Here is a 525,447-nt window from a genome sequence, read left to right as displayed (position 1 = left end):
GTTTGATATTTTGAGGATTAATGCCAAGATCAGTGTTTTAAGTCATTCATTTACCCTGTCAGTGAAATATTGGTTTTAGCAGGGTGCATTGCTGTTCGCTTTGTAGTCAGTGTGGTAGTTTGAGAGTTTGTCTGCACTCCCGTGCATCACTTTATTCATGTTCTTTCCTATTCTGATTGATGTCCGAGTCTGTTTCATTACAAAAAGTGTACTTTACCTTCGTGAAGTTGGCACCTTGTGCGATAAAATAATCACAAAGACTATAAAAAAATGTGCATTATATAGGCTACACACATCAAGACTGTGAATAGCTGCTACTGTATGGTGTTGCAGTAACGAAAAGCATATTTACCATAAATGCACCTGTGTAACCTAATGTAAGGGGCTTCCTTAAAAGGGGATGTCTGTACTTTTGCGGTTCAGCACCTGCTGCGGCAGGGTTTCAAAATGTGCTTCAGCTGATTTACCATTTTCAATGAAACCGTATCATTCAGTTTGCACATCATTTGCCATCAATTGCTGGAATGAAGCTTTCTAAATGCGTGCGGTTTTTGAAATGCTTTGAAAGAACCTTAATCATACAGCTCAGAAAACATTTGGCTGATTTATAGCGCGCACAATGAGATGAGAAAACGAAAATTAGTCTACGTTTGTTGTCGTCTTTGAGGAAATTTCTATGGAAGCCATATGGCATGCATGCACCTGCTCAGAACAGAGCCAAGCATGCAAATGAAGAGAGCCCTCGGGATTCTGAATAAGAAAATTTAGATATACAGTTGTGTGCTGCGTGCAAGTAGGTAAAAATCAATGATGGATTCATAATAAAATTGCAATTTCAAACTATTGAACCAAATGTGGAAACAGCAACAAATAATTTAAAAGCTATAGCATCTGTGTGTTTGTATAGCTTAGTGGAACATATACTGATAAAATGTACCGTAAGTTGCTTTGCTCAGTCAAATGTGTACATGTAAATGTCTGGCCAGACAAATCAGGGTTTTCTCTGAACAGTGAAGCTATCTGGCGGCTCATGACTGCTCATCCAAGGGACGCAGATTCAAAATATGTGTTTTCACGTGTGTTGCTTGTGTTTTCAAAATGTGTGTTTGTTGCGTCATGTGAACCATGCCCATCACGTGTTTTGTCAAAATAAGTGCCTGCTGCACATGCGTCAAAACCGTTTATGATAAAAGAGACACTCACGTTCACAAAATACACGCAAGACACTCCCTTAACAGTAAACTTTGATAACGCATAAGATTAAGTGAGTATCAACGCGAGCGTCTCTTTTATCATAAACCCTTTAGATGCGTCTGCAGCAGGCACTTATTTTGACAAGAAATGTGATGCACATAAGATCACTCGAGGCGCAGAACACATATTATGAAATTACGAACCACACACATGATGGGCTACACATGTTGTGACCAACTTCGCATCGAGCACCCACGAAAAAAAGTCACCGGCCGCCGCTGCCTTTTAGGTCAGAGGTGCCCAAACTAGGGCACGCAATGACCCTTAATTTGGCCCGTCATGCCACGTGGAAAAGGGATAAACGTCATTGATGCAGATGTTCATATTTCTAATTAAACATTTTCTAAAATGTAACATTTTTTGTTTTATTTGCACATTACAAATTTTTTTATTTAAATTAAATGCAAGGAATTAAAGTGAATAAAAGGAAATTTAAAAAAATGATTGGTAAAATGATTTCTTGTTTACAACAGTTACCTTTGAAAATGAAACTGCATTAGTTATGAATAAACAGTAGTAATGTTTGCTTATTTATTTTTTAAATAATAGAAAAATAAAAGATATAACACAGCAACATTTCCTTTCGGTTTGATTTTTGGCCCTTGGTAGGAAAAAGTTTGGGTACTCCTGCTTAAGGTATAAAGATGTACTTTTTGAAAGGGTGCCACCCCAGCAGCTTTTGTACTTTTATTACTGAGAGTGTACAACATAAAACTATTCTGCAGATCTTCAAGCAGCCACAGACATAAGTTTTAGTAAACAAAAAGAAAAGAATACACGGTATAAACATAATCATATACAAAATTGAAACATAAAATGCTCCTATAAAAGGCTTATGATATCTTTGAACCTTACCATGCCAAATTTAGAAATGTGCTGACAATTTTGCTTTCACATGTTTTATAAACCTGGTAAAATTTTTTAACTAATGCTCATGAAGACAGTGATGATCAAGAAGCGATGACCCTTTAACATTTTGAAGTTACTCTAGGAGTATGTGGATACATGTACAATATGAACAAAAGTATTGGGACACCCCCTTTCAGTAAACAACTTTTTCAGATCTCTGTAAGCATAAATCTTGAATTAATGCTAAAAATCTTTGCTGCCTTGATTTTTTTTGTTGAATTAACTCAGATTTCAAAGTCAACTTACTATTATTTATCTTTATCTACAACTCATATGTATACTGTAAAAAAATTCTGTAGAAATTACAATGTTATTGCAGCTGGGTTGCCGGTAATTTACCATAGATTTAAATTTATGTTATTTACTGGCAAGAGTTTGTTCAAAGTTAAATACATTTTTTATATTAACAAGTCTTTATCTTTACAGAATAAAACTATACAATAACAGCCTCATGCAAAGCATTCTGGGAACCAGAAATCATCATCAACCTTTTTCTGTTTTTTTGCTTCAGATTTTGTTTCCCAGAATGTTTAGCTTGATGCTGTTTTTTGTTTTAGTCTGTAAAGACAAAGACTTGTAAATGTTTAATTTTCATTTAACTTTGAACAAAATGTTGCCAGTAAATAACATAAATTTAAATACGCTAAGTTACCGGCAACCCAGCTGCAATAACACTGTAATTTCTACAGATTTTTTTTACAGTGTAATTATAACAACTCATCTCTAGTCAAGGTAAATAATAGTTAGTTGAAATTACTTGTAAATCAGAGTTGATTCAACAAAAAATTAAGGCAGCAAAGATTTTTTTACAATTTAGGATAAACTGTAAAAAAATCTTTGCTGCCTTATTTTTTTGTTTAATACACATTTTTAGGTGTTAGGTGTTACCAGTTGAATCAACTCAGATTTACAAGTCATTTTAACTTATTTATCTTGACTAGATATGAGTTGTTATAACTTATAAAATCAAGTTAACTTATTTTAACTATATTTTATAAGTTGTAGCAACTCATCTCTTGTCAAGATAAATAATAGTTCAAAAGTTAAATGACTTGTAAATCTGAGCTGTTTAAAAAATGTAAGGCAGCAAAGAAGTTTTACAGTGATATGATATAACATTAATATTTGTTTTGATTGGAATTACTGGAATAGAAAAAAAATTTTATTAAAAGGGGACGTCTCAATGCTCTTGTCTATAGACCGTTTCATCTGGCTTACGTGCGTCTGAACTTTACTTCCGGTTTCTGTTTGTTTAATGGACTAGTTGCTGAAACTGAACTCTTAAACAAATACCTCGTCGAAAATAACAAATGTTTTGGGTTCCAATGTAATCTACATGTTGTTTATTTTGCTTGCTATATAAATAAACTACTTTAAAGGGACTTTGTTGTTATTTATTCTTCGCAGAGTTTACCGGAAGTTACGCGAGGACCACGAAAGCCGCTTGGTTATGTTGTTACTGCTGAAACGGTCTATAGAGTGTATACACACAGTGTGACTGAATGACCATTTGCTAATGATCTGTTATGCATTTTATAATGTTGTACATTTTTTATTAAACTTCCTCATCTTTCATCTTTAAATCCAAACTATAAATAATTCAGTTTGTTTTCTTTGAAAAATATAAAACTGTAGCTCATGGGGTCTCTAGGTTTGAAATGGTGGAATACCCCTGACATACATACTGTATAAAGAGCATTGAAAAATGCTGAATAAGGAAGACTCTCTCAATAAACATTTACTAAGAAACCATCCTGCAAAGTCAGCAGAAATCCCGACACCCTGTGTGTAATTCAAAATTGACTTAACAGCCCTCCACATGAAGGATATATTCAGACAGACTTCATTTATTTTGAAACTCATATACAGACACTTTCCTTCTAGTTTCTTTGACAGTATAATGTGCTATACGGTCCATGCTTTTTATGGTCCCGTTTATCATTTGAAATGATTTGTCTATCAAATAAGACATCCACATACACAAACTCATCCTTTGTTTCACAGACAACACTTTCCTGTATAACCATCACTTGGACATTTGGGTATTGATGATCTTTATTATCAAATGTGACAAAGTATAAAACATTCACAGTCTATGCATGATTGCATTTATGTGTTTTGCAAGGCAAATATGCATTTTCTTTCCAAATGACCGAACTGTATATCAGCATGTGCATGACTTTCCCTCGGATGGGGAGCAAGAGAAAACTCTTTCGTCTATTCTTAGTTGTATTCACCCCTATACTATATTGCTAATTCGTGTGCTGTTAGCAGTTATTGTACTGTTGTCTAGCAACAGGTGAAAGTCTTTGTCAGCTGTGCATCAAATGGACTTTCATGTGTAAAGGAGGAAACAATTATAGAGCAAATAATATATTCAAACATAAAGCAGGTATTACTTTACTGAATGACCCCATGCAGCGCTAACCGACTCACTGGCAAGTGCGTTCCTTTCACTATTACCGTTTCTCCTAGACAGCAGTGAGATTTGATGGGGTCTTTATATTTACATGAATGCATGCAGGAGCAGATGCTTTTATCCAAAGGAACTATACATTTTTTCAGTGTTTGATTCTGTGACCTTTGTGTTGCTACTGAGAAATAGATAAATATGTGCAAATCTATAATGTAAACCAGGCAATACTCCTGCGAATGCATGATCACATGCGTGAAGTGTGTTTCATGCGAGTGTGTCATGAGTAGATAACCATTTTATTGAATTTCCGCATGAATGTGGCATGCCCAAATTTAAAAGCCCCTCATAACCATACAGTGGAGTAAATGTAAAATTTTAATGTCATTGTACAGGAAACCCCTCCAAATTTTATAAAACACTGTTGAAAGTGCGGTTGTATGTGTTGTCAGGCCTCTAATAAACACAAAAATAAATAGGCGCTTTTTTTTTCAAAAGTCTGTATTTAAAAGTGTTTAACTCTGGCCCTGAGTGCTCCAAGAACCTACAGACAATTTTGTTTGATTCAGCTAAATTCAGCTTGTAGAAGAAAAAGAAAAGAAAGTTCTCTCCATCATAATCTATGCAAAAGTTATTCTATTCCAACTGAAGGGAGGAATAATACCAGTTTTGCATTCAATTTCCGCCTAAAAACATTTGAAGTGTCCCCATACCCACATACAGTGGAATAAATGCAATTTCTTTATATCATTTTACAGAAAACCCTTTAAAGTTACATAAAAAATGCTGCTGTTTGAGACAAATATTAATATTTATGTTGTTTTTCATATGATAAACCACCTAAAAAAAAATTGTGTGTTCTAAATGCTGTCGTTGAAAATATATATCTCAGGCTCTCTGTACTCTAGCACAGTGGTTCCCAAACTTTTTCGGGGTGCGGCCCCCCTTGTGTACAGTGCATTTTTTCACGGCCCCCCGAAAGAAGATTTATGACAAAAACAGTTTTAAAATGTAATATTTTAATTAAACAAAACATGTAAAATTATACCTAGTAGTGCTGTTAGTTAGTTGGTTTATTATTTTTTAGGTTTAATTACACAGAATTCATGATAAATGAATGTATTTTATAAAATGTCATAAAACTGGGCCCCCCCCGGCACCATCTCGTGGCCCCCAGTTTGAAAACCACTGCTCTAGCAGACTGAAGACAGGTCTGGTTGTTACCAGCAAATAGCAGTAATCACAAAAAAAAGAATGGTCACCAAAAAAAAGTTATTCTTATTTACCTGAAGGGAGTAAAAATACATTTTTCATATAAAAGTACTTTGTTTTGCACATACAATAAATAGCAAGGGATTATGCATGCACACAACCAAAGAAAACACTGTATGGGCTAATTTTGTAGAGGAGAACTTAAGATAAAAGATGGTTTAGCATTTGTGGCTATCTGTGCTACGTTTACAAAAGACCATTTTTTACCTCATTATTCATTCGACTGTTGGATATGTGATGATGATAATAGAACAAAAATAACGATGTAGCATTATTCCTGGAAATGAGAGCTTACATTTGATATAAGAATTGCCCAAGTTTGTCATATATGAAAAATATGAAATATATGAATAATAAATAATATGCAAATTTTGAGGGGGGTGATAGTTAAAATCAAATATAAATAACTTTCTTACAGTAAAATATATGTCAAAGTGATGAATATCTGCAAAAAGTAGAGATTCTGAGCTTTGAAACAGTATCACATACAATCACCTAAAGAATTATTAGGAACACCTTTTCAATTTCTCATTAATGCAATTATCTAACCAACCAATCACATGGCAGTTGCTTCAATGCATTAATGGTTGTTGGTGCCAGATGGGCCAATCTAAGTATTTTACAATCTGCTCAGTTACTGGGATTTCACATACAGCCATTTCTAGGGTTACAAAGAATGGTGTGAAAAGGGAAAAACATCCAGTATGCGGCAGTCCTGTGGGCGAAAATGCCTTGTTGATGATAGAGGTCACACTCTAAAAAACGATTCGTTGGCTGAACAACCATAACTTATGAAAGTAATTGGATTAAACACAAAAAACTTAGTATTTATAACTTTTCAACCTCTACTTACCATATTTAGTATGTGTAACACAAAATTTTAAGTTACCAGGTGAACTTAAATGTATCCAAAAATAAAATGAAAAAACATAAGTAATGCTAACTACTATAACAATTGCATCAAAATTAAGTAAATCTAGCATAACATTTTAAGTAACTATAGAGCCACGTGATTTCCCATGATGCCTTTCCAGCCAAAAATTATGACATCTGTCGTAGCCATTTTGTGAAGCACAAGCCCTGTAAAAAATCCAACTTCAAAATGTTCTTTTAACAAAAAACAAAGTTTTTCTTGTTGAAGGGCATCAGTTCATTAATTTGTGTTCACTGAATGAAATAAGCATAATCATCCTGCTAACAAATATCATTTGTTGACTGGAGTTTTAAGTTTTTGTCCAATTTGTTTACCCAACTTGCCAAATTGAGTAATCTGAACAAGCAATTTAAAAAAAAACAATGGTCTGAATAGTTCCCAGCATGCATTGCGACATGTTCACTTCTTTGGTTAATATTTACTAAAAAAGATGACTGTTTTAATGTTTGCTGGGTTTATTTATGTTGATATGTTGTTAATGTTAGTTATATGTTGTATTTAGAGTTATTTTGAAAAAATTATGTTTGTTCATTGTTACCATGATTGAGAAGTGTGTGCTCAGTGTAGAGGGCAACACAGTGGGTTAACGCGCATCATAGTTACCTCACAGCAAAAAGGTCTCTGATTCAAGCAAGAGCTAAGTCAGACAAAGACTTTGTTCACGAGACCTTTCTGTGTACACTAAATTATGTATACCTTTCTGTGTATACTAAATTGCTCCAACTTCACTCTAAAATATGTGTCGGATTTACTTAAAAAGTGTGATGCAAAAATGGTGCATATATATTTTAAGTAGTCCCAACTTGGAATAGTTTTACTTGGAATAAATAAGAAAATATGTGTTATATGAACTTAAATATTTGAGTTCATCATCATTCTTTACTTAAAAATTTAAGTAAATAAAACACAGGTTTTCTTGTAAATTTTAAGTAAAACTATCAAAGTTGGGAATACTTAAAAAGTGTGATGCAAAAATGGTGCATATATATTTTAAGTAAATCCAACACATAATTTTTTAGAGTGCAGAGGAGAATGAGCCAATTGATTCAAGCTGATAGAAGAGCAACTTTGACTGAAATAACCACTCGTTACAACCGAGGTATGCAGCAAAGCATTTGTGAAGCCACAACATGCATAACCCTGAGGCGGATGGGTTACAACAGCAGAAGACCTCACCGGGTACCACTCATCTCCACTACAAATAGGAAAAAGAGGCTACAATTTGCACAAGCTCACCAAAATTGGACAGTTGAAGACTGGAAAAATGTTGCCTGGTCTGATGAGTCTCGATTTCTGACATTCAGATGGTAGAGTCAGAATTTGGCGTAAACAGAATGAGAACATGGATCCATCATGCCTTGTTACCACTGTGCAGGCTGTTGGTGGTGGTGTAATGGTGTGGGGGATGTTTTCTTGGCACACTTTAGGCCCCTTAGTGCCAATTGGGCACCTACCTGAGCATTGTTTCTGACCATGTCCATCCCTTTATGACCACCATGTATCCATTAAACTACACCGTATGTATGTATGATAAGAGCAGAATTGTTTTTCTCATTTTATAAAGTGTCTACAGGCACACGGATTGACAGACAGATGACATAACAGTTGATAACCTGACATGCTGTGGCTTTCTCCTGGGGCAAGCGTGATGTGTTTACTTCTCTTATCAGGTGTGTCTTACTCTCTTTATGAGCCTGTCGCCTAGCTTTATTTAAAGAGCTGCCTTTTCTCTCTGTTGCCCATGGCTTGTGATTTTTCATTGTGATAGCACAAAATTAACTTCTGCATGATGAGCAGCGCTGTGTAACGTGGGTAAATGCGAAACGCGTTCATTCAGAGGGACGGGCAGACGTGCACAGCAATGAAAACAAACATAGAAAGCTTGTGCTTGCTGGAAATCTGAGCTGCGGTGAAATATGAATTGAGGTATTGAATGAGCACAGGTGCGAACCGATATGTCGTGCTTTAAGACGGTACAAAATGATCAAAAGTTGCAGTTCATTTAAGTTCATTTGCATTCCTTTGAAGTCTGAGATGGCCTTTATAGATGAGTAACTGCAAACATATTTCTGCCTTGTTCGGTATCAGCCCAATTGTTAAACTATAAAAAGGGGCTTACAAATAATTTAGGTTTCATTATTGGGCTTGTTTATGCTGCACAATGACATATTAACATTATAGCGCTATAGGCTATTACTGGGAACGGCATTGCATGCATTTATCATTAAAAAACTATTAGACCCCATGATCTATTTTGTTTAAAAAATGATTGAAGAATTACTAACACAAACTCAGTGAATTATCACAATATTGAGACGCTCAGCCACGTTTATTACAGAAGCAGGGCAGGAATACTAAAGAGGAGAATTTATCCCGGCAGGGTCACATTTTATCAGGATTCAAATTAAATATAATATCATCTTATTTACCAGCATGAGTAAATATCCCAAGGTGAAACTCCAAGGTGTTCAGACCTGGATCTATTAAAAAAGTTATAAATTGGTGTGAACAAGCTAGAAACACAAACAAACATTACTGATTATTTTTCATGATTGCCTATTTCAGATATAGGACATCAGTTACACTTTACAACAAGGTTAACATTATTAAATGCATTAGCTAATGTGAACTAACAATGAGCAATATAGCATACTAATCTTATTTAAAGGGCACATATTATGCAAAAATCAACTTACAAGGATTTTGGACATAATTGTATGTTGGCAGTGTGTTGAAACAACAATCGTATACTGAAAAAAAACTCTTCTTCTTTATTCCCTGTTAAATCAAAGCAGTCTCAATAAACATGCTGTTTTGATGCTCTTGTTAATGTGATGTCACACTGATAAAGCCCCACCCACAACCACTGATTGACGGTTAATTTTACCCAAAAGCTTTTCTAAATGTGTTTGTAAGCATGCTGTAGCAACAATGCTGCTAAAGATCTTTTCTCAGACTGTATTAACAGGAATTAAATCTATTTTTACCGAAATCGCTCTGTTGGTAAGGGAGCAAGGGCAGTAGCTCATTTGCATTTAAAGGTACAGCGCTTTTTTGCTCACATCCAAATAAGAGCATTTTGGACATGTTATAACAAATGATCTGTATTTTGAGCTGAAACTTCACAGACACATTATAGGCACACCTGAGACTTATATTACATCTTGTAAAAATGCATATATATGTGCCCTTTAATATCAGTACAATCATTCATTCCCTCGGTTTGGGAACTTTATTTTATTTTTGTTCTAACCGGTTCAGGAACGTCAATTTTAGGGCTGAACCGAAAACCGGAAACGTTAACGTTCTTTCTGTTCAAAGCGAACCAATTGGGGGAAAATTTTGGTTCAAAGCCCTGTCTCTGGGCCATGAGCTTATATGTGCATTTCCCATAACAGACAGCCAAATGGCAAATCATAACACGTGTGCTCATTTTTCTGAAAGAGAGCGTCATGTCATGAGTCACAACCCATCAGAATCTGACGCTGCGTGTGGGACATTTGTCAGGACCTTAAATACGAGGACCAGACAAAAAAACAACCTGCTATTTTCATTTAGCACTTTCTGGCTTTGCTCTAAAACATGTTACTCTTCATGTTTTAGACATGGATGATAAATGTTTCATGAATATTTTTTAATATAGAAATGTTTATACTTATTATAGACAACTAAAAACAGCAACTAATGAAACTATAAAGTATTGTTTGTTGTTATTGCATTTTAAATATTAGATTACGATATGTAATAGACTATAACAATAACTTACAGTTATACACATTTAAGAAAATAGGATTATGTTTATTTAACAAAGAGGCTGCGCTCAAAGAAACAATACACAAGCTTACAGTATACAAACTGTTTACAGTAATGCAACGCAACTATAAATGCTAAATCAAAGTAAAATATACTCTGAAAAAAGGGTCGCTGCAATGCCAGTAGCATATGACCCATTTTAGCCTTAGTCGGATTGAAATGTATATTGAAAATGTAAAAAACCACCCCCCTGGTGTCGCTTCGAGCCCCCCCTGGGGGTCCCGCCCCACTATTTGAGAAGCACTGCTGTAAGCCAATGTTGACATTTGAAATCACCTAAACAAACACGCCCCTAACCCAATAGAATCTGGACCTTCTTTTGATAGACCCGCCCCACACATATGCAACGATGTCAGTTGGTAGACACGCCCCTAACTGCTGATTGGCTAAAAGTGTGGGTACTCAGCCCGACTCCCTTTTCCAAAGTGTTTTTCAAAAATCATGCACCCCGCCTTTAAGAGCTTTATGAAAAGTGTGGATGTAAATAATCTTAGCTAAGCGCACACACAGATCACATGTACATCTTACCATGTTTTATTTGTTGTTGTTTTCATAGTCTGCCATCTGAATGGTTTTTGATCTGTGTGACCAGCACAGACTAATCCTCTTAATAGATTTCTGATGTGCATGTAGGAAGCGATTTAGTATTCAGTATGGTATGTATTTGCACTGTAGTTTATATAATACTACAAAATTAAATTGCATCTTAATGTTTACATCCAGCATTTCCGTTTTTATATCGTGATGTCTAAAAATTTGCATAGAAATGAGTGGATGGCAATCCAATGCGTGACAGTTGAGGTGAGAAACTGCTTTCACACGTCTGCTAGTGAAAGGAGGAGATGCCTGCGCATATGTGGCGGTAAAGATAACAAACTGTCTGCGCCTTCACCTCACATAAAGCTCAATCAGACATTGGAGCCCTGCGCTGTCTGTCTGCTCAACAGCCCATGAGATATAACACAAGCAGTACAGTAGAGAAATGTCCCAAAGCAAGAGAGATACATTCATTTAGCAGACACTTTTATCCAAAGCAGTTCACACGTTATCAATATGTGCATTTTCTCGAAAAAAAAAAAACATGCACAACCCATCATGTACAATACATATTTATTGTGAGTAAATATTACCAATTGAACTGCTGTTGGCAGGTTTGATAGAATATTTACTTTGCAACTTGGCAATGATTTCACTACGCCCGAATTAAGTTTAGATAGATGACTAGCTCAGAGTAATATTGACTTGATTTGAATGTCTGTGTGGGAATATTGTCAGTTGCTTTTAGCAAAGAAAGCAAAGAAAAACTCCCACAGATAAACACAACAGCTCTCCGTAATAATTTCAGCGGCTCTCCGGAAAGGTGCTTAAAGAGTGCCGCAGGGATGATGTGTTTTTGTAGGCAGTTTGCGGGACACTGGTTTCCTCACCAAAAAGCCCATAAATCTTTCCCATACTTTTGGATTATTGCCAAAATAAGCTTTGTATTTAACAAGATAATCTTAACAGATGAATAAAACTTTTATTAACTGAAGTTTAAATGCGTTTAATAGAAATAAAAAGCTAACCTACAAGCAAACTATACCATGCTCTCTCAACATCAACGGCATCTCCACCAAGCTTCAGACAGCTCTTTTAAAGTCGCCATTAAAATAATATGAAAAACTGTCATTTGTATTGGAGTATTGTGATATTTTGTACAAATGACTTAAAAATTCATGTGTCCTCATAATCTTTAATCAAAAATGCAAATCTCCTCTCCTCTTCAAAATGATCTCTCTTTACTTCAGGTCATATGGTATGGCAGGTGGGCGGGCTCCGGAAGAAGATCGCTGCGATTATCAAACAGCAACATGACCCAACTTCAAATGAGCCAATCAGATCTCGATGCACAAATTCATTATTTCATTTCAGAAGCCGGTTTCACTCGGATATACGTCACCATGGGAAAAATTAGGCAATCGCTACTTGCGTTTCATGGCGACTTTAAACTTTATTAAACACATTTAAAAAACTCTGTGAGTGAATCTTTGTTGGGAATTGTGCCCATGTTTCATTGTTTTTGAGATCTTCCTGTGTGATGACGGTATAGGCCCACAATCCAAAAATGGCTGGGTTATTTTTATGTTGGGTAAATATTGGACAGAAGACACCGCTGGGTTAAAATTGTCCAAATGCTGGGTTGTTTTAACCCATGCAACTGCAGGGTTATTATAACTATATATATATATATATATGCTAAATACATTTTGTAGAAAGTAAAGCTTAATCAATTATATTTTAAATTATATTTTTAAGTTTTACCCTTTAAATACTAACATGTATATTATAAAACGTATTTGAGGGGCAACAAATATATTTCAAATTTTACAACAAATACGCCAAAAATATGTATTTTTCCCCACCAAATTATAAAAGTTTGTAAAGCATGTATGAAATATACAATTTTAAAAAGTATATTTTTGCAGTTGAGTAGTTTAAATTTAATTTTAACCTTTTCAAACCTGTTATGTTAACAGGTAGGTACAAAGTTTTTCTTTCAAATTCCAATGCGACGTGAATATAAATACTTTTAAAATATTTCAATATTTCAAAACATATAAAAATAGCTAAAAAAATAGATTTTATAAAATAAAAATAAATAAATAAAAAAATAGAAAATACATTTTGTAAATATATTGAAAAATATATTTAAGAAAATATATATTTTTTGCCATTTTTTAATATATATATTTAAAATTATATTTGAAAAAATATTTTTGCCGTATGGCCAGCATGGGGTAATTTTTAAACCAGCACATGTTCTGTCCAACAAAAATAAACAATAACAAAGCCATTTGTGCATGTAGCAACTTGTCAGCAACCGCCCTTTTAAAGACACTTTAAAGCTATAAAAAGTCACGAATGGAGGTATTACTGGTGTGTTTTATGTCACAGAATAAAACATAAAAAATCTCAAGCTTATGTTAACCCAAAATCTTATGTAAGGAGTTTAATCAAAATCCAGTAAAAAAAAAAAAACATTAACTTTGGGATGATGGAACCAGAAGTGCTAAAATGCTAACTCACTTCCAGGTTTTGCCTTTAAAAATACATAGTTCAATTCAAATTTATTTATGTAGCGCTTTTCACAATTGGTAATTGTTTCAAAGCAGCTTTGCATTAATAGAAGCAGGGGAAAACACACAAAAAATCGACAGACAATATAGCAAAATACAGCGGCTATGAATAAACTTTACAAGCAAGCATATTAATAATGTATAAAAAGGGTGCTAAGCTAAGCCAATGTCGCCTGACTCCCCGGGGTTGAAAAAAACTCCTAGAAGGGAAAAAACATTGGGAGATATATCTAACGACTGTATGTATATATATATATATATATATATATATATATATATATATATATATATATATATATTTATATATATATATGATCAGGCATCGGCTGGGCATCACGTTGAAGGACGGCCAGTAGATGAGTGGTGTTTTGAAATCCACGGCAGCCTCCACATCATCCCTGCGGCACGCTATTTATAATAGATTTATCACAAATTCCATTTATTGAACTCATACACTGATTTAAAAATGTATTCAGTGCCATCACTTTTACTATGACTTATTGAGTTTGGGAACTTGAGTGCATAACTCATCCCGGGACAATCATAACTCAGATCATGTGGCTTGTTTGGGTAAATGAAAAACACCAAAAAACATCTCATAGATTTACATTGGAGCCATAAACCAAGAATGTAATACAGCAGTGGTACTTAAAACACTTTACAGATCACCCAAACCTGGGCAACAGTGTGTAAATATAAAGCATTGAATGCAGAGGGAAAAAAATGTAAAGAAATGTATGAGAAATAAAAACTCCCTAGCTGTCACTAGGGTGATAGCCTTTCAAAAAGTACACATTTCCTCTTTTGAGTTGTTATTATAACCTCATAGGTTCATATTGGAACCAAAAAGTGCCTATTTGTACCTCAAAAGCAAATACATATCTTTACCCAAATGGTATATATTAGGACAATTTTAAAGGGTACTGCCACAGTGACAGCTTTTTTGCATTTCCAACATCCCTGTGCTGTTGTGTCATCTTAACAACTTAAAGTGCTATAAGCTTAATACCGGTGGGGATAAAGCTGGAGTTAAATCACCTTTCTTGTCCTCTAAAAAAACACCTCTCACTTCACATTTCACGGTTAAGCGATATAATCTTTTTTTTACTCCAAATGTGCTGAGTTTCCTTTCAAGCTCAGCTGTTTCATCGCTGTCACAAAACAAACATGCCGCAGAAGGTCGCTGTCAAAAACGTCAAACTGTATTACATTCTTTCAAGGTCAAACTAAGTTTTGATACTTACTTTAAGTTTCCGTCCCTCCAGTTGATTTGGATCTGTAACATCAATGGTCATCTCCTACCAGATTACGACTGCAGAGTTGATAACATTTTCTATTAGCCGTATCCCACCATCTCAAGTGTGGAAAGGTGTGTGTCCATCTCCAGGAGCCTGAATGAAAGCTTTGATTCCTAAAGAGGAGAGATTAGCAGAGATTTTTTTGTCATTTGAGCCTGTCAAAGATACTCAGGAGAATGATTTTTCATATTTGGAGAAACTACGGAGAATAGTGTGGGCTCACAATTAAATAAACCCTTTTCTGAGAGATTTACACACTGATCTCATGGAAAGTCATGTTATAGTCACACAAAATGTGATTAATTTATTTGTGTCCAGGGCTTGTCAACTTTTTTTCGTGCCTTGAGCATGAATGTCTTTTTCATGACACTCGCACGATTTCTATAAACAGTTTTTTGTGTCCGTTGCACAACTGTTTTTTTCATGTCATTTTATGTTTTGTTTTCTCATAGTTTTTTTCCTATTTCCTTACCATTGTAGCTTGGGGTTTGGGTTAGAATCACGTTCTGTTACATTTTTAGACATCCTAACCCAAACCCCAACTCTAACCCCAACCCCAAGCGACCATGATTTTAAAAATAGGGAAGAAACGACAAAACAATGCATAAATTGAAACAAAAAAGAAAGTTGTGCCATGGACACAGAAAAACTATAGAAATTTGTGCGGGTGACACAAAAACAGAAAAAAGCTGAATTTCATGCCATGGACACCAATAAATTAATCACATTTTAACACGACTTTACGTGAGATCATCTTGGAGATTTAACATATGTGACCCTGCACAATATTAGTCACACAGGTATATTTCTAGCAGTAGCCAACAATACATTATATGGGTAAAAATTATGGATTTTAAATGCCAAAAATCATTAGGATATTAAGTAAAGATCATGTTCATTGAAGATATTTTGTACCGGTACATTTCATAAGCTAAATATAAAAAAATGTATTTATCATAAGTAATATGTATTGCTAAGGACTTTTGGACAACTTTAAAGGTGATTTTCTCAATATTTTGATTTCTCAATACTCAGATTCCAGATTTTCAAATAGTTGTTGTATTTCGGCCAAATATTGTCCTATCCTAACAAACCATACATTACATCAATGAGAAACTTATTTAACTTTCAGATGATGTATAAATCTCAATTTCGTGGTCCAGGGTCACATATATGAAGTAGTTTACTTAAAAGTAAAGAATAGGCTGTTCATTTATATTTGCATTAAGTGGACACTTTTATCCAAATTGACTTACAAAAGTAAAGAAAACAATTGATTTATCTTAGAAGTAATAATTTTAGTGTAATAGCAAAAGTAACAACAATACCTATTTAATCTTTGACATGACCTTACTCTGTCAATATAAAAGATGTCAAGGTTATATTTTCACGAAATGTTCTTTATATTATGTAGGATGATTTTATGTAGATAACATCATCACAAAAAGGTTGTGGGTTTGATTTATCACAACACTCATGACACATGGCAGCACTATTTATTGCCAAATGCATAAATGTAAATGCACATTTCATATTTAAAAAAATCTTTTGGATATTTTGGAAAATCTGTGTTTTTTTATTCACTCTTATTGGTGTCTGGGAGACACAATTGAGATATTATCTCTTTCCCCGCCACTGACGAGTTATTTCGTCAATTAAGAGAAAACATTTGCACAAAAAACGTGTTCCTGATGAATTGTTATGTTAATCTGTAATACCGCGATTATCCACGCGCATTTACCCAATTTATAAAAAACTGAAACAAAATTTTTTTTTTTGTAATTTTAAACTCTGTGTATGTTTTGATAATCATTCTGAATCTGATCTCTAACAAAATCCCTTTACAAAAATGCAATTATTTCAGCTTTTTGCTAAAAAAATATTTTTGAAGAAAAAATAGCCATATTTTAAGAGTTTATAAGCAGAGAACAAAATATAGATAGGATGAAACGTTTTTTTTTTCCATTTTGTTTATTGTTTGTTTGAAAGCAGAGAGTCTGTTCTTTAATTTGATATATTTGTATGATTATATATTTCTAGAAATTTTTTTTCCTGGAAGGCATTTTGTGAAAAAATCTCAAAAACTTTTCACAAAAGGCTGGCGGGGAATGAGTTAAAGATCTCGTTCTCTTTCTCTGTTAGTATTAGTAGAGCTGTCCACACGTGATTGGATAGTCAGAAGCAGATCTTACTACCATGTGTGAATGGGCCGTAAGCATCCTGTCTGATATAAATGTCAGAGATAGCTCCATCCCTGCAGAAGGAGTCGATGTGACAGCAGGTTGGATCTCAGAAGCCATCTTGACTGATAAACCAAAATGAAGCTAATTGAATTGAGCCGTAAATCAGCAGCTCGGTTCAGCCAGGCTGAAAAAGAAGCAAAGTTTGGCTCATGAAGATGCGAGCTCATAACAGATCTGGGTCCAGAAGAAGAGGCGCTGGGTTACGGTAGGCGCTCTGCAAAGGAGTCGTTCTATTTATCATGTCCAGCGAATCTCCCTTGTTACCATCATTATTTCTAGACATGGAGGTGTCCCAAATACACCAGAGCAGATGGTCAGGTCCATTGGCATCCAGCCCCGGTGATCTCAAGCCACTGGCTGTTTATGTCCAGCTAACTCAATCTTCATTTTTACTCCAGTGGTGCATTCAGTCTCTATTGTGTGCAGCATCTGCTTTACTTCATATCTTTTACACTTGATTTATTTCTTTGCTTGGTGGGACCTCACGGTGAGGTTGCTTTTGCTCCTGACCCCCAATTTAAAAAAATTTAACTTTAAAATGGGTAATAAAGTAACAAGCAAAAGAAATAAAATAACTTAAAACTGATTATTTTGATGAGTAGATTTATTATGTTGTATATGCTGAGTAAGAGTAGTCATTAACATGTTGCTAACAAAAAAATTGTGTTATACCGCTGGTGTAAACGCAGCATAAGGATTCGTTTATTGATGGATGGATGGATGGATGGATGGGCTTTTGTATCTTAAAAAATGGGGCACTATCTAATGTTATTATTATGAAGCTGAAAAGAGACAGGATATTTTTTATAATGTTATGTTTGGGTGAAATAAAAAAGTCATATACACCTAGGATGGCTTCAGGGTGAGCAATATGGGCTATTTTTTATTTTGGGGTGAACTATTTTGTGTTTGAAGGTTTCCAGCATGCATATCATGTTACTGTATGTGGTTAATATTATTAACCCTCAAACGCTCCTACTGGCCCTTGGGGTCTATATAAACCCAAAATTGAAACCATAATTGAAAAAAATATACATTTTCAATAATACAAATAATATATATTTTTTGGTTTACCTCTCATTTATACAATAAAGTTGTTTTTTGAGAAATTTGAAATACTTTTGTACCTGTTTACCACTAAATTATTCAACTACATCATTAGCTTGCCTGAAAAATAAAAAAAATAATGAAAATTCACATAAATTATGACCTAAATTTTATTTAAATTGTTTTTAGATATTGATATAGGTGTTAAATTCAGCCATCTGTTTTTAGAAAGAAAAAAAACATAAAATAATTACTGTTTAGGAATTAAATAATTTCAACCAGCAGATTCCCATAAAGACCCATTCATTTTACTGGATAAGGACAACTGCTCACATCACTACTTTAGTGATCCATTTAGTGAATTTATGTTTATAAAAACATTAGAAAATGACATTAAAAAATATTATTTCAAATAGTAATTTTTTGTAGTTTTTTATTTATTTTGAAATGTCTGTTTATACAAAATGCCACAGAAATTTGACTGAGTGTAAGTGTGTTTGTCTGTATGCGTGTGTGTTTGTGAGTGTACATGTGCTTGCATTAGGTTGCACCCCTTTATATCTTATTTTCTGCATTTGTGACTGACTTTATTTGCCAAATTCCATACAAATGCTCTCTGTGGCAGTCATACCTGTGTGTGTCCTTGTGTAAGCATGTGTTTTCTGCATTGCATTTGTGCACAAGTACCAGGCCTTCATTTCTGTGTCAAAATTTTCAGATTTAGGCTGGATAAATTGATATTTATTTTTGACTTTTTTTGCATTTCCCGTTCATTTTCAATTGTGGTCATATTAACCCTGTTATGTTATATTTTACGTCTCTTTTCAGTGTAAAGTGTTTATTATAATTTTTTTTATAGTTTTTAATGTTTTTAAAAGTATTTGGGTCTTCTTTATATTCCCAGCAGAGTGAACTCAGCTATTCATTTGTATTAGGTTGCATAATTATTTTTTAGAGTGGTTCAATTATTTTATTATTTTTGTAGATATATTGAAATACATGGGACATTGATGCAGTAAATTAAGTTAGGTGAACTACTTACAATAGTTGAATAAACTTAAAAATGTCTCATACTCAAACTTTTTACCCTTTACATGAACACCCACTTTCTTGGTTCTCCAACTGAATCTCCATTGGTAATGTCAATGGCAGCTTTGATGGCGTCATCACTGTAAACCGCTAACAGGTCAACTTGTCCCTAAAGCCAGAACACAACAGCCCAGTTTAGAAACCTCAACATGTTTCTGTGAACGTCAAGCCGTTACGAAACGCCGTTTGAAAAGCCAGTTCCTTTAGAACTGGTTCAATGCATCCGAGGAGAAGTCTTATAAAAGGACACAATAAGTGGAAATAATTTTCTTGTTGAGACGGCTGTGGGTGGCTGCAAAGGGAGACGTGCGAAAAGTGAATCATTCTGAGGATGTGACCTTCTGTCAACGCATTCCTGATCGTTCTCTTTAAGGACGCACACCTGCAAAACAATGCATAAAAAGAAACTCCAAGCGATGACACAAAAATATATCATTCTCAGAAATACGTAACATGATTTGTATGAATGAAAAGTCACGCAGCAGTCTGCCAGAGAAAACAACGCAATGTTTGTCGTTCATCTTCTTGCTCAAATTAAAGTCGTATAGAAGATATTTTAAAGCAAGCTGACAGCTAAAAATGCAGCAAAATGAAAACAGAAAAGTTTCATAATGATTTGAATAATTTTTGCGTTGCTACACAAGGGGGAACATGACTGATGTCAAAAGTGAGATTCAAAGTTACCAAAGCAATTAAAATGTCAAAAATAATCAAATATAAACTCTAAATGAAAAATGTCTGAAAGGTTGATTGTCTTCAATGCAAGTACACTTATAAAAGAGTTTGTCCCTTTTTGACTCAGCCAAAAAATAACCCAGCATTTTTTTGAGTTTGTGGTTGGGTCAAACATTGATATTTTCTATGTTAATTATAGCCAATGGTTGGGTTTGTCCATACTTTATTTTACCCAACCATGCACTCTAAAAAAAGCTGAGTTATTTTTGACCCAGTGTTGGGTCAGAAAGAGACAAACCCTTTCATAAGTGTCCATACATTGAAGACAATTAACCTATCAGACTTGATTTGTGTTAAATTATTTCTTATCTCTAAACAAATTACATTAACCCTCATAAGCCCAGATTTTCCTGTATACGTTATAGTTCCGTGGGGGTAAAATGACCTCAGAAATTAAACGTGATTACAAAAAATACATACATTTTTAATGATACAAATAATATCGTTTTTTTGTTTACATTCCATCTATACATTAATGCTGTGTTTTTGGGAGTATTTTGTACCTGTTTACCACTAAATTCCTCAACTACACCATTAGCTTGCCTGTAAAATATATATTGTTTATGAAAAATGCACATAAATTATGATCTAAATTTGATTTAAATTGTTTTTAGATATTGATCTAGATGTTATGTGTTAAATTCGGCCATTTGGTGTTTAGAAAAAAACATAAAGTTAAGGAAATAAATAATTTCGACCAGTGGATGCCCATAGAGACCCATTCATTTCACTGGATGTGGCCAACTGCTCACATCACTACTTTAGTGATACATTTTGTGGATTTATGTTAATATAAACATTAGAAAGGACATTAAAAATAAACATTATTTCAAATAGATTTATTTTACAAAATGCCACAGAAATTTACCTGGTAATTATCACGTTGTGGGGATCAATTGTCCCCACAAAAATAGAAATACCAGTAAATTTGTGACCTTGTGGAGACATTTTGAGGTCCTCATGAGGAAACAAGCTTATAAATCAAACAGAATGATGTTTATTGACAAATAAAAAGAAAAAAAACTTTTTTTTGCATTTCCCATTAATTTTCAATTGGGGTCATTTTTACCCACAAGGGACTATTTAAGTAAAAAAAATGTACACCTTTTTAAAATGACCTAATCAAGCCCAGTTTTTTATATGAATCTTGACAGATAATCTGAAAAAAAATATTCCACTGCATCTTATTCCACTGAAATGAAGGAAACCATGTTTTTTAACTAAAGAAAGTGGCTTGGGGGTAAGATTGACCCCAAGGGTCTTGTTGGCAATAAACAGCAACAAAAAATATTAAATACAGTAATGACGTACAACAACATTTATCTCATACACTCTCAGAAAAAAAGGTACAAAAGTTGTAACTGGGGTGGTACCTTTTAAAAAGTTCCTAATACACCATGTCCCATATTGGTAGAGAACGGTATATTTGAGGAACCAGTATGTACCTCTATGGTACCAATGTCTTCCTTTCGATGTACCAATATGCACCTTTTAGAAAAGTGTACTACTTGAAAAGGTACTGCCCCAGTGACAACGTTTTTACCTTCTTGTAGCTTTTTTGTGTACCGTCAGTGGTACTGCTACAGTGTTAACATGAAAAAGGAAATATACACAGGTATATGGACTGGCGTCTATGTTTTTATAACATATCATACTTAATATACTGTAAGATTATAAATACACAGTATTATACATTTATATACAGTCTCTATAGTCTAAATGACTTGATGAACCCCTGTAGGGCAACAGTCAAGCTCATTAATGTCTTTTAAGATATACAAAAATGTGATTGACATTGTTTACATAAAGCGGTCACTACTGGTGTCATAATTTTAACACAGCCTCTGCAAACATTTACTATCAGATGATATATGTCAGGTTATCACAGACGAGACATCAGTCTTTTCAAAGTTAGCGCCTAGAGCTCTAACAGCAGACTGCTAGAAATAGCCATCATGTGACATGTGACTCACGCATACTGTAAGACGTTTCTACATTATATAAGGCCGGTCTGACCATGAAATGTGCACCCAGAGCTTTGTTAACACTCTGAGAAAATGCTTTAAAATGACGTTTTGGAACAAGCAAAAGAGCCATTGGATGAGATGCGGAAGAAATAGTCCTACTCACAATCAAGGCCGCGTTATCCTAATGGGCAACATGGGCTGCAGCCCAGGGCCCCGAACACTAGGGGGCCTCCGAGACAATTCTATTTTGAGTTTTTAAAAACATTTTGATTGACGTAATTATGCGTAAGTGCTTCCTAGAGCAGAGGCCCCCAACCACTGGGTCGCAAGAATGTTCTGAAAAAAATTGTATAATAGCTACGTAATAGCTTATGGGATATTTTGTCCTTTAAGAGCCGACTTCAAATAACATCGATCATTTCCACTCTTGAACAAGGCCGCGGTCTCTCTCTCTCTCTCTCAGCGCATCGGCAATCACATTGCTGTCTTTGTTTGAGTATACAGTACTTCTAAAATACAGAGGTATTATTTATGAATCATTTGCAAATGTACCTCGCAAATCATGTATACGTGAAGACGTTCAACCACAATAGCGATTTATGTACAAAAACCGGACAAATCCCTTTAAATATATCATGTGATCGATGTCTTGAGGTGTGGTAACCATAGTATAAGCGGAATAATTGACTCCGGGCCGTTGAATTATTGAAAATGATGCGGCTTCACTGCCACATCACCACCTCGGGTGTGCATTATTTTTCTAATAATACAACAGCCTGTCGTCTATTATTCCTTACTTAAAGGTCACGTTCTTCCTGATCCCATTTTTTAAACCCTAGTTAGTGTGTAATGTTGCTATAATAGCATAAATAATACCTGCAAAATGATAAAGCTTAAAGTTCACTGCCAGGCGATATATTTTCTTTAACAGAATTCCCCTTTTAAAGCTTACAGCGAATGGCCAGTTTGGACTACAGCCCTCTACTTCCTGTTTTAATGACATCACTAGAACAGTTTTTTGACTAAACTCCACCCACAGGAATACGTCAGTCCCCAGCTAAGCTCAAACGGCTCTGCTAAGCTAAACTGCTGTCGAATCACAACACAATAAACAAACTACACAATCAGAACTTGTTACGTATTTCTGAAGGAGGGACTTCATAGAACAAGGAAGACATCATCCTGTTTTTAGGACCGTGAAAACAGCGGTATACAGATAAGTAAATTGGGTGAAAATACACGTAAAACATGAACATGTTATATTGCAGACTGTAAACACAATCATAGCTTCAAAAACACAGAAAGAACGGGACCTTTAGTCTTTGCCCAGCCCTAATTCTAATAAACAGACTGAGAAATGATTATACTGTATTGCAAAAACAACAAATCTAATGGGGCGTGGTGACCTAAGACTTGCACAGTGTAAAGCATCTGCCAAATGCATAAATGTAAAAGCAAGGTCACGTTTTTAATTGCAAGGAACCTTGAGCACTGTTTATGACATCTACAATGCAAGCATTTACCCTGAACATGATGCCATCAAATTAAACAACACTTATTAAATAATAAAAATGCATTTGAAGAAAGTGTCGTAAATGTCTGTCCACCTTTTTTGTCACTGGAGTGGTACCTAAGGTTAAACATAATACAATGTTGTAGCTTTTTGGGTAAATTACTGTACCTTAAGCTTTTTGGTTTTGGCTCAATCATTCAAAAAATATTTAAGTTTGATTAATTATATTTTTACACAAGCAACACACACATCTCTGCTACAAATGAACATTTGAAGTTTGTTTCTAGTACTTACTATTCTTGGACAATTACACCAAATGTGACAGAAGTGCAAACGTTACAACTTACCCCATTGGTGGGGTTAATTGTAACAGGCAGGGGGTTAGTTGTAACACTTCCTAAAAATATATCCTATAAATACTATTTTGTCTATATACTTGAAGTGGATATTGTTTATATATCTGTCTATAATAGACAGGCATCCACACTGTATTTATTCATCCAGCCCTTTTCTAACAATAGTTCAATTATAAATGGATACAAATGTCTAAATATGTGGGAAAAAGCAGCACAATTATGACAACACGTTTTTTATATGTGACCCAGTCTGTAATAATCATACAGTTTCAAAATCAAATTCTGAGATAATGAGCATCAAAGTCTGATTTTAGCCATTCATTTCATTATGATTCAATCTTTGACGTGACCTTATTCAATCAATATTAAAGATAGGAACAAAAATAAATTTGACACATGATTTTTGATAAGACAGGCACATTTATTTTATTGTCATCCAGTAATCATTCATGTGTAGGCAAGAATTACGCTAACGTTAGCTGTTTTTATATCGTAAGTGCTGAGGGGTTAGTTGTAACACAGCGTTACAATTAACCCTGCTGGGTCAAAATATTTTCAAGCCACCAAAAAAGTTGCTAAGAGCTGCAGACATATTTCAAAACGATGCTATGTTTTAGACAATTTTTTGCTAATTTTTCCGTGGCATTCTCACGGATCTCTGCATATTTCCGTGACCCTGCCACGGACTTTCCTTTCCGTGGCATTCTCACGGATTGGTTACTCAACTGCTTTTTCCTATTTTCAAACCATTGTCTTTTCTGAAATTAAACCCGAAATATTAAACCTTGATGACGTATGCGGTCGACTGATGCGACTTCCGGAGAATGAACCCGAAAACACGTTCGGGACGTGTCCGGCGGAACTGGCACGAATGGCCACCCTAGTTGGGGTTAGAGTTGGGTTTGGGCAGGGATGCCATTTTATGTAAATCTAACCCTAAACCGAAGCGACAATGGTAGGAAAATAGGACAAAACTGTTGAGAAAACCAATCCGTGAGAATGCCACGGAAAATAAAGTCCGTGGCAGGGCCACGAAAATATGCGGAGATCGGTGAGAATGCCACGGAAAAACTATGCCACGGAAATTCGTGAGATCAGGTTGTTAATATGACATAGCATTGGATTTGGTATATTACACACCCAACTTAGAAACCAAAAAAAAAAAACATATGATGAAAAATTTACATACATGCCACCAAAACACTCGTTCATCAATAACTCTCTGGAAAAAAACATTATACATTTCCATAAATTTGTGGGAGATCGTCTTTTGGCAGCGTGAAAAAATACCGGAAAAATAAAACGCTCAACCTTGTGCAACAATGTAAACAGCCTGTGTTACAACTAACCCCGCCTTTTATACTCCTTAAATTTTAACAAAATTGTTCTTTGAGGTACACAATATAATATTGTACTCCAAAAGGTACAACATTTCACAAGGTACAAACATGAACCTTTCGGGGTACCACCCCAGGGACAGAAAAGGTACCGTCTTGTACCTTTTTTCTGACAGTGTATATACTTTGGCAACTAGATAGGTGCATAAATTGATTTACAAGAAATCCCCTTGTGTGTTTACCCAAAAATCTTTCTTTCTGCGCTATTGATGGATAGCACACAGCACTAGTGGTTACAGGGGTCAGTTACAGCAGCAAATAAATTTTAAGGGCGCTTAAATGGAATGCGGCGACAGGCCGTAAAACACCCATCTGCTATCCACATCCATCAATTTTATACCCCGGCACTGGTGCTTTTAAGCATTTTGAATTGATCCTGTGTTTTCACGCACCGCTGTCAACTACATTATTATTTTTATTATCTAGGTAAGTGACAAACATAGCAGGTGACTTGTTAAATGAAAAATCACTTCAGCCAGAGACAAATGGCCCGTCTTGACGGGAGAAATCGAAAATGTTTTCCCAACTAAAGGTGAATTTGCTGAAGGTGAGTAAGTTTGTTAGGAAATCGAGGTATGTTATTGCTTTATTAGTGTCAAGTAATGGAGATCTGCCAGTGCTGGCACATCTAAATTGAGAATAAACTACAATCCCAACTCTGTTCTTCATCTAACCGATCAAGGTTTATTTTTTCACTTCGAGCAGATCTTTGGCTCAGGCTTGTGACAGTCTGATAGGTTCATTAGATTTTAATTTCACCCATGCAGCAATGACGGGCCTGTGGGCGAACTGCTCATTGATTTTAATAGCCGTAAGTGATCCGCAGACACGTCTCGGGTTAATGATACAACATCATGCTTGTATGCGGGATGCTTGTACTACCTGCCTGTTGCCCTCTTCTGTAATTTTAACGTGTGGTTCTTACAGGCCTTCTGCTCTGATGGGGCTCATCCTGTGAAAGTGAAATGAACCGAGCTCTCATCCAGCAACAGTTTATGGTTTCATTACAAAGCTGTCCTTTGGTTTAATGCTACTGTATCTGGGATTCATTTGCTGGTGGTTAATGACGCAACATTACTAGTTTGCTTAAAGTAAGAAGTATTTAAACTCTTTGTATGGTTGCAAAACCGAAAACACGCACAACCTTGAGGCGGATGGGCTACAACAGCAGAAGACCCCACCGGGTACCACTAATCTCCTCTACAAATAGGAAAAAGAGGATACAATTTGCATGAGCTCACCAAAATTGGACAGTTGAAGACTGGAAAAATGTTGCCTGGTCTGATGAGTCTCGATTTCTGTTGAGACATTCGGATGGTAGAGTCAGAATTTGGCGTAAACAGAATGAGAACATGGATCCATCATGCCTTGTTACCACTGTGCATGCTGGTGGTGGTGGTGTAATGGTGTGGGGGATGTTTTCTTGGCACACTTTAGGCCCCTTAGTGGCAATTGGGCATCGTTTAAATGCCACAGCCTACCTGAGCATTGTTTCTGACCACATCCATCCCTTTATGACCACCATGTATCCAACATCTGAAGGGTGGTTAAAAGTTTCTTGATGCCATCATGAATAATTTCTTTCATACCATTTTATAATCCCAAATACGTTTTTCACTACAAAGAAAAGTAGATGTTAAGGTTTATAATGGGATCATTTAGCCAAAAATGGTTCTTGGCAATATGAAGCACCTTTATTTTCAAGAGTGTATGCAGGTTTGTAATAAGGGCATGTAAACATGCAGGTTATTTAATAAGATATGGATGGGTGTAAATGTACTAAACATAATAAAAAACAAATTACAGTGTATAGCTAAGCGAAAAGCTCGAGGAACATAAAAACATTCCTGTATAAAGTTAAGCGTCCAACAGCTGTAATGTTCCCACAAGCTTCTGCATTGAATCATTTAAAGCTCTCGGGTTGTTATAAATGTCAGGGCTGATTCATGGTACAGCTGTGGTGCTGTTTATTATTTACTGTAGTTTCAAAGCAGTGAGAATGGAAAAGCATTTACAGGTACTTAGCATTATTTTAGCTTTACTATTAGCTGAAACAGATGCTGGATTAAGATACGCAGATAGGAAGAGGGTTTGTAATGGGTGATCAATGCCTATTTGCACAAAGTTTTGCTCTAAGAGCCGAGACATATTAGTAATTAGTGCTAAATAATGTACATTTTTAAGGGCGACTCATTAAAGGAAAACACCACAGTTTTTCAATATTTTACTATGTTCTTACCTCAACTTAGATTAATTAATACATATCTATCTTTTTTTTATGTGTACACTTAATCTTTGTACAGCGCGTCGTGAATATGTTAGCATTTAGCCTAGCCCCATTCATTCCTTAGGATCCAAACAGGGATGAATTTAGAAGCCACAAAACACCCCCATGCTCTCCCCATCTAAAGACTGCCACATGAGTAGCCACACAAGCAAGCATGGTGGCACCAAACAAAACAATATGAGAACTATATTGTATAGTGGAAGAGAATTTAGTTTGCAGCACTTCAACCTCGGGCGCAGTAATATTGATATAAGTTTGAGCAAGAGGGGGAGTAGTCAGGAGTTATGATGTTACTGCGCGCCGAGGTCGAAAGGCTGCAAACCAAGTGATCCTCCGCCATACAACATAGCTCTCATCCTGATCTGCTTAAAAGATTGCCACGTTTATTTTGTGCCACCATACTTACTGGTGTAACTACTCATGTAACAGTCTTTAAATAGGGAAAACATGGAAGTGTTTGGTGGCTTCCAAATTCATCCCTGTTTGGATAACACAGTCTCACCCCATGGCGTCAATATTTGACGACACTTGACCATGTGTCAATATGTTGACGCGGAGGGTATACCTTTCGTGTCATTTTTTGACGAACTGGGGACTTCAATACTATTACGTCCGTTGCATTCTCTTCTCCTATTTTCTTACCATTTTCGCGTCGGTTTAGGGTTAGATTACGCAAAATTAAACAGTGTACGCGAAATTAAACAGTGTACGCGAAATTAAACAGTTGTCACCTGGCGTTGGGGTTAGAGTTAGGTTTGGGTAGGGATGTCATTATGTAAATCTAACCCTAAACCGACGCGAAAATGGTAAGAAAATAGGAGAAGAGAATGCAACGGACGTAATAGTATTGAAGTCCCCAGTTCGTCAAAAAATGACGCGAAAGGTATACCCTCCGCGTCACATATTGACGAATGGTCAAGTGTCGTCAAATATTGACGACATGGGGTGAGACTGGGTTGGTTTAAATCCTAAGGAATGAATGGGGCTAGGCTAAATGCTAACACATTCATGACGCGCTGTACAAAGATTAAGTGCACGCATTAAAAAAAAGATAGGGATGTATTAATTCATCTAATTTGAGGTAAGAACATAGTAAAATATTAAAAAACAGTGGTGTTTTCCTTAAAATAAAAGCATGGAGGTATTTGATAATGTATTTGATAAGGTATTTGATAATGTTGAATTATGGTTTTGATAAGGAATGCCATATTGTTTCTCTGAAAATAGTTTGAAGAAATATGGTAAGTATCCAGATGTTTTCAATTCAAGCTTTATAAAATACCACTCATAGATCAGAATTGCTCATATAATAGCATTTTGAATGGCTAACTATTTACTTACATACTAAAAAAATAATTCAACCAAATGTGACCCTGCCTGTTAAAACCAAGGCCAAGTAATTTGTACTATTTTCTAGATAACATCATCCTACATTATGTAAAGATCATTCTGTGAAAATATATTTTTAATACTGACTAAGATCATGTCAAAGATTAAAATAAATGTAAAATCAAACATTAATGCTCTTTATCTCAAAATGAGATGATAAAACTTTATCCTGGATATCACACACAGCCTCATAAGCATAACTTATAAAATGGCAAAGTGATTTTCACCATCTTACAGTATTTGTTCTGGCGACGACCTTTAAAGTGGCAAAAGCAAACGAGGGGATCTTGAAATGAGGCAAAGGCCGAATTCCATATAGACAGTCTATGATCCATCTAATTAGAGGCAGAATCAAGTCATTCGAGCATCACTAAAGGTCAAAGCTCTCGTGTGTAAAGAATAGGGCCGATGAATGAACCCTTGACCCGCATTGACCAAATCATTTCAGATGTGGCCTGAGAGACATGACCTTTATCTCAGGTACATGCACTGAGATATTTAGGATAGAAAGATGACTTCTGATGCAAGGTCACAACAAGCTCATTACTTCAATACTGCAGTCAACCTCATTAAATTTGTGTGGAGGTTGGAAGGATTGAATTAATGAATTTTCCCAAGATGGTGGCAATTGAACATTCAATGCTTTCGTAGTTTAGAATAAAACTGGAGAGAGGAATCGGAGTATAGAGAGTCTCGTGAAGCTGGAGTGATCGAAGAAATTTATATCAAGTTACTGTTAACTTTTAAATCCAGACCTGCTTGCTCTGGAAGGTGAGTCTTATTACACATGCAGGAAGTACTTTTGCTAGTTTCCACCCTGCGCAATTATCATTTTCACGTTTAGTGCCACGTTGTTTAAATAGCAAATGCATTTGCACCCCCTTTTGTGCCCATGGGCATTCTGATCTAAAAACGAGGTGTGTTCAGCCGCAATGTTGGCGCGTTGCTATTTTGAGGCAACTAAAATAGACTACGCCATTGACCAACAAAAACCTGGTCTAAAGTCTAAAGTCAATGGCGCAATATGATTTTTGTTATTTAAAGAGTGCATTAGTAATATGCGCCTATAAACGGGACGACAACGCGGGTTTGCTTATCACACACATGAATGCACAGCAGCACAAAAACGCTTTTAAATATGAAAGATTAAAGGATTGAATGTAAAAGATTATTATTGAGTCTCTTGGACATAAATGAGGACTAATTATGAGATGTTAGAGGCGCAAAGAGCTGCTTGACCTGCAGCCTGGTAAGTAAATAAATGCTTTGCTTTAAACAAATGCATCTGTTTTTAAATGTTTTTCTTTTAAATGCTACCTCACGGATTTATTGTACATGATGACTCTGTACCTGTGGATGTGGTGAGATGAGAAACATTTTTAAGTATGCTTAAAAAAACTCGTGACGCTGTCCAAGTGCTGAAACGTGCGGAGAGCCGTTTGTAAATTCTTTATCTCCTGTTTGTTATGAAATAAAGTATTTTTAGAGTACAAACCTTTTCTTACATACTTAAATTATTTTTTGATGATATTGGATAGCCATACATTTAAAGCAATAAAAAGCCTGGTTTTTTACTTCCATGACTAAAAAAAAAAAACGAGTTTTAAAGGTTTTAATAAAATATATAACAATTTCAATACAAGTGAAAAACAACACAATTATTTAACAATAATCTTAAACTGGGGATCTTCTTCCTCCAGTTTTTCAGTTTACAAAGTCCGTCATCTAAATAGGGATTAGACATAGCGCCAGCCCAAATGGCTTTTAAAGGGGATGAGAGCTGAGACTCTCATTGGTTTATTGCACGTTACGCCCAAAATACTCCCATTAATCATTAAAAAAATAGGACCAACCCTTTTTCGACCATGCGCTTGGTGCACAAACCATTTTTCCCGTCGTTAAATTGGCAAAAGTGGATTCGGACACGCCCATTTAGACGTTGCGCTGTGCGCTTCAGACAATATGTTTAGATCATTAAAATAGGGCCCATAGTCTGTAAGTTAAGCAAATCTTTCAAACATAGTAAGGAGCGACACATTTCCTGCTGACGTCAGAGGTATTCAGTCCAATTTCAATGTACAGATTAGCTGGCCAATCAGGGACACAGTGCTTTTAAATCAAAACCAAAAACCATGTGAACACATTGTATTACACCAAATACACAAAATAACGTTGTTTTTAGAAACCCTAAATAGGTGCAGTTTAACTATTACTAATCCAAAACTAAAACAGAGGGAAAATCCTATTCATCATGTGAGTCTTAAATTGCATAACACGAATAATGAACAAAAAGTCATATTCAGTACAGTGTGCACAGCAGGTAAATATTCTGTATATACATGGATTTCAATACCCACAATGCAACAGGATTATCTTGACCATGCACTTTGACAATAAGGAAGCAACATCAACAGCAATAATGTTTAATGTGACTTAATGTTTGATCTTATGCTCAATTTCACAGATCATTTTTTTACTATAAACTGATAACATATTTATTTTCTATTTAGGCATTTTTAGACACAATTCTTGAATTAAACTTGCTGAGACTGTGTGACAACAATGCATACTATACTTATTTTAAATATCTCTTGTTAAAAAAGTATAACAAACATGCAATATACGGTTCACATTGCATCAGAGTTGTCTCTATGAGTTTTTTGTCAAAAAAAAAATAAATAACTTTAATTACTATAACTTTTCTATATTTAATATATCTGCCAACAACTATACTATACTCCACAATTGGGGCATGTTGTCACAAAATGTCATCATACAGTACGATCATCAGCTTGTATAATTTCCCAAGTAATAACAGTGAAAATCTTCAAGATAGCTTTGTTGCTGCAAAGACTTTAAGTTTTGTGCCTATAGAGAATTAAACTTTTCCAAAGCCCTGGGAAATATTCACCGGAGTAAAAAGTGTAACAACCAAACCCTGGTCTCTCAGAAGCAGTTGTTATATAGAGAGAGACAAAATAAAGAGTGTTGACGTTATCGAAGAGGAGTTTGATAATTATATTATATTTTAATAAGAAACCTTTTACCGCAACATTCTGTCAATGTCTTTAATTGACTTCATTTAATTGATGGGATTTCTCATTTCTCCCTTTAAGGACTTTAACTACAGACATCACTGTCAAATACCACAGCTAAACCCAAAGCATATCTTCTCTTCTGCAGTCTGGTGCGTTAAACAGTTATCTCATTCTTGTGAAATATTTTGATGCTGTTGTTTGTTTTTGTTTTGTTTTTTGCTTGTCATGATCATTACTGCAACAACAAAAACGGCTTATCAGAACAAGCAGAGACAAATGTTTCTGCAAAAACATTTTTTTTCTTTTTCAGTTGTACTTTTCTCTAATACTGTGACAAAAATGGCTCTGTTTGAATGCATTTATTTATTTTACTTAAAAATGTTAATAATAATAATACAAATATTTGGAGTAAATTATGACCAGCGTCTAATCCACAACATATGTTGCTGTCCATCTATGTTGTTTTTAATAAACTTAAAATCTGTTTTTTTTTATGCAATGATTGAGAATAGTCGGTCTACATCTACCCAAAATTTACATCAGAGGCCTTGTCTGCTGTTTTAATCCAATCATAGATTAGTGTCATATTGTGAGGGTCATTGGCCAGATATCTGACTCTGAGCCAATGAGCACTGAGGCCTGAAATGATCCTGAGAGTTAAAATGCTGTCACAATCGATTTCATCATCGGTTAGCAAGCACACACAACAGAATATTCACACATCACCCGGTTGAAGACAGGCCATCTTCATCATTAACATAAAACTGCACAAGCTTTTATTATTGAGACATGAGTTTACGAAGCGTGTGCATGGAGGCCGATGGCGAAAGCTGTTAAAGCCTCTGAACATGTTTGAACTCTCAGTTCTGCCAAATGCTTCTGCACTGTCAACAGTGTTGCCATGTCCACTTATTTTATGCAACTTTGCACAGCGAAATCACCAGTGTTAAAAGTACACTGCTGGTGTTATATGAGTACCACCCAGACCTAATGACAAATACGCAGTGATCACAGACATCGGAGTCATCCGTACAGAGTAGTAAAGCACAATGCACGTACAGAAAACAACATGATCTCACAAAGTCCTGTGGTAGTCATGGAATATTTTGCTCATTTATCCGTGTCATTGTCACGGATCTCCGCATTTTTCCGTGTTGGTTACTCAATTGTTTTTCCTATTTTTAAACCATTGTCGCTTGTGTTTGTGGTTAGATTTGGGGTGTGGGGTAGGACTATTTTTTAAACATTTGTCGCCTGATGTTAGGGTGATGCTGCGTTCACACCAGCCGCGGTAGAGGCATCAACCGCGAGTGATTTCAATGTTAAGGCAATGTAAAGACAGGTTGACGCGAATGAGGCGTTTAGCGCGGCGCAATAGAATTGATTCCGCCTCATTTGCGCGCCTTGTTCGCGCGAATTAAGCGTTGCCGCGGCAAACACGCGACTTGAAAATTTTCACTTTTGGCAGAAAAACGTGCCGCGTTAACCAATCAGGAGCTTGCTCTAGTAGTGTCGTGATTACAGGAAGCGAGCGGAGTCGCAGAAGACCCTCCCATGACGTGAATTTCCGCGTGAATGTCTCGATGACTAGAATTTCACGCGCAGCTTTCATGCCAAACGAAGCGAGTAAACTCAAAATGTTCAAGCGGCAAACTAGATGTGGTAAACGTGAATTTGACGCCTCAACGCGGCTGGTGTGAACTCACGGTTAGAGTTGGGTTTGGGTTAGGATGTCATTATATGTAACAGAAAGTCAGAATATGACAGAACAATTGTTTAACCAATACGTGAAATTGACACGGAAAAGAAAGCTTGTGGTAGGGACAAGGAAAATTGCGGAGATCCGTGACAATGACATGGATAAATTAGTAAAATATTCTGGGCCTATAACACGGAAATTCGTGAGATCAAGTTGACAGAAAATTACCCTGCAAATGCTGCAAAATGCAATTTTTGGTTTCAAACTGAGATGGCGATAGAGAATGAAAAGTTACAGATTGAAACTTTGATTTATGTTTATGCAAATAGCACAAGAAATTGGGGTCGCTTATTTTGAACTAGTTTTGTCTCACCCCGTTGTTAGCAAAATTTGGCAACACTGATTTTCAAACCTCTTCAGATCGCAATGCAAAAAGCTGCAGGGCATTTCTTTTTGAGCCTGCAGGAGCAGGGTTTAACTCAGATAATGATCTCAGACCTCAATGAGAACAATGTGATGCAACCCCTGAAACATATCCTCTATTCTGAAGAAGTTGTGCTTCTGAAATTTTCTCGAGTTTGTGTCTCGCACATGCAAGATGTTTTTAACTCAAAGAGCTTTAAGATAGATAATGGAATATGAAATGTTTTACCAAGAAATTGTTTGAGTAGCTAGGATTTACAGGCCGCTGACATATGCAGAGAGCAAAAATTACCCAACAATATAATAATCCCACATAAAGGTTCCCTATGAGTGTAATCCATGAATAAAGGAGACCTGTTCTAAAATGACTGTGGTTAAAGTCCATTTAGGCAAGTTCCGTCAGTATGCGGCCATGTTTGCAATGCCTCCGCAGAGTGATTTAATTTTTTTGGCCATTTTGTCTTTATTTTAATGTTGGGTTCACGTCAACATTTTGAATGCATTCGCACTTCTAGAGCGAAATTGAAGTGCGGTCGAGGCAAATACCCTTCTTGTGGGAGGGGCAAGGAGTGACTCCAGGTGGGCCTGCCACCACAGCAGGAAGCAGGCTCCTGATTGGTTAAAGGTGCAGTGTGTTAATTTTAGCGGCATCTAGTGGTGAGGTTGCGAATTGCAACCAATGGCTTAATCCACTGCTCAGCCCTCATTTTTGAAACACATAGAAAAGCTACGGTAGCCGTCACCGGATAAACATGTTAAAAAAATTGTCTGTTAGGGGCTTCTGTAGAAAAATGGTGGCACAAAATGGCGACTTCCATGTAAGGGGACCCTAGTGTATGTAGATTAAAAAGTCTCGTTCTAAGGTAATAAACACATAACGATTCATTATGAAAGGTCTTTATACACCCCTGATAATATAGTTTTGTATATTATTTTGCATTTCTGTCAAGAGATCCTTCTAAAAATTACACACCGCACCTTTAACGCGGTGCGAATTGACGCCAAAGTTCAAATCTCGGGCGTCAAACGTGAATTCGCTCGTTAATTCACATAATTCACGCGAACTGCGTCGCACTAAATGCGTCTTTACATTGACTTAGGAGATGGGATCGGCAAGTGACCACGAGTTGGAAAATCGTTCTCGGGTCACCACGTCGGAGCGCTGCCCACTACACCATCAGCTCTGACAGTTATTTCATTTACACAAGACTAAAGTCCTATATACTTGAATGGGGAAAGAGATATTTCTAAAATCATGTGCTAAAATCACAATTAAACCTGACATCCACTACACCAGGGGTGTCCAATCCTGCTCCTGGAGGGCCGGTGTCTATGCAGAGTTTAGTTTTAACCCTAATCAAACACACCTGATCCAGCTAATCAAGACGTGTGTTCGGCTTCATGCAGCGCAGACCGATTGACGGCTGGCTTTAAGCAGTGCATGCCGATTTGAAATTTTGTCCGACTTGAGCTGGCGCCGATGGCATGTGACTGTGACATATGGCATATACAAGTACCACAAGAGAGATTGAGAACAGCTGGCTAGCTCAGTCAGCTCAGCGCATTTTCTCCTGATGATTCTGGTGATGATACAACTCTTCGTGATCGGTTCAGTAACTGATGACAATGATGATGTGTGTTTAATCCAAACTTCAGTTCCACTAAAAGATGTTATAAATTCATGTTTTTTGTAACAGGTGAAACTCCTTAATATGACCTTAATATGTTATATTGTGCCATTTCATTCCAACTCATTCCCGCCAGCGTTTTTGTTTTTTGAAAAGTTGCCCGCCAGCATTTTTTGTAATTTTCACAAAAGTTTCACAAAATACCTTTCAGGAAAATTTTCTTCTAAAATATATAAACATACAAATATATCAAATGAAAGAACAAACCCTCTGCTTTCGAACAAACAATAAACAACAAACAAAACAGAAAAAAAAGGTTTCAACATATCTATATTTTTTTTCTCTGCTTATAAACTCTTAAAGGGGTCATGGCGTGAAAATCAGACTTTTTCCATGTTTAAGTGCTTTAATTGGGTCCCCAGTGCTTCTATGAACCTAGAAAATGTAATAAAGTTCAACCCAGTAACTTAATTTGAGTAAGCCATTTTCTGCAAGCATGTGAAAAATCCGCTCCCCTTCTCCCTCTCATAATGAGAGGGATAGTGTTACTCCGCAGAGTCCAAGTACTCCCAAAAGTGCTATTCCGCCATATATAGTTCCTCTTTTAAATCCACTTAGAAAAGCGCTACCTTTTATTTTGTGCCACCATACTTGCTCGTATAACTACTCGTCTTAAATAGGAAAGACGTTGATGTGTTTGGTCACTTCCAACTTTATCTCTGTTTGGTACCATTGAATGAATGGGGCCAAGCCAAACGCCATCAAAGTGTCGCCACGCGCCACAGCGCCCACGTGCACGCACCAAGACGACAGAGGCATGCATCAACTCTCCCTAGTTAAGGTAATAACATAGTTTAATATGGAAAATGGATAGACTATTCCTTTAATCTGCACTATCCAACCACAGCACTGCCATTTAGTGCAGAAAGAAAGAGGGAGAAAAGAAGGACTTGACAGCACAATTGAGTTTCAATTACAACAAACCACCATCATTGTGATCAGTGTTTGAATTTCATCCGCTCATTTGTATTTTAAACGACACACCCAAAAACAGCACACTTTTGCTCAGGCCTACAAATTTGCGATTTTATCATTCTATAATAATTAATCAATATGGTATTTTGAGCTTCACATACACACTCTGGGGGGACACCAAAGATTTATTAAAAATATCTCATAATATGACCCCTTTAAATATGGGTATTTTTTCATATATATATTTTTTTTCATAAATTGGGTAAGTCTAGTGGATAATCGCGGTATTACAGATTAACATAAAACAGATTTTTAGGCAAATGTTTTCCCTTAATTGATGAGATAACTCGTCTATGGCAGGGAAAGAGTTAAAAAATTTGGGCATATAAACAGCAACTAAAATATTCAATATAAAGGGTTTCTGGTTGCAAAAGATTAGTTTTTTTTGACAAATTCACATCTAATATACTCATTCACAATTACAAAAAAAGAAAACGCACTTCAGTCACTTCAGCATGCAGCAGGTGTCCGACTTGACGGCTACGTCTTCAAATTCTCCTTCGGCTGCTAGATGCAAACTCTCGTCGATCGGTCTGTGAAGCGCTGCATGAAGTCGAACACACCTAAGGTCTTACTAGGCAAACTAAAAATATTTAGGCAGGTGTGCTGAGAAACTCTGCAGGACACCGGCCCTCCTGGATCGAGTTTGGACACCCTTGAACTATACCATAACATTTGTTTTTCAAGCATTGCACCAAAAACACTTTTATTCAAGGTCATTTTAGCTCTTGTGCATCAACGCCTCCCCAAAGAATCATCTTAACCGCAAGGCGGGACTTCCGTCACCAAAGTGGCCATATAGAGTGTTGCATTGTCCCCTATTCATAGTAAAAGGAGTGCTACATCTTGTTATATCCAATATCTTTGCTATGGTTTTCTCTATGTGCTTATTATACCTTTATGTATTTTTTATATCTTTACTGTACAAATATCTTGCACACACTAGTAAATCTTTTTGAAAATGACACAGATGTTTTAGTTGCACCTGACACATGCTGCACCATCTGCGACTGTGTTTAAAGTATTAACTCATCACATGGTTCACATGTTGCTCTTTAACATAAACTAAAAGTTTATGCTTACAGCTACACGCGCACTGAAAAAAATAAGTCATTGAATTTAATCAATTTTTTTAAGGTAAGTGGTTGCAATCAATTTATTTAAGCTACATTTAAACAAAAAAGATTAGTAAAGTAAAATAAAATATAAAACTTTTTTTTAAATGTAGCTTGAATAAATTGATTGCAACCACTTACCTTAAAAAAATTGATTAAATTCAATGAATCATTTTTTTTCAGTGCATGAGCATTAAATACTGAGCTAATTTAAACAGAATAATGTCATTATTTTTGTGATTATGCTTCTAATTAGAGTAACTATATAATATGCACTATTCATTCTTTCTCATTCAAAACATCTGTAATAGAACTGTAAAGGAATCAGAAGCGTCTTTCTATTCCCTGTCCGTCTGTTACATTCAGTTTTTATTGTTAGTTGACGTCTCTGCTCTGTATTCGCAAAACGGTTGGTGAGTGAATGTCATTTCTCAACTGAATTATGACTGACAGACAAAGATAAGTGGCAAGCATCTTATCTTCGCTTCGTCGAGGGAGAGCCGGCGTCACGCTGGATTGTGCAAATGAGCCTCTGTTACATTCTTAATCATTTTTGTTTAATTCGAGTCGGGTTCGACCAGTCAAGCTGTAACAGATAATGGCAAATTGCAGACATTGTTAATAGACTTACAGAGTTTTGATTCCAGGGAATTTATCCATTATGTTGAGCACGGTCTTTCGCCGTAGCCTCTGATGAAAATCACGAAGCTGATGGTGAGAAAGGTTAAAAAACAAAAGATTGTTCTGTAATGAATCTGGCTGTTAATGACACAATCAAACCATCCTAAATACCTTAATAAAATTAAAATTAAACATTGGTAATCATTGTGACATCTAAATGAGCAGTGTATTTATATAAAATCAAATGAGCGTGTAGGCAAAAGAGATGATTATTTAAAAAAAATAAATAAAGCACAAGAACCTCAGAGAAGAAAACCCACTCCTTCCAAAAGGCCACACGACTCCGGACCGGATCTGCACCGGAGCTACAGAACAGGTGTGGATCCTGCTCGCAGTCATCTGCTGTTTGGGTTGTGATTGGTCTTTCGATCAAAGCATATTTTGGAAATGTCCCACCCATGCCATCACAGTTTACCAGGAGGTGCGCCCTTTAGCTTAAACATGTAAACAGTGGTGTCGGTTTATACATACATGCACATCTATGTATTACACAAAATAGCTTTTTTCAGTGGATGTTGAAAAACGTGGTGATTGCAACAGATTAAAATGCACCAATAGTTGTATCTTCATAGAGCTGGTGTAGCTAGCTGAATCTTTATCGACTGAACTCGAAATGGCTGGTCTAAAATGGAACATTAGGACGATTATTAACGACCTACTTAATGCCCGCAAGACACAACCAGAGATGGCGTTCCTGGACCACCGGGGGTGGGCATAGCACGTCCGGCGGCCTGTGGGGTGAACCCAGTCGCTCGTAGCGCCAGGTCAGAGCCACACAGGATTCTTTAGTTGCCGGACCGTGACCTCACCTGTGCAGATCCTTCAGTGCCTTAGCCTGGCGGACCTGCATCACGCCATGGCGCGCACGGCAGAGGCCGCCTCTCACAAGCCCGTGGGTCTGTGAGGGGAGGGAGGCTGGTCTCTTGGAGCAGCATAACCCTTAGCGGCCCCGCCGTCAGGAGAGGTGAGAGGTGATGGCTGAACGATCGGTTCAGGGAGGAAAACGAGTTTTCCACGACCGTGTCAACCAACATGCACCCCGGGAAGAAAGGCACAGAAGGTTGGGGCTGTTCTTGCAGTCCTGAAGTGCCAATCATCTAGGCGGGATGGTGCGGTGGGGGAGGAGCTCTCCGCTCCACACAGACCGTCTCCGCGCTCCCGAGCGTACATGGCCGCCACTCGGGGTCGAGCACGGGAGCCCCTACCCAACCCGAAGGCGGGAGTGGGTCCGAGTCGGCGACCGAATAGACGACCCCCTCTCCGATGCTGTGACAGACATAGAATCCTCGTGAGGACTGAAAGAGGACGAGAGCGCGTAGAACACGCGCCACCCGTCTCTTACGGCACCTCTGGCTGTGGATGGGGGTGCTGAGAGTCACTGGACGAACCAGCTAACCGATTCAGCACCGTTTATACGGAGATAAGATTTCCGGAGTTTTGCCACCGCACCTTTAACGGGCTCCGCAACGGAAAAACGGGGGTGACGTTCCCGGAGGTACGAAACCCGTCTCCGCCATCCAAGAGGTTCATGCTCTCTTAGGAGTATGAATCCTCCACGATCGCAGCCTCAGCATGCACTCTTGCGCACGAGAGAAAAACGATCGTGGCCACCCGGGGACCCATACATTTGCCGCATCCAGAAACACGGACGGAAAGACATCTTTAAAAAGACGCTCCCGTCTCAGTGCAAGTGAAATGCTGTCTTTAAAAAGACGCAGAACACCGCAATACTCTTTTAGAGGAAATACTCTTTTAATGTGCTGATGCTGATGAAGCACACAGGGGAACGGCTACGCACACACTCAACTAAGAGTGAGAAAAAAGTCAAAAAATTAAAAAGAGAGGTGGAACACCCGCGAGCCTCCGCTGAAATGCCTTTGCCCAACCAAATTGAACACGCAGAGTTCTCCAAAGAGCAGAGAGTAGCTTCTCGTGAGCAGTCAGTCTGCCAGCTTTCGAAGCTAAAAAGCTCATTTGATAACTGCACCTGCCGCTCATTAAATACCTGTGCGGCGGGGCGGCGCCGGCAGATGCAATTATCTGCATGCCAAGTTCATTGGCGTTTTAAAGGTTTCTCGAAGCAGATAGGTCACCCGCGAAGCGGTTCCCAATTCGTCGGTCACGACGTGACGTCGTAGTGACCGACTGAAAGGGAACTATATTTCAGAGTATTAACACTTAATGACATTTTAATGACAAATTATATTTGTACCACTGCAGTTGAGGTCAATAAAAATATTTATGGTGCTGTTATAAAACTATTTGACAGAGTATTAACACTTAATGACATTTTAATGACAAATTATATTTGTACCACTGTAGCTGAGGTCAAGAAAAATATTCATGACGTTGTTATAAAACTATATGACAGAGTATTAACACTTAATGACATTTTAATGACAAATTATATTTGTACCACTGTAGTTGAGGTCAAGAAAAATATTCATGACGTTGTTATAAAACTATATGACAGAGTATTAACACTTAATGGCATTTTAATGACAAATTATATTTGTACCACTGTAGTTGAGGTCAAGAAAAATATTCATGACGTTGTTATAAAACTATATGACAGAGTATTAACACTTAATGACATTTTAATGACAAATTATATTTGTTCCACTGTAGTTGAGGTCAAGAAAAATATTCATGACGTTGTTATAAAACTATATGACAGAGTATTAACACTTAATGGCATTTTAATGACAAATTATATTTGTACCACTGTAGTTGAGGTCAAGAAAAATATTCATGACGTTGTTATAAAACTATATGACAGAGTATTAACACTTAATGACATTTTAATGACAAATTATATTTGTACCACTGTAGTTGAGGTCAAGAAAAATATTCATGATGTTGTTATAAAACAATTTGACAGAGTATTAACCCTTCTTGACATTTTAATGACAAATTATATTTGTATCACTGTAGTTGAGGTCAATAAAAATATTTATGGTGCTGTTATAAAACTATTTGACAGAGTATTAACACTTAATGACATTTTAATGACAAATTATATTTGTACCACTGTAGCTGAGGTCAAGAAAAATATTCATGACACTGTTATAAAACTATTTGACAGAATATTAACACTTAATAATATTTTATTGACAAATTCAAATTGTATCACTGGTAAAAAGTGGTAGATTATGTTGTGTTGGTATTGTCAAGATGTCATGACAAGTTTTATTACACGGCTCTCTGGAATGCTTGATTCTGATTGGTCAGTTGAGACATTTGCAGGTTCGTTCTTTTCAAATAATAACCGCTCCAAAATAATAACGCATAGCCGGCACTACTTGCACGAGTAAAATCGCTCCGCGCCAATAAAGATCAATAAAGATTACTGTCTGTTTGGCGCCATCTTGTGACAAACACTCGACAACCACGACAAGACACAGACAGCTTACTGAGACTGAACTTGACAAAATAGAGCATGACAGCTACGAAGCCAACACACAAAAAAAATACAGAATGGGGATTAAAACTTCTCAAAGACTGGCTAAAAGAGAAAAAATGGAGACAGACAAGTATGAAGCAGAGGATCTTTATAAGGTATTACGATCATTTTATGCATCTGTGCAAAGTTTCGCGGAAGGATACACATTTTTATTTAAAACAAATATGCCAATAAAATGTTTCAAATTCATATTCATGTCCAGTTTTTTTTCTTATGTGGCAAGTAGCCGTGTAATAAGCGGGATAATGTAGAGGCAGCCGGTAGTTATTGGTAAATAAGCCCCTTCAGTGTGATACAAGACCCTCCGCTTCGCGTCGGGTCCTGATCACACTGTCGGGGCTTATTTCCCAATAACTACCGGCTGCCTCTACATTATCCCTTACATAATGTATAGGTTAATGTCAAGTTGTCATAACAAAGAGACATTTCAAACAATGTCATCTTTGCATTGAAAATGACATAATTGAACAAATGACATTTAATGACAGTTGTCATAAACGTGCATAAAATCTCCTTCATGTTCATGACTCGTGTCATGTCATGATTATGATGATGTCATGTCAGGCTTATGAACACCCCTTCAAGTAAAGTGTGAGCTGCATAATCATTAAAGGTTCTTTAGAGAAGCAAAATGGGTTCTATGATTGCATTGCTTTTACAATAGAGTGATTTTCATTTAATTAAATTAGAGGATTGAAGCATACGGCTGTAATTTCTGTTAATGTCAGGAGAATTATATCTGTTCCCAGGGGCATTTTACATGCATGTTTTTATAAGATGGTTGCATGTAGTTATGCATAGTTTTCCCAATTTTGCAGAGCCAAAAATCAATCTCATCCAATCCCAGGCATGATATATGATCCAAGCGGCAGGGAAGAATTTAAATAAGCCAGTGAATTTAAATTCAAATAGAAAAAAATGGGTGAAAAACAAAAGGGTTGGCGGGGTATATAAGTCAAATAATAAGGCAGTTTATTTCCTCCTGGAACTGTGCGCTGGGCCGGGCGAGAAATGAAACTATTGTTTCCTTTGTCAGCACCATCATTTTGCAGGCTGCGAATTAAAGCCTGTTTTTAATCCTCCCTCGATTTTTGCTCTGCAGTTAAAAAAGAATAAACGGAGGAAAGATTCTCTGAATATAAACATATTCCTAATTATCCGTCTTCAAAGTGCACATGCAAATACTCCTTCATGTCTCAGTTATAACACTAAGCAGCACAATTTTCCATTGGAAATTGACATTTTAATGTATGCATTAGTATGATTTTTATCAGTCGAACCCATGACCGAATGCATCTACGGGAACACTACTGTATATAGAAGTTATCAAAAGAGATACAGAAGCATGCTTTCATCATATTCACTCAATTATAAAGAATAATGCCAAGTCAGTATACAGTGAAAGTGTTGCGTCAATACTTCTGCAAATGTCACACATGTGCCAGTCGAGGTCAGCATGCTTGTTTGTATGAGGCTGAATAAGGTGTTGTGAAAATGGCACTTTTAATGTAACAAAAACGAAAAACGTGCCAAATGCATTTTCATTTCCGTCAGACATATTCACCTCCAAACTCATCCTAAGCTCTGCTGCTTTGTGAAGGTGAAGTCATTTCAGAATGAGATGAGGTGAAGGAAGTATTTAATGGTAAAGCATTTACTTCCGAGGAAAGACACAATGTTTGAAAAATCTTCAATTCTCTGTCTAAGAAAAAGAATTAGAAAGGCACAGTCAAAGTTGAATCTCAAAGCGCTTCCTGATGTACTGCCATATCCCAAGGCTCCAAGAAAAACAGAACCAACCCAGTTAATAACATTTGAAGCAAAAAATAAGTCTTTAAATAAGTATAGCAGGTTCTGTAACCTTCTGTTGGACATCAAGTGGCATTAGAGGATAAGTTCATTCCTTTAAATATATGTAAGGAATAATTGACGACGGGCAAGGCCGCCTTAATGCACGGGCTTACCTGGGCTGAAGCCCAAGGGCCTCCCAAGTTCAAGGGCCTCCCAAGTTTGCGTTCATGGTGAGCTGAAAAGGTCATATTGTTTTGTAACTTGTCAGGTTTTCTGTCAGTCACTCTAATTGCACGTTTCATGGCTGCTGATTGGTCTGTTGTAACTTAACGTGAAATAAAATGTTAGACGTAACATATTTTTTATTACGCGTAATGTAATTAAGTGCGCGTTGTCAACTTGACATTCCTGAACGTTAGACTGAGTGTGACAGAGAAACGGGAAATAATCCACCAACAAATGAAAGAGTAATTTCTGAAATTTCATAATAAGCACTAGTGAGGTGCAGGTCTCTCTCTCTTTCGTGCGCACGCTAGCTCGTTCGCTCTCTCTGTGCTCGTGCAGCTGTCTGAGTCTCTGGCATGCAGAAGTCTCTCCAAACGTGCGCAAGAAACTGTGCCGCTAAATTAAGAAAGGAGTTCCCGCACATAATGCTGTTAGTTGTTATAAAGTTTAAGTTTACTCGCGTTTATATCAGTGTCGCGTGCGCAGCTTGAGCGATGTAGTTTGACGCGACGTTAGCTCACAGTACACACATCTGTTAGAAAGAGAGAAAGAGACAAAGACCATCTCAATGATCATCCCCTGATAGCACCATTATAATCTCATTATCTAAAGATGTTATACAGGTATGTTCCCTGTCTGTCTTGTGCATATTCATACTTGGTCGTTTTACATGCTTATGTATGCATAAATACTAAATACAATGCATACTATATCTTCAATAGCCTACAAATGAAATAACTGATTAAAAAACAAGATTTTGTCTATAAAGACTTATCTTTTGTTATCATTAATGCATTTAACAAGATTCTGTCTATAAAGACTTATCTTTTGTTATCATTAATGCATTTTCCACTTTGGCGTGCATGTGATACGCAAGTCCTTCCCATTCACTTAAACGGCACATCTTGTTTTGTCGTTGTCTTCATTGGCCTCTCAAATTTTTTCTGTTTTTTAAACCATTTTCGCTTGGGTTTAGGGTTAGATTTGAGATTTGCTTAAGGAGGTTATTTAATATACAGGTTTCTCCATGTTTTTGTCTATATTTAAGCCATGGTCGCTTGGAGTTGGGGTTAGAGATGGGGTTTGGGTTAGGATGTCATTTTTATAAAACAAAAAGTTGTTCTAACCCTAAACCCAAGCGAAAATGGTAAAAAATAGCAAAAAAATTGAGAAACCAATAAATAAAACGACAAAAAAGATGCACCGTTTAAGTGAATGGGAAGGACTTGCGTATCATATGCACGCCAAAGTGCAATTTGGCGTGTGTATTGCACGAGTTTTGCACTTCGTGCTGTTTGTACGCATCTTCAGGAGACTGGGCTCGTCCAATCAGATGTATAAAGTAAAAAAACTTAAAACGTAACCCCAGGTCGTATAAGCTTTGGCAGCTAGACGGCACTAATGCCTTATACGTCCCTTGACGTCGTATCATGGTGCTTGCACAAATGACCTATTAGGTCGTAATTTTTGGAGGACAGGCTCCAATTAGTACTGATCCAAATTACAAGTTAAAATCACAAACAATTAGGTTTTTGTCACACTTTTAGTGTTTTTACCAACTAAGACCACTAGGTGTCAACGGTTTGCTGCATCCTCACAAATCATGCATTTATAAATTACTGTCACTACGTCAATATTAATTAAAACAATTTTGAATTATAAAAAAATTTTTTAGAGCTCTCCAGTTGTCAAGATTTGTTTTGAAGATTTATAATAGGATATAGTGTTATGAATATATAATAATTCATGTGCATTCCTACGGGGTGAGTGACATAATTTTTTTATCATAAAATGGCCTTGAAATATGAAAACTACATTCTTTGAGCTTTCCAACAATATATAGTTTGTCAAGATTATTTTAGGTTTATAGGATATCTAACAAATGTATGGCTAACGTGTGAAATTTTAGAAAATGACTCATACTATAACATTATTTTTGCAAAATGATGATAAACTATGAAAACCTTAATCTGAAAGCTTTCCAAAGATCTATATGTAACGTCCTGATAAATATCAGTGGAGAATAGTGTTATTCAATGTGTTCCTATTACAAAACCTGTTTTATTGTTATTCCTTTTCTTTTGAATGTTCAAATAAGATGTATGAATACTGACTATTGAATTGCATTAAGTTTTATAATTTAATTAATTTTCTCTATATCTGTTTAATGATTCACAGATATAAATTAATTAAAATTAACAATAAGGGACAGTTTAACAATGCATCGGTTCAAGATGTGGATTTTGTTTAAATAAAGTTGAAAAACGGATCTGACGTCAGAGCGGGCGGAAAAAAGGAGAGCTCTCGAAAAATGGCGCTGCAACGAAGAGAAAACGTTTGTTTGTTGTTTTCCTTTGCGTTGTTTTGCGAACTCGATAAGCAAACTGCGTTCAACTTGTAAGCCAGTACGGTTTTCAGTGTGGGACTGTGGACTGAGAACAGTCGGTGTGTGTTTAAACTGTGGAGTGAGTTGAACCACGAGAGTTTGCGGGGTTTCTTATCGTGCAAGGGGACCGTGACACGCCAGCCTGCTTGTCAGAGGAAAAGATACCGTTCGGGAGAGAAACGCAGAAGTGTCGCCAGATGCTTATCAACGCTGCAGAGGGTTCGGCGTTGGGGGGGGGTTGGACGACGCAGTTTGGATTGCCTGCGGATGCGGTGGGAATTTGTTTCATATCTTCAAAAGGGAGAACCGATTTCCAGAGCTCCTACGATAAGCGCGCCAACGAACCAATATGCAAGCTTGCTTATAGAACGGTAAAAGTGCACTAATAGGTTTCTACAAACATTGTTTGCCCGGGGTCTTTTGTTGTTGTTTGCTTTCTCTTTCTTATTTTCCATACTAAATGTTTTATATCAGGTGTTCTATAATACAAGGTTAAAGTGAAACTAAATTACTGTGTGTACGTGGTTTATTTCTACATGCACATTGCATATGTTTATTACTGTTTATACTAAGTTTAAAGGTATTGGTGGTACTATTATACTGTGATTAACTGTGTATTTCTCTGCGCCCTCATTCGAGTGAATAAGTTACCGTAAGTGAGAATCATAACATTACCCTAGACTGTTTAATGTACAATGAGATGTCTCTTTCACCACATGTAGACTGAAACTAATTCTATTGGGCTAATATTTAATTACATCTTGTATCAGATACTCATTTAATACGAGCGGGTGGTGACAAGGGTTACATTTTTGGGGGCTCGTCCTTGGATTGCTGTATGTGTGTAAATATTCTCCAGTGTTAAGTGTAGACTTACTGTTGTACATTTTTTTTTGTTATTGCTTATTGCAGACATTGAGGTGTTTTCTATTGTTCTCCTTTTCGCCTTGTTGTGAATATACAAAATGGATACTAATGAGATTGAGGCTTGGTGCAAAAAGAAGCAAATAGCTTATAATAATGCAGTAGTGTTAAGCAATGTTGACCCAAATGTCACAGATGATGTTTTGCTGCAAGCTGTGAATTTAGTCAAAGTTTTTGGAAATGCTAAGATAATAGATCGCTGTCTAGATGCGACCTTAAAAACCCAGTGTGTACTTTTTAGGTCGTCCACTGACCTTTCCAAACTAACCATTCCTGAATGTGTAAGGTCCCCGGAAGGGGTTAGCTCTTGGCCTGCTCATGTGCTCAACGTTGCTGCAGAGGGTGAAGAATTCGAAGCCAAGCTGTTGTCATTCCTAAGGCATGAGGGAAAGACTCTCGCTGATGTCAAAGGCTTAGTTAACCCCTCGCCTCTGGATATGAACACTGCCCTGATAAATGCCATTAGTTCCTTAGTGGATAAATGTACTGCTGCACCTGCTGACATTCAGAGCTACAGAAAGCTGCGCATGTTCTCTGGCGAGAAACCCACTCCCAGCGGAGAAGAAGAGTATGATGCCTGGGCGGAGCAAACAATGCATTTATTGGAAGAGTGGCAATGCAGTGACAATGTGAAGAAACAAAGAATTGTGGAAAGCTTAAAAGGCCCAGCTGCTGACATAGTGAGGTTTCTTAAAGCACAGAACCCTACTGCTACTGCATTTGACTACATGCATGCGCTGGAAACCGCTTTTGGCACCACTGAAAGTTCAGCTGACCTTCTCATGAGATTTCGACACACCTTTCAATATGAAGGCGAGAAGCTGTCCACTTATTTGCTAAGGTTGGACAAACTGCTGCACTGTGTATTCAGGAAAGGAGGGGTGCAGCTGGTTGAGATGAATAAACTTCGCATCGAGCAGGTTGTGAGAGGTGCCTTGCCGCATGACATGGTTGCTCTTCGTATACGCATGACACATAAGTTGCGTGATCCACCTACTTTCAATGATTTATTAAAAGAGGTTAGGGAGGAAGAAGATATGCTCCAAAGTCGTAATGATGTCAAAAGCACGGTGATGTCTAAGACTGTTCATCCCGTTTTCAAGCCTGCTCCTGAGACCAGCAACAATTCTGAGGTGGAACAGCTGAAAAAGGACATCAGCGTAATGAAAGCTGAGATGATCAACCTTAGAGCAGCAACTGTACCTCCACAGCTGGATGCTCAAAGTCCACAGTCTGAATTCTATGGCAAAGCTAGATACAGAAGGAACGACACCCCACAGACAGCTGCCAATTTGGAAGATAGACCTGTACTCTTCTGCTATAGATGTGGGGAAGATGGACATTTTAAAAGAGAGTGTGAGGGTGAAGAAAATCTAAAGAAAGTCAACAAGCGCCTCATCAAATTGACAAAGAAGTCGGGAAACTACCGCGGGAACCAGTAAAGGAACGGCCTGGCATCCCGGTAGTGAAAACACGTTCCACCGAGTGCATCAAACCAGACGAAAAAGTAGAAAACTCTATACCTGAAGGCTTAGTGGGCCCAAGCTCTGCTGTCCCAGTACAGATTGAAGGCATCTACACTAATGCTGTACTCGATACTGGTTCTCAAGTGACTTTGCTGTACAGATCCTTCTACGACCGATATTTGAAGCACCTGCCATTGACATCTATTGATGCCTTGCAGATTTGGGGCCTCAGTTCTGCTGATTACCCTTATGATGGCTATTTGTCGCTCAAGCTCGAGTTTTTGGAAGCTGACATAGGAGTCACTGAGACCATTGATGCACTTGTGTTGGTCTGTCCCGACCCTGTTGTGAGATGCGGCACCTCCTTACTTGTTGGCACCAACACACCGACTGTGATGAGACTACTTAGCAGCTGTAAAGAGAAGGGTGGAGAGAGTTTTGTCAGTACCATGCACATTCATCCTGCTTTCAAAAAGGCTTTTGAACACTTGTCTGAACACCCAATTGAGGATAATGATCTCAAAAGAGGCACCGTGTGGTTCCTTCAGCCTAAACCCATTACTTTACAACCTGGGGTGGTAGCAAGAGTGACTGGTGTACCGAAGTGTCCGCAAATGCCAAGTGCAAAAGCTATCCTGGTGGACTCTCCCAGTGAGGCAGCAGAGGAGTTGAGGTTTCCAGAAGGACTTTTAGTTAGGCCAGAACTGCAAACACCTAGCAATGTGATGTCCAAACGAGTTACCGTGTTGATCAGGAATGTGTCGGCACATGAAATCAGGTTAACCAGAGGGATGCCGATTGCCCATCTGTTTCCAGTCGATGTAATGTCTTCGCCTGCTGGGGGGAGGGGGCCTAACAGTGAGCCTGCAGAAAGAGTGACTCCATCTTCTTTCAACTTTGGAGATTCACCAGTCCCTAAGAGCTGGAAGGAAAGACTAGTGGGTAAACTGATGGAACGTAGCGAGGTTTTCTCGACACATGAGTTTGATGTAGGTTGCTGTAAAAGTACACACCACACTATCAAAACCACAGAGGACAAACCTTTCAGAGAGCGATCTCGTCGACTTGCGCCTGCTGATGTAGATGCATTGAGACAGCATTTGACACAGCTCAAAGAAGCCGGGATCATCACAGAGTCAAGAAGCCCATATGCCTCACCGATCGTGTTAGTGAGAAAGAGGAATGGGAAAATACGAATGTGTGTGGATTACAGGACTTTAAATCGGCGCACTGTTCCCGATCAGTATACAGTACCGAGGGTCGAAGACGCACTCGCCTGTTTAAATGGAAGCAAGTGGTTCAGTGTGCTAGATCTTCGAAGTGGGTATTATCAGGTGCCCATGAGTGAGAACGACAAGGAGAAAACTGCTTTCATCTGCCCGATCGGGTTCTTCCAATTCGAACGGATGCCACAGGGGGTGTCAGGGGCTCCAGCAACTTTCCAGCGGCTCATGGAGCAAACTGTCGGAGACATGAACTTGCTGGAAGTTTTAGTATACCTTGATGACCTGATTGTTTTTGGAGCAACACTTGAAGAGCATGAAGCAAGATTGCTAAGGGTGCTCGATCGTTTAAAGGATGAAGGTCTCAAGCTGTCACTAGATAAATGCCAGTTTTGCCAACCATCAGTAACTTATGTTGGACACATCATATCTCAAGCTGGAGTATCCACAGACCCAAAGAAGACAGAGGCTGTAACTACGTGGCCCAGACCAACTACAGTGACTGCCCTACGATCCTTCCTCGGTTTCTGCGGCTACTACAGGCGTTTCGTCAGGAACTATTCTAGGGTGGCCTATCCATTGAATCAACTCTTGTCGGGTTACCCACCAGCTGGAAAAAAGTCAAAGGTGAAGCGGGACCACACCTACATAAACCCATCAGAGCCATTTGGACAGAGATGGGATGGCCAGTGTGAAGCAGCTTTTGAAGAGCTGAAGCAGAGACTTACTCAAGCTCCTGTACTGGCATTTGCCAACTCACAGCTCCCATATGTGCTTCATGTCGATGCCAGCCAAGAAGGTCTAGGAGGTGTGCTTTACCAGGAACATGGAGACGGGTAGAGACCAGTCGCGTTCAATAGCCCGAACCTTACTAACTCTGAACGACAATAACCAGCACATAAATTGGAATTTTTGGCTCTGAAATGGGCGGTCCTTGAAAAGCATCATTACTACTTGTACGGAGTAAGGTTCGAAGTGAGAACAGACAACAACCCATTAACTTATGTGTTAACCTCTGCCAAGTTAGATGCCACAGGTCATCGCTGGCTTGCTGCTTTGTCCACTTACGACTTCAGTCTCAAGTATCGTTCAGGGGTTCAGAACATTGATGCAGATGCTCTTTCCCGTCGACCACACCCCCCACTCATCCAAGAACAGGAGTGGAAGGCTATTCCTGCTGAAGGTGTAAGAGCCATGTGTCAGATGTCCGCAGTGGCCAAAGAAAAAAAAACAAACTCCTGATAGAGCAGTTGATCAATTAGGAGCTTCTATGCATGCAGTTCCACAAGCTTATTTCAATCTGTCTATGTTAAGAGATAAAGAGATGCCTGTTTTGAGCCTTTCAGAGTTGTCTAATGCTCAGCAAGAAGATCCGGGCATCAGAGAAATCTGGTTAGCACTTAAACATGGACACATATCCAGAGTTGACAGGACAAAGCACCCAAACTGTTCCTTGCTTTTGAGAGAGTGGGATCGGTTAAAGATACAGCATGGTGTTATGTACCGAATCACGATTCCCCCTGGCAAAGTCCGCCGTTTTCAGTTGGTCTTACCTGAAAGGTACCAGAAGATGGTGATAAAATCACTGCACGACGACGCAGGACATTTGGGCCTTGACAAGACCTATGGCTTAGTTAAAGATCGTTTCTACTGGCCACGAATGAAGTCTGATGTTGAAGAGTACTGCAAGTTGTGTGCAAGGTGCATTCAGAGGAAAACTTTGCCCAAGAAAGTCGCCCCACTGACTCATTTGACAAGTAATGGACCAATGGACCTCGTGTGTATGGACTTTTTGTCCATTGAACCTGACTCAAGCAATACCGAAAATGTCTTAGTCATTACCGATCACTATACACGCTACGCCCAGGCTTTTCCAACAAGAGATCAGAAGGCCTCCACTGTGGCGAAGGTGCTTCTGGAGAAATACTTCGTCCACTATGGATTGCCGAGGAGAATGCACAGTGATCAGGGTAGAGACTTTGAGAGCCGCCTTGTCAAAGAGGTACTGGGTGCACTTGGGGTCAAGAAGTCCAGAACAACGCCCTATCATCCTCAGGGTGATCCCCAACCCGAGAGGTTTAATAGAACATTGTTGAACATGCTTGGCACACTGGACGTAAAGAGAAAGAAAAAGTGGAGTCAGCACATTGGACACCTTGTCCATGCGTATAATTGTACGTCCAACGAAGCCACTGGGTTTTCACCTTACTACCTCATGTTTGGCCGAGAGGCCAGACTACCTGTGGATTTGTGTTTTGGCACATCTGCCGATGGAAGCCATCCTAAGACTTACTTGAAGTATGTGACAGATATGAGAAGAGAGTTACAAGCTGCATACGAACTAGCCGAATCTCTTGCTGCAAGGCAGAATGAAGGAAACAAACGGCGGTATGACCAGAAGATACGCTTCTCACAGTTGTCACCTGGAGACAGAGTCTTGATACGAAACTTGGGCATGAAAGGAAAACACAAATTAGCAGATCGTTGGGCGTCTCAGCCTTATGTTGTGGACAGTCAGATACCAAATTTGCCAGTGTTCCGATTGAGACCACAAGATGGGAACGGGCCTCACAAAACCCTCCACCGGAATCACATTCTGCCTCTTGGAAGAGGTGTATGCCTGGAACAGGGGCCTGATATTAACACTACATCAAATCCAGAAGTCTTGCGGAACAGACGACGAAGACTTCGGAATGTTCATGAACATACTACAGGAAGGAGTAATGGAGTGCCAGAAGAGGTCAAAGACAAAAGAGAGGAAAAACTAGGAGATTATGATGAGAGAAGGGACTATTCAGACTCTGAAGATGAGGAAAATGGAATGTTATATGATCTATCTGTCAGAACTCACTGTGCTGGATTGGACAACGATATCTCTGAACCCTTTGGCCTGGATTTGGATGTTATAAGAGATGACATGAATGGACAGCCAGAAGTGATTGAGTCTGAAGTAATGCATGATGTCATGGAGGAAACAGGAACAGAGCTAAGAGGAAATAAGTCAAGGTTTATTGGGACGACTAAAGAAACTGATGAAATCGGTGAGAGTCGAGACAAGTCACCAACAGATGCGACACTTGAGGTCGAGAATAACCAATTACAGGATGTAAATAGTGAAGCAAACACCAGCCGACCTCAGAGAGTCAGAAGAGCTCCATCCAGACTAACCTATGATATCCCAGGGCACCCAAGTATCATATCATCTCCAATAGTGAGATATATCTCTTGCTTTTACAAGTGGAATAGTTCCACTTGAGCACATGGGCTACCAAGAGCTATACCTACTTCTTTCTTATACTTAGCTTTAAAAGCACCAAGCCATGAGGGCATGTCTTATATTGGTGGAGGGAGAGTGTAACGTCCTGATAAATATCAGTGGAGAATAGTGTTATTCAATGTGTTCCTATTACAAAACCTGTTTTATTGTTATTCCTTTTCTTTTGAATGTTCAAATAAGATGTATGAATACTGACTATTGAATTGCATTAAGTTTTATAATTTAATTAATTTTCTCTATATCTGTTTAATGATTCACAGATATAAATTAATTAAAATTAACAATAAGGGACAGTTTAACAATGCATCGGTTCAAGATGTGGATTTTGTTTAAATAAAGTTGAAAAACGGATCTGACGTCAGAGCGGGCGGAAAAAAGGAGAGCTCTCGAAAAAATGGCGCTGCAACGAAGAGAAAACGTTTGTTTGTTGTTTTCCTTTGCGTTGTTTTGCGAACTCGATAAGCAAACTGCGTTCAACTTGTAAGCCAGTACGGTTTTCAGTGTGGGACTGTGGACTGAGAACAGTCGGTGTGTGTTTAAACTGTGGAGTGAGTTGAACCACGAGAGTTTGCGGGGTTTCTTATCGTGCAAGGGGACCGTGACACGCCAGCCTGCTTGTCAGAGGAAAAGATACCGTTCGGGAGAGAAACGCAGAAGTGTCGCCAGATGCTTATCAACGCTGCAGAGGGTTCAACGTTGAAAGAGAGTTAAACGACGCAGTTTGGATTGCCTACGGATGCGGTAGGAATTTGTTTCATATCTTCAAAAGGGAGAACCGATTCCCAGAGCTCCTACGATAAGCGCGCCAACGAACCAATATGCAAGCTTGCTTATAGAACGGTAAAAGTGCACTAATAGGTTTCTACAAACATTGTTTACCCGGGGTCTTTTATTATTGTTTACTTTCTCTTTCTTATTTTCCATACTAAATGTTTTATATCAGGTGTTCTATAATACAAGGTTAAAGTGAAACTAAATTACTGTGTGTACGTGGTTTATTTCTACATGCACATTGCATATGTTTATTACTGTTTATACTAAGTTTAAAGGTATTGGTGGTACTATTATACTGTGATTAACTGTGTATTTCTCTGCGCCCTCATTCGAGTGAATAACTTACCGTAAGTGAGAATCATAACATTACCCTAGACTGTTTAATGTACAATGAGATGTCTCTTTCACCACATGTAGACTGAAACTAATTCTATTGGGCTAATATTTAATTACATCTTGTATCAGATACTCATTTAATACGAGCGGGTGGTGACAAGGGTTACATATAGTTTGTCAAGATTAGTGCTGGTTAAGACAATAAATTATTGTTTTAAATATGTAATGGCAAAGTCCCACCTGTGGGACAGTGACAATTTAAAAACATCTTGCATTGACTGTTAACATACATCAGTGCCATTGTTTTGTCTCAAGATGCACACCAGTACTGTTTTTTGTAAGGTTTGTTTGTAAAAATTACTTAATTTTGTATCAAATATTTTTTTTTTGATTAATCTCTAAACCCTGTCTTGGAAACCCAAAATTTGACTGTGCATTGAACATTGGGTTAGAAGAGCAAAAGGTCATGGGTTCGAATCTTGGAAAACCCGTACTTGTACTGATAAAAAAAAAACTGACTACAAGGGTCTGCCAATTTGAATAAATGTAAATCAAGGCTTTGCAAAAAAACATAATAGGACCCCTTTAAAAGAAAAGTAATTTGCCAATGGAGTAAAAAGAACAAATTTTAAGATATTTCCCAACAAGTCTTAAGATCTGATGAAATTTAATTTTAAAGACATTTTGTATCCAAAAACAGGACATGTATACTGAAGATAATATATATATATATTTTTTTTGCAGTGCAGGGCTGCTGACCTCTAAAAAAAACATAAAGCTTCAAAAAAGCACCACAGTCATGCAGCTACAGTATAAGTCTAAGCCTTATAATATCAACGCTCACGTTACATGATGAAAGAACTTTATATACTTTCTAATAAGTGACCGACATAAAGTTTAGGGTTTTTGTAGTTACATTAAAATCCTCAGCACATTCTTCTGCTCTGAAATAATGCCACAGAAATCACATTTCAATACAACCATGAAATTTCTGTAAAAGAATATTTGGGCTCGTACGTTCCCTTTGGCCAAGAAATGAGTTGGATTGCTTTGCACGGTCCTCTTACGGAGACGTTCGAAGCCGTAGCCATTTAAGTGTGACGGAAATAAAAGGATGCTCTGCTCAGACCGGCGTCTCATTAGGACTCATTCGGATTTCCAATAAAGGCTTCTAAATGTTTCAGTATCGGCTGATTCTGGGACATAATCACTGACTTTAATTAAAAGCCGTGAATGTGCATCGACGTGTAGGCACGCTCGGCCTGCTGGAAAGCCATTTAAAAATCCTAATGGAATTCATCATTTCCTTCATTTGCAAGCGGCTTCGAAGCGGGATAAGCAGCTTTGCTTGAACACTCCATCACTTGGTGTGATTGTTTGACAACAGGCTTCTTCTGCTATATATGACTCAGCGACGCTTAATAATTGTTAACAGTATGACCGCTATAAAATGTGCACTGTCATACATATCTACCTGTGGAGACTGAAAATAGGTACTAATCAAACATTGCATTTATTTTAAATGCTCCTGGCACTACTAATCTCACACTGAATAAAATATATGACTTGATATATTCAGATATTATAATGATAATTGAGTTATGCACGCTTCAGTGAATTGAGATGGATGCCAGATTTCTTTAATGTACGCCAGATTAATCATTTTCGACGTGACGGTGAACGATAGTCCAAATGCATTAGTTCTGCACCTACAATCTTTACATTTAATTATGACTTTTCTTACTGTGTGAAGAGCGCCCTTTATTCAATGTCTACTAACCTTATTTGCATGTCATGTTCTGTTATGTTACTTGGCAGTAATTCATCATTACTCAGTTACAGTAAACATTCAGGCTGTGTTGAGAAATATGAGCAATTTAGATGATTGCTAACTTGGCTAGCGATCAAACCCTCACATGTGAGGAATACAATGAGGAACAATGTTTATTTACCATCAATGACAAATCATTTAATACTGTAAAACGAGAGAGAGCAAGAGAGAGAGAGAGCGAGAGATGGTTGGGTCAAGGAATAATCCCAATCCAAGTAGGTTGTAATTTAACCTATTCTGGGTTAACCAATAATTGGGTCGCTGGGGTGGTACCCTAAGGTTCCATTTTGTACCTTTACATATATCAAAAAATACAATGTTATACCATTTGGGGTACATTACTGTATCTTAATGATCTATTGTGTGCCTTTTAAGGTAGAGTCAGAGCCAGCGCTACCTATAGGCATAGGCAAATGCCTAAGGCCTTAGGCTTAGAGGTAGGTCTTCAAAACCACAAATCACCACTGACAATAATAGACAAAGTAATAAGGTGACTTCAACCATACCCGACAGACCGCGAAAGCGATTGATAAGCACACTCCTATGTAGGATTTTTCGAATCGCTCTTGTGGTACTTCGCATGTATGTCATTCGCATGTAGGTTCTTGTGGCACTGCATATGATGAACAACATTCAAAATATTTCGTGTCTGACTAACTTTAAAGGAATATTCCATTTTCTTAAAAGAAAAATTCAGATAATTTACTCACCACCATGTCATCCAAAATGTTGATGTCTTTCTTTGTTCAGTCGAGAAGAAATTATGTTTTTTGAGGAAAACATTGCAGGATTTTTCTCATTTTAATGGACTTTAATAGACACCAACAATTAACACTTAACTCAACACTTAACAGTTTTTTTTAACGGAGTTTCAAAGGTTTATACATGATCCCAAATGAGGCATTAGGGTCTTATCTAGCTAAACGATTGTCATTTTTGACAAGAAAAATAAAAAATATGCTCTTTTAAACCACAACTTTCGTCTAGGTCCGGTCCAGCGCGACCTAACGTAAATGCGTAGTGATGTAGGTCCTCTTTCTCAAGACTTGTAAACACTGGGGCGGAGTTTCGCGTTCGTCCTCTGTGACCTCTTGACTTCATGACGTATTGCGTGGGGTCACGCTGGCGCATCACGACCGGATCTAGACGAGAAGTTGTGCTTTAAAAGTGGATATTTTTTATTTTTCTTGTCAAAAATGACAATCGTTTCGCTAGATAAGACACTTATGCCTCGTTTGGGATCGTTTATAGATCTTTGAAACTCCGTTGAAAAAAACTGTTAAGTGTTGAGTTAAGTATTAAATGTTGGGCTCTATTAAAGTCCATTAAAATTAGAAAAATCCTGCAATGTTTTCCTGAAAAAACATAATTTCTTGTCGACTGAACAAAGAAAGACATCAACATTTTGGATGACATGGTGTTGAGTAAATTATCTGGATTTTTCTTTTAAGAAAATGGACTAATCCTTTAAGTGACGCTGAAAGCGGCTATCACATCTTTTCTTTCCTGCTTAGCGAAATCGGGATGCATAGCAGTACAACACAATGATGTCAAAAATTATTATCAAGAAAAAAATCTTAGTATTTTTGTATTGTTTTCAGTAAAATTATCTAAATTTTTTTTAATTAAGATGCTTTTTCTTGATGAGCAAAACAACCCAAGAAAATAGTTTTTAGGCCAAAAATATCAAATTTAAGTGATTTTGTGCATAAAACAAGCAAAAAAATCTGCCAATGGGGTAAGCAAAAAAATCTTGAATATTTTTCTTAAACACTAAATCAAGAAAAATTTGCTTACCCCACACACAAAATCACTTAAAGGTGCAGTGTGTAAATTTTAGTGGCATCTAGTGGCAAGGTTGCGAATTGCAACCAAAGGCTTAGTCCACTGCTCCCCTCTTGCTTTTGAAACACATAGAGAAGCTACGGAAGCCTCCACCGGACAAACATGTCATCGCCAGAGACAACTTAGTAAAAAAGGTTTGTCCGTTAAGAGCTTCTGTAAAAACATGGTGGAACAAAATGGCGACTTCCATGTAAGGGGACCCTCGGTGTATGTAGATAAAACGTCTCATTCTAAGGTAATAAACACATAACGGTTCATTATAAAAGGTCTTTATACACCCCTGATAATATAGTTCTGTATATTATTTTGCATTTCTGTCAAGAGATTCTTCTAAAAATTACACCTTTAAATTTGATATTTTTGGTCTAAAAACTAGACTTATTTTCTTGAGTCATTTTGCTCATCAAGAAAAAGCATCTTAATATAAGAATTTTTAGATATTTTTACTAAAAAAACAAGACAAAAATACTAAGAATTTTTTTTCTTGAAAATAATTTTTTTGTAGTGTAGTATTTTTGTCTTGTTTTAATAAAAATATTAAGTAATTCAATTAATAAAAAAGTAAACTTATTTTAAGATTTTTTTTGCTCGCTTAAAGCACTAATTCACTTAAATTTTATATTTTTGGTCTAAAAACTAGATTTATTTTCTTGGGTCATTTTGCTCATCAAGAAGAAGCATCTTTATATAAGAATTCTTTGATATTTTACTAAAAAAACAAGACAAAAATACTAAGAATTTTTTTCTTGAAAATCACTTTTTTTGCAGTGTAGTATTTTTGTCTTGTTTTAATAAAAATGTTTTAAAAATTCTTAAATTAAGATGTATTTTCTTGATGAGCAAATCGACCTATGAAAATAGTTTTTAGACCAAAAAATAAATACAATTTAAGCAAATTTGTGATTAAAACAAGCAAAAAAAAAAAAAAAAAATCTGCCAATGGAATAAGAAAATATTCTTGAATTAAGTAATTCAATTCATAAAAAAGTAAACTTATTTTAAGAATTTTTTTCTTGCCTAAAGCACTAATTTACTTAAATTGTATATTTTTTGTCTAAAAACTAAGCTTTATTTTCTTAAGTAATTTTGCTCATCAAGAAAATACATCTTAATTTAAGAATTTTTAGATATTTTTACAAAAATACTACACTGCAAAAAATGACTTTCTTACTTTTATTTTTGTATTGTTTTCAGTAGAAATATAAAAAAATTCTTAAATTATGATGCTTTTTCTTGATGAGCAAAATAGCAAAATAAGTCTAGTTTTTAGACAAAAATATACAATTTAAGTAAATTTAAACTTAAAACAAGCAAAAATATCTGCCAATCTACAAATTTAATTTAATTTAAGCAAAATTGTCTCACTCCATTGGCAGGTATTTTTGCTTGTTTTAAGCACAAATTCACTTATATTGTATAGTTTTTGCCTAAACACTAGACTTAATTTCTTAGGTCATTTTGAGAAAAAGCATAATTTAAGATTTCTTTAGACATTTCTACTGAAAACAATACAAACATACTAAGTACGAAAATCTTGCAGTGTAGTTTTTTTGTAAAATATCTAAAGATTCTTAAATCAAGATGTATTTGTTTTTTTAATATTGCAACAGCAAATTTTCTGCCATAAAATGTTAAACCTGTGTGGTTTTGTGTAATGTCTAATTAAATTATAATAAACTGGCTTTTAATCCACTACGTCATGAATTACAGAAACTGAATCCAGATAGCAGGTGAAACACTAAGACTTTTATTCAAACAATACAAGGGAAAATAAAACCCACAATGGGGCAAAACTACACACAACAGCAAACTAAACTCAAAAAAGATAAAGCAAATAGTGATGGGTCGTTCGCGAACGAGCCGGCTCTAAGAGCTGATTCTTTGTAGCGAACGAGCAGAGCCGAATCTTCAGAAGCAGGCAGGGGTGGGACCATAAGAGCCGACTGTTCTAAGGGAGCCGAGCCAGAAGAGCCGAATCTATGAAAAGAGCCGGACTGCCATCACTAAAATGTAGAGCCGGAGCTTGAGCCGAAAGAGCCGAATCTAAGGAAAGAGCCGGACTGCCCATCACTAGAAGCAAACCTTAACAATGAACTTGACTAATACTTTACTACAGATGCAAGACTTTACACTTCACACATAACATTACTAAACGAACCAGCACAGGATAGCAAACACAAGGGTATTAAATAGGGGAGCAAATCAAGAGGGGAACAGGTGACATGAATCAAACAATAATGGCTGTGTCCCAATTCAAAGGCTGCGACCTTCTAAGGACGTATTTTAAGACCGATTGCGTCACAGCAGCGCGACTTAAGGCTGGTAAGGACGTCCCAATTCAAAGGATGCTTAGAATGAAGCCTCAAAATGCGTCCTCATTTCTCCGCGATGTTAAGGATAGAACGAATGGATCCTTATCAGCCGAGGATATCCCAAGATTCATTGCGCGCCTGCAACGGCTGCATATAACGGCTGGATATTCTAAAATAAACAATTAAAACCTTCATTAAATAAAAGAGTATTTACCAGAAAAAAAAAATTATTGTCACTGTTTAAGTATTATAAGTTATGTTTTGTGTTAATATTATTATTTTTATGTTGCGTATATTTCTAAGGTTGATTAATTTAATACTGTTGAATAGTTTAATCTACATCAACGTGTCATATTTTCTAAACTAAATTAATATTTTTCTGATTTCATATTTATTTTAATAAGTCAGAAACGTTTCCGCTATGTCCTGCTGATAGGCGCGTGCAGCAGGTGACGCCAATTATGGGTCGTCCGAAGGTTAGACCGTCTCATTTCAGTTCTCTTAGCGAACTTCTGAGGCTGCCACCTTGAAAGACCGAGTGCTCATCTTTAAGGTCCCATGCTTATAAGGTCGCAGCCCTTGAATTGGGACACAGCTTATGGGATGATAAATAAGGAAACAAGGGGGCGGAGTCAGGAGACGAGACAGAAAGCACATGGCTAGAATAAACAGAGCCAGTGCTTTCACACAAAACATGGGCCTGTCATGATCCTGCCTCAAGACATTTAATAATAAAACAAGGACAAGAGGGCAGAATCATGACACACTAATTAACTGGATAAGAAAAGATAAGTAATTGAAAAAAAAAACATGTTTCATGTTATTCAAAAAATGTTGGGGGGGGGGCCTCCAACATAAACTTTGCCTGGGGCCTCCAAATATCTAGAACCGGGCCGGGGTACGGTTAAATGTTTGTACCCCTAAATTTAAATAGTACACATTTTTTTTTAAAGGTACACCATAGGTCCTAAGGGTTTAATATATAATATGTAATATTAATATGTAATATGACAAACATGAACCTTTGATGGTACCACCCAGTGACACAAAACGTACCATTTTGTACCTTTTTTTTTTTTTTGCTGACAGTGTATGTTGAAAACAACCCAGCATTTTTTTAAGTGTAGCAACACAAACTTCATTCACTGACTGTCTGGTGTGCATCACCCAAAACAGAAATATTCAACAAACTTCACTTCTCTGTCAGCGTTGGTCGCAGACTGACTCTATATAATGATTTATGTGTTTCGCCTTGCTGGTCTATTATGTGGTATCAGCTATTTCAGATAAACCCACAAAAAATATTCCCAATGAAGGCTGGGAGGTCTGTGTTCATTTTAGTCCTGCCAATCAAAACACTGCAGATAAATACTAGCCTACTATTTAAACGGATACATTATAGCTGCCTACCAGCTCTCCAGAAGTGTCACTCAAATGGACTGATAGCCACGATTAATATATGGATGTCTGTCTTTGATAACATTGATGGTCTTGTTTGTCAGCCTTGGGGACAATCTTTGTCATTCACATTTTAATCTTTACAAAAAGAGGTTGAACGTGGAGTGTTTTTGTTCGGTAACAAAAGGCGACAGACGGATTAAATAAACGCTTCCTCTGTTTTCTATGATCCCTGGACATCTTTGACCAATGTGAGACAGAGAATGTCTATAATGATACACTCGTATACATTTGGTACTTTTTGTACCTGTCAAGGACAATTAAAAGTGCTTTAAGATTTCGTAATGCAAAAAATTAACCCTTGCCACTTGCATTTAAACGTTGAACACTTGTCAAGTCTAAAGGCCCAATAACAACAAATATAACACAATAAGGGAACTACAACAATAACAATATTAACGTCCACACCAAGAGACGATAACATTGTGTTTATTCTCAACTTGCGGGTTGCAGTTTTTTATAATAAAGTCATTTTGAATATTTGGTTTAAAAAAAAACTCAACCAAAAAAGTCAAAAATACAAGACAAAAATCATTTATATTAAAATGATGTTTATATGCACTGCACAAAATTATTTCCAAGAAAACAAATCTTAGTATTTTTGTCTTGCTTTCAGTAAAAATATCTAAAAAAATCTTGAACATTTTTCTTAAACACTTAATTCAAGAAAAATTCAAGAAAAATTTGCTTACCCCATTGGCAGATTTGTTTGCTTGTTTTATGCACAAAATCACTTAAATTTAATATTTTTGGTCTAAAACTAGACTTATTTTCTTGGGTCATTTTGCTCATCTAGAAAAAGCATCTTAATTTAGGAATTTTTAGACATTTTTACAGAAAACAAGACAAAAATACTAAGAAAAGTTTTACTTGAAAATCATTTTTGCAGTGTGAAATTTAGTATTTTATAAATAACAAATAATTAAAATAAAACATTAAAATTTATATTTTTAAAGAATAGGCGTCCACAATAGTAACAACAGCTGTTTTACTGTTTACCAGCAGAGGGCGCTATTACCTGATGACCAGTAAATGTTAAATGCATGTGCATGTCATGGCTATTTATCATGACTGCTCAAAATGATAAAAAAACACTATTAAATGCTGGAAAGTGTGTTAGCATGAGCTATATTTTAGCATCTATATTTATCTGAGAAACAAACAGGCCAAAGCTGCTAACCAACCAAACCACGACCATGATCAGCATCTTACCAAGCTGCATTGTGTGTATATTTTTCATACCTGTGCATGGTAGTATTTTGTGTTATGTGGTATATAAAATTTCTCTTTGCATTCTGATTTGGATTTGTTTGCATATTCAGTCATAGCTGAGTTTCCAGAAAACAAACAACTAGTGGTGGCCAGTGACTTCTTTTCCGAGGGCGCTAGATGCGAAGTTCATCACAACATGTATGTTGCCCGTCATGTGTGTGGTTCGTAATTTCAAAATCTGTGTTCTGCGTGTCGAGTGATCCTATGTGCATTACGTGTCTTGTCAAAATAAATGCCTGCTGCAGACGCGTCTAAAGGGTTAATGATAAAAGAGACGCTCCATTTGCCAGATACTCGCATAATCTCATGTGTAATCAGAGTTTAATGTTAAGGGAGTGTCTTGCGTGTATTTTGTGAACGTGAGAGTCTCTTTTATCGTAAACGATTTTGATGCGTGTGCAGCAGTCACTTATTTTGACAAAACACGTGATGCACATGGTTCACATGACGCAACAAACACATATTTTGAAAACGCAAGCAACTCACATTACACTCCGAACACATATTTTGAATTTGCGCCCCTCAGATGAGCAGTCATCAGCCGACACTGCAAAAAACACTACAAAGACTTTCAGTGACAACGGAGTTAAAAGTATATGCACAAGCTGTGCTCCCATCACCAGTGTCAAACACAGCATCTAACAGACGTCAATGCTGTTTTAAATTGCTCTAACAGAGAATTGCTTGTTTTACCTGGCTATTACTTGAAATTTACTCTTGAATTTCAGTTTGGAGGTCGCAACGTTTCTCTCTATAGGTGTTCTTGTCACTGGACGTGTCAGTGTTATTGATTGAGCTTTTAAAAATCTGTTAAAAATGAGGCACATTTCTGGTAAAAGAGGGATATCATTCTGTTTTGACAAGAAATCAATTGTATTGCCACTTAAAGTGAACGCTCTTCAGGGGAAATTGTTTCAACATAAACTGCAGCCATGCATAAAACATAAAATATTACAAATGAGATGGACAAATATCAATGCATCAAAACAAACTGATGCAACACAAACCAGATTTAATCCACCATCTCCCATATGAGCCCAACAGATAAACATTTCGAATCCAACCTCTATGCCATAGCTCCAAAAGAAACTGTCCTCCAAAAATAACGACCTCATAGTTTGTGCAAGCACCTTATTACGACGTAAAGTGACGTGTTAAGGGATTCGTGTCCTCTTGCGGCAACTAGTTATACAACCTGATGTTACGTTTTTAAGGTTTTTGCCTTTTTGCCTTTGACATCAGATTAGACACATTTAATTTTATGAATTTGTAAATGTAGAAACAGTTTCATAAACATTTATGGTTTTAAAGATATTTTGGAGCATCTAACCTCACTCTTACCCTAAACCAGTGTTGGGTAAGTTACTCAAAAAAGTAATTAATTACTAGTTACTAATTACATCTTCAATCATGTAATTAGATTACTTTACAAATTACTCTCTCCAAAAAGTATTTAATTACTTATTACTTTCTAAATCCTATTTAGTACATGATACAAGAATAGGCTTGAAATGGCTCAAAGAAATAATATATAAAAGTACATTAACTATTCTGGTCCAACTTTAGGGTCCAATTATCTCTATTAACTAACTATTAACTACTTTTGCCTCAATATACTCCAACTACTGCTTATTAATACTTAACAAGTTGTTAATGTTAAGTATTGGTAGAAATGGGGAGGGTTAAGGGTGTAGAATTAGGTTTTGCAGAATAAGGCATTAATATGTGCTATTAAGGGGCTATCCACCCCGAGACGCATATCACTGTATACGTATAAATTTGTTATCGTATTGCCGTTTCGTGTGAGTGAAACTGCTATTTTTTGAAACCGGGTCCTAAAGTGGATAAATCTGAAATCGACACACTTGCGGTTTCGTGTGTACAGCCAATCCGTATATTTTGTGAAGCGAAAACGTCATCACATCACGTGTCGGAAGCGTCACACGTAACAGCAACAACAATAACGGCAGACTATGTGATTGTGTTCGTGCTACAGAAGCTACTAAAGCCTACTAGCTTTATTACCGCAAAATCTATTGCTTCTATGCAATTGTGGTGAGCAACAAGCAATAATGGACAACACCATACGTTGGTTATGCGCATGCTCAAAGTCGTCTTCTCAGTGTATAGTGTATATCTGTGGCAGAATTACAGCGCCCCATACTGGTCCGGCATATATACTACACCGCTTTCAGTCGGTTTCAGTGGTTTCGTGTTTACGGATTTTTTTTTAGAGCAAGGGAAACAATGATCGGATAGGGAATGCACTGGCTTCGTGTGGACATAGCCTAAGTATTAATAAACAGCCAGCATCTCATTAATATTAATGCTAATAATCAACTAGTTAATACCCTGCTGAAAAAAACAGCATACCAGCAAGACCAGCAAATGTTGTGTTTTGGTGCTGGTTTGCTAGTGAACACTAGCTAAACCAGCACAAAACCAGCACCAGCACCAAACCAGCGCCAAACCAGCACTAGCACCAGCATCCCAAGCTGGTCACACAGCATCCCATGCTGGTCATACCAGCAAGACCAGCATATGTTGTGTTTTGGTGCTGGTATGCTGGTGACCACGAGCTAAACCAGCATAGACCAGCATAATTCCCATGCTGGTTTGATGCTGTTTTTTTCAGCAGGGTAGTGAGAATTGTAAACTTAAACCATGTTAAATCCACTATTGTATTAAAGTATACATACAGTTGTGTTCAAAAGTATTCAACCCCAACTGAAATTGATTGTTTTGGCCGGTTTGACATTGATTTTGATCATTCAGTCATCCTGCTTACAATTACATCAAAGAGGCATGTGTAGGTCAGACAAATATAACATAACATTTATAATGAAATAACCACAAATGTCTTTTCTGTGCTCACATCATTATCAGTTTTATTCAACCCCCAAGTGACATTCAATCTTAGTACTTAGTACAACATCCTTTTACAGTTAAAACAGCTTTTAAACGTGAAGCATAGCTTGACACAAGTGTCTTGCAGCGATCTACGGGTATCTTCGCCCATTCATCATGGGCAAAAGCCTCCAGTTCAGTCACATTCTTAGGCTTGCGCACTGCAACTGCTTTCTTTAAGTCCCACCAGAGGTTCTCAATCGGATTTAAGTCTGGTGACTGCGATGGCCACTTCAAAATGTTCCAGCCTTTTTTTTGCAACCATGCTCTAGTGGATTTGGAGGTATGCTTGGGATCCTTGTCCTGTTGAAAGGTCCAACGTCTCCCAAGCCTCAGGTTTGTGACGGACTGCAACACATTGTCATCCAATATCTCCTGGTACTGAAGAGAATTCATGGTACCTTGCACACGCTGAAGTTTCCCTGTACCTGCAGAAGCAAAACAGCCCCAAAGCATGATTGACCCCCCACCATGCTTCACAGTAGGCAAGGTGTTCTTTTCTTCATAGGCCTTGTTTTTCCTCCTCCAAACATAGCGTTGATCCATGGGCCCAAACAGTTCTAATTTTCCACAGAACACTATCCCAAAACTTCTGTGGTTTGTCCACATGACTTTTGGCATACTGCAGTCGACTCTTCTTATTCTTTGGAGACAGCAAGGGGGTGCGCCTGGGAGTTCTGGCATGGAGGCCTTCAGTACGCAGGGTGCGACGTATTGTCTGAGCAGAAACTTCAGTACCCACATCTGACAAATCTTTTCTCAGTTCCTCAGCAGTCACACGGGGACTTTTTTCCACTCTACGCTTCAGATAGCGCACAGCAGTCGCAGTTAGCATCTTTTTTCTGCCACAACCAGAAGCGTTTCAACAGTGCCCTTTGCCTTGAATTTGCGAATGATGCTTCCTATGGTGTCTCTTGGTATGTTTAACATCTTTGCAATCTTCTTATAGCCATTGCCCTTCCTGTGAAGATTAATCACCTCTTCTCTTGTCTTCCTGGACCATTCTTTTGACTTCACCATGTTTGTAACCACACCAGTAAATGTTTAGAAGGAGTTGAGTATCACAGTCATTTTAAAGCTGCCTAATTGGTGCTTATTAGGCTTTATTGCTGTTCCCTGACATCCATAGGTGTTTTCAATACCTGATTGAAAACACTTCAATGAACCTCTGTTCTTCAGAGTGGTAGTTCTTTAAGGGGTTGAATAATTGTGTCAATGAAGAATTCACAAAAGAAACATTTACTACTATATTACAAAACCAATTGATGTCATTTTAGTTGCATATGGTTCTTTAAGAAGTCATTGTAGGATTTCATTCTGAATACAATTACAAATGTACACTAAATTCCCTAAAACCCTTAACAGCATTGGGGGTTGAATAATTTTGAACACAACTGTAATTGTTTTACAGTCCATACACAGTATTTAGTTACATCAGAAGTAACTGTAATTAGATTACAAGAAAAATCCCTTACTTTACTTTTTCAAGGAAAAAAGTAATTAAAATACAGTAACTAATTACTTCGTAACTTGTTACACCCAACACTGCCCTAAACCCAACCACTTCTCAACCATATAAAACACAACACGTAAGTAAAAGTACAATCAGGTATTTATTGCAAAAGTATTACAAACCATTCACACTGCAAACCTTGCGACTGAAGCCATATGATTAATTTATATGAAGAACTCTGTGATCAAAACGCACAGTCAGATCTCATCAAACATAAACCAGCATGACGTAGTCGGTCACGAGAGCCAATAGCGGGTCACATTCTTAGCTAACGTAATGATGCAATCAGTCACAAGCATCATGAGAGACAATTCCTTTTCACAATCATAGATGACGTATCATCGCTTCTTCTGTCAGCAGTTTTTGAATCAGTGTACACCAGAGCTGATATCTACAGCGGATTGTCATCACTTTTGCATCTTTTCTTCAAATAAATTGATCGTTTGACCTCGGTACACTTGGAATATTTTAAGTACATTTTTAAAAAGTTGTGACTGTTTTGCATGCTTTGTATATATTATATAATAAATAATAACACGGTCTCACACCCATGGCGTCAATATTTGACGACACTTGACCATTCGTCAATATGTTGACGCGGAGGGTATACCTTTCGCGTCATTTTTTGACGAACTGGGGACTTCAATACTATTAGGTACGCGAAATTAAACAGTTGTCGCCTGGCATTGGGGTTAGGGAAAGGTTTGGGTAGGGTTGTCATTATGTAAATCTAACCCTAAACCGACGCGAAAATGGTAGAAAATGGTAAGAAAATAGGAAAGAGAATGCAACGGACTTAATAGTATTGAAGTCCCCAGTTCGTCAAAAAATGACGCGAAAGGTATACCCTCCGCGTCAACATATTGACGCATGGTCAAGTGTCGTCAAATATTGACGCCATGGGGTGAGACTGGGTTGTAAATAAATGGGTACGTTATTTGTCCTAAATGCCTGTGTAATGTGTAATAAAATACAATTAATCCTGGTGGTTTTCATTGAAAATCTTATCACAGTACATGTCATCATAGCAAAATTATACCCTATAATATATTTTATTATTTTATATTATATTTTTATAATATCTTATAATATATTGATTATCTTAATATATTAGGTTTCACCTGCTGCCGGTAGAGGCGCTAATTTAGTAAATGCATCTATTGGTCATATTGGGAATGGACAAACGACCAAAGAAATTATGGGTTGGAGAATAGGTTGTTTTTATTAAATAAAAAGCTAAAATCACAAAATCAAATCTTTTCTATTAATCATCCTTAAAATTGTGTTTCATCCTGACAAATTTTCCTTACTGTCTAAAGTCCTTTTGTGCTCCAAAAAGATTTTTTGTTTTGGTTATTTGTAATTCAGCAGTTATGAGGTAAGATCCTGCAGCTACTGTATGCACCTGAATAAAAGTCAGACAGTTGCATTAAACTAAAGACTAAATCCCTTTCACTTCTGCATGTAAATCCCATTTCCATCCCAAGTCTGTCGGGTATGCATTCGTATTGAACTTGATGATGAACTTTAAATTCTGTTGAGTTTTATATCTCAACTCAGACAGAGCTGTTCAACATAAATTTAAGCACTCTTGTAATTATTTTGGTTTAAAATCAGGTCTGCTGTGATCCCTGATAACCCCACTCGCAGAAATAAAGGTACAAAAGTTATCACTGGGACAGTAAAAGGTCCTTATATGTACCATTTTGGTAAAGATGTGTACCTTTAAGGTACCAGTATGCACCTTTAAGGTGTACTTTTTAAAAAGGTACCACTATACAGTGACAACTTTTGTAACTTTTTGTACCTTTTTTTTCTGGGACTGCAGGCGGTCTTAGTTTGCATCGACAGCAGGGATCAATCTGCTATTGATTAAACAAAGATAGACTTTGCGCTTTTAAAATGATATTAGTTTCATCTGGTGTAGTACACGAATGCTTAAAGAATCCCAAATCATTTTAATTGAGACTTCTTATGTTGCCTAAATAAAGGTTAAGTGCATATTTATTTAAATTAAAATACCTAATCCTGGGGACCTAGGAATTCATGGACTTAATGAAGAGATAACTCAAATCTTATTGAAGAAAAGTATGCTATTACAGTACTTTAAATCATGTTTGATTTTCAACTGGCAGACCTTAAAATGGGCCGAAAATCCAATATACTTTTATCAAAAGCATTGCATTAGACAGCGCAAAAGGTCATGGATTCAAACCCAGGAAACAAACATACTGATAAAAATGTATACACTGTAAAAATTGAAAGATGCTCTATAATAAACTTAAGTTTTATAAATGTAAGGTGAAAAAAAAAATTACTTCAATTGGTAACACCTAAAATATCAAAACTTTTTCAACTTACATTTTTTACTTAAAGTCAAATTTTAGGCGTTACTAATTAAAGTAATTTTTCAAATTGATTAAACTTTTACTTTTTACAGTGTACCTTGTAATGCACTTTCAACATCATTGCATCATAGCAACAATTGTGCACATGCTACAGAAAATGTTAAAAAGTTATTTGTGCTACTAGTGGTCTCGAAACGGAATTTATATCGGTGAAGTAACCATATCACAGTTACGCTATCCAATCAGTTGTGTGCTTTATACATGTTTAAACTGCAATTCATCAACTGGCTGCTAGAGGGGGTCAATCCATAGACCCTCCCCTAAATGTTAAAATGTCCAACTTTACAGCAGAAAAATTACTTTTACAGCCCGGTACAAAAAGTGGTTTTGCCCTTCATGACAACTGTGATGGGGTGATTTTTTTTTTTTTTTACTTATCCGTTTGAAATATATTATGCCTTAAAGTGCTGCACAACTAAGGGCGTGGTCACTTGAGTGACAGGCGTATTGCTGCTGCTGTAGCTAATGCAAGCTAGGTGGGCGTGGTTTCAGCGACCAGGGACCTCAGCTTCACCCACTTCTGCCTCTTTGCCAATTGTTGATTATCTGGGAGTGACACACGGTAATGTGCTGCCAAGATGGCCCACTTTAGGCTTAAAAAATGCTCTTCAGAAACCTACGGGTGACGTCACGGACATTACGTCCAAGGTCTATGGAATGAACTCAAGTTTTTTTTGTTGAAGACTGAAAGTCATTCATCTTCAGACAGCAGTCATAAAAATGAGTGTTTCTCTCACTTCAGTCCAGCACTTCTCAAGTGATCTTTCATGTATGGAACGGCCTTGGGTGACAAACCAGAGAGATTAATTAGTTCAAATGAATCACTGGGCACATGAGAGGCTCATCATGAGACACGATGGGGATGAGCTACAAAAGATATTCAGCTTAAGCTTTTGAATATCAGCACCCAAGCAGACACAGGAAGCAGTCAGGCATTAACACATGTATACAGTCTTTGCATTGTTTGTAACACTTTTACCAAAAACACTCAAATATTGCTGCTGGGGTGAAATACCACTGGTGGATTATCAGTGACCATTTAGAAACCATCACAAAAGTCCTAACAGATTTTTTGTTTAGGCTGTATTTCACTATTGTCCTTCTGTATAAAAGAGCAAAAGATCTTCAAAATGCATTGAAATGTATTATCTTTAGTTATTAAACTATATTCTCATATGGCAATATATATATATATATATATATATTTCAAAATATAGAAAATAGCCAAAAATATACTTGCTGAATTTTTGGGTTATTTTTGTATATTTAAAAAAATATTTTAAAAGTAAATACATTTGAAAGCATTAAAACATATATTTACTGTAGCCCTCAATATACTGTATTTCAATCCAAGGCAATATGTTCACATTGCATTGAAAAAAAAACGTTGTTTTTGTTACGCACCTGTAAACATAACAGTTTTAAAAAGGTTCAAATTAAAAATAGTTTCAACTTTAAAAATATACTTTGTAAAATTACCTTGTATTTAGTATATATTTAAAATGTTCTTTGTAATTAATTCATTTTTGTACCGAGCGCCTAAGGGGACATGAAGCAAAAATTAAATAAAGATTAGTTTCATGTGCTTAGCGAAACCTTCATGTGCAGAATTTTAAAAAAAGTTTAGTTACGCGTGCTCACGTAAAACTTTCGCGTGTGCATGTGAAATTATCGCGCGCACATGAAACTATCGCGTGCGCACGTGAAAGTGAAACCTTCAGATGCGCACTCGAAAGTTTCACGTGAGCACGCAATAGTTTCACGTATGCACGTAAAACTAATTTTTATTTAATTTTTGCTCCAGGTCCCCTTAGGGGCTCCGTATTTTTGCCATATGAGATGTAAAATTAAAAAAATATATTTGCTTGCCCTTGAAATACATTTTGAAATATGAAGGTTAAAACTAAATATATTTCCAAATTCAAAAATATATTTAATTGAGCATTACTTTCTACAAAATGTATTTAGCATATATTTAAAATTATTATTTTTGGCCAGAGGAATCTATTTTTATTTATTTATTTGCCATATAGGTTGTTTTGATTTAGCTTAAAGGCGGAGTCCACGATGTTTGAAAAACGCGTTGGAAAAGGAGACGGGCCGACTACCAAAACACACTTATAGCCAATCAAATCAAATCAAATGCCGGGTTGCGTATGTGTGGGGCGGGTCTATCAACAGAAGGTCCAGATTCTATTGGGGTAGGGGCGTGTTTGTTTGGGTGATTTCAAATATCAACATTGGCTTTCAAACATCGTGGACTCCGCCTTTAAAATGTAAGTGATGTTGGCAATACAACAGAGCAAGCAAATCTAGCTAACAGCAGACGTGAAAGCTAATGTTTTCAACATGAAGTGTGGTCTCTGTGATTGACAGCTGTCAAAGTGAGACAGCTGTAGTCATACTGAAAATCAAACTGCCTGTCATCTGTATTGTCACAGTAAGGGGAAAAATCTACAGATACAAAGTATAATGTCTAAAGGCAAATGTACCATTTTATTTGATGTTTTTCTTTATAACATTCTTCCATCTATGGGTAACTTCTATCTTTTTTCTTTAGAAATATAGTTGTACTTAAGAAAGATAGTTGCATTAAAATATTTATATTAAAAGTCCATGTGTTTTAGCAGCATCTAGTGGTAAGATGAAGTGAAGCTACGGTGGCTGCAACAGGACAAACATGTCATTAGCCTCTTTCACACAGTAATTCTGGTAAATTACCATGAATTTACCAGAATGAATTTACCAGTAAATACAAAAATGTGCTGTTCACACATGCAGTGACGTTCCGTCTTTTTACCAGTAAGACATCATTCACACATCAGAATCAAAATACCGGTAAACTCGGAGAGAAAGCGGAAGTTACCTGTGGCGCGCGTCCGGCGAGCTCCGTCCGTGTCGTATTTGTAAACGGCGGGTTATGACTTAATATCCACGGTCCGTATTTTGTTGTTTTCACATCTGTGGCAAACGGTCGCGAAGTTGCTCGTGACCAAACAACATTGCGTTAGGCGGCGTCAAACGGAACCTGCGCGTTTGCACATTAGGCTTCACAGATGGTGTGCTAAGAACGTCTGCAATTTGGCAATTAGATGGTAAGCCGTTTTAAACAACTTTGGTGAAGAAATGTGGATGTTAACTTCAGGTGTGCTTGACTTTTAAGCAACATGTGTGTGGAAACGTCCGTAAATAGTCTGGGGGAAACCGCGTCACCTGTATAAAAAACTTTCTGATTGGCCCGATCTGTCAGCGCGGTCTGACGTCATCTAAATGCCGGTAATGCTATATTTTTTTTGTTCACACACAGCGCTTACCGGTAAATTACCGTTAATCTTACAACCTGTCTTACTGGTAAATTGGGAGCACTGATTTACCGGAAAGGTTCTGTTCACACATGACATGTTAACTGCAATTTACCAGTAAATTACCAGTAAAGACTGTATGTGTGAAAGGGACTATTGTCAGAGACAACGTAGTGACAAAACGCGCTCTATTGAACAAGAGGTAATAAATAAATGATAATGTATGTGAAAAGTACATTTAAAGGCATTTAATCGAGTCGAGCATTGCGGAAGCAGCGCAAAGGTTGTGGGTTTGATTCCCAGGGTACACATGTAGTGTAAATGTAAATTACATAAGCTGTAAATAAAATTAATATAAACTATATAAATTAACTAAATGCATATGCATAAATATTAATTGTATTTGCCCTGGTGGCCTCTATTGTTTGCAAAGCAGAAGTATATGCTGCATGCCAATACTAAACTTGCCATGCTCACGTTGGTACCAATTTATATCTATATTTAAATAAACCAAATACAGTATTTGTGCTGAATAGGCTTTTCCCATTAATTGATTCATCTAATGATGTGTTCATCTCAGTAGAAGGATTTATATGACCTGTGATGAGGGTGACAAACCTCATACAGTAAAAAACACTGGTAATTAGTTCATTAGTTCACAAACACTACATCGTAAAACTATTTCTAATCTCGACCGCTTTGTTATGTGCTCACTGAATTTCATAGATACAGAAGTCATAATGAGATTTTAGCAATGCATATCAATTTGATCTCAAAGCACGAATGAGGTTTCTCATCATCACTGTCACTACATGACTATAAAACACATGGCTTAATGGTTTCCAATAGCAACCGTCTGAGGACTGTGTAGATTTGCTGGCACATAGATTCTCACACTTGACATCTACAGGCCTGGAGAAGAGATTGTTCATTCAGACTACAAGCGTGAAGCACAACAGCTCGAAAACGTGCCTAGAAATTAAATTAAACAAAGAGTGGATTTGAAAAAAAAAACTATCACTGAGCTGAAAAGTGAGATTACAATGATGAATCTTAACTTAATGCTTTGCACTTTTGTAAACGTTTATAGGAGTGAGAATACATTTTCCTGTCTTATTTATTTCATAATTGTAGTAATATTTTTGTCAGCACCAATTGGTGGGCTGCCAGTAACATTTCGGACAACCCGAGTTCAAGTCGTGATACATTCATGGCTCATGTTCCCCTTTCTCTCATCCCATATCAATTGCTATACACACTGTACTATTAAAATAAAGGAGTATATATATATATATATATATATATATATTAGGGCTGTCAATAGATTAAAATATTTAATCGCAGTTAATCGCATGATTTCATGAGTTAACTCGCGATTAATCGCAAATTAATCGCACATTTTTATCTGTTCTAAATTTACCTAAATGTAACACTTTTTAAGATTTTAATGCTCTAATCAGCATGGATTTGGATAATATATATGCTATATGCAAATGTATGTCTACAACAGCCTGTTTACATTTTCAACAGAACCATCAGTCATAGTTTTATAAATGTTTTTGCCTTTAAAAGACCTTGTTCTTTCTCCATTTCTGTTTGCTGCTGCATCATTTGTGACCTGTGCTGGCAAATTGAGTTGGGATGAGCAAATTTTCAAAAATGTGTCATTTATATTTTAACATTCTCTATTAAAAAACTTCAAAACAATTGGACCAATTGTTGGAATCTGACAAAGCATGACAGAACTATACCTGTTAATGCAGAGCAAAAACAATATCAATATACATATATGTTTTTCTTTTCTTGTTTAATTTTGACATTGAGACAGACCACTTTAAGACTGTAGGATAATGCAAGGGTTTAATATAAATGACACAGCAGATACTTTTCCTTAACAGTTAACCAAACATTCACTTCAGATATAACAGATTATAGGTCATACCTGCGTGAATTCTTGTCAAAACAGATATTTTTAAACCTGTAATTTTGTGTTAGATGTCTATTTATATCAAGCCCAGTCTCCTGAAGATGCGTATAAATAGCACGAAGTGTCACGCACTCGCGCGTTTGTGTGCATGCGCTTCAGAAGTCTGCGTCAGACATCGCTTTTGAGCCTTGTCACTCTTAATAACTCTTTTAACATCAATCAGATCCCGAACTTGATCTCTCTTAATAATTATTTTAACATCAAGAAAGTCCTGCGGTCTATTTTCTATAATTTCTGAATGCTTTTTAAAACGAAACTAAAAAGTGAAAGAAGACGCATCTTTGCTTTATATGGATTTGGGACGGTACACCTCACAGAAAACGTGCAGATAAAGAAAAACTGCACGTGCAGAAAACATGCATTTTAGATGTTTAATTACCATTTAGAGCATTGGATTCGCTAGACGAGAGCTTAATGTTCTTATTTTAATGAAAAGCTCCGCCTCATCTAGACAGCGCCAGTCACTTGCTGCGTCTCAATTCATCCAGCTGTGAGTCAAACAGAAATTGCGTGTTGCCTTAATCGCGCGTTAATAAAATTAGTGCCGTCAAAATGAATTTGCGTTAACGCGTTTATTTTGACAGCCCTAATATATATATATATATATATATATATATATATATATATATATATATATATATATATATATATATATATATATATATATATATATATATATATATATATATATATATATATATATATATATACACACACTCACCTAAAGGATTATTAGGAACACCTGTTAAATTTCTCATTAATGCAATTATCTAATCAACCAATCACATGGCAGTTGCTTCAATGCATTTAGGGGTGTGGTCCTGGTCAAGGCAATCTCCTGAACCCCAAACTAAATGTCAGAATGGGAAAGAAAGGTGATTTAAGCAATTTTGAGCGTGGCATGCTTGTTGGTGCCAGACGGGCCAGTCTGAGTATTTCACAGTCTGCTCAGTTACTGGGATTTTCATGCACAACCATTTATAGGGTTTACAAAGAATGGTGTGAAAAGGGAAAAACATCCAGTATGCGGCAGTCCTGTGGGCGAAAATGCCTTGTTGATGCTAGAGGTCAGAGGAGAATGGGCCGACTGATTCAAGCTGATAGAAGAGCAACTTTGACTGAAATAACCACTCGTTACTACCGAGGTATGCAGCAAAGCATTTGTGAAGCCACAACACGCACAACCTTGAGGCGGATTGGCTACAACAGCAGAAGACCCCGTACCACTCATCTCCAATACAAATAGGAAAAAGAGGCTACAATTTGCCTGGTCTGATGAGTCTCGATTTCTTTTGAGACATTCTGATGGTAGAGTCAGAATTTGGCGTAAACAGAATGAGAACATGGATCCATCATGCCTTGTTACCACTGTGCAGGCTGGTGGTGTAATGGTGTGGGGAATGTTTTGGCACACTTTAGGCCCCTTAGTGCCAATTGGGCATCGTTTAAATGCCACGGCCTACCTGAGCATTGTTTCTGACCATGTCCATCCCTTTATGACCACCATCCTCTGATAGCTACTTCCAGCAGGATAATGCACCATGTCACAAAGCTCAAATCATTTCAAATTGGTTTCTTGAACATGACAATGAGTTCACTGTACTAAAATGGCCCCCACAGTCACCAGATCTCAACCCAATAGAGCATCTTTGGGATGTGGTGGAATGGGAGCTTCGTGCCCTGGATGTGCATCCCACAAACCTCCATCAACTGCAAGATGCTATCCTATCAATATGGGACAACATTTCTTAAGAATACCTTGATGAATCAATGCCACTTAGAATTAAGGCAGTTCTGAAGGCGAAAGGGGGTCAAACACAGTATTTGGATGGTGTTCCTAATAATCCTTTAGGTGAGTGTATATGTGTATAAATGGCAGGAAAAGAGTTAAAGTGCTTGTAAACCGGATGTCCCGTATTTTTACATACTGTGGAATATCAATGATGAAAACAGTGGGTGTGGCTTATATTTCCACTGTGAATTGATTGGATCTAAAAAAGGTAGGCGTTTCATCTTTTAGAAATGGAACTCGCAGCAGACTGACAGTAGGAGGGGGTGGAGTTAACGGATGCTTAGCCAAGCCAACAAACTAACATATTTAGAGAAAGATCGTTACAAGAAGTACATTTTCAGGTACATAAATAAAAATAATAATACTAATGACACAAATAGATTATTGTTTTTAAAATGAATGCTGCAATATTCCATAAAAAAAGAATTGACACTTTTAATTTTATTGGGACTTGAAAGACAGCTTTCAGATCAACATATTAAATTTACTGTAATTATGTAATTATGAATGTAGCCTAATTGTAAAGTTGGAAATGTTTAACTTTCCCAAAGCTTTGCCCTACATTTAGCACGAGGAACGAAACTCCTGCGGGTTTTGTAAGTGAGACTCGTGTCAGTGCACTTAGGTGGCAGCCTGTGGTGTCGAAATGAAGTGACTTACACTGTTAATGAGGATGAGGGATCAGGGACGAGAACCTGACAGCCCTTTGGCACAGTTGAATCTGTTGTAATCATCTCTCCATCTCTCTCTCTCTTCACAATCGCACATGACAATTATATCACGCCTGCGAACCAAATTCACTCGTCACGCGTTACATGCTTGAGGCCTGGGAAGAAAGAAAGATGGAAATCACATTTTCAGGCATGACTTCAGACTATAGCCACAAATAAAAACAAGGGTACAAAATAAAAACACTATATCAGAGGGAACGAGGAGCTCATGGGATTGTTTCAGGGGCAGCAATTGTTTTCCAGCTGGTGTCTGTGTTAGTACAATAATCCACCTTATAGTCGAGTTGTGATTTAGTAAAAGAGAGTCCCGAGGGGCCAAACAAAACTCACTAAACCTGGCCTTTTATTATCCCCAACTGCGTGGAACAAGCAAACGGCTTTGCAGGTGGTTACATTTAGTACCTCCAAAATCACGGACATCACAAAACCTGACCAGATTAGTCAAGATAACAATAACACAGACATTTCTCTTCACATTGATTTTAAAACCCTGTACTATTACTATTACTAATGTCAACAATTTGTATCTACTTTGTGTTATAAAAAATAGCTAGAGACTATATTTAATTTTTTGACTATTATTTCTGACTGTGTATGGAAAATAATTAAAAAAAAACTTAAACAGAGACCATGCATTGGTATTTAAGCCATTGACATCTAGGGCCAAATTTACATGCACACTGGAAAAAAATATTTATTTAATTTACTGTACTCAATTTTTTAAGGTAAGTGGTTGAAATCAATTTATTTAAGCTACATTTAAACAAAAGTTTTTTATTGTATTTTACTTTACTAATCTTTTTTGTGTTTAAATGTAGCTTAAATAAATTTATTGCAACCACTTACCTTAAAAAAATTGAGTAAATTGAATGAATCAATTTTTCAAGAAAAAAAAACTTACTATATTTGTCTTGTTTTCAGTAAAAATATAAAAAATTCTTAAATTAAGATGGTTTTTTTTGATGAGCAAAACAACCCAAGAAAATAAGTCTAGTTTTTAGACCAAAAATATAAATTTTAAGTGATTTTATGCATTAAACAAGCAAAAAAATCTGCCATTTGGGTAAGTAAAAAATCTAGAAAATTTTCCTTAAATACTAAATTCAAGAAAAATTCAAGAAAAATTTGCTTACCACATTGGCAGATTTTTTTGCTTGTTTTATGCACAAAATCACTTAAATTTGATATTTTTGGTCCAAAAACGGGTCATTTTGCTCATCAAGAAAATACATCTTAATTTAAGAATGTTTAGATATTTTTACTAAAAACAAGACAAAAATACTAAGAACATTTTTTTCGTAAAAATAATTTTTGCACTGCAAAAATTACTTTCTTAGTATTTTGTCTTGTTTTTAGTAGAAATATCTTAAGATGCTTTTAAATACAATTCTTATTTCTTGATAAAAAAGTCTAGTTTTTAGACATACAATATACAATTTATTGAATTTGTGCTTAAAACAAGTAAAAATATCTACCAATAGGGTGAGAAAAAAAATCTTCAAATAAGTTAACTTTTTTCTTAAACACTTATTTCAAGAAAAATTTTCTCACTCCATTTACAAAATTTTTTGCTTGTTTTAGGCACATATTCCCTTAATTGTACATTTTTTTTTGTCTAAAAACTAGACTTATTTTCTTGGGTCATTTTGCTCATAAAAAAAGCATTACTGTAAACAAGACAAAAATACTAAGAATTTTTTTTCTTGAAAATCCTTTTTTGCAGTGTAGAACCAAACATGCCGACATAGAACCTTTAAGCCCGGGATAAACTGCACGATTTTTGGCTGTCCCAGACGAAAGATTGCCATCGTGAAAAATTTCTGTGATCGTGGCTCTTCATCGGTGGTCCTATGTCGTACACTGAGAGAGGTTCAAAGACTGACGTTTTTCGGTCTTGCGTCCAAAGATAGCTTACGATAGTTTTCTGACAATGTCAGAAATTCAGCATGATCAACGCAGAGCGCGTTTGCTGCTACGACCTGCGTACTGGTATTTGTTTACCACTAACGCATGCTGGTGACGTTGCGGTAACGCAGGTGTCGAAGCCTCCGTGTCATCATCTTACCGTCTAAATGCTTTTAGTACCAAAGTTTACACGATCCATGTCGCACAATGTGATAAGATCTTATAGGAGTGCAAAGATTCTGCAGTGTATTCCGGCCTTTAAGAAACCTTTAATTTTTAAAGTGTATCCTGCCTGTGGCCCAAGATGTTGGGATAGGCTCCAGTCCTTAAAAATGTATTTAATTACTGTTATAAGGAACGTCCTATTCCCAGTTGATGGACAAAGAAATAAAAAATGCAGATGTCTCTTCTCGGTCTCCGTTTCCCCTCACAGCAAGTGAGAGCAAACAAATCTTAAAGATAAGCAAGTATGCAAATCAGTGCAGCTTGATGTATCCAGCCGGCTCACCATTTGTGTTCTCCACGTGAAAATTAAGGTCCATTGGGTGTGTAATTAATATCACACATGAATGTAATTCTGCAGGCTCATATATCACAGTGAACCAGAGTAGTGTGTCCAATGCTTTTCAAAGCCTTGCATTTTAAAAATGATCTTTAATTAAAAATAATCTTCTTTTTTTTCTAAATAAGACATTATTGTGTTTAATCATTGATGCTCTCCATCAAACCCAGCTGACATTTCAAAAACAGCATGAATGCATTACGGATCCTTTGCAGATAAATTAGAAAATACTGCATTGAACTTTAACTATATTAATCTCTGTGCACTCAAAATCCTATCAGAGGACGTCATTTAAAATCACTCTCAAATGAAACAGGCTCTTCATTAATCATAGACTAATAATTCAACACTGTTGTGTGACACGCTCGCATGGCCTCAAAGGATCCATGACATTCAACCACCCATGTTATATCTACTTCAAAAACAGAAAATAACAAGCAAGATTTAGACAGATATGCTGCCTATTGCAAAGGCGTCTGTTGTCTGAGACAGATCACGATGCACAATTGTCAATGTGGAGAAATAAAAGGGGTATGGAGGTTACCCCAGAGGAAAACAACATCACCTCTTCAAAAACACCAAATTTGAGCAAAAAAGCTGAGATAATCTCATTTTTGTAAAGGACTTTTGTTAGAGATCAACTTCAGATTGATGATCAAAACATACAAGGAGCTTTTACTGTTTTTGGATCAGTGGATGTTTCAGTGTTTTATAAGTTGTGTAAAAGCGCCACCTAGTGGATAATAGTGGAAATATGGATTGCTGTAAAAACTCGTCATTGGCAGGGAGGCGTTTTCTATTAATGGACGAGATAACTCATCAATGCCGGAAAAAGAGTTAAAGAGATCTCATCTGTGATTTTTCTTTCTAATAGGACTCTATGTTTGTTTGGGCTGGATTAAATTCAGATGAGTGTATTTATTTTCTAAAAACTTAAACCACTGATTTAATACTCTAGACTAGGCGCTGGTTTCACAGACATGGCTTAGCTAAAGCCAGGACTAGGTCTTAGTTATCATAAGGGGGTGGTTTCCCGGACAGTGATTAGCTTAAGCCAGGACTAGGGGGAATGAGAAATGAGTACAGACCTATTACAGATCAGTGGGTGGGACTTACGAAAATACACAACTATACACGAAAAGAAACGATCAGCCGCCATCTTTATGCTGAGCTAAGCTAACAGACGATGTGGAGCAAGCCAGACTTCATGTTACAATAATAGCGGAAGGTAATCGATATGATATGGAAGAGGGTGATTTCGCAAGCGTGATGCTCTAATCCGCTGTTCTAAAGGTGACCCTTTGTTACCATAGATACCTTCACATTGGGCCCCCAATTTGTTAAATCCTCAACTGTGGATAACATAATTATGCCGCAATAGTCAGCCTGTCTGGAACCAAGCTGATTTAAACCACATCACGGTGTGACACTTGCATTACATGTGAACGGCCCCTACGCTAATATGATTTTGTTTTTCTCTCCCTGTCTTGTCTTTGACATCGAGGACAATGAGACAAACAGACCCAGTTTCGGTAAATGTGAAAGTCGGCACACCTCTGATCTACTGGCCGTCCTTCAATGTGATGCCCAGCTGGTGCCTGACCAACGATCACCGGCAGAACCTACTTAATCTCCGCTTAATCGTCGCTTAATCTCCTTATCCGTTGACATGTGTATATATATATATATATATATATATATATATATATATATATATATATATATCCCAAGGGTTTTTTCCTCCTAGGACTTTTTTTATTTCCCCGGCTAAAAAGCCCGGGGTTTTTTTCTCCTAGGGGGTTTTTCACCCCGGGAAGGCAGCCTTCTTGGGCTTAACTTAGCACCCTCTTCTATACATTACATTAGTAATACGCTCCCTTATAATGTTGATTCATAGCTGCAGCAAATTTAACTGCTTATGCTATCGTCCATTATGTTGTGCTATCTGTCGTTTTTCTGTGCTTTTCACTGCTTCTATTAATGTAAAGCTTCTTTGAAACAATTAACTATTGCGAAAAGCGCTATATAAAGAAAATTTAATTGAATTGTTCGTGGCACCTTTATGAGCCACAATACAAAAATAAATAAGAAACTGAGTGAAGCCTGCTCCTACGACACAATTCGTTTGTGTGGTGAACCAACCACCCAAGCTTTGTTTCGTGTATGGACAGCGGCGTCCTGGATACATATTTTAGAATCCTAAACTGGAAGCGACAGAAAAGGCCAGCAAAGAAAAACAGAAGTCTGACTGAAGTGAGTGTTTCTATTTTCTTTCTTATACTAATGTGGCATGTATGTACACAAAAGCATACAGCTGAGTGTTGTTCTGGATTAATGGGAGTGGCTTGCAGAGCTGTGCATTGTGGTGCATTGTGGGAGTTGTAGTTTTCCATACAAATGCACCCTAAAGTAACGTTCTGTCTTTTCTCTGACAAATAGGCAACAAATTCTAAATAAATGTTATGTTTTGACTACAAATATGACCCACTTTCATTAAAGATGAATGTTTCTACTGGTGAAATGTCCCTTTAAGCATCTTAAATAAACATGCCTTCTTTTTCGTCTCTGAAATAAATTGCATTTTGTGGGCCAAAACATGCTTTTAAAATCATGAAAAGTTACACACGTGTCAGAAGTGGAAAAAATGTACATGTGATATAGGTTTCAGAATTGGGCATGTAAACTAGCCCGACAGCGGCACCTACAAAAATTCAAGGAAGCAGCCCCCACCCCTCCGCTAGTTAAACATACAGTCTAATACTACGTTTTGACAGTATGATCTATGACAACATAAGTACTGTACCAGGAACTAATAACTCCCCATGAATAATACATGTTATATACAGATGATATATTATAAGCATGTTGCAGTCAATGAGCACAGCAGTTTTTGATTTTTCACCACGGCACAATCCAACGTGATCTTATGAGAATACGTGTGTATTTTTACGTAAAGTGTGGTTGTACCATACATACATTTACATAACCATACTTTTTTTAACGTTTTAATAAACACTGAAACATATAATATCGGTGTGTTAACAGGACTAATACTGTAATTATTTACGTATTAAAAGCTTTACATACTTACAAATTTGTACGTATGCCCTTTAGCCCTTTATCCAGCGATCTCGATCCCAGTTCTCATTAGCAAACGTAAACGTCAAATCTCGCGTTTGTTATAAATTAAAATATTGCGCCTCAAGAAGCTTACGACAAATGACTTTATGGCAGGGATGTCAAACACATGTAGGCTTTTGCATGCTACATCACAAATTTGCGACATTGCTGTTTTTCAGTTGATGTACTATTGAAATATATTGAATGTTTTCGGGGATTAATAACTTTAATACTTCTCTTTACTTCATATACTCCAGAGAGGACCATGGATGCAAATACATTACGTATTTTTGTATAAAAAGGGTTTGGGTTTAGGGTTAGAGTGGTAACATTATCAATAAAAAGGTTAAAGGGAAATTATACAGCAATCTTTATGGTACCTACTGAAAAATCCAGCTAAGACCAGCATAAGCTGGTGTAGCAATCTGGTCTAGCTATGTTTTGGTCACTTTTTAAGCTGGTCTAGCCGGACTTAGCTGGTCAGACCGGAAGACCAGCTGACCCACCAGCTTTGCCAGGCTGGGCGGACCAGCTTAAAACAGCTAATGCCACTTTAAACCAGCTAAAACCAGCTACCAACTTATGCTGGCCTTAGCTGGATTTTTCAGTAGGGGTATGAAAGATTTATGAAATATTTTACGTTTTGTAGCTGTAAAAAAGATCTCTGGGTCTGGCGCTACCACTTTTAGCATAGCTTAGCGTAATCCATTGAATCTGATTAGACCATTAGCATTGTGGCTAAAAATAAGCAAAGAGTTTAGATATTTTTCCTATTTAAAACTTGACTCTTATAGTTACATAGTGTACTAAGACCGACGGAAAATTAAAAGTTGCGATTTTCTAGGCAGATAGGGCTAGGAACTATACTCTCATTCTATAGTCAAGGGCTTTGCTGCCGTAACATTGCTGCAGGAGGTGCAATGATATTACTCAGTGCCCAAAAATAGTCCCCTGCCATTGAAAGTTACTAAGGGGACTATTTTCGGCTGCTGCGTAATATCATTGCACCTCCTGCAGCCATGTTACAGCAGCAAAGTCCTTGATTATTACGCCAGAATGAGAGTATAGTTCCTAGCAAAACCGCTCTAGAAAATCACAACTTTTAATTTTCCGTCTGTCTCAGTACACGATGCTACTACAGAAGAGTCAAGTTTCAAATAGGAAAAATATTGCAACTCTTTGGTTATTTTTAGCGTGATGCTAATGGTATAATCAGATTCAATGGATTGTGCTAAACTATGCTAAAAGTGATACTGCCAGACCCGGAGATCAGCTAAATGGATTTCAAAACAGTAAAAATCAAATGCTTAACTCTGGAAAATGAGCATATTTTCAAAAAAAGTGGAGTGTCCTTTTAATACATTGAGACCAGGCTGCAAAATCAGCTGCAGTTCTTTGGTTTATCTTGGGACTTTGGAGCATTGTCAGAAACCTGTTTACTCACAAACACAAGTTGAGTAACACTTGTATAAAGACACTTGCGAAATGACAACAGCCTCTACATCACGGCTCCCCCGGCGGTCGTGTACTAATGATAACAGAAAGATGGAAAGTCTCAGATGAAAATGGTGTTGTAAATGGAACCGGTGGAGTGTGATTCTTCATCTTTCCTTGAAAAGGGAATTCCCAGCGGACAGCTCTACAGATGAAAACTCATAATCACCTGCATATGAGGGCGATATAGCTCAGGTCTGACAGATCTTTTAGTTGAATCAGGCAGGTTTTCAGTCCATTGACAGCCTGATCTACGCTTCGCACGCTAACGTCTTTAGGAAAGCATCTCTGTCTGGTAAATGTCAGCCATTCAAATTTCATTTAAGCGCCATGGCGGAGAACAGGTCTTGGTAAATGTTAACATTTAACAGGAATTTATCAGCAAGCCCCCAAAAGTCACGAAGTGAATTGATCAAGGACACTGGAATTTATTCAACAGCAATTCTTTTAAATGGCAAAGCTAGAAATATTCGACAACCTGAATTAAACGGGCTTTCGGCGTACGCAACGATAACCAGAATAGAAACAAAGGCCATCGGGAATCCTCGTACAAGTGTATCTTTTTATTTATGCGTCTCACGTAGGGGTTTTATACCACGTCTGAAGATAGCCCAGAGCCTACATCAGCCAGGGGAGAAATATGTGGGACCTAAAAGCATGGCTGGGTTATGAAAGCACTGCACAGAAATATTAAAATTCAATAATTAAATACATGTACGAATTCGAGCAATCCCGGTGTAACAGTGATTACTGCGAGCAATTCAAGCATGGCTGAAAATCACCGGTCCCTCAGAACCATCACTGGCTTATTCATTTATAATGCAAATAGCTTTATTCAACTGAATGAACACATAAACAAACAAAGAATTCCCAGAGATTTATCAGGACGGGGATACAAAATAAATCCGGTAACTTTCTGAGATTGGAATTGCACGGCATGAAGAAGCTATTATTGGGATCATTGCACAAAGAAGATGAAGAAATCCTGAGGGCTTTACAGTATATTGTATTCACTTTACACTACGTATAATGGTTTCACTTAACTTGTTATAATCATTGATTGTAATAAGGATCATTTTTTGAATTGAGATCTATATAATATCTGGAAGCTGAATAAACAATGATGTATGGTTTGTTAGGACAGGACAATATTTGGCTGAGATACTGTACAACTATTTGACAATCTGGAATCCGAGGGTGCAAAAAAATTAAGTTATTTGAAAAAATTGCTTTTAAAGTTGTCCAAATGAAATCCTTAGCAACATATTAGTAATGATAAATAGATTTTTTTAATATATTTACGGTAGGAAATTTACTAAATATATTTATGGAACATGATACTTAAAGGGGACATTTCACAAAACTTTTATAAAATGTTAAATAAATATTTGGTGTCTCCAGAGTACATATGTGAAGTTTAAGCTCAAAATACCATATAGATAATTTATTATATCATGTTAACATTGCCACTTTGTGCACGGGTAAGCCGTTTTGGGTGTGCCCTTTTTAATGCAAATGAGCTGATCTCTGCACTAAATGGCAGTGTCGTGGTTGGATAGTGCAGATTAAGGGGCGGTATCATCCCCTTCTGACATCACAAGGGAAGACAAATTTCAATGAGCTATTTTTCCACATGCTTGCAGAGAATGGTTTACCAAAACTAAGTTACTGGTTGTTCTTTTTCACATTTTCTAAGTTGATAAAAGCACTGGGGACCCGAATAAAGCACCTAAACATGGAAAAAGTCATATTTTCATGATATTAATATCCTAATGGGTGATTCTCACAAAATCCAGATTTAGAAGGTGTCCAGCATCAGATTTTTTTAAAAAGCCATTGAAGCCCAATTTTTTTGCACATACAAGATTAAATTCCGAACTTACTATACCCAGCAAACATTTGAACGTCTGATTACCATTAAAAATACGTTCCTCCATCACGTCCCGTCATGGTTCAAAAATAGTTCCAAAATGAAAATCCAACCGACGTCTTTGACGTCATCTGACCTTGAATCACACGTCTTTTCTGCACGATCCGTGCACATCTAAATTGTCCTCTTCTGGACGTTAATACATAAAACCTGTACATAAAATTTGAATACACGCAACCTCTGACAAATATAGACATATACAAATGTATATAAATGCATTTTAGGACATGTTCTGCATTTGTGCCGTCCAGCCGCGACTAATTTTGGACGGGGAGACGACGTTGATTTCGGACCAATAGTACAACATTTGTGCCGTCTTGCGGCGACCCCTTTTGGCCGGGGAGACGACGTTGCCGTCCGGCCTATGTTTGCTGGGTAACCATTATTTTTAGAGGATTAAAAAATATTTCCTATAGAATTATTTACATTTTTTTAGATTATCATTGTCAAAAATTATCATTACCACAACATGATATTACATTAAATATATGCATTTCCAAACTCATGTTTCGGTAATGAGAACTAAAAAGTTGTCGAGGTACTGTGACAAACAAAAAATAAGAACTGCTTAACTGGTAGCCATCTTGAGTGTCACAGTCAATTCTATCCCTTCCAACAATTTTTTTGAAACTGTTAGTTCCTTGAGGGCTTAAACAATGATTGAAAAATATTTGCGGAGGATGAGAAAATTGGTCTTGGACACATTTATATTCCTTATTATTGTCTCAACATTTACCAATGATCACCAAATACCACATGTTTCTTTACTGTAAATGTTTATAGTATAACATGCACTGAAGCTTTTTATTTTTTAGATTTTTTTAATTATTAATATTTCCATGTCAAAGAACCCAAATCCAGTCATGGACACGTTGCGGTAATGAAATTTTTTCAATGAAATGTGAAAAAATAACAAATTGGTTTGTATGATGTCACCCTTTAAAAAATAACTCCTTTGCACATAAGGAGTCTATGTTAATACCTCAGATGTACATATTAGTACTTCCTAAATGGTACATATTAGGACCTTTTTAAAGGATACACTTGGGGCGATTTTTTTCTGCCAGTGTCTTTTATAATTTAGAGGACTTGGGTAAATTGAAACTGTAGCTTATTGTTTTAAGAGTACTGGGCCACAATCATTATTAATTTTGCTGGGCCGATTATAACTCTGTCAATTATTATACTTTCATGTCATATATCATGTTGTTTAACTAATCGTTTTCTCTCGGAGGGCCACACACCGAACACATTACGACTCACCCAGACACTCACAGCTGGTGAACTATCAGCAATTTCAGACCTGGATGAGTTCGTGATTGGAATGTGTGCTGTCAGCTCGGCATGAAAGACATTTTTTGAACAGCCCACGGAGGGACGGGTGAAATGTATGCCTCCCTCTGCAGCTGGCATTTCATCTGAACTCACAGGCAAATAATTAATGATGTCACTCATTGGGGATTGCACCACACAGAGCATGATGGGATACACAGATAGTTAGTTCACTCGTGTGCAGGGTCCAGATTTAGCCAGTAAATAATAAGAGTTTGGGGTAATGTAAGTGAATTGCGCATTTACAACAGAAAGAAAACAACTGCCACTATATATACACTATAAAATGCTGGGTTATATTCAACACAGCATTTGGTTAAAATGGTTTGGGTTGTAATTTAACCTATGTTGGGTTGTTTAATCCATTGTTGGGACAAATACTGTATTGTAATGGTTTTGTTCTGTGTTTTCTGTATTCTGTGTATTTTTGTATTTTGGACTTTTATTTTGACATCCTGTTCTGTTCTGGCTTTTATTTTGAAATACATCCTGCCATGTTTCACTTCACACTTCCTGTCTGTTTGTATAAAGCCACTTCCTGTACTCCAGTTCAATGCTGATTATTACATCGCCATCCTGTCTGTATTCTGCCTGTATTTCTGAATCTGTTATCTGTATATCTGTTTTTGTATCTGTTCCTGTTTTTGACCTGTGCCTGTTATTTTGGATTTTGCCTGTACTGCCGCCTGCCCTGACATATTGCCTGTATTTGGATTCTGATTTTGGATTTACCCTTTGGATTTGTTTGCTGGCCCTTTATGGGATTTTACAATTAAACACCTTTTGCATATGGATTCTCATCTCACTCGCTTTATTGAAAGCACCCGTTACAGAATAATCAGCCTTAACCCGGAATCCAGCGAAGGTTTGTAATCTCCCACCAGCACCATGAAACCTGTTTTTGCACTGCTCGCACTCCGTCAGAACCACCGGCCCATTGAGGAATATGTAAGTGACTTTTTGGAATTGAGTAACCAAGTACATTTTGATGAAGACACTTTAAAACCCGTTTTCTACAATGCTCTTGATGAATGGCCGCGCTTGTGTATGCCCCATGATATGTCTGCCTGGTCCCTGGAGAGTTATATTGACTTTGCCCTGCTATTGTGTGGCTCACCATTCACTGTGGGTGTTGCGGATACACCTCCAGAGAATGTACACAAACCACCAAGCCATGTCATGCCTGTTCTACCCACACCTGTACAAACCATGCTTGCTCCTAAAATGGCCGCCACCCTGCCTGTTCCCAAAATGGCCGCCATCCTGCCTGTCTCTGCACCTGCACCTGTCTCCAAGAAAACCACCACAATCCTGCCTGTCCCTAAAATGGCTGCCATCCCGCCTGTTCCCAAAATGGCCGCCATCCTGCCTGTATCCACACCTGTTTTCGAGAGAGCTACCATCATTCCTGCACCTGTATTTCAGAGAGCTATCATCACCACCACACCTGCACTCATGAGGGCTATTAGTCACCCAGCACCTGATGTCAAGATGGCCACCATGCCTGAACCAACGACCACAGAGGTATGTTTCATTGACTCAATACTTTCTGAATTTGCCATAGCCCTGTGGTTCGTTTGGTCTGCCTTCTGCTCTGTTGTTCCCGAGGTTCCTCAAGACCCTGAACCTGAACCACGCGACTCATCTGAGCTGCCCGACTCATCTGAGCTGCCCGACTCATCTGAGCTGCCCGACTCATCTGAGCTGCCCGACTCATCTGAGCTGCCCGACTCATCTGAGCTGCCCGACTCATCTGAGCTGCCCGACTCATCTGAGCTGCCCGACTCATCTGAGCTGCCCGACTCATCTGAGCTGCCCGACTCATCTGAGCTGCCCGACTCATCTGAGCTGCCCGACTCATCTGAGCTGCCCGACTCATCTGAGCTGCCCGACTCATCTGAGCTGCCCGACTCATCTGAGCTGCCCGACTCATCTGAGCTGCCCGACTCATCTGAGCTGCCCGACTCATCTGAGCTGCCCGACTCATCTGAGCTGCCCGTCCCGCCTGATTCGCCTGACCCGTCTGAATCATCTAATTCATCTGACTTGCCTGATTCATCTGACTCGCTCGCTTCATCTGATTCGTCTGTCCTGCCTGATTCACCTGTCCCATCTGATTCGTCTGACTCACCTGATTCACATGATTCGTCTGGCTCACCTGGCTCACCTGTATTATCTGACTCACCTGGCTCATCTGATTCATCTGATTTGTCTGGTCCACCACCTGGGACTTCGCCACCCTGGGCTTTGGAAGCTTTTCCAAGTTTTTTTTGGGGGGGGGTAGTACCCGGACACAGGAAGGAGGCAGAGGACGCCGTGGCGGAGACCGAAGTGGACTCTGATCCTTCCTCTCCTTGTGTTCCAGGGCTATTCCTACCCAATGATCTAGCTTCATGTCTGCCCCATGACCCAGGTCCAAGCCTGCCCCATGACCCAGGTCCAAGCCTGCCCCATGACCCAGGTCCAAGCCTGCCCCATGACCCAGGTCCAAGCCTGCCCCATGACCCAGGTCCAAGCCTGCCCCATGACCCAGGTCCTAGCCTGCCCCATGACCCAGGTCCTAGCCTGCCCCATGACCCAGGTCCTAGCCTGCCCCATGACCCAGGCCCGCATCTGCCCCATGTTCCTGGACCATCCTGGCCATATGACCCAGGACCTCTCCTGAACTGCCCTGCCTTCGCCAAGAGGTCCTGGCCCGCCCGCCCACCCTCTATTGGACTTTATTATGTGTATGTTGGGCTCCGGGAGTCGCCCTTTAGAGGGGGGGTTCTGTAATGGTTTTGTTCTGTGTTTTCTGTATTCTGTGTATTTTTGTATTTTGGACTTTTATTTTGACATCCTGTTCTGTTCTGGCTTTTATTTTGAAATACATCCTGCCATGTTTCACTTCACACTTCCTGTCTGTTTGTATAAAGCCACTTCCTGTACTCCAGTTCAATGCTGATTATTACATCGCCATCCTGTCTGTATTCTGCCTGTATTTCTGAATCTGTTATCTGTATATCTGTTTTTGTATCTGTTCCTGTTTTTGACCTGTGCCTGTTATTTTGGATTTTGCCTGTACTGCCGCCTGCCCTGACACATTGCCTGTATTTGGATTCTGATTTTGGATTTACCCTTTGGATTTGTTTGCTGGCCCTTTATGGGATTTTACAATTAAACACCTTTTGCATATGGATTCTCATCTCACTCGCTTTCTTTAAAGCACCCGTTACATGTATATACATTTTCCAGACTAAAAGTCGTGTTATAGTCACGCAAAATTTGATCAATTTATTTGTGTCCATGGCACGAAATTCAGCTTTTTTTGTGCCTTGAACTCGTATGCACTGCAAAAAATTATTTTCAAGAAAAAAAATTCTTAGTATTTTTGTCTTGTTTTCAGTAAAAATATCTAAAAATTCTTAAATTAAGATGCTTTTTCTCAAGCAAAACGACCCAAGAAAATAAGTCTAGTTTTTAGATTAAAAATATTAAATTTAAGTGATTTTGTGCACAAGCAAAAAAATCTGCCAATAGGGTAAGCTAATTTTTCTTGAATTTAGTGTTTAAGAAAAATGTTCAAGATTTTTTTGCTTACCCCATTGGCAGATACATATATATTTTTGCTTGTTTTATGCACAAAATCACTTATATTTGATAATTTTGGTCTAAAAAGTAGACTTATTTTCTTGGGTTGTTTTGCTCATCAAGAAAAAGCATCTTAATTTAAGATTTTTTAGATATTTTTACTGAAAACAAGACAAAAATACTAAGAACATGTTTTCTTGAAAATCTTTTTTCAGTGTGTCTTTTTCGTGACACTCACACAAATTTCTTATAGTTTTCGTGTGCATTGCACAACTTTCTTTTTCGTGTCATTGTATGTATTGTTTTCTCATAGTTTTTTCCCCTATTTTCTTATCATTGTCGCTTGGGGTTGGGGTTAGAATCACTTTCTGTTACATTTTTAGACATCCTAACCCCAACTCCAGGTTAGAATAGTTTTAAAAGCAGAATAAAAACATGTAAAAAACCAATACATAAAAGTACATCTTAACCCAAACTGCAAATCTTACCCCAAATCCATGCACAATGATTTAAAGATAGGGGGAAAAGGGAGAGAACAGTACACAAAATGAAACAGAAAGGTCATGCCACGGACATGAAAAACTTGAGGTTTGCGCAAGTGTCACGAAAAAGACATTCGTGCTCAAGGCATGAAAAAAGCTGAATTTTGTGCCATGGTCAAATTTTGTATGACTATAAAATGACTTTCCTTGAGATCATGTTGACATTTTATGGGTTAATTTAATGCAATGGCTGGGTTCGACCCTATTTGACCTGGCATGCTGGGTTGTAAAAAAACAGCATTTTTTAGATAGTTTAGGGGCATGTGATGGTTTCTTCATGCCATTGTCAATTCCCTAATCCGAAAACGTGACCCCTAGCTCCCATAAAAATGGATTTGAATACGCTCACCACGACTAAATGCACCAGTGGAAACCTATGCACATTATATATAATGAATTATGTGATGCAATAACTTGTGCTGTTTGTCACATATTAACAAAAAAAGCAAAAAGTTCAAATTTCAGCTGCTGACGTTGTGTCGTTTCTATCAAGAGCATTGTTAGTGTCACCACTGCTAGGAAGAGATATGGCAATAGCTGCCTGCTCTGGGTACGTATGTGCATGTGTGCGCATTATTTCCCTGATGGGTCATATTACTGTTGTTAAAAACAAGAAGCTATAGTACACACATAAAAATGAGCTACCTTTACACCATGTGAGACCCTCATGCAGTTACATTCACGCCGGGGTTTTATATCACAGAAACTCCCATTCCCAGAAGAGCACGTCCCTGTTTAATGAGGCCGGATAATACACTGAAATAAGAAATTCCCAAAGAGAGCTGGCACTCTTGTGCACAGATATCATCACTTCTAGGAAACAGTAAAGGGAGTTTTATTATGGTTTGTATTACTGGTGAGATAAATCGATTATTGATGTCATCCTCGGCTGTTCAACACATCTTTTTAGATCCCTCGTTTATCAAATCTTGACCACGGTCTGCTTATCGCCTGCAGGCTGAATATTAAAAATGTTATGTCAGAGATAAACTGGAAAAACTTGGAATGCACAAAGCACAGGCTGTACCAAAAAAACACAGTGGATCACAACATCTCTAACTGTGGGGTAAATGAAATTAAGTATTTTGTTAAATAGAGTAGTTTTAATGGTCACAACATCCTTTAAAAATACCAAACACAGCCCAGTCTCACAAAATTTCGTTATATAGTCACGTAACTTTTTGATTCTTTTTCGTGATGTTTTTTCGTGACCGTAAAAGAATTCCTGTTTTCGTGTGATTATCACGTATTGGTTACTCAACTGTTATGTCATATTTTCTTTCCATTGTCACTTCGGCTTAGATTTACATAAAATGACATCCTTACCCAAACCCAACTCTAACCCTAATGCCAGGCGACATATAAAAAAATAAATGAGAAAAAATAGTATAAACCAATACATAAAGTGACATTCTAATGCAAGCACCAAATCTAACCCTAATCCGAAGTGACAATGGTTTCAAAATAGGAAAAAGCAGTTTAGTAACCAATACGTGATAATCACACGAAAACAGGAATTCGTTATACGGTCACGAAAAAAACGTGGAAATTCGTGAAAATACAACAAAAAAAAGAATACAAAAATTACGTGACTATATCACGAAACCTCGTGAGACTGGGTAGCCAAGCACATATATTTGCATCGCTCTTTCCACTAATCATCAAAATCAGAATTAGTAACACCTCCTAACAACCTCATAAAAAAAAAACGGGTGCACAGCGTCAAAGGCGCTGGCGGTGTGCATGCAGCTAGTGATACGTGTAGTTTTAACCAGTGTTTGAATTATGTCAAAGCTTATGGGGGGTCCCCTAGCCAGACCCCCCCCCCCATTATAGGGTCACTGTAATTTGACAAAGTAAGAGGTGATCCTGGATTAACAATCATCTGATCCTAGTTTTAATCAAAGAAACCCCAAATTACCCTTAACTCAAACCCTAAACGTTTTTTACCCCTCACTGCAAGGCCAGAAATTTTAAACAAAATAGGGGTAAAATATGGTGGACCTCAATGCCTACTCTCAAATTACATAATTTTACTATATAGTATTGGTTAAATGGATTACATTGCTTTTTTAAATCATAGATCAAATCATTTTCTGATCAGCAAAACTGGGGCTGGGAAAATAAAATAAGAACAATTTAAGAAATGATAAGCAAAAAAATAGAAAAGAACAAAGTTACGAATAAAGTAAGATCTAACAGTAGTATTTAGGTACATAAATAGAATCAAATAAACATTAACACTGTCTTCTTTATTATAAAAACTAAATATAATTAATATTTGTAAAGATACAGAAGTGATTTTCCTTTGAAAGCATTTAAAAACAGCAAAGATTAATTGCAGTGAACTCTCATCCAATCAGAATTCAGTCTTACAATATTCACACTTTGATTTGTTAATTCAGGTGTGATGAAAGGATTTATGATGAAGTTATTTATTTTAAAGCACTAAGTTTTAAAATAAAACTTAGTGCTTAGGGTTAGGGTTAGTGGCTTTTATTTCGATTTATCATTTAAATATTATATTATTGATTATTTTGTATTGCATAATAAAGTTTATATTAAATATTATTATTAATAATCATATTAATTATTATATTTATACTATTTAATACTTTTAATTAAAGGAAAACAACACAGTTTTTCAATATATTACTATGTTCTTACCTCAACTTAGACAAATTAATACAAAACTTTTTTTCAATGCATGCACTTAATGGATCCTAAGGAATGAATGGGGCTAGGCTAAATGCCTACGGCTAAGTGGACGCATTGAAAAAAAAATAGGTATGTTTTAATTGGTCTAAGTTGATGTAAGAACATAGTAAAATATTGAAAAACGGTGGTGTTTTCCTTTAAACCTTCTGAATGATTTTGATTGTGTGAAAGTAAACAACATTTGAATGCTCTTTCACACATTCTTCACAATTCCTCTACACTTTAAGTTTGACCACTAGATTTAAAGTACACAGCAGACTACAAGTATGCAATCAGCCATTATTGATTCCTTTCTTATATGCCTACAGGAATCAATATTATTGGATGATGTCCAAGATTGAGTGTTATTGATGGATTACATGTACATGTACAAATCCACCTTGCATCAAAAGTTCGATTTTCAACAAAGATAAATTGTTCGTGCATAAAGCTGTGTTTGAGCTTATAGACTACATCATCTCATATAAATGCATGCAGGTTTTGGCAACATGTGCAAAAATCTACCTATATAAACGTTGAGTAAAGCCATTACGGATTAATATTTCATTTGTGAACATATGCTTCAAATGAGAAAACTGATTAGGTTTGCCGCTTGGGATGTTTGTCAAAGTAATCCATCTTATTTCTGCTCACAAAGTTGATCTGCTTTGCTGTTACTGAATCAGTACCTGAGCTCTCATGAGACCTTGTGGAGGAAAAATGTCCTTGGAAACATAAAGAAAAGCAGCTCAAACTCTTACAGCAGTCTTTTATCAACTAGATAGAATTAAAAGGATGATTCTGTCTGGATTATTTTTTGTCGAAAATCAAGAAATGTCCTATTTTTCTATGCAGTGTTACAGTGCTAATCTTTGTATTTTATAAATACAGACCATTTATATTGTAGTGCTTCAGTGGATTTAGAAAAACAATTCACCTCTTTAAATGAGCTATGCTAACTTTTACCGAGTTTTACTGAGTATTCATCTTTGTTAACCTAGAGGTAAACACTAGCATTAAAAATTCAACAGCGCAGCCATCATTAGATTAGTTTGACAGAATAAGGATTTTGACCGCTTAGGCTGGCCACACACCCACTGCGATTGAAAGGGGGCGTGACCATATTAATGTTTTACCGTAGCCGATTTTTGTCCATAAAACCTCCCGATCGCGTTCGAGACTCCCCGATCCCAAACTTTTGATCGGGCTGCGTCCGACATGACAGCTGCAAAAAGATGTTGCGTGCTTTTATAGCTAAAACAAGACAGTCACAAACATGACATGAACAACAGTGCTATTATAATATGTCATGCAAGAACTACAACAAACATTTGCTTTTCTCAAGTCACGTTTGATCTCGCTTTTTCTGTGAGATCTTGCGTCACTTTGAAATCGTTATTACAGTCATCAGTTGTGTGGTCTTGCGGTTTGGTCAAATCATCCAGTGTGTTTGCATTCTGAGGATTATGTTGTTAAAAATCGTTCAGCACTGTCCCCATGTCTGTGGTCTCCCATGGATTTAAAAAGCACCCATTGTCCGATTCAGGTTTTAAATTTCCTTTGGTGTGTAACTGTGTATTAGTACATGTTAACGATATGCAAAAGGTACAAACCCCAAAGTAAACAATGACACGAGCTATAAAATAAAATAAAATTAAATTAAATAAAAAATAAGCACTTTTAAACCACAACTTCTCGTCTAGGTCCGGTCGTGTGACGTGCCAGCGTGGCACCCACGCAATACGTCATCACGTCAAGAGGTCACAGAGGACGAAAGGATCGGACCTAGATGGTTAGAACTTTATTATCCTCTTGGGGAAATTTTGTTGCTTTGTGTTTCACATGCACCCACATAGCACAACAATACACATAATACTACATAAAAGAAAAACATAAAAAAATACACGCAATCATCCCTGAGACCCGCTCAGTTTGCACCTACACCGTGATCTTTATTCAATAATTTAACTGCCTGGGGCAGGAAGGAGTTTTTCCCCGTTTTTAAAAATTGCTGGCATCCTAAATCTTAATCTAAAATTAATAAACAGAGGATGCCTACTATTCTCTGTGATTTTTATCGCTTTTTTAAGGCATCTATTTTGGTAAATTTGTTCCAGGCCTTTCAAGGGGATACCAATTATTTTACTCGCTGTACTTAAAATTTTCCTAATTGAACTCTTTTGTTTAATTGTGGCATTTCCAAACCAACAGGTAATACAAAATGTAAAAACACTTTCAATAAAAGAATTATAAAAAAACTGAGGATTGGGACACTTACATTAAATTACCTCATCTTCCTAAGGAAGTAGAGTCTTTGCTGTCCTTTTTTAGTCACAGTCTCAGTCCATTTATCCCACCTCAGTTTATGATCAAGAACAACCCCTAGATATTTATACTCATTAACACTCTGGATTGACTCCCCCTTGATATTAGTTACACTCACTGAAGACTCCTTCCTAAAATCGATGCACATCTCCTTTGTTTTTAAAATGTTTAACTTAAGATTTGACATGTCACACCAAGAAACAAATTCATCTAAAACAGGTCCATGACTGTCCTCATCCCCTTTTGACTGTCCTCATCTCCCTAGATGAGAAGTTGTGGTTTAAAAGTGTATATTTGTTATTTTTCTTGTCAAAAATGACAATTGTTTTGCTAGATAAGACCCATATGCCTTGTTTGGGATCGATTATAGTCCTTTGAAACTCCGTTGAAAAAACCTGTTAAGTGTTAAGGCTCTATTAAAGTTCATTAAAATGAGAAAAATCCTGCAATGTTTTCCTCAAAAAACATAATTTCTTCTCGACTGAACAAAGGGAGACATCAACATTTTGGATGACATTGTGGTGAGTGAATTATCTGGATTTTTCTTTTAAGAAAATGGACTATTCCTTTAACTCCTGTTTGCATTGCATTGTGAGCGAATCTTTCAAACATTGTAAGGAGCTTCACATTTCCGACTCACATCAGAGGTATTCAGGCCAATCACAATGTACAGATTAGCTGGCCAATCAGGCACACAGAGCTTTTCAAATTTATTCTTGTTGCACTTACATTTGCTATAAATTATAAAATAAAGTTGAATTAGCTTAAGTAATTTCAACTTTATTTTTTATCATTTATAGAAGGTAACTCTTCACTAGTCAAGAAAGTTTAAATGAATTGTAATTTCACTGTAGAATAATCTTGTAATCGACCCACATAGTTGTATAAAGTGTGTTTATGCACAACATAAAGAAGAAATTGTGCACAGTACTATATAAGCTTCATTCTTGTAATGTACACTTGGCATTAAAGATTAATCCACCTCCGGCAAACACATTGGAAAAGTTTCTTATCTGAGCAAACTAAGCTCATTTTTTACTTCCCAGTGCTACAAAACTTCCAGAAAAAACTGCCTCCGGTTGTCGAGAACAGATAACATCTCAGTGCGCAAACGAAAATAATTGTTTATACTTCTGTGGTGATATATGTTTAATTTAAAATAAACTAAGAACCTGAAGGTGTACCGTACAGTATACATCTTTGTTAGATATGTCCGCGCAAATGCGGCAGAATGTGGCAGGATTACAGATTACAGTCCACACTTGGGTAAATTAATGGTCACATGTCAGTTTTGCTGCAGGCCGGACGTTCCTCTTTCCGTTTTATTGGTATACCGGTGTCAGGCAGATTAATGGAGACGTCCACCGAACCCCCACAATCCTGGGCAGAAGAGAGCTGCCAACAAAAAATTTAAGACTTGAGTCTGGCATATAATTGATCAAAAACTTTATCGCTCTCAAGCGATGTCTTCACCTAACTTTTCCCACATACAGACTGACATTTGCTCATTAGCAGTGACTAACACCCTGTCTGCACAGAGATCATGACAACTGGAACACTCCCATTAAATTCAACAAAGATTTCTACTGTAAAAGACAAAGATTTGAAGTCACAAAGTGACCAGAAGTCATTGATTTTCGATGAGAGTCGGCGTTAGAATGCGTGGCTTAATGCAAATGAATATGGATTTTTGCTGTAATATTTTTAAAAATCCAATAGCGTTTGAAGAAACCTTACACAAGACTTCTGGTTTTATAAGGATGTAAATTGTGAGATGTACTGGGTTACACGATGTGAAAAAATAAGACCTTATCCATCTGTCAAGTTTTAATGGCAGTCCTTTTGGCAGTCTTGGGCGATACAGTGTGAGGATTTGGAGGTCCCTGGTGGTCCAAGGCCCTTGGCACCTACCACACAGGCCTGTCCCATTATCTGAACCAATTGCTTTTTACATTTGGCAGATGCTTTTGTTCAAAGTGACTTACATGCTATACATTTTATGTGTGCTCCCTAGGAATCAAACCCACAACGTTTTGGGCTGCTAATGCAATGCCCAAAAATTTGAGCTACAAGAATACCATTATCCAAATCCAAGTTTTAGATCCAGTTCACTAGTGCAAGAATTAGTTTAACTATAGTATCTGTAGTAAGGCAATCATCTTCTCACTTTGCAAAAACGCACAAAAACGTTCACAAAATACACGCAAGACACTCCCTTAACAGTAAACTCTGATTACGCATGAGATTATGCGAGTATCTGGCAAACGCGAGCGTCTCTTTTATCATAAACGCTTTAGACGCATCTGCAGCAGGAACTTTTTGGACAAGACACGTGACGTACACAGAATCTCTCAACCCATATTTTGAAAAAAGGAACCACACACATGACGGGCTACATACATGTTGTAACGAACTTCGCATCGAGCACCCTTGAAAAAAGAAGTCACCGGCCGCCACTGCTTGTTACGTGACTTGAGTTATGCGTTAAAGGAATAGTCTACTCATTTTCAATATTAAAATATGTTATTACCTTAACTAAGAATTGTTGATACATCCCTCTATCATCTGTGTGCGTGCACGTAAGCGCTGGAGCGCGCTGCGACGCTTCGATAGCATTTAGCTTAGCCCCATTCATTCAATGGTACCATTTAGAGATAAAGTTAGAAGTGACCAAACACATCAACGTTTTTCCTATTTAAGACGAGTAGTTATACGAGCAAGTTTGGTGGTACAAAATAAAATGTAGCGCTTTTCTAAGCGGATTTAAAAGAGGAACTACATTTTATGGCGTAATAGCACTTTTGGGAGTACTTCGACTCGCCTGAAAAGTCCGCTCCCCTTCTCCCTCACATAATGGGAGAGGAAGGGTGTTACTGCGCCGAGTCGAAGTACTCCCAAAAGTGCTATTACGCCATAAAATGTAGCTCCTCTTTTAAATCCGCTTAGAAAAATGCTACGTTTTATTTTGTATCACCAAACTTGCTCGTATAACTACTCGTCTTAAATAGGAAAAACGTTGATGTGTTTGGTCACTTCTAACTTTATCTCTAAATGGTACCATTGAATGATTGGGGCTAAGCTAAATGCTATCGAAGCGTCGCAGCGCGCTCCAGCGCTTACGTGCACGCACACAGATGATAGAGGGATGTATCAACAATTCTTAGTTAAGGTAATAACATATTGTAATATTGAAAATGAGTAGACTATTCCTTTAATAGCAAGAAAGGCCCTGGCAGATCATGGTTGGAAAAAAGCCGGACTTTCTTGCACACACAGAAATCGTTAAGAGGAATCAAAAAGTTAATTTTATAGTACGGATCCCGCTCCAGAATCGCAATCGAATTTCGATTCCCAACCCTATTGGTAATAAAATATAACGTCTGTGAGGTAAACACAACACAGCTTGAAAAGAAAGCCCAGCATAATAAAGACCTGAGGTTATACCTCTGTACAAACTGATGAAAATTTAATACTCTTAGTGTCACAGAAACACATCCATCACAACAAGTATAGGTTTCACCTCAACAGGATGGCCTGACAGGCAAATACATGATGTGCCTAGTAAGGATATTTCAAAGACTTCCATTGTTTTCATGCCACATTCAGTCTGAATTTGCCAGAAATCGTTCATATTTTGCGAGTTGGCTTATTTGTATCAATTCATATGAAGTTAATCGTGCAAAATCGTACGATTTTCATGAAAAAACAACAACGAAACCGAACCCCTCACCCTGCACCTAACCCCAACGTCACAGGGGTCAAGGCAAATCGTACCAAAACTTACGAATTTGGACGTATGAATTAATACGAATTAGCCAACTTGTAAAATATGTACAAATTCTCATTACCCTACTGGAAAATCCAGCTAAGACCAGCATAAGCTGGTAGCTGGTTTTAGCTGGTATAAGGTGGGAGTAGCTGGTTTAAGCTGGTCCTCCCAGCCTGGCAAAGCTGGTGAGTCAGCTGGTCTTCCAGCCTGACCAGCTAAGACCAGCTTAAAAGGTGACTGGTCTTTATGCTGGTCTTAGCTGGATTTTTCAGTAGGGTAGATAGCTTTGCCATATTCCTAACCCTCACACAAACCTGTTGAAATGAATAGATTCAAAGAGAAGCATGATTTGGCTGATTTATGAAAATCTTTACAAGTAAGGACCACCTGAATGGCCCTCAGGTTGATTTTTGACATTTTGAAAACAAGACCTGTCTTTTATAAGGCATTAAACTGATTTTTAGTGCAAAATACTGCAATTATTCCAAAATGCTGCCGCTAGGCTCTTGACGAGGACTCGCAAGTGGGATCATATCTCTCCTATTTTATTTTCTCTGGCTGGTTGCCTGTACAGTACAAGATTGATTATAAACTCCTGATATTTGTATATAAGTCCCTTAATGGTTTAGCTCCCTCCTACCTGTCAGAGCTTTTACTGGTTCACAAGCCTCCTAGAAATTTAAGGTCTTCCGACCAGTCTGATTAATTGTTCAGAGGACGAGGTACAATAGGGTGATCGGGCTTTCACAGTGGCAGCACCGATGAGATGGAATAGTTCAGTGGTTCTCAAACTGGGGGCACAAGATGGTGCCAGGGGGCCCCCAGTTTTATGACATTTTATAAAATACATTAAAAATTTATTTTTTTTAAATTCTGTGTAATTAAACCTATAGCTACTAACCAACAGTACAACATTGTATCATTTACAAATATAATTTTAAGCTTTAGAATGTTTTATGTCATACGGCGGCCACGAGGGGGGGGCACCCCACACAAGGGGGCCGCACACCAAAACAGTTTAAGAACCATTGGAAAAGTTTACCATCTCACATTAGAATATGCCAATAATTTGTACACTAGATGTAGAATAGAGGTAGAATAGATGTCAAATAGAGACGCCATCTTGAAACGGGAACCTCGCAACAGCGTCATTGTAGGCAATGGTGTAACGGAAATAAAATCAGCATAAATCGTCATGAATGTGATTTTCTTGGTGTTCTTTTGGTTCGTTTCAACAGTCAGACATGTATTTAGCATTGAGTCCAGAAAAATTTTTAGTTTTTGATATTTTGAAAATCTACTTTTTCTAACTATAATGCATAGCGCTAGTAGGCCTAACATCCATACGCAGCACAAAAGTCTGGCATCGTCCACGAATTCGAAGTACAGGCGGAGATAGCAGCTTTAGCTACTTCCTATGACAAGACCCCTGTTCCAAGATGGCGGCGGTTTTGACGCATGCTTAGAACCCCAAGGCGACATCTAGTGTATATATCTATGAGAATATGCCCTAGACCAGTTCTACTCATTGCGCGACTCTGCAAGCTTTAATTTGTGGCTCGCATGGCAGTAAATAATACATGGGGGTGATATGAGCATGCAGGTATGCGCTTTTTCTGTCTTTTCTGCTCCGCTAACTTTGTTAGAAAACCATATCAAGACGCACGTCGCTAAGCATGTTCAATCGTATGTAGCGCATGCACAGAGCAATTGTCATATGATATCAAAGTACCGTGAGCGTTCTCATGTTGCTTGGCAACCGCTGTAAACGAGAAGACGACAAGCGTGATTGACGAACTGCAAGCAGAGAGATGATTTCTGAATGCCTCCGCAAAAGCTGACGGCGGCGGATAGCCCGTTGTCGTCTAAACGACTTAAGTATGTTGGCGCCAGACAGACCCAAACGCATTTCTGTATTATTTCTTTGAAAACAAAACCAAAGGTTTAAAAAAATAAGAACAAAAGTCAAGAAAGCATTCTATGCATTTTGTTGTCAAGGTAAGTGCACTCAGACAAACACACACGTTTGTTTTGGTGGGACATTCCATATAATACGTAATTAACAGCGGTTCACTTCCGCGATTTGGTACGATTGCGCTCACATCAGCAGCGAACCGATCTGGAGTTCACATGAACCGGACCCCAGACCACCCTTTTTAAGTGGACTCGAGTACGTTTCGCAGGTGCGCACCGAAGTTCGGAAGACAGCGTTCACATAATCCAATTGTACCAAACTCTGATCGCACCCGGGTGCGCACCAAAAGTGCTAATGTGAAAACGCCCTCAGTTACAAATTTGACTGGTAAATGATAAAGAAGAATACGCCCTCGTATTTAATGGATTGCAACAGATTGAGCAGATATGCTATTTATGACTGGATGTAACTTTTGATACTTTGCAGTAAAGGCGGCTCTCCTATTGACTCTGAACTATAAGTGTGGCTCTTATGAAAAAATTGTGAAGACCACTGCCTATAGACTAAACATTTTTAAAAGTCAGCTACAGGCACATCTTTTCTGTCTAGCTTTTGAGACTGCAGTCTGCTGAGTCATTGGCTTTTCTTGTATGTTTTTTTTTAAGATATGTCTCATTCTAAGGTAATAAAAACAATACAGTTCATTATGAAAGGTCTTTATACATCACTGAGTTCTGTATTATATTGCATTTCTGTCAAGAGATCCTTCTAAAAGTTACACATTGCACCTTTAAATTAAGTATTAAAAGCTTGAAGTAGAGCTGTGGTCTGTGTTTAAAATAAATTATTGTCATTTTGTTTTTAAATGCAGACATGCCTACTTTATATAAATAAACTCATTATAGATTGTTTGCATAATTTAGTGCTATTTGCCTAGTGCCATTAACATCATGGCATTACTGCCCACAAAAATGTGTTAAGATGTTAAACACAGATTTTCTAGATGTGTGATATCCATTTCTGAACTGGGCGCTAAAACAGCCCAGCGGAGGTGAATATACTGGTTGTAATGTTTTAGTGAATTCCCCCCACAGAGATCTTTAGGGGATGAAAAATAATTTGAAAACAGAAAGCTGAAAAATGAATAAGTTGAAAAAGGAACAATCATTCAACCAATTTTACCATAACCCTGCCACGCTTCATATCTCAAAGCAAAGTAAATGCTACTCTGATTTATTAAATTAAAGATTTATTGAACCGTATTTAAATATATAAATCTGCGACTTTTAGTTCAGCAAGCCACTTCTGCAGAAACGCACTCTGCGGTGTAATTGGTTTTCAGATACGAGTCAGGCTATATATCGCACAGAACATTGAAGAATATGACTGAAATATCATCATTCTTTCTATCCATCTGGTCTTTAAACTGAGATCACGAAACCTTAAGATTTAAAGGAAAACATCACTGTTTTTCAATATTTTACTATGTTCTTACCTCAACTTAGATGAATTAATACATACCTATATTTTTTCAATGCGTGCACTTAATCTTTATACAGTGTGTAGTGATTGTGTTAGCATTTAGCCTAGCCCCATTCATTCCTATGGCTCCAAACACGGATTAATTTAGTTCTCAAAAATATAGTTCTAACTTTTTATCCGCCTAAAAAAATCACCACGTTTTATTTTGTGTCACCATATTTACTTGTGTATATATAGTCTTTAAATAGGCAAAACATGGAATAAATGGGCCTAGGCTAAATGCTAACACATCTACAACACACATTAAATAAAGATCGAGATTTATTAATTTGTTTAAGTTGAGGTAAGAACATAGTAAAATATTTAAAAAACGGTAGTGTAAAAGTTGTCAAACTGTAAAAGTTTCTGTTCTGGTAAAGAAAACGTATATGTGAGAATATATAATTTAATAAGATAGGCTGAAATTACAATCTGTTCCTCTGGGTTTCTTAGTAATTAATGGTCAGCGATGGGCAGTATTTCAAATACATGTATTTAAAATACGTATTTGAAATACAAAATAGTATTTTGTATTTTGTATTTTAAAGCCTTTGAAAAAAATTCAATTTTCAATTCAATTCAATTTTATTTATATAGCGCTTTTCACAATACTAAATTGTTTCAAAGCAGCTTTACATTAATAGAAGCAGTAAAAGCACAGAAAAACGACAGATAGCATAACATAATACACAATAGCATAAGCAGTCAAATTTGCTGCGGCTATGACGCGACATTATGAGCGAGCATATTACTAATGTAACGTCGAGAAGAAGAAGCTAAGTTAAGCCCAAGCAGGCTACCTCCCCGGGGTAAAAAAACCCCCTTGGATAAAAAAAAAAAAAACCCCGGGTTGTTTAGCCGAGGAAATAAAAATAAAAGTCCTAGGAGGGAAAAACCCTTGGGAGATATACATTTATATAAACACATATTAACGGATAAGGAGCTTAAGCGGAGATTAAGCAGAGATTAAGCAGAGATTAAGCGGATATTAAGCGGGTCCTGCCGGTGGTTGTTGGTCAGGCATCAGCTGGGCATCACATTGAAGGACGACCAGTAGATCAGAGGTGTGAAATGTGAAATGTAATTTGTATTTAAATACATTTAAGATGAGTATTTTTGTATTTTTAAAATACTCAAAATACTTTGAGACAGTCAACCAGTCAGGGTGCTGTTTTCATGCATCAACTAGTTCAGACCAGACAACAGAGTTCAGGTAAGCAAATATATCTGTGCAGCTTTTAGTGGGCAATAATTGAAATGTTGGAGTGGAAAAAAAGCAAGACAATTGAATTATTGGGTGTGATGTGACTTGTGATATTATAACTGTCACGAAAGGAAATTCAAATTCACACTTGCACGTTGGCAGGGAGTTGCACGTTGCAGTTGCACTTGCACGTTGCACGTTGCACGACTGAGACAGAGTGTTGAACGCTGACAAATAGGCCTACACTTTTGAAAACCACCATTTTTTTTATATTTCACTATGTTCTTACCTCAACTTAGACAAATTAACCTCTTCAACCCTAAGACCCTGTCCCGGGTCCAAAATTTCTCATTTTGACTTAATATAAAATATTCTTTTAATTGTTAATGGTCTGTCATGGACCCCAGTAACACATATGAGATACTGTTTGAAAGCTTAGAGTCTCTACTTTCTGCAGATATGCATCACTTTGAGAAATCTTTTACTGTAAGAAAGTTATTTACACTTAATTTACACTATCACCCCCCCCATAATTTTGTATATGATTTAATATTCACATATTTCATATTTTTAAAATATGACAAACATGGGCAAGTCTTATATCAAATGAAAGCTCTCATTCTCAGGAATAAGGCTACAGCGTTATTTTTGTTCTATTATTAACACATATCCAACAATAGTTGAATGAATAATAAGGTAAAAAATGGTCTTTTGTAAATGTATGTGAAACTTGAGCATGAACTGCCTCAGATAGCACATATAGCCACAAATGATACACCATCTTTTATATTAGGTCCTACTCTAAAAAATGAGTCCATTCACAACATTTTCTTTGGTTGTGTGCATGAATAATCCCTTGATATTTATTATATGTGCAAAACAAAAAATTAATATTTATATGAAAAATGTATTTTCGCACACTTCAGTAAAATGAGAATAACTTTTGAATGCGACATGCTAAAGAGATCATTCTTTTTTTGCGTGTTTACTGTCTGCTGCTGGTAACAACCAGAACTGTCTGCAGTCTGCTAGAGCACCCAGAACCAGAGTTATACACTATCAAAGGCAGTATTTACAACATAAAAAAAGAAAATTTGGTGTTTCATTGTATGAAAAACAACATAAATAACAATATTTTTCACAAACAGCAGCTTTTTATGTAACTTCAAAGGGTTTTCTGCAAAATGATATAAAGCAATTGCATTTATTCCACTGTATGTGGTTATGGGAGCACTTCAAATGTTTTTAGGTGGAAATTAAATACAAAAAGGGTATTATTCCTCCCTTCAGTTGGAGTAAAATAACTTTTGTATAGATTATGATAGAGAAAAAATTCCTTTTTCCTCTGTAAGCTGGCAATTGCTGGAATCAAAACTGTCTGCAGGGAGCTGAGGCACTCAGGGCCAGAGTTATACACTTTCAAATAAAAACTTTAGAAAAAAAAACATCAAAAAGCACCTATTTATTTTTTTGTTTATTAGAGGACTGACATCACATACAACCATGTTTAGCACTTTCAACAGTGTTTTATGTAATTTCAAAGGGTTTCCTGTAAAATGATACCAAACATTTGTATGTAAACCTCTGCATGTGGGTATGGGAAGCTTTTGAAATTGGGTAGGCCAAGTCCAGGCGAAAATCCCCAAAATAGCTTCAGGGTGGAAGAAGTTAATACATAACTATCTATTTTCAATGCATGGAGGAGGAGCGCTTGGTTTGCAGCATTTCGACCTCAGCGTGGAGTAACATCTTTACAGGAGTGATGATGTTGCTGCGCCAGAGGTTGGAGTGCTGCAAACTAAGTGCTCTTCCGCCATTCAATATAGTTCTAATTTTTATTCACTTAAAAATCACATTTTATTTTGTGCCACAATACTTACTCGTGTAACTACTCATGTAACAGTCTTTGAATAGGGAAAACATGGAAGTGTTTGGTGGCTTCTAAATTCTTCCCTGTTTAGATCCTAAGGAATAAATGGGACTAGGCTAAATGCTAACACATTCATGACACGCTGTGCAAAGATAAAGTGCACATATTGAGAAAAGATAGGCATGTATTCATTCATCTAAGTTGAGGTAAGAACATAGTAAAATATTGGAAAAACTGTGGTGTTTTCCTTTAAAAGCCCTTCACGCAGCAAGTGGTGGAATCAGCACACAGTTGCTGATTTCTTTTTAGCTTTGTGCAGTTGAAGGCTTGTTTACACTTTTGCAATTGGCATGGCTCTACTCTACGGCGTGAACCTGTGGGCTCCTCAGTAAACCTACAAGACTCTTATGCTTGACGTGCTCTTGGTTGTATAATTCTGTAAATGAAAGACAGCGACTCGTGAGTAATTGTTCTCAAAACCATCAAAAAGCAGCGATGAGAAGTAGTTTGCCGAATAATTTGTAAATACGTGGATTTCTTCCCTTATAAATTGTTAAGGTTGTGGGGTCGACGACACATGAAAAAGTTTTTATGATGTTTTTATAAAACATCATTTTACTTGAATGGGTGTTCATAAGGCTGACATGACACATTCATAATCATGACATGACGCGTGTCATGAATATGAAGGAGATTTTATGGATTTTATGGTTTATGACAACATTTAGTGTCATTTGTTCAGTTTTGTCATTTTTATTGCAAAGATGACATTGTTTGAGATGTCTTTGTTATAACAACTTGACATTAACCCATACATCATAACTTGTCATGACAACTTCACATTAACCAAGACAACATAACTGACCACCTTTTACCAGTGATACAAATTGAATTTGTCATTAAAATGTCTTTAAGTGTTAATACTGGTAAATGGACTGCATTTATATAGTGCTTTTAACAGACCTATGGCCATTCAAAGCGCTTTACATATTGCCTCACATTCACCCATTCACGCACACATTCATACACCTACGGCGGTGTCAGCCATGCAAGGCGCCATCCAGCTCGTCGGGAGCAGCTGGGGTTAGGTGTCTTGCTCAAGGACACCTCGACACTTGGTCCGGTGGAGCCGGGGATTGAACCACCAACCTTCCGGTTTGTAGACAACATACATGAACCACTGAGCCACTGCCGCCCTAACTAACTGAGCTTTTTGACTCAAATAATCACAAATAATCACAATATTCAAACTAAGAAGTATAATACTCTGTTAAATAGTTTTATAACAGCATAATGAATATTCTTCAGTTCATAATGTTTATTTGACCGAGTATTAATAATTTTTGACATAGTATTAACACTTAAAGGCGGAGTCCATGATGTTTGAAAGCCAATGTTGATATTTGAAATCACCTAAACAAACACGCCCCTACCCCAATAGAATCTGGACCTTCTGTTGATAGACCCGCCCCACACATACGCAACCCGGCATTTGATTTGATTGGCTATAAGTGTGTTTTGGTAGTCGGCCCGTCTCCTTCTCCAAACCGTTTTTCAAACATCGTGGACTCCGCCTTTAATGACATTTAAATCACAGTTTAATGTAATGTTAAACCACAAAGCTAGGTAGTTTCTTAAGTTTGATAGTTATTGTTTATGATTTATAACAAGTTGTGTTGTATTGGTTTATGTATCAAGTTGTCATAACAAAGATATCTCAAACAATGTCATCTTTGCATTAAAAATTACATAATTGAGTAAATGACACTTAATGGCAGTTGTCATAAATGTGCATAAAATCTTCTTCATAATAAGTAAAGTGTTACCAAGTTTTTTTTCTAGGTTTTTATTTCCTACAGGGCAGGGGAAAGCAAGAGGTACGTAAAATAAAATAAAAAATTTCTAAACAGCTGCACAGATCTAAATGCTTTTTGGCATTCAGAAATAGACCCAGATAGATTTCAGCATAATAGGGATACTTGCACTGAATCACCAATTTCACATGTATTTTGTGTATTTTTAAAATACAAAATACTGTATTTGTATTTAAATACATTTTTCCACACAGTATTTTGTATTTGTATTTAAATACATTTTTCGACACAGTATTTTGTATTTGTATTTGAAATACATTTCCATGTATTTATGCCCATCTCTGTTAATGGTATTGTGCAAATGCAAATGTATGTATTTCAGTGTTTTATTTCAATTAGCTGAATAAAAAAGATCTTATTTAGGTTCTCTTATGCAACCTGACATTAACACGTATCTCAATTTCTGCACGCAATTGTTTTACAGGGTAAACTGGAGGAGTACTTGTCATTTGGTAAGAAAGGCGCTAGACGAGACACTTCATTAGAGTAAGGGGGCGTGTACACCAAGGCGTTTTTTCTTCCAGGTGGCATTTGTTTTCAATTGTTTAAAATGGAAGTGCCACGCTTAAAAAAAGCCTGCAGCTAGCAGATTTTGATGTCTACTGTACGCTAAGTGCCCAGAGTTGAGAAATATTCAGCTTTGGGTAAAATGCTCAGCTTGTCAATGTTATTTTTCACTCAGCTGTCCAATCACAGTGGCAAGTGAACGGGACAAATACCACAACAACCAATTGGCGCATTGTACAACAAACTGGTAAATGAAACAGATGTATGGTTTCATACATCTGGACTTACTAAAAGCATTGAGGAACCCCCTATAAAGCACAAAAATATAAATTCCCTAATTTCATACCCACTGGTCCACTGGTTTTTATTAAAATTTTAAAACTGCATAAATTTAATATTTTTGTCGCTGCCAAAAAGCAATACTGTCCATTATTTGTCCCAATATCGTAATAAACGAAAAGATAATCCAAAACATTTCTGTCTGAAATAAATATTAAAGGAACACGCTCAGATTTTGGGAATTTAGCTTATTCACCGTTAGATAAGTCCATACATACCTTTCTCATCTCCGTGCATGCTGTAACTCTGTCTGACGCAGCCCCCGCTAGCTTAGCTTAGCACAAACTCTGGAAGTGAATGGCTCCAGCTAGCAAACTGCTCTCAATAAGGGACAAAATAATGCGAACATTCTCCTATTTATGTGTTGTGATTTGTATAATCACACCGTGTACAAATAACAAGGTCATATGAGACACAGCCATCTTTTAACAGTATACATACTGGGAACTATATTCTCAGAAAGCAAAGCACTGCTACTTGGGCGCAGTGATTTGCACAACTCTGACCGAACTCTCTGCTCCTCACCAGGGGCTTCTTGGGTGCTGCGAGCAAATCACTCCGCCCAGTAGCAGTGCTTCGCCATCCGAGAATATAGTTCCCAGTATATATGCTGTTAAAAGATGGCTGTGTCTCATATGACTTTGTTATTTGTACACGGTGTGAGTATACAAATCACAACACATAAATAAGAAATGTTCGCGTTATTTTGTCAATGGGAGCAGTATGCTAGCTGGAGCCATTCACTTTCAGTCTTTGTGCTAAGCTAAGCTAGCGGGGGCTGCTTCACACAGAGTTACAGCACGCACGGAGATGAGAAATGTATGTATGGACTTATCTAACTCTGGGGGATACGGTGAATAAGCAAAATTCCCCAAATCTGGGCGTGTTCCTTTAAAGGCGGGGTGCATGATTTTTGAAAAACACTTTGGAAAAGGGAATCGGACCGAGTACCAAAACACACTTGTAGCCAATCAGCCGTAAGGGGCGTGTCTACTAACCAACATCGTTGCCTGGGTTCTGTATGTGTGGGGTGGGTCTATCAAAAGAAGGTCCAAGATTCTATTGGGTAGGGGCGTGTTTGTTTAGGTGATTTCAAATGTCAACATTGGCTTTAAGAGATCATGCACCCCGCCTTTAAGCTCTCAAGTGCACCACATGCTGTTATTTGGAGGAATTGGCGGACGAGTCTCTCTGCATGTGGATTATTTTCACGTCGTTGATAGTAAGAATCATTAGTTACTATCTATAGTAATCCTTAAGCTTAGGGGCTTTTAAAAAAATCTTCCCAAACTATTATTTCACACTAATTTGAGAGGTAAAATTGTTAGGGTTTGAGTTAAAAGGGACATTCCACTTTTTTTGAAAATATGCTAATTTACCAGTTTCCCTAGAGTTAAATATTTGACTGTTTTGGAATCCATTCAGCTGATCTCTGGGTGTGGCGCTAGCACTTTTAGCATAGCTTTGCATAATACATTGAATCTGATTAGACCATTAGCATCACACTCAAAAATAACCAAAGAGTTTAGATATTTTTCATATTTTAAACTTGACTCTTCTGTAGTTACATCGTGTACTAAGACAGACGGAAAATTAAAAGTTGCGATTTTCTAGGCTGATATGGCTAGGAACTATACTCTCTTTGTGGCGTAATACTCAAGGACTTTGCTGCTGTAAAATGGCTGCAGCAGGCGCAACCATATTACACAGTGCTAAGTGGACCATTTTCGGGCGCTGCGTAATATCATTACGCCTGTTGCAGCCAGATTCAATGGATTATGGTAAGCTACACTAAAAGTGGTACCGCCAGACCCAGATATCGACCAAATGTTTAAATCCACGGGAGCTGGAAAATGAGCCTATTTTCAAAAAAGTGGAGTGTCTCTTTAAGTAAAGAATTTGTTCCATGAAGATATTTTGTAACTTTTCTACCATAAATATATAAAAAATGAGTCACATGTATTAATAAGGACTTCATTTGGACAACTTTAAAGGTGATTTTTTTCAATATTTAGATTTTTTGGACCATAAGATTTCAGATTTTTAAATAGTTGTATATCAGCCAAAATATATTCCCACAAACCATAGATCAATGAAAAGCTTATTTAATCAGATGATGCATTTCAATTTCACAAAATTTACTCTTTTGGTTGGTTTTGTGGTCCAGGGTTACACAAACAGCATTGTCAAACTAGCCCAAAACAAATGGTTAATATCGGGTTTAACTGTGAAATCTCTTGAGCTTTCATGTAGGAATTCAGCAGGCTTCATTCAGCTCTAGTTAAACTCAGGCTGTGTGTCGTGCATTAATGTGTATTTGGTTTTTTCGGCTAATGAAAGCTCATTGACACACAGATCACAGACTGTGCAGTCACCGGGTCACATCACTAATTAACACCGGCATAATCCATGTCTCGCTCTGACCTTTGCAGGCCTTCCCAAGCTTCTGCTGCTGGCACCGAAATTCATGTCAATTATTTCAAATCTCTGTGTATTTTCACCAACAATCACAGTTGAGCAGAATGACTGATTGTGATGTTCTTTATGAAATGGGATTTAGAAGACAAAAGTAAAGCATGTTCTGAATACAATCCAGCCTTAGTCCATGTAATATTTCTTAAATGGCACCCTAAACCATCCAAGTCCGCACTTTCGTGACATAACACTGCTTTCATTGTCCTTTGCCGATCCTGTACCCCTCTCTGCACCCTGTACTTTCATGTCCTTTTCTGTCATACTTTCAAATAAAAAAACTTTAAAAAATCAATAGTTTTTATGTTTAATTTCATGTGGACTTTTGAAATGCATGAATCTCATAGCATTAGATTACAAAACATTAAAGCTAGTGTCATCTGCGCACAAATGGACTAGGGTCTTTCTCAAAACAATTCTTATACTACTGATATTTTAAAGGGGACATTTCACAAGACTTTTTTAAGATGTCAAATAAACTATTTGTGTCCCCAGATAAGTATGTGAAGTTCTAGCTCAAAATACTACATAGATAATTTATTATAGTATGTTAAAGTTGCCACTTTGTAGGTGTGAGCAAAAATGTGTTGTTTTTGGGTGTGTCCTTTAAAATGCAAATAAGCTAATCTCAGCACTAAATGGCAGTGCCGTGATTGGATAGTGCAGATCAAGGGGCGGAATTATCCCCTTCTGACATCACAAAGGCAGCCAAATTTCAATGACCTATTTTTTCATATGCTTGCAGAGAATGGTTTACCAAAACTAAGTTACTGGGTTGATCTTTTTCACATTTTCTAGGTTGATACAAGCACTGGGGACCTAATTATAGCACTTAAACATGAAAAAAGACAGATTTTCATGATATGTCCTCTTTAAGACAACCTCTTTCAGTTCCACCCACATACTTCTATTCAACTTTTGAAAAAAGCTTAGTTTTTATTTAAAACAAAAATAGTGGCACTTGCTTTGATAGTCTGTGTAATGCAATGACATTCATACATGTTAAGTGTATTTTAAGAGCATTTCAGAGCCACCGTGTACGCACACAAGCAATGCATATTAAATGTGCTTTGAATGGCAGATGAGAATGTAGCATTTACGCTATTCACTGTTGAAATGACGCAAAGGAAAACGTAAAAACCAAAAAATAACAGATTCAGAGTCAGATGTCAGGACTGGTTTTCTCCGTGTAGCTGTTTTGTAGGTGACAACAGCCCTTTAGAGAGCTTCGTAAAAGGGGCTCATGTTTAATGCAATAGCGCTTCTGAAGCGGCAGTCTCGGATTGTAATGAGCAATCTCACACAGCCCCATCTGCACCTTTACAGGTCACGATGGCAAAATATTCCTCAATGAAGTCATTAAAATTCTAGCTTTAAATGCCTTTAACGGCCCTGGCTGTTAAGATTAGTGGCACTTAACCGATGGGTCACAATTTAAAAATCGGTCTGCTCTGGATATGGACAGCAGGAAAAAAAACATTGCTTAAAAGATTACTCCACTTTCACTCAAAAAATCCTAATCATTTACTCACCCCCATGTCATCCAAGATGATTATGTCTTTCTTTGTTCATTCGAAAAGTTTTTTGAGGAAAACATTCCAGGACTTTTCTCCATATAGTGGAGTTTTGTGGACCTCAACAGTAGAGGGTCTTATCTACTGAAACGATCATCATTTTTACCAACAAAATAAAAAAAGGACTTTTTAACCACAACTTCTCGTCTTACACCAGCCCTGTAACGCGCCAGCGCAACCCCACGTACCACGCAATCACGTCAAAAGGCCACGCGTTACACATGCGAAACACACACTTGCGGATAATTTTACACAATAAACTGACACAAAACATTAATTAGTATCATTCAACATACAACAATGCCGGAATGGTCCACTTTCTCCACACTTGTAAACATTGGAGCTGTAGTTTCGCATACGCCATACGTGACCTTTCGACGTAATTACATAATATGTAAGGTCACGCTGGCACGTCACAAGGCTAGTGCAAGAAAAGAAGTTGTGTTTAAAAAGTAATTTTGGGGGGGGGAATGACCCTTATGCCTCGGTTGGGATCACTTAGAGCCCTTTAAAGCTGCATTGAAACTGCAAACAATTGAGGTACACTAAAGTCCATGTGGAGAAAAATCCTGGAATGTTTTCCTCAAAAACATTTTGACTGAACAAAGAAAGACATAAACATCTTGCATGACATGGGGGTGAGTAAATTATCAGAATTTTTTTATAAAAGTGGAATATTCCTTTAATGCAACTAACCATATAGGATGAATTTCCCCAAAGTGTAATACTGCCTAATGTGGGACACCTGAGGTCTACCATTTGTAGATCCCCAAAAAACATCACAAAAATAAAAAAATCACATGACCTCTCAAATGTCAAGTCATGCATAAGGTGGAGCAATCATCAAATAAGAAGCACATTTCACAGAAGTCTGAAATTCAAAAAGTGTCCCGCATTAGTAACCTGGGTGCCAGCCGAACCTAGCCCCGCCCACAACATTTTAGGACGGGAAGTTCGTTCTGGAGTCGCTCCGTTGTGGCACTACTATGCTCGAACAAAAACTGTTCAGACCAATAAAATTGTCAGGGCGGGCTTATACGATGATTGACAGATGATCAACAGTAACGTAATCAACCACGTCACCAAAGAGCGCTTGTGCTTGTTAGGGATGGGACGGTTAGAAAATTTCATATCATGATTATAGTGACCAAAGTTATCACGGTTATCAATATTATCATGGTTTTCTTAAAATGAGATGGAAATGTTCAAAAATTGCACGCTTCGCGTTTGGTGTAAACCCATAGTAATGCTAGCCAATATTTGTTTTAGGCCCATAAATCAGGCAAACAAGTCAACATATGTCACACAAAGTCTGTGAAAACCAAGCTAAACTCATTGCTGTTTCATACATAATATCATCCTACATAATGCAAAGAACATTCTGTGAAAATATAACCTTGATATCTTTTATATTAACTGAGTAAGAACATAATACTTTTTTTTATTTAATAATGATAAGGTGTTGGGCCTCATGTCCAATTTTACCATGCTAAGTCTTGAATCAAACCAGTTGAAGACCAGTTGCTCTACAGTACCCGAGGCGATCCGCAGTTATCTTCCCCTAGAGACTCTTCGGTGTGTATCTCATAACATCCAGCTGCTAAGGAAATAAAAAGAAGCCGTCACTTCAGTCATTTTATCCTACAGGTTTCTCCTATTGGGCTGCTTTTGCGTCAGTTATTGTAGCACAAGGCTCCAGGCCCGTTTTAAACCAAGAAAATTGCTCTTTGAGTCATAGGTCTAATCACAGAAAATAGTCTAATGATTATATCCCAAGGATTTCATAACGCAAGATGATTTAGCACCATGCCACCGACAACGGGAAATGAACAAACAGCGCCGGTCGCAAATAACCAAAGAGGCCATTTGTAAGAATTACAGTAGAAGCACCGGTAAACAATGTTTATAACGCCGGCTTGGATTTATTCATCCCAGATCCCCTTCTGTGAAAATGACCCAGTCTAGCATCTAAATTCCAATGAGAGAGTATAGGTATGCGTGTGAGAGTGTCGTATAGTCGAATTCTGTTGTTCGTCCTTCTCCGGCATGACTCAGGACTTTGTGCGGTGACGTCTGTCATTAATGTTTCAGGCCGAGCGCTCCTGCGAGACTCTTGCCTGTCGGCTGATGGGGTGGTATTGATGAATGAAGAGCATTAAGCAGAAGCTTGTTTGATCAGCTCAGCGGAGGAAGCCACAGAAGCCGCTGGCATACCAATTTCCACCCATCATTTATCTTTCTTTCCATGCCGCCTGAAAGCACTCGAACAACGACCGTGTTTATTTTTAACTAATATTTGTATAAATACTCTTAAATTACATTTTGAAATGCTTGCGTGACTGGGAATTAAGGAGCATGAGGAAGCAGTTTTGCATTGTTCATAAATTCTTGGGAAAACTAAAGAAAATTTTTTTTACTAATGCACTCATTAATTCGAAATGGATGAATTAGTTGTGCTTGTTGTTTCGGCAAATATAAATACTGTTCATATTACACGTCATTTGTCCCACATGTTTCTGCTACAGACATGAATGATAGTCTGGCGGAAAATATAAATCCAACCACTTTACATTGAAGGAGAGACCTGAGCCATACCCAGGGCCAAGAATATAATCAAGACGTGAGCCAGTAAGTAACAACCTTAGCAACCACATAGCAAAATCTTGCCTGAATAGCCATCTGCTACATCCAACTGAACTTCTGCCAGGAAAGATGACAAGCATCACAGCCCCATTAAATGGTTTTATCAGTGTGCATTTATATTCAGTACACAGATGTCAATACATTGTGTAACATTACTGCCAATAATAGGCACTTTGCAGTTAAAAGGATGCAGGAAACACAATGAACAAATCTCTCAGCTGTCAACCGAATGTGAGGGTACTTTGCTCTCACACAACACCCACAAATCCATTTGGTTTGCTTGTTGTACTGCGGTATTTATTTTCAGTTAAGTATGAAACCAAAAATGTAAAATATACATTCATGTCGAATGGCAAAGAAACATTGCATACAATAAATACAATTTGTAAATATGCATGTGGGCAATTAAAGGAAGTTTTAAAGTCAAGTCAAAAACTGTGTCCCAATTCGAAGGCTGCAACCTTCTAAGGACGTATTCTAAGACCAATTTCGTCACAGCAGCGCTAGTAAGGCCATCCCAATTCGAAGGACACTTAAAATGAAGCCTCAAAATGCGAATGGATCCTTCACAGCCGAGGTTATCCCAAGATTCATTGTGCGCCTGTAAAGGCCGAATATAACGGCTGGATATTTTAAAATAAACAATTAAAACCTTTATTAAATAAAAGTGTGTATTTAGCAGATAAAAGTAACATTATTCTGTTTATGTTACGCATATTTCTTAGGTTGATTAATTCGATATACTGTTGGTTAGTTTAATCTACATCAACGTGTCATATTTTCTAAAATAAATTAATATTTTTCTGGTTTCATATTTATTTAAATAAGTCAGAAACATTTCAGCTGTGTCCCACTGACAGGAGCAGTAGGCGGTAGTAAATCGTCATCACCTGCTTTCAAATTGAGCGGCATTTACTACACAGAGCCGAATTTCACAGAGAAGCTCGGCAAAATCACATACATTATCGGAGGTGATTTGTCCATGATTATGCCTACACTGTAAAAAATACTTTGCTGCCTTAAATTTTTTTGTTGAATCAACTCGGATTTACAAGTCATTTCAACTTATTAATATTTATCTTGACAAGAGATGAGTTGTTTTAACTACAGGTGAGTTGTTATAACTTATAAAATTTAGTTGACTTTTCTCAACTATATTTTATAAGTTGTGACAACTCATCTCTGTTGACATGACTTGTAAATCTAAGTTGATTTAACAAAAAAATGAAGGCAGCAAAGTATTTTTTACAGTGTAGCTTCTCTGTAAAATATGGCTTTGTTTGTGTAGTAAATGCAGCTCCATTTGAAAGCAGGAGATGGCGATTTACTACTAATCACGAAACTGGCTTTACTGATGAGATACGCCTGAGAATCGCAGGTGATTTATTACCCACCCCTAGCAGCAGGTGACGCAACTTATGGGTCCTCCGAAGGCTAGACTTCTCATTTCAGTTCTCTTTGTGGACTTTGGAGGTTGCGACCTTTAAAGACTGAGTGCTCGCCTTCTGAGGTTGTGTCCTTAGAAGGTCGCAGCCTTCGAATTGGGACACAGCCAAAGTGTGAGCCTGGACCAGAAAACCAGTCTTAAGGGGGTCACACACAGGACGCGCAGCTCAGCGCGCCACTGTACTAAAAAACTTGAACGCATTGCTTTCTATGAGTATACGCACACCGACGCCGACAGGTGGCGCCTGTCCGTGCCGCCCAGGTACGACTCAGGAAGTTGCTCAAATCCCTGTCGCGCCACACAGCGCCACTCACTTAGTTTAACATTAAAGCTGCGGTCGGCAACTTTTTTGAACATTTTTTTTATCATATTCACTGAAACCAACACTATGCTTCCACAGAACAACATAAATTAGACTAGAGCCTGTTATTTATTTTGCAAAATTTCACCGCTCCCGGTTGACTTGGTCCAATCAGCGCAGGCCGGTTCATTTGGTCCAATCAGCGCAGGGCTGTCTTACAATATCACATGCATCCGCCTGAAGTTCACAAGCGTGTTGGATTGAACGCACGTTTATCAACCATTGATTGTATTTCGGAGTTTTATGTAAGTAATCTTAGTATTCTTGCTAAGTATGTGTTCAAAATAAAACTGGTGCACACGCGCTGACGAGGACGAGCTCGGAGGAGGTTACTCCGTGGTAATGGGGGAGGGACATGAAATTGTAAATATTTGGAAACTGCTCAATCCTCCAGAGTTGCCGGCGGCAGCTTTAAATAACATCATATTTGTCCCAAATCATTAACGATTAACATTGGCTGCTAACGTATATTTTGCATTTTAAAGAAGACGTTATCTGACGAAGCTCGTGCTATTTAATGTGCACTTCCAGTTTGCGATACCTTTGAGTTGTCCTAGATGCGACGCGGCGCTGAGCTGCACGGCTGGTGCACCCCCCTACACTGAAAAAAATTGTTCATTCAATTTACTAATTTTTTTTAAGGTAAGTGGTTGCAATCAATTTATTAGGGCCCGAGCACACCGGGGTGTGAGGACCCTATTGTTCTTCAAGGAGTTATTATTATTAGGGCCCGAGCACACAAGTGTGAGGACCCTATTGTTTTTGCTCCGTTTATTATTATTAGGGCCCGAGCACACCAGGGTGTGAGGACCCTATTGTTTTTGCTCCGTTTATTATTATTATTATTTTTCTTCTTCTTCTTCTTCTTCTTCTTCTTCTTCTTCTCCGAAATGGATCGCATTTTTGAGGGCCTAAACATACCCGAAAACTCATGAAAATTTGCACACGCGTTAGAAGTGGCGAAAATTTACATGTAGTATAGGCGTCAGAAGTGGGCGTGTAAAAATGGCTCGATAGCGCCACCTGCAAAATTTCAAGAGAACAGCCCCCCCACTACGAAAAACGTACAGATACGAAATTTGGTAGGATCATCTATCACTCCAAGACCTACAAAAAAGTCTCTTGGAGCGAACCTCTAAACCCCACAGGAAGTCGGCCATTTTGAATTTTCTCTGTCATTTTTGGACATTTCCAAGCGTCGTACTTTAACGAACTCCTCCTAGAGATTTACTCTGATCATCATCAGATTTGGTCAGTATCATCTAAAGGCCTTTGCGATGCTAAATTGCGGAGCTTTTGACTTTTCGTTGGAGGGCGTGTCCTTGGCGGCCTGGGAAAGTTTGATGTTTCGCCATGAAACAGGAAGCTGATGTAATTCAGGCATACGTTGTCCGATCTGCCCCTGACTTCACACGTTTGATAAGGGTCCAGGCCTGAACACATCAACATGGCATAATTCAGTAACACTCATAGCGCCACCTAGAGGCAGCAGGAAATACCATGTTTTATGCTGTGTCTTACTGCTCTTAGAGATTTAAACATATCAACATCATATTTCACCAGTGTAATCTCAAGACCTTGTGTGATGATAAAGAGCAACGGCCTTGACTTTTCATTAAAGGGCGTGTCCGTGGCAGCCTCGCAAAGTATCGCTAAATGAATCGCATTTTTGACAGGCTAAACAAGCTCAAAAAGTAATAAAACGTTGCACACACGTCAGAAGTGGCAAAAATTTACACGTGGCATAGGCGCCAGAAGTGGGCGTGTAGAAATGGCTCAATAGCGCCACCTGCAAAATTTCAAGAGAACAGCACCCCCACTACGAAAAACCTACAGATACGAAATTTGGTAGGGTCATCTATCACCCCAAGACCTACCAAAAAGTCTCTTGGAGCGAAGCTCTAAACCCCACAGGAAGTCGTCCATTTTGAATTTTTGCTGTAATTTACGTGCAAATTTTGTCATTTCCAGGCTTCGTACTTTAACGAACTCCTCCTAGAGATTTTAATAGATCGTCATCATATTTGGTCAATCTCATCTAAAGGCCTTTGCGATGTTAAATTGTGGAGCTTTTGACTTTTCGTTGGAGGGTGTGTCCGTGGCGACCTGCCAAATATCAGCGTTTTCGCCATGAAACAGGACGTTTTTATAACTAAGGCATACAATGTCCAATCTGCCCCACGCTTCACACGTTTGATAAGGGTCTTGGCCTGAACACATTTCAATGCCAATATTCAGCTTCAGTCCTAGCGCCACCTAAAGGTAGCAGGAAATGCCTTGTTTTACACTGTGATTTACTGTTCTCAGAGATTTAATCAAATCATTATCATATCAGGTGAGACTGATCTTAAGCCCTTTGCAATGAAAAATTACGAAGATCTTGACTTTTCGTTGAAGGGCGTGTCCGTGACGGCCTGGCAAAGAGTGATGTTTCGCCATGAAACAGGAATCTGTTGCAATTCAGGCATACATTATCCGATCTGCCCTATACTTCACACTTTTGATAAGGGTCCCGGCCTGAACACATTAATATAACAACAATCAGTTACAGTCACAGCGCCACCTGCTGCACACAGGCGGTGTGGCACATCAGTTTCCCTTTGAATATCCACCTATATTTGCCCACTATAATTAAGATCCCCCTGGTTAACTGCTTTACTAATAGCATAGGGTAGCGGTGCACATGCGTGCGAGGGCCCTTCCATCGCTGCTTGCAGCTTTAATTAGGGCCCGAGCACACAAGTGTGAGGACCCTATTGTTTTTGCTCCGTTTATTATTATTATTATTATTTATTCTTCTTCTTCTCCAAAGTGAATTGCATTTTTGAGGAGCGAAACATGCTCAAAAACTCATGAAATTTTGCACACATGTCAGGAGTGGCGAAAATTTACATGTGGCATAGGCGCCAGAAGTGGGCGTGTAGAAATGGCTCGATAGCGCCACCTGCAAAATTTCAAGAGAACAGCCCCCCCACTACGAAAAACGTACAGATACGAAATTTGGTAGGATCATCTATCACCCCAAGACCTACAAAAAAGTCTCTTGGAGCGAAGCTCTAAACCCGACAGAAAGTCGGCCATTTTGAATTTTTGCCTTGATTTTTGTGCAAATTTGGTCATTTCCAGCCTTCATACTTTAACGAACTCCTCCTACAGATTTAATCCGATCATCGTCATATTTGGTCAATCTCATCTAAAGGCCTTTGCGATGTTAAATTGCGGAGATCTTGACTTTTCGTCAGAGGGTGTGTCCGTGGCGTACTGACAAATTTCGGCATTTTCGCCCTGAAACAGGAAGTGGCTCTAACTCAGGCATACAATGTCCAATCTGCCCCACGCTTCACATGTTTGATAAGGGTCTTGACCTGAACACATTTCAATGCCAATATTCAACTTCACTCATAGCGCCACCTAGAGGTAGGAGGAAATACTATGTTTTATGCTCTGATTTACTGCTCTTAGAGATTGAATCAAATCATCATCATATTTGGTCTGACTGATGTTAAGCCCTTTGCCGTAATAAATTGCGAAGATCTTGACTTTTCGTTGAAGGGCGTGTCCGTGGCGGCCTGGCAAAGTGTGATGTTTCGCCATGAAACAGGAAGTTGTTATAACTCAGGCATACAATGTGCGATCTGCCCCTGACTTCACACGTTTGATAAGGGTCCAGGCCTGAACACATCAACATGGCATAATTCAGTAACACTCATAGCGCCACCTAGAGGCAGCAGGAAATACCATGTTTTACGCTGTGATTTACTGCTCTTAGATATTTAACCATATCAACATCATATTTCACCAGTGTAATCTCAAGACCTTGTGTGATGATAAAAAACAACGACCTTGACTTTTCATTAAAGGGCGTGTCCATGGCGGCCTCGCCAAGTATCGCTAAATGAATCGCATTTTTGACAGGCTAAACAAGCCCAAAAAGTCATAAAACGTTGCACACACGTCAGAAGTGGCGAAAATTTACATGTGGCATAGGCGCCAGAAGTGGGCGTGTAGAAATGGCTCGATAGCGCCACCTGCAAAATTTCAAAAGAACAGCCCCCCCACTACGAAAAACATACAGATATGAAATTTGGTAGGATCATCTATCACCCCAAGACTTACAAAAACGTCTCTTGAAGCTAAGCTCTAAACCCCACAGGAAGTCGGCCATTTTGAATTTTTGCTGTGATTTCTGTGCAAATTTGGTCATTTCCAGGCTTCATACTTTAATGAACTCCTCCTACAGATTTAATCCAATCATCGTAATATTTGGTCAATGTCATCTAAAGGTCTTTGCGATGTTAAATTGCGGAGATCTTGACTTTTTGTTAGAGGGTGTGTCCGTGGCAGCCTGACAAATTTCGGCATTTTCGCCATGAAACAGGAAGTGGCTCTAACTCAGGCATACAATGTCCAATCTGCCCCATGCTTCACAAGTTTGATAAGGGTCTTGGCCTGAACACATTTCAATGCCAATATTCAGCTTTAATCATAGCGCCACCTAGAGGTTGCAGGAAATTACATGTTTTACGCTGTGATTTACTGCTCTTAGATATTTAATCAAATCATCATCATTTTTGGTAATACTGATCTTAAGGACTTTAATATGATATATTCAGAAGATCTTGACTTTTCGTTGAAGGGCGTGTCCGTGGCGGCCTGGCAAAGTGTGATGTTTCGCCATGAAACAGAAAGCTGTTGTAATTCAGACATACATTGTTCGATCTGCTCGAGACTTCACACGTGTGTTAAGGGTCCCGGCCTGAACACGTCAATATAATAATAATCATGTACAGTCATAGCGCCACCTGCTGCACATTTTCCTTTGAATATCTACCTATATTTACCCACTTTAATTCATATCCCCCTGCTTCACTGCTTTACTAATGCCATAGGGTAGCGGTGCACATGCGTGCGAGGGCCCTTCCATCGCTGCTTGCAGCTTTAATTATTATTTATTCTTCTTCTTCTCCAAAGTGAATCGCATTTTTGAGGGGCGAAACATGCTCGAAAACTCATGAAATTTTGCACACATGTCAGGAGTGGCGAAAATTTACATGTGGCATAGGCGCCAGAAGTGGGCGTGTAGAAATGGCTCGATAGCGCCACCTGCAAAATTTCAAGAGAACAGCCCCCCCACTACGAAAAACGTACAGATACGAAATTTGGTAGGATCATCTATCACCCCAAGACCTACAAAAAAGTCTCTTGGAGCGAAGCTCTAAACCCAACAGGAAGTCCGCCATTTTTAAATTTTGCCTTGATTTTTGTGCAAATTTGGTCATTTCCAGCCTTCATACTTTAACGAACTCCTCCTACAGATTTAATCCGATCATCGTCATATTTGGTCAATCTCATCTAAAGGCCTTTGCGATGTTAAATTGCGGAGATCTTGACTTTTCGTCAGAGGGTGTGTCCGTGGCGGCCTGACAAATTTCGGCATTTTCGCCATGAAACAGGAAGTGGCTCTAACTCAGGTATACAATGTCCAATCTGCCCCACGCTTCATACGTTTGATAAGGGTCTTGGCCTGAACACATTTCAATGCCAATATTCAACTTCACTCATAGCACCACCTAGAGGTAGGAGGAAATACCATGTTTTATGCTCTGATTTACTGCTCTTAGAGATTTAATCAAATCATCATCATATTTGGTCTGACTGATGTTAAGCCCTTTTCCTTGATAAATTGCGAAGATCTTGACTTTTCGTTGAAGGGCGTGTCCGTGGCGGCCTGGCAAAGTGTGATGTTTCGCCATGAAACAGTAAGTTGTTATAACTCAGGCATACAATGTCCGATCTGCCCCTGACTTCACACGTTTGATAAGGGTCCAGGCCTGAACACATCAACATGGCATAATTCAGTAACACTCATAGCGCCACCTAGAGGCAGCAGGAAATACCATGTTTTACGCTGTGATTTACTGCTCTTAGATATTTAACCATATCAACATCATATTTCACCAGTGTAATCTCAAGACCTTGTGTGATGATAAAAAGCAACGACCTTGACTTTTCATTAAAGGGCGTGTCCGTGGCGGCCTCGCAAAGTATCGGTAAATGAATCGCATTTTTGACAGGCTAAACAAGCTCAAAAAGTCATAAAACGTTGCACACATGTCAGAAGTGGCGAAAATTTACATGTGGCATAGGCGCCAGAAGTGGGCGTGTAGAAATGGCTCGATAGCGCCACCTGCAAAATTTCAAGCGAACAGCCCCCCGCTACAAAAAATGTACAGATACGAAATTTGGTAGGATCATCTATCACCCCAAGACCTACAAAAAAGTCTCTTGGAGCGAAGCTCTAAACCCCACAGGAAGTCGGCCATTTTGAATTTTTGCCTTGATTTTTGTGCAAATTTGGTCATTTCCAGGCTTCATACTGCAACAAACTCCTCCTACAGATTTAATCCGATCATCGTCATATTTGGTCGGTCTTATCTAAAGGCCTTTGCGATGCTAAATTGCAGAGATCTTGACTTTTCGTTGGTCTTAGATTGATGTAAAGCCCTCTGCAGTGATAAATTGTGAATATCTTGACTTTTCGTTGAAGGGCGTGTCCGTGGCGGCCTGGCAAAGTGTGATGTTTCGCCATGAAACAGGAAGCTGTTGTAATTCAGACATACATTGTTCGATTTGCCCCAGACTTCACATGTTTGATAAGGTTCTTGGCCTGAACACATTTCAATGCCAATATTCAGCTTCAGTCATAGCAGCACCTGCTGCACACAGGCGGTGTGGCACATCAGTTTCCCTTTGAATATCCACCTGTATTTACCCACTTTAATTCATATTCCCCTGGTTCACTGCTTTACTAATGCCATAGGGTAGCGGTGCACATGCGTGCGAGGGCCCTTCCATCGCTGCTTGCAGCTTTAATTTTTTTTCTTTTTCTCCGACTTCAGCGGGACTTTAGAGGGCCTAAACATACTCGAAAACTCATGAAATTTTGCACAGATGTCAAGAGTGATGAAAATTTACATGTGGTGTATGCTTTAGAATTAGGCGTGAGAAAATGCCTCTATAGCGCCACCTACAAATTTTCAACGAAGCAGCCCTCGGACTGTGTTTTACGTACAATTACGTATTTCGGTACGCGTCTGTAGCATGACAAGACCTACAAAAAAGTCTATTGGAGCGAAGCCGTAAACCAAACAGGAAGTCAGCTATTCTTAGTTATTTTTGTGATTTGGGCGCATTTTTTGTCATTTCCAGGCGTCATACTTTAACTAACTCCTCCTACAGTTTTCGTCGGATCATCTTCATATTTGGTGAGTGTCATCTTAAGGCCTTTTTGATGCTAAATTGCGAAGGATTTGACTCTACGTAAAAATTTGTGTCGGTTCTGGCCCGACAAAGTTTGATGTTTTCCAATGAAACAGGAAGTTGCTGGAACTCATGCATACAGTGTCCGATCTGTCCCAAATTTCACATTATTGCTAAGAGTCCTGATCTGAACACATCTACATAACAATTTTCATTTATAGCTATAGCGCCACCAGCTGGCAACCTGAAGGAACATGTTTTAGCGCCACTTTCAAATATTGAATGAAGCAGCCCTTGGACTGTGTTTAACTTACATGTACGAATTTCGGTACGCTCATGTATTATTACAAGCCCTACAAAAAAAGTCTCTTGGAGCAACGCCCTAAACCAAACAGGAAGTCAGCTATTTTGAATTATTTCTCAGATTTTGGCTCAGTTTTTCTCATTTCCAGCAGTCATACTTTAACTAACTCCTCCTACAGTTTTCGTCGGATCATCATCATATTTGGCGAGTCTCATCTTAAGGCCTTTGTGATGCTATATTGCGAAGGATTTGATTCTATATTAAAATTTGTGTCTATTTCGGCCAGCCAAAGTTTGATGTTTCGCTATGAAACAGGTTGCTGGAACTCAGGCATACAGTGTCCGATCTGTCCCAAACTTCACATGATTGCTAAGAGTCATGACCTGAACACATCTACATGTCAATAGTCACTTATGGTTATAGCGCCACCAGCTGGCAACAGGAAGTGACATGTTTACAATGATTATCCAATGTCTGATCTGTCCCAAACTTCACATGATTAATAAGAGTCCTGGACTGAACACATCTACATGTCAATAGTCACTTATGGTTATAGCGCCACCAGCTGGCAACAGGAAGTGACATGTTTACACTGATTCTCCACTGTCTGATCTGTCCCAACCTTCACATGATTAATAAGAGTCCTGTAGTGAACACATCTACATGTCATTAGTCACTTATGGTTATAGCGCCACCAGCTGGCAACAGGAAGTGACATGTTTACACTGATTATGCAATGTCCGATCTTTCCCTAACTTCACATGATTAATAAGAGTCCTGGACTGAACACATCTACATGTCAATAGTCACTTATGGTTATAGCCCCACCAGCTGACAACAGGAAGTGACATGTTTACACTGATTATGCAATGTCTGATCTTTCCCTTACTTCACATTATTAATAAGAGTCCTGGACTGAACACATCTACATGTCAATAGTCACTTATGGTTATAGCGCCACCAGCTGACAACAGGAAGTGACATGTTTACACTGATTATCCAATGTCAGATCTGTCCCAAACTTCACATGATTTATAAGAGTCCTGTAGTGAACACATCTACATGTCATTAGTCACTTATGGTTATAGCGCCACCAGCTGGCAACAGGAAGTGACATGTTTACACTGATTATGCAATGTCCGATCTTTCCCTAACTTCACATGATTAATAAGAGTCCTGGACTGAACACATCTACATGTCAATAGTCACTTATGGTTATAGCCCCACCAGCTGACAACAGGAAGTGACATGTTTACACTGATTATGCAATGTCCGATCTTTCCCTAACTTCACATGATTAATAAGAGTCCTGGACTGAACACATCTACATGTCATTAGTCACTTATGGTTATAGCGCCACCAGCTGACAACAGGAAGTGACATGTTTACACTGATTATGCAATGTCTGATCTGTCCCAAACTTCACATGATTAATAAGAGTCCTGGACTGAACACATCTACATGTCAATAGTCACTTATGGTTATAGCGCCACCAGCTGACAACAGGAAGTGACATGTTTACACTGATTATGCAATGTCCGATCTTTCCCTAACTTCACATGATTAATAAGAGTCCTGGACTGAACACATCTACATGTCAATAGTCACCAGTGTTGGGCAAGTTACTAAAAAATTAGTAATTAGTTACAGTTACTAATTACTTCTTTTAAAAGTAACTGAATTACTCTACCGGTTACTGTATATCAAAAGTAATTAGTTACTTAGAAAAGTAACTTTTAAGTTACTTTTATGTCTGCTTTTTAAATGTAAATATGAACAGTACTGAACAGTCAAACAGTAAAATGATATGGATGGGCTATTTTACACGTAAGACTCTAATATATCACATACTGTAGGAGCCTATTTTGCTTTAGATTCAACCTTTGAATATTTTTGTTAGAAATTATCTTAATATGTAAACTTAGTTTATTTATGTATATCATTTAGACCATTTAGACAAATATTCTGCATGTTTACAAAAATATGAAATGTGTTAAAATTGTGTATTGTCTCTTTAAAAATTTGGAGACAATTGTGTCAACATGTCAAATTTTCTAAAATAAATTATAATTTTTCTGATTTCATATTTATTTTAATAAGTTAGAAACGTCTCCGCTGTGTCCTGCTGACAGGCGCGATTGCGCATGCAGCAGATGAGGCAAATTATGGGTCCTCCGAAGGTTAGACCGTCTCATTTCAGTTCTCTTCGCAAACTTCTGAGCGCCTTGAATGGGCAAGTGCTCACCTTTTATTGCATGCTTAGTAGGGTGCAGCACTTGAATTGGAACACAGGGACTGCGCTCTTTGGTCATATATTGTTTGTTTTCTGTTGGATTTAAATGATACACAGGATTAAAGGAAGATACTTAATCAGAAAACGGAGTAGGCTACGTGGATTGTTTTGTCGGACGGACACAGAGCGAGTGGATTGTTTTGTCAGACAGACACAGAGCGAGTGGATTGTTTGTTCGGATACGGAGAGACTGAAACTAAAACTAAAAGCGAGCTCACACATACTATGGAGTTTTAACATGGGTGTACAGCGCAGTGTGAATATTTTAGTGGAAACAACAATCGCGGATCGTTCTCTTCCATGAAGCCGATGTAAACATCTAAGAATATATGAACATTTCTTAGATTTATTACCTTTGTGGACTACAAATGCAAGTTGATGTCATACTGCGATTGCTTGGTGAAGATAATTTACAAACATGAGAACGGATGGATTATGACTTTTTTTAAAGAAAGGTATGTTGTCCCGTTTAGATTTTTCATGTTCATTCTATATGCACTGTCAGCTATGATGAAGTGTAATTAATCATTGCGCCGCCAACTACGGTCCCAACGAACTCATTTAAATTTCAGTAATTGTAATTGCGTTACTTGATTTAAAAAAATACTTCGTTACATGCTCGTTACTGCTAAAAGTAGTGGAGTTACAGTTACTTTGTAACGCGTTACTCCCATCACTGATAGTCACTTATGATGCCAATAGTCAGTTATGGTCATAGCGCCACCAGCTGGTAACAGGAAGTAACATGTTTACAATGATAATGCAATGTCGGATTTGTCCCAAACTTCACATGATTGATAAGAGTCCTGACACATCTACGTGCCAATATTTACATGTAGTCACTCATACTCACACACACTCGCTCACTCTCTCTCTCTCTCTCTCTCTCTCTCTCTCTCTCTCTCTCTCATGCTATCTTACACGATGCTACCTCGCTGTCATTTGTAATTAGCAACAGGAAATGTGGCACATTATACTACACTTTTAAATGTTTCACCTATGTTTACATGCTTAAATGCCTATTTACTATTGTTCCCTTTAATTCTTATGCCACGGCGTGGCGGTGTCAGGTGTGCGAGGGCCCTTCCATCACTGCTTGCAGTTTTAATTTAAGCTATATTTAAACAAAAGTTTTTCATTTAATTTATTTTTGTTTAAATGTAGCTTAAATAAATTGATTGCAACCACTTACCTTAAAAAAATTTATAAATTGAATGAATCATTTTTTCAGTGTATAAGGTTTTTTAAATTGAGATTTATACATTGTCTGAAAGCTGAATAAATAGGCCTTCCTTTGGCTGTTAGGATATATACTATTTGAACTATTTGAAAATCTGGAATCTAAGTGTGTAAAAGAAAAAATCTAAATATAAAAAACACCAAAATGGCAACTTGCATTCACTTAAAAAAATTGATTTATGGCCCTGAAAAAAATGATTGATTCAATTTTCTTTTTAAGGTAAGTGGTTGCAATCAATTTATTTTAGCTACATTTTTTCTAATCTTTTTTGTTCTAATGTAGCTTAAATAAATTGATTGCAACCACATACCTTAAAAAAATGAATAAATTAAATTAATTTTTTTTTTCAGTGTATACAGGAAATTTACAAAATATCTTCTTTAACACGATCTTTACTTAATATCCTAATGACTTTTGGCATAAAAATAATCATATTTGGATAATTTTGAACCATACAATGTATTTTTGGCTTTCGCTACAAATATACCTGTACTACTTAAGACTACTTTTGTGGTACAGGGTCACAATTTATTTATATAGCGTTTTTATACAGTGTTGCATTGTTTTAAAGCAGCTTTATGTGAAGACAAAGAGAAGAAATCAAAGAAAACAGAAAAATTATTAAATATATAGTATACAGAATGTATAGAACGCTGACGCGAGTTATCAACTCCAACGTAAATCTCTTTTCTTGGACTACAACAAACACACGGATTGTAGGCAACTGTTTACTTTTTGGGATTGGTGATGTAGACAAGACCGACATTGTCATAATTCCTCCCACTTTGTCTCACAGCCTGTAAGTTAACTCCTGTTAGCATTGCATTGTGACCGAATCTTTCAAACATGGTGAGGAGCGTCACATTTCCGGCTGACAGAGGTATTCAGGCCAATCACAACGTACAGATTAGCTGGCCAATCAGGGACACAGAGCTTTTCAAATCCGTGCGTTTCAGGAAGACCGTTAAATCTGGAGCTACAAAAATGTACGGTATGTGAAAAATAATGGGTTTTTTTAACCATAAACCATGCGACCACATTATATTATACCAAATACACAAAAATCTTTGTTTTTTAGCAATGAAATAGGTGCTCTTTAAAGGAATAGTCTACTCATTTTCAACATCAAAATATGCTATCACCCCAACCAAGAACCGTTGACACATCCCTCTATCATCTGTGTGCGTGCACGTAAGCGCTGGAGCGCGCTGCGACGCTTCGATAGCATTTAGCTTAGCCCCATTCATTCAATGGTACCATTTAGAGATAAAGTTACAAGTGACCAAACACATCAACGTTTTTCCTATTTAAGACGAGTAGTTATACGAGCAAGTTTGGCGGCACAAAACAAAACGCAGCGCTCTTCCAAGCGGATTCAAAAGAGGAACCACATTCCACGGCGCAATAGCACCTTTGGGAGTACTTCGACTCGGCGCAGTAACACCCTCCCTCTCCCATTATGAGAGGGAGAAGGGGAGCGAACTTTTCAGGCGAGTCGAAGTATAGTTCCTCTTTTAAATCCGCTTAGAAAAGCTGAAAACTGTTCTCCAAAGAGCATAAAGAGTCAAAAGGCATCAGCTGGTACTTTCAGCAGAGCAAAACCACCTTAACACCCAGACTTCTCTTTAGTTTTGATGTTGTACACGTCTATACTGTGATAAATTTGCTCAGATGCTATCTGGAATTCATTTTCCTGCGGCCTGAGAAGACAGATGGAGTATAATGCTGAATGGCTGATTTATCTGTACAAGTTCATCTCCACCACGCTCTTCTATAGTCTGTTCATCAACCTCCCTCTATGCACTAGGATGGCATTGTACATTAAAGGAAAACACCATCTTTTTTATATTTTACTATGCTCTTACCTCAACTTAGACGAATGAATACATACCTATCTTTTTTCAATGTGTACACTTAAATGTCAAATAATATTGTGCAGTAATATTGACGGAAGTTTAAGCGAGAGGGGGAGTAGTCTGTGCTGCAAACTAAGTGCTCTTCCGCCACCTTTTATTTTGTGCCACCATACTTATTCGTGTAACTACTCATGTAACAGTCTTTAAATAGGGAAAACATGGAAGTGCTTGGTGGCTTCTCAATTCATCCCTGTTTGGATCCTAAGGAATGAATGGGGCTAGGCTAAATGCTAACACATTCACGACGCGCCGTACAAAGATTAAGTGCACGATTTAAAAAAATATAGATATGTATCAATTTGTCTAAGTTGAGGTAAGAACATAGTAAATATTGAAAAACTGTGGTGTTTTCCTTTAAATGTTGCATTTAGGTAATGCAAACGTCTGCTTGTATGACAACACAAGTACGTTAGCAGGACGATGGCATGTTGTTTCAAAGCGGCAATCTGATTCAGATGCGCGACGCTTTTGCTGAGTAACCACATAAAATACAAATACATCTGCTATAAGCTATTGGCTACTTCCAAGGAAACAGAAAATGGATGTGCCTACTTTTGTTTTCAGTCCTCGCTTTGTAAAGAAAGAAACTCTTGTGTTCAAAGTCGACTCCTAAACCTTCCCTATTCCAAGAGGGACTAAAATCGACCGCTTCCATCTCATTCGCTTGCAGGAGAAACCGACCATCAGCCTATCGTCAGTGCTACTGGGCTTTGGGTAAGCAGACAAGGAGAGCTTCAGTCTCGCATTCTAATCACAAGCTAATCCGTCTGGATTCCAATGAATACAGAAAGAAAATAGATTCAACCCCAAACCTCTTGAGATTGTCGAGTTTAATGGAGACGGATAACGCTTGTGGTATTTTCCTACAAGACCCTTGAATTGATTGCGTGTCCATCAATGTACAGTAAGTGAATCTCCATTGACTGACACATGAACATCAATGCAAAAGGAGAACCGCTTGACCTGCCCAACCTGAAATCCATTCATTTCAAGACGTGAAATTTGGCAGTCATAACGTGGATTAATTAAATTCAAGGAATAACAAATGTTATTTACCAGGGAAAATCAGGCTAATGCAACTCCTCGAGCCGAATGCAGAGACAGACGGGCCTTAAATATAATTGAATCAGTTAACCATCCATAATTAGCCTTTTTTAATTATCCTGCCATTTTGGTCTATTAGATACATCATCAAAATCCCCATCACAAGAGGCTATCGAGCGAACACAGCACAACAATTCGGCTTTCCAGAATCCTGTTGGCCAACAATCAGTTATTATATCATTAGCCTGATTAATGTGAACAGCTTGGTATGATTACACAAAGATGACATCAACTAATGATGCTCAGCTGACTTTATATCTGCATCAACATACATAAATCAAAAGCGTATGTAAGTACTTTTGTTAAACTTTTTTAAAGAAAATGAGTGAAAACTAAACTTTTCACAACCTAAAATTAGAACTGGTCCTGCCTCCCACAGGGTAAACAGTATGCAATATTTTTTTTGCATTTGTTGTAAGGGAGACAGACACCTCTCTAATGATCTAATTCATTATTCACAATGTGACTTACAGATGGAAAAGTAAAGAGACTGCATCTATGTGGTACTGTAATAATGGCCTGTCAATGTGATGCTGGCTCTACAGCTTTCTTAAAGGCTGCAGATGTTATTGTGCTGTAAACTTTTGGACAAAAGTCCACCAATGCGCATAAAGGCTGCGATGGCCTGCGAGTGTCGGTGAGTTGAACGCGTAAGATTGTTTGTGCATATTTGATTGTCGCTTAATACAGCAATTAGGCATTAAAAAAATTAATTTAAATTTTTAGAGCAGGAACTTGAGACTGTAAAGCCCGGAGTATAGACCTTTTGCGTGTTTGCAAACAGAGATGACGTTTTTTGTGGGCGGAGCCCAATTGGTGGCAGAAAGTGAATGCTTCTCAATAGCTGTGTGAAGTGTTTTAACATTAAATTGTGATTTTTATGGATCCGGTGTTGTGTAGAAGTCTGTTTCCCCTATATTTCTCTTAAGTGTAATGTTTCTTATAACGTTTTCACCAAGTTACATTTATTTTTTTAATAAATTAAAAGTTCAAATGGCTTGGCTACTAATTGTGTGCATGTATGTAATGTATATGTATTGTTCTTTATTGGTAAATCAATTATTTTTACAGTATGAATCGCTGAAGTACTTATAAGAGCAATACTATCATGTATTCTGTATAATATCATTTATTAAATATTTTATAATTTCCTGGTTTCAATTTCTTCCTTGTATTTTTAGCCGTGTTTGATCTAAAACTATAATGTTTACATACAAATTAATTTGTATTGGCCTGTTTATATATTATTAACACTTTACATTGTGTGTGCTATGTAAGTTATATATATTTATTAGTAAACATAATTTAGAACAAACATGAAGAAGACCTAGGCTAAGATAGAAGGTAAAAAGAAGTAATAAAAAACGAAAAAAAGACTAAAACTTTAATAAATGGTAATATTATTGATATTATGAACTAATTCAAATCTTTAATCTTTCTAAATAAATTATAAACGTAACGTGATGAAAACGCTATAAGAAACACATAGAGGGATCAGACTTCGACAGAACACCGGATATCTTCACTAATTATTTTCTATTTAAATTATTAAAAGATTTTCAGATGATTTCATCACTCCAGTCTGTCCGGTTGAGGGCTTTTATTGCAACCATAAACACCTACGTTTATCTTCAAATGGTGTCTTCGACGACGGTATACTATAAAAATGAAGGTCATCTATTTTGGTATTCCTATTCTGACACTCAACAGCACAACAAGACATTTTGTAGTGAGTTATATTGTTCGTTTCACTCGTGTCTCATTCATTTCCACTGTTTTTCTGCCACCACATGTGCGCGTGATGTAACTGTGACGTCGACTCGCAAAAGGTCTATTGTCTGTTTTTTATGTGTACCTTGCAAAGTATAGTTTATTTGACTCACGTTTACACAGATGTTCAACTACGGGCGTCAGAATCATTATATGTGGATGGGACAAGACCTACCAACTGTTTAAGACCAATGATATTGGATCCACTCACTTTTTTCTACATTAGCACCTTTCTCCGTTTACTTGTCAGAGCGCCATCAGTCAAATCCATTCCAGTGGAATGCCCTAATAAATGAAACTCTGTTTCGCGTTTTAGCCTCAACTTTGAGTGCCACATTGCTGCTTCTTTAACCCCCCCCCCCATTAACGAGTTAACTCGTCAATGAAGAGAAAACGGTACCCTGCCAATTACAAGTTTTTCCGGCAATCCATATTTCCGCTATTATCAACCAGGTGGCGCTCTTACCCAACTTATAAAACCTGAAAGTATTCCCTTAGGGCAAACTCTGTGTATGTTTTGACAATTGCTCTGAATCTGATCTCTATCAAAAGGACTTCACAAGACAGAGCCGATGGTCTAGTGGGCAGCGCTCCGACATGTGGTGCTTTCGCACTTTTGGCGACCCGAGTTCGATTCCCGGCTCGTAGCCATTTGCCGATCCCATACCCCTCTCTCCTTCCTGTACTTTCACATCGTCTCCTGTCGTCTCACACTATCAAATAAAAATAAAATAAAGTCCTTCACAAAAATGGAATTATCTCAGCATTTTGCTCAAAATTTGGTATTTTTTAAAAACCTAAGCATATTTAAGAGGTAACAAAAAGAAAACAAATAAAGATGAAACTTTTTTTAAAGCAGAGGTCTGTTCTTTCATTTGATATATTGTATGTTTATATATTTAAAGAAGAAAAATTTTCTGCAAGGCATTAAACTTTTGTGAAAATCATGAAAAATGCTGGCGCTGACTGGCAACTTTTTGAAAATCTGAAGAAAAAAAAAACTGAAAATGGTTGATGAGGATTTCTGGTTCCCACCAGAATGCTTTGCATGAGGCTGTTATTTTTTTTTAATCTGTAAAAACAAAGACCTGTAAATGTTCATTTAACCTTGAACAAACCGCTGCCAGCAAACAACACAAACCCAAATCCTCAGCAAGTTACTGGCAAACAGCTGCATAACTACAGTACAGCTATATTTTTACAGTGCAGACAGGGTCACAAATATACTAAGATCAATAATACATATATAAAAAAATAACCAAGATAAATATCACATTTAAAGGAATAGTCCATTTTGACAAGAAAAATAAAAAATATGCACTTTTAAACCACAACTTTTCGTCTAGATCCGGTCGTGATGCGCCAGCGTGACCCCACGCAATACGTCATGAGGTCACAGAGGACGAACGCGAAACTCCGCCCCAGTGTTTACAAGTGTCTTGAAAGAGGACCGTTCCAACGTTGTTGTATGTCGAATTATACTAATTAATGTCTTTGTGTCAGTTTATTGTTTACAATGGTCCGCAAATGTGCGTTATGTAACACGTGACCTCCCTACGTCACTACGCATTTACGTTAGGTCGCGCTGGACCGGACCTTGACGAAACGTTGTGGTTTAAAAGACCATATTTGTTATTTTTCTTGTCAAAAATGACAATCGTTTTGCTAGATAAGACCCTTATGCCTTCTTTGGGATTGTTTATAGTCCTTTGAAACTCTGTTGAAAAAAGTGTTGAGTTAAGTGTTAAGTCTTGGTGTCCATTAAAATCCATTTAAAAAAGAAAAATCCTGGAATGTTTTCTTCAAAAAACATAATTCCTTCTCGACTGAACAAAGAAAGACATCAACATTTTGGATGACATGGTGGTGAGTAAATTATCTGGATTTTTCTTTTAAGAAAATTGAATGTTCCTTTAATCTTCGACACAGCTACAATTTACTACATCCACTTACAGGTATTTGTTCTGCTGTACATCCCAATAAATGTCAATTTCGAATGTTCTTTATATTTATAATCCCCAGGAGAAAAGACTTAAGCATAAGAATTCAAAATCTATATATATTTATATGAAAATGAACAAAACACAAGCCTCTTAACACGTCGACCATGTAGCACTTCATGTTTTCATTTCCACTCCGCACCATATGCAATGATGCATCGGTCGTTTCCCCGCTTCACTCAAGTCTCTGTAGATCTTCAGCGGTCTATTTCCTGCTAGCTGTTCTTTGCTAAGATGCTCCTCATGTCCGAGAGCACCATGGACCTGTAATTGTGTTCCAGTCCTTCCATGTACTCCAGGTAATTACTCATCCTGAAGCCATGGATCGGTTCTTCCTGCAAGCATACAAAAAATTCATGAGCGAAGCATGAGAAACTCAGTCTAAAAGAAAAAACTACATTTTATAAAATAACATCTTTAGATCAGATTGCGCTTAATCTGGAAGAAAGTTGGGTGATTATCCTGCATACAAAGTGGTTGAAAAGGCTCAAAGCACTGCTTTGAGAAACCATGCAAGATTTTACAGCTTATAAAAATGAACAATTGTGCCAAATTTCACTGATCAGCGAGATGTTCTTCATTAACTCTATCTTGTCAATTAAAATAAAGCATTTTGATGAAAAAACTTGTTCCTTATGAGTTTTTATTGCTATCTGTAATACTGCTATGCTCCACTAGATGGCTTACACAATTTATAAATAATTAAAGTAAAAAAAATATTTATTAATTTTACACACTGTGTATGTTTTGATAATCCTTCTGAATCTGATCTCTAACAAAATTCATTCACAAAAAATGCAATTATTTAAGCTTTTTGCTAACAATTTTGTATTTTTGAAGAATAATACCCATATTTAAGATTTTATAAGCATAGAAAAAATATAGATAGGATGATGTTTTGTTTGTGTGTTTATTGTTAGTTTGAAAGCAGATGGTATGTTCTTTCATTTGATATATTTGTATGTTTACATATTTTTTGAAGAAAATTTTCCTGGAAGGCATTTTGTGAAACTTTTGTGAAAATCACAAAAAAGCTGTCATGCAACTTTTCAAAAAAGGCTGGCGGGGAATGAGTTACGCAAACAAGGGGGCACATATATACCATAGGCCTATTTGGACAGCATTAGCTTTACAGGGGTAGATTGAGTAATGCAACTTTACCAGAGGATGTTTGTAACATTAATGGCCAATTCGCACAGGATTAGAAATATCAGTAAAATTATCAGCAGTGGGAGGCGTAACTCGATTAGCCACCGTTGTCACTTGCACATTACTTTGCTTCCTGATATCATGTAACATAACATATGACCTATATGTAACACACACAGACACATACATTATATATATATATATATATATATATATATATATATATATATATATATTTATTTATTTATTTATTTATTTATTTATTTATGTATTTATTTATTTATTTATTTATTTAATTTTTACGCAACTGAATGCTTCTTTAAGTTCCCAACCGTTAACCGAAGGTAAGAATTTATGACCGATTAATATTATCAGTCAAATGAAAAAAAAATGTTAATGCATGATGCGTGTCGACACGTGCCTACATACATTTCGCCCCTTTTCTATCCTTAATTTGGACCTAAATGGAACAAAAACAACTAAGAAGCTCTGGTAATAATTGCTTTACACCACGTCTCCATGTAAAACTAATCCATCCAAATAGGGCTTGTGTGAAATGGGATTACACCTTTTTCCCTAAATAAACAATGCTGGCATGTAATTGAGGATAAGTTATGTTTAGATACAGCAAAACAAACTTCACTCTATTTATGACGAGTCAGCGGATGAATCTACAGTTCAGAAGTTATGCCTCAAGTTACAAAAGGACACTTCGGTTCACGATGAATATGGAAATTGGGTAAGAGACAATAAAGGTTTATGAGTAGGTTGTGTAAAATAAAATATGTCGCAGTGTAAGCAGTTTTGGGGTGTAATTGCAGACCATGGTAGTCAATTTTGCAATGACAAACAAAAGATAAATGCAATGCTTTAAAAAACGACAAAAAAGCAGATGTCATGCGTTTAAAAACAGAAGGTCTTGCAATGTGATCCGTCTTCAGCAGCCAATAAAATAACAGGCCGATGATTACTCTCCATCACAGCAATATTTAAAGTATATGGTCCTTGAAAAACCCTACATGAGAAAGCAGTTATTGCTAGTGATTGCCTGCCATAACTGAGGTCTCATCGAGGTCTTTGTACTTAAAGAAATAATTCACTCGAAAATGGAAATTTAAATTCCATGGATTTTTTTGTCCGCACAGCTGTGGTAACAAAACTACAATATCATCAAACTTTAGCGCTATTAGGAAAACCATTTAGAGCCACGGTGGAAAAAAGTCCAGATGTATTTCCTAAAGCTGAACAAATATATGACTTCCGAGCAATTGAAATAAAAAATATAAAAACAAGAACGACCGCCGGTGTGTTTAAAACGAAACAATAAAATGACATATTAATTAGAAGCACCCATTATCTGCAGACGTTAAACTCTTTTACTGCTGACTGTTGCTGATAACATTTCTAGAAAGAAAAACCTCACCGGTTCTGTACAATGCATCAGACTTTTCAAAGTGTTGCAAGTATTCAATAATTACAGACAATTTCTTTTGAAATCCTGCTTACAAAGGATAAATTCAGTTGAATTTCATTTCTTCTATGTTGAGTTGCATTCACCGTTAGAATAACATGAAGATTTTCATTCCCATCTTTAATTTAGATGAAACCCAGATAAGTGGAAATGTACAAATCCTTGCAAAGAATTGTCTGAAATAGTTTGTTCTTCCGGACATCAATTCGCATACAAGTTTTAGTCTAAAATGCACGACAGAGTCTCTGTTTAGAGCAAAACTTTAACTCTACTTGGTAGAGAAGGCTTTTAATTTGTGAGGCATCCTTTGCATGCTATGTTTTATGTAATTGTATACTATTTTATTATTGTATTGTTTTAGTGATTTTACACTATTTTTAATAGATGTGTAAAGCACATCTTAAAGGCAGGGTAGGCAGGAATTGTGTAAAAAACTTTTTTCCAAATTTGTTTAAACTGTCTTTATATACCAATAAATAAGTAAAATGTAAGTACTCTGAAAAAAAAGAGTATAAAAATTGAGTGTATGTAGACCTCTCACGACTCTTTTAAACACAGCTAATTATTTCCATTCGAGACGAAACAAATGATTGGCTTGGGTGACTGTCACTCTCTCTCACAACTATGGCTACCACCCCTGTTGCTACAGGATCTGCCCAAACATGCACACACCCGATTAATTTGAGAGTGCACGAGGCACGAAATCTAGGAAGAGCAAAAGTACAGAAGAGAAAGACAGTTCAGAACTCACAGTAAGTTACCTGCATGCAGTCAGCGAAGGCAAACAAGGCAAAAAAAAAAAGGAATAAACAAAGAAATCAAACGAGAGTAAATATCGCAAGTCTCATCAACCCCATTCACACAGACCTTTGGTCCCAGAAAATACCCGTAAAACTGCCAGACAAGCGTCTGTGTGAACACAAACTCGTCCCGTTAATCTTCTGGGATCGTTGCCAGAAAGAGGACCTAGTCAGATATACGGAAAACCCTCTGTGTGAACAAGAAGCCGAAACAATGCCGTAATGGGCGTGTCGTAGTGTCATCATCACAACAAAAGTTATGGTTCAGCTCCTTAAAACGAGAGATAACATGCATATAAACATTCACCACGAGAAATGTTGCAAACTAGATTGAAGCAGTTATCAGGAAATGATAAATGAGACGCATAAACAATGACGCACGTGCCGTAGTGAGGACGCGCGTGTCATGGCAACATGAAGTTGGTTCAACTCTTTAAAATGAGGGATTTACAACATTCACGACGAGAAATGTCAGCAAACTGGACTGAAGCAGATATCAGGTAAGTTAGCTCGTTACTTACTGCGTTGAAACGGAGATCATTCAGCAGCATAAAAGAATATCGCGTCACGCGCTCATTTGAGCTTATAATAAACGAAAATACCCGCGCGTCATCCCAATAAGATATATTGTTCGGTTCCTCAAAATGCGGGTTTTAAATGCATATAAACAATCACGATGAGAAATGTCTGAAAACTGTATTAAAGCAGATATCAGGGAGCTCATCAAATATCCACTCTGAACCGGAGATCATTCACCAGCATAGAACTGCGCTCCTTTATAGTCTTATCATAAACAAAAATGCACACGAGTGGTTTCTGGAGAGAGAAATAATAAATAATTAGCAAACTTCAGACGTTGCGTAGAAGAGAGGGCGGGACTTTCAACAGGTCACGTGTCTTTCCGGGACCATCAGATGCCGGGTAATCATGGCAGTGTGAATGAACAAAAAATCTAAAGGTTCCAGAAAAATCCAGGATGCCTTTCCCGTGTATTTTCCGGAATGTCTGTGTGAAAAGGGCTATAATGAAATGATGAGATTGATTTCACAAACTGATTTCAATCATTGACATGTCCTTGCTAAATGTTTAAGAAATCAAGGTTATATTTTCACAGAATGTTCTTTATATTATGAGGTGGTTTTCCTGACAGGGATTATCTTAAACCAGGACTAGGCCTTAGTTTAATTAGGAAATATAACAAACATGCCTTACTTAAAACATAACTTTTAAGGCAAAATAAAGGGCACTGGTGTTTTTAAAGATATTTTCGTGCATGTGTTTTAGTTTGGATAGTCTAATCCCTGTCCGTGAAACGGCCTTATATTATGTACAGGGTGATTTTATGTAGACAACAATAAATTACATAAAATGACTGGGACACATATGGTTAAGGCACCTTGATGAAAACCTGCAGGTCTTGTGTCTGTGTGTGCTGTAGGATTTCCTGCTGCAGATGCCGGAGAGCAGCGACACACATGTACACCTGGTAATCCGGTCCCATGATGATGCATGTGGCTACATAGTGACAGATCTCAGACCAGTCCAAGTAGTTCCAGAAACACTGGCCAAGCCACTGAATACAGATCTGTTTAAGAGGTAGAGGAGGAAGAGAGAGAGAGAAAGATTAGAAATTGAAAAAATGCAATATTTGCACCATACATTTTTAAATGAGTCAATATTAAACACAATAGGCAGGAGATCAGACACAGTCTGATTCAGTCAGTTGCAATGTCTAGTTAGAAATATATTTTAAACATATAATAAAAACAAACAAACAAAAACTCATCATAACAAGATCAAATTTACGAGTACTACATATGGGTGATTCTCACGAAACCATTGAAACACCACGGCACTAATGATTTTAGCTTTAAAATGTGTAATATAGTAACATTAAAAAGCATCAGAATTAACACAATACTGTGTTCTACCTTGCACAATGTGTAATTTCAACATAAGAATTTATAATTGGAAATTTTATCTCATTTTCTGCAGAAATTCTCATTACCGCAATGTGTCCGGCTGTGTTTGAACATGCGTTATGTTGTAATTTAATCAAATTAACACAAAAATATTATGAAAAAAATAAATGGATGTTTTGCTAGACTACCTTAGATGACAGAACAAATATTTACTGAATATTCATGTATAATAATAATGAAGAAAAATTAGGAAAATGATGTGTCCATGCCTGATGTTCTCATCCTCCGCAACACTTTTTGAGAACAGTTTAAGCACACATACAGAATTTTAATAAAGTTTGATTTTGAGTGACCAAGCACATGGACCAGTTACTTCAAGATGGCTACCAGGTAAGATAATTTTTTTTTTTACAGTTAATTTGAAATATTGTCTTGTCAGAATGCTTACATGACATTTTGATTATCATTACCGCAACGGATGCTTCTTAAATGTTAATTTAATTAATAGAAGCATAATACTTTGATTTTAAATGCATGCGCAGAATCTCCAAATTATGTTCTTTCAGGTTTGTCATGTCATTTTGAAAATATGTCAGTGTTGATGTTTTCTGACTGTTGCGGTAATGAGATTTTTTAGGACTAATTTTTAAAATTATGTTACAAAAAGTGTTAAATGATAAGTAAAAGTTTTTAAATTAATGTTCCCATTTACTCCAGACTTTGTTTTTCAATGTCTGGTGGGAAAAAAGTATTGTTTACATTTTCATGCTTGACATTTTAAAAACCAAGTTTTCGTGAGAATCACCCATATAACTCTGTTAAACTGGATTTATTTACTTGGAAACTGGTGTAATACTGTTTCATTTAGCATGTTAGGTATTTTTAACTGTACAAAAATACTCAAGATGATTTCTAAATTATATAAATGACTCATTAGTATAAATCAATGTGAAATATTGTGAAATTATTGTTGTCTGTAGGCTTCACAGATCTCAATTCAGGTGATACAATGCTCTTCAGACGATGTTCAATTATTCTGCAGTATCATAGATTTCAATCCAGTCCTGTACATTCACAACACTTCAGCAGGCAATTTATACAGCATCAGTCTCTCTCCCTCTCTTTTCTCCCCCTCTCTCACATACTCTCTCGCTCTTCCTCTCTGCCTCTATCTCTCTCTCGTCTAGAATTCAAAACACTCTCTCGGGTGCACAGATATGGACGCCCTCTCTGATAGAGGTGACACTCAATTTCAAACAAGTAAATCTTCTTTCCATCAATTTTTGTACATACAAAACTAGTTTCTACATTGAAATAACAACACCAACATTTTAAATCAGATGTTTGTCTTGCATGTTAAAACATCTGCGCGGTATCCTGAATAGGGATTAGGCTAGTCCTAGACTAAAATAAATGTAGCGGTCCAAACTGAAAACATATTTTAAAATACATCAGTGTCCTTTGTTTTGCCTGAAAATGCACAGAAGTAATGTTTTTAGTAAGGCATGCTTGTTAAAACTAAATATATTTCCTGATTAAACAAAGGCCTAGTCCTGGTTTAAGCTAATCCCTGTACGGGAAAAGTTTTTCTATATCAAGAAAGTGACAAGATGAATACCATATTCTCTGTTACAAACTTTCACATAGTATCTTTAGGTTATAAAAACATAAAAAATTGAAATACATAATTAGATTTTCAGATATTTATTATAAAAACTGATTATTTTTTCCACAAAATGCAATAAATCCATGACAAGTTTTTTTCAAAATGCTATAAATTGAATCAATATATAAATGTGCATTCATCCTTGCCATGTTATATTAATTCAGTTGACTAGTGGTATACACTGATAAAAAAACATTAAATGGCATTAATCAAAAAACTTAGTTTTTTTATAAGATCCCTGGGGTCAATGCATGACAGAAGCTTGATGCTGTCAGGATAACAAAGTTTTTCCAATATCAAACAGCATTTTTCTGTCTCCCGAGTGCCTCTAGCGTAAATTATTAGATTTTGATGGCTCAAGTTTCTTCCCCACAGAAAACCACCACAGGTTTATCAATGCCATAAAATGTATTATATTGTTTTTGTTTGTTTGTTGATCACGAAGTACAAGATGAGGAAAACTAGGATTCAGTGTGTATTCAATGTGCCGCCATTGTTGTTTACAATGCGTGGAATGATGTGCTGTGATTGGTTGAACTGATTTATTGCATTCTGCAGAAAAGGAGGAGTGGCATTTTTTAATGGTTTTGGGAAAAAGGAAGAAAAGATGACAGAATAACACGGCGGATATTGTATTGTGCATAAATTTAAAGGTGACATAGAATGATTGAACGGAGTATTTATTCTTGTTCTGTGATGTGACATGTAGACAATTTTTTTTTGTTTGGGTCTGTAATGCCTTAGAAGCTTCCTAAAAACCTCTCTCAGATAACTCTATTAGGGTGGGGGATTTTAAACAAGTGGTTTTGCACCTATTTGGCTCCCCCTACTGGCTTAACTTGCAATCTCATTACTGATTGGCTGACTTTGCTGCCACTCAAAAACTGTAGCCAATTATTTTAAAGTGGAAGGGCAGTTAGATGCCTGTGATGTCATAAGCATCAGTTTTTCAGATTGGGCTGTTTTCTGGCTGACATTTCTAAAAGAGGAATTTCTATGAGACTGAGATGTTTAGCATGTTTAGCACTTTTTGTATGTTTGTGAATGTGGGTAGAGTACCATTATTCAACAAAGACAAGGTAAAAATGGTTTTTCATTCTCTGTCCCCTTTAAGAATTTACTTTTAAATACTGACCTGATACAATACTGATTTTGGCGGTAACTATTATATTATTTATTATATTATATTATTTATATTATATATATATATATATACACACAATCGCAATTTACATGAATAAGATGTTAATAATTAATGTTTACCAGATCCTTTCTGGCTAAAGAATGGCATGTGTTGAGGCTGAATAGTTACAGCACTGTTTGGGGGTGATTTTTGAAACTTGTTATTTTTGTATTTTGGTTTGGTGCTGCAGAAATTCTAGCATTATAAATTCATCTCTCTTTAGGGTATGCAGATTTAACAAGATGCTGAATATCACAACACACATTCTCTAATTTAAAGCCTCAAAGTACCAGAAGAAGACAATTACAACAATCTGTTTCTGCTGTGAAGTTTAACGGTTTATAAACCACAAAGTGATTTACTTCTTTTGAGGCTGAGGAACTCTAAAATCTTCTTTCTGACTTACACTGCATATATACAAACAACACATTTACTATTCCTATATTGAAACACTCCTTAAAGGAATAACAATTCTGTGCTTACTCACCCTAAGGGAGTGTGCACACCAAAAAATGTTATGCAGTTGAAACACCCGGTGGACGCCAACTCCCAGCTTTATTTCAGCCAGCTTTTTTCAGCTGAGGGCTTTGGTTGCTTTTATACTTCTGCTTCGTTTATCAGTCGGTGTACGAAGCGCGGGTTGGTTGTTGTGATATTTGTCACTGTGATCGGATGGCCGTGTGAGAGCTGACATTGACGAGCTGAGCTTTTCGCCCAAAGTTGAATATTTTTTAACTCTCAGCGCTCAGCGCAGAGAAACTTGAGAGAGCCGGCTTTCAGCGGATAAAACGCAGTGCTTCTATTGGAAACAATTGAAAACATACGCCGGCCGCTGGCGTAAAAACTTTGGTGTGCATGCTACCTAAAGTTGTTCCAAACCTGTATAACATTCTTTGTTCTGCTGAACACAAAGGAATGATTTTAAAGTTATATTTTTTGGCCATTTTTGCCTTTATTAACAGTGAATGAGAAGAGGACAGGAAAGTACAGGAAGGAGACACGGGTATGGAATCGGCAAATTACCATGAGCTGGGAATAGAACTCGGGTCGCCGAAAGTGTGAAAGCACCACATGTCGGAGCGCTACCCACTACACCATCGGCTCCGACGACAAAGGAATATATTTTAACGAATGTTTGTAACCAAGCAGATCTGGGGCACCATTGCCCTACATAATAGTAATACAATAATACTATGGAAGTGAATGGTGCCCGAGATCGGTTTGGTTCTTAACATATTTCACATTTTTAATTGTGTTCAGCAGAACAAAGAAATGTATACACTGAAAAAAATGATTCATTGAATTTAATAAAAATGTTTAAGGGAAGTGGTTGCAATCAATTTATTTAAGCTACATTTAAACAAACATTTTATATTTTATTTTACTTTGCTAATCTTATTTGTTTAAATGTAGCTTAAATAAATTGATTGCAACCACTTACCTTAAAAAAATTATTAAATTCAATGAATCATTTTTTTTCAGTGTACAGGTTTGGAAAAACCCCAGATTGAGTAAATTATGACTGAATTTTTTGGAGAACTGCCCCTTTAAAAAAAAATTCTTGTGTGCGTGCATGTTCCTTTTAATAATTTAAAAAACCCTTAACCAAAACAACACATAAAAACTACTGATACCAAAAACATCTTCTATTCTAATAACAGCAGTGCATTTAAAGGCACTATTCAGATAATTCAGAGAAATGTATTTTTAGTTATATCAGTGTAACTAAAAGAGGTGTAGAACATTTGAAAGTTTTCAAGAAAAAGTTGTCCTAGACTGCTGGAAAAGGTCCTATCTGACTAAATTTGACAAACAGAGGCAGAAACAATATAATATAAATCCTAAAGAGATTGTTCTATGGAGTAATCTATGCATTTGTCTATGAAGACATTTATTTTTGTTACTTATTATTTTACAAGAACAACTGAGAGCATGCACAGCTTTTGTTTATATTGCTGTGTGTAACTAGAACGCTAGATGCAAGTAACATTAGCAACAGCAGCTAAACTTTTACACACAGCATAAACAATGATGCATGTATGTTCATTCACTTTTCTCTTGCTGTTTGAGGGGAGAAAAGATTTACAGGCTTCAAGGTTTCTGGTCTTTATGTTATTTGACTAAACAAAAAACTATTCATACTTTGAATAAGCCTACTTATATCAGTTTTAATTAAAAATCCTAACACTGGCTCATACTGACTTTATTATCTTCCATAATTGCTGTTTTTAATATTATTATTATTATTATTATTTAAATCATTAAAAAAGATTCAATTCAACAGAATTCGAATATAATTATATTTTAAATATGACTAAAAAATCCACAATAGTCGGTAAACTTAATAACATCTTACAGTCACAATACAATATATGATATCATTATCACAAAATTGCATACTGTGTAGACACACACACAACTCTGTCTATATAGATGTTCCTGTCTCACTTTATTTGCAAGGAAAATAAAAAAATATTAGACTTAAAATGGTCTTTTCTATGCTGTTTTGCTTTATTGTGTGACAGCATGGAATGTTTTTATGAGCACCTGCACCTTTAAAGGTGTCTGCACGGCCCTGTTATGTTACATACTGTTGTACTGTAAGTAGCTGTTAAAAATCTTAACATGCTTCTGACATCAATTTCCCTTTGACAAACAAAAAGCAAATAACCTCCAATAGCTTTAACCCAACATGCTTGTACACCTGACATATTTGAATAAAGGTAGGCTTCAAAAACGACTATTTTTCCTTTATGAAGAATGCTATAAGGGTTATTTATGATGACTGGTAGATTGACCTTCTGCAGATCTTAAAACCGCAAACCTTTTTCACACCAGATGAAACTGTCATATTTGTAAATTACAGGTTTGTCCCCAGGCTGCTTTGGAGTAAGGGCTCCAAGGCATCCTAAACATTCAATACTTTTGTACATTACAGGTTTGTCCCTGTTTGACCCAACCCTGGGTTGAAAATAACCCATCATTTTTTTTTAGTCAATGCCAATCACATGGCCTGATTATTTAACAACACCGGCAACTGGTGATTAATTTAAAATATAAAACAACATTTTGCAACAAACCACTTTAAATACAGCACCTGAGAGGGAGTAAAGCCAGACATCCTAAAGGCAGAGAAGACCAGAGGAACCTCAGCATTTAGTAACATCTCAACGTAGTGAGCAGTGCAGGAGTAGATGGGATGAATACCTGACTGAGCGATCTCTATAGGAAGGTGCACCTACAACAAACACACACACACACACACACACACACACACACACACACACACACACACACACACACACACACACACACACACACACACACACACACACACACAAAAAACATATGTATAACTAAACTAACATATAATTAACAATTTTAAGGGATAGTGTGCTTAAAAATCAAGAATTCGTTCTCATGTCATTTCAAACCCATCTACAGTACTACCACGGAAATGCACAGTGATGCACCGATGTATCGGATGCCGATATGTCGATTTTTAATACATTTGAAGCCATCGGCATATCGGGAATAGCATTTAAAAAAAACACTTCACAAAACAAAATAAAATCTGTACAAATTAAGTTTGTCAGACGTGCGATGGGAAAATAAATAAAAAATCACGTACTTAAAGGCGGAGTGCACAATTTCTGAAAAACGCTTTGGAAAAGGGAGTCGGGCCGACTAAGGGGCGTGTCTTCTAATCGACATCGTTGCCTGGGTTGCGTATGTGTGGGGCGGGTCTATCAAAAGAAGGTCCAGGGGCAGGGGCATGATTGTTTAAGTGATTCCGAATATCAACACTGGCTTTCAAACATTGTGCAATCCACCTTTAATCATGTGAGCTATGCGATCAGAGTAAGAATTTTTCGGAAAATATCTGCGGTCTGGGCCATTTCCAAAATCTCGGAAAAGAACAAAAATCGTCAAAATTTTATCTTACTTTGTGCCTCTCTTATTATGTTGATCAGTTGAATGCTAAATAGATCCAATCCATGTTTAGTAAAAAAAAATTTAATGCAGAAATAAACTAGCTAATAGGCCAACTGTATAGTATTGTATAAAAGTGTTTAATATCGGTGTCTGCATCGGCCTATAAACGGTTTCAGCAGTAACAACATAAACTTTCTTGGTCAACAGGTAACTTCCGGTAAACTCTGCTAAGAATAAATAACAACAAAGTCCTTTTAAAGTAGTTTATTTATATAACGTACAAAATAAACAACTTGTAGATTACCTAGGAAACCAAAACATCTGTTATTTTCGACGAGGTATTTGTTCAGTTTAGAGACTAGTCAGACCATTTAAAAAACTGAAACCGGAAGAAAAGTTTGGACCAAATGCGTAATCGCGTCACCGCACGTGCGTCCGATGAAACCTAGTTGTCTGTGTTGAGCGTTTTTTTTTATGCACAAAGAAATTCACAACTTTCATCGTATAAAAAGCAATAACTTGGACATCACGCAAAATATGTTATTTTGTGTTTTAGAAAGAAAGTAAGCCATGTTTGCTTAGAGCAACATGACAGTAAACTTATTTTTGGGAATGCTGAATATCCTGAGTCCTGCATGGTCCTGTTTGACAAACCAGCACCTGTAGTTATTAAAGCGGAATTGAACCCTAGAAATTTTAGCCTGTTATCACGAGTAATTTATTTCCATTTTGCATTTTACTTGACAAAAATAAAGAAATTTGCACAATTTCGATAAATTAGATTGTTAGTGTGTTGAAGCTAATTTTTTGTAACGGTCTTAGATGGACTCCTTTAACCAGAATGCACTGCGCGAAACTAAGTCATTAGCTCCACCAACTAACCACTGATCGATGCAGCCCTCAGGCTTGTTCGCTCACGGTACTTTGACGTTATCCGACTGTCGATTCTTGCGGCGCCACATGAAGTCAAGTCAAGCCTAATACCTTCTTTTACCACTCAACCTGCTCTCAAGTCAACTCGAGTCAACTTGATGTTAGCCAGCAGACGAACCCAACCAAAGAGTAACTCCGCTTTTACCGTCTCTGAAGGAGCAATTACCAAAACCCTCGATAAAAGATGACTAGAACCTGTGCTGTATGTAGGGATGGGTATTGTTTGGGTTTTTTTCGATACCGGTGCCAAATCGATACTTTTAAAACGGTTCCGGTGCCTAAACGGTGCCTAAAGCGGTACTTTTTAAAAAAGAGTCACAGAAAGATGGTAGATGAAAGTACAGCATAAAACACAATGAAAATTCTTCTCTGTTTGTCATTTGTTTATTAATGATTTGCCTAAAGCACCATCATCTTTTAAGACCTGCATTCTTGATTTCTTTTTTATGAAATTTTTGATTTGTGAATTAAATAAAATCTTCTCAACACTCCACTTTGAGCTCAGAAAAATGTTCTAAGATTGGTTGTTAATAATCTGTTCAATGATTGGTTAAGGCCTGCGCAGCTGCTAGAGAACTCTAGAGAAAGTTGCGCAATTGTGTGTCTCATAGTGTGGCTAATTAAACACACTTGGCAAATAGAGCAATAAAATACAGCGTCTTTTTCTCTTTATTTGGATTGACTGCTCATGCGAAATCCTCTTCGTGAAGTACCCTTCAATGGCGCAAAACGGCATTTGGAATTCACCCAAAATATTTTCTTTTCGGCTTGTAAAATCATTCACGTTTTGACGCTTTCTGCTTGTCTCCGATGAACTTGACACTCGTGACTGCCGCGGGCCATCTCAGGCCAATATCAGCTTATATGCGTGTAATACTAATAAAAAAAAACATACTAATAAAAACATAAGTGAGGTAATACGTTTTAGCAAATTCTCTGAAGGAATGTTACCATATAAAATATTTAATAGAAGAACAATGTCGCACACCTGTTAGTTCCGGTTAGGTGCGTTGGATGAAGAGACAATGAAGTCCACCAAACATTTATAAAAAAGGGAATATCCCGCACACTATTAAGTTGCAAAATTATGCTTTATGCAAGTTAATAATGTGCGGGATATTCCCTTTTTTTATAAACCATATAAAATATAAAATAAGCTGCCGTCAGATCAATTGCGGCATTCACGCGCTCCTCTGAGGATCTCATTTTCCAAATTGTTCTTCTAAGTCAGAATATAAAAATAACCTGGACATATATTCATACAAAATTTGTTCGATTTGTTTTATTAGGGATGTGCAGATGAGGATTTTTTCACATTTTAAACTTATTAAACACAGCGCATATTTTAAATGAAAATATATTTGGCAAAGAAGTTTAAAAGTTGGCTATTTAATCTTTAACATTAGATTATTTAATATTTCCATTTATTAATCAAATTAATTTTTAAAATGTTTGTTCATTATTACTCTTAACGAAAAACTCAACTCCAATAAAATAGTAGCTCCAATGACAAACTTGCTTATATTGCTTGTTTATTAATAAAACGAATTCGAGGGATGGTATCTGCGTTAAAACACAAATAAATGAAAGATTTAATTGACATAATTTTCATTACTACGAATGCTTATTTGTTCTTTTTTTTATTAAAACAGAACAACAATAAAAATGTAAAATGACTCGCTTATATTAAACCAAACGTTTAACAAAAACGAATAGACGGAAAACATTTCATCCGCCCTATAACATAAATACTTCTAAGATCCTTAGATTTTTCAAAACAAATGATTGATAAAAAAATGGAAACCAATATAAAACTACAATAATGTAAACTAGATATTAAAGTTTGAAAACAAACTTTATGTTGGCTTGAAAAAGCGTAGCCTGAACGTTTAAAACGGTTTGACAGAAGTTTAGTTTAGTAGGCTATCTGGCTGTTAGAATGTTTAAGTATGAAGGTAGCATGATTAGCATGAAGCTAGCATGATGCTAACATGATTAGCATGATGCTAACATGATAAGCATGAATCTAGCATGATGGTATCATGATAAGCATGAAGCTAGCATGATGCTAACATGATTAGCATGATGCTAACATGATTAGCATGATGCTAACATGATTAGCATGAAGCAAGCATGATGCTAGCATGATTAGCATGAAGCTAGCATGATGTTAGCATGATGTTAGCATGACTAGCATGAAGCTAACATGATGCAACATGATGTTAGCATGAAGCGAGCATGATGTTAGCATGATTAGCATGAAGCTAGCATGATGTTAGCATGATTAGCATGAAGCTAGCATGATGCTAGCATAATTAGCATGAAGCTAGCATGACGTTAGCATGATTAACATGATGCTAGCATGATTAGCATGAAGCTAGCATGATGCTAGCATGATTAGCATGAAGCTAGCATGATGCTAGCATAATTAGCATGAAGCTAGCATGACGTTAGCATGATTAACATGATGCTAGCATGATTAGCATGAAGCTAGCATGATGCTAGCATGATTAGCATGAAGCTAGCATGATGCTAGCATGATTAGCATGAAGCTAGCATGATGCTAGCATGATTAGCATGAAGCTAGCATGATTAGCATGAAGTTAAAATGATGTTAGCATGATTAGCATAATGCTAGCATGATTAGCATGAAGCTAGCATGATGCTAACATGATTAGCATGAAGCTAGCATGATGCTAGCATGAAGCTAGCATGAAGTTAGCATGATGCTAGCATGATTAGCATGAAGCTAGCATGATGCTAGCATGATTAGCATGAAGCTAGCATGAAGTTAGCATGATGCTAGCATGATTAGCATGAAGCTAGCATGTTGTTAGCATGATTAGCATGATTAGCATGAAGCTAGCATGTTGCTAGCATGATTAGCATGAAGCTAGCATAATGTTAACATGATTAGCATTAAGCTAACATGATGTTAGCATCATTAGCATTAAGCTAACATGATGTTAGCATGACCAGCATGAAGCTAGCATGATGCTAACATGAAATTAACATGATTCTAACATGATTAGCATGAAGCTAGCATGATTCTAGCATGATTAGCATGAAGCTAGCATGATTCTAGCATGATTAGCATGAGGCTAGCATGATTAGCATGAAGTAAACATGAGGTTAGCATGATTAGCATGAAGCTAACATGATTTAACGTGAAGCTAGCATGATTAGCATGATGTTAACATGATTAGCATGACGCTAGCACTATTTAGCGTGCAGCTAACACGATTTAACATGAAGTTAGCATGATTTAGCATGAAGTTAGCATGATTTAGCATGAAGTTAGCATGATTTATTATGAAATTAGCATAAAGCTAGCATGAAACTAGCATGAAGCTAGTATGACTTAGCATGGAGCTAGCATGAAGCTAACATGACCCAAAGACCCAACCCCCATGTCTCTATGATGTTCGGATCCAGAGATATAAGGCTTTGTTTATTATGTTGCTAGGGTGCTCATATTTGGTTGCTAGGGGCGTGGCTTAATAGCTCAATAAGAATCCTTAGAGACTGATTGGATGCCTGAGTAAAATGAGCCCACCCCCATGTCTCTGTGACACTGTGCTGCAAAGATATCCATCTGGGCATTTTATAATGGCAGTCTATGGGAGATGTTGCTAGGGTGCCCAAAAATGGTTGCTAGGGGCGTGGCTTAATTGCTATGGGATGATCCAGAGAGACTGATTGGATGCCTGAGTAAAATGAGCCCACCCCCATGTCTCTATGACACTGTAAAGCGAAGATATTCCATCTGGAACGTTTTTATTCCCTTATATGGGCGTGTTTCCTGCCCCGTTATAAGTCAATGGGGAATTTTGGGGGCCTCCTACACCCCAGGGGTGAAACTTACACCCCAATGTGAGGTATGTTCTCACAGTGCCTGTCAGCCTCCTTAAATATGGTAAGCCACAAGTTTCTACAAATTTCTCACTCGGAGCAATGACCTGTCAAAGTTTGTCGCAATGTTAAGTAAATGGGACTTTTCGGAAGTTTTATGTCCCGTTTTAGGAATTCTGTAAGTCGGATCCCGTCAAAAAGATATAGCACACTTCTTTAGACCAGTCAGAATGTCCGTGGAAAATTTCGTGGATGTAGCTTGAAAGCTGTCGGACGAGTTAGCCGCAGAAATTTTAGTCTCAGAAGAAGAAGAAGAAGAAGAAGAAGAAGAAGAAGAAGAATAATAATAATAAGTTTAAATACAATATCAGTATGTTGGCTTTGACAAGCCAACATAAATATGAACAAACTCACATAAGCCAAGAAATCAAACTTGAATCCTCTGTATTATCAAATCTTTCCGACTTTCCCATTCACGTGAATTTTGTAAGTGAGGAAATTATTTACACCAGATATGAGTGCAGTATAATTTAACTAGCGATTGTGCTGTGCTTGTGTGATTATGCTTTTTGCGCTACAGAGAGCAAAATACTTCAGTCAACCGTTCATGCATTAAGAGGCACCGAAATGAGGCACCGAAATCTGTGTTCTGATTCGGTCCGGTAGGTACCGCCCATATAGGCTTCGGTGCCATAATGGCACCGCGTTTCGGTACCCAACCCTAGCTGTATGTGGATGTAAGGACAACAAATTCAGGCCACTGGGAGATTTTCGTCAGAAGGACTTCGAGTACTGTTTTTCAGCAGACTCAGGTAATGTAAAATGGTCAAAATAAACATAATTTGGCTAAGTTAATGCTTGTTTTATGTAACTACGGTAAACATACTATGTATAAAGTAAATATCATGTTAGCTCATACTGTGAAGCTGTCAATCAAAGAACATTATGTACTGTCAATCATCTCGCCTCAAGACCCGCCCCCCTTTAGAACGTTCAGAATATGTAGTCGTGCATTTTTCTTCCGATAATTTGACGACATGTCACTAAAGAGTTTCCACATTTGATGGCAGCACAATCAACTACATATATGTGATGAAATATAGTATTGGATCATAATGTTGTTTTAGGGTGGAGTTCGCTGAGGTTCAACCATCCTGCATGCAAGACTCTGTCCTGGATATCCCACAAAGCAACCGACAGCAATCTGTGTTTCGATTGAAGGCAGCATCAGAGACAACCTATGCTAATGACACATCCAACATGTTACTGGTTGCCTAATGTGTGAGATTGTGTGTCTTTTCTTTTAATTGACAGCATTGTCTTTCTCTGAAGGCCTCAGCTGACTGATTTACATCCATTGCCACACTGACAGCACAGAAATATGAAACTGTAATCAGACAAACTCCTGTGTGTGGCGCATTATCATTTTCCCCACATATTTCCACAGCTGAAACTCTATTAACTGAGCTCTGTTTACCATCCGCTGTTCAGAGATTACTCCATCCAAATTTTTGAGGGACCACTGTAATGACTACGCCAGAGTAATATCATATTCAACATTTCCTCCTAGTATTAAGGCTGTTCTTATGCACATAGAGATTAAAATGATATTGGCTCAGTTTTGTTTGTGGCATGGAGATACGGAAGGTACACTACCATATAAATCCATAACATCATTAAACAGGGGAGGATAAGGCCATGGGATATAAATTTATATTTACTTTGCAGCAGAGTGGTAAAAAATGTCAACTGCTCGAGACTTTGCTATACATTTACACTGCAGTAAATATAGGAGGATACAGTATGTCCCAAATAAGTTGATGAAGATGATGGTTTTAGGCAGTGAGTGTAGTTAACCCAAATGAGCTGTTTGCATCTCGCCACATAGTACAGTAATTTATAACAGTAAGGTGTATGCAAATGTTAACAGTTTCAGGGTTCCCACACCTTAGTTAACTTCAAATTCAAGGACCTTTCAAGGACTTTCCAGGTCCAATACCCTCAAATTCAAGGACTAAATGTGGGGACACATTTCAAGTGAAAGCAAGGTTACATCGTGTTACCTTTTAAGTTACATTGTTACAGTTCTCTTTCAAGGGAACTTGCGCTGCGTCACTACGCCTCTGTATATCAAATTCAACCAATAGTGAGGCTTAACGACAAAGACAGGGTGACGCGGGAGCCAGAAAGTATATCGCCATCTGAAATATTGCCAAAGACGGCGTTGTAGGGACGCAGAAATATGGCAAGGTAGACGCAGCGTCTCGTTCCCTTCTCAGGGAACAACAGTTACATACGTAACCCGAGACGTTTTATGTGTCAAACACAACTATGCAAAAAAGCATTTTGGTATGAATCAACATTCGCATACAGAAGATATAAGCATTTAAAGAGAACAGTTATCATGGGTGCCTAAAAAGTCTAGAATTTGTATGATATTATCCTACACTACCTTTTTTTTCAGAAAACTTCTTGCATAAAATAGATTCAAGCACTTTCAATGACCTGTATCTATGTATGTATATTTTCAAAAACTTCCCAGGGCCTTGAACCCCCCCTCCCAGATTCACAAACTTTTAAGGATTTCAAGGAATTGTGGGAACCCTGCAGTTTACAAAATTCCAGGCTTAGCTCGAGACATTTTAATGTATGCTGTGTGCAATTTGTTGCTCCAGTTTTGACAAGCGCTTCCCTGGCTGCATGTAATGAATGTTGACAAGAAAGAAAAAGAGATTTTACAGCGAGTGGGAAAGATAGGAGGGCTTAGAAATGTAAAACAAAGGCCGTACTAATGGATCAGGCAGCAACTCACAGAGCTGTGCAGTCTCGGGGGCCACAGGAAAGCAGACGGCAGCAGACGGGAGAAACGCAGGAGCAGACTCAGAGAGCGTCCCACGTCACCGTGCATGAGCAGAAAGACAGTGGAGGCAAACCAATCGTGACCTGGATAACCACCCTGAAAATAGGCTGCCACATGGGTCAAGGAATCTTCAATACATACGGCTGATTCTAATGCAAGTAGAGCAGGATGACTGATCAATGATGTAATGCCGATAGTGACCACAAAATGTATTTGGACAGTGATCTAGATTTTAAAACGTATTGATGTCATTATTTTCATGATCTATTAATCATACTTTTATTTTTCGAGGGCAAGGACAAGGCTTTAGTTATATTAGTCGTTTTTACCAACATACAGTTGGGCTTGAAAGTTTGGACACCCTTGGTAAATATGAGCAAAGATAGCTATAAAAAATATCTATAATGTTTCTTCTTTTAAAGGATTAGTCCATTTTCTTAAAAAAAATCCAGATAATTTACTCACCACCATGTCATCCAAAATGTTGATGTCTTTCTCAGTCGATAAAAAAATTATGTTTTTGAGGAAAACATTCCAGGATTTTTCTCATTTTGATGGACTTTGATGGACCCCACCACTTCGCACTTGACTAAACACTTGACAGTTTTTTTCAAAAGAGTATCAAAGGACTATAAATGATCCCAAACGAGGCATAAGGGTCTCATCTAGCGAAACGATTGTCATTTTTGACAAGAAAAATTAAAAATATGCACTTTTAAACCACAACTTCTCGTCTATCTCCGGTCCTGTGATGCACCATCGCGACCTCACGTAATTGCGCAGTGACATAGAAAGATCACATGTTATATATATGAAACGCACATTTGCGGACCATTTTAAACAATAAACTGACACAAAGACATTAATTAGTATCATTCCACATACAACAATGTCGGAATGGTCCTCTTTCTTCACACTTTTAAACACTGGGGCGTAGTTTCGATACATAATCTGTGACCTTTTGACATGATGACTTATTACGTGGGGTCGCGTTGGCGCGTCACAGGACCGGAGGAAGACGAGAAGTTGTGGTTTAAAAATGCATATATTTTTATTTTTTTTGTCAATATGCATCGTTTGGGAACGTTTAGAGTCCTTTGAAACTCTGTTTAGTGTTGAGTTAAGTGTTGGGGTCCATTAAAGTCCATTAAAATGAAAATATCCTAAAATGTTTCTCAAAAAACATAATTTCTTATCGACTGAACAAAGAAAGACATCAACACTTTGGATGACATGGTGGTGAGTAAATTATCTGGATTTTTTTAAGAAAATGTACTAATCCTTTAAGAAGCGTCTGTGCAAGATGAAGGCAGCTCAATTTTGTTTCGGATTAGGATAAGCCCTGTTCGGGAAACCGCCCCATTGAGTTTTACAAATATAATTTTTAATTTTGATATTTTTAAATAGAAAAGCTTGTCTAATTTTTAAACAGTTAAACGTCTTAAAATGTCAAAATATAAATAAACAAAACGCACAGTGTATTAAAAAGAAGTGCCTGACTTTATGGGTCAGTTTTCCAGACAGGGTTTAGGTTAAGCCAGGACTAGTCCTTTATTATATTAGGACATTATGTAGTTTTTACAAACATAGTTTTTACTGGTGTGCATCTTGAGACTAAACAATGAAACTTATATATTGTAAGATATGTCAGTGCAAACTGCTTTCAGTTGCAACAGCTCAAACAAGCATTTTAGTCTTGGCCTAGACTTAAGCCTTGTCCATGGAAACCACCCCTTTAAACGTGCAGCTTCCACAATATAAAGCACACAAGCATTCGCTCTCCAAAACAACGGTGGTGTGGGAGCATGTGACATCACAGACAAACTTTTCATTAGTTGACAACTATTTTCATAATCGATTATTATCAATTAGCTGTTGCAGCCCAAATGATTCAAAATAATATATCAAATATAGAATTTCTGCCCATTAAAGATGATTATTCAAAGTAGCCCAAAGTGTGAAAACACAAACTTGCTATAATCAAAACTATCTATTCATTTTGGGACTGACACAAGAAGAAACAAACACTTGTCAATCAGCCAAACTGGCACAGTTATGCATTGCCCATAATCAGCTGGGTCAAAATATCATCACATCTATTACAAATAATGTTTTTAAAAAGTGTACTTTAAACTGTAGAGAAAAAATCTAATTCGATTTTTAACCATAAACAAATTTGAAGTAGCAATAAATATAATGAAAATCTCATTGCTGAAGGGTAACTTAGTGTTAAAATTCAGTTAAATATCAGAATGCATGTACTACGATAGCATTAAACTATCAGAGATAGATACATAGCAGGAGTAGGATACAGAGGTCAGAGGTCACGTTGATTCGCTGTTGAGAGAGAAACTCTTGACAGTGCTTGAGTAGGAGACACAGATCCTGCTCTGAATCATCACGCAATAGCTTCAGGAACTTGCCGTACCTACACAAACACACATAAACATACACACCCGTCTTTTGTACGGCTATTTATTTTAATATCCTATTCAATAAGACCTTGCTTAACAAAAGTGAACAGACACTGTTGAAATGTCTTACGTAACAACAACTCGTGAACATTTACATAATTAGAACTTTCTCAGAGCATTATTTCCAGACTAATAAGAACAAATATGTCTATTGAATTAAAGTCTGTTTTATCACACATTTACAGTCTCTCACTGAGAAGCACAACACCAAATGAGGGTTACAGAGACTTGCAATTACCCAAATGTGCTGTGCACTATAATGCATCGCCTGATTACAGTCATTGCCTAGATTGCCTAAAGACAAAATATCTAAATGGGTTCATATTGAGTTTAACTAGCACGCTGACATAGCACACAATGCAATTGCCTTTTAGTGAAGCTCTGTAAGCTTGCTAAATATATATCCTGTTCTTAATCAAGATTAGTTTTTTTAGTTAAACACATCTAAAAATAAACAAAGAGCTCAGATGCAAAAGCCACTTCTGTATAAAATGAGAATGCTCTCAGCACATATTATTAATTGAATACTTTAGCTTCAAATCCATTTAATCCCAGTCTCAGGCCATTCAGAAATACAGTTTGCTGGCACAATTTGTTAAACGCCACAACGCTTTTTCAAGTCCTTTAAGTGCACAAGAGAGATTTATTTACCAGGTTAAAAGAGGTTTTGCGAATTATTGTCCAGATTTTTCAAGAAAGGACAGTGTGGACTGGAGACTTTTTTAGAAGTGGATATTTTTGCATGTAAGGGATTGTAGTGAAAGACAGTCGAATATTTTACATCACGGTTATGGTGACCATGATAAAGATCACCACGTTTATCAATATTATCATAGAGACAGGGCGCAGCGCGTCATAACCTGAAAACCACGCCCACCGGGGGGGAAACAATCCATCCGTCTCCATTGACTTTGTATTGCGAGAGGCCGCCTCCTTGTCATTTCTGGCTTATAACAAAAAACAGAATAATGCATAAAAGCTGCGTACAGACGTACAGCTAATAAGCCAAAAAACCTAGAAATAAGTTTTTTATAAGCGTTTAAAGACACAAAAGTGGAAACGGGCAACTTTTCATATTACTACTATTAATAGAACTGCGTCCACAAGGGGAAAACGTAGTCGGCGATCCAATTTTTTTCTTCTTAAAGGCTGAGTTTTACAGCTCGACAGCTTATAAAAACTTATTTCTGGGTTTTTGGCTTGTTGGCTGTACGTTTTGTCGCACGGCAGCTTTTGGGCATTGTTCTGTTTTTGTTATAAGCCAGAAATGACAAGGAGGCGAGCTCTTGCAATACAAAGTCGGTTGGAGATGGTTGCATTGTTTTCCCCTATGGTAGGCGTGGTTTTTAAATGAGCATAACTGCACTCTGTCTCTATGATTTTGTGAACAATTTCAATAAATGTAAAAAAAAAGTACTGACACCCTTAAACCGTAATTATAAAAGTGACGCGGTAATAGTAACCGTTGGACATTTTTATCGTGGTTAATCGTTAAAGCGGTAATCGTTACATTTCTTTTAAATATCAATGAAATGCCTAAAGTGACATTTGTGAAAATACGGCATTTGAATTACTGACTAATAACCTTTTAATTGACATTAAAGTGAAATTACTGAACATAAACATAAGAGTCTGACAAAAATATGTTAAAGGAAAACACTACTGTTTTTCAATATTTTACTATGTTCTTACCTCAACTTAGACAAATTAATGCATACCTATCTTTATTCAATGCGTGCACTTAATCTTTGTACAGCGCTTCATGAATGTGTTAGCATTTATCCTAGCCCCATTCATTCATTAGGATCCAAGTAGGGATGAATTTAGAAGTTACCAAACAAAACGTGGCGATTTTTAAGCGGATAAAAAATGAGAAATATATTGTATAGTGGAATAGCATTTAGTTTGCAGCACTTCGACCTTGGCACGCATTAACATCATCATTTCTGAGTAAACCCCCTCTCGCTCAAACTTCCGTCAATATTACTGCGCTCGAGCTCGAAGTGCTGCAAACTAAGTGCTCTTCCGCCATACAATATAGTTCTCATATTTTATCCGCTTAAAAAAATCACCACGTTTTCTTTTGTGCCACCATACTTACTCGTATAACTACTCATGTAACAGTCTTTAAATAGGAAAAAACATGGAAGTGTTCGGTGGCTTCTAAATTCATCCCTGTTTGGATCCTAAGAAATGAATGGGGCTAGGCTAAATGCTAACACATTCACGACGCAATGCACAAAGATTTAGTGCTTGCATTGAAAAAATATAAGTATGTATTAATTTGTCTAAGTTGAGGTAAGAACATAGTAAAATATTAAAAAAACTGTGGTGTTTTCCTTTCATTTACAAGAAAACATGTCTGCACTGTCGCAGACGGTTTTGCATCTAAGCTATTCAAAATAGCATTAGATTTTAAGACTTATCTTTTAAGATTTATCTTATCCCACTGTTGTTTTCTTATTTGAACCATAAATCTAACTTGAGGTTTGTAAAGCTGTTTTCCAAAATAAGCAAAAATAGATAAATAATCAAATAAAGACCCTTAAAGGCGGAGTGCACAATGTTTGAAAGCCAATGTTGATATTTGAAATCACCTAAACAAACACGCCCCTACCCCAATAGAATCTGGAGCTTCTTTTAAAAGACCCGCCCCACACATACGCAACCTGGCAAGGATGTCGGTTAGTAGACACGTTCCTTACTGCTGATTGGCTACAAGTGTGTTTTGGTAGTCGGCCCGTCTCCTTTTCCAAAGCGTTTTTCAAGCATTGTGCACTCCGCCTTTAAAGCAATATTTATTTACAAAGTTGCTTCTCAAATAAGCTAACTTCTAAGATATTCAGATTTGTTGGCAGTTTCCTCTACTTGTGTATATTTACAGTAAATGGGGTGAAAATTCTCTCAGTGCAAAACAACAACAAAAACATATTAAATACAGGACAGCTTGCCTCTAAGATAAGGAAGGTTTGTGCAGGCCAACATGTTTGAGATTTATTTAAAATTACCAATAAAAGTAATGAGCTCTTCAATTTTTAATTCCCTTTTATAAAAAAATCTGAGAAATACTAATATCTTATGCAGTGCTGCTTCTCATCTCAAGTACATTTATCTTCATTTTTAGATTCTTTACTTTAAAAATGAAGGCTAATTAAAAACTCATTAGTAATTCCTTCTGCAGAAGTCTTTACAGTATACTGTAAAGCTGCATCTTGTTTAAGGGATACAAAACTAAATACAGATTAAGAAATATTTTAAACTGTATACTGCGTGAGGGTTTTTACCAACGTTTTAAATGGTGTTCAGCTAAAGATTTGAATGTCTGGTGATTACCTGAGTGAGATCCCCACACCTAACTGCTCCACGGATGACAAGCTCTTGCTCTTAACACTGTGGTCCACTACTAAAACCCAAACCCCCACACAAAAAAAGAGAGAAATTATTTTACATGTACATCTCATCAACAAAGTTAAATTTAAAAAATGTACAACAGAGTAGTTAGGAAGCATTGCAATATGTGTTGTTCAATAATACATTTTCAACTGAGGATTGGCTAACCCACAAATCATCATCAGCTGTGCAATCTAAATTTATCATGATTCACAATGCCCTTAATTGAGTAAATGCCCCTGGTGAGAGTGAAATGAGCCGGTTTATATAATTATGTGGCCGTTCCTCCATCCTCATTAATAACAAAACAACGTCAGGCTTGTAATGATGACATAATGTTGATGGATGTGCGCCTCATGCAGGGACAGGTCCTGATTGGCTGACGAACTAACCAGTAAGAGAGCCAGCATCAAAAGTCATGGTTCCTAGCATCAGTCAGCGGTTATGACATGAAAGGCTAAGTGAGATGAAGCATGTATGCTGTGATGGCTCGATTCGGACGCTCAGGTAAATGAGAGGGGAGGGTATAGATAAAGCACCAGGGGATGTATGTTACATTTACATTATATTAAATGAGATGGAATTTAACATTTTGTCTATCCTACACTGTCAGAAAAAAATATGTGTTAATATTAGTACCTTAAAGGTACATATTAATATCTCAAATGTCCATATTTGTACCAAATGTCTACATATCTGTACCTTATTAGGACATTTTAAAAGCCTAGGGTGCTGCCCCAGTGACAGCTGGGTAGTGATATATTTTTGCAAGTTTTATGTGTATCGGCATTGGCCGATACGTGGCTGCTATGTTCGCCGTTTTTTTCTGGCATTATTTACAGACAGAGTGCTGGAAGCCGCAAGCGATTGCAGGTCATGTGACTAAAAACAACCAACCTTTCTATGACAACATCGAAAGCTCGGCCTAACAGCTGATCATAGCTGGACAAAGCAGGTTTTTATTTCTCATCTCTACATATATTTGTAGTAGTAAAGTGCTAGAAATCAATATCCTTTGCTGATAGTTCCTCGTCATTGTGGAGAGTGCAGTTCATGGTTCCAGAGCACCCTCACCTGTTTTTATTTTTTTGTTAAATATAGTTTTTTTAAGGTCAATAAATGTTACTTTTTTAAATTGAGACTTGTAACATTTGGCATCATTGTGTCATTTTTATGATGTAAATTGAGTGAGCAAAAGCAGTATCGGCTCCAAATATCGGCTCAAGAAAATCGTCAGCTTGTATCGGTCATCGGCTAAGGCTGATGGAACAAAAATTTGTATCGCCATAAAAAAATCCAAATTGGTCGATCCCTACAGCTGGGGTATATACAGCAGTGAAATAAGTTTTTGACACAACAGCATTTTATCAGTAAGGGGAAAGATATCAGAATATTTAAGTATACAAGTTGAGTCATAATAAATAAAGTGAAATGACACAGGGAATAAGCATTGAACACGTACTTTAATGTATCAAATACTTATTTTCCCACCTATATTTGGTCCATTGCTTAAAGCAACTGTGCCAAAATGTATCCAAAAGATCATATTTTTCCCATGGTCCACCACACAGCTATACAGTAAATCAATAAAGTCCTATAGGCCTTGTACACACTGTAAACTTTCGGGAGTTACAACAGCATTTAAATGCGGGCAGTGAATCCTTTAAATTTAATGATTGATAAAGAGATAACCATAGCAACGTTCTGCCGTCTCGCGTGCTTATCAGTCCTCGTCTTTTTGTACTTACATACCGTTTTAGCGCTTAACCACTTAAGGCTTTTGGCTGATGAAGCAATCAAGTTTTTGGTGTTATTAAAGTGTGAAAGTGCCGGTCCCAATATTTTGATCTTTTAGGTAAAGCATTAGGATTTATTTTGGTTTATTATTGGATTTTTCTTGTTCGCTGTTTTTTTTCATGCAAGATCTGGCAACACTAGTCATCAAATGCTTGTGCCTCTGTCATTGTCCTGCACTGCGCATACAGAAGACTTTTTCCCCTTCTAGGCATTTATTTTTTCTGAAGAGAGACCTGTCATGTCTATGATGCACGTTTAAACACTTTATTAACTACTAGTTGTTCAGTTCGGTTATGTACACACTGTGCAGAGTTTCTGTAAATTCGGTTGTAACTACCTGCATTTTGCGGGAGTTAAATCGGTTGTAGAATGCGTCTGTCAGTCCCGTAAATTACTGAACTGTGTGTGTACAGAACAGGATTGAGGATTAAAAGGTGAAGTGACAACCAAATTAATATGCAATGTGTACAGGACCATAGATTTTTGTGTTTTGTTTGGCAATGTGTGTATTATTTTCCACCAAATTTTCAACCTATTGTATTGTATTGTATTGAAGTTGTGTGCGAATCGAATGGCATTAACACACACTATTAAATTTTCTAACACACTAATAGTACAAACACACAATTGAGATGTGTGTTTACAGACCTTTAAATAAAAGTTTACCATTCAAACTCAAAGGTTCCTTATATAGAGCAGTTTTATAAAAATATTACAGTAAATGTTTCAGTAAAGTGTTTAATTAATACCATTGAGCCAAATATAAAGAAAAATAATGATTATAAAAGGCTGATAATAAGTCTTAAAACAATAATGGTTTAAGAGAGCTGATCATTTTTCTTCTGAATTATTCATATTAAAAAAGTCTCAACCCTGTATATATTTCTCGCAGCTGGGATTAAGGAAAAAAGAGCACAACCAATATTGTTTCTCAGAATCATTATTTTTAATGAATGAAAACCCATAGAGCCTCAATTATTTGCTGAAATAAGTCCATTTGTGGGAACAGAAGACAGATGAATGTCTTTTACAATGAGTGCGTTTACATGCACAGTCTTACACCGATTATGCTTAATAAACTGATAATGTGTGAGGTCATGTAAACGCATAAAACAGTTTTCTTTTATCGTGGAAAGCCCATCGACAATGTAAGCAAAAACGATCAGCACAGTTAGTTTTTTTGCTCATTACCCTGATTTCGTGTTGCATGTAAACACCATAACAGGCTTTCTTGCAGTTTTGTTCATGTGCGCAGAAGTAAGCGCATTAAAGCATAAACTTGACTCAAGCAGTTGGCAGAGAAACTGCGAACATAAAAGCTGGCGTTACATTTACAGGTTCTCCAGACATGATAAGAGATACAACACAATAGCTTAAGACAGATTTCCCTTGATAAACTCACAAACCTACATCAAAACTAGGTAAGGTAAAAGAAAAGAAAACCAGGACTACATAAAATACAAGTTCACTTGCAACAAGAATCAACATAATTTGTGCCAACCACAATGTGTTGTGAATTATGGCCTGTCGAGAGCAATCAGAACCATAATGTTATATTCATGTGCACTCTTGTGTTGCTCTTAAAACTTTTCTTTTGGCCCTCAGACATGAATGAAATCTCTTCTAGATATAGAAAACATCTTGCATCAAGTGCTTTTGACTGACCTTTATATTCTGCAGGTGGAAAGAAGCAGTCAGTGGACGAAGATGAGAGATGCAAGACGACCCTCTCCAGAAGATCAGCGAGCACTGTGAGATCAACATGAAGAAAAGATCTTACCCAACAAAATAAAAAATGAGAAACCTACAAAAACCCTCCTTTAAAAGAGCCTCAATCACACAAAGCTTGGATGCCAGATATATAACAGAACATCTTGAGCTACTGAGTTTTAAATTTACCATGAGAAGAATGCTTAAAATCTAATTTCCTAAGTGCTGTACAGGACTTAGTTTAGACGATTCATCCTGTTTATCTACTTAGTCCAATATTCAGCCACTATGAAAAGTAAACCAGGAGTGTTCATAACTCAGCAGACAGAATGAGAAAAGACCCAATCTTGAATAAGTTTCTGTTACACGAAAAACAATTTAATTAAAGTAGCCTAACGTGTGTTTTACATGCGATAACACAATAACAAATGTAACATAGCACAGATTAAGACACTGGCATCTTCAAACCATGTCTATAAAAATATTATTTATTAAAGCATACTTTTAATCCAATAACACAGAACATGTTTAACCATTATGTGTTGTTGGGGCCATTTTTTTTTTGTCTTAATTTGGCAACAACGTTATCTGTGTTTCAGCAAATCGAATGATTTTTGGTGACAAATCTTATATTTACACAAATGTTAAGAAAATGCTTTTAAATTTACTACCCTTTCGTGTTGTTAGTGGACAAAAAAATGCCAATAAATTAAACTGCTGTAAAAACGTATCAGATAAATATTTTTAACCTTTTTTTTTTTTTGCATAAATCTGAAAATAAACCTCAATACTGATCAAAACTACCAAATGTTTACAAAAATTCCATGATTTTAACTCTTTAATTGCCAAGTGGCGTCACTGATTTGGGGAAAAAACACAAAATGAATTTTCAATATAAAAAGTGATTGTAGACTAGATTTTTTTTCTTGGGAATGTCAAAACATTGACTATGATGCATTTTTAGTTTGTGTGAAGCATCACATTTAATTTTGTTCTCCCTCATTTATGGTTCGTGGCTGTTTTTGCCCCATTGACTTCCACTGTAACAACATTTTTTGATTGCAGAAACATGACACCCTATTATCATGCATTCTTGATTGTTGGTGTTTTTCCTTTTGTAAAGAGATAAAAATTTGTTATTTTTACTGTTTATCACCATGTGGCACCATTAACTCTTTAGTAGGCCTCAATGTATAAGTCAGAAATTTAGCTCTGTTTTTTGCACAGGCCTACTAAAGGGTCAATGGTACCACATGGTGATCAACAGCAAAAACCACAAACTCTACCTCTTCGCAAAAGGACAAAAACACCAACAATGAACAACGCACGATAATAAGGTGTCATGGCCCTGCAACAAACAAATGTTGTTACAATGGAAGTCAATTTTTGTCCACTAACAACACAAAAGGGTAGTGAATTTGAACAATGCACAATGATTATTATGTTGGCTTGAGAAAGCCAACATACTGTTGTTGCACTTAAACTTATTATGTTGGCTTGACAAAGCCAACATACTGTTCTTCGATCTAAGCTTATTATTATTATTATTATTCTTCTTCTGTTCATACTTTTTACCAATTGTAACTCCTCCTAGAGCTTTCAAGCTACACCCACAAAACTTAACAAAACTTTTAAGACTGGTCCGTAGATAGGTGCTATGCCTTTTCTAACTGATGGGACCTACCGAATTCCTAAACGGGGCGCTCAAACACCCCAAATTTTCCATTGACTTAACATTGCGACAAACTTTGACGGGTCATAGCTGCAAGCGAGAAATTTGTACAAACTTGTGGGTTACCACATTTGCAAAGGCTGGCAGGCTCTGTAAGAACATACATCACATTGGGGTGTAAGTTTCACCCCTGGGGTGTAGGAGGCCCCCAAAATTCCCCATTGACTTATAACGGGGCAGGAAACACGCCCATATAAGGGAATAAAAACGTTCCAGATGGAATATCTTCGCTTTACAGTGTCATAGAGACATGGGGGTGGGCTCATTTTACTCAGGCATCCAATCAGTCTCTCTGGATCATCCCATAGCAATTAAGCCACGCCCCTAGCAACCATTTTTGGGCACCCTAGCAACATCTCCCATAGACTTCCATTATAAAATGCCCAGATGGATATCTTTGCAGCACAGTGTCACAGAGACATGGGGGTGGGCTCATTTTACTCAGGCATCCAATCAGCCTCTAAGGATTCTTATTGAGCTATTAAGCCACGCCCCTAGCAACCAAATATGAGCACCCTAGCAACATAATAAACAAAGCCTTATATCTTTGGATCTGAACATCATAGAGACATGGGGGTTGGGTCTTTTGGTCATGTTAGCTTTATGCTAGCTTCAAGCTAAGTCATACTAGCTTCATGCTAGTTTCATGCTAGCTTTATGCTAATTTCATAATAAATCTTGCTAACTTCATGCTTATTCATGTTAGCATCATGCTAGCTTCATGCTAATTCATGTTAACATCATGCTAGCTTCAAGCTAATTCATGTTAACATTATGCTAGCTTAATGCTAATTCATGTTAGCATCATGCTAGCTTCATGCTAATTAATGTTAGCATCATGCTAGCTTCATGCTAATTCATGTTAGCATCATGCTAGCTTCATGCTAATTCATGTTAGCTTCATGCTAGCTTCATGCTAATTCATGTTAGCATCATGCTATCTTAATGCTAATTCATGTTAGCATCATGCTAACTTCATGCTAATTCATGTTAGCATCATGCTAGCTTCATGCTAATTCATGTTAGCATCATGCTAGCTTCATGCTAATTCATGATAGCATCATGCTAGCTTCATGCTAATTCATGTTAGCATCATGCTAGCTTCATGCTAACTTCTTGCTAATTCATGTTAGCATCATGCTAGCTTCATGCTAATTCATGCTAGCATCATGCTAGCTTCATGCTAATTCATGTTAACATCATGTTAACTTCATGCTAATTCATGTTAGCATCATGCTAGCTTCATGCTAATTCATGTTAGCATCATGCTAGCTTCATGTTAACATCATGCTAGCTTCATGTTAATTCATGTTAGCATCATGCTAGCTTCATGCTAATTCATGTTAGCATCATGCTAGCTTCATGCTAATTCATGTTAGCATCATGCTAGCTTCATGTTAATTCATGTTAGCATCATGCTAGCTTCATGCTAATTCATGTTTGCATCATGCTAGCTTCATGCTAATTCATGTTAGCATCATGCTAACTTCATGCTAATTCATGTTAGCATCATGTTAGCTTCATGCTAATCATGCTAACTTGATGCTAGCTTCATGCTAATCATGTTAGCTTCATGCTAGCTTCATGCTAATTCATGTTAGCATCATGTTAGCTTCATGCTATTTCATGTTAGCATCATGCTAGCTTCATGCTATTTCATGTTAGCATCATGCTAGCTTCATGCTAATCATGCTAACTTGATGCTAGCTTCATGCTAATCATGTTAGCTTCATGCTAGCTTCAGGCTAATCATGCTAGCTTCATGCTAAATCAGGCTAGCTTCATACTTAAACATACTAACAGCCAGATAGCCTACTAAACTAAACTTCTGTCAAACAGTTTTTAACGTTCAGGCCAGGCTTTGTCAAGCCAACATAAAGTTTGTCAACAAACTTTTCTATCTAGTTATTATGTTGGCTTGTCAAAGCCAACATACTGATATTGTATTTAAACTTATTATGTTGGCTTTGAAAAAGCCAATATATTGATATTGCTATTAAACTTATTATGTTGGCTTTGAAAAAGCCAATATATTGTTATTGCTATTAAACTTATTATTAGTGGTGCTTGCATTTATGCAAAGCATCACTATTACTATTGCTCAGGGATATTATTATTTTTATATCTTTATTCTTATGTCGCATAAATTTCGGCGCGTAACTCGTCCCACACGGTTTGTCGTAGACCCATAAAAGAGGGCCCAAATTGACCGGTTTATTGAGGAATGGTGTGCTATATCTTTTTTAAGGGATCGGGTGCAGGATTTTCGAAAGGGGGGCGAAAAACCACCCGAAAAATCCCATTGACTTAACATTGCGCCCAACTTTGACCAGTCATAGCTCCACTCGAGGATTTTGTAGAAACATGTGGGTTACAACATTTGAAGAGGGTGCTAGGCTCAGTATGAACATACACCACAATGGGGTGTAAGTTGTACCCCTGGGGTGTAAGAGGCACCCGAAATTTCCCATTGACTTATAATGGGGCAGGAAACATGCCCATATAAGGGAATAAAAAAGTTCCAGATGAGATATCTTTGCTTTACAATGTCGTAGAGACAAGGGGGTGGGCTCATCTTACTCAGAGATCCAATCATTCTATCAGGGTAGTCCCAGAGCTATTAAGCCACGCCCCTAGCAACCATTTTGGGCACCCTAGCAACATCTCCCATAGACTGCCATTATAAAATGCCCAGATGGATATTTTTGCAGCACAGTGTCATAGAGACATGGGGGTGGGCTCATTTTACTCAGGCATCCAATCAGTCTCTCAGGATCCTTACATAGGTATTAAGCCACGCCCCTAGCAACCACTTTTGAGCACCCTAGCAACATAAAATTCAAACAGTTATATCTCCGCATCAGAACATCTTAGAGACACGGGGGTTGGACCGTTTGACTTTTGACTCAGAGTGTAATCACTATGGGATGAATATTTTTTCCCTAGAAACAAAATAGAGTACCCTAGCAACAGAGTAAACAAAGCCTTATATCTCCGCATCAGAACATAGTAGAGACACGGGAGTTGGACCGTTTGACTCGTGACTCAGTGTAATCATTATGGGATGCCAATTTTTTCCCTAGCAACCAAATACAGTACCCTAGCAACAGAGTAAACAAAGCCTTATATCTCCGGATCAGAACATCGTAGAGACACGGGGGTTGGACCGTTTGACTCGTGACTCGGCGGGTAATCACTATGGGATGCCAATTTTTTCCCTAGCAACCAAATACAGTACCCTAGCAACAGAGTAAACAAAGCCTTATATCTCAGCATCAGAACATCGTAGAGACACGGGGGTTGGACCGTTTGACTTGTGACTCAGAGTGTAATCACTATGGGATGCCATTTTTTCCCCTAGCAACCAAATACAGTACCCTAGCAACAGAGTAAACAAAGCCTTATATCTCAGCATCAGAACATCGTAGAGACACGGGGGTTGGACCGTTTGACTCGTGACTCGGAGTGTAATCATTATGGGATGCCAATTTTTTCCCTAGCAACCAAATACAGTACCCTAGCAACAGAGTAAACAAAGCCTTATATCTCCGCATCAGAACATCGTAGAGACACGGGGGTTGGATCGTTTGACTTGTGACTCGGAGTGTAATCATTATGGGATGCCAATTTTTTCCCTAGCAACCAAATACAGTACCCTAGCAACAGAGTAAACAAAGCCTCATATCTCCGCATCAGAACATCGTAGAGACACGGGGGTTGGACCGTTGGCTCATGACTCAGAGTGTAATCATTATGGGATGCCAATTTTTTCCCTAGCAACCAAATACAGTACCCTAGCAACAGAGTAAACAAAGCCTTATATCTCCGCATCAGAACATCGTAGAGAAACGGGGGTTGGACCGTTTGACTCGTGACTCGGAGTGTAATCATTATGGGATGCCAATTTTTTCCCTAGCAACCAAATACAGTACCCTAGCAACAGAGAAAACAAAGCCTTATATCTCCGCATCAGAACATCGTAGAGACACGGGGGTTGGACCGTTTGACTCGTGACTCGGCGGGTAATCACTATGGGATGCCAATTTTTCCCTAGCAACCAAATACAGTACCCTAGCAACAGAGTAAACAAAGCCTTATATCTCCGCATCAGAACATCGTAGAGACACGGGGGTTGGATCGTTTGACTTGTGACTCGGAGTGTAATCATTATGGGATGCCAATTTTTTCCCTAGCAACCAAATACAGTACCCTAGCAACAGAGTAAACAAAGCCTCATATCTCCGCATCAGAACATCGTAGAGACACGGGGGTTGGACCGTTGGCTCATGACTCAGAGTGTAATCATTATGGGATGCCAATTTTTTCCCTAGCAACCAAATACAGTACCCTAGCAACAGAGTAAACAAAGCCTTATATCTCCGCATCAGAACATCGTAGAGAAACGGGGGTTGGACCGTTTGACTCCTGACTCGGAGTGTAATCATTATGGGATGCCAATTTTTTCCCTAGCAACCAAATACAGTACCCTAGCAACAGAGAAAACAAAGCCTTATATCTCCGCATCAGAACATCGTAGAGACACGGGGGTTGGACCGTTTGACTCGTGACTCGGCGGGTAATCACTATGGGATGCCAATTTTTTCCCTAGCAACCAAATACAGTACCCTAGCAACAGAGTAAACAAAGCCTTATATCTCAGCATCAGAACATCGTAGAGACACGGGGGTTGGACCGTTTGACTCTTGACTCAGAGTGTAATCACTATGGGATGCCATTTTTTCCCCTAGCAACCAAATACAGTACCCTAGCAACAGAGTAAACAAAGCCTTATATCTCAGCATCAGAACATCGTAGAGACACGGGGGTTGGACCGTTTGACTCTTGACTCGGCGTGTAATCACTATGGGATGCCATTTTTTCCCCTAGCAACCAAATACAGTACCCTAGCAACAGAGTAAGAAAAGCCTTATATCTCCGCATCAGAACATCGTAGAGACACGGGGGTTGGACCGTTTGACTCGTGACTCGGAGTGTAATCTTAATGGGATGCCAATTTTTTCCTTAGCAACCAAATACAGTACCCTAGCAGCAGAGTAAACAAAGCCTTATATCTCCGCATCAGAACATCGTAGAGAAACGGGGGTTGGACCGTTTGACTCGTGACTCGGCGTGTAATCATTATGGGATGCCAATTTTTTCCCTAGCAACCAAATACAGTACCCTAGCAACAGAGTAAACAAAGCCTTATATCTCCGCATCAGAACATCGTAGAGACACGGGGGTTGGACGGTTTGACTCATGACTCAGAGTGTAATCATTATGGGATGCCAATTTTTTCCCTAGCAACCAAATACAGTACCCTAGCAACAGAGTAAACAAAGCCTTATATCTCCGCATCAGAACATCGTAGAGACACGGGGGTTGGACGGTTTGACTCATGACTCAGAGTGTAATCATTATGGGATGCCAATTTTTTCCCTAGCAACCAAATACACTACCCTAGCAACAGAGTAAACAAAGCCTTATATCTCCGCATCAGAACATCGTAGAGACACGGGCTTTGGATCGTTTTACTCGTGACTGGAAGTATAATCATATACTGTCCCCAGAAATTTGCCACGGCAAGCACCACTTCACATTTTCTTCAGGAAATGTACCAATCTAGTTATTATTCTTTTTCTCCCCCCAAAATTTCGGCAACTAACTCGTCCTAGGGCTTTCAAGCTACATGCACCAAATTTTCCACAGACCTTCAGACTGGTCTGACTTAGTGTGCTATATCTTTTCTAACTGATGGGACCTTCCGAATTCCTAAACGGGGGTCTCGAACACCCCAAAATTTCCATTGACTTAACATTGAGACAAACTTTGACGGGTCATAGCTGTGAGTGAGAAACTTGTAGAAACTTGTGGCTTACCACATTTAAGGTGGCTGACAGGCTCTGTAAGAACATACATCACAATGGGGTGTAAGCTGTACCCCTGGGGTGTAAGAGGCCCCCAAAATTTCCCATTGACTTATAATGGGGCAGGAAGCATGCCCATATAAGGGAATAAACGCGTCCCAGATGGAATATCTTTACTTTAGAGTGTCGTAGAGACATGGGGGTGGGCTCATTTTACTCAGTCATCCAATCAGTCTCTTAGGATCGCCCCAAAGCTATTTAGCCACGCCCCTAGCAACAATTTTGGGTACCCTATCAACATCTCCCATAGACTACCATTATAAAAAGCCCATATGGATATCTTTACACCAGAGTGTCATAGAGACATAGGGGTGGGCTCATTTTACTCAGGCATCCAATCAGTCTTAATAGGATTCTTATTGAGGCATTAAGCCACGCCCCTAGCAACCAAATTTGAGAACCCTAGCAACATAATAAACAAAGCCTTATATCTCTTGGTCTGAACTTCATAGAGACATGGGGGTTGGGTCTTTGGGTCATGCTAGCTTCATGCTAGCTCCATGCTAAGTCATACTAGCTTCATGCTAGTTTCATGCTAGCTTTATGCTAATTTCATAATAAATCTTGCTAACTTCATGCTAAATCATGCTAAATTCATGTTAAATCTTGTTAGCTGCACGCTAAATAGTGCTAGCGTCATGCTAATCATGTTAGCATCATGCTAATCATGCTAGCTTCACGTTAAATCATGCTAGCTTCATGCTAATCATGCTAACCTCATGCTTACTTCATGCTTATCATGCTAGCCTCATGCTACCTTCATGCTAATCATGCTAACATCATGCTAGCTTCATGCTAATCATGCTAGAATAATGCTAGCTTCATGCTAATAATGCTAGAATCATGCTAACTTCATGCTAATCATGCTAGAATCATGTTAGTTTCATGCTAGCTTCATGCTAATCATGCTAACATCATGCTAGCTTCATGCTAATCATGCTAGCAACATGCTAGCTTTATGCTAATCATGCTAGCTTTATGCTAATCATGTTAGCATCATGCTAATCATGCTAGCAACATGCTAGCTTCATGCTAATCATGCTACCATCATGCTAACTTCATGCTAGCTCCATGCTAATCATGCTAACATCATGTTAACTTCATGCTAATCACGTTAGCATCATGTTAGCTTCATGCTTATCATGTTAGCATCATGCTAGCATCATGCTAATCATGCTAGCATCATGCAAACATCATGCTAGCTTCATGCTAATCATGCTAGCATCATGCTAGCTTCATGCTAATCATGCTAGCATCATGCTAGCTTCATGCCAATCATGCTAGCATCATGTTAGCTTCATGCTAATCATGCTAGCATCATGCTAGCTTCATGCTTATCATGCTAGCATCATGCTAATCATGCTAGCTTCATGGTAATCATGATAGCTTCATGTTAGCTTCATGCTAATCATGCTAGCATCATGCTAGCTTCGTGTTAATCATGCTAACATCATGCTAACTTCATGCTAGCTTCATGCTTATCATGTTAGCATCATGCTAGCTTCATGCTAATCATGCTAGCATCATGTTAGCTTCATGCTTATCATGCTACCTTCATGCTAATCATGCTAGCATCATGTTAGCTTCATGCTAATCATGCTAGCATCATGCTAGCTTCATGCTAATCATGCTACCAACATGCTAGCTTTATGCTAGCATTATGCTAGCTTCATGCTAATCATGCTAACATCATGCTAACATCATGCTAGCTTCATGCTAATCATGTTAACATCATGCTAGCTTCATGCTAATCATGCTAACAACATGCTAGCTTTATGCTAATCATGTTAGCATCATGCTAATTATGCTAGCAACATGCTAGCTTCATGCTAATCATGCTACCATCATGCTAACTTCATGCTAGCTCCATGCTAATCATGCTAACATCATGTTAACTTCATGCTAATCACGTTAGCATCATGTTAGCTTCATGCTTATCATGCTAGCATCATGCTAGCATCATGCTAATCATGCTAGCATCATGCTAACATCATGCTAGCTTCATGCTAATCATGCTAGCATCATGCTAGCTTCATGCTAATCATGCTAGCATCATGCTAGCTTCATGCTAATCATGCTAGCATCATGCTAGCTTCATGCTTATCATGCTAGCATCATGCTTATCATGCTAGCTTCATTTTAATCATGATAGCTTCATGCTAGCTTCATGCTAATCATGCAAGCATCATGCTAGCTTCATGCTAATCATGCTAACATCATGCTAGCTTCATGCTTATCATGTCAGCATCATGCTAGCTTCATGCTAATCATGTTAGAATCATGCTAGCTTCATGCTAATCATGCTAGCATCATGCTAGCTTCATGCTAATCATGCTAGCATCATGCTAATCATCCTAGCTTCATGTTTATCATGTTGGCATTATGATAAATCATGCTAAATCATGCTACCTTCATACCTAAACATACCAACAGCCAGATAGCCTACTAAACTAAACTTCTGTCAAACCGTTTTAAACGTTCAGGCTACGCTTTTTCAAGCCAACATAAAGTTTGTCTTCAAACTTTAATATCTAGTTATTATTATTCTTTTTCTTCTGACCTAAAAATTTCTAACTCTAACTCCTCCTAGAGCTTTCAAGCTACAGCCACCAAACTTTGCACAGACCTTCAGTCTGATCTGAGGAGGTGTGCTATATCTTTTCTAAGGGATCAGACTTACGGTTCTCCTAAACCGTCCGATCAAACATCCCAAAAAAGTCCCATAGACTTACATTCATAGAATGTTTAGGCTGAGTGTTTATTTTCAAATCCTAACTGTCAACTCTCATTCATACAAATACATTACATCATCTCTCAATCTCTCTCAGTCTATCTCTGTCTCACAAAACTCACTCAATAGGACAGACAAACACAACTTAACACACACACACACACACACACACACACAACCACACAGACACACAATCACACACAACTACACACAGACACACAACTACACACAGACACACAATTACACACACAAACACAAAATGATATATAACATACTGTCACAAAAACACAGACATGCGCACACAAACAACCACACACAGACACACAACCACACACAAATACACATAGACACACAACTACACACAGACACACAATTACAAACACAAACTTATATATAACATACTGTCACAAAAACACAGACATGCACACACACACACACACACACACACACACACACACACACACACAACACAACACAAATAAACACACACACACACAATATTACATTCTGCCCTAAATGCCCCAACTGCCCTAAATGCCCAACTACCCAATTCTGCCCCAAATGCCCCAACTACCCTAAATGCCCCATCTGCCCTAAATGCCCCAACTACCCAATTCTGCCCCAAATGCCCCAACTACCCTAAATGCCACATCTGCCCCGTCTGCCCCAAACACCCAATTCTGCCCCAAGTGCCCTGTATGCCCCAACGACCCAATTCTGCCCCAAATTCCCCATTCTGCCCCAACTGCCCTAAATGCCCCAACTGCCGTAAATGCCCCATCTGCCCTAAATGCCCCATCTGCCCTAAATGCTTCATCTGCCCCATTCTGCCCCAACTGCCCTAAATGCCCCAACTGCCCTAAATGCCCCAACTGCCCTAAATGCCTCAAATGCCCCAACTGCCTCATCTGCCCCAACTGCCCTAAATGCCCCAACTGCTCTAAATGCCCCAACTGCCCTAAATGCCCCAACTGCCCTAAATGCCTCAAATGCCCTAACTGCCTCATCTGCCCCATTCTGCCCCAACTGCCCTAAATGCCCCATCTGCCCTAAATGCCCCATCTGCCCCAAGTGCCCCGTCTGGCACAATTATCCAATTCTGCCCCAAATACCCTAAATGCCCCATCTGCCACAAATGCCCCATCTGCCCCAACTGCCCAATTCTGCCCCAACTAAACCCATCTGCCCCAACTAACTTAACTGCCCCAACTGCAGCTCCATCTATTACTCTCAGACTAGGCTTTCTCAAGCCAACATAAAGTTTGTTCACAAACTTTAACCTCATCTAGTTATTATTATTCCCTCTTCTTTTCTTCTGAGACTAAAATTTCTAACTCTAACTCCTCCTAGAGCTTTTAAGCTACAGCCACCAAACTTTGCACAGACCTTCAGTCTGATCTGAGGAGGTGTGCTATATCTTTTCTAAGCGATCGGACTTACGGTTCTCCTAAACCGTCCGATCAAACATCCCAAAAAAGTCCCATAGACTTACATTCATAGAATGTTTAGGCTGAGTGTTTATTTTCAAATTCTAACTGTCAACTCTCATTCATACAAATACATTACATCATCTCTCAACCTCTCTCAGTCTATCTCTGTCTCACAAAACTCACTCAATAGCACAGACAAACACAACTACACACACACACAGAACCACACACAACTACACACAGACACACAACTACACAGACACACAATTACACACACACAGACACACAACTACACACACAAATACAATATTACACTTACAAACACATTATTACACACACAAACATACTCACACAAACACACAAATAAATTACCCAAATGCCCTAACTGCCCCATCTGCCCCAAATGCCCCATCTGCCCAATTCTGCCCCAAATGTCCCATCTGCCCAATTCTGCCCCAAATGTCCCATCTGCCCCGTCTGACACAACTGCCCAATTATGCCCCAACTGCCCTAAATGCCCCAACTACCCTAAATGCCCCAACTGCCCTAAATGCCCAAACTGCCCTAAATGCCCCAACTACCCCAAATGCCCCAACTACTCCAAATGCCTCATCTGCCCCCTTCTGCCCAACTGCCCTAAATGCCCCAACTGCCCTAAATGCCCCAACTACCCAATTCTGCCCCAAATGCCCCAACTGCCCCAAATGCCTCATCTGCCCCAACTGCACTAAATGCCTCAACTGCCCTAAATGCCCCAACTGTCCTAAATGCCCCAACTGCCCTAAATGCCCCAACTACCCAAATGCCGCAACTACCCCAAATGCCTCATCTGCCCCCTTCTGCCCTAAATGCCCCAACTGCCCTAAATGCCCCAACTGCCCTAAATGCCCCATCTGCCCTAAATGCCCCAACTGCCCTAAATGCCCCAACTACCCAATTCTGCCCCAAATGCCCCAACTACCCCAAATGCCTCATCTGCCCCCAACTGCCCTAAATGCCCCAACTGCCCTAAATGCCCCAACTACCCAATTCTGCCCCAAATGCCCCAACTACCCCAAATGCCCCAACTGCCCCAAATGCCTCATCTGCCCCAACTGCCCTAAATGCCCCATCTGCCCTAAATGCCCCAACTACCCAATTCTGCCCAAACTACCCTAAATGCCCCATTCTGCCCCGTCTGCCCAATTCTGCCCCAACTAACCCATCTGCCCCAACTAACTTAACTGCCCCAACTGCAGCTCCATCTATTACTCTCAGACTAGGCTTTCTCAAGCCAACATAAAGTTTGTTCACAAACTTTAACCTCATCTAGTTTTTTTTTATTGACCGTTTAAAATGTTAAAATCCATAAAAAGGCATCTTATGAACAAAACATGTATAATAAATAACTAAATGTCTTTAAATCACAGCATGTATTCATTTTGCATTTACACTGCCATTCTTTAAACTTAACAATGCATTCATAAAAATTATTTCAAATCAATATTTAATGTTCCTTACCTTACTTATGAGACAACTATACGTTTAATAAGCAGACAATGTATAGTAAGCAGGTTGTTATCGCAAAATAAGATGTAAAGGCCAATTTATACTTTTGCGTTAGGTGCGCGTTATAGGTACGCCGTAACATACGCATAGACGCGAACCCTGTCGCCGTAGCCTTCGCAGTACCTGACGTGCACATACTCAAAAATGTAACTACACTTCAAAACGACGCGGACCGCAAGATCTGTGATTGGTCGGCGTGAATGCATTGTGTTTCCTCCTACGCATTTCGGCGGTGTAACTGCAGAGCAACACAAACGCAGAAGTATAAATGCTCATGACTGCGTTGCCTACGTGCGTAGCGTCTGGCGTACCCTACGGCGTAACCCCGACGCAAAAGTATAAATTGGCTTTGAGACTGATCACACTGCCGGGGCTTATTTCTGCAATAACAACCTGCTGCTTATACATTATCCCTAAATAAATAAATAAATTAATCAAAGTATGTTCATCCATATTTATTTTATTTTTCACTCTTTTTTAAGATACAACCAGAAAATACAGGAAATATGTACAAAAACAAAACAATTTTCAGAACTAAATGTCTTCTTCAGGCATCTGTCAGTATTTAGTGTAACCTCTCTTGGCACTAAACACATCTTGAGCTTTTTTGAGGAGACTGAAGTCCTGAAGTCATTCGGTTAGAATTAGAAATTAGGATTTAATTTAATTTAGGTTTAAGAGATCATGCAGTTTCCTGCTATTGCTCAAGTGGAGGGGGACTTTACCCTAAATACTTGACACTTCATCTTATACTTTTATACAGTTTTTAATACTACATACACATTTCCTGTATTTTCTGGTTGTATTTTAATAAATAGACTGAGAAATAATTATATATGATCACTATGCAATTGCAAAAACAACAAATCTAATGGAAGCATGGTGGCCTAAGATTTTTGCACAGTACTGTATAAATATTCCCAAACAAATAATATATGGGATATATCATATAGAAGGGTTCAGTGTCTGCCTTTTTTGACTTTGAAGAAGAAAAAACTTAGCCACTCATTCCCTGAAGACTTAGAAGTGTCATCAATAAAATTCACAGAGTCCTCTTTTCCCAAAGCCCAATGAGTATGCTATAGTGGGATCAGGGGTCCTGTTTAATGTTTGATTTTTTTCTCACAATATCTCTTTAAATAAAGTCAAATTTTAGGATGAGATTGAAACAGTTGGCTGTGAAGTTCAGATAGAGTTGAATGTAGGTCATACCATATCCAGCGAGAGCGTGTGATCTCGATGCCATGATCTTGCAGAACTGTCTTCTACAATCCTCTATCCAGTCCCCGTCCGTCTCTTTAGAGGAGGCCAGAAGAGCACTGATCTCAGGCTCTGAATGAAAAAGCACAAGATGTCAATTACTGAGTACACATCGCTGAGTACTGAGTACAATGCCTCTGTCAATTTAAAGGCCAACAACAGTTATAGATAATTATGAGCCAACATTTTAAAGCAAACCCGATAAACATCTAAAGAAAGGCTAAAAGAGACATACACCATTGAAATACTGAATAAGCCTGCAAACATGTGCCTCTTATTTCTAAAAGAAAAATGTTTGCAAGCTGTTAAGAACCCGCATTCCTGATTTACTTAGCCGGAGACAGCTGTCACTTTGTAATAAAGATGTATTGCTGTGACAAGAGGAGTAATGAGTCTTTCGTGACGGAATTTTTTTTTTACCTGACTGATGAATAAAATATTTTAGACCCATAGAAAACCCTTTAAATTGGGAATTTAATTGCAAAATAAGAAATTATGAAAAGTTGTTTCAACCTTAAATAAATTTTCAGGAGGAGTAAAAACACTTTGGCACACTGCATTTCAATGCAAAAAATTCAAAATTGAATACTGCATAATTAAATGTAACATTTAAAATTTATTTTACGCTAGTTAAATATAGATTTAAGTACTGGATTGAAGGGTGTTTTTCTCAAGCGATACTGCTTTCCTGCGTGACATGACATGGAAATAAACAATTTTATTAGCAGGCCCAGTTTACTCTAAAAGTGAGTAATATTTCTTTGGGTTCTTACCCTGTTTAGTACGGACAGTTTTGGGCACGTCGAGGATGTAATTCTTGGGTAAAGGGTAGGAGGACACCATCGGCCATGGATAAGGATCATTCCCCTGTGAGACGGATGGGTCATTATGCATTCAATACAGATAAAACACAATTACATTCCTTGCTGCAATAGTTAATATCCATTAAAAACTTTAATTTGATGCTAAGAGTCTGACTTCACAAGACGACTGAGAAGCAAAAGAATAACAAACTGGGGTCTTAATTTGTTTTCCAGCAATGTGAATTAAATAAAAAAGGAACAGAAAAGAAAATCAGAAATAATGCTTTATTTTTGTTATAAATAAAGTAATGAGTCATAATTCAAAGCTTCGTCTCCTTCTGCCATTAATGTCATATTTAGTCATTAAAGGTGGGGTAAGCGATTTCTGGTAACCGTGTTGATATTTAAAATCACCAAAACAAACTTTTGATACACCCGCCACACACGTAGGCAACCAAGGCAACAATGTCATAAATGAGAAAAACAATGTGCATTAGTACTACGGTAATCCAAGTCGAATGTGTTTCGATAGTACCGCGTGTTTTAATGTGTGAATGGTTTTACTCCGTTACTCCGACATTAAACACCCGGCACAAGAGGAAGAGGTCAGAATTTTGGCTCAGACAAATGCTTGCAGGAGACATACTGTAGATAGCATGTACATCGCAGGGGCATTTCTACTACTGATTGGCTTTAAGTGTGGCCCGACGCACTTTTCCAAAGCGTTTTTTAAATATCGTATATTCCACTTTTGACAATCAACTTGTTACATTATGCACCAATAGCCTTTAATTGACTTGACATTACAAGTGATGCTTCATCCATAAAGCTGTACTTTCAAGCACAATAGCCATTTTTCACAACACTATGAAAAATAATTTTTTTATACTTTGTATCATATGCATCATATAAGATATACCAGAATGCATTATTAGTGGCTTGAACCTAATCAAAGCTGCAGAATTTTTTTTTTGACTAGATAAGGTTCATAACTGAATGCTGATACTTGATACCCTGTTTGTCTTTTCCTTAAAGAATCATTCTAATACGTGAATATTTTTAAAAGATACAGTAAGATATCACAAATCTGTCTGTGGTGAACAAGACTTGTAAGCAAGAGTTGCTTTGTTTATGTTTTGTATCACTGCAGTCAGCTTTTCCGGTTTCCTGGTGATGAACCTAATGAACACAAACTACTGCGCAGAATGAATGTGCTACTTGGCTGCCGTCCGTTCAGTGTGCCTGGGCAACTTTGGACCCAGACGCAGCCAGCATGTGGGGCAATGTGAGCTGACCTCACAGTCTGCGCTATTTTGCTGGCATCGGTTTGGTGTGTCCCTACAGTACCTTTATACTGCATCTGTATGATCAGTGTGGAAGCAGATACGTAAGATAAGATGCCCTCACCTTTTGCAGGGCTCGGGGAGGAAGTCTCCTCTCAGAGGGGCCACCGACTGCACCGATTCGAACCAGGATGTGGTTTCTTTCCACAGACAGCCCATCAATGATAAACTCCCTGGGAATAATTAAGGCAGTATAAATAAGCAATCAATAACCATAGTATGTATAAATACTGTACACACAAATGTATCAACTTCTGGTACAGTATTAAAGAAATTAAACTAGCTTTTTATATGGGGGTCAAATTATCATAACACCATATTATGCTGCTGTTTATTCATGCTTATATTATATTAGTAACGCTTAGTTAACTCAAAGGCATTTTTTCTTATATTTGGTACTTAATTTTACTTAAAGCAATATTCAATATTCTTAAAAGAAAAATCCAGATAATTTACTCACCACCATGTCATCCAAAATGTTGATGTCTTTCTTTGTTCAGTCCAGAAGAAATTATGTTTTTTGAGGAAAACATTGCAGGATTTTTCTTATTTTAATGGACTATAATAGACACCAACAATTAACACTTAACTCAACACTTAACAGCTTTTCTCAACAGAGCTTCAAAGGACCACAAACGATCCCAAACGAGGCACAAGGGTCCCATCCAGCACAACGACTGTCATTTTTGACAAGAAAAACAACAAACATACACTTTTAAACCACAACTACTGTATAGATCTGTTCGTGATGCGCCAGGTGACCCCACGCAATACGTCATGATGTCAAGAGGTCACAGAAGACGAACGCGAAACTCCACCCCAGTGTTTACAAGTGTCTAGAAAGAGGACCGTTCCTACGTTGTTGTATGTCAACTGATACTAATTAATGTCTTTGTGTCAGTTTATTGTTTACAATGGTCCGCAAATGTGCGTTTTATATATGTAACACGTGACCTCCCTATGTCACTACGTATTTACGTTAAGTCACGCTGGACCGTATCTAGACGACAAGTTGTGGTTTAAAAGTGCATATTTTTTATTTTTCTTGTCAAAAATGACAATCGTTTTGCTAGATAAGACCCTTATGCCTCGTTTGGGATCGTTTATAGTCCTTTGAAACACCGTTGAAAAAAACTGTTACGTGTTGAGTTAAGTGTTAATTGTTGGTGTCTATTAAAGTCCATTAAAATGTGAAAAATCCTGCAATGTTTTCCTCAAAAAACATAATTTCTTCTCGACTGAACAAAGAAAGACATCAACATTTTGGATGACATGGTGGTGAGTAAATTATCTGGATTTTTCTTTTAAGAAAATGGAATATTCCTTTAAATCTAAACTGTGCATAATAAAATGCAAAAATTTTTACAATCAGTTTTAGAAAGTAACTATTATGCTGTCCATTTATGTGTGTTGTGTTGAACTACAGTGAAGTCAGAGATGACCACCCACCCTTCACCAGAGGGCGGCTCTGTCACGTTATCCCTTTGACCCTGTAGCAGTAACTCAGAGACATTGAACTGAGACTCCAAAAGAAGAAAAGTATCCAGGTTACAGCACAGTACGCTGAGGAGCCTGGAGAGAGAACAAGTGTTTAATCACAAACAAGCATCTCACACGCAAAACTTTTAGCAATAAATCAGCATGAAATTAAAGTTTGATTTATATAATAATGCTTTTTCACAACTCAAGGTCGCATTACGCATTAGTAATGATTTTAAAAACATGCAGTTGAAACAAAATTCTGAAAAAAAGCTTTAAGCCAAAATTCTGTCAGATGAACAGTAAAAACAATTTGTGTGAGTATAGTCTATTCTGTATTTCTTTATTCTGATTACATTTATAATAATGGTTGACAGTCATCACTCTGTTAAGTGTTATGTTTACACCTTAGATTGTAAAATGAATCGTGTTTACTTTTCTTCTTCTGCATCTCATCACTATTAAGGCCTGTTCACAAAAAGAACTAGCCTGGGTGCCAGCCGATCTTAGCCCCGCCCACAAAATTTTGAGGACAGGAAGATCGGTCTGGGGTTTCTCCGTTGAGGAGCTACTATGCTAGTCCCAAAGCTGGTCGACCAATCAAATTGTCAGGGCGGGCTTTATATGACGATGGACAGATGATCAACAGTAACGTAATCAACCACGTCACCAAAGAGCGCGTGCGTTGAATCTATTTACAACGAAATGGCTGTCGCTGGAGAATTCAAATGTGTGGATTCTGACATTGAGTCTGTTCTAAAAGATATCGACTAAGCATTTATTTTAAAAGAGAAACAGAGAAACGTGAGCATGGCATTTGTTGATCAGATTGTCCTTCCTACGGGATTCGGCAAAAGTTGGTCGCACTTATGGAGGACAAAGTTAAAGAAGCAACTGAAATGGGTATGATGAGATGGATATAATTAGCGGTCGTTGCCAGCTTCTTTTCGGAACCCCGGAATCATGGCTGCTGAATAAGTGGAGGACATGCTAGGCTCCGATATTTTTCAAGCCAACGTAATGGGTATCATCGTGGATGAAGTTTACCTAACGTACAAATGGTAAGAGATAGTCTTACTGTATGACTTAGTAAATACTTAATGTTGAGATATAAATGAAATGTTCTAAACATAGTAGGTGTTGATGTACGTTCGCTAGTATAATCACAATGTTAGTGTCATTGCAGCGAAATAACTAGCAGTTCGGTCAGGCTGCAAAAGACATCATTTCAACATACGTCACACGCTCCGTTGCTCTGATTGGTCATAGGTCTATCCAAATGAGTGCAGAGGCATTTTTTGGTTGGGACACGCCTCATAATCATAGCCCAATGGAGTGGTATCAGACTCAAATTCTGACTAGAATTGAGTATGACAACGTCAGGCGAAAAAAGAACAATAACTATAAACATAGCTATAAAGTTTTTAAAAAATTCAACATAAGAGCGGACTCCACAGTAATTTTTCAGCTGATGAATAATTAAGCACCGACATCCAATCCTTTCAAATTTAAAGTGCTTGCATATTTAACAAGTGAAACGGCAGCATGATTCCAAAATAAGCTAAAGTAGATAAAAGTTTGAGATATCAAGCAAGTGCCAGTAACACTAATGGAGAACATTAACGCTTAACTCGTCTGTGGAAATGCAGTGACACACCATGAAAACCAGCACGGAAGATGTCACATGTAATTAATCATGAAATCCTGCACTAGACCAATGGGATGAAGATAATCTGTATGATTAGTGAGTGCAGAACGGTGACATTGCCGCGTATATATATATCAGTTCTAGAGAAGCCACAATGTCTGGGCTGCTGGAATTGTTAGGTGACGCTAATTCTTCTGTCTAATGGATTCTAATGATGTGATTCAAAGCAGCAGAGCAGATCACAGAGGATTTTCAATGTAGACATTACATCACACTGTACTGTGACTGAATCAGTGCGGCATCAGCGGTTTATTTGCAGATAAACACTAAGAGCATAACAAAGAACACTGTGCCAATGTCACTGTGGGACGATAAAAAAATGCTGCGACTTGACAATCCCTTTCAAAATAAAGTAAAATATTTCAAAATAGAGAACTGAAACAGAAAGAATTTTGCCAGTGTGATATTTGTTATAAACTTGGGTAATAATAATAAGTCTTTGATGTGTGACAAGCAGTTAGGTCCGGGACGTTTTTTTATTAAACTGAAGAACGTATATTTTAAAATAAATAGTAAATAATTACTGAAAGTTTGAAATAAAAATAAATGCAGGCTTTTATTTTGCCAAGGAAGATCAAACAGGCGGGTAAGAAGCCAACTTTTTGAATCTTTAGACTGCATGGTCTCAAATCTGACACAAGGTGGCGATTTAACAATGCCATTACAAATAGTTAAACTTAAGCACCTAACTGTAACCCAAAGTTGGGGGTTCCCATTTCATTACTCATTTAAAGTCGCCATAAAACGGAAGCATCGATTGCCTAATTTTCCCCATGGTGACGTATATCCGAGTGAAACTGGCTTCTGAAATTAAATAAGGCAGGGCTGGATTTGAATTTGTCCAGACGTTTGAAGTTGGGTCATGTTGGTAATTGCTAAGACGTCATCCTGTGTCTAGGGTGGTGTAACCTAGTCCATTAGGTTAGTAATCGAAAGGTTATGGATTCATTTGGTCCTACAAATAAACTAATTTAAAGGTGCAATGTGTACATTTTAGAAGAATCTATTGACAGAAGTGCAATATATTATACATAACTATGTTTTCGACTGTGATTTTCATTACCTTAGAATAAGCCATATTTATTTACAGTGAGGCTCAAAAGTTTGGGCACCCTTGGTAAATGTGTGCCCAAACTTTCGAGCCCCACTGTACACAATTTTTTTTACTTTATTTGAAGAGTTTGGTTCCAAAACGCGATAAGCGCCATTTAAAAAAAAAAATAGTTACTGTACAGCCAAAATCAATATTATTTCAGGTCAGTATTTAAAAGTAAATTTTAAGCAAAATACAATATCCGCCGTGTTATTCTGTCATCTTTTCTCCCTTTTTTCCCAAAACGCAATAAACGCATCCTCCTTTTCTGCAGAATGCAATAAATCCGCTCAACAAATCACCGCGCACCATTTCACGCATTGTAAACAAACAATGCGCGCGCATTGAATACACGGAATCTTAGTTTTCCTCATTTGGTACTTCGTGATCAACAAACAAACAAAAACAAAATAATACTTTAATGGCATGGATAAACCTGTGGTGGTTTTCTGTGACGGAAAAGAAACTTAAGCCATCAACATATAATAATTTACGTGAGAGGCACTCGGGAGATGGAAAAGGCTGGTTGCTTGTTCTCCCGACAGCATCAAGCTTATGTCATGTTAACACATCTTATGAAAAACTTTCCATTATTTTACGCAAAGCCAACGAAAATCGGAAAGACCTAAATTTTTTTACAGCTGATCGATGTCAAAAATTTTAAGCGACAACGTCCCAAGTATAATGCAGCAATGACAGTGTACTTAATATGACAAAGTAAGTGTTTTGGTTAATGCCATTAATGTAAAAATTTTTTCATCAGTGTATACCAGTAGTCAACTAAATGAATATAACATGGCAAAGATGAATGCACATTTATATATTGATTCAATAGATTTATATTTTGAAAAAAAAAAAACTTGGATTCATTGCATTTTGTGGAAAAAAAAATTTGTTTTTATAATAAATCTTTGAAAATCAAATTATGGATTTGAATTTTTTATGTTTTTATAACCTATAGATGCTATGTGGAAGTTTGTAACAGAAAATAGTGGTTTTCCTTTTGTCACTTTCTTGGTATAGAAAACACATTTTTACCGAAATTAATTAAAAATGGATTTATTGCATTTTGGAAGCAAACTCTTCATTTTATCTTCCAAGGCAGGGATGGGCAACTTCGGTCCTGAAGGGCCGGTCTCCTGGAGAGTTTAGCGCCAACCATAATTAAACACATCTGAAGCAGCCAATTAAGGTCTTACTAGGCATACAAGTTAAAGCTAAACTCTACAGGACACCGGCCCTCCAGGACCGAAGTTGTCCATCCCTATTCTAAGGTGACACAAAAATCTGTATGTCTACAAGGATATAGCTAAAGATCTCACTACTGTGCTTTACAGTGCACACCATACATCTTGACTTTCCTTATAAAACAAAGAAAAAAAACTAAACATGACAGCAATAAACAAACAGCACTCATTTTTACCTTTACAATCACTCGCCAAGAGCAACCCTGGCAACTTTCCCTGCACTCAAAAACCATCTACAGATTTATATTCAGGCTTGTCATCAACACTAGCCTGACAAAGCACTAACATATTCACAAACACACACATACAAAAAAAAGAGAACCAAACAGGAAGACACTGTGTTAGTTTCAATCTCTGTCAATATTGAGCTTTCAATCCTAGATCACAGCTGTCTGGCAAAGCTGTCTGAGTCACACAAGGAAAACATTAAGCAAAATGAGCATTTGTGAAATGAAATGATGGAAAGGCAAGAACCAAGGCACATATCTATAGCTTTTCATCGCAAAAGCGCTAACCTATTACAGTAAAAATAATGCGGTCTGTTCTGACAAGGTGGAAAAAATACAAGCTGCAAATAATAAAAAATATCCATAGTTGTGCATAGTTAGGATTGTGAAATAGATAGGACAGAACTAGCACTGAGACCACATTAACTCATTCGCCGCCAGCCATTAAAAAAAAAAAGTTGCCTGCCAGCATTTTTGTGATTTTCACAAAAGTTTCACAAAATGCCGTCAAGGAAAATTTTCTTCTAAAAATATATAAACATACAAATATATCAAATGAAAGAACAGACCCTCTGCTTTCAAACAAACAATAAACAAACAAACAAAATTAGAAAAAAAACATCCTATCTATATTTTCTCTGATTAAAAACTCTTAAAGGTGCAGTGTGTACATTTTAGCGGCATCTAGTGGTGAGGTTGCGAATTGCAACCAACGGCTTATGCTGCATTTACACCAACCGCGGAAGAGGCGTGAAGCGCGAGTGATTTCAATGTTAAGTCAATGTGAAGACGCGTTGATGCGTGTCAGGAGGTCCCGCGGCGTGGAAGAGGCGTTTGGCGCGGAGCGGAAGACGCGTTTCCGCCTCTTTCGGGCGTGAAGCGAATTGATCGTTGTGCGCGGTACGCGTGAATAGTGCTTTTTTGTGCATTTTGCGCTTCACGCGAATTTGCGGCTGGCGCCCGAGTTGAAAAATTTGAAAATTGGCGGAATTTCACGCCGCGTTAACCAATCAGGAGCCTGCTTGCTGCTGTGGTGGCAGCCCCGCCCGGAGTCACTCATTCAACCAAAGCGTTGATATTGTCTGTAAGCAGTCACCCGGAGCTGTATGACACAAGTTCTTATTTCTATAGAGGAGACAGGAATAAAAACAAAAGGACCTCGCTTGGAAGAGTGTCAGTGAGGACTTGGGCAACCTGGTACCTTGTAATACACACTTCACTTTTGAATCACGTGACGTTTATCGACCTGCGTCGTTTATTTTCCCCCTAATAAGGTTACCAAATACAAACTGGTAACTCTCTCGATAGATGCACATCAGTCATCTTGCAAACAGACAACCGCATAGCACTTGCCCCTCCCACAAGAAGTGGAGTTTGCCTCTGACGTGCATCAAATGCTTGCTTTTTCCCCGCGTCTACTCCGCTCTATACGAGCGAATGCATCCAAATTGTTCAAGCGGCAAACCACGCACGGTAGACGTGATTTTGACACCTGAAATGCGATTGATGTAAACTCAGCATTAGTCCACTGCTCACCCCTCGCTTTTGAAACACATAGAGAAGCTACGATAGCCACCACCGGACAAACATGTCATCGTCGGAGACAACTTAGTACAAAAACATTGTCCGTTAAGGGCTTCTGTAGAAAAATGGCTGCACAAAATGGCGGCTTCCATGCAGGGGGATCCTTGCTGTATGTAGATAAAAAGGTCTCGTTCTAAGGTTATAAAAACATAACGATTCATTATGAAAGGTCTTTATACACCCCTGATAATATAGTTTTGTATATTATTTTGCATTTCTGTCAAGAGATACTTCTAAAAATTACACACTGCATCTTTAAATATGGGTCTTTAGCAAAACTGAAATATTTGCATTTTTTTAAAGGAATTTTGTTAGAGATCAGATTCAGAACGATTATCAAAACATATATAGAGTTTAAAATTAGTAAATAGCGTTTTGGCTTCAGTTCTTTTTTATAAATTGGGTAATCTAGTGGATAATTGCGGTATTGCAGATTAACATGAAAATTCTTAAGAGATGCATTTTTTATGCAAATGTTTTCTCTTAATTGACGAGATAAGAGTTAAATAAAACTTACAAATGGGTAATTATATAATTGCATGTGCATTTGGTGTCTAAAGTTGTTGTATCTGCTTTTTGCTAATAGTTATTTTTTGTATATTTTATTAGGACTGTCAGTGTTAATGCATGCAATTTATTAAATAAATAAAAAATCGCTGCATTAAATATTTTAACTATATGTGACACATGATAATACTGACACAATCAGTTTTAATATAAATGCCTCCAGAAGGGTAAACAATTGCGGCAGCACTATGTATATGTAAATGTGATCTCAGTCTAATGGTAAGTGATATAAAATGCTAAACCAAAACTTTTCTCCTAGGTCATAAAAAAGACCTTGAGTAATTATTTGGTATATATAACACAAAAGCTTCTTTAACAAGTACACCAGTCAATTTTACTTCCTGTGAGAGTCTGAACTCTTTCGTATCCTGGTATCATCCTGTCTGGCATTAATTCAAGATAATCATAGAACAGAGACCACAAAGACCTAAATCAATCTGCCATTGATCCGCGGAGAAGAATGAATGGACAGAGGAAAAAATGCTAATCAGATAATAAACCTCTTTAAGAACCTTGTGGCACATTTCTGCACTTCCATTTACTGGTAGAGAGAGGACTGAACTATTGATCCTACCTCAAACCAAACGTGTGGGACTGCTCGTAGTTGAAAAGGGAGTGAATCTTTGCATCAGAATTAACAATGATGAGACGATCCATGAGATCCTGGCAGTAAGAGTGAATCATTATCAAAAACCACGAGTGCAAAATAAATGCAACAAAGATCACAGCTAGTTCAGGCATTTTTGCTTTACATTGCTAGTGAAAGTCTGCCCTCAAATGATCATGATTTGAACTGCAAATTAATACAATCTGAGATTGACTTTGTATATTCTACAGCAGGGGGTTTCAACAGGGGTACAGCTAAAAACTGACTGATATGCAAAAATCACAACTTTTTTAAAATGATGGGCACATCAAGTCAAGTTATATAGTAATGAACTTACTAAAACAGAGGAGGCTATCTCTCTCAGATTGTACTCGGTTTTGTTAGGAAGTGTTCGAAGTCCCAGCAGTTCCCACACAGCATGAGGTGAAGAAAGCAGGTTCACTAGAGACAGGAAAGACTTCACACAGACATAGACACCGTTGACTTACATTTATTTGGGTTGAATTGCTTAAGAAATAGGGGAGAGCGGGGCACAACCTAACACTTTTTGGTTTTGGCTCAATCATTTAAAAAAATATTTGAGTTCGATTAATTATATTTTTACACAAGCAACACACACAATTCTGCTACAAATGAACATTTGAAGTTTGTTTCTGGTACTTACCATTCTTGGACAATTACACAAAACGTGAAAGAAATGCAAACGTTACAACTTACCACATAGGTGGGGTTAACACGCAGGGGGTTAGTTGAAACACTTGCTAAAAATTAGATTTGCAGGCAAATATTTAAATATTTTTGTCTATATACTTGAAGTGGATATTGTTTATATTTCTGTCTATAATAGACAGGTATCCACACTGTATTTATTCATCCAACCCTTTTCTAACAATAGTTCAATTATAAATGGATACAAATGTCTAAATATGTAAGAAAAAGCAGCACAATTATAACAATTTTTTTTATATGTGACCCAGTCTGTAATAACAATACTACAGTTTCAAAAATCAAATTCTGAGATAATGAGCATCAAAATCAGATTTTAACCATTCATTTCATTATGATTTCAATCTTTGACGTGACCTTATTCAATCAATATTAAAGATATGAACAAAAATAAATTTGACACATGATTTTTGATTTTTTTCAAATTTACTTTGTTGGCAGCCAGCAATCATTTGTGTGTAGCTTATTTAAAACAACAGCAAGAATTACTCTAACGTTAGTGTTGAGGGGTTAGTTGTAACACAGCATTACAATTAACCCCACTGGGTCAAAATATTTCCAAGCCAACCGAAAAAGTTGCTAAGAACTGCAGGCATTTTTCAAAATTATGTTATGTTTTAGTCAACAAGACACTGATTAATATGACATAGCATTGGATTTGGTATTTTACACACCCAACTTAGAAACCGAGAAAAACATATGATGAAAATAATTACTTGCATGCCACCAAAACACTCGTTCATCAATAACTCTCTGGAAAAACATTATACATTTCCAATAATTTGCAGGAGATCGTCTTTTGGCACCATGACAAAAATACAGGAAAAACTAAATGATCAACCTTGTGCAACAATGTAAACAGTCCGTGTTACAACTAACCCCACGTTAGTTTTTGCCCCGCGCACCCCTACTTACAGTTGTGTTCAAAATTATTCAACCCCCCAATGCTGTTAAGGGTTTTAGGGAATTTAGTGTACATTTGTAATTGTATTCAGAATGAAATCCTACAATGACTTCTTAAAGAACCATATGCAACTAAAATGACATCAATTGGTTTTGTAATATAGTAGTAAATGTTTCTTTTGTGAATTCTTCATTGACACAATTATTCAACCCCTTAAAGAACTACCACTCTGAAGAACAGAGGTTCATTGAAGTGTTTTCAATCAGGTATTGAAAACACCTGTGGATGTCAGGGAACAGCAATAAAGCCTAATAAGCACCAATTAGGCAGCTTTAAAATGACTGTGATACTCAACTCCTTCTAAACATTTACTGGTGTGGTTACAAACATGGTGAAGTCAAAAGAATGGTCCAGGAAGACAAGAGAAGAGGTGATTAATCTTCACAGGAAGGGCAATGGCTATAAAAAGATTGCAAAGATGTTAAACATACCAAGAGACACCATAGGAAGCATCATTCGCAAATTCAAGGCAAAGGGCACTGTTGAAACGCTTCCTGGTCGTGGCAGAAAAAAGATGCTAACTGCGACTGCTGTGCGCTATCTGAAGCGTAGAGTGGAAAAAAGTCCCCGTGTGACTGCTGAGGAACTGAGAAAAGATTTGTCAGATGTGGGTACTGAAGTTTCTGCTCAGACAATACGGCGCACCCTGCGTACTGAAGGCCTCCATGCCAGAACTCCCAGGCGCACCCCCTTGCTGTCTCCAAAGAATAAGAAGAGTCGACTGCAGTATGCCAAAAGTCATGTGGACAAACCACAGAAGTTTTGGGATAGTGTTCTGTGGACTGATGAAACAAAATTAGAACTGTTTGGGCCCATGGATCAACGCTATGTTTGGAGGAGGAAAAACAAGGCCTATGAAGAAAAGAACACCTTGCCTACTGTGATGCATGGTGGGGGGTCAATCATGCTTTGGGGCTGTTTTGCTTCTGCAGGTACAGGGAAACTTCAGCGTGTGCAAGGTACCATGAATTCTCTTCAGTACCAGGAGATATTGGATGACAATGTGTTGCTGTCCGTCACAAACCTGAGGCTTGGGAGACGTTGGACCTTTTAACAGGACAATGATCCCAAGCATACCTCCAAATCCACTAGAGCATGGTTGCAGAAAAAAAGGCTGGAACATTTTGAAGTGGCCATCGCAGTCACCAGACTTAAATCCGATTGAGAACCTCTGGTGGGACTTAAAGAAAGCAGTTGCAGTGCGCAAGCCTAAGAATGTGACTGAACTGGAGGCTTTTGCCCATGATGAATGGGCGAAGATACCCGTAGATCGCTGCAAGACACTTGTGTCAAGCTATGCTTCACGTTTAAAAGCTGTTTTAACCATAGATATGTATAAAGGCTAGATGGCTTACCGGCGCTGAGAGCCAATGGGACCCGACGACGTCACACGGCGGCCATCCCAGGACAGGACCGCTCGTCCAGTTATAACAATAAAGTCTATTGTGCATGTAGTGCTGAAATAACTATATTTTGCTCAATTTTCAACCGATTTCCAAACGGCTTGGTGTGTCACAAACGTCAGGGATGCGGCTATTTAACTGCATACTTGTGAAAAAGTATACATCGAAACATCGGCATCAGCACAAATCATAGCCACGTTAATAAGGTTTTTAATACACCAAACCGTTTGTAAATCCGTCAAGAATTCAGCAAGTTACGAGCATTTTAGTTGGCGTATGTCACTCACCTTCCGTCCACAGCAGCAGGGAGCAGCACTATGGCAGCACTGACCTAAGATGGCCGCCAAGTGACGACACAGCTTACTCCGCCTTGAGCCATCTAGCCTTTATACATATCTATGGTTTTAACTGTAAAAGGATGTTGTACTAAGTACTAAGATTGAATGTCACTTGGGGGTTGAATAAAACTGATAATGATGTGAGCACAGAAAAGACTTTTGTGGTTATTTCATTATAAATGTTATGTTATATTTGTCTGACCTACACATGCCTCTTTGATGTAATTGTAAGCAGGATGACTGAATGATCAAAATCAATGTCAAACCGGACAAAACAATCAGTTTCAGTTGGGGTTGAATAATTTTGAACACAACTGTATATATGAATAGCTGTTGTTTAAAAAGGTAATTTGTGTCATTTGTTTGATGTTAATATACTCTCTTATACAAGCTTAATATGCACAGACATCTATTAATAACTTAATAAGATCATTTATACTTAATACTGTAAGTTAAAATGACTATAAAACCATATGCAAGAGAAGATGTAATGCTCTGGGTAAAGACAGCTAAATAAACCCTATTTACGTTTTAAATATTGCATTTAAAAAACTATGCATGTGTTTCTGGGGGGTTTTGTGCATGATTCACCAATTTCCTTCATTTAAAAGCAAAAGTTCTTCATAAAAGTTTATCAAAAATCAGCTTCATGTTTCATCAAAATGTATTATATAGTGACGTCTCTTTCAATGGCATCACTTATGCTCTCCAGCTTTCAGATCATTTTAAAAATGCCTTTTATCTGATCTCTGATTATCTGTAGTGTTAGTAAAATAATTTTTCATTCAATTACAAAAGCCAGATATCTGTTAGTGTAGCATTAGAGACACACAGTAGAAATGTGCCTTATCTAAATCCATCTCAATAAAGCATAGCTCTGGATAAGTGCAAATAACAATGCTTTATACACAATGATTTTCTGTAATATTATTTTACAATGAATGATTGGAGGTCAAAACCTTAAGGCAGCTCCTGTCAATGGGGTCCATTGGGGTTGATTTAGGATGGACCACCCTTACATCCTCTCGTCCACATTCAAGGGCTGACCACAGCTCTACCACAATTGTCTGGACAAAGCCTGCAAAGTGGTAAAATGTAACTAGTTTATGTGCCTATTTCTTGGTAAAATGTTTTCTTTTACATTAAGAAGCACTGTCTATTGTCTCAGTGAGCAACTTCCTGTCTGAGCACTAAATCAACTGCAACAGGAAATGTAATAATGGTAAAAACACTAACCATCTAAAATATACTTTCAGTACATTTTTAACATGACTTTGTATTTTAAGCTGTCCGGAGAAAGGGAAAGCAATGTGTAAGATGTTGTTACTACTGTGATTTATATATCAGTCATCAAATAAGACTTTAGCTACCTGAGCTTTGCAAGGCCACAATGCCTGGGGCTGTAGCAGCAACCTGGGTAACCATCACACCATAACCAAACTTCTCACACCTGCTGACCTGAAATAAGACAGAATGAAAGAAATAAACATTTATGAAACTGCTTCCTGCAGAAGGCAATAACCTAAAGATATGTGTATATGTAAAGTCATTCACCTGAAAATATATATATTTTTTTTAAATATTATTTTTGATCCATGACAACTGAGCAATAAAAAATACATTTCACATAAACTAGATTTTAGAGGATTTCATTTTTCCACTATTTTGGACAACCCATAGTAAACAGTTGCAAAATCACTAAAGATGCAACTAGAAACATCAGATCTTAAATGGAAAAATTAAGAAACTGAACCACACATTAAGGGATGCTGTGATGCATGTGGCTGCCACATTTGGGTTACATTTAGGTCCAAGTGAAGAGTTTGGTTCCAAAACGCGATAAACGCCATTTCAAAAAAAAATTGTTACCACCAAAATCAGAATTGTATCAGGTCAGTTATCAAAAGTAAATTCTTAATTTTACGCAAAATCCGATATCCACCGTGTTATTCTGTCATCTTTTCTCCCTTTTTATCCAAAACGCGATAAACGCCAGTCCTCCTTCTCTGCGGAATGCAATAAATCCACTCAACAAATCACACCGCACCATTCCATGCATTGTAAACAACAATGGCGGTGTGTTGAATACACACTGAATCCTGGTTTTCCAAAACATTTTACAGCTGATCGCTGTCAAAAGTTCGGGGACGACGTCCAAAGGAAAACAGCAGCAATGACAGTGTTCTTAATATGACATTAAGTAAATGTTTTGATTAATGCCATTAATGTTTATTTTTTTAATCAGTGTATACCACTAGTCAACTAAATGAATATAACATGGCAAAGATAAATGCACATTTATATATTGATTCAATGGATATATAGAATTTTGGGGGGGAAATTATCAGTTTTTATCAGAAATCTTTAAAAATCAAATTATGGATTAGAACTTTTAGTAACCTAAAGATGCCATGTGAAAGTTTGTAACAGAAAATAGTGTTTTTATCTTGTCACTTTCTTGATATAGAAAACACTTTTTTTACCGAAATTAGTCGAAATGGATTCATTGCGTTTTGGAACAAAACTCTTTACAAGGGACCCAAGTTTAAATGTAATTCAGGGTTGTGTTCTGTGCACTTTGAGGATTTGCTGAAAAATCGACGTGGTGTTTAACTGATTCTGCCAACAAACCGGTATTTCTAAATGACCTGAAACCTGGATTACGCGAATTTAAAGGGGTCATATTATGAGATTTTTTTAAAGATGTAAAATAAGTCTTTGGTGTCCCCAGAGTGTGTATGTGAAGTTTTAGCACAACTTACCCCACAGATAATTTATTATAGCATGTTAAAATTGCCACTTTGCAGGCCTGAGCAAAAGTGTGCCGTTTTTGGGTGTGTCATTTAAAATGCAAATGAGCGAATGAAATGCAAACACTGATCACAATGATGGTGGTTTGTTGTAATTGAAACTCAATTGTGCTGTCAATTATTTTCTCTCTCTTCCTCTCTGCACTAAATGGCAGTGCCGTGGTTGGATAGTGCAGATTAAGGGGCGGTATTATTGTAATACGTCTTGCCACCTACCTCACAAAACAATCGAAAATCTGAACGACCTCATTTTTCTCATGCATGAAGAAAATGGCTTATCCAAACAAAGTTACTGGGTTGATATTTTTCATGTTTTCTAGGTTGATAGAAGCACTGGGGGCCCAATTATAGCACTTAAACATGGAAAAGTCTGATTTTCACGCTATGACCCCTTTAAAGAAAATGTATTTGATAAACATATAATATGTGCCAATTGCATTTGGTTAATATAATTATCTAATTTTTGATGGAAGTGGTGTTTAGTGGCTATTGCATCTGAGCTCCTCATTTTATAAATTTTTTAAGGGGGCAAATCAGCATTTAACTTATTCCTCACAAATCCCCCTAAATAGAAAACAACATTTGACAGTGATATCTGATCATGTTACCTGCAGTTTTTTTGTGAATCTTGAGAACATATAGGTGACGCACTCATTGATGGCACCGGTCTGTTGGAGAAGCAGCAGTCCTTTTGGCGTGGCAGCAAAATTTAGCAGGTTGTCCAACAGCATCTCCTCCCAGGCCACACTACAAAAAAAAAAAATCACAAAACACAGCTGAGTTTTCTCATCTCATTAATTCTCTTTACACACCAGAAATTTAGCACAAAAACAGGCAGAGATTGTGCAGGAACATAATAAGACAGAGAGAGACGGATAGATGCTCACACATTCTGCGGTTCCTGGACAGCCAGATCGGGCGGGGCTCCAGGAACAGGGGTGGGAACTCTCTCCGACAGTGAGCTTGTCTGTGGGGAAGAGACTTCGTTGTCAGGCTGGATAACTTCATGGCATTCAAACCCTTCGGCTAAATAATGAGACAACATATTGAATGCAACGCTGATTTCTGATACTGCTTCAATCTCGGCACAGGAAACCCCCCAAGGGTTTCATTACTGACAGCACACAGCTTTACTACTATTTCTGTATTCTGCAAAGCCTCTTCAGATAGGCCAGAGACTGGACTTTCAGCTTTTCTTTCAACATTAATATTGTTTTGCTCAGGGAAACAAGACACTCAAAGCACAACAGACTTTAAAGCTGCTGTCCAGAATCAACTAAAAATGCATAAGGAAACAGCTTGAAAAAACTTGCATGATGAGTAATATATTATGAAACTTTCTTGACACAGACATACTATAGTTTTATTGTGGTGTTATGTGTAGATCGGGGTTATTATATGTCCATATTGGGCTGTTACAGATCAAATTCCTGACTCATATTTAATCAGACAACTGATATGATGAGGATATGCTTTACAGTCGTGTTTAATAACATAAGGCTGTCTGCTTGTCACATTCCTGTTAGTCACTATAATCACTCATACTGAAATAATCATAATACATGGTAAACCAAAACGGTGTATCGTGTAGTTTAATGGTTTGCCAATAAAGTATATTAACAATAAAAAATGGCCATTTCTAAGGAACAAACTATTACAACATCAAGTGACAGTAACATTTCACAGAAGTTATTTTATCTATGCAATAAAGGATTACTTATTAAATTACAAAACACTGCACCAATGACAACAACTATGGGAAACTATGAGGAAAGGGTAAAAAATGAAGAAATACTGAATTTTATGTTATTTAGTAGAATGATTAGAGAACCCAAGAACCATTGGCCAAATTTGACCCGTGGGTTCTCCAGGGTTAATGGGTTTGCATTTACTTTTAAAGGGACACATGCTAATTTTCCATCTCCTCTAGAGTTAATAATTCGATTTTTATCTTTTTGGAATCCACTCAGCTGATCTCCGGGTCTGACGCTACCACTTTTAGCATAGCTTAGCATAATCCATTGAATCTGATTAGACCATTAGCATTGCACTAAAAAATAATCAAAACGTTTCGATATTTTTCCTGTTTAAAACTAGACTCTTCTGTAGTTAAATTGTGTACTAAGACAAACGGAAAATTAAAAGTTGTGATTTTCTAGGCAGATATGGCTAGGAACTATACTCTCATTCCAGCGTAATAATCAAGGACTTTGCTGCTGTAACATGGCTGCAGGAGGCACAATAATATTACGAAGCAGCTGAAAATAGTCCCCTTAGTATCTTTCAATGGCAGGGGACTATTTTCGGGCAGTGCGTAATATCACTACGCCTGCTGCAGCCATGTAGTGCAATGCTAATGGTCTAATCAAATTCAATGGATTATGCTAAGCTATGCTAAAAGTGCTAGCGCCAGACCCGGAGATCAGCTGAATGGATTCCAAAACAGTAGAAATCAAATGTTTAACTCTAGGGGAGCTGGAAACTGTATATATTTTGAAAAAAAATTAAATTTAAATCTTTTCAAATGAAAGTTTAGCATTTGTAAGTGTTTCAAAGACTTTTAAACCACAACTTTTCGTTTAGGTCCGGTCCAGCGCGACCTAACGTAAATGCGTAGTGACGTAGGGAGGTCACGTGTTACATATATAAAACGCACATTTGTGGATCATTGTAAACATTAAACTGACATAAAGACATTAATTAGTACCATTCCACATACAACAACATCGGAACGGTCCTCTTTCAACACACTTGTAAACACTGGGGCGGAGTTTTGCATTCAACCTCTGTGACCTCTTGACGTCATGACGTATTGCGTGAGGTCACGCTGACGCTTTCAGGACCAGAGGAATATGAGAAGTTGTAGTTTAAAAGTGCATATTTGTCACTTTTCTTGTCAAAAATGACAATCGTTTCGCCAGATAAGTTTGGGATCACTTAGAGTCATTTGATACTCCGTTAAAAAAAACTGTTACGTGTTGAGTTAAGTGTTGGTGTCCATCAAAGTCCATAAAAATGAGAAAAATCCCGCAATGTTCCCCCCAAAAAACATAATTTCTTCTGGACTGAACAAAGAAAGACATCAACATTTTGGATGACATGGTGGTGAGTAAATTATATGGATTTTTCTTTTAAGAAAATTGACTATTCCTTTAATGTGCAACTTTGTTCTTTTTTATAAATGTTTGTAATTTCTTGATTTGTTATTAGAATTTTACCATAATTTTTTTTTGCTGATCCGAAAAATGATCCGATCCGTGCCTTAAAAACCGTAATGTGATCCGAACCGTGAGTTTTGTGATCCGTTGCACCCCTAGGGGGGAACATGTGGTTTCAAAATGTACATACATTTAATTAACATGTGTGTTCCCTAGGATTGAACCCAAAACATTTGCACTATTTATGCAATGTTCTTCTAGCTGGGCTTCTGGAACTGACTACAAACTTTATTGTTGTTTATTGTTTAAGGTCATTATAAGGTAAACCGTCCCAATGCAGTTCTGGTCCTATATCAGCACTTTTGAAACTACTACTTGGACTGGAAATAATGTTGTATAAACTTAATTATAGGGGTGCTAAATGTGTTAAAAAAACAACCAAACAATAAGATATATCTTGATTTTTGGTTGTTTTAGCTTATTTTAACCCCTGTTCTGACCTATTTTGAAAAAATGGTATTTATAAGGTGCAATTGTGTCGTGAGAGCAGGCTTCACTCAATTTCTTACATATATTATAAGAGTGCTTGACCAGACGTATAAGTAATTTCAAAGAAGAAGAAAAGGGCAGCACTTTGCATATAAAACGTATTATATGCAAAGTGCGGCCCTTTTCTTCACTCTAAAAACAAACGGTGCTATATAGCACCAAAAGTGGTTCTCTGCTCGCAACCATAGAAGAACCGCTTCCAGCGCCACACAGCACCGGTGAAGCACCTGTGTAGAACCATGTAGTGCTATGTAGAACCAAATGTGGTGCTATAGTGGTGCTATGTGGCACCTGTGTGGTTCTGCACAGGTGCTTCGCCGGTGCTTCACCGGTGCTTCACCGGTGCTATATGGCACTAAAAACGGTTCTTCTATGGTTACGATTCAAATCAATAGTTTTGGTGCTATATAGCACCGTTTGTTTTTTTAGAGTGTTCTTTGAATTTATAAGGTGCAAAAATAAAAAAAGTCACCTTTCTCCAGGCTTTGGCGATGCACTCGTGCAAACCATAGGGCCGGAGAACTTGCAGTCCTTCGCAGGTGTTGTACATCTGTCGACAGACGAAGATAAAGGCCCCGCTCACAGCCGGAGAAATCTCCAGCTCAGAGAGAACAAGCAGCTCCTTAGCCAACAGCTTCTGGGTAAACTGTACAATCACATGTGCTGCAGAAATACTGTGGGAAAAAAAGCACACTTTAGGAATAAATTATTTAAATGACATGAAACGTTAAAGTCCCAAGGGGAGTAAATGTTATTTTAAAAATAACACCTTTGTTTTTAACTACTGGAGTCATGTGAGTAATTTGTAGGGTTGTAGGTTTGAATGCCATAAGAGGTGATAATAGAGTTACAGCTGCTGTATCCTTGAGCAACAAATTTAAAGAAGGTTTAAAAATGTTAAAAGATAATTTGTAATATCCTATTTAACCCTGCGTCCACATGTCTTTCCGAAACTGGCATACTGACCTTAAACTCATATAACTGGTTGACCAATGTTGACATGGGGCAAGCTGACAGGTCAGGTAAACCACGCTAACCTTAAACCTACTACATTGTCCTTGCACTTTAAACCAGGATAGTAGAAAGGAATTTGTCTAAATATATATATTTATACCAGGGGCCTGTGGAATGCTTTATTCTGATTGGTTTAGAAATGTTCCTCGGGTGTTGATTCTTTTTCTGTAAAACACAATGTTTGTAAAAGAGCAATGTTTGTGTTGACCGTGGTATAAGCGGAATAATTGACTCTGGTCCTTTGAATTTTTTTAAAATAATGCAACCTTGGCTGTGCGTTATTTTTGAAAAATTCAATGGCCCGTCGTCAATAATTCCTTACATATTTAGCTTTAGGGATGGAGTATATATATATATATATATATATATATATATATATATATATATATATATATATATGTGTGTGTATATACAGTACTCTTTCAACATAACTAAACATGTAAACTTTTCTATTCTATTCTATTTGAGAACATTAAAACTGAAGACACTGAAGACAAGTTTCTTTTATTCTATGCATGCTGATGATATACAGCACAAGTGCAGACTAACTCGAGATGACGCTAGCCAGAAAAAAAGATAATAAATGTAACCTGAGAGTAAGATTAGATTTACTTACCTTTCACCCTCGGCTGAGACGAGATTTCTGTCATAAAGCAGGAGTGATAAACCTCTTTCAGTGGAAGCGATTCGTGCCAGGATGTCCGCTGTGTGAGTCAGGCCACTTTTTAAAGAATTTAATTTGGGCTGTGACAAAAGACAAATCGAAAACACTTCGGGTGAACTGCATAATGCATATAAAGTAACAAAGGATGGTGGCAGATTTCTGATTAGATGTCATATATAAGGTTATATTGAGTTTTATTTCTGAATTTTTTTCTGTTGTGCGAATAATCAATTTCACAATTCTGTGATGATACTGTGGCACCAGTTCATATACAGAATGTGCAGAAGTTGCTTTAAGATGTAACAGTCATCCTAAAGGACAGTAAAGACTTTAATTTATTATTAGATCACGGTTAAAAAATAATATTTATTATCTAGTCGTCAAGGGGTCAATATAATAAATTCTAGGGTCAGTGACAAAAACGGTTAGGCAAGATGAGAAATTCAAAAATCTTTTTAAAAAGCATGCATCAGGTTTATTTCAATGCACAGTGTATTTATGCAAATTTTATGCAATAAAAATTACATTTGCACCATTTTTATGAAAGTGAAGACTGAATGGACCTAAAAATGTCAAATGGTGTAACCGCCAATTGCACCAAAAAATTTGAAATGTTAAATATTTATCCACCTTTGATGGCATGTAAGCGTAATCATAAAAAAATAAAAAATAAATTTAAAATATACTTTTATTCGTTATTTCTAAATGTAAATTTTTATGCGTTTTTGTAATATTTGTCCTGACATATGCTGAAGACATTTAGTTTTCTAAATAATCTTTGACAAATGATGTAAAAATGTATGTAAAAAAAATCATATTAAACTAAACTAGATGATTATATTTTACATTTTTTATGAATATATTTATATTTTCATTAAAAAAAATACTAGTTACACCAATTGACACAGTCCGGTTACACCACATTGACATTTTTGCAATTACCCCCCAAATATTCTTTAAAAATGAAATAAAATCAGACATTTTAGATGTGGTCCTCAAAAAAGAGAATGTATGCAAGTAATCTGCAAATTTATTTTGAAATTTTAACCCTTTTACATTTAATTGAACCATAGGGACACAAAATAATGAACGTCACGTCATTGAACGTCTAGTTAGCTGAACAATGCTGCCTTCACAGACAGAATAAAGAAAGATAGGAAGGCAGCATAGATGCAGATGGAAACAGTAAATTAATTATATTTATGCCCATTTACTCATTATTATGCTCAACTTTAACTGAGAAGTAAGCATTGTAGTGACTATATTGAATTAAATTGCTGTATTTGCTCACTTAAATGTACTTATATTTATAGGTAGATCATTAGACATTACAGTTTGGTATCTTCAAACACAAAATGCATCCTGTGAAGCCACTGATTGGGCAGTGAGGCCAATGTGGAATTTACAGCAAAAAATAAAATTCAAAAATAGTGCAGAACATGACACCTATAATGAAGCACCAATTATAATTCATAATCATTTAGGGATTATGGGAGTGGTCACGTAGCGCTCACCAGCTTTCCTTTAAGCAGAGTGATAATAGGGGACAGCAGCGTCTCTATAACAGGGATTTGATAGACAGACTCCACGGCACACTCCGTGCGGTCACACAGGGTCCTCAACACCTCCAGTACAAGATTTGTGGGGGAGAGGGAATCTACGAAACACAAAAAAAAACAAAAAAACATTCACAACTCTGTGATTTCCTGCCAAGTTTCAAAAAAGCAGGGCGGTTATCATTGTCCTTTAGGTTTACTACAGTACCAAACTCTGTTAATAAATAATTTATACAATACAGCACTTAGGTTAAATGAGGACAAAAAAGGCAACTATGACTAATTTGATGTATAATAGTTTCTCAGTATATGAGAAAGTGCTACGTTCAAACCAACAGACAGCGCCACACAACTATAACTCAATATTGGCACATATTTGTAAGTTTCTTCAGTGTGACTTCCAAAAAAGTGAGTTTGTTTGGTTGATAAACCAAAGGAACCCATAAATGGACCTTGTTCTGGTCCTGATAAAAACACTAGTGTCATTATGAGACATAACATGTGACACTGCCATATCGACAGTTCACTTAATCATAAGTAGACATAGACTTTCAGGTGCATTATTAAGGCCAGGCGTGCATGAGACATTATATTGATTATGACGTAATGAAAGTATGACACACCTGTATGTGCTGTCTCACCACTGGCTGGTTTTGGGTGTTGGTACATGATGTTAATCAGAATCACCACTAGATCGGTCAAAGTTACCGGATCTGAAACAGACAACAGAAAACATGTAGTCAGATGTGACTCAGATCTGTTATTCTTAACTAAAGGTGGGTGTTTAAAAAGTTGGTTTTCATCCTTCTTCCTTACCTCTACGATTCTTCACTTTAATGGGGAAAAGTTTCCTTCCGTTAGTGTACATCACAAGCCTCCCAAGCACACACAGCGAGTGAACGAAATAAATAAAATCCAGCTCTTTAGAAAGATAGAGGGTTCTCTGAGGAGATCCTAAGGGATACAAGAATTTAACCTCAGAACGTGGCCTCCTGTTTCTAGATTAACACTTCCTCATTTCTATTTTTTATTACTTGTATGTAGCAAAAAATAAAAAAATTTAAATCACCGAAATAAACTTCCAATATTGTATCACTAATTAAAACATCTAGAATGCATAAGAGTAATAAGAATATGGTGCGAATTGGGTTGAACAGTTTTGAAATATGACAATAAGAAAATTCTTAAATAGGAGTAAAACACTTGGCAGAAGTGAAATGTGACCTGTACAAGTTTCACGAATACACAACCAAAAATAATTGGTCAAGAAATGGCCCCTTGCTGTCACTAGGGGAATACCCTTTTAAAAATTACACCTTTGCACCTAAAGAGTTCATATTAGTACCTCAGATCAGTGGTTCCCAAACTTTTTCATCGTGCAGCCCCCCTTGTGTACGTAGCATTCCTTCACGGCCCCCCAAAGAAAATTTGTGACAAAAAACTGTTCTAAAACTAAAAAAACATTAAATTAAACAAAAAAGTAGTGCTTTTGGCTAGTAGCCTTATTTTCTTTAGGTTTAATTACACAGAATTCATGATAAATTAATGTATTTCATAAAATGTCATTAAACTGGGGCCCCCCTGGAACCATCTCGCGGCCCCCCAGTTTGAAAACCACTGCCTCAGATGTACACATTGGTACCAAAGAGTTCATATTAGTACTTCAAGGGTACATAGCGGTACCGAATGTATACCTGTCTGTACCTATATGGTACATATTAGGAACTTTTTGAAGGATACTGCTCCAGTGACAGCTTGGGACCAATTTTTCACCATTGTTTCTGACAGTGTACATTAGCCTCATTTGAATCCAGTACAATCTGACGTTTGTGGCAATACTACATGATAAAATGTAAGTAACAGTTCTGTGTAACAAACACAATTTCCTCTAAATTGGTCATAAACAAGTTGTTTTACAACTGTATAGGTGGTTCAGGCATGGCAGTTCTGCCTTGACTACATCCTAACAGAAGATAAACATGCAAATGTTTTGGTGTTTTTCTCCAGCTGGGTCTTCTGGCTAATACACAGAAACTGGCTTCTGGGAATGTTCTTCACTGTAAAACCATAAACTCGAATTATCTCTGCATAGCCGGTGATAATCTAGCTAGTTGACCATGAGAGAAAAGTCTGTAACAACACACAGGAGAAAACATATGCCAAGTCAGATAAAGTTTGATATTTGTGCATTGTGGGCAAAAGTTCAGCCGTACCAATCTGCTGATGTTCCAGACCATGGATGATTTCAAAGGTTTCGTTTCTGACAGAATCACAGGAATCATGGTAATAAATGCATTGCTGAAGAGCAATTACAATCTAGGAAAATAAATAAATAAAATCCATAATTAGCCCTAAATACATACACTTATAAGAATCGTTTTAGAAAACTCTTACGTTTAGCCATTTCATTTAAAAATGTTATTTAAATTACCCAATGATTATTTATCATGTGTAGAATATCATACTAAGATACAATACTGCTTATTCAACATTTCTGCAGTATACAGTCTGAAAATGTTCTGTATGCAATACCAATTATGCATAAATAATTTTGCTAAATGTGCAGCATGATACAAAGCACGATTTGCAGACCCCATTCTTTTACAATGTAATGCACTCAACTTGACTCTCAATTTACTACAGCCATGAAATTACACATCTCTATTTTGTCTCTCTTTTTTTCGTAGCCTGCCAAAACTGACTTTTGGACTCCAAATTTAATAAAAAAAAGCAAATAACTATACTGATTTCTAAGAAGATGATAACTGCAGGCCAAAAACATTCAACATAGTGATTCCATGTGACAAAAAGCTACATACATTTGAAACATTTACTTCTGCATATTGTACACTATTTGATTTACGATATTTTAATATTTTATTTGCATTATTCAGTCAAAAATGTCCCCTAGCTGTCATTTTGACAGTACCCTATCAAAAGTTACACCTTTGCACCCAGAGTTTATATTTAGTACTTCAGAGCTACATATTGCTATCAAAAAGTGTATTTATACACTCACCTAAAGGATTATTAGGAACAACATACTAATACTGTGTTTGACCCCCTTTCGCCTTCTGAACTGCCTTAATTCTATGTGGCATTGATTCAACAAGGTGCTGAAAGCATTCTTTAGAAATGTTGGCACATATTGATAGGATAGCATCTTGCAGTTGATGGAAATTTGTGGGCTGCACATTCAGGGCACGAAGCTCCCATTCCACCACATCCCAAAGATGCTCTATTAGGTTAAGATCTGGCGACTGTGGGGGCCATTTTAGTACAGCGAACTCATTGTCATGTTCAAGAAACCAATTTGAAATGATTTGAGCTTTGTGACATGGTGCATTATCCTGCTGGAAGTAGGCTTTAGAGAATGGGTACATGGTGGTCATAAAGGGATGAACATGGTCAGAAACAATGCTCAGGTAGGCCGTGGCATTTAAATGATGCCCAATTGACACTAAGGGGCCTAAAGTGTGCCAAGAAAACATCCCCCACACCATTACACCACCACCAGCAGACTGCACAGTGGTAACAAGGCATGATGGATCCATGTTCTTTTTATTTTATTATCTTTTTATCCATGATATTTTTAAAGCATAACTATCCCAGTGACAGATTGGAACAAATTTTGACAGTGTACATAAAACATAAATAATGTAATGTGATTGACTTGAAACTACTGGTTAGGGGTTATAAGACCAAATTTTGTAAAGATCAAATTGACTAAATAAATACTAATTCCACATGATGCAACTCACCAATGACTTGTACTTCTTCTCAAGAAGTCTTAAGACAACAGTTCTGCTGTAGTAGCCATGCTAGGAGACAACAGATAGATATCAACATATACATAAAAGTAATAGGCAGGAGCTTTAATTCAAAGCGCCTCAATGTACATATTTAGCAACATGTGGGTTGCCTGGCCTTTGCCTTAGCGCTGCTAATGCAATGCTCTATTAATTGAGCTACAGGAACACAGAAATATATACACTTCTTCTACTTTTTATATATTTTTAAACCTGGCTCACCATCCATTTTTTAAACCAGTTAGCTTTAATATCCAGAAGAGAAATTAAATGTATGGATTCGAGAGATTTCTCTGTGCCGAGTTCAGAATGTAAAGAGAGAAGAGAGAGGGTGCTCTCAATGATTTCCTCCATGTATCTACAGCACATAAAAAAAATAACGTTTATTCAAGATAATCATAGACAGACAGAAAAATGTCCTTGTTAAGCAGAATAAATATACAGTAGACAGGGGCTATCTGAGAACTGCAGACTTATCAGTATTATCAGCTTGACTAATAAATAGTTACATGATGAATGGTTATTTAAAAATTGGGGATGGACAAAGTTAGAAATGTCTAATGGTTGCTGCCACTGAGTGTATCATACTTTGGATATGAAATTTTGGATTTGAAATGCCACAGCTTACTTTTCAGGGTGTCGTATCCAAAATGTTGTCACTTCCTTTTGAAAGTCATTCATTAATCGCATCTGAAAAGATCAAGGAAAATATATATTTCAGGTACAATTCATCTTTAGCCACACAAAATCATTTCCAGCTCTACATAACTGATGAGCAAGGAGAAAAGATCAGATGTATACTTGTTTTAAGAGACGGGCAATATCTGGTCTGTTTGCATCGATTCCTGTAGAGCCACTAGGAAAACTCAACTTGTGGTACAGGAAATGAGCCTCCAAGCTTTTTGCTGTAAGGGAATGACATCACTTGATGAGAAAAACTGAGACAGCACAATTAACAAAGCGTACCACTAAATTAATCTTATTACCTATGCTGGTGTAGATATCCTTAGTCACATTTAATGGAGAAGATGAAAAGGTTTTTGCAAAGAAGCAAAGAACTTTATCCTGTGAAAGCAAAGTAATACAATGTTCACAATAAATGCAACAAAGACCCACAACGCCTGTGGTATTAGGGAATGATACATGAATAAATCATAGGCACAAAACTCCTTCATTACAACTGCTTTATTCTCTGAAAGTAAGCTATTACTCCCCCAAGTCTGATTATGCAAACAGTATGCAAAAGCAGTATGACAAACAAATAGGTTTTCCAATTTTACAGTATTCATGAAACAGTAGACAAACAATAACTATGATCTGCTAGTGAGCAGACTAATTTAATATCAATGCTTATTGAGCACTAAGCTCTTACGCTGATGTCAGGGTCGGGGTCAGTAAGCGCGGCTGACAGGTTTCTGCGCAGAACGGTCCAGCTTTCGCAGCTCAAAACATCAGATGGTGGTGCATGGCAAAGGGACTGCAGGGCTTCCCAGCGCACCTGCAGTTTAACACAAAGATTAGGCACAATTTTAAAATTACATTTCTGTAATTATAAAAAACACAGACTGCAGTGTTTTAAGATGTGTGTGAGGAAAGTTTCACCTCTCGTGGTCGGCTGGGATCGAGCTTCTCAGCAATGACTTGCAGCTGTTCGTGCTTGATAAATGCATAGCTCTGCATTTTGAAATAAACGTCATCAGTTAGTGCTTCAGTCAATGGGCTTTAGCCAAATTAGGATAAAACATCTGGGTATGTAGACTACAGTAGCCTCCAATACATCTTTGAACTGAAACCATTTCCGAGTTGGACAATTAGGTGTTTGGCTACAAACCTGATTAAATGAAGAGTCACTGTCAGAGCAATTGTCAGTGTAATGGCTACTTGACTGCTCATGTTGGCTCTTTCTGTGCATTTCTTCTTTCTTTAGTTGATCTTCCTCAAATTTATTAATCAGTGATTCCACCACCACCATCATAGTCTGTTTCAGCGTTTGCATCATCTGTTTATACCTACAAATTAAAGATAAAAAACTTGTTCGACTTTATGCTGCATCGCTAAAACTGACAGGCAGATGAGGTCAAAGCACCAAGATATTAGACTTCTCTGTATGATTTCTTAAATCGTTCTCGTGGTACCTTGACGTCATCCACCTGTCGTTTTTTGAGGAGCCGCATGAAGTTGAACACAGCTAATGTAATATTCATTCAAGTCATGTGACACGTTATAGCTTGACCCATTTAATCAGGTCATGTAACACATCATAAACAAAAAATAATCAACAGTTTAAAGGCAGGGTATCTCATTTGATCCAGAAACATTTTAGTTATGCTGGTTAAAAGTCTCCTCACATCCTGATAGCAATCACTATGTTAAGTTGTTTAAATGTATTTGTAGAAATTTATGTCATCTGTGAAAGGCGTAAGACCAAAACATTTTTAACCAATCGTAAATCTCGGTCCGAACGGACGTTGCCTTTTTTGTCCCTCATCCATAAGCGTAATTCGAATGCCACCGCGCAGCCTGTTCACACAGACACCATACGTCATTGGCGCGTTCACGTGCGCTCACCTCCCGTCTGTAAACAGAGGGAGAATGGCAAACTTTCCTGCTGAATTGACAACAGGAGCCACAAAATCTTTTAAAGACATCTTTTAAAACAACAACAGCAAAAACTGCCTGGATCAGCAAAGAGCAAAAACCCAAATTAACATCGGTAATTTTACTGCTTTACCACGAGATGCAAACAACTGCATGAGGTCAAAAGGGTCATGTTTCTTTCGGTAAGGTAGGTACGCGATATGATTGTATTGAGATGGATTCAGATATTCAACTTTGATGAAACATTGTGTTGCTTATGAAATTTGTGTTCGTTTACGGATTAGCGTAACGATATAGTTACTACGTCTACACAACTGAAAATGTGCTTTAACTAATTCTGATGTAAACCAGTTGTATATGTTGCTTATTTTGGTAATGTTATTCGCTTTGTACTGCAAAGTTTTCTCACTGGTGAATGAGACATGAGATGTGGACATCTGATCTGTGCGTGTTCATGTGTTTTGAAAGAGGTGTGACTTTGGATGGCGATTTGAATGGAGGGTGGGATCGTGATTTCATTGCTAGTCGGCTACCGTTAGCTTTTTTCAAAATTAGATACCCTGCCTTTAAAGCAATAGTTCACCCAAAAATTTAAATTCTTTCATCATTTGCCCATCCTCATGTTGATGTAAACCTGTATGAGTTTTGTTATTCTGTTGAACACAAAAGAAGATATTTAGATGAAGGATGCTCAGCACACAGATGATGGTACCTATTGACTTCCATAGTATTTGTTAAAGGGTGCCGTCAACTGGGTGGTTATCATCGATTAGCAAAATATTTTTTTTGTGTGTTCAACAGAACAAAGAAACTCATACAAACTTAAAACAACATGAGAGTGAGTAAATGATGAGAGATTTATCATTTTTGGATAAATTAACAGAACAGACTTTAAATATCTATTGAGAAAATGAACATGAAAGGAATTTTCTAAATAAAAAAAGGTAGGTCACATGGTAGGTTTCAAAATATTTCTTACTACATTCATTTTTAAGAATCACACGGTAAGTAACCACAAAAAACATACTGTGTTGACTCCCTCGTCCTCTTTGTAACAGCATGAACTAGGGTGTCCTGCCCTGACCCAACGGCATGACCATCACCCCTGGTAAAACTCTCGGTCTCCTCTTCAATAACCGCTCCCAAGCTGCTCTCCACATACTCCCGAAGATATTTCACAAACTCATAACTGAGTAACGGGATGACACAGCATGAAAATATATGTAAATGTAAGCATGAATCAATGTAAATAGGTCAAACAATCAGCCATAAAACGTTATAGTAGAGACAAGTCTCTCACTTGTGAAAGTTTTTGTCAGTTTCCTCGAGGTGAAGCAAGATTTCTTCTGCACATTCCACCGATGGTGCTCCTGAGATTCTGTCTTTCACAGTTTTCAGGAGCTCTCTCAGCAGGCATTGAAGCTCGGCCTCATCTTCGGTGGAAAACTGAGACATCGCTCCTCAGGGGGTGCGATCGGCTCTTCTCTACAGGAGATCTACGGTTTAGTGCCTTAAGTGAGGTGTGCTCGTTCTATAGGAACAGTGGAGGAAACTAAAATTGTAATAGAACATTTACAAATATTTCAAAATTGAATTGCATTACAGACAATTACAACCTACATAAAACAAAATATGGATATAGACATGCTAAGTTTATACTCCTGTAGCTCTATTTGGATATAAGTAATGCATTACATACATTGTATGCACAAAAGTAATAATGCATCTGAGAAATAAATCAAAAGGTAGATCTATTTTTGATTTAAGATTGCATATATAGTATGTACTTACATTTAAAATCCATACATAACATTACAGATGTTAAAAATTTAGAAAGAAACCAGCCCCTAATGTTAAATACCAAACATATCCAGTTTATTGCCTATTTTAACATTACCTGCCATACTTTTACATCCCGCTAAAGATATTCAAATGATTAGTTCCGCTGATTCCAAAACATTACAAATAATAAATATAATCGGAAGATTCATAAAGCACAGAGCTGCTATGTAAACTAGCTTAGCATCCGTTTCTATGGAAACAAGCTCAGCTGAGGAGAAGCGTCCGCCAAACTCAGCCTTTTAAAATCCATATTCTGTACAAATAAGCTCCAACTATGCACGAATACAAATATATCTTGTGTCGCAGACACTAAATAAATTTAAATATAAAGACTGGACCGGAGAAAGAAAATGAAATGTGATATTTTTATCAGTTGTACGCTGCTGACTGAAGTCGCTCAGGCTGGTCACGTGACGTGAGTCGTTCATGTGACGCGAGCTAATCACGTGATTGTACTTTACGCAACCCTGCGCAGGCAGATCAGAATATGACTTCAAAAAACCGCGAGAGGGATTCAAAAGCTGTGCTCTCGCTGAACTGTGATGTCATACAAGGAACAATCTGCGCAGCTAAGATGAAGCACAATCTTTTCCGGGTTGTGTTTAACACACATGACGTGAGAGAAGAGACAAAATTGTACTTATATTCAGCTTGCTTATGTTAAGAAACATAGCTAGGGTAAAGCTTGTAAACTAAAGTGTTTACTTTCTATTAATTTAGAGTAAAGAGTTGCACAGATTTCGTGTTACGATGGCGGCTGTCGACAGCTTCCATCTTTTGTATAGAGAAATAGCCAGATCGTGTAATTGTTACATGGAAACATTGGCACTGGTGGGCGCGTGTTACACAGCTAGTAAGGCAGTGATATTACTAAGGGACTGTTATAGCCTGATAAGGCTTCATTTTATTCCTCGTCTTGTTTACCGTAGGGATCTCAGTCAGCAATATGGAGAATGGGCTGTCATTTGTGGTATGTTCAAAATGAATCATTCCGTTTTATCACTTGTTGAACGTTATGGTGCTTCATACTGATATGTTTGTAGACATTTAATTTAATTCCTACAAAAATAATGTAACCCCCTTCTTTGCATAGGTGCTTCAGAGGCAATAGCTAAAGCATATGCAGAAGAACTGGCTAGGCATGGCATCTGTGTGATTTTGATTAGCAGTGATGTCAGAAATTTGTCTGACACTGCCAGGTCCATCACAGACACTTATGGGGTTGAGACCATTTCGATAAAGGCTGATTTTAGTCGGGGACCTTCTGCCTGCAAACCTTTAAGTGATGCCATGTGTGGTAAAAATATTGGATTCATCGTTAACAGTCTGGATGGGTCTGTGGATCTCTCCAGAGACTTTCTGGACCTGTCTGAAGCTGAAATGTGGGACACACTTAATAAAAATATAGTGGCTGCTACTCTTGTCACCCGTCTGGCTCTGCCCAGCATGGTAGAGAGGGGAAAAGGAGCAGTGGTTAATATTTCCACTGGAGGCTGCTTGCGTCCCATTCCTGGAAAGGGCATCCTTTCTGCATCCACGGTCAGATTTCACATTATACTGTCACACATATGAACACACATCAGTTTTATATGTGACTTTCTCATTACATTTCTATTTTGGAACAGGCGTTTCTCGATAACTTCAGCAGGGCTCTGCACTATGAATATGGGCATCGGGGAATTTTTGTGCAGAGTTTACTGCCATTCAGTGTTGCATCTCAAAGACCTGAGGACCACGCTGCTACTGGCTGGCTCATTCCAAGTCCGCAAGTGTATGCAAGACATGCCCTTTTAACCCTGGGCATCTCTCACAGAACCACAGGATATTGGCCTCACACCATCCAGGTAAAATTCAAAGAGTCATTAGAAAGGATTTGCTCTTTTTTCATAAGGGACACTCCACTTTTTAGAAAATATGCTCATTTTCCAGCTCCCCTAGAGTTAAACATTTGATTTTTCTCGTTTTGAAATCCATTCAGCTGATCTCTGGGTCTGGTGGTACCACTTTTAGCATAGCTTAGCACAATCCATTGAATCTGATTAGACCATTAGCATCGTGCTCAAAAATAACCAAAGAGTTTCAATATTTTTCCTATTTGAAACTTGGACTTGTGGTTGCATCGTGTGCTAGGACAGACAGAGGATTGAAGGTTGCGATTTTCTGGGCAGATAGGGCTAGGAACTATACTCTCATTCTGGCGTAATATTCAAGGACTTTGCTGCCGTAACATGGCTGCAGGAGGTGCAATGATCTTGCGCATTGCCCGAAAGTAGTCCCCTGCTATTAAAAGTTACCAAGGGGACTGTTTTCGGCTGCTGCGTGGTATCATTGCGCCTCCTGCAGCCATGGTATGGCTGCAAAGTCCTAAAATGATCCAAAATCTGCCTAGAAAATCGCAACTATTAATTTTCTGTCGGTCTTAGTACACGATGTAACTACAGAAGAGTCAAGTTTTAAATAGGAAAAATATCAAAACTCTTTGTTAATTTTTAGCACGATGCTATTGGTCTAATCAGATTCAATGGCAGGCTTTCCCGCAGCATATTTCAGTTAAGGCGGCCAGCCTAAGCTTGGAAACCTTACTGCCTTAACTAGGTCGTCAAAAAAATAAAATCGCTGCACAAAAGGCCGTCAAGTGCATCTCGGAGAATAGCGCGGACGCGCTTCACACCGCGAGCGTGCACGCGCGCTACACGGCCGAGATGAGATAAAGACATGGTCTGTCATGTCTGGGGGATAGCCAGTTGATAAAATGCGTATCCGTGAGAACTGTAAGTGGACTTATGTTTTAAGGTTATTCAAGCCTGTTATTGTATTAGTCTATAGTTCTTCTAATTTTAAAGTAAGTTAGCTGGTGATTTTGTTGTTTTAGCAACCTGCTAAGGTTTCACGTGCCTGTTGATTCGATATAATTGTTGAGCGCTCTTGCTCACGTTATTTATGTGCATTATTTACATGCTACAGTTACACTCCTTTAAGATAATGTTATTAATAGTGGGAAATAATCAGTCTTTACAATTTTTGCGCTATCTATCATCGTTCGCCAGACGTTCTACAACATCTGGTTTAGTTTGTGTTTATTAACCCTTTAGTTCCACTTCATCACGCAGCTATTCCCATTAGAGGTAAAAAACATTTAATTCATTAATAATCTAGTATGTTTTTTTTTTTGTCATATTTTCTTCAAAATTAAGTTTTTTTGAGTGTTTTAAAAATAAATATTTTATTTATTTATTTTATTAAATATTTTAATTTTCATCATGACACATACTCCCTGCCCCTTTGATTGCCACGCCCTTGGCCCCGCCCAACCCTACCACCTTAACTAACACATTTTCTGCGGGAAACCCTGAATGGATTGTGCTATGCTAGGGGTGGTGCCGCCAGACCCAGGGTTCGGCTGAATGGATTCCGGGGTGGTGGGAATCAGGTGTTTAACTCTGAAGGAGCTGGAAGGTGAGCATATTCTTAAAAAAAGTGGAGTGTCCCTTTAAGACTTGGATATGTGAATGTGATTCTGTATTTATGTTTTTTTCTAGTTTCGACTGGTGCAGTGCTTGCCAGAGTGGATATGGTTGCTGGGAACACGTGTCTTAACAAGAGGCTCCTAAAAATGCCACTACCTGTTGATGTAACAGACCTCCTGGTTCTTAAAATGTATAATTTGATATTTCGAGTTCACTTGACCAAACTTTTATTAGCCCATTATAATACACGGTGATTGAAGTATGTTGAAATTGAAAATGTCTGAGTTTAACACCTCAGATTTGTTTGCACAATACGTTTTGAATGTGGTGTGAGTGATAATGACTGGATCGTGATTTGACAGTTGTGTTGTTTTTGCTCTTTTGGTCCTCTTTGGCAAAGACCATATATTTAAAAGAAATCTCTTTTGTAAATATGCACTACAGTAGTATTTATTTCAGCAGGGTTTACTGAGGCTATACTCAGCAGTGATTTTTTTTTCTCCATTGTAGCATTGTGTTGCCAGATGTAGTTTGGTTATAGCATCGTATATTTTACCACTGTATCAATAAAAATGGCATCTGTGGCAATGAAGAGCCTCAAAGTTTACTACAGTATAAAATTCAAGAGAAACTTTTATTTTTAAAGGTGTGTTATGTAATAAAATGGCATTGCTTTTAAATGTTTTGTTTCTTTTTTATCACTTCAGTCCATAAATGTAGTTGTTTATATTTTTTCTCATTTGTAGACGGTTTAATACAGTGGATCTCAAACTTTTCACCCTTCCCCCTGTGTAGGGTGCATTTCTTTGGGCCCCCTACAAAAAAATGAAATTTATGACATAAAACAATTTCAAACTTAGAATTTTAATTAAAAACATAATATTAAATTATATAATGTAGTGAAGAATTTATGATAAATTAATGCATTTTATAAAATGTCATAAAACTGGGGTCCCTGGCACCATCTCATGGCCCCCAGTATAAGAACCACTGGTTTTAAGAAAACCTCCATTCTAACGGTCAGTATTATCCCTAAATGATAGGTTAGTGTGTCTAATCTTGCCTACAATACATTATTAATTCATAGTATCATGTATAAAACAACAATGCACTTTTATAGCCTTGGATTTGCAGGGTAAAGCATGAGTATGGTATCATATCAGCAATAAATTCGGTTAAAGTGTGGGCAGGACAATCTGTCTGGCCAACTTAAAAAGATTGGAAAACATAAACATACATTTTAACATAAAAAATCACATTTGAACAACATGCACGCTGTCTATTCTCAGTTCTTCTAGCTCAGATTGTAAGCCATTGCACTAGCAACAGCAAGGTTTTCGATTGAAGGGAAATGTCCTATACTGTATGTGCCTGTACTGATACAATGTAGTTTCAATTCACTGTAATTCACAATGCCAAATGCGCAAATGTAAATGTATTCTGGCCCAAAACTTCAGTCCTTAGCTGTCAAGGCTAAAAGGTGGTAGGCGTCTCTACGCACTGATAATGTGGCGTTCTCATCTTTGTTTTGGTTCAAAGCTGACACCTCGATATGAAGAGGAAGGTTTAGGGAAAACTTGTTATTCGCATCTGTTCAGTCCCTGCTGAGTGTGTAAATCTTGCTGTCCGTCTGCCTACATTTGGTAAGTGAAAAGTTTTAATAGTTTGCTTCATATGCTTTCGTATATGCGCTGATGATATCTACTGTAAGAAGCAGGTGGTCGATGTCACAGATTTGCTTCTTTAACAAGAGGGCTCAAAACAAAGCAGTAGGGAACATTTTTATTCATTTAACATTAAAAACAACTCACTAGATTTTCAATGTAGTCTTATACTTTGAAACCTGACTATGTAAATCTTTGAAAGCGTATTATAACTCAAAGGTTTTTAAAGTGTAGGTCAGGACCCACTTGTAGGTCACACAGTGGCATTGGGTGGGACATGCAAAGTCACTTGGCTGTAGCGGTGAATGACACCAAAAACTAATGACAAGCAATGATGTTATAATTATATGCCATAAGATATTTTGATGTCGTTAAACTTACATTTCATTAAAGTGCACCTATTATGGCCTTTTATACAAGATGTAATATAAGTCTCAGGTGTGCCCAGAATGTGTCTGTAAAGTTTCAGCTCAAAATACCGCACAGATCATTTATTATAGCATGTCGAAAATGCCCCTTTTTGTATGGGATCAAAAATGCGCTGTTTTAATGTTTGTATTTTAAAATGCAAATGAGCTACAACTCCTCACTTCCTTACTGTGGGTTCACACCAGCCGCGTTTGAAGCGTCAAATTCGGGTCTACCACACCTAGTTTGCCGCTTGAACATTTTGAGTTTACTCATTCGTGTGTGAAATTCTAGTTATCGAGACATTCACGCGTAAATTCACGTCATGGGAGGGGCTTCGGCTACTCCGCTCGCTTCCTGTAATCACGTCACTACTAGAGCAAGCTCCTGATTGGTTCCGCCAAAGTTAAAAATTTTCAACTCGCGCGTTTCCCATGGCAACGCTCAATTCGCGGCATTCGCGCAAACTAAAAGCGCGAATGAGGCGGAATCACGTCTAATGCGCCATGCTAAACGCCTCATTCGCACCACGAGACCTCCAGACGCGTGTCAACGCATCTTCACATTGACTTAATATTAAAATCACTCGCGCTTGACGCCTCTACCGCGGCTGGTGTGAACGCAGCATTACAAACAGACAGTGAGCACTTTCAGTTACAATAGATCTGATTAATACAGTCTGAGACAACAGTATCTAGTAGACAGAGTACAACTCGCCGAGGGTGGAAACTATGGTTATGCAGGACTGTAAGTGGGTGGGGATTTATCAATGTGACCTCACATTGATAAGAAAATCAAAACGCATGTCTAACGAGACTGCTTTGGTTTAATGGGGATTAAAAAACAAGGTGTGGGTGGATTTTTTCCATTGTATGGTGGTTGTGTTTACAGACTGCCAACACACAATATCTCCAAACACCTTGTAAAAGTGGATTTTGCATAATAGGTGCCCTTTAATAAAATTACAAGGGAAAAAACGACTAAATTTTAAAAATACGTTGGTGGGTCCCGGGATGGATTCAACCTTTTTAGAAAAATGCGTCACAAAATGAAAAGTTTGGGAACCCCTGTTCACATTAGACATTCGAAAAAATATAAAATAATTATATTATGTTTTTAATGTAACTATATGACATTTATTTTTAAAGTCTAATCTGTTTGAGCTTGGGACGAAAAGTATGACATTGTCATTATCAATGTTTTGGGTTCTCAGAGAGCCAGAGCCTTGGTTCCCATCAATGTTATTGAAAAAGACACTGACTTGACAATAAGCACCACATTTTATCTGTCGCAGTAACAAAACTGTTGATAGTCACGATCGTCATATACAAACAAAAGTTAAATAAAAAATTTTCTTTGTACATAAACGCCTTTTAATAACTCTGTCCTCTTTTTTCAGAAATTCAGCTTGAAGACCTGAAAATGGGTGAATGGGATTTCCTTGGGAGACTGCTGGACAGAGTCCAGACGCACTCCACCGTAGTGGGGAAAATCTGGCTGACCGTCCTGTTTGTGTTTAGAATTCTGGTCCTCTGCACAGCCGCCGAGAGAGTTTGGGGCGACGAGCAGTCGGACTTCATCTGCAACACCGAACAGCCGGGTTGCGAGAATGTGTGTTACGACAAGGCCTTCCCCATTTCCCACATCCGCTTCTGGGTCCTTCAAATCATCTCCGTGTCCACGCCCACTCTGGCCTACCTGGGCCACGTTGTCCACGTCATACACGTAGAGAAAAAAGTGAGAGAGATGATGAAAAAGGAGCTTCGAAATGAGCAAATCAACCAGTTCCTGAAGAAAGGCTACAAGCTTCCCAACTACAGCAGCGACGAGGGGAAAGTCAACATTCGGGGTCGTCTCCTGAGGAGCTACATTCTCAGCGTTTTTTGTAAGATACTTCTCGAGGTGGGATTCATCTTTGGGCAGTACTATATTTACGGCTTCACTCTTGAGGCCCAATACGTTTGTCACCGTTTCCCATGTCCTCACAAGGTGGACTGCTTCTTGTCAAGGCCCACGGAGAAAAGCATCTTCATTTGGTTCATGCTGGTGGTGGCTTGCGTCTCCTTACTCTTGAACGTTATTGAGATCTTTTATCTCTTTGTGAAAAAGATCAACGTGTGTCTGAGACGGAAACGAGACTATACCGTCACTCCCGTTACCCCGGTGGTGAACAAGAAGGACTTCTCGAAAAAAGATCAGGTCATCCAGAATTGGATGAACCGTGAGATTGAACTTCAGAGGGCGGAACACGGGAATGAGGCAACCAAGAGCCTGAGGTCAGAGGACCATAGCGTTGACATGCAAGAGGTTCATATCTGATCGGCAGGTCTCGGTACACATGGCCTTTCACACGGTCAACTTGAGTAAACAACCGCTAAAACAAGTGACTCGTGCTTGGTCGAGATCTCCCCCAATTCCAACAACCTGCATGCTTACTATTTCTATTAAAGTTTTAAATTGTGCTCTGTCTGTTTACCAAATCAAGTGTAATACTTAAAATGTTACTTTTGTTTGAAATCACAGTGTTTAGTTATGTTGAATAAACATTAAACTATAAAGTGTGTTGTGTCTGCTTTCATTGCCAGTTATACATTCATTATGTTATTTCAAATTGAAAATATGTTTGTTGGCCTAAACCCAAAAAAGTACAATTATGCATTTTTTTAAAATGATATGGCAACATTGTTTGTGTGTGTCAGAGAACTAAAGTCGTATGCATTATTGTACACTGCAAAAATGATTTTCAAGAAAAAAAAATTTGTAGTAGTCTTGTTTTCAGTAAAACTATCTAAAAATTCTTAAATTAAGATGATTTTTCTTGATAAGTCTAGCTTTTAGACCAAAAATATAAAATTTAAGTGATTTTGTGCATAAAACAAGCAAAAAAAAATAATAATCTCCCAATGGGGTAAGCTAATATTCTTGAATTTCATTTTTTGCTTACCCCACACTGCAAAAAATGATTTTCAAGAAAAAAGGTTCTTAGTATTTTTGTCTTGTTTTCAGTAAAAATGTCTAAAAATTCCTAAATTAAGATGCTTTTTCTTGATGAGCAAAATGACCCAAGAAAATAAGTCTAGTTTTTAGACCAAAAATATCAAATGTAAGTGATTTTGTCCATGAAACCAGCAAAAAAAATCTGGCAATGGGGTAAGCAAATTTTTCTTGAATTTTTCTTGAATTTAGTGTTTAAGAAAAATTTTCAAGATTATTTTGCTTACCCCATTGGCAGATTATTATTATTATTATTATTTTTGCTTGTTTTATGCACAAAATCACTTAAATTTGATATTTTTGGTCTAAAAACTAGACTTATTTTCTTGGGTCGTTTTGCGATCAAGAAAAAAACAAAAATACTATAAGAAATTCTTTCTTAAAATAATTTTTTGCAGTGTAAGGATCGATTAATCATTAATGGACACTCCTCTGTACATATAGTCTTTTTCGACTGCTTACTCTCAGGCAACGTGACAGCCGGACACTTTCAGCAATTACACAATCTCAGCAAAGCCAAAAAATCAAGGTCCAACTTTTGTCGAGTATCACTTGGTATCCGAACAAGTTTCCATAAGGAAGAAGTGTACTTCAGTAAAAGTAAGTCTGAAATAAATATTGGATTGATTTTGTATTTAGTTTCTCATTTTTTTAATGTTTACTGTACAAGTTTATACGGTAAAGCTTAATAATGCTGTGGAAGTGTTTAGGAATTCATTTAAATCAAATACGACTTCAAACAGACAATGTGCCTAACTAGTTGAAATAACAAAGTAAATTAAGACAGGACAATGTAAAATTGAAAAAAAAAGTTTTTACTATAAAGCGTATTTGTTTACACCAAAATTATAATTTTTTCATCAGAAGTGTGTCAGGTTTTTTCCAGCAGTTCAGTAATCATCTGTACATTTTGTACTTTAATTCATTATTCATTTATGTACCATATGTTCATTATAATAAACAATTACAAATGCTGTATATTACTAATTAATAACGAATTAATAATAAGACTAACAATGACCTACAGTTCTCTCTATAATCTTTATTCTGAAATATTTTAAAGGCCTTGTAATAAATTATTAAGTGTTTAAATTGTTAGGGGTGTAGCGTCAGTGTGTTATTAATGAAACTGGCAGTTAACAACTGATCGATTAAGTCAGACCTAAATCGGACTTTGTCTTTTAGTTTAACCAACTTTTTTATGTCTCCTGGCTGTTTTGTAGAAACATCTGAGCGTCTGAGATCATGGGAGACTGGGGATTTCTCTCAGCTTTACTAGACAAGGTCCAGTCCCACTCCACCGTCATCGGGAAGATATGGATGAGCGTCCTCTTCATCTTCAGGATCCTGGTGTTGGGAGCCGCAGCCGAGAGCGTTTGGGGCGATGAGCAATCTAGTTTGGTCTGCAACACATTGCAGCCCGGTTGCGAGAACGTGTGCTACGATTGGCAGTTTCCCATTTCGCACATTCGATTTTGGGTCATGCAGATCATCTTCGTGTCTACGCCGACCTTGGTGTACCTGGGACATGCGGTGCAAGTCATTCACCAAGAGAATAAGCTCAGAGAGAAAATTAAAAGCATGGGTGAGGGGCACATGCTGAAGGAACCCAAATACACAGATGACAAAGGACACGTCAAGATCAAAGGAAATCTGCTTGGCAGCTACTTGACCCAGCTGTTTTTTAAAATCATCCTGGAGCTTGCTTTCATTATTGGACAGTATTATTTATATGGTTTCATCATGGTCGCCAAGTTCACCTGTTCCCAGTCCCCTTGTCCTTACACCGTCGAATGCTTCATGTCCCGTCCGACAGAGAAGACCATCTTTATTATCTTTATGCTTGCGGTTGCTTGCGTATCTCTCGTACTGAATGTCATGGAGGTTTTCTACCTGCTGTGTACTAGGGTGGGATGCCGGTCAAACAAGAAAAGGTCACATAACATTACTTCGGCTAAAAACCCCGCCAGCTTGTCGTCTTCCTGGCATGCAAAGTTGGGCACTGAGGATGCTTTGAAGCAGAACAAGTTGAACATGGAATTCGAGAGCGGTCAGAGTCTCGGAGGAAGTTTGGACGGCGCGAAGGGTGAAAAACAGCTGCTGGCGGACCATTAGATATTGAATTTTGTATTCAAACTTTGAAATTTTTACAAATTCTTACAGGTCTAAAATATTTAATTTTTTTAATTGTACAATACGTATTTTTCTTGAAATTTGATCGTTTCGATGTACTATAGTAATAAATACAAAGCGTTTTATGAAGTATTATGTGTAAATAAAGTATGTAGCTTCGTAACTTAAGCACTGGTGAATGTTTTGTTTATTTTGATATTGTCATCATTTTTGCCATGTTTTCATGTACTGCCTAAGAATCACTTTTTAATGATGTGTATTCAACGTGTAAACTGCAAAGTGCATAATGTATGACAATTTCCTTGCTTGAAATAAAAGTTTTGTTTATTCAAGAGGTATCTTCTCGAAAAATTACTTTTTGCTTACTCTAAAAAATAACACTTGGTTTCAACCCATGACTGATGGGTAAAATTTGACTAACCTAACCATTGGGTTTAAATAAACCAATGTTGGGGATGTGTCAATTATGGACATTTATGCACTGTAAAAAATACTTTGCTACCTTAACATTTTTTTGTTGAATCAACTCGAATTTACAAGTCATTTCAACTCACTATTATTTATCTTGACTAGAGATGAGTTGTTATAACTACAGGTAAGTACATTTAAGTTGACTTTTCTCAACTATATTTTATAAGTTGTGACAACTAATTTCTGTTGACATGACATGTAAATCTGAGTTGATTCAACAAAAAAATTTAAGGCAGCAATTTTTTTTACAGTGTGCACTGTAAAAAAGTTGCTTTAACTTAAAAAGTAAGTTACCTGGTTGCCTTAAAATTTTAAGTTAGATTAACTTTTTTGAGTGAACTAATAGTTTTAAATTGAATTAACTACAAATGTTTAAGTTGAACCAACTTTTGTACAGTGCATAAATATCCATAATTGACACAACCCAGCATAATTTAGACACAATGGTTGGGTTAGTTCATATTCAAGTTGAACCAACAAAATATTGTGTGTTAATTTAACCAAACTACTGTGAAAGTAGAAGGTAATAAAAAAGTAAAAGTTGAATCAGCTTAAAAATGACTTTAGTTGGTAACCTAAAACATCAAAAAAATTATGTTTTTACAACTTAAATGTTTAAAGTCGCCATGAAAATAAAATGGAAAACTGTCATTTGTTTTGGAATATTGTGCTATTTTTTTTTTACAAATTACTTATCTGTGAGCTTCATTATTTAAAAAAAAAATGAATGTGCCCGTATAATATTTAATGAAAAACGTAAATCTCCACCCCTCATTAAAACGATCTCTCTTTACTTCCAGCCATATGGTATGGCAGGTGGGCGGGGTCCGGGAGAAGATTGCAACGATTAGCAATTAGCAACACGACACAACTTCAAATAATCCAATCAGATCTCGATGGACAAATTCAAATCCAGCCCTGCCTTATTTCATTTCAGAAGCCGGTTTCACTTGAATATACATCACCATGTGAAAAATAAGGCAATCACTTCCGTTTCATGGCGACTTGAAAAAGCTGAAAAAACTTAAATTTTTAGGTGTTACTAACTAATCTAATTTTAAAATTTGATCCAACTTTTCACTTTTTACAATTTATTGGGTTCATCCCAGTATCCTGTTCAAAAAATAATAAAATGAGTCTTTATTTTGCACAAAGCACTACACAATGTCAGTCTCCATTAGTTTAACAGCACACCTTTACTTAGCAAATAAAGTCACAATATCCTTATATTGATTTTACCACCTATCCCAAATAAGGAGTGCTGCGAATGAATCATTTGTAGTGTTTTGTAGTTATAAAACATTAATAAATGTATAGTTAGTTTGCCATTAATATCTTAGCACAACCAGTGAAACCTGACGTTTACATGAAGTACCCAAGGTACGATATCAGCTACATTCAATGCATGTATGGTAGGTTTTTATTGACTCCAAATAAACAACACAAAATAACTACTTTTCACATCTGCTGAAAACACGACAGCACTAAAACTTTAAGATTCATTGTGCATGCAAGGGAATTTATTCGGTCTTATTGAAACTTTTGAACATAACTAAATTAACTCCTCAACGTTCCTAATTTTCAGACATTCCTGTAGAGTTGTGAATACAGTAAACAGCCAATCAACACATTGTGTCAAGCTGCACTTTGAAATACATTTATGTTTTTATACGCATGGTTACGTGAGAAGCGGACAGGCAGCACATGTCTTACATGTATCCTAACACAATTAATAATTAACTTCAGCCCCAATTCCACCGAAAAAGTCCACTACTGATCATTTGTAGACGTCAGGAGGAACGTGACGCCCCACCATCGAAAAAAAAGGAAAGATTGCGAAATTGCAGTGAACTAAAGTTCAATCTTTACACCTGTCACATTTAATCGTATTGCAACGCAGTCAATCAGCACCGCATTGAGACCCTACAGGTAAAAATAAAACCTTTTTAACTTCTTTTGTGTAACTCTTGTTATTGATTTTAAAACTGTAACATGTAATGTTATTATTACTGAGTCTTTTTTTGCTGTATCTGAGGGTGATAATAAATCCAAGAGCTCAACAGATTGTAATTTAACATCGGTACATTGCTCTGTTCTGCAAATAAGATTTTTTGGTTGATGAATGTTAACCATTCACTGTTTTAAAGTAAGTGTTTGAACACATAAGACAGTCATTGACTTTGTTACATGTCTGTTTACTATAGCTTGAGGGCTGAATGTTAAAACAGCTGCTTATTTGTTAATAGATGTACTGCATATTTCTCATCAAAAGCCATAATGTAAATATTTCATTGGCTTGAAAGAATATGAATATGAATATGAATGTATACAGCAGTCAATCATTTGATCTCATTCTGTGCAATGTATTACAGCTCAAAATTTATTAGGATATTGTTTTGACGCTCAAATCGATTTCTTCCTCTTATCTCTTCTTTTGGATTTGGGCAATTTCGTGCAAATGTCAGCCTTATCATGAAATGTAGAGCTTTTAACCTTACTGAAATCTCAGATGTAAATATTTGGTGGTTTAAATACCAATGCAAAGGCTTTGTTAAAGTATTCAAAACATTTTTTATCATTATTTATATAGCATATTTCAGAATTTTCACATCCATAACGGAGAAATATCACATCCATAATGTTTCTTCCTTATACGCATACAAACAATTTTATTAAAATAAATATAAGTGTTCATTAAAGAGCTGTCCCTTCTTTATTTGTTGATTGTTATTATTATTACTTCTGATAGTGCCTTTTAATTGACCGAATTACTACAAATGTTTTCCCCTAAAAATGTATAAATATTCAATTTAAAAATATTAGTTGACTCATAAAAAGTAGTGTCAAATTTGTTTTGTCAACTGTATTTTTTAAGTTGAATTATGCATCCAGGTAACTTATTTTATTTTAAGTTGAACAAACTTTTTTGTTACATTATACTTAATAGCTAAATAGCACTAAAAGTGGTTCACTGGCTTGTTATCATGTTAAGTACCATATAGCACCTATGTAGTACCTGTGTAGAACCATATTGTGCTATATAGAACCATATCTGGTGCTATTGGTGCCATACCTGTATCACCCCCATATGGTTCTTCATAGGTGCTTTATAGGTGCTATAAGCACTAAAAATGGTTCCCATATGATAATGAGCTTTTAATAATGCTAATAACAATTTTATAATGCTGGAATTGCTAATTTTGCCGTATATTTTAAAGGAATAGTCTACTCATTTTCAATATTAAAATATGTTATTACCTTAACTAAGAATTGTTGATACATCCCTCTATCATCTGTGTGCGTGCACGTAAGCGCTGGAGCGCGCTGCGACGCTTCGATAGCATTTAGCTTAGCCCCGTTCATTCAATGGTACCATTTAGAGATAAAGTTAGAAGTGACCAAACACATCAACGTTTTTCCTATTTAAGACGAGTAGTTATACGAGCAAGTTTGGTGGTACAAAATAAAACGTAGCGCTTTTCTAAGCGGATTTAAAAGAGGAACTATATTTTATGGCGTAATAGCACTTTTGGGAGTACTTCGACTCGCCTGAAAAGTCTGCTCCCCTTCTCCCTCTCATAATGGGAGAGGGAGGGTGTTACTGCACCGAGTCGAAGTGCTATTACGCCATAAAATGTAGCTCCTCTTTTAAATCCGAATGAATGAATGGGGCTAAGCTAAATGCTATCGAAGCATTGCAGCGCGCTCCAGCGCTTACGTGCACGCACACAGATGATAGAGGGATGTATCAACAATTCTTAGTTAAGGTAATAACATATTTTAATATTGAAAATGAGTAGACTATTCCTTTAACAATCCATCTTTATAGTATAATAGTATACAGTTTTGTAAAACCATGATTGTGACTAATTATTATCTTTTGTAAGTAATAATTTTGTTTTTGTGTGAGTAATTCATTTAAACACTTTAACATCTAATCACTCAAAACTGTGTCTTTCTCTTCCAGTTTGTTATTTTCATCAGGGAAGCTACAAAAAGCAAAACATGGGGGAATGGGGCTTTCTCTCCAAGCTCTTGGACAAAGTGCAGTCTCACTCCACAGTCATTGGGAAGGTGTGGCTCACGGTTCTCTTCGTATTCAGGATTATGGTTCTCGGGGCCGGGGCGGAGAAGGTGTGGAGCGACGAACAATCGAAAATGATCTGCAACACTAAACAGCCTGGTTGTAAGAACGTCTGCTACGACCACAGCTTTCCGATCTCACACATTCGTTTCTGGGTTATCCAGATCATCTTCGTGTCCACACCAACGCTTCTGTACTTCGGCCACGTATTGCACGTGCTTCACCAGGAGAAAAAAATCACGGAATTTATTGAAAACGAGACTGGGAAAAAAGGCCTCAAACACAAATACATAGACGATCGAGGCAAACTCATAATCAAGGGACAACTGTTAGGTAGCTACCTGACCAGTTTGTTTGTTAAGATTTTGCTGGAGGCTGCGTTCATCGTAGGCCAATACTATCTTTACGGTTTCATAATGTATCCCAAGATCGAATGTTCAGAATCACCGTGCCCTCATACGGTAGAGTGTTTTATGTCACGACCAACAGAGAAGACCATCTTTATCATCTTCATGTTGGCGATGTCGTGTCTCTCTCTGCTTCTGAATGTGGTGGAGATGTTGTACCTGATTTGCTGCAGGTCAAAGAAACGTCGCGCCAGGCATATAAATTCATCCACTAAAGGGTTAAATGGATCAAAAATTTAAATTAGAGGAACTGTAAGCTCTAGTAAAATTTAAAGCGCAAGAAGAAAACATGTTTATAGCTAAATGACACTTGTGTCAGGATGTCGCCGTGATTTCACCAAGTAAGATATCTTGCAATCTGATTGGTTAATGAAAATGTTGATCCAGGATCACATCCCACTTGGTGAAATCACATTCACTGCCTGGGTTGACTATTGTCAGCTTATCAATTTTTGAATCTGGATTTTATACAGTAAATTATTGTAATTTTGTGATAAATTTGTTTTGCACATTTTGTTGTTTACCTGTGAATGATTCTTTGTTTTTTTAGACAATGTCTTATCAGAGTATTATCAGAATGAATGATAAGAAATATCTGCGTGGTGCAACAGGGCATTTCAGTTAATTATATATGGATTTAGTGTATTAAACTTCAAGTAAGATAATAACTTATATGAGTTTATGTCACTAATCTTATCATATGACAGTTATTTTTTGATGCCCATTGTTTGTGAAAAACAGCACAAAGTTCACAGTCAACCTATTATTTGTATGTTGAAAGAAGATATTGTCCTTAAATGACATATTTTCCACATCCTTTTTTTGGTTAAAATAAACCCTGTGTCTCTCATGAAACCATACAGTACGGGCAGTGTTATTATTTACAGTTATGAGCCTCTATATTGTTAAGATAATTCATAACTTCTATATTGAAACTAATCTGTTAAAACTTTATTTGTAAATATTGTTTTTGTAGGCAATAGATAAAGCACAAAAATAAAAACATTTTTTTATGAAACTCCCATGTAACTGACAATGCTTTATGTTAAACATGTTTAAAAATGTTAAAACTTATATTTAAAAAAATCTTTAAAATGGTTAAGCACATATCTGCTTTAGATATGATTATTATCTGTGGCGCGATAGACAGAAAAGAATCAGTGGTCCTCATGCGCCAGCTGTTGGCGAAAAAGAGGTATTAAACATTTTCCTGATTTATCTTTTTTACACTTTTGCTTCATTGCCAAAATGTAAAAATATCTATTATACCACGGCATTTTTTTTGTTCTAATTTATATTTATGCATATATGACATGTTCTTAATAATTATATTCCTATTTGCCACCGTGCATCATAAAGGCCAATTCACACTGATCCAACAATTGTTTTAAATTAACTTACAAAATGCCAACAATGGGTTGAAACAACCCAATGTTTTGGTTTGAAACACCCGTCATAGGTTAAAGGATTATTCCACTTTCTTAAAAAAAATCTAGATAATTTGTCATCCAAAATGTTGATGTCTTCCTTTGTTCAGTCGAGAAGAAATTACTTCTTTTTTTTTTGAGAAAAACATTCCAGGATTTTTATCATTTTATAGACTTTATTGGACCCCAACACTTTACAGTTTAAAATTGCAATTTCAACGCAGTTACAAAGGTCTCTTTAACAATCCCAAATGAGGCATAAAGGTCTTATCTAGCAAAGCGCTTGTCTTTTTTGGCAAGAAAAATAAAAAATATACACTTTTAAACCACAAATTCTTATCTTGCAGCCATGTGCCACGTCAGCGCAACCTCACATAATGCATCATGATGTTGAAAGGTAACAGGTTACATATGTGAAAAGCACATTTGTGGACCATTTTAAACAATAAACTGACACAAAGACATTAATTAATATTATTCCACATACAACAATGTCTGAACGGTTCTCTTTCTCCACACTTGTAAACCTTGTGGGGGTAGTTTTGCATACGTCATGCTTGACCTTTTGAAGTCATGACGCATTACGTGAGGTCGCGCTGGCGCGTCACACAGATAGTGCAAGACGAGAAGTTGTGGTTTAAAAGTACATTATTTTTAATTTTTCTTGCTGACAATGACAATCGTTTGGGATCGTTTAAAGCTCTTTGAAGCTGCGTTGAAACAGCAATTTCGAACTGCATTTAAAATGTAAGGTGTTGGCCCAGCGCATTACATTTTAAATGCAGTTTAATATTGCTGTTGGGGTCCAATAAAGTCTATTAAAATGAGGAAAATCCTGGAATGTTCTATACTGAACAAAGAACGACATCAAAATTTTAGAAGACATGGGAGTGAGTAAATTATTGGGATTTTTTTAAAGAAAGTGTAGTAATCCTTTAATTTAAAGGTGTAATGTGTATTTTTAGCGGCATCTAATGGCGAGATGGTAGGTGCCACAGGACAAACATGTCGTCGTCTGAGACAACGTAGTGACGAAACACACTCTATAGAGCAGTTTGTCCATTAAGAGTTACTGTAAAAACATGGCGGTGACTTCCATGTAAAAGCATCCACGGTGTATGTAGATAAAAATGGCTCATTCTAAGGTAATAAAAACGATACAGTTCATTATGCAAGGTTTTTATATGCGGCTTTCAAATTGGTTGTGGTATGCTCTCAAGTGATTTGTGCTCTAATGGCCAGACCAAAGTAGGCGGGGTTTTCAATAAATTACTACAGTGTTTATTTGCGTTAAATAGTCGATGAGGAATACAGAGAATGATCTTGCCCATCTCCATTTCACGTAACTTTAAGCTGCCTGACATGCCAACTTGAATTGTTATGGGTTTCCATGACACGGCTTTCCTTCCGATGTCTCTGTAGGAGCATGAACTTGTATTATAAAGCTCCGGGAATTCCGATTAGAAGCTTTTCGTCCATTTTGCTTGTTTGGATGCACCATTTATATTGGCCGCGCGGGTAATCATCACAGAGCGCAGTGCAAAAGTTAAACTATTTTGAACTTTGACCATGTATGAGCGCAAGCTGGGCCAGCGCTTTGCTCGACGCAACAAAAAAAGGCCCTCGTGCGGCGCAAGCCATTGAAATGAATGTTTCATAATGCAGCCCACACCACGTCCTAAAGCCGCAATAGACCGTTTCATCAGACGCACATGCGGTGATGCGATACGCGTCTCTTCCGAACTTTACTTCCGGTTTCTGTTTGTTTAATGGTCTGACTAGTTGCCAAACTGAACTCTTAAACAAATACCTCATCAAAAATAACAAATGTTTTGGTTTTGTATATATTCTACGTGTTGTTTATTTTGCTTGTTATAAAATAAACTAGGTTTAAAGTACTTTGTTGTTATTTATTCTTAGCGGAGTTTACCCGAAGTTACGTTGACAACGAAAGGCGCTTGTTTATGTTGTTACTGCTGAAACCATCTATACAGCACCGATAATATAGTTTTGTATATTATATTTTATACAACAGTTCTTTCTGGTTCTCGAATCTGATTGGCTAAGACCTATGCGATATTGTGCTGATATCGGCACTGTAACCGCTTCACCTTTCGTATCATTCCGCCACCTAGTGAATGGAGGTCCTAAGCAGGCTCATCTCTGAATGGAAAAACACAGACGCCCTGTTTTGAATCACTCTCCGTTTGTCTCATTAGTTTACTAGCTCATAAATCAGTCTGTGAATCCCCAATCGGAAGTTATTATTCCTTCAAAGATCAGCGCTCTTGGATGTTACGTTACAGTTAATGGGAGAAATGTCTTGTCACATCGTGTGGACAATTAACACTTGGAAAGAGGAATATAGACACTTGTTTTTTTTCTGGAGCTATATTTCTTATCAGAACGCGAAACTCGTGCCTCTGGCCTAATCACAGCCGTGATGATAAAGAGCTATATCACACTCCTACTCGAGCGATATTGCTTAAATATTGCACTGTAAAAAATACTTTGCTGCTTTAAAATTTCTTTTTGAATCAACTTAGAATCAACTTGAATCATGTCAAGAGAGATGAGTTGTCACAACTTATAAAATGTAGTTGAGAAAAGTCAACTTAACTTTATAAGTTATAACAACTCACCTGTAGTAATAACAGCTCATCTCTAGTCAAGATAGATAATAGTAGGTTGAAATGACTTGTAAATCCTAGTTGATTCAACAAAATTGTTTTTTTAAAGTATTTTTTACAGTGTGCATTTCTGTCAAAAGATCCTTCTAAAAGTTACACAATGCACCTTTAAACCCTAAAGTTAGTGTGTTCAAATTTTACCCAACTATGGGTTGAAACAACAATTTTTAAAAATGTATATCTTTCTAGACTTTTACACAGAGATTGTGTCCCGGGATCTGTCCCGGGGTGGTTTGATTTGGTTCATTCACACTTCCAGTAATTTTCTGGAATCCCATAATGGAATAACAGGCATGCACGAGGATGTATAAATATTTAAACATATACCCAAAATCTACATTTAGTGTGCTTTACATGAAACAAGCAATTTAGAAAATAACAATTGCTACAGTATATGAGATATAACTGAGATTGTGTTTATTTGTCATATCTTTGAATTCTTCAAATCATTACAAAGTGCTTATTTACTATAAACTAAAAGTGCATTACAAAGCATCTAATGATCTAATGTGCTATATGATCAAATTTCCTAAAATAAAAGCCAAACTGTGCATCTCTTTCAACAATACGCCTCAGTAGATGTATAAACCTGAGGTGGATTTCTTCTGTACTTGCCACTGTAACCCACCAGATAAAATATCTCTCCTACATTTAAAAATATAGATATGCACGACATAACCAGCATGAAGATAATAAAGATGGTCTTTTCTGTTGGTCGGGATGTAAAACAATGCAGACCAGTTTTAGGGCATTGTAGGTTTTTACATTCAAACTGTTTGGGCATCTGAAGTCCGATCAAAAAATACTGGCCCACAATGAAACCTGCTTCAAACAAAATGGTCACAAAAAGGCTCAGCATATAACAACAAAGCAGACTTCCTTTGTAATAAACCTTCCCGTTATCTGCCGTGTATTTTGGCAGTTTGTCTTTGTCTTTCACATCCGGCATGTTTTGCAAATTCTGCCGTAGTTTGTTTTCTTTGTGGATGATGTGCAAAACGTAGCCGAGGTAAATCATACTTGGCGTGGCCACAAAGATGATTTGGAGAACCCAGAATCGCATGTGGGAAATCGGGAAGGCATGATCGAAGCATGAGTTTAAGCAACCGGGTGTCTTGATGTTGCAGACCATACTGGACTGCTCATCTCCCCAGACTTTATCCAGTCCGGCACCGAGAACCATTATTCTGAAGATCAGCAGAACCGTCAGCCACACTTTCCCGACATATGTTGAGTGAGACTGCACTTTATCTAAAAGTTTTGAGAGGAATCCCCAATCTCCCATGCTGACCCGAAGACAAGAAGCCTTGTGAGAAAAACGACAACATGAGAGATTTATTAACATGAACGTCTGTAACATTGAGTAAAAGATGCTTTAAATGTGCCATTTCTTTTAAATAAATGCTGCTTGGTTTGGCATGCATTTGAATCATGTATCACAAATCAACAAACTATAAACTTATTATTAAAAACCAAATAAGGGAGCCTAAAGATTAACCTACCTTATGTTTATGATGTTATGTCCTAAAAACCTGTAACTTTTTCACACTGTATGCAGATGCAGACATCAGAGTTCACACCTTGCCAGGATTGATTCTTTAATGACGTTTGATGTTTTATCTTATACTGTAAGTGTACTTTCGATAAGTGTCCACCCACAAAAAAATTATCATCCTTGACCTCTGGTCAACGAACAAGCATGCATACACGTACGCAGAATCACTGACACACAGTCAGCTTTCCATCACGGCGAAACTTTACATTGCTTTCCTTTGCCGCAAGATGTTGCAATATGTGAAAAATCATGCAGCCACCCACATGATCATGAGGAATGTGATGAAATAGTCGTATCCAGAGACTACGAAATCATGAAAACACATAAACACGATGTTAATATGAAAGGTCTAGCAGTTTGCATTTCATAACGGTTTTGTAAACACGATTTTGTTTGTGAAAATATGCAATTCATCATTAGCAAAAGCTTAGACCAAAGGCCCCTGATCATTACAATATGCCATCATGGTTTTGCTTTGTGATATTTTATATAACTTTAGTGTTTTAAAATAGAGCCAGATATAACATTTCCATTTTTATTCATTTTAGTGTCTGACCGGGATACAAAACCAACAGATTGCTTTGGATAAAGGCATCTGCTGAATAAATTAATTCAATTGTTGTCTTTGAAAACGAGTCTTCAGTGGGGGTCCGTGGCCCTGTGGTGGTATTACTGGAGGTCCTTTAAATATTTATAAAAAAAAGGCATTATTAACTATGAAAATTAAAACTTGATTAAAATTAAGGCCAGTGTGTTCAAATGTTGGTGTATACCAAAATTATTATTGCAATATTTTTGTAGCGTGACTTTTATAACAAAGTATGTAAATCAACTGAGGGTCCCCACTCCTCCTCTTTATCAATTAATCCTAATATTTTCACCTTAAAAGCACTTTAAATCACCTTTGTGAAAAAGTTTTTTCTTCATAAAATCATTTGAACATTATATGAAAATATAACTCTGATATCTGTAATATTGACTGTGTCAGGTCATGCTTATAATCTCATATTAGGATTATGGGACCTTAGCCTGAATTTTACAGACAGGGTCACAAATGTATAAATATAATGTAACTGTGGGTTTACACCAAACGCAAATCGTGCAATCACATCGCGTTGCTCGCTCTAGATTACTCGCGGGATTTAACTTCGTGTCACGCAAATTTTTCGCTCAAGTTGAATATTTTCAACTTGGGCGAAGACGCGTTTGAGGCGGATAGCGGCAAACGCGCCGCTCATATCGCGTCATTCGCATCGCCCCACGCGAGGACCCATCTGATCGCGTCTTTGCATTGACTTTGTATTTAATCTACTTGCGCAAATCGTTGAACTCCCGTCTGGTGTGAACCCACAGTAAGCAACATGGTCTCAAGGAAAGTCGTGTTATAGTCACGCAAAATTTGATCAATTTATTCGTGTCCATGGCACAAAATTCTGCTTTTTTACGTGCCTTGAGCACAAATGTCTTTTTCGTGTCACTTGCACAAACTTCTATAAATAGTTTCTTGTGTCCGTGGTACAATTTTCTTTTTTGTGTAATTTTTTGTATTGTTTTCTCTTTATTTTCTCCTTATTTTTAAATCATTGTCGCTTAGGGTTGGGGTAAGATTTGGGGTTTGGATGTACTTTTATGTATTGGTTTCTACATTCTTTTCTTCCGCTTTTAAAACTATTCTCGGGGTTTGGATGTCTAAAAATGTAACAGAACGTAATTCTTACCCCAACCCCAAGCGACAATGGTTAGAAAATAGGAAAAAACAATGAGAAAACAAAACATAAAATGACACGAAAAAGAAAGTCGTGCAACACACACGAAAAACTATTTATAGAAATTCGTGCAAGTGTCACAAAAAAGACATTTGCGCTCAAGGCATGAAAAAAAGCTGAATTTCGTGCTATGGACACAAATAAATTAATCAAATTTTGCGTCACTATAACACGACTTTCCGTGAGGTCAGTCTGAAACATGCACGTTTGAACTCACAGTATATTTATATGACAGATATGTGCTATATGCTTATACCAGAGGTTTTGTGAAGTGGTTTTGGCCAGCAGATTGTGGTTTTCTCACAGTTTCAATTATGAATTATGCACACAGCACAGATTTCAGATTTTGAATTGTGGTCAGGGGACCCTAGGGTTACCAGATGAGATGGATGAAATTCGGGACGGGGGCAGACGTACAATAATAGTTTAATTTATTTATTTTATTTAATAATAAAAGATAATGAATTCAAACTTAACCACTCATATTAATATAAGTAGATATGCATATAAATAAATTGAAATAATACGTATAGAAGTATTTTATACTTCATACAATAATAGTTAGATCATCCAACAATAGTTTACTTTATTTTAGTTACTGAAGTTACTGAATTGATCATATTTTTATTATTATATGTACATATGCATATCAATGTTATAATATAGAAGTTTTCTGCCTGCAGTCACTGCCTGCACCTTCAACCGTCCTCGCGGCTGCTGCAACTTTCGCTCTCTAAATCTACTTTATTAAAACAAAAAGGGGACAAAAAGGTCCTATTGTCTTTGTGCATATAGATGAATTAGATAAATTAATAGAAACAATACAACTTTAAATTCACACTTGAGCTAGCCTAAGATTTTGATTAAGATTTTGCCTCAGTATAATTTTCAGGACAAGAAGAGCGGTATTCGGGACAACATCTTAGATTTCGGGACTGTCCCGAATTTTCACCCTAGGGGACCCCCAGTGGACCTCCAGGAGGTTCTAGGGCAGGGGTTCTCAACCTTTTTCAATTCAAGGACCCCCTATTGTCCACTTGCAAATTTGAAGGCTCATAATTTGTTCCCAATAAAATATAATAGAGCTCGGCATTTCAAGATAATCATAACAAAAAAAACCACTATGAAATATCTTGCTTTAGCTTATTTAAATGTTTGTTTTCTGAATAATTTTTAGGTCATATCGAGACCCCTTTGGAATTTTATTGGTGCCCCCCTAATTGGCTCCGGCGCCATGGTTGAGAAACATTGTTCTAGGGGGTCCGCAGACATTTTCAGAGATAAAAGGCAAATAAAATAATTTGCTTGCATCTTTCTAGTGTGTTTAGTTCCTTATTACAGTTCCCTTTATCTCACTTACTGGGGTTTGGAAGGCAAAATCACTTGTAGCTATGAAGCAAGATATATTTTTGAGATTGCTGAAGTACAAATTTCTTCTTCAGGTTTATATGAAGCGACTCTGAGTGTAGCCTATTATTTATTATACATAAATGGATATATTTTAGGTAGGGGGTCCCTCACAAAAGGTTCATCATATTTGGGGGTCATTGGTATCATAAAGTTTGATGACCCTGCCCTATGGTCCTTATGAGTAAAGTAGGAATTTTAAAGTCCAGAAACATTAAACTGAAAATGGTTAAAATGACTCTTCACTTTGCTTTGTGGACAACACAAGTTTTCCATCAACATTACTTTTTAATACAGTGGCCTAAAAAAATAAAATTTTGGCACTTTTGGACACTTACCATAAGTCACACATAAAACTGTATAAATGTCTTGTAATGTCTGCATTACACAATAAACAAAGGAACTATTAAGGAACACAAAGTTTGTTTCTGTTTTGTATTTTTGAGATCAGATCTACGGTTTCTTAGAAACTAGCCCACCTCATCCTCTTCCTGAATTTGAGTGTTATGAAAAAATTATTATCTCACAATTTAACTTCTGCATAAAACAATTAGCTCTTATTTTGGTCATGACCTAAGCTAGGTACCCAAATAGTTTTTTTCCATAATGTCCATGTGAGCATCACAAGGTTTGATCTCAAAGAACAAAAAGACTGATACAAAATTATAGTTTGAATACACTGTAAGTCACTTTGGAGAAAAGTGTCTACCAAATCCATACATGTACATGTATTATTCAACAAACAGCATTGAAAATATAAGTTGTCGGAGCCACTGGCCTAGTAGTTATCGGTAAGATAAGTATACATAGACACGACACTATATACGGATTACTTGCACATCCGGGAACTTGACTGTAAATTTCGTCACTGCCCCTTTTTGGGGGAAAACAAACTAGACTTCTCATAGACTTCCATACAAAATAGCGGAACAAAGCAACGTTCGTACACAGCCGGCAGGCGCAAACAACCCAAGAAATCACCCAGACCAAACATGTTGCGCAATTATCTGTCCACCCTAACACATTTAATTTGGTCAACACAAAAACATGTCCCTTTCATTCTCACAGCGTCAAATTTGTGTAACAACTTTATCCAGTGATTGCTGGAAATTTCACTAAGGCTAGTTGTATGGCTAGACAGAAAAGTGCACTCATTACTCTAAATATAAAGACATAATATATAAATACGAAGTAACTTTCAAATATTAAGTAAAATCATTCACTGGCTGAGTAAATGTACAGGTAAGACACCTCTGGCCAATGGGGAGCATTGTTGCACAAATTTGACGCTGTGAGAATGAGGGGGACATGTTTTTATATTGACCAAATTAAATGTGTTAATGTATCTATATCACGCTCTATGGCAGACAGGGTGGACAGATAGTTACTCAAAATGTTTAATCTGAATGATTAAGTTATTTACACCTGCCGGGTGTGTACGAACGTTACATTGTTCTGCTATTTCGTATGGAAGTCAATGGGAAGTCTAGTTTGTTTTCCCCCAAAAGCGCCGGTTGTGCGTGTGCAAGTCGTCCACCATATTGGAACGGTCCACAGCGGTGTTGCCAAGTCTGCTGTGATCACTTTAAAACTGGTGACACAGATTACTTTTCCTGTGAGTTGAATGTTGAAGGGTGTTGTTTATCGGATTTCAATATTACAGTAAGATTATTTTATTTATGAAAATAAAGTGTTTGTATTTGGGCTATGGTCATTGGGCTAGATTCTGGCAAATCTGGCATCCCTGCCACGATGGTCAGTGAACACTTGAGAGCAAGCTGACTGTGTACGCAACCTCCTTATGTTTGATCAAATGTTGTAGACCCAAACATTATAATTGTTTAACTAACTAGATACACCATGATGAAAGTGTTGGCCAACATGACGTTAAAAGTTACCTAAAATATTAAGTTAATACACAAAAACAATGGGATATAAATCTCTGCAAGGTTTACAAACTAGAAGCATCACAACGTCACGGTATCCTGGAAAACTGTGGGTGATGTCTGCAACGGGACTGTTTTAAAATGGGGGACACGTCTACGTATGTGGAGCGGTCGAAGTATTTATCTATGTATACATATCTATGGTCATTGGTTCAAAACCCAAAATGCAGTTTTCCAAAGAATTTGTCAGAATGTGAACATGTCTTCACTTTAAACACCGATTGTAAGACTTGCATAAGCAGACATACACTCACCTAAAGGATTATTAGGAACACCTGTTCAATTTCTCATTAATGCAATGGTGTAATGGTGTGGGGATGTCTTCTTGGCACACTTTAGGCCCCTTAGTTCCAATTGGGCATCATTTAAATGCCACGGCCTACCTGAGCATTGTTTCTGACCATATCCATCCCTTTATGACCACCATGTACAAAGCCTCAAATGGCTACTTCTAGCAGGATAATGCACCATGTCACAAAGCTCAAATCATTTCAAATTGGTTTCTTGAACATGACATTGAGTTCACTGTACTAAAATGGCCCCTACAGTCACCAGATCTCAACCTAATAGAGCATCTTTGGGATGTGGTGGAACGGGAGCTTCGTGCCCTTTATGTGCATCTCACAAATCTCCATCAACTGCAAGATGATATCCTATCAATATGGAACAACATTTCTAAAGAATGGTTTTTAACACCTTGTTGAATCAATGCCACGTAGAATTAAGACAGTTCTGAAGGCGAAACAGGGTCAAACACAGTATTAGTATGGTGTTCCTAATAATCCTTTAGGTGAGTGTATAATAAATGACTCAGAAAGTCAAAACAAGTTAAAGGTTCATTGTAAGGATCATTGTCCCCCCACACAATTAAACAAGAATTTAAATCCATGAGAAATAAAGATTAAAGAAAGCCTCCTTCAATACTCCTGTACCTTAACCAGCAAAGTGTTACACAACCATTTACTTGAATTGAGACAAAGAAGTGGGCCCACATATTTCATCAAGTCATGTTCAATCAAAGTATTTAGCTTCATTTAGTTTATAAAACTGCATTTGGTTATGCATTTGGCAAAAGTGCAGTGTATTCAAGTTTATGTTTTTATACCCTGTCACTAAAACCAAACCCATGACTTTTGCGCTGCTAAACTGCAACACTGCAAAAGAATGATTTTCAAGAAAAAAAAAATTCTTCGTATTTTTGTCTTGTTTTTAGTAAAAATATCTACAAATTCTTGAATTAAGATGCTTGTTCTTGATAAGCAAAACGCCCCAAGAAAATAAGTCTAGTTTTTAGACCAAAAAAATCAAATTTAAGTGATTTTGTGCATAAAACAAGCAAAAAAAATCTGCCAATGGGATAAGCACATTTTTCTTGAATTTTTCTGGAATTTAGTGTTTAAGAAAATTGTTCAAGAAATCTTTTCTTATTCCATTGGCAGATTTGATTTTAATTTGTGCTTATTTTAAGCACAAATTCACTTAAATTTGGTCTAAAACTAGACTTATTTTCTTGGGTCGTTTTGCTCATCGAGAAAAAGAATCTTAATTTAAGAATTTTATATATTTTTACTGAAAACAAGACAAAAATACTAAAACTTTGAAAATCTTTTTTTTTGCAGTGCAGGAACACATCTGTCACTTCTGGTTTCAAATCACCAATCTTATGATTTCCAACCCTACATTTTCCCACCACACCATATAAATACACTTCCACCAGTAAAGCAATCAAAACTGATGATTCAGCAAAATTTCGGTTATGTGTGAAAGTCAAGCGACTGGACTCGACGTGACTCAATCTCACAAGAAGAAAAAATGAAGAAGTGAAAAATCCTGGTTTGAACTGGTCTGACGTTGTCAGGGAGCTGGGTGGAGCGTTCGGTGTCCCTTCAGATATAATTAATCACATTTCAGTCATACGAGATGACCGATTGAGTCCGGTCTATGTGTCTGTAACCACATTTACAGATGTTTTATGTTTTAAAGATACAAGTTCTTACCGAAGCTTACGATTATACAAGCGAAATACGGAAATCGTTTATTTATGTATAGTTTTGCATGAAGAAATTACCATTTCAAACCATCTGCAGGTAAGAATACTTTGGGATTTGTTTGAAAAATGACTTAAAAATAATATACAATTTAAATATAATATGGGGATAGTTGTCACCTTAAGTATTTTTTATGTCATGCTGGGCAATTGGTCATATTTTAACTGGGGTAAATTGTCATAAATTTTAAACTTCTACCAATTATTGATTTAAATATTTGTTGCCAATATTAAAGCAATAAGCCCCGCAAAGCAGTGGGTTACCAGTGCATTTTATAACAGCTAAGGGGCGTTGTTAGGCACGACGCTGTTATAAAACCCCCTTAGCTGTTATAAAATGCACTGTAACCCCACTGCTTTGCGGGGATTATTGCGTTTATAAAACGGTTACTTCATATGCATAACGTTAGCGGGATTTTATAAAATAAAACACAAATAATTTGTAATTATATTAGTACAAATATTACTCTTCCGCCAAACAAAGTAGTTCCTCAGAACCAAGTGTGACTGAAACAGAGCGCAGTTCCCAACCAACACAGACGCAGCAAATACACAATGAAAATATGATTTAAGACTGTGGTGTTTATTTTATAAATCAATATTCATCTAAAATATAGATTAACATTTATATCGTGCAATTGTTGAAGTGATGATCAAATATGCTTGGAAGCATGTTGAACTCTGTCCCCGTCAGTGTTTTTTTTTTTTTTTTAAGTTGCCACCCAGTTTTAGTTTAATGCCTTGCAGAAAAATTATCTTCTTTAAATAAACATAAAATATCAAATGAAAGAACAGACCATCCGCTTTTAAACAAAAAAAGTTTCATCCTAGTTTAATTTGTTCTCTTATCACAAATTTTTTATTAAAAGCGGAGATAATTCCATTTTTGTGAAGAACTTGTATGAGAGATCAGATTCAAAGCCATCAAAACTTACACGCTGTGTTTTCAGTGTTAAGTGAATGTGTCAGTGTTTAAGTTGGGTAAGATCGCCATCTAGTGGATAATAGCGGACGTATGAACTTGAGTCAGAAACTCCTCAGACAACGTTTTCTTTTTATCGACTAGATGACTTAACAATATTTATTGACATTTATCTGGATAACGCCATTAATTGTGCAATTGTAGAAAAATTAAAAATATGATTGAAGACTGTGGTGTTTATTTTCATAAATCAGTACACAGCAACTGTGGCGCAGTGATACTTATGTAATGCGGTCTGAACCGTGGGGTTACCAGGGTATTTTATCACGGCTTAGAATGCGTTTCAACCAATCAGAATGAAGAACCAAAACTGCCCGTTTTATAATAATAGTTTGAATTATTTGTATAGTTCCTCTTGAACTGTTATGTTTATATTTATAATAGGGGAAAACTTATGCCATGCAGTGTGACAACATGATCCAAATGATCAATGTGTGTTTAAGAAACAAATCTTCACCAATAAAGTTGACAATATTCAAACACTTTTTGTTAAAAAGACTTTTAAGTACAGTACACAGTACAGTATGTGTTAATACTGAAATACATATAAACATTTTAAATCATTAAAATGAGAATTAAGATATTTTATTGTATCTTTACTACTACACAGCAAAAAATTATTTTTAAGAAAAAAAATCGTAGTATTTTTGTCTTGTTTTCAGTAAAAATATCTAAAAATTCTTAAGATGCCTTTTCTTGATTAGCAAAACGACCCAAGAAAATAACTCTAGTTTTTAGACCAAAAATATCAAATTTAAGTGATTTTGTGCATAAAACAAACAAGAAAATCTGCCAAAGGGGTAAGCAAATTTTTCTTGAATTTAGTGTTTGAGAAAAATGTTGAAGATTTTTTGCTTGCCCCATTGGCGGATTTTTTATTTTTTTTTTGCTTGTTTTATGCAAAAAATCACTTAAATTTGATATTTTTGGTCTAAAAACTAGACTTATTTTCTTGGGTCGTTTTGTTCATCAAGAAAAAGCATCTTAATTCAAGAATTTTCAGATATCCTTACTGAAAGCAAGACAGAAATACCAAGATTTTTTTTCTTGAAAATAATTTTTTTTGCAGTGTAGATTCTGTTGTAATGTTTCAGAAACTTTGAAGTGCCAAAAAAGCTCCTTTAAAACAATATTGTAGTCGAGTCTAGCTCGAGTCTAAGTCACGACCAAGTCCGGAGATGGAATGTCAAGTCCGTGTCAAGACCGAATCCAGATAAAGCTAAATGTGAACTCGGACCGCTGGTCAAGGTCTTGACATGGACTCAACTACAACACCGCTTTAAAGGGACACATCACTCAAAATCAATAGATAACCAAACAATTTTTCTTGGTTTTGCTTTATATAGTTAATCATGGTTGTTGTTTTATTTTCTATAGGTTGGCAACAGAACTCCCAAGACGTTTAAAATTCTCTCTGCATTGTAATAATTGGTGAGTATAAGTGTAGATACATTTGAAAAAGGACTGTGTATTGGAAATGTTTTGGGGAAGTGAGCCCATCAAACTGCTTTAAAGACTTTCCAGTATGTGTCTGTCTTTAAATAAGAGTTGACTCAAGCATTTTAGTTGCATAACTGCTGTCATTTGAGATTTTATCAGGACCAAATTCTTTACAAATATTTCTGCTTGAATTGTATTGCGTGTTTTATGGGTGACAAGATAAAACTTTTTTTGACGTAGCTCAAATGCTTTTTTAACATCAGTTATAAATTTATTTGGGGCGATTTTTCAAGCCCATATCTCATAATTCACTTGTAAAATCTGATGTCAACTTCGGGGTCCAATTGCTCCATCAGATGCATTAAAGGGATAGTTCACCCAAAAATAAAAATTCTGTCATCATTTTCTCATCCTCATGTTCTAAATCTGTACAATTTTCTTTTTTCCGATGAACACAAAAGAGGATGGTAAGCACACAGTTGGTGGTACCCATTGAATTCCATCTTATTTCATTTCCTACTATGAAAGTCAATGGTTACAATTAGCTGTGTGCTACCATCATTTATCAAAATATCCTCTTTTGTGTTCATCAGAAAAAAGAAATTCATACAGATTTAAAACAACATGAGGATGAGAAAAAGGTGACAGAATTTTCATTTTTGTGTAAACTATCCCTTTAAAAACAAAATATACTAATAAACAGTCACATAGTGCAGTGTAAAACTACTGAAAAATCGCAGTCCTAACCTTTATCTCCATACTGAAACCCCAGCTGGACAGAAAATAATAGATTTTTTTATAAATTGTTAAAGTGCTGTCTATGAAGTTCTGATTTTGGAAAGAGTAGTTTATAAAAAATACAGCTTAAATGTGTTATATGAATAAATGGTAGCGGATAAGAAGAGTTTATTATGATATAGCAGCACGGTATGATGTTATACCATAATAATATGATGACATTTACGCATTTAGCAAACACTTTTATCAAAAGCATTTTATCAGTATGTGTTCCCTAGAAATCAAACGATATTTGCACAGCTAATGCAATGCTTTACCATTGCCCTAGACGTTTCTTGCATATGCATGCAAATTTCAGACATCCTCATGTTCCTTCTTAAAGTATACTTTAAGAACGAACATAATGTTCAGTAGTCAAAAAAAATGTTCCTTCTTAAAAGATACTTCCTCACTTCACATACTTTATCACAAAAATGCCCTTTCTAGAAAATAGTTTCTCAGGCACTAATAAGTGTTATGTGTTATATTTTGTTAAATGTAATTTTTAAATTTAATGCATTTGAATCAAGTTCCCTGTTTTAAATATGTACATTTTATGGTAATAATCAGTGTTGGGGGGAAGTTACTTTTAAAAGTAATGCATTACAATATTAAGTTACTCCCCAAAAGCTAATTGCGTTACTTAGTTACTTTTCATGGAAAGTAATGCTTACGTTACTTTTAAGTTACTTTTGTGTTACTTTTTCTTAGTTGGCTGAGGCTTTAACTTGTTCAGGTCTTGCAGGTGTTTTTTATGATTGCAAAAATGTCAAGCTCTGGCCTGCCATCTCCGTTTCTGAATCAAACTGTTCTCGGTCAGGTGCACAGAGTGCGTAACTCTACGCTAATATGTTCAGTTTAATTCAGTACATTATTTTATATTTAAATTGAATTAATTAAACTATAAAGTAACTTGCATTACTTTTTTAAAAAAGTAACTCAAATATTATTGTGTACAGTTATAAAGTAATGCGTTACTTTACTCGTTACTTCAGAAAAGTAATATTATTACTAGAGCTGGGCAAAGATTAATCGCAATTAATCGCATACAAAATAAAAGTGATTTTTGGCATAATATATGACGTGTGCTGTGTGTAATTATTATGTATATATATTAGGGATGCACCGATAGGATTTGTTTGGGCCGATACCGATGCCGATTTAAACAGACAACTTCCGGCCGATACCGATGCCGATACCGATATTAAACACTTGTATACAATACTATACAGTTGGTCTATTAGCTAGTTTATTTCTGCATCAAATTATTTTTACTGAACATGGATTGGATCTAATTAACATTCAACTGACCAACATAATAAGAGAGGCACAAATTAAGCTAAAACAAATATAATAAGACAGCATGACATCCTTCAAAGGTGGTTTTTGCTATTCAGCATTTATTTAATAAACAACATTAACTTATTTTTTACATATAATGGATTTCTTTATGCAGTTAATTAATAAACAATCGGTATCGGCCTTTCTCGTGCTATTGCCGATGGTTTCAAATTCATCATAAATCGGCCGATAAATATCGGCGGCTGATACATCGGTGCATCACTAATATATATAAATACACACACATACATGTATGTATTTAAAAAACATTTACATGTGTGTGTATATATAATATATAAATTAAAAATATATTTTTATAAATAAAAATATATAAATAAAAAATCCGAAATATATGTATGTGTGTGCGTGGTTAAATATACATAATTATTAAACAGTACACACACATATATTACGTAAAAAAATCACTTTTATGTTGCATGCGATTAATCGCGATTAATCTTTGCCCAGCACTGATTATTTCAGAATGCGCGTTACTTGTAATGCGTTACCCCCAACACTGGTAATAATGTTATTATCAGGACTGTGCGACACAGTTTACATAATCTGTAATAATATGGCATGTACTGTAATGTAAGTTGAAGTCAAGACCACATAAACCAAGACCACATAAACCAAGACCAGACTTTGTCGAAACCCAGACTTTGAGGGATTGCAACCCTACATCTCACAGCATTTCATGGTATTAGTCACATAGATTGATTTATTCATGTTCATGGGAAATTATTTCTTTTTCATGTCATTTTATGTCATTTTTTCAATTTTTTTAACCCCTTAGCATTCCTGTGAAAAAACGCCTGAAAAGGACACTAATTGTACCTGCTGTGTTTATTGTATCTTAAAACAGTTTACATCATTCGAATCACAAGAATCTCAGTTTTCCAAAGATATGTAACATGTTTAGCTTTTAGTTTTTGGATTGTTGTATGTCATGAAGTTTCCTGTTAAAGAGTTTTAACTATTGTTGCTTGGGGATGGGGTAAGGTTTGGGGCTTAGATTAGGATGTCTGAAAGGTAACAGTAAACATAACCTATACAAATTCATGCTGAGTGACACGATAAAGGAAGTCGTGCTTGAGACCGGCCTTAAGACCAAGACCGGTCTCGAGTACAAAATTAATTGCACAGCTTCTCTTAACTTGATAAATAAGTTATGATTTAACATGCGTATTTATCTTCCAGGGAAGCTTTGAGCATCTGAGATCATATCATCATGGGAGACTGGGGATTTCTCTCCGCTTTACTAGACAAGGTCCAGTCCCACTCCACTGTCATCGGAAAGATATGGATGAGCGTCCTCTTCATCTTCAGGATCCTGGTTTTAGGAGCCGGAGCAGAAAACGTGTGGGGGGACGAGCGATCAAACTTAATATGTAACACCTTGACACCTGGATGTGAGAACGTGTGCTACGACTGGAAATTCCCCATCTCACATATTCGCTTCTGGGTCATGCAAATCATATTCATCTCGACTCCAACGCTGCTGTATCTGGGTCACGTGGTGCACATCATTCACCAGGAGAATAAACTTAGAGAAGAGCTCAGACTAAACCCCATGGCAAAGCTGCCAAAATATTCAGATGAAAACGGCAAAGTTGTGATCAAGGGAACCATGCTGGGCAGTTACTTGACTCAACTGTTTGTTAAAATCATATTAGAGGTCGCCTTCATCGTCGGACAATATTATCTGTTCGGATTTATCATGGAACCTAAGTTCACCTGCAATATGCTCCCCTGTTCGACGGCGACTGAGTGCTTCATGTCTAGGCCCACCGAGAAAACCATTTTCATTATTTTCATGCTGGTAGTGGCTTGTATATCTCTGGCTTTAAATGTGCTAGAAGTGTTTTATTTGTGTTGTAAGAGGATAACTCGGAGAAGCTACAAATACAGGGAGGTCTACGTTCACAATCCTCGATATCCATTATCATTTCCGGCCGAACTCCAGCCTGTTAATGATATGAAGCAGAATGAGCTCAACATGGCTCTTCAGAACAGATTGAGTCCAAGGAAAATCAGCCTGGATGGAGCCAAAATTGAGCTTTAAATATCCGATAATGTAAATAGAAAGATAAACACACACTTAAAAATAAAGGTGCTTATAAAGGGTTCTTCACAGTGATGCCATATAGAGTAACCATTTTTGGTTCTCCAAAGAACCTTTTTGTCAAAACCATTTCTACCTTTTTATTATCTGTAAAACCTAGTCTTACACTCTCTCAGAAAAAAGTTGTTACTGGGACGGTATCTTTATTATGATAAAGTTCCTAATATTTACAATTTTGGTAAAAATATGTACCGTCGAGGTACCATTATGCACATTTTGTGCACAAAAGTGTACTTTTTGAAAATGTACCACCCCAATAACAACTTTTGTACATTCTTGTACCTTTATTTCTGTGCGTGTACTAGAACCCCTGTAAAGGATGTTGAAGGTTCTTTATGGAACCATACAGCCTCACAGGGAACCATTTAGGAACCTTTATTTTTAAGTACAGAAGCAGACCTTGCAAATTTTATACAACTTGTATAAACATAGACAAATTTTCTACACAATCAAGTTAACACTTGGTATATATCAGTCAACTGTAACTTTTGTATTTGTACACTAGATGGCGCTGTAATCTTCTTGATTTGCACACTAACTCTCTTTTCCTGTCACTACAATGCCAGTGATTTTTGTCTCAGTCTCAATCACGACGTTACAGAATGATATTAAATAAAAAAATATTATTAAACTATGCATTCTGAAATTATTCTTAAAAATTGTAATGAATAATAATATTTTGTAAAATAAAAATGAATTTAAAAATAAAGATCAATCAAAGTTTAATTTGAACTGTGAAGTCATAAACAAGTTTATCCATCCACATTCATCAGATATTAAATAAAAAAATATTATTAAACTATGCATTCTGAAATTATTCGTAAAAATTGTAATGAATAATAATATTTTGTAAAATAAAAATGAATTTAAAAATAAAGATCAATCAAAGTTTAATTTGAACTGTGAAGTCATAAACAAGTTTATCCATCCACATTCATCAGATATTTAAAAAAAAAATCTTGCAAAGATTAAATGGAAGTTCTAAACTCAGGTGATATTAACTTTTATTAACAAATGCTATGATTTAAAGCTTAGCAGATCATCAGATAATGAATAAAAATAGTTAATCATTTTTACAATAAGGTTGTATTTGTTAACATTAGTAAATACACGAGCCAACATGAACTTACAATGAACTGTAGCCAACTTCTGCGGAATTTAGTAGCCTTAATATATATGTTATATTCAGGATTTACTAATACATTATTACATTGAAAAGTTGCAACTGATAAAATTAGTTTATGCATTATAAACATGAATAAGTGTATTGGCATTAACTAACATTAACAAAGGATAGTAAATGCTGAAAAACTATATTGATCATTGTTAGTTCATGCTAGCTAAGGCATTTACTAAATACCTTATTGTATAGCGTTACCTATATGCATTACTAATAATTATATAATACTTGCTGGTAATGACTTAATGACAGCTATTTAATTTTTACAGGCTATTGTAGTATGTTTTTAAGTCTTACAAACATTTAAAAAAAATCAGAACGTTTTTAAAAAAGAAAATGTGCTGCTAGAAGGAGCTCCTAGACGAGACTGAGATGAGAAGGACCCAAAAACTTCGTGTGACGCATATGGTCACGTGACTTCGCCAAACTTTGTGCGTCGGCTCTTCACTTTCTTCCCTCTTATAAGCAGAGAATGTTTGACAAGTGTGCTTCAGTTTCTTCATAGTCTCTCTTTGCTTTGGATTTGGGGACTGGTCTTCAGAAGCGACGGTGTGAGCGATCCTTCTTTGGGTGTCTCCAGGTGAGCTTTACACAAAGTCAAGAAACTTTTAAAACTTTTGATTTTATTTTCTTTTGTAGCGGCACTTGTGGAAAGTTTATTAAAGAGTTATGTAAAGTAAGAGAAATACTTTATAACGAGTTTTAAAACTTTGAAGTGACTTTGCGCAAATGCTATTTTAACTTAAGCCGCATTTCTGTGCATTTAAAAATGAATGCTATGATGTTTAAATGTAGCCTATGTTAAATTATACAGTTGCATAAAGTGGTTAGTGTTACTGTATTGTGATTTATGATAATTTCGCTCAGTGTTTTATTGCACGTGAAATATAGAGGTCAGAAAATATGATTTGAGAGGCATTTTAATGATCAAAACAAAACATAAAATAAAAAAAAAAATAAATGAAAAATCCTAATTTGTGTCCGGAAATAAGGAAACGATTTTATTAGGAATCCAAACATGAATGAAATTGAACTACGTTTACCATTTCTTTTCTTTAAAAAAATGAGTTAAAAATATATTTGAGACGTTTTGCTTACTCAAACTTGCTGAGGTAAAACGAGATGCATTTATCTGCGCTGTCAATAGAAGGCGCTGTTCTAGCTCATAATATAATTACATTAACTTATAATGTAGCCTACTTCATGCTTTTGGTAGACTTTTAATTTTTATTGCGTGAACGCAATGACTTTGTTTTGTTTTTATACGTAATGCTGTCTGTAAAATCCAGGCTGAGATTTAAAACATCAAGTTTGATTTCAATCTTATTACTCGGTCAATATTAATATTATGTCAAGATTATACGTTCACATGAAGATCTTTACATTATGTAGGATGATTTATATTTTATTTAAAAATGCTTTAGCTGGGTTTTTACAGACAGGGTCACATATAAATTGTTAGTCATGTGAGGAACAGATTAGAATGGACAGATTCAGCTTTATAGTTCTGTTGCAGTATTCACAATTCATATACAGGTATACAATAAAATGCATGTTCATATTCATACTATGTAAAGCTTTTGCAGACCAATATAATACTTCTGTTTATTTACTCTTTAAGCTTTTTTATTTCCCCCATACTCCCATTATATACATTGTACTGACTCTGCATCCAAATTCGCATAATATCGGTACTAAATAGTACGCTGTAAAAAATACTGCTGCCTTAATTTTTTTGTTACATCAACTCAGATTTACAAGTCATATCAACAGAGATGAGTTGTCACAACTTATAAAATATAGTTGAGAAAAGTCTACTTAATTTTATAACCTGTAGTTATAACAACTCCTTTTTTAGTCAAGATAAATAATAGTAAGTTGAAATGACTTGTAAATCCGAGTTTTATATCAACAAAAAATTTTAAGGCAGCAAAGTATTTTTTACAGTGTAGTCGAAATTAGATTTAGTGTGTACCATATCTTGTAATGCACTCAAATCTCTATAACAAAACCAATACATACTTTAGGATATAGTGTAGTATAAGTATGCAAATTGGGAGTCAGTTTTAAAAATGTTTAGTTTGTAGCAAGATTTCCTTTCCTTAAAGTCACAGGACCCCATAAATCTTGAAAAGATGCCTGGAGCACATAAAACATGCAAGTGCTTAAACAGCCCATGATACTTTACCTTCACGCTACATTTGAGAATAAATGAAAGGTTTAATTCCCAATTTAATACACATTTCAAGTAAATGTGTTTGTTTTGCATTTTATTACATCACTGTGAGCAGATTCATGGACACGTTGCTACATAAACACCAACTGTTTAAATTCCCAAGTCATCCATTTCCTAGTTAAGCCCTCCATGATGACGTTAAAGAGGTCTTTTCCTATTCAAAACATTGCATTTACAGGAGAAACGTACAGTAATATCTCAAAACAATAGACAGTAATGGCATTCATTTTCACCACCCTACATGTGTGAGCCACATGTTTGTTATGAGAGTTATCTGAGACCTTGTAAACTTGATAGCTGGTGAATCTTAAGTTCTGTTTTCACAATAACATCCTCAGCAGGTGCTGAAATGTGCTGTACGTGCTGAAATTACGCAATAATTCAGCTGAGCTTTCTGTTTTCAGCTAGATCTCCCTCAAGATGGGTGACTGGAGTGCATTGGGAAGGCTCCTCGACAAGGTACAGGCCTACTCCACCGCCGGCGGGAAGGTCTGGCTCTCGGTGCTCTTCATCTTCCGGATCCTGGTACTGGGAACGGCCGTGGAGTCGGCTTGGGGCGACGAGCAGTCGGCTTTCCACTGCAACACGCAGCAGCCCGGTTGCGAGAACGTGTGCTATGACAAATCCTTTCCTATCTCGCACGTGCGTTTCTGGGTGCTGCAGATCATCTTCGTGTCCACCCCTACGCTTCTGTACCTGGCGCACGTCTTCTACTTGATGCGCAAGGAGGAGAAGCTCAACCGGAAACAGGAGGAACTGAAGGTGGTCCAGAATGACGGCGGCGACGTGGAGCTCCACCTGAAGAAGATTGAACTCAAGAAGCTCAAGTACGGCCTGGAGGAGCACGGCAAGGTGAAGATGAAGGGCGGTCTCCTGCGCACGTACATCGTCAGCATCTTTTTCAAGTTTATCTTCGAGGTGGCCTTCCTGTTGATCCAGTGGTATATTTACGGCTTCACCCTGTCTGCCGTCTACACCTGCGAGCGTATTCCTTGCCCCCATCGCGTCGACTGTTTCCTCTCCAGGCCCACGGAGAAGACGGTCTTCATCATCTTTATGCTGGTGGTCTCTTTGGTCTCGCTTTTGCTCAACGTCATCGAGCTCTTCTACGTGCTCTTCAAACAGATCAAGGACAAGGTGAAGGGAAGGCAAAACGAGTACGCCACCGGCACCCTGAGCCCCACTCCCAAGGAGATGTCCACCACAAAGTATGCCTACTACAACGGCTGCCCCTCGCCGACCGCGCCGCTCTCACCCGTGTCGCCTCCGGGCTACAAGCTAGCCACCACCGACAGGACCAACTCTTGTCGCAATTACAACAAGCAGGCCAACGAGCAAAACTGGGCCAACTACAGCACAGAACAGAACCGTCTGGGCCAGAACGGTAGCACCATTTCCAATTCGCACGCCCAGGGCTTCGACTACCCCGACAACACGCACGAGCACAAGAAACTGCCGCCGGGCCTCGAGCTGCAGCCGCTAGCGTTGCTAGACGCCCGGCCGTGCAGCCGGGCCAGCAGCCGCATGAGCAGTCGAGCGAGGCCCGACGACCTGGACGTGTAGCCACGTGACCTCGCGCCAAGCCACTGCGCTAGAGGACTGACGCGGTGAACGAGACGAGCCCACTTCCGTACGAAGGGGGCGGGGCTAATTCCGCACAAGTTCCTCACTCTAGACTCTAGTCGATACAGAGACATTAAATTACTCACACTGCTGGAGGTACTATTCATTAACAATGATGTCGAAACTAGCACAGCTAACCTGCCCTAACAACCCAACAGCCAGGTGCTCAAGAGACTGTGAGCCGAACCAAGTCCACCAGAATATGTGATTCGTTTCGCTAGTAAGGGTTTATCACAATGCCACACGATGATTCGATTTTAACACGTCGCACTCCTACGTGTCGTATTTTAACCCCCGCCGCTTTCAAATCGGTGTCGTCCAACAGGGTGTTTAAAACGTTCCAGAATTAATATTTATTTATTCATAAAGATTAACAGGACATCCACCACTACATGAAGATTGACTACTAATCAAGGTCATGTTTAGATAACTAATACCATCCAATTGCATATTTATTGACAATAATCCAAATTTCGGCAATAATTTGTTTTTTTATTCAGCAAATAAGAGTTTCGATAATCATAGTGGACTGTCATTTTCCTGATAAACTTTGAATTTATGTGGTGTTGGTTTTGTATCCGATGACATTTTAGTTTTTTTATGGTGGTGGTATGAAACAGAAGCGTTTTATGTGTGGACTTTCTTTCTTATTTGTATTTTGATTTTTGCTAATGTTGTGTGCTATACAGTCTTGGTAAGAATGGCTTTGTTTTTTCTTTTTTTTTCTGAACGGGCAGACGGATCGTATTCGGTTTGAACTAGACTGAGTCGAATTAATGCCTTGTGTCTTACCTTTGAAGTGAATGACTTTTAACTGAATATAATCACTGCTGCTTGAGAGATAGAGATTTAGTACTGTAAATCAAGCTAACTATGTTACAAATGTGAGTTTTTAGAAGACTGCTTGTAAGAGCTGGACTAATATTTAGTCAGTTATATTAAGAGATAAATGCCAGCGTAGCTCCATAACTACCAAACGCTAGTAGACGATATTTCATTACGGACATTCCTCGTTCCATTTCCAAATGTTGCATTATGGCACATCGGTACTCATCTGCAGAGACTCACGGATATTTCAGCTACAATGGTGTTTGCACTGAGAGTTTGTCTAGGGTGTTATATGATGCAAAAATGACAAAAAAGTTCTCTGTTATGCACGAAACTAATTTATTTTACAACACACTACAAGGCATAAGGTCACTTTTACAGTGCACTCGCAGAATCGATGGGTTTGAGCAACATGATCTCACAAAATCCGTGAAATAGTCACGCAATATTTTTTTCACTATTTTACATGTCCGTGCGACTTTCTTTTTCATGTCAGTTTCACGTATTGGTTTTTCCTAGTTTCTTACCATTGTCGCTTCGGTTTGGGGTTAGAACGACTTTCTGTTACATAAAATGACATCCTTACCCAAACCCAACTCTAACCCTAATGTCAAGCGACAATGGTTTAAAAAGCATAGTATAAATAAATACTTAAAGGAACAGTATGTAAGAAATTTATATCAATTAATCATAAAATGGCCCTGATATGTCACTAGACATTAAGAAACCATTTTCATTTAAAATACTTAAATCACTGACAAAAGTGGTCTGGCCAGGATATTGTCATTTAAAAAGTGGAGTTTCAGCCCTCAACTGATGTTTATGTTGTCATTTTGTATATTGGCCACTAGCTGTGTGATTGCAGTACCAGTTTTAGCCACAAGTTTTGTGATTGCAATACCAGTTTTGGCCACAATCCTACATACTGTTCCTTTAAAGTGACGCAAACAGCAAATCTAACCCCAAACCGAAGTGACAATGGTTTAAAAATGGGAAAAATAGTTGAGTAACCAATACGTGAAACTGACACGAAAAAGAAGGATGAGGCTCGGGCACGTAAAATGGTGGAAATACGTGACAATGACACGCAAAAATATTGTGGACAATTTCACGGAAATTTGTGAGATCATGTTGGTTTGAGTGTCTTGTGGGCGAGATTTTACATCTGGTAAATAATGCAAAAAAGTATATAGGGGTTTGAATTGGTTTTAAATTGAAACACTGATGTATGTCATTCCATGGGAATCCAGTCCACTGTTGTACAGTGTGCATGTCAGTGGAAAAAACATGCAGTCGTAACAACAAAAAGGACGATAATCAAATCTGTGAAAAGCAATTTAACCAATAAAGATTTTTTTCTTTGTAATCCTTCATTTGTCCATCCGTGTTTGATAAAGCAATGTCACACAAACTTGCACAAGTCTAGTTAGTTTCACCACCCAACCAAGAGGTTTATGTTCGAATGCACTGCAATTTGTCTGGTGCCAGTATCTAAAAAAATCTGAAGCGTTTCATCCAGAAGAATTAGCCCTACACAACCACTGCGTTTAAACAAGCAATAGAGACAAACGCAGTGTAACAGCCAAAATCGACTCACGCCAAGACCGACACACGAACCAAAAAGACTAATACCTTTTTACATGTATGTTTTAAAATGCTTTCAAAATTTCATCATATAAAAAGATTCAGTGCCTTTTCTCTTATCCAAGTTTCCTATTTAACCTTTCCACAAAGCTAAATAAAACCATATGCTTGGGCCGAGTCTGTGGACCACATGTGGCTAGAGCAGAAGAATGTAAAAAAAGCTCCAGACTTTGATCTAGTGCTAATTAATGCAGATCTTTCTAAACCAGATTTATCACACAACGCTATTGCATAGAACAGAGACCGAACTGATAAATCCCTGAGGTATGCGCGAGTATAAGATAAAAGTAAAGATGGGAATCAGCAAGTGTAAGACTTTAAGACCGGTATCCTTTTTTTATAATAGGGAAATATTTTATGCAATGCAATGAAACGGACTTGATATAAAGGCAAAGATGGGTAAACATATCAACAAAGTTGGTTTCAGGGAGAAAGTTTAATAAATGCATGCATCCGTCGCATTCCCACAGACTACTGTAAACTTCAGTTTGTGAGTTACATTTCCTGTGCCTATACATCCACCCATACCGCAACTCCTGGGTGGTGTCCATGTAAATCCAGGTAGTAAAAATGGCAAATGGACTTTTAAGTATGACGTTTCCCATCTTGATAAAAACACTTTTCTCTGGATAGCCGCAAAGTTAACATCTCTTTTCATCGTTAATATTTGACGAGGTGGTGATTTTGTATGAATTCTTACGAAGTAAATCATATAAATATTAGAAAAAAGGATCATAAAGCCCCACCCCTAACTTCCCCTAAACCCAAGCAGATTGTACTAAAATGTATGAATGCAATTGTAAGAATTCAAGCTACTTCTTCTTAAAATAATAACGAATTGCGATATGTCCTAGAAAAATAATATAGTCTTGATCATCCCTGCATGGATCTTTCTCCCGCTTTTACCTGGCAGGAGTTATAAGTACAGGTAGAACAAAAAAATCACATATGATTCCCGCAAACACCCCAAGCTCAGCGAGAGCAAGGAATGCCAACCATCACACACACACACACACGGAGGGGTTGAAAACGTGTGATGTTTTGTTAACGATGGTCGACATTCCCGGATTGGTCGGTCTTCACCTCCAGGGCACTTTGGATATCATGCGCAGTCATGTTTCCTGAGAGACCTGCCCACTCCCTGATGTTTATATAAGCATAAGCAAAGCAAAACAATAGGATGCTTCCAATTTTACAATGGCGAGAGCTGCCAATCCCAAATGGTGTCTCAGCTTTCCGTGCGGTTAGAAATTGGATTCATCCTTGTTGCATTTTTCTTTGAAATTTTCCACTGCTGGATGGACCGGCACTGCTGAGAGAAAAGATGTGGTTTTATTAAACATGGAAGAGCTGCTCCAAAACATGTCTAATAAGCTGAGGAACATGAACAGAGCTCAGAAGAACTTAGCGCTAATGGACCCTCTCTGTCAGCGAGAGTTTATAAATCTCCTGCAGTTTCTCACAGACTTTTTATTGGTCCACGCTATCGGTGTCTATCATCTCATCCATAACCTTTCTTCAACCCATTGCTGTTTGTTTAGGATTAGTTGGCGTTGATTGCAAGCCGTCAAACTTCTGTAGGACCAACAGGAAGTCTGCAGGAAGACACGAGGCATTCGACCTCAGGCTTTGCCATTTCCTTCTGTGGAAAATGACCTGATGTTTTGCGGTTTCCAATTTTAAGAATTTTCAAGAATTTTAACATGTTTTTTAACTTAACGTTAGCGGAGCAAATGTCATGGGTTCATAGCTTTGCTTTTGATAAAAGAGTATGCCAATGTATATAATGCAAGTAAGCAATAATTGACGACGGGCTGTTGAATTATTCAAAATAATGCACACCCAAGGTGGTAATGCGGCACAACGCCACTGTCGCCACATTATTTTCCAATAATTTAAGGGGCCAGAGTCAGTTATTCCGCTTATACCACAGTTACCACAAGCATTGCTCTGGTGGTTATTTTAAGACATTTTAAAGTCAGGTGTGCGTTATAAAGTATTCCACAGGCCCGTGGTATAACATAAATGTAATTTGGACCAGTAGGCATCACCCAACTCCATAGCAACGTGCTGCGTCCCTCGGAATGCCATAGCAACCGCACAGCAATGCCCTGGCAACCACCCAAGCATTGTAGCAGTGAGGTCTGCATGGGAAAGCACCACAAAAAAATCAAGTTACTGTATTTATTATATACAGTAATTACTGAAGGGTGATTTACTGCAAGCAATTTTGTGCTCCAACAGGCCATGTTTCATCACTAAGCCTTTGCTTTTAGTCAAAACACACGCACACACACACACGCACACACGCACACACACACAGACACACACACACACACACACACACACACACACACACAGGTTTTTATGTTCCTTTATTTTAGGGCACATTAACCGCATATTGTTTAAAGCTGTCGTCTTTGAGACATTCAAAGTCAGAGAGTGGCACATGATGCACCAAAGCTCATGGTTCATGATAGATGATGGATTGATGGATGGATGGATGGATGGATGGATGGATGGATGGACAGATAACATTAGAAAAAGTCAGTCAGACAGACAGACAGACAGACAGACAGACAGACAGACAGACAGACAGACAGACAGACAGACAGACAGACAGAGATAGATGATGGATGGATTGATGGATGGATGGATGGATGGATGGATGGATGGATAGATAGCATTAGAAAAAAGTCAGAGAGAGACAGGCAGGCAGGCAGGCAGGCAGCCAGGCAGACAGAGATAGATGATGGATGGATGGATGGATAGATAGCATTAGAAAAAATCAGAGACAGACAGACAGACAGACAGACAGACAGACAGACAGACAGACAGATAGATAGATAGCTTTAGAAGAAAAGTCAGACAGAGACAGACAGGCAGGCAGACAGAGATGGATGGATGGATGGATGGATGGATGGATGGATGGATGGATGGATGGATGGATGGATGGATGGATGGATGGATGGATGGATGGATGGATGGATGGATGGATGGATGGATGGATTGATGGATGGATGGATGGATAGCATTAGAAAAAAGTCAGACAGAGACAGACAGGCAGGCAGCCAGGCAGACAGAGATGGATGATGGATGGATGGATAGATGGATGGATGGATGGATGGATAACATTAGAAAAAAGTCAGGCAGACAGACAGGCAGACAGACAGACAGACAGACAGACAGATAGAGAGATAGCATTAGAGGAAAAGTCAGACAGAGACAGACAGGCAGGCAGACAGAGATTGATGATGGATGGATGAATGGATGGATAGATAGCATTAGAAAAAAGTCAGACAGACAGACAGACAGACAGGCAGACAGACAGACAGACAGACAGACAGACAGACAGACAGACAGACAGATAGATAGATAGATAGATAGATAGATAGATAGATAGATAGATAGATAGATAGATAGATAGATAGATAGATAGATAGATAGATAGCATTAGAAAAAAGTCAGACAGAGACACACAGGCAGGCAGGCAGACAGGCAGACAGAGATGGATGATGTATGGATGGATGTATGGATGGATGGATGGATGAATGGATGGATGGATAGCATTAGAAAAAAGTCAGTCAGACAGACAGACAGACAGACAGACAGACAGATAGATAGATAGATAGATAGATAGATAGATAGATAGATAGATAGATAGATAGATAGATAGATAGATAGATAGATAGATAGATAGCATTAGATAAAAAGTCAGACAGAGACAGGCAGGGAGGCAGACAGAGATAGATGATGGATGGATGGAAGGATGGATGGATGGATAGCATTAGAAAAAAATCCGACAGACAGACAGACAGACAGACAGACAGACAGACAGACAGACAGACAGATAGATAGCATTAGAAGAAAAGTCAGACAGAGACAGACAGGCAGGCAGACAGAGATAGATGATGGATGGATGGATAGCATTAGAAGAAAAGTCAGACAGAGGCAGGCAGGCAGGCAGACAGACAGACAGACAGAGATTGATGATGGATGGATGAATGGATGGATAGATAGCATTAGAAAAAAATTAAGACAGAGACAGACAGGCAGGCAGACAAACAGAGATAGATGATGGATGGATGGATGGATGGATGGATGGATGGACAGATGGATGGATAGATAGCATTAGAAAAAAAGTCAGACAGAGACAGGCAGGGAGGCAGACAGAGATAGATGATGGATGGATGGAAGGATGGATGGATGGATGGATGGATGGATGGATGGATGGATGGATGGATGGATGGACAGATGGATGGATAGATAGCATTAGAAAAAAAGTCAGACAGAGACAGGCAGGGAGGCAGACAGAGATAGATGATGGATGGATGGAAGGATGGATGGATGGATGGATGGATGGAGAGCATTAGAAAAAAATCCGACAGACAGACAGACAGATAGCATTAGAAGAAAAGTCAGACAGAGACATTTATTTTATTTTCGGCTGAACTGTTTAAGGGGGCAACACATCTAACCCCCCACTCCCCTAATAACTAATCAGAGTGCAAAAAGCAGGCAGAAGAAAGAGACAGATGCTTACTGGAATGCATTCAATGAGGCAGATGAAGAGAATTAGAAAGTATGAAGAGCGAAGCCAGAACACGAGCATCATCGCATGATGCACACACATGCAGCATATTTCAGATACCAAACTCTGTTCCTATCCAAAGTCCACCAGTAAATGTTTTAATTCTAAAGAACTGACCATTTGAACAAAAAGTGCCATGTGTCACTATCATAACATGATGTTGGCCACGTGGGACGGATTATTCTGCGATCCTGCCACTGTCCGCTACAACCCAGCGCCACTTTTGTTTTGATAGGCTCCTCTGTCCAAGTGTCAAGGCCATTAAAACTTTAACGTGGCAGGCTCCTGCCAGTCTCAACGCGAGACTTTAAAGGGTGCTCTGTAAGACATCTCTAATTGAGGTGGATGGGCTTTGGCGAGTCAGGCACGCTGGGTCCATACAGAGACTTGTCATCAGTTACAAAAAGGTCAGGAGGAAAGAGAGTCTGCAGCACGCATCCAAAGTCAATAGCGGGTCGATTGGCATAACCGAAATATTTCCATGCTCGCTCTCAAAGCGCTTCTCACTTACGGCAAAGTCCAATATGTTGACTATGGTCATTACTCTAAATTTAGCCAGATGCGCCCCGGTTTTCCACTGAGATATCCAAATCGGGAAAATCAAGCCAGGAGTATTCTAAGAATGGAGAATAAGATATATTTCATTCGCCCTGGCTGTAACCAGCATCTATTTGAAGAATGCAGCAGATTGAATCACTTCTGGCAATATGTATTTGCCATAGCTATAATTTTAAAGGCCTGTAGATGCTTATACAGCTACTAAGCAAGTAGGAATGAGGACTGTAACTAGTGTGGAACAGCAATAGGGGATTTATGGAGTCAGTGGGTCAGGCACAAAGCAACCTTGCCCTAAAATGCCATTAACAGCATTAACCCTTAGAGTATGAACTACCATACTTCTCTAAATAGTGACTATAATATGATAGTATACTATATACTGTGCATGAAGCAAATTCTGTTTACCATTAGATATTTTACACTTATATTAATATATTAAATATATATATATATATATATATATATATATATATATATATATATATATATATATATATATATATATATATATATATATATATATATATATATATATATATATATATATATATATATATATATATATATATGCTTGCTACATTAGGAAATATAAGTGATGAATTATTTAAAAATTATTTAAAATTATTATTTATAATTTTTAAATCATTTTTAAATAATTTAGCACTTATATTTCCTAATGTAGCAAGTGTTGAAATTGCACGCATAGGGCATCTTTGATCCAAGTATAGGATAGCAATAATAGCCAACATTTGAATAATTAGTGATACAAAGATATAATTGACCCCGGCCGGAAACTGCCACAGGCCAATCGTAACTAGGCACGCGAGGTCTGTAAAGCTTTCGAGCGAGGGAAACATGCCGGAGCGTTGTGCATTTGTTTATTTATGTAAATCTGATACCTGGTATCCTTACCGTGGGTTTACACCAGCCGCGTTTGAGGCGTCAAAATTGCATCTACAGCGCCTAGTTTGCCGCTTGAACAGTTTGAGTTTACTCACTTCATTCACGCGTGAAAGCTGTGCGCAAAATTCTATTCATCAAGACATTAACGCGGAAATTCGCGTCATGGGAGGGGCTTCTGCGACTCCACTCGCTTTCTGTAATCATGTCACTACTAGAGCGAGCTCCTGATTGGTTAACGTGGCACGTTTTTCCGGCAAAGTTCAAATTTTTCAACTCGCGCGTTTGCCATGGCAATGCTTAAGTTGAGCCATTCGCGCAAACTAGAATTGCGAATGAGGCGGAATCACGTTTACCGCGCCGAACTAAACGCCTCATTGGTTGCTGCGAGACCTCTAGACGCGCGTCAACGCGTCTTCACATTGACTTAACATTGAAATCACTCGCGCTTGATGCCTCTACCACAGCTGGTGTGAACGCAGCATAAGAGTATGGACGGGGTGGTGGATTTTTTCCCTTCCCAAAACGTAAAACCCAAGTGGAGAAATCCCTAGTCCCTAGTTTTAATGCATTTTATCAAAACTTTCAGAATACAAATAAGTAAGCAAAAAATGTGATGTCTTAGATGTTATATCATCACGAGGTATATGAAGGTACAAAGTTGTCATTGGGGTTGTAGAAAAAGGAACAGCCAACAACAATTGATCTGATATGTAAGATCCAAGGGCAGCAATGTGATTAGAGGACTAATTTAGGAAACCTAAAGGGGCGTGTACACCAAAGCGTTTAAACGCGGCTGAAATGCCAAGCGGACGCTGACAGTAGGCGCTTGCCAGCTTTTTTCAGCCGAGCACTTTGGTTGCTATGATACCTCTGCTTTGTTTATCAGTCGTTGAACGATATTCTGGTTGGTTGTTTTGATATTTGTCACACCCCTCCTCCACCGTGATTGGACGGGCGAGTGAGAAGTGACATTGACGAGCTGAGCGTTTCACCCAAAGCTGAGCGCGGAAAACCGCAGAGTGCCAGCGTTCATCGCGGACAAAACCTGCCAGCTGCTGTTGTTTTTGAAAAGCACGGTGCTTCCATTGGAAACAACTGAAAACATACGCAGACCACCGGCGTAAATGCCTTGGTGTGCACGTCCCCTAAGGGAGGTTGGAAAAAGCTAAGCTATTTTGCTGGTCTTAACTGGAACAAGATGGTTTTCCAGGAAGGTCCAGCTGGTCTCATAGCCTGGCCAACCTGATGTCACCTGGTCTCCAACACTCCTAAAAATTAAAGTGCTTCACGATGCCACAGAGGAACCATTTTTGGCTGAATGGTTACCTAGAGTACCTTTAACATCTGAAGAACCTTTCTGTTCACTGCAGGTTCTTTAGATTGATATAAAAATGTAAGAAAGAATTGGTTCTTTGAGGAACCAAAAATGGTTCTTCTGTAGCATCGCTGTGAAGAACCTTCTAAGAGTGTAGGGAAACCAGATGACAAGTGCAGCAAATCCTTTTAAAAACCATAAGACCATTCACAACCAGTAAACCAGCTTGAGATGGTTTAAGCTGTTGTTCTCTTTCTCAGCAGGACAGAGAAACTGTAAGGAGCCATGTCAGGCCTGTTTGTTATTTTTCACCTCACCTACTGCTGTTCGGGACATTTGAACCCTGTGAGAATATATTTCCAATACTGGGTTTTCCTTCTAAAAGGTACATTTGTGCCGCAACCTCGCCGTACCTCCAGTGCACTGGCTCTTAATCCCCAGAACAATTCACAAGCATCTTTACAATCGCATCAGGAATGCTAAAGCAGCTAATAATGCTGGTAAAAAGCGTGCCCATGTATATTTTCACACTTGCCAAGGATTGGCTCTCAGATGCAAAGGAACTCTGAAATAAGCAGATACCTGTATGTGAAACACGGGTTGCTAAAACGCAATCTTCTTGGGGAAGATGACATAGTACGCGCTTAACTGCTATAGACACATTCAACAAACAAACCTAAGTGCGTATCCACAGCTTTCTAAACTCTCGCCGTTTTATTTTCCTCACTAGCGCATGCGAGGTTCTCGGACCCGGACTCCTGGAGTGATTGTGAAAACAGACGCTGTTGATCGTGTTGGATTATGTACTAACGCGTGCAACTTGTCAACGACTATGACATAATAACGGCAATGCGTGAATGTTTGAGAAGTGAGGATGGTTGCAATTTTATTAAGCTGACAAAGGGTTTACTCATTTCCGTAACATTGCGGCATGCCGAGTCCATGAGGGATAGCAGTTTTCCCTGGCTGTCTTCTAAACGTCTGTGTTATCTCAGATCTCAACTGTCTTTGTACACAGGTGCAGGTTTTCTCCATACAGATTCCATTGCTCTCTTTCAAATATACAGATTGAGGATAAGAACAAGAACTGTTTTTTGGGCAGATATTGATACTTCCCTGAGAAGACAATGTTTTCCTATTTTTCTAAAATAGATTTGATTTAACAATGTAAATGAATAAACGCATTTTAGAATGACACGAGGGTTCATTGTTTTGGGGGTCAATCATACCTTTAAATGGGACATTTAAGATTTCAAATAAAACTTCCCCGGAGTACTTATGTGGAGTTTTAGCTCAAAATACCATTTAGATAATTTATTACAGCATGTTAAATTGACACTTTGTATACGTTAGCAAAACTGTGCCGTTTTGGGTGTGTCCTTTTATATGCAAATGTGATCTCTGCACAAAATGGCAGAGCCTTGGCTGTATAGTGCAGATTAAGGGGGCGGTATAATCCCCTTCTGACATCACAAGGGAAGCTAAATTTCAATGAGCTCTTTTTCAACATGCTTGCAGAGAATGGTTTACCAAAACAAGTTACTGGATTGTTCTTTTTTACATTTTCTAGGTTGATAGAAGCACTGGGGTCCCAATTATAGCACTGAAACATGGAAAAAGTCAGATTTTTATGATATGTTCCCTTTAAAGGGCACATATTATGCAAAATCCACTTTTATAGGATGCTTGGACATAAACGTGTGTTGGCAGTGTGTGAACACAACCACCCTTTTCAATCCTTATTAAACCAAAGCAGTCTCATTAGACATGCCGTTTTGATTCTCAATGTGACGTGACATTGATAAAGCCCCGCCCAAGCCACTGACTGAAAGTCCTGCATTGCAATAGTTTCTGCCCTCAGCGAGTTGTACGCTGTCTGCCATATCTCAATAATGAGATACTATTATCTCAGACTGTATTCACAGGAATCATATCTATTTTAACTGAAAGCGCCCACTGTCACTTTTAATAAGGGAGCAAGGAGCAGTAGCTCATTTGCACTTAAAGGTACACACACACATTTCTTTGCTCCCACCCAAATAGGGGGATATTAGACATGCTATATTAAATGATCTGTGGGATACTTTGAGCTGAAACTTCACAGACACATTCTAGGCACACCTGAGACTCATATAAAATTTGGTAAAAATGTGCGTAACAGGTGGCTTTTAACTCTTGCCCCGCCAGCGTTTTTTTTTTTTAAGTTGCAAGGCAGCGCCAGCATTTTTCACGGTTTTCACAAAAGTTTAATGCCTTTCAGAAAATTTTCTTCATAAAATATGTAAACATACAATATATCAAATGAAAGACCCTCTGTTGAAAAAACAAACAAACAAACAAACAAACAAACAAACAAAAATTTCATCCTACCTTCATTTGTTTTCTTTTTATCACCTCTTAAATATATATTTTTTCAAAAATACCAAATTTTGAGCAAAAAGCTGAGAGATCAGATTCAGAGCGATCCTCAAAACTTACACACACATACAGCTGTTTTCCCTTGAACGGTACTTCCGGGTATTAAGTTGCGGAAGAGCGGATGGATAATAGCAGTATTGCGGAAAGACGGAAATACTCGTCATTGGCAGGGAAGCGTTTTCTCTTAATTGACAAGTTAACTCGTCAATGGCAGGGAAAGAGTTAATAACTGGCAGAAAAATTATTTAGCCAACAGAAAGGATGAATACAACAGAATGATAATGTCAAGGCTGTATTGGTAAGGTCCAGTTAAAGAAACATACAATATAATTATAAATTAAGATTTCTATATGATGATAATACATGCCTAACATGAAAAGTAAGAATTTGGGGCGAAGGCCAAAACAAAACAGAAATTTGAAGTAGGGGATTCCTATAAAACAGAGATAGGACAAAAATTTTTACAAAATAATGTAAGCTACCAGTGATGCGCGGGTACCGACCGCGACCTGAATATCATTAAAAATATTTCTGGATGACTCGTAACTGCGCTGCATCATTTCGGATCAACCCGTGCATCACTGTATGCTACAAATGCTATCTTGAAAGTTTATGCACATCCATAAACACCCGTGAGCCTGCATGTTATTCATATAAAAAAAATATATGTATGTATATGGGTGTATGTATATACATATATATGAGGATGCTCAATATAACAGATGTGTTATATAAGTAAATCTATTGCAAAAAGAAAAAGCATTTAAAAGTGAATCACAAACCCCAAAAAAAGAAAAAATACATGGGAACTTGCATTAAGTTTTATAAAGCCAAATAACAGATTGAGCTGGTTAGTAGCTAAACACGTAGGTGCTACCAAACAGCAGACTTTAGGAACGGTTTCAGCACAGTTCAAGCAGAAATAACTCTGGGTAACCATGCCAAGGACAAACAACAAACAACACTGAACGGGCACTAATAAGCAATCAGTTCACAGAGGAAAAGCCTGCTCTTGGTATGAGTTTGGACAGGGTACAAAACAGAGCTATCCTCGCTATATAGCTGCGCTAAGAAAACTTACTGTTTAAGAGCTACTAACCATAAAAATACTGTACAAGAAAGTGCACCACACGGATGATGATCCGAGCCAGAAAAGATCATTCTTTTGTTTTCCACTTAAATGTTGAGTAATAGCAAATCAGATGTTGTTTTAGCTTAGTCTCAGATCTTGATGTTGTGCAGCACACTTTGGATTAAGTCTCAACTGGGCTTGGGTCGAGCAGAGGGAAACAGACTCACGCTACTGAAAGAAAACGCTTTCGGTACAGGCTTGCCCTCAGCTGACCCCATTTTCATTCATGCCTCATAAAAAAGCTTTATTCGGCCTCATATGCGTGTGCTTGAATACTGATAACCATACAATAATCAAAGCATGTCAATTCTGGGCAGTCTTGATCAGATTCGATCTGGTCTGCTGGTTTAAAAAGGGTTTTGCATGGCTTGTCAATAATCTACTCTTTTAATAATAAAGGCGCTTCACGATGCCATAAAGAACCTTTAAAGGGGACATTTCACAAGACTTTTTTAAGATGTCAAATAAATCATTGGTGTCACCAGAGTATGCAAGTGAAGTTTTAGCTCAAAATACCATATAGATAATTTATTACAGCATAGTAAAATCACTTTGTGGGTGTGAGCAAAAATGTGCCGTTTTGAGTGTGTCCTTTAAAATGCAAATGAGCTGATCTCTGCACTAAATGGCAGTGCTGTGGTTGGATAGTGCAGATTAAGGGGCGGTATTATCCCCTTCTGACATCACAAGGGGTGACACATTTTAATGACCTATTTCTTCACATGCTTGCAGAGAATGGTTGACCAAAAGTTAGGTTGATCTTTTTCACATTTTCTAGATTGTTAGAAGCACTGGGGACACAATTGTAGTACTTAAACATGGAAAAAGTCAGAATTTCATGATGTGTCCTCTTTAATTCAATTTAAAGGGGCCATGGCACAAGACTTTTTTAAGATGTCAAATAAATCTTTGGTGTCCCCAGAGCACATATAAATACCATGTAAATAATTTATTAGAGCATGTTTAAATTGCCGCTTTGTATGTGTTTGCAAAAATGTGCCGTTTTGGGTGTGTCCTTTAAAATGCAAATGAGCTGATGAAATTCAAACACTGATCACAATGATGGTAATTTGATGCAATTAAAACTCAATTGTGCTTTTCTCTGCACTAAATTGCAGTGCTGTGGTTGGATAGTGCAGATTAAGGGGTGGTTTTATTATAATAAGAGCTCCTTATGACATCATAAGGAGAGCCAAATTTCAACGACCTATTTTTTCACGTGCTTGCAGAGAAGGGTGTACCAAAACTAAGTTACTGGGTTGATCTTTTTCACATTTTCTAGGTTGGTAGAAGCACTGGGAACCCAATCATAGCACTTACCCTAACGAAAATTAACCATGGTTTTATTGTGGTAAAAGTGTAGTAACCATGTTTTTTTGGTCTATTGATTGCTATCAGGAAAACCATGGTTTTACTACACTAACTATGGTTTAACTATGGTTTTTAAAAACCATGATTGTCAAAACCATGGTTATTTTGTAGTTACTATGGTTTTACTACAGTAACCATGGTTTTTTGGTTTTAACTGTAGTAAAACCATGGTTAATTTTCGTAAGGGTTAAACATGGAAAATGTCAGATTTTCATGGCATGGAACTATCCCTGTAATTTTAACCTTGGTCGATATTAAAGAAATCATGGTTATATTTTTCACAAAATGTACTTTATATTTTGTTAATGGTTTTACGTAGAAAACAGTATTTCACAAAAAATCACTTAAAGTCATAGTTCACCTAAAAATGAATATTCTGTCATAATTTTCTCACTCTCATCCTGTAACAATCCTCAATAAATTTCTTTGTTCTGATGAACAGGAAGAAGGATATTTTGAGAAATGTTTGTTATCAAACCAATCATAAGCCCAATTCACTCCCAAAGTAGAAAAAAAAAGAATACTATGAAAGTCAATGGGGGTCATGAACGGTTTGGTTACAAACATTCCTCAAAATATCTCTCTTCGTGTTCGTCAGAACAAATAAATTTATTGAGAATTGTAACAAAATGAGAGTGGGTCAATGATGACAGAATTTTCATTTTTGGGTGAACTATCCCTTTAAAGGTGCAGTGTGTAAATTATAGTGGCATCGGTGAGATTGTGAATTGCATCTAATGCCTTAGTCCACGGCTCACCCCTCACTTTTGAAACTCATAGAGAAGCTACATGTCATTGTCGGAGACAAAAAGTTTGTCCACTAAGGGCTTCTGTAGAAACATTGCAGCCCAAAATGGCGACGTCCATGTAAGGGGACCCTCTGTGTATGTAGATAAAAACGTCTTGGTCTAAAGTAATAAAAACATAATGGTTCATTATGAAAGGTCTTTATACACCCCTAATAATATAGTTATGTATAATTTAATTGTATTTCTGTCAAGAGATCCTCCTAAAACTTACACACTACACCTTTAAGCTGGGTTTTCACAGGCAGGCTCACATATATACAACTAGTCAACATTTGAAGACAAGACATACTAAGACAAGAACAGGTATTGTCCAAAAGCTTTTGATCCACTTCAAACACCGACGAGTGTACTACAGGCCTGAATACGTAATTGTTAATATACCGATTACTGATGGTTCTTCATTATTAAATTCGTCCTTTCAGGTGAGCTCATAGATTCAAATGATCACAACACTTCAGGCATCGGTCTGCATGATGTCAGCTTCTTCTGAGCACAGTGTGGACCTCATTGCTTCTGGGTTGCCTGTCTAATAGCCTCTTTCGCAGAAATAATTGCCGTATAGGCCGTACTGATGAAATACATACTTTTGCATTTAAACGTGTTTCTTTTAAAGCCTTCATTAAAGCATCCAGAGCTTGGCAATCCGTTTAAGTATGTGTCAAACGCTTTGTTGCCAGTATTACAGAGACCGAGCGCCAGACTCGAGACGTGCAAAGCAGAATTGGGTTGCATAGGAACTGAATTCCTCCCGTGGACTCATGTGGTGAAAATGTGAAAAAGCGTTTAGATGTGAGGCTCAGTGAGCAGGTCTTTATGATTTTCCTCTTTTTTAAATCGGGAACACCGCGTCTTTGTTAACAACAGATTCTGCTCATTTGTAAGCTGTAAGCTTTATTACATTTGCTTTGTCCGGTGTAAATGTTCATCGTGAGATCCATGTCCTGGGACTTAAGTTCTGACTTTCTTCCCTGTGGGAAACGGCATAAATCTGTCTAATATGATCAGTTCTCATAAAAGCGATGCCATAGAAGAACCATGTTTGGTTCTCCAAGAACCATTCGGTTCTTAAAATAACTATTTTGGACGTTAAAGGAGTCATGAAGATCTGACTTTTTTCATGTTTACGTGCTATAATTGAGTCCCCAGTGCTTCTATCAACCTAGTAAATGTGAAAAAGATCAACCCAGTGACTTAGTTTTGGTAAACCATTCTCTGCAAGCATGCGAAAAAATAGCTCATTGAAATGTGGCTCCCCTTGTGACATCAGAAGGGGAGAATACCACCCCTTAATCTGCACTATCCAACCAGGCCATTTAGTGCAGAGATCAGCTCATTTGCATTTAAAAGGACACACCCAAAAACGGCACATTTTTGCTCACACCTACTGGAAATTTTAACATGCTGTAATAAATTATCTGGTATTTTGAGTTAAAACTTCAAATATGTACTCTAGGGGCACCAAAAATTTATTTGACATCTTAAAAAAGTCTTGTGAAATGTCCCCTTTAACTCAAAGGTTTTAAAGGGATAGTTCACCCCAAAATTAAAATTTTGTCATCATTTACTCACCCTCAGGTTGTTACAAACCTGTAAACATTTCTTTGTTCTGATGAACAGGAACATATTTCAAGGAATGTTTGTAACCAAATCGTTCGTGAGCACCATTCACTTCCATAGTATTCTTATTTCCTACTATGCTAAATCTACTAAATCTTTTTTTTTCAGTCCAAAAATGAAAATTCTGTCATCATTTACTCACCCTCATGTTGTTTCTTTCGTCTGTTAAACATGAAAAGAAGATATTTGGATGAATGATGGTTAGCACATTACCCATTGACTTTCATAGTAGGATAAACAAATAAAGCATATTAAGAAATCTTATGTCTGAACTTACTGTAATGTTTTAGGTAGTTACAGCTTCTCTTTTGCTCATAAAGTTCTTCTTTTGTGGATATGGTCCCAAAGCCATTGAAATCCACCAGACAAGTGTTTAATTTGGCTCTTACAATCTTACAGTCCTTCCTTCCTGTCTGTAAAATTCTTTGTATGGATCTCTTCAAAGTTTAATACTCTTGTATGACATTCTGTATTTGGAAATCCAGAACAAAAGTACTGCTCTTTTGGTTTAACAGATCACCATATAACCATATTTCTGACTTCTAGTGGAAAAAGCGGTTTACACTTTACTTTAACCACAACCCAATAAATATGAAAATGAAAGGAAACCGGTTTTCAGCATGATCTGGTCTCAGTCAAGCCAGAACTGTTTGGCACGAAAGAGATTAGGTTCTTGCACTTCCAGAAATAAAATATGCCATATGAAAACTGTGGGTTCTGGAAATTTGCAGATTTTTTGCATGTCTTACCCTTAAATACCACAACATTTCCTTTTGAGAAATATAATGTGCTATTGGGATATAATCATCTAAACGATTAAGTATAAGCCAGACAAAATTAAATGAGTTGTAAGTTGCTGGGTGTCCCGTGTTTTAACCAAAACACATTTAAATGGTCTACAGGCAATCATTGTATTAACGTATGGATTTGTGGGTTGTGTTCCCATGAATTATGGCTTTTGTGTAAACAGAGCTAATAAGATGCTGTCTCGTGTCATTATATGATGGAAAAGCAATTTATATAAAGAACAGGTCAGCGTTTGTCAGACATTCGCAGAATAATGCAAACGTTTTTATATGTGAACGCAAACCAGGAGCGGCTAATTGTGATTTACATGACTTGTATTGGTCGATTTGTACAAATAATGCCTTTCCTTTTTGCTGGGCTCAGCGATACGTAATGAAACGAAAGCATTTATAAGAAGTAATTACTGAACTACTTGGCCTCGGTCTGTCAGACATAGACAAGCCCTAATAGGCCACTTCTTGCATTTTACTGCCCACAAAACAGCTTAATAAACAGTAGCAACCCATATCGCCTGCTGGGAGAGCTTGGCTTTGGAAAAGCGGCCAGCCAGGAACAAACCTTGAACCATCAAACGCCACTGTACCTGCCCGCGGCAGGTCTTCCCGTGTGTCACCCTTAACGCAAACACGTGGCGCGTCTCGCCTCACAGTTCTTTTTATTAGACTTAATGGTGTGAGCGATTGAACGGTTAATGGCGCAGCTGTGGCAGGAGAAGTCCTCGTGAAATGGCCGTAAAATGCAAAATGTAAAATTTATAATAAGACCGAACCACTGAAAGGAAAGTTGTGGAAACTAGTTACAAACCGGATGGTTGTTAAAAACGGTTGTCTTACTTGCTATTCTTGTCTGCCTTTGTGTGAAAGGAAACAGCTTTCAAATCTCAAGAGTTAAACAGAGAATACAAGCAAACATCAGCTGAGACAATTACTAAACCAAACACAGCTACTGAAAATAACTTTGGATGGTCAAAGCACATTAGATATTGGTGGTGCATCTAATATTGTATCTTCTTGCTTTAGTTTTTAAATTTCATGGGTGATTTTATAATTGCAGGTACATTTGGTGTCCAAAGTCATTCATTATAATTTTTTCAAATGCTTATATTTTTTAATCATTGTTATGGATCACAAGATGTTATAGGCCATAACAATATAATATTTTCTGTGTCTTAGCTGAAAAAGTATTTCTCTGAGTATGACTGTTAGTTCTGTTACATACTGTAAACACTGTACCTTACTATAACATCACTGTAATAAAAATAGATTTGTTGGTTCAACTTAAAGGGGACATTTCACAAGACCTTTTTTAAGATGTCAAATAAATCTTTGTTTTTCCCAGTGGTACGTATGTGAAGTTTAAGCTCAATATACTGTATAGATAATTTATTATAACATGTTTAAATTGCCACTTTGTATGTGTGAGCAAAAATGTGTCGTTTTTGGGTGTGTCCTTTTAAATGCAAATGAGTTGATGATGCAAACACTGATCGCCATAATGGTGGTTTGTTGAAATTAAAATCAATTGTTCTCACTCTCTCTCTCTCTCTCTCTCTCTCTCACTAAATGGCAGTGCTGTGGTTGGATAGTGCAGATTATGGTGTTGTATTATTATAATAAGATCCCCTTCTGACATCACAAGGGAAGTCAAATTTTAATTTGTTAATTAAACTAAAAACTATTAGTTAACTCAAAAAAGGTATAAAAATTGTTGTGTCAACTAATTTGAATTAACTCAAAATTTTAAGGGCAACCAGGTATGATACTTTTACTGTTACTTTTTTATTTATTTTTCTACAGTGTTGGTAACAGAGTTTGTCAGTAAAAATTCCAAAAACAAAAAAATCATGATTTTAAGCTATATAAATATTATATTGTTATTGCCTGTAACATCTTGTGATCCATGATAATTAAAAATATATTTTTTAAATTATTAAATTATTATTAAAGTGCACCTATTTCGTTGCTAAAAACAATGCTTTTTGTTATTTTGTTATTTGTTGTTATGTATTTGGTATAATACAATGTGTTCACGCGGTTTATGGTAAAAAAACACATTATTTTCCAAATACCGCACATTTTTATAGCTCCAGATATACTGCTCTCCTCAAACGCATTGATTTTGTACAAAACTCATTGATTTGAAAAGTGCCGTGTCCCTGATTCGCCAGCTAATCTGTACATTGTGATTGCCTGAATACCTCTGACATCAGCCGGAAATGTGACGCTTCTTACCATGTTTGAAAGATTCGCTCACAATGCAATGCTAACAGGAGTTAACTTACAGGCTGTGAGTCCAAGCGGGAGGAATTATGATAATGTCGGTCTTGTCTACGTCAACAGGCTGAGGAAGTAATCTACAATCCGTGTGTTTGTTGTAGTCCAAGAAAAGAGATTTACATTGGAGACGATAACTCGCGTCATTGATTACTTTGGGGTTTGTACCGTTTGCATTTCGTTAACATAAAACACACTTACACACCAAAGGAAATGTAAAATCATGAATCGAAGGATACTTGTTCTTTAACCATTTGAGAAAAAAGCAGAAAAAAATATGACTTTGCACACTAAATATACCTGATTTTATACAGGGTTCCCATACCTTAGTTAACTTCAAATTTAAGGACCTTTCATGGACTTTCCAGGTCCAATACCCTCAAAATCAAGGACTAAATGTTGGGACACATTTCAAGTGAGAGCAAGGTTATATCATGTTACCTTTTAAGATACATTTTTACAGTTCCCTTTTGAGGGAACTCGCGCTGCGTCACTGCGGTGACACTTTGGGGACGCCTCCAGGGGTAAGTGCGTCTGAATGTGTATATCAAATTCAACCAATGGTGAGGATTAACGACAAAGACAGGGTGACGCGGGAGCCAGAAGGTATATCGCTATTTGAAAAATTGCAAAAGACTGTGTTACAGGGACGCAGGAAGTATGGCAAGGGAGATGCAGCGTCTCGTTCCCTTCTCAGGGAACAACAGTTACATACGTAACCTGAGACATTTTCATGTGTCAAACATAACTATCCAAAAAAGCATTTTGGTATGAATCAACATTGGCATACAGAAGATATAAGCATTTAAGTGAACAGTTTAGCACATGTGCTTAAAACTACACAGGAAATAATATGGAATTTTATTCCAGAAAGCTTCTGGCATAAAATAGATTCAAGCACTTTCAATGATCTGTATCTATGTATGTATATTTTCAAAAACTTCCCGGGGCCTTGAATTTTACCCCCCAGAAACTTTCAAGGATTTCAAGGACCCATGGGAACACTGTTATATAATCAACCTCATGCTTGTCATGAAAACAATACAAATGTAACCCATGCACAATTTTTACAACCTTATGTCTTTTCTTTGACTAGTGCAACTATAGAATCCTAACATCTGTTGGACAGTGAAACCTCTGGAAACACCAGACAACCAATTAAAGTCATGCGTAATGTCTACCTGGTTTGACTTTAATACTAACGTGCAATTACGCAATACATGATAATGGCATATTACAGTAATTATGTCAATAAAATGACTAAGCAGAATGCCACCTGTACCTTCCAGATTACATGCTGGCCTGTAAGGTTGGATTACTGTTGCAAAAACCACAGCACCGAACCCATTACTCATCTGTTGTTTCTAAAACACGTCAAGAATGGATGAGTTTGCCTTTTTTGGGAATGCAGTTGGCTCAGTTTAATTAAATGTTACGTGCATTGTTTGTGTAGCTGTACATTAGCGGTCAGCAGAGAGTGATGAAGCGTCTGCTTATCTCCTGCAACACAGCACAATACCTCGAGAACCAAAATCGTCCGTTATGGAGCTTTTACAATCCATCAACAGATACAAAGAGTACAAAGACTTCCTCACAGATTTATAGTCCAAACATGCATCTTGAACAGTCAAGTAAACTGGGCCAGGACATCCACACATACATTTCCTGGTGATGCTGAAAGAAATGCCCTTTAAATAAGAGTAATGTTGTTTGAGGGCCTATTTGTCGTAGTCAGACATTCCTCTAGGAAACCAGAGACACCGGGAAACCCACGAAGGCAGATTGCAGAAACCGTTGTACAATAGTTCACATTCAATTCAATGCAAATTTATTTGATTTACATTGTATCGAAGCAGCTTTAAGTGAATAAGTACAAGCAAATAAAAAATGAAAAGGAGGTATAAAAATATACTGAATATCATTATATTCATAGTGTTATGAACATCCATGTGATAACTCAGCAGCTGGGCTCGTCCCTTTTTGACCCAACCCTGGGTGGAAAATAACCCAATATTTTGCCAACGTGGTGCCCACCAAAGCACATTTTATTAATAGTCTCAATTGTAATATTTATGGCTTGGCTTGGTATACGTATGTTAACATTTTAAACAATACGAAAACATATCAACAAGTAAAAATAAAATCAACAAGTAAAACAAAAAAGTTTTGAGTAGAATATATCAAAAAGTAGCCCTCCAGATTTATCTATTGTGGTAGCCCTTGCCAACAAAAAGGTTGGAGACCCCTGGTGTAGGATATACAGTAAGTGAATGTAGTTTATGACATCACACCAGTGGTGTAGTGCAGGGTATACGCAGGTATACGGAGTATACCCACCTCTTAATTTGATGGCATGGGGTATACCCACTTCTACTGGGGGCATAAACTAAGAGTATACCCACTTCTCCAGACACCACTACACCACTTCATCACACTATTTATTACTGTGTTAAGCTTCTGTTGTATGAATTTTTCCTGGAAACGTGCTTTACGTTGTACGTAATGTTTACGCAAATTTTACTCTATATGGTACTTTTAAATAGCTATGCAGTTTTTTATAATTTTTTAACGATTTTTTTAGTTAATATGTATGTATGTAAACTTGCATTCAGCCAAAAAGACCAAATGAAAGAATCTGTGCATTATTCGTATTAAATTGGTTTTTACCTTCTCCTCTCGAAAAGTCGACACAGTAACGTCATTAAACTTTCTAACAATTTTAAGAAAATCAAGGAAATTCTCCAATTAAATTTTTTTAACAAATTGTGTTTACTACGGAGCTGCTTGTGGACCGTAAGTTTGCGAAACCATGGGGATGGATTGCGAAAGCGTGTCAACGGTTAAAGAATTTGTGGGTACTGATTTCAAAAACGGTTTACAGTTACAAATTTGAGAGCACGGATTGTTTACTCGTGCGTACGGTTTATTAATCTCGTCAATTAAGAGAAAACATTTGCATAAAAAGTGTTCCTGATGAATTTTTATGTTTATCTGCAATACTGCGATATTCACTAGATGGCGCACTTACCCAATTAATAAAAAACTGAAGCAAAAAAACGTTATTTACTAATTTTAAACTCTGTGTATGTTTTGATAATCATTTTGAATCTGATGTCTAACAAAATTCAATTTGCAAAATGCAATTATTTTAGATTTTTGCTAAAAATATATTTTTAAAGAAAAATATAAAAAATGAAGAGTTTATAAGCAGAGAAACAAATTAGACAGGGTGAAAGTTTTTTGTTTATTGTTTATTTGAAAGCAGAAAATGTAATATATTTGTATGTTAATATATTTTTATAAGAAAATTTTCCTTGAAGGCATTTTTATTAAACTTTTGTGAAAATCAAAAAAATGATGGCAACTTTTCAAAAAATGGCTGGCGGGGAATGACTTTATAATCTGTGAGTACGGTTTATAAAGCGAGGGGACGAATTACAAAACCATGATCACGGATTTGCGAATCTTGTTTTCTCCAAGGATTGACCTGCCGGGCTCCGTACATTTGTAATGTAATATGGTCAAACAAAATTTTTGTGCATTTTATTGTAATTCATTCTTTTCTGTTCTCTTGTAAATACGTACAGACCGTTTGATTGATGCCACCGAGACAAATATCTGTTTTCAGTTACTCGTTTATTTTTTCTCCAGCTCTTTGTGTGGCATTGCGTTTTGGCCGCGATCCTGGATTTTCCTTGTGGATAGAAAACTTTCTGCATATAGCCTGACACTTTAAATTACAGCAAGTACTTATTCTCAGGCATGCCTATATGTATTAACAAATCCGCAGAAAATATGAAATATGAATGTTATGCTTCTTAGTTTGTAGTTGCTTGGTTTGTATTTTTCACAGGACGAGAGCTTTTGGTTTCCTCATTACTTCTACATTGTTCAACCCTCATATCATGATGAGGCAAGGCATCAGAGAGAAGCTACAGCCTTTTTGGTCAGAACATCAAACAACGCTGGCACTCTCATGACCAGCCAATGCAATTAACTCCTGATTGTCAGAGTCATCCAAAGCCTTATTACACGTAATCTCAACTAATGTTGCAAGCATAGAGATCCCAATATCTTCCCTTTGTCCCCCGTGAGCCGATATAAGAATGGAGCAGGTAAGACTTTACTGTTTACTGCCATGTGCTCTTGCGCACACAGATCTGAGATATCCAGTAAGCCACCGATTTCGGGACAGAGAAGGCAGAACATTATTGGCATCCGCCCTGGTCGATAGTTATCGCTGTGTGCGCAAGCTTTACATGCAGAACACCTTCGAAAATGCTTGTTTAAGGGAGCCGGTCTGTGTTTGTGGTGCGTAATGGAACTGAAACAAAGAAATTATCCATTTCAATAAGTACTTCTGGCTGCTACACACACCATAAAACTTTTCCTGTGTTGAGGGAGATCTCTGGGGAAATAAGATGGGATATCCGTTTGTCAGAGAGTTTATTTTAATGGTGCGGTCAGCTGTTGCATGCTGAGGAACATCTTAAAATAGAGACCCTTAAAGAGCCCTACGTATACAGCGGATAAAATAAGTATTGAACACGTCACCACTTTTCTCAGTTAACATATTTCTATAGGTGCTATTAACATGAAATTTTCATCAGATGGTCATGCAATCTAGCCTGGTAATACCATCCTCTGCTATTTTGCTTCGCTTCATAGACAGAGTCTGGCTGGGCATAATTGACAATCGTTTTCCTTCTCGTGGGAGGGGCTTGTCTGAAGTTTAAAATCATTGGTCTAAACGTAAGCCAATCACACGTAACATTTGGATATGATGTGCTTTATGCCCCGGATCAGCCGCATCGAATCTCTGCTGTAAAATACACGTATGATGTGAAAACAAACCCCATCGAGCGAAATACCTGAGTTAACATGGCTATGAACGACTTTTGCAGATTATTTAAAGTAAATCGGGCCAGAGCTAGTTGAACACTATCCTTACGGTGTCTTTCCACTCACGTCTAACGGGAGGAACGCCCCTCTCTCCTCTCAAACTCTTCCACCAGACAACCATAACCATATGTAAATTAAATCTCCCTACCTTATTTTCTGGTTAATCAGGAATGTCACCAAAGAATGCTTGCCCACGCGTCCTCCACCATCAACTGTGAACAATATAATTCCCTTCCATGATTTCTCGATCGTTGTGCACGTCAAGCTGTGCTGCACACAGTTTCTCGCTGACGATCGGTAAAGTTGATAAATTAAACTTTTCCAAAAACTTGTCGGGAGCAGGGCAACAACATAATCTCCATTCAAATGTTTAACAAACACTTTTCTTGTTCGGGTTTAAGTTGGCAAGTGCCGGTTCTCCACAACAGAGCTTCCTGTGTCTCCATGTCCACAACAAACTACAACCGTGATTCGGCGTTTAGCGTCTACGTCACGGCTCTCAGCCCGCCCTCTGTTCGTTGATTGGACGGTCGTTTTGAGACCGGTGGAAAACGGTTTGAATGGGAGGTATCTCAGACTGAGTACAGAAGCGTAATGAAATTTAGCGGAAGTACGAAGTCTGACGTAGTCAGGCTACATGCAATCCACACATTAAAAGAAATCAAAGCACAGATGTCCATAAATTAAGTTTTGTGAGTAACACTACTTGAAGGACTGTTCATAAGACTGTCATTAAGTGTCATTCGTTCAATTGTGTGTTACCATTGATACAAATTAAATTTGTCAATAAAATGTCATTAAGTGTTAATACTCTGTCATATAGTTTTATAACAGCGTCATGAATATTTTTCTTGACCTCAACTACAGTGGTACAAATATAATTTGTCATTAAAATGTCTTTAAGTGTTAATACTCTGTCAAATAATTTTATAACAGCGTCATGAATATTTTTCTTGACCTCAACTACAGTGGTACAAATTTAATTTGTCATTAAAATGTCTTTAAGTGTTAATACTCTGTCAAATAATTTTATAACAGCATCATGAATATTTTTCTTGACCTCAACTACAGTGGTACAAATATAATTTGTCATTAAAATGTATTTAAGTGTTAATACTCTCTTAAATAGTTTTATAACAGCATCATGAATATTTTTCTTGACCTCGACTACAGTGGTACAAAAATAATTTGTCATTAAAATGTCATTAAGTGTTAATACTCTGTCATATAGTTTTATAACAGCATCATGAATATTTTTCTTGACCTCGACTACAGTGATGCAAATATAATTTGTAATTAAAATGTCTTTAAGTGTTAATACTCTGTCAAATAATTTTATAACAGCGTCATGAATATGTTTCTTGACCTCAACTACAGTGGTACAAATATAATTTGTCATTAAAATGTCTTTAAGTGTGAATACTCTGTCAAATAATTTTATAACAGCGTCATAAATATTTTTCTTGGCCTCAATTACAGTGCTACAAATGAAATTTGTCAATAAAATGTCATTAAGTGTTAATACTCTGTCATATAGTTTTATAACAGCATCATGAATATTTTTCTTGACCTCAACTACAGTGCTACAAATATAATTTGTCATTAAAATGTCTTTAAGTGTTAATACTCTGTCAAATAATTTTATAACAGCGTCATAAATATTTTTCTTGACCTCAACTACAGTGCTACAAATATAATTTGTCATTAAAATGTCTTTAAGTGTTAATACTCTGTCAAATAATTTTATAACAGCATCATGAATATTTTTCTTGACCTCAACTACAGTGGTACAAATTTAATTTGTCATTAAAATGTCTTTAAGTGTTAATACTCTGTCAAATAATTTTATAACAGCATCATGAATATTTTTCTTGACCTCAACTACAGTGGTACAAATATAATTTGTCATTAAAATGTATTTAAGTGTTAATACTCTGTCATATAGTTTTATAACAGCATCATGAATATTTTTCTTGACCTCGACTACAGTGGTACAAATATAATTTGTCATTAAAATGTCATTAAGTGTTAATACTCCATCATATAGTTTTATAACAACATCATGAATATTTTTCTTGACCTCAACTACAGTGGTACAAATATAATTTGTCATTAAAATGTCTTTAAGTGTTAATACTCTGTCAAATAATTTTATAACAGCGTCATGAATATGTTTCTTGACCTCAACTACAGTGGTACAAATATAATTTGTCATTAAAATGTCTTTAAGTGTTAATACTCTGTCAAATAATTTTATAACAGCGTCATAAATATTTTTCTTGGCCTCAATTACAGTGCTACAAATGAAATTTGTCAATAAAATGTCATTAAGTGTTAATACTCTGTCATATAGTTTTATAACAGCATCATGAATATTTTTCTTGACCTCAACTACAGTGCTACAAATATAATTTGTCATTAAAATGTCTTTAAGTGTTAATACTCTGTCAAATAATTTTATAACAGCGTCATAAATATTTTTCTTGACCTCAACTACAGTGCTACAAATATAATTTGTCATTAAAATGTCTTTAAGTGTTAATACTCTGTCAAATAGTTTTATAACAGCATCATGAATATTTTTCTTGACCTCGACTACAGTGGTACAAATATAATTTGTCATTAAAATGTCATTAAGTGTTAATACTCCATCATATAGTTTTATAACAACATCATGAATATTTTTCTTGACCTCAACTACAGTGGTACAAATATAATTTATCATTAAAATGTCATTAAGTGTTAATACTCTGTCATATAGTTTTATAACAGCATCATGAATATTTTTCTTGACCTCGACTACAGTGCTACAAATATAATTTGTCATTAAAATGTCTTTAAGTGTTAATACTCTGTCAAATAATTTTATAACAGCGTCATGAATATGTTTCTTGACCTCAACTACATTGGTACAATTATAATTTGTCATTAAAATGTCTTTAAGTGTTAATACTCTGTCAAATAATTTTATAACAGCGTCATAAATATTTTTCTTGGCCTCAATTACAGTGCTACAAATAATTTGTCATTAAAATGTCATTAAGTGTTAATACTCTGTCATATAGTTTTATAACAGCATCATGAATATTTTTCTTGACCTCGACTACAGTGGTACAAATATAATTTGTCGTTAAAATGTCATTAAGTGTTAATACTCTGTCATATAGTTTTATAACAGCGTCATGAATATTTTTCTTGACCTCAACTACAGTGGTACAAATATAATTTGTCATTAAAATGTCTTTAAGTGTTAATACTCTGTCAAATAATTTTATAACAGCGTCATAAATATTTTTCTTGGCCTCAACTACAGTGCTACAAATGAAATTTGTCAATAAAATGTCATTAAGTGTTAATACTCTGTCATATAGTTTTATAACAGCATCATGAATATTTTTCTTGACCTCAACTACAGTGCTACAAATATAATTTGTCATTAAAATGTCTTTAAGTGTTAATACTCTGTCAAATAATTTTATAACAGCGTCATGAATATGTTTCTTGACCTCAACTACAGTGCTACAAATATAATTTGTCATTAAAATGTCATTAAGTGTTAGTACTCTGTCATATAGTTTTATAACAACATCATAATTATTCTTCAGTTCATAATGTTTTTTTTAGTTTCCTCCAGTTGTTTAAGAAATAAAATCCAATATCCAATAATAATAATAATAAAAAATGATAAAATTTTATTTTATTGCATTATCGCATAAAGTTATACTATTTTGATGTGTCTGTGGCATATTGTTGTTGTGCAAGGTGTTTACATTTATTTGACAGTATATTAACACTTATGGACATTTTAATGACAAGTTCAATTTGTACCACTGCAGTTGAGGTCAAGAAAAATATTTATGAGGCTGTTATAAAACTATTTGACAGAGTATTAACACTTCATGACATTTTAATGACAGTTTAATGTAATGTTAAACCATAAAGCTAGGTAGTTTCTTGAGTTTGATAATTATTATGCTATGTCATGTTTATGATTAATGCATCTAGCAAAACTGTTTGCAATACTAAATACTTAAATACTCATTTGCTATGTTTACACGCACAAAATTTTGTCAATCCAACTGAATTTAATACGACTGAAGGTTACAATGTTGGAATCTGATTAAAATGTTGGTTTACATGTACATTCTGTATCCAAACCGAACGTCTGCGCAAGCGCACTGCCAGGGATGCCAGCTTCATGTATTAAACCCATCCATATAGACATTCAAAACTAGCCTAAAAGCATCCCAATGACTATTCATAGTCCAAATCCCAATAACAAGTTGTGTTAAAAGTAACACAAAATGTGTTGTTTCAATAATAACACAGAGATGGGTGGATTCTGGGACAATGCATTTAGTGTGTTGTCCCAGAATCAACACGAATGTGTTGTTTTCAACACATCCGTTCTAAGAGTGCAGTGCACAGCATCTCTCGCCGAGTTTACGCTTTATTTCTGGATAAATGTACAAAGCTGAGTTGGAGAAAGTTGTTCTTAAGAAGTTTTCAGCTAAAGGGAATTAAAACTATTTTCACGACGTGATTTTTTTGCTTCATGTAGCCTAATGTTATGAAAGTACACATGAACCTTAATAATGCGTTGCCATTGCCTTGCTATTGCATGTTTCTTTGACGAGAATCATGTGATATGTAAATATGAGGTAAATATAAGATGTGAACTTGAGCACAATTGTTCTGCGCATGTGCACAAGATATTATTGCATCCGATTGAAAAAATACTTTTCCCCTGCTGATCGGATCACAGATCGGACTACACCACCCCTTTCAATACAATCAAAATTTGCATCCGATCGACCTCAGTCGTATTGATTAAGATGTTTACATGACGGCTTTTCAATACGATTGAGCCATTAATACAGATTATTTGGTTGCATGTAAACGCACCTAGAGTTTACATTGTTTACATTTTATGTCATATTTGTATGTGTAACAAAAAAATAAAAAATATTGCCTTTAAAGGACACCTATTATGCAAAATCCACGTTTGGACATAATGTGTGTTGGCAGTGTGTAAACACAACCACCCTACGATTAAAAAAATCCACCCGCTCCTTGTTTTTTAATCCCCATTAAACCAAAGCAGTCTCGTTTGACATGCCGTTTTGATTCTCTTACCAATGTGAGGTCACATTGATAAAGCCCCGCCCACTTACAGTCCTGCATTACCATAGTTTCCATTCTCAGTCAGTTGTACTTGGGTGTGCCTCATAAGTCTTGAAAAGTGAAGCCGCTGGCTCATTTATCGCCCCCTGGTTGGCTGGTTTCAGTGCAAGTGATAAACCCCACCCTCTCCATTCAAACAGGACTCTGCTCTATATAAAAAAATATTTACACTTCCAATAAAAGTTTCCGAAAGATGGTTTTGGTCCTTTTAGGTAGTTAATATCACATGGATATATGTTCAATTGTTCTTTTTGTGATACGTTTTATTTTAGCTAGGAATTTAATGCTATAGAAACGGGACGTGTCATTATGATTGGAGTGGTTGAATAGGGCGCGCGAGTGTTTGGGCGGAAGTTTGATACCGCGGCTCCGCCTCTGGCTCCACGGACGATTCCTTCTGCGCATGCCTGACGTATTTACATAACATGGCGGCGACCATGGTCGGACATTTTTGGCTTCAATTCATTACAATGGATTAATTTTATGTAATTAAACATAAAAAATAAGGCTACTAACCAAAAGCACTATTTTTTTGTATAATTTAATATGTGTTTTAGTAAAATGTTGAGTTTAGAACAGTTTTTTTGTCACAAATCTTCTTTGGGGGGGCCGCGAAGGAATGCACCATACACAAGGGGGGCCGCACGCTGAAAAAGTTTGGGAACCACTGGTCTAGGGTGATGTTCCAGCTTTATTTATTTACCACTATTCTATTCTGTCCTATTCTTTTCTCTTCACCATTTGATTATAACATTTTAGACAAACGTGGCTGTACAGATAATAACGTCTGGAGCAATACTGGAGTCTTGATGTCTGTGTGGGTTGGATCATGCTGTTGGACAGCTTAGGAGGAGAATGATCGCCTTAGGTCTTCAATATCATCGTAGTCCAACTGCCGTTAGTCCTGACCACCTGATCCGACTATTTCTAATCAACTGTAGAAATAAAGAAACCATTTAGGGAAAAGTAAAATAGACTTATTGAGGATTCGACTTTGAAAGTGAAACGTGCACCGAGGCATTTCCAGAGTGTGCTGCGAGTTGGCATTACAGATCGCCTTTATTTGGTCTAGTTTTAATTTTATGGCATTGTGTCGGGTACATACGAAAAAGCATGAAGAACTACAGTTATTGATGCTGGTTTGAGGCACAAAAACAGCAGCAAGCAAATGAAAATAACCACATCAGACAAAACAAACTATGCCTGCAACTTGTAATTATGTTTGAAACGTGGTAACCAGGAATTGAGGCTTCCAATTATTTGCAAAGTCCTCAGAGATATAAGTCTGCTTCACATGGTTCCACTTTACAAGCTTCAAGAGAAACAAACAAATTGCACCTCATTTAGTTCACCAGGGATTTCTTTTTAACCGCCTTTGGCTTACGCGACAATCAATAGCGAACGAGAACCGCTAGCTGCTTATTCATTTAAACGGAAACAATTTCCAGAGCACTGAAACGAACAATGTGGCAAAATTTCTGCACAATAAAAAAAGACAGCTTTGCTAACAACCCTGACTCGGGTTAGGATGACAGACCAGAAACAGTTAAAGCCACCGTTCCCATGACTTAGCAACAAATATATCCTTCATCTGTTAAATCAAAATCGTGCTTTGTTACCTGCAGTTTACTTTACAGTAGTTATACTTTGTATGTAGATGAATGACAAAAGAAAGATACCTAAAAAAAATCTAGTGTTAACCACATGACAACAAAATGGCTTACTGTATATTGAATAGGCCATATGTGTTCCTCTTATAAAAACTTTCAACAATCTTTACTGCTTTTTAAAGAAATGTTAAGATTTTACTATAAACGACTATTTTTTATCAATTTCAAGAGATTTATTAAAGCCTGTTAAACTTATTGTTCACCATAGTGACTTTTGGTATGCCTTTCCCCCCTATTTGAGAGATTCCCTTTTATGACTTCAAACAGTCTCAAGGGTTTCGGAGGATGACATGAGTGGGATTTTAAACAACCAGTGGCTTTTATCTCATATGCTTTAGATGCATTCTCTAATAGAGGCGTCCTTATAATTGTGCATAGAGTGCTGTTTGTTCACAGTCCTCACATGCATGACTGTGCAGTGTCCTGATGCAGCCTCAATGTAATTGGTCACTAAAAACAGGAGGCTGTGGTTTAAACAGACAAAAAAAAACTTGGATTGGCTGTAGTCCTCGTTCTAGCAACTGTGTGCATGTGTGTGCGTGCGTATGTGTGTTTGTGTCTATGTGAGAGAGAGAGAGAGAGAGAGCATGTCATGTTCCCTTTGAGAAGTCAACACAGCAATTTCTTACAACATGTTAGTTTCGCTATAAGCTATAATAATGTTGACCGAATGCTCTCGGCATGTATAATACACTCATCAAATACTTTCAGTTCAAATCTGCATAATCCTGGCCTACGGACATTCAGAAATACTGATTTGGTTAAAGAAGGATATTGGACGAACCTTTGACCCTTTTACCTTTATGGTACATTCACACGGGACGTAAGCATTGACGCTTCCCATTCACTTTTTAACTGAACTGGGGTTGAAGTTGAACATTTTTCAACTTTTCAAGCAGCAATGTGTGAGTCAGCCAATCAGATCGCCTTATGCAAATGACCTAGACGGAGCCAGCCAATTACGTTTATGGAAGACCGGAGCATGTGTAGCAGACACTGTGATTGGCTGCTGGCCATGCTTCAGACAAGCCTTCCGTCAAGCGTTAACGCTTCTGTCCCGTGTAAATGTACACTGTAAAAAAAATCCGTAGAAATTACGATGTTATTGCAGCTGGGTTGCCAGTAAATTACCGTAGATTTAAATTTATGTTATTTACTGGCAAGAGTTTGTTCAAAGTTGAATAAATGTTAAATATTAACAAGTCTTTATCTTTACAGAATATAAGTATACAATAACAGCCTCATGCAAAGCATTCTGGGAATCAGAAATCATCATCAAACTTTTTCTGTTTTTTGCTTCAGATTTTGTTTCCCAGAATGTTTTGCTTGATGCTGTTTTTCTAGTTTTATTCTGTAAAGACAAAGAGTTGTGAATGTTTAGGGTTCATTTAATTTGAACAAAATGTTGCCAGTAGTAACAGGAATTTGAATCTACGGTAAGTTACCGGCTGCAAATTTCTATGGAATTTTTTTACAGTGTACCGTTAGTCAGAAAGGACCGTAAAGAGAGTTGACATTTTTTCATGTACTTTTTGTAGTAAAATACAGTAAAATTTGTTAAATACCAATTATGTACCAGATTTGCTAACAGCTTGCGCCAGCGCAAACCATCATTTTGGTTCTAAATAACGACTGTCTGGATTTACTTAAGACGCGCAGTGGATAATTCCACTGAAAAGGTGTGGTCTAGTTATTTTTTGGCGACTGACCTTATTGCATATGCATTTATAGGATTTTCCCTATCAGATGCAAAATTTAAGAGAGAAGATTATTTAAATGATTTATGCAATTTACTCAGGTTTACGCGTGTGATTTTTGCTGATAAGAAAGACATCACAGAGCTTGTGGTACAAGGCAGAGAATTGTTTTAACACGTATCATTCGGAATGCCAGAGGAACATATTGTTAAAAAATATTGTTTGCCAAGCCATGTTATTTTTTATTTGCTTAGGGAAATAAAAGAGGAGTCACTAGGACAATTTACAGGCGTTTCAAAACGTCTTGTAAACCTTGATTTTTTGTCGTCAGGTTCTTTTCAGTGTACTATAGCTTCTGTAGATAGGATTTCACCCTGAATTTTCAGCGGAGATGTCTGTGGTGCTGAACTCAAGTGCATCTGACGTTAGTAGATCACACGCACCTCATCAGCTCTGCTTATTTGCGACCCGCAGATATTAACACTCCCATCGGCGCTTTTTTAGAATTGCGCTCTCTCGCTAATTCGCCCCGTTTAGTTAATCTGGCCCTAAATTGCTAAAGTGACATTTGTGAGAATAAGGCATTTCAATTACTGACTAATTGCCAATAAAGTGAAATTAATGAACCTAAACTTAAGAGCCTGATAAAAAAATACTCATTTACAAGGAAACATGTCAGCCGCAATTTTTGCATCTGAGCTCTTTACATGTTAAGCATAATGCATAGTTTTTATGTCAATATCTGAATAGAAAATAACAAATGAAAAAAAGTAAAAAAGTAAAAAGTAAATCATTTATATTACAAATAATGTTAAAAGACAAAGATTGTGAAGTGACACTAAGGGTGGTTTCACATTTGGTGCGATTGCCTGGTCCGAACCCGAGTTCGATTGCTCCCCCCTCCCCATGCCCCCCATGGACTGTGTTCACATATTATTTTTGCATCCGAACCGCGGTACGCTTGCATCATCAAGCTGCAGCCGGCGCGTATTTATGTTACTTGGCAAGCAGAGAGATGATTTCTGAATGCCTCCGCAAAAGCTGACGGCGGCGGACAGCCCGTTGTCGTCGAAACGACTTAAGTATATTTGTGGCAGACAGACGCAAGTGCGTTTTTTGTATTATTTCTTTGAAAACAAAACCAAAGGTTTAAAAAAATAAGAACAAAAGTCAAGCAAGCATTCTATGCATTTTGTTGTCAAGGTAAGTGCACGCACACACACACACACACGTCTTTTATCTTAGTGGGGACATTCCACATAATACGTAATTAACAGCGGTTCATTTCCGCGATTTGGTACGATTACGCTCACATTAGCAGCGAACCGATCTGGAGTTCACATGAACCGGACCCCAGACCACCCTTTTAAAGCGGACTCGAGTACGTTTCGCGGGTGCGCACCCGAGTTCAGAAGACAGCGTTCACATCCTCCAAATGTACCGAACTCCGGGTGCGCACCAAAAGTGCTAATGTGAAAACGCCCTTGACACATGATGGGAAATGATAGGTCATCATCATGGCCATAGGGAATCTGCAGACTTCTTTTTCTATGGAATTATTTTTGGGAAAATCTGCGTAATGTTTTTAAATGTTTTTAAAAAAGATATTCGAGAATTTAAGCTTTAAATATTACAAAATTACATCTAAAAGAATCACTTTTTAAAGGCTTGCAATGAAAATTAATATACCAAACCAATGAGTCCTCTAAATTAAACTTGACCAACATGAACCAGATAATGTGCATGTAGAGATAGAATTATATTTTGTATATAAAATTACATATATTACTGTTTATAGTGTTATATGTTAGGCCCATAGCAGAGTAAAAAAGCTTGTGTTAATACGTTCTCATTATGAATTTAGCACGTATGAAGATAATTTCATAATTTTTACAACGCAATGTAAACTTCATATTAAGAGCATTCGTCTTGTAAACTGATTTGAAATAGTTGTCTGCTGAGTGCTGACTGTCGCGTCACATAGACGACAGAGTCAAGTAAGATCTTTATTTTATCTCAAATATCAAATGGTTTGTGCTCTCTATCATTAAAAACGGTCAAAGCAAACAACACGCGCAGGGTTTATATACTCCTTGTCAATGACGGCTCACAAGCGTGCGGGATAGGCTTACGACAGTTACGGGTCACAAACGGGCATTAAAAACACAGAATTCCGCTGAGTTTTCCGTAGAAATCTGTGGGTGCGGATTTCGTTTGGGCCTGGTCATTATACATAATTGACCAAACAGATATTGTGTTTTAAACCCACATGAATTCAGTTTCCTCAAAAATTCCTGAATTACTGTAGATGTGATAACTTAACAAAAGACAAAAAGAAATATAAGTCAATAGGTCAGGAAGTGCCGTAATAATCTCATGATGTGTCACGATCTGTGTTTGTCTATTCAAATAACGTTTACTAGATCTAATTCATAAGAAATAATAAAAGGCTCAGTCATGCAAGTTTATTTTTGCACACAAGCCTCTGCTGTCTCCTCTTAAGAAACACTTCGCCGGATTTGAGCCTGAAAGCGTTTTGGAGGGGGGTTGGAGTACAGAAGGAGGTGCTTTAATCTTCAGAAATAAACTGACACTAAATCTTCTGCCCTTTCAAGAGCTCTTCACAACATGAAGAGATGTTCACAACTCATTAAAAGCTCCTTTGTGGGAAAAAAGGTGTGAACTTCACCACAAATAAAAGGAGATGTAGTAAAGTCAATTTGAGAGGGATACAGCAGACGGGGAAAGTTTCTCAGGAGAAAGTCAAGCGCTTTGATCCAGCAAACCCTGCTGGAAAATACGTCTTACGCTAAAAAGGCAATAGCTGGTTTCTAAACTGGACAAAGTTGGTAATTATCCCGTCTGAACAGGTATACTGCTGGTTAAGCTGATTTTTGGAATTCCGGGTGACCTGTATATGACCAACTAATGGCTGACTTAAAACAAAGAAAGTTGTTAAAAGTATGTATTGTAATTAATCTACATTTACATTCATTCATATGGCAGACACTTTTTATCCAAAGTGACTTAGGGGCCAATCACAATGAATGCGTTTTAAATGCTTGGAAAAGCATGCCTTTTTGGTCATTTTTTGTTGGGAAATACAACCAACAGCTTAACTTGGATTTATATACTTTATATAACACATGATCCCATTGAGATGCCAGACACAGTAGTGTGTGATGGATAAAATGAATTGTGTGAATAGTTTCAGTATTTTAACCATATAATGGTTTGTTTGTTTGCTTGTTGCTTCAAGTTCATGAGTTGTAAATGGCAAAGCTGTGGGTTAGATCCGGCGCTGAGGAACTTTGAGTACGGTTCTCACTTTGAACTGAAAATCAAAGTCTTATTTTTGCCATGTTTACAGGACAAGGGTACAAAGAACTGAGGGAGGAAACGTGTGAACGTTATTCTGCAATACTGTCAAAGCTCTTTTGTAAAATCCTGTTTGGCACTTTTTCTCCATTTTTATTCAGCTTTGTTTGTAAGCTTGAATAAAAGATCCATATTGCTGGCTGTGCTTGTGTATGTAGCTTGTCCAGACATGGGAATGATTGAGGGGACGTTTGAGGTGAACAGCTGGTGTGGTTGAGGTTTGTCTGTTATGGTTGAGAGGTCAAGAACCTTAAACAACCACAATGCACGCTGGACCACTGACCTTTAACAATGGTACTGATGTTGACCACTTGAGCTGAATCTTCCCACCCATCTGGTGTCCATTCTCAAATGAATAGAAGTATGCTGAAATACATCAGTACAGTAGAGTACAGTCATGCTGAAAGAAATGTATAAATTACTTTTTTACGAATTCAGTGAGTGAATGTGCCCCCTAAGCGTACAAAGTAGCGTGGTTACAAAAATCTGGCGGTGGACGTACAGTGTGCGCATACTATTCTGATGACGAAATTTACATCATGCGTACTATACTGTATGAGGACCCTCGCTATGTTTCAGACTTTACAGCTGTGATGACATGATGCAGAGATAATGGTGATCAGTAAACGATGTTGCATTAACTCAAAGTAGCCACCTGAGTTTTATTGTGTGTGGCATCCCAGATCAAAGGTGAATTCATACGAGAGGCACAGGGATTAGCAATATGATTTCCACTCCATCTACACAGCAAGAAAGAGAAAAAAACAGAGAAAGTGTGAAAGCAAGACCGAAAAACAAAGAAATACATAGAGAGCGAGAAAGTTCTCGTAAACAAATGAAGTGTTAGGTTGTTTATCTTGGCAGATCTGGCATTACAAGCTAATTGCTCATGAGAAAATCTACTGCATAACTACTCTGGCTCCAGCACTGTTATTTAACACGTTTTTTAAAGGATTGAGCAATGTAACAACAACTGTGGGGTAGTTAAGGTCTGTGGCTTTTAACACTTTCTGCATCACCACAGTTAAAATGTTTTCTTATTTGTTCACACAGCATTCAACGACCAAACTGACTAAAGCAGCAGCGATACTTCACCGCATTTATCAGGAACGTTTTACAGTATTTTTATTTATCCGGTAATAATCAACTTTTTCCAACAAATAATCGATGCGACAGATGGCATTTGCGTGGCATTGTGCATGCAACTTTACTGCTAATGAATATGTTTTTTGTACCAGAACAATAAAGATCTTTATAAGGGTAGCTTAAGGGGCTGTCCACACGGAGACGCGTATCACTGTATACGTATAAATTTGTTATCGTATTGGCGTTTCATCCACACATCCGGCGTTTTGAGAGACTGAATCCGCTATTTTTTGAAACCGGGTCCTAAAGTGGATAAATCTGAAACCGACCCCCGTTGCGGTTTCGTCTGTACAGCCAATCTGTATATTTTGTGAAGCGAAAACGTCATCACGTCACGTGTCGGAAGCGTCACACGTAACAGCAACAACAATAACGGCGGACTACGTGATTGTGTTCGTGCTACAGAAGCTACTAAAGCCTACTAGCTTTATTACAGCAAAATCTATTGCTTCTATGCAATTGTGGTGACCAACAAGCGATAATGGACAACACCATACGTTGGTTATGCGCATGCTCAAAGTCTTCTTCTCCGTGTATAGTGTATATCTGTGGCAGAATTACAGCGCCCCATACTGGTCCGGCATATATACTACACCGCTTTCAGTCAGTTTCAGTGGTTTTGTGTTTACGGATTATTTTTTTAAGAGCAAGGAAAAAAATTATCGGATAGGGAATGCACCGGCTTCGTGTCGACATAGCCTAACTGTAGCCAAATTTAAATTTATGGATTTGGCAGATGCTGTTATCCAAAGCATTCAATCTATACACGAAGAGCTCGGATGCAAAAGCTGCTAAAGGCCACCTTCATCAAAAACTGACTAATAACATTTTCATTGAAATTTAAGTGAAATTACTGAAACATAAGAGCCTGAAAAAAAAAATGCCAGAAGAGGGTTTTGCATCTACCAACAAAGCTACAGGAACAAACGAATTAAACTAAACCAAAAAATGGCGTTTTAGTAGCTCCCCCAGCGCCTACAATGATTAAACCATTACTTTAGTATAACCCATTACTGTTTTGTCATCACTGGACATTTTACAAATCGTACAACGTCAGCACATTCCCATTGTTTATACGAATTGTACCTTGGTGACAAATGCTAAATTGCGTAATAAAACCGGGTGTGAACAGAACAGACCTTGTGTTTGTTTTGACTAAGGTGTGATGTTACGTTTGTCACAGTGTAGTTCCCAGGTTTAGACGTGCTTGTCCGTTATTGTTTCGGATCTTCCACACAGGATGTTACATGGGGCCAAGTATTTGAGTCAACGTGGGAAGAGGACAAACGGGAATCCTAAGAGGAATCAACAGGAAGAGGATTAAAGTCGGTTCCCCCCTCATGTGCGACACCAGTCCCCCGTATGAATGACATCCTCTTCCGCTTCTCGGGAGACACCGTTGCCAGGCAACAGCTGAGAGAGTCTTGTGAGTTTGGCTCCTGCCTCCAAGACTAATGGCGGGCCCTTATTAACAGCGTTCTCCCAGAATGCATCTGGAATGGTAATAAACTTGAATGAATGCATTTTATATTTGGTCACTGTTTATATTTTAGCTGATATCATATTATAAGATCCCTACAAGATAAAATTAGAGCATCTGGGTGTTTAGGCCTACATAAATTGTACTCTTTTAGACTGAAACTACAAATAAGGTAGCACTATTTGTAGTAATAGCCATCAAAACATTGTATGATTTAAAATGATAATTTTTTTATGCAAAAAATCATTAGGATATTAAGTAAAGATCATGTTCCATAAAGATATTTTGTACATTTCCTACCATAAATATATCAAAACTTATTTTTTTTGGAAGCAGTTCCTAAGAACTTCATTTAAAGGGATAGTTAACCCAAAAATAAAAATGTTGTCATTATTTTCTCATCTTCATGTTGTTGTTTTTTTGATGAACACAAAAGAAGATATTTTGATAAATGATTGAAGCACACAGCTGATGGTGACTATTGCCTTTCATAGTAGGAAAAACAAATACAATAGAATTCAGTGGGTACCGTCAACTATGTGCTTACCATCATTTATCAAACTATCTTGTTCATCATTTATCACAATACCATAATATTTTTTTCCTACTATGGTAGACAATGGTTACAATCAGCTGTGTGCATATGGAGCCAAAATGATCTCAATAATAATTCACGCAAAAAACACGACGCACACATGCATAGCCAAATTCAAAAGCATGAAACTTAATTCACACGCACGAACTGTAAATATACATTCACAAAAACGGAAATGTGTGTTATTTTAGCAATATTAATTTAAGAAACAATATGAAATAAAGTAATAACTTACATCGCTCTTCGTTCACCATCCTTGATTGATGACTTAAAGCTTCATTTATATTATAATTAAGCCAGATCACGCAAAAGGTGTGCAAAGCTGAGCTCTTGGAGGGTTATGATTGGTTGAATGGTGAGCTCGCATCTGATTGGCTAAAGAGTACGAGTGACCCACGTTGGAGAAGCGCGCTGCCAGGAAAGTCTAAAAACACACACACACGAATCCAAAGCGGTTTACACATGAAAAAGACGATTCGCACATTCGATAAAGGCGTGAATTTTATACATTCAAAACTTTTCGTACACAGTTGTACATTTGTGAATTGTGTTTTTCGTTTGTGAAATGTATTTAATGAATATGTATTTTTATTTTGTGCATGTGAATGGGTTTTTGTGATTGAGATCATTCTGGCTCCATATGCATACCTTCATTTATCAAAATATCTTCTTTTGTGTTCATCAGAAAAAAGAAATTCATGCACAACATGAGAATGAGAAAATAATGACAGAATTTTTATTTTTGCGTGAACTATCCCTTTAAAGCTGATTTTATCAATATTTGGATTATTTTTGCACCCACAGATTCCTGATTTTCTCTGCCAAATATTGTCCTATCTCAACAAACCATACATCAATGGAAAGCTTATTTATTCTTTTTTGTGGTCCAGGGTCACAGTGTTCCAGCATATCAACTGGTAGAGCATTGTGTTAGCAGTGAAAAGGTCATGGGGCAAGTAAACACACATAATGATATAGTGTACTGTATAGCTTGCAATGCACTGTATGGTCAAAATATGTACCCCAGATGTCACTAAGGCAGTTCCATTTAAAATAAGTCCTAATATTTACCATTAGGTACAGAAATGTATACATTTGGTACCAACATGTACCTTTGAGGTATTAATAAGCTCTCTTTAGTACCAATATGTACCTCTGAAGTACTTATATGAACTCTTTAGGTGCAAAGCTGTACTTCTTGAAAGGGTATAAGCCCCAGTGACGGCTGGGGTACATATTTGTGACAGTGAAAGCATCTGCCAAATGCATAAATGTAAATAAGCATAAAAATTATACAAATCAGAGCTCTTAAATATCTTTATTGGTTCTTCTAGAAAGCAATAAATAGAGAGCAAATGAAAAAGCAAACTCGCACATAAAGATTAAAAATTAACTCTCTCTTCTCATTATATTTATCTTGAACTCCACAGTCTTGTGGTATTTCATCAATAATTTCATTTCTATAAAAGCAATTTCGGGAGAAACTTCTCTCAACTAATAACTTCATTAAATCTCTTGTGCTATAAACGCGTAAGCTAGTGTAAGATTCACACAACAGATAGCTGATTGTATCTAATGCAATAGCAGTGACCTGTCACAGATTGAGCCGTGTCATCCTGCCAAGATCTCCTTAACCCCAGCATGTTAAATTCCCCAGCTGGCGTCCTCAACACCTGACCTGGAATCAGATCTATCCCTGTAATAGGCTGGAAAGGCCTGAAAGCATCATCGTAATGTTACGTCAACATTCTTCAAGAGACGATGTGCACACGATTACTGTTTGACAAGATTGTCCGAGGCCAAAATATATTTTTTTGATCTTACCCGCAATGTCTGTTTTGGGATGTAACATCATTGTGCCTTTTTTGTCTGCAATGTACATCATCTTTTCTCTTTTGGTCTCTGTACAGTGTGGTTTCTATTTGCATGTGATAAAAAAGGTTGTAAAATGATATTGCACTGCACTGAAATGATCTTTCACTAAGGCTGTCATTTGAATTTACAGGACTTGGGACAAATCATATGGGTGGGTCCCAATCTCAGCGGTGTGAGGACATTTATTTATTAGATTCCTTCATCACAGGGCCTCGGACAACGTTTCCCATAGTCCACCCCAAGTGAGGTCTTAGTCTTGAAGTATAGTCACGTTTTTGTACGCTAGGGTCCGCATTACAGTCATCAGAATAGTACGCACGCAATGTGCGTATACCACCAGATTTTCGTAAATCAAAGGTCATGGGTTTGATTTACAAGATATACACATACTAAGAAAATGTATAGCTTAAATGCACTGTAAGTCACTTTATCATGACATTGAGTATATAATGAAACTTGTGTAGATCACATTTCACGCTAAATTCGAAAGGATTGGATTTAGATTCATCAGCATTATTTCTTGATGACCCCGACACATTCTGGACAGATTTCGTGAGAAATGCATTCAAGACGAACAATTAGTTTTAACACAAACTTTTGCATAGCAAAAACACCACTACAAGAACGCTGGTATCTTAAATTACATTGCAAGTGGCTAAACAACTATTTTAATTGCGCCTCTGAAGGCTTGTTAAAAACACCAAAAGAAGAACAAATACTTTAACTGGCGACGAACAATTTCAAGAGTTTTCATTCTTTGGCCTTGATGCAAGTCAAAGTCTAAACAACTTTTCCTCCAAATCCCAAAGGGTCTGCCTTTGACCTCGACATCTCTCATGGCCTTTCAGCAACATGTTTCTCCCCGCAGAGGAACAGCCACAGGAAGTTGAACTACTTGTGCAGAAGAATGCACTTGGGACAGCGTTCATTAAACATGCCGGACTGCACACACGCATAGTCGTGAATCACCAATCGGACACATCATTACCTTCCCCGAGACGAAAAGCGATTGGCCGGAACGGCTGTGCTCATGCCACAGGCCTTCACACGCTGGTGTTACACACGTCAACACGGCCTCCATGCAGAAAATAGACACTGTTTGAGTGTTTGTAGCTTAATGGCTTTACCTGCAAACCGCAGAGAAAAATAGAAAGTATGTGAAAAGTCACAATACTAAAAAACTCAAATGTAACAGCATAAATATGTACAAAAAAAGCACTAATTGCTAATTCCACATCTTTCTTTTTTTGTTTTGCTCACTTTTGTAAGTTGCTTTGGATATAAGTGTCTGTTAAATGCCTATAAATGTAATATTTTGTACCATGGTCTTTACTGGGACTGTACAGCATCAGTTCAGGCATCAACACCCAGCAAGCAATAACCGTCATTTTACTGTCTAGGTTAACTATAGACCCAATACAGTCTGATTATAAGTAACCCACTTCTAGACAAAATAAACTTAAATTTGGTAACATGTCATTTTTGCCTAAATAACTTTAGAGATGTATGATTGCCTCATGTAAGTCAACAGTGATTACAAGATGTTTGGTTTTATTTATTTATTTTATTTTATTTATTTTTGGGCTATGGTTACACCATTGGTTCTTAAAATGGGGGCCGCCAGATGATGCAAGGGCCCAAGTTTTATGACATTTTAAATAATACATTAATTTATCATTTAATTTAACCTAAAAAAAAATATGGCTACTACTCGATAGCATTATGTTGTATCATTTAATGTGTTTTGTTTAATAAAAAATGTAAATTTGATGTCAAACATTTTTTGGGGGGGTGCAAGAAGGGATGCACCGTACAAAAGGGGGGCCACACGCCAAAAACGTTTGAGAACCACTGGATTAGACGACTATTAAATTTTCACTGACAGCCCAAATTTTGCCTTGGTTTAGTCTACATAGCTGGGCTATATTAGATGACATTTAAAAGCAAAATGTCTTTTAATTTCTTCGAACATGGGTTTGATTACCTTGCTTTCTGATATCACATGTGCAAACACGCAACATGACACCGAAAAACTCGCAATCCGACCAGGGAGGAAACACTGTGTTTAATTTCGGTTTGGGAAGAACGTCCGTTTCAGATTTGTGAAGTGATTTTGGCTTTTTTTAAGTCTTTGTCGTGGTATGCAGGAACTGACTTGCGACTGACTTGTTTCCCGCGTAGAATGCAACTGAATGCTTCAAGCGCTTCTATATTTGAAAAAACTGCACAAAATAACAGGAAATTACGAAACTTGTGTGTATATTTACAGCTGGTCTATTCGCACTGTATTAGTATTACCCAGGCTGAGGTAATTTCTCCATACCATTTTACAGAAGTCTTTCGCTGTAATCTTTACTGACATTACTATCCGTAATGATTACTGACATGGAGCACTCGAACGGGAGTAAAATCACTGAGAAGCTCTGATAGAATTGCTTTACCACACCTCCCTATGTAAAACAAACCCAGTCCAAATAGTACTATTGGATAAAAGCGATGTCAAACTGACCTTTGGCGGATCTCCGTACCGCGTTGACCAATCAGGACATTGCTGTAGTAGTGACGTGATTACAAGAAGCGAGCGAAGTCCATCGGAGTCGCAGAAGCCACTCCCATGATTCAAATTTATGCGTAATTGTCTCAAATGACTAGAATTTCACGCACAGCTTTCACGCGCGAATGAAGTGAGTAAACTCAAAATGTTCAAGCGTCCAACTACGCGCGAATAACGTGTTTTTGCCACCTCTACCGCGGCTGGTGTGTGAATGCACCATTATAGTGATAAAAAACATGCATAGATTGAATATGCATTAAAAAAGCACTAGCCTCGAGTACCTTATTGCTTATAAAACAGTTACAAAAGCCAAAATATATCAACGCAACTTTCATGAAGTAAAAACTACTAAAAGTGTTTCATCAGCTGAAAAAAAATAAATAGTCCCTGACCGCCTGTGAACATGTTTACATCATGCTGAATAAATAAGCTTTCGGTTGATGTATGTATTTGTTAAGATAGGACAACATTTGGCCGAGATACAATTATATGAATATTTGAAATCTAAGGGTGCAAAAAAAATCTAAATATTGAGAAAATCGCCTTTAATGTTATTCTTAGCAAGACATACTACTAATTATAAATACATTTTTAAAATATTTATGGTTGGAAATGTACAAAATATCTTAATGGAACAGGATCTTTACTTAATATCCTAATGATTTTTGGCATAAAAAACGATAATTTTGACCAATACAATGTATAGTTGGCTATTGCTGAATAAATAAGCTTTCCGTTGATGTATGGTTTGTTAAGATAGGACATTCGGCCGAGATACAACTATATGAAAATCTGGTATGTAAGTGTGAGGGTTAGCAGGAACAGATGAACCCAAACGCAACGATGTCGGGGAAAAACAGAAAACACTTTATTTTAAACACACAAAAACAAACACCCACGAGGGGGTACACAACATGAAACACGAACTTGACAAATAACACTAAGACTTGATATCTTGACTAGATATGAACACGAAACACGGCAACAGAACACAATGAACCTGCACAGAACTAAAGATACACTGACATTAAATAGAAGAAAGCAAACAAGATAACGAGCGGGAACTAATTACTAATAAGCAGGAGAACGAGGGGGCGGGGTCACAGGACAAGACACCGGAGGCACATGCCAAACACAAAAACAAGGCATGAACCTCCACACAAGGCCAGGGACTGCCAGAACTCTGCCACCATGACAAAACACAAATATAACAAGACTTTAAGGCAGAGTCCTGACAGTAAGAGTGCAAAAAAATCAAAATATTGAGAAAATCGCCTTTAATGTTGTCCTTCGCAACACATATTACTAATGATAAATACATTTTTTAAATATTTACAGTAGGAAATGTACAAAATTTTTTCATGGAACATCATCTTTACTTAATATCCTAATGATTTTTGGCATAAAAAAACGATAATTACCCATGCAATGTATAATTGGCTATTGCTACAATTATATCCATGCTTTTTGTGACTGGTTTTGTGGTCCAATATGTAAAACATGTTAGGGTAAAATATGTTTATGTTGCTAATGGTGCTGCGCAGTGATACACAGAAATGTTAAGTGCAGCATCCAGCTGTTTTATGGTGAATTAAACACAGCTATTGACCAATAAGAAACAAGGACTGAAAAATTACCGTTACATAAGAATCCTTTCCTTTTTATGCTACTGTCATGCATTAAGCTACAAGAAAAATATCCTTCATCTTAATAATATTTCACAGTACAGAATGAACAGTCATATAAAACAAAACTGATTATTTAGTTAGGAATCATTCATTTGAATCCCTCCTGGTGACATACAAATCATAATGGAAGGTCATGATAACACTTGAAATGAGATACGTGTTCTTTCGCCCTGTTAAAATCAAAATTGAATCATTTTTCAATTTGTTTTCTACACAATAACATGAGATCCTCACTGCGATACAAATAAGAACCTTGTGTTGGTTGTTTTGCGGTTGGTGTCGTCAGTAATAGTCCCATTAGGATCTAATGTGATTATGACAGTAAGAGGTCCGCCGTGTTCCCAAAAGTGTAAGGTCAGCTGCCAGCCCCCACCACTGACACACTGTTTTTACAACTCGGAGCAAAACAACACACCCCTGTGTGCCAAAAGCCATTTCAGAGAACTGCTATCAACATTTGAAATTGCTCGGTCAGGATTTTTCTCCCGGTGTGGTGCAAAATCGTCAAGTCGATCTTGACACCCATGTAGCTAATTGCAAGTTTACTTATACATTATTATTATTATTATTATTATTATTATTTGATTAATGATTTGTGATACATCAGGGCACATCTCCAACATATATGACACATGTAGCCGATTCATTCCTCCCTGGAGTGATGTAACATCCAATATCGTATCATGTTGATACAGAGTTATGACTTTAATTTAAATAAACATAGAGAGGGATGTTATCCTCCACTATCATAAAGGCACAGACAAACCAGTAAGGGAAGAGGTGCCCGGTAGATAACTGGATATCTGGACTGCCAGGATGTGACTTGAGATTCCAGTATGAACTTCCTGATGTGCAGTTGGGCTGATACACTATGAAAATAAAGGATGGCAAGCTGGTTCCATAAAGAACCTTTATCTTTCTGTATCACAAAATGCTCTTTAGACTATAAAAGTATAAAAGATATGGTTCTTCTATGTATCACAGATATTTTTAGTGTGAAGAGTTGGTGTAAGAATTAGGCAAAGGAAAGATTTGCTCATTATGACTTAAACTTACTGAGCCTCAAGAGAGAACAAGATATTCTGTTTGAGAATTAACACATCCCTGTCTTTACTACTACAGATTAATATTATGCACATTCGTACACTTTATCACATACAGATGACAAATAAAATATTTTAGGGTATACGTAATTAACAAAAAACTTTTTATGTACAATAGTAAGACAAGTAAGGCTATGGTATATTAAAGTACCACGGTGTTCTGACAAAAGAAATATTTTTGCACTTCAATTTTTAATTTAAATCAACTTGGATTTTCAACTTGGAGTCATTCTCTCTATTGACTAGTGATGAGTTGCTGTAACTTATAAAATAAAATTGGTATAACCAGGGCTTTAAATTAACACCCTCCAAATGCGGGTAGATTTCACCTGTGGCGGGTAAGACAGTCACTCCCACTAGCCACTTTGGCGGGTTGAATATAACTTTTTAATTGTAGTTTTCTTTAAAACCATGTGAAATAATAAACAGTGTGCAGTGTGGCGCTACGAAACTACAACGCCCATGAGCACTCCCTACACCAAGTTTAAGGGGTTTTTTTTACCATGGAGAGCTCCAGCGCTGATGGATTTGCGAACACATGGGACGCAGTCCGAGTGCACATACACACAGTTTGCACAAGAGGATAGATATGCGATTGCATTAAAGACATTTAAGGTGTGTGCACACTCTTTGAGCGAGAGTGTCGAGAAATTAATGGAGTTCTGTGTAGATAAGAGCGTACGTCCAGTTTTGTACAATGACAAATTGAAAATACAGCTTATGCTTATGAAATACAATCTGGATAAACAAGTTGATAGTAAATTCATGTACATGTTCTGACTGCTGTAGTTAATACATTAAAAGTGTTTGTGTTTGTTTTTTTGTGATTTTATCTTTACAAGGATCGCACACCGGCCGCACAGCTCAGCGCCGCGCCGTTCTAAAACACATTGTTTTCTATGAGTATACGCACACCGGCGCCGCCTGTCTGCGCCGCCCAGCTGTGACTCAGGAAGTTGCTCAAATCCCTGTCGTGCCACACAGCGCCACTCACATAGTTTAACATTAAATAACATCATATTTGTCCCAAATCATTAAGGATTAACATTGGCTGCTAACGTATATTTAGCATTTTGAAGTAGACGCTATCTGACGATACCTCTGAGTTGTCCTAGACGCGACTCGATGCGGCGCGGCGCTGAGCTGCGCGGTCGGTGTGCGACCCCCTTTACAGTTAATCCTTCACACCCCTGCAATCACTTTTATTATATTCACTACAATGCAAAAAAAAAAAATCAAGAAAAAAATTCTTAGTATTTTTGTCTTGTTTTCAGTAATAATATCAAAAAATTTATGCTTTCTAGTTTTTAGACCAAAAATATCAAATTTAAGTGATTTTGTGCAGAAAACAAGCAAAAAAAATCTGCCAATGGGGTAAGCTAATTTTTCTTGAATTTAGTGTTTAAGAAAAATGTTTTTTGGCTTCTTTTATTCACAAAATCACTTCAATTTGATATTTTTGGTCTAAAAACTAGACTTATTTTCTTGGGTCGTTTTGCTCATCAAGAAAAAGCATCTTAATTTAAGAATGTTTGGATATTTTTACTGAAAACAAGACAAAAATACTAAGATTTTTTTTCTTGAAAATAATTTTTTGCAGTGTACAAATGGCTGAAACAACACAGCATACACTGTAAAAGGGTACAAAAGCTGAAACTGGTACCCTTTAAAAAGATCCTTATTTAGACAGATTGTACCTTTGAGGTACACTTACCTTTGAGATTACCGTTGGGTTAATTTTTTTATATTTGACCCAACAATGGTTTCCAACAACCAAGGATTTTGGGTTGAAACAACCCAGCATACAGTAGGTTAAATTACAACCCATGGGGATGTTCTCGTCCCTTTTTGTCCCAGTGCTGGGTTGAAAATAACCAAGCAGTTTTTAAGAGTATATGGACTTTATGGTACTTATATGCAGCCTTTAAGTAAAAGGTGCACATTTTAAAATGATACTGCCCCAGTGACAACTTCTGTACCTTTATCTGAAAGTGTAGGTTCATCAAATGGTTTGGTGTGTCCAAATTTCAAAAATGAGTTTCCATGTTTTAGGGCCCTATTTTAAAGCGTAACTAAACCCCTGGTCAGAGCCTGACTCCACCCACTGGCAATATTTGAAAAATGCAAGAAAAGTAGGCAGATCCCAACGGAGATAGAGGGGACGAACTAAGCTCGTACCAAGTGTGTGGTGAGATCGTAACAAGGGCGTGGTAAGCTTGAACCTGCTTATGTCACGAGTCATTTTTTGGACCCAACATCCAATAGGAAAATTCAACTGCAGTAGCCACCGTTCAACCTGAAGAGGGCAGCACTCAGACGTTTTTACACCATATATTGTAGTATTGAAACACTTTATATCCAAATGTCAAAAAACTTACTAAAATCAATGAACAGCACTAATAAAGCATCATTCTTACAGACCAGTAACTAAAAAAAGTTGGATTAGGGTTTAGTTACTCTTTAACGATCTAAGCGCATTGTCTAAAACGCACAGCGCAACGCCGAAATGGGCGTGTCCGAATGCAATTTTGCTAATTTAACGATGGGAAAAATGGTTTGTGCGCCGAGCGCATGGTCGGAAAAGGGTTGGTCCTATTTTTTTAATGATTAATGGGAGTATTTTGGGCGTAACGTGCAATAAACCAATGAGAGTCTCAGCTCTCATCCCCTTTAAAAGCCTGTGGGCTGGCGCTATGTATAATCCCTATTTAGATGACGGACTTTGTAAACTGAAAAACTTAGCGGAGGAAGAAGATCCCCAGTTTAAGATTAATGTTAAATAATTGTGTTGTTTTTCACTTGTATTGAAATTTTTTCATTAAAACCTTTAAAACCCGTTTTCTTTTAGTCATGGAAGTAAAAAAGCAGGCTTTTAATTGCTTTAAATGTATGGCTATCCAATATCATCAAAAAATAATTTACAAGTATGTAAGAAAAGGTTTGTACTGTAAAAATAATTTATTTGTACAAACAGGAGATAAAGAATTTACAAACGGCTCTCTGCGCGTTTCAGCACTTGGACAGCGTCAGTTTTTTTAAGCATTACTTAAAAAATTTTCTCATCTAACCATATCCACAGGTACAGAGTCATCCATAAATCCGTGAGGTAGCATTTAAAAACAAAACATTTAAAAACAGATCCATTTGTTTAAAGCAAAGCTTTTATTTACTTACCAGGCTACAGTTGAAGCAGCTCTTTGTGCCTTCTAACGTCTCATAATTAATCCTCATTTATGTCCAAGAGACTCAATAATAATCTTTTACATTCAATCCTTTAATCTTTCATATTTAAAAGCGTTTTTGTGCTGCTGCGCATTCATGTATGTGTTAAGCAAACCCGCGTGTTCACCCCTTTTAGGCGCATATTACTAATGCGCTCTTTAAATAACAAAAAACATATTGCGTCATTGACTTTAGACTTTAGACCAGGTTTTTGTTGGTCAATGGCGTAGTCTATTTTAGTTGCCTCAAAATAGCAACGCGCCAACAATCCGCCTGAACACACCTCGTTTTCAGACCAGAACGCCCATGGCCGCAAAAGGGGGCGCAAATGCATTTGCTATTTAAACAACGCAGCGCTAAACGTGAAAATTATAATTGCGCAGGGTGGAAACTAGCAAAAGACACTTGCGTCGCGCATTGCGCTGCATTGCGTCGCATTGCGTCAGGTGTAAGATAGAGCCCTTAATGTTGTAAGGTACCAGTACCACCACAGTACTTTTGTAAAATTTTTAATTACAGAGACAGTAGAGAGCTAGTGAAAAACTATTAAATAAAAAGTGTATAAAGGGGATTTGGGAAATGATGGAGATGTTATTGTGTATGTGGATAAAGATATTAGCTGAGTTCCTTGAACAAGGTGTACTGTCACTTTAACTACTGAACTAAAAAATAAATTTATCTATGACTTTAATGCTTGTCTTTTGCAAGCACGGATGCTTCTTGCCTGTAACATTCCAGTCACATAAATTCAGGTGAACAAAAGCATAATTTATCATTTATCATCTCACTGTTACGACTTTAAACACAGACTTCAGTATTCAGCTTCTGTTTGGTGCACATCTGCTTGTGTGCATCTCTGAGGGTTTGGCTCTGCGATCTAACCAGACATTTTTTCTCTTTCATCCCATGGGCTCTGTTCAAAGGACGAGCAGTTATCTGCAGCACAGTTTTTTTTAGCATCCATACTGGTTTACCATAATTTTATCTTACAATATGGGCAACTGTGCAATGCACAATTTCTATTTGCTGGTTTAGGCTAGAATCTTTATTCCTGTTGAATAATTCATTGCAGAAGTAAAAAATCTGTGTCACAACACAAACAAAATAACTTATTTTGTCTTTGTTTTGGGTAGATTGGGCTGAGTCTCTTCCTGGCAACCACACCCACATTAACACAGTAATGATAGTGATGATAGTCAGGCACAAACAAGAGCTTAAACAAAGGTGGGTATCCCAACATTAACTTAAAAGTATTTTGCACCGGAATGATGCTTTTGTTGTGTCTGTGTTTCCTGCAATTACGAAAGGATAATTAAAGCTACAACTTGGTATACAAACATAAACAAACAACAAGGACTTTTAATAAAAGGTCGCCGTCCATAATGCCACCCAGCTTCTAAGTCAGTCATTTTGGGCTTTTGTTGAAAGGACACGTACTGCTTCCCTAAAAGTATCTTGGCAAGGTCAGTCGCCCACAACTGTTCATGTTTGTTTTGACCACCGGTTTATGACTTGTGCTTGAATTATGAAAGGTCTCAGTAACCACAGCCATCTTTGGGTCTACAGTAATGCTCGTGCTTGACGTCATACAGCAGAGAAATGGAAATAAATAAAAACTCGAATTTCTCCCATTTCTTTCTATACTAAAATTGTTTAAAATAAACACATTGTTTATTGTTTGCTTATTGTAGGATCTATGATCTTTGTTAAAATCTACATGGAAAAATATAAAAGGGACCCCATCAAAGATGATATAATGATATTAACAGAATGCTCTCGGCATGTATTATACGTTCATTAAATACTTTCCCTTCAAATGCGCTTAATCCCGGCCTCATGCCCTTCAGAAATACAGTTTGTTGGCAGAGTCTGACAAAAAAAATGCTTATTTACAAGAAAACATGGCAGACACACTTGGATGGTTTTGCATCCAAACTCGTCATATATATATATATATATATATGAAGAGTTTGGTTCCAAAACGCGATAAACGCCATTTTTGAAAAAAATGAGTTACTGCCAAAATCAGTATTATATCAGGTCAGTAGTAAATTCTTAATGTTACGCAAAATCCAATATCCGCCGTGTTATTCTGTCATCTTTTCTACCTTTTTTCCCAAAATGCGATAAACGCCACTCCTCCTTTTTTACAGAACGCAATAAATTCATTTCTGAAATTACAGCCCACCAGTCACGCAATGTAAACAAACAATGGCGGCGCGCTGAGTACACGGAGTCCTAGTTTTCCTCATCTACTTTGTACTTCGTGATCAACAAACAAAACAAAATAATACTTTAAGGGCATTGATAAACCTGTGCTGGTTTTCTGTGACGGGAAAGAAATGTAAGCCATCAACATGTAATAATTTCCGCGAGAGGCACTCTGGTGCTTGTTCTCCCGACAGCATCAAGCTTCTCATGCTAACACATTGACCTCAGAGGATCTTATGAAAACTTTACATTACTTTACTCAAAGTCAACGAAAATCGAGCAGGACCAAAACATTTTACAGCTGAACGCTGTGAAAAATGTAAAGAGACGACGTCAAGTATAACCGCAGCAATGATCTTAATATAACAAAGTAAGTGTTTTAGGTAATGCCATTAATGTTTAATTTTTAATCATTGTATACCACTAGTCAACTAAATAAATATAAAATGGTAAAGATGAATGCACATTTATACATTGATTTATTAGATTTATAGCATTTTGAAATAAAAAACTGTCATGGATTTATTGCATTTTGTGGAAAAAAGAATTCGTTTTTATAATAAATCTTTGGAAATCAAGTTATGGATTTGAATTTTTTATGTTTTTATAACCTAAAGATGCTATGTGAAAGTTTCGATGAAATGGGAACTCCGTTGCTTTCATGCTAATCCCTCAGCGTCGGATATAGACGAAAGGGAATCCCGGAAGGTGATGCCGTCACGTTAGAACGACTTTCTGTTACATAAAATTACATCCTAACCCAAACCCAACTCTAACCCCAAGCGACAATGGTTTAAAAAAAAGAAAGACAAAAAGTATAAACCAATACAGACATCCTAACCCAACCCGAACTCTAACCCTAACCCAAGCAACAGTGGCTTAAAAATCAGAAGACAAAAAATATAAACAAACTGACATCCAAACCCAAAGTCTAACCCAACCCCAAGCGACAATGGTTTAAAAATTTGAAAAAAATTGAGTAGTTACCGTCCAGAAGCGGCATGATCCTGCCGATCGTCGCATAACGTGGCGGCATCACCTTCCGGGATTCCCTTTCGTCTATATCCGACGCTGAGGGATTAGCATGAAAGCAACGGAGTTCCCATTTCGTCGATATAGTGACACATAGGGGCACCCTTCGCGTCTTCATACTGATGCTGAAGGCATTTGAACATGCTTCAGATTTTGACACCTTGGGGAGTGAGAATGGGTTGAAAATTAATATAATATTTACTGAGCAAGGTTGTGTCAAAGATTAAAAAATCAAAAAGTGAAATGAAACATTGCCTGGAATTCACAAATAGGGTCACAAATTATTAAAAGGGATAAAAATTAACCAATCGTGGTTTTTGTACTACAACATGACTGAGAAATATGAGCTGTTCGTTGTTAAAAGTTGATGTTTCAGCATTTCTTTCATAATGAGTTTCTTAAAGCTGACCTCTGACCCCTCCCTCCCATCCCTCTTCTATAGTACTGTAGTATGGAGCTGCATGATAAGGCACTTGTTTCTAGGGAGGATTGTTTTGAATCATTTGTTGCACGATGGACCTCTCACCGCCTTGCCACAAGTACTGTAAAATCCTGTCACGGGTCACATCCTGTTATAATTGCCTTCCCAACATGCATCAGTCACTCTGACTCCTCATTATAAATAGCTTTGACTAAGTGAAAGGCATCATTTTGCTCAATATATTGACCATTTAACATCCACAGAACCTTTAAATTGCACAGAATTGGAAAAAGGTTCTTAAAGGATTAGTCCATTTTCTTAAAAAAATCCAGATAATTTACTCACCACAATGTCATCCAAACTGCTGATCTCTTTCTTTGTTCAGTCGAGAAGAAATTATGTTTTTTGAGGAAAACATTCCAGAATTTTTCTAATTTTAATGGACTTTAATGGACCCCAACACCTAACACCTAATTTATTTAAACAATAAACTGACACAAAGACATTAATTAGTGTCATTCAACATACAACAACGTCGGAACGGTCCTCTTTCTCCACACTTGTAAACACTGGTGCGTAGTTTGCGCGTCACAGGACCGGAGGAAGACGAAACGTTGTGGTTTAAAAGTGCATTTTTTGTCAAAAATGACAATCGTTTCACTAGATAAGACCCTTTTGCCTCGTTTGAGATCATTAAGAGTCCTTTGAAACTGCAATTTTAAACTGCATTAAAACTGTTAATTATTGGGGTCCATTAAAGTCCATTAAAATGAGAAAAATCCTGGAATATTTTCCTCAAAAAACAGAATTTCTTCTCGACTGAGCAAAGAAAGACATCAACATTTTGGATGACATGGTGGTGAGTAAATTATGATTTAGTTTTTTAAGAAAATTGACTAATTCTTTAAAAGATTCGTTAAGGAACCAAAAATGCTGGCGTTGATTTGAGTAACAGTTTTTAGATGACTAACTTATAGGACTAGCCTAAGTAGGACCCTAGGCATGTTAACAACAAATGTAAAAATCACTATAGCCTCTCCGACTACCTCACTTCCATATAAAATGTGACACCACAGCTCATGAATACTGACAATGCAAGATTAAAGATTCAAGTCTATTATTTGTCTTCCTATGCCAATCATTTCAGCATCTCATAAAGGTAATGCAGTGTGTCAGCTCCTCGACCTTCTTTGTCATTTTCTTGAAGGACATCCTGGGAACAGACAATAGCCGAGAACAAAGCCACGCAACGGTTCCCAAGCTTTCCACACCATTGTTCCGCTCACAATGGTACCATACACTTCACATGGCCATGACACCTGCAGTTCACTGTAAATCCCTTAAAAACCTAGAAACCAATGGACACCAGCCACCGCAGTAAACCTTGGCACCAAACAAAAGACCAGGAGAAGATCCCTCAGATCTTAGCTTAAGACCATGTGGGACACATTATGCTCCTACCCTAAAATATATTTTTCCCAGTAGATGTATGAGTCATTCATTTATTAAGATGGCACCTAAAAGTTCACCTTCACTACATTATAAATGGTTAAATTTACCTTTACACAGAGGATACTTTACTAACTTACACTGCATTTAATCCTTATACAGTACTGTGCAAAAGTCTTAGGCCACCACCACCAGAATTGTTTTAGACATTTTAATGTCCATCTATATTTATTTTTCAATCTATATTTATTAAGGATTAGTCCATTTTCTTAAAAAAAATCCAGAAAATTTACTCACCACCATGTCATCCAAAATGTTGATGTCTTTCTTTGTTCAGTCGAGAAGAAATTATGTTTTTTGAGGAAAACGTTCCAGGATTTTTCTCATTTTAATGGACTTTAATGGACCCCAACACGTAACTGTTTTAATGCAGTTTAAAATTGCAGCCCCAAAGGACTCTAAATGATCTCAAACGAGGAATAAGGGTCTTATCTAGCGAAACGACTGTCATTTTTGACAAGAAAAATAAAAATATGCACTTTTAAACCACAACTTCTCGTCTATTTCCGGTCCCTCTGACGCGGCAGCGCGACCTTAGGGGTCACGGATGACGAATGCGAAACTACGCTCTGTGTTTACAAGTGTGGAGAAAGAGGACCGTTCAGATGTTGTTGTATGTGGAATGATACTAATTAATGTCTTTGTGTCAGTTTATTGTTTAAAATGGTCCGCAAATGTGCATTTCATATATGTAACACATGACCTCTCCACATCATTACGCAATTACGTGAGGTTGCGCTCTGGCTCGTCACACAGCCGGATGAAGAAGAGAAGTTGTGGTTTAAAAGTGCATATTTTTTATTTTTCTTATCAAAAATGGCAATTGTTTCACTAGATAAGACCCTTATGCCTCGTTTGGGATCGTTTAGAATCCTTTGAAACTGCTAATTTAAACCGCATTAAAACTGTTAAGTGTTGGGGTCCATTAAAATCCATTAAAATGAGAAAAATCCTGAAATGTTTTCCTCAAAAAACATAATTTCTTCTCAACTGAACAAAGAAAGACATCAACATTTTGGATAAAATGGTGGTGAGTAAATTATCTGGATTTTTTTTTAAGAAAATGGACTAATCCTTTAAGACAGTGTTTCCCCTCCCTGAAAGTTTTGGATGTCTCCTTGTTTAACAAACCTGATTTAACTTATCAGCTTGTTAGGGAGACATGTTTACCATTTTGGAAGGAGGCTGATTAGTTAAATCATGTGTGTTAAATAAGGAGACATCAAAAACTTTCTGGGAGGGGGACCTCGAGGACCAGGATTGGGAAACACTGCATTAAGATACAAACAGAAAATAGAGGAAAATTTTCAGAACTAAATGTCTTCTTTAGGCATCGTCTGTGCTTATTGTGACCTCTTTTGACACTAAACACATCTTGAGTGGTTTTGAGCAGAATGAAGTAAAAAGGATTTCATTTTATTTAGGTTTAAGAGATCCTGCAGTTTCCTGCTATTGCTCAAGTGTAAAAACTTGACACATTACATTTTTATACAGTTTAGTATATACACATTTCCTATATTTTCTGGATGTATTCTATTAAAGAGAAATAATTATATATGATCACTATAGCACTGCAAAAACAACTAATCTAATTCTGGCATGGTGGTCTAAGACTTTTCCACAGTACTGTATGTCTCTTTGGGATCGAACCCATGACCTTTGCGGTGCTAGCACAATGAGCCACACTGTGTCACAACTACCAAGTGAGCCACAGGAAGAAAACTTGTGTTCATTTCTCTTTATAGTTGTCTAAAATGCTGAACCAAACATGTGTTTTGTTCTCTTAGCCGGACAGAAGTCTTCAATCTGTTTATAATAAAATGCTACAAACCGCTCATAAATGTGTCCTGCATGGTCCTATTTGTCAGCACGTTTATGAGCACACAATCAAGACACCTCTTGAGAAAACAAAACACACGCAGGCCTTGAAACACGACTGCATCTGGACGTCACCAACACGTTCACTTCATCCCTCTGCACGTTGGACTTCCATGTGTTTTTTTGCCACTTTTTACCTTTGATCTTCACGTCAATCTACTTAACTGTCCCTGAGGCACGAAAACGAATGGTGGGAAATATGCCAGGGGTCATTATCAACGATGCCAAGGTACTCGGGAACACAGTCAAGGTTTCTGCGTCTACCTTGGAAAGAACACGAATAGCGCATGGGAACGATGAATCAATCTTCAAAACTCTCTAGTGGTTGTCGAGATTTCCTCAATGGTTTCCTGAGAGCTGTAGGCCCTTTTGCGAATTCCAGTAAAGTGTTATTGTTTCGAGTGCTAGTAGTTTTGAATGATTATATATGATTAAATCAATCAAAATGGAACTTTTACAAGGAAGGATGTGAAAATTCATTTTTTTTCTCTGTTACGTGCCATTCTCTTCAGTATCGTGAAGAATAATAAAGAGACCCCTGACAGGGACCACCTCATTGGACTTCCCATTATTGTTTTTAAAGCCAAGATACATCGTGTTATTTTCTTCTCAAGTATACCTCCCTCAACTGGGCTATGTTTTCTCGCCCCAGGTACACAGGAGGCACAGTATCATTCTGAGAACAAAAGGTTAAAGAGTTGAATTCCCATGAATCTGCCTTTTTTATACTTTTTGACTGTGAGATAGTTTATTCTTCATTCCTGAGCAGTAGCTGTAGAAGCGGGACACTATTCATATTTCAGCTTTCAAGAGGAGCACAATACAGGGTCATATTAATCCCCAGGATGGAGAGATTCCAGTTCATTTTGCCAATTTCTCCTGTTCGGTAAAAAATGCATTTAAAGGGCCAGAGGTTCGCTGAACTATTCATAAAAATCAGCTCACGTAACTCACATCTCAAACTTGTCTTCCGCCATTTTGAGTACCTGAAGTGGTCGCAAAAGAACTAGAAGCTATGCCTTCAATATGTTGTGAGCACCTTGCTCGAAGTATCACCTGTGTCTCTACACATGAACTCGAGCATTGAGAACATTCTGTACACAGAGTTTACTAAAAAGAAGGTTTTGAACAACTGTCCTTGGCTGTTTTGGTGTCCGCTCGCCGCCATCTTGCCAGTCAAGATGTATCGATCTCCGAATGCGCCGTAAGAAGGGAGGAGAGTAAAGATAGATAGCTCCTAAAGCATAGTTCCATATAAATGCACGGATAATTTGTTGTTTTGTCGCAGGTGAAAAACAATATTGACCTTCTAGTTAAAAAAGGAGCCTCATATGAGATTCATTCATTCGCATTCGGAGATCAATTCTTTATGTCTGGCAAAGATGTCGAGCGGACACCAAAACAGCCAAAGTCAGTTGTTTAAAACCTTTCTTTTTTAGTAAACTCTGTGTACACAAACAATGTTCTCAATGCTCGCGTTCATGTGTAGAGATCCAGGTGATACTTCGAGCAAAGTTTCATGTTGTGTCGTGTCTTCTTAGTGTTGTTAAATTAGTGGTAGTTCGGTAGCAGCGGACAGCGGTTGGAAGAACGCATCAGGGATCGAGTAGGCATCACACCCTAACCAACATATTTTTTTTAAAGTAGCGTTTCTTTTCATGATAGTCGAGGTGCGAAATGTTGTCTTTCGTAGCCATTTCCTGTATCCATAAGAATCATAGACAGTAAAAGATAAAAAATCCGTAAATCGTAGCAAGCTAGCCAATGCTTGTCAGTAGCCTACTGGTACGCGGTAGTTACTCAAGATGGCGGCAGTAAACTGAAAAAAAGGGCTGATGACGTAAAAGGTCACATGACTGATAATCATCTATAGATACGATTAGCCTCATAGACTTTTATCATTTTTTCTAGATCAAATTGATATAGATGGAAGGATGGAGTCCAGCCATATTGAGGAACAGGAAAGTTTTGGGATTTCGAAAGTTGAATCTACTTAAAAAAATTACTTCAAAAGAAATAAGTTTTGTCAACCTAAATTTTTCACTTATAATTATACAATATAAAAATTTATGAAAAAATACTTCAAAGTGAGAAAAAAAACTTAAAATGAAAATTTTAAGTAAAAAAAAATGGTGTTACCAATTGATGAACGTTCTTAAAGGGGACATATTATTAAATTCTAAATTTTTCCAATGTTTAATTGCTATAATTGGGTCCCAGTGCTTCTATCAACCTAGAAAATGTGAAAAAGATCAACCTAGTAACTTAGTTTTGGTAAACCATTCTCTGCAAGCATGTGAAAAAATAGGTAATTAAAATTTGGCTCCCCTTGTGATGTCAGAAGGGGATAATACCGCCCCCTTAATCTGCACTTTCCGACCACAGTACTGCTATTTACTGCATACAGCTAATTTGCATTTTAAAGGACACACCCAAAACAGCACATTTTTGCTCACACCTACCAAGTGTCAATTTTAACATGCTAAATTATCTATATGGTATTTTGAGCTAAAACTTCACATACGTACTCTTGGAACAGACCACCCATAACACCCAAACTCCAGCACTTCCTGTAAATCCACAACAAAACACACTTTTTGCACTTTCACAGGCAGTGGCGGCTGGTGACTTCTTTTTCTGAGGGCGCACGATGCGAAGTTCGTCACAACATGTATGTAGCCCGTCATGTGTGTGGTACATAATTTCAAAATATGTGTTCTGCGCTTTGAGAGATCGTGTGTGCATCACGTGTCATGCCAAAATAAGTGCCTGCTGCAGACGCGTCAAAGGGTTTATGATAAAAGAGACGATCATGTTTGCCAGATACTCGCATAATCTCATGCCTAATCAGAGTTTAATGTTAAGGGAGTGCCTTTTGGAACGTGAGCGTCTCTTTTATCATAAACGGTTTTGACGCTAGTGCAGCAGGCACTTATTTTGACAAAACATGTGATGCACACATGATCTCTCCACACCCATGACACATATTTTGGAAAAGGGAACCACACACATGATACTCCGAACACTTATTTTGAATTCGCGCCCCTCAGATGAGAAGTCACGAGCCGCCACTGTTCACAGGTTAAAATTGTATCTACAATGTCTAACAGTCATTGTAATATACATTCACATAGCTTCATACAATAGTTATTACACAATAAAAAGTGAAAAGTTGAATCAATTTAAAGATACTTTTAATAAAAAGTTTTTTTCCACTTAAACTTTTCACTGACACATAATTCAAAAAAACTTAATTAGGAATATAAAAAAGGCTTTATATTTTTCACCCCTTCTTCAGCTTTTTAACTTCATTTAATGTGTTATTAAATATATTAATTTTATTTTGGGATTGTCATTTTACTATTGAAAATCTAGGGCAAGAGAAAAAAACAATAAAATCTTTACTTTTAAGCCAGCCAAAACTGTATAATAAACGCTGGGGAACAAATTCCAAGACCATTTTAATTTGATGTGACCATTACATAATAAAAAAGAAAACTGTGGAAATCTGTTGGTTTTAATAAAAATCAACCCCGGGACATTAATTCTGCCCGTAGCCGAAGAAACACCCGGCTACACAGAACAACAGGAGGCACAACCGTCAAATCAAACGCTCCTCTGAATGATTATATTTCTCTATGATGTGAATCCTTCACTCCAGGGGGGAAGCATAGAAGTGTCCTATGGTAAAAGCATGAATTTAAAGGCTATTGAATGAACTAGGTGTGCTTTTCACCTGTCCAAAAGCCACTGACCCGTTGCATCGACTGGAACCTCGGTTTCCACGGCAACACCTCTGGAATGCCATCGCATTTTTCCTCTAATCCGCTTCTCTAGGAACAGGTTGAGCTCTGTGATTCTTACAAATCCACGCTATGAAAACAATGTACTCGGCATTTATGGGCATTTGTACAGGCATTCTGGATTTTTTTCCACTAGAAGTAAAATATGAATCTAAAAAAAACTAATATCCATAATCACAGTGTGCAAAAATGTTATCATCAACTTTATCATGATCTGCTCTTAGAAAGAACAAATCATCAACACACAAAATACCACTAAATACGTTCCATGTATTTGTTTTAAAACGGCTCACTCTCTCCGATATGGAGATTAGCAATGGCTCGGTACACATTTTCATGGGAAGTTGAATGAACTGGCATATGTAGAAATCACTCACTTAGAGAAACTGAATTAGAGAAAGTGCACAGAGATCACAGATTAGATATACAGGACTAGGCAGTGAACTTCTACAGACGTTTGAGAAAAAGCAGATAGTACACAAAATAAAGCATTTGGGTTTCAACAGGACCAGCCTGTAATTACGCAGAACTTGCTTAAAATAAAATATGAAATTTCTGTTTCATTTGGACTAATTGAGAAACGTCGGATCACTGAATATAAAACATTATCCTGACCAAAAACATACTGTAAGATGTTTTACAGGCAGTGTTAAATGTCTGTGTTTGATGTTTATTGCTCCATTTCTTTCTAATCTTTGAATTTACAACGCCGCCATGTGCTCATCTGAACATTTATGAGAGATTAAAAATATTGTTGAATCACATTTGATGGAGTTAGAGCTTTAGTTGTGTTCATGTAATCACCAAGAGTGAAATTTTATTGGTCTTTTTTAGCTTAGGAGATCTTGTTGTGCTTCATTTAAGTATTAAATAGGGCCAGATTTACTAACAGTTTGGGCCAGCGCAAACATAATTCTATCATAAATAACGACTGTCGTGATTTAATAAGACGTGCTGTGAGTGGAGTGATTTTTTTATAACTCATCTATTTAAATGATATTAAGCCTTAAAGTTCTGCATACACTGTAAAAAGTAATACCTAGATCTAACTTATAAAAAGTGAGGCAAGTGATTGCATGGGAAGTTTTAGATTGAGTCAACTTGCAACCTTTTTTAAGTATAATAAACACTGTAATATTACTTAATACAAATGCAACAAAATTAAGTTTAGTTTACTAATAGTTTTAGTATTACTCTTATTGTTAGTTTAATTTACTTTTCTTGGTACAGGTAACTTTTTTATGGTTTGTTGTTGTTTCCATAAACATTAATTTGTACTTCATATTTCTGTGAGATGAGGGCAAGAATTGTTTATTCAATCAATGCACCTACCCAATTTCGTTTTGCGCAGCTGTAAGGTGCGACATACTTCAGTATGCAGTCTATGCACAAACACCAGCCTTCTGAACAATGGTAACTACAAACCTCAAAAGAAGAAACAGAAACTCTTCCAAATCTCGAAGATAAATGAACATTAAAAACTAGCAAGTCTTTCTTTTTAGTTAAAAACACTTAAAATAGAGTTTAAATTCAAATTATACTCTCCAAATGCAGTCCCGTGCAAAGCATGCTGGGAACTATGAGTCCACTGCCTAGTTAGCTATGTTTAATAATAAAATCACATAATTTCAACACAAAATTATTAAGTTAATTTCCTTCTTACCAATTTAAGTGGATTATACATGATGAATGAAGTTAAATTTACTCAATGATGTGTTCATTTAGAATTGCTCAAATTATTCAAATTATTATGTTATTTTAACTCATATTTTGATTAAAAAATAAAATAAAAAATTGTAATACAGTTTCATCATTTTATTTAGTTAAATCTACTTAGGCACAGAAACACTTTTTACAATGTAATAAATGGAACCGTATGTAGGATGGTGGCCAAAAATGGTACTGCAATCGCTTTCAAATTACTGTATAGCGGTGTATCCCATTCCCCTCCCCCCTGACTCGAGGTTGCCAGATACTATAGCCTGCAGGATCCAATAGGAACGTACTGGTTGCTACTAGAAGCTTCCAATGGCAAGTGATGAGTCCTACACATTACGTTTTTTTTCTTTTAAACTGACCGGGCAACGCTGGCGGGCCCGACGAGTCTTTGTTTATAAACTATTAAGTTTACGTTATCATATTGATGAAGAAGGGTATTTAACTTGTCATGCCATATATCATTACAAAGGGTTTATTAAAGTCATTTCGAAGTGCTGTTTCATGAAGTAAATGCTCTAGCAAAATTAATAATACATTTAATGCAACAAGGTCATATTTGAAATGTTCATTCATAAGATGACATCATACCTTTATTATGAAACAGCACGTCCATAGTCCAACTCCAGGCTTGCGCTGCTCCATGCCAAACGTTCACAATGTAACATCCACTTGCAGTTTTTGTCCACAAACAAATATTGCGAATTGTGGAGTGCAAGACCTTACCCTCAAACTAAACGTTAAACCCCTCTGAAGTGAACTTCCTTCAGCGTCCCTATAGCACAGATCTGTGCACTCACGTTTTTATCAATGTTCTGTTTTGCAATAAAAAAATGCTGTTATGGTGGTGTTATAAATTTATAGTATTTATGGAGATAAATGTAAATGGAGTCCTGATCCGAAGGATTCCCTCAACACAAATTTTCAGCAGTCACACGAAGCCGAAAAGCTGATATACCAAATTTAGTCGAGCATCTGTTGTCCTACATTCTGAAGCTCTGAATCACTAAGACATTTTTCAAACATTGCCTTTACATGACTACATAGATTATTAGCTCTGTTTATTTAATTTTTAAACCAATTCTGCATTGTAAACTCTAAAAATAAGTTCAAAAATGTATTTTCTGTTGTCATATCATTCCAAACCCATTTCACTTTCTTCAGCAGAAATTTTAACAATGATCTCTTATTCATAAAATGAAAGTGAATAGAGACTAAAGCTGTCAGTCACTAACATTTTCACATCTCAAGTCAAATGCATAAAGACAGAATTATCATTTTTGGGTGAACTTTCCCTTTAAAGCTTGTGCCCATAAATCTCTTTGTTAGTACGATCAGAGCAGACTGATTTAAATCAGAAGTAACAAGCACGAATAAGGCCAAGTCCAAGTCACTCACCAAGTCTAGTTCATAGAGTTCATCCTCTGAATTATTGACCTAAAACCACTGAAACTGACTTCTACACCACTAGGATCTGAAATCACTACTGGTTTATGGAGTGTGGTAAAAAATTACATTTTAAATATAGATAGCCAAGTACTATGAATGACAATGGTATCTTCTTACGTATTTTTATGACATGGCTAATTTGTATTCATTTGTATCAAACAAAATAGGTAGTATACAGTACTTTCGTTTAGCGTTCGCCTTGCACTCGCACACATCCACACAGCTTTAAAAGTATATTTACAGGACATTCACAAATTCAGGAAACTGAGGAAAAACAGCAGATGCATGAGTGTGTGCTCCCACAGCAACGTGACACTCTTGACATCCATTTATCGGCGTGTATAGCTCGTATATGTATAACACACGCGTGATCACTGAACTAAGTTTTCTTTCTTAAACAGCTCGATGTTACTTAGTATTAAAAACTTAAAGCAGTCTGTCTTGGGTCTTAAAGTGACAGTAGCCTGCTGCTTTCTGTGTCCGAAATGTGTTGATTTCATAACAAATATATTTACATTTGATACAGATGCCTGAACATTAAAACAAGATTTTAGTATTTGTATTTGTCATGTTCTTAATAAAAATCATTATTAACTGTCTGGTTTTATCAATTTTCATTCAGGAGCAAAAATCTGTCTTAAGATTTGCTATTTATGAAGATAATTATCGATATCGACTGATATGGAAAACATTTTCTTGATTTTTTTGGGCCATATTTCCCTGCCCTACTAAAACCCTACTCTAAACCTAAGAAATCTTGACAAACAATATATCACTGGAAAGCTCTCAGAATGTAGTTTTCATATTTCAAGGTCATCTGATGATAGAAATAATGTAGTTTTTTGTTACATGGTCCCCCCATGGGAATGCATATTAATTATTATATATTAATAAAACTATATCCTATTATAAATCTTCAAAAATGTTGATAAACTATATGTTGTTGGGAAAGCTCTAAGAATGAAGTTTTCATATTTCAAAACTTTTTAGCGGTAATAATAATGCAGTGGCTGTAGTTTATTAATTTGTGATGAGTATGCAGCAAACCGTTGACACCTAGTGGCCGTTGTTGGTAAAACAACTTAAAGTGTGACACAAACCTAATTTTTTTGTGATTTTAACTTGACATTTGGATCCGAACTACTTGAGACTTATGGCTTCATGTTTGCATTATTCCTTTTGTAAAATATTTAGAATTCTATAATTCTATATTTTATTGCATTTATTAAAATAAATGGAAACTTCTATAACAATTTATTTATTTAATATTTTCACCCCCAAAGTGTCTTCTTTAAAACAAGACTTCTAGACCAAAAAATGGCCAGAGTTACAGTAAATTAATTTAAAGGTGTACTCAACTCAAAGGGTATTTGCGCCACTTAACATAGACTTTTTGGATTATCGCCAAAAATAAGCTTTGTGTTTAACAAACACGTTTTTTCCAAAAAGTTAAGCTTCACAGATGAATACAAATTTTATAAAATTTGAAGTGTAAATGCGTTTACTAGAAATATGAAAAGACACATTTTGACTACAAAATTAATAAAAGTGATGAACACAACTTTTGTTGGACAAAATGTGTAAGTGTCATAAACTTTTGTTAAACACAGAGCTTTTTTTGCGATAATCCAACAGTCTGTAGCAAAATAATGGGCTTTTTGGCGAGGAAACCAGTGTTTCGTAAAATTTTGGGTGGGCCTACAGAAATACGGCACTCTATTGTAATGTGTTATCACTACTTCAGATCCCACAGTGAAAATTAAAATCAGCACAAATTTTATGTAAATTTCATATAATTTAGGGGCGGTTTTCTAGACTAGTCCAAGACTCAAATGCATGTTTGAGCTTTCTTATCTTAAAATATATCAGTGCCATTGTTTTTGCACATCAGTTATGTTTTTGTAAGGCCTGTTTGTAATAACTACTTAAATGTCCTTATATAACTAAGCCCCTGTCCAGGAAACTGCTCCTCAGAGTTTAGATCGTCTGAATATAAAGTAACTATGCTAACTTTAATTTAGACTCTTAGGTTCACATCTCTGCTGTAAAGGACCTCTCTTATAAGTTGGTGGAGACTGCCCTCATTTTAAACGTACTATAGTAAAACCCAGGTGCTCCAGAGGGATTCACTTTAATGACAAATGCCTTACAAATAAATGTTTCCCTATTTCAAAAAACTGCCAAGCATTATCCTCCTTTGGAGCCATGATAACATGGTACACGGCAAACCTCAACATCACGAAAGCCTGTGTTTAGACTTTCCTTCTGCAGATAAGCTTGCCTTTAACAAAGGCACGATTTGGGGTAATTACCCTGTGATCTAAATTCGATCTTTAAACCTTTTACTGTAAATCCAGTCTTTGAAAAAACTCAGGTAACCACATGTGCTGAAAAATGGGGAAATCCCTGTGAAAGACCATCAAAACGTTTTCACATTAAGCCCAAAAATATTAGTCTTGTCTTGATCTTGTGAATGATTTGTTTTCGGGAAAACACATGGGCAATTTTTAGAAAGGTCAAAAACAGGAGAATACATTGTTTTTTATGTAAGACAGGATGAGTTTTAAGATTTGGTGTAAAGTATGCAAAAGCACTTAAACTGAATTTTTAAATTTGCCAGACCTACCCAAAATTATGTGGTAGCCTACATGGAATATTATTAGTGGTTGGACCATAACTTTTAACTGCAAGATCTGTCTGGGTAGTCTTAAAGGAAAAGTTCACCCAAACAAGCAACCTCTGTCAAGATGTACTCGCTATGATCCGGCGAAAAAGAAAATAAATATTATAGAAAAGTAAAGTTACTTAATGCCTAAGACAGACTTCCATTCAACTACTGAATTGGAAAATGGGGTTGTCAATAGGGCTGTGCGATAAATTGCATGTGATTTCCTATTTAGCTCTGAGCATTTACCATAGGAAAACACTGTGGTACACATTAGTATTTACTATTATAAACTGTATTAAAGTGTAGTATATTATATTAATTGCTACACTTTGTTAATGTATATTATAGTATTTTGTAATCTTAACTATAGTTAACTGCAGTAAACAGTTGTATACTACAGTATATTGCTAAACTTTGTTAATGCATACTGTAGTATTCTGTAGCATGAACTATAGTAAACTGTAGTAAATTGTTGTATACTACAGTTTGTTGCTACACTTTGTTAATGTAGACTATTCTGTAGCATTAACTGTAGTACACTGTAGTACATTGTTGTATACTACAGTATATTGCTACACTTTGTTAATGTATACTGTAGTATTCAGTGAACTGATAAACTAATAGTTCATAATACTGTAGTATACTTATTATTTACTACAGTAAACTGTAGCAAATTATAGTATACTATATTGTTAGACTTTGTTAATGCATACTGTAGTATTCTGTAGCATTAACTATAGTTAACTGTAGTAAATAGTTGTATACTACAGTATATTGCTACACTTTGTTAATGTATACTATACAATAGTATTCAGTGAACTGATAAACTAATAGTTCATAATACTGTAGTATACTTTAGTATTTACTACAGTAAACTGTAGCAAATTACAGTATACTATATTGTTAGACTTTTTAATGCATACTGTAGTATTCTGTAGCATTAACTATAGTTAACTGTAGTAAATAGTTGTATACTACAGTATATTGCTACACTTTGTTAATGTATACTATACAATAGTATTCAGTGAACTGATAAACTAATAGTTCATAATAATGTAGTATACTTTAGTATTTACTACAGTAAACTGTAGCAAATTACAGTATACTGTAGTATATTGTTAGACTTTGTTAATGCATACTGTAGTATTCTGTAGCATTAACTTCAGTAAACTGTAGTAAATAGTTGTATACTACAGTATATTGCTACACTTTGTTAATGCATACTGTAGTATTCTGTAGCATTAACTATAGTAAACTGTAGTAAATTGTTGTATACTACAGTTTGTTGCTACACTTTGTTAATGTAGACTATTCTGTAGCATTAACTGTAGTACACTGTAGTACATTGTTGTATACTACAGTATATTGCTACACTTTGTTAATGTATACTGTAGTATTCAGTGAACTGATAAACTAATAGTTCATAATACTGTAGTAAACTTATTATTTACTACAGTAAACTGTAGCAAATTATAGTATACTATATTGTTAGACTTTGTTAATGCATACTGTAGTATTCTGTAGCATTAACTATAGTTAACTGTAGTAAATAGTTGTATACTACAGTATATTGCTACACTTTGTTAATGTATACTATACAATAGTATTCAGTGAACTGATAAACTAATAGTTCATAATACTGTAGTATACTTTAGTATTTACTACAGTAAACTGTAGCAAATTACAGTATACTATATTGTTAGACTTTTTAATGCATACTGTAGTATTCTGTAGCATTAACTATAGTTAACTGTAGTAAATAGTTGTATACTACAGTATATTGCTACACTTTGTTAATGTATACTATACAATAGTATTCAGTGAACTGATAAACTAATAGTTCATAATAATGTAGTATACTTTAGTATTTACTACAGTAAACTGTAGCAAATTACAGTATACTGTAGTATATTGTTAGACTTTGTTAATGCATACTGTAGTATTCTGTAGCATTAACTTCAGTAAACTGTAGTAAATAGTTGTATACTACAGTATATTGCTACACTTTGTTAATGCATACTGTAGTATTCTGTAGCATTAACTATAGTAAACTGTAGTGAACTGTTGTATACTACAGTATATTGCTAAACTTTGTTAATGCATACTGTAGTATTCTGTAGCATGAACTATAGTAAACTGCAGTAAATTGTTGTATACTACAGTTTGTTGCTACACTTTGTTAATGTAGACTATAATTTAGCATTAACTGTAGTAAATTGTTGTATGCTACATTATACTGATGCACTTTGTTAATGTATACTAATTTGTAGCATTAACTGTAGTAAACTTTAGTAAATTGTTTTATACTACAGTATAATATACACTTTGTTAATGCATACTATAGTATTCTGTAGTCTTAACTATAGTGAATTCATAAAATCTAGGAAGTATATTTTATTATTCACCACAGCAAACTGTAACAAATTGCAGTATACTTTAATATATTGTTAGACTTTGCTCATGTATACTATAGTATTCTGTACCATTAACTACTGTATAGTAAACTGTAATAAATGGTTGTATACTACCGTATATTGCTACACTTTATTAATGTATACTATATAGTATTGTATAGTTTAGAATTTAGTATAGTAAACTTTAGTAAACTGTAGTATACTTTAGAGTATTATATTAATTACTAATATTATAAAGTATACTTTAGTATTTTTTATACTATAGTATTTTTTAGTATTAACTATAGTAAATTGATAACCTGTTGTAAATACTATAGTGTACATTAATATTTACTGTGTTAAGGTTAAATAACACAATAGTATGTATGGATTTACTACTCTGACCTTCCCGGTTAAGTCTTGACTTTCAAAGCTGAAATCTGCAGATGGGCCCTGGTGCAGAAATAACATGCATTCTTCCCACTTACTGACTAAAGGAGAATGCAATTAGCACGTATTAGAGAGAGCAGAGCAGGGTTGTCAGGTTGCTGGAGAGAGACCAGGATCCAGTTCTAACACAACCCTCCAGAATCCTGTGCTACTGTTTTAGGCATCGACTGTCCGGCTTAAAGAGGCTTTCATGGTTTAGCGTTGAGGAAATGTGAGACAATATACTGACCCTGGGCCTGCAACTAAGCCTTATTTACATTCACATGACATCGATGTATGTGGGTCAACACAAGCTTTAGGTCAAGCCCGGCACCATAACAGAGATGAGAACAGTCAAGTTTTTTTTTTACTTTGAATTTTTTTTAACCAGGATCGAACCTATGACCTTTGCGATGCTAATGCAGTTCTCTACCATTTGAGCTACAGGAACAGCAAACTCTTTTAGTAATAATAAAAAGACAAAATTTATGTCTTACCCTATGGGATAACATTTAAATCCCCTATAGTTCAAGTGCATGTTGTCACTCTCTAAAACTTTTCAAATGATATAAACAGACATATATTACCAGGCATGAGGTGCAATAATGGACTGAGCTTGCTGGTTTTGGTCTCTATCCTGCTTTTACAACTTGTGCAAAATGAAAACAGTGCTTGACGTTTTTATACTTTTTTTCCATTTGGGAAGGATTTTTAAATATTGAGATCTTGGCCAAACACCTGTGAGCTGGATTTGTTTTAACACACTGCACCGTATCTATATAGACATCTGCAAAGCTAAGTGAGATCTCAGGTTTTATCCAGCGCTACAGTAGCATTAAGGTTGTGCTAAAATCGTAGTCTTCCTTCTCCGTTGAAGTCTTCAACCATATTTCGACGATTTCTAGGCCACCATGGTGGTAAACCGGATGTTTGTTACCAAGTAAAAAGACAGGAAACATGTTTTCTTTGGGTATACGATTTGTTAGTGCTTAACAGATTATATCAATGGTTAAGTGAGCATTCGAAACAGCTGTATCAAAACAAATAGTTGAATATTGCCAAAGTATAAACTTGAATATTTATAAGATGTGGCCATGTTGAAGAGAATTAATCTTGGGTTATGAGGCGTTGATGAGTTGCTTATGAGCTGAAGTGTTTGTCTAGATTCATAAACACAGCTGTAAATCACTGTGAGACTGTGAATGTATTTTGCCACCCAGAACTCGGCTCTGTGTATATCGGAGTGCCAGAAACTGCACAGCTGATCAGACAGTCATCTCAAATGCTAAATTAAAGTAATATGGAAGATAAAGGTGTATATGTAAGCATGTGGAATAAGTCACGGCTAAAGAGCGTAGTTAGGCACAGAATCAATGCAACCCATTTGGCCATGAGTTTATTCACGATACAGGACTAGCCTAAAGTACAGAGTGAGTGAATTCATTCGGCACGAGCCTCAGAGAATGAATAGCAGCTAACTGTAATGGTTGTACATTCATTATGGCGGTGCATTATGGGTGTTGAATGAGTGCACTCAATAATGTCTACTATGATTTCCGACGCATCTAAAACTTGATGTTTCCTTAAACAGTGCACCATTTAAGAGTATAGGGGGCTGTGTTTCATATGTGTTTATGTTGCTAAGAGTGATTGGTAAAAATGCTGCGTAGCGATACACCATGCGTCCAAAATCAGATTAGATGAAGCACACTGCAAAAAATGATTTTCAAGAAAAAACATCTTAGTATTTTTATCTTGTTTACCAGTAAAAATATCTAAAAATTCTTAAATTAAGATGCTTTTTCCTGATGAGCAAAACGACCCAAGAAAACAAGTCCAGTTTTCAGACCAAAAATATCACATTTAAGTGATTTGGTGCATTAAACAAGCAAAAAAAAAAAATCTGGGGTAAACAAATTTTTGTTGAATTTTTCTTGAATTTAGTGTTTAAGAAAAATTTTCCAGATTTTTTTGCTTACCGCATTGGCAGATTTTTTTTTTTGCTTGTTTTATGCACAAAATGACTTAATATTTTTGGTCTAAAACTGGACTTATTTTCTTGGGTCGTTTTGCTCATCAGGAAAAACCATCTTAATTTAAGAATTTTTAGATATTTTTACTAGCCTGACGTTGTCATACTCAATTCTAGTCAGAATTTGAGTCTGATACCGCTCCATTGAGCTATAATTATGAGGCGTGTCTCAACCGAAAAATGCCTCTGCACTCAATTGGATAGACCTACGACCAATCAGAGCAACGGAGTGTGTGACGAATGTTGAAATTACGTCTTTGCAGCCTGACCGAACTGATAGTTATTTCGCTACAATGACACTAACATTGTGATTATACTGAGTTAGCGAATGTACATCAACACCTACTATGTTTACAACATTTCGTTTATATCACAACATGAAGTATTTACTAAGTCATAGAGTAAGACTATCTCTTACCATTTGTACGTTAGGTGAACTTCATCCACGACGACACCCATTACGTTTGCTTGAAAATATTGGAGCCTAGCATGTCCCTCCACTTATTCAGCAACCACAATTCCGGGCTTCCGAAAAGAAGCTGGCAACGACCGCTAATTATATCCATCTCGTCGTGCACGCTGAGTTGCATCGCCGTGATAACGTTAGCCATTTCAGTTGCGACCAACTTTTGCCGAATAGGAAGGACAGCAAAAACATCAACAAATGCCCTGCTCGCGTTTCTCTGTTCCTCTTTTAAAATCAATGCTCTGTTGATATCTTTTAGAACAGACTCAATGTCAGAATCCACACATCTGAACTCTACAGCGGCAGCCATTCAAAACACGCGCTTTTTGGTGACGTGGTTCATTACGTTACTGTTGATTATCTGTCCATCATCGTATAAAGCCCGCCCTGACAATTTGATTGGTTCGACCAGCGTTTGTTCTAGCATAGTAGCTCCTCAACGGAGAAACCCCAGACCCATCTTCCCGTTTACAAAATCTTGTGGGCGGGGCTAAGATGGGCTGGCACCCAGGCTATATTTTTACTGAAAACAAGAAAAAAAATACTAAGAATTTTTTTCCTTAAAAATCATTTTTGCCATGTACTCATCACACTGCAAAAAATGACTTTCTTGTCTATTTTTGTCTTGTTTTAGGCACAAATATCTAAAAATTCTTAAATCAAGATGTTTTGTTTTTTTGATGAGCAAAATAACCTAAGAAAATAAGTCAAAAAATCTCAAATTTAAGTGAATTTGTGCATTAAACAAGCAAAAAATTGGCAGAATTATTAGCTTGTGTTATCCACAAATTCACTTAAATTTGATACATTTTGTTTAAAAAGACTAATTTAAAAACATCTTCATTAAGAATTTTTAGATATTTGTACTGAAAACAAGACAAAAATACTAGGTAGTAAAAGTCATTTTTTGCAGTGCTACTGTTATAACAGAATTATCTAAAAAATCTTAAATTAAGATGATTTTTCTTGATGAGCAAAATGACCTATGAAAATAAGTCTAGTTTATAGACGGAAAATATACAATTTAATTGAATTTGTGCTTAAAACAAGCAAAAATATCTGCCAATGAGGTGAGAAAAAAATCTTAAAATAAGTTTTATTTTTTTCTTAAACACTTAATTCAACAAAATTTTCTCACCCCATTGCCAGATATTTTGCTTGTTTTAAGCACAAATTTACTTTTTTGTAATTATTTATTTTTTGACTAAAAGCTTATTTTCTTATTTTGCTCATCAAGAAAATACATCTTCACAAAGTCATCTTTTGCGGTGTACTATGAATTCGGAAATACTACACTGCAAAAAATTATTTTCAAGAAAAACATTTCTTAGTATTTTTGTGTTGTTTTCAGTAAAAAAATTCTAAAAATTCTTGAATTAAAACGCTTTTTCTTCATGAGCAAAACGACCCAAGAAAATAAGTCTAGTTTTTAGGACAAAAATATCAAATTTAAGTGATTTTGTGCCTAAAACAAGCAAAAAAATCTGCCAATGGGTTAAGTAAAGAAATCTTGAAAATTTTTCTTAAACACTAAATTCAAGAAAAATGCAAGAAAAAAATGCTTACCCCCATTGGCAGATTTTTTTTTTTGCTTGTTTTTTGCTTGTTTGTTAAACTTGATATTTTTGGTGTAAAAACTAGACTTATTTTCTTGGGTCGTTTTGCTCATCAAGAAAAGGCATCTTAATTTAAGAATTTTTAGATATTTTTACTGAAAACAAGACAAAAATACTAATAATTTTTTTTCTTGAAAATCATTTTTTGCAGTGTACTCACCTCGCCTACTGCTTTTCACTTACCATATAATATGGAAGTAGGTGATTACAGATGCAGTGACAAAATCACTGGGTGTAGCGGTCTTAGCTGTGTTTTATCGTAAAGAAAACACATCTATTGACCAATCAGTATCAAGGACTGCATCTAACCACTTTACTGTTTCAATGTCTGCAGCCTATCCTCACTTTTTTTTTTTAGCTTATTAAGCAATCAAAATGTTGCGTAAAATTGCAAACAAACAGATCAGAACTGTAAATCAAAATATGGCAGCACACCGATAACTTTAAAACTCTTGCAAGAAACCAATAAAATTCGAAGTTATCAGTGTGCCAAATTTATCCACACTGATCTGTATGTTTATAACAATACAAGACGCATTGTGTTTAGCTGAAGAAAGGAAGTCATGTATGTCTTAGATGGTATAAGGGTAAGTAAATTATGAAAGAATTTTCATATTTGGGCGAGCCATTCCTTTAAGGGTTAGTTACTTTTCGTGACTCGCGTCTTCCTGAACAGGGCTGAGCTCCAAGCGCAGTGTCTCTCAGCAGTGCGCTCCTCTGGCCGACCGGTTGATGCTGCAGTTTTAGAATACTCATGCTTTCTTGCCTTGACCTTCTATTCTTTCCTCAGCGGTAAACAAACACACGTGCTCAGTGTTAACACACACACAGCAAAATATTTGTTATCGACGAATTTGTCAAAATACTAAATAGCAAAACATTCCTAAATATCTGTCCACGTCACGGAGAGAATTAGTCTCTCAAATCCTGCCTGAAACTGATTAGGACAAAAATCACTGTTCCGTAATCCGTCTCTTGGAAATCCACAAACACGGTGGTAAAAGATGTTTCTCTCAATGATCTGATTCAAGCCAATCTTTCTCATGAACTGCAGCTTTTTCAACATCAGAAACAAATGTTTGGCCCTTAAATCCACAGTCTGGTACGGGGAGCTTTGATTGATTCAAACTGCCCTTCTAATCAACCGATCTGAAAAAATCTTAGGAGGATTAACCAAATATGTAAATAAAAGTATTGTGCATATGATTGCAAATCAAAGGTCCTAAGGTACTGACTTAGGGAGAATGGGAGTATTATATTACTCCTACCCAGACATGGAAAAGCATTGCATTAATAGTGCTAAAGGTCATGGGCTTGATCCTCAGTGAACAAGGTATACATATCTGTACCTAAATGGTACACATTAAGACTCTTTTAAAGGCGGAGTCCACGATGTTTGAAAAACGCTTTGGAAAATTAGACGGGCCGTCTACCAAAACACACTTATACCCAATCAAATCAAATCAAATGCCGGGTAGCGTATGTGTGGGGCGGGTCTATCAACAGAAGGTCCAGATTCTATTGGGGTAGGGGCGTGTTTGTTTAGGTGATTTCAAATATCAACATTGGCTTTCAAACATCATGGACTCCGCCTTTAAAGGGTACTACCCCAGTAACACAGCAACCGCAGAATCAACAAAGCCTACATTGTCAGAAAAAGTGGTCAAAATTGATTGTCAAAAGATATCACTGGGGCATTCCAATTTAAAAAGATCCTAAAATGCACCATTTAGATACAGGTATGTATAGATTTGGTATCAATATGCACATTTAAGTTACGCTTTGGTACCGATATGTACCTCTGAGGTAATAATATGAAGTCTTTAGGTGCTATTGGCCATTTTTGATAATTTCCTCTGACAATGCACAAACCAAGGCGAGTGAAACATGAAGTCTACTGCCATCTGTGGAGAAATGACACTAGCTTATGAACTAACACGTGCTTCTCTGTTCCTAATACTAAAAAAGAGGGGAGGGGCAAAGGATTCCCTACTACCACCCGTTGAGTGTTACCCATCATGCATTTCTCACAAATTAACTCATTTCTCAGAACTCTCCCTGAAACACTAGTGACATGTGCCTGCTATTTCTGCTTCTCCCTCGCTGAACGTGCTTGACACTTTTGTGAAAGCATGAGGTGGGATATTCGGTAATTTGTTGTGGTTGCGAGGCCAAGTAGTCTACCACTGTTACTATTGCGTATACTTGAAGTTTAAATGACACCTCAAATCATCTGTCTCGTTAAGGAGATTTGGATATTAATTATATATTGCCATACAATGGTTAAGGAAAATATAGACAAACACAGCTGGATTAAAGTAACCTAGAAAACCTCTATATTTACCCAACTCTGGATTGAAATGACCCAGCATTTTCAGTATAAATAATGAAATGGTATACAAACAGATATAAGAAAACAAATATATTTATGAAGGGACCTGAGGCAAAGTTAGAGACCAGAATATTACACAGTAGAAACTTGAAACACCATTGAATTTACTGTAGATAAAAACTCAGTAATCACCCTAAAACCATCTATCAATACCCTAGTAATCACTCAGAACACTTTAGCAATGACATACTGAAGCCACATAGCAACAGACACTCTAACAGAACACCTTAGCAACTGCATAGCAACATCCTGGCAACCACCCATGCACTGTAAAACCTAAAAGTTAACTCAACGCAAACAATTTAAGTAAACCGGTTGCATTAGTTTTAAAACACATACATTTGAGTACTTTGAACTTAAACAAATTGAGTCATATGCAGTTATGCACTTATATTTAAGTTCACACTACTTAAATATAAGTGCATAATTGCACATGACTCAAGTTCACAGTACTTAAATTTATGTGTTTTAAAACTTAAATGGCCTAATGCAAACGGTTTACTTAAATGGTTTGAGTTAAGTTAACTCTTAGGTTTTACAGTGTGAAAATCTAACAACCACACAACCGTACAATAAAGACCACCGAAAACACCTTAGCAACCGCATAGCAACACTCGAGCAACCACTCATGTCAATCTAATAACCACATAGCAATACAATAAAGACCACCGAAAACACCTCAGCAACTGCATACTGTAGCAACACTCTTGCAACCACCCGTGTCAATCTAACACCAAGCAGCTCTACAATAAAGAATAAAGACCACTAAAATAATCCTAGCAGCTGCATATCAAAACTCTGGCAACCACCCGTGCAAATCTAATAACAACACAGCCGTACAATAAAGATAAAGACCACTAAAATCATTTTATCAACTGCATAGCAATACTCTGGCAACCACCCATGTCAATCTAACAACCACACAGCCATACACTAAAGACCACTTAAATCATCTTAGCAACTGCATAGCAACACTCCAACAACCACCTATGTCAATCTAACACCACACAGCCATGGACTAAAGACCACTTAAATCATCTTAGCAAATGCATAGCAACAGTTCTACAACCATCCACACAAATCTAACAACCACACTGCCATACAATACAGACCACTAAAATCATCTTAGCAACTGCATAGCAACACTCTGGCAACCACACATGTCAATTTAACAACCACACAGCCGTACACTAAAGACCACTGAAAACACCTTAGAAACTGCATAGCAACACTCCAGCAACCACACATGTCAATCTAACAACCACACTGGCATACACTAAAGACAACTAAAATTATCTTAGCAAATGCACAGCAACACTTCGGCAATCACCCAGGACACTCTTGGATCATGGCGGCATGCTTTGTGCAGACAACCACTTTGATTTTTCTTCAGAAAATAAATAAATCTATATTATACAACAGTTCTTTCTGATTCTCGAATCTGATTGGCTAAGAGCTATGCGATATTGTGCTGATAACGGCACTGTAACCGCTTCACCTTTCGTATCATTCCGCCACCTAGTAAATGGAGGTCCTAAGCAGGCTCATCTCTGAATGGAAAAAAACAGACGCCCTGATCCATTACACATATGCGCAAGGTATACAGTAGGTGGCAGTAATACTCCCAAGGAGTGAGCAGCCATTAAACGAAAAGAAGAAGAAGAAGAAGAAGCAGACGCCCTGTTTTGAATCACTCTCCGTGTGTCTCTTTATTTTACTAGCTCATAAATCAGTCTGTGAATCCCCAATCGGAAGTTATTATTCCGTCAAAGATCAGCGCTCTTGGATGTTAGGTTAAAGTTAATGGGAGAAATGTCTTGTCACATCGTGTGGACCAGTGGTCTCAAACACCTGGCCCGCGGGTCATTTGCGGCCTGCCCTCACCCTCTCAGCGGCCCGCGTCACCTTTCAACAATATAACGTAATCTGGCCCGCAGAAAGATTTTTATTTAAATTCGTTTTTTTTTATTTAAACGTTTAAGGGTTCGGTCACATGTCGCGTCTAACAACGCGAGTTAAAACGAGTCGAGGCGTTTCTTAAAGTATGTTTACTTTCAAAGTGCTTGCTTGGGAGCGGAGGTTGCGCAGCGTGGGATCGCGTCACCTGTTGCTACGCAGCCACGAGCGCGCGCTCCGTGATGACGAGGGTAACGGAATGCGTGATTGGATTTTAATTCCTCTCGCGTCAATCATATCATTGTCACAATGCGATCAGTTCATCTGATCGCGACTTTGTAGTGTTTGTCCAGAGAAGATTTGTTACTTCCGGGTGGATACTCTGTTACTCAGAGAAGAGCTGCTGTGGGGTTATTACCGTAGTTCACATCAAGTCACAGCTTCTAATGGAGACACCGCAGTGGGAGATGTAGTGCAACAGTTTAATATTAAACTACGGATGAGAAAGTGACCCATCAAAGTGCCCAGGTTAGGAAAAGGGGAACGATGAGGAGAAATTACAGAGGATACAAGTATGTACACTTCTATATATGAAATATATATGAAGTATAATACATTATTATCTTGCTTGCTTATACATAGAGCAGTATTATTTATTTTTACTGTCCAACTAGCTTATGTAACATTGACTACCCATCCAAATGTTTTAGGATCACTTTCACTTATTAATATTTTTCTAAATATAATAGCAAATTCATTAAAACGGTGGAATAACAAAAAGGAACATAATGAAGTCAATACTATGACTGAAAACAGTCAAAAATAACTAAAAACAGAAACACGTACTGTTGGTAAAATTTTTTATAATAGTTTATAAATGTATAGGAATTAAATTTGTTAGTTTTAATAGGCCTTAGTTAATAATTCAAAGCCTAATAAGGTTAAGAAAATATTTACTTACCTTTATAAAATAATGTATATTAAAAAATAAAAAACACTGCTTATATATTTTCAAGTATTATTATACATTAAAAAATATTTTAAAGAAATATTTTACTTTTTTGAACGTTAAAATAGCTCTGCGGCCCTCTGATGAAATGTCAGTCTCAGAAATGGCCCCAAGCCAGTTTGAGTTTGAGACCCCTGGTGTGGACGATTAACACTTGGAAAGAGGAATATAAACACTCGTTTTTTTTCAGGACCTATTATCTCTTATTAGAACGCGAAAACACCGTGGAACTGCAGGTAAGCACCGCAGCTTTTAAATGTGGACATTGATCATTTACTTTATCGTGACGTGACTATTAAAACATGTTATGAGATATCGCCACTGGTATATTTATAAGCAGCATGCAAAAACATCTCTCTGACACTTATAAAAAAACGTTTTATATAGTACTGACAAGAACAAAGTTTAATAATAATAATCGAGTGCTCGTATCGCGTTAAGAATAAATGAGAAAGCAATAGTAACATTATACAAGTATAGTTTTATTAACTTTTACCTCGCGCCAAAACAATAACAACACAAAAGACACTAAATATAAATTACAAAAAAAAGTAATAGTTTGATCATGACACCAAATACTGCTGATTTGATCTCATTTTGACGATCATAAACAAACAAGGCCAACATGAGAGCCAGGGTATCTCTGTCAGAAATGTAGCCCAGAGAGGGCGGTGGTCAGCGGGGCGAGTGAACACTGACGTCCGCTCATGCTTTGGGGTTCTCATTCGTACCGAATCTCACTAAGAAAACGTTCAAACAGGCGCTATCTTTACTAATCGACTGCAGATTTAAATATAATACATATACATTCTCGACTGAACTAATCTTAAAACTACACTTTGTGACCAAGAAACGGTAATATAAAGTAACAGCTTTTCCGTCCATTGAGTTGTTATGAGCTTCAAAGCAGCCGAAAGTTTTACCTGTCATTCTGGCCGCCCTCAAATCCGTGGCGGAAGTAGTTGTTCTCAAACAAAGAGGCTTTTAAAATAACTCCGTTGTTGTTTTCTAGTTTTCGTTTTTCAAACGTGTGCCGTCGAACTGTTGTATAAAAGCAATATCGCTCTCGGAGTCGTGTGATATAGCTCTATATCATCACGGCTGTGATTGCCTCCGGCATTCGGCCTGCGGCCTCGTGCCTCTGGCCTAATCACAGCCGTGATGATATAGAGCTATATCACACTCCTACTCGAGCGATATTGCTTAAATAAATTTCATGGTTTTATTCCCACCACAAAATGTCTGATCACAGGTGTATTTCACAACTGATTTTTATAGATGAAAAAACATTCACACATCTTTCTGATTAGCTTTCAAATAAAAAACGGTTCATTACCAAATATAGAAATCAGTTGATTATATAGAGCTGTAATCTGTCTGATGTTAACTTCTCTTTTAAGACAATCCAGAGCTGTAAACTTACTTCAAAAAGACAATATCTGCTATTATCAAGTTAATAAAAATCCTCCAGGTCACCCCAACATAGATTTAGTCATTGCAGTATAAATAATAAAATCTGATACTCATTTAAAAAAAAGCTTCACTTTTTATCAGAATCATGATGTGAATCTCTATCAAGATGCTATATTGTACTTCAAATGTTTCTGCACATGGTCTTTATTTTTAACAGTGCAGTAAGCGTCTAGTGCAATACACTTGTTACTTTATTTAATACAGTTTGTGAAAACCTCTTTCTATGAAATAAATGGCTCTTGGTTTGATATGTTGTTACCGAATGCAGTAACATTCAGATATTTTTAAATGTGCTTTACAGTAAGTGTCCACATAATATTTGAGGCCACTGTGTTAACAGGTTTTCTGCCACCGTTTCGCTGAATCATCAGATCTTAATTTAGTCATCGAATCAAACCACGAAGTTCCAGAGCGGTGTCATCATTCCTTTGTATACTCGATTATTACCCTAAGCACAACCACCAGTGTACTACTGTATGTACCCAACACACTGGGCAATACGCCAATGTGTTTTCAGTTTTGAGAGATTTAAATGGGTATTTAAACACAGTCTTGTTCATATATCAAAGTCTTAAAGGGGACATTTCACAATACTTTTTTAAGATGTAAAATAAATATTTGGTGTCCCCAGCATATGTGAAGTTCTAACTCAAAATACCATATAAATAATTTATTATAACATGTTAAAATTGCCACTTTGTAGGTGTGAGCAAAAATGTGCCGTTTTTGGGTGTCCTATTAAGTGCAAATGAGCTGATCTCTGCATTAAATGGCAATGCCGTGGTTGGATTAAGAGGCGGTATTATTATAAGATGATCGTCTTCTGACATCACAAGGGGAGCCAAATTTTAATTACCTATTTTTTTCTAGGGGTGGGCCGATCTGATAATCAGTATAGATATTAGTCCGATATTGACAAAACCAACACGGACCTTAAAGGAACAGTATGTAGGATTGTGGCCAAAACTGGTATTACAATCACAAACCTTGTGGCTAAAACTGGTACTGCAATCACACAGCTGGTGACCAATACACAAAATGACAACATAAACATCAGTTGAGGGCTGCAACTCCAATTTTTAAATGACAATATCCTGGCCAGACCACTGTTGTCAGTGATATAAGTATTTGAGATGAAAATGATTTCTTAATGTCTAGTGACATATCAGGGCCATTTTATGATTAATTGATATACATTTCTTACATACTGTTCCTTTAACTGTCATGGTAACTTGGTGTAAAGCGCGACTTGCTGAGCAACAAAGTTGCACTTTATATTGTCCAAAGTTGCACCTTAAATTTCATTTAGAATTTTTGTGATGACTAATTAAAAATGTTGCTACCGGGTGTGCCTCATAAGTCTTGAAAAGTGAAGCCGCTGGCTCTTTGATCGCCCCCTGGTGGCTGGCTGCAGTACAAGTAAACCTCGCCCTCTCCATTGAAACAAATGGGATTCTGCTCTAAATAAAAATTACACTTCCAATAAAAGTTTCTGAAAGATGGTTTTGGTCGTTTCAAGTAGTTGTTATCACGCTAATATACTAATTTCAAGTGTTTATTTTTGTGATAAGTTTCATTTTAGCTAGTAATTTGATGCTATAGAAACGGGGCGTGCCGTTATGATTGGTGTGGTTGAATTGGTCGCACGAGCGTTTAGGCGGAAGTTTGATACCGCGGCTCCGCCTCTGGATCCACGGACGATTCCTTCTGCACCTTGGCTCCAAACTGACGTTTTTACGTAGCATTGGGGCGACCATGGTTGGACATTTTTGGCTTCAATTCATTACAATGGAGGGAGGCGACGTCGCGTCGTCCATCTTTTTTACAGTCTATGGTTGCTAGTCTGTTTGAAACATTAAAATAAAAATGAAGCAACATTATTCCACATTTATTATGTTGCAAATTTGTCATTTGTTGCACACTAAAACGTTTAAGTTCTGTAGCTCTGTTTAAGCATGATGCTTTTTTGTAGGGCTAACAAATGTGTTATTTGCAGCTTAACTGATTAAAAGGGCGAAAAGAGATGGTATTGGTCGGTATAGGTATGGACAGATACTTAAAGTTGTGGTATCGACATCGGTATCAGACATGAAAAAGTGCTATTGGCCCAGCCTTAATTTTTTCACATGCTTACAGTAAATGGTTTCTCTAAACTAAGTTACTGGGTTGTTCTTTTTTACATTTTCTAGGTTGATAGAAGCACTGGGGACCCAATTATAGCACTTAAATGTCTTGCTTATTTGTTTTTGTGTAAAAGCCGTATAATGTTTACAATGAGTCAGAAGTCGGTTGTGTATGTTACAATGCTTCCCAGCAGTGGTACGAGTCAGACATTATAGTCTAACTATAGCTGCTATGTAATATGTGGTCAGACAGTGCTGAATTTAGTGGCCTGTGTTAATAGCATAAGTAAATGTTTGCAGAGTTGGCAGACGTCGGATGGGTGAGCTATCAAACACAGGCCGAATGTAAAACACAGCGTCTCGTCACTGATGCCATCGTTACCCAGAATGCTTCAGTGAGTTACATGAAACCACATTTTCTGTATGTTTGAGTAAAATAATTCAATTTTAATACCAAAGTAAAAGATTAGTGGGAAACAATACGTTTTAAAATGCTTAGGAAGTTCTAGTCATAAATTACTTACATCAAATGCACTTGTGGAGATTATTTATAGAATATTTTAAAACCAGAGTAAAGTAATGCAATACTTCACACAAACATAAATCAAATGACGTATTCGTGCAATGTGGACAATATTATTGTATTTTTTTTCCCATTGCCTCAAATTCTTCTGTGCTCCTGGGATATGTTTTATGTCATTCAGTGACACAGAAAGGGTGATACAGAGGAAGAAACATTAATAAATATTTTCCTGGTTGACATCATAGTCAGAGAGCGTCCAAATTTTTTTCCAGAGATGTTTCTTTTTAAAGGGGACATTTTACATGACTTTTTAAAGATGTATAATAAATCTTTGGTGTCCCAAGAGTACGAATGTGAAATTTTAGCTCAAAATACCAATTTATTATAGCATGTTAAAGTTGACACTTTGTAGGTGTAGATTCAGATTCATTCTTTATTGTCCTGGTTAGAGGAAATTTGTTTTCACGGACTGTACCAATAACATTCAACATGCAATATACAAATATTGCAATGAAAAATTATACATTCAATGAATTCAGTGCTCTTATGACAAGTTGGGAGTAGGGAGACCAATTATTTTTTAGGAAGTGATTTTATGAAGCTTATTTCTGTTGGTAAGAGAAAGCATAATGAAAAAGCATGTGGCACAATACAGAAGAATGGGTTTGATAATACTTTTGTACAAAAGAAGCAAGAAATGTGGTTTGACTGAGAGAGTCTTATGTTTGCGGATGACAAATAATATTTGTTGACAGCATCTGGGTGATTCTCACGAAAACTTGGTTTTAAAAATGTCAAGCATGAAAATGTAAAAATTGCTTAAATTTACTTTTTTCCCAACAGACATTGAAAAACAAACTCTGGAGTAAATGGGAACATTAATTTAAAAACTTTTACTTATCATTTAACACTTTTTGTAACATAATTAAAAAAATTAGTCCTAAAAAATCTCATTACCGCAACAGTCAGAAAACATCAACACTGACATATTTTCAAAATGCATGACAAACCTGAAAGAACATAATTTGGAGATTCTGCACATGCATTTAAAATCAAAGTATTATGCTTCTATTAATTAAATTAACATTTAATAAGCATCTGTTGCGGTAATGATAATCAAAATGTTGTGTAAACATTCTGACAAGACAATATTTCAAATTAACTGTAAAAAAATTATCTTACCTGGTAGCCATCTTGAAGTAACTGGTTCATGTGCTTGGTCACTCAAAATCAAACTTTATTACAATTCTGTATGTGTGCTTAAACTGTTCTCAAAAAGTGTTGTGGAGGATGAGAACATCAGGCATAGACACATAATTTTCCTAATTTTTTTTCATTATTATTATACATGAATATTCAGTAAATATTTTTTCTGTCATCTAAAGTAGTCTAGCAAAACATCCATTTATTTTTTTTCTTAATATTTTTGTGTTAATTTGATTCAATTACAACATAACGCATGTTCAAACACAGCCGGACACATTGCGGTAATGAGAATTTCAGCAGAAAATGAGATAAAATTTACAATTATAAATTCTTATGTTGAAATCACACATTATGCAAGGTAGAACACAGTATTGTGTTAATTCTGATGCTTTTTAATGTTACTATATTACACATTTTAAAGCTAAAATCATTAGTGCCGTGGTGTTTCAATGGTTTCGTGAGAATCACCCATCTATGAATGTCCGTGATGTGGTGGTCAAAACGCAATTTGTTATCAAAACAACGCCAAGATATCTGAAACTGCTGATATCAGACTGACCATTGATGGAAATTAGGCAGTGAGGGGTGGAGATATTTTTTTTCGTGTATCAAGGATAATTTCCTTTGTTTTGGTGCCATTGAGGAGGGGGTGATTGTTTGTGCACCACTGGGTAAAATAGGCAACGGATTGATGATTTGCATCAGCTGATCCTGTGCCAGTGAGAAGAGCGAGTATGGCTGTGTCATTCGAATATTTGAAGTATTTTGTGATGTGGAAAAGACTACAGGAATCGTTACTATACAGTGTGTATAGAAAGGGGCTGAGGACACGGCCTTGGGGGACTCCAGTATTGACAGTGATAGTGGTTGATGTTATGTTATCCACCTTTACTGCCTGTAGTCTTTCACTAAGGAAGTTATAAATCCAACAAATGAATAGAGGTGGTACATGGAGATTGTTAAGTTTAGTTATCATGATATGGTGTTAAATTGTATTTAATGCGGAGCTGAAGTCTATGAAGAGAATCCTGGCATAATGGCCAGAGGAGTCCAGATGTTGGAGAAGAGTATGGAAAAGACTCCTCTGTTCCCGTTTTGGCCTTGTGGGCAAACTGGTAAGGATCCAGCTTTGGGCAGACGACCGGAAGAATTATGTTCAGTACCAGTTTCTCAAGGCATTTTGCTATTATAGAAGTGAGTGCAACTGGTCTGTAATGATTCAGAAATTGAAGAAATTGCCTTGACATTTACAAGGCTAACATGTTCTTGCTAAGACCTTTAGATAAGATGTTAAAGCTGAGGTGTGCACATTCTGCAAAACTGCTATACAGCTATGCTATTGGTATTTTTAGCCACAGAGTCAACCTAATAGAAAAACCATGTTACAAAATGGCTTACTCATAGTTGACTCGGCATGTTAAGCTGCAATGGCATGTCAATAAACCAGATGCATGATTTCATCCCTTGCTGAGCTCTGCATGTTCAGAACAGTGAATTGGAGATGCCAAATTGTACTTCTCCAATGTGTGCATGGATTAACCAGTTCTTGCCATCAAAACAGCCATAGATGTGATAATGGCGTTAAGATATAAACAAATATACAGTTGCATAGATGTCAAGCATGACCTCAATACCTCAAAGGTCCTCAAAGGCAAATAAGAATGATTTGTAATGTATTGTAGTTCTTAGTGTAATGAAGGCCTTTAAAATCAATATACAACCAATCGTGTTGAGTGTTACCTGCATGTAAAGATATAGTAAGTACAGAGCATTACACCATTTAAATGGACACTCCACTTTTTTGCAAATATGCTCATTTTCTGATCTTCGGGTCTGGCGCTACCACTTTTAGCATAGCTTAGCATAATCCATTGAAGAGTTTCAATATTTTTCCTTTTTAAAACTTGACTCTTCTGTAGTTTCACCATGTACTAAGGCCGACAGAAAATTTAAAGTTGCGATTTTTTAGGCAGATATAGCTAGGAACTAGACTTTTATTCTGGCGTAATAATCAAGGACTTTGCTGCCGTAACATGGCTGCAGAAGGCGCAATGATATAACGCACTGCGTGAAAATAGTCCCCTGCTATTGAAAGTTACTAAGGGGACTATTTTCGGATATAGCATAATATCATCGTGCCTGCTGCAGCTATGTTACAGCAGCAAAGTCCTTGATTATTACGCCAGAATGAGAGTATAGTTCCTAGCCATATCTGCCTAGAAAATCACAACTTTTAATTTTCCGTCAGTCATAGTACACAATGTAACTACAAAAGAGTCAAGTTTTAAATAGAAAATATAATGAAACTCTTTACTTATTTTTTAGCGCGATGCTAATGGTCTAATCAGATTCAATGGATTATGCTAAGCTATGCCAAAAGTGCCACAGCCAGACCCGGAGATCGGGTGAATGGATTCCAAAATGGTAAAAATCTAATATTTAACTCTAGGGGAGCTGGAAAATTTGAATATTTAAAAAAAGTCCCTTTAATATAAAGAGGTGTTTGCAGATGTTGAGATGATAATTAGTTGTAGGATGCTAAAGAAATTGCAGTCATCTATAAACACTTTACCACTGCTGTACATCTGGTCTTTTTTGCTTGTCTTTGTTTTGTAGCACAAATGTTCGTTTTTTTATATTCTTTTTTTATAGTCTTCATCACAAATCCATCTGGCAATTACTTCAAACATACTTTAAACAGGCCTATGGAATTTACAATGCAGACTCAAAACATACAATATACTGTATGCACAGTAGTTCATAAAATGCAGATGCTACAATATTTCCCTTGGTAATTTCTGCAACTATTAATCATCCTGTGAAAATGAAGTCTGAGTTGGAAATACGGATTAATGGGACACTTTTTCATTTATTTCCCTGTACACACACAAAGGGAAATGGATAAAGACCACCCTGGCCTTGTTTTATGTCAAGGCAGTAACCCAGAACTCTGCATTGTGGTTTCGGCATACCATCATAAACAATTACCCATGATTCATTGCTGTTAACTTTCTATAAATTTGTAAGTAGCTCTCCACGGTTGCATAGCATGGTTTTGATTTTATTCATGTAAAAGATCATGTTCTGGCTACATTTAATAAAATTATCTTTATGAAAAGGATGTATTGATCTATGATGTTTTATGGTTAAATGTTTATTTTTACTAAGGACATTTTAGCAAAGGCATTGTTGTGCAAAAGTCTCTTGTTTATGTAAGGAATAATTGACGACAGGCCATTGAATTATAAGAAAATAATGCACACCAAGGTGGTAATGCGGCACGACGATGCGGTCCTTTGAATTATTTCAAATAATTCAAAGGACCGGAGTCAATTATTCCTCTTATACCACGGTTACCACAAACATTGCTTTGGTGCCTATTTTTAAGACATTTGACAAGTTAGGTGTGCGGTTTAGAGAAAAATAACCAACACCCATAGAACATTTCTCAGCCAATCAGAATGCAGCATACAACAGACCCGTGGTATAAACAAAGTTTTAATAACCAACTATATTTTTAGTTTTTGTAACTGTAATAGTAAATTTAAATACTCTACGTTACAATAATCACAATTATAGTTATACAGCAGATAGATAAGACTGAAAGAAAGACAGATGGACTTTGATTTGTAACTGCAACTTTTTCTTTTGTTCTTCATCTTTTACAACTGCATTGAATGTGGTTTTGAGGTTAAACTAATCTTTCTTATCATGCATTCATAAGGGAGTCCTTTTCAACAAGGACAAACCAAATCCTGACCGATATTCCACAGCACTTCCACTTTTGCCTACAACTTTTCTGCTGACATATGCACATAATCAGTAGCTGTTTGCTGGTTGATAACTCCAAATTGTTTGTTGGTCGGGAAATTCAATTGTGGATCAAAAACTTAATGCTAGGCTGAGCTTGCATATAGTAGTAGGCCACCATGAATATATAAGTGTTTTGCATTTTTATGCATTTGAACCTTGTGTTATGTCATTTGATTTAAAGGTCAACTGCGGTCAAGAGGGTGTGACCTATGGAGGAGGGGTGGGACAAATACCAAAAAAAAAAAAAACTGACCCATTGTAAGACTGATAAACAAAACAGAAGTATCATAGCAACAACCGGATGCCAACTGTGAGCACTTGCCAGCAGTTCTTCAGCTAAGCACGTTGGTTGCTATAATACTTATGTTTTGTTTATCAGTCCTACAATGCGTCAGTTGGTTGTTTTGGTATTTGTCCCACCCCTCCTCCACTGTGATTGGGCGGCTGAGTGAAAAGTGACATTGATAAGCTGAGCATTTCACCGAAAGTTGACAATTTTTCAACTTTGGGCGCTCAGCGCTAAACACGGAAAAACGCAGAGCTCAGACAAAATCCGCCAGCTGCTGTTGTTTTTTGAAAGCCCAGCACTTCTACTGGAAACAACTGAAACTTTTTCATTTCGATCCATAATAATCCATAGGTCTGAAAAAGAGTACTCGATTAACTGTGGGCGGGAAAATCAAAACGGTGGGGCGTACGCGTCATGGTTAAAATAAAAAATGGCTCTCTGGAATCTCTTGACATTTGATCTATAAATATGAGATGATATGAGGGAACTTGTGATGTGTGCTATATAAATAAAATTGAATTGAATTGATGTGAGGTGTGTTTGGCAGCGTTGCGCGGATTAGCGGAGTTGCCGCAGCGCGAGTGCATATAGAAAGCTTTTGAATCATGAATACTGATGTCATACGCCAGACGTCAAACACGCACCCAGTCTTTACTACCACAAGCGCTTGTAACGCTAACCAGATATCCAAATGCCGCCATAACCACAAAAAATAAACCCACACATCGTTTTCATGATCGATCATCAATGCCACGTTCGAGTACTCGAGCAATCCCTAGTATATAATACTCTATAATATGCATTCCATCTTGTATTTTATTAATATAACTTCTCAAATACACTTCTACAGACAATTATTTTTACTGTTAGTATTGCTAATTTGCTCCTTTTTATATGCATATTTGTTTAAAAGCACTATGAAATAAATGTTCCTATTACAGTCCTACAGACAACTATTTTTTACAGTAAGTACTGCTAATATACACATTTTATGAAAAATGGCATACACTGACTAGATTGATGGCACAATGAATATAGCAGTCCAATTGTTTTTGCGGTTTGGCACTGCTAATATACATACATGTGTCTTAAGGGTAATTTTTGAAATTTAGATTTTTCATCTCAATAAATAAGCTTTCCATTGATGTAAGGTTTGATAGGACAATATTTGGCTAAGATACAACTATTTGAAAATCTGGAATCCGAGGGTGCAAAAAATTCTAAATATTGTGAAAATTGCCTTGAAGTCCGTAGCAACACATACTGTACTATTAATACAAATTATTTATATAAAGTAGGAAATGTACAAAATATCTTTATGGAACATGATCTTTACTTAATATCCTAATGATTTTGGCATTAAAATGATAATTTTGATCCATACAATGTATTGTTGTCTATTGCTACAAATATTCCAGTGCTACTTGTGACACAAATGTCACAAATGATCCTATATTTCATGCACCTCATTTCATTAGTTTTGCATGAATTTACTGTAAAGTTGCATTTGCTACAATGCAAAACTGTAATTCATTCTGTGCAATGTCATTACAGTAATCATCTTTGTAAACATGAAGGCAATTCTTGAAGGAAGTAAATGTTGTGGTAAACTTCATCCTGCAAGACTCCCAAGAGGAGGCCGTTGCCTAATTGAAGTAGTTTTCTTGCAGGGTTGCCCTGGCCGCTCGCCCGGCATAAGGAAAGATTTCTTCTCAAAGTCCCAGTTTCAGGTCATTAGTCTGGGCCTTTAATCCCTGCTGATGTTACAAACCTTTATATCGGGAGTGACACTCCATAGCATGAGACATTGACAGCTTAATCCGACCCAAGCCTTTTGTTTTGTGCGCCATGCTACTCATTCATAGATGACTGAGTCACCCCTGCCTGGAGATTAAGTAATTTCTTTAACAACTTAAACAAGTGTCAGATTCACTGCTGTCCGCAGATAGACACGATCGAGAAGAAGATGAAAGGCAAAGACCAAACATGACCGAGATCAAGACTTTTAAGTTGACCTGTGAGGTGACCTAATGGTCACGTCAGAGCAAATGAGTTCCAGTAAGAGGGTAATGCCCGGTATTTGACTATAAACCTAAAATGCTAAAATATGATTTACGAGCAAATAAGAAAGCGATTTTACGCCCTGCGACACTGATTCGTCTTTTGACAAAAGTGACACAAAACAGCTAGAGGGGTTGTGCAGGGAACATTTTTATGGGATTTGCAAGTAGTGCAGGCTGAATACAGTAATTTACCTTGTTTTCCCAAGTTTTTTTCATGAAACATTGTCATGAAATTGTTCATTAAAGGTAGGGTAACAGATTTGATCCTGAAACATTTTTAGTTATGCTGATTAAAAGTCTCCTCACATCCTGATAGCAATCACTGTGTTAAGTTGTTTAAATGTATTTGTAGAAATTTATGTCATCTGTGAAAGGAGTAGGACCAAAAAATTTTAAACCAATCATAGATTTCGGTCTGAACGGACGTTTCCTTTTTTTGTCCCTCATACGTAAGCGTAATTTGAATGCCCACCGCGCAGCGAGTCCACTCAGACACCATACGTCATCGGCGCGTTCATGTGCGTTCACCTCCAGTTTGTAAACAGGAAACTTTTCTGCTGAATTGACAACCTGCACAGGAGGCACAAAACGAAAGACATCTTTTATAACAACAACAGCAAAAACTGCCTGGATCAGCAAATAGCAAAAACCCAAATTAACATCGGTAACTTTACTGCATTAACACGAGATGCAAACAGCTGCAGGAGGCAAAGGGTCTGAAAGGGTCGTTGCACTGTTTATTTTGGTAAGGTAGGTACGCGATATGTTTGTATTGAGATGGATTCGATATTCTACTTTGATGAAACGTTGTGTTGCTTATGAAATTTGTGTTCGTTTACTCATAGTAAAATTTTTTCGTACGCTATCGGAAAGATTCGGTAAAGCTAATATTTCTTTTAAAAATCTGATTAAACTAAAGACTTTTCTGAGATATAAAGGATATAATACTACTCTATAGGTACTTCAGATTAACATCAGAAATGCAGAAACAGCTTGTGTTATGTGAGCTTTAATCTATAAACACACAGTATGTGTGACCTTTTGTACTGCTAATGCAATGTTCTACCAGCTGAGCTACAGGAGGTTAAAAGAAACCGGAACAAACCAGTAGGCTTTTTCAATGATGGCCCGATGAAAACAACTAACTAGCTTGCTGCCAGGATTCATGACCTGTAACACGGACACTAAAGCACTTGTGACGGAGTAATTTGGCAACGATTCAGTTGCTCAGTAATGTATGTTCTGTCATTAGCAACGGACACAGTTTCCAGAGCGAAGCTTGGTCATCCTAGCCTGGTTGTGCAAACGACTGAAACAAAAGTAGGACAGGATTTTCGCTTGGGAAAATGTGAAGAGCATACTGAGGACTTGGGCTTCTAAACGGACTCTTTTAGGGGCCTCTGTTGCTGGCATGGCTGCCAAAAAATCTTGAATAAGCCTCATTCTGCCTCTCACAAACAACCATGGAGGGCCTCTTCTGTCCTCTTTAAAGCCTGGCAAATCAAAGTATTTCACTTTATGAAAAGGCATTAGACTTTGATGCGAGTTTGGCTCCTGGGATGATGGTTAAAGTTATTAACCAGGTTAATGTGCTGGTGGGTATAAACCCGAAGGGATGCTTTGGGCATGAATAAATATTGGGAATTTCACTTTTTTTTACAGCTTAACGCATCTATAATCTTGCTATATCTCTAAAAATGGACAGAAAGGGAATCCAGTTAAAATGTGAATTGCATGACCTGCCTTATTTATTCCTGGAAATCATCTCGGCTGAATCGTGATAGAAGCTCTTCAAACGACCAGACGTATATTACACTGACATTGACCTCTAAATTACTGTACCACAAACTCTTAATTTCTTGGTTCTTCCTGCCTGCTCTTTCCAAAGCAACATCAATGAGATTACTACTTACAAAAAAGCAAAAAACAGAGATTTTTGAATGGTAATTTCTATGCCTTATACATTAATGTATCCAGTTGTTCCAGTGATCATGTAGCTTGATAGGTAGAGCATTGCATTTGCAGCACAAAAGGTCATAGGATTGATTCCCAGAAAACATATACTGTATACAGATTGTATATAGGAAGAACCATTTAGTCAATGGTTCATGAAAATCTGACTTTTTCCATGTTTAAGTGCTATAATTGGGTCCCCAGTGCTTCTATCAACCTAGAAAATATGAAAAAGATCAACCCAGTTACTTAGTTTTGGTAAACCATTCTCTGCAAACATGTGAAAAAATAGGTCATTGAAATTTGGCTCCCCTTGTGATGTCAGAAGGGGATAAAACCGCCCCCTTAATCTGCACTATCTATCCAACCACAGCACTGCCATTTAGTGCAGAGATCAGCTCATTTGCATTTAAAATGATACACCCCAAAACGGCACATTTTTGCTCACATCTACAAAGTGGCAATTTTAACTTGTTAAAATAAATTATCTATATGGTATTTTGAGGTAGAACTTCACAAACGTACTATGGGGACACCCAGATGTTTTATTTGACACCTTAAAAAAGTCTTGTGAAATGTCCCTTTAAGATAATATGTTTGGAGGTGTGGACTACAGCTACTTTGACTGATAAAAACCTCTCCCTTGGAGTTTGCTCTGCACAAGAAGAACACGCTTATGTTAGTCATGCCTCGCAAAAAAGAGCTTTCAGAGGAACTACGATCAAGAATTGTTGCTTTAAATAATTTCAAAGACTTTAGTAATCACCAGTAGTCAGTTAGGCAAACAATCTACAAAATTTAATGGAGACGCTTTGGGACTGTTGCTACTCTACCAAAAAGGGGGCGCCCAGTCAAAATGACACCAAGAGTACAACAAAGACTCATCAATGAGGTAAAAAAACAACCCCAAGTGACAGACAAATATTTGAAGGCATCATTGGAACTTGCTAACATACGTGAATCACTGAACAAGCAGGGTATCCACGGCAGGACACCACGAAGTAAGCCACTGCTTACTAAAAGAACATTGTTGCACTCCTGAAGTTTGCAAAGAAGCACATTGACACTCCACAGCGATATGAGAAAACTGTTTTCTGGACTGATGAAACTAAGATTAAACTATTTAAAAAAAACATATCATCATGAAAACATCATCCCAACTGTAAAGTATGATGGAGGTAACATCATGACTTGGGTCTGCTTTGTTGTATCAGGGCCTGGCCAGCTTGCAATCATTGAGGGAAAATGAATTCCCAAGTATATCAGACAATTCTTGAAGATAATGTGAGAATGTCTGTATGTCAGCTGACACTGTGTAAAAGGTGGGTGTTGCAACAGGAAAATGACCCAAAACACAGAAGCAAGTCCACAACAGAATGGCTTTAGAAAAACAAAATCTGCCTTTTGGAGTGGCCAAGTCAGAACCCAGATATCAACCCAATAGAGAAACTATGGATTGAATTGAAGAGGGCCATACACATGTGATGTCCAAAGAATATGACAGAGCTAAAGCAGTTCTGCCAAGAAGAATGGGCTAAAAATCCTCCTCAACGAAGTGCAGGTCTAAACCACAGCTACAGGAAGTGCCTGTTTGAGGTTATTGCTGCCAAGGGGGGTCAACCAGTTAGTAATTCTAAGAGTTCACTTACTTTTTTCACTCCCATTTTGAATGAGTGTGTTCAAGAAAGACATAAAAGATCAGAATTTTATGTGTAATTACTTTTAGACACATTATGTTTGTCAATACCCTTGACTTAGATGAAGATCAGATCACATTTTATGACAAATTTATTCAGAAAACCATGAAATTCCAAAAGGTTCACATACTTTTTCTTGCCACTGTAAATGTACACCTTGAATGCAATTGAAGTGTCTGCCAAATGCATAAATGTAAATTTCATGACTGCCCAAAACCTATTCCGAATAGACAGGAATAAAATGTAAACACCATTTACGGCATTACGTTACACAAAGTATGCCATTACACAAAAAGCAAAAAACACTGCTATGTGCACGAGAGGAAATCACTGCTACGTGGACAAGCAGGGGCCCTTATGTTTTTACAAATCCATTTGGGAGGCGGGTCATGCATAGGGCCCCTGAGAGTCAGGGGCCTGGGGCAATGTGCCCGGCCGGTTGCTCTTTCACTATCATGTTGTTCCTTCACAAAAAGGGGCAGGTTCCTGATAGAGGCCGGCATGCATGATTCTCATAGGTTTAGCCGCTTTTAAAGCCCTGTCAGCCGGACATACCATTAAGACTGGCATGCTAATTGAAAACAGCACCGTTCTCCGAATCCTAGATTTTGGCCCCCTCCAAGAGTCCCACAGCAAACGCTGCAATACGGTAAGAGCATGAGAACAGTACGCAATAAATTGTCCTTTATACCCTACTTAGAATTTTAATACATAGAACCTAAGTGAATTCCCCTACCTCACTTCATTCCAATAAAGTCTATTGTATGTGACGTGGAGACGGAATTAATGCAGAGTGCATTTGCCAGAATCCCAACAGTTATTTGGTGCTCTTAAATGCATTTTTTAAAATGCACCTTTTGCCTATCCAAAATAAAAAAAATACACTGGAATTCCAATTTATAAGAGTCGCCAAAAATAGCGATTACTCTTCATTTCGGCAATGCGGCGAGCTATTAAATACAACCTCCCTGGTGCATGTGGAATAATGATTCTATATAAAAATAATCTTTGTAGTTGCCTTAAAGGGGCCTTCTGTGAACTTTTGAGCACCGCATTGACATGTGTGCATGACGTCCACCCATTTCGGCAAACCCTCTTTAGTTTAAACTGCTTTTTTATGGCATGCTTTGTAAAGTCTTTGAGTTATACGTCAAGTGAAATTTAGTTTGGATAATTGACAATCATTTGTGAGCAAAATGCACAAGCTTCTTCCGAGGAAGAGATTCATCTTTTTAAGTGCTTGCAGCAGACGTTTTAAAGTGCCTTGATTTACTACACTACTACGAGAAGCCGACCATAGTCTTTTACTCATGCAACCCCATAAGAAAAATCACAAATTATGTATACTTAATAAGTTTTAAAGCATCCCTAAGACAACACTAAGATTTATTTTTAGAACAAAATAAGACTGAACTACTCAGTTGTGTCTCAACAATGTCACATACTCAACAATGGGAGGTACAGTAAATTATCTGAGTTGTGCAATAAACATGAATTTCATACTGTACCTGTATAATACAACACCTTGAAGGTGACAGAAAATTTCGGGTTTTTTTGGGTAAACTATCCCTTACATGCCATACTCCACCAGCAGAGCCATAAGAGTTCATTCGTCATCTGTTCAACATTTAAAATCATTCAATATCCAAAATATCCCACTGTGCATCCAGGCTGATTGTGCATGGGACTTGTAATAGTGTTCTTGACCCATTCATTTTAACATGTGACACATGGGAACCAGTTTTATAGGTGTGGAATAAACATATTTCCTGTTGGAGGTTGTTGGGTTCATAAATGTTCAAATCAGCACTCTTGGCTCAGGTGGAGAAAACTCTGTGCATGTGCCATGTTGGTGTTCTCAAAGTGTTTATGACATAGTCATCCAAAAATGTCTGTTGAATTTGTTATTACAACTATGTCACACATTCTGGATGTGAAAGGTCCATATAGGGTTGGGAATCTTAACCTGAGTTCTTTCCTGTACATGCAAACAAAGTTATTGATGCAAGTGATGTTTCTCTGCCCTCCTGACCAAGCTGACAAAGACTTGGGCTGAGTCTGCATTTGCTCGTGGATAAGCACAGTCGTGATGTTTGAGCAAGATTTCCAAGGTCAACCAGCATGGTCCTGTTGGTTAAGGTAGTTAAGAAGCCTGTTGGGAAAACAAGAATCCAGAAAACATGCCGACCAGCAACACTGATCTTGAATTAGGTGTGTGGAAAAAGGATGTTTGTCTGTTTGACTATATTGGATGGGCATATTTAAATTATTTTATTTCAGATCAACTTCCTGCTGCATTCTCCTTTTAAACAACCATAAATGAACATTAAATAACATCCCAGCAACAATAACCGAGATGGCTGAAATGATGGCTTACCCAATGTAGTCTGGCTATGAGTAAACCACTCCTACCCTAAACAACCTTGAATTAGTTTACATGCCATTTTGCCAAAATAACATGTTCTAAGCATATACTGTACGCATTGTCTATTCTTGGGCTATAGCCAGTCCCTCCAGAAAAGCGTGATTATGCGATCGCATGATCCAATGCATAATTAGCCAAAGTCCACATATTTATGCGGGGACCAAATTTTTTAAATACGCCGCACTTTCGCCACATAAATTGCAGATTTCTGCTAACAAAATATGCAGGACTTGCATGATTTCATAATTGTCGCATTTTCATAGCAAAAAGTCATATATATCTAGCAGAAAGTTGAAAAATGTTGCATTTACTTCACACATGTGCAGCCACGTCCCCTGTTGTCATGAACATCAATCAAAAGCTGCAAAAGCTGCAAACAGTTTTTGCAAGTTTCAGCAGTTTTGGAAAGTTCCCGCAATTTCGTCGCATAATATTGCATAAATATCACGCATATTCCATCTCATTTTTTAAGAAAACGTGCAGCAAGATCAAGGATTTTTGCCTGCAAGGAACTTTTCTGGAAGGAACTTTTCTGGAAGGACTGTATAGTTAGACATCTATTAGACTTTCAATGACAGCCCAAATTTTGCCTTGTTTTAAGCAAAATTGCTTGCTGGGATCAAAAATAAAAGGTCCGTAGCTGTCACTGGGGTGGCACCCTGTCAAAAACAACACCGGTAACACTTTACAATAAGGTTGAATTAGTTATTAGGACTTTGGTTACAGAAAACTTGCGTAAAATTGGCAGAGAGGCATCTGTGTGAACACAAATACGTCCCATAAGGGGCGGTTCACATTTCGTGTCTAAATCCGTGCGGAAAACACGACTGCGGCTGGTTCTTGTCACATGGCCTGCGGTGTGCTTGCGGCATTCTAGAAAGTAAAAAAAAATGTTAACTCGATGCGGTGCGAACGCGCCTATTCGCACCAACCCCATTACGGTTCATTCACATGGGGCGTAAGGGTTAACACTTGATGGAAGGCTTGCCTGAAGCGTGGCAAACAGCCAATCACAGTGGCCGCAACACATGCTATGGTCTTCCATAAACGTAATTGGCTGGCTCTGACTAGGTTATTTGCATAAGGCGATTGGCTGACACACGCTTTGCCGCTTGGAAACTTAAGAAATGTTCAACTTCTGCCACGAGCAACAGCACTGACGAGGCGCCAACGGATCCACAATTTAGTTCGGCAACACATGATGTCACCCATTAAAAGTGAATGGGAAGCGTTTACGCTTACGCCCCGTGTGAATGCGCCGTTATAAGCACGCTTACCGCACGCCTACATTTGAAATAACGAACTTGAGTGCGCAAAAGACGCAAAATGTGAATCGCCCCTAAATGTTCTGTGATTGCTCCCGTAAAGAGGACCTAGTAACATTCACAGAAAGCATTTAAGAGGCACAAACAATGTCATAAGGGGCGTGTCGTAGTGAGGACATGCGTGTCATCGCAAAAAGAAGTTATGGTTCAGGAATTTATATGATGTTTTATTAACGTAGTTCGGGAGGAGCACGTCAAATAAACCACTTAAGTACTTCCAGCTGTCTATAATCAGAAATCAACAAATACTCTAGTACCACCAGCTGTCCTCAATCAGTAATCATCATATCTACCCAATCAGCACAAAGGCAAGCCATATATAAGTTACAGTTTAACTCTCCAAAGATCCTCTGCAGTCTTCAGAATCCCTCCACCACCCCGTCTCCTCTCACTCACCAAGTTAATTGCTAAACCGGGGGGATACTCTGCGTTTGGGCCCATTTCCGAGCTCAGAGCCCTCTCCCCGGACACACACCAAATATGTTTACTAATTTAATCTATCCAACTTATTTGTAAGTGTGAACTCGTGAAATGCAAATCAACATTCACGAATGAGAAACGTCAGCAAACTGTACTGAAGCAGAGATCAGAAAGCTCGTCACTATCTGCGCCAAAGCTGAGATCATTCACCAGCACGACAGAACAGCGGATCACGATCTCCTTATGATCTTATCATAAACAAAAATGCACACGCGTGGTTTCTTGTGAGAGAAATCACGGATAATTAGCAAACTTCAATGCTATGGAAAAAACCTACCATGTGCATGACTTTAAATAAGTCATGTGTCTTTACCGGATCTTTACGGTATGTGTGTGAATGCATGCACAGATTCTGGAAAATCATTGGCAGTGTGAATAAACCAAAAATTAAATGATCCCGGAAAAATCCCAATACATTTTCTGTAATCTCTGTGTGAAAAGGGCTTAAGAGATCTTTTTGGCCTACATAAAAGAAAAAATCCCGCACTAAATTATGGGTATCACTTGATATCAAGTCTGGTAAAATGAACAGACATGCATGTATACCAGATGACGCAGATTTCTTTGTGATTTGTGGTTGTTTGTGATTTGAGAATCAATGTTGCGGTTAGCGGCACAGGAAATACAAGAAACTCCAAACCACGTTGGCTCAATTCTTAAAAGAGCTTCTAGTTCTCACCCGTTTTTAAGACATAACCAATACTACCAAAAAACCACAACACAAACGACACAAGAATCAAATCTATGACCACATGCAACATACTGCTACGGACTGCCTTCCAAGTGGTTTGTAGCTCAACTGGTAAAGCAGTGCAAAGGTCATGGGGTCGATCCCAGGGAACACAGATACTGAATGCACTGTAAAGATAAAAGCGTCTGCCAAATACATAAAAATAAATGTCAGATTCAGTCCTTATTCTCACACTCATGAAATTATGCAGGTATGTTCTTACTATTTGTGCACAACAGAGGATGTATTTGTTCTTCTGTGGCCTTGTGCAAGCATTTTACATCTCAGGCATGTTATCATTGTGTGCATAGGGAAAGCACAAGTGCTATTCAATGTTTGGCTTGTGTGCAAGTACTATTGTCACTGCAAACCCCTCAACAGCTGTGGCATGCTGACAAAGCACTTATATAAGAAAGAAATAGCTCGGTCAGGCAGCTGTGGACACGCACAGAGGAACCACTCAGCCCCGCTTTCCTTTCATTCGTCCCTCGAGGCGACATTCTCCGGGAGGCAAGAGCATGGCAGGAAATCCGTGCGTACTGCCACTCTCCCATGCTGGCCATTTCCAGCCGTCTGGACCTGGAAGCCGGCGAGCAGAGCTGGGGCCGACCCTCTCGCTCATGTAAAATTAATCTGTCATCAGTTCCCTGAGCTTGGAGGCAACAATCTCCAAAGAACATCTCCTAATTGCCTGCAGACCTTAGCGGGGCGACGTACCAGGCACATTTATTCAGTGGCGTCTCGTGACTCCTCATTCGACGAGCGCAAATTGTCATGTGTGTTGCTTGTGTTTTCAAAAAATGTGTTTGTTGCGTCATGTGAACCATTTGCATCACGTGTTCTGTAAAAACAAGTTCCCGACGCACACGCGTCAAAACCGTTTCTGACAAAAGAGACAATCACGTTGACAAAATACGCGCAAGACTCTCCCTTAACAGTAAACTCTGATTACGCATGAGATTATGCGAGTATCTGGCAAACACGAGCATATCTTTTATCATAAACCCTTTAGATGCATCTGCAGTAGGCACTTATTTTGACAAGACACGTGATGAACATAGGATACCTCGAAACGCAGAACACAAATTTTGAAAATACAAACCACACACATGACGGGCTACATACATGTTGTGACGAACTTCGCATTAAGCGACCTCGAAAAAAGAAGTCATCGGCCACCATTTCATTTATTGTATTTTAACTTTTGGAAATTTTACTACTGTCAGGGTTCCCACACCTTAGTTAACTTTAAATTCAAGGACTTTTCAAGGACTTTCCAGGTCCAATAGCCTCAAATTCAAGGACTAAATGTGGGGAAACATTTCAAGTAAAAGCAAGGTTACATCGCGTTACCTTTAAAGATACATTGTTACAGTTCCCTTTCGAGGGAACTCGCGCTGCGCCACTGCGGTGACACTTTGGGGACGCCTCCAGGGGTAAGTGCTTCTGAATGTGTATCAAATTCAACCAATGGTGAGGTTTAACGACAAAGACAGGGTGACGCGGGAGCCAGGAAGTATATTGCTATCTGAAATATTGCCAAAGACAGCATTACAGGGACGCAGGAAGTATGGCAAGGAAACGCAGCTTCTCGTTCCCTTCTCAGGGAACAACAGTTACATACGTAACCCGAGATGTTTTCATGTGTCAAACGTAACTATGCAAAAAAGCATTTTGGTATGAATCAACATTCGCATACAGAAAATATAAGCATTTAAAGCAAACAGTTTAGCACGTGTGCTTAAAAGGCTAGTAATTTTATAATATTATGCTACACTTCACAGGAAATAATATGGATTTTTTTTCCAGAAAACTTCTTAAAATAGATTCAAGCACTTTCAATGACCTGTATCCATGTATGGGCCTTGAATCCCCCCCCCCCCAGATTCACAAACTTTCAAGGACCCGTGGGAACCCTGTACTGTGCTCATTGATAATATTGGTTGATTGGTCAGATATATGGATCAGATATTAGCAGGTGATTTTCTTCATGTTTTGGAGACGATGTGATACTGTAATGAAAGAGCTAGTTACAATGCCGATGGAGTTTAAAACCACATTTCAAGGGCAGTTGGCAAAGAATGGGTTTTCCTGTCCAGTGAATCACAAACCTAAAACAAGCATGGTCTGTTTTTCTATGACGAACAGGATGAGGTAGAATGAGTGGGCAATTGAGCAGGAAGCGCTTCCACAAACAGTAATCATTGGTCACTTGCGTCAAAAGCTTAGACTGGTTGTTCTTCATTACTTTTAAAAATCAGGTAGATTGGTCTAATTTAAATCTAGAAAAAGAAGACTGATGAGCTCTAACTAACTGATAGCTGGTCAGACTAGTTCTTAAGAATCAGTCTTAAAGGGATAGTTCGCCCAAAAATGAAAATTCTGTCATCATTTACTCACCCCACAATAGAAGATATTTTGATAAATGATGGTAACCACACAGTTAATGGTACCATAGTATTTGTTTTTCCTACTATGGAAGTCAATGGGTATCGTCAACTGTGTAGTTACCATCATTAATCAAAATATCTTCTTTTGTGTTCATCAGAATAAAAAACTCATACATGTTTAAAACAACATGAGGGTGAGAAAATAATGACAGAATTTTTAATTTTGGTGAACTATCCCTTTAACTTAGCGTCTGTGTTTATGCAGCTGGCCAAAGGAGTGGGCATTCATTTAAAGTCTTATGTAAGAGCAGAGTTCAAAAGACCTTCTCATAATAAATGATAAAAAGCATTAAAGGTCACATTCTTTCTGATCCCATTTTTTAAACCCTAGTTAGTGTGTAATGTTGCTATAATAGCATAAATAATACCTGTAAAATGATAAAGCTCAAAGTTCACTGCCAGGCGATATATTTTCTTTAATAGAATTCCTCTTTTAAAGCCTACAGCGAACGGCCGGTTTGGACTACAGCCCTCTACTTCCTGCTTTTATGACGTCAGTAGAACAGTTTTTTGACTAAACTCCGCCCAGAGGAATACTTCAGTCGGCAGCTAAGCTAACGGCAAGCTGAGCTGCTATCGAATCACAACACACTAAACATACACAATCAGAACTCGTTACGTATTTCTGAAGGAAGGACTTCATAGAACAAGGAAGACATCAGCCCCTTTTGAGGATATTGAAAACAGCGCTATACAGATAAGTAAATTGTGTGAAAAATACCACGTTTTTTTACACGTGAAACTTGAACACAATCAAAGCTTCAAAAACACAGAAAGACCGGGACCTTTAATATTAAACGCCCAGTTGTTAAACTTGTAAAACAATGAATGGCCTGTTATTGATATAATTTACTGCATAATAAGTGTTTTTGGTGTCTCATTTGTAACTCACAGTCATATGTTAATGTAATTAAAGTGGCTATCCTGTATGTAAATGTCCATAAAATAATCTATTTTTTATGCCAAAGTGTGAACAGCTTATAACAAAACTTTAAAAAAGACTTCTTAGTTTGAAAGCATGTAGACTGGTTTTATGTGAAGGACAGTTTTGCCAGGAAAATCGTAAGGATGTGATATTTATAGTCAAACTATCATAACAGTGTCATTTTAATTTAACCTCATCTGTCGAAATGATGTTGTGAATCATGTTCAGTCACTGTTTTGGCCGAGGCTCACTCGAGTCACTATGGAGTGTTCACGAGTGAAATTGAATGGCTGCATTTCACTTAATGGCCACTGGTGTCACTAATAACAGCCTTATTCTGCAATACGCACTTTACCCGATTCAAGACAGTACACTTATAATAAAGACTTTTTACTTTGACATTTCTTGTGAAATCTGACCTGACAGTTAGTCATTTTAAACAGACGTGAAAATAATTGCGCAAAGTAGCCTGCAATTTTGCATTTTAAAAAGAGATGGCGATGTTATGAACTGCTCTTAAATTGTTCGGTTTCTTTGCTAGTAAACATTTGACTTATTTAGTCTTTTAATGCTGCCATAACACATTCTGTTTCTGATGTTAATCTGGATTACCTATAGAGTAGTACTACATCCTCCATATCTCCGAAGAGTAAGGTAACTTTATTTGTACCCGAGGGTAGATTTTGGTTGCAGGTAAAAAGAATGGATTATTTACACAGATACACACACTTAGGCAACATTGACAAAAAACAGTGACATAACAATAATACGAGTGCTTCAGACAAGGATACAGATAAATAGATAAAAATATACATCATATTATTAATATCAGTTTCAGTAACTGATATACAAATAAGGATGTATTTTAAAAATTACAGGAAACTATAAGAGTCAAAATTAGCAATAAATAAATACATAAAATACAGAGTCTTTAGTTTTATCATATTTATAAAAGACAGATCAGCTCTAGCGATTATTTCTGATAACGTACGAAAAAAATTCGGAAGAAGGAGTCACGAGCTGCAGGAGGAGCGAGTCACGAGTCATGCAACAATGTATACAAAACTTTTTAACTTATGTTTGTGTCATTTACATTATAGGCACGATTACACACCGATTTCCAACATAACACAGAAGTCTTACTTACCGCATGCAAGTGACCCAGTTGGGACTTTTCAATGAAATCCAGCATTAAACAAACACGCAAAACTTCGCTGCTACCCCGGATGAACAAACTATATTCATTGTTTCCATTTTGCTGGCTTACTTCTCCTTACATCCTACAACACAATTCTTGTTTCGTGCCATTGTTGAGTCTTGATATAAAACACAGCTGTCACGTGACTTCTAGCATCCTCGGTTTTCGCTCTCCAGCTGATTGATGTGTAGGCGTGCTTTCCGGAGTAACCCATAAAAATAAATGATACGTATGGCTTACCCCTGATACGTCAGCTGGACCCGTATTCGAAAAAAACTTTCCAAAACTAGTACGAACCCCCGGGCGAAGTGCATTCTGCACAGAAATACTCGGTAACACATCCAACTGCTTTTTTGACACTTTGCCTACGTTTAGCATGAGGAAACAACTCTATAACTGTGTTAAAGGCATTCCATGCAGTTTGACGTTTTTGTCACTGGGGAAAACTTGCAACTGTCGTAATTTCGCACCCCCACTCTGTACGTACACTCTAAAAAAAAAGGTTCCTTGAGGTTCTATATAGAACCGTGGGGTTCTATACTTGGCCAATAGAACCTTTTACCAAAAAACGGGTTCCATATAGAACCCTTGGAAGGCAAAGAACCATTTTTATTAAAATGGTTCTATAATTCACGTTTTGTGACTGAAGTGTAATCTAAAGATTACACAATAATTGCAGACCTACACAACTCATTTACAAACCTACACAACTCATTCACAAACCTTTTTGTGTCAATAGGTTGTGGTCAAATAAAGAGAGAGTCAACAAATAGGCTACTAATATTTAGTGTACACTGTAAAAAATCCAACTAATGAAATGTTGGACGGGCAAAAATATATAAGTTAAACCAATTTTTTTGTTTGAGCTAGTTGAGAAGATCTGTGTTTAAAATATTAAATGAATGGTTATTTTCAAATCCAGTCAAAATTCAGAATGGCTAGTGTTGACTGAACTAATTAAGACAAATCAGGTAAGTATGTGGAGTTATGACAGCTATATTTCCTGACAACAAAATGCTCATAATATTACTGTTATTTGGTCACAAAATGTAATTGTAAGAGTTGTTCAGGCGTGAATGTATGTGCTTAAAGTTTAAATATGCGGTCGGTTAATAAAGATAGCGTCTATTTAAAAATGTGCTCGGACACTTTCGGACGTAGATGAGCTCCATATGAGCTCCAGAAAATCACAGACACTAAGCGCTCACACCCCGCCCAGCGCAGCCTCTCCTCGGCAAGCCCGACTGCTGGCTCTGATATCTCTGTGGCGTTTAAACATGTGATTTGATTCATTTTGATTTCTCATACTTAACAATAAAAGGGTTATGTTTTAAATCATATTTTAGGATTGCACTTAATTGATATTGCTGTTGAGTGATGTTTCATATCTTTTACATTTGTTATAACCGGACTGCATGCGAATTTGAACTTCAGATCTGAAGGAGCGAGTGGAGAAATAGTCCCAATATCATAACAATCTTAAATAAAACTTCTAAATATACCCGTGTGTGTACCCGTGTGCGCGCGCGCGTGCGCGCGACCCGTTTGCGCGCGACCCGTTTGCTCGCGCGTGTGTATGTACAGTATGTGCGTGAGTTTTTAATTTAAAATGTCTTAACTTAACTCGGAAGGATCTGAATCACAGGTCATTTCATCTGAGATCATTCCGCATGTAACAGCCGGAATCACTCACTGTTTCCCACAACGACACGAGTCATCAGCCGTTTCCTCAAGGTCACGTCAGGTAAGTGTTTGTAAATAAATGTTAATTTTAGACTATATTAATTGGCAAAGACGCAAATACTCGACGTTTTTGTAAACATATAAGTTATATAAAGGTGTGTTATGTTATGTGTCCGAGTTAAAGTGTGTGTTATGTTATGTGTCCGAGTTAAAGTGGAGCTATTTTAGTTAAGATAATACCGGACAGGGTTTAGGACTCCGTCTTAATTATAATTGGGACATTTTTACAAACAAACCTTATAAAATACAATACCCGTGTGCATTTTGAGACAAAACAATAGCACTCATATGTTAACAGATGTCAGTATTTTATTCAGTGATAAGTCCTGTCAGAGAAAACCGCCCAATAGTGTTTAATTCAATTACGTGTGATGTCTGAGGGAAACTTGGCAATTTTAGGGTATAACATCTTTCACCGTCAAGCTTTATTATATTAAACATGTTATTTATGTATGTGTGTGTGTTTATATTCCTCTGTTTATTAAACCAGAGCGGTGATGATGAGAGGCAGAGACCACCACCATACGCGAAGATGAGCCTCGAGGCGTGACAGTTATTTTTTCAAACTGAGGAGTTCGGACTCCGGACCGTCATTTCTGCTTGTTTGTACCCTGAGGTAAGTAAACTTTCTACATTTTTGAAACGATATTACTGAAATATTTAGTATAATTAGTTAATATTTATTTTGTTAGAGTAGGTCTTGTGCTAAATAGTGATACTAGAAGCTACATTTATAATATTTAAGTTACCTCAGTTAAAAAATACTGCTGGTAACGTTAAAGCACTGACGGGCTTCGTCAACCGTCAGTTATAAAAGCTCTGTTAAATACATTTTGTTCCTGGTTTTAATGAATTACGTTACAGTCCTGCTTTATTTCTTTGTCATTTTAAATTAAATTGCCAAGCACAATAAGACAGCTGTGTTGTAAGGAGACGAAATTCGAGACAGGGGTGTTATTTCAATGAAGCGCGTGGTCAAAGGAACCGGGTGGAAGACGGTGGAAGGGAAATTATATGTAAATGTTTGTCGCAGTTTTACACATATTCCGTGAGTATTTTTCGCTTGTTCACGAGTGTTTTATCAGGGTTGGAGCTAAACCTTGAAGGAAAGTGGAAACTGCTGGCCACAGTTGCTGGTCTGTATTATAAATGCACGATTGCAGTGCAGCGTTTGTATCCGCAAGTCTAGATATGCATGTTTTCTGTGATGCACACAATTAATTAATGTGATGGTAGCTGTTTAGACACTTACATTTAACATTCAAATGTTTTAAAAACCACACGTGTTCAGGTTTTTATGTGTATTTGGTTTGTGAAGTGTAGTTTATGCTTTTTTCCTCTCCCCCACAGATAACCATGGTTAATAAATGGTCAGACACGTCACTGGCTTTAAAATATAAACCCCATTGATGCAAAAAGGTAAGGTGCTTAAAAGGACCTTGTAAGACTTCGTCACTAATGTTCATTAAAGAGAAAATAAAAAGAAATCTGTGTTTTGTAGCTTTAATGATAATTCTTACTGTATGTATTTCATTTAGAATTTAGCATTAAAGACTGTAAAGTGTTTGAGGATTTAATTTAAATTCTGTATATTTCACACTATTTCATCACTAGTCAATTGCAACCTCAAGTTAATGTAGACTTTAAGGAACTTGTTTGTCTGAAAGTGGATATATAAAGATTTTTTGTTTTAAGATGCTGCATGGAATGACAATGTGGTTTGGAACAGACTTGGTGAAGAACATGGAAACATCTCTTAATAAAATGGCCCCAAACATCATCAGGAGTGCAAAAGAAGGAAGTAAAAACATCTCTACGCCAATCTCATTGGAGAGGAAACCACAGAAGGTGCTTGTTCTTTGTCCAGTGTAAAGTAGCCTTATTTGCATAGTCAATGTAAAGGTTCTAGCACCTTTAAATTGTATAAGTGAAAATATGAAAATAATGTTAGTATAAACTTTTTCCTTGTCATTGAAGAGTAAACTTGTTAATTAAGAGACGCTGGCTGAGAAAGAGTTAAAGTTTACCCACAAATTAAAATTGTCGTCACTTTCTTCAGCAGAACACAACAGAAGAAATTTTGAAAAAGTATGGTAATCGAACAACAATGGTGCCCATTGACCTGCATTGGTTTTGTGTCCATTAAATTGCTAGCAGAGTTGTTCGGTTACAGACATTCTTCAAAATCTTTTTTGTGTTAGTGTTCTGCTGAAGAAAGAAAGCTGTGAATGTTTGAAATAACGAGTGAGTGAATGAGTTTTCTTTTTTGAGTAAAATGTCCCTGTAATTGATATCTGTACCTAATGTACAATAATTTGTATCTTTGTAGGTCTGGTGAGGAATGCTGCACTTATGTTATTGCAAGCATTATTTCAAGAAAATCCCAGCTTCCTTTACTGTGTAAATAGTGTAAGTATAGTCTTCTGTAATTTAGTTAGCATTTGAGGCACTTTATTTAAAGTAACATTCAATGCAAATATAAAACTATTACTCTGTTTACCCTTAAATAGCATACAGCTCTACATCAATTATTATGAGTCTTGTTGGTTCGTGAGTGTCGCTTGCCTAGTTGTCATACTTTATTTGTGTTATTATGGGATAATTTTAAGTCTATTTGATGGCTTCTGTTAATTGGTAAAAAGCACTTAAAAGGTGAAATGTTTGTTTTACAGGAACCCAAAGGTCCCACACCAACCATAGTGTTCAACGGCTCTCCTGATCTTTTCAAATCTGAATGTATCAACTTTATAATGGACAATGTGAACTTAATATGTGGAAGACATTGACATCACAGGCTGTGGAATGACTGTGACTGTGTCGGAGAAGCGGACCGCCCCTGTCGTGGATCACGCTCCTCCTAGTTCCACCTCGAGGAGGTCCCAAAGCACCCCAATGACCAGACAAACCAGAGGTAAGTAAAATATAGAAATAGAAACTTTATTTAAATTATTTAAAACTAAAGTGGGGAATGGGAAAGGGAATAAAAAAATCTCGCTTCTCGTCCTCAGGGGGAGTATTACGGGGCCAGGGACGTTGGAGGGGTTTCCACGTGACTCCAGCTGGAACACCGCTACAGAGCGTATCTGGGTGGGTTGGGCACACACCGTCGCGGCGGCCCCTGATGGCATCCACAAGGGTCCAAGACCCTCCTAAGGTGAGTACGGACGACAAGGACACAGCACAACACTTCAATAAAGCTTTGTGTATTTCCGTTTCAAGAGGTTCTTACTTGACTGTTGAACAGTGTTTCTTCTCTCTCCACAGCTCCTAGCCGTAGCAGAACTACGTATTTCAGCACCCGAAGGACTAACAACCCAGCCGGCATCTGCAGCGTATATCCAACGCGATCAAACTTCACTCTGACAAGTAACTTCCTATACACAACCACGCCGTCCTTTCGCCCGGACCAGCCCCGCACTCTTTCCGCCCGCTACCTAGCGGTCGCCGGATCAGCAGAGCCTGCGGACTCTTCGGAGGCTGGTCTTCGTTGTGCTGCCCAAGGCGGAAGTTGACTCGCCCGAAAATCGACCCTTCCAGTAACTTCTACCTTCTCTCTTTATATCCTCCTCCCAGGCGTGGCGAGCCTGGGAGGAGGATATAACAGCTGTGCCTTGTTTCAGCGAGTGCGGGGATTCCCGGGGAACCCTGAAGTGCCGGTGTCTGTACAAACCGGTCCGGGCGGAACCTCTTCACTCTCCTTTTGGTTCCGCCCCGCATAGTCACTCCGTGACAACTGTTTGCGTTTTTTTTCTCCTCAATGTTCAATACCTTTTTGCCATTAAGCACACAGTGACTTTAATTTATAAAATATATGCTTAAATTTTAATACCTGTACAAAACAAATGTACAATCAACTTGTGTAAATTGTCATTCTATTTAATAGATTGTTCATGAATTGTCTTTAAATGCATTGTGATTTCGGTAACACTTTACAATGGAGTTCATTAGTTAACATTAGTTAATGTATTAACTAACTTGAACAAACCATAAGCAATACATTTGTTACAGTATTTATTCATCTTTGTTAATGTTAGTTAATAAAAATTTAAGCTTTAATTGCTTGTTCATGTTAGTTCAGAGTGCATTAACTAATGTTAACAAGATTTTAATAAAGTAATTGTTGAAATTAACATTAACAAAGATTAATAAAGGCTGTATAAGTGCAGTTCATTATTAGTTCATGTTAACTAATGTAGCTAACTAATGTTAACTAATGAACCTTATTGTAAAGTGTTACCGTGATTTCTTTTCATCATTTCAGACACATGTAAAAGTTACTAAAAATTAATACTGCATATACTGTACAGTATCTATGCGTAAGGGAAATAACTTAAACAAAATTTTTAATGTATAGTGTAATTAAGAGTTTAGCTGTTTAATACAGAGATGCAATTTATTTATATATATTATTTATATATAAACGTATGTATGTTTATTAAAAAGTGAAAATGCTTAATGGAAATAATTAAATAACTAAATGGTTGAATGTAATGGGACATTTTAAATGTAAACTAAAGTTTTGCTGTCTAATACAGAATAAAGAGATGTGATTTTAAGTAATTTTTATAGATTTATATTTCTGTATAATACAATTAATAAATAGTAAACTTTTATAATTTTCTAGATCGGTTATAATTTCTTATCAATAATAAATTACTCATAATAATAAAGAACCTTTAATGGTTCTAAATAGAACCATCTAACTTTGATTCAAAGAACCATTTGGGGTTCTTTTTAATGAACCCATTAAAGTGGTTCTATATTGAACCATTTAGGGGTTCCATATATGAAGCGGGTGATAGAACCATTTCTGGTTCGATATAGAACCATTTTTTTTAAGAGTGTACCTGTAAGGATAGTGTTGGGCGTGAATATGCAGAGATGGACTCCGAAGATAATGACCAGGTAATGTTTCACAATTTCATACAAATATTAGGCTACTGCATAGTCTACTAAACTACAGATGATGGTAATAGGATAATAAGAAGTTTATTCCAAGTTTAGAGTAGGCATATAATAATAAAATAGCCTACAGCGTTTGCTGGCTAATTACGTTTTTACAAGATTGCAGCTTAATCACAAGTAAACAGTCTATAGTCTAACGTTATGTCTACTGTATAATTTCATTTGTTTTTTAATTGTAAACATTACAGAATGCATTGACAAAGTTAATTGTATACGTTGCATTATTTCATAACATTGGCCGTTATTCGTTGGCCATAAGAAATCAAAATTAGACAAATGACTACGTACACATCACAACACAACACTTGAGTTTAGATGGCAAAAAAAAAACATGTAAGAGAAACGAGTGTTTGTTAGCAAGTCTGCTAAATGCTCTTATGATCGTAAGCTAGCTAGACCCATGTTGAAGTTATTTTACTGGTCTAATTATCAACACTGGATGAATGAACAGCATAGTAAAAAAAATACAAACTACAAGCAAGCGCAACCACATATAACATAGACCGCAAACAAATTTACAAATAAGAGATTTACTTACTTGTCCATCAACAAGATCGCCAGATCAGCATCCCTTTTGCATCCAGTGCTGTCTATTAGCTCACGCCAAGAGTAAAAACCTGAACGAGTGGGACTCTTGTCCGGTTCCTAACTCGGTCAGATTCTCTTTTTCGCTTTCTATTCTCTTCCGAATGGGTTTTCTGAGCTGTTTCCCTCATCGAGCATCACGTCTCAAATGCGCGCGTGCAGTTGTTGTTATAGGCTTGTTTGACTTCATGCAGCGCTGCAGGAACCGACAGCCGGATGACGTCAAAGTGCCGTCTCGGATCATTCTCGCGTTACTTTTACGTCATCCGACTGCCGGTTCTTGCAGCGCTGCACGAAGTCGAACAAGCCTAACGTGTGTGACGTCGTTGCCGTAAAGCAAGTCGTATTTCTCGCGAAATTTGTCAGGGGCGGTACTCTCAAGCTTGCATTGGTGATCTTGCTAGCGGCGTCCTCCCCGAGCTTCGACAGGAGGATTATTCGCCATACTATGACTTCGTTTACCATCGAAATGACTTTGAAGCTATAATATTAAGGTAAAATAACTGCATAGTGTGTCTTTAATAAGTCAAAAATGCATGAAATACCGTTGAAATCCCCCTTAGGGAAAAAGATGCAGTCTAATTAAACACAATAAAATAAAACCAAAATAAATAGTGTGTCTGCTTCCTGAGAAAGTTTTCTAGAATCTATACATGTATAAAAGCCAAACGACAATAGTAACCTACAGTAAAACGAACATCATACAAAGTCTCACTTCTGTGTTGGGCTCCATATACAAATAATTATAGATATCCTGTAAGCTTGCAAAAAATACCTGGTCAGCAATCTCGAGAAAAACTCCCTCGGGCTGTTGACTTAGACATCGCTTGTGACATCTGGAAGCCGCAGGGTACCGCAATCCTTTGACTGTATATCAACCTCTCAGTTATAACACATTATATTTGGGTCATATGTTATATGAAGTGTAAGAGTGGGTCAGTTTTTCATTTTTTTGAAGGCAGGAAAAAGTCCTGCCTTTATGAGAAAGTCATGTAGATCTTTTGCTATTCACTTTTTATGTAATCACATATTATATTTATGTCAAAGGTCATACGAAGAAGAAACGTGTATCAGTTTTTGTCCCACACACATTTGAATGAAACATGCTCCTCTGTCTTTCTTTCATCTCCCAAACAGGAAGGGGAGCAATTGACTAAAATCCCAGACAACGGAAGTGGGGCGTCTTCCTCTGTGTAGAGACACGACTAACCCGCTCCACCACACCCCAACTTTTTACCAGAATAAATTTACCAGGCCTACCAACTTAATGTGGTTAAAGAGTCAGAGGAAATGATCCAGAGAGGAATAAATTGGTCATGTACCACTATAGCCAGAATCACATACAACTGGATTGTTTTCATAATCCATTATTTCATAATATTCCAGATTGTAAGGAAAATGGAAATACCAGTTCAACTTTTCAAAGCAGAAAAACATTGAGGCTAGATTTTGAGTATTTGAGATTTCTCTCATTCAATGGGAAACATTAAAAAAGTAATAGATGCCCACCAAAAGCTAAAAAAAAGAAATATATGTACTTTATATTAATAGGCAAAATGAATAGCAAAACCACTTATGGTCTGCTATGGATGTAACAAAACATACATTTCGGCAAATATTTGCACCATGCTGCCTCCCAAGTGCCGTAATATAATGATCGATGCCATGAAAAACAGTCTGGTGCCTCTGTGTTTCACAATGCACAGACACACTTATCAAGACCTTATCCAATTTCAAAACACAAGGTGGACTTTTTGAGGTCTTTGCGCTCAGCTGTTTGGAATGCAAATCCCTTTAAACACTTTGTGGTTTAACTAAATTATTTGTGGACATATCTAGTTGATTATAACAGAGAAAGAGCAGTATTTGTTTTATGATTTTAGTAAGCATAAAATGTGTAAATGCATTGAATGTGTAAATGCATGAAAGGAACAAGCAATGCTTAAAAAAGCCAAGAGTGGGATTTCTGTAGTTTGTCCTGCAGTGTCTTCACAGAAATGCCAGATTGCAAGTCGTGGTTACAAAAAAACAGTGTCCAAATGCTTATAATAATTAAATAAATCCCAATTTACTTTCCCCTATGTGAATTAGGCTGTTGCAAAAGTTGACTGTTTAATGCACATGATGTGTTTAAGCTTAAAGGAATATTCCATTTTCTTAAAAGAAAAATCCAGATAATTTACTCACCACCATGTCATCCAAAATGTTGATGTCTTTCTTTGTTCAGTCGAGAAGAAATTATGTTTTTTGAGATTTTTCTCAATTTAATGGACTTTAATAGACACCAACAATTAATACTTAACTCAACACTTAACAGTTTTTTTCAACGTAGTTTCAAAGGACTATAAACAATCCCAAACGAGGCATAAGGGTCTTATCTAGCAAAACGATTGTCATTTTTGACAAGAAAAATAACAAATATCCACTTTTAAAGCACAACTTCTCGTTTAGATCCGGTCGTCATGCGCTAGCGTGACCCGACGCAATACGTCATGACGTCAAGAGGTCACAGAGGACGAACGCGAAACTCCGCCCCAGTGTTTACAAGTGTGGTGAAAGAAGACCGTTCCTACGTTGTTGTATGTCAACTGATACTAATTAATGTATTTTTGTCAGTTTATTGTTTACAATGGTCCGCAAATGTGCATTTTATATATGTAACACGTGACCTCCTTACGTCACTACGCATTTACGTTAGGTCGCGCTGGACCTGAACTAAACGAAAAGTTGTGCTTTAAGTGTATATTTGTTATTTTTATTGTCAAAAATGACAATTGTTTTGCTAGATAAGACACTTATGCCCTGTTTGGGATTGTTTATAGTCCTTTGAAACTCCGTTGAAAAAAACTGATAAGTGTTGAGTTAAGTATTAATTGTTGGTGTCTATTAAAGTCCATTAAAATGAGAAAAATCCTGCAATGTTTTCCTCAAAAAACATAATTTCTTCTCGACTGAACAAAGAAAGACATCAACATTTTGGATGACATTGTGGTGAGTAAATTATCTGGATTTTTCTTTTAAGAAAATGGAATATTCCTTTAAGCTATGGCTGTAAATTAACCTGGGTGTCCCGCATTACACTGACCTCTACTGGCCTTCAGGAGAAATGTAGGATGAAGACTGAGAAAATCATCAGAAAAGGTTGCATGTAGACATATGTGCTTTTATAGATGCTAATGTCAAGCATCTTAAGATAGAAATAAACAACAATGTTAATAAAGTCAATAATGTTAAATTAAGCAACTGGTTGTAAAGTTGTAAACAAACAAACTCATGACATCACAACGTCTGTCTAGTGTACTAGGACAAGCCGAGTTCATAATCATTTATTAGCACCCACATAACCAGATATGTATAAATGTTTGTTTATGAACCTTCTGTCGACACGCTTTATCATTTAGTTTTTCAGCAATGTCATCAACAAGTGCAATGTATTCATCTTTCACTAATAACTAAAGTGAATTCATGTGGACACGAGACTGCTATTACACATAAGGCTAAACACATGAAACGCCTGCCACCGACAGTATGATCAGAGTAATGGCATCTAATCAGTGTCATGCTTTTGTTATTTGCTCGAAGAGGTCAGACGCAGACGTCCCACCCTCGCAACTAATCATCGAACTGGGAGAGATCACTTCCAGGAATTGAGTTAAAGACTATCTTTCTAAATCTTTGTCGAAATGTGAAGTCTGCTGGCGGTTATTCTGATAGCAACTTTGGTTGTTGTTGCTGAGGAACTCAAACATTTACATCACAAGACTTGAAGCTTCTTCAAGCTCTTCCTTTAGTGGTATTCAAAAAGCACGATTGTCCAGTTTACTGCAGCTACATTTTTTGCATTTAGCTTTTACCTTCGTGTCCTAGAAGAACAAACAAGCAATCCAATTACTGAGATGAGCTACTGGCATTTAGAAAATTAACCTTAAAAAAATGTAAGAGCACATTTTGTGCATTTAAACAGCCTGTCACTTTAAGGAATTTGTTGATGGGACATTTAAAGTACACAAGTCTGATTTCAAGATAAATTTAGCTTAGGGAATGTAGGCATCTAGAAAGCATTTCTCTAAAAGAAACACCACATTAAATTGAATTATTAAAGGGCCATTTTAATTTGTTATGGAATATTGTCCAGTTTGTTTCTTATTGTCAAATAATTTAAGTAAGCAATGCTGAACTAGCAGTTACACAGCAGTATTAAGAATGATTTATGGTTAATTCTGCATCACACTCCATGTAGCAATGGCTTAAACAGCATCGCTGATGTTTACATGTATGCATTTGGCAGATGATTTAATTTAAAGCTACTTACAGTGCATGTTTACATTTTATAAGTTTGGTCCTGGGATCGAACCCATGAATTTTCTTTGCAAAAGACCCTTTCTTTCTTCATTTCTATTTGCTGCATCATTTGTGGCCTGTGCTGGCAAACTGAGTCGGAATGAGCAAAAAAGAGTTATTTATATTTTGACATTCTCTATTAAAAAAAATCAAAATAATGCATTATTTGTTGGAATCTGACAAAACATGATATAACTACATTAGTTGACGAATTTTGAGAAAAATCCAAAATTACCACAAAAATGACCACATCCATACCTTAAATAACTTAAATAACCAGCGGCAATAAAAATGTTCTTTACATCAACCAAAAAAAAAAAAAATGTGTGTCTATATTGTCTCAACAGAAAAGAGGAGAAGAGGGTAGCATAAAAAAATCTCAAATGATCACAACTGAAAAACTACATAAGTTTTGAGGTCTTGAGGTCAGAAAGTCTCCAAAACAACCAAATCTGAAGTCACCTACATTACCACAAATTGTTTGAAAGGGTTTCAAGGAAAAAGCATCTACTCTCATCCAAAAACAAACTCAAAATTCTTCAGTTTGCCAGACACTACTGGAACTTTAGATGTGATCAGGATCTATGGTCAGATGAAGCAAAACTAAAGCTAGCAAAAGAGAGAGAGAGAAAGAGGAGGGTTTGGTGCACACACAAATGGCGCTTTTCCATTGCATAGTAAGTACCCCACGGTTTGGTTTTTGGGTCAGGTCTGGTCAGCTCACCTCACTTTGGCTTGGTTAGCTTTTCCATCGAGTTTAGTAACACTTCGAAGTGGGAGGGATTATAGGCGTGTCATTATAATTGTGCTGCCTACTGCTGTGACATCATACAAGTGAGAGCGTCAGAGCGTCGTTGTAAATTCTCATAAAAAATTTTTATCTGTCCGCCACAAAATTAAAATTGACCACCACAAATAGATGTTTGCACATCGCGTTTATAACTACCTCTGTATCACATGACAGTTTCTGTACAAACACCCCCGTGGCGTCAGTCGAGTGAGCCTCATTTGAGTAGCACATATGCAGACGTGCACGTTGTGAAAGTGCCGCCACAAACTGGAAAAAAAGTTTACAGTGTTCCTGATTCACAACCTGTGGATGTTTTTCATTGCTAAAAGGGAGTTTGGGAACTTATAGCAGAGTAAGGATGACAACAGGTTTACTCAAAACAGCACAAATTAGCATGAAGGTAAAGCTAATCTTATTATAGCGATGACGCTGGTAGTGATGATTCTCTCAGACCAATCAGTGATCTACAGTGTTTTCGCATCACGTTTTGGTATCAGCTCGGGTCACTTGGAACCCCAACCGAGGAAGTACTAAAAAAAGTATTGGGTACTACGTACTGAACCCAGTAGAAAAGCTTCCAAAAGTAAGGTGAGCCGACCCAAAACCAAACCGGGGGGCACTATACAATGGAAAAGTGCCAAAAGAGACATGTTAAATGGTCAAATATCCCATTTTCACAGTTAAATATGTTTTTTGGTCGTTAATGGCTTGGGGCAATGATGGCATCTTGGACTATCAAATACTAAGCGATATTAATTGAACACCTGACCTCTGCCAGAAAGCTTTATATGCAGGACGATAATCCAATACATTGGTACTTGCACAGAAAAAGTTTACTGGCATATCAAGGTCAAGCCATTGCCATCTCAGTACCCCGACTTGAACCCAATAGAAAACCTGTAGGGTAAACTAAAGAGGAGTCTTCACAATTTGGATCTGGAGATATTGCGAATAGAGGAATGGTTTGAGATCACTTACCATATTCTCTTGAACCCAATGAGGCATTATAAGAGAAAAATCAGAGCTGATATCTTGGCAAAGGGAGGCGGCACATAGTATTGACTGTTATTGACTAAAAGGGTGTCAAAAACTGTGCCACGCATATTAAACAAATATATGTATTTGCAATTGTTTGATATCCACGAAAGTATTTTTGTTAATATTTTGAACAAAAAAACAAAAGGTAAATAAAGAGATAGCCTTCTTTTCTCATACATACTAAAGGTGCCAATATTAGTGAAGTGTTTATTATAATGTATATCATTTATAGTCAAAATGTATATCATACCCAGCGATATGCCCAAGATGATACATATTTCCCTTACATAAAACATACAGTCTATTTTTTATGAATTGTCAGAAAACATTGCCCAAAATTTGTCCCTAGCTGTCACTGGGACAGCATCCTTTAAAATGTCTTAATATGTACTATTTAGATACAGATATGTAAACATTTGGTTCCAACATGTACATTATTATGAACTTGCAAAAGTGTACTTTTAAAAGGGTACTGTCCCAGTGATAGGTAGGGACCATTTTTGACATTTATTTAGTTCACCGCAAAGTATGGCATTGTCACAATAGATGGCTACTTTTGCATGGTTTTCAATTGAATAAAGATCCCATTTGGCAGCAAAACTGTGTTGTTACAGCATTTACCAGCAGCGTATAAAAAGCCCAAAAGGTAACAAACCAAACCGTGACCCCCTGACTACCAGCAATGACATCAGCTGCAACATATCAGATGTTAAATCAGATGTACCGTGTTGACTAAATCAACTACAATTGTACAAACAAACGTTTTCTAGCAACGCAGTCCAGACATACACTTACTTTAGATCCCATCAGTCAAATTACATCAATAAAAATAACAGTCTCTGTTGATTTAGCCAAGACAAATCTGTTCATCAACATAAGAATAACAATCACGATCTATTTATGAGGATCTGCTGTATCCGCGTCCAGGTCAGCCTAGACGAATTTACAGTCAAGTCACATTGCATGACAATTCTACGGCACATTAGCCTTCTATTGAGTTCCGTTTCATGTCGAGGGGTACACAGCGAGACGAAAATCAAACAAACAGCATTCCTGACCCCCATAACCACGCCGTGGATCGCACAGACGTCATAGAGTCAAAGCGTTTTCTATCTCGCTCACCGAGCGGTCAGACGAACCTCTGATACACCGGCCGAAAACATGGAAGTTTTGTTTGTTTTCACTCGACGTGAGATGAGGACATAGGGTTCGTTCACTGCCACGCCATAAGCCAGCTGCCCAGATGTTAACACTTCCTGTTCCACACTCGATGACTTTGCAGGGACCCACCGCTAATAGACCTCTATTAGCTTAATTGTTTGGGGGGAACTTGTTGCCGACATGGCTCGTTCGCTTTGCGTGCAATAGCAATGCTACACGCTTGAACCTAATAACACAGAGGGTACCACGCAACACAATACATTATTACATGGCTCTTGACGTCTTCCTGTAGCTTAACTGGTAGAGAATTGGGTCAGCAGCGCAAAGGTCATGGGTTTGATTCCCAGAAAACACATATGAATATACTGTACAACTTTTGTAAACGGTTACCTGAAAACATTTAAGTAAACTAACTCAAAAGTTTTAAGTAAATTAAATTTATAATTATTCAAACTAAAAAGTTTATATTTCATTGTATTTAATTTTTAAAAACACTATACTTATAAATAAAATCTCACTTAATTTCGTAATGCAGTCTCATGCAAAGCATGCTGGGAACTGGAAATCCTCCTCAACCAATCGTGCTGATTTAATTTGCAGTGCAAGACTCTTTCTAGATTGAATGCCATAAACCTCATCACAACCACCAGACGTTTGTAATTATTTGCTGTGTTTGTTAAAATTAGGCTGTAAGTTATACGTTTAAGTATTGAGTTTTTTGAGACGAGTTCTTTGAAAACACATAAACTTTTAAGTTGAATAAAATTCACTGGTTTGAGTACAGTTCAATAATTTTAAATGAGTATATGAAGAGTTTGGTTCCAAAACGCAATACAAATCCATTTTGACTAATTTCAGTAAAAACGTGTTTTCTATACCAAGAAAGTGACAAAATGAAAACCACTATTTTCTGTTACAAACTTTTACATAGCATCTTTAGGTTATTTGTGTTGCTAAGGACTTCATTTGGATAACCTTAAAGATGATTTTTTCAATATTTAGCTTTTTTTGCACCCTCAGATTCCAGATTTTCAAATAGTTGTATCTCGGCCAAATACTGTCCAATCCTAACAAACCATACCTCAATGGAAAGCTTATTTTTTATTCAATATGAATCAATACCTTTTGAAAGAAATTCTGTGTCAATACTATATTACAAATACTGACAAATAAACTGTTTGCTTCAATAAATAAATAAATTAAGACTGAATGTATATTAAAAAAAGTCCTGACAAATATATATATATATGAAGAGTTTGGTTCCAAAACGCAATACAAATACATTTTGACTAATTTTAGTAAAAACGTGTTTTCTATACCAAGAAAGTGACAAGATGAAAACCACTATTTTCTGTTACAAACTTTTACATAGCATCTTTAGGTTATTTGTGTTGCTAAGGACTTCATTTGGATAACCTTAAAGATGATTTTTTCAATATTTAGCTTTTTTTGCACCCTCAGATTCCAGATTTTCAAATAGTTGTATCTCGGCCAAAAACTGTCCAATCCTAACAAACCATACCTCAATGGAAAGCTTATTTTTCATTCAATACCTTTGGAAAGAAATTCTGTGTCAATAATATATTACAAATACTGACAAATAAACTGTTTGCTTCAATAAATAAATAAATAAATTGAGACTGAATGTATATTAAAAAAAAGTCCGGACAAATATATATATATATATATGAAGAGTTTGGTTCCAAAACGCAATAAATCCATTGTTACAAATTTCGGTAAAAACATGTTTTCTATACCAAGAAAGTGACAAGATGAAAACCACTATTTTCTGTTACAAACTTTCCCTTAGCATCTTTAGGTTATAAAAACATAAAAAATGTAAATCCATAACTTGATTTTCAAAGATTTATTATAAAAACGAAGTCCATGACAGTTTTTGTTTCAAAATGCTAGAAATCTATTAATTCAATGTACAAATGTGCATTCATCTTTGCCATTTTATATTCATTTAGTTGACTAGTTGTACACACTGACTAAAAAAAACATTTATGTCATTAATCAAAACACTTACTTTGTCATATTAATATCACTGTCATTGCTGCGGTTATACTTGACGTCGTTGCTTAGCATTTTTCACAGCGATCAGCTGTAAAATGTTTTGGTCCTGCTTGATTTTCGTTGACTTTGAGTAAAATAATGTAAAGTTATTCATAAGATCCCCTGGGTTCAATGTGTTAGCATGAGAAACTTGATGCTGTCAGGAGATAAGCACCAGTCTCCCGAGTGCTTCGCGTAAATTATTAGATGTTGATGACAATCTTTCCCGTCACAGAAAACAACCACAGGTTTATCAATGCCATTAAAGTATTATTTTGTTTTGTTTGTTAATCACGAAGTACAAAGTAGATGAGGAAAACTAGGACTCAGCGCGCCGCCATTGTTTGTTTACATTGCGTGAATGGTCCGCTGTAATTTTTGGAATGGACTTAATGCATTCTGTAAAAAAGGAGGAGTGGGGTTTATCGCATTTTGGGAAAAAAGATGACAGAATAACACGGCGGATATTGGATTTTGCGTAAAATTAATTATTTACTTCTAAACACTGACCTGATATAATACTGATTTTGGCAGTAAATCATTTTTTTCAAAAATGGCGTTTATCGCGTTTTGGAACCAAACTCTTCATTCATCTTATATATATATATTGCATATCACACATAGGCTTCCAAAAGAAGCAGATGTTTAAGCTTAAACATGAACCATTTTCCCACCTTTTTTTAAAAATAAAATGAGGGGAAAGTATCTAAAAATCTGCCCCCAAAATTAGATTACAATATTTTCATGAAGACAACAAAATTTCCAATATTGCCATTTACTCTATATGTATAAAGATTAAGTGTATATATTTAATAAGTGCCCTGTTTTCTGTGTTGTTGTTTTTTGTAAAGCTGCTTTAAAACAATGCAAAATTGCAAAAGTGCTGTATAAAACTGAATTAAACTGAACAATATGTGCGATAAGACCATAAAGCCATTTTTTCTGTCAACCATGTAACATACTACAAATATGTAAACTATAAATCTCACCAGCATGTGACCATGTTGAACTCAAAGCAGGTGTAATAATATTGACAGAGGACCTTTGAAGGCCGACTTTGATTTTAAATGTTTTTCTAATTATCTGACGTGTTGACGAAAAGTAGATGCGCAGCTGTGACCCCTTACGAACACCTGTTCCTACTGTCAGGGTGTAAAAGTGATGTTTCCTCAAAAGATATTTATTGACATTTCTGTTTTTCTTAATTTTGAAACATTTGATCAATTACAGCTGTTAACGTACCATTCGTCCATGTGTGATGAAACACATGATTATGGTTATTAACTTACATAAAATATTAAAGAGCTTTTCTCCACCATAAACTCTGACAGAATAAAGAGCAGATCAAATCAAATGGTACATTTGTGAGAAGAAACAGTGATGGATGGAACTGATTTCTGTTCACACATGATCCGAGATGCCGTGAGATGAGGTCCATAAAAATATGAAAGCTTACTCATCTGGACAATGGCGTTATTAAAAAACACATGTTGTGAACGGGACGATCCTCCAACAATCTGTCATTCCCAGCCCTGCTCGTGTCACGCAGCTCCAACCTGTGCCTTTTCCCCCTTTTTAGCAAACAATACATCAATCAATCAATCTTTCAATGAACTAATTTTTGCCTGGGAAAGACGGACGGCCATTTGAAGTTAGTGTTTACTTCCAGCCCCGCTCGAGCTACAGTATCACATAATCAGTCTTCTCCCAGACTTTTGTTTCATACGGACAGATGTTTAAGCATTCACGCTAGGGGCGGTTTTCATTGAAGAGAGCCCTAAACAATAACGCTAGGAGCGGAAAGATGTGTGCTCCACGACATCACAATAGCTTGTCATCACTCGGCCGAAACCCATTATCTGTCCCATCAGTAAATCCGGAGAGCATTTGGCACACCTCTGGTCTGGATCTGAAAGGGAGACTTGTCACCACGTTCATGTGTGTGTTCCATGGTGATGTCTGACCATTCTCCTCCGGGACGAAAAATCGTTGGGAGTAACACAATGATTAAGAAAACGACAAATGGACTGATCTTTTCCTCTCATGCAACGTCCCAGGAACATCTGTGCTCGGAGTCGGGCGGCAAGGGCCTTGAGTTCACAGGATGCCATCCAAAGGGAGGTGACCCGTTCGGGTTGGGAAGCCAGAGCCGAGTTTAGGGGCTGTGACCGGTTGTCGGCCCCGCCCCACAGCCAGAACTGCGAGCGTAAACATTTACATATCTGTCTGTTAAAAAACACGGCTTAGGAAATAAACAAGACGATTGGCCTCTACAGAACATTTCACCTCGACTCTGGGGTTGATTTGTCCCGGTTGCCTTCATGGTGAACTCCATCGTGTACAGGCTGTGCTCAGTCAGCCATAGCAAAACGTCATTTTTTTGAAAACGTATGTCAGCGCTCCGGAAAGCATCGTACGCTCGTGTTTTGAACTATTTCCTATGGCTCGAAGCCTACGCACATCAATGGAAACACACAGGAAAGATCCGGAACAAAGCAAAGGTGCGTGTGAGAAATTGTAAACTGTGCAATTTGCTAACGCAAACTAATGCGCTCCACATCATCAATAAAAACAATATGTTGTTGGAAGTGATCACAGATGGACATCAACTCGGAAAAAACTCAGATATCTGCTTTATTATTCAAACAGAAAAAAGGTCTCGGCTCCGCAGATGAGATAAATACTTGTCGGTTCGACTGCGAGTTCTGTCTGCGTTCCTCAACATCTGTAGCGCACATGACAATGTGAGGTATTTCAACACCTCCGACAAGACCACTTCTTTTAAAGGCGAGAAAAAACACACTCTCAGAAAATTTGTTCTGGAGGAGAAAAAAAATGCGTCGCTCCGTAATTCCCAGAATATTTAGCAGTCTGGAGGGGTCGCGAAGTGCACTCGCTGCCCTTTTTGTTAACTTTAACCAGGTCTCTCCACTTACAAAAGCCAAAGATAGCTATTGTAGGTGAGCCCACATAAAAGGAGGATTTTGAGTCAGACCTGATTGACATGGACAGAATCTAAACTTAGCCCAGCTATGCTTAGCATGATGGTGAAAGATGCTTGGCCCTTGATGTGATGTGCAGTTGTGTGCCACAGAAAGGGGCGAGACTGAAAGAATGCACTCCCATGTTATTTATTGAGTAGGGAACTCAAGAACTATGTAAGAAGTCTACAAATCACTTAGTTTTATACCAAAACAAGTGCTGTTTAACTGATTTTATTGCGTGTAGGGCTGCATAACGATTAATCGCGATTAATCTATTGCAGAATAAAAGTTTTTGTTTACATCATATGTGTCAATTGTGTATAATAACTTTGTATAGATAAATGCACACACATCCATGTATATATTTAAGAAATGTTTACATGTGTATATACATTTGTATATTAATGTATAATTTATATTATATATAAATATAAATACTTAATATATAAATATATATATATATATTTAAATTATACATGCATGTGTGCATATTTATATATACATAATTATTATACACAGTTCACACACATATATGATGTAAACAAAAACTTTTATTCTGCTATAGATTAATCGCGATTAATCGTTATGCATCCCTGCATGCATGACATTGTCTGGTTTGCCATTGCACCTTTAACTAACCTGCACTCCTCAAAATCACAAAAAAAGTGTTGGTGTAACTTATTTTAATTGCACACCTAACTTGTCAAATGTCATAAAAATGGGCACCGGAGCAATGTTTGTGGTTCCCGTGGTATAAGCGGAATAATTGACTCTGGTCCTTTGAATTATTTGCGTTGTGCCGCATTACCACCTTGGGTGTGCATTATTTTCTTAATTCAATGGCCCGTAGTCAATTATTCCTTACATAATTCATAATTCCACTTATACCACAATTACCACATCATTGCTATGGTGCCTATTTTTAAGACATTTGACAGGTTAGGTGTGCGGTTTACAGAATAATTATCAACACCCATGGAACATTTCTCAACCAATCAGAATAAAGCATTCAACAGACCCATGGGAGTATAAGTAAGGAATAATTGATGACGGCTGTTGAATTATTAGAAAAATGATGCAGCCACGGCACGAAGCAGGTGTGCATTACTTTTCAATAATTAAACGGCCCAGAGTCAATTATTCCGCTTATATGGTTACCACACCTCAAGACATCGATCATATGATATATTTAAAGGGATTCATCCGGTTTTTGTACTTAAATTGCTATTGTGAGTAGGACTATTTATGCCGCGTCTCGTACAACGGCTCTTTTGCTTGTTGCAAAACGTCATTTTAAAGATGGCAATAAAGGCTTGAGCCATTCATAGCATTCTAATACAGTTATTAATGAAGTTATTACGAGAGCGAGAGCGACAGAGACACAGAAAGAGAAAGAGAGAGAGAGGGCAAGTGCGAGATTTTGTGAACGAGGCTACCTCTGTGGTCTCTAAACAGCGCTGTTATTGCCTCGGAAAATCGTCAGTCATGTTGTTTTTGTTAGTTCGCTATTACAGTTAACTATGCGAAGTGATAACCGTAATTCAGTCAAGAGCTGCCTGAAACTATGTTCGCCGTGCACCTCCCAGAAAATAATTGCACACCTCAGAACGTTCATCAGCCAATCAGATTCAAGCATTCAATGGACCCATAGTATAATTATAAATAATGCACACCCAACGGCACTCTGCAAGGGTGTGCATTATTTTCTTATAATTCAATGGCCCGTCGTCAATTATTCCTTACATAGTTTGTAGACATGGATTTTGGAAATGTATATCAAATTTGTGATAAATTTATAATGGAATTATAAGATTAGGAGCATCCAAGTTTCATTTCATCATTAAGTTCACACTGATTTCAATCTTACTCAGTCAATACTAAAGATATCAAGGTTATGTTTACATGCAACCAAATAATCTGTAATCGTATTGATGGCTCAATTGTATTGAAAAACTTTCATGTAAACACCTTAATCAATTTGACTGAGGTCGATCGGATGCAAATTTCGATTGAAAGGCGTGGTATAGTCCGATCTGTGATCCGATCATCAGGAGATAAGTATGCATTGAAACGTGTGACGTAGTATTTTCTTAATCGGATGCAAAACTACCTTGTGCTTCATGTCATATATTTACATGCAATAGCAAGGCAATGGCAACACACATTATTAAGTTAATGGGGTCACGCGCTGTACATTCTGTACATTAGAAAAGTCCTGCTTTTTTTGAGTTCAAATTTGGGCTGTAAACAGTTTCCACAAGTTGTTTTTTATTCCTGCAGGTTAAAGACTATTGTACCTTTCTTTCAATAGTTATTGACATTTGGGCTGTGAACAGTCATTGGGATGCTTTTGGGCTAGTTTTGAATGTCCATTTGGATGGTTTTGATATGCGATTCTGGGAACCCTGGCTGTGTGCTTGCGGATACGTTTGGTTCGGATTATATAGAATGTACATGTTAATGAAAATTTTAGTCACAGTGCAATGTTTAGGATGCATGTAAACTGTATTGTTGTAACCTTCAATCGGATTCAATTTAGTTGGATTCACAAAATTTTGTGCATGTAAACATAGCCACTAAATAATGTGGAATCATGTTATGAGAAAAACAGTAAATCACAAAAAAATTCAGGGTCACATTTATAAAAATATTTCAGATTTTGATTTTTTTTATTATACCTTACAGTAACTATTAACATGCATAAGTCAAACCGTTGACAAAGCATGCCGAGAGTTATAGGCCATATAATGAAAAGCAGACCCACCGTTGTTCGAAAAATGTCAGAAAATGCAGACAGCAGAGAGGTCTGGGGAAACACAGAGCATTAAAAACTCCTTCACCATCCAATTATCCACTTGAGCAAACCTCGGCGTAATAGGGCAAAGGGATGCGCTCTAAAATTAATGAGCGGCGTCTGGGGTTGCATCCCTCTACTAAGAATAAACCATACGAGGATTTCAACGAAACCAAGACACGGGACTCGATGAAGCTTGTGTTTGTGCGCACAGGCTGCATATTTAAAAGGAAGGACCAAATTATCTGATTAAAGGAGAAGCGGAGCAGGGACACATGGTCCACAGGCTTAGCTGTCTGGGAGGAATTAGAATCAGTCAGAACCACAGAGAACTTGAAAACAACTGTCCACCTCAGATACTTGCGTAGGGGACAAATATTAGCCTTGATGTTGGAACATTGAGGAACTCACAAGCTGTTCCTCAGCTCATTAGAAAGAAGGTCATTTGTATGCATGGAGCCTATGTTTGTAGCTAGCTGTCCTGCTGTTGCTAAGGTTATTTTGGCTGGATTCAAAAGAGAGGTTTATTGAATTGGATGTTTGATTGAAAGAAAACATGTCTAGACTGACAATGCCGACTCTCTCTTCTTCTGCGGTGTTGATGAGGTCCGTTTAAAAAAATCCAGACTGAGGACAGCAAAAAACTCTGAAACTTTGGATTTGGGCTGTCACATTAGATCTTATTTTAATCAAATAATATTATATTATGGGAATATTTCGACAGGTGATCTGATGAATTACGGACTGTATGTGTTTTCTCTCTTCTCAAGCAGACCTGTAAACCATCCAATCTCTCTGATGAAGCCAATACGGTGACACTATACGCTAGAGGCTGGCTCCAAAACGGAGCCAATTCCCAAAGACCCCCATGTTAAAATCCTCAGATTTATAGCAAAAAATTATATGTTTACAGCCTGGTACAAAAGGTGTTTTTGGTCTATAAAGCAAATTTTTCCCTTCATGACAACTGTGAGGGGTTGAATTTTTTAAAACTCATCCGTTTAAATTATATTACGCCTTGAAGTTCTGCATAATTAAGGGCGTGGCCACTTGAGTGACGGGTGAACTCCCACTGCTGTCACTACTGTCGAGCGTGGTTTCAGGAACCAGCCACTTCAGCTTCTTCCACGTCCAGCCTCTTTACCCATTTTCGGTTATCTGCGAGTGACGCGCCGTGACCCTAAGATACCGGCAGCAAACCCTGCCATTTATTGGCTTCAAAAAAGCTTTTCACAACCTACAGGTGAAGTCAAGGACACAATATTTTTTACAGTCTATGGTACACACCAGAAGCTAATTTAACTACTTGCGCAAGTAGATTACATAAAAAGTAAACGCAAAGAGGCAAATAAACGCAAATTAGTGCGGGACGATGCGAATGACACAAATTGGCGGCCAATTGCATTAACACACGCTATATTCACCTAAAACGTGTCTTATGTGCAATTTCAAAATATTCAACTCAAGTGGAACCAGGGGCGGTTTTAGACCCTTTTTAGGGGGGCTTCAGCCACCCAGTCTGTCATCTTAGCCCCACTAAAATTAGTCTTAATATTTCTACCAAACTATCAAATATATTTATTTATTTGTAAAAACTTTGTATTTATTTATTTTATTTATTTGTTATTTGAAAATAACGCAAAATGCAGGACATTTCGATGAAAAAGACTAAGAAGTTTATCAGCCATTTAATTTGTTTGGCTGTTCTGCGTATGGAAGAGAGCGCAGGTGCCTGTGCTACAGGTCACACACAAAATCATTGTTTCATAAAATATCTAGCGTGGAAGCTCGTAGAAAGTATATTGCTGATGTTTTAATTTGTTTGCTAGCCTTTATGAGTGTAGTCATGTCTGCAAAATATAAGAATATTTGCCTTCTTAAATGATCCATTATCCCCTATTTATTCTTCAAAATTGCATTGCAATACGATGCGGGCGTGGTTTCATTAACCAGTCACTTTAGCTTCACCCACATCCCGCCTCTTTACCCATTTTCGGATATCCGCGAGTGATGCGCAGTGATGCGATGCTAAGATACCGGCGGCAAACCCCGCCATTTATTGGCTTCAAAAAAGCTTTTCACAACCTACAGTTGACATCACGGACACTATATTTTTTACAGTATATGGTACACACCAGAAGCTATTTTAACTACTTGCGCAAGTACATTACATAAAAAGAAAAACGCAAAGACGCGAATATACGCGAATTAGCGCGGGACGATGTGAATGACGCAAATTGGGCGGCCAATTGCATTAACACGCGGTATATATTCACCTCAAACGTGTCTTATGCGCAATTTCAAAATATGCAACTCAAACGGAAAATTTGCATGACACCCGCCAGGGGGGTTCTAGACCCTTTTTAGTGGGGCTTCAGCCACCCTGTCTGTCATCTTAGCCCCCCTAAAATTAGTCTTAATATTTTTACCCAACTATCAAATATATTTTCCTGAAGTTTTATTTATTTGTAAAAACTTTTTTTATGAAAATAAAGCAAAATGCAGGACATTAAAAGAATAACAAGTTTATGAGGCATTTAATTCGTTTTGCTCTTCTGCGCATGCATCATAACCACCAGTGGAGTAAAGTGTGGAGGAGAGAGAGCTGCAAACTCAAAATCATAGTACGGTAATCATTGTTTCATAAAATATCCAGCGTGGAAGCTCGTAGAAGGTATATTGCTGATGTTTTAATTTGTTTGCTAGCCTGTATGAGTGCAGTCATGTGTGCAAAATAAAAGAATATTTGTCATCTTAAATGACCTAATATTAGTTATCCCCTGTTTATAATTCAAAATTGCTTTGTAAACTGAAGCGGGCGTGGTTTCAGCAACCAGACACTAAAGCTTCACCCACGTCCCGCCTCTTTGTCCATTTTTGGTTATTTGCAAGTGACGCATGCTGACATGATGCTAAGATAGCAGCGGCAAGCCCCGCCATTTATTGGCTTCAGAAAAGCTTTTCACAACCTACAGGTGACGTCACGGACCCTATATTTTTTACAGTCTATGGTACACACCAGAAGCTAATTTAACTACTTGCGCAAGTACATTACATAAAAAGTAAACCTAAAGACGCGATTCATGTGCATATACGCAAATTAGCGCGGGACAATGCGAAAGACGCAAACTGGGCGGCCAATTGCATTGACACACCATTACTAAAACTTAGTAATGGTATGTTTTTTATTAGGTTAAATCAAAAATTGTTTGGGCTTGGAACTCTATGGAAGAGTAATGTAGCCTACATGAATTTATTAATATAATAATACTGGTTCCAATTTGCAAAAAGGCATCACAATGGTCTCTTCACATCATCACAGAGGACTAAGCCCCCCTAACAATGAAATCCTAGAACCGCCCCTGACACCCGCAAGTAATCTAGAGTGAGGAACACGATCCTTCGTGTATTTTAAAAAAAGTAAAAATCCTAAAATGTAAATCTATATAAATGCAGAAATTTCTAGATTTTTGTGCTGCGGAACATGACAAAAATACCAAAAATGTTTTATTGGTGAAGCCAGTGGTGCAGAATCACACATTTCAGTGCAGGTCAGTTTCAACGGCAACATGACTCTAAAATCCCAAACAATAAACTTCATCTAAACCCAAGAGTGCTGTCATGCTACATAACTGCCAGTTAAGACCAAGTACTAATTTATCCTAGTTCACACTTTCCAGAGACATTCACACCCACGTTTATCTTCTGAACCATGTGAGAGTGCTTAACATTTTTAACCTGCAGTCGCGTACCTCTGTAAATCCACCATGTGATGACGGAGCTGAAGTTAAAGGGCACATGAGAAATGATAAGTGTTAGAGGCATTTTACACATTCATGCATACGCAGTGTATTAAAACCACTTATTCGCTTACTTGCTGCTGACTACATAGTGAATGTTGCATAGAAAGAGTGAGCAAAATTTTGCATCACACCCAGCAGTCTGATTTCATATATGCACCATGTTTCAACATTATTTAGACAAAAAGACGACATCAGCTTTGTGTGGGTTTTTACTGTTCAGGCTACCAAAAACAGGCTACCAAAAACTAAACAAATTTGAGCTATATATTGAGTCTGCCAAAAAATCTGATTTTCAAATAAGAAAGTCTGAACAATGTCTAAAAAAGTCTTGTCAGTGAGATCCTTAGCAGAGACCTTTCTCCTGTAATTTTAAATCAACCATTGTGTAACAATACACAGGTGTAAAAAGAACTCAAAGCTGATTTTCCTGAATCAGTAAACACTATTGAATTGTCCATAGAGACACAACATGTGTAACAAAGCCTAAAGATAACTAAAACCACCACTCTTTCTTTTCAGAATTAGATTAACTGTGTGCATGTGTGGCAGAAAGTTTTGTCATGGAAAATGTTTTTGCATTTTTTCTCTCCTTGTGTTTCAAGGTTTTCGAGTTCCTTGAATGATTTTCATATGGCTGAAATGGAGCATTTTTTTATTGCGCTCTCATAGTTATGTCTGGTTCGGGGTCAGATTCACAAGTGGTGCGCAGCAACTACTGATTCCTTATTAAATAAGTAAATGCACCAGCATAGTTCCCATTTTGGTTTTTACTGGATGAGGGTCAGTGATGTGATGGCCATTTTTCTCACCAGATCTACTGTACATACATTAAAGAAAGAGCACCTATTTCATAGCTTAAAAACAACGTTATTTTGAATATTTGGTACAATACAATGTGTTCGCGTGGTTTAAGGTTAAAAAAACACATTATTTTCCACATACTGTACATTTTTGTAGCTCCAGATTTCCCTCTCTTACTGAAATGCACGGATTTATGTACAAAACTCATCAATTTAAAAAGTGCTGTGTCCCTGATTGACCAGCTAATCTGTAGGTTGTGATTGGTTTGAATACCTCTGATGTCAGTCGGAAATGTGACGCCCCTTACCATGTTTGAAAGATTCGCTCACAATGCAATGCTGACAGGAGTTAACTTACAGGCTGAGTCCGAAGCGGGAGAAATTATGATAATGTCAGTCTTTACTACATCACACTCGCTGCAGACCAAGTATACGATTTTGGGGTGTTTTTCATACTGGGATCAGGCGTTTTTAACCATCCAATCAAAAAAGTACGGAAGCCCTGAAAGGTCCTACATCATTATTTTTAACACCTATATCAGTTTGAAGATGCCCCAAAATTGGGAAACGCTTTTTTTGTTCTGCAGAGACCTTCTCCAGCAGACTGACAGTTGAAGGGGCGGGGTTAATGGATGCTCCGCCCAAGCCATCAAAATGACATCATCAAAGAAGGATCACCACAAGAGAGTGAAAGTAAATTTTCAGATTTTGTGAGATTAAATGAAGCCACATGAATTAAAAAAGTAATAATAATGACCCACAAGTGTAAATTGTTTATAATAAACATGGCAATTTTCTATAAAAAATAGGAATTGTCAGTTTTGATTTCTTAAAACGAATGTGTTAAAACAACACACATCTGTGTGTTATGTTTGGAACAACACACTTTGTGTTGTTTTAACAAATCTTGTGTTATCCCTTATATTTATTTAAACACAAAATCAACACAAAATGACACATAATGTATTAAAATAACACACAATGTGTTAAATAGGATAACAAAACAATAAGTAAAAAATTAACACATCCTTTCTTATGCTGCGTTCAAACCATCCGCGGTAGAGGCGTCAAGCGTGAGTGATTTCAATGTTAAGTCAATGTAAAGACCCGTTGACGCGTGTGTGGAGGTCTCGCGGTGTGAATGAGGCATTTAGTTCGGCGCGGTAAATGTGTTTCCACCTCATTTGCGGATCTACTTCACGCGAAAGGCACGAATTGCAGCGGCAAACGCGCAAGTTGAAAAATGTGAACTTTGGCGGAAAAATGCGCCACGTTAACCAATCAGGAGCTTGCTCTACTAGTGACATGATAACAGGAAGTGAGCGGACTCGCAGAAGCCCCTCCCATGACTAAAATGAAGTGAGTAGACTCAAAATGTTCAAGTGGCAAACTAGACGCGCTAGACGTGAATTTGGCGCCTCAAACGCGCCTGGTGTGAACCCACGGTTAGAGTGTGGGGACTTTAAGAGTTCTTTATGTTTTAAAACATTTTTTATATAAAAAAAACAAAGTATTGCAGTACTTTTATTTACCAGTTACACCACCTGTTGGTCTGAGAGTCATTACATTTATTTTGTTGTTGTTAAATATATCTTTCAAAATGGAAAAGATCAAATTTCTTAAAAATTAAAAGATTCCTCCTCTTTATCAGCTCAGATTTCTCAAGAGCTTCGCTATGATCGCTGCTCACTCATGAAACCACGACTAAACTCTTTAATATGATATCTAACCTGTTCTAACAGGCTTGGTGATATATGACCCACAGTGTTGCACGAATGTGCCGGGTGCGAGAGCCCACTCGTCAAATATCCGCAGGCTGCAGAGGTCAAATGCGAGTAGCAAATGCAGTAGGGGTCGTGCTTGTTTCCCTGGTCAGCGAGCCACACTAAATTCACTCTGGAATTTTTTTACGGCCGCCTCTCTGCAAAGCGCCAAACCCTCAGCTCTCTGCGCCACGGCTTCACCGATGACCGCATCGATTTTATAGTATTTCTTGGCTGACACCAGAACACCAGTCATTCTGTAATGCAGTGCACTGAAGCTTTTCGTGCCCTATCATCGTAAAGCATCTCTACTACTTTGCACAAACAGCAGCGGGCGGCCAAACCACAGAGGGCCTCTCAAATTAAACGCTTATTTAAATCAAAGTAAAAAAGTGAACGGCGAGCTTTGTTGTTAGAGAAAATGAAAGAAGTAAAGTTTGGAAATATGTTACGCTGCCGGAAAAATGAAGTTTAAAGCACTAAGCTTCAACAAAATGGTCACGTGGTACTGTATGTGTTTAGCCTAAAACTGTACACAAAAATGTGTGCACCTATACTCTTGCTTTCAAAGTGACTTAGGGAGGTTTCCCAGACTAGGGGTTAGATTAATCCAAGACTAGGCCTTAGTAATATTAGGACATTTAAGTAGTTTTTACAAACAGACCTTACAAAAAACATTATTGATGTGCAGACCAAACAAGGTGTTTTTAAATTAATGCAGCTCAAACATGCATTTTTGGGACTAGGATAAGCACTGTCAATGAAACCGCCCACTTAGTGTACTAAACCCTTGCAGGTTTGAACCTTCAACATTTCATTAAACAGCCAAAAGGCCTCCAGTATAAAAAAAGCTCTTGGTGTAGCTTTCATCCCAAAATATGTGTACAGACAAATGGAAAATTTTGCATGCACACAAAGTTTTACATTTATAAAAATCCACATCAAATTCAGTTTATAAATCTCAGACTGTTCACCTGCCTAAACCATATTTGGGCTCTACAACAACATATTATTTGGCAAAACTTCACCTGCATATAAATGTACATATTGCAACCAGTTACTATTTAATAATGGTACTTGAAATCCAGAAAATTTGATAATATGTGAGACTGAAATGTCATCTGTTTTAATCTCACATTGTTAATCTGATATAAACACAAATTATGATTTTCCTTATTAGTAGTATTAGCTTCCAAGGCAACAAAGATAAAAAATAAATAAATCATATCACTCCACTTTAAAAAGGTCCTAATACATACTCATTTAAGTACAGATATGTATACATTTAATACCAATATGCAGTGTTGTTATCGAGACCACCAACAACTGAGACCAAGACCAGAGGGTGTCGAGACCAAGACAAGACCAAGACTTTGAGGGGCCGAGACCAAGACAAGACAGAGACCAAAGACATTCGAGATCAAGATTATTAAAAAATGATATTGTGAGCCTTTGCATTAATTTTGTTGACAGATTTCTTTTTAGACTATACCCCATACATTTCTTATCGGCACAACAGTAACAAAAGCAATCAAATAAGAAATAAGTCACAAATAAATCACATTAATGATGTTAACACATAAATCAGACAATGCACCAGCAATTTAGTGTAACTCCCGCAGTTGTGGTCTTGACAAGACCAAGACCAGTCTTGAATACTACAAAACTACCAATATGTACTTTTGAAGTAAAAAGGTCCTCCACAATATACATAAACCTGGCATAACTTCAGGTAAATCTACTTTTTAAAATATACAGGTCTTAATCAAAGCATAAATCTATGCCAATGTAAACCTTGACATAGGCTTTGTGTCGAAATGTTGGTGAAAAAAAACTTTTTGCAAGTGAGTGTGCAATCATATCAATTATATATTAATATATACACTCACCTAAAGGATTATTAGGAACACCATACTAATACTGTGTTTGACCCCCTTTCGCCTTCAGAACTGCCTTAATTCTACGTGGCATTGATTCAACAAGGTGCTGAAAGCATTCTTTAGAAATGTTGGCCCATATTGATAGGATAGCATCTTGCAGTTGATGGAAATTTGTGGGGTGCACATCCAGGGCAAGAAGCTCCAATTCCACCACATCCAAAAGATGCTCTATTGGGTTGAAATGATTCGAAATGATTTTGAAATGATTCTAGCTTTGTGACATGGTGCATTATCCTGCTGGAAGTAGCCATCAGAGGATGGGTACATGGTGGTCATAAAAGGATGGACATGGTCAGAAACAATGCTCAGGTAGGCCGTGGCATTTAAACGATGCCCAATTGGCACTAAGGGGCCTAAAGTGTGCCTAGAGAAAAAAACATCCCTCACACCATTACACCACCACCACCAGCCTGCACAGTAGTAACAAGGCATGATGGATCCATGTTCTCATTCTGTTTACACCAACTTCTGATTCTACCATCTGAATGTCTTACAGAAATCCAGACTCATCAGACCAGGCAACATTTTTCCAGTCTTCAACTGTCCAATTTTGGTGAGCTTGTGCAAATTGTAGCATCTTTTTCCTATTTGTAGTGGAGACGAGTGGTACCCGGTGGAGTCTTCTGCTGTTGTAGCCCATCCACCTCAAGGTTGTGCGTGTTGTGGCTTCACAAATGCTTTGCTGCATACCTCGGTTGTAACGAGTGGTTATTTCAGTCAAAGTTGCTCTTCTATCAGCTTGAATCAGTCGGCCCATTCTCCTCTGACCTCTAGCATCAACAAGGCATTTTCGCCCACAGGACTGCCCCAAACTGGATGTTTTTCCCTTTTTACACCATTCTTTGTAAACCCTAGAAATTGTTGTGCGTGAAAATCCCAGTAACTGAGCAGATTGTGAAATAGTCAGACCGGCCCGTCTGGCACCAACAACCATGCCATGCTCAAAATTGCTTAATTCACCTTTCTTTCCCATTCTGACATTCAGTTTGGAGTTCAGGAGTTTGTCTTGACCAGGACCACACCCATTAATGCATTGAAGCAACTGCCATGTGATTAGTTGATTAGATGATTGCATTAATGAGAAATTGAACAGGTGTTCCTAATAATCCTTTAGGTAAGTGTGTCATCGTTTACTTACCCTTTTGTCTTGCATATAATATTGAATATAATAGAATGATTTTATATAACACACAAATGCAGTAAATCACCAAAAAATAACTTTGCCCTCTCCTGATAAAAGTGGCCTTTAAATTGTCTCCCTATAGCTGTCCATCTGTATATCGCCTACAAGGTGCTATGGTATTTCTTTATAAAAACCGGAACAGTATGTTGGCTCTGCAATAAAAGTTCGATTCCAGTAAGTGCAAATGTATCCAGACTCTGAGCTGTAAAATGCAGAGGGTATAATAAATTTGATTCAATGATTAATTATTGAGCTATTCACCATTTACAAGAGAACACCAGGTTCTGTTATTAAGCCCTTGCTTATTTCATGTAAAGCCAAAAAACCACATTTGTACTCTGAGCGATACATAATTTCATATGAGCATTTTGTGCACACAATGGGACCTATTAAAAGTGAGCTATTCTTAGACCTCCATGTAAATCTGCTTTACAACATTACCAGAACAAAACAAATGAAAGATGGAGTAAGAATGTCTTTAAATGTTGACGCCTGGAAATCGAATGACTAAACATAAAAGGCCATCATGTAAATTTAGAAAGACTGCCAAGGTTTGTGTGTCTTTTCGTAAGTTCGAAGTTTAAAGACGTGAAGATATGAAAAACATTAAGCAAAATTCCACGTCAGCAGTAAAATGTGTAGGGATTTATTACCCCATGAATTCTTTCATTCCAGCGCTTACCTGACAAACACGATGTCATGAGGTTCAATGGAATCGAGTTAGAAACTTTGCTTTGTGTTCTCAGAATGAATTTTCCATTTCATACAGAATATGTGTTGTTATTATTATTATTCAATTATATGCTGTATAAAATGTGAACCACCTGCCGTGAAGCCTCGGGAGAAAAAGAGAAACGGCGGCCCTCATGGGGCGGATCGATGCCTGCTACCAAACTAAACCCAGACCGCATGGTCTCCATACTGCAATGTTAATCATTTAGAATCCCCATTAATAAATGCCTTGTGTTTTTAGGGCCCGTGTAAGGTTCTGTTTGTGTGGCCTGATATAACTCCCATAATACCTTCAATAAAAAATGAGACTAGAGTTAGCGCGGCACTCCGTGATTAAACGTGCCAAAAGAAATTGTTATTGCTCATATAGGTTGCTTTTTCACAGCTCGGAAAATTTTATTGAGTTCTGAGTTGTGTTTTGTTTTAGACTCTACTTTGTCACAGCTGTGTCTTTTAAAATTCCTAAGGAGAAAAAATATAGACATAACTGTTTACATTCTGTACTGTGAGAATATACAGCTATAAAATTACTGTGGCTAGCCAGGATTGAGTCTAAAAATGTGCATAAGCCAGTGTGGCTCAGAGAAATAGGTTTTGCCTTAAGGGCACAATATGTACGATTTTTGCATAATATTCAAAATCCACTTGCCCAGTGTGATATATTTCATGCAGTTGGGTAATTGCATTATCCCATGGGAAAGAATGGAAAAGAAATGTGATTTAAGCAATTTTGAGCGTGGCATGGTTATTGGTGCCAGACGGGCCAATCTGCTCAGTTACTAGGATTTTCATGCGCAACAATTTTAGGGTTTACAAAGAATGATGTGAAGAGGGAAAAACATCCAGTATGTGGCAGACCTGTGGGCGAAAATGCCTTGTTGATGCTAGAGGTCAGAGGAGAATGAGCCGACTGATTCAAGCTGAAAGAAGAGCAACTTTGACTAAAATAACCACTCGTTACAACCGAGGTATGCAGCAAAGCATTTGTGAAGCCGCAACACGCACAACCTTGAGGCGGATGGGCTACAACAGGAGAAGACCCCACCGGGTATCATCTCCACTACAAATAGGAAAAAGAGGCTACAATTTGCACAAGCAAAATTGGACAGTTGAAGATTGGAAAAATGTTGCCTGGTCTGATGAGTCTCGATTTCTGTTGAGACATTCAGAGAATTTGGCGAAAATGGAATGAAAACATGGATCCATCATGCCTTGTTACCACTGTGCATGCTGGTGGTGGTGGTTTAATGGTGTGGGGGATGTTTTCTTGGCACACTTTAGGCCCCTTAGTGCCAATTGGGCATCGTTTAAATGCCACGGCCTACCTGAGCATTGTTTCTGACCATGTCCATCCCTTTATGACCACCATGTACCCATCCTCTGATGGCTACTTCCAGCAGGATAATGCACCATGTCACAAAGCTCAAATCATTTCAGATTGGTTTCTTGAACATGACAATGAGGCTGTTTACACTTGGTATTAAGATGTGTTTTCATTAATCAGATCACAAGTGGACGAGAGAGACGCATTACGTTTACACCTGGTATTTAAATCCGTCTCTTTTGTCCACTTTCGACCGCTTCTGTCCTGAATACTGTGAGGGGGCGGTCTGTCGAGATGGTGGGCGAGTCTCTCTGCTGTCATTCAAACGTGAGCTGGAATAATGATGAGTTTATATGGATACTAACTACTATTATGTCGGAGTCCACTGCTTGTTAAGCAAGTAAACATGCTGCACAGTGTTTTTTTACATGTATATGTTAGAGCTTTCTCTGAATTTTCAGCGCAATTGATGAAATAGGATCGCGCAACTTTCACATGCTTTCAAAATGAAACTACGGAGATCAGACGCTTTAGTTTTATCAATGAAAGGCTAAAAATAGCACTGTTCACCGTCTGTTCACGCCAGAAGTAAGAAAAGACGTAAAACTTGTGATTAGTACCTCAGATTAGATAAATGGGCGGAGAGAAGGCGGTCACGTGTGGCTGTTCGAACACATTCAACCACATGTGCGGTCCGCAACTCCAAAGCGATCCGATCGAAAGTGGTTTCGACTACCTCTGGATGTGGTTGAAAGTGGTCGAAAGTGGACGAGCTCAAAACATTTTGAACACCGTTTACACCTGGCATTAACGTCGTCCACTTGTGATCCGATCGATGAAAACGCATGTTAATGCCAAGTGTAAACAGCCTCAGCCTCTTTGGGATGTGTTGGAACGGGGCTTCGTGCCCTGGATGTGCATCCCACAAATCTCCATCAACTGCAAAATGCTATCCTATCAATATGGGCCAACATTTCTAAAAAATGCTTTCAGCACCTTGTTAAATCAATGCAACGTAGAACTAAGGCAGTTCTGAAGGCGAAAGGGGGTCAAACACAGTATTAGTATGGTGTTCCTAATAATCCTTTAGGTGAGTGTATTTTTGAGAAATTTGACTTTGCTACCTCTGAACATCTAGATCAATGTTTAAGGCATGAGACGAAAAATCTCCATTTGCTTTACCTCTAATCTCAATGATGTCTAGTAGTAACAACTGCGAAACTCGAGAAAACTTTTTTGTTTAGGGGGTTTTTATCCCCTATGTAACTTATAAACACCTGGTGTACAGGAAATTCACACAGACTATCGCTGGAAAATATGAGGCATTATAAACCACAATTATACCAGGTCAAAACCACATCTATTGTTTACTGCTCTAGCTTCTTGTTTCACTGGCATAAATACAGTTATGCGTGAGATTTCTATCTGCACTGCATATCGAAATCCCTGGAAGCCATTTGTTTAACTCGCACATGACTAAAGCTATTACACATCATTGCTGTCCATCATCCGAATAGGCAAAAAAACAGACACAAAATAGAGTCAGTTATATGCCCTCACACGCTAAGTTTCGCTGACTATGATTCAGGGCCAACATCTGATCACTGAGGTTTAGCTCACTGAAACAAATGAAAGGGGAATAACATGGATGTCTGTGATAACTTCCCAGAATTCACCTTGCCTCTATATACAAACGTTTATAATCCAGTCAGTCTGGAATGAGAATCGTATTGTAATGTCACAACTATTTGTGCTATTTAAATTCACATCTAAACAAGAGTCATACATATACCTATTATTATATCAAATAATCATCTTTATCCCTGGGGCAATGCATTCTGCCCACAACTGCCAAAGCTAGGGTGTTCTTGCCAACTATTGAGAAATTCAGAGACCCTTGGCCTGACTTCATACGGATTGTTGTTGTCAGATTTTCACCAAAGTAACTGGATATCTTCCTTCACAAATTCACAAGACAAAAACAAATAACTTCAAAAGCTTCTTAAATTTTACAGACCCACAGTCCCTGCCCGCTAGTCCAACTTCAGAGTCACTCGATTTTGTTGTTAACTAACTTTGCACACTAAACATCTCAAATACAATTTAGTTTTTATTACACAGATGTTGACTTCTGGGGCCGGCTGCACCACCAGATGGACTGCACCAACACTTGTAAAGTGCAAAAATCTTATATGCCACCATTAGATTTGTGGTTTTTGTATTGGTATAATGGCTATACAGTCAACTCCATAAATATTGGACAGAAGCACATTTTGTGTTATTTTAGCCTATACATTATCCTCTTCAATAAAATTTGCAATAAATAAGGGATAATATAGGCAGCAGGTTGTTATCGCAGAAATAAGCCAAGACAGTGTGATCAGGCTGATTTTACGATAACAACCTGCTGACTGTACATTATCCCGCTTATTACGTGGCTATTTACCTCATAAGTAAGGTGAGGAATATTAAATATCGATTTTTATAATGTCTTATTTGCTAATTTTTAACGAACGCAGAACTTCCTGTTCTTTTTGGTTTTAAGATGAGACAAGATGTTCAAATGTCACAAACACACTATTTGGTTAATCATTTGTAAATATAATGTCATATATATATATATATATTATATTTAAGTGCTATAATTGGGTCCCCAGTGCTTTTATGAACCTAGAAAATGTGAATAAGATCAACCCAGTAACTTAGTTCTGGTAAACCATTCTCCACAAGCATGTGAAAAAATAAGTAATTGAAATTTGGCTCCCCTTGTGATGTCAGAAGGGGAAAATACCACCCCTTAATCTGCACTATCCAACCACAGCACTGCCATTTAGTGCAGAGATCAACTCATTTGTATTTAAAAGGACACACCCAAAAACGGCACATTTTTGCACACACCTACAAAGTGACAATTTTAACATGCTATAATAAATTATCTATATGGTATTTTGAGCTAAAACTTCACATGTGTACTCTAGGACACCAAAGATTCATTTGACATTTGACGTCTTGCGAAATGTCTCTATTGAACTGTACCTGTCAACCTACCAAAATAATTTGCAGCTGTGTGTTATCAGAATCAAGCATTTTAGAGCGCTGTGTAATAATACTATATATTTTATTATATACCAGGGGTCGGCTAGTAAGTTTGTCACTTGGCCAAAAACAATTCGCTAAATTTCTCTAAATGGCAGGCCAGAAAATTGTAATTTAACTAAATTATAAAACAAAATGACTACATTAATATTTGGCATTATTGTCAGAGGTGGAAAATAAAATATTGTACTCAAGTAAAAGTAAAGTTACTTTAATAATATTTTACTTAAGTAAAAGTAAAGTTACTTGTCTAAAAATCTACTCAAGTAAAAGTAAAAAGTAAGTCATTTTAACTTTACTCAGAGTAAAAGTTACTTTTTTACAGCGGGAAGAGGTGGAGGATTCTACTATAGTTCAAAAACGACAAGGGAATATACATCTCAAACTAGTTGTTTTTAATTGTAGAAACATCTTTACAATTAAAGTGCAATAACAAAAAGTTAATAAAATATAAAGCTTTTTTAAACTAAGAAACATTTATGGAATTATTTAATGATTTTACATGTGAGTTATGCACTTTTGAAGGTGGTCAGCAGCTTGTAAATACAATCACTATAGTAAGGTTGTAATTGATGTATTGCTGGTAACATACATTATTTTATTAAACTATATATAGTGAGCATATAATGAGATGAGTGCCATGTCTATATACATTTGACACGTTTATTATCTTCTTACTTCCCTGACCTGGGGACCTGATGACCTTTATTCTTCTCTCTCTCTCTCTCTCTTGCTCTCTCTCTCTCTCTCTCTCTCTCTCTCTCTCTCTCTCTCTGCAATGTCTAATGACCTGCACATTCTCGAGGACGTTTTGAAGTTGTGTTTGACTTGACGTGAAGCTGCTCGACCTCGGAAGATAATGCGCATGGTATTAAAAACGCGTCGTGCAATTTCGTACTTAAGAGCATGAATCCTACCTTTCATAGAAATGAAACACTCGCTTCGCGTCAGTGGAAAGTGGTCGCTTAAATATAGTCAAAAATAGTGCGCGCCTGTCTCGTCCGTCTCCATGGTTCTTTTTGCGCGTTCCCCCGGGCCCCGGCCATTTACATCCGTTGCGCGTCTTTATCACCTTGCTTTTTAAAATATTTTTTTACTCAGTAACGGATATGATTTAAAATGTAGCGAAGTACAATACTTTAAATAAAACATACTTGTCATGGGCTTGTCAGACCTTTTGTACTAAATTAAGGTCTGAGTACATTTGGCAAGTCCATGACAGTACTATGTTCTGTGTGGGGACATGTGGAGTCATATTGTGTGTGTGGCTTCCACGTGTTTCCAGGGTCTTGTGGCTGTCATGGTCTTGCCTGACCTTAGTGTATGATTCAGGTCTGATATTAGAGGGCAAGGCTATGACAGCATTGTGTTCTGTGTGGGAACACGTGTTTTCACATTATGTTTTTGTGTCACGTGTTCCCAGTGTCTTGTCACTTTTACCCTACTCCCTTATGTACTCGTGTCTTACGTAATTAATTATGTTCACCTGTTCCCCATTGATGTGGTGTCTTTATAATGCCCTTTCGTTCTCTGTTGTGTGCGCGTGCGTTGTTGATATTGTTGTATCTCAGTGTGGATGTGTTCATGTTCCAGAAAGATCTGTTCCCGTGTTTATGTTTGTGTTCCATCACCAGTGTTGGGGGTAACGCATTACAAGTAACTTGAGTTACGTAATAATATTACTTTTCTGTAGTAACGAGTAAAGTAACGCATTACTTTTTAAAAGTACACATTAATATTTGAGTTACTTTTTCAAAAAAGTAACTCAAGTTACTTTTTAGTTTAATTTATTTGATTAAAAAATATGTACTGAATTAAACTTAACGTATGCACTCTCTGTGCCTGAGTGAAAACAGTTTGAGTCAGAAACTGAGATGGCAGGCCAGAGCTAAACATTTTTGTGATGAAATATGCAATTTCTGAATGCAGAACTTTTCAGTCATAAAAACACCTGCAAGGCCTGAAAGAGATCAAGCTTTAGCCAAGAAAAAGTAACGCAAAAGTAACTAAAAGTAACGTAAGCATTACTTTCCATGAAAAGTAACTAAGTAATGCAATTAGTTACTTTTTTTGGGAGTAACTTAATATTGTAATGCATTACTTTTAAAAGTAACTTTCCCCAACACTGTCCATCACATTATTATTAGTTCATCCTCTGTTTTACCCCCACGTGGGTATTTTCTGTTCTGTTTTATTAAATATATAGTTTATTTTTGATACATCTCTTGCGTTTGGGTTCTTCCTTTAGTTTTCCTTTTTTTCGGTGTATACACACCGTGACAATACTTAAGTAAAAGTAAAAGTACAGATTTTAAAAACTACTCAAAAAAGTAAAAATACACAAAAAAACTACTCAATTACAGTAACGTGAGTAAATGTAATTCGTTACTTTCCACCTCTGATTATTGTTTGATTTGCAGTTTATTGCATGTATTAAACAAGACTGTTGTTTTAACATAAATTACTTTCTCCGACATAGGCCTAATGGTCATATTAAAACGATTAAATCAAATAACTAGGGCTGGGATAAACGATTATTTTTTAAACAATTAATCTAGCGATTAATTTTTCGATGCATCGATTAATCTAACGATTCATTTTATCAGTCTGATTCGACTTCGATTCGATTCGATTCTCGATTATCTCCCCATTAATTAACTAATAGCAATTTATACATGTTGATTTACATATCTGAATGTAAACATTTCAATATATGTTCATTGTTCTTAAAATTTCAAAATAAAAAAAGACTATACAAGTGCAAAATAATGCATTCTTAGGCAGAGGTAGCATTCAATAAAGCGTTTGCAGCTCATACTGTGCAGTTTAGTAACAGTATAAAAATCTCAAGTTCAAATTACTTTATTTTACATGCATTTATGAGCAAAACCTCTTCAATGTGCCTTTTGATGGTCAGTAACTTTTATAACTTGATTTGTTTAATCCACATTGTTTTCGTGCTGTTCTAGTCTATTTAATGACAGATATAAACACAATTATAGACTTAAGAAGCACATATATTATTAAATCTCTTTCTCTTAAGTTTGTTAAGATAGACTAGGACTAATTTACTGCTGTACAGAGAGTGAATGAAAGCGCAGTCTTCTGGCAACAGTGACATATTTCATTGCTTTCTGTTAAATTGCTCAAAGTCATGACTGTTTAAAACACACTTCACATTCATGATTTGAAGGCAAAATGACACTTTTTCACGTCAATCCACAAGCATTTAAACCATAAACAAAGCACTTTCACTTTAATTGAGCATGAGCAGCGCAGCAGAACCGACGCAAAAACGATTGCAGCACTGTTGCTACAGAGCCGCGAGCCCGCGCTGCTCATGCGGCGGGGTGCATGCTTGTTAACCTGGGCGCTGAACAGACGTGCGCCGCTCGGACTGCTCACACTTGCTGTGTGAAACCGGCTTGGACTGAAGCCACTCGCGTTGCTACTATTCTACGGCGCCGCCTTTTTGGATCTGACGTATTCTACGGCACCGCCTTTTTGGGTCTGACGAATCGACGCGCATATTTTGCGTCGACGTATTTTTTGCGTCGACGCCGTCGATTACGTCGACGCGTTGTCCCAGCCCTACAAATAACTAATCAAAGGTGCGAAGACACAAATTTCATCTTGATCAAGCGATCTTTTGTTGGCCAGCTGAGAGTCGAGCAAGCACTGATCTAAGTCTTTGACGGGCCAGTTTTGGCAAGCGTGCCGCACAAGCCCTGAAAAGTGAAGCCAAAACGTCTCGATCGCCCCCCAGTGACTGGTCCCAGTATAGGTCATAAACCCCGCCTCCCCCATTTTATTCAATGGGACTTGGGACCAACTAAGCAATTTAATTACACTTCAATTATCTTTTTCTGAAGCTGCTTTCTGTCATTTACTGTAGTTTTTATCACGCTGATGTAAATTCAAGTGTTTTTAAAATAAGTTTGTTTTTAGTTCGTTATTTAATGCTATAAAAACGGTGGTGTCATGTCATGATTGACAGCTGTGATATGCACATTCTGAGAGTGCGAGGGCGGGGCCTTGATTTTGCGGCTTTACCTCCTTCTCACTACTGTGCAGGACTGGTCCCGAAATCGCTACTGCGCAGACTCAAGACCCAAGATGTCAGCGCCGTATCGGAGCACTGGCGGCTTCACTTTTCACCAATGGAAGAGAGCAAACGGGCATGGTCCATCTTTTTTATGGTTTTGACCCACGGGCCACCTGTTGCCAAACCATGCACTATAGACTGTTTCAGCAGTAACAACATAAACATGCAGCTTTCGTGGTCATCACGTAACTTCCGTTAAACTCTGCGAAGAATAAGTAACAACAAAGTCCTTTAAAAGTAGTTTGTTTATATAACAAGCAAAATAAACAACACATAGATAGGAACCCCAAACATTTGTTATTATCGACGAGGTATTTGTTTAGGAGTTCCATTTCAGCAACTAGTCAGACCATTAAAAAAACAGAAACCGGAAGTAAAGTTCGGACCAGACGCACGTGCGCCCGATGAAACAGTCTATACATGAAAAAAATTATTTCCCCAAAGCTGTTTTGAAGCAATACAACAATGTAAAAAGTGCTAAAAAAATCAATGTGACGTGACATGACGTAAGCAGGGAGGTTGATCCTCTACGCCAGGGGTAGGCAACGTCGGTCTTGGAGTGCCGATGTCCTGCAAAGTTTAGTTCCAGCTCTAATCAAGCACACCTGAACAATTAATCAAGGTCTAAAGTGTCACCTGAAAACTACAGGTAGGCAATGTTTTATCAGGATTGGAGCTAAAATCTGCATTCCAGAACCGACGTTACCTAACCCCGCTCTACACTGAGCATAGCTGTGCTTAGTCATAGCTACTGAATAGATGGTGCAACAGGTGTAAATATTTATTACAAGGCTGGACGTAGTTAAGCCCTACACCCAACTTTTTATGTCCAGCTGGTGCAACAGGCCCCTGATCTTCAGGGAAAGCAAAACAAGTAATGATGTGCAATAATTCAAAACAAAACAGACCATGAGTACTGCATTAAAAGTGCTGTAAACAATGTTAGCTGTAGGATTTTTACCAGACTCAGCCACTGGTCAGCACCCCCCACAAACATTTTAAACTCCGCCCACACAGAACATGTTTGGAGATGAAGTAGAAGCTCAATGCCACGTGTAGCCCTTTTTAACAAAAAAAGTTTTATGTAGTCACACCGTAAAGATTTTTCAGAGTAGAGCCGACTACCAAAACACACTTGTAGCCAATCAGCAGTAAGGGGAGTGTCTACTAAACGAAATGGTTGCCTGGGTTGCATATGTGTGAGGCGGGTCTATCAAAAGAAGGTCCAGATTCTATTGGGGTAGGGATGTGTTTGTTTAGGTGAATTCAAATGTCAACATTGGCTTTCAGAGATCGTGCACCCCGCCTTTAACACCTTAAACAAACCTCAATAATGCTAACAATCAATGAACATCACAAAGTAAAATCTTTGGCCTTACCGGTGTACACCTCATATAAAAATCCTTCCAATTTACTTATTACATAAGTAAAAGGTCAACGAAAAAAAAAACTAATCTGGCTCACTGTTTGCTTTACATAGACTTCTGTTTTTTAATCTATTGCAACCATGTGCACTTGCAATATTTAATTAAAGACAACTCGCATCACATGTTAGCATGCTAACATTGAACATCACATGCACATTGCATAAGAAAGTTTTAATGTATGCTTCTTTTGTCTCCATGACACATTGGACCGTCTGTGCCAACTCAGACCACCTTAATTGAGGAGTTTGAATCCAGCTCCCCCTTTCTGCTGGTTTATGGTCCACAGAGGCTTTAGACATCAGCACAGGCAATGATGGCTTTCTATCAACAGGCCAAAATAGTGTTACCCAGCCGCGCAGACCAGAGGTACTCTCCTGCATGTTGAGAGACTCCAGCGGAGGGCCGAAAAACAGCTAGCGCATTTCTGTGCGGACGAATGCCTAAGCTTAGCAACAGCTTTGTCCTCTGCAAAATTCTACCACCAAGAATCTTTTCATGAATTAAACATGTGGAACACAAGGTGCTAGAAATGTCCAAACATTATTTACTGATTTTCGGTTATATAACCTGAGACAAAAAGCCACTCTAATGAAGTTGAAGTCTTGCCAGGGAACTGTAGAAAAACAATCTTTCGTACCCTCTCATCCAGAAAGGAGACCAAACAAATCTGACTGATCTGTTAAACTTTATAATATCAGATCAAACTGATTTTAATCAAAAAGGACACCTAGTGAGTAATATATGAGGTTATATTATTAGGGTTATATGCTCCAATGTCATTTGGTGAGGAGGAAAATAATGCTGATCGTCAATTGTTACCATCGTTTTCGGTACCATTCACAGTTTCCTGCAGGGAATATCAAAAACCTTACCGGGTGATTCTTGTGAAATTAGACTTATGAGGCGTCATGAAACATTTTGATAAAAAAAGTAAATGCTATCAAAATAAGCAGCATACAGTTACAAACATCTCTTCATCTACTATTTTTGCACATGATTTCAAATGACATCATATAAGCCAATTTTGTTCTTTTTTCCACATTTTAGGGGAACATTTTCATTACCGCAACGTGTCCATGACTGGATTTGGAATCTTTGACATGGAAATATTTATAATTAAAAATATAAATGTTATACTATAAACATTTACAGTAAAGAAACATTTGGTATTTTGTGATCATTGGTAAATGTAAAGACAATAATAAGGAATATAAATGTGTCAATCCAATTTTCTTATCCTCCGCAACAATTTTCAATCATTGTTTAAGCCCTCAAGGAACTAACATTTAAAAAAAATTGTTGGAAGGGACATAATTGACTGTGGCACTCAAGATGGCTATCAGGTAAGCAGTTCTTATTTTTTCTCTCCAGATAAAAGTTGAAAAAAATTGGTCAACTTTTTAGTTCTCATTACCGAAACATGAGTTTGTAAATGCATATATTTAATGTAATATCATGTTGCGGTAATGATAAAAAATTTAAATAATAGGAAATATTTTTTAAATCCTCTAAAAATAATGGTTATAGTAAGTTCAGACCTTAATCTTATATGTGCAAAAAAATGGCTTCAAGGGCTTTTTAAAAATTCTGATGATGGACACCTTCTAAGTCTGGATTTCCTGAGAATCACACAACCGTGACTACGGCGTAGTCGTACAAACTCAGTTATTTCGTTTACAAATCAAATGCATATAAATTCATGTAAAAGAACTTTCCATGACGGCATATGGACTGCCCAACCTTAGCCAACAGTGAAAGTCAATAGTCCCTTTCACACATACAGTCTTTACTGGTAATTTACTGGTAAATTGCAGTTAACATGTCATGTGTGAACAGAACCTTTCCGGTAAATCAGTGCTCCCAATTTACCAGTAAGACAGGTTGTAAGATTAACGGTAATTTGCCGGTAAGCGCTGTGTGTGAACGAAAAATATAGCATTACCGGCATTTAGATGACGTCAGACCGCGCTGACAGATCCGGCGGGCCAATCAGAAAGTTTTTTATACAGGTGACGCGGTTTCCCCCAGACTGTTTACGGACGTTTCCACACACATGTTGCTTAAAAGTGGAGCACACCTGAAGTTAACATCCACATTTCTTCACCAAAGTTGTTTAAAACAGCTTACCATCCAATTGCCAAATTGCCGACGTCCTTAGCACACCATCTGTGAAGCCTAATGTGCAAACGCGCAGGTTCCGTTTGACGCCGCCTAACGCAATATTGTTTGGTCACGAGCAACTTCGCGACCGTTTGCCACAGATGTGAAAACAACAAAATACGGACCGTGGATATTAAGTCATAACCCGCCGTTTACAAATACGACACGGACGGAGCTCGCCGGCCGCGCGCCACAGGTAACTTCCGCTTTCTCTCCGAGTTTACCGGTATTTTGATACTGATGTGTGAATGATGTCTTACTGGTAAAAAGACGGAACGTCACTGCATGTGTGAACAGCACATTTTTGTATTTACTGGTAAATTCATTCTGGTAAATTCATGGTAATTTACCAGAATTACTGTGTGAAAGAGGCTAATAATACACTTACTTCTTATAAACATCCATTACAAGAAAAATGCAAACCTGCCCTCTGGTTTGATCATGTATTCCTTCTTTTAGAATGTGGCAGCTTTGATGTTTATCATGAGGTTATTTTGCTTTTATTGAATTTGAAAGGAATCCCTGCAAGGTCATGACAGGAAATTGAAAAACAGGTACCCACAGGAATCAATTCAGGGATGTCATGGAAGAATATGAGAATGGATCATTAATTGATGCGTTCAATGTCATTTCACTGCATCTTCACGGCTATTAAATATACATTTACACATTTGGCAGACGCTTTTATCCAAACTGACTAACAGTGCATTACAAGGTATATATTTTTATCAGTGAATGTGTTCCCTGGGCTCAGACCTATGACCTTTTGCATTGCTAGCACAAGGTTCTACCACTGAGCTGTACAGGACACACAATTATTAAAGTCCCCCTTTGGTGAAAATTTTTGTGTATTTAATACAATGTGTTTGTGTGGTTTATGGTTAAAAAACACACTATTTTCCACATAAAGTACATTTTGTAGCTCCAGATTTCACTCTCTTCCTGAAACGCACAGATTTGAAAAACTCTGTGTCCCTGATTGGCCAGCCAATCTGTACGTTGTGATTGGTCTGAATACCTCTTACGTCAGCCGGAAATGTGATGCTCCTTACCATGTTTGAAAGACTCATGCACAATGCAATGCTAACAGGAGTTAACTTACAGGCTGTGAGTCCGAAGCAGGTAGAAATATGATAATGTCGGTCTTTACTACATCACCAATCCCAGGAAGTAAACTGTTGCCTACAATCTGTGTGTTTGTTGTAGTCCAAGAAAAGAGATTTACGTTGGAAACGATAACTCGCGTCATCGTTTACTTTGGGGTATGTAGCTTTTGCATAGGGGTGGGTGATAAATTGCCTGCGATTGTCATGCGTTTCTCATCAGTCGAGAATCGCAGGCGATTTATCGCCCACCCCTACTTTTGCATGTAGTTGACATGTACTAATACACACCAAAGGAAAACCGTGAATCGGACCATTGGTGCTCTTTAATTAATTTGAAATTACAATTAACTTCAACTTTCTTGACTAGTAAGGAGTTGCTATAAATTATAAAAATAAAAATGAAATAACATAAGCTAATTCAAAATTTTTACATAATTTATAGCAACTCCTCACTTGTCAAGAAAGTTTAAATGAATTGTAAATTCAAGTTGATTAAACTTAAAAATTTAAGTGCAACAGTGTAGGCTCATCGCTGAAACGATCGCAGCACAGTTGCTTCAGATGCATTGTAAAATACTTGTAAGTTATGTATCTAAAACTGCCAAATGTAGCATCTATTTACATATATATCTATACTCTGAGCTGTGCGATTGAGTAGAGGCGGGGACTAAAGCTGCGTGCATACCACCAATGACTAGCAATGGCGGGGTAGCGCAATCTCCTTCATTTCAATGAAAGCTTGCCAATTTACGTTAACGCGAACGAAAGTGAACGTAGACGACAGGAAGTGGGCGTGTCCAGCTACACCAAAAAGTTGAGCACTTGATGCAAATGACAAGCGACTTTCGGGAGCAACAACTAATGAAAGTGAAGCAGTGTTCACGTCGTCCGTCCTTCGACATTTACCGAGAGGACAGTTATGGCCGTTTCACATGGTTCAAACAGTTCATAGTAAATAGAAGAGTCGGTCCGCACGCCCTTGCTCGTGCATCCAAAATCATGCCCCTCCCACGGACACGGCTCTTCATGGCAAGCTACGTTAAAGATAAACATATTTGCATTAAATGCTGCACAAAACGCTTCCACTACACAAGAAAAGCTGTAGCCGTGCGGCGTTTTGGCTGTTTGCCGCGTACCGTGTGAAACGCCCATAACTCATTTGTTTATTGTTGTTACTAGGATAACCAGAATTAGTAACACCTCCTAACAACCCCATTAAAGGAGAAGAACGTCAGATAGCGACAAAGTCGCTAGCAGTGCACATGCACAGCAATTCGCATATTCATTTCTTAATGCTCCGAGTTGCACGATTGAGTAGAGGCGGGGACTAATTTTGCATATTCATAGATCCACACATACTAAATGAGGCAACGTTGTAGAGTTACATTCAAGCTATTTTAAAGAATGAAGAAATTACTGTGACAGGTGAAACTTTTACATACTATTATCATGCACAAAGATCAAAGATGGGTTTTAGTGATAAAATTACTAGGGATGCACCGAATCCAGATTTTTTAGGTTCGGCCGAATCCCGAATCCACCGTTTAAGATTCGGCCGAATCCGAAACCGAATACCGAATCCTACTCGCATCCTTATTCCATTAACACAGTAAAACACATTAATGAAGTAAACAACGTCCACAGCAGTTTATTTTTAATTTTATTTAATTTTAACTTTACATATTGCCAGGATGACAAGTTGGAAAAACTATTTTGACAATTACCATAAGCCTATGCATAATGAAAGCGATGCGTTGCGATACGCTCGTTTTTCCAATAAGCAAGCAGCTCCGCGCTGAAAACTATATTTAACTTTGAGTGAGAAGCTCTGCTCGTCAATGTCAGTTTTCACACGGCCGTCCAATTACAGTGGAGGAGGGGCGGGACATTACCACAGCAACCAACCGGCTCACAGCTGAAGCGTCACAGCTACCAAGCGCTCGGCTGAAAAACAGCTGGCATTTGGCGCCCTCAAGGCGTTTTCAGCCGAGTGTAAAAGTTTTGGTGTGTCCAGCCCCTAAGGCTCACCGAAAGAAAAAGCTCATCTCCACATCAGCACCCGATGTGTGTAATCAACGGCCGCGTGACGTCAAACAGCGTAGCGCAAGCCAAGGGTTCGGTTCGGTGGAAAAAAAATCTAGGATTCGGCCGAACCCGAACCCCGTCAAAAAGCCCAGTATTCGGCCGAATCCGAATCCGAATCCTGGATTCGGTGCATCCCTAAAAATTACCAACTATAGGACTAAAAATTATAATAAAAAAACAGGAATATATCAAATAAATAGTAAAGTATACTGAAAAAAGTTGAAGATGAAGTGTTTCTTTAATCTTTCTGCAGTTTTAAATAGCAGAAGCAGATTGTTATTAAAATAAACAGTATCAGTAAAGAGCACAAATATGAGAGGTGTGATAGAAATATCAAGGTAACAAAATATTTTTAAAGGGAGTCCACAAGGTCAAAAGTGCCTATTGTTGCAGAAACACCCATCTTGGTTGCAAAATAAATATACATCTTACTAACAGTAGAGCATTTGAAATAATAAAGATTAATGTAATACGCAGTTCAGTATTAGCAAGTGAATACATTAAATTAAGGCTTAATTATATGCATCAAAGAAAAACTAAGTATGATTTAATTAAACATTATTGTGGGATTACACATGAGTCACAAGGCCTTACATCTTAAGGTGCATTATAAGTAGCCTCATTATAACCTCCATACCTCAAAGTCCACGTCCTCAAGCATGCGCCACTGTTGCATGATGGGAATTCAGTGTCTTCTATTAGCGTTGTATCTGAAACAAGCATACACACAAAGATCTTATGAAAGGCAGATGGGTAAAACATGTGTTTGCGCCCTCTTCTGTGGTATGAAAATCAGCATTGGAGCAGTTTGTCCCAACACACGGTGAGCTGTCACTGATAAAAGAAGGACCTCTACTGGAAGTTTTACAATTTTGTGGTCTTTCTGATGCTTTAAGAGGATCAAGCTTGTTTCAGAACATTCTTTAGAGCGCTTGACTCGTAGATCATGATCGTTTCTTATAAAGGACACTGAATAATGTGTGATAAATGGAAAACAGGTGACAGTTTCTATCGTGATGTTTTTGAGATCTCACGTCTTTCATTTTTTGCACAATCTCACATAACTGCTCTCATATGCGATCAAAAAGTTAGCCTTCACAACAAGTTTTGGAAACAAAATCGGTCAACTGACTTTCCAGAAACAGCTTATTTCAATTTGGGAGCAGATGATACGATAGAATTATTATGACCACATTGCCGGTTTTGTAGCATGGTAATATTAACACAACCTGTGTGTTCAACACTTGAATCTTGAGTCTTGCATGCTATTTCAGGCCCCGTTTGGCCCTCTGGCTATCGAAGGGTGAGGCTTTACTGCTAAAACCGTTCAAGATCTCCAAATACTCCAAAAGCCAGATGTCCGTGTCTTTGAGTGACAATCCAAGCGATCCTTTAACAGCATTGTTTTATTTGCCATTAATTTGAAGATCTGTTTTCTTTTTGGTTCCATATACAACTGTTTTGCTATTGTCAGCTTTGTGGAAAATTTAAGCGACGTGTGAGAGCCCAAAGTTTGCTTGTTTTGCTCAAAGGCTGACCTTTCACAGCTCAGGAGACTCATGAGATCTCAGTTATGTTTAAGTGTTAGTTTCTCCTGAAGCTTCATGTGTAAAACAAAAAGACACAAATAAAAAAAAGATTTCAAGGAAGTACATTTTACAGGAAGATCTTAGATGTATACAATTATTGTGGATAGCACAGCTCAGATTATTTTGTCCTGGAAGAATCTAAATTTAAATAATTGAGTTCACAATGAAATCTAATGTGTTTGCACACTGTCAGAAAAAAATTATCAAAATGGTCCCTAGCCATCACTGGGGCTGTACCCTTCAAAAAGAACCCTAAGGGGGCGTGCACACCAAAACGTTTACGCCCGCAGCCGGCGCATGTTTTCAATTGCTTCCAATGGAAACTTTGCGTTTTTCAAAATAAGCCGGCGCTCTGCGGTTTTTCTGCGCTGAGCGTCGAGAGTTGAAAGAGAATCAACTTTGGGTGAAAATCTCTGCTTGTCAATGTCAGTTCTCACACGGCCGTCCAATGACAGTGGAGGAGGGGCGGGACAAGTATCACAACAACCAACCGGCTCACAGCTCAAGTATCACAGCTAAAAAGTGCTCGGCTTTTAAAAGTTTTGGTGTGCGCAACCCCTAAGAGTAGGGTTGGGTATTGAGAACCGGTTCCATTATAAAAATTTCTGAGCCATCTTTTTTTTTGCATTCCTATTCTGACACCCAACAGCAAAACAAGACATTTCTATAGTTATCTTGCCGGCTTCACTCATGTATAATTCTTTTCCACTGTTTTTCTGCCACCACATTGCACACACAGCTTGCAGTGACGTAACTGTGACGTTATACTCTCAATAGGTCTATAGAGACTTTTGCACAACTCTTCTGCTTCTCTTTTGTGACCCTGTCTGTGAAATCCAGGCTAAAGTCGAATAATCTAATTATGAGATTAGGAGCATCAAAGTTTGATTTAAATCTTGAACATGACCTTACTAAAAAAACAGGGCTATTTATTGCTTACAATTCCTCTCAACACTTTGCTCATTTTTTTAGTAGTATTTATTCATCATTTTAGTTGTGTCTTCACTAACCCAAATGTCCGACTATAGTCTTGATTTTTGTCTGTGTCTTAATAGCTGGTTCCTCTTCGCCAGATCTCCATGATATGAGCCCTGACTTTCAAAGGGCTTTTTTTATTAGTAGTCCAGCAGCGACATAATCACCAGCTCCCAGGGAAAACCACCGAGTTAAATAATCAACTGTAAACAGCCTGGGAATGTTAATTATGCACTGGCTACATCCTTAGAGGACAGAACGCATTTAACTAGTCATTTCTGGGAGCGGAGAAACCCCACACATGGTTGTGGGATCATGCTAAATTCCAAGTTTTCATTGCGTCCCGATGACACGCTGACCTTCCACACTGTAACGCCTATCACAAAGCGTGTAATTTTAGTGCGCTTTCAGAAAGCGCATTGTCTGTTTATGCAATTTAGATTTCTGTAGGTGGTAATCAAAGTTGTTTGATTTAAATACAGTCACAGCTAAGACAATATTTGTCTCAAACCTCCCACATGTATACCGCTCACGTACAGCAGACCTGTAATTCAGAAGAGATCTCCTGGATATCTCAGTTGTTTTTCATAAACCTCTTTTATACAGCATGTTGATCTCTGAAAATTGCCATTAAATTAATATTATCCAGCAAATTATTCTTCACTCTTTTAGACCCTTCTATTTATTATTTTGTTGTAATAAAAAATCAGTATTGGTCGATCTGATATCTAATCTTACACAGGTCTCCTCTAACGTTTCAGGAGAGGTCTTAAACGTTCATCATGTTGTGTGTACACTTCCAGCGAATTTGTGTGTGTCCCATTTCTTTTAAAGAGCACCTATTGTCCGATTCACGGTTTTACATTTTCTTTGGTTTGTAAGAAAATTCTTTAAAAAAAAATTAATTCTTGCCACATTTAGTCTATAATCTTTTGGCTGTAACTGTATATTAGCTAGGGATGCTCCGATCGATCGGGCGCAGATCGGTATCGGCCGATAACGGCATTAAATGACTCGATCGGTCCTCGTTAAATTTGCCGATCTCGTGAACCGATCTTTCTGTTTACTTTTGTCTGTCATGATATGGCTCCTCAATGCGGCTGCATTTTTACGCAGTGAGAGCATTTTTATAACCCGTGGCTGATGAGCGACGTGTAGATTTGCATTTCTCTCTTTGCCTTTACAGAGATATGTGTATTTTCTATGAGGACGCGGACGCGGTCCGGTCCTAACATCGCGACCCGTCTTCACATCCCCATCAAACAGCGTATACAACACATATCTATCGCGGACAATTGCATCCTCATGTCAAAAGTTTATTATTTGCATGCGTTTTAAAGTTTTGAGCGTTTAAACTTTAATTTTCCTCACAGCTGCTCTCGTCTGCATACACCCGCCGCGCGCACACACAGCAGCCTGTCATCAGTGCACGTGAACAGAGCGATCTCTGTCAAGTCTTAAAGCTACAGTAACCTAATTCATCTCTCAATAAAATCACTTTCTGCTCTTCACTAAAGAACTGTTGTACTTCATACGAATGCATGTATATTTAATTAATACACACTCTAAAAACCGTTGGGTTATTTTTTTTACCCAATAGGTGGGTTAAACATATTGGGTTGTTCTGTTGGGTTATTCCTAGCTTGTATTGGGTTATTTCCATAACAACCCAGAGAGTTGGGTTAAATTCGGGCTCACGTCACGCATTTTGAATTTTAATGGTCAACAGGTGCCACTGCTGAGTGCGGACAGACACGAGAGGTACGTTTTAAAATATATATCTCTGTGTAATGTTTTATTTTGCTACAAAGTGTCTTTAAGCTCTATCACACAGTAAACTATCAGCCACGTTTAAATAAGTGTTGTCTAGTTTTTGTCCGTTACACCTGTTCCATTCATTAACTGTTACCGATGCCAAACGCGTTTTTAAGCCATCATAAACGTAGAGAGACATCACAATTTATTTTAAAACTAAACAGCACCAACAGCATGGTCCCTTACGAAAATGAATCATTTCTTCTTTTAGTAGTAACATTAGTTTCATGACGTATTGATTGCCATATTGCTTTAACCATGCTTTCTGTAACAGACGATGCTTTTTGGTTTAAAGTGTAGTAAAAACCGTTTTTTAACTTTTGTAAGGGATTCAACCGGCTGTTTTTTGCTCCAAATATTTTTTTAGCCGGTCTGTGTTATAGACACAGAGCTGTAATATAAATGTCATTCTGAATGTAAATGTCTTAAGAAATGACTCGATGGCATTTTATTGTCGTCTTACTTCAGTATAATCCCTGATAAAGCGCTGTTTAATCATGCACGTCTGTTTACTGTAACCCCGGTAACGGTTGAATTTGCAATTCAGCGCCATCTACTGTCAAAGTAGAGTATTTATTCAGTGTGCCAGATGTGTTTGCTTTGAGATTTAATTCATTATTCTTTTCTTTAAATGTAGACATTCTTGGAGATGTTGCATTAAAAACCCTACAAAATGGCCAGCAAGATGATTCAGCCTTCCTACAGTACCAAGAGGCAAAGCAAACATTTATTAATTTGCAATCTGTAAGTATAATTTATGACACTTAGTTTTTTTTATCCTGTTTATGTGTGCATATTTACATTGTGAAAATTCTGTCTTCAGGTCAGAAAACAAACATAATTCAGTATTTGGAGGAGGAGGTATGAAGAAGACCCGATGTCCTGCTATGGGATGAATTCGACTAATCACAAGTCTTTGTTATCGTGGGGAGACATGGCCCAGGAGCAAGACCAGCAGTTGACATGTGCTTTAATATTTTTTTTTACATTTTATACAGAGTATCCCAAGCCTTTCACTACTGTTAAGTAGTTTCTGTAACACACAATACATTTTGTACCATGTGATGTTTCCTGAACACACTGTCTGTCACCTGCTTAAAGGGACAGTTCCCCCCAAAATGAAAATTGTCGTGGTTTTCTTCCTCTCCTGTCGTTGCGGACCTGTGCACATTTTTTTGTTCTGATGACCACAAAGGAAGATATTTTGAGTAATGTTTGAAACCAAACAGATCATGAGCCCCATTGACTGTTATAGTAGGAAAAATAGAATACTATGAAAATGAATGGGGCTCATGATCGGTTTGATTTCAAACATTCTTTGAAATATACCTTTGTGGTTATCAAAGTAAAGACTTATATACAGGTTTATAACAACATGAGAGGGAGAAAATGATGACAAAATGTGTGAACTATGCTTTTAAGTAGTTTTTAGTTGGATAAGATGGAGTACATTTGTTTTGTTCTTATGTTTTTGTTTATTTATGTATGTATATATTTATGTATGTGTGTATGTATTTATGCTTCTATACATGTATGTATTTATACATTTAAATGCAGGTGCAAATGACTAAATGAAATTAAAGCATTATAAATGTATTTGTAAGTTTTGTATTATTCATTTATAAAGCAAATAATAGTAATAAATAAATAATAATAATAATAAAAAATAATAATAATAATAATAATGGGGTTAAAACAGCATTGCAAAAATAACCCAACAAATTGGTTATTTCATAACCCAACTAATTGGGTAAAACTTTCTACCCAATGCATTGGGTTAAAATAACCCAACAATGGGTCGGTGCTATAGTAACCCACCATTGGGTTATTTATTGGGTTATTTTTAACCCAACTGTTTTTAGTGAGCAGTAAAGACTGTTAACTGTTTTATTTTCATTACTTTTTACAGACATAAGCCTTTTTAAAGGCATATTAAATTTCTCTTTGCAGAAGAAATATTTGTTGTGCTAATTTATTTGATTCTCTATTAAAACAATAATATACCTTCAATTATTAAATTCAACTCTATTAAATTCAACAATTTGCACAAGTAGATTACATACAAAATCAATGCAAAAGCGCAAAAAGATGCAAACTCGAATTGAGCGGTGCGATTGCCGCGAAAACACACGCTAATAGAATAATTGAAAATATTTAACTCAAGTGAAAACTTTGTATGACACGTAGTTAAATCTCGCAAGTAATCTAGAGCAGTGAACAATACTTCCTGTTTGGTGTGCACGCAGCATAAAGTTCTCAACGGGCCTGAAAATTACAACCCGACTTGGCCCGGCCCGTGGCTTTTAAACCCCGGACCCCGATGTAACCCGACACATCAACATGAATTATCTGCCGGAACCCGACCTGCCGCCTGACACCCCCCCCTTTTTTTTCATATTTTCATATTATTATTTTTTTAGTATTATCATGACCTGCAGACGGGAATTCAAATCAACCTTTAATGTTCACGCCTTTTAACAATACAAACAACTGAAACAATAAACTTTAAATATATAAATAGGCTATACAAATATGCCTTAAATAAAAATCACACAATAATAAATGAAACTCCAACTCTCCAACTCCATCTTCTTCTCAAGGCAACAGGCGTGCAAGCAGCGACGTTAGGTCTGCCCCCGCCCCTCTCCATGATGCATGTTGCACGCAGCAGCCAGACTTTCTTTACGGTGAACAGTAGCGATGATTCATTTTTTTAACAGAGCGGAAAAGATTAGCCCGATGTCCGACCCATCCGACCTGTTTGCGTCTACTCTTATTTCTCCTAAGGAATTTTAGGAGAAACCTCTGAAACTCTGTTTCTACCAAAATAAAAATATAGACGGTTTTATCGTAAGCACGTGCGGTGACGCGATTACGCATCAGAACGGAACTTTACTTCCTGTCTCTGTTTGTTTATTGGTTTGACTAGTGTCTAAACTGAACTCTGGAACAAATACCTCGTCGAAAATAACAAATCTTTTGTTATCTAAAGATGAGGGAAAACAGCGATCATTTATTACCGCTATTTGAAGGAAGATTTGGCAGCCGATATATAGTTAATTAGTTAAGTAAGGTAATCTATTTTGCTTGTTATCAGAAATAAACTACCCGAAAAGCACTCTGTTGTTATTGATTCTTTGCGGAGTTTACCAGAAGTTACGCTTGTTCCACAAAAGCCGTTTGTTTATGTTGTTAATGCTGAAACCATCTTATATGAGGATCACACAGTCTCCTGAGCTTAGAAAAAGCAACCACTGAGCAATAAATTTTTCCTCCGGGTGTTTACAATTTGATAAGTGCATTCAACTTAAAATCTTGTGTGCATTTCTATTGGTCGGTGTTAAACAAGCAAACCACTTGCCTACCACACGCACAACTAAAAGGCACAAAGTGGTACATTTTGCCAGGAACATGCAATTACATGTCGTTTTGAGATCCAGGCACTTCCTCTTTTAACACGTTTTCTTTTCCTCTTTGAAAATCCTGTTGGAAGGGATAACCACATGTTGCATTGGAAGTGTCTTAAATGTGGTGATGGGAACGCACTGGATGAACCATTAAAATTCCAATGGGATCACATGCTTGTTATGCACAAGAACAATACTTAATTTTCCTTAACAGATACATGTTGTTTTGATAACTGAACCGTGAGTGTTCTGGTTTTGTCTATTTGTATTAGGGCAATGACTTTTAGTGTAAAAACCTCATGCCACGACAACAGCTGCGTTTCCATTACGCTTCAAATTGCGCAAATTAAACTGAAAATGTGCCCCATCAAAACATGACAATTTCGTATAAACACCCATATATTGGAAAAATAAATCGTTTTTATGCTCAGGTGAGGCGGTTTTTTAGGCAATTCAGAAAAAGGAATATATTGAAAAACTGCGATGGAAACACATGATTACATGATCATTCTTTATATATGGTGCTGTATGTTAGCTGGAGGATAAGACAGAAGAGATGTGTTCGATTAGCAAGCCGGCCGGATCTCCATATGGCCGGCGGCCCATATTTAGGTGTTTTGAGTGCTTTGAAACAGTGAATCGTTTTTCGAAGCAATTGGTACAACTGATTCAATGCTTTGAATAGGTTTGTTTCTCCCATTACTAGTTAGAACCACAGGCGCAAGTCTACTAACAAACACGTTTTACTTTATCCTGGTGAAGTTCTGTCTCACACATCATTGGTCCCCTTTAAATTAGGAAAGAAAACTTCCTATAGAAGGCTATTATTTGCGTGATTTGTCGAAGTGATAGATAAATCAGATAATGCACTTAGTGCCCCCTCCCTGTAGTGTGATGTCATTATCACTCATTCAATGATGCTTTGACTCGGAGAGGCACAATACAGAGAATTTGAAAGTGCTGGAACACAAGAAAATGTGAAGGAACACTTAAGATTAATATAGAGAAGTGCTGGTACAGCGTACCGATAAGTACTGGTCCAGTTCAAGCAGAGGTCACAGTCAGCCTGGTTATTGGTGATTCTGTTCTTGAGAATGAAGAAATTGAGGCAGCAACCAACAAAGCATCTGTGTTATGAAGTAAAGGAAACAGGAATCCAAACGCAACAAAAGAATAAAACACCAACATGAAACCACAGACACAGGAACAACAAAATTCACCAACACAAAACCAACAACTAACACAAGAAACACAGGTCTATAAATAGACCAACCAATCAGGAAAAACAACTCACAGGTGCAAACATTTAGGTTAGGGTCACAGATATACAACAAAAATGGAGAACAAGTTACAAAATGGTGAAGCCGTGACTTGTTTAGTTGTTAGTTGTCAGGGTACTGATCATAAAGTTAGTCATTTTAAGGGGTGTATCATTAGCAAAATCTTGCCAGTGCAATGGAAATTGTGTTTCCTAAAAATTCTCATAGTGCAAGTCAAAACTCACAATGCAATCATCGTTGCTCAGGCCCTTATAAATTCTCAGGAAAACAATATTTTTATTTTCATCTTTTACATTTTAAAATTAACAGAAAAGGAAAATTTTGGGCACCCTGCATAGTAAGCACCTAGTAGCACCTCTTTTGGCAAGCATCACAGCTTGTAAACGCTTTTTGCAGCCAGCCAAAAATCTTGCAATTCTTGTTTGATATTTTCACCTATTTTTCCTTACAAAAGTCTGTGAGATTCCTCGGCCGTCTTGCATGCACTGCTCTTTTGAAGTTTTTCCACAGATTTAGTTCAGAAGACTGTGAGGGACATAGCAAAACCTTCAGGTTGTGCCTCTTGAGGTAGTCCATTGTGGATTTTGAGTTGTGTTTAGGATCATTATCCATTTCTAGAAGCCATCCGCTTTTCAACTTCAGCTTTTTTAAAAAGCTTTTTTCAACAGCTTAGAGGAACCCATGGCTGCTGATTCTTTGGACATGATTAGAGGAGCCTGGGTATTTATAAATTTTTAATTTCTATCGCCTGTCCTTTCCTAGTGATGACTGTGAACAAGCCATGACCTTAAAGGCGGAGTCCCAATGTTTGAAAAACGCTTTGGAAAAGGAGACGGGCCGACTACCAAAACACACTTATAGCCAATCAGCAGTAAGGAGCGTGTCTACTAACCGAAATCCTTGCCGGGTTGCGTATGTGTGGGGCGGGTCTATCAATAGAAGGTCCAGATTATATTGGGGTAGAGGCGTGTTTGTTTAGGTGATTTCAAATATCAACATTGGCTTTCAAACATCATGGACTCCGCCTTTAACAGGCTAATTCTGAGAGCTCAAATCTCTGTGCTCTCTCAAATTTGGGTGCTGCTTTTTCTTTTTTACTCTAGAAAACTAAAATATTGCAAAAGATTTTGTATATTTATGGCTTTTGGAAATCATTTAATCTTCCCCAAGCTTTACTGTTCACATTTACATATATTTTGACCAGGGGTGCCCAAACTTTTGCATGCCACTGTAACAAAAAAAATCGATTCTTTGATTCACTGCGCCTTTAAATTTGAGACCAATATGCTTTGACCAAATAGCATTGTTTGACGTGTTAAGCTCTCCTGACAAATACCAGATAGCTGTCAAGCATTTTTGAAATTTCTAGGAAAGGCCAAAAAACAAGTCATCAGGCCAGGATGAATCATGACTATTGACTCACACCCTTGAATGCTTACAATGAAAGTGAATGGTGACCAGAGACCATCAAGCTCCAAAAACAAACACGCTGTTACCATTTATTTAGTTTAATTGTGCATTTTCTGTCCCTTTTATGGATATCATTAAGTTTTATTGTAAGGAAAATAACAGTGTAAACATTGTGCCTGACATCTTCTTTTGTGGTTGGTAAAAGAAAGACAACTGAGTTGAAACAACATGTGGGTGAGTAAATGATGACAGATCGGGAAGGGCACATTGGGAAGGGCATCAAGAGCATTGACTTCTCTTTTAAAGCACCACGTTTTAACCGCAAGGAAAAAATGGTAACAGTAGCTTACCGTATTAACACAGAAATGTGCCAAGCTCAAGGCTACAGGAAGAGAAGGCTTCATTCAATGTATCTGTAATCAGACAAAGAAGCCACACATAGTGATTTCAGCTGTATCCGTTTGTCACACTTCATCACAGATAATAGTAAGCAGCTACAAAGCAGACATGCACAAAGGACATTATTATGGAAATATGCATGTCTAATTCACTCAGGTTCACCAGATGAGAGCAAACACAATTTAACAACTATGAACGTGGAAAGTTTTGATATAAAAACTCTGGGTCTCACTGTAGTCCTCATGCATTGGAGACATAAATGAATACTAACATATACACTTATATAAACTATTGTCAAAAACATTTAACCTATAGTGCAAAGTTGTTTTCACTGTATCAAATGTACAACAAGACAAGGATCGTCGTTTATTAAGTATAAATAATCTTGAAAATAGTATTTTGTCTTATTTGTGTCTTACACTGTCAGAACAAATTGTCCCAAGCTGTCACTGGGGCTGTACCCTTAAAAAGGTCCAAATATGTGCCATTTAAGTACATATACACGACAGTGTTTGGAATACACTTGACTTGAAATTTTAACTGTGATCTCAAAAATCTTTTTCTCTGAAGGTGTATGGTTAAAGGGGACATTTCACAAAACTTTTTAAGATGTAAAATAAATCTTTGGTGTCCCCAGAGTACGTATGTAAAGTTTAAGCTCAAAATACCTTATAGATAATTTATTATAACATGTTAAATTGCCACTTTGTAGGTGTGAGCAAAAATGTGCCATTTTTGGGTGTGTCCTTTTAACTCTTTCACCGCCAGCATTTTTCACGATTTTCACAAAAGTTTCCTCCCAGAAAATGATCTTCTTTAATATGAAGAGTTTCGTTGCAAAACGAGATTAACTTAAACTTAATTGTTCAGAAATCTTGTTTTTTGGTTGTGCATTCCAATTAATATCAATTCAACTGCAGTTGGTTTGTTTTGATTTAAACCTTCATAACTTACAAAATACAGCTAAGTAGCACCATAAAACAAAATAAGAACATGATAACATAATAATAAACATGTTTTGACAAAATTGTTAAAAAATTGATTTATCTCGTTTTGCAACGAAACTCTTTATATATAAACATACAATATATTAAATGAAAGAACAGACCTTCTGCTTTCAAAAAAAAAAAAAAAAAAAAAACGTTTCATCCCACCCTCATTTGTTCACTTTTCATCACCTCTCAAATATGGGTAGGTTTCTTCAAAAACACCAAATATTGAGCAAAAAGCTGAGATAGAGATCAGATTAAGGGCGATCCTCAAAACTAAGACTGACATACAACTCTTTGCCCTAGGGCAGTGGTCTTCACTATTTTTTTCATGAGAGCCACACTGATAGGTCAGGGTCAATAGGAGAGCCGCCTTTACCGCAAAGTATCAAAAGTTACATGCAGTCATAAACAGCATGTCTGCCTATCAATCCATCAATCTGTTGCAATGCAATAAATACAAGGGCAAATCATTCTTTATCATTTGCCAGTCTGAGACAATATGATTTCCCTTAATGACAAAAAAAGGATTTTAATGCTAAGCATTCTTATAATATGCTTATGCAGTACAACCCAAACCACCAGGGGGTCACCTTTCTCGTAATTTCATGCGGCGCTGCACAGAACGGTTGGCGAGTGACATCTGTGCCGCGAGAGCAATTCGAAAGCATAACAAGCAGTCTGATCTCACGGTACTTTGATATCATATGACGATCGCTCTGTGCAAGCGCTGCATGCGATTGAACACGGTTCTCGACGTGCATCTTGATCTAATAGGTATGGTTTTCTAACAAAGTTAGCGTCTGGAGCAAAGAAAACAGAAAAAACGCATGCCTGCATGATCATATCACTGTATTATTTACTGCCATGCGAGCCACAAATTAAAGCTTTCCGAGCCGCATGCGGCTCGCGAGCCGCGCAATGAAGAACACTGCCCTAGGGTGATACTTCCAGGTTTTATAAGTTGCTGAAGTGCCACCTGGTGGATAACAGCGGTATTGCAGATTGACGAGATAACTCGTCAATGGCGGGAAAAGAGTTAAAAGCAAATGAGCTGATCTCTGCACTAAATGGCAGTGCCGTAATTGGATAGTGCAGATTAAAAAGACCCAAAACGTCCGGAGGTGGTCTGAGTACGGTTCGCTTTTGGGTTCTTTTGTGGTTCGATTTCTTTTTGAGATGTAAAATCAATAATGTCCCTGTCTGCTTCGCGTGTGGTTTTGACACTGTATTAAAATCAACTGCTGCACAGAAATCTGGGGTCTGAGTTCTTATGAAGTTGTGATGTGAACAAAAAAGGGTCTGAGATCTCTTCAATTCTGAAGAGGACCAAAAAAAGAACTGGATTCTCTTTTGAGTCCACTATATTGTGAACACCAAAAGGACAGAGGTCACATTCGGCTAGTTCCTTTTCTGGTTCACTTTAAGTGAACTGGGTTTGGTTCTTTTAATATTAACGGTTATGCAACTTCTAGGCAAATGGTGACTGCAAGTCAGATGATAAAATATAACAGAGTTTTGATTTATTTTGGATGCTTTTAGTCACCAACATAATTTATACGGTTACATTTGTGTTATGCCGTAGTTTGGATGAGTTTTTTATTATTATGCAAAGTAGCAAAAATATACAAATAAAGACAAGTGAGTGTATACATATGCATTTTGTAACCAATATGTATCTCTGAGGTACTCAAATGCAGTCTTTGGTAGAAGTATGTACCTCTGAAGTACTAATATGATTTCTTTAGGAGCACTTCCCCAGTGACAGCCAGGGACCATTTCTTTACCAGTTTTTCTGACAGTGTACCGTAATGATACACTTTTTTTAGGATGATGTTGAGAGAAACATGTCAGTGCTTCATGACATTTAAGATGCTTAAAGTGATTTAATCCAGCCAACTCGAAATCAAATGCACAAAAAAGGCCGAACATTTCTGATTGGTTTAATGGGGCACTCCCTTGACTCCTGTTATCTTTGTTGTTCACAGAGACAGGTGTGATATCTAATCCCTCCCATTTCAGTGATATCTGTTGGGTAACAGTAGCATCGTATGTGCTGTATTCCAGAAACAAATAGTTTACAGCACCTTTACCGCACACAAACACCCGGTGCTAAAACCTGGCTTGTTTTATACCCTCATGTTCAGCAGTGGCTGTATTTCTTAACCTAGAGGACACCCAAGTTGTTGAGAGAGTCTAAAATGGTCACACTCCAGATCATATGCCAAAACAAGTCGTGGACCACGGGGGATGAAGCTGGATGTCAAAAAGCCTGTATTAAAAACAGCTTTGCTTAGAAAATAAATCCAGACTGTGGGTGGAGGCCCAGACTTGCCCAGAGCAAGCGACTGCAGTTTTAAAGCACGAAAGGAATGAAACCTTCAAAAGCTTGAAAAACCCATGTAGTTTTTTACCCTGGATACGATCAGGTAAACTCTAAAGGATGGTTACGCTGCTTACAGAGCCGACGGTATGTATTTCTACGAGGGTGCATCAGCCCCTGTGAATAGAAGCTACATCTAGTATCCAAGAAGACTTGTTTTCAATACGAAGATCAAACGGGCAGCTATTTCGTTGTTTATTTCCATATTAGGCCACTGGTTGTTAAATTCCATTCTGTGTTGAACTGTTATTGGATAGTCATTAGAGCAAAATCAGATTAACAAGAGTCTAGTTTGGTCTGTACGGCAAATTAAACCAAGGCAACAAGGATGTGGTGTCTGAACATTATATTAACTATAAAAGCTAAATAGTCAGAATATTCTAGCTCTGTAATGACTCACAAACAATATGACTGTCCTAATTTGTTGCAGACAGGTGTTATCATATTGTATGGGAGACTGGGGTAAGTTGTCACACTTTTCACACTGTCTAACATTTCGGAGTACCATACATCACAATGGTATAAATCTCATACCAAACGAAAGAAGGAAGTCTTTGGGACATATGTTGTATTCATCACATTTTCATATCTTATTTTATTACGGAGTTGTAGACAATGAATAGATAATGTTGACTTGTGACAATTTGCCCCATCGGTGGGTAAATTGTAACACTAGATTATCTAAAAAGAAGAGCACTACTTAATTTTGATTATTATTTTAATTTTTAAACTAATATAAGAACTGGAAATATTAACTCTAGGGCTTTTCACACTGCCCTTAAAGGTAGGGTAACAAATTTGATCCTGAAACATTTTGAGTTATGCTGGTTAAAAGTCTCCTCACATTCTGATAGCAATCACTGTGTTAAGTTGTTTATTTGTAGAAATTTATGTCATCTGTGAAAGGCGTAGGACCAAAAAAAACAATCATAGATTTCAGTCCGAACGGACGTTTCCTTCTTTGTCCCTCATACGTAAGCGTAATTTGAATGCCCACCGCGCAGCGAGTCCACGCAGACACCATACGTCATCGGCGCGTTCACGTGCGCTCACCTCCTATCTGTAAACAGCGAGAATGGCAAACTTTTCTGCTAAATTGACAACCTGCACAGGAGGCACAAAACGAAAGATATCTTTTATAACAACAACAGAAAAAACTGCCTGGATCAGCAAAGTGCAAAAACCCAAATGAACATCGGTAACTTTACTGCTTTACCACGAGATGCAAACAGCTGCAGGAGGCAAAGGGTCTGAAAGGGTCGTTGCACTGTTTATTTTGGTAAGGTAGGTATGCGAAATGTTTGTATTGAGATGGATTCGATATTCTACTTTGATGAAACATTGTGTTGCTTATGAAATTTGTGTTCGTTTACGGATTAGCGTAACGATATAGTTACTACACAACCGAAAGTGTGCTTAAACTAATTCTGATGTAAACCAGTTGTTTATGTTGGTTATTTTGGAAATGTTATTCACTTAGTACTGCAAATTTTTCTCACTGGTGTATGAGACATGAGATGTGACCGTCTGATCTGTGCGTGTTCATGTGTTTTGAAAGAGGCGTGACTTTGGATGGCGATTTGACTTGAGGGTGGGATCGTGATTTCATTGTTAGGTGGCTACCGTTAGCATTTTTCAAAACCCTACCTTTAACCCTGGGTTATCTCCAAAGTCTTGGGACAACTTGCCCCAAACTGACAGGTGTGCTAATTTTGGCGAAATCTCAGGGTTAGCTCAACATAGCAAGTCAGCTAAAGTATCAAAAGACACGTTATTGTCTACTCAGTTTTTTTTGTTTTAGGCCAAAAAATAAAAAAAATTGTGCTAAAGTTAGATTAGAGCAATCTTGACCACACGTGAGCATGAGGTTGACTATAAAAGAAGTTGTCACATTTTTGAGATAAAGCCTCTAGTGTTGGAGTTACGAACAGTGTGCCAACTTACCCCGCTCTCCCCTATCATATTAGTTTTTCACTTTCTGTATTTTATCTACTTTGACTTTTATTTCTTCTTACTCTAACCTATATTTGTTTCTGTAAATGTGATTTACATTTACTGCTATAACACCCCAAGGCCCCATTTCCCAAAATTTGTACAATGCAGGTGCCACATGGGATGACATATTTTTGTAGGCCAAACAGAAAGCAGGACACTGGTTCCCTCGCCAAAAGCCCATAAATTTTTCCCATAAACTTGTGTATTATTGCAAAAAATAAGCTCTGTGTTAAAAAAAAGTTTATGACACTTCGCAGATAAACACAACTTTTATTTGAACTTGCGGCCCTCGGAAGAGCAGTCACCACCAGCCCCCACTGATGTTAACCCAAGATCTTATTTAAGGAGTTTTACCAAATCCCCATTCAAAAAAATAATTGACTTTCGGAACAATTGAACCGGAAGTGCTATAAGGTTAATTCGCTTCTGGGAGTTGGCTACAAAAATGTATCATCCATGTGGCACTTTATTGCACACCTCTCTACACTGACAGTAACTGGGACAGTACCCTCCAAAAAGGTCCTAATATGTATTTAGATGCCGATTTGGTACCAACATATATCTTTGGGGTACTAATATGAACTTTTTAGGTGCAAATGTGTAAATTTTGAAAAGGTATCACCCCAATGACAGCTAGAGGCCATTTTTGACCATTTATTTTTTTAAAGTGAATACATCAAACAAACACAAATGTATATCCATTCTTTCTGGACTTACACAAGATACTTTCATACAAAGTAAGCTATTTTCAGGTAGCATATGAGACAATGGACCACAAAACTTTTTAAACATAGATTTGAAAGTTAAACAAATAAACTTCCCATTAATGTATGGTTTGTTATGATAGGACAATAATTGAGATATTAAACTATTTAAAAATCTGAGGGTGAAAAAACTAAATATTGAGGAAAATCGCCTATAAAGTTCCAAATGAAGTCCTTAGCAACACATATTACTAATGATAAATACATTTTTGATATATTTACAGTAGGAAATATACAATATATCTCCATGGAACATAATCTTTACCTAATATCCTAATGATTTTTTGCATAAAATCAATAATTATGACCCACACAATGTACAGTATTGTTGGATATTGCTACAAATATACCCTGGTGACTTATGACTGGTTTTGTGGTCTAGGGTCACATGTTTCGAATCTACCAGTAAACAATTCTGATGCTTGTCCAGTCCAGTTGCAATATACTCATTGGTTCAGTTCATTGGAGGGTGCACATTATTATTTTTCCATGTGAGAAATTCATGAACTTCATTTAAATGTTATTTTAGTCTTTATTTAACAAAGATTTAGCCACGTCACACATCTCAGTGTAAAAACTGCGGCCGTAGATAAAGTACAATCTTAATACATGTACTGTTCAATGTATTCTCAGAAAGGCATAAAGATGTTTGAACCCTGAGAAATCTCAACGCCCGGGGCAGATAGTATAAAATCGTAGTTCTCATGTAATGTAATCGTCAGTACACACAGCCCTTCGACCCTCCTTGTTTGCGGTCTGCCTGGGATATTTTAGTGGTTTCAACTCGTACAGAGTTGGCTGTTCTTCTGTATTTACAGCCTCTGCGTTTATGGGGAAGTGCTGAATATGCATATGAGACACAACAGGAGCCTTAAACCTGGCATCATTGCATACCTTTCTGGGAGTTTACTCTTTATAATAGGTTTTTCAATGAAATGGGATTCACATTACTTCATAACCACAATGAGAAACACCTGGCAAGGTAAAGCCTTTAACTCACTCTCTTGAGGGTCGTTCACACTCCATTTGCCTAACATTTAGTTTATCCAGACATCAAGCATTTAAATTAAATACCAACTAGGAGTATTACCTGTGACATGCCGACCTGGGTCACGTAAATCCGCATAATCGGGCCAATTGTGTCCCATGTGGTCTAATGACATCGAGCTAAGGGTTTTCAGAGCAATAAAGAAGAAAAAAATGTTAATACTAAAGCATATAAATGTACATGCCAGGTGTTTCTGAGAGCTTGGCTCTATTGTTTATCTCTTTACTTTTATGACACTTGGCATGCTGTGATGCAAACCCCCAATGGAGTGAACAGGGTACATGCTGACTAAATTGTTCTATTACTTCATTATCATGGAGATGAATCAGAGAAGAAATTTTGAGAAAAGCGAAGCTATTTAAATGGAAACCAGGACTGGCAGGGATGAAAATGGTAAAAACTTGCGCTATAGTACAGTGGCGGCCGGTGACTTCTTTTTTCGCACGATGCGAAGTTCGTCACAACATGCATGTAGCCCATCATGTGTGTGGTTCGTAATTTCAAAATATGTGTTCGGCACGTCGAGTAAACCTGTGTGCATCACGTGTCTTGTCAAAATATCAATCAATCACTTTATTTGTCAAGTGGTCACAGGTACCAGCAAAATTATCCATCAACCTGTCCATACATACAATACATAAAATCTGACAAGGAGGTAGACAGAACAGGTCGACAGGGTATTGAGGAGGAAGTACAGCATTAAGAATGAACAAATAATGAAGAATTAAAAAAAAAATAAGTGCCTGCTGCAGATGCGTCTAAAGGTTTTATGATAAAAGAGATGCTCACGTTTGCCAAAAACTCACATAATGTCATGCGTAATCAGAGTTTACTGTTAAGGGAGTGTCTTGCGTGTATTTTGTGAACATGAGCGTCTCTTTTATCATAAACGGTTTTGACGCGTGTGCAGCGGGCGCTTGTTTTGACAGGGCACATGATGCACATGGTTCACATGATGCAACAAACACATATTTTGAAAACACGAGCAACACACATGACACTCCCATACACGAACCCATATTTTGAATTTGCGCCCATCGGAATAGCAGTCACAAGCTGCCAGTGCTAAAGTAAATAGAGTTGGGTGTGTTTCATTTATTACTAAATTCTGACCGGCCCAGGTGAGTTGCGTTAGAAATAATTGTTAATTTTGCAATTTTTTAATTGGTTTCAACAAATAAACTAATTAATCAAATAAATAAAAAAGTTATAAAAGATAAAAATACATAAAAACTTTGACATTAAAATGACATATTTTACATTTACATTTTACTTTATTCTTAAAAGTATTGTTTCTAAGTAGCAATGCTTACATCGCAGGCACGCGCGTCGAAATTCTGAAGCATAAAATCTGTTTCCGCCCCCGCCGGACTTTTACGATGCGTCTCATGCAATATCTACTCATCGCTGCATGGTTGTAGTATGTTTTTAATAAATACAACAATAAATACGGCAATAAATACATTAAGTCCAACCACCGGAAGGTATTTTGAGCTTTTAACCCGGAGGTGTTTTTAGTTCACAGCAACTGATTGAAAAATTGTGTCACTTTCAAATGGCCGGTGTGCTTCCACTAAACTCTGGACACTAATGAAAGGTAGGCGGACATGAATTTATATCTTTTATCTTGGTAGTGAAACATGATACTCTAAATCTATGGAGGAGAAGGTATTTAATAAATCACGGAAATTTGGTAATCACATTTCTGGTAATAGACTATAGCGAACGTCCTGTCTACATCGCGTCCTGTCTACATCGCAAATTTTGTCATCATACCTATTCTAAGTATTGTTGAACTTCTGTCTTTAACATTAAAAACAGGCTTATTTTCTTAAAATGTACATGTATGAATACTATATTTAGCCAAAAGAACTAACACATTTATTAATTATGTGTCTTATAAGACATATCAAAAGATAATAACACAAATAAAGCCGTTGTTAATTACACATGTAACCTCGTTACCTCAGAATTCCTGCGTCACTGCCATGTTGTTGCACTATGTTGAATTGTTTCTGAAGAACTATTTTGTTTGCGGAAGAATATTGTCCTCGAGCAGTCGTGGAACGCGCATTTATCGGTGCAAATCTTGTTTTGTGTGAAATTTTGTTTAAAGAAAAAGGCAGAAAGAAAACATCAACATTCGCGAGCGTGATGAATTGACTTTTCTTGTGATTCATCTCTAATACATTTAGCATAACGAGGATAACGAATAGAGTAACTCACCTATGGCGATGTAATCTATTGCACTTCACGGCGCGACCGCGACTGCGCGAGTGCATCTACGGTGATTACGTCACTTGGACTACGCAATAGCGTCTCCAACGTAAAAGCGGTGTAAACTTACGTATATTATTATTGTTTTTTTATTTATTTTTTTGCCTTGAATAAATAACGTAATTAGTTTGGTTTATGGCTTCTAAACTTTATGCTAATGCAGATAGTTTAATAAACTCAATTTTTACTTAATCATTCCAATTATATAATCATTCAAGCATTAAATTAATTTATAAATTAATTTAGCATTTACACATAGTACTGGGTGTCATATTGAAATAAATATCAGCATCAAGTCATTATAACCTCGCTCATTTGTTTAATGTAGAAAATCACTTCTTCACCCAATTTAACCTTTTATAGACTTTGTGAGGTCATACGTGGCGACGTCTCTTTTTAAACTTAAAGACTCATGATGCTGAAGTTAAATGTGAAAACATATATTTTATTGCCTTTGGCCAGCATGTCGTCTATATCCATTTCCAAATCTCACCAGGCTGAAAGAAAAGAAATGAATTTTATGTTCTCTTTAAAAAGAACTTCCTCAGAGTAAAAAAAGCTTTCACTATAGGTAACTGGTAAGGTGTGTTTTATTGTTGCAGTTTAAAACATTGGCTCGAAAACACAAACTGGTTGCATGATGAGATCATTTGATTTCAATTTGTGTGGTGGAATATGGGAATATTGCACCAATTAATACAGAGAAGCATTGCCATTCAGTTTCACTTAATCAAAGATGTTTTGAAAAGCAGTAAAAACGGTTGCCTTGGCAGCTCTGCATGGCATAATGCAAACTTATCTATTCATTAGGTTAAAAATTAAAACTGCTGAGGTTTACACTAATATATTTTTCTTTGTTTCATTTCAGTTCTCCTCAGACTTCAGGATTAATCAAATAATGAGAGGGAACAACAACTATAAAACAGGGGTCCAAGTTCTACATCCAATGGAAAATATCAATTCCTTCCAGGCCTTTTGGTCCAACTCTGTTGGAAAAAAACTAAAGAAAATGAAAGACAAAAAGAGAGGGCGAGAGAAAGTGTGCAAACTGCTTCAGCACCCACCTGAAGGCATCAGAGTCGGTTCATAAAATGGGTTCAGTGATACATTGTGCCTGACTTCTGATGACTTCAACAACTGTTTATGTTTACTGCACCCATGCAAGTAGGCTAAATATAATTGTGCATGCAGTGTGTTGTTGGCACAAGATCTTTACTGTTTCCCTAAAACCCAAGGTGCTATGTATAATCTATATAATCTATCCCATCGTGATGTCAGCTATGAGAGAATTTTTAGGTTGAGCTCTCTGAAAAGTGCAAATATTTACAGTAGCCCTCCTGTAATCTACCTAAATAGTTATTATCTATAATTGTACCTCAATTTGGTAAAATGTATAATCATATATGAGCCATTTGACCGAATCTGTGCCATCTGCATGTTGTAACTCGTCAAAATTGACGACACTAAATCTAATAACACACATATTTTACTTTTCAAAATAAGTATTGGTCAATCTCAGGTAACTAGTTTATTTTTAATGTGGTTTTTTAATGAAGGATGGAGGCATTTTGACAGGGCAGAAAGTAACAGGGCTGAGTTTTTAGCAATGATTTTGCAAATATATGAAATATAGCTGCATTTAAAATGGGCTAATAGCATGAAGACAATTCTAGTGATTTACAATTTTTTTATTTTAAAATATACCAATAATATCAAATAAATAATGGTAGCAGGACTGAACATTAAATTGACATTTACAGTCATAAAATCAATATCATAAAATATAAAGAATAGAAAATGAGAAAAGTAACTTTTGATCTCAACATGGACTTCAGAATGTGCATTTTATCTAAAATAATACGACTTTTTCAATGGTAAAAAAAATATTTAAGCAAAGATGGGATATGGACCCACACAAAAATGAAAAAAAAAGATGAAAAATTGTATGCTTTATATTTAAAAGTAAAGTGTAGAGATAGAGAGCAGTGACAGATCAAAAATGCTGTGTAGTTTTTATTAATGTTTAAAATTATATTTTAAATTTGGTGTAAGGACACTTTGCTAAATACAATTTACTTTAAAGGGTTTTTTTTGCATTTTTATACAAATCGGCGGAATGCTGTGTGCTTGCTATCAAAAGCAAACATTTTAGATCTTTATTGTATAATTTGTATGCCATCATTCATTTAAAAAAGAAGGTGTTATGCATAAATACATAGATATTATGCAATATATATGTAGCCTATATATGACTGTTTAATCACTTATCTAAGTATAATTTGCACTGATACTTAAAGTCTCTATAATCTCTCTTACCAAGACTTAAAGAATGTTCTAATTATGGCTATTTGGCAAAGAGCGTTTGATGTAATCTTTTGATGTAATATTACTGTCTGTTCCCATTAGTAAGACTTGTCAGATTAATTCTTTGTTATGAGTCTAGCATTAAGTTGAACATTAAGGTGTTGGTAGGCCTCTTCCAGTTACTTTGGTCCAAAATCAGGTCTGGTTAATTAAACACAGTCTTTTATTTCTCTCAGAAGGCAATTTGTTTTGCAGCTGGCTTAACAAATTAAATCAAGTGCTAAGCATTTAAAAGCACAATAATCAGTTATTTATAACATCAGCTAAAACTGAAATTACTATCACATGTGTGTATGTGTGGTGAGAGGTAACGTTTGGAGGGCAGCAGTTGAAGGCTTTGTTTGCAGCTGCATGGTTAGAATACTCCTTAAAAAACCCAAGGGCATTGAGGAGGAAAAAGTTTGATCTAGAAACATTTTCTCTCGCTTGTGATTACGCACACTGCCAGTTTAACCCCTTACTTTAAGTGTTCAACCACAACTTTTGCTGCAATCTGCTTTATGTATTTTAGCATGAACTAATGTTCTTGAAAAATATGACTGTATTTGATAAGTATAATGACATGCAGAACAACAAGCTATCATCAATATCTGAAGTTTGTAGATTATTTCGTATGTATTAATGCAATGTAATACTGACCTCTAGTGAGGGAATAAAGAAGTGACATTTTATGGCCTACTCCAGTGAACAGTATGGGTTCGTTTTCTGTTTATACTGTTTTTGTCCACAAATATATAACATTTAAAAACATTGATCTTTGGTTGGATACGTTTTCATCATGGAAACGACATTTAACAATGTATTATAGAAATAAGTATAATAAATGATTAAAAAAACTAATGTGTATATATATATGTGCGTGCGTGCGTGCGTGCGTGCGTGCGTGCGTGCGTGCGTGTGTGTGTGTGTATATGTATGCATGCATTTGTGATCACGTGTTTTTTGTCAGAGGAAAGAAACGATATTTTTTCTTAATGTTTGAAATTAAAGTGTCTTTATAAATCCTATATAAATATAATTGGATTTATAAATCCAACTAAAATGTAAAATATTTTCAAAAAAAATATTAACAGGGCAACAAACATTACAGTTAAACACCTTTTTAATCAAAGGTGCAGAACACAACAACGACGTGTTTACATTTGCGCATTCTTCTTCATGCGGCCACTGCGCTGACCGATTGGATGACATCAGAGTACCGCGAGAGCGATTCAAAAGCGTGGATTTCGAATCATCTCGCGGTATTTTACTGTCAAAGATCGGTCTGTCCAGCGCCGCATAATAGGTGTCTCTTGAGTAGGAGAACTATCCAATCAGCGCCTCAGCACAACCACAGGGCGTTTTTATTGGCTACCTACCACCCATACAGATGAACGAGATGACCATACACGTGAGCGATTTTACGTAACGGTCCAACGGGCCAATCAGAGCTCCCGGATCCAACCGGAAGTTGTGTAGTTGCGTAGTTATTTTCGCTAAGATCGTGTTTTGTCTAACTACCAGACGAAAAATCCAACCGACCGATCTTATTTATAACCTACAACGTTTCATTTGAGCAAAATGAAACACAACTCCAACGTTCCGGCTTTTCTCACGAAGCTTTGGACCCTCGTCGAGGATTCGGATACGAATGAATTCATTTGCTGGAGTCAGGTAAAATGAAAGAATTAAACACCCGCACGCGAAAGAAAAACAGAAGTAAATGTTAGCATCGTAGCCTAGCTCAGAATGACACGCTTGTTTGTGATCCGGGTACTGAGTAGTTAGTGTTTTGTCTTTTGGGTAGTAGTATTAAGACTTGCTTTTTCTTTTTCCTTCTTTTTTCATTTGAGTTGTCATTCTTTACACAAATGTGTAGTTCTTCAGACAGAAACACATATTTGCACATAAATATGCAGTTGTAACATGCAAGTAAATGAATTATAGTGCATGTATATAATGGAGATTTGTGTTTATGAGGCTGATTTATGTTAAATCAGTATCACTGTATTTTATAAGTATTCAAATATATGAAATTTAATAGAGAAATTGTGTGAACTGAATTAATGGATGGATGAATTGAGGGGTTAATGCGTTTTTGAAAGGTGGAGTGTGTAAATTTTAGTACATCTAGTGGTGAAGTTGCAAATTGCAACAAACGTTTCAGTCCACAATTCACCGAAACGCATAGAGAAGCTACGGTAGCCGCCACCGGACAACCATGTCATCGTTGGAGACAACTTACCGTGTGTCTCAATCAGCTCCCTTGTTCAGTAGTCAGGGCACTGATCAGGGAGTCAGCCATTTTAAGGGCTGTCTCAATCGCAAAATCCGTTCAGTGCACTGGAACGTTCGTTCCCTAAAAATTCCCACAATGCAACGCAAAAACCAGTGAGCATCGGCCCTGTCCCAAATGGCGCACTTCATGCGGACTTTCGGTCTCGTGGCCTTAAATTGCGCGTGCTCGCTTAGTCTACGAGTCCGTAGGGTGTCCCGTCTGTCATTTTTACGCTTTCAACTGTGCTTATCAGCGCCTCCTTTGCCCCCTTCATGCGGTCTTCAGCGAAGCCCGCACTGCAGCAGGCTTCGCGGACTTTGCCAACCCAGAAGTCCTTGCGAAAGGGCAATCAGACCAATCAGACGAAGGAAGGGAGGAGTTCACACTGATGGGCGACTTCTCTTACTATTTCCAGCGTGACGCTTGAGTCCCAAAATACGACTCGGGTGCATCCACGTGGACTCGCATCAAGGGTCCCTTAAGTCTGGACTACGTGATGTCATCAAAGTGTGGACTCTGAGGAGGACCACAAGTCCGGAGTGTGCCATTTGGGACAGGGCCATCGATGATCCCTATGTTCCCTAACCGGAAATCACGTGACCTTTTCTGAAGCTCGCCAACCGAACATCACGTGATCCAACTCAATAAACTTTATGAAATGTTCCAGAACTTTTATAAAGACAAACGTTTGTTTTAGTTGTAAATATAAACACACATTGCTACACAGTAAGGGATCACAATCTACTCAATATTTAAAATAATAATATTTTTTTTTAAATTGTAAATATATTTATTACATTTAAAATGTAATTATAATGCCTCCAATTTTATGCACAGATATGTAAGAGAATAATGACAGCATTTTTCACAATGTACTGTTTTTAAAATTAAGTCAGAGAGATGTTGGTTTTGCCGGTTGTTGATGAGTAACAGCTGTGAGTGATTACAACGCGCTTGCAGCCACGTGACAGAAAAATAAGTGAACATTGTCCCAATGTGAAGTGAGCTAGGGTCCTTACCAGTGCCCGAACCTGTGTACACGATATACTGATTCACGACCTCGGGAGCTAGGGAACGAATTGAGACACACAGTTAGTAAGTAAAAAAGTTTGTCCGTTAAGGGCTTTTGTAGAAACAAAATGGCGACTTCCATGTAAGGGGACCCTCTGTGTATGTAGATAAAAACGTCTCCTAAGGTAATAAAAACATAACACTTCATAATGAAGGGTCTTTATACACCACTGATAATATAGTTATGTATTTTATATTGCATTTATGTCAAGAGATCCTTATGAGTGTTACACACTACACCTTTAAATGTATAATAAAATAAATGGAATGTAACAGATTATAATCTAGTAGAACATCTAGATAACAATCTGGCACATTATTTATGTAACGTTATAAGAGTAATAGATCCCAAAATATTCAGCAATTCTTATAAATTTTTTGAAGAATGGGCACACACTCCTTTTATTAGTGAATAATGACTTTTGGGATAATACAGATAAAAACATTATAACAGAAGATCTCTTCTAGATTATAATTATAATCACAAAATTTTATTTTGTGCTGTACCTTTAAAGACACCCCTCTCTCTTTTTTTATTAATAGGAAGGGAATAGTTTTCTTGTGTTGAATGAACAAAGGTTTGCTAAAGAGATCCTCCCAAAGTTTTTCAAGCATAACAACATGGCCAGCTTTGTTCGACAGCTCAACATGTGTAAGTAAATTTTGCTCCCTATGCATAGAAATTTACCTTGATCATCACGGATCTACGATTACAGCTAAGCAAAATCTGTTTCTTTCTCTCTTTTGTTCTGTTTCTATACCAACAGATGGTTTTCGCAAAGTGATGCACATCGACACTGGCATAGTGAAGCAGGAGCGAGATGGACCGATTGAATTCCAACATCCATACTTCAAACATGGACAAGATGACCTGCTAGAAAATATCAAGCGAAAGGCAAGATGTTGTCTTTTTTAAGCATATAAAATTATTATAAAGGTATAATTTTTCTAGCATTTCAAGATGTAATGGAAAAAAACAGAGTGGTATAACTTAAGCTTTGTGATGCACAAACAAAAACACTAACCCCCATTTTCACAGACAAGGTTTAGGGCTAGTTCTGGACTAAAACATGTTTGAGTTGTCTTAAATGATAATAACTTGAACTGTTAGATCTTAAAATATACAAGTGCCATGGATTTGTCTCAAGATACCAGTAATGTATTTTTCCAAGGCGTGTTTATAAAATATGCTTTTTTTAAGATTCTAATTTTTCCAGCTTCCCTAGAGTTAAACATTTGATTTTTGCCTTTTTTTGTAGTCCATTCAGCCGATCTCTGGGTCTGGCGGTACCATTTTTAGCATAGCTTAGCATAATCCATTGAATCTGATTAGACCTTTAGCATCACGCTCAAAAATAACCAAAGAGTTTCTATATGTTTCCTATTTAAAACTTGACTTGTAGTTACATCGTGTACTAAGACAGACGGAAAATTAAAAGTTGCGATTTTCTAGTCAGATATGGCTAGGAACTATACTCTCGTTCTGGCGTAATAATCAAGGACTTTGCTGCTGTAACATGGATGTAGGAGGCGCAATGATATCACGCAGTGCCTGAAATAGTCCCCTTAGTATCTTTCAATAGCAGAGGACTATTTTCAGGCACTGCGTAGTATCATTGCGCCTGCGGCAGCCATGTAACGACAGATTAGTTCCTAGTCATATCTGTCTAGAAATTCGCAGCTTTTAATTTTCTGTCGGTCTTAGTACATGATGTAACTACAGAAAGGTTTTAAATAGGAAAAATATTAAAACTATTTGGTTATTTTTAGCGCGATGCTAATGGTCTAATCAGATTCAATGGATTATGCTAAGCTATGCTAAAAGTGCTAGCACCAGACCCGGAGATCAGCTGAATGTATTCCAAAATGGTAAAAATCAAATGTTTAACTCTAGGGGAGCTAGAAAATTAGCATATTTTTAAAAAATTGGAGTGTCCCTTTAAACATCCTAGCCTTGGCTTTAGATAAGCCTTGTCTGTGAAACCAGGCCTGTACGTACTGAATATAAACGCAAATTCAATCTCTAGACAGTAAATGGCACTTAACAGCAAAAATACAGGGGTTACCATGGTTACTCTGTTAACAGCACTTTAACGACCAGTTCAAATGATGTAAACAACGCTGGTCCAAAAACACTTCCTGTTACAGTTTGTGACAGTTATTTTTTTATTTTACATATATTATTATCTTTAAGATGTTTGTTTAACTTCAGTTAATTCAGGTTTATATGTTCTGTTGGTTTATTTTATCCCAACGTTTATCAAGTGTTAAAAAACGGAAACAGGAAGTGCTTCTGGACCAGTGCTGTTTACATCTCTTGAACTGGTCTATAGATCATTTTGCAAGATGTAAACAACACTAGTTCAGAAGCACTTCCTGTTGTTTTTATAGTTCACATTTATTTTACATTTTGATTCAGTTCTAAAGTTTCTGTTGGTTGTATTTTGTTCTAATATAAACTTATATTAATATTTTGTTCAGTGTTAAAAAACTGAAAAAGGAAGTGCTCCTGGACCAGTGTTGTTTACATCTTGCAAAATGGTTTATGCAGCGATAAGAAAATCATCTAGACTTTCCTCGAGACATTTCCCTCCAGAGACTCATTCATAACAGCTTTGCGTCCCAAACATAGATCGGCCAAAATGTAAAAAAAGCAGTCCGGTTGTAGGGGTGTAACAATCGATTAAAGGTACATTTTATTTTGACACTTTCTACCATTTCTGCCAAAATGTGCATTTCTATTTATTTTCATCTGCTAGCGTCAGCAAGTGAATGCGATGCATCAACAAAGCAGACAGAAGACGGGCGTGTGTTTGGCACAGTATGTGATACTGTCCATGTAAAACGCAGTTCTCTCCTGAACATGTTCATCAGTTGATTTATTTAGAAAAAATATCTCTCAAAAGTGACCAGCACTTGATTGAATGTTATATCTGAAGTTGTGAGACAGATCAAATGCTTAAGTTTAACAGCTTTACTTTTTATATTGTTTATTTTTCAATTTAATATTTTTTTCTAAAACTACCTCCGTGATTGTCACTATGGCACAAAATACTGAAAGAATTTGACAGTTGCCATCATAAACTTGATTTTATGTCATATTTTGCCACTCATTATTCATTTTCCTTTATTAAAAAAGTCTATTTTGTTAGTTTGTTATTGTTAATTATTGTAACTGTTCCATTTTGAATCGAGATTCAAAAAATGTTTAATTTTTAGTTTAATTAAAATTTAGTTGAATTTCATTAATTACATTAAGTAAAAATGTAACTGCTTAACTAGGCACATAATATAAAAATTGAGCGTATGATAGGGATGCGCGATAATTTCATGTTATTGTCATTTCGCATATCGTCGGTGAAGCCAGTTTTGTGATTAGAAGTAAATCGCCATCACCTGCTTTCAGATGGAGCGACATTTACTACACAAAGCCGTAGTTCACTGACAGTCGGGGCAATTTTGCATTAATTATCGCGGACGTATCGCCTGCGATACTACACAGCTTTGTGTAGTAAATGCTGCTCTATCTGAAAGCAGATGATGATGATTTACTACTAATCAAGGAATCTGCTTTACTGACGAGATACGCATGATATCGCATGCAAATTATCGCACATTTGTAGCGTTTGATGTATCGGCAAAAACCCCCATGCATCGCTGGCGGAGGAAATCGATATTGTATCGAATCGTAATGAACTGTCCGATTTACACCCCTAGCCGGATGCTGATCGCATGTTGGAAAGCAAAAATTACCCAATTCTTATTTATGGCCGGTCAATTTGGGCTTTTTTAAAATAAAATCTCCGAAGAGTCTTTAGTTTAATCAGATTTATAAAATAAAGATTAGCTTTACCAATTCTTTCCGATAACATACAAAAAAATGAAGGAGGAGTAAGTACGAGTCATGCAACACCTATACAACACTGTTTAACTTATGATTCACTACATGTTCATGTCATTTATATAATATGCACACGCCTATTTCCAACATAACACAGAAGTCTTACTTACCGCATGTAACTCATGACCCGGTTGGGACTTTTCAATGAAATCCAGCGCATCAAACACACACGCAAAACTCCGCTGCAACCCCGGATAATAAACTATATCTATTGTTTCCATAAGGCTGGCTTTTCTCTTCTTAAATCCAGAAACAAAAAAAATTCTTCTTTCGTGCCATTTGAGTTTTGAAATTAAACAAAGCTATCACGTGATGTGCTGTTTGTAAGTTCTAGCGTCTCCCGCTGATTGACGGGTGGGCAATCAGCGGTAATGCGTATAGAAACCCCTGAAACGTCAGCTGGACCCGTAATCGAAAAAGACGTTCAGAAACTTATACGAACCCCTTGTTTGTGCCTGAAGTGCATACGGCACAAAAATACTCTGTAACACGCCCAACTGCTTTTTTCTTTGCCTACGTTTAGCACGAGGAAACAACTCTATAACTCTGTTAATAATTCAGAATGCATGAAATACCACTGAACCACCCCTTTAATGCCTTATAGGTATCAAATGCACGGCCCGAGGAGAGCAAAATAAAACAAGATGACCTCTCTAAAATTCTTACCAGTGTACAGAGTGTCCATGAGCAGCAAGAGAACATGGATGCTAGACTTGCCACCCTGAAAAGGTATTGGAGTAGTCTTGTGTGCATTCAGTTGTCTTATCTGTGTACATTTAATCCAGTTTTGTATGAAGCCAAGGCAACAGAGAGATGATCAGTGGTACTTATTAAAGCAAATGTCTTTTATTATATTTCCAAATGAGACGCAGCTTGCAGCAGTGTGTTTTGCATGGCCACACGCAAAAACACAACACACTGCGATTATTTTTTTTTTTGCACAAGAATGTAAAAATCCTGTTTGCCTTTCTGTTCCTCAGAGAGAATGAAGCTTTGTGGACGGAGCTTTCAGACCTCAGACAGAAACACGTGCAACAGCAACAAGTCATAAAGGAGGTACGTTGCACTAGTTTTGCAACAATTTTGTGTCAACACACCTATTGAAACCTAATATTGCTTTTTGCTTCATTGCATTGTCTCTATTAGCTGGTGCAGTTCATCTTTACATTGGTTCAGAACAATCGCATGTTAAACTTGAAACGCAAGAGGTGAGACCAAGTTGTGTGTTATTCTGCAATTTAATTGCATGCTTTCACTTTTCTTTTAGCAATGTAGTCTTTGGTTATGTGTGATTCCAGACCGCTTGCACTGAACAGCAATGGAAAGAAGGCGAAATTCATCCAGCAGATTTTTGAAGAAACCATCGACAACAGCAAAGTAAGCGTAGAGCCATGCAAAGTACTAACGCCTCGCCTTCCTTGTCCATAATTTTTTTGTTTAACCGTAATGTTGCTGTTTATTATCCTGCGTTTTTCTCTCTTAATGAGACTTTGTGTTAAAAGTGTCCTGCTCACGGAAACGAACCTTAAATGCAATGTGCAATGGACCGTCTGTTAAATTCACGTTGGTGGGAGAATGATTTATTTATAAAATAATATACAGTAATTACAATATTACTATTTAATATCACAGCTTCATGTTTTGTTCGTTCGATATTCATTTCGTATCTTCTCCGTTAGTCCGCAGTAAATGGCCTTAACGGGATAAAGAACGGCTCTGACATTTCCGATGAAGTCATCATCTGTGATGTCACCGACGAAGATCTGGAAGTTTCAGATAGCACATCCGTAGCAGTTGATCAAGGGTGAGCGTTTATATTATATGATATTAATTTCAAATATCGTTTTTTTGTTTATCTAAGTTGGGTTTTGAATTCATGTTTTGTGTTTTTGCAGGGATGCTGAAATCGTGGAAGTCGGATTCGAAAGCAGCCCCCCCACAAGAGACGACAGCATAAATGGCACTGTAACAAATTCAACTGTTCAACAAGAAGCACAAGCAACCAAAAGCGTCTCTGATGTTTCACCAAGCAACAGTGCCCTGCAATTAAACAAACCCTCAGGTCTAAGTTTAGAGGATCCTTTCAAGCTGATGGACTCCATTCTCAGTGAAAATGGTGCTATTTCACAAAACATCAACCTTCTTGGCAAGTAAGTAGCAGGGTTCAAGTTTGTGAATCTGGGGGAGAAATTCAAGGCTCTGGAAAGTTTTTGAAAATATACATACATAGATACAGGTCATAAAAAGTGCTTGAATCTATTTTATGCAAGAAGTTTTCTGGGAAAAAATCCATATTATTCCCTGTGTAGTGTAGGATAATATCATAAAATTTATAGACTTAAGCACACGTGCTAAACTGTACACTTTAAATGCTTGTATCTTCTGTATGCGAATGTTGATTCATACCAAAATGCTTTTTTGCATAGTTGTGTTTGACACATATCTCGGGTTACGTATGAACGAGACGCTGCGTCTCCCTTGCTATACTTCCTGCGTCCCTGTAACTCAGTCTTTGGCAATATTTCAGATATCGATATACTTCCTGGCTCCCACGTCACCCTGTTTTGTCGTTAAGCCTCATCATTGGTTGAATTTGATATACACATTCAGACGCACTTACCCCTGGAGGCGTCCCCAAACTGTCACCGCAGTGACGCAGCGAGAGTTCCCTCGAAAGTGAACTGTAACAATGTATCTTAAAAGGTAACACGATGCAACCTTGCACTCGCTTGAAATCTGTCTCCACATTTAGTTCTTGAAATTGAGGGTATTGGACCTGGAAAGTCCTTGAAAGGTCCTTGTATTTGAAATTAACTAAGGTGTGGGAACCTGGAAGTAGGCTGGTATGAGGCAAATTAATTATTTGTATTTATCATGAGCTTCTTAGTTAAAAAATTTAGTAATTGCTTTTGGATAAAAGCATCTGCTTAAATGGCTAAATGTAAATGTTCTCAACATCAATGAGCAACAGATGATTGACAAACAATAAGTTATTTTGGGCAGAAAATGTAGCCTTTATTATTATAAATAAGCCTTTTAATGTTGTACCAGTTAGGAGTTTGTAATTTTTTGTAACTCCACAGGTTGGAGCTGATGGACTATCTGGATAGCATTGACTGCAGTCTGGAGGACTTTCAGTCCATGCTGTATGGGAAACATTTCAGCATTGACCCAGATATTGAAGAGGTATGTTTTGGATGTAAATAATCTCTTTCTGCTCACTCATTTTTGTTGTGGGAATGTGTGGTCATGTTAAACTATAACCATTAAACCCTGTTACCTGGGCTATCGAAATAAAGGGAGCACAGATATGTGAAATTCCAGGTTAAAGTCTCAATCTAATTTTGAGATTAAGAGCATCAAATTTTGATTTCACTTACTGAATTCAATCTTTGACATGACCTAAGTCAATATAAAATATATCAGTTTTCACAGAATCTTGTTAACATTTGATAGGAGGATTTTATGTAAATTACAAAAAACTTTAGCTGAGTTATCACAGACTGGGTCACATATTTATGGAAATTATGAAATACTTTATTTATGGAAATGCAAGATTAACACTGAATCTAATTTAACTTCTTTAAGTTAAATACCTCCTTTCTGACCTTTCCTGGAAAACAATTTCTTTCTGTCAAGATCGTTTTTAACTCTTTACCCGCCATTGACAAGTTAACTCATAAGAGAAAACGCTTCCCTGTCAGTGACGAGTTTTAACGCAATCCATTTCCGCTATTATCCACCGGGTGGCACTCTTACCCAACTTATAAAACCCAGAAGCAACCCCTTAGGTCAAACAGAAAAACACTGTTTGTTTTGATCATTGCTCTAAATCTGATCTCTATCAAAAGTCCCCAAAAATGCAATTATCTCAGCTTTTGGTATTTTTTAAGAAACCTACCCATATTTGAGAGCTGATAAAAAGAGAACAAATGAGGGTAGGATGAAACAGGGTTTTTGTTTGTTTGTTTTTAAAGGAGCATTTCACCTGTAGAAACATTAATCTTTATTGAAAGTGCGTCATATTTGTAGTCGAAATGTAAAATAGATTTCGAATTTGGTGCCTATCTGACCAAGAAAAGGGGTGTTTGTAGTCTCACTCCCTCAACAAAGATATAGCACTTCCTTCAATGGTGCAAAATTATGATTTTTACATCATTGAAAGATGGAAGTGCAACATTGAAATCTGTATTTCTCCTGTCTCAGTGGCAACTGAGGAAATGATCCACGACCATTCAAAAACACGACTGGGGTTCTAACTATACAAAGATTAATGCAAATGGGTGAAGTGTCCCTTTAAAGCAGAGGGTCTTATATTGTATGTTTATATATTTAAAGAAGAACATTTTCTGGAAGGCATAAAACGTTTTATAAAATCATAAAAAATGCTGGCGCTGGCATTTAAAAAAAAATCTCTGATAAGAGAACGAGTTAATAAATCTTTTATATTCAGATAATACTTAGGAAGAAATTAAAGGGATAGTTAGGATAACCCAAAAATGTAAAATCTGTCATCACTTACTCACTGTCATGTTGGTACAAGAACAGGTGGATGCTGCACATTGGTGGTGGTAGAGAAGATTCCCCCATTCATATGTAAAGCGCTTTGAGTGCTACAGAAAAGCGCTATATAAATTTAACAAATTATTATTATTATTATTATTATTATTATTACTAACCTGTATAAATTTTTTTTGTTCTGTTGAACACACAAAAAATATTTTTAATGAAGCAGGAAACAGAAGCACCATTGACTTTCATAGTAGGAAATAATAATAAAATAGCAGTCAATGGTGCTCAAAAACAGTTCAAACATTAGCCAAATTTCTTACTTTGTGTTCCGCTGCACAACATTTTTATACAGGTTAATAATAACATTAGGGTGAGTAAACAATGGCAGAAATTAAATTTCTGTATTTAGTGTCCCTTTAACAAAGTCAAGCTGATAATATAGTGTAGTTTTAGAGATTTTAGCAGCAATAGATTTTGATACATGATGTAGTTTTACCAAAAAATCTCTCCAAAATAAAAAAAGATACAATAGCAAGGTTTTAAAAATGCAAAACCTTTGTTGGGTAAAAATATTTCATCATGTACCCCAGCCCTAGTTATGGAAAATGCTTCATGGACAGCCTGTTAAATTTTATTTTAATTCTGTCATACCATCATTAAAGAGACACTCCACTTTTTTGAAAATAGGCTAATTTTCCCCTAGAGTTAAACATTTGATTTTTACAGTTTTGGAATCCATTCAGCTGATCTCCGGGTCTGGGGGTACCACTTTTAGCATAGCTTAGCATAATCCATTGAATCTGATTAGACCATTAGCATCGCGCCCAAAAACAACCAAAGTTTTGATATTTTTCTATTTAAAACTTGACTCTTCTGTAGTTACATCATGTACTAAGACAGACGGGAAAATAAAAGTTGTGATTTTCTAGGCAGATATGGCTAGGAACTATACTCTCATTCTGGCGTAATAATCAAGGACTTTGCTGCCATAACATGGTTGCAGGAGGCGCAATGATATTACGCACTGCCCGAAAATAGTCCCCTGCTATTTAAAGTTACCAAGGGGACTACCTTCAGGCGCTGCATACTATCATTGGCTATTGTTATAACTCTTTGGTTATTTTTTAGCGAGATGCTAATGGTCTAATCAGATTCAATGGATTATGCTAAGCTATGCTAAAAGTAGTACCGCCAGACCCAGAGATCGGCTGAATGGATTCCAAAACGGTAAAAATCAAAAAACTCGAGGGGAGAAGGAAAATGAGCATATTTTCAAAAAAAAGTGGAGTGTCCCTTTAAAGGTTTTAAAGATAGTTACAGTTGTCTATTTATTGAAAAAAAATTTGTTGTATTTTACCGTTGACAGGAAACTGCCATGAAATCAAATCATGACATCGACAAAGACCGAAATGGAAAATCTGATTCTAATAATGCAGGTAACTATTGCACGTTCCTTGCCAGACCAGTATCTACTATATTTATACCTTGTGCTGTGTTGTTTTCACTGACATGTCGGTTTTCTCAATTCAGATAAGCAGTTGATTCAGTACACCACCTGCCCTCTGCTGGCCTTGCTGGATGGAAGCACCCCTCTATCCCCACCTACAGCCGAAAACTTAAGCCAGTCTGCACTGGGGTCGAGCCTAGACGAGTCTGCGGATCTGCTGGAGAAAGCCCTCGAGACCGAAGCCCCTCGCAACTCTCTGATCCGACTGGAGCCGCTTACAGAAGCAGAGGCGAACGAGGCCACCCTATTCTACATGTGTGAACTGAACTCAGACCTGCCCAACTCTGACATTGCACAGCTGGATATCTGAAAGGACATCGGGTGACCTGTTTTTTTTTTTTTGTAAATATTCATCAAAATGATGATATATTTATTTGCCAGAATGTTTTTGGTACCATCTGTCCACAAGTTTGTCATTCCTGCATTTCACTATATTTTTTATATTGTTCAACAGTATCGCTATCAACTCACGCTGCTGGTTTGCATTGCAGCTTATGTGCATGTTTTTACTGGTTTAGTAAAGATCGGAGATTGTCACAGGAGCTATTCTTTACGTATGGTATATGGTATAGAAGTGCTTGCCTGATGTGTTAATCTCACTAATCTCAATAGCCATGATATATCTGTCGTATGGTTAGTTCTGTAATGTTAAGCAGTATAGTTTTTTTTGTTACTGTGAACATTTCATCGTTATTACTGTATTTGGCAGTAGCATTAAAGGATTCTTATGTGTCAATCCGCTGTGTTTTATGCGCTTCACTCAGAAAATCTGGGTTTTAAACCTTTAATAAGATGTTGGGTAATAACAATGCACTTGTCAGTTGTAAGAAATAAAACACAAAATCAGTACAGGACAATTTTCAAGGAATACAAGCATGCATAAGACTAAAAGGATAAGAAGAGAAACACAAATAATCGAAGGATTCAGTGCAAAACATTGTTCAACACAAACGCAGGTTGGCTACGAGCTTAAAAATAAAGCCATACACTAACAACTAACATTTGCAAGTTGCAAAAAAGTTAGCACTGTTACAGTCAATCTTTTCTCATTTTTTTTGGTGCATATCGGAAAGTGAACTATAATCGTAAATTGCTTGTATATTTTTCACATACTATTGCAACACTATCAGAGTCGAATGACTTATGAACTGCACTGTCACTACATGAATAACTTAAGATACATTTGTTGAAACTATGCAAAGATCATATTAATCACTGTAAGATTATACCTACGATTTTTGGAGAATATATTAACATCACAAGAAAATCAAGCTTCATTTATTTCGGCCTCTATTTTAACACCTACGTAACATGCAAGATAAAAAACCCATGAGGTTAGTTGAGGGAATGAAGCAGAAGCACTCGTAGTATTTACATTTAGGAATGCTATCCTATAGAGATTAATATTCACAAAGATGACGAGGGAGCTTTGCGGCAAGCTTTTGTTTTCATCGACCATCTCAGTCGAAGTCGCGGTTGGTGAGGACCAGCGGAGCCACCAGGGTCCACACGTAAAGAGAGATGCAGATCCAGCTGGAGGAGATCTTCACCCACACAGATGGCCATTTGCTGGTTATGGTCTGATAGTTGGCGTCAGGGCTGTAAAAACAAATAAAGGGACAAATCAGATTCGAGAATCGGTAAACATCACTGGTTGCGTTTCCATCACAACTGCAAATAGAAATTTCGCAATAAGGTTTTTACACTTGCATGAAATGGTTTTCAGACAATTCAGAAAAGGAATACAATATATCGGAGCACTGCATTTCAGGTCACTTACAAGAGTCACATGATCATTCTTTAAAGATGCGAAATCGTTTAGTATAACCTCCCCGACAACACTAGCCTGGGTGCCAGCCGATCTTAGCCCCGCCCACAACATTTGGAAAATGGGAAGATCGGTCTGGGGTTTTTCCGTTAAGGATAGTGCTGCCACTAACGACTAATTTTCTAACGACTAATCTTTCGACTAATTTTTCCGAATAGTCGACTATTCTAAACGACTAATTAAAAAAAACTCAAGTGTTTGTTATTTCATTGTGTCCATTTTATTTTGAACCCACCGGTGTCATAAACAATATGAATAACTTAAATGTTACCAAATAAAAAATTACAATGTAAACAATATAAATAATAATAAAAACTTCCAGTGCAAAGTAGATGCTTAACAGAAATATGAAATGTTTCAGTTCTACTCTTTGATCTTATATTGCATTTTAACACAACTGAATGCTATTTTACATATTATCTGTTCTGTTGTAGCCTATAAAATAGTGACTAAACATGACCCATCACCTCGTTTTTTATCCAACCAGCTGTTCCTTTAACTGCTGCTAAAATCCTGATTTAGATATGCAAAAATCACCATACATTTACATTGTAGCTTTACTGCTGTTGCTCTTCTCATAATTGTTGTTGTGTTTTGAGCCATTTTTTGATTTTAAATGCGAGTGATATAGCGCAGACAATTCGGTGCAAATTCAGAAATATAAGAGAATACACTGTTGTTACATAGACTACAGAACACGGCATACAGCATCATAGGGAGGGAGAAAGCTCGCACACAGACTCACACTACTGCTAATCTTTCTTCAAGTCATGTTAACTCGATCAGTCGTCTTCGTCAGAGACATCTGTGAATGTTGACGTTTACGCAAAAAAGAAACTACATTAAAAACACTGCCACCTTTTACTGTCACGTAAGAGAGAGGCACGCGCGGTCGAGGTGTGCAAGCAACATGAGTGATAGAGAGAGAGAGAGAGAGAGAGAGAGAGACGCGCTGAACACTCGCAACAATGAATTGAGCCGTTTAAAATAGTAAAATAAAAAATGTAAATGGGAATCATGAAAAATCTATTTGTTGCGTCCAGTGTTGATTCCGTGGCGGAATCACGAGCAAACACTGATAGCCTTTAACATCCAAAGACAGAGTCATTGTACTTCTCAAAAGAGTTAATAAAACAGTACTGACTAGCTCGCCGTTTCATTAATAATCATATAACAGTTACTTACGTTGTCCTATTCTCTGTGGGTGTATCGTCAATAACTCCCGAGTGCAGGGACGGATTGGCAATCTGTGCGTTCTGGAAAAATCCAGAACGGCCGTTCAATGGAGGGCCGTTGCCCGGCTGTCGGCAAAAAAGTCTAATAACGCAATATGAACAGCCAACAGCAGGGGTACTAATACGATCACTTATATGCTGCTACGTGTAAAAAAAACTAGGAAGAAAAGTCGAGAGGTGCGGGCGCGATTGAACAGTGGAAACGTAAAAACAATACATACTCCTTCATTTTGTTTATATGGGACATAATTCAAACTGCAAAGTCTTTGCTTATATTTGTGTACAGTCACAATGAAACAAAACATTATGCTTTTGTCAAACTGTAAACTCTTGTCAAACTGTTACCTAACTGTCATCTAACCAAAATCACACACACACAAACACCAAAGCAAAAAATATTTACCCAACCCTAAAACAGTCTGTGGATGGACATTCATCGTATTGCATTGGTTTTCATTTCTTTCACTGACTTTATTATATATGAGGGGTTGTAGTGAGCTCACATTTTCTGCTACAATGAAGACTTAGGTATTGAATTAAAATATCAGGCACGCATTGCTACCACTCTAAGCGTGCTAATATACAAGAAGGGGCGCCAAATAATTGACCAAATATTAGTTTAACCAAAAAAATCCTAGCTTGCACTTTCTGTCGGTCTTCCATCAGAGTGCAGTTTTTCCTTGTCTTTCATATTTGTGTTTAGTATTGTGGAATTGGCAAAGACCTTGTGGTTGTTTGTGAAAGCTTTACAGACTAAATTAATAGGGCTTAGCCATTTTCATTATTTCACAGCATTATTATACATCAAAGTGTAATATGACATTGACAAAATATTAAATAATCTTGTCTGATAGTCTGACAGTATTGTGGCATAGTATCAGGACATCCTTGTGTCTGTTGCGCACGGCTAGTGGTGAATGGCCGAATGATGGGCCTATTTGGGAGAAAGTCCAGGGCTGTTTTTTAGCCCCAGTCCGTCCCTGCCCGAGTGTTTTCGTTTGAGATGCTCGTGCATTGTCGTTGTGCTCCCGTGATAAGCCAGCGACGTTTGGCACGGTGTAACAGACCACTCTTTTATCACAACTTGGCTTAAAATACTTTCATACTTCGGAAGCTTTCCGACTCATAATTCCATAGACTCACCTGCCACCGGCAATTTTTCAAAATTAAAGCAGTGAAGGCAGGGGGAGAGGGAAGAAAGATGATAGCGTAGCAGATTAACCAGCAGGGCGCGCACAGCGCACAGACTGGTGTGGAGGTGAATTACATTGAGCCATTTGAGACATGAGACAGAATTACAGTGGGCCGTTTGAGACGGAAAAAAATAAATATGCGACTCGACTAAAAAAATTGCCGTCGACAAATTTTCATCGTCGACTATTCGCGGCAGCACTAGTTAAGGAGCTTCAAAATTGTCAGGGCGGGCTTTATACGATGATGGACAGATGATCAACAGTAACGTAATCAACCACGTCACCAAAGAGCGCGTGTGTTGAATCTGTTTACAACGAAATGGCTGCCGCTGTAGAATTCAAATGTGTGAATTCTGACATTGAGTCTGTTCTAAAAGATATCGACAGAGCAACAGAGAAACGCGATCAAGGCATTTGTTGATCGGAAAGATGTTTTTGCCGTCCTTCCTATGGGATTCGGCAAACGTTTCATTTATCAGCTAGCTCCGATGGTCGCTATGAAGACGGGACATGAAAACCCTTGTTTCTCCTTTGGTCGCACTTGGAGGACCAAGTTAAAGAAGCAACTGAAATGGGTATCATGGCGATGCAACTCGGCGTGCATGACGAGATGGCTATAATTAACGGCCGTTGTCAGCGTCTTTTCGGAAGCCCGGAATCGTGGGTGCTGAATAAGCGGAGGGACATGCTAGGCTCCGATATTTTTTGAAGCCAACGTAATGGGTATCGTCATGGATGAAGTTCAACTAATGTACAAATGGTAAGAGATAGTCTTACTGTATGACTTAATGTTGTGATATAAATGAAATGTTGTAAACATAGTAGGTCTTGATGTACGTTCGCTAACTCAGACTTAGTATAATCACAATGTTAGTGTCAATGTAGCGAAATAACTAGCAGTTCGGTCAGGCTGCTAAAGCCATTTCAACATAAGTCACACACTCAGTTGCTCTGATTGGTCGTAGGTCTATCCAACTGAGTGCAGAGGCATTTTTCGGTTGAGACACGCCTCATAATCATAGCCCAATGGAGCTTGACTAGAATTGAGTATGACAACGTCAGGCTACGACAACACGTCATATGTGGCGCTCCCAAATATAGGGTCTTTCCTTGCCATTAATTCTTGGATATGACAACTGCATTTGCTTTAATTAAAAATAATGGGTACGGTGGTTGCGATGTGTGTAAACTCAACAACGATTTTTCGTTTAGCGCTAGAGAATACAATTTTAAATAAAAATTGTAGTTGCATAACATTGGTTAATAGTAACGGCATCATTTCGCAATAGTTTTTTACTCTTTCCCCACCGTTGATGAGTTATTTTGTCAATTAACTCATTCCCCACCAGCCATTTTTTGAAAAGTTGCCCGCCAGCATTTTTAAATATATCAGAGGAAAGAACAGACTCTCTGCATTCAAACAAACAATAAACAAACAAACAAAACTGGAAAAAAGTTTCATCCTATCTATATTTTTTCTCTGCTAATAAACTCTTAAATAAGTGTATTTAAAAAAAATAATAATAATTATTTATATATATTTTTAGCAAAAGCTAAAATAATTGCATTTTTGTGAAGGAATTTAGTTAAAGATGAGATTCAGAACGATTATTTAAACATACATAAAAGATTAAAATTAGTAAAAAACGTTTTGGCTTTAGTTTTTTCATAAATTGGGTAAGATTAACATAAAAATTCTTCAGATTTTTTTTCTTCAAACACGTTTTTTTAATGCAAACATTCGCATAAAAAAATCTGTAATACCGTGATTATCCACCCAAAAAACTGAAGCAAATTTTACTTTTTACAAATTTTTAACTCTGTGTATGTTTTGACAATCGCTCTGAATCTGATATCTAACAAAATTCCTTCACAAAAAATGCAATTATTTCAGCTTTTTGCTACATTTTATTTTATTTTTTAAGAAAAATACCCACATTTAAGAGTTTATAAGCAGAGAATTCCCTCCCACCCCGTTTTGTTTGTTTGTTTGAAAGCAGAGGGTCTGTTCTTTTATTTGATATATTTGTATGTTTATATACTTTTAGAGGAAGGCATTTTGTAAAACTTTTGTGAAAATGACAAAAAATGCTAGTGGGCAACTTTTCAAAAAATGGCTGGCGGTGAAAGAGTTAATAAACATTGCAAAAGTTTTTTGCAAATCTGTAACAGAAACCAGGCTCATATTCCACAGTAATATTTCATATCTCATGGTGTGTTTTGCATTCCCAATTATGAAATAAGAAAATGCGCAAAAACACACCTGTACCAGTTGGTGAGTGTCATCATGATGTACAAAGAGGCCAAGAAAAGCATGAAGTGGAAGAAAGAGTAGCTGTAGGTGACTCCATCCTTCTCATTGTCAACAGCGCGGCTGCTGCCGTCGCCCACTTCAAAGCTGTCAGGAGCGGGGCCGTCCTCGATCAAAGCAGATTCATCGCTGGTGAGGGTCAACTTGTTCACCTGAGTGTTGCTGGAGTTGCGGATACTGAGGAAGGTAAATAAAAAACTAAATGACAAACCTGTGGGTTGTTAACAAGTAGGTGTCATTTATCGAATTAGAAAAATCTCTTACCTGGAGTACAGCACACACATCAGGAACAAAATCAATCCCACAACACCTTGGGCATCCCACCACTGAACAACACGGTCTTGACCGGCGGGGCTGGTGCTGTTGAGTCCAATGATGCCCAGCAAGCTGGGGTTGCATTTTCGGTCTTGGAGGGAAAATAATTATTTTATTGTGGAAATCTTTTGCTGTGCTTTAATACTTTTTGAGCGACATACATTTTTTAAGGCATTATAGCTGCACTTTTAACATTTACATCCCAGAATGCATTGCATCAAACAAATCTACAAGAAATATTGTGTGTAGCAGGCTATTGTGTAGTTAAATCTCACTTTACTATGAGTATGCGTAAAATAACAGTTATAATGCCATCTTAAAAGACAGCTGTCAATGACTTCCTTGAAACAAATATCTTATGATTCTCACCAGGCTCATTGCTCATAGCAGACCAAGTCAGATACATGGTGTATAAAGTCACAATCGAGGACTGTAAGAGACCAGACCTGGGCTGGGACTCCTGGAAGAAAGAAAACAACATCAACATTAAATAATGAAATAAAGCTTGGTAGGTTGTTGAAAATCAAAAGATTATATCTTAAGATTTATTACCTGGATGTTAGGCAAGACGGACAAAACAGAAGCCCCAACACACAGCAGCATATTGATGCTTATGAAGACTTTGTTCTCGGTACAGCCATCGGAGTGAGTGTAATACACATAGAAGAGAACCAGAGACATCAGGGACAGAGCGTAGTTGATGGTTGTGGCAGACAGAAGAGCTATGAAGGGTGGGGAAAATATGTTTTAAGTTTTAGTTAGCTACTCCCAAACACAAATCTCATTCGAGATCAAACATAAACCAAGTTCTCATACCTGCATACCAGCAGCGAGAGTTTCCCTCCTCCATTTTCTCCACCCAGGACTCATTCCAGGAGTGAGCAAAATCAATCAGGAGCACAAGCTGGATGAGGATGAAACAGAACGCTCCGGCCATGCCGACGTAAAACCAGACTGAAGAAGAACGAGAAGATCATTAGATTACTTAGCTGAAACTCAAAACTCCTCGATCGTTGTAAAGACAAGTTATTTGGCTTTAGATTATATTTTTGACTCTAATTAAACTTTTTCTAATGAAACTAAAAAAACTAACAAAAGCAATACTTTTTGGGGGAACACTTTTTATACAATTCTCAAAGCTAATAATTGTATTAATTGATTATCATTACCAGTAGTAAATGATCCTTCAGGAATGAAGAAAGCTCCAACTGTAATAGCAGTGACTGCTGCAAACTTGAAAAACCAAAACCTGGGGAGGAACACATGAGAAGATTTTAGTTACATAAAATATAGACCTAAATATTGGTTAAAAACAAGTGTAAACTGAAGTGAGTTTTAATAAAATAAATGAAACTTAAATAGCAACAGAAGTAAAAATAAAACTAATACAATTAAAAATGCTCATTATAAAATTACTAAAGATTAAAACAGCAAATTTACTAAATATTAAACAAAATAAGCTAATTTACTAAATATTAAACGAAAATAAGCTAATTTACTAAATAATTAACAAAAATAGGCAAATTTACTAAATATTAAATGAAAATAAGCTACATTACTAAATAATTAACGAAAATAGGCAAATTTACTAAATATTAAACGAAAATAGGCAAATTTAATAAATATTAAATGAAAATAAGCTAAATTACTGTATATTAAATGAAAATAAGCGAATTTACTAAAAATTAAACAAAAACAGGAAAATTTACTAAATATTATACGAAAATAAGCTAATTTACTAAATAATTAATGTAAATAGGCAAATTTACTAAATATTATACGAAAATAAGCTAATTTACTAAATAATTAACAAAAATAGGCAAATTTACTAAATATTAAATGAAAATAAGCTACATTACTAAATAATTAACGAAAATAGGCAAATTTACTAAATATTAAACGAAAATAAGCTAAATTACTGTTTAATTAAAATAAGCTAAATTACTAAATATGTAACGAAAATAGGCAAATTTACTAAATATTAAACGAAAATAAGCTAAATTACTGATTAAATTAAAATAAGCTAAATTACTAATTATGAAACGAAAATAAGCACATTTACTAATTATTAAACGAAAATAAGCAAATTTACTAAATATTTAACGAAAATAGGCAAATTTAATAAATATTAAATGAAAATAAGCTAAATTACTTATTAAATGAAAATAAGCTAAATTACTGTATATTAAATGAAAATAAGCGAATTTACTAAAAATTAAACAAAAACAGGAAAATTTACTAAATATTATACGAAAATAAGCTAATTTACTAAATAATTAATGTAAATAGGCAAATTTACTAAATATTATACGAAAATAAGCTAATTTACTAAATGATTAGCAAAAATAGGCAAATTTACTAAATATTAAATGAAAATAAGCTACATTACTAAATAATTAACGAAAATAGGCAAATTTACTAAATATTAAACGAAAATAAGCTAAATTACTGATTAAATTAAAATAAGCTAAATTACTAAATATGTAACGAAAATAGGCAAATTTACTAAATATTAAACGAAAATAAGCTAAATTACTGATTAAATTAAAATAAGCTAAATTACTAATTATGAAACGAAAATAAGCACATTTACTAATTATTAAACGAAAATAAGCAAATTTACTAAATATTTAACGAAAATAGGCAAATTTAATAAATATTAAATGAAAATAAGCTAAATTACTTATTAAATGAAAATAAGCTAAATTACTGTATATTAAATGAAAATAAGCGAATTTACTAAAAATTAAACAAAAACAGGCAAATTTACTAAATATTATACGAAAATAAGCTAATTTACTAAATAATTAATGTAAATAAGCAAATTTACTAAATATTATACGAAAATAAGCTAATTTACTAAATAATTAACAAAAATAGGCAAATTTACTAAATATTAAATGAAAATAAGCTACATTACTAAATAATTAACGAAAATAGGCAAATTTACTAAATATTAAACAAAAATAAGCTAAATTACTGATTAAATGAAAATAAACTAAATTACTGTATATTAAACGAAAATAAGCTAATTTACTAAATATTAAACAAAAATAAGCACATTTACTAAATAATTAACAAAAATAAGCTAATTTACTAAATATTAAAGAAAAATAGACTAAATATTGAACGAAAATAAGTGAAAATACTGAATAATAAATGAAAATAAGCAAATTTACTAAATATTGAATAAAAATAAGCAAATTTACTAAACATTAAACAAAAATAGGCAAATTTACTAAATATTAAATGAAAATAAGCTAAATTACTGAATATTAAACGAAAATAAGCTAAATTACTAAGATAAGCAAAATAGTATATAATTGATATATATATATATATATATATATATATATATAGATATAGATAAATTTAGACCTAAATATTATTTGAAAAACAAAGTAAACTAAAATTAGAAATGTTTCCTTACCAATAAACTAAAATGAGTTCTAATAAAATAAATGAACTTAAATAGCAATAGAAGTTAAAAGAAATAAAGAATTAATAATATAACAAATGCTCATAGCATAATTAGTAAATATAAAATAAAATTACTAAATAATAAATGAAAATCAGCTAACTACTAAATATTAAAATAAAATAAGAAAAAATACTAAATATTAATAAAAAATAAACAGGAAAACGAACAAAAGCGTATGGTAACCACATAAAAATTTTTTAAATGTAAAGTAAAATTGTGAAAACTATATGTATTTTTATCCAATGAAGATGTATGTTAGCTTGTAGATGAACCATTGAAGGTTTAAATCTTTTGGTTACCAGCTCAGGGACCTCATTTACAAAAATTGTGCGTAGGATCCTTACTAAAAGTCTACGTACACACAAAAGCCAAAAATAGAGTACGTCAAAAAACATTCAGATTTATAAAACCATGCGTCCACACACCAGCAAGCAATGTTCCCTTTATAAATCACCTACAAGTGTGCGTACATGAATCTGCCTAATATCCCATCCATGCTATCCTGTATTCCATGCATCTCACGCATGTGATGGCGAGACATCTGATTAAATATTTAAAATGAATTTTGATTTAAGATGGGATTTTACAAGATGTAGCCAATATGAAACAATTATCCCTCAGTACAAGCGCAAATAACACTGCTGGATTTTATCGTCATGGACCTAACATTGATTTGGAGTGAAATGAAATGTGTGTGTGGCATCAATACTTATAATCGAACTGATTTCAGTTCACTACCTCACCATCTGTGTCGCCAATTCCCCTTAATTGTCTCCATAATGTGCGTATGCATGGGTCAGAGTTTACTTACAGGTGCGCACAATTTTTTTTTATAGATCACAACCTTTGCGTGGGAAGTGGCGTACGCATGGTTTCAACCCCCGTTTTGTGTGTACGCACACTTTATAAATAAAGCCCCAGATCTTTACCACCTATACTACATACCCATTATGCACAGCGGCTCGTGGGTCCTGGCTGCTCTTAACCTTGACCATGATGAGAGCGAAAAGCAAGTAGAACATGGCCATTCCAAAGCACACACGGTACACAGCCTTATAGCCCACCAACACATCACAGTTAACGTGACCTTCAACCCCCGGGATGGACGATCCAATTCCTCCTTCACAAAAGCCTGGAATCTGCAGTGACAACAGCATAGAAACGATCAAAACGCTTCAATCGCAGACAATAAATACAAATTCAACACTGCTTAATAATGACCTTCTTCAGATGGCCCTCCATGCCGGGCATAAGCATGATACAGGCGACCCCCACGCCCAACAGCATGAAGAAGGCATAGATCAGCCGAGTGACGGTCGAGTTATTTCCACTCGGACAGCATCTGCACAGCAGGCAAGGAGCACTGCCACAAAGGCAGGGAATCTATGGAAAACAACACACAACCACACATTATAAATGCTAGAAATTTATATGTGTGTAAAATATACGTACACACATACACATATAGCTAATATATCAGTGCATTTCGATTCAGGCATACTAGTAAAATTTGATGTTTTAATGACTCACCAACAAAGACACACTAAATAAATGTCAACAAGCAACCTGTGTGGTTGGCTTAAGTTAATATATCAACAGTGTTTAGATGTGATTAGTTTAAACAGGAAATCAAATCCTTCCTAAAATAGGTATGTGTGGTGACAACTTTACATTACCAAACACTTATATAATGCACAAAATATTAAGTAATACACATTTAATAGTTTTTTGACATTATCAGTAGACATTTTATATGTATACGTTATATGAATAACCGCTATTATATAATGTCTAAATATACACTAAAATATCATTTATTATAAGGTGTTACTGAATAGTATAATGGTAATGGTAAATACTCTATAATCACTTATAACTTTACAACGAACTTATAATAGTAAATACTCTTATATACTCTTTTAGTTCCCATGTTTTCTGTTTGTGTTATGAACTGACATGTGATCGGTGTTTTGATGTCGCAACAAGTATAATCATATTAACATGACCTGCATTAAAAACCTCATGTTAATCTTCTGTAAAAATGTGTTTATTCAACCATTTGATGTTTGATCTATTGTTGATGAAAATCATATTCAGAAACAAAAACAAAGATTTGCTTTATCGGAAGAGGGGAACCACCCAGCGTACATATGCATTTCATAAAGCAATATTATTACTCGATCGATCGAGTTATATCACAACACATAGTAAATCAAACATAAATACCTATATGTGTTAACTGGGGTATTTATTCATAAGACTGGTTTTATAAATGTAGGGCATCGCGTAAGGCCCGACACCATTTTCTCTTTCTGTTTGTCATCTATTTGGCATCAGATACTATGCGGAAACGAATATTTAGTTAAATTCGCGCTTCTAGGCGCTTACATTTCGACTTAATTGTGAATTAAGTAAATAAACTCACCCAACTAGCCATTGAACACAGCCCCAGTACGGCCCCCATGTTTAACGTTGATGTCTGGTGTTTTTCCGGACGGGGTATGAAAATGGACGCAGTGTGTTTACAGTAAAGCGCTGCTGTCTGGTGAAGTCGGCCGCCGTATGACAGTCAGCAATTTAATATTTCAAAATAAAAGTCTTTGGCGCGAGTGTTTCTGTAGTTTGTAGTTCATAAACTTGCAGACAAACTAGATGCAATTAAATACACGAAGTTACTGAATCGGCAAAATTTAAACGTTTAGAACGGTGGGTGGTTGGAGGTCGCGCATTTTGCAATTTGGTGCAGTGTGGATAAATACGTTTTTTATTAACATTCAAAAATGAAATAATAATAATAACAAAACAAAACCATATTACGAAAGTCCATGTCCTGTAATATGTGGATCAGGTGTGTATTGTGAAGACATTACAACCGGTATTAGGTCTCATGTCCAGAAATTTAGGAGAAAATCATATTAAGTTACCAAAATTCAAGTCATGTAAGATGTATATCATTCGTTTTATTTTCAGTTCACTTTCGAAGATAAAAATCGTGTGAAACTTCTAGTTTCTTGCTTCACGTCAGTTCCTTTTCTGCGAATTTGTAGCTCGTTAATTTTCTGAAATTTTATATCCTTGTCTACGTTTTTTATCTGCGTATTATTTATATATATTTATTTTTAAATTAATTACATTTCACTCATGTATGGCAAGCCTACACTTTTATTATGCGCACAGAAATTCAGCATTACGTTAAATGATGAAATTAGCCTGTAATTTCATGTTTATATTAGGTAGACATTTATTTGAATAATTATATGATTTATTTTTTACCATAGATTATTATATATTATTCTTAACTTTAGATATTTTAATCATCTTTCCAATGTGATTAAAATAAGAGAAAATAGAAAATAAGAAAAAACGTGTTATCCCTACTGAAAAATACAGCTAAAACCAGCATAAGCATAAACCAGCATTTTTGCTGATTTAAGGTGGCAGTAGCTGGTTTAAGCTGGTCCTCCCAGCCTGGCAAAGCTGGTCAAGCTGGAGAGTCAGCTGGTCTTCCAGCCTGACCAGGTAAGTCCAGCTGGACCAGCTTAAAAAGTGACCAAAACACAGCTAGACCAGCTTGCTACAGCAGCAATACCAGCTTAAACCGAGCTGGGAGACCAGCTAAAACTAGCTCACCAGCTTATGCTGGTCTTAGTTGGATTTTTCAGTAGCGATGTTTGTTTAGACTGTGGTTTCGCCCTGTTTCTGGTTCCCCAACAATATATCTGGATAAACTCATCAGAATAACTAGTTTGTACTCCTGAAACTGGGTTGGGATGTATATATCACAAATTATAATCTTTATGTTTTTTGTGTGTGTGCTAAAATAACTAGTCAACTGTACATTGTTTTACTTATTATATTATATATAAATAGATGTGAAATATGGATTTAGGTTGTTGTTATTTTATATTTAAGACATGAAGAGATGTTTAAGAAATGTTAAATGTTCAAAACTGTTTTGGTCACCATTCAATTTTTATTGCATTTTTTTTCTTCAATAAAAAAGCATAGTGACACTTGATGCCTGTCCCTAACCTAACACTGTAACACTGTGTTTCATCTAACAATTTCATCCAAGAACAACATGTGGGTGAATAAATGAGAGCATTTTTGAATGAGCTGTATGTTCTGTTATATGGTGAGGCTTCAGTTTGATTTAATAATGAAATAGAAACTGAAAATCTGAAAGTCAGTTCATGGAAACAGCTGTGCTGTCATGGAAATCAAGCTGTTTCTAAGACTGGCACTATAGCGAGGTCGAGAAAGTTGTTGCTAAGGGAAGCGCTGCGAGTTACCCATCTAGCAGCCTAATGATGGGTCATAGTCTGATTTAAATGCTGGATTTGCGTTAGCTATTATTAGAATGGTATTAATGTTGATAACAGTCAAATTCACCCACCAAGATGTCTCTCTTGTCTCTTTATCAGCTACAAACTTTTAGAGATTAAACATCTTTATTTATATCTCGTATTAGTGGGATAAGGCAGGATTAAATACTTTACAATACATGGGAGCTGTGATTGGCCCAAAATATGATTGCAAATGCTGTGTATTTCCCTGTCATCTAAATACATAAAGTTTATTTATAAATGCAGACAATAATTAACCAAATAAGAATTTTATAAGAATTAACAATAGTGCTAGAATAATTTAATTCATATAATGCATTCTCATCCTTATCTAAGTCAGGGGTATAACAAACATATATGTCTAAAACTAATAACACAAAAAATCGGATCTTTCGTGTCCTTATTGAGAACAACTAAAAACCTTATAGTGCTTTTGGAAAAAGTATGTGAACACTTGAGTTAATGACCTCAAAAAAGCAAACTGGAGTCAGGTTTTAGCACACCTGGAGTCTTGTTTAGATAATACGTTTGGAGGTATGGACTACAGCTACTTTGACTGATAAAAACCCATCTAACTTGTGGAGTTTGCTCTGCGCAAGAAGAACACGCTCATGCCTCGCCAAAGAGCTTTCGGAGGATCTACAATCAAGAATTGTTGCTTTACATAAAGCTGGAAAGTTATTTCAAAGACTTAGAAATTCACAAGTCTACAGTTAGGCAAACAATCTACAAATGGAGACGCTTTGGGACTGTTGCTATACCAAGAAGTGGGCGCCCAGTCAAAATGACACCAAAAGCATAACCAAGACTCATCAATGAGGTAAAGAAACAACTCCAAATGACAGCCAAAGATTTGAAGGCATCATTGGAACTTGCTAACAACCTACAATACGTAAAACACTAAACAAGCAAGGTATGCACAGCAGGACACCACGAAGGAAGCCACTGCTTACTAAAAAGAACATTGCTGCACTCCTGAAGTTTGCAAAAGAGCACATTGACACTCCACAGCCATATTGGAAAAATGTTTTGTGGACTGATGAAACTAAGATTAAACTATTAGGAAGAAACACACAGCTCTACATCTGACATAGAAAGGGCATGGCAACTGGTGGAGGAAACATCATGATTTGGGCCTGCTTTGCTGCATCAGGGCCTGGCCAGCTTGGAATCATTAAGGGGAAGATGAATTCCCAAGTACCGGTATATAAGACAATACTTCAGGACAATGTGAGAATGTCTGTACATCAGTTGAAACTGTGTAGAAGGTGGGTGATGCAACAGGACAATGACCCAAAACACTGGCACAAGTCCACAACAGAATGGCTTCAGAAAAACAAAATCCGCCTCAACGATATGCAGGTCTTATCCACAGCTACAGGAAACGCCTGGTTGAGGTTATTGCTGCCAATGGGGGTCAACCAGTTAGTAATTCTAAGGGTTCACTTACTTATTCCACTGCCATTTTGAATGTTGATCAGAATTTTTTTGTGTGATTTTTTTTATTTTTATGTTTGTCAATACCCTTGACTTAGATGAAGATCAGATCACATTTTATGACAAATGTATTTAGAAAACCATGAAATTCCAAAAGTTTCACATACTTTTTCTTGCCAATGTAATATAATATATCAGTATATGCTACTGTATTCTTTATACTATACTATTATATCCTACTATAAATGTAATATACTATATTCTAATAAAATGTATTCTTTTGATGTTGTTCGTCACTTTGGATAAAAGTATGCAACATACATAAATGTGATGCAGTTCTATCTAGTATCTGATCAATCAGTTAATGTTATGATCTTAAAACAGTGCATTTGGTAAACCACTGTTAATAGTAAATGTCCTTGTATTCCTTGTGTGAGTTACTAAAAATATATTAATCTCTGGATTAAGGCCTTTCTAAGTCTCTCATGCTACTATATATGTCACAGTCACTCATGAATGATTGTTTAAATTGAGTAGCCTAATGTACTGTATAGACAACTGCAATGAATAACTTCCAAAGAGATCTGGGTTGCCTTTGCTCAATTATTAACCTCTTCATAAAATTTTCAAAAAATCTTTTCAGATCAATATACTTTTATGTCTACAGACATCCTCTATCACTCCATAATTAAACACATGCCCTTGGGCCAGCAGAGCTCATTTTATTTTTGGAAATGACAAATGCGATGAAGTCACTGCCTTGCGGCCATGTGGAGCGAGCGATTTTGGAAAGGTGATTATCCTCAGCTAGTCCTGAGTGAAGCTGTTTTGTTTGTTATGGAAGAGGACTAAAGGCAGATTACAGTTTCACCCACAGTGCAGTGGGTTATTGAGATGTTGTAGTATCTGGTAAAAATAGAGCTAGGAACTCATTCCCCACTTAACCCTAATAAGACCCTTGGGGTCAATCCTACCCCCAAGCCACTTTTCTTTAGTTTAAAAACATGGTTTCACTTCATCTCAGTGGAATAAGGTTTTGTGACTTTTCCAGATTATCTGTCAATATTCATATAATAAAACTGGGCTTGATTCGGTCGTTCTAAAGAGGCGTAAAAAATGTTACTTAATTGGTGCCTTTGGGGGTCAAATGACCCCAATTGAAATGAATGGGAAATGCAAAAAAAACAACATTTTTTTCCTTTTATTTGTCAAAAAAAAAAAAAAAAATCAATGCATCCAGAGAATCTGAAGATTTTAACACAGAAAGGTAGGCCTGGTACTATAGCACAAATAAAATACATAGAAAATACATGCTCAATCACACACACAAACAGACACACACAAACAAACACACAAAGGTATGACTGCCACAGAGAGCATTTCTTATAGAATTTGACAAAAAACAGCCACAGATGCAAAACAAAGATGTAAAATCACACAGGTGTGCGCGCACACACACACACACACACACACACACACACACACACATGCACGCACATACATACATGATATAATATTTATTTTTAATGTCCTTTCTAATGTTTATATAAACATAAATTCACAAAATGTATCAATAAAGTATTGATGTTGAGCAGTTGGCCACATCCAATGAAATGAATGGGTCTCTATGGGCCTCTGTGATTTATTTCCTAAACTGTAATTTATGTTTTTTTTCTAAACACCAAATGGCTGAATTAAACACATAACATAGATCAATATCTGAAAACAATTTAAATCAAATTTAGATCATAATTTATGTGAATTTTTCATCAAAATGTGATATTTTTCAGGCAAGCTAATTGTGTAGTTGAGGAATTGAGTGGTACAAAAGTACTTCATGTGTCCCAAAACACAACATTAAAGGTGCAGTGTGTAATTTTTAGACGGATCTTTTGACAGAAATGCAAAATAATATACAAAACTATATTATCAGGGGTGTATAAAGACCTTTCATAATGAACCTTTATGTGTTTATTACCTTAGAACGAGAACTTTTTATCTACATACACGAGGGTCCCCTTACATGGAAGTCACCATTTTGTGCCGCCATTTTTCTACAGAAGCCCTTAATGGACAATTTTTTTTTTACCTAGTTGTCTCTGACGATTACATGTTTGTCCGGTGCCGGCTACCATAGATTATCTACAGTGTTTCAAAAGCGAGGGGTGAGTATAGTGGACTAAGCCGTTGGTTGCAATTCGCAACCTCACCACTAGATGCCGCTTAAATTTACACACTGCACCTTTAATATATAGATGGGAAGTAAATGAAAAAAAAGATATATTATTTGTATAATTAAAAATGTATATATTTTTTGTAATCACTCATTTAATCTCTGGGGTTATTTTTACCCCCGCGAAACTATAACGTATGAAAATCGGGTCTTATGAGGGTTAAAGACTCACTGAGGTGCCTTAAAATGCACGTGTTTGGAGAGCATTTACGTAATTTCCTCTCAAATTAGGAAGTTAGAAAGGGACATAGAGAGGTATGATTTAGAGAGCATTTGATTGGTCAGAAAAAACTGACGGGAGGCTAAAGTGAGGAATGATGTCATACTTTTTGACTCATATTGGTGGAAGTGAGAGACTGTAAGTTTTAAATGCTTAAATCTTAGAAAAGAAATATTGTCAATGTTTTGGAGAACATTAGATATCTGAAAGGCTGACACGTTAAAAGCAAAACAAATAAATAAATAAGTACATTTTTTTCATAAGAACTTATAAATATTGTTCAAATCTCATACAGATTTTACACATTAATTTTTAAAAGTAAATGGGTCAATTTTATACTAGCAGAACTCAAACTAAACCGAACGTATGCTTCTGTTTGTCTTGAGGCAATTTTACCCAAGTGGGTACCAGCGTGCCGCTGCGCGTTCTCGTGTGATGTCAGCGGCGCTCGGGGCAGATCTGCTCGCTCACGGTGGAAAGTGTCAGAGAGAAGGAGAGTCACGACGAAGATGGTCTCAATAAACGGAGTTCCCCTCGCGGATAGCCTTTGTTGGTGCTGATTCGGAGTGGGCTCCTGGATAACTCTGCTTTATATTCGGAGTGAGTACAACGTCTTGTGCGCGTGATTGATGTGGTGAGAGATGACGCGAGCTGTATGTGAAGAGCATCGATGCGCTTTCAACTTCTGTATGTCCGCTGCTACTGTATCAAGATGCGCACGGACGCGTCAGTCCAGTCATTTTCACGCGTATTAATTTACACGCAATAACACGACAGTAAATTTATAAACCATGTGTTTTTAAGAGTATGTATTCAATTGTTGTTTTGGAAAATCCATTGTTCTCATTCGAGCTCTGTTTTTGGCAGTTCACGTTGAAAAGGAGAATGTAATGTTACACGTGTAATGCATAAAGCAGTTGTCTGAATTTAAATTAACAATAAAAATGCTTAAAGGCATTTTGTAACAGGTTTAGTGTAAAAATGATGTAGTTATAGTGGTTACAGTAAGGCTGGAAGACAGGGTTATACAAGAACAAGCCTTTGCTGTACTTGAAATTTCCTTTATTTTTTTATTTTTGGCGTGTGTTAGTCTCTTTGACCTTGAATTGGGGTGTAATCTGAAAAGACAAGCATGTAAATGGTTTTATTTGTAGCCTGTCATTCAATAATAATTGTTGCTTTTCATATGTAGATGATATGCTTATTTCAGATCGTTCAAATTATCCAGGTCTATGAATTTGTATTTTTGTGATTGCTGTGAGTCTCCTGTAATAACACTGAGATGTAAAATCATACACCTACAGCTACTGTTTATCAGTAAACAAGACAGTACCTTAATTTTAATTTTATTATTCAAATTATTCAATATTAACTCTTTTTTTTAGAATAAACTGATAAACGTGTTAAAAATGTAACTTTCAACAAAATTTGAGTCTGCATTTCTCCAAAACACGCAGAATCGTAATTAAAAAGAGTAACTAAAACTGATAATAATGTAAGTTAAAAATGGATAAAGTTGCCTAGGAGACACAGCAGTTTCATTATCTATCCATTTCCCAAAAGAGACATTTTCTCAGACGGACTCTGTGTCCTTTCCACTATAACTCCAACACTTTACATCCTGGTTTTAAGGCTCTTTGTCCAATCATTACAGATGCTGTTATTTTTGTGTATTGAGGTTCTTGGTAATGAAAGGCCGACGTGTTGATGCTGTGTGATAATGGATAGGTTTCCAGCAGGGTTAAATCACACATGAAATTACACACTGATAGAGCCAATCTTTCCTGAGAACAGCTTAATGACCCTTATGAGATTTATTGATAGAGGGCAGGATGTGGTTTCCAAAAGCCTATTATTTTATGATTAGTCCACTCATTAATAGGCTATGTTAACTGAGTGGTAAATGAATTCTCAGAATAAACAGGACTTAAAGGGATAGTTTATCCCAAAGTAACAATTATTCACCGTATTTTTCGTGACAGCCCACCATTCACTTACATAAATGGAAAACTGCAGTTTGGAGTTTGGTTGGCTAGAAATTTTGGGGACAGACGTTTGCACGAGGAACACCTCAAACTTCATGATGAACGTCTGCTTTTAAGAAGCTGACCCTAAATTTATCAATCTAAATAGCAGAATAATATATGTTGGTGATACCGTGATGTGTGTCTTGCATCTTGTTACAGTAATACTAAAGTTCATCTCCTGCTGGGTGCCGCCCATCGAGAATCTATTTTTAAAAGGGCTTGTTGATGATAAGAGAATCTCTGCCTGCCGGTGAAGTTAATTGCGCTCATGGGAGTAGACAGTATCATTTGGCGTAGTTTATTTTCTTCATTATTGCCGGTATAACACGTTCACACTCGCTTTTGTGTTTTTCACGCTTGTATCAGAATAGCAGCAATTAAACCAGAGAGGCAGATTTAATGCCCAGACTTGTTATTTTATTTCTTTAGGTAGATTTACATGCAATCTCATAAAAAAAGATACAAAAGCTGTCACAGGGGTGGTACCCTTTCAAAAAGTGCATATTAGCACCTCAAAGGACATTATCTGTACCTATAAAGTTAATTTTATGACATTTGTAAAGCTTTTGTTCCAATTTTTTCTTAAGAGTGTGTAAAGCTATTGTTTTTATGACATGCTTTTAGTTTAGATCATTATTCAGTGATATTAGTGTTGTTAGATATTAGAGCCTGACCGATATATCGGCAGGCCGATATTAGGCATTTTTTCAAACTATCGATATCGGCATTCATAATGGCTGATAAATGAATATATATTTAAAAAAACACGGACGAAACAGCCTTCAACCATGTCATGAGTGTTGCCGTTGTATAGTTTGTCCACCAAAGGGCACTTTACAACCTCCTGTTGGCAACACTCGTGTATAACGCGTCACACATCCTGCAAACTGCTGATCCAGCCAGAGTCGGGCAGAGAGAATAACAGTTAAGTGAATTCATGGTGATTTGGTCACGAGACAATAAAAGAAACAAGTTTTTTTTTAAAAGGCCTTATCATATTATTTTAGTTAAAACTCATAAATAACTACAAATAACTAATGTTAGGGAAATCTGTTAGTGTTTTGTTGCGCGTTTCTGAAATAAAAAAATGTAAAATATTGGCCGATATATCGGAATATCGGATTTTAAAACCAACAAACATTTGTATTGGTATATGTACTGTATGTGACATACATGATTAAAGGCAGGGTATCTCATTTGATCCAGAAACATTTTTAGTTATGCTGGTTAAAATGTGTCCTCACATCTTGATAGCAATCACTATGTTAAGTTGTTTAAATGTATTTGTAGAAATTTATGTCATCTGTGAAAGGCGTAGGACCAAAAAATGTTCAACCAATCATATCTTGGACGTTGCCTTTTTTTGTTCCTCATCCGTAAGCGTAATTTGAATGCCACCGTGCAGCCTGTTCACGCAGACACCATACGTCATCGGCCCGTTCACGTGCCCTCACCTCCTGTCTGTAAACAGAGGGAGAATGGCAAACTTTTCTGCTGAATTGCCAACCTGCACAAGAGCCATAAAACGAAAGACATCTTTTAAAACAACAACAGCAAAAACTGCCTGGATCAGCAAATAGCAAAAACCCAAATTAACATCTGTAACTTTACTGCTTTACCATGAGATGCAAACATTTGCAGGAGGCAAAGGGTCTGAAAGGGTCATTGCACTGTTAATTTTGGTAAGGTAGGTACGCGATATGTTTGTATTGAGATGGATTCAGATATTCTTCTTTGATGAAACATTGTGTTGCTTATGAAATTTGTGTTTGTTTATGGATTAGCGTAACTATATAGTTACTATGTCTACACAACCGAAAGTTTCCTTAAAGGACAAGTTCGGTATTTTACACTTAAAGCCCTGTTTTCAGATTGTTTATGATGAAATAGAACAGTTTTGACTGAAATTTGGACATATAATGCTGGCCCGAGAATTTTTGGGTGTTTGTTGTATCAGCCCCCACATCTTCAATGGCTGTATAGGTGCACTGGAACAATCCTAAAATGCATTAAACTTTGTTAACAAAGACGTGAAACTCACCGAGTGGTCAGGGGTGTTCAGTGATATGCTCACACAAAAATCGCTGCAAAAGATGCTTTCCAACAGGTATTATCGTAGTTTTTGTCCAACTCCATTGACTTGTATTAGATGTGCTGTGAGGTACGGTATTACTCGGCGCCGGGAACGTTGTTTGTATTCTTGCAGTTGGCAAAGGCGGATTATCGCCACCAACTGGGCTGGAGTGTCTATTATTTAAGCTCTCAACGGAAGAATACACAGGTGTGAGGCATTTGGAAAAATAGGTCCACAAGTTTACAACGAATGGTAAAACACCTGTTGGAAAGCATCTTTTGCAGTGATTTTTGTGTGAGCATATCAGTGAACACCCCTGACCACTCAATGAGTTTCACGTCTTTGTAAACGAAAGTTTAATGCATTTTAGGAAGGATTTTTCCAGTGCACCTATGCAGACTTTGGATGGCGATTTGAATGGAGGTTGGGATCGTGATTTCATTGCTAGTCGGCTACCGCATTTTTCAAAATTTGAGATCCTACCTTTAACAGCGTTTTGCATTGGCTTAATGTCATTTGAAGTGTTGTGCAAGACAAAGCTGAACATTTACTTTCTACACTAATGCATTTGGCAGACACTTGTACCTACAGTGCAACAATGTATACATTTTTTATAAGTATGTGTGAATCAAACCCATGACCTTTTGCGCTGCTCTGACGCAATGCTCTACCAACTGAGCAATGACGCAATATAGCAGTCAAATGCAGCTTGCGATCTGATCAGTATTTTTGTCTGCTTTCAGTGACTTTGACAGACCACCAGCACTCAAAACAGGTTTTACACAGCTCTCCTCAATGCTTAATTCTGATTGGTCATTCATTAAATTAATGTCAGATTTTCTGGTAAAGTATTAACTGCTAAACTGTACTGTATTTAGACGGTCGTCCCTGGCAACCAGTCTCTCACACTAGGCTAGTTTAAAGGGATAGTTCACCCAAAAAGAAAAATTCTGTCATCATTTACTCACTCTCATGTTGTTACAAACCTGTATAAATTTCTTTGTTCTGATGAACACTGAGAAAGATGAATTCCCAGGAATGTTCATGATGAGCCCCATTCACTTCCATAGTATTCTTTTTTCCTACTATGAATGGGGCTCATGATCGGTTTGGCTCCTCAAAATATCTTCCTTTGTGTTCATCAGAATAAAGAAATGTATACAGGTTTGTACCAACATGAAAGTGAGTAAATGATTACAGAATTTTCATTTTTGGGTGAACTATCGCTTATTGTCTCTTTATTATTATATTAAAAAAGGTCCATTTATTTAGTTATTTGGCAGGTAGTGGTCATCATGTTCCTGGTAGAGCATTGCTTAAGCAGAGCCAACGGTTGTGGATTCAATTCCCAGGTAGCACACATACTGGTAAAATTAATAGCTTGAATGCACCGTAATTCGCTTTGGAGAAATGCATCTGCCAAATGCATTGAAGGGGGCGTTTCACAATAATTTTTTAAGATATCAAATAAATCTTTGGTGTCCCCAGAGTACATATGTGAAGTTTTAGCTCAAAATAGCATATAGATAATATATTAAAGCATGTTAAAATTGCCACTTTGAGGTTGTGAGCAGAAATCCAGTGCCTTTTTAAATGATTGTTGCACTAAATGGCAGTGCTGCGGTTGGATAGTGCAGATTAAGGGGCGCTATTATACCTTTCTGACATCACAAGGGGAGCCAAATTTCAATTAGCTATTTTTTCACATGCTTGCAGAGAATGGTTTACCAAACCTAAGTTACTGGGTTGATCTTTTTCATATTCTCCAGGTTGAAAGAAGCACTGGGGACCCAATTATAGCACTTAAACATGGAAAAAGTCAGATTTCATGATATGTCCCCTTTAATATAGCCTCACTTATATAATTAGCAAAAGTGAATTGTGATTATACAACATATTGGTACAAAACAAAGAAGCAAACGTAGATACAGTATCCGATTGCTCAACCTATACCCAAGATGCATTTCTAGTCTTCAAAAGATTACTTCAAAAGATTAGATGGATTTAGGGAAGCCGACAATATGCAACGGATCAAAATTTGGCCTTGAAGAATGGCCGTGTGTCTCTTTCTATCTCTCTCTCTTTCTTCTAACAGCTGATATTTATTCTGTTCAGCTTCTTTGAGTATCATCAAGGCATCAGTGAAACCCATAACAGCGTCTGCTCTAGTGTTGCACTGGCAAGATCCCAAGAGAGCTCAACTCTCCGTTCATTCCTTCAATTGGTTTATACGTTACATAAACAGTGTCATGTAAACAAACTATAGAGATACTAAACATGCTAGCATCACATACAATCGCAACACTTTTGCTGCTATACAAGGTGTCTGATTCGTATGAGTTATACTTAACCATACGATTATTAGAAAAGGCACGAAGCCTCTGAAAGATTGTACCAGTAATAGACTTCTGTATGAAATAGTACAATAGTCACAAATTGCTGTGAGATTGTTGGTTTTGGTTCTTTGCTGATTTAACAATTGTTATGTGATATATTATTAAAACCTAATAATAGTAACATGGCATTTTCACAGAATGCTGGAGGTGATGCTGATGGATCACAGGTGGTTTTCAAAGGCCGTTTCGCTAATGACGTTTGGGCTTTTGTGTACCTCTCTGTATGTGCTACATCATAGTGTTTCTTCTTTGGGTGGCTGAGGTATTAAAGACCACACATGGATCTGGAGATACCGCCTAATCCTCGTCTGTACTCTTGTGTAATGTCTGAAAGCAGAGGGGTGTAAAGTGCAAGCAGTCCCGCTGTTATCCTAAATAGCTGGATTTGAGCCAGTCATAGCCAAATCTAAAAATAAACCGCATCAGTCTCTGGACTAAGGCATCCCGACTTCATTTCTTGTTTGCTTACTGTTAAAGTGTCTTGCACTTGAACAGCAGCATCTTTTATTGTCTGCACTTGGCCGCACATACCATATGTCAAGTAAATAAAATGGATCGTGACATGTTGCGAGTCGTACAACTTGCGCTTTTCATAGAAATAAAACCTTTGTTTGCGTTGGCTCACTTGTCTGTGATGGGAAAATAAGAGGAGCTTGCTATTGATCTTAAGCTGGAAACCTTACAGCTGTGAATTATTTATGAAGGGACGGTATCTTCATGCATCATATGCTTTGTGTGCTGTAAACCTGGATTGTATGGATTTGGAAGGGTAGTAAAAGTCAGATCAGTGCTGGTTTAAAGGGGCTCAGTGCCGTCCCGAGCATCTAAGGGGCCCTAAGCAGAATTTGTTTGGGGGCCCCATCACCAATTTTTTATTAAAAAATAAAGAAATTACAAACATTTATTAAAAGAACAAAGTTGCACATTAAGTAAGGGCTAAAATTAGCATTAGGTACAGAAATCAAATTAAATGAATCATAACATTCAAACGCATGTGCGTCTAGAAAGCTTCTTACTTTAGCGCCTTTTTGCGTTTAAATGGTTTAAAATCACTTGAAATGTTAACATTTGCAAGCCTTTTAAACACGTGAAATGATAAACTTTCCCTATTTAAATTTGCATATTAATCTGCAAATCACATCACGGATCAACTGCGATCTGTCACACCACTAGCTCATGCTGAACAACTTAAACATACTGTAAATAATCATGCAAACATACCTTTATCTTGCTTTTTTTCTCCTCCTCTGTCTATTTCTTCTTTATCTTTTCGGCACTAGAGGGATAAATACTTTTTTGTGACATGCAGGGCATGAAATTAACACCCGACCATGCGCCAAATGCGGGTAGATTTTGCAATTGGCAGGTAACACTGTCAATCTACCGACCACATTGGCGGGTAGCCAATGCAAATCAGTGATGCGCGGGTCAATGTATAAACAACCCACTCCCGACCAATGGTTCAACTAACCGGCCCGCAATTGTTTAAAATAGTTCATTGGCATCTTCATTTTAAACGACCCGACCGACCGCGGCCCGAATATCATTAAAAATGTTTTTGGATGACTCGTAACGACTGGTGACCGCAGGCACACGCTCATTTCTTATCAACCCGCGCATTACTGATGCAAATTGAGTGATTCATTGAGAGGATGCGACTGCTGTTTCGCAACGTTCATGCGATTGGAAAGAAGATGAGGCACTTCTCTGACTACGTTTGGATGTGCGAGTAGGTATTAAACTGTTTGTGAGATGGGATGAGAATGCAATGCTGACATATGCTACAGTACAATCACAGTTGCACAGATGTGTAGTGCTGTGACGGTTAAGAACTCTTGATGTGTAAATCTTAGAGAGAGTTGCGCTACTGTGTCTTATACTGTAGTAGTATATTAACATACACTTGACGAATAGAGTAATGAAAAACAGCGTATGTGGGGCGTTTATGTACGCAGTTTGGAATCCCCCCTCCGTCTGTGTGTGCACGCGAGTTTAAGGGCCCTCAATAGTGCACAAACGAAGACACGCGTTCATAAAAGCAAGCGTACATAAAATCTAAAAAGTTCTTGACAGGGCACATATAAACAAAATGATCTTCACGGTATTCTTTTTCTAATAAAACATTATGTTATGTCTAAAGTGTATGTATAGAGAGTCTGTGACCAGTCTGTGCTTATTTGGTCTTAAAGAGACAGTAACCTCAATTAACATACTTAAGTCTTTGTCATTAATGTTAATCAAACAACCTAAAACGAAGAGAAAATCAGTTTTGTAGCTCTAAAAATGTATTATATTTAATTCATACAGTAAAGACAGTGTTATCATTCACTATTCAGGCAAAAAAAAAAAAATTGGCTGGTAAAAAGTCACTGTGGCAGGTGGATTTCTAAATCCACCTGCCACAGTGGCTGGTGGTCAAAAAAGTTAACTTCAGGCCCTGGTGACATGGCTTATCATTTATTACAGTTACGCACACTTGCACACCGGCGTGAATTGTCAATGCACGCGAGGTGTCTATATTGCACATGAGTCTCAAACGCTAGCTAGTTGTCTGCAAATCAGATTTTTTTTTGTCTTGAATTATTCATTTATACATTCGTATTCATTCATTCATTTATATTACTTGTTTAAGTTATTTAATTGTAAAAAAAACGATTGGGGGCCCCCTGGTGGCCACGGGGCCCTAAGCGGCCGCTTAGTTCACTTATGCCTCGGGGCGGCCCTGAAGGGGCTGCTGGATTTGAAATGTAGTTTTAAGCAGAATTTTCATTATTTCCATTCATTCATGCTCTACATTTTCATGTTTAATCATATTGACTTGGTATTTCAATATACTATTTTAAATTTTGACAAGTGATGGGTTGCTATAATTATAATATGCTACCAATCAGTGGCGGCTCGTGAGTGCTCATCCGAGGGGCGCAAATTCAAAATATGTGTTCGGAGTGTCATGTGTGTTGCTCGTGTTTTCAAAATATGTGTTTGTTGCGTCATGTGAACCATATGCATCTCGTGTTTTGTCAAAATAAGTGTCTGCTGCACACGCGTCAAAACCTGAAATGATCTCTTCAGAAACTTCTAGAGGTCCCATAGGGGTTCCTAGACTGTAGTTTGGAAACCTCATCTTAAAGAGACACTCCCCTATTTTTGAAAATATGCTCATTTTCCAGCTCCCCTAGAGATAATCATTTGATTTTTAACGTTTTGGAATCCATTCAGCCGATCTCTGGGTCTGGCGGGCCCATTTTTAGCATAGCTTAGCATAATTCATTAAATCTGATTAGACCATTAGCATCGCGCAAAAAATAACCAAAGTTTCAATATTTTTTTCCTATTTTAAACTTGACTCTTAGTTACATCGTGAACTAGGACCGACAGAACATTGGCTAGGACCGATGGAAAATTAAAAGTTGCAATTTTCTAGGCAGATATGGCTAGGAACTATAGACGGTTTCATCGGACGCACATGCGCTGACGCGATACACGTCTGGATCCGAACTTTACTTCCGGTTTCGTTTTTTTTAATGGTCTGACTAGTTGCTAAACTGATCTCTTGAACAAATGCCTTGTCGAAAATAACAAATGTTTTGGTTTCCTAGGTAATCTATGTGTTGTTTTTTGTTTGTTATATAAATAAACTACAATTAAAGAACTTTGTTGTTATTTATTCTTAGCAGAGTTTACCGGAAATTACGTGCGGACCACGACAGCCGCTTGTTTATGTTGTTACTGCTGAAACCATCTATACTCTCATTTTGGCGTAATAATCAAGGACTTTGCTGCTGTAACATGGCTGCAGGAGGCGTATTGATATTACGCATACCCGACAATAGTCCCCTTGGTGACTTTCAATGGCAGAGGGCCTATTTTCAGGCGCTGCGTAATATCATTGCGCCTGCTGCAGCCATGTTACGGCAGCAAAGTCCTTAATTATTACGCCAGAATGAGAGTATAGTTCCTAGCCATATCTGCCTAGAAAATCGCAACTTTTTATTTCCATCTGTCTTAGTACACGATGTAACTACAGAAGAGTCAAGATTTAAATAAGAAAAATATCGAAAATCTTTGGTTATTTTTTAGCACGATGCTAATGGTCTAACAAGAATCAATGGATTGGATTGTGCTAAACTATGCTAAAAGTGGTACCGCCAGACCTGGAGATGAGCTGAATGGATCCAAAACTGTAAAAATCAAACGTTTAACTCTAGGGGAGCTGGAAAATGAGCCTATTTTCAAAAAAAGTGGAGTGTCCCTTTAAAGATTGTGATTGTCTCTTGCGATCAGATGGAGGCTGGAACCGCAGAGGACGTTGTGATGGAGCCAACAGGCTGACACCAAAGCTTTGAGTTTGATTCAGGTGGTTAGGCAGCCATTAAATCAAGACCAAGTGAGGTGTAAAATGAGCTGTGTAAAGGATTTAACTGCTACATTTAGGATTTCGTTTTTTGTACTCATCTGGGGAGTTATCTGATCATATTTCACTTCTATTGGTGCAGGTTTAGGACTTTAAATCACAGGCTGAGATTGTGCTGGTGTGTGTTCCTTTTGGTGGCTCACTATTGATCAGTTTAAGTTTATCTGTACACTGTCCTTTCGAGGCCCTTATTAGATACCCTGTCATAAATCTTTAAAGGTTTGTCGCAGCCTCAGATGTGCAATTTCAATATTAGGTCACACAGAAAGCGATCTGCCTGATAAGATAAAGCATTAAAAACTCTCTTGGACTCATTGGTACTTAAGAGAATTTGTTAAGCGTAGCAGCAGTAGTATATTGATCGGCAAAATAAACCTTAAGATAAATGCACTCCGATTGATTTAATTTTGTTAAAGGGCTCTTTTTGTGAGTTGCTTAGATGTTAATCTGTTCTGAAATGAAACCCATGAAAGTCCATCACTTTATTAATATAGATGTATTTGTGGTTTGTTACCACTCACAGAAAATATTGCTTATTTTGGAGTCTGCAAAATTTTGAGAGACTGTAAAAAGCAAGGGTGTAAGAAAATACAGATATAGCGGAGTATTGTGATATTTTGTACAGTACTGTGCAAAAGTCTTAGGCCACCACCACCAGACTTGTCGTTTTAGAACTTTTAATGTCCATCCATATTTATTTTTCAATCTATTTTATTAAGATACAAACAAAAATACAGGAAACTTTCTGGACTGCACGGATGTCTTTTCCGTGTCACTCCCACGGATTTCTCGTGTCATTTTATGTATTGTTTTCTCATTTTTTCCCTATTTTTAGATAATTGTCGCTTGGGGTTAGAGTTGGGGTTTGGGTTAGGATGTCTACAAATGTAAAAGAAAGTAATTCTAACCCCAACCCCAAGCGACAATGGTAAGAAAATAGGAAAAAACTATAAGAAAACTACATAAAATGACACGAGAAATTCGTTTGACACAGAAAAGACATCCGTGCAACCCATGTCTTGCCGATACACATCCGTAGTAAAAAGCCAGTTAGATCGGTGTGGTGGTGGTTCCAAAATTCCAAAACAGTGATAAGTTGTTTTGAGTTGCTTCTAAAATGATTTAAAGACTGGTTGCTAGGTGGTTGCTAAGGTGTACTAATGTTATCCCAAAATAACCATTTAGTCATAGATTCTTATTGAAACCCTTTCTATTTTACTATTTTATAATCTAAATAACCTTTAGTGCAACACAAAGGATGTTAAAGGGTGATTCTCACGAAATCCAGACTTAGAAGGTGTCCAGCATCAGATTTTTTTTTTAAAAGCCCTCTGAACTTACTATAACCATTATTTTTAGAGGATTAAAAAAATATTTCCTATAGAATTATTTAAATTTTTTATTTGATCATTACCGCAACATGATATTACATTAAATATATGCATTTACAAACGCATGTTTCGGTAATGAGAACTAAAAAGTTGTCTAGGTACTATGACAGACAAAATTTTAACTTTTATCTGGAGAGAAAAAATAAAGAACTGCTTACTTGCTAGCCATCTTGAGTGTTACAGTCAATTATGTCCCTTCCAACAATTTTTTTTGTTGAAAATGTTAGTTCCTTGAGTGCTTAAACAATGACTGAAAATTGTTGCGGAGGATGAGAAAATTGGTCTTGGACACATTTATATTCCTTATTATTGTCACTACATTTACCAATGATCACCAAATAACACATGTTTTTTTTTTTTACTATAAATGTTTATAGTATAACATGTACTGAAGCTTTTTATTTTTTAGATTTTTTAATTATAAATATTTCCATGTCAAAGAACCCAAATCCAGTCATGGACACATTGCGGTAATGAAAAATTTCCCCTTAAATGTGGAAAAACAACAAAATGGTTTGTATGATGTCATTTGAAATCATGTGCAAAATAGTACGTGAAGAGATGTTTGTAACTGTATGCTTCTTATTTTGATACTCTTACTTTGCATTTACTTTTTATATCAAAATGTTTCATGACACCTCATAAGTCTAATTTCGCGCGAATCATCCACCACTTGTGGAACCATACAGCCGAAGATGGTTCTTCATGAAGCGCCTTTAACATCATGTAGCACCTTCTTCTTTACAGTGATGCCACTACAAAAATCTGTTTGTGCAACAGAAAGTTTCTGTGGATGTTGAAGGTACAGAACCATACAGCTTGACAGAGACAATATTTGGAAAAAGCGTGTGTAGAAGCTGGCTTGCCGTATCAGCAGTATTTTTTAAAACCAATATAATGCACTGTAAATAAATGCTTGACATTCTGTATCAGCAGTCCAAATATAGTTTCAGATCACGTCAGACCTGATAAATGCCACTTTGCCTTTCTTTGATATTTCAACAGCTTTCAGTGCACGTTGATGGTGCGTCACTGTGCAGGATCTTCGTTTGAAGAGGCACACAGCCAATGGGAAAAACTGTTCTCCGGGGAGTCACAGTACAGGGAGCCAGGGGTTTGCCTTTCAAACATGAGAAGATGAATCACATGTAATCTGTGCTTTGTTCTTCTAGCCCACACATACGGGCTTTGCCCCCGAACTGCTGGCATCTGCTATAAATAGGAATGGATTGAAACCTTTATGTCCAGCGGCGGGCGGCCTAACCTCCTGTTCATCTTCAAATCACCGCTGCTAAGTATGTATCTGATTATCTCTGTGTGATTGGATGTGACGTGACTCGTGTTATTTTTGGCCTCACATGTGCAGTAAACAGCCTTGATGACAAGTGGTGTAGCTGGAGACATCTCTCCAACAGTGCACTAATTGGCTTTGTTCTCCAAGCGCAGATGTGTTGAGAAGGTGACGCATCATTTGAGCAGTGAGTTGAAGTAATTTGATCACACCCTATTTAGATTTTTAAAATGTGATAAATTGTGTGCAAAAATGCTCATTTACATTGCATGACATTTATGCATTTGGTTTTTATGCAACCAAAGCGACTTACAGTGCATTACAAGGTACACTTTTTATCAGTATGTGTGCTTCCGGGATTGAACCCATGACCTTTTGGACTGCTAATGCAATGCAATTGAGCAAAAACACATTTGCGAAGATGCTCAAATCAAACCTTTTTTCTTTTCTTGTAAAGATTACAGATAATTGGTAATTGGTAGAAAGGAAATTTCTGGGAGCCACAGCTCTTAAAAAGTTTAAAGGTGTTTCATAATGCCATAGAAGAACAATTTTTTTAGCTAAATGCTTTAATAAAGAACCTTTCTGTTTCAAATGATAAAAATATAAGAAAAATATTCTTTAAAGGGATAGTTCACCAAAAAAATGAAAATTCTGTCATTATTTACTCACCCTCATGTTGTCCTAAACCTGTATGTTGGTTTTTATTTTGATGAACACAAAATAAGATATTTTGATAAATGATGTAAGTACAAAGCTGCCTTAAAGGAATAGTCTACTCATTTTCAATATTAAACTATATTATTACCTTAACGAAGAATTGTTGATACATCCCTCTATCATCTTTGTGCGTGCACGTAAGCGCTGGAGCGCGCTGCGACGCTTCGATAGCATTTAGCTTAGCCCCATTCATTCAATGGTACCATTTAGAGATAAAGTTAGAAGTGACCAAACACATCAACGTTTTTCCTATTTAAGACGAGTAGTTATACGAGCAAGTTTGGTGGTACAAAATAAAACGTAGCGCTTTTCTAAGCGGATTTAAAAGAGGAACTATATTTTATGGCGTAATAGCACTTTTGGGAGTACTTCGACTCGGTGCAGTAACACCCTCCCTCTCCCATTATGAGAGTGAGAAGGGGAACGGACTTTTCAGGTGAGTCGAAGTACTCCCAAAAGTGCTATTACGCCATAAAATATAGTTCCTCTTTTAAATCCGCTTAGAAAAGCGCTACGTTTTATTTTGTACCACCAAACTTGCTCGTATAACTACTCGTCTTAAATAGGAAAAACGTTGATGTGTTTGGTCACTTCTAACTTTATCTCTAAATGGTACCATTGAATGAATGGGGCTAAGCTAAATGCTATTGAAGCGTCACAGCGTGCTCTAGCGCTAACGTGCACGCACACAGATGATACAGGGATGTATCAACAATTCTTAGTTAAGGTAATAACATATTTTAATATTGAAAATGAGTAGACTATTCCTTTAACCATTGTCTTCCATAGTAGGAAAACAAATATTATGGAAGTGGGGCTGGGCGATTTTTTGGATGAATTTGTTTTGACCTGATTTTAATGTTATTTACCAGAAAACTAATGACTTATTTAAACAGATTAATTTAAAAGAATGGTATATAGAAGCCAATTATAGCATACATTATTCAAAATTATGAATGAAAAATCGTAATAAATTTTAAACAAATCATAAGAGAATGTTATGAATAGTTAAATGTGATGTGAGATTATATGTATTTAAGCATTTGGCAGATGCTTTTATACAACGCAACTTACAGTGTATTGCAAGTTATACAGTATATGTTTTAAAGTGCATCTATTTTATTGCTAAAAACAATGTTATTTTGTGTATTTTGTATAATGCAATGTGTTCGCGTGGTTTATGGTTAAAACACATTATTTATACCGTACATTTTTGTAGCTGCAGATTTTACTTTCTTCCTAAAACCCATAGATTTAAAAAGCGCTGTGTCCCTGATTGGCCAGCTAATCTGTACGTTGTGATTGGCTTGAATACCTCTGACGTCAGCTGGAAATGTGACGCTCGCTGCTTACCATGTTTGAAAGATTCGGACAGGAGTCAATTTACAGGCTATGAGTTAAAACGTGAGGAATTATGATAATGTCGGTCTTGTCTACATCACCAATCCCAGGAAGTAAACTGTTCCCTTTAATCCGTGTGTTTGTTGTAGTCCAAGAAAAGAGATTTGCATTGGAGATGTTTACTTTGGGGTATGCACCTTTTGCTTATCATTAACTTTTTCTGATGAACACAAATGAAGATATTTTGAAAAATGATGGTAAACACACAGCTTATAGTGTCCAGTGACTTCCATAGTAGGAAAAAAATATTATGGAAGTATTGTGATAAATGATGAAGACAATATTTTGATAAATGATGGTAAGCACACAGTTGACGGTACCCATTAAATTTCATCACATTTTTTATTCCTACTATGGAAGTCTATGGTCATTATCTGCTATGTGTTTACCTTCATTTCTCAAAATATCTTCTTCTGTGTTCATCAGAAAAAAGAAATTCATACAGGGTTAGAACAACATGAAGATGAGTAAGTGAAGACAGATTTTTAATCTTAAAGTGAACTACCCCTTTAAACTACAAACAAAACATAAAACGTATTTGATTTAGGCTACCATTATATCTGCATAGATATTTAAAAAAAGTTAATTCATTTTATATTTATACCATTGATAACTCTCCTTAAGTGCACTTGGATTATAACTGTAGTTTCTTTAACCAGATGTTCTTGCATATTATAAAAATAATGTTATTAGAGAAAGAGTATGTTTTTGCAGTATTGTTGTAGTTATGTTTTAAGTCAACTATTAAAAAAGAATTGAAAATCAAATCGTGAATCGGTCAAATGTTCTATTAAATTATTTGCCAAATCGCCCAGCAATAAATGATAAATGATGAAAAATATATGTTGATACAGTTGATGGTAGCCACTGAATTCCATCGTATTTGTTTTTCCTACTATGGAAGTCAATGTTTACAGCAGCTATGTGCTTACCATCATTTATCAAAATATCTTTATTTGTGTTCATTAGAAAAAAAGAAATTCATACAGGTTTAGAACAACATGAGGATGAGAAAACGATGACAGAATTTAAATTTTTGGGTGAACTATTCCTTTAAGAACCTTTGACTGATTGGTACTTTGAGGAAGCTGTGAAGAACCTTTTAAGCACCTTTATTTTTAATGCACAGCTCAAGCTCTTTAATAGAATGTACAGCATTAAAATCCTCTCCCATTCCTGTTGCAGAAATGTGTATTATGTGTAACGTATTTTAACTGAACTCCAGATCCCTCATGGCAGGATTAGTTCTTGCTGAAGCTGAACAGTTGTAATAACTCTTTGTATGACCCTTATGTCCAGAGTTGCAATTCTGAAACAACCACAAACTATACAGTTCACTAAAACCAATGACACAGGTCACCCTGCCCAGATTGAAATGATTCATCCAACAACCACCGTGTGAGTTTCTTATAAATCCTTTACGCAAAAAAACCTGCCTCACACATTTATGCTCTTAAGATTTGTACTGCTGTTATTTCTAAACCTTTGGTTTTATGAATTTTTGGTATGAAAGCATTTTAATTAGTCACGACAACCATATTATTTTACAGTGTGTGAATCATCAATATTTTTATGGCCTGGCGTGTTTACAGATGAAAGAATTTAGTTAGCCTTCCAATAGGATGGAGATCAAGTCGCCACACCTTACAAGAGCTTTTTTGTAAGGGCTACACACTTTACTAGTTTTACCAGCAATAATAAACGGCTTCCCCATAAAGACCAAGTCTGGCTGGTGAACCGCTATATTGTCCACAAGCTAGACAGGCAGTTGACCTGGAAAAGGACATATTAGCTTTAATAAGTCAGATTCCCACAGGGAAAAGCTGTCAAAAGCTTTATTGTATCTGTTTTTAAAAATGCACAACTGTGCAATGTGGCTGTGGTGTTTCTTAAATAATATGTATTATAAATAGAGCTATATGTGGTCTTTTTGTTCAGAACACGAAAAACTCAAATTGAGAAAATTGTTTCCGTGCTTTCAGATTCATTTAAGAGATCATGAGAGTCAATATTGACATTGTCAGCGAACTGGAATAACAGTGAATGCTATCAGAGAGCCATGTGCATTATTTTCACTCACCGGTCACATTTTTACAGCTATAGAGACAGAGCGCGGTTATGCAATAAAGTGGATCGTCGACTACGTTTCCCCCTAGTGGACGCAGTTCTACTAATAGAAGTACTATGAAAAGTTGCCTGTATCCATTTTTGTGTCTTTAAACACTCGTTTTTTGGGGTCGACAGCTTATAAAAACTTATTTACAGATTAAACTTAAAAACAGAATAATACCTAAAAGCTGCTGTGTGACAAGGTGTACATTTAACACGCAAGAAAAATAAATAAATACGTGTTTATAAGCTCGACTTCAAAAAACGAGCGTTTAGACACAGAAATGGAAACAGGCAACCCCTCACAGCACTCCCACCAGCAAAACTGCGCCCAATCGGGGGCAACGCAGTCGGCGATCCACCCCACTCCCCCCAAAGGCTGGGCCCCACGGCTCGACAGCCCATAAAAACGTACCTATGGGTTCCCTGGCTTGTTAGCTGTACATATTGTCCCAAAGCAGCTTTTAGGCATTATTCAGTTTTTTGTTATAAGCCAGAAATGACAAGGAGGCGGCCTCCCGCAACACAAAGTCAATGGAGACAGTTGGATTGCTTTCCCCCCCGGTGGGCGTGGTTTTCAGGTTATGACGCGCTGCGCTCTGTCTCTATATAGTGCTGATGAGAATAAAAAGTGGAGGTTGAATACTCTGAAGTTATGAGGTTGTGATGTTAAGCGCAAAGGGCCAATCATATTTACAGCATTCATGTTGCAGTCCCATACAGTTAAAATTTTACAATATATTTTACAATATTGGCCATAGTTTAGTAATCTGAGACACACTTTGAAAACCCCAAAAGATTTAAAGATACAGTTACATACATAAATACACACACAATCTTATATGCAGACTAGGGCTGCAACCATTATGAAATTTCGCTAACTGTTAATTTTCTAATAAATTGTGACGGTTATGACGATTAATTGCCTGTTTGGGGCTTTGGCGATTATGACGATTAATTGTAGGACTGAAATGATTAATCGCGTGTTCCATTAAAAATGCCTCTGAAATCAATACAGAATCGATTTTGAATCAATTCTGTTTCATGCGCAGCTTGTGCATGTACTACAGCATTTGGTCAGTAAGAAGTCCTTATCAATCTAAACTCATTCTGAGTCGGAGTCGTTTAACGACATGCATTTTAAAAAGCAACACCCGTTAAACAAAATCATTCAAAATATTCTTTATTATCATGAAAATACCTGAAACAATTTGAAGAACATCAATATAAATATTCCTGTAGACATTTCCTGGAATAGGGTTTGTAATGCTACTTCTTCTGTGGCACAAAGGGAGTTTCTGCACGAGAGCGCCCCCTGGCTTTGGGATGTGCAGGAATTTCACCGTAATTCATTCATTGAGAAAGCGCACATTTTCACGATTTATCGTTACAGCCCTAATTAATTGTCTGTCTTATTGTTTTGACATTTAATTCTCATACATTTTTTGTTTGTTCATGAAATATTTTCACACATTATTGTGATTGTTTAAATTAAATCTTCTGGCAGTAAATATGAATACACATAACACATATTTAAAAGTAATTATTTAATGAGTATATCTTTCAAAAACTGAAAATTTGAGTTACACTCTTAGTTAAGGAGCGCCATCTGATAGTTTCTCATTTATACAGGTACTGCAGCTCCACCTTGTGTTTTTTAAAGAGATGTGCAATCATTGCGGTAAACTGAAATCCTTGCGATGAGGTTATTCTAAGTGATTTTTTTTAAACATTGTGACAGCCCTAATGCAGACAGACCTCTTCATGCTGATTTGGTTGGAATACATGACTATGTTGAATGTGCTTAATTTGATAAACTTCATTTCACATGTTGTATATACACCTTATTTTTGATGTAAATGTGGGCGCCGCCATCTTTGAGCTCCTTTGTGTAAGACTTCCGGTGAGCCACTAAATCTCTACAAAACATTTGTTTTAACCATAATACAAGCACTATAGCTGAATGTGCATGTGGTGCACATCCACCCATTCTATATCCACATATCCATCCAGTAAAACCTTTCATAGAAAGTTACTGAATACTTGTAATAGTTTAATATGTTTATTATGTTCAAATTACTTACAATGTGTTGAATGAGAAAGATGCTGCTGACTGTCAGATGGCGTGAAGCTTGAGGTGTCACCATAAAAACTCAAACAAGTCAATTAAAAATTGCCGTTTAAAGAAAACTCACAGCAGAGGGACAGTTGTGATATTTTAAACCATCCCCTGAAAAGATTCAAAACACGAAGTCTTGGTCTATTCCATGTAGAAACACTCGACTGACTTTCCCATTGTAAAGATACTGGTATGTCTCTATGCGTTTATATTTGTGCAAAATGATTGAATATATCTTAATATGATATATCAAGCCACTTAATTTCATCCTCACACTGGTTCATACATGGCAGGTGTAGTAAATATTTACCATAACAGTTTTTAATCAGCTTTATGCGTGCTCCCACCACACTGTTTTCTACCAGCTGGCTATTGAAACGGACGTCTCGCACAAAGAAGGGAAATAAGTCACATCACTCACTTCTGCGTTTGAGAATAAGGTGGATATTGAATTTTTGGAAAAATTATTCGAAGTGATATCCATGCAGATATTTCAGTAGTATTAGTGCTGCTATATTTATATGAGAAGATGAGACGTTGCTTGGCAACAGACAACAACTAATCTCTGTTGAGAGACACATGTTAACATAAAACTATCATGACTCATGCTAGATGATAGCTGCACTCATAGAGTCTGCTTCAAAATCCAAGACCACTAGAAAAAATGCTTTATTTATTTATTTATTTTTTACAATATTTAACTATTTTATACATTTTTCTTTACAAAGTGTAGAAATATTAAAACATTTTAAAAAATGTGCATGAACTTAGATTTCTTATTTCATGCTATGTTACTCTTTTGCTTTAAAGTCATGAAGTACTCCGGCTGACATGGACTGCATGTGAAAAACCCAATGATCCATGTTATCCCAGCATGCCTTTAAGATGATCTTTTGTGTTTCTGTGGAAGCAAGGATATCTGACCTTTTGTACAAAGCAATTAAAGGTAAATACCATCATACCACCCAGCCCTAGTATAGAAGTGCAGTGTTTGATGCACAGAAGTATTTGTGACATTTATCTTTAGGGCAGAAATAGGATAGTAAGGTCTTTATAACGGCCATACTGTTACAAATCTACTCCTCATCCACTTATCTGTGCCACCTGATAAAGAAAACACATAGACTTGAGACTTGTTCAGAGGTCAGGCTTCCTTTTTGAGGATCAGTTTGGCTTTTATCTGTTTCACAGCAGGATTGGCACTGTTGTCCAAATCAATGTTCTATTAGCTCGACTGTTCTAGGTCGTTGATGGTTGTGTCCATTGCAATGACGGTTTATGGTCCTGCGAGGCCTCGGGGCATCAGCCTCACTAATCCTCCACTGCCTGCTTGATCCGTTCCATCTGTTCCTCTCGTTCCAAATGAATTATAGCAGGTAGTTTCATGCAAACTATTCCCTTTTTCTGAGGGTGCATTCATTAGAGCTGTAAGGTTTTTGGTTAAACTACTTTTTAGTCTATAGCTTTGTGTTGTTTATGTAGTTCAGTGTCTGTATGCATTGAGATGTTGTCTCACTGCACTACTGCATGTATTGCACTGCTATAATTGAAATGATAATAAAGCATCTTGATGTAAGATCGAAATGATCGAAGCATCGCAAATGTGCATGTTGCAATGGTTTGCAATAACTGGATGATTTTAATACGCCAAACAGTTATGTATAGTCAAAGTTTAAAGGAACAGTATGTAGGATTGTGGCCAAAACTGATATTGCAATCACAAAACTTGTGGCTAAAACTGGTACTGCAATCACACAACTGGTGGCCAATACACAAAATGACAACATAAACATCAGTTGAGGGCTGCAACGCCACTTTTTAAATGACAATATCTTGGCCAGACCACTGTATTTAAAAGGAAAATTATTTCTTAATGTCTAGTGACATCAGGGCCATTTTATAATTAATTGATATAAATTACATACTGTTCCTTTAAGGTCGATGTAGATAGCAGAGAGACTGTCGAAATGATTTATTTTCCCCAAAAGAATATAATTTTCAGTTTTGAGGTAGTGAATATTCTATTATAATTTAAAGGGGACATATCATTAAAATCAGATTTTTTTCTATGTTTAATATGTTTAAATAATAACTTAGTTTTGGTAAACCATTCTCTGCAAGCATGTGAAAAAATAGGTCATTGAAATTTGGCTCCCCTTGTGATGTCAAAAAGGGATAATACTGCCCCTTAATCTGCACTATCCAACCCTGGCACTGCCATTTAGTGCAGATCAGCTTATTTGCATTTAAAGGCAATTTTAACATGCTATAATAAATTATCTATATGGTATTTTTAGCTAAAACTTCACATACGTACTCTGGGGACACCAAAGATTTATTTGACATCTTAAAGAGGCCCTTCCACATAAAACCGTTTTTACTTGTATTTTTTGATATGTGTTAGGTCCATGTGTGTTTGTGTTGTGTCGTGAATGTGAAAATTAACTTCCACCTCCTCTGTCAGCTCTAGCCACTAAAAAGAAATAAGCGGAGAAATCAGGTCAGTTTGAAAATCTTATCAGTGTGACGTGGAACTGATCGAGGTCATTAATATTCATGAGCTCTTCAACTTGAGCCTGCGCCCACATATTACGTGTAGTTGAGTTAGTTTTCATAACAAGTTACAGCAAGGATGGCTAAACGTCAACCGTACCGTAATCGGGCCATTGTTTTTCGTTGAGAGACATCATTCCTATTAAACGAGGGAATCATAACAGTTGCTACATATTTGGATGTTCAGAAGAACTCTGGATTTGAAGAGAGACTGCGATTAAAAAGCGGATCCGGACAGAATGGCGCAGCTTATGTAAGTAAAGGACTTTAGTACTATGTGTCACTGTAGTGGCCGGTGTTTTCTCTTCCGAGGGACGCGAATTCATGCTGCACACACGTTGAAAGGGTTTATGATAAAAGACACGCACACGTGAGTGTGAGTAAAACACTTTAGTACTTTGTGTCACTACGAGTTCTCTTTAGAGGGACGCGATTCACGCGAATTCATGATGCACACGCATCGAATGTGATATAAGACATCTGTGTGTTTGTGCGTTCGTTACATGTGCGTCGAAAGGGTTTGTGTAAAAGATGTGTGTGTGTGTGTGTGTGTGTGTGTGTGTGTGTGTGTGTGTGTGTGTGTGTGTTTGTGTGTGTGTTTTTGTGCGTGGGTTTACGATAAAAGACACGCGTGTGTGTGTCAAAAGGGTTTATGATAAAATATGCGTGTGTAAGAAAGACACTATGTTTTAAGACACTCACTTAACATTAAACTGATTACACATGAGATTAAATTGAAAGTTAGTTTGAACGAAAAACTGTTATCCAATAATAGCAGTGGGCGTTTACTTCCAAGTCGTCAATGCAGCGCGCCCATTAAAACGGATCACTTCTCTAACCAGCCTCAAAACCAGGGTACAAAATAGCCTATTACTTATTGCTTTTGATGTTTTTGGATGTAAAAATCATGCAAACATCATGAGTAGACCTCAGACAACAGTCTAAAACAATAAAAACGCCAGAGGAAGGGCACCTTTAAAAAAGTCTTGTGAAATGTCCACTTTAAATTAATTTTACAAAACGTCCATTACGTAATAATATTACTTTTCTGAAGTAACGAGTAAAGTAACACATTACTTTATAAATGTACACATTAATATTTGAGTTACTTTTTTAAAAAGTAATGTGAGTTACTTTTCAGTTTAATTAATCAGATGTTAAAAAAACAATGCATTAAACTGAACGTATTAACGCAGTATTACACACTCTATGCGTGAACAGTTTCAGTCAGGAATGGAGATGGCAGACCAGACCTTGACATTTTTGCGATGAAAATATGCAATTTCTGAATGCAGAACTTCTCAGTCATAAAAACACCTGCAAAGTAAGAAAAAGTAACTTAAAAGTAACATAAGCATTACTTTCCATGAAAAGTAACTAAGTAACGCAATTAGGGGGTGTGCACACCAAAGCTTTTATGCCCGCGGTTGGCGCATGTTTTCAATTGTTTCCAATGGAAGCTCTGCGTTTTCAAATAATCCAGCAGCTAGTGGTTTTCTTCCGCGCTGAAAAACAGCGCTCAGCGGTTTTTCCGCGCTCAGCGCTGAGCGCCGAGAGTTTAAAAATATTCAACTTTGGGTAAAAAGCTCCGCTCGTCAATGTCAGTCCTCACACGGCTGTCCAATCACAGTGGAGGAGGGGTGGGGCATTACCACAGCAACCAACCGGCTCACAGCTAAAGTATCACAGCTACCAAAGCGCTCAGCTGAAGAAAGCTGGGACTCAGCTGAAGAAAGCTGGCACTCAGCTGAAAAACCAGCTGGCATTGGCGTCCTCCAGGCGTTTTCAGCCGCTTTTAAAAGTTTTGGTGTGCACAAACCCTTAGTTACTTTTTTGGGGAGTAACTTAATATTGTAATGCATTACTTTTAAAAGTAACTTTCCCAACACTGGCCATAGCAGCTACGTGTCTGGAACTGACAAATGTAGCATCTATGTATGTGAATGAGTGGAGGCGAAGACTAATTTGCATATTCTTATCTATAGAGACAGAGCGCAGTTATGCTAATTTTAAAACCACGCCTACTGGGGGGGGGCAATCCAACTGTCTCCATTGAGTTTGTATTGCAAGAGCTCGCCTCCTTGTCATTTCTGGCTTATAACAAAAAACAGAATAATGCCTAAAAGCTGCTGTGTGACAAGATGTACAGCTAAGTAGCCAGAAAACCCCGAAATAAGTTTTTATAAGCTGTCGAGCCGTAAAACCCATCCTTTAAGGAGAAAAAAGTGGATCGCCGACTACGTTTCCCTCTAGTGGGCGTAGTTATAATAATAATAGTTGTACTATGAAAAGTTGCCAGTTTCCACTTTTGTGTCTTTAAACGCTCGTTTTTTGGAGTTGACAGCTTATAAAAATGTATTTCTGGGTTTTTTGGCTTGTTAGCTGTACACCCTGTCTGACAGCAGCTTTTAGGCATTATTCTGTTTTTGTTATAAGCCAGAAATGAGAAGGAGGCAGCCTCTCGCAATACAAAGTCAATGGAGACGGATGGATTGTTTCCCCCCCGGTGGGCGTGGTTTTCAGGTTATGACACGTTGCGCTCTGTCCCTATTACCGTCCTTCTGGTGAGATTGAGTAGAGACGGGGACTTATTCACATATTTATGGTATATCCGCATATACTATATATATTGTATACAGCACACTTCAGCCATGACTTATTGAGAATACAGAACATCCTCTCGTACCTTATTGTGTATGCACAGTACAGGCAAAGTTTATTGTGCATCTTCATTGTTAGTATATCATTTTAGTCCCCTGGCCCCTGGCAGTCAAATGCCCCAGACCCTGGCACTATTGGCCCCAGGCAATAACATAAACCATTATCCTGGTGTCGTTGAATGAACCCAAAAATGTGTTTGCTTGCGTCAGAATGAGTAAGATGAAAAGTCATATATTTTTTTGCTGGTTAATGCTTTGCTGATTAAATAATTATGATGAATAATGTTTACATTTGTCTCAAAGATGTTTGGCATCTTTAATGTGCAGTTTAAAGTAGTAGTTTATCTGAAAAATTAAACCTTTGTATTGTCCTCATGAGGTGTGTGAATGTGTTATTTTATCAGGATCTGATGCTTTCTGTGTCCCCTCAGGTGTTTTTCCTATAGTATCTATTTGAACCGTATTCTGTTCCAACCTTATGAGTGATGCATTTGTGCTCCCCATGCCAATTTTGACAATCTTTTCCGACCCAGCCATTCGTTCTCTATCATCAGCCTCAGGTCATTGTTCTTGATAAATTGCTAGTTGTCTCTCCATTGCGTGACCTTGCAGAATCGCAAGAGAGGTGAAATGCATGGAAATAAACATCTTTGCACACTTGCAGCCCCATTGAGTTGAACAGCCTCCTTCCTAAATATGCAGTTTATGTCATTGGTCACATTGTTTTTAGCAGTATTAATTGGCAGATAGTGTGCCATTAGTGACATTATCCAGGGTGAGATGAGTGAGTAAATAAACAAGAAATTTAAATGCTAGGTGCTGGGAGACATTATACATGCCTTGTCTCTTTCTCAGATTTTTGAGTCCGTTCAGTTTTAAAGACCACTAAGATTAGCCTTAAAGGAATAGTCTACTCATTTTCAATATTAAACTATGTTATTACCTTAACTAAGAATTGTTGATACATCCCTCTGTCATCTGTGTGCGTGCACGTAAGCGCTGGAGCGCGCTGCGACACTTCGACAGCATTTGGCTTGGCCCCATTCATTCAATGGTATCAAACAGAGACAAAGCTAGAAGTGACCAGACACATCGGCGTTTTTCCTGTTTGAGACGAGTGGTTGTACGGGCAGGTTTGGTGGTACAGGGTGGAGCGTGGCGCTTTTCTGGGCGGATTTGAAGGAGGAACTATGTTTTGTGGCGTAATGGCACTTTTGGGAGTGCTTCGACTCGCCTGAAAAGTCCGCTCCCCTTCTCACTCTCATAATGGGAGAGGGAGGGTGTTACTGCGCCGAGTCGAAGTACTCCCATGGGTGCTGTTGCGCCATGGAATGTGGTTCCTCTTTTGAATCCGCTTGGAGAAGCGCTACATTTTATTTTGTACCACCAAACTTGGTAGTATAACTACTCGTCTTAAATGGGAAAAACGTCGATGTGTTTGGTCACTTCTAACTTTATCTATGTTTGATAACATTGAATGAATGGGGCTAAGCTAAATGCTATCGAAGTGTCGCAGCGTGCTCCAGCGCTTACGTGCACGCACACAGATGATAGAGAGATGTATCAACAATTCTTAGTTAAGGTAATAACATAGTTTAATATTGAAAATGAGTAGACTATTCCTTTAAAAAGCAATGATTTTAATGCAGGGTAAGCAACTATTTAAATGTCATCATGTTCAATTTACTTCAACAGTTACATACTGTTTACATACTTCAGAAAGTAATCTTTTGTTTGGAAGAGCTTTTTCCTACAAAGCGTTCATAAATGTTAACATATGTTAATTGTTGATATAACGTTTATAGATTTTTGTGTGTTTTTTCATTTTTTTGTAATATCCTTTATTCTCTTCACCCTTTAAACAGGCAAAACTCACTGCTCCTTCAACAACAATCATAGCAGTAATAAAGTGGTGCTTCATTATGCAAATCAGGAGGTTAAATACTAATTTGACATTGAGTGCACTTGATTATTTTGAATGCTTTGATTTACCTGCACTTGAATGAAGTACTGTACTCAACATGAGGTTTGCTTGGTTAAACAAGTAGCATTTAAAATGCATTTTTATTATTTTGTTTATAGTTCACCACATTCACGTTTGTAAATATAACCAATCCGTCTCCACCATAACAATGTCCTAAAATTATGCCCTGCATTTCATTGGGATGAAACTTAAATGTTTATGGGGTGGTTTCCCGGACTGGGATAGCTGAAGCCAGGACTAGGCCTTAGTTTAATTAGGAAATATAATTAGTTTAAACAAACATATACTAAAAACATTATTTGTGTGCATTTTGAGTCAAAACAAAGGGCACTGATGTATTTTAAAGGATTAATCCAGATAATTTACTCACCACCATGTCATCCAAGATGTCTTTTTTTGTTCAGTCGAGAAGAAATTATGTTTTTTGAGGAAAACATTTCAGGATTTTTCTCATTTTAATGGACTTTAATGGACACCAACACTTAACAGATTTAATGCAGTTTAAAATTGCAGTTTCAGTGGAGTTGCAGAGGACTCTTAAGTTAAAAGATCCCAAACGATCTTTCTCCGGTCCTGTGACACGGCAGCGCGACCTTACGCAATACGTCATCACGTCAAGAGGTCACGGATGACGTATGCGAAACTACACCCCAGTGTTTACAAGTGCGGAGAAAGAGGACCGTTCTGATGTTGTTGTATGTTGAATGATACTAATTAATGTCTTTGTGTCAGTTTATTGTCTAAAATGGTCCGCAAATGTGCGTTTCATATATGTAACACGTGACCTTTCATCATCATTACGCAATACGTGAGGTCGCGCTGGCTCGTCACACAGCCGGAGGAAGACGAGAAGTTGTGGTTTAAAAGTGCATATGTTTTATTTTTCTTGCCAAAAATGACAATCGTTTCGCTAGATAAGACCCTTATGCCTCCTTTGAAACTACAATTTTAAACCGCATTAAAACTGTTACGTGTTGGGGTCCATTAAAGTCCATTAAAACGAGAAAAATCTTGGAAAATTTTCCTCAAAAAAAAAAAAAAAAATTTATTCTCGACAGAACAAAGAAAGACATCAACATTTTTGATGACACGGTGGCCCCTAAAGGTAACATTTAATTTTTATTCCAGTCACTTTTTCAGTCTTTTTTTTAATGAGAGTGTAAAAGTGTATTTTCTTGAATTAAAGTATATATTGAATATTAAAGGATTGATATTTGAAGAGTTGCTTCCAAAACGCAATAAATCTATTTTGAGTAATTTCGGTAAAAATGTGTTTTCTATACCTAGAAATTGACAAGATGAAAACCACTATTTTCTGTTACAAACTTTCACATAGCATGTTTAGGTTATAATATTTATATAAATTATTAGATTATGATGGCTTACGTTTCTTCCCCGCCACAGAAAACCATCACAGGTTTATAAATGCCATTAAAATTATTTTGTTTTTGTTTGTTTGTTGATCACGGAGTACAAGATGAGGAAAACAAGGATTCTGTGTGTATTCAACGCACCGCCATTGTTGTTTACAATGCGTGGAATGGTGCGCTGTGATTGGTTAAGCAAATTTATTGCATTCAGCAGAAAAGAAGGACTGCCATTTGTCGCGTTTTTTTTAAAAAAAGGGAGAAAAGATGACAGAATAACACAGTGGATATCGAATTTTCCGTAAAATTAAGAATTTACATTTTAATGCTGACCAAATACAATACTGATTTTGGTGGTAACTATTTTTTTTTAAATAGCGTTTATTGCATTTTGGAACCAAACTCTTCATTTGCTATAAGTTAAAGAACCCTACTGAAAAATCCAGCTAAAACCAGCATAAGCTGGTAGCTGGTTTTAGCTGGTTTAAGGTGGTTTACGCCAACTTATGCTGGTCTTAGTTGGATTTTTCAGTAGGGAAAGGAGTCCTTAAAATGTGAAATGAGTTCTTGTGTTACTACTATTTTAAAGCTTGTTGGTTTGTACATGACTTAAGACTGGATTAACCTTGTTTGCTCTTATATTTAAAGTAAAGCCTGTTTATATTGAGCACATATTACACCTGGGGTTACGTAGTGAATGAAGTGGTGAATGGAAGCATTTTTGCATTATGACATCATTTCCTGTCACACTAGAACTGTGTTATACCCAAACTTGAATCCACCAAGCCTAAGTGCTGCTTTATTTATTTTTAGTTGCCAGTATACAGCATTGGTGCACAGTTCTTGCCCAAACTAACCAGTCTTGTTAAACATTATTTAAACTTAAGATATTAAGTCTTATTTTCAGGAAAAAATTGCATTATTTTAGGTTTTGCTTTACAAAAATAAATCAACTTAATGTTTGGACTTCTTTCAAAAAACATAATTCAAGTAAAGTTTTCATACCCCACTTTCAAATATTTTTTCTTTTTTTTAAGAATAAACTTCTCATAAAATTTTTTTTTTTTTTTACAAAAAACAAGTCATTTTGCTTCTCAAATAAATGTTAAAAAAATGTATTATAGAAAACAGCAAGAAAAAAACATTAAAGGATTAGTCCATTTTCTTAAAAGAAAAATCCAGATAAATACTCACCACCATGTCATCCAAAATGTTGATGTCTTTTTTTGTTCAGTCGAGAAGAAATTATGTTTTTTTTAGGAGAACATTGCAGGATTTTTCTAGTTTTGATGGACTTTGGTGGAGCCCAGCATTTGGTGCTTGACTCAACACTTGACAGTTTTTTCAACGGAGTTTCAAAGGACTATAAACAATCCCAAACGAGGCATACGGGTCTTATCTAGCGAAACGATTGTCATTTTTGACAATAAAAATAACAAATATACACTTTTAAAGCACAACTTCTCGTCTAGATCTGGTCGTGATGCGCCAGCTGACCCCACGCAATACGTCATGACGTCAAGAGGTCACAGAGGACGAACGCGAAACTCCGCCCCAGTGTTTACAAGCGTCTTGAAAGAGGACCGTTCCTACATTGTTGTATGTCAACTGATACTAATTCATGTCTTTGTGGCAGTTTATTGTTTAAAATGGTCCGCAAATGTGCGTTTTATATATGTAACACGTGACCTCCCAACGTCACTACGCATTTACGTTAGGTCGCGCTGGACCGGACCTAGACGAAAAGTTGTGGTTTAAAAGTGGATATTTTTTATTTTTCATGTCAAAAATGACAATCGTTTCGCTAGACAAGACCCTTATGCCTCATTTGGGATCGTTTATAGTCCTTTGAAACTCAGTTGAAAAAAAATGTTTAGTGTTAAGTATTAAATCCTGCAATGTTTTCCTCAAAAAACATAATTTCTTCTCGACTGAACAAAGAAAGACATCAACATTTTGGATGACATGGTGGTGAGTAAATTATCTGGATTTTTCTTTTCAGAAAATGGACTAATCCTTTAAGTTAGACATTTATATTTTGCAGTGAAGACTGCTCAAAATTGTGTACAATTTAAAATAAAATATGTTTAAAAAAGCAAGTCACACAATATTGTTTACAATACAATACAAAACAATTGTTTTTTCATTATTTATGTCACTTTTTGTTACTGACGTAGTTGTAAACCCCTAGTACATGATTCAACAGACTGTTTGACAAAACATCTCTAAAGGGGCCATATGCAACTGGAAAACAGATGGTAAATGTCCTGGGCACAGGTGTGCATGGTACCAGCTCTTGAGTCCTCCATGCTCTTTTCTGTCGCAGGTTGCTAAGCGCATTGGCTCATGTGGCAGAACTTTCTTCATCTGAGGAAACTGCCTTAAAACAGAGCAGCTTTGGCTGAGCGAGAAGCAGGGTCGGATCTCGCTGTTTGCGCTCTTGTCAGCCAGAGCCAGAAGTTTAGCTGCAGGACAATGAAAATACTGTAGCACCCCATGCACACGATCTCTCGCTCATGCTGAGATGTTGTCTTGTGGTGGTCTGTGTTATGTTGGTCAGACAGCTGGCATCTTCTGCGAGAAAAACATCAACTATCAATGCTGGTGGCCTGCTGGTGAGTGATGTCATCAAGCCGTATGGTCTCAGATAGCGTTTCATCGCTGTGCATTGTAAACAAAGCTGATTTACACATGACAAGAGTTTGTGTTATGTCACTTTACTGGATGTTAGGATGTGCATTGAATTTAGTGCCGCGTAATTCCAGAGCATGTTTGATAAGATGAAGCTATAAATAGCTAAGGAATGGGGGTTTAAAAAGGTCAAGCATGCCATATTTATGTTAGAGCACCATCTGTTTTTGTCACATTTATGTATTTGGTAGAGATGCTTTAGTTCACAGTGACTTTAGGGACTGAAAAAATAGGGTGACCATACATGCCATTCTTCCCGGACGCGTCCTGGCCAGGATTTAGGATTTGTCTTCCGGAAGTCGTATTTGTCGACCGCATACGTCATAGAGGATTATTATTATTATTATTACAGAAAAGCATTTTAAGGTAAGAATGAAACTACGATTGTATGTCTTATGTTTATAACTGAATGGCTTATGCGTTCAACAAATAGGACTTCCGGAATGCGCGCCGAAATCCTGACCAGGACGCGTCCGGGAAGAATGGCACGTATGGTCACCCTAGAAAAAAGCTCAAAAGTCAAATTCTGTCATCTTTTATTGACTTCCATAGTAGGCAGTGGCGGCTCGTGACTGCACCTCTGAGGGGGGCAAATTCAAAATAAGTGTTTGGAGTGTCATGTATGTTGCCCGTGTTTCAAAATATGTGTTGGTTGCGTCATGTGAACCATGTGCATCATGTGTTTTGTCAAAATAAGTGCCTGCTGCACACCGTGTACAAAATACACGCAAGACACTCCCTTAACAGTAAACTCTGATTACGCATGTGATTATGTGAGTATCTGGAAAACGCAAGGGTCTCTTTTATCATAAACCCTTTAGACGTGTCTGCAGCAGGCACTTATTTTGACAAGACACGTGATGCACATAAGATCACCCGAGAGAGAGATAAAGAAATATTGAAAGAGCTAAGATAAAATTAGATTGATGTAACATTGATAGCAATTAATTCAATGGTGCAAGGACAAAATTGTCACATGGCAATAGTTGCGAACTTGAAAAATCTATGAAAAAAAATGCATCCAGACCGCCAGTAATGATGTAATCTATGAGTGATCTATAGTTATCAAGAAAATATCCATAGCAAAGCAAAAAGGCACCATCACCATATGTGGAAAATCTAAATGTTGCCCTCTGCTGGTCAGAAGGTGTATAGATTTTTCAGCTTAAAGGACAAGTTCGGTATTTTACACTTAAAGCCCTGTTTTCAGATTGTTTATGATGAAATAGAACGGTTTTGACTGAAATTTGGACATATGTTGCTGGCCCGAGAATTTTCGGGTGTTTGTTGTATCACCTCCACCTCTACAATGGCTGTATAGGTGCACTGGAACAATCCTTCCTAAAATGCATTAAACTTTCGTTTACAAAGACGTGAAACTCACTGAGTGATCAGGGGTGTTCACTGATATGCTCCCACAAAAATCGCTGCAAAAGATGCTTTCCAACAGGTTTTATCGTAGTTTCTGTCCAACTCCATTGACTTGTATTAGATGTGCTGTGAGGTACGGTATTACTCAGCTGCCGGGAACGTTGTTTCTATTCTTGCAATTGGCAAAGGTGGATTATCGCCACCAACTGGGCTGGAGTGTCTATTATTCAAGCTCTAAGCGGAAGAATATACGGGTGTGAGGCGTTTGGAAAAATAGGTCCACAAGTTTACAACGAATGCTAAAACACCTGTTGGAAAGCATCTTTTGCAGCGATTTTTGTGGGAGCATATCAGTGAACACCCCTGACCACTCGGTGAGTTTCACGTCTTTGTAAACCAATGTTTAATGCATTTTTGGAAGGATTGTTCCAGCGCACCTATCCGGCCATTGTAGAGGTGGGAGCTGATACATCAAACACCCGAAAATTCTCGGGCCAGCATCATATGTCCAAATTTCAGTCAAAACCGTTCTATTTCATCATAAACAATCTGAAAACAGGGCTTTAAGTGTAAAATACCGAACTTGTCCTTTAAACCCATCTGAGTTGATCCCATTAGCAAAAGTGATGTTTTGATTATATTAGAGGCAAGCATGACAGCGCTGGATGGGAAATCTTTATGATTAAACTGCTGTAGAGCCATCAGATGTATTATAATGGATTCAGTCGGGCTGGCTGTATAGATTTTTTGGAGAATAGAAAAGTACAGGCAGTTTTGCAGAAATGTATTTACCCTGCAATAAAGGCTTTTGATATCACCGTATAAATGTGCTTTATTCTTTAAAGGGAACCTACTTTATTGCTAAAAACAGCGTTATTTCGTGTATTTGGTATAATACAATGTGTTTGCGTGGTTTTTGGTTAAAAAACACATTATTTTCCACATACCGTACATTTTTGTAGCTCCAGATTTCTCTTCCTGAAACGCACAGATTTGAAAACTCTGTGTCCCTGATTGGCCAGCTTATCGGTACAATGTGATTGGCCTGAATACCTCTGACGTCAGCCAGAAATGTGACGCTCCTTACCATGTTTGAAAGATTTGCTCACAATGCAATGCTAATGGAGTTAACTTACAGGCTGTGAGTCTGAAGTGGGAGGAATTATGATATTATGGGAATGATGTCGGTCTTGTCTACATCACCAATCCCAGGAAGTAAACTGTTGCCTACAATCTGTGTGTTTGTTGTGGTCCAAGAAAAGAGATTTACGTTGGAGATGATAACTCGCGCCATCGTTTACTTTGGGGTTTGTACCTTTTGCATACATGTACTAATACACACTTTTCTTGTGGTCCAAGTCCTTCTCTATATGCCTTTGCATCTTGGAAGCGTTTTGATGAGCTTTTCTGTGGTTTAGACATGGCTTCATTCACTTAAAGTATCCCAAGCGCACAATACTCCATTGTACTCCATTCAGTTGTTTACATCGAGTGCCTCCACAATAACTGCGCATCCGGGTTACTGCCCAGAAAAACCCGCTATTGTTTTATTTTTTAAATTTTTTATAGGACAACGCTATCTCACGGCAATTCGTACGAGGTGGCTAATTCATATTTGTATGACCACATTCATACATTTTTGTAAGATTTGCCTTGACCCCTGTGACGTTAGGGTTAGGGGTGGAGTTTCGTTGTTGTTTTTATGCTAACGTTTTTTTTTTTGCATGATTAACAATTTGCACACACATTAATTAGTTAACTCATAAAATATGTGCGAATTCTGGTAAGATCAGGCTGAATATGACACTAAACTTCCCCTGATATTACCACACAACAAACTTGTTTTTGGGTTCTGACATTTCTTTTCATCCGATAAGCGAATTCTTATGCTTTGGTGGAATTTGTCACCAAAATCTGTAGCCACATTAGTGAACCTGTCTGTTAAAGGAAAACACCACCGTTTTTCAATATTTTGCTATGTTCTTACCTTAACTTGGACAAATGAATACATACCTATCTTTAATCAATGTGTGCCCTTCATCTTTGTACAGCACGTCGTGAATGTGTTAGCATTTAGCCTAGCCCCATTCATTCCTTAGGATCCAAACAGGGATGACTTTAGAAGCCACCAAACACTTCCATGTTTTCCCTATTTAAAGACTGTTACATGAGTAGTTACATGAGTAAATATGGCGGCACAAAATAAAACGTGACGATTTTTTAAGTAATAAAATAATACTATATTGTATGACGGAAGAGAACTTAGTTTGCAGCACTTCGATCTGGGGCGCAGTAATATTGACGGAAGTTGAGCGAAAGGGGGAGTAGTCAGGAGTGATGATGTTACTGCGCACCGAGGTCGAAGTGTTGCAAACTAAGTGCCCTTTCACTTCTAAATTCATCCCTGTTTGGATCCTAAGTAATGAATGGGGCCAGACCAGTGGCGTAGCAAGTCAGTCCCGGGCCCATATGCAAAAAAATATGCGGGCCCCCTTAAGCCAAAGCCCCCCCAACCTTGCACGTTGGCACTGTTAACTGTGGTGTGCAGGACTGTTAACAACATATACTTTTAATAATGAAGCCAAATATTTTTAAATTACTTTTTTACTTTAAAGGGTAGATTTAAATAAAGAAAAATGAAATGTTTTGGGTAGTTTTTGACTCGTGAATAACTTCTCCGCCTTCTTTTTTTCTCTTTAAGGCCCCACTTTTATGTTTATATTTGTCCATCCTTAATGTTCATGTAGATAGCCGTTATAATAACCTTTCACACTGTGTTTTCTTTTTTTTGGGCGCGGCGATACGTCATGTAAAAAAAAAATGATGGGGTAGGTGTCTACGGCAGCTGCTGAGTGCAAAAAAAATAAATAAACACAAACAAGAAATGACGGAAAAATGAGAAATTATGTAGAAATAAGTAATAACTACACTTGATATTCATACAAAAATATATTTATTGCGGCCACAAATAAAAATTAAATAAATTTTTTTTTTATTAAAAGCTGGGGCGGGCCCCCTATTGGCCTGGACCCATTTGCACGTGCATAACCTGCATGCCCAGACGCTACGCCACAGGGCCAGACTAAATGCTAACTAGGGTTGTGCCGATAGACGATAGAATGCCGTATCGACGATTGTCAGACATATCGCCAATAGCAGGCTTTTATGATGATAGTTGGCGATGGTTATTATTATTATTATCATCATATTGTGTATCAGCGATCTCAGAGGCTGAAGATAGGACAATCTCAAAATGGGGCATATCGCTCAACACTAATGCTAACACATTTACGACGCGCTGTACAAAGATTAAGTGCATGCATTGAATAAAGATAGGTATGTATTAATTACATCAAAGTTGATGTTATATAAAATATTGAAAAACTGTGGTGTTTTCCTTTAAATGCAGGTTAAAGTCTCATAATCTTATTAGGAGATTAGGAGCATCAAAGTTTCATTTCACTCATTGATTTGACTTTGACATGACCTTACTCAGTCAGTATTAAAGATATCAAGATTATATTTTCATAGAATGTTTGGATAAGGTCTACAGTATTTGTACATTCAACAATGTCTAATTTAACAGTCCTCTCTCTTAACACTAAATAAAGGCCAGCCAAGTGTATCTGGTGTTTGTAGGCATTGCCAAGCAGTTGGAAACTCTGTCTTGTACTGCCAGCGCAATGAATGTTATTTGTAATCCACTCTGACACAGTGTATATCTCAGTTGGGATGCTGTCCAGATTCCTCAAACTCAATCCATCATCTATGGTGTGGATGAAGGAACGTGGTGCAGGGAAAGTAATTGCTGGGATTTTAAGTAAAAGTGCAATGGGGGAAGAAGCCATATGCTTGTTTTTTATGCTGGTTGGGGTGGTGTCATGAAAAAATTCGGCAATGTGCATGCTGAGCAAGTGCAGTTGCTGATTCGGTTTGGAGAAGACAAAAATGTAAGAAATGCAGTGGAGAAGAAATTGTGACAGTGATGGAGGATGCATATTATTAATCCTGCTTGCTCATTTAGTCTAGGTTTGGCAGTGCCGAGGGCGATGGCGTTTTAGGCTTACAAATTGTGGGTTTTAAGTTGATGTACAAAGTCAAAAGTGAGTATAAAGCGAGTTTGAAATAACAATCAGGAAAGGTTAATGACAAAATGGTCATAGGTGAACTAACTATATAGAAGATGAAAAGGTAATGAATATGGAAACTAATGCTGTACACTACACTGTAAAAAATCTTTGCTGCCTTAAATTTTTTTGTTCAATGAACTCAGATACACAAGTCATGTCAACTAACTTTTATTTATCTTGACAAGAGATGAGTTGCTACAACTTATAAAATATAGTTGAAAAAAATTCATAACAACTCATCTGTAGTTATAACAACTCATCTCTAGTCAAGAAAAATAAAAGTAAGTTGAAATGACTTAAATCTGATTTGATTCAACATAAAAATTTAAGGCGGCAGTGATAAGGACACGCCAATACATCTGCTTTTAATCGGTATCAGATGTAAAATAGATATAGCAATTTAAGTTGATTTTAATAAATAAAATATATTAAATAAAGTAAATATATTTTATATGAAAATGGCCCAAAATGCTATACAAATAAAGCCATAAGTCTAAACTAGTATTGATCCAAAATTCAAGTTAAAGTTTAGGGATTTACCAACAAAAGCCAATAGGGGTCACTGGTTTTCTGCACACTTTTGTCACAAATTAAAAAATTGCTGTCAATGCTTTATTAATTATGCAAAAAGGCTTAAAAATATGAAAACTAGAGCTTTCTTAGAGCTTTTCAATGATATATAGGTTGTCAAGATATTTATAATAGGATATTAGTGTTATAGGGTATTAATGATGAATATATTAAATTATTATGTATTCCTTAAACTTAGGTGTCCCATACAGTGTGTACACTGGGACAGTGCCAGAACAGTTTTTGGTTAATTTAAACCAACAGTTAGGTAGTTACAGTATGCACATTATCCATTGGAGGCTCGTGAATGCTCATCTGAGGAGCGCAATTTTAAAACAAGTGTTTGGAGTGTCATGTGTGTTGCTGGTTTTTTCAAAAAAAAAATTTGTTGTGTCATGTGAACCATGTGCATCACGTGTTTTGTCAAAATAAGTGCCTGCTGCACACGCGTCAAAACCGTTTATGATAAAAGAGACGCTCACGTTCACAAAATACACGCAAGACACTCCCTTAACAGTTAACTCTGATTAGGCATGAGATTATACAAGTATCTGGCAAACGTGAGCGTCTCTTTTATCATTAATCCTTTAGACGCATCTGCAGCAGGCACTTATTTTGACAAGACAAGTAATGCACACAGGATCCCTCGACGCGCAGAACACATATTTTGAAATTACAAATCACAAACATGACGGGCTACATACATGTTGTGATGAACTTCGCATTGAGCGCCCTCGAAAAAAGAAGTCACCGGCCGCCACTAATTTTACCCAACAATGACTTGAAACAAGCCAGCCTTTTTCGAGTGTAAGATATCTTGAAACTGAACTAAAATGTCAATTTAAATGTGTTTTGAACCACTTTCTTTTATTTTCAGATGATGTTATGAGGAGCACCAGAGATGACTGATGTGGAACCTGTCGTCTCTGACTTTGCAGCCACAGGCAGGACCGGTCGGAGGAATGCATTGCCGGACATTTTAGGTTCCACGGCTGGTCCTGGAGCCGGAGACCTGCCTAATAAACTAGCCGAGCTTTCGGTGGGAGGTACGTCATGTGCTGCTCGTTATCTTTCTCTATCCCCAAAAAGTAGAGGGGGCACTTAAGTCACTAATTAAAATGCATCAATGCCAGCATATTAGACTTAAAGCCACGATATGTAGATTTTCACCACTAGAGGTCGCTATTACACAATAACAAAATAACAAAGGCGAAGCTTAAAGGCGGGGTGCATGATTTTTGAAAAGCACTTTGCAAAAGGGAGTCGGGCCGAGTACCAAAACACACTTGTAGCCAATCAGCAGTAAGGGGCGTGTCTACTAACCAACATTGTTGCCTGGGTTGCTTTTGTGTGGAGCTGGTCTACCGAAGAAGGTCCAGATTCTATTGGGGTAGGGGCGTGTTTGTTTAGGTGATTTCAAATGTCAACATTGGCTTTCAGAGATCGTGCACCCCGCCTTTAATGATGTTTTATAGGAGAGTGGAACTATGGGAGATATTTGCTGCGTCCGAAACCGCCTACTTCTATACTATACTAGGCGAAAAGCACTACTTTGGTTTCGGATGCAGCGATAGTTTTCACCATTCAGAGACATATAAAATTCGCTAATCATGTGTATGGATGAGGTAATGAATTACTGTTTTTACCTGTATGTTTGATCACATTATTTTATGTCATCTTAATAAATTTGCTGCAAAGCACAACAGCTATTTTATTACAAAATCTTACATATTGTGGGTTTAAGAGGAACTCATTTCATGCATCCACCAAAAATAACCTTGGGTTACTCAAAAAACGTTTGTAAAAGTTGCACATGCAAAAGTCATGGGTTTGATCCCAGGAACACACACACAATCTGATAATGTATAGCTTGAAAACACTGTAATTCACTTTGGATAAAAGCATCTGCCAAATGCATAAATGTAAACGTGGATGCCTCTGCAAGAAGAAGGAGCTTCACTTGTTTGCAGATGCCACTTGTTGATATTTTATTGTCTAATGCAATGACATTTATACTTTATGCAAACTACTTTAAGTCTGTAAAGTAAGTAAAGTCTTATCCACCAGTGATGGTAAAATGTGCCAACATACACATTTTAATGTTTAGGTTTTGTCAGTAGCTCACCAAAGCATGCAGCTGTGATTGACTGGAGTGCCTCTCTTAAAAGGCACTTACCCCTGTACAATAAAGCACTCTGTCATTAAAGGTATACATTTTCCTCAAACTCTTACGTAAATGCTTCTGTGTGATTAGTCTGTCATATAAGATGCTGTCAGAAGTACCCATTCCTCAGACCTGGTATCTGCTAAAGGTACCTGTGTTGCCCGCCAAAACACATTCTATTAATAGCCTCAATTTTAATATTTATTTATTACTAGGGCTGGGCATTAATCTAGATTAATCGCATACAAAATAAAAGTATTTTTTTGCATAATATATGAGTTTGTGCTGAAATGTTTTATTTATATTTTTTTATATATAATATAGAATATATAAAAATATAAATAAATATATATACACATGTAAATGTTTCTTAAATACATACATGAATGTGTGTGTATTTATATATACATAATAATTACACACAGCATAAACTCATATGTTATTCAAAAAAATTACTTTTAGTTTGCATGAGATTAATCTTGATTAATCTATTCCCAGCCCAATTTATTACATATTTTTTTATATTAGCTTGGCTCCTTTTATATATGTTAACATAGCAACAAGTAAGATAAAATAAAACCAACAAGTAAAACAAAACGTTTTGAGTAGATTATATCAAAAAAGTAGTCCTCCAGATTGTTTTATCCATTGTGCTAGCCCTTGCTCACAAAAAGGATCCATACTTTATTTCACATCATGCATTATTTATACAGGTGAATATAAAATACTAAGCCTGGCGTACTGTTTATCTCTAATGTGCTGTTATTGGGCCCTGTTGAAAAGTAGACTGGTTCTTCTGCCCTCTAGTGGTCACTTTTATTTGTCCTACAAAATGAAAAAAACATTTTGTACAGCCAGGGTTCAAGGTTGGTGTGCTTCCTCTCATTTCAGTTTCGAATGTTTGATTTGCTCATTTTCATAGCAAAAAAAAAAAAAACATGTTAATGATTTACACTGCCAAATTTACATTAACTTATAAAAGTCTATATAAATTGTTTATTGTTTGCTTTGGATAAAACAGTGAGTTTAAAGGAATAGGTCACCGAAAAATATAAACTGACTGTAAACAACAATTTTGTTCCAAATCCATATGACTTTCTGGTACACTCTTAAAAATAAAGGTGCTTGAAAGGTTCTTCACCGTGATGCCATAGAAGACCCATTTTTGGTCCCTTTAGGGGCGGTTCACATTTCGCATCTAAAACCGTGCGGAAAACGCGACCGTTGGTTGGTTCTTGTCACATGACATGCAATGCGCTTGCGGCATTCTGAAAAGTTGAGATGTTTTTAACTCAATGCGGTGCGGACGCGCCCGGAAAACGCAACCGTTGGTTGGTTCTTGTCACATGACATGCGGTGCGCTTGCGGCATTCTCGATCCGGTGCAGACGCACCCGGAAAACGCAACCGTTGATTGGTTTTTGTCACATGACCTGCGGTGCGCTTGCGCAATTCTGAAAAGTTGAAATGTTTTTAAATCGATCTGGGCAGGAGCGCCCCGAAAACGCAACCGTTGATTGGTTCTTGTCACATGACCTGCGGTGCGCTTGCGGCATTCTCGATCCGGTGCAGACGCACCCGGAAAATGCAACCGTTGATTGATTCTTGTCACATGACCTGCGGTGCGCTTGCGGCATTCTGAAAAGTTGAAATGTTTTGAACTCGATCCGGTGCAGACGCGCCTGGAAAACGCAACCGTTGATTGGTTCTTGTCACATGACCTGCGCTGCGCTTTCGGCATTCTGAAAAGTTGAAATATTTTTAACTCGATCCGGTGCAGACGCGCATGGAAAACGCAACTGTTGATTGGTTCTTGTCAGATGACCTGCGGTGCGCTTGCGGCATTCTGAAAAGTTGAAATGTTTTTAACTCGATCCGGTGCAGACGCGCCCGGAAAATGCAACTGTTGATTGGTTCTTGTCAGATGACCTGCGGTGCGCTTGCGGCATTCTGAAAAGTTGAAATGTTTTTAACTCGATCCGGTGCAGACGCGCCCGGAAAACGCAACTGTTGATTGGTTCTTGTCACATGACCTGCGGTGCGCTTGCGTCATTATTAAAAGTTGAAATGCTCCTAACTCGATCCGGTGCAGACGGTCCCGGAAAACGCAACCGTTGATTGGTTCTTGTCACATGACCTGCGGTGCGCTTGCGGCATTCTGAAAAGTTGAAAAGTTTTTAACTCAATACCGTGCAGACGCGCCCGTAAAACGCAACCGTTGATTGGTTCTTGTCACATGACCTGCGGTGCGCTTGCGGCATTCTGAAAAGTTGAAATGTTTTTAACTCGATGCGGTTCAGACGTGCCCGGAAAACCCAACCGTTGATTGGTTCTTGTCACATGACCTGCGGTGCACTTGTGGCATTCTCGATCCGGTGCAGACGCACCTGGAAAACGCAACCGTTGATTGGTTCTTGTCACATGACCTGCGGTGCGCTTGCGGCATTCTGAAAAGTTGAAATGTTTTTAACTCGATCCGGTGCAGACGCGCATGGAAAATGCAACCGTTGATTGGTTCTTGTCACATGACCTCCGGTGCGCTTGCGGCATTCTGAAAAGTTGAAATGTTTTGAACTTGATCCGGTGCAGACGCGCACGGAAAGCGCAACCGTTGATTGGTTCTTGTCACATGACCTGCGGTGCGCTTGCGGCATTCTGAAAAGTTGAAATGTTTTTAACTCGATGCGGTTCAGACGTGCCCGGAAAACCCAACCGTTGATTGGTTCTTGTCACATGACCTGCGGTGCACTTGTGGCATTCTCGATCCGGTGCAGACGCACCTGGAAAACGCAACCGTTGATTGGTTCTTGTCACATGACCTGCGGTGCGCTTGCAGCATTCTGAAAAGTTGAAATGTTTTTAACTCGATCCGGTGCAGGTGTGCCCGGAAAACGCAACCGTTGATTGATTCTTGTCACATGACCTGCGGTGCGTGTGTGGCATTCTGAAAAGTTGAAATGTTTTTACTCGATCCGGTGCAGGCGCACCCGGAAAACGCAACCGTTGATTGGTTATTGTCACATGACCTGCGTTGCGCTTGCGGCATTCTGAAAAGTTTAAATGTTTTTAACTCGATGGGGTGTGGACACGCCGGAAAACAATTTGCGCGCCGCTTCCGTTATGAGCGTGCATACCGCACGCCTACATTTGAAATAACGAACTTGATCGCGCAAAAGACGCGATATGTGAATCACCCCTAAAAAATCATTCAGTCCTCATTTCTTTCTTACCTTTTAAAATCTAAAGAACTTTCACCATAAAGAACTTTTTGTAAAACAGAAAAGGTTCTTTATGGAACCATTTAGTCAAAAATGTCTTTATTTTTAAGAGTATACAGAACACAAAATTAAATGGACAGAATCATGGTCCATGCATGCCGCATGACCCTAAATGACCCTAAATGTTTTGAACAACGTGAGCTTTCTCTATTTGTACTATTTCTATGATAAATAAATTTAGTTCATTGCATTTAATAAATGCACCATGCTGGTTGTTTAACAGATGATGGAGAACAGGGGGGAGAGAGCTCATCCTCAGCTGATTCACATAAAGAGACCACAGAGGAACCGAAAGCAGAGGGTTCATAACTCGATCCAACAGTGATTGATTGGACCTCATTAGAGACTCTCATGTGACCTGCCTCCAATCCTGCCCCATTGACCAGACAACTGTTACACTCTGTGCTATGCAACATCAAGATGGACAGTCAGATATGGGCCAGTGAGAAACAACTCTTTCCTACGTCAAGAATTCATTCGAAGTGTTGTTTTACAAATACCATAGTTCATTTCACAACTCGATGGCTTTGTTTGACTTTTGCCCAAAGGCTCACTGTCACAATTTTTCATAACAGTCAGCTGTATGAAATAGGACTTGCTTTCCTATTTCAGAAAGAAACATTTTCTTTTGAGACCACCTCTGAATGCTGATGCATAGTGGCAAAAATGTCTCTTTTTGCACAAAAAAAGTAAATGCATTCCATTTGGTGATGTAAGTAAAGTTTTTTATCTTACAATATGTGTCTGTCCTTGTACAACACTACCACATCTGTGTTTTTTATGGTAAAAATGGTGACATTTTAGCCCGAGGATATGATTCAGTGCTTAATAACATGAAATCTATTTTCTTCTTGTAAATAGAGAATTGTACATTATATTTGCTAGTTTTGTTTAAAAGCCTTTCATTGTGCGTGTAACAACAACTGTGAACAACTGTTCGATGTTGACGTCTGTAAGCTGAAATCTGATTGTTATTTTTGCAAACATTTGTGCTCATTTCATTCTGAAATCATATTAAAGTTATGATTGTGGATACTTGTCTATCTTTCTTTACTTTATTACCCTTATGGATGCTGTGATTTAATTAGGAATAACCCTCTCTGTTAAAAGTCATTTTTGTGATTCATTATTTTCTATATAAAATCATCTGATATAATGTAAAGAACATTTTGTAAAAATATAACCTTGATATATTTAATATATCATGTCAAGATTGAAATCAGTGATTCCAATTAAACTTTAGATTATGAGATGTCTGGATTTCACAGACAGGGTGACATTTTTTTTTTATTATTTTTCCAGATCATGCACTGCAAAAAATGACTTTCTTATTAGTATTTTGTCTTGTTTTCAGGACAAATATCTAAAAATTCTAAAATTAAGATGCATTTTCTTAATGAGCAAAATGACCTAAGAAAATAGGTCTAGTTTATAGACAAAAAATATAAAATTTAAGTAAATTTAAACTTAAAACAAGCAAAAATATCTGCCAATGGGGTGAGGAAAAAATCTAAAAATAAGTTTCTTTTTTCTTAAACACTTAATTTAAGCAAAATTTTTGCACACCATAGGCAGATAATTTTGCTTGTTTTAAGCACAAATTCACTTAAATTGTATCTTTTTTGTCTATAAACTAGACTTATTTTCTGTGGTCATTTTGCTCATCAAGAAAATACATCTTGATTTAATAATTTTTTTATATTTCTATACTGAAAACAAGACAAAAACTACACTGCAAAAAATGATTTTCAAGAAAAAAAATCTTAGTATTTTGTCTTGTTTTCAGTAAAAATATCCCAAAATTCTTAAATTAAGATGCCTTTTCTTGATGAGCAAAACGACTCAAAAAAATAAGTCTAGTTTTTAGACCAAAAATAAAATTTATATATATAAAAGAGATTTTGTGCATAAAACAAGCAAAACAATCTGGCAATGGGGTAAGCTAATTTTTCTTGAATGAGTGTTTAAGAAAAATGTTCAAAAATGACCAAAAAAATATAATATTTAAGTGATTTTGTGCATAAAACAAGCAAAAAAAATCTGCCAATGGGGTAAGCTAATTTTTCTTACATTTTTCTTGAATTTAGTGTTTAAGAAAAATGATTTTGTGCATAAAACAAGCAAAAAAATCTGCCAATGCGGTCAGCAAATTTTTCTTGAATTTAGTGTTTAAGAAAAATTTTCAAAAATGACCAAAAAATATCATATTTAAGTGATTTTGTGCATAAAACCACAAAAAAAAAAAAAAAAAAAAAATCTCCCAATGGGGCAAGCTAATTTTTCTTGAATTTAGTGTTTAAGAAAAATGTTCAAGATTTTTTTGCTTACCCCATTGGCGGATTTGTTTGCTTGTTTTATTCACAAAATCAATTAAGTTTGATATTTTTGGTCTAATGTCTAGACTTATTTTCTTGGGGCGTTTTGCTCATCAAGAAAAAGGATCTTAATTTAAGAATTTAGACAACAATCATTTTTTGCAATGAGATGTCTGGACATTTTGTTTTTTCATTATTTTTTACCAGGTCATGCACTGCAAAAATTACTTTCTTACTCAGTATTTTTGTCTTGTCTTCAGTAGAAATATCTAAAATTATTAAATCAAGATGTATTTTCTTGATGAGCAAAATGAGCTAAGAAAATAAGTCTAGTTTATAGACAAAAAATTAAGTGAAAAAAGAAAAGAAAACTTTTTTTTAGATTTTTTTCTCACCCCATTGGCAGATATTTTTGCTTGTTTTAAGTTTTAATTTACTTAAATTGTATATTTCAAGAAAGTAATTTTTTGCAGTGTGTCATTATGTTGTAAAGCACATGAAATGTGATTGTGCTTTAAAATGACATTAAATCCTGTGCTTAGCTTTTGTAGTTTTAGTTTTATGTCACAATGTAACCAGCAGAGGGCACTAAAGGTTTCTTTTATGGTGTTACAGTAATGGACACCAATATTACCCTACTATCAAATAATTCAAAAATGATAACATAGGCTAATTTCATAACGTAATATTATATCTATATTACGTTTATGACTATAAATTAACTGGTTGTTCATAACTATATAGGCATAAATACCAATACTTTACCTATATTTAATTATGCATGTTAAAAGACAAATATATATTTTGGTTATATGATGCTTACTAGTTTGTCCTGAAACCTTTTCTAATAAATTTAACAAACTCAACAACCAGTCAAATATGTCAGCTTTTACAGAGAGCCAGTAAGAACCCTGACTCCTCCCACTCTTTTAGTCAATGAAACGTATTTAAGATGTGTTGCAAAAAGAAAATGTAGCTTTTAACAGGAAATCATACAAAGTGAAGTGTATTTATAACTTACAAAAACCTATCTCAAAATGGTAGAAGCATTCTGTGGCACATGGAAACTGGTCAGCAGTGATAACTTTGATGAGTACCTGAAAGCTCTAGGTAGGTTTCTATTAATAATAGCAATAAGGTTAATACTTGTTCATCAGAAAAGATGACATATATTTTCAAATGCATGTTATTGTGAAGTTGTTTTTAATGCATGCGATTCTTTCAAAGGTGTTGGGTTTGCAGTAAGACAAGCTGCAAATGTGGTTAAACCCACGCTTATCCTCTCAAAAGAAGGGGATAAGATTGTTTTGAAAAACCAGACTACTCTTAAAACCTCAGAGATCTCCTTCAAACTGGGCGAAGAATTTGATGAAACCACTGGAGATGGCAGGCACTGTAAAGTAAGCTCTAAAAACTTTTAAGAACGACGCAATAACAATAAAGAGATAACTAAAGCCTTCATAGACATTCATGTGTTGCTTTTTAATAGTCCACTGTGGTCATGGATGGTGACAAGTTGGTGCATGTGCAGAAGTGGGATGGAAAAGAAACCACCTTTGTCCGGGAGATCAAGGACGGAAAGCTGGTTGCAGTAAGGGTCTATATTTACAGTAGGGTGAAATCGAGATAGGACAGCTTTTGACAGTCACCTCAAAGTCAAAGTGTCCCAACACTGCAAAAAATGACTTTCTTACTTAATATTTTCAGTAGAAATATCTAAAATTTCTTGATTTAAGAATTTTTAGAATGTATTTTCTTGATGAGCAAAATGACCTAAGAAAATAAGTCTAATTTTTAGAAAAAAAATATTTAATTTAAGTGAACTTGTGGTTAAAACAAGCTAAATGATCTGCGAATGTGGTGAGAAAATTTTGCTTCAATTAAGTGTTTAAGAAAAAAGAAAACTTATTTTTGGATTTTTTTTCTCAACCCATTGGCAGATATTTTTGCTTGTTTTAAGCACAAATTTACTTAAATTGTATATTTTTGGTCTAAAAACTAGACTTATTTTCTTGGGTCGCTTTGCTCATCAAGAAAAAGCATCTCAATTTAAGAATTTGTAGATATTTTTTACTGAAAACAAGACAAAAATAGAAAATAAGCCTATAGTTTATAGACAAAAAATATACACTTTAAGTAAATTTGTGCTTAAAACAAGCAAAAAAAAAAAAAAAAAAATCTGCCAATGGGGTAGCAAAAATCTTGAACATTTTTCTTAAACACTAAATTGAAGAAAAAATCACGAAAAATTAGCTTACCCCATTGGCAGATTTTTTTTGCTTGTTTTATGCACAAAATCACTTAAATTGTATATTTTTGGTCTAAAAACTAGACTTATTTTCTTGGGTCGTTTTGCTCATCAAGAAAAAGCATCTTAATTTAAGATTTTTAGAAATTTTGACTAAAAATAAGACAAAAATACTTTTGATGAAAACATTTTTTTTTCTTGAAAATCATTTTTTGCAGTGTATGTGTTTAAATTGCAAAATTGTATATTTTGTTTTGTGACATGATACTATATTGTTCACTGATTTTTAATTTTATTTTTAGAGAGCCACCTATGAGGGCGTAGAGACTGTGAGAACATTTGAGAAAGCATAAGTCGGAAGCATTGCATCAGGATTTCTTCCTCTTCATTGGCCAACAACAGATATGATGGGATTTAATGCCAATTTTTGCACCAAATTTATCACGGCATGGACTAGAAATATGTGAATAATCACTTTTGTCATTGAGGTCATTTCTGAACATGCATATTTAATAAAGAAGCAAGGAAAAGGACGACCTGTGTGTTCATTTATAAGACTTAAAGATAACCAACAGTGTTTCAAGAACAGTTTTTGGGATCATAATTGGTTAGTTTAAGCGCCTTTATTGTGAAATGCCCCATTTTTCATAATATATTTAAAACAATTGAAATCATCTTAGAGATGTGGATGGATTAAATGGTTATAATGTAAATTCTATTGGTTTTAAATATAGAAACTATGATGGTTCTCTATTGGTAATGTGTTGGTGAATGGGAACAAATAGGACACAATTAAGACACAAACACAATACATAAAGGTAATTATAGTACATAAAGGAACTAATAGTTCTTAATAAAAACCATAACAGACTTCGTAATGTCAATAAACAAAAAAATATCAACGAGGAAAAATTTAATTTACTGACGAAGGCTTTAGATTTGTAGAATATCCCATATCTGCGCGTGACCGCAGAAGATCACGTGATCGCCGCTGTTTTTCCTGTTTTAGTTTACAGGAGAGAAGTTTAATAACACAAAAAGACACGAAGCGGGTTAAACGTCAGAAATGTCTTCACTCGTGACAATAGGATTGGTTTTGGTGTTACACGTGCAGGTTTCTTTTGCTGTGCCGGTGAATGGGATTAAACACCTGCAAAGTAAGTGTTACATGTGTTTCCTCATCAGCTGACACAGGTGGTTTGCCTGTAAAGTTTGCTTGTATTCATGAATTTGCCCTGTTGCACCCAGATACTTTGTTTGCATTTGCATTTTGGTCATTCAGAGAGGCTATGGAGTTCACAGGGCTTCTCTATTGACATTTCACTGTGTTATTATGTGCTGTCGTGCGTTGCACGTGCGAGAGTGTCCTGTGTCTGCCTCACGATTTTCCTTCATTTTATAATATAATAATTGATTATAAAGCTTTCTTGATAACATGTTATCCTTGATTGGGTAAATTGGGGTAAACAATTTTCCATTCATCTCACTGACAAGGTGTTCCTAAATAACCCTAAAATGTTTTCTGTATGGGTGATGTTGCATATATTATGTTTTGTGTCTAGTGTTATGTCATTGTTAAGTAGTTTTTAACTTCCTCATTGTAAACCCCAGGTAAATTCTGGCATATCTCAGACTTGCACTTGGATCCTACCTACCATGTCACAGAAGACCATACCAAAGTGTGTTTTTCCTCCAAGGGCGTTCCTGCATTGGATCCTGGGGAGTTTGGAGATTTCCTATGTGATTCCCCTTACCAACTTATTCTTTCAGCATTAGATTATATGAAGCAGGTGGACATACAGCCTGAGTTCATTATCTGGACAGGGTATGATACAAAATGTTATATGAATTGTTAGCTCTTTTGTTGATGTTATGTTATTTTACTTAACCTCAGATATAGGTAATATTTGTTCTTCAGTAGAACAGTTTAGAAGTACTTGGGTGCCACTAATTTGAGTCACCAAAGCCCCTACAGCTCTTGAAAATATATTGAAGTCTCGTGAGGTGAAAAAATCAATCTGTGTGTGTAATATACTAAACATTATTAATAACAATAAAGGTACACCATATTCTTTATTTTGACTCCCAAAGAAACGGCACCTGAGTACATTTTATGAATCAACAAGTGAATCAAAAATCCACTTTACTGTTTTACTGAAGAAGCCATAAGTAAAATAACAGCAAATTTTCATTATTTTTACCCTTTATCTTTTATTTAAAATTTGGATTTTTTATTGCAGCGACAGTCCTCCACATGTCCCCAAAGAGGAACTGTCTACCGACATTGTCATCAATGTTATTACCAATATGACACAAACCATACAAAAGTTCTTCCCGAAATTGCCGGTTTACCCCGCCCTGGGCAACCATGACTACTGGCCACAGGTATATTAAACAGTAGGGCGACAACTAGGGTTTTTAATTCAATACAAGACAAAAGCAACACACAGTTCAAGGCTCAAATAAAGGCCATATGTTTTAGGGGCCCGTTTATACGACACTATTTTCAACTAAAAATGTAAAAAGTTTTGGCTTTTAATTTACCCGACAGTGGCATTTTGTGGGACTTTAAAATGCAAGCTTTAGAAAACAAATACCGTAATTGCCTGCATGTAAATGATACAAAAGTAAATTTGTGAAAATGCACATAAGCATTACATGTTCAAATAATACCAGCTACTGGTCTGACATGCATAATACGGCGTTTTTATTGTTTTTGCAGTTCTGTATGAACTAGGATCGTTTTAACAATGTTGTGGTCTGTACGTGAAATGCACAAATGCCTGAACCCTTGCTGTCACTATTTTCTAATGCATAAAATCTTTTCAGGATCAGGATCCAACATCTGAAAATAAGATTTATGATGCTGTAACCCAACTTTGGCACCCGTGGTTAAGTCCAGAAGCTGTACCGACTTTGCTAAAAGGTAACGTATTTGATACTACATATACAAGGTTTGTCTACTACTGTATATAGCAGGGGTCTGCAACCTTGCTCCTGGTGAACTTCCAGACTTCAGTTCTAACCGAGGGGCAAATTTCCGATCTCTCTGATGAAGGCAATAAGGAAGTGACTTAAACTGCAATTCATCGACTGGCCACTAGGGACTGGCTCCAAAAGGGAGTCAATTCCCATGGACCTCCATGTTAAAATTGACAATTACAGTAGAAAATAATGTTTACAGCCTTGGTACAAAAGGTGTTTTTGGTGTGTATAGCTAATTTTTGCCTGTGAGGGGTGTGATTTTTTTTCATCCATTTAAATTATATTAAGCCATAAAGTTTTGCATAATTAAGGGCGTGGCCACATGAGTGACGGTTGAACAGCCACTGCTGTCACTAGAATCGCGCTAGGTGGGCGTGGTTTCAGTAACCAGCCACCTTTGCTTCACCCATGTCCCGCCTCTTTAGCCATTTTCGGTTATCCGCAAGTGATGCGCGGTGACTCGCGGCCAAGATGGTGACGGCAGGCAACGCCTACTTTGGTTGGAGCTAAAATCTGCAGGACGGTTGCTCACCAGGAGCAGGGTTGGAGACCCCTTGTATATAGAGTTAAAACCAGGGCTGGAAATAGGGGGAACGTGGGGAGGCGGAAGTCTGTAGAGTAAATTTCGAGGGGAACATTTGTTAAAAATTGTTTAAAGTTTGTATGACTTGAATACTCAGGAAAACATGGGAAACTTGTGATGTGATTTTAAACCCATATAAGAAGTCATCTAAAATTACCCCTCTACACTAGAGTCTGCCATTTCCAGCCCTGATTAAAACACAGCCTGAGTTAGTTTTCTAGTGATGGGAGAAACAAAGCTTTTCGAAGCTTTGAATCAATTGAACCAATTGCTTTGAAAATTGATTCAGCAAGATTTTCATTAAAATATGTTTTAAAAATTATTTTACTTACTTAAGACATAGTTAAAAGTGTATTATGTGTTTTTAGCTTTATTTAGGGCAAACAAATCATTAAAACTAACTACCCTTTTAATTATGCACATTTTTGTCATTAAATCTGTCTATAAACAAAAAATAGACAAAATGGCAGTGTTATTAGTCAGAAGGATAAATGTTTTATTAACTTTTATAATAAAACTGACCCGAGTTCACCGAAACATATTAGACACTGCATGTGATCAACTCCCCCTAGTGGTAAACCATCGGATTTTCAAAACGTCAAAACAGTTATGACGTAATGAATCCTCGTTTGCTAAAATCACGTGACTTGGGCCAGTTTGAAACACGCTCCAAACCACTGATTCGAAACAAAAGATTCGTAAATGTTGCGAAGCCTCATGAAGCAGTGCTTCGAAAACGACCATCACTATAGTTTTCTAGTCCTTTCAACCTGGTCAGGCGGGATTTAGGCATTTGACAGACGCATTATCCAAAGCAACTTAAAGTGCTTTCTCAGATATTTATCAGTATGTTTGTTCGTGGAAATCAAACCCTTGACCTTTGCATTACTATTGCAATGCTTTTTATACTGTACAACTGATCAGCTAACCGCAGGTTGTGCATGATGGGAGATCAGCCCAGGTCAGGCTTGTTTAAATAGATTTTCAGCCAGCTAAATTTGTTTCTGTTTATTGTACTCGCTTGTTTGCATGAAGGTGGCTTTTACTCCCATGTGATCAAACCTGGTCTCCGTCTTGTGAGTCTCAACACAAACCTGTACTACAGTCCTAATAAAGTGACAGTGAATATGAGCGACCCCGCCGGGCAGCTTCAATGGCTGCAGGACACGTTGGAATTGTCAAGGCAGAAGATGGAGAAAGTGAGACCTGAGAGATGTTTTATTACATTTTAAAAGAAAAGTCCTTACTTGACTGATCATATTAGACTGTAAATTAACTGATGCATAGTTGTATGTCCATGTAGTTCAGTGGTTCTCAAAAAAGTGCCCCCCTTACTGTATGTAAGGTGCATATCTTCGCGCCCCCTCCCCTAAAAAAACCCCTGACAAAACAATCCCTTATAAACTTATAATTTGACATATTAAATGAAACAATGTAGTAGTACTCTTCATTAGTAGCCTTTTATTTCTAAGGTTTAAGTTTATGATAAATTAATGTACTTTATTAAACATCATAAAACATGGCCCCCCGGCACCATCTCGCGCCCCCCAGTTTGAGAACCACTGATGTAAGTGATGTCAGCATTTATGTGTGACTGTTATTTCTCTCTCTTCTCTTCCATTGAGGTCTATGTAATCGCTCACGTCCCAATTGGTTACCTACCTTATGCTGCAAATACAACAGCCATGCGAGAAATCCACAACGAACAACTAGTGAAGATATTTCGCAACTACAGTGATGTCATTCAGGGTCAATTCTACGGTCACACTCATAGAGACAGCATAATGGTTCTGTTGGATCAACAAGGTAAAGCATCTTATATGTTATGTATTATTATTATTTTATAAGATGTCTATGGTCTTCATGAGGTACCCCTGTCTTATTTGCTCACACCTGGGTGATTCTCGCGAAATTAGACTTATGAGGTAATGCTATCAGCAAAGTAAATGCTATCAAAACAAGAAGCATACAGTTACAAACATCTCTTCATGTACTATGATTTCAAATGACATTATACAAACCAATTTTTTAGTTTTTCCACATTTAAGGGGAAAATTTTCATTACCGCAACGTGTCCATGACTGGATTTGGGTTTTTTGACATGGAAATATTTATGATTAAAAAATCAAAAAAATAAAAAGCTTCAGTGCATGTTATACTATAAACATTTACAATAAAGAAACATGTGGTGTTTGGTGATCATTGGTAAAATGTAGAGACAATAATAAGGAATATAAATGTGTCCAAGAAAAATGTTCTCATCCTCCGCAACAAACCCTCAATGAACTAACATTTAAAAAAAAATTGTTGTGACTGTGACACTCAAGATGGCTACCAGGTAAGCAGTTCTGTTCTTATTTTTTCTCTCCAGATAAAAGTTTTTGTTTGTCATAGTACATAGACAACTTTTTAGTTCTTATTACCGAAACAGGAGTTTGTAAGTGCATATATTTAATGTAATATCATGTTGCGGTAATGATCATTTTTGATAATGATAATCTAAAAAATGTAAAGAGTTCTATAGGAATCTTTTTTTTTAAATCCTCTAAACACAATGGTTATAGTAAGTTCTGACCTTAATTTTATATGTGCAAAAAAAATTGGCTTCAAGGGTTTTTTAAAAATTCTGATTCTGGACACCTTCTAAATCTGGATTTCGTGAGAATCACCCACCTGTGTCATTCTAAACTTATACGTTATTGCTTTATCCTGTGGAACAAAACAAAAACAATTAAAACGATTAATCCAAATTCTTGTATAATTTATTAACCCTCATGCCATCTCAGATGTACATGACTTCTCTTTTCTCAATTGAAAAAAGGTAAATACTGTAATGGTGACAATAATTCGGGAACAAGCAAGAACCAGTGATGTTCGGGGTTATTGATGTGCCACCATCTTTATGTTGCATTGGATACATGACATATCAGTTGTTAAATAAGCTTAATAATAAACAATAAAGGTATTATTTCATTGAGAAAACATACGTATAGGCTTATAGGCTTACTTTTTAGTATATGAATATGAGCTTCACCATGTCAACTCCCATATAAGAATTAGTGGTGCACCTGCTATGCATCGTAATGAATTACGGTGAAATGCCGCTACATCCAAAAGCCAGAGGGCACTCTCGTGCAGAAACTCAATATGCGCTGACAACGAAGAACCATAAACACGCAGCTCCAGGAAATGGATATATTTATATTGCTGTTCTTCAAACCTTTTCATGTATTTTCATGCAATTTAAGAATGATTATGTTTGACAAGTGTTGCTTTTTTCAAATGCATGTTATAAATGACTTTAACAGCGAATTTAGATCAATAAGGGCTTACTGATCAAAAGCCGTAGTACATAAAATAACTGTTAGCTGTGAATAATATCAGCTGTGCGATTCAGAATAGTTATTGGCCACGTATTATTAGTGTATATGGGTGATTCTCACGAAACCATTGAAACACCACGGCACTAATGATTTTAGCTTTAAAATGTGTAATATAGTAACATTAAAAAGCATCAGAATTAACACAATACTGTGTTCTACCTTGCACAATGTGTGATTTCAACATAAGAATTTATCATTGTAAATTTTATCTCATTTTCTGCTGAAATTCTCATTACCGCAATGTGTCCGGCTGTGTTTGAACATGCGTTATGTTGTAATTTAATCAAATTAACACAAAAATATTAAGAAAAAAATAAATGGATGTTTTGCTAGACTACTTTAGATGACAGAAATTTTTTTTTACTGAATATTCATGTATAATAATAATGAAGAAAAATTAGGAAAATGATGTGTCCATGCCTGATGTTCTCATCCTCCGCAACACTTTTTGAGAACAGTTTAAGCACACATACAGAATTTTAATAAAGTTTGATTTTAAGGGACCAAGCACATGGACCAGTTACTTCAAGATGGCTACCAGGTAAGATCATTTTTTACAGTTAATTTGAAATATTGTCTTGTCAGAATGCTTACACGACATTTTGATTATCATTACCGCAACAGATGCTTATTAAATGTTAATTTAATTAATAGAAGCATAATACTTTGATTTTAAATGCATGTGCAGAATCTCCAAATTATGTTCTTTCAGGTTTGTCATGTCATTTTGAAAATATGTCAGTGTTGATGTTTTCTGACTGTTGGCGGTAATGAGATTTTTTAGGACTAATTTTTTAAATTATGTTACAAAATGTTAAATGATAAGTAAAAGTTTTTAAATTAATGTTCCCATTTACTCCAGACTTTGTTTTTCAATGTCTGGTGGGAAAAAAGTAAATTTAAGCAATTTTTACATTTTCATGCTTGACATTTTTAAAACCAAGTTTTCGTGAGAATCACCCATATCGACATTTATCGGTGCACCCCTAATAAGAAAATAACATGGCAACAGCATATTAATATAAATAATATGTTTGTGCACTTATTGCACTAAAGAAAGGAAGTCAGATACATCTGGTATGGTATGATGGTGAGTAAATTATAAGAGAATTTTCATATATGGTAAACTAGGATACCACATTTTGTTTTTCGTTTTGGCACAAGGCTGCAAGTTGTCATAATCATGTATCATCCATGCATTCATTCAAAGGTAAACCAGTGAACTCCATATTTGTCACACCTGCTGTGACACCCATCAAAAGTCTAGCAGAGCCATATTCAAACAACCCTGCTGTCCGCGCCTATCTGTACAACCCGCAGGATTTTGGTTTACTGGTAAGTATCCACCTGCCAGCAAGTACTACTTTGATTAATGCTAACATCAATTATAGTGCCCATTAATATTTTTTTGACTAGTTGAAAGCTTAATGTTTTGGTTTATTATAGATAAAAATGGGATTTTGTTTAACATTACTACACCACTGCTGTTTCTCTTTCTGAAGCACTTCCTGTTTCTGAATGATTAGTGGTGGTGTCAATTGTAATGACATGTTGCATTTTAGGTTCAAAAAAATGCTCTCTGTCTCTTCCTGTAAAGGATATTTGGCAGTACTACTTAAATCTCACAGAAGCAAACATGGAAAAAAGGTCAGAATGGAAGCTGGAATACATCATGACGGAAGCTTTTGATATCGATGACATTCAGCCCCACAACTTGCATGAACTTGTCCTTAGGTTAGCGCAGCCACAGAGCAAAGCCTTTCACGAGTATTTTAACCACTTCATGGTGAGTTATGACTTGAACGTCACATGCCAGGGTTACTGCCAGACGCTTCAGGTTTGTGCTGTTCAGTTTTTAGATAAAGAGTCTTACGCCGAGTGTGTTGTGAAAACAAACAGACAATCAAATTACGTCAGTGGAGAATTTTAAGAAGATTTTTCAAATCAGGGACCTTTAAAGGTGCAGTGTGTAAATTTTAGCGGCATCTAGTGGTAAGGTTTCAAATTGCAACCAACGGCTCAGTCCACTGCTCATTCCTCGCTTTTGAAACGCATACGGTAGCCACCACAGGACAAACACTTCACCATCAGAGAAAATTTAGTAAGCAAAGTTTGTCCATTAAGGTCTTCTTTAGAAACATGGCGGCACAAAATGGCGACTTCCATGTAAGGGGACCCGCAGTGTATATAGATAAAAACGGCTCATTTTAAGATAATAAAAACATAATGGTTCATTATGAACGGTCTTTATACACCACTGAAAATATAGTTATGTAGATTATATTGCATTTCTGTCAAGGGATTCTTCTAAAAGTTACACACTGCACCTTTAATGAAGGACAACAATACAAGGGTAAATCTCAGGAAAAGTGTCCAGGTTATGTTTCACCTCAAAATCAAAACAACCGAACAAGCATTTTTGCAATTTTAAGTAATGTTGTAACAGTTACGCAAAGTTTCCCCTCCAAATTTTAATTTACTGTAATGCGTCTCTATTTGCTCACAGAAAATTTGTACACATTTTACGATAAAAATATACAAAAACATATGATTATAATTTAAAAAACATTAATGAAACCCAACCCTTAACCTCAACATCACAGGGGTGAAAGCAGATCATAAAAAAACGTACAAATGTGGTTGCACGCATTTGTAATACGTCCTAACTGCCATAAGACTGGGCTGGGTGTTTCTACAGAAACAGTATTTTATTTACTGTATATTATTTACAGTAAATTGCAAATGCAATAATTTTTTACAAAGTTTTAATCAGGATAAATATTTTTTATTTTTGGTATTATTTTATTATTATGCTTTTATTCTCTGTGGAGGTTTGGGGTTGAACAGTACATGACAAGTTTTGATATATTAATTGATGAAATACTAATTCAAAAGCACTTTAAAAATCAAATAACTTTCAAATGATTGTAATCGATTTTTATATACTGTTTACAGTAAGTGCTGTGTTGATTATGCACTTGATTTAAATAATTTTTGATAAATTATTAAATGTTAAAATAAAGAATTAAATATTAGATTATTTGTTTATCGTTTAAGATTTTGTAAGCCTGATGCTGAAAATAAAAAACATTTTTTTTTAACTAATCCTTGATTTAACTGAACCAGTTAACTGCTACTGACAGTTAACTGTTATTTTACAACTTCCTTTGCACAATAAAATGTTGAAAGTTTGTGTTGTGCCTTTTACAACGTCATTTTTCAAAACACTGCACTAACTGTTTGATAATTTGTTGAATCTCCCAAGTACTTTACCACCACGACTTATGGTGCATTCAAGGTACTTTTTAAGATTAAGATTGTTATTTTGTGTTGCCAGCATAATGCTACCAACGGATCTCAAGAAAAACATGTAGTGCTTAAAAATAAAGCACTTAAAGGAAAACACCACCGTTTTTCAATATTTTACTATGTTCTTACCTCAGCTTGGATGAGTTGGTGCATGCCTATCTTTATTCAATGCATGCACTTGATCTTTGTGCAGGGCTTTGTGAACGTGTTGGCATTTAGCCTAGCCCCATTCATTCCTTAGGATCCAAACAGGGATGAATTTAGAAGCCACCAAGCACTTCCATGTTTTTCCTATTTAAAGACTGTTACATGAGTAGTGACACGAGTAAGTATGGTGGCACAAAATAAAACTTTTGTTTGGAGCCATAGGAATGAATGGGGCTAGGCTAAATGCTAACACATTCAAGAAGCGCTGTACAAAGATTAAAAGTGCATTGAAAAACGATAAGTATGTATTAATTCATCAAAGCTGAGCTAAAAACATAGTAAAATATTGAAAACGGTGGTGTTTTCCTTTAAAAGTTTGTACTGTTTGCATCCGGATCTGCACTAGTTTCTCATATACACTTAACCCCCTCAGTGGGTAACTATCTGCCCACTGCCTCTACTAAGAGCTTTTCCTGAGTTCATTTGTCTGGACCTTCAGCTTATGTGTTCATTGGCATTCAAGTGCTGCGCTGTCTTTGATGACTCACAATAGTTTGTGGGAAGGATTGCGGAGGCATTGACACAGAGATAAAAGAGGCGCCGTGGTACCAGTTGCAGTTTGCTTTAACAACAGCTGAAATGCTCTAATGAACGTGAATCATTGTTCTGCCAATCGTGTGTCCCTACAGAGGCTCATCTGTAACTGGGACTGGTCAATATTTGCCCCGCAGTACTGGAGGCACTTAAGAAGGGATGGCATTTCTGTAACACGGGCCACACAGGGCTAGTGCTGAGGTGGGCCAAACTTTGATAGATGCATAAATCTACAAAAGCTTTTGTGTTATGAAATTGATGGTTGGGCGATGTTGCTCTTGCTTGCCCTGCAACACAGCGGTCGTAAACGTAAACTTAAAACGAAAGCAATTTCGTGAAGTGAAACAAACATAAAAACATGACCATGGACCACAATATAAGTCACACGGGTATTTGTTGCAATAGGCAACAATACATTTTATGGGTCAAAATTATATTTTTTATGCCAAAAATTTAAGATCATGTTCCATGAAGATATTTTGTACATTTCCTACCTTAAATATATATATATAAGAAATATCTTTAGTAATATGTTGTTAAGGACTTCATTTGGACAACTTTAAAGGTTGAATTTTCTCAATATTAAAATTGTTTGCACCCTCAGATCCCAGATTTTCAAATAGTTGTGGATCAGCCAAATATTGTCCTATCCTAACAAACTTCAATGGAGAATACATCAATGGAAAGATTATTTATTCAGATGATATATTTTTCAGATGATGTAAAAATCTCAATTTCAAAAAATGTACTGGTTTTGTGGTCCAGGGTCGCATATTAAAGCAACACTAAAGAGTTTTTTTTACCTTAAAATAACGTTTCCAAAAAAGTTTCAGTGGTTCATCCACTCGAAACAGGGTGACCGGCCCTTTCACATTCGCTTTGCATCCCTCTATCGGCCAAAACTGCACTAAAGAAGTTTCCAACCGTTGGGTCGCTGTCCTGTAGTTCGAGTGAAAACTACAAAAACTTGCTTTATGGCAGACCTACAATACAATCAGTAGGCTAAATTATTTACGACTAGTGGTAATGGATAATTCCGCTTCCAACCTGTAGGGGGAGCAAAAAGCAAAAACTCTTTAGTGTTGCTTTAAATATGCATAAATACCAATATCTTATATTACACATTAAAATATTATGAGATTGTCACATTAACATGAGTCTTTATGTTACTTTAATTTATCAAATTAAGTTCAAGTTAAATGAAGTAATTTTAACTTGTTCAGCAAATCAGCACACATCACTAGACACATTTTAAAATAACAGGTTGAACTTGAACAGCTAATTTGATTCAACAAAAATTTAAGGAAACAACAACATTTTTCACAGTGTATTTAATTCACTAAAATAAAAATGAAAGGTACAGAAAAATCTGGCTAACACTGTACTATACACTCTTAAAAATGAATGGTCCTAAAACGGTTCCTTGCGGTGATGCCATATAAGGAACCATTTCTTATCATCCATTCAGTCAAAGATTCCTAAATCAACCATTTTCTTATTGACTATTTATACGCAGCAAAACCTAAGATAAAGTATTTTTGGATGTTTAAAATAAATTTCAAAACTTTAAAACCACAGAAGAACCCATTCTTTGCTATGAGTGTCCAACATCCTTTGATGTTATGTCTTTAGAGTGTAATTGTAAGAAGTTAGTAACTGGCCGATTAGCTAATTATTGATATATTCAGTCAGATATATTCAGCTAGACTGGCAGTCCTGTGTCTGCTTTAAAAGTTAAACAACTGTAACAGGAAAGGTCAACGCTGGAGACTAGTGTGGGTCAACCAGCAATGATTACAGAGCCTCATTATGCCTCCGTAAACTCTCATTTAGTGTTGCGTCTGCTTAACCTACTGCACTATTTAAGCTGTGGATTTCTGTCATGATTGTGTAACCACACCGGCCCCCATGGTTTACGAAATCATGGAATATAGTGGTTAATTTTATGACAGGATGAACGTTCTTTGATTACACACCGCTCGATTAGATTCAGGAAAGAAATTACTCAAGAGCCCTTAACCTGATGGCTTCATGGGATCCACTAGACTGATGACCTCGACAAAACTCAAAGGGGGACTCGAGATGAATTATTCACATTAAGACGAAAACATTTATACTCAAAATATTATTTTTATACAGTATGTCTAAGGTATAGGACTGTATTTGTTAAAGTATTAACATTGTTATAGCGTCTACAACTAATAAGAATCTTGCTTTGTCCTAATTTGCATACTTGGTCTATGTACTTTGCAGGTGATGAAAAAAAATCATACTTGTTTAGTGCCAGCATTGGGACCATCAACATAATAAAAAATGTGTGCTTTGACCACCAACCTCTTTGTAATTATATACATCTTATATCTATTAGCCTTTGGATGTCATCAGCTAAATTCTTTACACTTCAATTTTGGATTCATTTAAAGACAACTTTAGCTGTAGCAGCTATAGCTTAATTCGGTTGCATTTTTCTTGAAAAAGTCAGATGAGACCAGTGCCATTACCCAAGGGATTTGTGAACGATTTAAGCCAAACACACTTGCACTGAAAACAGGTTTCATCATCTAAAAACCTTTGGCCCATTTTCAAGTCCTCGAAAAATCAATACCGATATTTATTTAGCATACAGGACAAAATGCAAATCTGCATGCAGAGCCAGTATGAAATTATTTATTCTATCTGACTTTTTTGTCATCACTTAAACGTTTCAAAAAAAAATTATCATAAGCTATTTTACATCTTTTTATCTCCTTGTTTTATTTTGATAACATTAAAGCTGCATTTGTCTTTTGCATTGTGATTCCAACAAAATTTTCTCCTTTACGGTGATTTACAAATGATTTTAGCATTTATTTAAACGAATCATTAAAAAACGATTTTTTCGGAGATCACTTGTTGCATAATAACTTGTTTGCAATCAAAAGAGAAGCCAGCAACCAATCAGATTTTTCATGTAGTTGCAAGACAGACACACAACTAGTCATATACAGAAGGTCATGCTATCTTTTTTTATTATTATAAACCATTTGTACTAGTATATTTGATCAAACCAGCATGTTAAATTTTTGAAAGGAGCACTTTAACTATGAATGAACAGGTTTGTGTTAAATGCTTTGCTTTAGATCTTATCTGTAGTCGAATTTCACTCTGTTTGTTCAATAAAATGCAAATATGCTGGTCTGCCAGTCTTACAAACTTGACCCAGTGTGTGAAAACTCAGCCAAAGTCATTTGTTTGTGATTTACTGTTTAGATCCTACATAATGCAAAGATCATTCTGTAATAATATAACCTTGAAATCTATGAAATTCAAACTTTAATGCAGCAAATCTCATTATTAGATTGAGACTTTATCCAACCGGGTCACAAATGGTACTGCATTATTCACAGTAGTATGTAAATATAGAATATCTAGTTTAAACTTATACTTTAACTGGGGACATTAATGAGTTTGCACGTACAGTAAATGTACCTTCAGTATCAGTCATGTTGAGTCATGTAGACATTTTTGATTACAAGCAGTTGCGGTGTTGTGGCATTTTTGGTTACACAAACTCAGTCAAGTGTGACATAAATCACTTCCTCTTTCAGATCTTTGCTCTTTTGTCAGATGCAATGCAGAAGTGTGCATGACTGAGACATCTGACTCCAGATCAGTGACTGTCAAAAACATTTAAATCCAGGGACGGTAGCTTTTTTACAGTTGTCAGTGGTTTTCAATCTTGTCCCAGAGGATCCACTGCTCTGCATATTTTGTATGTCTTCCTTAACTGACACTCAGTTCTGTGGATCTCTCCATTAATGAGCTAATGATCTGAATTGCGTGTGTTATATAAGGGTGACATGCAAAATGTGAAGAGCAGTGGGTCCCCTGAACAGTTTGAAAAGGACTGGTCTAGACCAGCCGTTACCATGCAGTTTTTAAAAGCTTATTTGCTTTTAAACTGAAAGTAAAGTGAAATCTATTCTTGCTGCTTTATGAACAGTCTCACTTGTATTCATTGCTTTAAAGGAGATTTAGGTGCATATAAAGGAACAGCTCACTCACTGTCATGTCTTTAAAAAAAAAAATCCTTTATGTGTGAACTTTCCCCTTAAACAAGCAAACACGCTTTGTTGGCAGTATTGTGCTTTTTCTTGTGTCATACTGTTTAATTATATTTCACATTGACTGATGAGATTAGGATAAATAAAAAATGTCCACTTTGCTCGTCCAATGCACTAAAAGCTTATGTGACTCAAAACTATACACTTCTGTGCAAAAGTCTTAGGCCTTTAAGTTTTAATGACCATCCATATTTATTTTTCCCTCTACAAACATAAAATACAAGAAATATGTATACACAAAACATAGAAAAAGTCCTGAAGTCATTAGATCAGAATTAGAAATTAGCGTTTCATCATTTATATTATAATAGTTCCTGCTATTGCAAGTGTAAGGGGAGCTCACAATAAATACTTGACACTTTATAATTTTATTCAGTTTTTACTACTGCTTACAAATTTCCTCCTGTATTATCTGGGTGTTTTATAGAGACTTAGAAATGATATTATATGGTCATTATGACATTGCAAAAACAACAAATCTAATGGTGACATGGTGGCCTTTTGCACAGTGCTGTATAATAATATAGGTGTAACCGCATCTTTCTCTCCACTGATCTAAAGCTAAATATTTACATTTCTTAAGAATATGGTGTATGCCTATACAAAACCTAAAACCGTGTCATGTTATTACTATGCTAATGTGTTTGGGTGGTTGGGTTGGGTTGGCATGGCATTGCTATAAAGTCACTATAGGATGAGTTAGCTTGGGTGGTTTATGGGTCAATGATGTGACATTAATAATTTTGTGTCCGTATGGTTCAATTAAATGTAAAAGGATTAACATTTCAAAATAAATTTGCAGATTTCTTGCATACATTCTCTTTTTTGAGGACCAAGTCAAAAATTTCTGGGTTTATTTCATTTTGTAAGAATATTTGCGGGATAGTTGCAAAAATGTCAATTGGTGTAATTAGTATTTTTTTTAAATGAAAATATAAATATATTCATAAAAAAAGTAGAATAAAATATAATCATCTAGTTTAGTGTAATGTTTTTTTTTACATACATTTTTACTTAATTTGTCAAAGATTATTTAGAAAACAGAGCTGTTTTCAGCATATGGCAGGACAAATATTACAAAAACGCATTAAAATTTACATTTAGAAATAACTAATAAAATTATATTTTAAAATGATTTTTTATTGATGTATATGATTTTTTAAATGTATTTTTAAAATATTTAATATTTCTCATTCTTTGGCACAATTGGCGGTAACACCATTTGACATTTACAGGTCCATTCAGTCTTAACTTTCATAAAAATGGTACAAATGTAATTTTTTTATTGCATAAAATCAACATAAATACACCATGTGCATTGAAATAAATCTGATGCATGCTTTTTTTTAAAAAGATTTTTGAATTTCTCATCTTGCCAAACCATTTTTGTCACTGACACTTTGCTAGGATTTCTAGCTATGGTCTAAAATTGGTCCCAATTGCACGCTGTCACTGGGGCAGAACCCTTTAAAAAGGTCCTGACGTGTACCATTTAGGATGTGTATACACTTGGTACCAATCTTTAGCTCTGAGTTATATAAGAACTCTTCATGGTGCACTTTTTGAAAGGGTACCACCCAGTGACAACCATTTTTTGACAATTTTTTCTTGTAAATATAGCCCAGATTTGGAAAAGCATTCATGATTGTGTAATTCAGGTTGTTCCTGAATGGTGAATTAGCTGGTCACCAGCATACCAGCACCAAAACACAACATATGCTGGTCTTGCTGGTAGGGATACTGGTGCTAATGCTGGTTTGTTGCTGGTTTAGCTGGTGCTAATGCTGGTGCTGATGCTGGTTTATCTTGTGTTCACTAATGTAATCGAGGTGTAATGGTGGCCACCTCGGGTGTGCATTTTTTTTCTAATAATTCAACAACCTGTCGTCAATTATTCCTTACTTATACTTGCATTTCTTTAATGAATGCGTGTATTAATCTACATGAAGGGAGCAGTAGGGTTTCTTTTGTTTCTCCAAATACTAAAGAAAACTGAATTGATAAATGACTGAGTTTGACCCAGCCTGTAGGGAAATTTAAAGGGAAAACATTAAATGAGCTGTATAGATTTTCATAAGCAAAATTGTCTGAAATGTTCAATGGTTATGTGGCTAAACAGAAACTGACCACTGTTTTGCAGTCCAATCACAGCTGTGTGCTGTTTGAACTGTGTAAAAACCTGAGCCTTGTTGTTCATCTTACCTAAACTTTAACATTTACATGACTCCTATTGTAAACATGACTTTGTAGACTACACCTAGTTTTAGCTCAGTGACGACATGTTAAATGCACTCTTATTTCTAAGTCGGTTCGGATAAAAAGCATCTGCTAAGTGAATAAATGTATAAACATGCCAATCAAAAGATTATAGTCATTGTTTTAGTTTTACAGTATATTGTTTAAGGTTTGTAAGGTGATAAGAAAGGGAGCTCACCGTTTATTCCACATGGTCAAATCTGCACTTCTCCACAAATGATGGTAAAGATTTCAGCCTCATCTAAACACTACAATCCATTAAACTCCTGATTGTAAAAGAGGTTTATTATGGTGTTTTATTGCTCAATGAAAAGGTTTTTACAGCAACAACAACTTATCAGTTAATATAGTGAATAAAAATAGTAATAAAGTTATAACAGACTAAAAGTATATCGGACTGGTTTGTTTCTAATGTAGGCTACTCACAGTGCTCAGTATCACAATATTGCCACCTTCTGGTGAAGTATAATTATTACAAACTTGTTCTTTATAAAGCTTGTGGTTATTATAAAATGTAGCATTTAGGGCTGTCAGGATTATAAAATTTGATTGACGATTAATTGCCTCATAAATTGTGACAAAGACAATTAATTGCCTGTTTTAGGGCTTTGACATTTAATTCTCAGACATTTTGTTTATAAAATAATTTTCACACATTGTTGTGATTATTTAAATTAAATATTTTGCAAGGTTTACCTAGCAGTAAATATTAATACACACAACACATATTTAAAAGTACGTATTTAATGAATATATCTTTCAAAAATTCTTCATAAGAAATGAACACAATAAAGTGTCAAATAAATAACTGAAAATAAAATGCAATCAAAATAAACTGACCATACCAGAACTGGCCTTAAATAGTAGCCAATCCTACTTAGGTCATATTAGCACTGGACCATGCCTGTAGTGGCTGAAAAAAAAAATCCTCAGATCCTTAAGAATAGCATCCTTCACTTCCCTAAATTTGGAATTGCTGTTTTGGAAATGTATGTTTTACCTCGCAGTTCATACTGCTTATCAACTTTTTGCAGCATTTCTTTAATGCTGTTTTTTACACTCTATTAAATAGCTTCCCAATGTATCATGTTACACAGTCAGTTAAAGAACGCCATCTTATACAGCCTTGTTCTGCAGCTCCCCCTTGTGTTTTTTAGAGAGATGTGCAATCAT

At 37.0% G+C, this 525,447-nt stretch overlaps 13 protein-coding genes and 1 long non-coding RNA gene across 21 annotated transcripts; 10 read left to right on the top strand and 4 right to left on the bottom strand.

Annotated features, from left to right (window-relative positions):
* Window positions 1–81,963: 81,963 nt before the first annotated feature.
* On the top strand, window positions 81,964–507,447 carry fabp7b (fatty acid binding protein 7, brain, b). Its single transcript, XM_055187095.2, has 5 exons — window positions 81,964–81,975; window positions 505,701–505,776; window positions 505,894–506,066; window positions 506,156–506,257; window positions 507,217–507,447. Exons 2-5 carry the CDS (start codon window positions 505,704–505,706, stop codon window positions 507,265–507,267), a joined length of 399 nt encoding a protein of 132 aa, XP_055043070.1. The 5' UTR covers window positions 81,964–81,975; window positions 505,701–505,703; the 3' UTR covers window positions 507,268–507,447.
* tbc1d32 (TBC1 domain family, member 32) lies at window positions 136,619–213,008 on the bottom strand. Of its 3 annotated transcripts, none has more exons than XM_055186058.2 (34): window positions 212,650–213,007; window positions 212,053–212,304; window positions 211,780–211,941; window positions 209,986–210,163; window positions 209,757–209,828; window positions 209,527–209,652; window positions 209,141–209,219; window positions 208,956–209,059; window positions 208,783–208,844; window positions 208,377–208,512; window positions 208,107–208,166; window positions 206,559–206,661; window positions 205,162–205,299; window positions 204,969–205,058; window positions 204,304–204,446; window positions 202,742–202,869; window positions 201,584–201,785; window positions 198,292–198,371; window positions 198,013–198,151; window positions 195,965–196,052; window positions 195,554–195,672; window positions 191,501–191,620; window positions 191,131–191,219; window positions 184,101–184,223; window positions 182,716–182,824; window positions 181,279–181,372; window positions 180,458–180,577; window positions 165,833–165,916; window positions 162,314–162,383; window positions 158,819–158,934; window positions 156,459–156,613; window positions 148,023–148,163; window positions 141,551–141,739; window positions 136,619–137,069 (listed from the first exon to the last, which is right to left on the bottom strand). In XM_055186058.2, the coding sequence occupies exons 2-34, from the start codon at window positions 212,205–212,207 to the stop codon at window positions 136,950–136,952; spliced, it is 3,894 nt and encodes a 1,297-aa protein (XP_055042033.2). In that variant the 5' UTR covers window positions 212,208–212,304; window positions 212,650–213,007; the 3' UTR covers window positions 136,619–136,949. The 3 variants fall into 3 exon arrangements, with proteins under 3 accessions (XP_055042033.2, XP_055042034.2, XP_073712418.1); XM_055186059.2 differs by having other exon boundaries at window positions 212,053–212,283; XM_073856317.1 differs by lacking the exons at window positions 136,619–137,069; window positions 141,551–141,739 and adding an exon at window positions 142,945–143,259 and having other exon boundaries at window positions 212,650–213,008.
* Window positions 213,162–216,741, top strand: hsdl1 (hydroxysteroid dehydrogenase like 1). The gene is made up of 4 exons (XM_055186062.2): window positions 213,162–213,564; window positions 213,688–214,133; window positions 214,220–214,438; window positions 216,134–216,741. The coding sequence occupies exons 1-4, from the start codon at window positions 213,345–213,347 to the stop codon at window positions 216,203–216,205; spliced, it is 957 nt and encodes a 318-aa protein (XP_055042037.2). The 5' UTR covers window positions 213,162–213,344; the 3' UTR covers window positions 216,206–216,741.
* On the top strand, window positions 217,327–220,691 carry gja11 (gap junction protein, alpha 11). Its single transcript, XM_055187090.2, has 2 exons — window positions 217,327–217,704; window positions 219,533–220,691. Exon 2 carries the CDS (start codon window positions 219,556–219,558, stop codon window positions 220,450–220,452), a length of 897 nt encoding a protein of 298 aa, XP_055043065.2. The 5' UTR covers window positions 217,327–217,704; window positions 219,533–219,555; the 3' UTR covers window positions 220,453–220,691.
* Window positions 221,565–223,592, top strand: gja13.1 (gap junction protein alpha 13.1). Its single transcript, XM_055185993.2, has 2 exons — window positions 221,565–221,727; window positions 222,351–223,592. Exon 2 carries the CDS (start codon window positions 222,373–222,375, stop codon window positions 223,240–223,242), a length of 870 nt encoding a protein of 289 aa, XP_055041968.1. The 5' UTR covers window positions 221,565–221,727; window positions 222,351–222,372; the 3' UTR covers window positions 223,243–223,592.
* On the top strand, window positions 225,504–229,082 carry gja12.1 (gap junction protein, alpha 12.1). Its single transcript, XM_055185994.2, has 2 exons — window positions 225,504–225,660; window positions 227,699–229,082. Exon 2 carries the CDS (start codon window positions 227,737–227,739, stop codon window positions 228,460–228,462), a length of 726 nt encoding a protein of 241 aa, XP_055041969.1. The 5' UTR covers window positions 225,504–225,660; window positions 227,699–227,736; the 3' UTR covers window positions 228,463–229,082.
* Window positions 232,735–234,117, bottom strand: gja12.2 (gap junction protein alpha 12.2). The gene is made up of 2 exons (XM_055185995.2): window positions 233,842–234,117; window positions 232,735–233,645 (listed from the first exon to the last, which is right to left on the bottom strand). Exon 2 carries the CDS (start codon window positions 233,622–233,624, stop codon window positions 232,899–232,901), a length of 726 nt encoding a protein of 241 aa, XP_055041970.2. The 5' UTR covers window positions 233,625–233,645; window positions 233,842–234,117; the 3' UTR covers window positions 232,735–232,898.
* Window positions 240,911–248,319, top strand: gja13.2 (gap junction protein alpha 13.2). The gene is made up of 3 exons (XM_055185996.2): window positions 240,911–241,100; window positions 243,420–243,473; window positions 246,801–248,319. Exon 3 carries the CDS (start codon window positions 246,832–246,834, stop codon window positions 247,663–247,665), a length of 834 nt encoding a protein of 277 aa, XP_055041971.1. The 5' UTR covers window positions 240,911–241,100; window positions 243,420–243,473; window positions 246,801–246,831; the 3' UTR covers window positions 247,666–248,319.
* gja1b (gap junction protein alpha 1b) lies at window positions 249,325–254,963 on the top strand. 2 transcript variants are annotated; one of them, XM_055186258.2, is made up of 2 exons: window positions 249,325–249,485; window positions 251,546–254,963. In XM_055186258.2, the coding sequence occupies exon 2, from the start codon at window positions 251,562–251,564 to the stop codon at window positions 252,702–252,704; it is 1,143 nt and encodes a 380-aa protein (XP_055042233.1). In that variant the 5' UTR covers window positions 249,325–249,485; window positions 251,546–251,561; the 3' UTR covers window positions 252,705–254,963. The 2 variants fall into 2 exon arrangements, with proteins under 2 accessions (XP_055042233.1, XP_055042234.1); XM_055186259.2 differs by having other exon boundaries at window positions 249,331–249,485; window positions 251,550–254,963.
* Window positions 254,987–425,443, bottom strand: LOC129429324 (uncharacterized). Of its 4 annotated transcripts, none has more exons than XR_012358722.1 (8): window positions 425,381–425,443; window positions 425,120–425,242; window positions 423,197–423,273; window positions 415,927–415,989; window positions 405,738–405,810; window positions 290,517–290,601; window positions 290,145–290,227; window positions 254,987–256,548 (listed from the first exon to the last, which is right to left on the bottom strand). It is a non-coding gene; the product is annotated as an uncharacterized lncRNA (long non-coding RNA). The 4 variants fall into 4 exon arrangements; XR_012358723.1 differs by having other exon boundaries at window positions 254,987–256,545; XR_012358724.1 differs by lacking the exons at window positions 254,987–256,548; window positions 290,145–290,227; window positions 290,517–290,601 and adding an exon at window positions 295,677–296,084.
* Window positions 429,191–441,779, top strand: hsf2 (heat shock transcription factor 2). The gene is made up of 12 exons (XM_055185279.2): window positions 429,191–429,448; window positions 431,667–431,775; window positions 431,891–432,018; window positions 435,629–435,753; window positions 436,005–436,080; window positions 436,171–436,232; window positions 436,323–436,401; window positions 436,704–436,828; window positions 436,920–437,174; window positions 438,108–438,210; window positions 440,903–440,972; window positions 441,067–441,779. The coding sequence occupies exons 1-12, from the start codon at window positions 429,356–429,358 to the stop codon at window positions 441,351–441,353; spliced, it is 1,512 nt and encodes a 503-aa protein (XP_055041254.2). The 5' UTR covers window positions 429,191–429,355; the 3' UTR covers window positions 441,354–441,779.
* Window positions 441,812–453,990, bottom strand: serinc1 (serine incorporator 1). The gene is made up of 10 exons (XM_055185280.2): window positions 453,832–453,990; window positions 452,628–452,789; window positions 452,352–452,545; window positions 449,095–449,174; window positions 448,742–448,879; window positions 448,478–448,647; window positions 448,295–448,385; window positions 447,875–448,016; window positions 447,563–447,787; window positions 441,812–442,642 (listed from the first exon to the last, which is right to left on the bottom strand). Exons 1-10 carry the CDS (start codon window positions 453,868–453,870, stop codon window positions 442,504–442,506), a joined length of 1,380 nt encoding a protein of 459 aa, XP_055041255.1. The 5' UTR covers window positions 453,871–453,990; the 3' UTR covers window positions 441,812–442,503.
* On the top strand, window positions 460,066–503,384 carry pkib (protein kinase (cAMP-dependent, catalytic) inhibitor beta). 2 transcript variants are annotated; one of them, XM_055185287.2, is made up of 4 exons: window positions 460,066–460,242; window positions 472,950–473,239; window positions 497,788–497,956; window positions 502,575–503,384. In XM_055185287.2, the coding sequence occupies exons 3-4, from the start codon at window positions 497,812–497,814 to the stop codon at window positions 502,658–502,660; spliced, it is 231 nt and encodes a 76-aa protein (XP_055041262.1). In that variant the 5' UTR covers window positions 460,066–460,242; window positions 472,950–473,239; window positions 497,788–497,811; the 3' UTR covers window positions 502,661–503,384. The 2 variants fall into 2 exon arrangements, with proteins under 2 accessions (XP_055041262.1, XP_055041261.1); XM_055185286.2 differs by lacking the exon at window positions 472,950–473,239 and having other exon boundaries at window positions 460,074–460,242.
* Window positions 507,448–507,882: 435 nt separating the features above from the next.
* Window positions 507,883–517,056, top strand: smpdl3a (sphingomyelin phosphodiesterase acid like 3A). The gene is made up of 8 exons (XM_055186778.2): window positions 507,883–508,071; window positions 508,526–508,739; window positions 509,155–509,299; window positions 509,744–509,840; window positions 511,518–511,681; window positions 512,108–512,288; window positions 515,076–515,200; window positions 515,463–517,056. Exons 1-8 carry the CDS (start codon window positions 507,981–507,983, stop codon window positions 515,793–515,795), a joined length of 1,350 nt encoding a protein of 449 aa, XP_055042753.2. The 5' UTR covers window positions 507,883–507,980; the 3' UTR covers window positions 515,796–517,056.
* Window positions 517,057–525,447: the final 8,391 nt, after the last annotated feature.

This window comes from Misgurnus anguillicaudatus, chromosome 18 (genome assembly GCF_027580225.2).
Source record: "Misgurnus anguillicaudatus chromosome 18, ASM2758022v2, whole genome shotgun sequence".
NCBI classification, from domain to species: domain Eukaryota; kingdom Metazoa; phylum Chordata; class Actinopteri; order Cypriniformes; family Cobitidae; genus Misgurnus; species Misgurnus anguillicaudatus.
Note: the sequence above shows the minus strand (reverse complement) of the source record. Positions and strands in the feature narration are given on the sequence as shown.

Bases quoted from the DNA above. Each gene is read 5' to 3' on its own strand.
- hsf2 (XM_055185279.2), top strand. From the start codon at position 429,356: ATGAAACACAACTCCAACGTTCCGGCTTTTCTCACGAAGCTTTGGACC. The intron at 436,829-436,919 runs GTGAGCGTTTAT...GTGTTTTTGCAG, and splicing joins TCCGTAGCAGTTGATCAAGG to GGATGCTGAAATCGTGGAAG. The intron at 440,973-441,066 runs GTAACTATTGCA...TTCTCAATTCAG, and splicing joins ATCTGATTCTAATAATGCAG to ATAAGCAGTTGATTCAGTAC.
- gja11 (XM_055187090.2), top strand. From the start codon at position 219,556: ATGGGTGAATGGGATTTCCTTGGGAGACTGCTGGACAGAGTCCAGACG.
- smpdl3a (XM_055186778.2), top strand. From the start codon at position 507,981: ATGTCTTCACTCGTGACAATAGGATTGGTTTTGGTGTTACACGTGCAG. The intron at 511,682-512,107 runs GTGAGACCTGAG...TCTTCCATTGAG, and splicing joins CAAGGCAGAAGATGGAGAAA to GTCTATGTAATCGCTCACGT. The intron at 515,201-515,462 runs GTAAGTATCCAC...CTTCCTGTAAAG, and splicing joins CGCAGGATTTTGGTTTACTG to GATATTTGGCAGTACTACTT.
- gja13.2 (XM_055185996.2), top strand. From the start codon at position 246,832: ATGGGAGACTGGGGATTTCTCTCCGCTTTACTAGACAAGGTCCAGTCC.
- pkib (XM_055185287.2), top strand. From the start codon at position 497,812: ATGACTGATGTGGAACCTGTCGTCTCTGACTTTGCAGCCACAGGCAGG. The intron at 497,957-502,574 runs GTACGTCATGTG...GTTGTTTAACAG, and splicing joins AGCCGAGCTTTCGGTGGGAG to ATGATGGAGAACAGGGGGGA.
- hsdl1 (XM_055186062.2), top strand. From the start codon at position 213,345: ATGGCGGCTGTCGACAGCTTCCATCTTTTGTATAGAGAAATAGCCAGA. The intron at 214,134-214,219 runs GTCAGATTTCAC...ATTTTGGAACAG, and splicing joins GCATCCTTTCTGCATCCACG to GCGTTTCTCGATAACTTCAG. The intron at 214,439-216,133 runs GTAAAATTCAAA...GTTTTTTTCTAG, and splicing joins ATTGGCCTCACACCATCCAG to TTTCGACTGGTGCAGTGCTT.
- gja13.1 (XM_055185993.2), top strand. From the start codon at position 222,373: ATGGGAGACTGGGGATTTCTCTCAGCTTTACTAGACAAGGTCCAGTCC.
- gja12.2 (XM_055185995.2), bottom strand. From the start codon at position 233,624: ATGGGAGATTGGGGATTCCTCTCAAAACTTTTAGATAAAGTGCAGTCT.
- serinc1 (XM_055185280.2), bottom strand. From the start codon at position 453,870: ATGGGGGCCGTACTGGGGCTGTGTTCAATGGCTAGTTGG. The intron at 448,017-448,294 runs GTGAGAATCATA...TTTCCCTCCAAG, and splicing joins TGCTATGAGCAATGAGCCTG to ACCGAAAATGCAACCCCAGC. The intron at 447,788-447,874 runs GTAAGAGATTTT...TACCTTCCTCAG, and splicing joins ATGTGTGTGCTGTACTCCAG to TATCCGCAACTCCAGCAACA.
- fabp7b (XM_055187095.2), top strand. From the start codon at position 505,704: ATGGTAGAAGCATTCTGTGGCACATGGAAACTGGTCAGCAGTGATAAC. The intron at 506,067-506,155 runs GTAAGCTCTAAA...GCTTTTTAATAG, and splicing joins GAGATGGCAGGCACTGTAAA to TCCACTGTGGTCATGGATGG. The intron at 506,258-507,216 runs GTAAGGGTCTAT...TTTTATTTTTAG, and splicing joins AGGACGGAAAGCTGGTTGCA to AGAGCCACCTATGAGGGCGT.
- tbc1d32 (XM_055186058.2), bottom strand. From the start codon at position 212,207: ATGTCTCAGTTTTCCACCGAAGATGAGGCCGAGCTTCAATGCCTGCTG. The intron at 208,845-208,955 runs GTATACATCTGA...TGATCTTTTCAG, and splicing joins TTGCCCGTCTCTTAAAACAA to ATGCGATTAATGAATGACTT. The intron at 201,786-202,741 runs GTAAGTAAATCT...TTTTTCCCACAG, and splicing joins GTCTCAGCCGAGGGTGAAAG to TATTTCTGCAGCACATGTGA.
- gja12.1 (XM_055185994.2), top strand. From the start codon at position 227,737: ATGGGGGAATGGGGCTTTCTCTCCAAGCTCTTGGACAAAGTGCAGTCT.
- gja1b (XM_055186258.2), top strand. From the start codon at position 251,562: ATGGGTGACTGGAGTGCATTGGGAAGGCTCCTCGACAAGGTACAGGCC.